The following is a 572132-nucleotide window of genomic DNA, read 5'->3' on the forward strand; positions in this document are numbered from 1 at the left end:
AGATAAGCAACAAACATTTGAAACCTCAGTGAAAGGAACTCAGGGAACCCTCTAGTGGGAGAATCTGAGTAAGGCAATCACAGACATCAGTTGGGAAAATGATCTCTGCAGCAGCGTTCAGGATGCTCACAAACAGGGCAAGGTGGGGTATGTCGCAGCTAAAAGGATGCTCGAGCCTAGTCCTGAGTCTGGACTGCTGCAGACCCATGCAATTAATGTTAAGTCCCAATGGACCTCAGAATTTATATTCCGTAGGGCCTCCCTCACCACAATAGAGTACCAACTCCTTGAGACAAATGTTCAACATATAAGAAAGGAGCAGAATAATTTATCACAGGAAGAAAGCAGGAGAGCCTGAGAACATTGGTAGGGTTTTACAATTTGTTAGGTGATGATCCCAGATTGTCCCAAGAATAGGACAATGAAGCATAACAGAAAGTAAGACAAAAAGGGAGAAAAATCCAACAGTTTTTGCCAAACTAATTGCAAGAAAAATCATTCTTGACTCCATATCTGGCAATGGGGTGAATCCTGAGCATTTGAGCAGAACATACTAATCATGCACATGGGAGACTTTAATACTGGTAGAAACAGCAGTGTATTTCATACCCATATCATTTGTCCCTTTTAGCCTGGACTCCAAAACTCTGTGTTTTTCATCCATCACTCATTCGGTGCTAGGGAAAGTCACAGACACACTGATACATTCGTATTAAAACATAGCATAACAGGTGGTGACTAAACATGGCAGCTTTGCTCTGGCTGATCTTTAAATTACACTGCTATAATCAGAAGAGAAATTCCATATAGCAAGTAAACAAAAATAAAACCCAGCAGGTATGCTGATGCAATTGCTTCCCCTGGGAGAAACTTTCCCTCTGAGCAGATGAGCAGAAGGGCTGACACGTCCCCAAAGTCCTGCCCAGACCTCTGGGCTGACAGCTCCACTGGCCACTCTGCTCACCAGCTGCACTGACTGAATCTCAGGTCTGCTGTGGCACCGGCAGAAAGGTCATCCTGTACTTCAGGCATTGCCTGTCACACTAAATACCAAGGATCTTCTGCCAGCTGTGTTACAGATGTGCCACATGGCCACTAACTAATTACAGAGTCCCCTGCTTTCAAGAACCAATTTTTATTTGGGGTGCTTCAGTTTTGCATCACCCACCCAGACCCTTGCAAGCACGCTTGGAAATGCTAGAATTGGGCCCACTTCTTGTGTGAATCTGAGATAGCCAGAAAGACTTGTAGCATGCTAAAAAATACATTGTAGAAATGAAGGAAACACTGACTGCCTCTGTTATTGGAGAAATCGCTAACTCTGTTTCTGCCTCAGTTTCCAATCTGTAAAGTGAGACCTGATAGTAATTCTTCACTCTTATAAAGTGCTGTACAGAAAAATCCATGAAGGCTCTGAAGTGCCAGCCTACTAAAGATGGGTAACTGTACCAGTTTCATGGTAGAATTTGCCCCCGATATATAGTTGCATCAATTTTTTACAGTTTGCCTATTCTCTTTTAGCATTGAGCTGCTACGTTGGACTGACTACCAGCAGAGCTGTGACAGGAGAGGATGACTCCAGATGCAAAACAAGCTGGCACAAGACAGTCCACTTATCCTGGCAGGAGCCATGAATATCAGGAGGCCAATGCCTCCCCCCCGATGAAGAGATGTCCTCGCTTTCACAGATGATGAAGATAATGCATATTGGCCATCTGTAATAATTTAACACTTTCAATTTTATGATGCAGCAGCACATTCAATATTTCCACCTATTTATGTAGTGTTTTTAGGGCTGTATTTGACAGGCTTTAATGTAAACATGGCTTTGCTGGCACATAGACAGGATTTTTTTGGCATTGCTTTTACAGCGCCTTTCCATAGAATGAGCTGATGTGTGACTCATGTAAATTCAGATTTTTACTTCCAGCAGATGCGGCTCCTCAGTGTAAACCTCAGAACAGCTGGAGGGTTGCTGGAATTTCAGTTACAAATCTTAAAGCCAATGGTTTCAAATCTGTGTGTCTAAAATTTGATGCCTGCATCCGTGATAAATGGCCTCATTTGCAGAAGGAATGAGTGCAGCCATTCCAGCAGAGCTGGCCAGGAGCATGAATTTCTGTTTCACAGGGATGATTCCTATTTTAAGGATACTTTCAGACCCCAGATCAAGATCTAAATCCCCAAATATCAACACTGAGAAATAAATAACATTTCATCCTGCCAACATGAAGGCTCTCTGAGATCCCCAGCTGCTGCCAGCATTTGGGCTGGACAGAGGCTAAGCCAGGACTTGGGAAGAATCAGGAGTCCCAGCTCTGGTGTCGTCCACCTGCCTGAGCTGTCAAGGAGCAGGGGGTCTAGGAGTGAAGGAGTGTTGGGAATCCTACTCCAGAGGCTGTCTGGTTCCTAAGTGCTCAAGTGCTCAAGGGAGCTAGCTAACCTGAGAGCCCATGGACCTGTCTCTGTGTCTTTGCAAGGCAAGGTTGTTCTAGGGGACCTCTGGGCTCCACAGCAGCCTGAAGACCAGAGAGAGGCCACAGGAGAAACTCTGATTGCTCTTCAGCCCTGCTAGGGTCAGACCTCGTCAGAGGCTTCTCTGGAACTCATCAGAACAGAACTGTTTCCATAAACACATTCCAGTTTTGGTGAACCCTACTGAAGATCCCAGTATCTTTGAACAAGCAGTCACAGTCTTCAGCCTGCCCTCAGCTGAGCAGACCTTCAGACAGTGAGGTGTGTGCAGACTGGCACAGTGCCACCTGGTCTGGGACAACAGCCCTGAGATGAGGGAGGAGTGCCCACTCATTTCACACAGAGTGGTTACTGCAGCCTGAGAAGCCATGCAGGTGTCTAAATATACAAGCCAAGTCAGAAGCTATAGGGTTATTTTCCCTGGCCTACAGCTACAAAGGTGAGGGTCTGCTGTAGGTCCTTCTAGCAGCTCTGTGTAAATGTCTCAGATCCATAGGGCATCTCAAATGGTACTAGGTGCTTGCGTTTAGGGACGGCAGCCCCCTGTGAACACCCTTTCATTGCCAACGTAGTGAGCAATGTCAGTCAGACGAAGCAAAGGGAGGGCTACCTGCCGCAATTTTGCACCATCCATGATGCCAGGGAGAGAAACAAGTGAATATAGGCCACGGCCCTTCATTAGCCTGCACTATTATTAGGGTGGTACCCAGAGGAATTTTGCTGGCAGTGCTGTATCTCTCCTACTGCAAATTATCTAATATCCCATTAAGAAAAGAAGTCCACATTTATGTTTTGGTTTAATTTCAGTAACTTGCTGTTGAGATCTTGAAGGTGTGTTTGTAAAGGCAGTCTGACAAGAGTGACCCAGAAAGATGCCTTTAAAAATGAGATTGGGCAGGCTGCATTTTGCGAGGGGGTAAGGGTTTCTATCTCCTAGATTTTCACCTAAAAACAAAACAAAAAAGAAAAAACAGTCTGAGCTTGCCACTGAATTATGCATACTGAAAATTTAAGTCATCTCTCCAGCAAAGATCTGAAAGGAGCTGATTTTTTCTGCCTCACCTTACTTACCTTGTAGTAACAGCACTTTCATTATCATCAGTTATCAACTTTATCAAAAGGAGACAGTTTTGTTTATTATGTGCAGAAGAGTTTTTAAACAGTTTATAGGAGTCATTAACTTAGATCCTGCAGTATGTTGGAGCAATTCTAGATCCTTTGGGGCATTACTGTGCAATATTTCAGTTTGTTTAATAAAGCACATGCAGAGTTCATTTTTCTGTCCTGAATCAACTAGATGTATTAATCAGAGAAAAAACAGGCTTCAGTCAGTGAAAGGGTGGTTCTGACTGCATACAGGGCCAAATCTGTAGATTCTCCCTCAGTTTTCAGTTCAACAGATATTAGCTGAGATCTCACTAAAGGCTGTTAAACACTAATATCTGTTCCAAGGTTTCTGATATTTGTAATATTTGTATTATGAGACTGCCCAGGGATGCCCAGAATTATCTTCTCCTGGGTGCTGATGAATGAGCACCAAGGCAGCCCTTCCCACAGAAATTTCCCAATCCAGACATATTCAGATGCAACCTCCAGAGATTGCAATGCCAATACAAGCAACAACTTGGGCAGGGGGATCCCAGAGTCTTCAGTCCTCCATCCAGCTCTCTCACAAACACACTAACACACTTTTACACCATATGTCAATGGAATTAATGCAAAACCATCATACCCAGAGCATTTCTGAAGCATCAAAACACTTCTTCTTTCAGCAGCCTTAAGGAATTTCCTACTTTTACACAATTTAATTTTGCTACTAATCCATCAGCTGTTGAGTGAATTCTCACTGGCCAACTTTACATATACATTAAATCATAAAGAAGAAAGAAACAGAGATGACCAGCTGCAGGTTAGCAGGACCTGAACTCATTAAATCTGCCAGTAGAAACAATTCATCTTTGTCACTGGCTGAGTCACTACAAGTGTCCTGTTCATGGAATCCATTATTCTAATGCAGTTCTTTCAACCAAGCATTAGAGGAAATAAAGTCCAGAAAGATTTTACTTGGACAAATATAGTTTTCAGGTATTTCTGAAGTGCTTATTGCTGATTGGACTGTACACTCACCCCAGATAAAAAGCCAATTGCAGAAACAACAGCTGGAAACTGCAGAGAAGCCAGTGGTGAGTGGTTATCTTTGACTCTGCATGAAATATATTGTCTACAAGACAAGGAGATGCAAGGCCTAGGAACTGGCACTCATGATGATCAACTTAACTTTGACAGTAACCAGCCTCTGAGGCCTCAGAGGACACTGCAAAGACTTCTTTTACAAATAATTTTTCAATTATAGTACAATTGAAGATTGTTCTTAATAGCCTCCAGCAGTTAACCTTGGGATTATAACCTGCAGGTGGTAGAGTTTAATAGAGCTGCTTGCAACCTGGATTTCTCTTTTGCAATAAATTCAAGAATATTATAATAAAAGATGTGTTCCTGTGTAAGGATACACTGGGGCCCGCAAGTGGCAGAGAGTTTGCCAGCTTCTGCAGATCTTGCTCCAGCTGAACTTGCTTTGGGCATTTGGGTTCCCAGTCCCAGAATGGGAAATCCAACTGCAAGGATCTCAGCTCTGCAAAACCTCAGCAGCTGTCAGGGGAAGACTTCCATTCCTTTTTGGTTCATGTTTTCTGTCAAAAGATTAAATGAAATTGATATATTCCATGAAGTGATTCAGTTTCTTAGCAGCGGCATTTCTCACACATAAATACACAGACAAGTTTCTGACAAGCTCTTGTCTGTAATATCTATAAAGCAGTAGCACTAAGAAGATTCAGACAAACTGGTCAGCATTGTATCAGGAATGGCACAGCCATAAGATTTTATTTATTTGCCTATTTGTATGGTGGTAGAAGCTCAGACTCCCATCTTTGGTGTTGTGTCAGCTGCTGTACAAGCAAAGAGCAAAGGGCTTAATATTTGGGGGAGAAAAATCTTACTTTGGAATCTGCCAAGCATTTAACCTTGCTGATATCCTGTAGCATTGAATTCCCCAGGTTAATTACGGGTTGTGTAAAAAAGCATTCATTTTCATCAGTTTTGAAAACTAAATGCTTTCTCAGTAGTTGTCAGCCTTGACACTTATGTAGATGTGTAGCAAAACAGGGAATTAACACCTGTAATCATCATGAGAAAGGAAGAGGTCCAACAATGTAAGACTGTATCACAGTCTCATCCATTCACTGGGAAAACAGCATCTGGTTCAATGTATCTGTAGGCACAGACTGTCTGCTAATGCTTTTTGTTCTTTAACCAGAGCTCAGCTGACAGATTTTTTTTTTAATTTTTGGAATAGGCATGGTAATCTGGCTACTTATATACTGTTTTTGACAGATGTAGTCTCAAACTAGGACAGGAGTTGGGAACCAAAACAAATAGGCTACTCAGAAATAGGAGACACCAGGATTTTTGGCATGTAGGCACTCTGCATTCAGGTCTCAACAGCATTTTCAAAGATGGAATAAAATAAGCCGTGTTGTTCTTGTAGATGATTAAACTGAGCTGACAGCTCATCCTCCAGATACAAGTGTATTATTTGATCTAACCTATATTTGAAGGGATGTATGACATTCAGTGAGAGTTAGCAACATCTTTATCCTTCCTTTGGAGTTATTCCAGATATTTATTGAGTGCCTGCCCTTAGAAATGGGCAATCTCTCCCTGGGAGTTGACAGAGAAAATGCATCTGATCCATGACTGGAGGGATCTTACCCTGACCTGCTGGTCACCTGACATTCAATGCACCTGACATTCGCTGGACTCTGGCGATCCTGCCAGTTGCTCGCAAGCAGTTGAAAACAGTTGAAAACTGTCGAAAACGCCCTGAAAACAGAGAGTTCAATAAGCCAAATAGCTGTGGCTGAGCCCTGGATCCCAGCTTTGTGAGAGCCCCGTTCAAGACAACGGCAAGAGGATGCTACTGGCTGCACCTCGTTGCGCTGCACGTCTTCAGCAGCACTCAGAGAAAGTTTGTTTTCTGCCAGCTCATCTGGGCCCTGCTCCTGACCTTTTCTCCTGGCCCAGCTCACTCTTTGCCCTAACCCCCAGCCACCTCGAGACCTCAGCACCCGCAACTCTTGTTCAGGCTTGTTCAGCACACAGCGCCTGACTCTGCAACACTCCTGACACTAACCGAGAAGGTGGAGAGAAGTGGTATTGGGAAAGGCTCAGTAGTCCCACATCCTTCATCTGAAGGTAAGGAGGCTGTAGATCATGGTTGGGGGGCACAGCTTTTATTATGCCACAGATCTCTGCCTTTCAGATGGCCTAGTGACACCCAGACAGTCTTCCACACACCTGTATAATGGGTTAGTGTCATGCAGTTATGCACACTGCAGTACGCATGTCAGAAAAGATCAGGGTGGCTAGGATTATTTTCTATTATATATCATCTATTAGAAAGTGTTCTGCTTTCACCTTGGGTACAGATAGAGACCTACCCTGTGTTTTATAGCTTATGTTCCTTAAAGGAAGAAGATGAACTAAAGGAGCAAGCATTCAGCATAATTCAAGAAATGCTGTTAAAAATTTCTCCTAACAGTTGTGAGGGGCCTTCTCCAAGCCTGCGACATTTCATGCTTGGCCATCTGAATCTCTCTCAACTACTCTTTCCTAAACATGGAGGATGTAAGAAAAAATGTTAGTTAGATCTAGTTAACAACACTGTTTCAATACAATAGGGATTTCCCTTAAGTATCCTACAAGAAACCAGGAAAAAAATGTAGTTCTATGTATAAATCATGCTGTGAAATGAGAGACACAGAAGATTCTGTGTCAAGATCCATCTGAAGTCTTACACCTTCCTTGTCTCACAGTTGCAAAGATGCTATCACATTTGCAGCAGGCTCCACTTTGTCACATGTGCATTACGGGGGGAGGGGGGGGTCATCTTCCAGTATCGCTCTCATGACGTACTTCTTGTATTGCTCTACACTCTTGGTGACCCTACACCACTATCAGCTGCTTCTAAAAAGCTTGCCCTACATCCATATATACTCAGAGAATTTCCCATCTCAAGGGCTCTGTCTTCACCCGAAGGGTAAGAGCGGACACAGGCTGAGACACACCCAGTCCCCTTGATTTGTGCATTTTCTGCGCGTGTTGTTTGGGGCTTGCTGTCTTACAGCTCAAGCCTAATACACCTGCATTGCATTTGAGAAGTGAAGAGCTAGGTGACACTTGGATATAGCAGTCTAAGCCCATATTCCCAGGCCTGATCAGTGCAGACTGTAGGAAAAAGACTGCATCTGCCCAGTCCCCCCTTCCACTTGCAAGAGCTCTGGATCTTGATCCAACATGCAGGTGAGTGTCTGAACATAGCAATGTATGTCCGGATTAGAGCAGTGCTCAACTGGTAGGTTATGTGAACATAATCTGGACATCCTCCATTTGTGTATGGATGACTTGCTTATACATATTGCATAAGACTGTTGCATTCTCAATAGTCATCTTTCACTTCCAGGCTTCTACAGGTAAATAACCATCTGGGGATTGATTCATTCTGCATGCAGCACATCAGCCAGTTCTGTTACATGTCATTCAAATGCTTTCCAAACTGGTAAAGCTCTTTTATTTTCACTTCTGTTTATTTGCCTTTCAGCCGTCTAGTCACATATTCAGAGGCTGTTTCATGCGCTGTTTGAATTCTGCCTGACTGACTGAAATATTCTGCAATTCAGGACAGGTCAGTTTGTAGGTTTTTCCACCATTTCAGAACATTGTTTTGTCAGCTGGCTTAATGAGAGACATGTAGCAGGGTAAGCATGTAGCAGAGTATAAAAGAAACCCTCGGGGCTCAGTAAAACCAGCCTTCTGTATTGGCTATACTGTTCCTGTCTCCTGACACAGGTAAGCTGTTCACTGTTTTCTTTGTAATTGCGCAGTTTCTTTACTATCCAACACCTGCAGTCTTTGATCTTGGTTTTATCAGGCCTTTTCAGTCATGCTCTTTTTCACTGTATTGCTGACTTGGGCTCCACCCTTGTTTCCAGCTGAGTCTATCACTCTTTTCACAACCATGGCATTAAGGACATAAACCAGAGAGGCACAGCTGGGTGCTGCACAACGGTGTTAACTCATCATACAGCCTACCTGCAATGTGCACAGCTCAGGCTGGGCAGGATGAGAAGTGCAGGACACAACCCGCATTGCTACAAGGCTCACAGTGACTGGAGGGGTGTCCTCCATCACCTGCAGGTCTCCTTTTTCTTCCAAGGAAGGAAGGGAGGCAGACAACATACTGAAAAGGAATAGGGCACTGAATGGGGAGACCAGGCTTCTGCACCCTCTCTTGCTCTGTGCTCTGATAGCAGATACCTGGCAGTCCCTTCACTTCTTTGCATGTCCTGTCAAGACCACCTGGGAGCCCAAGGTTGTCCCATGCCAATAAAGCTCACTGAAGAGAAGCAGAAAGGGAGCAAGAAACATCTCATTGCAGTTTTTGACAGGTGTAGGATCCCAGAGAAGGTCCCAATCTTCCCCAAAGCCTTTTGTTCTTCTGTTTCCCAAGCAGCCTTTTCCTTGAAGTTTTTCACATGTGTGCCCAGACAAAAAATGTGACAGGAGGGAGCTGAGCTCAGATGAAATTTGCTTCCAGATTGCTTGGGCCCTGTGGCATGCCTGCTTCTCTCTGAAAGTGGGGAAATGCGTCATTCTCATCCAGCAGTGAAACAATATACATGAAAGCACCACTCCTAACCAAATAAACAATTTATGCTCAGTTCCAATGACCAAAAGCAGCTGTTACTTTTGTGGATTTCCAGAAGGTTTCTTCATCCACTCTTGACCCCACACTGCTCCTCATTTCTCTCTAAGTCTTTATGCAGAGTGCCAGTAGGAAGAAACCACACAGCCGTGATGATATCCCCAAACCGCATTCGCAGCAGTACGCAGTACACAAGGCCTTTCTGCTAAGGTTTATTCCAGAACCAGGAAACAAAGCAAGCGCTATTGTACCCTGTATCCCTGCGATACAGTATTGCCATTACTAGTAACAGGCCACTGGTTTTGTACTGAATCTGCAAAGCCTCCGGACGGGGGCCTGTCAGGTTTGCTTTTTCTGAACTTTTATCGGCTTTTATTGACAGCTGCCTCCAGCTTTGTTTTAACTTGGTTTAGCTGTAACAGCATTTTTTCTTCTGATCAGGTGGCTATGGCTAATTTGTTTTACTTTGGCTATCGTTGTATGGTACAACCATAGTTTTATACAGATAGCAGTAACAAATAGTTATTCTGTGCAGAATGAGATATTTGCGACTCTAACATATGATGTAGTGTGGGCCCAATATCATAGCAGAGGCCTGGAGAAGTGGAGACACAAAATGAAATGTTGAGGAGTACAGGCATGGGATGATGAGAGATGGGGCACAGGCTTGTCACTGGAGACCCCACAGCTATAATGGCCAGTTAAAGAAATACAGATCTGGAACTGGACAAAACTGGCTTTAGGGGTAACAAAGTGGAAAAAGAAATAGTATCTAGTATACATAAAAGGCACCACATATAGGAAATTTGTATGTAATGTTGAGCTGCAGTCCAGTGAAGAAAGAACAAGGTGTAAAAGCACGTTAGCAAATGTAAAAATGACCCAAAGTGGATTCTAGAGTGAGGAAGGATAAAACATCAACATCATATTCCTCCCAGTGAAGGACACCAGATACTGACAATTTGCAGTAACACTCCCAGCGCTACTAGAGTGAAGCCGCTGACCTTAGGACTCAGGAGGGCAGTGGAAGGGTGCACATAACACCAGGAATAGGAGTAGGAACTAAAAAGTTAACCATTTAAAACTTACTATTATTATTATTGAAACTTTTTGTGCACAGAAGGGTTCTTTCTTTTTCTGTAATATTTAGATCTGGACTGGTAATGATTCTTGGATTAGACCATTAAGATTTCAGTTATACTAACAATAAATTCATGTCTTTATCTATAAGGTGTGTTTCTTCTTTGCCTATAAACATGATTTTGAGCATAGCACTATAAAAAGATTCCCAAATAACTTAGAAGTGGATTGTATTTCTCACAGGTTCACAATAAGCAAATAATTTTATGACCTGAAGTCACCATCGTAATGTGAAAATGGCATCCACCCATGAGTGCTCCAGGGAACCTCCTTGTCTCAGCTGAAATGGTAAACTGTGTTTCGGGTAAAATCAACTTTTTTCTTTTTTTTCAATTTCATCCTTCAGCACTGTTACTGCTCCCTTGGAAATTCACTCTCTGAATCAAAACCAGTTCTGCTCACCTTTTGTACTGCAGTTTGGCCAAGAGCGAAGCCAAAGTGAATACCTTATGAGTTAGGATGCATTATTTTTAGCCACCGATCAAAGTTCAAAGATCTAAACAGAAACTCCCAAACTCCTAATTTTCTTCCAATTCATCAATAAAAGCTTTCCAGGTAAATGTGCCGCATTTCTAATGGACCTATGTCATTTTACAAATGCACTATGTTTGTAATAAATTTCAGGAGAGAAGCATTATGATCAAACATCCCATCAGCTCCAGCTTTCCTAAATTACTGGAAAAGACAAGAACAGGCCAAAGACAGGAGTCACCCCAGCAGGCAGTCCTCTGGCACGGCAGAGATTTCTACCACTTAACCATGCACAGAGGTGAGCAAACTATATGAAGGGCTCCCATAGTTTTGTTCTGGGCTTCCTGGGTGGAATTACAGGATAACCTGTAATTACAGGGTGACCTGTAATACAGATGTTTTCAAGTCCTGGACACACTGCACCCATGGCACAGAGTTGACCAATGTAAGCCCAGAGGCCGTTCCCGATTCTGAGATTTCTGCTTCCCTTTTTCCTTGGAGCCATTCACAGAATATTTTCTGTTGCCTTTTATGTGTCTCTGCACGCGTGCTAGGTTTGACATTACAGCCACCGCTCTGTGACCGAGGGCTGTCCCTGAAAGGGCCTGGCCTGCTTTTTTCCCCTCTCCTGGCTGCAGACTCCTGCCCTGTCCCTGTGCCAGCCCCAGCAGTCCTGCAAACCGGTGCCTCCTGAGCCACCGCGCAGCAGCGACACCGCAGAAGTGGCTGGGCTCGATGATCACCCTGCCCTGGATGGGAAGGGCTTTATCAGTGGCAGAACAACTTTTGCTCGGATGATCGTCAGTGGTGACAGATTTAACACCAAAGAAGACTGTGAGCCTGCCTACGCTGGGGGTCAATGTGCCATGGATTAGGTGTCTGCACACTGAACCCCTCCAGGGCAGTGCAATTCCCCTCTCAATGTACCGAGCACTAGCTTCCCTATACATATGTTCCCTGCACCTGAATTTATCTATACACCTGTAGCAGGTGTTTAAGGGAGTGAGGTTTGGTTAGTCGCTCTAACACCTGGGCAAAAACACAGCAATTCCTGGTTCTGTGCCCAGCTCCATCAGCAAGCTTCTTTGTAAACTTGGGCTCTTTAAAATGTGTGTGTGTGTATATGTGTGTGTGTTTCTGCAACATGGGAATAACAAAGCCTATCTAATTCCTAGGGTATTGTCATCATTTAGTAGCAGTAGGAAAAATCTTGTGAGAACTTTAGACAAAAGGTCTGTCCACTCAAATGCTAATTCACCTCTCTTTTGAGTGTTTAAGTTTATGGCACAGTTCAAGTTTCAGATGATCTCGGTTAGGAACTGGAAAAACAAAATGTGTATGTCCAAGTGCTCAAGTAATGCCTGATCCAGAGCATGCTGGTCAATGGAAATTTCTCTGTGCACTTCAGTAGGCTTTGGATCTGGCCCTGAACATGCACATGATTTATTATGATCATGGGCACAAGATGGGTGATAACATGTGCAAATGACTATTTAGAAGTATTTTCATGTATAGCCACAGTAATAGTGGGCTAAAACTGGGCATACAATTGCTCATTCTAACAATATGAAAACTGGCCCTAACATGAAATGTTTAAGGCATAGACTTGAATATCCAGGACTTTGGAAGATGGGAGGGTGTGCTAGATCTAGACCCAGATTTGTAAGTGGCCAGACATGACTTGGAGATGTTCAGATTTGATATTTGAGTACTATGTGTTAAATCTGAATATACTGAATATATTGTTGCCCCTTGCTAAATGAAAAGAGAAGCCTTGATTTGCTGTGTTTTGCCTGTTTTGAAAACAAAGCAGTGAGATATCATGTTACTGTAATCTGTTAATTTATATGATGCTTGGAAGTCCTCCTTCCTTAAACACAAGTTGCAGCAAAAGGTGCTTAGTTCAATTGCTTTCTAGGGATTGAATTCTGGTCAGGTCCTTGCGCTTCATCCTGTAGGCAACTGCCTTGGTCCTCTGCGTCTTACCAGGACTTTACAAAAGTCTGATTGCTTAAACTCACTTCCCCCTGTTACAACTCACTCTGACCCTAGTCCTGGAGGATGACATCTGAGAAATGCTTACTTCAAGGCTCTCCATCAGCTGCTGTGGTGTGGCCATTAACCTTTTGTTTATGTACCTGCTGTGCAACACAGAGGCACTTCAGCTTTTTCCTTGCTAAACAAAGGCAGGCGTTTTAACCAAGCAAAATGCTTTATGACTCTGGGCATGGTTACTCCATGTCCTGTTAGACTCTTTCCTCTGTGGAGATTCATGTTGGGATCTTAAACATCTCTGATGCCTTACAGGCAATCCATTAACATCAGTGTCCCCTAATTGGCTAGCCATACCATTATTTATAAAATAGGGTTCCCTTCCTAACTCTACAGCTACCAATCCCTTCATTTCGTAACTATATAATCATCTGTATTATCAGCTGCGGAGCATTTTACACTGCTACATATTTTTGACTATATAATGAGCTCTGTGTGTGTGAATGACATACAAAAAATAGATGAATATTGATGTTGCACTTACTGCAGTGTATGAGCTGATCTGGTTAGACACGAAATGCAGACAGAAAACTGCCTCACCTCTCAAGCTAATTTTAGTCTCTCCCTGTCTTCTCTCTAGCTGTGTGTGTATAAAATCACTTGCAGCCTGACAGCGTTCCAGTAACCTGTGCCACGCACAGAGCAGGATGTACTTACTAACCATCTGCTTGCATGGCATGGGTTAACTGAGCCTGTGGGATTGTGCTTACCTAAACAAAACCACTGCAGTGAGGGGAAAAACAATGAATGGGTGGAGATGAACAGCCCATGCATTCCAGCGAGTGCAGTCCAGGCAGCAATGACAGCCTGAAGGTTGCAGCAGCAGCGGGATCTGCATTCCAAGTGTTCACATCTCACCGTCTGGAGCGATTTGACGTGGAGCTGCTCTTCATTTGCTGAGCCATGGCCAGTAACCAGGCCAGCCTGCAGGACGATCAGAGCAGGCACTGCAAGTTCTTGTCCTATATGTTCTACCAGGCTGTGAGAGATCACAAGCCCGTGTGGATGCTGGAAGACATGAGAACTATGGAGTATTTTTACTGGGAGGAAAATGCCAGCCTGAGAACATACTCACCTTCAGAAGCCCTTCTCTATGCAGTGGTGCATAATCACCTGCCTTATGCTCAGTATCTGCTGTCTCATTTTCCAGAGGAGGCTCTCAAGGTGCCTGGGGAACATTTCTGCTACTGCCCATCCTCTGCCCCTCACTTGGCCATGGCAGTCACATATGACAGGAGAGATATCTTGGGGCTGATCATCAAAATTGCGCACAAGCTCCCCAGCTTGAACTCCTACATCAACAGGACCGGATGCTTTCATCTGGAAGATGGGAAAACCCCCCTGCATCTTGCCTGTGAACTGCTGAGGTCAGAGACGGTCCTCATCCTCCTGGGGAACGGGGCTTCTCCCAGGATAGAGGACAGCAAAGGGCTTACCCCGCTGGATGTCATCCTGGAGCAGATGTGGGACTCCAAAGTCAATGTGGCATCGAAGAAGCTCTGCCTTGACTACCTCTTGCTATTCATGCCCAGCCCACAGTTTAAGATGAGGAAAGTTCTGCAGGATCATCCAGACCACTGGACAGCTTTGCTGGGAGAAGACAAATTCAACAGCCTGGTGGGGAACACACCTGCTTCTTTATATCTGCAAGCTATGCAAACTATTCTCCAGACTCTGCCCCCCTCCCATTTTCCTAAAAGCATCCAGGAACTACCTATACCTCAGGCACTAAAGCCCTTACCATCCTATGGCAAAAAGCTACCGACAAAAAATGTGGTAAATGTTTTTCCTTGACTTTATTCGCTGGGTCTTGGATTTTCAAAGGCAACCTAGGGGAGCTGGTCATCCACCACCCTCTGCATTTCAGTGTGATTTTAGTACTTATCCTGTTAGGCTATGCTGGAAAATCCAATATTTTGTGACAAGATTTTAAATGTTTTTCTAATTGATTGCAGGCACGGCACTTTTAAAGGAAAAACCTTTCTTGTTTTTTGTTTTGTTGTGCATGTGAAGGGTTAACCGTAGTTGAGACTGTGTTATGTTTGGTTTTTTAGCTGTCAACTGATATCAGTGTATCTGAATTCCCAATATGATAACTGTATCCTGTGTAAAGTACCTGGGTAGAAGGAACTACTTGCCCAGTGGGATTTTCAAAAGGTGTAACTATGGGACTGTGTTCTGCTAGAGCTAGGATAAATACCATACTGTACCAACAGGGTTGAAATGTCAGGTTTCCTTTCTAACAACGATCCAGTATCATCTAGTAATAACCAAAAAGTCCATGGCCGTTACTGCAGAGATGTAGAGCCAGCTCTGCAGAGTGCGTGATTTTAATGAGTTACTTTACGGTGAGTCACAGTGTGGAGCGTGTAAGTGCAGAGGGGAGCAGGGAGCGTACATTCCTGCAGGGGAATAACGACAGGCAAAAGGGCTACCAGAAAGCTCCCCCCGTCTCACCTGGGAGTGAGGGGGTTAAAGGCGATCCTGGCCCTGACGCCTCCACAGAATTGTGCAATGGGGAGGGAACCATTTTCCCTGCTGTCCAGTAAAAAAATGCAAATCAGAGCAGGGCCAATGGAAGCCCTGTCTTTCATAAGTGACATTATTTACCCTTGACTTGTGTTTTAGGGGTGAATATATCTCCAAAAGCGACGTCGCTCACTAACTTGATTTACCAGCGGGTCTCAGAGCCGCCTGCACCTGCTGGTTATCCTAAGCTGGGGTACAATGTTCTGCTGTTAGAAGTTGTCGTTTGTTGTTGATTTGAGTATTTTTGCCTCCTGGGTCCAGACAGAGGGCCTGATCCCAGAAAATACAAGTAATTCCCGTCGCCTGCCCCACGTGTGTTTGCAGCTTTCTGGGACTGAGCTCTCCTAACAGGGCTGGGGCTGCCCAGACAGGGTCCTGTCTGAGCAAGGCACAGGTCCTGCTCTCCTGGCCATGCTCAGCAACGGTGGAGCAGCAGCAGGATCGTTCCCTCCTCGCTCCCTTTGGGGAACATGCTTTATTTGGGACCCAGATGTAAGCGTAACCCTCTGCTCTGCTGAGGTAGGGTAAACCATTTCCACATATCCAGACTGAACGGCAGTAAATAGATCGCTCATCTCTTTAAATGAATTTGGAGCAAGAGGCCAAGGGGCAGCAGACCCTTTTCGCGAGGCTCTAGGTAAAAGAGGATGCGCACCAGAGCTGTGTGTGCACATCACACTGAACGGGGGAGTCGCTCCTCGGCAAAATGGCTTGTGTCTCATCTGGCTGATTCCCTGCTTGTGCCAAGGCAGCTGTACTGGAGCTGTATGCTTTCACATCGGCACCAGCAGCACTTCTCTGCCTCTCTGCACACCAGGTACCTGCAGTACGAAGCCGGCTGCGGCCAGGTGGAGCTTTCCTGCAGAGCTACGCGACGTGCCAGGCACAGCCAGGTGCCACATCCTCACACAGACACCAGTCAGCCAAGTGGGACAGTCCTCCCGGACGCCCCTTCCCACATACCGTGGGAGCACCTCAGTGCCAGCGCCGCCGGCACTGCTCTATGTGGACATGCGGACTCACTTCCATCACCCTGGGAGATGGAGAAAACGCCAGCCCGGCCCTGAGAGTGGCAAGCAGGCCCTGAAAGGGTTAATCTTCTTTAAATCGCACCTCCCTGGTGCTGCATTGCTCTTCCACCCAGACCTCTGGGGACTTGTATTTCTTTCCCCATCCCTGTCTATGCCTTCTTGTGTGACAGGGGAGGGCGTGAGTGGTGGGGGAGAAACGCAGGGTAAACCTCGGGTGAGGATTTTGCAGAGAGGCTGTCTGCATGGCAGCCTCTGCGGCACACACGGGCAGTCGGAGGCTGTCACAGCATCGGGAAGCAAGGCAGAGCCGGAGGCGGATTTACATAATAAGCAGCAGCTGAGCTACTTCTGTTGAGCAGTGCAGGCTCTGTGCAGACCCCCCAGCCATTGCATCTCCTCGCCCCCCAGCAGTCTGGAGATGGAGGAAGGAGACGAAGCCGGTGCTCGCTGCCCACGGCTGATGAGAGGCAGGAGAGCAGGGCGGCTACGCTGCCCCCGTGGCGCCCGGAGGAGCGGGTATAGGGCTTGTCCCCAGCAGCAATGCAGTATCTCATGGGGATGGCGCTGGGTGAGAGGCGGAGGAGGCTGGCGAAGGATATTATTAGCATGGTAATTAGGCCCCAGAGCAGATATTCCAAGGAAGGAGGGCAGGGAATTCATCAGCCGTCATCGTGCTGGCTTGCTACCATGAGGGTTTCCACACTATACCGAGCTGCAGAAACAACAGGAGGGAAGGGAAGGCTGCTCAGATTACAAAGCAGTGGAGGCAGGTAGGGACTTCTGGCGTCACTGAGGTGGCATTTTACAATAAGTCAGGGGGATGTTTCCAGAGGGCTGGAGCAACCCACTGGGAGCAAGTGGGTCTAATGTGGTACAAGGATCACTTGTTGACTGTGAGAGTCGGGGATCATTGCAAAGGTCAGTGTTTAGACTCAGGCTATTTGGGTGGCTTTGTAGCAGGCAGCAGGATGGATCGTGTGCTTGCATTCATCCATACGTGAGGTTACTCTAGCTACTGGCCAGCACAGAGGATAAGAGATCCACTCTCAGCAAGTGCTCAAAAAGCTCACACTCTGGGACATATCTGTGTCTGCGACCGCTGCCCGGAAGAAAGCTGCTGGCTGCTTGTTGGCCACCATGCAAAACCGATGGTGTTCCCCACCCAGTTTGCAACAGGCAACAAGACACACTGGAAAAAGCACTCCAGATGCCTATCATTTCTCCTTTTACTGTCCATTTTAACAGGAGACCGAGCACTGGATGGGCTGTGGCCACTGAGCTACCATCCAACCTCGACATACAGTCCTGCTGGGCCAGAGTTTAGGGGCATTAGCATTGTGGTTCTTCTGTTACAGAACATCTCTTCCCATCACCTGTGGTGACACCAGTGCAGGGTGAGGTTTCCTTCTGCCAGAGCAGAGGGGATCTGTTACCTGAACCTGGTTTACTCACCTTGCAGTGACCTGCTGTTAGTTGGGGATCCCATTTGTCTTCCTGCCCACTACAGTGACATTACATCAGATGCAGCCAAATCTACCTCAGCCCCGTCTTGGTTGATTTTTTTCATTCTTTTCAAGCCAGGTCATTAGCAAAAATAAATTCTAAATGTTTTCCACAGTTCCTGCAATCTGACAGACCATAGTCTTGAAAAATCCCTACACTTGCATGACAAATATGTCTGTGACTTTGTTAATTAAAAAGGGTGCTAGGTGCCGTGTAGTGATGTTTACATTTGGCATATAAACATACTGGTTAAGTGTAGTTAAGATCTTTATTTCTGAATTTGGGAAAAAGAATAAAAGTCAGAGAGGAAAGGAAGGGAGTAGTTTGTGTTAATCCTTGGATTACGGGTTAGCACTGCAGGTTACACTTTTTATTTCAGTTTTGAAGAGTAGCACTGTAAAGATCTGACGTGTGTTTGTCTGTGTGTCTGTGTGTCTGTGTGTTACTTCAGTTTTGATGAGTAACATTTCAGTGAGCACTGTGAGTGACTTTGTGTGTGTGTGTGTGGGTGGGTGGGTGCACGTGTGCACATGTATGTCTGTGTCTGTCTGTCTGCCTGCCCTCCCCTGGCAAAACTCATAACTGTTTTACAATACTCGTACGCTACAGTGATCAATGCCTTAAGAAAGCAGCCTTTCAGTGAAATAAGTCTGTGTCCCAAGCATCATGCTGCTAACAGGTAAGGACATATCTTCTGTTGTAAAAAGGCAGCAGCTTTGCTCTTGAAATGGGTGTTTTATCCCTGAACACCAAGCACAAGGGCTTCTGCATGCCAACACCCACAATCAGTGAGGCAAGAATTTGTGATAGTGGTCATATTTTATTCTTGAATCATTTTTTTTAAATAAAATCTATTAAACATACATCTTCCTCTCTCTTTTCTCGTAGTATTTAAATGTGAAAGCAGACTTCTGCTTCTGGGCTGCCAGTAAAATTCAGCTGCCTGTGACTTCCTAACCCTGTGCTTCTATTTCTGCAGCACCATTAGCAAAAAGGACAGGCCAGATTTGGGTCTCAGTTACATCTCTTTACACCTGAAGTAATGCTTTTTAAGTTAATTGCACCACTCCAGGTATTTGTTGTACAAGAAAAAAAGCAGAAACTGGCTTTATTTGTGTATTATTTTCTTCAAGGCTCCATAACTCTGATTTCAGCATATAAATAAATGTGATGCTTAATCCCTGAACACTTTTTTACATTTTTGGTATTCTCAAAGTATACAGATATATATTTTCCATCTCTCTAACACTGACAGGCATTTCCCTATTCCCAGTTTCCTTGGCTTTTTGGGGGTTCAGCGTGACAGCGACAGATGCTGTTGTTCACTGATTAAGACTCAATGTTGCCATGCCCAAGTACAAATGAATGTTCATTGTATGATATGACTTTCTTATAAAGCCATACTTTTGTAATTTAAGTTTCTCTTTTTTTTAGGAAAAAAAATTCTTCCATATAATTGTGTTTGTACATTACTTGCTGCATGGTTAAAGATAAAAAGATTGCAACAGGTACTGGGAATAAAATATATATAATACCTGATATAAATATATTAACTGTGAGAATTATTTAATCTGATTGTATTACTGTAATAAACTTGCAGTATAAACTTGATGTGTCTTTTATTAGCCAGTTGGTCAAAACCACCCACCAGTATCAATTGCTTTTGCTTTGGCTGATTTTGATGTTTGATGATTTCATTCTGACTGCTGAGCCATTACTTCCAAAAACATGATCTGAGGAACATAATATATTTCTTCACAAACTTGCAATAGCGGGCTGTGCTCTCAGAGGATGAGCCCAAGTGCTGAGGTAAACCCACGTTTCACAGATCTGCTGCAAGATGAAGGTGAGTCAGAGGAAGGGGGTCAGCAGGGGAGAGTGATAATTAGTTTTGGAGATTTTCATCTTTAGGTTTGAGTTTAGCCCAAGGCAGCTTATGACAAAATTGTTTCCAGTGAATATCACAGTGTCAGCAGGTTCCTTTCTTTATCTGCAGCCAATAAGCTTCTTTCCTTCCTAAGATTTTTTTTTTTTTTTTAATAAACAAAGATACCCCCAGGAAAGCAACCAGCACTGGCTCAGACTTCTCCTTCAGGCTCAGGTGCTTCTGCAGGTCCTTGGCCAAATGTACACCTCAGCCAGACATGCACCTCGCACCTGCTGGGCCCCCCAGAGGAGCAACCCACCCACTTCTGCATGCAGGCAGAGCCCACCCAGTGCCTCCGTTGCCCTGCCACAGACCCGAAACACCACAGCATTTCACGTGAAGGTACAGAGAGCTTGTTGCTCCTGCCAGCTGCACCTGCAGCTCTCCTTGGTACACGCTGAGAACAGAGGAAGTATAACCCAAACAGTTAACATGGCAGGCTGTCCTCGCATACTAAGCTATTGATTTCATGGAAGAACGCAGAGAGGGGAATTGTTTCACTGACCCCACTACAAAGGCCAAGACTATCTCCCTGCCATTGTAGTGCGAGATTTATTCCTGACCTGTTCCACCACAGGAATGGGATGTGAAACACATTACCATGTGGTCCCCAGAGATGCAAGTTTTCTGGCTTATTTGCTTCAACTTTTCTTTGGGGAAACTGTCTTTGAGGATGAGGAGCAGATTCATTTTCCCTCATGCCCTGGCAGCTCTGCTGCAGCTGATGCCAGAGGGGCCTGTGAGCAGCCACGGCGACTGAGAGCACCCTGAGCTGACTCACTGCTCAGTGCCAGCCCACAGCACCCACGGGCATCCCGCGGGAACTGCTGCTGAGCGCTCATGACCAGAGCTCAACTGCAACTAGTGACGCATCAGTGAAAATCTGTATTTCCCATTAACTGTTGTTCCTGCTTGATCTTGTTGCTCACTCGTGTCTAGCCCTGGTGCCTCCAGGCTTGGAAATGATCGCAGTAAGACCTCCCTGGCTGCAGATGACAAGGCCTTTGCAGCTCACAGGCTCACTACCCCCTGGCTAATGTCAGCAGTGGGTGGCAGTGACATACATCCCTCCAAGGCCAAGCTGCAAACCCCACCTTACTGCAGAGATCACCACACAGCAGCTCCTTTTTAGCTACTGGGGTCTCTGGGCAGCTCTTCCCAGGGGCCTGCCAGCCTGCATAGGCTGTTAGCCCCCGTTGGGGGGTTTCTCTGCCATCAGTATTGCTCCCCTGGCAGCAAGGGGCAACCAGCTATCCAGGCATTATCTGGAGCAGGCTAGCCCCAGAGGGTGCTAGTGCCTCTCTGCCCCAGGACACTTGGCTTAAGGATCCGGCATGTTTACCTGACACAGTCCTTGGCACGGTACTTGCTGTTCAGACTTATGCCTTAGCCTACACGGGCAAAACACCAGCAAATTCACCCAAACACTAGAAAAAATTAACCCAGCAACCGCATGCATGCAAGCCAGACACTGCCTGGGCCATACGGAGCCTTCCCAACAGCTGGGCAGAAAGCAGCAGGTGCCTCCTCAGACAGCGCACCAAGGCCCGGGAAGGACCAGGGCCCTTGCTACCGCCTCTTGCTGCAGCAGGCATCCCACGTCAGTGATGAACAAGAACCGCTGGCCACCGTTTCAGGCTCAGCCTTGGCAGGCCTCTTCGCCTGTGGAAACTGGACTGGAGCGGCACTTCCAACATCGCCACATTAGCAGTGGCCCTTGCACCAGCCAGTCTAGCAGGGATGCAAAGGACATGTTCATCTGGCATGGAGACACAAGCCAAGGGATTTTCTCCTCCCTGTTTGTCATTTGCAGGTGGGATCCCCTTCTGCTGAGTGCTTCACCAGATGCACCAGCACATGGACTTGATGCCCAGGACTCTGGGTCAGAGAGAGGTTGTGACCCTCATTTTTACTTACTGTATTTCAGCAGAAATATAGTAGTACAGTAGGCAATTCTCTTTGTTTCTCAGCTCTTTGGAAGGATCGGATCCAAATATGGTTTCCATTTACATACCCTGCCTTTCTGTAAGTAATTTGCTTTTGGTACAAGCCCAAAGGTGATTTTTCATGCAGAAATGAGGCAGGCAGAGGTGGTATAGGCTCCATTCCACATAGTACATGGTATAGACGTGAACAAAGTAGCATGGTGGCATCTTGGATACTTTCAGCGTGGATGTGGACATGGCTGCACTGCCTGGGGCATGTTCATAGGCATATTGCTTAGGAGTAATTTAAAGGGACCTGATTCTGATCTGATCAGACAGTCCAATCACTAATTCTCTCATTTAGGTCATTTCACAACTGTAGTTAGTTGTAGCCCCCACACACCAGCAGGCAGCAAGACAGGTATTTAAATAGAGAGTGAAATGTAAAGGGTATATTCCTCTGTGCTGGGGGTACACATTCTCAGATTCAGACAATGCAATGACAGAAATCCTGTCCACACATCACTTAATTTGGAGAGCACCCCACTTCAGTGAGTTACCCCAAATGTAGCTGATATGTTTGGTGCATCCCATGCTGGTTTGCTACTCAGCCCGTGGCTACCTGGCCAGCACAGCAGCAACGCCTTCTGGGAACACGCACTGCATTTTGCTGCACCGCCACACACAGCCGAGGATGCGGGTGACTGAGCACAGCCTTCACAGGGATCTAGCTGCCAAGACTCCCACAGTTGTCTCTAGCTCTTGGAAAGCTGCTCCGAAGCCAATAAGCTGGGTTTCTCTGAGGGCTACTCCAAAAGGCTGCTTGAATTGGCAAATCAATGGTAATTTGCCAGAACAAGTCTCAGTTCCAGCTTTAATAAAATCTGCTCATATTCTGCCATGGATCTCTTGTGAAGCAGAGGGTTTTTTATTAGTGGGGAGGCTTTTTGTGAATCTCATGATTGCATATAGAGAGAAGACAGCTGAGTATGTTCCATATACCAGCTATGCCCACCCACACAGTGAGATAGGCAGATTCCCCTGCAGAGCTGAGAGGAGGAGGAATGATATCACAGAGCTGTTAGACTCTCAAAAGGAAATCTGGGAGAAAAACAGAAGGATTGGGAGGCGAAGTATGGCAAGATTGCTTTGAGGAAGCAACTCCTCCAGTTAAACAGAAATAGGGAAAATAGTATGGACAGGAGGCTCTGGCAACAGGAACGAGCAGCCAGACAGGTGGTATTACTCCTTTCTGAGGCTGTTTTTAACTTAGGCAGTGGAAGATCTTGTTCTTTGGTGTCAAATTAACAGGGGAGATTCCTAATAATACTGAGCCAACCCTCTGCCCCCATCATGCTGTACATTATGTGCACATAAGAAATACAGATAATAACACTGCAAGCTTCTGAGATGGGAGAAGAAGTGGACAAGCACTAGAAAAGGAAATAATCACTAGAGTTGACTGGAAATTGGTGTTTCTGTTCCTCCAGAAATCACCATATTGCTAGACAGGCTTCAATTCTGAATCAGAATGAAAATTCAAAATATCAAGTTTTATATGAATTGAATTTTACAAAGAAAACTAATACAGACTATCAAGATATTTCTTAAAGAATAGCATAATTTTGATAATGATGTAATATTTTACTTTTTATTTTTAACATTTTATCATATATTAAAGTCTCAAAGCATTATAAATAATGAAAGTTACAAACATTTAAATATCTCAATAATAGCAAATTTTTAAAAAAGACAAAGTTGAAATTTTCTTAACAAAGCAAAATATTCTGATAGTTGAAACTCTTTAGTCAGACCTTCTTCTATCAGAAATTTTGTCAAAATAAGAACATAAAAACCACACTACTGGGTCAGACTGCTGGGTCCATCCAGCCCAGTGCTCTGTCTCCAACACTGGCAATAGGAAAGGCTGTGTAAGGGCAGCACATGAGTCTGGCCGCTTTCTACAGCCCATTCCCTGCTTACTCCCTCAGTATCCAAAACTGTTGAATTAGGGACATTAGAGGGTCCTAGTCCTTTAGTAGCTCTCTGTGATAGTCTCTGCCAATTTTGTCTAATTCCTCTTTGAGCCTGCTGGTACAGTCGCATCCATGACATCCTGAGGCAGCAACATACATTTATCTATATTTAAGCTTATCTGCCACTTTTTCTGCCCTCTCAGTTTAGAGAGGTCCTTCTGGTGTCTTCTTCTACCTGTGTGTTGTTTGCTTACCTGAACAAGTCCAGTACCACTGCTAACTCAGAGACTTCATTGTTCACTGCCTCCTTTGGTTATTGATGAAGATGTCAAACAAAACTGCTTCCAGCACTGATTCCTGGGTGACCCCACAGCTAGCTTTTCTCTGTATTGACCACTAAATCCCACCCTTTGCTTGTTGTGCTGTAACCAACTTTCAATCCATGAAACAAATTTTCCTCCAGACCTACATCAACTTTATTTCTTTAATAACCTTTGGTGTGGAAGCTTGTCAAAAGCTTTTTGAAAATCGAAGTACAATATGTCCACTGGATTTCCCCTTTATCCTCTATCCTTTTAAGTTAGACATGTGTCTGACAAAAAATACAATTTTGATGAAAATATATTTCCCAATAAAACCCGTTCTGACAAGACAAGTTAGAATTAAAAAGCATTGTGCATAAGAAAGACCTACAGATTTTTATAATTTGGGCACAATTTCTTTACAGAAGTATCTCTTCCCACATGGAAGTGCTGTCCCATGTGAGCTGGAAGCTGGGAGCTGCTTAACTGAGCAAAGCAATACCACGCTGTAGTACCTCCCCAGTCCAGTCTTCCTTTTCAGTAAAGACTTTAAAGGCTAGATTTTAGGCTTGTAAAATGTAGCAGTCCATATCCCAGACCTGAAACCCATACTCCATACATCTCTGGTCCCAGGACAAATGCAGGTTGGTCTGCCTTTTCTACTTCTTTCTCTACTGATCGCATCTCAAAGCTCTCTGCAGGAAGAACACTGTTGCATTATATGTACACAGTACCCAACATAATTAGGCCCAGTTCATTGAAAGAAGTACTTACAGGCTCTCTAGCAATGAAGTAATGCCACTGGAGCAGAAAATGAGCAGTTACAGGACAAAAAAACTCTGTTCTTGTGGCTGGAAGGTGTTAGGCAGTGACACTGTAATTAGTCTTTCAAACTCTTATATCTGAGTTTACAGACCTTAGAGAGATGCTATTTTCAGCTATGATGCATATCTTTCCAAATACTAAACATCTCACCAATAAAGTTGATTGCTGGACTAAATCTTTCCCTGGGACTCCTCTCGTGGGTAAAACTCAGCGTCCTTGATAGCTACTGCCTTTGGCTTGTTTCTGTACCAGTAGGCAGAGCACTACACAGTGATGGACATATAAAATTACACTCCATGCATAAACTGGGATTTAATGAAAGGAAAGCAGAAATGACAGGAAGAAAGAGTTCTGCTTCAATTAAGTTTCTGTTTAAAGCTGTGTTCCCTAAGCACTCAGAAATCCATATGCTTACTCAGGCTTTCTTGCTCAGATCTAATGAGCTTCGGGAAGGTGAAAGATAGGGCAGGTAACACAAATTGGGGATCAGGGAGGCCAGGGCAGATATCCCACAAAATTACCCAACTAGTCTTTCCTGCCGAATTAACAGTATTTTTGCCGAATTCTAGCAGATTTGTGTTCTCTGGCAAACCCAAACCAGGTTTCAAAAGGTCTCAATTTTACTCCAACACATATCATCTCTTTGAATATAAAACATTAATTAAAATTTAAGGTGCCAACCTAAAGCTGTCCTTGCCCCTGCCTAGCCCCCTTTTATGGATGTTTAGATTTATGAAGACACTTCCATCAAGTCCTGAGCCTTTGCCCTCATCACTGTCTTTGTGAGAGAGGATTTGAGGGATGAATACCCAAATTTAAAGCTCTGATAACTACCACACAGAATACACACAATACTACATTAAAGCATATGCTAGCATCATGGATCATGTGAGATTATTTCTTTTCCTTCCTCTCTCTTTTGCCCTCTGAGTAAGAAGACACTGCCTCAGCCAGGCAGGACTCAGCCACCAGAAGTGGTGGGTTTTGCCCGGTTTTGGTGTGGCTGTTGGCGAGACTCATCTAAGTCAGGGTGGCAACTCCTTGTCTTTAGGAAGATTGCATCAGACTCTGTAAATCAGCAACACCTGCAGCTCTAGTCTGCAGTAACTATCGCTTTTTTCCTCAGTGTGGGATTTTATACCATCCTCAGTAATATTAAAAGATTGTTGAACCTGGGAGGGCTGCTAATGAATGTATTCCCACCAGCTAAAGCAAGAAAAAAAGTGTATTTTAAAATGGAAGCCATGCATAAGTTTTACACTTCAAATGCTTTAACTGTTTTTCTTTTTTTTTTCCCCCTGTGGCTTTGACTGGAAGACTGTTTTTTCCTGACTATTGTCTGATATGTTACATGGCTTCCTCAATTTTTCTGAAAGCCATTAGCCCCGCTGCAATCAGTCCTGGCATCACCACAGCTTTGAGGCAGATCCATGTAAACCTCTCCCCCCGGCTCTTCACTGTGAGCACCCCAAGAGCCCTGCAGGGCTTTTGAACTCAGAAGCCACCTTTTATTAGAAGAGAAAATAAAGCACGTAACTCATAAAACAGAGGACACTCAGCTGGACAAGCCAGGATAAAAGTAAGAGGGGATTATGAAAACCCTCCCTTCCCCTCGGCTTGTCCTGGCTTGCTGGCTGTCCGGGCTGTGGCCAGGCAGGAGGCTGCCCAACGGCCACTGCCCAAGGGCCACCGCCCGCCTGCGTACGGGCCTCTCCTCGGGGCCGGCCTCGCACGGCGCACAGACGCCGCGACACGGGACGGGTAACTGTTAAGCCACCTTAGCGACGATCGTTTCCACAAGCCGTGATTAATTTGCCTTTTTTCATGAGGCTTTTAGGGTCTTCCCGTGCAGACTCGCGACTCCCTGGGCGTCGCTGAGGCACGAAACCAGCCCGGCCTCGCCTCGCCGCCGCCGGCCGCAAGATGGCGCCGCGGCCCCGCCGGCGGGAACCCGCCGCCATTGCGGCCGCGCGCGGGGCCCGAGCCCCGGGCCCGGCTTCGCCGCCACCATCGCCGCCGCTCCCCGGCCCCGCCGGGCCGTGGTGGCGTAGTTTGCGGTCGCGGTATCGACGCCGAGTCCAAATCAGCAAAAACAGCCACGGGGCGGCGGCGCAGGTCGTGCACTGTCAGCCACCAAAGACTGGGGATGAGTTCGGGCAAGGGAAGGTTCGCGCCCGGCGGGGCAGGCGGCGGCGCGGGGGCGGCAGTCGCCATTTCGGGCCCTCGGGAGAGGCGGCGGGCGCGGCGGGCCCTGGCGGGGCGCGGGGAAGGCTCCTGCCCGCGGGTGGGCTCGTCCCCACGAGGGCCAGGACCTCTGCGGGGCCGTACCCCTGCTGCGCCCGGAAGGAAAGAGAAGGGCGCTGCTGAAGACACATGTAGCCATGTTTCAGGCATATTTGATGGAATCTCAGCTCCTAAAGCTTTACTTTTAGGTACTTCTAGGTCGTGGTAGTGGGCACAGTAGCCGAAAGTCTCAACTTAGCAAAAAATCACTAAAGCTTTCTGGAGTTAGAGACCTCTGCTCAGAGGGTCTGTCCCTTTACTTTTTACTTCTTTCTGCCTCAAGGCTAATCAGCAGTCCTTGCAAACCAGGAGTAAACTGGTTAAAACTCAACTTTGTATGCCAAGCATAAAATAAAACATCTGTATATATCCCAGAAACCTTCACAACCTCCTGTTTTATTAGTATGTCTAAAATAACTTTTCTTTCCTGACTAATTCCAGCCAGAAGCACTCAGATAATCCTCATAGGACTGTTATGTGTATTTCCAATTGAGCAATTTATAAGCACTGGCTTCAGAGAGCTTTTTGTTCTTAAGGAAATTATTTCTTCATTAAGCATAAAACAAGTCTTTCTTTACCCCTGCTCCATCTGAAAGCCCTTGTGCCCCCCCTCACATAGACTTCAAGTACTGAACTATGTAGAAGGAGATTAATCATCTTGTATCCCAACAAGGAGGTGAGACACAGCAGCCGGGTCAGCTTCACAGGGAATAGGCTTTTCAATGTTTGTTTTCAGAGAGAAGTAAAAGTCAGACAGACACTTACTTGCAGGCTACTGCTTTTGCCAGAGGCAACCCACACAATCATGGGCCCTTCTGGAATCTGACTGAGTCACGAAGAACTGCTGCAGATAAAATGAAGACAGCCGAGAGGGGGGAAAAAATCCCATTCACAGCCAGCTAATCAGTAGAAGTTCCAAATTGCCTCTTGTTTTCCAGGCTGTGTACCTTAATTAGATGAATCATACAATCCTGAGGGTGGAAAGCACAGGCCAAGGAGCTCGTAAGAGTCCACTTCATTCTTTTACACAGCAGCATTATCTGCCTCCCCGCGAGGGAGGGATGTCCCTCCATTTTCTTGGACAAGAAAGTCCTCTGGCTTAGTCATAATACTTTCTTCTTTTAAGCATGAGGCATGGACCAGTGCAGAAAATGAAGGGCAGATGTGATGCATGACTGACTGTATTCCTATTCCTCTTCCAAAATCACTTCCTGTAAAGGCACTTACCAGCCCACTTTCTGGTCAAGATCAGGCCCATGACAAGACAGCATGAGCTGTGATGTGCAGTGACACAAGGGGCCAGCTTCAAAGTGATCGCCCACCTGATAGTGTTGGGAACTGACTCATCAGAAGTCTCTTTGTTGTGATAACAGGAAGACATTATGAGCCTTGCACATTCCTGGGTCTCTGGGAGGAAACCTCTTTTTAATGTGAAAAATGGGCTGCGCTCCCTTTATCTTTCCCTAAAAGAAATTTGAATGAGACAGCCTGATGAAGGGAGAGTTCCTGGATGTTTAAGATTGATATCTGGTATCTGGCAGTTTATAATAACATCTCGGATGCAGACATGGATGAACTGATAACAGAAAATTTAATTAGTACAGTTAGTAAATAGCTAAACTATAGAGGCAGGTAAGAGACTACCACATCATGGCATGTAAACCTATATCTGTGCTTAGCTTGCACAGGTTAAGTGGAAAATGTGTAATGCATTTCAGTGGAACAAACAACCCCACATGGTTCTGCCAGGAATGGGCATGTAAAATGGTTCTGATGGTAATGGAGCTAGTAGTGGTGTGTTCAACTGTATAGTTCATCAAAGACACTGTATAGCTCAGTGAAAGGACAATCAGTTCAGAATGAACTTAAAACTTTGATGTTTCCTTCTAAATCTCTGTATATTTATTATTACATGACATGCTCAGTAACTCCATTTCTCATCTTCCTTTCTGTTACTGAGTGGATGTTTTTTTTAGCAGTACAGGGGAGAAATACATGGCTGTAGTTCCCTCAGCAAGGTCAATGGTATCATGTCTTTTGGTTATTCTGGTTTTATGATGTCTCTTTCTGCCTTATAGGGAAATAGATTTTGAAAAGGGATTTGAAGGAAGGTGGGGCAATACATGTCATTGCACATGGCCCCTGGGACAGGGACAGCTCCACTGGCAGGTGGGGACTTACTGATCTACAAGGTCGAGAAAATGGAGACATACTCTTATTTCATGGCAACAAGAGAGAAAGGAAAAGGATAGAGTGAAAAGCAAGTTATACTTGATGCTGGGAGTCAGCACTGTTGTCAGAATGGAGGAGAGAATAGCAAAGTAAATGTCAGAGACAGATAAGCAGGATAATAAAGGGACTGTGGAAAGCAGAGATGTGTAGAAAATAATGCTGTAGTTGGAAATGGATCATAACGCGAGAAGAGTATCAATGATATGATCATTATGCAGGACATGAGGTTGATTTGGAAGCTGTGCTCTGGGTTGACCACAGTGTTAGAGAGGCCAGAAAGGGGGGAAGTAATGTAAGGCAGGAGTTAAGGTGAAAGTGGGCAAGAGCATGAGCTGCACTGAGTCTTAGAAACACTGCAAAAGGAGAATCATCAGGATTTAGATATAATCTAGTGTGGAAAAGGATATAGAGAGTAACCAGAGCTGTCTGTTCTGACCTGAAGAATAAGGGACATTGTAGCATTCCTAGTTACACAAAATAAAGAGAGCAAGAGGAGACAATCAGAGAGAGAGTTCAGGATTTAATTTTGCTTGGTGTTTAGTCAGCAGGAGACATGGGGGTGGTGATATTGCCAAAGCTGAGTTGGGGGAAATAGATTAGGAGCTGTGAGTCAGAAGTATGAGCTCACAGTGGCATAGCTGATACTTGAAGCTACGGAAAGAGTGAGGATCATATGAAGCTCTAAGGAGACATTTCTTCCTGGGCTTTACAGCTCAGAATCCCATCAGAACATAAGCATTTCAACAACCCTGAGTCATGGGAGACATGCAAGAACATGTCAGAGGCAGAAAGGGGAAGCAGGGGCCAGATAAAATGATGTGTGATATGGAGCTGCAGGAATATTCCTTGAGTAGAGATAGGAATTTGAGAGAAAATGCCTCTCAAATTTAGATTACTCACTGGAGATATCACCCCTCTGGAGAATCTTCTGTGAGCAAAGTTTTAGGACATGTGCTTCAGCTGCTGTAAAGAAGTCTCTTCTGTAGCCAAGCCATTCAGTATCTAACTGGATGATGCATGGACCGTGAAGGCGCTAGTCATATTCCTGTCTATAATGGCACTCATTAAAATCTTTTTGTTTAAATAGCTTATCTTTGTTTGCTTTCCAGGAATACTGTTGAAATCTCTTGTGGTATCTGAATGCATTTTTCTCCCCTTACTCAAGCCTTTGTGAAAAGGAAAGCGCGTTGTGACATCTCCTCATTCTTACATACCTGCCTTAGTGACTGTAATAGCAACATGCTCCTCTATTGCTCTGGAAACTAGCTTTGCATGCACTGTTTCATCTACTCCTTAATTCTTCCACTGGGGCACTAAATCTGGACTAAGCTGAAATACTAGGACGATAATTCTTAATCCACTGTGGAACATTAACTGAGTGTTAAGACAGCGATTTGCTGTATATTATGAATGTGGCTCCATTTCGTTTCCTCTCTGGAGATACTGATTCACTGATGGAGTGATGTTCTTCCAGGCAGGAAAAGATTAACTAGAGACAACAGACTCAGAAGTAATAAATAAGGCTGTAGAACAAAACTGCCTGATATTATATTATTTTAGAAGCCATATATAATCATGCCATCAAAGATGTGTTGTAATGCACGCATGCAAGGGAGCAGAGTTAAGATGGTGCCTCTAATCTTAACTGTGCTGGTTCATGAGGTTACAGAGTTTACAACTGTGTATTTGACACCACATCAATCCAGCTCTGGGAAGGAAGTTTGCATCTATTTAGCTACAGCAGCAGTGTTCTTTCATTTCTCTCTTAACCCTGTCAATGTCAGAGTGTTCTCCAAAAGACCACAAGCACTACGACCCCTGCTTCACAAATGCAAAACAGACACAGGAGAAGAGGCAGGTCCCTTATTCCTTGAGGTAACAGAAGATCCAGTAGGAAGCAGCCATGTTTCTTGCTCTTCTCTCTTGCTTTTGTGATTCTCTGGTCCAGAAAGAGCTGGACCGATATTGTCCACCTGGCTGCTGTTCATACTGGTGCTGGGAGCTTACCAGACTGCCCTCCTACAGGCCTGGGACAGGCAGCATGTTGGGAGTATTGAATACAGGCAGAAGAAAGGGACTCACTGGTCTCTGTTTCTGTCTTTCATGGACAATGGCCAAATGGCATAAATTTTAGCAGTCTTTGAGTGTGCTAATCTACTTCAGGGCCAAAACTGACCCATGCTAATTGTGAAAGTCAGGCAGTTATAACAGTTGTAATTCTCCTCTGAGTGGATTAAGGTGCAGAAGAGAATTTGAGCTTGCTTATTCATTATGAGAAGCCACATTGCTGTAGGGCTCAGTGTTAGCAAAGCAGCATACTTGCCTGTTTTACCCTGAGCAAATAAATATAAGAATACAAATAAATATAAGAATACAAATATAAGAATAAATATATAAATATATAAATAAATATAAGAACCTGCTAGCAGGTTACAAGAGGGTTTGGGTCTCCCTGAGTCTTCTGTATGTGCAGAACTCCACCAAAGCTCCCTACCTGTATCTGGGAACTAGAGTCCATTCCCCCTAATCTAGGCTGTTAACTTGCTAAAGACTGAGGAGGGGGTTTGATCCTTATTCCTATGGCAAATCAGGGAGGTAGAATGCCCCACTTCCTCTTGATAGTGTGCTGTGTAGTTGTGAGAGATCAAACCTCCAAGACATGTTCTGAGAGTGACCCTGCCCTCTTACCCTACAGGTGAGGGTATTCTCAGTGTCCTGGCATGTGGGTTTCTACTGCCCAGCTCTTCCCTCCTGCTGCAGGAAAGGCTGGATGCATATGCCAGTGACTCGCAGTGCCAGCCGTCTAGCTACACGCTTTGGGGAGCTTCACTGCTTCACCGCAGGGTCGTCGTTGACATTCTTAGCACATTCCTTTCATTTCTTCCCTCTGGCATGGCAATTGATATTCCATACAGTACTGCCTCATTTCTGATCAGGCTGTTCTTTACAATTTACTTTTAAAGTTTCCCCCCTCCAAAACTTGCCTAGTAAGAGCTTTTGTATAATTGCTGCTCAATATTCACATTTCAAGGCAGTATCAGTTCTTGGAGCTGGCTGCAGGCTTTCTTCACCTCCTGCAGTGTTAATCCATGCAGCTACCTTAATTGAATGGTCTAAACACAGGAATAGGCTTTCTTTTCTCCTCTCAAAACAGCATCTTTCTTCAGCACTTTTTTTTTCTTTGCTTTTACTAATTCTGTTACTTCTGCAGTAGATCTTCAAAACTCCCCTCCTAACTGAAGTGGGCTGCAGTATCTGCCAGAAGAATTTTTCGGTGTATTTTGTAAGTGGTTGTCATATTTCCCAACTTCTGCAGCCTTGAGTTAAGCCTGGCTGATTTGTGACTGATGGTGCCAGAGAGGTGGTTCTCATTTTCCCTCACACTTAGTCACCTGCTTTAAATAAAAATCAGTTTGTTTATCTTCATCCATACAGGTTTGGAAGTCTTCAGCACCATACTTGTCATTGGATTCAAAGAGAAAGAAAGACGACAGACCAAACCACACTCACTTTCCAAACTCTAGATCTAAAATTTCCCTCTGGACTTGAACTTCCTGGTTTTAATTTACTTCTGGATGACACTGATTTAAGCATTTTCTGTACTCCTCTCCCCAGATAAACAGTTCTCTTTTTTTCTATTTGTAAAGGTTCCTTGATATTCTGCCTACACTTTCCCTTCAGATCATTTTAGAATTCCGTTATTTCTAATTGTTTCTCCCATTATGACGTTTAGGCTCTTGCAGACATTTTTTAAATGTCTTCTGTCATTCTTACCTTTGGCATTGTTACTTGGCCAGGTTAGTCAGTTCTTTTTAATCTCCTCAGAAGCTCCAAGTGTTCTTTTTTTTTTTTTTTTTGATTCTGGCAGATAATGTTCCTCAAGTTCAAGCTCTTATGACCCTATCTGCCTTCACCTGCTAGCATCCATAACCTTTTCCTTACAAATAGTTCTCAGCACTTTGCCAAAATGTCTTAATAAGAACAAAATAGGAAAAAATGCAGATGCTGATGACATTTATTGAACACTCCAAGAAATGATCCTCAGGTTCTTCTCTTGCCAAAATGTGTGTGATACGCTATCTTTTTAGCTTCTTGCTATGAGTATAAAAATGAACTTCCTCCTTATTCTTTTGCTGTAATTTTAAAAGCTCTTACTCCAGATAGGTAGTTTAACTGCCTTTCTTGGCATATTTGACAACCTGAGAACCACTGGCCTATTTCTTTGATGATAAGTGGAAAGGTAAGTGGGTGGGGAGCAAGCTGCAGGACACAGCATCTCCCTGGGTGGTCACAGTCATTTTTGTAGTTACGAGCCTGTTTGACTGTCTCTCTACTGGTAAACAAACTAAAATCAACTGGCAAGGCGCAACTAAACTCCCCCAGCCTCCAAAACAAGGTAGCTGCATCCAGACTACCTGTTGGGAATGGTCTGTAGCCTGTGCCAGCTCCCAAACCATGTACAGGCATTGTCTGGAAGAGTGCTAGCTGACCTGGGCCAGAACTGTGCCAGGGCTATGCTAGCAGTTTAACAGTGTGGAGACTATGTGCCCACTTCAAGCCTGTGCCCAGGCCTAGTCTTTATGTCCTCTGGGTGAAGCGCACACTGTGTTTTGTTCCTAAAAATTTTTCTGACATGACTATTGGAGTCAGGAAAGAGGTTCGAGATGCGTCTCTTTTGCTTCAGGATCTGGGACTGAAGGCAGGGGAAACCTTTCCATTCCCGCAGTGAGGTAGGATTAGTCTCTGTGGTACTGTAATAGAAGGTGAATATTGTGGAGCTATCTAAAATGTTACCTAACACTTTCCCCGCTTCTCATGTCTTTGCCAGACTTTGGAAAATTTTATCTAAAATTGTTCAGCCACGTAAAAAGATGAAACTATGTCAGATATGTTGATTCTTAACCTGGTTAAATATCATACAATGCTTTCACTTGGAAGTGTTACTTCTTCCAAGTTTTATAGAAAAAAGCATCTCCAGTATCAGCACCAAAGCCCCTTTTGCTGTCCCTAGGAAAACATGAATTGGCCAAGTCGTAAGCTCTGACTAATTGCAATTTGGACCCCTCAGCAGAAGCTGTTTAGAATTTGGCAGCTAAATTCCTGACTGGTGACATCTGCAGTGAGCATCCTCCAGCTCTCCAGCTTCTCTGTGCCAGCTCAGCTGCTGGTGTGCTGCTCCATGTTGCACCCTGCAGCTGGCGGCTCCTCTGTGGAGAGCGGGGGACTGCAGCATGTGGAGGGGGGAGCAGGGCCAGCAGGCAGGTAAGGCAGATTAGAAGGGCAAGAGCTGGAGACTGTGCTAGAGCTTGATGTTATCGGTAGGAGGGAGCTGTGGGGAGGGAGAAAAAGTGGAGAGGACACAGAACCAGAGCTTATATAGCCTCTAGTTTGTTCTTGTCCAACATGGAACCAAGCCAGGGCTTTCCTGAGTCTCCCTGTTTCTTTGTTTGTTGGTAAATGTCTGTATTATCTGGTGATGAAGTATGTGTCATATATCCCTCAAGTCTGCTGGTTGAGTTTTTCCCCTCATGAGGCTGATCCCTATGGATGATAACACATCTACTGCTACCTGTTACTCATTAGCCAGCATGGTAGAAATCTGTACTGGGGACCTAAAAGGTTTCAGTTCCATTTGGAGGTCACTAGGATTTCATATAATATCATTTATTTTCAATTAACATGGGAAGTGATTTAATAATTTCCAATAAATTGCTAGGTACTTAAAGTAGACCTGGCTGGAAATACAGATTTCTGTCCAACTGAAAATGTTAACAGTTGCCATTTCACTTGAGACAAAATAGAAGAAAGCTACTGTATTTTTGTGGAAGTACATAAAACAAACTGACCTAATTTTTCTCTGAGCTATCAGTGTCTTGGAAGGGTTAACTGGCATAAAGAAAATGAGGTGATCACAGATTTTATGGGAGAATGACTTGGATCTTATAGATGGCATAAGGCAGGGCTGAATCCAAAATTAACATCCTGTATGGGTTAATTAAAAGTAAACGAATGTGAGGAAGCTAGTTCCACTCTTCAGTACCTCATTTAGCTTATCTTTAATGCAAATTGTCAATGCAAATCCTGTCATGAAAGTAAATCTCATTTAAAATACATCGCCTCTTCACACACATGTAAACCAAGGAAAGAATGTGCTCTTACCAGGTGAATTTCATGTTACTCAGCTGCAGAGCAAAGATAGTGTGGGTTTCAAAATACAGTCACTATTGATTTCATCTGGGTTTACCTTTTCTGAAGAATCTTTGTAAAGAATAATGTCACTCAGTTGACTATCTGAGTCCCTAATGAATGTGGAAAAATGGAGCGCTGTGAATCTCCTTTTGAACTATGATAGAGCAGTATGATTATCCCTCATTTTACAGGTGGGAAAAATGACTCACTGAGGAAGCTGCAAGTTACGTGACCCACATCAATTGATAATGATTAAAGGGCAGACGTGGAACAACAAAAGCTCTGAGCCCATGCTCCCTCTTCTACCTATGGGCTCATGTTCCCAAAGGTCCATATGTCCTTAGGCTGACAAACTCCTTGAGATTTTCTATGACTTTCTGTTGAGTAGAAGTTCAGATAAAAAGCAACTCTAAAAGCAAATACTATTTGAAACTGTACAAAAATGTAAAAAAATATATTGTTCTTATAAATCATGACATCACATTATTATTATTCTCTTGGAGCAGTTTATGGAGCAGTAAAGCCAGAATTCTATACAGAGATGAAAGTCAATATCTATCTCCATCCCTGCGCCAACATTAGCAGGAAATATTGCTAGACATTGCAAGCTAGGAAAGAAAGAAGAAGAATATTAACTAGAAGCTTTTCTCCATATTATAGTCCCATGTTACAAAACAAACAGTATACAGTCCTTCTTTGCATGTTTACAGGACTTCCTTTCCACGAAGCAATAAAGAAGCAGAGATTCCTAAGCATCTGGGAGGACAAAGTCTGACAGCTACAACATCAGGGATGCCTCAAGAGGCTGTGATCTCCCTCCCCCGCAAGGTGAGGAACTATGATAAAACACATTTATGTGGGGAGCTGGCATAGAAAGAATTCTACTTGTGTTTTCATTGTATTTTAAAAAGTATGTGTAGAGAGCATTGTAAGGCCAGCAAACCTCTTCTTTCATATTTATGGTCCAAAAGGCAATGTCTGTGTGACCGTTCATCCTCCACATATTTTCAAGCGCTAGTTTGAAACTCGTTCATGTCAGTGGACTTTAGATCAGGCCAATAACCTGAGTGGGAATAATATATGAAGTGAGCTGTTCAGCATATTAAATTTTCCTTTGCATGTGGTACAGCCAGGAGATGGCAGTGCAAGTCTAGTTTACAACATCTGAATTGCAGGCTGCTAGGTATTTTTCCAATCTCAGCTCTGGAAAGATGGTGAGCTGCTGCTGTTCTCCCACTTGCACCATTTGGTGGCAACTGCCTGCAAACCACTCACAGCATTTGCAAGGCTATTAAGAGGGTCCCAGCAAGCTTGCAGAGCTCTCTAGGAAATGCTGCCTGGTCTTTCTTTTTATTATTATCATAATTCTCTACTGCTGACTCAACTTTGGTGTTCACCAGCTGTTAGACCAAGCCACCAACCGATCCTTTCAGAGGCAAGCATGAGTCTTCTGTGTATACACATTCTTGTGAGCAGATGACGTTGGCATTTGCCCACAACAGTAAGTGAATCATTAGAGCAAGTGCTTGACAAGTGTTTATGTAGTATATAAATTATACTTAAGTGTAAATGCAGATTCCATCTCCTTTCTCCCCATGCTTACTCCTTAGCACTCATAGCCAGATGTTTAGCAAAAGACTATTTTGTTTTCAATTACCTGATGAGGTGATTATGGACAACCAGTGTTTGTTCATTCGCAGCAGGAGGAACTGAATGGAAATTCCCATTCAGTGTCTGCATAACAATCAAGTATCACAGTGAATAATGCTACAAGTGACCCGCATGAAAAGTATGGAAGAGGGCAGAACAGATGAACAAAAAGATAGAAAAAACATCTAGAGAATGACAAACTGGCCCATATCAGCTGGGATACTTTTTTTGTCAGGTTGCACTGTGATCTGGGTCTTTTACAGTAAACAGCACTGGGTAGGGTCAGCACATGATGGGGGACCTCTGGGGGAAAACCAGATGTCATACAGAAGTATTGCTGATAATTTTGTAGTTTAAACTGTATCCTCTTATGAAATGACTGTTGAATAGGCAAGAGGCTTCAGCAAAATCTTTATCTTTTACTTAAGAGCTGCTGGCTGGTAACAAAAAAAGCAGAGCTTATTAACAGAAATAAGTCCCAAGATCTGTGTGTGTTAGGTTTAATGGGCTGCATCAACCCCAGGATAGATATCTCTGCCTCCACAAAAAAAGACATTCACTGTCCTCTGCCTCTCAAGCAGATTTTTTTACATCCCCTTTTCTTAAGCAGCTATAAATGGGGAGGTAGAAGAGGGGTAATGGGAGAATGTAATAAGCATTGCCTTCGGATTTGATCACCTTTAAAGAGAGACAGGAACACTGTGGGTCTTGCTGTTTTGAAGGACTTGAAAAACTGTTAGATGACAATAGAAATAGAAGAAGCTCATTCAGTTAAACAAGGCTGCAAAAAGAACAGATGATGCAGAGGTTTTTGAACATTGGATCAGACACAAAGGCAAGAAAAGCATGCATGAGGGAGAGGCAGGCAGTGTGGAGAGGTGAATAGATGATTCTTTGCACAGAAGGTACTGAAGTTATTATACTCTAAATTCTGTATTTATTGCCTGCTCCAAATGTCTGCTGATTTCAAGGAGCAATGCAAGATAGAATCTGACCCTAAATGGATGTAGTTGTCAAAGTCAACAATAGGAACAACAGATAGAAAGAGATTTGATATCTTCTCCACAATCCTGCCTCCAGTGATAGTTACTGCTAGAACTGGTCAGAAGAGGGAGGCAAACTGCATTTCTTCCAGTCCTGCTAATGGTTCTCTTGTGTTTTAGATTTAAGAAATGACCAACTATAGAGCTGGGGAGAAATCACCAAAAACATCACTGATTTTCTTCCCAAAACTTGTAAATTTTTAGCCAGCTACAGATTAGATCAACACTCTGAAGGCTAATGCAGGCGGTGCACCCCCAGGCAGCCAGACACTCAGCTCTAGAGAATATTGTTTGAGCAAGAGAAGAGGTCATCTGCCATGACCCCAGCAATTTTGCTACCACTATTAGTAGAGATAGCATCTGAACGATGGACTTAATGTCCGCAGGCAACTGAAGCGAGAGCAGTTAGCACAAGTGGCCAGACAGACTTTAGAGATTCTTGTAATTTGCTTTGTTCTTGGACTGGGCTGGAGTTAAACCAGCATCTACCACTGAATGGTTATGTACCTTGTGGTCCATTCTCTGAGCCTTGCAAACACTTCTGTGCATGTTACTGCAAGTCCTTTCACATCATGCTGAGGGTGGCAGCTGCCAGGAGGTCATGCATTGCTCTAAGCCCCCAGGTCCAAACCTTTTATCTAAAACAATGACGTTTAGATTGGAAATGCTATTTTGATTCTCCTCTTTTTTTAGTTGCCACAGCCTTGAGGATGATGGCTTAGAATAGCTGGAATATTTAAAACCTCCGCCAAGCACTATGCTGACAAAACAGCAATTTGTATGTGCTCAGTACTTCTGGCTAATCTCAGTACAGAGTCCACATGCTGAATGAATCTTTTTTTTTTTTCTTTCATCGTTCAACGTATTAACTTGAGGTCATGCTCCACTGGCACTTGCAAACAGCACCCGTCTCTGTCAGTCACAGCCATGCACAGAAGGAGCTTGAAAGGAATTAATTCTGTCTAATAGACATACCCAGTTTGCACATAGCCCCTCAGGATGGGAGTGATAACATGAGGGATTGATGTGATATTGGGGGAGGAGGGAAGAGGGGTTAGCCTACAGAAATGGAAACACTCATGTTTGAAATGATATCAGAAATATATAATGTCACAAATATTTAAGTTGTGGCTTGTTCTGAGAGATCTACAAAACCCAATATTCATGGCAAAGTCAGCTTCGTTTGTTTTGTACGGTTACAGTTAAAAAAGTCCAAATAACACTTTGCAGTCCTGTGAACCAAAGCAGAATGCTTTGTATCCCTTCAAGAGACAAAAGTGGTGACTGGATTTAGTTCAAAGCTGTGAGAAAATGGAGAGAGTAGACCAATGGTATCAAGAGTAATAGAACTTTATTTCTTAAAGAAAAATTAATTCAGCAGCAGTAAATAAAGGTGCTGTTAATGAGAAGCCAATTACACGTGCAAAGTCACATAAACATGAAGTAAGGAAATATCAGAATTAAGGTCATCTGTGCAACTGATATCCGAACGCAGATCCATCCTTCCTTCTTCTTTCCCCTTCTTTCCTCTTTCATTCCAGAAGCATCATGAGACTTCTTCCACTGGTACAAAACTAATTATTTTGGGACTGGGGGCAATTCCACGTCTGATTAGCAAGAATATGTTTTGATAAATTACCAGCAGTAATATCTTGCCTCTATCTTCTCCTCCTAGAATCACCAAGTACTATACTGATATTAGATAAGGCCTCATTGCACATGCACTGTAGGGAAATGCTTGTTTTGTATTTTATGGTTCAACACATTGAGGCTGTGGGAGGAACTACTGAAGATCACCACAGGCAATGTTAGACCTAGGATAGGAGTTCAGGATTCTCAGCTTTCAGTCTTGTATGCTACCCACTGTATAACACTTTCTCTGACTAATGAGAAAAACTGTCCAGGGCCAAAAGGCTAGGAATATTCCATTCAGAAGACTAAGAAAAAAATCTGGCTGCTCTGACTCTTGTTTTGCCTCATTTCATACCTTGAATACTAGGCTGCTTGGAAGGAATTGACCAACTGCTCTGTCTTATTCATGTTGTGCGCTTGTCCTCAGCATTACCAAGAACTGTCTTAGAAAAATATTAAAGCTGAGTCATATACCAATAAAAGCAAATAAATTCACTTTGGCAGCTGCAATAGTGAATTTAACTTACTCTTGCTGTGCCTAGGCAGAGTGTGGCATATGGTAGTGTGGTGATTTCATTTAATTTCAGAGTTTCTGACATACTGTGAAGTTTCATCACATGCCTCAAATGGAGTTACTGGGAGAACAAAAGGATGTCTTCCAATATACTACAAACAAGGGACTCTGTGTATCTTACTACATGAAAAGCCACCTACATAAGTGCCTTAGAAAAGTGAACAGGCGTTGTAAACCTCTAAATTCAATCTGTGTGAAGACCACCGTGTGTCTGATATGTGCAGGCAAGAAAACAGTGTTCTCCCGAGGCTTCAGCAGAGGTTGTGTGTGGATCCTCCTCCTGGCTCTCTCTTGTGATAAAATGTTTGAGTGTGGGCAAAACACAGGTGCTGCCTCGGTTTCCCCATACATTGAACAAAGATAGAGCCTATTCATTGATGTTAACTTTGAGATCGTAAAGTGAAAAGTGACATGCAAAGCAGTAGATACTGATTAAATCACAAGTTAAAAGATTATCTTTTCTTTTGAGAAGGATCCCAATTTTTAAGGGTATAGGCAACAAAAAGAAAGGTGATTTTCACAGACCAGTCTGAAATTATTGCATGCCACAATATTATTAGATGTCTTGGAAAATGGAAATATTAACTGTTTCAGCATAAGAGCTGTACTGACTATCTGACCATCATTAAGCTGATATTGCTCAGATGGTGTATTGTTCATAGCAATTTGGGTCTTGCTCATGTCTGACTCATGTCTCCTGCATTCTCATCGGGGATCTGTATTTCTTATCATTATGGCCTCCCAAGATACTGAACCTCCGGTATCTCAGCATGTGTGGGAGGCCTGGGATCAAACATCAGGGAGCAGTAGCAGTCACTGCCAGAGTTTCCTGACATGAAGGTGTCAGCCAGTGCCCAACTGTCAGGTTCCAAGTTTGAGTCTTTCTTCCAGCATTTAAAATACAGTTAAGGGACAAAAACAAACAAACAAACAAACAAACAAAAAAACCAGAACAGAATGTGAGTCAGAATGGTGCAAACTGGTAGTTACAGAAGTTTTCAGTTCATCACAACATTATGTTTAACAGCCCTGTATCCTGCTTTATATTTCATGGCATGTAATCTTTAAACCAGCACAGGGAAACATCCAGATCCCATACATTTAGGATGACAGAAAGTGGACACCAGTGAATGTGAAGTGAGTAGCCTTTCATTAGACAATGAGTGAAGTTCAGATTCAGGTTTAACTGGGAATTTTTCAGACCAGAATTACATGATAGTTCACAAATGTCTGTTTAGATAGATATGACCAGAAATCATGACAAAAAGGAGGTAGGCAGGAAGCAGGTGTCTCTGTGGTCCTCAAGGGACTTGTCCTTCAAGAGTCATCATTCTCCAAGGAGATGTAGAGTGAGCCTTAGACAGTCAAGGCTGCCTTGTGGTGTCAGCTCAGAATCTCAGAAACCTGCTGCCATGAATGAGCAAGGCCCCTTCCATGCAGCTTTTGCTGATATTCAGGGCAATCTTAACATTAGGATGAGGCTGCTGACATTCTTTGTCCCTCTTCTGAAGATGATATTAAAGTATGAGTGGAGTCAGAGAAAGAGAGGTCAGTTTTCAGGAGGTCACTGAGGAAACGTGACACCAGAACAGAGTGGATTAAACAAGTCATTTAACATGTAACACTGGCCACCATGCACATGTGGTGATGATTTTCTCTACTGCTCTCCTTGCCTGTTACTGCAACTGAACAATACTGGCCCTAAGTTACAAATTTTCACAAAACATGTAAAGCAGTGGCTCTCCAAGAAAACTCTTGCCTGAATCCTCATGGTTCCTTTGATCTTTTCTGTAAGGATCCCATCTGCACCTCATCCAAGTCCTTATAAATTTCTACATAGGTTTGGAATGCATGACTAGATTATTTCCCTAACGTAGGTACATATATTATCAATAGTTACCTATTTGTTCTTTTAATTAGGCTAAAATTCACCAAAGCATATGAAAAATTGCTTATCCCACTGAAAACAGATTTATATGCTGAAAGCTCACAGCCCTCTCTTCAACTTCTGCATAAATATTTATATTGTATATTTTTATGTTCTGCATTAAACATGTGTCCATGAGAACAGATGCTGGTTGTGAACGCCATGCCTGCCACCAGTACCTGCTCCTTGAGCAAGTTAAATGTGGAAGCATGTTGTAATTGCTGAGCTGTGCAAACAGTTTATTTTCTGTTCTGCAACAGAACGGGTAAGGCAGGAAAAAATTGTTTTAGGTTGAGTTGACCCAGAGTGAAGCCTACCCAAAGGACTTCAATTTTGAGCTTCAGTTGTGTGTTGCAGAGAACGTTCATTTGTTAGTTTTAACTTTTGAAAAGTAAGTGTGGCTAAATTTGGCCTTGAGAGAACCCATTGGGATGAGAAGTAAAAAGATTTATGTTAGAAAATGTCCAAATAAAAAGTAGCAATTTTCCCTCATTTATTTCTTTTTCCTTTTTTCAGTCATAAATAATCATTTATGATTGAAATCATTCCCAAATCATATCCCAAATTCATTCAGAATTCACTAATAGCTGAGGTTACCATGACTCTCTGTTTTTCCGCAAATAAGCTCTTCATCCCAGATCTGTGACTCAGTTGTAGTGTTAAGGTTTGTCACAAGGATGAAGCTAGAGTAGTATATCACAGACTGGAGAGCAGGCATCTCTGGGAAGTGGGACCCATACCAGCAGCAGTGTTGCTCCCTGTGTGGCACTGCAGCTCTGCAGGCAAAGGAAGAAGGAATGTCACACACTGATAGTAATGGGATAAAATTGCTTGGTAACCCTGAGCTAGGGGTTGCCTTGTTGCCCAGCTGTTTGTAAAGCAGGCAGGTTTGTCTAATTACTTAGGAGAAAGTTGGTGAATTAACTGGACTTAAATCCTTGGATGATGAATATTGACCTAAGATCCAGGATGTCATTGCAACAGCTCACATTTCTGCCTATCAGTGAAGTTAAGCCAGAGTGATGGATAAAGAAATGCCACACTGTCACACTTCCAAAAGCCTTGCAGAGTTTCAGACTCAGGTTTATCCTGACAGAGCCCTTGTTGCGAGCATGGCTACTCTTTGCTGCAGTTAATTCTTCCTAACCCAACAAAAAGGCATTGCGCATTTGAAGCTCCCTTGCCCTTGAAAGCCTTGTTACCAGGCTGCGCTGGCTCTGAGGAACAGCTGCTTTCGTTGGAGGCTGCGTGTGTTCGCCAGCAGGGCCATGTGCTGATCAAGGAGCCACTGAGGCAGTGACTGATTGACACAGCATCTCTGTTCCTCAGGAGGATCTCAGTGAAGAGACTCTTTTCTGTGAGGGGCAAGGTTTGAATAAGCCTTGCTGTAATGAGTGCAGAAGGAGGCTAAATTCCCTTTTTTTCACACGTGTAGTCATTCCATCACTTCACTTTGGACTTTACTGAAGTCATTATATCACAAACTGGCATAAGCCAGGATGTGCTGGAGGGAAGCGGCTTCACTGGTAACAAGATGTTTTCTTTCTGGGATCTTTCAAAAGTGTTCTCTTTTCCTCACCTTCATTGAACTAGTTAATTAAATGGGGATACTGGAGTGGCCAGTTAGGCCACAGATTTCTATTACCATTATGGATTTTAGAAGGGAATTCATTTTCGTGCACAAAGCCAAAGCAAGACTTCTGCACATAAGAAGCCCCATTTACAAAATCAATGTAATAAGCGAATATAAAAAGAATGATATTACCTACCTTTACGTAGAATAATATCTGACAGCTATTTTGGTGAGTTACGGAGACATGAAATGATATTGGAGCCTGTGGTGAATCTTCTCCAGGCCAAGTGTCAGTGTAAGTATGAGGCATTGTGTGCCTAGCAAGGCCCTTAAGAGACACCTTGGAGGCTAACATCTATATTTACACAGAGATGGTACAGCACAGCCTCACACCATTCCTTTTCCCCAATTCCCCTCTGTCACAGAAGAATTTTTTCCAGAAGGGAGAACATTAATTCACTCTTAGTGGTCTTGGGACTGTGAACAAATTTTGTTCACAATGATCTGGACAAATGATAGATGGAACTGGTTGAAATCCAGCATTTCACACATCCTTCAATTTATCACAACTGGAAGACTCTACAGAAAACATCAGAACGTGTCTCACATAGGCATACAGTCAGTACCCACAGACCCATGGGGGAAATTCCTTTCAGATGCAGGATTTGCCATCCAGTGCTATTGTTGGGAGAGAAGCCAGAGCTGCTTCAGGTATGATGCCATTTGTTCACAGAAGGATATATGCTGAGTTTCACAAAAAAAGACACATGTTCTTTAATGACCATATCTCATCCCAAAAATAGCATCAAATCGCACCAAAACACAGTATCCGTAACAAGCGTATCAGGACAGCAGTTCATAGCCAAAGGCACAATAGATCAAACTAGTCACAAAGAACATTTCTTTGAAAAGTGTCATGTCCTCATGCCAAACAAGAGCAACCCGACCAAACTCACTAGATGTCACAGTCTCCCACTGACAACTGGGTTTAGCTTTGGCAATAACCTTTAGAAAGAATATAATGCATGGGTACTTCAGAAAACAGCACCATACAGAGGGCACTCTGTTGGAACACAGACATTTGGAAAATGCTCCCATCACTACCCACAGTTTCAAGTCTCTGCAGAATCCTTCTTCTCTAGTACGTGAGCTGAAAACATACTTCAAACATACATCAGCATCTTTCCATTCATTAAGGTATTTATGTAGAGGTAGGATCTGCACTTGAGTCTACCTTGAGGGTGTAATTGTGTGTTGCTAATGTAATGGCTAGAGTTGGTGATCCAAACGGCAGCATATGAAAGGTCAATATGCAGAATGCAAGGTTGTGCGGAGCAATTGGGGGAAAAATGGAGTCTGATTTAACAGAGTCAGAAGGAAAAGGGAGGGCAAGGACAGTGAATGAGTCTCACAGGTTGACTTTTAGAAATGGACTCTGCAGAGGTGAACAAAAAACCTTAAAAAACTCTATCAGTTATATCTAACTAACATCTTAAAAAAGAAGATAATAGATAAAAGAAGAAAGTAACAAAACCCACAGTCAGAGCCAGGCACTTAACTGATGCAAATGGGTGCAGATTTCAGTGGAGCTGTTCCCAGGTATATCAGCCTTTAAATCATCTTAGACGATGACATGCCTAAAAAGGTGAGTCATGGTATAAAATTCTGATCTCAGATACCCTAGTGAACATCCAGAGGTGATGTCTACCAAGAGTCTGCTGGCAGTGCACTGCACAAATGAAAGCAGGACTTAACTCTTACGTTCATGTTGCTCTTACAACCATGATTTGTATTTTCTTATATGCCATCTGACAAATCCATATGACTCTGGATTTTACTGACAATCAGAAAAATATCAGAGAACCCACTGGAGCACAGTTGCTACAAACATTTAGTTGATTTCTGACATAAATTTAAAATAGTATCGTATCTTAACAAAAGAAGAAATCAGGCTAATTTTCTTGCCTTGGAATTCTCTAGTGGTCACTCCTCTGCTTTTGTCCCTGTTTTGGGATGTTCTCATTCGCTATAATATAAAATGCCTTGGGCACTAACAGGTTCATTTCAGTGTCTGGTTACTTATTTAAGCTGTGCATAGCTCTCATCCTCATAGCATTTGAATGAGTACATCACTTGTTTAGGCCCAACTCTAGTACAGGTAAGAATTTAAATCCTACTAGAACTATGCAACAAAAGGAAAATATATTGATCTTTTGTTGTCAGTGCTGATTCTTCTCTTGCTTCTCTGCACACGTGAAAAATAAGTGTATTGTTTTGGAAAAGGAAAACACTACCCTGTAGTATTAACCCAATTGCTTGTCATTTTGGATGGTGCCATTACGGCTGGTATCGTATACAGGTATACCTCGTTTTATTGCACTTCATTTTATTGCACTTCACAGATACTGTGTTTTTTACAAATTGAAGGTTTGTGGCAACCCTGCACTGAGCAAGTCTATCAGCACCATTTTTCCAACAGCATGCGCTCACTTTGTGTCTCTGTGTCACATTTTGTACATTGTTTTTTTAGACATAATGCTATTGCACACATAATAGACTACAGTATAGTGTAAACATAACTTTTATATGCACTGGGAAACTAAAAGATTCATGTGACTCACTTTATTGTGATATTCACTTTATGGCAGTGGTCTGGAACCAAACCCGCAATATTTCCAAGGTATGCCTGTACATAGTCACAAGTTAATGTATTGTACTACAAATTGACTGAAGTTTTTATCCTCGTAATGAGATAGAAAAGAGTGCCATGGGTCTATGACAGTGATAATAACATAACAAAGGAAATAAATAGGCAAGAAAAAGATAAAACTTCAACACTTTGTCCTTGTGCATGCTACTCCTACTGATGGAGCTTTTAAACTACAAATGGCTTGAAGCCCATGGCATTGCACTGATTTATGTCCCCAAAGATCTGGTCTAGTATGTTGCCAAGCATTTAAATGTTGCCATACTCCACTGAGGCCACAGAATGGCTAGCAGGATATGCTTTTCATGTACACAGAGTTTGTGAAGAGCTCTGAGCTTCCTCGGGTCACAATTTTAAGTACTGCTACATGAATCTGGACCTCAACAGGGAAGCAATCTACAGCAATTTGGGGGGAATCAAAATAGAGGTATCAGGCTATATTCTTGGTATGCCTGGGTCACGTTGAAGTAGATCTCAGAAAGCCCCTATGCCCTACACAGTTCCTGTCTTGGGGCTGGCTACTAGTGAATTTGGTCTTGGGAGAGACTGTTGCTACAATGGTCTCACAGGGGCATTTCAGGAAATAGGGCTGCAGGTGTGTTCAGAGGTGCCCAGGGCCACCCAGGGCAACCATCATCCTGTGAGGATCCTGACTTTTATGGAAGGGGCCTGTTCATTCAGAGTCAGAGGCCTGATGTTCAGGACAGTCCATTTATTGTATTTCTGCATGGGCCTGATCTCATGGTGAACCTTAATGAAGTCTCTGTTACTGGCCATTGCAAGCACTCAGCAAAGGCGTAGAGCTGTCACTTCTATTACAAGGTGCACAGTTGTGTTTTGATGTGTAAGAACATGTGAGAACTTCTGATGGAAAAGTGTTTTTTCACTAGGGTGTTTCAGATCCACTAAGAGCTCTAGTTAACCTCCCCACTTGGATAAATATCTGGCAGGTGAAGCCGCCAGAGTGGTGTGTTCAACTGGGCTATACAGCTCCTTGTCTTTCAGGGATGGGGGACGGGGCGGGGGGAGGTGTGTCTTGAATGCCCCGAGGTTGTCTTTATGGGTCATAGGAAACATGAAAAGGATTTTTCAGAACAAACAAAGCAAAACCTGATGGGTTTCTTTTCTCTTTAGCTAGAAGCCTTTTCTTCTAAAGGAATCTCATCCAACAGGAGAGTTATCATAGCCATGACACTGAGAGCAAAACAGCAGGCAATTTCCTGTACTTTTGTCTTTCCCATTTTCCACTAGTACAAATAGCTTCAATTACTTCCTCAAACTTTGATGAGTTTCATAGCGTGGCCAGTGATTAACTGCAAGGGAGATTTTTTCTTCCCTCCTTGACTTGTGCTTTCTGGTAACTGTTAAGCCATGCAGCAGAAGTGCTGAACGTCAGTCCTAGCTAATCACCTGCACAATAACACAACAAGGAGAAAGGAAGAGGCGGTGACAGCAACATCCCAGCTGAAATGCTGCAGATGAAAGACTTTCCCTGCGGCCAGCCTCTGAGAGTGCTGTGTGGTGTGGATGGGCTGAGTCATGCTCTGAACACCAGAGCATGAGTAAGAAAACTCAGCCTCCCCCTGAAGCTTGGTTTTCCCAGCAAGCTGACAACATCAGCTCCCTTTCCTCAGCCTCACTCCCCTGAGTCGCTCTCTGCGTGATTTCCTCTGTGCTAGTCCTCTGTGCCCAAATAGGTAGTCTCATCCGCTCACAGTCAGAGCCTACTGGAGCCACCTGCCATCATGACTCAACAGCAACTGTCATGAATTCAGTATGACTCAGCATCAGTGGTAATAACACCAGAAATGAGAGCAAGGGAAGAGGCCTGCAGGAGGATCTCCCTCACCTTCTCATACAACATCCCCAGAATGCATGAATAAAAACTGACAAAATGAGCATTAGAGGAAGAGGGGTACGTTTTATGTGTGCTGGCCACAATTTGCACACTGAACTCTCACTGTTGGTTGATGTCCTATATTTGAGAGGCCCAGTGCTGACTGCTCCAGAGAAGCAAGTTCAGATAACTTGGGAACGGCCATGATATATAGTGCCTTTCGAGCTGGAGTTTTCAAAGGAGATAGATTCCTACTGAATTACGAAGGGAGCTGGGCACTGGGTACCCGGACATCTATTACAGGTGCCAGGCTGGTTGGAGGGAGGAGGCAGACCCTTGCCCTGTGGGGTTTTGTACAATGCCCTGAGCAATGCTGCTCTGAACCCAGTGGATCTGCCCTTGTGAAGAGCACTTAGGGCACTCTATTTATGGAAATCACATCCTCTAAACACACTGGAGAAAGCAAGCTTTAACTCATTTGCTAGTATTTCTGTGAAGAAGATGATATTTTTTAGTCGAAGAGTTAGTGTTTCTTCAGTCAGTGTAAGGAGAAGACCACCTGTCTAGTCCATGCTGATTTACACTGCTCCAGTACTCACCATGACTTCTTTGCCAACAAACTCTACAGGGAAAGAATAACAAAAGGAGAGTTTTCAGTGAGTAGTTTAAAATAACAGTCAGAAGAGACTGCAGGATTCATGATCCAAGAAGAGGGCAGCATTTCTTGAATAACTTGTTCACTTGAGTTTATTTGCTCAGTTAGCTGAAAGTAAATGTAGAGCCAGTGAAAGGTGGTGAGACCTTACAGCCAGTGCCAGACAGATGGCAACAGGGACTACAGGTCGCTCTTCCAGCTCACTTGACAACTCTGAGGCTTGAAGAAGGGGACCCTGGAGTAAGATCACCATTGTCTGGAGACCATGAAACTTTCTCCATCCATACCATCAGTGGAGGGAAGAGCACTTCCTTGTTCTAGAGGTGAATTCTTTCTCAACAGCTCACCTAGCCACTGATCTTCGTGCTAACACTGTTAGCTTGGTAGCAATTGCTAGAGCAGATGATAGGCTTGTGATACAGGAGTTTGGGGAAAGTTCCCTTTGCTACTCTGTCCCATTTCGACACCCCTACAAGTTAGGAAGTTATCCTAAGTCGGAACCTGAGGAAAACACTATGGCAGTGCTACCTCTAAACCACTCCACCCTTGTTCGTTATAGGCATATTGAGAGGGTGAGCAGAGTGATTTCAATGCACTGGTGATTTTCCTTGGCCTATTGAACTGTTGCTACTGAGCATGAAGACAACAGAAAAATGACACATGGTCTCTCCTGTAGCTCTCCCTTCTTTGATGCTTTCATTGTTTCCTCTGCAGCTCCTGTATGCCAAGACCTGGACTAGGGCTTTACATTTGTTACAGAGTACCCACTTTCTATGTGGGTCATGTGTATCAGCACAACACAGATTTCTTCAAAAAGAGATTTTTTTCCTGCCCTATCAGTCATCCACCGTGGAATGAAAATTAGGTGAATTTTCACCTTCCCTGGAACATTGCTTATTTAAATGCAGTCTCAACTGAATACAGAGTTCTTTGCTTCTCGACTAAGCTATTCTGCAGAGTCACTTGCTCTACAGCTGTTTCATCCTGCCCCTACATGGCAACATTTCAGCATTATCTGGAGGAAGAAGCATCTGCCTGTCACAGCATTACACTGAGCTTTGGGATTCTCCCAAGTGGGAGTCATTGTATCACTGTATGGTGATATTATTAGCGTATTTTCATCCAGGAACAGTCAATGTCAGATTGTTTCACAACTTGTTCAACAGGCATCAGCATTTCAAAAAAGATCAGACAAATGTCTTTTTACTTGACCTCTTTAATGCAATGTCATAGATCATTTGCGTGTTTAACAGCTCTCAAAACATCAATGTGCATGTGCTTACAAAATAGATATCTTCTCACTCTTTTTTTTCCTCCTTCAAGTGCCATGAGAAATTATTTAAGGAAGTTTTAATGAAATGCATCTGTCACTTATGAAGATAAATAACCAGAGTATGGCTTTCCATTACTGGAAATGGCAGAATTAAATTAGAAAATTACAATCCTCAGCATCTTCCCTGCCTTGTTTTTGCATAATTTGTTGGAAAATATGCCCACATAGGCAGAATGCTGCAATACCAATGGAGCATGTCATAAAACAAGACCCCTTTTTATGGTTGTTTTGTTAGTTTGCATTGGGAAATTTTCTCTCATGGATGATTTTTGGTCGTGTTTCTGGTCAAGGAGGCCCAATTAGTAAAGGAAACCTAACTAGAGCGGCAAATAGGTAAACAACTTCTCTTCCAAAATCAAAGTTTTGGACTTCTCTCTGTAGTGTTATATGGCCCCCCAGGCCAGCTGGAAAGACTGTGGCAGAGCGTATGATCAGGATTGCTTAATTGCATAATTGCCCTACCTAGTGGATCCCCTTTTCCATGATCTGGAATAAAAATAGTGTTTCCGTTAGAATCCTTGGGGCTGCAGTTTGGACAATAGAAAGAAATATCAGATTCTGAGCCTTTAACAAACAAAAAGATATGAAATTGTCTTTTCAGGCAGAATAAACTCATGTTATTCCCTGATTAGCAAGCTAGTCTTTTTGTCTGTAGCAGCACATTATTGTTAACTGGTTTTGGTTTTTTAAGGGAAGAGTTAGACTCCTCAGAGTCTGGTCCATTTAGAGTAAGCTAGAATGTGATTCGCAGTCTTTAGCCATATTCCTTATCGAAGCAAAGAGGTGGCAATTCATGTAATTGAAATAAGCACACAGTGGGAATTCCCTTGTGTTTCTCACCTGTGCTTCCAGCTAGGAGTAGAGGATGCATACAGAATATTTGTGTTTCTCAGCCCTTGCACCGACTCCACAAGAGCAACACACAGTTCTGCTCCCCACCTCCATCGCCCTCTGACTCACCCAGCACCCAGAGCACCGTTCCTTCCAGTAATTTTCCTGGTGTTCCACAGGTTCCATCTACAATTTACATTGAATTTGCTTTTCTTTTTCTCTCTCTTTCCTTTTTTATGGCATGTGAATTTTGCATTCTTTGTTGCAGAGAGAGACAGTTTCAGCAGAGACACAGGGAGTGCATCACCCCTGCTTGCTACCCAAACTCAAGCTTCTTTCTAGGCATGTTCCTAATGAATCCTCATCCCTCATTTCCTAAATAAATGCTTTAACTACTGGGCTTTTATACAAAGGTGGGCACTGATGCTGTCATGCCCCTCACCAGCTGGCATGTAGCTGCTGTGCTGGGCCCAGCACTGTCTGTTCATGTCAGGAGTGTTCAGCCAAGAGTCCTGCAGAAGTGAGGAAGGACTGCTGGAAGTGCTTGCATCAGATTTTGGTAGTCAAATATAGATGCAAAGTTTGATGTGAGCAGAGGATGTTCTTGTAGCTAATGGACATAGCTGGTTTAAAAGGGAGAGAATGAACTTCCCAATCATCTTTTTAAAAATTATCCTTTTTTTCCTCAAGTAAAATTCATGTAGCTTTTGTTGTTCTTGCTAATTGCAATCTGCTAAGTTCCTAAAACTTCTCTGAGATCCCTGTGAGGGAAAAGAGAGAGGTGGGGGGCAGTCACCAGAGGCCCCAATCTCTTGGATACATTTGGGGTAATCCTAGGGATCACTGAGAACAGGAGGCAAGCAGATAAAAAGTATGGGGTTAGGAAGATGGGCTTGCTGAGAGACGAGAGCTTTTAAAGCCCCAGCTGCATTCCTTTCAGCCTCATCTTAATTGAACTGCTCAGATAACAGCAAGCCTGCATGAAGTAAATGCTGGTTATCCTAGCTTTGACCTTCAGTAATCCTCCAGAAGTATGGATAGGGATGCACATTACTTCACTTTTTCCCTGACCATACAAAGGAAGAAATGTTCAAATTTGAATACCCAGATGAGCAGGAACAGCACAACTGATGAACAGGAACAGCACCAAAGAAACAGCAGAGACAACATAAGCACTGGTCAGCATGTGCCTGGCCTCCAGCAGGGATCAGTATTTGGTTCCTGAAGAGAAGGTGACAAACCCCCATAACACTCCCAGCTAATTGTGGAATTTCATTTGAGCATTTACATCCCAAGGTGAACATGCCTTGCTGACCCTGACAGATGATGGATCATCCTGTGAAGCTTTGAAATTTGATTACCTTCAACTTACCTGGCATTGCTCTGCGTGTTATTAGTAGTTACACAATGATCAAACTCTTATAAAAATCCTGCCTCAGTATTTAACTCCCTGACCTTCTCTGCAGCACATGCCACAGGTTGATGGCATGCTGTGCACAGAAGCATTTCATTTTGATTTTTTTTCTACATCTAATGCCTTTTAATTTCATCAAGTGACTGCTTGTTCTCTGTCCCTCCATGCAATCTGGCCAGAGGTGGGATGAGAATCTTCTTCTCTATGCCTCCTGCCATCTGGAACAGCCTTGTCTGTATTTCTCTGCTTCATTGGCTTTCCATCTCATTTCAAGTCTCAGCTGAAAACTTCTCCCTTCCCCCTTACTTCTATTTTTCTGCTCTTATTTATCTCTGCAGCTGCACTATTGGTTTCTATAAAGCAGTTCAGAGATGGAGTTTTCATGACAGATAGAATTCAAAGTAAAAACTTAAACCTTTAACCCTTACTGAAACGCATATCAGCAGGCTGCCAGTGTAAGCAAGACCTGAAGGACAAAGTGGACTTTCTTCTGGGTCACATTAAAGGAAAAAGCAAAAGATTGTAAATGCTAACATCAGCTTCAAAACATATGGGCTTCATGGGCTATGGGAATGCTGTAACAGAGTATGCTGCCCCAGCATGGACCAGGGACCCGGGGCAGCCAGCAGATCCAGAAGAGAAATGTACTAGTGAGTGATCTGTAGGAAGCCACAGACAGGTTGTAGGAGGGAGATGGGCTTTCACAGCAGACCCTGACACAGGGTCAGATAACTGTGAATGAGAGGCTGGGAGTAGTACCGAGAATGGGCAGAAAGTCTAGGATATTTTCATGGTGGGAAAGGAGGGATGGAGTTTTGCTTAAGCTTTGTTTAAAATTCTGCCTTGCAAGAAGTTTCAGCCTGGTGGTACTGGGCTGGAGAATGAGTCCAGCTGCCTTATAAACATGCAGGCAGCTCATGAATGGAAAGTGCTACAGAAAACTGACCCTAAGGTGTGGACATGGGCTTCATTTGGACTATGTACTTGCAGATGAACATGGAGGGGAGCTGCAAGGTTGACCAGGGAAGATGCAGACTGATCACTGCCTTGACAGAATGGTGCCTCTTTCCCTGTCCCACAGTGCCAAAAGCCCCCAGGATTTTGATTCAGTCTTGGATGCAAGGAGTAGGAAACAGCACTGCACGTGCTGTGCATGTTGCTTTTTGGCCATAAGACAAAGATGATAAAATGAATGCTGAGGAAGGGGCATTCTTGCAGCAACTGGAACACTTTATCACCCTTTGCATTTCAAAGGGTTGAGAGTCATGGCTCATCCAAGACTGGAAGGGAAGACCTGCATTCTGTTGTGCCATTCTGTGTACCGTGGAATAGCTCTTGGCCTTGCTCCACCAGCCCTTATCCAACACAGAACGCTTTCCACACCCTATCACAGATTTCAGACCCGCAGTGAAAGACTTTAAGCCACAGCCATCATCTACAACAGGACAGAAGCAATAAATTGACTTTATCAATATTTGCTAAGATGTCTTAGATAAAATTCTCAGTTCGTCGTAGGTGGTGGACAAGTCAGTGCTCTTCTATGAAGGGCCAGACTAGGAGAACATTACCTACTGACATCACATCTGGCAATCAGCACAAACTCACATGTGTGGAAAATAACATAACCAGAACCTCTTGGGAGACTTTAAAACCTTAAGAATTGCCTGTGCACCCGTCCCTACTTCTCTCTTCCTCTGTGGCTAATTCCTGATACTTCACAGGAAAGGAAAAAGGGGGGAAAATGCCCACAAGCAAAACTATGGATGAAGTAGAAGAAATTTCTTCATGTCCCTGGCTGGTGATCAGTAGAAGCTCCAGAGCATGGAATAATGTTATGTAAATATATACTGTAAGCAACACCTTCAACAAATAGTTGATGAAGTCTTTTTTCAAACCAACTTGGATATTCAAGGACTCAAAGCACAAGTTTAAATTGAAGTTCTTTGCCCATCACTGCCTATTTGAAAGGCTATTCCAAAATGTCATTCTTCAGATGGTTGGAAACCTTCCCCTAATTTCCAGTCTAAATTTATTCATGACCAATTTATATCCATTTGATCTTGTTCCAGCATTATCCTTTAGGTTAAATAATTCTTCTCCCTCCTTGATATTTACTCCTTGATGTATCTATAAAGAGTCATTATCTCCCCTCTCTAGTCTTGTTTCGCTAGGCTAAACAAGCCAAGCTCTTTTTATTTCTTTTGGTATGATAGATCTTCTGTTCCTGGACTCATTGCAGAAACCCTTCTCTGCACCTCTTCCAATTTCAGTTTATCTTCTTTGGACAGAGGTGACCAGAACTGCAGTATTTGAAATGAGGCCTTACGAATGCTGTATGTGATACTTCTCTGTCTCTACTGAAAATGCCTTGCTTGATGTACCCCACAATCACACTCGCTTTTCACCGTTGTATCACACTGACAGCTCCTACTCATTGGGCACTAGGATGGAAGCAGAGGCACAGGTTTTCCACAGAGAGAGCACATTAGTTCTGTGTGATTTGCTTGGATCTCAAAGGATACATGTATTAGGAAGATGATAGAAGTTATATTTTCTTCTATGGCAAATCTGTTCTCTTATGCAGAGCTGTTCCCAACAGAAATATTCTAGGGAAAATTCTCGGAGTGGAAATTTCCATGAAAACAGCACGCTTTTAAATTGAAGACCAAACTCCTAAGAGAACCTGGTAAGCAAAGACAAAGAGACAAGGCTATTTTGGACCTTGCTTTGCTGAAATGTGGGATTTTCTGATTTGTTTTGTTTTAATTAAAATAACTTTAAAGAAAGATGAAAAACAAAGACTTGCACATCTGAAGTCAATGGAAACGAAACAGTCTTAGAAGTCCTAATCTCCCAGGGCCTTGTCTCAGCTCCAGTATGAGCTGAGCTTGCTCTGCACCTCTCTGGATTAGGGCCTGAAGAAAGCAAACAGTCTTTCCTGCCACGGGCAGTGTCTTTTGGGGCTTTTTTTTTTTTTTTTTTTTTGCCAAAGTGCAGAAGGCAACAGCCTTAAATTATTTTTAAACTGGCAAATATATAAGAAAAGTATGTGATCCTTTATTGGGGATGCTAACAGAAATAATTATGTAGGGAGGAAGGTTCCCACCTTTTTGTTTTGTTTTGTTTTGTTTTGTTTTGAAAATTATAAAGCAATCAGGAAAGACAACACTGAAACAGTACTGTTCAGTACAGGATTAAAAATTAGTTTTTTCTTGTTTTAATAGGATTTTCTTGTTTTCTTGCTTGGATGTCAGTCCAAGCATTCAGTAGAGTCAAGCTGAACACTGAATGTGGTGGCTAAGAAATATTCAAGAACCTCTGCATTGACTTCTGAAAATAAACTTGTTTACACCCTTTGTACTGAAATTTAATGCAGATAATGATGACATCTTTCCATACTTAGAATTTGATCCCTTCTTTATGTTGCACACTTGGGAAGGAAACAACAGATCTAATTCTTTGTTATGCTGTACACAGGAGAGAGGCTGCTCTAACTTAGAGGTCGTGTCGATACAGAGTTAGAGACTTTTCTGTTTGAATATTTCACTTGTTTAAAAATGCAGATACAGGTCAGTCAAAATCTGACCATGAACTGATGTTGATATTAAATTTGTTGGCAACAGACATTTCTGAGTGAAGGCAAAAGTTGTTTATTTGCTGTTTTCCAAAGTGGAATGTTTCATTTAAATGTCTATACTTAAGTTTTGAAATGGGAAGACAAATAAAAACAACCTAAAAACAACCTGACATTTTATTTGATTGAAAATGATTGATGGGAAGAAGGGGGGAGGGGCATAAGGGAGTTTTTCATGATAGAAAACTGTTCTCTTTTGTTTGCCTGTTTGTTTCAGGTCTGAACAAATCAAATCGCTTTTTGATGTTTTCGTTTGGCCGATGCCCTTGATTCCTCAGGGCTGCCAGTAAGTCTTAGAAGAACTGCAGAACAGTCTACTGTGACCATACTTGCCCCCATGCTGATGTCTAGGGCTTTGAGGGGAAGCCACAACTTTCTTTTTAATAAACCTTGATGCATTTTCCTGACATGCATTTGTTTCATCGCTCTTTGAATGCAACTAAGCCTTTTGGCATCCCCAAAGCAATCTGGACAAAATGTTACCTGCGTTCAAAAAGCTATTGGACAAATTCATGGAAGAAAAATCAAAGCCCTGTCCGTCCTTGCTGAGATTCTTTTATGCTGCCTGAGTGACCTAGTGTTACTGAGAACCAGAACCATTGTTACTTCCAATGTCACTATCTCACACAACATCTCACACCTTTGCGAAGTACAGTACAAATTAGTACTTGCAGCAGTCTCCCAAGCATATACCATGTGAGAGTGATCTCACCTCATTTTCAAGACAGAGAATTAAGATTCAGTAAGATTAAGTGACTGACCCATTGTTACTTAACAAGTCATTTGCAAAGTGTAAATGATTAATTGAAGCTCTTGTCTCCCTTTCCCCTGGCCAGCATGTTTCTATCACAGTGTAGGGAATAGGCCATCAGCAAATGTCTCCATCAGAAATCTGTAATCCTTTGCTGATGGCTTGCTTGGCAGACTCAGTGGGTACTCTGGGACATTGTCCAAGAAGGGCCCACAGAAATTAATTGTCTCCTAGCCCATTTTGAAGTATAGGTCAGCCTTTCCATGGCTGTGCTAAACCAGACAACTTAATCACCTAGAACAGCCAGTAAAACCTGGACAATGTGGAGGTATTTCAGGCTCTCCCGCTGAGGACCTTCCAGGGAAAAATAACATTGAGAGCTAGAGATAGCTTTAACTTAAAAAAAAAAAAAAAAAAGCTATTCTAAAGTCTCAGCTCATAAACTCATGTATTTGTCTGTGACCTTCTTTCCTTATCTTCTCCTACTCTTTCAACCTCTTTCTTCCTAGCTGCCTTCAATTCACGGTCCTTAAGCTTCCCAGAGTATGAAGCCAATTTTTAAACAGAGGAAACCAAAGTAGAAATGTTAAGTGACTTCATCAGAGAAAATTTAACAATAAAGTTCAGAAACTCCAGACTCCCCCTCCTACATTTGAATCACCATATGGAATGATTAAATCATCATATAGGGATGATGTGGGCAGCAATGATGGGCTGCTGTTGATGTGGTCCTGATAAAACTTGTTTTTTAGCCTGTTAATGAGACTCTCAAGTCTTCTAGTGCCATTTGGCTGCCTTTGCAGGGGAGTCAAAATCACCCTGTTGGGTTAGAGTTTTCCTCTGCTAAGTTCTTACAGAGCTGGTTGACAATAGTCCAGAAATATTAGATAGTAATGGCTTTTTTGCCTAGGCCAGTGACTCGTGTGAACACAAATGTACATCTGCTCAGCTCATTTGCAGAGCATTTCGTAGTGGATTTGCCTCTTCTAACACATTCTTCATACTGGAGAAACAGCCAGTTAATTGTTAGCCTTCCCCCACTGAGAGATTTAGTAAGTCTTTGTCTCCTTGATGTGAATTCATAGTATAAGAGTGTCAGAAAAGATGATCACCAGCACTCATTTCCTGGATGACTTCAGAAATATCAAGACAAACTGCATTTATTTAAGGGTACATTTCTCACCGCTCTCAGGCTTTCCCACTGTCTTAACATCAGCGGCCATTTAGCTGCTCTACAAGCTTTCAGTATTTTTCCTAACTCAGTGTAAGCAAATATTGATCATGACTAAGATAGTAATTGCATTCATTCATGATAATAGATGGTCCATTGGCTGCACCCATTAAACCTTCTTTAAAGGCAAAAAACAACCTTAATTGCCTGGTGAGACACAGGCTGATGTCGCAGCAGATTGGAACCTATTAATAACAGTAAATTCAAGGGTTACCCTAGCTTGTTTATGCTTGTTAATATTAATGCTTTCCATGGAATACAAAGATATGACTAAAAGGGGTATTTCAGACGGAATACTGGCCTGATTATGCAACTTTTATAAAATACCCTTTTTAATCACTGAGTATATCTCTACACAGAGCTGCAGAACATTCTTCAAAAGAGATGGTTCTTGATTAATCATTTTTTCCTCCATTGCCTGAAAGATCTGGAAATCTAGCAATTCCTTTATGCCCTGTCATTTTTGTCTGCCATAGGATCAAAAGGGATCACCTAATTCCTATGAGTTAGTTCAGAGAAAGGATGCATACAATTTATAAACTTCCTGTGTCTGTGTCTACTTGAAAACTGGAAGAAATTACAAATATATCTGTATGCCTGCGTGAAACATTTGAGGGGCTTTTGTAAGCCAAGACCTTCAAGATATTAACAAAAAGCTGCTTCAGACTGATGATAGTGACTGGCAGACTTATCTCACTACCTCTCAAATTTCTGCAAACTGTCACCTTGGTACATAGGTAGCATTTTCATTTTTGTGAACATCCAAGCAGAAGCAGCTTGTCAAGAAAAGAAGATGGGTACTCTAAGGACTAGGCTAAGGTGTCCAGAACCTCTTTGATATATTGTTCCAGACATCATGGTCTTCCCTCAGTCCTTGGCATCCCCAGCGCTGTCAGGAAGAGAGCTGCTGAGCTTCCTTAGATTTGTTTTGGAGCACTAGGACCCGGATATCGCTGTTTCTCACTTTGTGTATCTCAAAGTGTCTGTGAAACACTACCCAGTCAGGATGGTGGGATTTCATAGCCATGTTGTACCAAGAAAAATGGTGAAGCAGGTCTCTGGTTTCTTCAACCTATTATCTGTACTGGATGTTATCTGAAGTCAGCTGATTCACTGAAGTTGGCAGGCATGTGGAGGGTACTCTTGGAGAGTACTCTTGAGAACAGTTTCCATTGAACTCAGAAATATACAGAACTTCGGATTTTTTCTGGATATACAATGAAATAAAATATTTATTATGAGGTCATTCCATTTTTTGGAAAAAAAAGTGATTGTCAGCATGCCTATAGGTAACATCAGCAATAACTGGAAGCACAAAGTCACACCTCACAGATGCTGAGCAAAGATCTCACTGAAGTCAATAGGAAAGGCATTTGTTCATCATGTATGACAATTAGGCCCCCAGCCAACATTTTCACGCTGAAAGTGAGGAACTGCAATCACTACTAAATATCACGAAAGCATTCCAAATGTGCCTGCCATGGCATTGCATTTTTCATAGATGAGAGAAAGTCTTCTGCAGTTAAGCATTATTGTCCTTGTTATCCAACCTGAAGAGTTAGAGCAGTGGCAAATACAAAATGTCCTTTCATAGATATTTGACTGATTTGTCACAGAAAGGCAATATCCTCGCTGCTCTCTGCTGGAATTCCTGACACTCTTCCCCTTGCAACAGCGGAGGGGGACTTTACAGCCATCCATCCTGTGCAGCCCCTGAGCTGTGGGGGAAGTGTTACTTTAGGAAATTAATGAGAAAAAGCACCCCCAAATGCAGTGGGTTCATCTTCATTAGGCAGTTTGCTGATTCTGCTGTCAGCCCTAAATGTCAGCTTACCAGTGGACTGAGAAGTCCACTCCCTAAAGTCTTTTGCATCTGCTCTTACTGTTCATTATTTCTCTTGCAGTGCTTGACTCAGCATTAAATTAGCCTTGCAGACAGGAGGTGAATAGCTATGACTACTTTTTGCTTTGAAAATGGGAAAAATCATGAATCTGTGATAATATAACAAACATTACACAAAATGATCAGATGTATATACATGCCTGAATTTAAGGTCATGGTATACCCCTCAGAAAAGGTCGTTTTCACTCAGTTTACAATAAAATAAGATGTGACCTATGACACTAACATGATACTCCCCAAACTCTTAATGCACTTGTTCCATTTGCAGAGAATGAGTTTTAAGAGTGTTCCTGCCTGTAAGGAATTCAGAAATTGTTTCACAAGCCCGGGATGTGACAAGCCACAAGCCTAGAAAGCAGACCTGGATTATTTTATTCAGAGCGATGGTTCAGGAAATATATCTATGTACATGTGAGGTAGTCTGGCTGATGCTATGAAACAGCAAAAAACGTGAATGCCTGGATTTTATGTGAAATGCATTCCAGTATAGCTTGGCTACAGAGTCTGGTGTTTCAAGAGTAGAAAAGCCCCAGACAGGTGATTCAGGAACACCAGGTATTAACAGGAGCCTTGAAAGCCACAGAGCATAATGACGTGGAGAGAATTCAGAAGAATTTCAGGCACATGAAATCTGGACAAGAAAGAGGAAGGCAGTATGCGCCCATATTCTTGTTAACTGAGTGATGAGCTGAGGGAGAAGGGATATGGCTATGCAAGAGAGACAGGTTCTGTGTTTCAGACCATGACCTCAAGAAGGTTTCTTAACACCTCAAAGCCTGAGAGCCCATGATAGCAGTAAGGAAGTAGAGGCAGAGAAATGCACACAATATTTTATTACTTCCTTGCCTGGATCAGCATCAAAAGAGTGAATGTGCTTATAAGTCTTTGCGTAAGCATGTCTGTGTGGTTTAGCCAAATCCTGAAGAGGTGAATTATAAGCCAAGAGCATCCACAGGGAAAATCTTAAAGCCATCAGCACTAGACCTGGGACTCAGATAAGCTGAGCTACAGGTTGTTCTTCCTGTGCGAGGTTCAGAGACAAGGAACCTGTGTCCAAAACATGTCAGAAAGAACAAGGGGAACTGTAGCTCCCCTTGTTCAGTTCTGCTGACTATTCAGATGAGTCTAATTAGGAAAGTGTAAGACCCAGCTGTCAGCTGCCTGAGGAGTATCCAGGCAGCAAGACCTCTTGCCAGTGTTTATTCTTGGATGAGCACCATACTGCCTTCACACAGAAAAGGGAAATCAAGTCACACCGACAGCTTTTCAGTGAGCCTTTGTTTCTGGGAACTGTGGTTCATATCAGTCAGGATAGGCCCAGGCTTAGAGTCAGACACATTGCTCTGTGGTGAAATGTCTGATTAGCTCTGTTGAATTAATGCAGCCCATTGAGTCCTCTTGAAGAAGCTGCTTCCCAGGTACAGAGAGAGTCCCAGTGTAAGGTCCTTCAGTATTTGTGAAACAGGAATGTTCCTGACTTGAAATTTCAACCATCACTTCAAATGCCATAAAATTGGCGTCTTCCCTCTTGTGAGCACAATTTACTTGAGGGCACTGAAGTAAGAAAAGTTCATATTTGTGCTTACATATTGCTCATTCAGGTGATCAGGAGAGAAATCACACTGATGGGTGTTTTGCTTCATTGGTTATGTGTTTGATCCTACACGGTATGAAGACCATAACATAGACTGCACAAATATGGTGCTTACCAACTTCCCTGTCTGTTTGTACTTGTATGCTTTATATCTTCTCTTATGCACACCAGCATCCAAACGGACGCACATTCTGCTGTAAGTTTAAAAGCAAACATCTGCATTTTTGCAAGATGAAGCAAGCAGAGATTACAGGAAAAATAATGCTGTCAAATGTTCCTGTGCTATTTTACATAGCACCAAACATAAGATGAGATCTCTTTTTAAAAATGAGAATGTCGTTTTCCCCTATTATGAACACAATAGTTGATCTTACTCCATTTTTGTCCCAGAACCTGATTTGTACGATGGTTTTTCCCATTTTATAGCCTGACACATTTTCGGCATTGATTTGTTTGTTTTCTTTAATGGGCAAAACTGTTGTACTGATGCACCCTGGTGCTGGGTGATATTAACAATCAGGGGTTCATGGCTGACACTTGAAAGTGCAGGCACTAAGTGATGGATTAAACTTGTCACTCAAAAGCTCCATCCTGCTTATATCTGTGACTTGCTTTGTCCTTGATAAAGATTCTCACCAAAGGAGAAAATATGCTTGAAGTATTCAAGAAGAAAAGCAATGGGATGAATCTGTATGAAGGTGAGAAGATATTTCATGCAAGTGATGACTCATCTGTTTTTATTTTCCACGTACAATGCCAGGGATGTGTAAAAAGTTGTGACGAGGGGGATACCCAGTGAAAAAGAAGCAGCTTGGCTGGAATTGAGCACCCAATTTGCAATCAGGCTCTTAATTAGAACACAAACACTGTCAAATAGTAACATTATCACCTATAATTGGTCCAACAGAAAGAAACACTAATTGTGACATTAGCAGCCAGAATGCTTTCAGGCAGGATCTCTGTTAAAATGCAAACACACTAATTGACATGATGAGGAAGATGAAAAAAAAGAATGTAATAAAGAGGCTATTATGCTTTATCTCAGCAAATGGCAGGCTACTTTAGAAACACTTAATATCCAAAGAAAGGGTAGGTAGCTTACGGAAACCAGTGAATGAAATAAAGAGCATTGTTGATTCACCGCTTTTGTCTCTGGGAGCCAGAGTGACTACAAAGTGATGAGCAAAAGCCAGCATCTACTTTCTGCCTCATTAGTGTAAATTCAAAATAGCTGCACTGAAGTCGGTAGAGTTACTTGAGATTTACACACTTTCAGGTCTGGTCCCTCAATTACAAGCTCTGGACCAGACAGTCTTGCTCTTCTTGGGACCCTGGGTAGCAAGGCCGAGAATAATGAAATCAACTGTGCCTTTCATAAATCACATATAAGTTGATAGCAAATGCTCTGCCAAAATCTAGGGTGGAAAGATTTACCTAAGTAAAGGAATACGGGTTTGGGCCTTGAACTTGATCCCTTTGGTCTAACATGCCTGTCGGGCAATTTAGCTCAGCAGGTTTAAGAACCAAGACCCATCTTCTCCACACCACACACAGAAGGACTGTGGTCTGCTTCTCCATGAAGTGTGCTGTCCCAAACAAAATGTACATGCCATATCCCATTGCCAGTTTCCTCTCTATTCTTCCTGCTACCCTGACATGCCTGGATACAGAAATTTTTATATGGGACTGATCGCCATGCTGCCTTTGAAATGTTTGCCGTGTATGGACACTTTGTTTTGAAGCCTTGCCATTATACCTTGGGTCTAAAATAACCTCTGTAGCACAAATAAGCAATGACCTGGATTGGGAGCTTCTCGGGATGGGGGGAACAAAAATGGTGTCTCCATCTGTTCTGTACACCTCCAGGAGTGCTGGTAACAATCAGTAGTATCAATTTCTCCCCAAAATCTAGTGGGAAAACACTGCTCTTAAATACCATTTCTTTGCTTGTAGCTTGGCTTAGTTCCTCAGCAATATCTCATCTCCCTTTTCTTTGCTCTAACTGTCCTGCCCAAATTATTAACTCTCCCAGTCCTGCCTCCCTGTTTTTGCTGGTGTGTGAAGGCAGTGTTGCCTAAGGAGTTGACACTGTTTACATTCTCAGCTAAGTCTTAGCAGAAATGTTAAAACAAAGCAATTGCTGATGCTTGCTCACTCTACTATATACCCATCTTCTGCTCACGGTACTGCAGTTTGCAAGTCTTCTGGTTAATTTTTAGGCCCTGTGATATTGCTCAGCTCTAATTTTTCCTAGTAATATTTCACATGAAGTTCTGGCAAAAGTTTACTAGAATGTGGATATACTAAATTTACTGGATCTTTTCCAAAATGTAAACAGTTGCAATTAGAGCCCCAACAAGTAATAAAGCTTGCCTGGCACAAATTTCATAAGGTTGGAGGTTTGTGAGCCTTTTATTGGCAGAATGTGCTTTCCAGTGGTGTCATATCTGCAGCTCTGGGATGCTGCTCTGCTTCCACTGAAGTGCCCTTTCTGGCATATTCTCTTTCATTCTTTTGCTGGGGCTGAAATGTAGACATACCTATGTGACTCTTTTTTTCTCCATTGTAAAGTTAGTACTGTGTTTAATTTTCCCCCTATCCTTTGAGACTTCCCTGGTTTTCCTCCACTTTTTAGAATTAATTGCCAGTAACATAGTCAATTCATTAGCTAAATTAAAACCTTGGAAAGCATATTGTCCATATCTGCTGATCCCAACATATCAAAGAGTTGTGCAAAGTATTTCCTTACCTGTCCTTCATTAGCAGCTGTATTGACCAGTCTTCTATTACTTCCCAATTGTCCATACCACTTTTCTCGTTAAAGACCACTTAAAAAGGGAGAAAAAAGAGGCAGCGCAGCAACTCAACCACTGCAGATCCCTCATTGATTTCCTTGCCTCTCTCTTCATTCGTTAATGGGTTCATCTTCACTTTTTCTCTTTAGATGTATTAACAGCTGTTCCTATTTCATTTAATGCCTATTAATAAAGACACTTCTTTGATTCAGTTTTCAGTTCTAACCTTCGTGTGATTCATGGTAAAGAAACAAGGTAATACAGTGGGAAAAGAACATATCTATATATTTTGATGCACTACCTGATTTCCTTGGGACCGTTAAATAACATTCTTTTAGCTGCCATGACAATCTCAGGGTCTTGCTTTTTTTGCTTTTTTTCAGGCACGCTCAAATTATTTCACTGAGTACTGTGTGTGCTTTAGGAATGCTGCATCACAACCCAAATGCAGGCAAAAGCCACCACCTCTTTGTCTTGTCCCCAGGCATCTCAGCGTTTTTCTCATACAGTGCCCTAGGGAACAACCCCAAAACAACTGGCACAATCACGTGGGTGGGTCCGTACAGCACCCACACTGCTGACACTGACCAGGAGATTGGGGTATATTTCAAGTCATATGTAGAAAAAGATATGTTCTTCAGAGAGCAGATTTAGTAGCGCCTTTGTTTGTATGCCGTGCCCAGACAATATTGCCACTATCCTACGCCTATCACAATAGATCTGGCTCTTCATGTGTCTTCTCCAGCATCCTCCCACGAGGCAAAAGGTGAGACTTGGCATAGCTAGTCCTGGCAGGGTACTATTGACCTGAAGACTGACCACTGCTCAGTGGGCTCCAGAGAAACGAATCCCTGTATTCCTAGGTCAGGCATGTCACAAAAACTCCCTGTCCTGCTCAGCAGCTTTTTTGGCAAACACATTAGAGAAGACAGAGTCTGAAGGCATGTGGTGACTGACCTGAACTCTAAGAGAGATACCACTGAGAAACATGAATGGACAGTGTGAAAGAAGGCTCTAGTGTGCCATAGCATATTTTTTATTTCATTCTGAGGAGAAATCAGAGAGTGAAGTTTCTAGTTACACCAGTCTGACTCATCGTTGGGGCCAACTTTGACTTCCCAGTTATGATGAAGGTCAGTGAGATGTCTGTATAATTTCCAGGATAAAGAACAAAGCTGAGGAGATATGGTCTATCTTAGCAGGATGTTAGGGATAAATGAATCAGTCAAATTATTCTGCTTCTAGTAGCTGAGCTGAAAATCTGAACTGTGTCCTGGGCCTACCCTATTAAAGTCAATGGGAGACTGACCATTCACTGAAATGAGCAGAGCATTAAGCCTTGTTTGATTGAATCCTAGAGAAAAATACTAAGAACTGAAAACTGTAGAAGTTTATAGCCAAGACGGAAAATGGAAATCTGGTCTGTGCAAGCAGGAAAACAGCCTATAACAAACTGTGAAAGAGATTTTTAGAACATTTTCTTCCTGTGCCCAACATACCGTTTTCTGCAGTAATTGTCATTCTTTTTGAGAGAGACTCACTAGCATTTAATACTCACCCAGAGTAAGATGATAGTCCAAAATAATTTGGTGGATAGGGCAGGTTTGAGAACCTAGTTCTCAGTCCATGAATATGCACATTAATAGGACTATCCACTAGAGTAAAAGATGCTGCTGAATGAAAAGGCAGGTGGCCCATGATTAATTCAGTCCATTTAACATTTTTTTCCAATAAGGATTCTGGGAGAGAATTCAAGAGAATAAAAGTATACAGATCAATTGGAAATACCTGTATGTTGGATTTTGTGTTACAGGACACTTGTATGTATTCAGTTTGCAAAAAGTAAAAATATGGCAAATTTCCCCCCACACTCCTTAACAGATGCTGACTCTGAACAGATGCCAGGTGGAGGGCTTCCAGCCATCTTCCTCTTTTAAGAAAAGGGAGACCAAGCCCCAAAGTATTATGAAAACTTAAAAGTGAAGGATCGGGGTTCACCTATTGGGTAAGTGAAACTAGTGGATTGTAAAATAACAACAGCTATAGGGAAAAGAGGGTACGTCCAAAGCCCGTTAGCATCAGTTGGGACAACATCCATCATCTTCAATGAGCTTGGAAGTAGCACTTCTTAAAAACTGTATTAGATTAAATATGGCACAAAAGTGCTTTTTTGCATTCAGCATATTATATAACTATTCCTGTGATGATTGCCCAGAAGTTCCTTCTTTAACTCTTCGGTATAGAAAAGATCTTGGTTCTCTTTTCTAGCATTGTGCCTGCAATTACACTGTTTGGCACTACAGTTATGGAGGGATTACACTGTGGTTCTACTCCACAATATCTGTATATTAACGCTAATTTGATATAAGCAGAAGAATAGCCACATGACAGAATAATTGCACTCTAATGATTATATAGTTAAAGTACCTGGATTTTAAAAATATTCATGCATTAAGTATCAAACTAAAGAGATAATAATAAGTCTTTAATTCATATAGGCAACTTCCAGAAATATGAATGAGTTATGATTAGCTATCCTAAGGCATAGCACTAATGTAATTACAGTAATTATATTGTATTTATTAAAGGTAAAAAGGGGGAAATTGTTGCATGAACCTTTCTTAAGGCTGTTGTTTTCATTCTGAAATGGAACATTTTTGTTCATTTTTTTAATATGACTTATGCGCTAAGATTTCTTTTTTTTTTTTTCCTCACTTGTTTTTCTACAGAGGAAAGCTATACAGGGTTGTTTTGGGGACCTCAGTCTTTAAGGAGAGAAGGAAGGAGGGAAAGAAGGAAGGAAGGAAAAAGGGAAGGAGGGAGGGAGAAAGGGAAAGAAAAGGAAGGAGGAGAAGAAGGGAGGGAGGAAAAATGAACGGCTCTGTCCATCGTTGCCTGCACAGAGAGAAAGAGAAGAGCGGCCGGGGCGGGCGCCGGCACCCCAGGGCCCGACAGCGCCCGGCGGCGGCGCCCGAGGCGCGTCCCCCGGCGGCGCCCCTCGCCCGGGCGGCGCGGGGGTGCCGGGCGCCGCCGGGCTCGGGCCCTGCCTGCCCAGGGCGCGGGGCCGCCCCTGCCGCCCGCCGCGCCCCCGCCGCGCTCGCGCCCCGCCGCGCCCCCGGGACCCCCGGGGCCGCGCTTCCCCGGCGCGGCGCCCCCGCCCCTCCCGACGGGGCGGCCGGGGGCGGCCGGGCCATTTTTTCTCAATGAACTGGCCCCCTCCCCGCGCCCGGCCTCCGCCCGCCCCGCCCCCGGCACATTTGCATAATGACGGCTGCCGGGGACGGCATTGGCTGCCGCCGGGCGGGCTCGGGCGTGATGTCAGCGCTCGCCGGGTAATGCCCGCGTTGTGGCGGGTAGTTGGAGCCGGCAAAGCCCGCGCAGCGGCGGCGGCGGTGGCGGCGGCAGCGGCCCCGGCAGCAGCGGCCCCGGCACCGGCGGTCCCGGGCGCACCGGCCTCGGCAGCGGCCCCGCGCTCCTCGGGCGCAGCGGCAGCGGCACCGCGCTTCCCGGGCGCACCGGCCCCGGCGCCGCTCCGTCGGGGCAGCGCGGGCGGCCGCGCAGCACGGGGCGCTCCGAGCCGCTGCCGCCGCCGCCGCCGCCGCCGCCGCGGGCGGGCGGGCGGGCCATGGCGGGGCGCCGGCTGCCCGCCCGCCTCCTGGCCGCCGCCTGCCTCGCGCTGAGCCTGGCGCCGGCGGCGGCGGGGCCGGCGGCGCCGCGGGAGAGCGCCGGCTTCTCGCGGCTGCAGCGGAAGAGCCTGGCCGTGGACTTCGTGGTGCCCTCGCTGTTCCGGACCTACGTGCGGGAGCTGGTGCTGGGGCCGCCGGGGCGCGCCGCGGCGCGGTGCCGCCTGCGGCTGGACTGCGCGCCGCTGCTGCGCGCCGCCCGCGGGGGGCTGCCGCGGGCCGCGCCGCCCGCCCGCCCCGGCGGCCCCGCCGCGCCGCTGCCCGGCGGCCCGGCGCGGAGGCTGCGCCGCGCCAAGCAGCTGGTGCTGGAGGTGGGCGAGGGCAGCCTGCGGGCCGGCTGCGCCGCCGAGCCGCCGGCGGGCCCCGGCGGGGCGGGCGGCGCGGCGCAGCTGGAGTTCAACCTCACCGAGCTCTTCGCCGGGTGGCTGCGCGCCGGCGAGGGCCGGCTGCGGGTGCGCCTGATGCCCGAGCGGCGGGCCGCCCTGCTGGGCAGGGAGCGCGGGCTCTCGGCGGCCATCCGCGCCGCCCGGCCGCGGCTCCTCTTCCACGTCTCGGCGGCAGGTGAGCCGCGCGTTGCATGCCGCCGCGCCCCGCGCCGCGCCGCGCCCATCCCCGCGGCCCCCGGCCGCCCGGCCCGGCCCGGCCCGGCCCTGCGCTGCGCTCCGCGCCCGCGGCAAAGGCCGGCCCGCCCCCGCGGTCGCCCCCGCCACTGCCTGCCCCGTGGGTGCGGGAGGCGCCGCTCCGCGGGCGGTCGCGGCTCTCCCCTCGCGGCTGCGCGGGGCGAAGCGCAGCGGCGGGTTTGCGCGGCTGGCGCCGCTCCGAAAGCGCCGAGCGCTTGCACGAAACGCGGAGGGTTCGTCTGCGCCGGGCGGCCGCGCGCAAACCCCCCGGCAAAGCTGTCAGTGGCCTCAGGAGAGCAAGAGGAGGCTCCCTGAGGCTTAAAAATGTCGTCTTAAAAGTGGCAAGTGTACTCAAGTGCGGCAGGGGACTCCCGGGTTGTGTGCGGGCAGACCTCAGGGAATAGCAGTAACACGTCCAAAGCGGAGCTGACCAGCAGATCGATACAGCAGTGTTGATAGTGATACGCGACAGTATTATTTCACCTCTAAAGATAAAAGCTAATGGCTGACACGTAAACACGTGCATGAAACTGGTGCTCCTCTGAGTTTCATGTATCTGGAACTGAGGTAATTTCTATCGTTTTAAAACCGTAGAGGATCCTTAGTGAACGGCGCTGTAGCAGATAGAGTAAGACAAAAAGTTGTTCATCTGAGGAGCCTCACTTAGCACTGGCGTTTTTCTGAAGAAAGAACGTGGCTTAAAATCTTGGTTGCAGGCTGCAGTTATTTGCAGTCAGGGTACAGGGCAGCTCCGTTACCTCTAATCAAGTCTCTGCTCAGGGCCGATGATCAAGAAAGCTTTCCATTCTGTGCATGCGATTTACCTTTAACACTAGCTCTCATTCAGGCTCTCCCACTAAAAGAATGTAATACCTAGAGGACCGCAGGGCCAAATAATTTGTCACAGTGAATTAAGTTAGGTAGCTTTTCTGAAGCTCTGTAGAAGTCAATGGTGCGTTCCTGAGTAGCCACCTACTTAATGAACCAGGGAATATACTTAAGTAAATTCACAAGAGATGAGACAAGTCAGTGCTGGGCTTTGAATACAAAGTTGAAGCAACTGATTTCCGATGCGCAACTGAAAAGCTAGGCCAGCGATTTGAATAAGTGCAAACTGAACCCATACCATTCCTTGCTGCCTGACAGTAAAATCAAAGCAGGTTGTCAGAGCAGGGTCTGTGTGAACCAGTCTTACACTCACGGCTGACGTGAGATACCCAGGTTATCTTCCTGTATGAATTCTGGCAGGGATAAGGCAAAGGTACTTTCTACCACAAGGTGGCCAGGTGAGGTCAAAACACCTACCTTCTCCCCTTCCCCTTGCAACCGGTCTTGCCTTGATACATTACAGCAAAAAAAAAAAAAAAAAAAAAAAAAAATCCAACTCCAAACCAAAAAACACCCAGAAAAACCTACCTGCTGTTTTTTATTGTTGGGGAATTTACTGTGAATAGCACTTGTCTTGCTTCACTGTTTAACAGTTAAGATGTAGCTTTAGCTTTTAATGCCAGCTTAGCCCCAGTGCTTTTAGCAATAGGGGAGCTGGAGAGCGTGCACTTGCCTTCTGTGAGGATGAAGGTGCGTCGGTAACCCCGGCAAAGGGTATTTGTATGAACTAACAGCTGCTCTGGGCTTAGGAAATCAAGGCAGATGGAGTTTTAACCAAAGCGAGTAAACCCACTGGCTTTGGATGTTGTCTTTGCTGTTGAGAAGAAATAGATGTTTTTACAGATAGATAACTAGTAGTTAGGTATTCCCCTGTAAAATCATGTTGGAGACAAGGCTCTGCAGTCTTCACTGCAATATGGTCATACAAAGTCAACCATAGGGGATGCAGGAGTAGGAGGAAGAGAGAGGGAAGAAGGAATATTGACCTCATCTACCTGTATCACAGTAATAACTACTCCTAGCAGATGTTCCTAATCTCCTCTAAAAATCTGAGTCTCCTCTTGAATTTTACACCAAGGTTGCTAACATGCATAGGTTGTGTCACTATAAAATTATATTCTGCTTTTTTAGCAATGAAAACTTAGTGTACTTAGGCTATTACATTCCTTTGCATTAGATTTTTAACCTGGGTTTGTTAAACACGTTAAAATCCATTCTTTCTGCTTTGTGAAGATACTGCCTGTTTGAACACCATGTGTCACTGCCATACTTCAATTTGTGCCATATAGCCCTGCCGATAGCAGGACGTGCTGACACGGTGATAACATCCAGCAGCCCGTAAGTGTGAGGAATTCAGCAATTATTAACGCCATTGCAGCTAATGTGTGTGGGGCTTAGCTAAAGCCCTTCCTAAGGCAACTGAGCCTTGCCTTCATTGCTTAAGTTAATTGGAAATGGATTGCAAACAACCCAATCCTACCATCAATAATGTAAAGCTGCTTCACTTATTTTGGCATATTTAGCTTTTTTTTTTCTTTCTTTCTTTCTTTTTCTTTTTTTTTGCCTTGTTAGAGAGGCCCAGCATTGCAGTACTTTCCAGGGAAAGATGTAATTACCTTGATAAATTATTTTGGCAAAATTATCCTTCATATGAATGGAGACTGAAATATATTATAGGATGAGAGAAAACTGCAAGAGGCTGAATTCCCATTGACTTTAAGGGTTATGGAAGAGTCCCTTAAAAAGTGCTTTATTCTCTTTAACTGTTACACTCCCTGATACCGACTCAAAGATATTAAGCCAGAGTGAACTCTTTTCCTTTCTAACAACATGTTTGCACAAAGTGTAATGTAATTTGCCTCAGCGTGTTACTGAACAATTAGTAAAAGCTGTACTAACTGGACTGCTGCTGTTTAACAGACAAACTATGAAGCTCACAGGAATTTCTATAGGGTTTCCTGCAAATATTCTCAATGCCAGATTTCTCTCATGCACTCCTCATCCTTGTGGGAATGGAGTACCCTGCAAAAAGAGCTTCCTATTTCAGAAGCTCTGGTCCCAAGCCCATCTACAATTTCTGTGTCAGCTTGGCCTTTCCAGAATTGGCTAAGAGACAGTTTTCCTCTCTTGGAAATGCTTCAAGAATTAATACTGGCTTCCTCTCCTTCCCCTAGTGCTTCTCTGGGACAAAATCAAATTCATTTCAATCTTTTTGTGGAAAAATAAACAATAAAAATTTCACAAGAAGGGAGGGGCAAGCTCAGAGAGGATCACAGTGCTGCAAACCTCCCATGTTTTAGGCAAGCCTCCCAACTACCAGGTTGCTGGTGACTGTGCTGTCATTTTCTTTGGTTTTGACTGGAAATTCCATCCCCCCCCCTCCAAGGAAACCTTTCCTGAATCAATTTAATCAAAACCGGTACATTCCCATGGGAAACTGATCTGCCGGCAAACCCTTTCGTCAGAAGATTGGTGGCCGGCTTTGCTTCTCGCTTCGTGGTAGGGTTTGTGATCTAGTGTCAAAACACAGTGAGTCTTGCTAGCTGTGTGCTCTCTGGACAGGTTATTGAGCCTTCTTTGAAACAATCCTAAATTGCCTCTATATTGCCACCAAAGAGGTGTCCAAACATCAGCATTATACCTTGCATGGCTGTTCCTGTGCTGCTGGGCTAAAATTACCCCCAGGACTTTAAGATCAAGTAGGGTATTGCACGTTGCGCAGAGGTCTTGTGCAGACCTTCTTGGTGGATCTCATCCCAGAGATGGGGCAGCCTGGGAAGACATAGGCTGAGCGAGTGAAAGGCAAGTGCTTGGCATTAGCTCTGCCTCCGTAATGACGCAGAACCCTTGCCTCCTAACCATTGGCATATGCGCTTTGTCACGTTAACGTCACAGGTAACCAGCTCACTTACTGCAGGGCACCTGGGCCACAAATGTTGCTAAATAGGTTTCTTGTGAGTTTAATAAGCTAAAATGGCCATAAAATAACTTCCCACGAGAACTAATGGATACTTGCATATGCAAAGATGGGAAGAGTATGTGAGAAAGGGGCACACAGAGATGAAAATGAGTCATTCCTCCCTGTAAAGGTCAGGGTACTTTCATTCATGAAATAGATTTAACATTCCAATTACATTTTTTAAATAGAAATGCATAACTTTTCATCCCCTGGTTAGGGGAAATATTTCTCCTGCACTTGGGCCTTCATCTAAAATTTTATTAACTGGCTGCATGTATTCTCCCTGAAACTGTCTGCATTCACTACATACCAATGCTATTATAATGCTGAGGCAATTAGGCTCTGCATCTTTAGGGTAGTGCTACCATGCCCCTGAGCTCATTTGCAGAAAGGACCCTTTACCTAAAGAGAAGAAAGAATTCCAACCAAATGAAAACATGTTTTTAAAAATTGACATTGAGTAAATGGAAATCAGTGCTCTAAGCTAAAATCTGCCTGTAATAAAATCCATAGGATTCTTGTTGCGTATTTCAGAGGCACTAGAATTTGATCATGGTCTCTGAGTTGAATTCTTCTTTTGTTATTTTTTGTTTTTGTTTTTCTGCTTTCAAAGAACAAAGTTTGGAGTTGGGCCATGCTGAGTCAGGCCTGCTCAGAAAGCTGGTAGAAGACTTCAACCACTTCCCCGTTGCTCTCTGTTTTTCTCTCATCCTCAACTGTGTATCTGACATCTGAAATCTGATCTTGCTCTGCATAAAAATCAGTGGCACAACTCAGTGGCAGGCAGGGCTGGATGCTGCACCAGTGCAAAGCTCTAGAGCAGGCCTGATTTGCACTTGCTGAGTTTGTTCTAGACATAAACCAGTGCAAACTGAGTTTTTCCTTTTCTACCCTTGGGTTCTCATGGCTGCCAGTGTATTGAATGCTGATTGCCAGTTGCTAAATCATGGCTAACCCTAAGTGTGCTTAGCAGCATCTTTCCCAGTCCTTCCTGCCTTACGTATTAGGTCTATAGTGCCTCCCTCCAGACCACCAGACAGTGGCGCTCTCCAGAAATGTGGATTTGGTCAATCCACAGTGCCAGTTCTTGAACTGTAAATGCCTCTTGAAGAGGCTGCTGATTGCCTAGTGATGGGTTCGACTGGCTTCGCGGGAGGCCCCGTCCCTGGCTTCCCTTCCTAGTCTGCCTGCCCTGTCACTGGCCAAGACATTCACCTACGCCAGGAGCACCACGGAAACTCATAGCAAATAACTCCCCTGACAAATGGTGCCCTGTTCACTATATACATGGTGACTGCAAAGATTTAAGGCTTTGCAAATTTGTTGGCAATTGTTTGGCAGCTGATGTTAGAAATGACATTCAGGCTTTCAGTGGTTCATGGAAAGCGTGCTGTCATCACTCACTATTCCCCACGGCTTTGCTTGGACCAGAGTCACGTAGCGCTGCTGCTCTCTGATGGCAGTCAGGATTACACCATAATGTGTTTATGATTTCCAGGTCTGTTTTCTGCAGATTTCCTTTACTTTTAGGCATGGCTCATTGTTCTTATGAATGGTCTTATTCATAAGCTTATTCAGTAAAATATCCATAAACAAACACCAAAAGGGGCACAAATATCAGTTTATTATGTTAACTTTTTTATTTGAATGAGCATTTATGACACATTTTAAAAAGATATTTTCTCTAATCTTGCTGTGCTTTTATTTCCCCATCCCTAAAAAAATGGGCTATATACCTACAGCAGAGGAGTGCACTGGGAGACTTAAGTGCTTTATTATACAAATGCAGAGACATACTTAAAAATCAAAGGCAGTTTCGCGTTGTCTGATTGAATAGTATCCTAAAGTAATCTGGTCGTTTGGTTCACTGCACATCCCACATGAACATTACACGGGAAGAAAATATAATCTGCATTTGTGACACTGTTTGTGAATTAGCCAAAATAGGTAGAGAAAGTGAGGGGAGATTAGCAACATTTAGTGCTTACTCAAAAATTTCACAGGTAACTTGAGCCTTATTGTAGTAAAGAAAGTATCACCTTTTCAATACAGCAGTGCTAACTAGTTTAGGGTGACACTGCTTTTGGGAGCCCAACTTAAGATTTTTCTTCCCAGGCAGCAGCAAATTCAGTGCTGTGCCTGGGCATTGCCTGTCTAATTATCAGACCAAAGCGTCAGCTTTGGCTACCCCAAAATTAGAGTGCCAAGACGAGGAGAGCTACTTTTTGGCACAAGTGATCTACCTAGCAGCAAACAGCAGTTCAGGTTGCCTGCCTTCCAGATCGCTCCCTATCCACTGAACCGCAGCATGTTTCCTGAGAAGCCACTTCTGAGCTCCGTGGGGCCGTTCAGACCGCAGCGCTGAGCTGAGAAAGGTCCTTTATGAAATGTGCCACATTTGTCTTGCTTCTCTAATTCAGAAAAATTTGGTTGGAGAAAAATGTCATGGAAGCATAAATGCAGATTTGATAAGTCTGACCTTTCTTTTCTTCCGAACAATAAATGTCAGAAAGCTTAAAATGACAAGCTGGAATGCCTGGAGGTTATTTATGTGTTTAAATATTTAGGCAAGAAACACATTTTGAGACTAAAGTCTAATTTACATGAGTATTTTGATTTATGACTGAGACTGCCTAGTAGCTTCATGGTTGTCACTATCCTGCTCAGCATGGCCCCTCAGAAATTTACTGTGACAGCACAGATAGGACTTCGATATCTCTGCTTTCAGAAGCTATAAACTACGTCAGTTGTACTGAAGGAGAATCCTCACTTGTTAGTCGTACAGGATCTATGGCATGTAGCTGAACTGTTTTAGCTCTATCTAGTACAAAGGGCTGGTGGCCTGCTAGAGACAGACTCCAGAGTATTTTCTAAAAATATGCATTTTAAAGAAAATAGCAAACTTGTATAAAAACGTACTCAAGCATGGAAAATTGCTTACAGAATATGAAGTGGTGCTTGCCATGTGAAAACAGTGTATCAGTTACTACTTTGTATTTATTTTACCTTTTGGCAAAGAGCTTCAGTGCTTTAGTGAGGGAAGTTGCAAGAATCAAATTCTGCTTTGACTTCCAGCTTTATTATCTTGCACTGCTGGGTCTGTCATTGGTGAATGTGGCATAGAGTGAGCAGAGAGGAGGGGAAGCTCATGTGAGGAATTTGGGTGAGAAGAGGGGATTATATATATACACACGGTTCTGCCACTGATGTGCCTTGTGACATGAATTACCTCCCTTTGTGGCAGGTACTTCCTTTGTAAAGCAAGGGTAGTTTTGACTGCTTTTGAACTCCACTGCTGGAAGGTGCTATTTTATTGCAGATTTCTATTACTTTTACTTTCTAAGAACCCCAATAAGGACAATAAGATGCTGTTCAAATTCTGAGATTTCTAAAGTAAAAGCTAAAACAAGCAGCCTGCCATATTGACTTACTCCCACATCTGCAGTGCTAATCGTAGGACTATTTCCTTCACTTCAGTGATAGCAAACCTTTGAAATTTAAAAGTGGTATCAATTTGCTTGATGTTACAATGTACTGAGATTTTGGTTTTGGAAAAACTATGTACTGTCCCTTTGACCATTAAAACACCCGCTTGTCTTAAAGCCAAATGGTCAAATTTAGACGCACCATTTGAATAATTTGTGAGGCTTTGGACAGCGTTACTCATAGACCCATAAAGCACAAGGGAGAGTAGGGAGGGCTGTTGCCCTCCTGCCCCCGCTGGCTGCCAAAGATGCATTTAGCACCTGCAGCTGGGTGCCAGCACCGTTTGCAGCAAAGAGCTGCAGGTGTTGGCTGCAGCCAGCTGGTGGGGGCTGCCCAGCACAGCCTGTCCTGCAAAGAGAAAACCTCACAGAGGCCAGGGGAGAAGATCTGTGATTGCTCATTGCTTCAGGTGTCAGAAATTAATAGCAAAGGTGGGATCTGAGATTGCTTAAAACTTCAGAGGCCTAGTTGCTTCTTCTTAGATCACAAATGGCAAAGTTGACATGCTAGGCAGGAGCTTTTCATCTAGAAATGATGGGGAAGCCCCTTTATAAGCTTGTCTCTAACAGCTCTTTGGTTCAGTCTGTTAGTCTCAAAAGCTTTTCAGTGATAGTTCAGTGGTTACGCTAAGGCAGAAGAACTACTTTTCCTATCAGAAAGAAGGCATATGCTGAATCCCTTTCAGGCTTGGATTTCCCCTGCAGCAGTGCACTGAATGTGAGTTAAAAAGCTGCAGGCTCTTTCTGCAGGCTTCTACCCATCTTCTTACTGATAAACAACTCTATCCAACCTTGCACCTTACAAAACTATGCAATGAAAGACAATTGGGACTCCATTTCTGAGTTACAAGCTGGGCAAGGGGAGAGAAGATGATACTGTGTAAGGTGATTAGGTCAAGAGTAGAGAGCACTTGGTGGTGAGTATGGAAAAAATCAGGGATACCATATTGGTGAGGTGGGAGTATGATATAATATGGCTCGTGTGTGTTCTTGTACTGTGTATTTCTTGATATTTGGGAAGAGGTAATACCCATCCACACACATACTCAGTGATGTGCATCAGTAGACACATCAGAAGTGGTGTTTTTCCACATTTCATACTCTTTCTAGCACTTCTACATCATTGGAGATTTCTTTCTAGCTCAGTTTTGAAAGCTCACATAGTTCTGCTGGATACAATTGCTGCCTGCAACATGCAGCTGAATATCTGTGACTTCAGCCATTAGAAATCTTTGGTAATCCCTCAAAGCTCTGCAAGTTGCAGCAGACCTCCAATTAGAACTCGTACATTGGCATTCTCCTGCTGTTTCAGCTTGCCCATTAAATAACAGGCTATCTCAGATGCATCAGAATGTCTGGGCTTTTTATAGTCTCTTTCATCTTAGATTCTTAAAGTACTTTAAGCCTTATCACCCTAGTGACAATGCTAAGCATTATTATATCCATTTTACAGAGAGATCATAGAAGCCAGAGATGGAAAAAGCATTATTTGATTATGTTAGACTGCAAGTGCTGAATATGGTTTTCTCATATAGAATATACTAAATACCGGTGTCTTTCCCTGTTTCAGCCGAAAGGCCAAGAAAGAACAAGAAATTAGAGGTGAGAGGCTTGGTAACTCAGTGAAAATACTGCAGCAATTATTGGCAAAGCCACCTTCCAGTCCTCTCTGTTCCAAACTGTGTTTGCCACTCTTGCCTTTCAAACAAATCTGGCTTTGTCACATTCCACCCTTTTTACAGTATTATTTATATTTAAATATATTTATTTACATTTTACAATCTGCTGATCCTCTCTCTATCTTCAGAAATTGCCCTGTGGCCTTTCCATTTGTAGGATGGTGTATGTCGGTGTTAGAGAGCATGATGCAATGGTTATTTCCCAGGGACATTTTATTATTGATGCTAATTAAACTTGAAACTAATGAGAAAGGATTACTTTTCAGGGCTGGTGAGGAGGCAGAATAGTTATTATAGGTTAATTATTCTTTTAAAAGAGTTGGTTTAAGTAAAAATTCATTTTGTCAACTTTTTTTCTTGCGTTGTTTGAAGAGGACTGAAATATAATTGCTGCGCTGACCTCATCTAGCTCTCAATTAGTAATCTCCTTCCATCAGCAAAAGGTTAATAAAACTCTTTAAGAAAAGGAATTCTGTGCCTTATCAGTGTGTGGACAATTCAGAATGGGTCTCCCTCCAAGTATTTCCTATTACCCTTCTGCATGATTTCCTTGGCATACTTGTTGCTCTTGAAAAATGCAGTATTCCTTAAAACTTCCCAATTTAATGACTGCTTTGCAAAACAGGTGGAGAGTGAATCTGCAGTCAAGGCCGGTTTGAGACATGCACTTAAGTCTTCTGACTCCCTTCTCCCTTAAATATTGTGGTCAACTGTTAAAATCTCACCTTGCTTGAGAGGGCAGTGAGGTGTCCATGTAATGATTAGTATTTGCTGAGTAACCAGGGACACGTGACCCCAGGAATGGCCTGGCCCTTGTCAGAGAGCTGCTCGTGTCTCCTTCCCCTGTCGCCCCCTCCGAGTGAAAAGGCACTCTTTCCCCCATGCACCTCTCTCCATTTCTGCCAGGTTTCTCCTTTCCTGGTGTTGCCCAGGGTGATGCTGCTGGTGGGCTTGGGTGGGGGGGGTGCCAGAGACCCTGGCTGGGGTCCATGTTGCCAGGCCACCGCTCTCATCTCCTGCTCGGGGCAGCGCCACAGCTGCAGGAGGGCAGGAGAAGACAAGGCTCACTTCACAGAGGAGCAAAGGGCTCTTTGCTGTCAGGGAAGCAGCATGACTTGCTTTCTCTGGAGCAATGGCAGGTTGCAGCTTTCAGACACTTCTCGGTTTTTAGGTGGTTCCCTTACTAATCACGCATTGCGGTCTGAGGTGCAATGCGGTTTCTCAAAAGGGCAGCATTCACCAGTCCCGAGGTCGAGAGACAAGTTGCATCCTCTGTCTGGGTAGTGGTATTGTGTCCAAAAATAAAACATCCTCTTGAGTATCCATTCATGCCACTGGACTCTGCAGGCCAGCTAGTAGGATTTTGGAGTAGCACTTGAAGTGCCTAGTCCCTTGAAGTGATTACAGCTTTAAATCATGTGAAGACTGGTTAAAAGCCCAGTGTTTCCTTCTCTGCCTTGCCAGTCTATTGTCCTTTATCTCCTGAAAGAAAGCAGCATTAAGTTTTAAGACCCGATTCAGTAACGCTTTATGGATAATAATTATGACTGATATTAAGTCTTCAGCAGCCAGTCTGTACTGGGACTTAATGTATTGAAGTTTATTACCAGTGTAACCTATCTTTTCACATCGTTTGTAAAGCAGTATCAACTATACTGATAAGAGGAGCAATTAGTTCATTAATATTTCTTTCTCCTGTTTCTCTGCAGAGTGTTCATATGCATGTCACTTAATAGAGCTGGAATGGGAGGAGTTTGCTGGTGAAGAGGTTTTGTTTACAGAGTCTGTAAAACTGTGAAGTTATGCTGAATGAATGAATTAATAAACTACAGCAATCCTGTGCTGGGAAAGGGAATCCATTAGTGGATAGTCCCTGGAGATCATTTGATCCTCTTTTCCTTTTTAGTAGTAAGTGTGTGAATTCGAAGTTTTCAGGGATGCTATTTAGAGAAGAATCCCACACCTCCCTCTGAAGCTTATCCCAGTGATGAAAGTTCTTGAATCTGTGAAACTTCTTTAAACACCCCATATTGGTGATTTTTTCCTGAAGTTTTCCAGATTCCCTGATCCTTGTCAAGCTGAACATGGCAGTATGTATATATGTCATGACTGTTTATGGAGATGGTCCATGAACCAAACTGAAGACCAAGTTGAGCAGAAGAAAGCTCTGGTGGTTTCTAACTCCTGAAATGCCATGTATAGTGGTCTAATACAAATTATGAGACAAAGGAAACTCACCTTAGTTTCCACACAGGGTCACCGTGGGAAGTTCTAGTGCATTTGCACTGAAAAAGTCACCTGAAGGAGTCAGGACTGTCCTTGCTCAACTAAACCTTGTGATGTTCATGCATCATTAACTGTACATGTACCATACCTTATAGTTGCTTTTCGTTGCCTTGCCCTTCCTTCATAACTTTCTGCATAAGGAAATCTACCTCCCTGGTAAGATCAAATAAGATGCTGTCTGCTTGTGTCCTTTCTGCCTTTTTGATGGGAAAGCAGAAGGGAATTCTAAAGTGCTTTGGGAGCTACATGAAGGCCTTGCTTTGACATCTCTAAATATGTGAGTAATGGGGTGCTTAGAACCGATTTTACGTGTAATGGATGCTCAACAATAAGGAATCACAAATTGTGGGCAGCAGAGCTTGGAGAGGATTGCTGCTCAACAAGATTAATGGGAAGGGAGACCTTTCTTGTGATGAAGGATGCAGTTCAGGCTTGAAAACAGACAATGACACACTAGATGTTGGACAGCTGGGTTTCCTCTGCAGGCAGTAACACGATGCATTTGCAGGGCCCTTGCCTAGGTAGCAGAACAGCTGCAAGACAAATGTATTGTAATTCCCACTTTGCCCACAGATGTGTGTGTGCAGACACATCCAGAGGTGAAGGGATCTTCTAAGGGGTGCCTGTCAAACTGGTGATAGGGATGCAGAAGGAAACTCAGGAATTTCTTCTTATAAGAAATGCAGACTGAGGAGAAAAACAGGATGAGACTGAAATTGAATATGACTGGATCTGAGCACTGGAGGGTTTATTTTACAACCAAAATATAATTCTTGCTAGCATCTTGGTAAGCACTTGATGTAAGATAAAGGCTGAAGTTAGTGAGAACAAGATTTCAGGGAACTTGTGATTCCTCCTGGGATCTTATCTAGCCAGACTTTTCCCTTAGGGTCATGACCTCAACAAACCATGCAAGTAAAATATAAATAAAAGCTGGGTTCCCTTTCAGTTAGTAAAAGCTTAAAGGTGTATTTTCTTACTATTAAAAATATTGTCAAATTAAAAAGAAAACAAATACATCAATATTTTGGTTGTAAATAATAAAAAACAGGTAAAAGCATAACTCGCTTTCCCTTTCTAGTTGACTGTAAGTTGCAAGCTGTTAACTCTGAATATTGTGACTAAGGGGGTATGGGTAGGGAGCAGAATCACTCAAATGTTAGTGGAGATAGCTGAGATCATTGTTATGACTGCAACTTTTATTCTTTATCTTTGACAAGGATGATAGTGTGTGGAAATGAAGCCAGCAAACATGTAAAATACCTCTAAATATAGAGGAGAAAACAGCAAATAATAACTGGACCAGTAATCAGATGCAGAAGGCCTTATCTGTAAATACAGTGACTTGAAAGATGGCAATGCTGGTAGATAAACATAAAGACGATGATGAAGCAGAGAATAAATAGAGCAATATCCTCTAAACAGTAAAGAGCTGGAGCATAAGACCCTGGAAAGACATTCAGGACTTATTGCTTGAGAAGGATCCCTAAAGCTGTCAAGCAGATGTGCAGCTGGTAAGTAGCTGACTTTCTGGGATGTTGACTGAAATGGTGGGAGAAATAAATCAAGGGGGATTGCATTAGTGTTACTGAAGTCAGTATATTACTTTGCTTTGAAGCATAGAGTCCTGTGGAGAAAGTGATGACTGTCATCCCATAAGAATGATCAAACTGAGTGGAGACGAGTCCCAGATTTAGGCTGTAGTATAGGCAGGGGTTTCTGTTCCTTACAGTCATAATTTCCAGGTTTCCTTGAAGGTCTGGGACTGGAGTTTGATGGAAAGTGTAAGGGGCTGATCCTAGGCCTAGTGAGGTCAGCAGCATCTTTCCATTAGGCATCTGCTCCACTCTCCTGCTCTCCAATGTGGCCAGACTGGGCAGGAGCCACCTCTCCTGTTCTGTTATCAGCTCTACTCTGTGAGTGAGCAGGGAGACACAGCATGTCTAATTTTTTTGTGTAAGACGACTAAGAATTGCAGTTTGGGGCTTTGGTTTTGTATGTGTGTTCTTTTTTCCTCCCCTCCAGTCTGGCATCTTTGATCCACACTTAGTTTAGGTAATGAGCAAAAAAAGATATTGGTGCTAAGTTTAGTGACCAAAACAATTTTGCCTATGCTGTACTTACACTGGCCAAATGAGCACATGAGACGTGACAGCCCTTGTTCTTGAAGTCTCATCATTCTGTGGAAAGGACTTCTGGGCATAAGGTGTCGCACTGTAGCATGGTTGTTAGCCATTGAATGTGTCTTGCTCTTGCCTAGCTCTTAGACCTCTGGCATCCTTTGGGTTGAATGAATGCAAGGGAAGCATCATTCCAATAAGGGAGATGAAGAAGTAAGAGCATCCTTGCATCCTAGTGCATGCAAAGAGAAAAATATCGGCTCTCCAGGGTCTAGTGACAGGAGGAAAGCACTTGTCTGCCCTGTTTGAATATGTCCAAAAGAAAAGACACGAAAGGTTCTGATGGTATCTCTTAAAGACTTTACATCCACTGTTTATTAAGCCTTGTATCTCTGAAGACCTAATTTCAAGTTTTTACCTTCACTTAGAATTATGTTCAATTTACCCCAAGGAATTTTGCAGCACAGACAACCTAGGTGGTTTTCCAAACTGAGGATAAGAGTGCTTCCTCCTTCCCATCCTGCCAGTGCTACACTGGGCATGCCTTCATGATAGGGCATTTAAAGGCTATTATCCCTGGTTTTAATTTAAGAAGGTCAACAAATATGCCCTTTCTGCCGCATGAAAAAGGTTCTCAGTATCTGATATTAACTTTATTTCAAAGTGACTCTTGTCACTTCTGAAAGTATGAAAATAATTTATTTTTTAAATAGACTAAAGGATTGAAAAGGGGAAAATGAGGCAATATCTTTTCTGAAAAGAAAGTCAACTAAATTGAGATCTCCATCTTATTGGAGAACACTTCATTCTACTTGAGAAGGAACTGAAATTGCTTTATTCCTGCTTCTCAAATTGTTCAAAGACAGTTGTGATAGTCAAACCCATTTGCAAAGATAGAGTTGAATAATGATCTCATCTCTTATCTCGTCTTTTGTCATCACTCCAATCTCTTTCTCCAGAAACATTTGGGGATGGTGGAGTGGGGTTCAGATTAAAATGCTAAAGGAAATAATATTATATGGGGATCAGACTAGATTATTCTCAAATCACATCAGCAGAATTATCAGAAAGGAGGGCAGGCAAAGTACCTAAAACATAATGAAAATGCTTGTCCAAACTAGTGTAAAAGGCACTTCCATTTTAGCTATAATCTTCTGAGTTGGTTCAGGCTTAGAATAATTCAGAAATATTTTTTCCCATATGATGTAGAGTAAAGGAGACTCTATTGCCCCCACCTCCTTTCCCCCCCCCCCCCCCCATGACTCTAGACTCATGCTACTATTGTTCCATTGCTCCCTTAGGACAACATTCTGGGAAATTCCTCCTTTATTCTTAGTTTTGATTTCATGGCAAGACCAAGACTTGCATCTCACGTGTGCAGTGTGAGCAGTTTTAGAGGGTATAAATTTGGGTTCTGCCTCTGAATTTTGGTGCTACTGCTCTAAGAAGAAAAGCTTTATGTTGTGATTTTTGAGCTGCTCCAGGCATGTCCCTAGCCTAGCAACTTAAGTCTGGCTTTCAAAGTGATTTGAGAACACGGTTCCCTGTCTAGAGCCTTGTCACTGACCTCCCGGTCCTGGTCACTGCTTCACTAAAGCCCGTCTCTGGCTCCTTACAGACACTTCCATTATTCTGGCTTTATTATTGTCTCCTGAGCACGGAAATCTTCAAGGTCTGGAAGCTCCCTGTTCTCCATCGTGTCTCTTGCCTCCCTGTAGCATCTGTGTTGTCCCAGATTGCTGGGGTCATGCAGACGGGGAGCTTCCGCTGTCCTTTCAGTGCATGACCTGGGATAGGAGGACTAGCTTGGGGAGCTAGAGTTTCATCAAGATTCAATCTTGCAAAATCTCTTCTCTAACAATTCTTCTGAGTCACAGACAAAAGGCTTTCTTCTGAACTGGAGCCAAAGCTGGAGCTAAAGCTGCGAGGGGGCAAATTCAGCTCTAGTGATCTGAATCTGAATCTCACCTCTCCTCCATGCAGAGACCAGTTTGATTTTATATTCTGGGCAAACCCAAGTGTTTGTCTGTGGTTTTTTTTTTTTTTACCAGAAGAACTTTTTTTCCCTCTGAGCAAGCTAAATGCGAACAGGAATCCCTTCCCAAAATTGCCTCTTCTAATGAGGCTGCTTGCGGTGTAAGTCACACCTCCCTGTGGCTGACAATGTCACGACCTGGTCCTACGCAGATCTGCCTTGATGTGATTTCCTCCACAGGTTCCTTCCCGAGTGCTGTTTTTTATATTCCATTTCTGAACATATAACTCTTCTCTCAAAGGCACTGAGTAAAAGCACCATGCTGCAGTTTCTCCAAATAGCACTAAATCTGTGACAAACCTAAAAGAGGTTTCACAGCAAGGTGATAAACTACTGGCTTGTCAACTTTTTTGCTGGCTAAATGGAAAAACGAGTCAGGCAGTTTTACACTTTTAAGTGGAGAGAGATAAGGGCAGTTTCAGCATTTCAAAATCATCCGTGAACATCCATAAAATGAAGGGTTATTTGTTTCTTAAACTGATGTCTTGATAGTGAGGGACTCTATTTTTCACCAGTTTTCATATGTTTATTTCTGTAATATCCAATGGAAGAAGATATTTACTAATATTTTAAACAGCTAAGATTTCATCTGTTAACCATTTTCCTTGAAATGTAATTTATAATAGAGTTTATCTAAGTTGTTTATGAGGTTAAAACAAGTAAGATTGACACCCAGGAAAATGGCAAATTGCTAGATTTGAGTGTGGTGGAAAGTTAAGTTTTGTAAGCAATTCCAAGGTCTTTCATGATCCTAATTTTTCGATAAAATAATGGCATTAACTGAATCTTGCAATCTTGCTGAAATAATATGAAATAGAGGTGAGTTTGGCTCTCTCCTAAGGCATTACACTGAATAGGCTGTTCTGTGATCAGTGTCATTGGGCGACATCTCTGATGCTGCAGGAAAGATAAGAAGCTCTGACCTACTGTATTCTTTAATCTTTAGTCTTTCATCTTTGGACTCTGCACACAGTTCACTTTGTTCTTTTCTTCCCTCTTTTTTTGTGTATGATGTGACATACCTGTTAGTGCTCTGCAACCCCAGTTAAAGTGAGCAGTGAGCAGCAGCCCCATGCACCTGCCAGCTCCACATGTGGCCATCACCAGGAGCACAGTCCAGCTTCCTGAGGTCACTTGGGCTCTTGTGCCATCACCCAAAGATCCCACCTGCAGCATTGTGACACCTGGGGGTACCTGCTGATTGTAGATTTTCTCAAGACCTCCCCTCTCTGGCAGGAAGGGATTTTCTGAATGTGCATGTCTATAGATCAGGTTCCTGCCATACTGGAGACTATAATGAGTTCTGCCTTTGCAATTCCTTTAAAAAAAAAAAAAAAGGATTTGGCCAGACTCTTTTCGGCAGCTTGAGTTGCGCTCTGTTACACTGCTCAGTCCACGTGTTCTTAACCTTTTTGTCCTGTTTTTTGTGAATGCCAGCTCTTAGAAAACCCCTGTTGCTTGGTATATTGTGCTCAGATTTATGGCATTCTCCATAGCCGATTGCTCACTGTGCGCATCAGCAGGATAAAGCAGTGTGCAGAGCAAGGGACTCATTAAGAGATTGACAGATTTTTGACAACATCATTGAGTTCCAAGCCATGTCTGAGTTCTCAAACTACTTTAGGGCACGGTTTGGGTATCTGGCAGTTACATGGGGCTTATGTTTGGTTCCCTCACTGAGACAGCAGGTCAGCCAATTGACACGTGCCTGCTCCGTTAATGGATCAGTTTAATATTTGTATTGCAGTACAGCACAGTTGAGGATTGAGCTATAACATGCAGGTCACTGGGTAGATTCAGCAGTCGGTAAGGGAGCACAAGATGACAATGAAACAATTCAGATTAGCAAGCAGGGGCATTGCAGCTGTTTGGGCTCTCATTGCATTTCCCCAGATATTCCTGCAATGTCTGGTAGAAGCCAAGCAGTCTCTAGCCATAACAACCATATTGCAGTTTTCAGCTTTCTGAGCACTCTTCTCTGGTCTGTAGAGAACAGAGCGTTTAAGGACCTAAGCCATTTCATCTTCTATGCTATCACTGTCAAATAAACTCCGTCATTCTGAAGTTACATTTCCTGGGCATATTTTTTCAGAAACTTCTTTTCACATTAAGATCAGCAAAAGCTCTTTCTGGGAAGCCTGATTAAAAATACAGTTCCTCCCAGGAAAGAAAAGAAAAGAATATTTTCAGCATCAAAAGAGATCACAAAATTATCATAAAAAAATGGAATGAATTTTGATTATACATTGCAGTAAAATAGGTAAAAGTGGCCTCAGGGCATTCTGCTGTTTGTGAAGTAGTTTGGGGGGGGTTTGAACAGACATCTGCTAAGAATATAAGTGACGAAACATCTGGGAGACAAGAAGTGTCCTTTATTGGCATCAAAAAAACTGATGAAGATAGCTAATTTTTTGGTGAAATTTATCCTTGTTTGTATATTAAAAGGCAACCACAAATGAGAAACACAAGAAACCACAAGTGCTGTTTCTTTTCAGATGTTTGCTACTAACATGGATGGCTTCCAGCTCTGTTGCAGACCTTTATCTGCTAGGGTCAGACTGAGGCATTGGGAACTCAGTCCATGGAAGTGCAAACACTATTTCATATTTGTTCTCTTGAGCTGGGTTTTGTTCTTCTGTGATGGTATAATTAATTGTACTACCTAACTGCCTACATTATGTTTGGGCCTTTACTCTATTAAGAAAATAGAGGAAACTTCAGGATTTGTCCTGAATTACTTCCTGATTATTTCCTGTTTCCTGATTTATTTCTAAGCTCTGGAGTCGGCCTTTTTAACATTGCACAGAGGGTTTTGAGGAGACAGGATTCCAGTGGTTTTGAATGTTACCGTCTGTATTGCATATGGCCAAAATGTCAATTAGCCTCCATTTTTAAAATAAGTTTCTAGGCTAGGCCTTCAGAGAAAAATGAACCTGGAAAAATATTCACCATTTTGTGTTGACATTATGAAAAGTTTGACACCTTAGTACCAAAGACTTTTTCAGACTCTAGCTTTTGTCTGTAACTAACCCCTCCTTTGTTTTCCTCCTCAAATGTCCTTACGGCTACATGTATATTCCACAGGAGCAGGAAATGTTTATTGTTATTAGGCAACAATAATAATGATGTTTCCCCAAAGCCTCTGTTTTATCCACAACTTTAATAAAATGTGTTTAGCATCCTAAGGGGTGTCTCTAACAATTCAGCTTGAAGCAGTTTCAGGATCTTGCAGCATGTACCTGGAAAGCAACAGTGACTGTCTTTCCAGCATCTTTCATCAATCATTTAAGATGAGTTGTGTAAAATCCAGCTGACCCTTCTATCATAACCAGGGGCAGATAGCTTTGAATTGTCATTTTGATAAATTTGGGAGTATTGGCAGTGTTATGGGCTAAGGAGGCAGGCATCTGAGTCTTTCAGCTGTCAGTGTCATTATGAAATACCTTAAGAGAGCTCAGGGAATGTGTCCTGGCTATTTGATAAATCTTACCTCCACAAATGAGTGGGTTTTGCGTGGTTTCACAATCTACTGAATTCTATTAGACCATATCCTTTGTTTCAAAAATAGCTGTTAGAACAGGGTATTTGATGAGGCTGTGTATTGTTTTTTCCATAACCCCTTAGGTTTTTGTCAATGAATGACTTTCTATGGTGAATACCACAGCAATGATTGACCTGTATGGCACACGCATGAGTTCAACAATTTATCACATGATCAAAACTAGCTTATCCTGCTTGGATGCATCATTAGTCTCTTTTTCCCCATGTTTCTCTGTAGGATATAATACAGAAGGTAGGCATAACACTTTTCATGGCAGCATCCCAAGCAAAAATTCAAAACTAGGTGAAATCTTTCTTATACATGTAAAAAAACAGAACACCATTTTTAGGGTCCTGCGTAATGCCTGCCACATGGTTAGAGTCTATACTGATATTTTAGTGCTATCTTAGCACCTGTTGTGTTTTATCATTTTCAACAATGAATATGTGACAATTTTAGCACAAATTAAACATTGAGTCTATAGCTTCACAACACCAGTTTAAATGAAACACAAATAACAACAATATTTGAAATTAAGCATAGATGATATAGGTCAATGAGTGGAAGCCAAATGACCCTTTTCTACCCACTGTAATGGGAATTCACAAGGCTTTGAAAGCTAGTACCGCAGAAGGTAGGTGACCTCTGGTGGGTTCCATTTCTCAGTCACTACAAGATTGATACTTAGCTGTGGTGAGGTCTAGCTCCCATTTTGCCACCTGTGTTACAATTTCTTTTTTGGGGGAGGGCAGGTGAGGAGAGGAACAGTGGAAGGTAGAGGAGAGAAGGCAGTGATGCTGTGTTGCTGTTAATATATGTTAGAGTATCTTGCAAGCTCATTTCCCAGACACAGGATATTTTTAGCAAAGTGGGAAGGGAGAGAAAGGAAAATTTCATTAAAGCATCTATACATAGGAGTTCCATGCAAGAAGACCCTGGCTTTAGTGAAATGGGTTGTAGGATGTCAAATGATGAAATAGCCAGTTATTTGAACTGTATTAACTGTGTCTAACTCTTACAAGACTATTGACCATATTCCACAGTTTCATGTTGGTTCATCATGACCACAGTCACAGCAGGGATATGTGATGATTTGTGTGGATTTGAACCACTTCTCAGTACTGAGGTCAGGAGAGCGATGTTCTTATGAGGTGGTTTGTCCCACGGAAGTTGCAGAAGTTGGGTAGAGGGCAGTGAACAGCGTGAGCATCCATTTAAAGAGACTTGTGAGCTGGTGTGATAGTGGAGGGGTGACCTGCTGGGCTGCCAGGTAGGAATCGGAGTTTGTATCTCAGTTCTTCCTTTTTTTTCTGTTCTGTGGAGCTGGTAGAGGCTGTAGATCAAACTTCCACCACCCTCCCTGGCTGATACATGCACCATTTGCAGGCTTGTATGCAGTCCTCAAAAGACTGAAGACCAACGTGTCAGGTGAATTCTGGTTCAGGACTTTCTTACCCCACATGTATCTTTTAAAATAGCATTGGCCATTTAAGAAAAATTCTGCACAGGACTACAGAAAGCTAACAGTGGTTTTCAAATCGGAACTCTTGCTCCCATGAGGGTTGAATCTGGAAACACACATCAGAATTAGGTCATATTTTCAGAAGGAGCTGAATGTAACACAACTTCAGAGGTACTCATTTTCAGGATGAGACTCTACCTTAAGCCCACTTCTGATTATCCAGACTAGAGAGGAACTAGACCCACCAATTTCATCTGGATCCTTTTCTCCACTTTGCTCAATGTTCATTCTCTGTTGAAAAAGAACCAGAAGAAAACCCTTTATGAAGTGTACTGAGAGCTCCTGGAGTGAAAAGAGCAGAAGTAGCTGGAGGAAGGGAGACAAAGCAGCATGACCCAACTGGATAACAGGAACCAGTTTAAGTCATAATGAAAATATTCATAATTTTCTGTCCTGAAAGAGCTTGAATCAAAACTGGAACAAGGCAGAAAATTGATTGCTGTTAGTAACATGTTGGTATGATTTTTACTATGTAAGAAACAAAGTCCTGTAGAATCATATGTAGTGCTAAATCAGACAAATTATGGAGGAAACAGTTTAGAGTAAAGGCAATGGCAGACTCCTGGAGGGCCCTGCTGGTGGCTCATCCACTTGGATAGGCTTTATCCAGAGGAAGGTGTATACTGAGGTGATTTGTTATATCCCAACAGCATGGAATTTAGCAGTGTTGATATGCTGTGACTGCAGCCCAAATGCCTGATGCTCCAAGGCCCTTTAGAAAGGTTCGGACTTACTGTGCTTGTGTTTTACAGCCATGGTCCATGTCCTTGTGCTGTAGGTGGCTGAGATTTCCAGATGCTTGGTAGAGTCCTTTTTGCAGATGCAGGGCAGCATCTCCAATGTAGCAGTAGTGCAACAGGATGAGTATCTTCTATCAAAGATACAGCTCCCACATGCTCAGAAAACCAGGGCAAATGTAGTACTTCCTCAAAATGTACCTTCACAAAACCTCTGGGACAAAAAAAAGAGGATCTTCCCCAGGAAAAAAAAAAATACAGCAATGTTATTTGAGAGGAAATTAAAGCAGAGTTTAACGTAGCCTCATCTTAAGCAGGTATGAATTCATATAAACACAACTGTGTACATTTTTTGCACCAACTCAACTTGGTTTTAACTGACAGCTTAGATTTGTGTGCCTCTGCATGTGTGTTTTTGAAAATGAGACTGCTTAGTTTGAATCTTAGTAGTGAATGAGAAGTTTATGAAATAACCTCAGTAGTAGAGAGCTAATTGACCTGTTATTTTGAATATGAAATTGAATATTGAATGCAGAAAAGCTTGCTGTCATGGGAAAAGCATGAAGAGGCATCAGCAGTAGTCTGGCAATGCTGACAAATGGCAGGTGGCAGCAAGCCCGACTGCTCCGTTTGGTTACTGCTAGTGATTTGCAGGCAGGTGGGGGAAGTTTTAAAGGCCTGACACATGGAGTGACAGATCCCCGGAGTGCTTGTGTGCGCAATGCAATGGCATGTCTTAAAATAGAGCCAGCTGCATGCATAATTAAGGAGGCATAATCGCAATGCACTTATGTATATTATCTTGTGCTTTTTTTTTAAATTTTTCTATGAGGAAGGTCCCTTAGTCAAAGATTCATCTGATAGTGAGAAAACACTAGCATATTATGTTGGGGGGGGAGTTATCTTTAGGCGTATGTGAAGAACATAATATGAGAGAAGTATAAATCTCCAAAGTATCTAGAGTCAGTGTTGTCAATTGGGCAATTCATTATATGAACAAAGGATAATTTTAGAAACCTGCAGGCGTATGTAGTGGGTTCTGTCATTCTTTTTGTCTTATAGCTTTGATAAATACATATTTCCGTGAGCTGCGATTCTGCCTACATAAGCTTTTTTTATTCAGTCTGTTGGAATTGTTTCTGGCAATATATGTCTGTGAATTTAACCTAGTTTCTGTTTGTACTAATAATAAGTTATATTGTATTTTTACTTTCTCTGAGAGAAACACTGTTCCATATATCATGGTTTTGTATGCTTCCCAGATGACTGTTCTGGATGCATCCGGAACACTGTTTTCAGTAAAATCTTCTTTTACTACCCTTTGCTCATCTCCCCCCTGCCTTTATCAGTTGTATAAAACTGTATGTAGCTCTAATAAATTACTGTATTTCCAGATCACTGGTGAATGCATGCATCAGATTCACAAGCAGTAATTGAGAAGTTGGTGGAGTAATTTTACCCTTTGGGATGTTTGTGAAATGTTTGCATTGACCATTCTCTATTCTCCATATATGATTATATATATCACAGAATATAATTTTCAAGAGCTCTGAAGCACCTTAAGTTCCTAAGTCCTAGACTCCTCCTATTGAGGAGCTGTAGCACAGACGAGGTGGACGCTGCTGAGATTGCTCAGGCGAGTGGAAGCTCTGGTGGTGACGGTTGGGGAGCAAACAATTGCCCGCTACGCTTTTGACTAAATCTAGTATTAAATACCCAAAACACCACTATGCAACTATAAAAAGCCAGTTGTTTCTAGGTACTCCCGACCTAGTCTGGATTCAGGCCCATACTCTGTAATTCATTTCCTTGTCTGTAATTCTTTTTTTTGAAAAGAAAGAGGTGTGCACACAACAGTGCTGTCCAACAAAAGAGAAACACTATCTCCTGCAGAAGTTTGTGTGCTTTGCCCTAGAATGCAATGCCCCAGGGCTGGAAGGGGGAGGCAGCAAGGCACAAGAAATACCACAAAGCAGAAGATGCTCATTCAGTGCTGCATTTTATAGTCAAAGCCCTGGAAAAAGTAAAATGTCAAGTAATATATGAAGCATGACCATTGATTTTATTTAATTGCCTCCTACCCTTTTCATCACTTAGGGACAACTGAATTTCACATCTCTATGGTTAACTGTACAGCAAATGCAGGATTAAGCCTTTCCCTGCTCCTTTTGTGCTGCAGTGTCCCCAGATGCAGAGCTCGTGAAACTTCAAGTATTTGAGGAAGGTATAAAATGTGGTGCAATCATGTGAAACTCTGAGGTGGGAGAGTTTCTCTCATGCAGAGGTTATCAAGTAAATCTATTCAGTGGTTCATCGACCCAGGTTAAAGTTGATTAGCACTCCTCGGAGCAGTTATTGTTGGTCTGTACATGCAACCTTTTTTGAGTAGTGGGTCCAGGGAAGAATGTTTTCCCTTTAAAACTGGCAATAAAGTGAAATAACTGAGCTATTGTGTAAGTGCAATATATTGTGAATACCAAGTAGTAACTCTTAAATACCGAGCATGGAACAGCTAATATCATGCATTAGTACAGGACATGGTGTAAAAGTTACTGAAAGGATTCATTTAAATGCAGTATATGGAGCAGGTCTGTTATAGCACTCCACTATTACAGGAGCCCGGATCAGAGTGCCTATAGAAAAGGTTACTTATACTTTCCATTTATAAGGTTCTTAAGTTCCTTATAACTTTCAGCCATTAAAGCTTAACAAAAAGGAATTCTCCATGCTGATCATCTGCCGAAGACTGTTTTCACTTAATGATTCAGCCAGGACATCTTGTCCTCTTTCAAGAACAGGCATACTCAGGTATTTTATTATGGGGAAAATTCATCTCTAGAAAAGCTGGTAACCAGCTCCCCATGCTCCTTTGGCTCGGGGAAGATGTAGCTAGCATTGTGATGGGCAGATCGATGAGCAGGGTCAGCAACTGCAAAGTTCCACTGCTTACGAGAGTATAAATAAAATACTAGGAAAAGTTTTGCCGAGGCATCCTTTGGCCTTCTGAAAGGTTGCCACCAATTCTAAATCAAAGTATTGATTGAAAACAATTGCTTGTTCAGTAAGGAAAATCTACACAGCTCTTAGAAACCATATGTCAAATTTCTCCGTCGCACAGTGATTGTTAAATCATTGAATATTGTTGATCCATATCTGTTTTTGGAAACTATAACAGAGATGGAGCCAATAAATTTGACAGCATCAGTTTAATCAGCCCCTAATATTTGTTTGGGGGGGAGGTTTTAAAAAAAGGGATTAAATGCAAGTGTAAAAACATCTCTGTGAAGGATATGTATGGCTGCTGTTGAGGTTCAAATGTCCTGGTTTAGAAAAATCAGTTGGGCTTCCATCTGACCCAATATTCTGAAATTCCCACCCACAAAATGCAGAGACAGAAACAGTTCCCATGGAAGGGGAGTGATTTTTGTGGTGTTTATGCCTACATAGTAGTGTGCCCTGTATATAACTGTGAGACAGCGTGTTCCCTCCCCCCCCCCCCACCCAATTTTTTTGAGCTAAGTCTGACATTGCATTTGCCCCAGAATAAGAGAATATGGACAGCTTGGGCCATGTCTGAGAGCAAAGGACCTAAAAGATCACCACAGCTGCCCATGCTGCTGCTCCTTATTTCGGATAATAATCATCTGCTTTGGGTATTCAAAACTTATAAAACATTTCTCAGGTGCTGTCTCTGGTTGCAGGATTGTTTTATTTTTTTAGTTTTAAGTTTGCCATTTTGAGATATGGTGTATGTTTCATTTTCCATTTTATACAGATAATAAGAATCTACTCAAACAGTCCTGAATTCTGAAATATCTGAAAGTTTATATCCTCACAACACGTCCAATTGCCTCATCACATACTGAATTTATCTTTAAGAAAATTGGAGCCCTAAGCTAGATACTAGTAAATTAACCCAGTTTCTAATTTTCCTACGTGCTTTTAAATAATATATCAGTCCAGGAATTATTTGGGCCTCAGTATTAGGTATTAATGTATAAATTCAGTGTATAATTCACTTCACATGAATAATTTCTAAAGTATCAACAGAAATAAAGGAAGTCTTAAGGGATGTGTTTTATATGCATATGGACATTGTAATGTATAAAATTATCATCCTAATATTCTAGTGTAACTTGTTTGATACAAATATTGCCCAGAATGCAACCGAATGTCTGCCTCTGCTCTCTGCCACCGTCTTTTTTTCAGTTGAAGCACATAAACATGCCCTAAAATTGACTGAAGTCTCTAGAGGTTAGGAAAATCAGCCATATAAGATAACTTTTATAGAGCTTCTTGAAGTTAAGGCTAAGTCTTTCTCCCGATAGAGAGAGGAATGATCAGAAAAGATGTTTCCTTTAGGGCATCCTTCTTTTTTCTTTTTCTCTTTTCTTTTTTATTCTGGTTTGAATACTAATGGTGGTCATGGTTCGGATTTTTTCTGAACTTGTATGAAGTGTTCTTAGTTTGTGAACAAGGGGTATATATATTCCTCATTTGCTATATATTTGGACTTCCTGGCAGTGTTCTGTTGCCTTCTATATGATGATAGATCTTCCTGTATAAACTCTTTTTCTCTTCCTCTTTCTTGGTGAAATAACCTATCCTAAATACTACCTTTGCTTCTGGAAACAGATGCCTAAGTGCAACCCCTGATTGCATAGATTGCCTTTATTATTATTTCAGGACTGGAAGCAGAGCTTCTGAAAAGGCCCCTCTTTCTGCGTGTGAAAGAGACCTCATGGGTCAGTGAATTCATTCTACTGATGGACAGTTGTGTCCTTGAGACATATCCCAAGGTCCTACTGATTTCATGGCAAATTTTTTGAAGGTCAAGCCAAGAAAAAAATATCTGGGTCAGGTCTTGAGTTGTTTGTCTCAAGGAGAGGCCTGGGAGTCCGCCAGTGCCTTCTGGTATGCTCTTAAGGAAGCCAGTGAAAGTCTCTGTGTCCTGTTGTCCCCTGTGGCTACAACGTCATAATTGTTTTGCTAAGTGTTGTGAGATGTTATTTGTCAAGTTAAATGGAATTGTTGAACACTCTGACTCTATACAGTACACAGTCAAAGGAATTAAGCATTATATGTCAGAAGATGGTTGAGAAAATTCCCAGAAATGGAGGAAAAATCCATAGAAATATTCTATGTAAAATTTCAACCTGAGTGAAAAATTGGAACCCTAAGTAGCTGGACTGAAAACTGGCTTCTCCCATTCTCCTCTGTAGCCCTGTATCCTTCTGCATAGCTTATGAAATGGCAAACCACATCTCTGTAAAAATCAAACTGCAATGATTTCCCACTTCTACATCTATACTGTTGACCCACTCTAAACTGGAATTACATAAACGTGAAGAATTTGTTCTGTATGCATTTAAAAAGGAGCATGAACTTGTGTCAGCAAAAGATGTAAGTGCAGCCCAAGCTACGTGTGCATGCAAAGATAAGCAACATATGCAGGTGCTCAAATGTGCATTCTTGTGTGAGCATTTCAGATTTTGCTCTTTGCAAGCTACTCCTTAGAGTGTATTATTTCTTTCAAAAGTCTCCTGTTCTAGGAAGCTCAGCTATGCTGTGAGGAACTTACGCTTTTTCTGAACATCTAAGATTCTTTTGATTTTTTACTATTTGCATATGACTCGAAACTAGATTAGGAGCTTACCAGAAAAAGGGATGTACTGAAGGTCTGTTTGATATTTGATGGAACTTGAATACGTAATTTGCTTAAATGCTTGTAAGATTTTTCTTTTTTAATCAAAAGCTTGTCCTGAAAAGCAACATAGAAAACCTGGGATTTTAGTACACTCATTTCCCATCTTACAAATATTAGGAGGTCGTTTTCCATGTGCAAAGAGCAGAGTGACAAAGACTCTGGTGAAAGCAAATTAATAGTGCTCCCAGAAGCATGAAGGGAAAGAATTAAGACAGGTCTGTGTCTCAAAAGCATACTGGATGTAAAACTGTGCAAAAGTTGTACTCAATCAATTAGCTCAAACAGACTCACTATTCTCTATTGAACTAATGTCAGGCCATGGCTAACAAATGGGATTTGAACTTGTCACAGTCTGGTAGCCCAGTTGCTTTATACATTTCAAATTAGCAGTGAAATCTTGGTCTCTATCCTCCTTCCTATTTTGAGCATAAAATACATTTCTGAGGGATGGTTTCCTTAAATGCACCCAAGTGGTAACCCTTGAGGATGGTCTTATCTTGCAAAAAAAGTCTTAAATGGATTCTTCAAGTCTGTACTATTTAACATCAATAGATGTTAAGAAATGTTGCTGAAAGCAGCCTGTAATGGGAATGGAGCTTCTGTACAGTGAATGTCATTTTCCTCTCCCATTTCAGATAGTATAAAATAAGGCTGGAGTTCAGTTCTTCCCCCTTGTTAAATTAATACAATCTCCTTCTGAGGTCTGAATACTTTTAGGGCTTTTTGTTTTGTTTATGTCCTGTTTCCTCATTTTTGAGCCTGTCTGGAATTAGCAGGGTTAAAGTACTGCAAGGAAAAGTTCCTGCTGTCATTCAAAGATCTCAAAACGCTTGAAAAATTAATGAATCCTCATTACAGTTCCATAAGGTGGATAGATTATATAAATGTGTAGACTAAGGCTAAGTGATTTACCTAGGATTACTGAGTATGGCTTTGGTAAAGCAGACTTTCCTGTCAGTGCTCTTAATTGCACAACCATGTTGTCATCTGATCTCATGGGATTTCTGGTTCAGTCAGAATTGGTAGGGGGGGAAAAAAGGAAATTCACTGGAGAGGTCCTACTGCATGTTCTGCCAGGAGATTACTCCTGAGAAGTCTGGAGAAGAGTCTCATGGAAATGGAGTGAACTGCTAAACCAAGCGTAGTGCAGGCAACATGATTAGTTTTGTTATTAAGCAAAAACCTAAAGGGCAAGAATACCCTGGTTGTTAAGAAGGAAATGGTGAGGAAATTATGACCAGTACTTTCACATCTGAACTGTTTTGCATGGAATAAGGATCATATCTTATTATCTTGTCAGAAAAACATTTTTTTCCTTCATGCGCTCTTGTCTTGTCTGATTCTGAAATACGCTAACTAATTGCTAGGATCTCTTATGCTAATTCCCTTGAAAGTTCAAGGATGTTGTGCTTGGATGTCTGCTAATTAATTAAAGGTTATGAGTTGGCTCTTAATCAAGGATTTCTTCTGAAATCCAGGGCCCCAGATACTGTCAGTATATCATGTTCATGGGAGAGAGGGGTAGCTAATAAGAATATTAGTACATTAAAACAGATCTCCATCAGTGACCTAGTAGATGAAGTCTGGTCTCACTTTGTACATAATTGGTTATCAGTGTGTAAATGAAAGCTTTGTTAGGTGGCCCGAATCTGGATACTGTATTGCTTTGTGTGTGCACTCACTGGGCCAACCAGTGTGCCAACAAGGCACCAGAAAAACTGGAGAGAGCTGGGGGTGGCACTGGACAGGGCTGCTATGGTGCACGGCTGACAGTCAAAACACTGGAGCAGAGTGTGTGATGCACGTGTCAGGTGCACAATATTTGATGTGGAACGAACTTTCCCAAACTAGAATAAACTACCTTTACATGAGCTGCTTATGACAGCAAGGTGGCAATACTGAGAAGGAGTATTGCTTCTTTAATGCCAGTATATTTAGAGGATGAAAAACTCTTTATTGCAAATGTCTCAGATGTCATGAATTAGACCCCAGACCAGTATCTGCTGAAGACTATGACAGCCTTTCCATGGCCATCATCAGGAGCAGGGCAGGTGCCTAGTGAGGGTCATCTCCCAAGAAGAGGGAGAGAATGGGGTTGCCAAAAATTAGGCCCATCAGATATTCCCATGGGATCTCATGCAACAAAACATTTTACTGCTCAGATAGCGCCTGGACCTATACACACTTGGTAGTTTGGATGTTAGACCTGTATGTATTTTTATCCTCTATCTTTTTTTCCTATTACTTTAGGTCCTGGGTTTAAATCACACCTTAGCTGAATCTCACTTTCCCTCAATCCCAATTGTTTTTTAATAGAAACCAATATGCTCAGGTACTATTTATTGATGCCTCCTCTGAGGGCTAGATTTTCTCACTCTACTCTTTGCCCCCCACCCCTTTCCTTTCTCTAATTTTATTTTTAACATAAGAAATGTACGGGTAGAAATTTGCAAAGAAGCAAAGAATGGGAGTGAGGGGACAAATTGCCCCCCTCCCTTCCTATGAGCTACCTACTCATCTTGAATGTAAGGTATTATTCAGCATTTTCTGCTCTCTCCCCTGATCTTTCCCTCCCTAGTTTAACTGTTAAGCCTGTTAGTGAAGTCTGAGTGATTGGAAACTGGCTTAGAGGATGCTTTTCCGTTTATGTGTCTATCTGTGTCTGGATGCAGATTATTAATGGGCTTTTCTCAGCAGTACTCCCAAGCCCGTAAATTATTTAAATTAAAAAAAAATCGATAAGAAGAGGAATCTAATATCATCTTTAAACACAAGTTCAGCCCCAAGGACTGTCCCTACTAACCCAATCCTACTTTCTCCTGACCAGAAATGCCCAGCAGTTGATTTTCAGGACGTAGAGCATGGGCTGCTACATTAATGTAGTAGGCTTTCCCTAGGGAATCTATACCAAGATTAGGCTGCACATCCATTTCCATGGGATACTTCAAAATGCTATCTCTAATCCAAGTATAATTGGAGCCAGGTTGTAGGAACTCCCAAGCGTATAGAAAGGGCTGCCTTATAGGAATGCAATAAGCACTTGTTTATACGTGTATCAGACAACTACACTGATTTATCTGGCAATTAGGGGCTAGTCAGTCACGATCACTATTTTCATCACTACTTCATTATTTCTCAGAAACATAAAGTACCTGTTCTTTTTTTCCCCCCTTGAGGAATATGAAAAATGTTAGGCCAACCTTTAAAACTGCTTGGTCAGTGGTTTTCTATTTCTCATATTTCATCCAGCTGCCGTGACTGTATAATTAGGATATTAAGACATACTCTTGATTAGATAGATTCATCTAATTGTAATTCAGATTCTACTTTCTAGAACTAGAACTTGCTCTTTTACATGCTCCAAGAGAATCTAAGTTCTCCATAACTAAGCCATAAAACCACATGTGTCAACCAACTGCACGTCCGTAAAAAATATGGCCAAAGCATGGTGCATTCTATTAAAAGTATATACTGCTTAAAATTTGTCTTAACTTTTAGTCATAGCCTTCTCACTTTTATCGTACAGAGAAACACAGTTTATTCACAGAATTACTGCCTCTATTTCCATGAGAACACATTAAATTCATGAAAAATTGGATAGATGGTATGCGAAAAAAAAAAAGGATTCCAAGAGTCTTGCGGTATTAAAACGCTGCCGGGTGTGCCAGCTCGGCCAGCTCAGGTCTGATGACTTCTAGCTGAGGGATGCAGCCCAGATATAAATATTCTGCAACTTCACAGGGAAAAATAACCCTTGATAATTACAGCTGCAATGTTGCCAGCTCTTGCAATTTTCCTGCAAGTGTTACGGTATTTGATACCTTTTCTTAAAAAAACCCGGCTGTGGGAATCAACAGGGAACTGCAGGAGAATCTGTGTTTTCTGGTGAAAAGGCAGTTCCTTCTTCATGGGGCAAAGGGCAGGGGACAAAGTGAAGCAGGCCTAGGGAGAAACACCAGCCTCCAGCGTTTGGGCTTAAAATCATGCGATTTCAAAAATGTACGAATTTGAATGTTTGAATGCGAATGCTTTGGAGAAGTGAGCACCCCTGCGGAGTTGGCACCAGCTCAGCAACATGCTCCGTGGTGCAGCCCAGCCAGGGATGTCAATGGTACATGAGTTTACACGACCGAGGGCAGGACGCTTCGTGCACTGCAGGGGTTGCCTGTAGCAATCCGCTGTGGCTGCCATGGGGCGCTCTAGCAACATTTCCAAATCAAAATCATACCTGTTCTAGCCAGATCTTTTTGAAGTGTTTTAATCCCCCCCTTTATTTTATTTATTTATTGGGGGTATGGTGGTAAAAAACTTGTCCCATTTCTCCACTTTCTTTCTTTTCTTTTTTTTTTTCCATTTTAACCAACTACAGTCAAAGGGCAGGGAAGAAATGGGAAGAGAAGCTGGCCACTACTCAAAGTCTTCTGAAGCACCTGAGGAAGTAAATCCCATTTTGAAGATGACCCTGCCCTCACATGTATGCACATTCATATACCTGGAGATATTCCCTGGAAGTATGGCTGTATGTCATTAGTAAGTTTTGGCATCCTTCATGCAATGAGCTGCTTATAGTTTTATACTGCAGTTGTTCTATTTTTGTGTGCTAGCAGCTTAGGGCTTAGCTAATGTACCATTGACAAATGGCCCTATTTGAAAGGAGGCTGTGTATATTACATAAATTCATTTACATTGTATATATTCATTTGGAAATGAAACACAGAAGAGAAAAATCAGTGCTTTTCCAAATCAAATAGGACAAATTTGCCAGCGGAAGATATTGATATCTGATTTTCTAGCTTCTAAAAAGCAGACAAGCTATTTACTATTCTGATATATTTTGTTTTAAACTTAAAACAAAAAAATAAAAAAAAATGTTCTAGAGCTGAATTTGTCCTGTTTGATTTGGCAAGCTCAGATTTTTCTTTCTCTCTGGTTTTCAAGATGAGCTGGAATTCACCGGTCTGTATTCTGAACACCTGAACTGACATGCAGTGACCTCCATATCCTTTGGGCAGCTGTAATGAGACAGGAAGGAAGGAAATGGCCAATTGCCTCCCACCCCACAACCGTTAACTCTCATCTATATTATTTGGTCTTGATACATTTTAAAACTTTCTGGGCTCGGATCCACCAAAGCCCACCACACAAATCCCAGGGAGACAGTTCAGTGCAGGGCTGAGAACTGCAGCACCGCAGTCTCGTACCTCCGTACACACAAGCTGTGCGCAGGGCGCTTCACTGGGGGCACGGGGACCTGAGGGCATCGGTGCACCCATCCTTGCTACCAAGATTTCCCAGCGCCTTTTGCATTATTTGGGAATTTTCTCCAATGACATTCTGATTTGTTTGAGCATAAACTGAGCAAAACCAGATTGCTAGTTTGTTCCTTTAGGGTAGTGCCTGAAGACCAAACAAGAGCCCGACTCCCCTGGTGTTAAGCACTGTGTAAAGAGAATAGTTCATAGATCCTTGCCATGAAGAATTCATGGTCTAAATTATTGCTCGCTATTCCTTCTCCTCACCTGCACCTCTCCAGAGTATTTTGTTTTCTGAAAAAGAAAGCTATGCTCTCTTAGAACTATTTACAAACTTTGAATATATTCACTGGAAAAAATATTTGAGGTTAGATTTATAAAAATGGCCGGAAGTTTTCTTTACATATTTAACCAGCTGGTTAGAGTGGTCACCCAGGATTCAGAAATCCCAGGTTTAATTTCCTTCTCTGCCTGAAGAGGTTTGCACTTGCAACTCGCACATCATGGGAGAGCACCTAAAACCTCAAGCAGTGCCGCACTGAGTGGGGGAGGCAGGACTCTCTGAATCCCTGCTGCACATGCTGCTCCATTTTGTGCAAAGTGCTTGAATATTCACTTCAGCCAGGGGCTGGAGCTCCAGTGTCTTTCCTGCCAGGTGAGACACATCTCCAGAAGGTCACAGCGTAATCTGCTCCCTGGGCTGACCTTGAATATTTAGCATTTTGTATGAAGAGGGACAGCTCCAGCAGGAAAGACTGAGGGAAACCCATTACATGATGCCTTGTAATTTACTCATTATAGGACACTTGCATGGGCAGCTGGTCTCAGATGAACTTTGGACCTGGATAAGAGCTAGAGACATTGGATACACAGAGATTACACCCTCTTTCCCCAATGGCTTCCCCTCCCTGCCTTCACCCGGCCACACACGTGTTCTCCCAGTTCTGCAGTGGAACTGAAAATTCAATTATTCACACAACATTAATCTGAACAGAGAAGACGTGCAGGTTAGGACATGGAGAAGTAGAGAGGAGAATGAAAAGGCAGCAAATCTTCAAATCTTTTTGGAAGGAACAGTTAGTTTTTTAGAGCAAACAGCTGAAGTGATAATAGAACAAGTGTATTTAGACTGATTTTTAGCTGTCTATGTGATATTAAATGAGGCAATATTATGCCTAGAAACAAGGGAGAAAACACAGCTGGATATTTATAGGTGTTGGTTTTCTATAGCTCTTTTGTTGGACTGAGTGAATGCTGTATAGAGTCTTGTCAAGCCTTTCATTCTTTCTCCCATTTTGTGAAGCCTAGTGCCTTCACTCTTAGAAAAGAATCGCTTCTGAAAAATCTCTGAAAGCAAACAAGTTTTTTAAAAAAAATCAATAATCTTGGCTGGTTGATGTACAGCATTTGCTGCTGTATGGAAAAATCAGTGCTAACGCACGTTGGACTTTGTATTGCCGGGAGGCGTCTGACTGGGTTAAAACAAGCAACTGGTGCCCACGCGTAGCTGTGAAATGGGCACACCTCTGATCCCTTCGTGGTGTCATGATGCAGCTCAGAGCAGGCAGCACAGGGCCGACTACAGGGCTGCAGATGTGCTACCGTGCGGGACTTGGACGCTGTGTGTTAATGCCTGTTGTAACAAACAGCATGTTTGGGGATTTAGAAACCCACATTTTCCAAGCAGTTACTGCACGGTGCAAACTCTGCCTTTCTAAAGGACAAAACCATTTAAAGCCATTAAAAAGAAATAGTCGAGGCCTCCCTGTGATTGTCTCTGAAGGCTGCAACATGGGGTTAAACAGCCTTCTGATGCCTTGTTAAAGTGCCATTTTGAGCCTTGCTGCTCAGCCCAGGGGTGCCTGCAGGGCATTCGTTCATGTGGACGCAGCACATCATGCTCATTGCAGGGCCCCTAGTCAAGCATGTAAGCAGCTGTGTGAGTGATGGTCAACCCAAATGCACAGCATGAATTTTTCAGCTTGGCTTTGTCTGAGAGCTAAATCTTTAATGGACAAGGCACAGTAAGATGTTTAACTTAACAGTTAATGAGGAAATATCATAAAAAGAGCTGATGGAAATGAAGGTTAAAAAAAGAATTTCATGTAAATGCTGATGAGGTCCTGGACTTGGGCAGTTATCATCCAGACTGGTGTTTGGATCAAGCTTCCCCATGCGGATAAAGTATGCTGTTAACTGGTGTGCAATGGTGAGAAAATGGGATCATACGGGTCCCTCGTGTACATAACCCCCAGTCTGTGACTGCATTTGATTCCTTTACTCTAGTAAAACTCCAGCTGATTGAGGGAGTGAGACCTAAATAGGGACCGGAGGCTTCTGCCTTGCACACAGTGTAAATGGAGCATAAGGAAAATGGCATGGCACAGAGGTCTGCTGCTGCTGTCTGAATTCTGGTCTGGGATTTCAAGTGGGAATGTGAGGAGAACAGGCCTTCTGGCTGGAAACCTCCGGAGGGTACAAACATACCACTTCCCCTTAGGGCTCCATTTCTCCCATGTTCTCTTGCTTCAGACCTGTATGTCTCTGAAGCAGTCTCATTCCTGCTGCCTTATATTTTTATTTTACTCTTTCTGATGGCTTGTCTGTAAATCCTTAAGCAATTCATGCTGCTAAGCCCATGTACAAAGAAGTGCAGTTCTTTTTCCAGATCCTCATCTGAAGCTTGCTGCTTATAGCACTCATTTCATTAAGCATTGAGTGGTTCTGTAAAACTCTACTTCTGTCAAAGTGGCATGTTCTCTTAGGTATCTTAACCTTTGTCTCGTGATATACAGTTGGAATGCTTTCCTTGTAGGGACAAAATGATTTTAAAGAGACACTTTCTTGAAATAAAAGCATGTTCTTTAGCTTATCAATGCACCTGAGCCCAGAAGCAGTTTCTAAACATGCGCCGAGAGAGCAAGAGTGATGGAATGCAAGCGGTGGTAATCGACATAAAAATTACCACTCTGAATAATCAGAGGATGGCTCAGAGACCATAGTTAGACTAGAGTAGGGTTTCCTCCCGAGACGTGGAACCTATTTTCTCTTGTTCTCTGCACACTAAGAACTTGTAGCCGCTTAAAGCACAGGAAGGGGTTGCGTAAACATTTTAATATTGCATGAGGCTTCTGTAAGCCTGAATGATCTTATGAATGCTAAAACCATGACATACAAGCACAAAATGAAAGCAAGCAGCAAAGACTGTGCAGTCTTATCTGGATGAACTGGTAGATAAGCCAGCACACTTTGGTGGCTTGTCATGTTTTTGCTTTCCCTCCTGGGGTAATTCAACCACAAGCCTTAAAAATATTCTGCTTCCCATTAATGTTATTTTCAGTGTTCCCTTAATATATAACCTCAACCAGCAGGCAAATTACACATCTTTAGATCCAGCTATATATTATGTCTTTAAAAAATGAATGCAGTCTTTTATTTGGATGACTCTCATGGCACTTTTTGATTTTTATTAACTGTACAAATAATGCTGAAAAGTCCTTCATTTGTTCTCAGTGATATAAGACAGAAGGCTGTAGTAAAAGAAACTGAAGAACTGGAGCCACACAACTTCAGAAAAGAAGTAAGGTAAGCATTTTGAACAGGAAGCAGCTGGAATAACAATCTGCAAAGGAGTTAGTGACTCTTGCATCATCTCCAGTCTTGCATCAAGGTACTCCATATAGCAGCTACCAGAAATCTGAGACTGATGCAGAAATTCAATGGTGCAGTTCTATAATCTTCACTGTGTTGTGCCATAAATGATCATAATCATCCTTTCTGGCCCCAAAATAGCTGATACCATTCAAACTTAAGAATGGTCATATTGGATCAGACCAGGATCCTGCCAGTGGTAAATAGTCTGCCTGCTAGTGGTAATAGCTTAAAACAATTTTGTAAGAACAAGGTGTGTAAAGTGATGCTTTCTTTGGTATCATATTCCACTTTCCAGCTATTTGCAGCTGAGGAACTTCCTGAGATGGAAGTTGCATCTGCATCATCTTATTTAATAGCTTTTAATGGACTCTTCTCACAAGAATTTGTCTCATTGCTTTTTGAACCCATTGTACTTTTGTCTTCCATGACATTCTGTGGACATGAGTTTCACAATGTAATAACTGTATCACATGAAAAGCAATTCTGTTTTAAAGTTGTACGATCACTTTACTAAGTACCTCTAGATTTGGGCTTATGAAAATAATTACTGTCTCTTCTCTGCAATTCATCTTTTTATATTCCCTTATTATAGCCCACTTCACTCACCTCTTTTCCAGGCTGAAAAATTATTGTTTATGTAAGTTCTTTAGGTATAGAAGCCATGCCATCTATCTGATCATTTTTGTTGCCTTAGTCTGAAACTTTTCTAGTTCTGCTATATACTTTTTGAGATTGAGGAGAAGAGGTTGAGATCTCAGAGGGGAATATGGGACCAGAAATATATCATAATTACATTTCCTGCTCTTTCTTTATTTCTTTTCTAATAATTTCTGAAGCTGCCTTTTTGACTCCTGTTGAATATTGAGGTGATGTTTTCGGAGAATTATGGACAAGAAGTCCAAGAACTCTCTTCAGAGATGTAATGACTAATTTAGTCATTATTGGATAAATATACCAAGGCTGCTGATCACAATCTAATTAAATTTTTTCGAGAAGGAGTGCTAACTCTTAAGCTATCCTACTCTTACTAATAAAACCTAGTGTTCGATGTTCTTTGTTGAAGAGGTTAATGGATATCCTCTGCTTCTTGTCAGTATTTCTCTTCATTTATGAGCCTGTTTTTCATTGCAGCTGTGCTGGGGATACAAGTAGGGGACTGTGTAGTTGAAATCTTGTTTATTTCCTGCATTTAGAGCTTCCTGGGCAAGCAGGAGTCAGTAGTGGGAGGATGGGAGGTACTAAAGAGAAACAGCGATAATTAGGGAAGGTTAGTCTGCTTCAATTATCCCACCATTTGCCTTCTTCAACTTGTTTTTCAACAGAAATGAAGTGGACCTCTGTAGATCCTTCAGTTATCTACAAATTTTCAAGGCTGTGTTAAAAAGGATGACCAACTTCTGTCAATCTAAGTTATAAATATCATAATATCTGGGTACCTCCCACTCTTTTTTAGATACTTTCCTTTGCAATAACTATGTAGGGGAGACAGCGAACTAGTGGTTGATATTCTCATCTTTAATATCTTAATGTTTAGAAACCTCCAGCCCATACCGGGGGATGGACTAGACTCATAGAGTTCAAAGGCCAGTTAGGTCAGCAGGTTGTTCATGGAAAGTCCCATAGCAGGGAACTGACCCTTGTTCCCCAAGGATAATATTCGAGCTTCCCTTCCTCTCTCAGGTTCCCAGTGAACGACATTGGCTTTCCCTGGCTGTTTTTAAGCCACAGCACAAAGAAACATTTGTCTGACACTCCAGGGCTCCCTACTATCCACAGATTGGTGCACCACTCTTGTCAAAGCCTCACGTGTGCTTCTGGTGACGGCAGGGACTTGAGCAGTCCCAGACCCCCCTCCATGGACTACCTGTCCCTGCGCTGTCCCGCCTGTTGGACTGTGGCCAAGGGAGACATGAGTATCCTCTATTCCCTTACACCTTAATGCTTTAGAGGTAGCCAAGGGTGAACTTGCCTGCTTGGGGTTTTTTCATGCATATATTGGATTTACCTCTTTGCAGCAGCTTTCTTTCACTGAATGCCTGAATAGCTCTTGGGTGACAACAGTTTTCAGCTGCTGCTGTGCTTTTGGATGCAAACTGGGCATCTGCTTACAGCAGCAGAAGCACTCTGTTTCTGTTTGCAGCGCTCTTACCAAGGAGCTACCGAGCTGGTGAAATTCTGCATTGCCTACCTGCAGCCCGCCTGTCAGACGCATACCATGGGCTAAGCGCGATGCGCTCTTCCCCTGTGCGGAGAATTCCCATGGCCTTTGCTTGCTGTGGAGGTGAACTCTGTGCTGCCTTAGAAGAGCAGTTTTTCCCAGTTTACATGAGGGTAATTAAAAGAAAATATGGTTGATGTTTTATGAGGATTTCAATATATGGCCAGTGCTGACCTCATATAATGATGAGAATAATAAAGGTTTGGCCGCATTTTCCCCAGCTTCCCTGCCCTTGTCTTTCACACCCTGGCAGAAAACTTAAGGGACAGTGCTACCATATCCACTATGCTAATGCACAAACCACAGCACTTGAACAATAACATCTTCCTCTGTTTGATTTGCTGTTTGGTGGCTTGTGTGTGCTGTTCTGTGCAAACCCAAGTACACTTACAGCAAAACTAGATGCTTTATAAAAGACCAAAAATAAGGAAAAGCTCTGCAGTGACAGAGTGGCTGTTACAGTTGAATAGCCTTCAGTTGTTTGTGTTGTGTACGATGTTTTTTTGGAAGATGTACTCAGGTTAAAGGAAGTCTCTTAGTAAAAGCCCCTTGCATCAAATAGTCCAAATGCTATTGACTTTCATGTGAATTGAAGGGCTTCAGAGCTGCCCAAGGTCAGACCCCATGAGATGAGGTTCATTTTCAGCATTGCGATTGCCAAATACGACATTACTGCCATGCACAGTCCTGCTGTGTCTCATGACAAAGAAGAGAGATTCTATACCAAGATTAGGAAGGGTTCATCAGTTTGCAGAACTAAAACAAGCCTAATGCAGGAGGAATGGTATATTCTGGGTCATCATGTTCCCTTCCCCACAATTTCAGTTGCAATCCCATTTAAAATTCATATAACTCCCTTTTAAAAGTAGTTGAGATTCCCTTCCTCCTTCCCATTGCTACTGCAAGAAGGTTATTGCTGAACCTCCTTCCTCTGCTATTCAGAAGCTTTGTTTTATTTTCCAGACATGCTTTCTTCACATCAGTTTGTATTGCTTTGCTCTCATGCCAAAAGCATTGTTTGATTTTAATGACTCCATTCTTTCCTTTTATTAATCTCCAGACATATTAAAGAGCCATCCTATACCCTCCCCCCCCCCTTGTTTTTCTATTTGTGGTATTTTTTCCCCTCTCATCAGATAGGGTCTCCATTTTTCTGTCCACACTAATAACCATGCATGTGATCCACTCCAAACTCATCCTTCTGGAACGCACCTGAGCAGAAATCTGCTCAGACTGAAGGTTTGGTTGTGTCTTGTGTCTTGTTTTGGCTGATTATTACTGTTAATCTCTAAATGCATGACCATGGATGCACTTTCTCCTTAGTACAGGACTTCTATCCAGGCATCCGTTTCTTCACATAAGGCTTTATGTTTCTCCTCCTCTTCCCAGAAGGGTGAGCTACTGTTGCTGTGAATATCACTGAAATAGTCTGTGTTTTTGTGTGTAGGTAACTTCCACAGCCGCTCTTGTAGCTCTGTAAAATAGAGTTGTTCCAGTTCAGACTGGTAAACAGCTGCAGGATTTGTATCCAGCAATATTTGCAGGAATGGTCGGAAGACCTGTCTTTGTATCTTCCCTTTCCAGTACAGCCTCTTACTCTTGCCTTGCTTTTAGCTACTCCCTTGTTGCGCTCTCAGCTCCTCTGCTACCCTTCAGCTTTTCCAGTCTCATAGATTTCCTACGTGGCGCTGTCTCAAATATTTTGCCTGCACAGGTGGGACATAAGGCACTGCGCTTGTTTAGAAAATTGATTACCTTAGCAAATATAGAAATTAGCGCTGCCTGCTTTCACTGAACTCAGGTCACCTTTCAGCCCTTTTCCATTCACATCCTCTCTTTTACACTTCAGAATGTGTTCAGCCTTGCATTTTGCTGGGACCAAACTAACAGGTCTGTTTGTCTGTTGCCCACCTCTTTACTAAATATAGATGCTATATCTCTGGTCATATGATACCACCTCTGACTTGATAGATTTTTGAAAAAAAAAAATCTTTGCTACTGACTTGCAATTACATGTGCCCTATGGCACAGAACAAACAGGAACAGGCTGTAATGAATATAGAGGAGATTTGCAGTAGTGAGATTGCTGGACACAAACACAATTCTGTGTTTCTTTTTCAGTCCAAAGCTGAAACAGCCTATGGTATCTAATGCCATAATTTAGAAGTATTGGGAAAATGTTTTCTGTTTTTCACAGAAAATTTCAGTGAAGAAAAGCAATTCGCTTTCGTTAGCAAAGCAGTACTGAAAATTTTGACTTCATGAAAACCAGATGCTTTTTCAGAGAAAGCACAGTGCTTTCACTGTTCTGCCTAGAAGCTTTTTTGGTGTAGACTTAGGAGGGGATCATGGAAAGGATGGAGGACAACTCTACACCTTGGCCAGCACTTCTGATTTTCATTGTAATGGCTTTTTGGTTTCTCTTCATTTGTTTTGCCTAATTTCTGTGATATCCAAGAAGCAGGCAGTGGCAGTAATCTTTGGTTTTGAGAGCAGGGCTGGATTGCACTAGAGAAAGCAGGCAAGGAGGGGAGAGAAAAGACACTCAAGCAGACCCTGGAAGGGATGAGCTGGGACTTCAGCACTCCGTCCCCACGTGTGCAATACGCAGGCTGACACATGGGGACCTGTTTGCCTAAACCCTCTGCCTCATTCACCTGTAAACTGGGACTGTTGATAAAGCCTACCTTGCTAAATAAAGCCCTTTGAAATCCTTTAATGAAAAGTACCAGGTATTAGAAATGCCTAAGCCTTTGGTTCAAGTTTGACCCTTCTCACTGTAGGGAATATATGTCCCTCTGCATTTCTAGTACGTGGCTTTTGAAGGTGCAGTGAGAGGCGAAGATATGCAGGCTCAGGGCCGGAGGGGGCAGAGGGGCAGCAGTGCTTCCTTGGCTGGTGTGAGCTATTTATTGTCTCTTGGCAGCCTTCATGCTGCAGCCGTGCTTCTGAGCTCCTGTACTTAATAGGTAACGGTGCCTTCAGATCTGGAAAGGTCTTTCAGACTGAGGCAGATGTGTAAAAAATAAAGTTTCAGTGCAGCATCCCACATGCACATGCTGGGTTTATTATGCTTGTGTTTTAACTAATGCTGTTCAGTGTAAATTTGCTGAATCTTCACTCTTTCAGATGGACATTTTAAATTCTTTCTTTGTTGTAGGAGTGAGGGGTATTCAGTATTGAGGGCACTAGCAGCAATGCTGAGTTTGGAAGAGTGCTGGCAGTTGTGTTTTAACTGTTTCCCCAGCTATTGCGTTGCTAAGTTAGTGACTGTTCAGCTCACTCGACATCAGTTTGTTCCCTGTAGACAAAAGACAAAAAGAAAAACATGGCGAGTACTTAATCATTCCCATGAACCCTCTTTGAAGCAGTTTATCATTCAGGACAGCTTGACTGTTTAGGCAGTATTCCTTATTAAGAGCTGAAGCTGCCAAACTCAACTGATTTAGAACACGATATTGGACACTTCTCTGCCTTTCTACGCACGACTTCACCTAACTGTATGAAGATAAGTATTATACTTGTTGTCCCTCTCCTTAGGGATGTCTGTAGCAAAACTGATTAAAGTTTGTAAAAGATTTTGATGTTTTTAGGAAGCATGTGTGAATTTCAATGAATAAAAGCCACTTTTTTTAAGTGTTCACATCTCCGTGGATATAAATTGTCTCCAAAGACAAAAAATAGTTATTTTGCCATTGTTCTACTAATTCTACCAGGGGAATTTTTTCACTTTGAGCAGGCAGAGGATTACCACTAATGTTTTCTTTCACTTCTATCAGGAGGACATGGATTGCAAGGGGAGGGGAAGGAAAATGTTTCAGATAAGACTAAAATGATATTTTTATTCTCATGTGTGCCTGTGCCTAAATATTAAGGCAGCTGGGCACATCAGGATCTTGTCTCTTTAAGAACATTGCCAGAGAGCTACCTTCCAAATGATGACATTTATATATTTTAATAAAATGTGTGTTCAGAGGAATGTTCAATACAGTAATTTGGAACTCTATATCAGTTCTCAGTGACTTATCCATCAAATTTATTCAGCACTACAAGTCAGAACGATTTTTTTCTAACTGCCAATGTGGCTAGCTCCTGCTGCTCTTATAAAAATCAAGTTTGTTTGTTTGGTTTTTTTCCCCGCTCCATATATCATCACTACCTACGGTAAAAAATTTGGAGTCTAGGCTTGCCTGACTGGCTATTTTTCTTAGAGTTGCATGAGGCAAAGCAGCGCATGGCTTGCTCATCCAAACCTATTCAGAGTTTGAAGGTACCCCGTGATACAAATTTACTGAGCTGGATAAGAAAAGTTGGAAGGCACAAATGGAGCAGATAAGGACAGTCACAAAATCCCATGGATTCTTTCAGAATTGGTTTGGGAGTTTTTGGTGTTTCGCTTTGTTTTCTTTTTCTGGCATTGGTGCAGTACATTTTGACAAGCCTCAGCAGTTTTAGAAAAGCATTCAGAAGTTTTTGATGCTCATCTGAACCAATTCCATCTAATCAGAACAAGAGCTGAATGTTACTATTCACAGGAAGCAATTGTATTCATAGAATTTCATCTTTTCTCATGTCCTCAATTTGTCCTCTGACAGAAGCATCTTTTACTAATCTGTCCTTTCACTGTTATTGATTGGCTGTTTATTATGCCAATGCATCTAGCTTATGTTTACACATAAGCTGCTAAGTGAATGCATTTGACAATCATAATTTGAAATTCTCGTAGTTTTGATTCAAAGCACTGTCATACTCTTGTTACCTGTTATATACCAGCTTTCGGGAGTAATGGGTAGAGACTTGCAGTGCAAATGCTTGTGATCTCAAACGTTAAACTTATTTCAATTTTCTGAGTACTCCCCTCCCGTTGTGCTTCAGGAGGCATGGCTGTTAGTAAACCTAGCGGCATATTCAGAAGAAGACACCACAGCAAGGATGTGGATCTACTACGCAATGAATTCATGTGAGAGACTGCATTGTGGTGCAGTTCAAACCTACAAGCGGCAGCTCGCAGCTAGCTTACTCCTGCCAGTGCGAAGCTTGGAGCCAGGTTAGGTCCCTTGCCCTTCAAATGGGTTTTGCAGCGCCTGGTGGTTCGATGCTCAATACTACTTTAAAGCCAACTCAGGTATATACCTGCATTAGCCTGCAGCCGTTGTCATAACTGCAGATGTGCCACGCTGTGACTGGGGGTTCACTAATGAATGCCAAAGTGCTGAAATACTTGCCCAAAGCTCATTAAGGTTGTTTGCTCATGCCAAGTTGGGCTAAAATTGTCAAGCAAGTGGCTTGTTACTTTCTACTTGTAGCTGGGTCAGATATATAAGAACAGTCTTCACACTTATTCATATACCACAAATGTAAATGGCAAAAGGCACCAAATAACCAGACTCTTAAATCCACAAAACAGCTAAGTGTGAGATGTGGCAGTATTTCACCCAGGACAGACACTCTTTGCACATCAACCTATCCCAGCCATGCCAAAAGACCTCACTGCAGGTCCTCTTTTTTCCCTTGAGAAATGAGATTTTTGTGCTCCTAGTGCAGCAGAATAGCAAGCACATATGTAATGTCTTCCGTAGCTGGCAGACCCTGAATCGCCAGGCTTTAAGTAGATGTACTGCTGACATAATGGCCATTAACACAATTTACGTGGCTTATCAAAAATGCCCAAGAATGCAGCTCTGCTGTCTAAATAGTGCTGTCGTTTCCTCTGGACATTGCATCTCACTGCTCTCTAGCTTCACTTTTTCCCCCCTTTCCCAAGCTGTTGGCCACCTCTGCCTTTGCTCAGGACTATATAATAGTTGGTCAGCTTTTCTGCTTATTTATACCACTCTCCCTGCCAATGGAAGAGTACTTTGGGTAATGCCAAGCACTTGTGCACAGATGTCATGCAGAGGTGGTAATGTGAGGTGGGTGCAGAGTCCTGCTGCCAGCAAGCCCTGGTTGTCACCTGGGGTGCTCTCTGGGGACCATGTCTAGCTGGGCCCAGCTAATACCAGCTCTGGACTCCCCCTGTCACTGATGACACATAACTGGAAAGGGCCTAGGGTTTGTCCATGGGTTATGGGAGAGGAAAACAGCAGTCTGAGAATCAAACAAATGTAGATTTGAAATCAGTGAAGAGCAGTGACTAGGTAACCCTGTGGTACCATTTCTACAAACATGCTTTTGTTAGGTTAGAAATCACAATTTATGTGGCTTGAATGAATGTGTCTGAAGCTTTCAAAAGCCTAATTTTATTGTTTTAGATAAAGTTTTCCTCTGGTTGTACATTCACTGATTTATTTCAGTCTGAAGGTAAAGTGCTTTGATTTCGCAGTGAGACTATCATTTTCCTGTGGAAATTCGTTTCTTGGAAGCCTCATCCTAATATGAAATCCAGTATTGTTTCTGGGTGGTTCCCTGACATGTTGGGTTAAATTGTTTCTTAGCTGGTTTGGAGTGGGCCAAGGAGGACACAGTGGTATGAAGTGGGAGGTCGTGAAGACGATAGGAGCCCTCACTGCAAAACCTAACAACTGAAAGAGGATAAAAGTACAGCTCATACCCCAAGTCATTCCTTGTGCTTGGCTGATTGAGGATTTCCTCTCTTGGAGTTTGTGCTCGCGAGGTTGCTTGCTGAAAGATTACCTGCAGGGCCTGATGGCAGTTCTTGTGAGGGTGATGAATTAATGCACTGCATGCTAATGTCAGAGCAGCTACTTGCAAAGTGAAGTGCTGATCAGCAAGGGAGAGGCTGGCTGAACTGTGCTGCTTAGTCAATGAAGAAAATTAGATATGCAAGGTAGTCTCTCCTCTTGCTCTAGGAATAACTCTCTGTGTTTTTGTGGACCAGCTTTATGACCTGGGGTTGGTCCTGCAAGGAACAATTACTAAATGAGTCCTGAAGGTGACTTAGTAAAGCCACTTTGGACAGCCGCTGCGCTTGAGGCAGGTGGGACGTAACGCTCTGCTCTGGAAAGTGCTGAGGTGAGGCAGGAGCTCTGGGAGGACCCGTAGCTGAGGCAACTGCTCATGCCAAACTTGCTTCTACTCCTGTTTTAGTTTCCTTCTTCATGAAACCAAATATTAGGAAAGCTGAGAAGGGAAAGATGCCAGCATGGAAGAAAGAAGGCAGGAGAGGGGATTGGAGCCAGTATATCAGATCTGGAAAATGTTAAAAACTGGAAAATTTGGAAAGCCAATAGGCTGCATCATATCTGGGTATTTCTAGGATGTGGTAGTGGTTGCTAATAGCCTTACTGTGGTATCATCTGTTGGACTTTCTTGTCCTTATTTGCTGATGACATTTCTGTTAGTCCTTTAAAATGCTGGGCATCTCTCCATTTCCTTCCTTTCGGTTAGCTCTCCAGCCTGCTTTGTCTAAACCCTAACATATAGTCAAAGCCAGAAGATATGCAGTTAATATTCTGCTTGGAAATACATTTTGAATAATGCTGCATATATTTTACAGATTTTATATCCATACTATAATATTCCAACTGCCTCCTTCACTGATATACAGCCTCTAGTTTTGGTCCTATAGTAATGGAAAAAAATACTATATTAGTTCCAGGCTCTTCTCTCCTTATTCTCCAATTCCCTTTCTTTGAAATATGGTCTATTTTGTTCTTTCTCTTTCTGTTCCAAATATGTATTATGCATCCTGATCCATATATGTACTTGCTATTAATGCTTACTACTTAACTCAGGATAATTCTGCTTTACAGGAGCTAACTTGATTTCTTTCTGTCTTCCTGTCTTTCTATCTTTCTGTCCTTGCCTGCCTGCCTGTTTTATTTGCATTGTTGATGGAATGCTCTCAGGTTAAAAACAGTACATTTATGAAACGTTCTTGCAGAATTACTAGAAGAACATTGCAAATTATCAGAAGTGTAAGTGTTTTGAAAATCTAATTCTATCTTTTCAAAAAAAAAAAAAAAAGTGCCTTAAAGCATGGCGCTATACAAGTCTAATTACTTTTAACCATCTATTTTGTTTATTACTTTGTTTTTTATTTCCCCAGTGAAATAAGACAAGTGAGTTTTACTTTTTTTTCTTGTGGGTCTTGGTTTGTGCACTAGTGTCTTGGTTAGATGTTTAGCTTCCCAGTAGTGCAGAGAATATTTGATTGTTTTGTTCTTTTCCCTGGAAGGCATGATAGGTAAAATGCTAAAGAGGTGAAACCTCAGTGTCTCATTTTCTTCTGTGTAGCTCCCCATCTGTCATTGCAAAGCAGGAATTTTTTTTAGCAAATATTCGATGATGCTGTTTCCATTTCAAGGTGAGATTTGGAAGAATCAATGCTAGAATCTATTAGTGGAAAGAGAGACATTTGTATTTTTTAAATTTTTCCCTAGTTCATTCTTACTTTATAGATTAGGGTATATATCAGGTGCATGTTTAACATTCTAGTTAAGAAACACCACTTGTATTAAAAATGTGCTGTAAGTCATTTATTTTTGACCCTGTACAGAGAATAACAGAGTTCTTAGATTTAGCTAGATGAAGATTTTAAGTTGGTTCACTGAAACAGTGTTTTACAATTTTGAATAGTGAGGATTGTTCCTCTACCCTGAGGATGGGGGTGGGCAAGGCATTTCCTACACAGTTTTTGCTTTGTCGAGAATGGGAGGCAGCAAAGACGCCATCCAGCCGCTTTGCCCGGCGAGAAAGCAGAGGTGGTCTTGTTCACACAGTGCTGATCGTCTGCAGGGAGCTCAGGCAATCACCCCGTGCCGGCAGCTCGGCCTCGGGAAAGGATTTACTCACCGCGTAGCTGCCTTGCTCTTTTCATACCTGTGTTCCCCCCCCCCCCCCCCCCGGAGATGATACCCTTCAGATACTGGTCCTGCAAACTGACTTTTGTGTAGGTGTGTGAACACTTTCCCAGAAACAGTTCCTTTGAACCAGGAGGCCTCTGTAAAGTGCAGGTTCTCCTCTTCAGCTTTGTTTCTAACAACCCAGAAAATCAGCAGGGAGGCTCCAAGATTCAGTTCTCCTCTAACTCCTCAGCCTACATCTCCCACCTCCCCTTTCCAGAAAGTTAATTCTGTCCTTCTTAAATCTTGAATTCTTCACCTCGATGTGACTGTAAAATCTACAAGCATCTCTCACAGATCTGAGTGTCTGCAGATAAGGTAAGATGTCTCAGACAAATGCTGCCTGCCTGTAAGAGGTCTTTGATATGCTTTTTAAAAGCAATATCCGCTTCCTTCCAGAAGACTGATCTGTCCCATTCGTGATGTATTCTCACTTCCCTAGAACTTGCTGAAGCAATAATCAACCTTTTTAAAATTCTACTCTCTGCTCACTTATAAACCATATGATTATTATCCTTCATCCAGGATTTGAGTAGCTTGCTCCCGTGCTTGCTTTCATTTGTTAAAGTAGCTGAGAGGTTTGCATGAACAATGAGTTCATGGAGGCAATGAGCAAACACAACTATTTGGCCTGAGAGTCCATCTTTCTATGAACCAACGATATTACAGATTATCTGCTGGGCTATCTGACTTAAAGACAACATGTGTTTCACTGAATTTGGCTTTATTACTGCGTCTTATGTGGGTGAGCCAGTCTTAATCCTTTGCATTTTACAGGCATTGCTGTTATCCTTGTGTCAACTAACGTCTAGTTCTGCCAATACAGGACTCCAGCTGCCTTCCTTAGGTGCACGTCATGGCCTGATAGTCTTAAGTAGTGGCTGGGATAAAAATTGAGACCTAGCTTAGAGCTTCTGAAATAACCTTGTCTGGACCATTTTGTTCCCATCTGAAAAGCACTTGTATACATTGCTGAACTGTTGTTACAGACAACCAGAGAATATAGGCCCCTTTCTGGTCACTGTCTTCCAGGAGACTTTCTTTAATAGCTAGCCTGAAATGGTCAAGACTAACTCACACTGAGATGGCATCCTACCAAGTCTAAGGATAAAGCAGTAGTCCAACAAGGGTTTTTCGTTTTAGTCTCTTGCCTGCTACTGATCTGAGCCTTCTTTTCAACTGGACCTCAGTTATTATATGTACAATGGTGACAATGGTATCAACTTGCTTCTTATATCATGTTGAGATCTACTAATTTATAGAGCTGTAAAAGACGAATAGGAAAATGAAGACAATCTGGGGAGGAGGAGAGGCTTGTATTGCTGTTCCTTTTCATGCGCGTTTCCTCTAGTTCCGTAGATGATTATTTCCAGAGAGATCAATCTTGCTTTATTAATCTGAAGGAGAAATGAAGATGTAAATTGTCAAATTTATCAAGAAAGCTACATGAAGCCAGGGAGACGTTATATTTACTCAGTGGCACACAGCGGGCCTGATTCTGCGTTCAGCATGCACCCACGGCTCCTGCAAGCTAAACCCTGTGCCAGAGCAACCTCAACCTCGAGCAGTGCCTGGCGCAGCTCCTCTCCGAGCCTGCCAAGCTGGTGCAACTTCTTTAAAAGGCTGAGAACAGTGTTGTGGGTTATACACCTCCAAATCCAACTTGCTTCTTTAGGAAACATTTTATTAGCGTTTGGTATACGCTGCATTTGCTACATCTCTCATCAGTATTCTGCCGCCTCTTTCAGGCTGGTTTTACAGAGTTTTCTCTGAGTTGTAATGACTGATGGATTATGGAGGCTGTGATCCAATATCCTGGCTTTATTTGCAATTTGATAACAGCATGATAACTTCCTACCAGTAACTGCACAGGGAGGATGGAAATAAAAAAATTCCTGAATAAATACGAATCTTAGAATCCAAAATAGGAAAGGGCATTTAGGAAGCTTAGGAAGATTGGGTAGCTCAGGCTTTCGCTCTGAGTGCCTGCTATGGCAGGAATCTATCGCAACTCAGTCATGCATGGAGGAGTCACCACTGCTTTCAGCACTCCACAGGTACCAGATGCTGCCTTGTTTGTGATAGAAAAGCCCTAATATGACCAAATTGTCCAGGACTATCAGTCTTTTAAAATGTAACTCAATCAAGTAGTTCCATGGGCCTGAATAGCCCTAGCCATGTAGGGTGGGGCATTCATTTTGCAAAAGTCACTTTTCTGTAGAATCTCAGCCAAAATCACAGCCTGTTCCTTCTTTAACAGAGAATCATTTTTTCCTTCTACAATGTCTTGCAATATTACTATTAACAATAGGTGGTCTTATTGCTTTCTTTTGGTACATCCTGACCAAACTGTGAAAAGCCAAACTGAATGGTTACAGAGATGGAAAATAAAAGGTTTACTGCGTAGTCCTTTACGTAGTGTTACATCAATGCACACGCAAAGTATGACTTCTGATACTTCATTTTTATGACAGAGAAAAGGAATCTATATAGTTAAAATCAAAATGTCATTGAATTAAATTATTTTGCTGAAGGCCATGGTAAAATCCAGGGCTTGGAGAGGGGAGACAAAGTCAGTTCATCCTTATTATAATTGCAAGGCTCTGCTCTTGTTTGCTTAGATGCTATGGTGATAGACTCTGAATTGGCTCTTGGTAAATACAACATACTTTTTGCATAATATTGGTTTAGCTGTTCCAGGAATTTTTCATCTCCTGGCGAAATTGTCTGCTAAAGTGATGCTGAAATTGGCCTTGGTTGTATGGCTTTTTTGAAGCTTTGCCTGATCATGTCCTCATAGATTATGGTAAATTTGTTTCGTAATCCTATTAAGAAAGAACCCAGGAGACTGAGCATTCGTCATTATAAAATTGCTAGCTTGTCTAGAGGTTCATTCACAAGTGCAAATCCGCATTGTTAATTTGTCTGTTTCCTTCACTCCCCACCGGTGCCATTGCTTGAATTTTGTGTTAAGTGCAGATGCATAATTTAGTGAGTGCAGAAAATGAAAGCCCTGAATCAAGTATCATAAAAAGTCATTTCTGATCTTCTGACAATCCCACTAGGGTTAAAGGTTTCACTCTGTGGTGTTTCTAGTGGCAAAGACAGTTTGGCTTTTCTCCGTAGCTCCTCATTCCTGCCTTTGTCCTTCCAGTCCTCACCATAGTTATATCGGCACACTTATTTGAGGAGCTTTGTTGGAAGACAAATCAGTGAAATGATCAGGGCTTTAAAAGCAAAAACAAACTCAAACTATTTTAAAAATTGGGCTGCTCTTCAGGTATGATGGAGCTCAAAGTGCAGCCCTGCACACATTTGCTTCAGCCCAAGATGGGGAAGGTGTTTACGGGCAGGATGGGGAAAACACAGGCGGAAGGAAGGAGCGGTCCTTGGGGGAAAAAAGGAAATGGAAAAAGGACAAAATTTTTGCTGGACAAAATACAATGTGGAACTGCATGCTGACTTATTGGTGGGGAGAGCAGATCCGGTAACCGGATCAGACGGTATGTGAGGTGAGGTCAGCGCCAGCTTTGGTGGTTTTAGGGAAACAGAGATCACCTAGAGCAAAGACACTTCTGCAGGAGTACGTGTGCTTCATCTTGATTGAAGAGAACATCTGATTAGCCAAGAAATGCAGTTTCAAGTACTAAAAGCGTTAGCAAAAATGAGGGCAGTTTGATAAACAGTTTAATCAAACTGAGAAATTAAAGAAAACTTGAAAATGGTGACCCATTACATTTTGCTGTTCAGATTCACAGGCGGCAGAAACCAAGGAGCCTCACTCCTCCCTCTTATCGGTTAAGACATTCATCTAGTACACCCATGTTCAGATCTCTTCTCCGCTGCATTCAGGACAGATTTCACCTCTGAAATACCCTAACTGCTAGGCTGCAGGGTGTTTTTTGGCATTCCCTCCCTCCCACTGAAGCAGTTTAATTTAAGCTAAAATAATTGTATATTGATTGAGACAAAGGGCAAATGCGAAGTTGCCTCAATAGCCAGGTGGCACATGCCCCTGAATGCCTTCCCGGCTGTGCTTTGAGCCGGGCAGCATGAGGACTGCGATCCGTCTTCACATCACCTGAGAGAGCTCTCACCAGTGGGCCATAAATTACATAGGTCATATTTTGGGGGGGCTCTTTTTTGTGTTATCTAGAACCCCATTGTTTGACCTCAAACAGATTGCTATTCCCTTCCCCCATCTATCTTTCTCCTCTTTTTTTTTGCTTGCCAAACTATGAAAATACAGATTCAAATGATATTGTCTCAGTATAATTTTAATCGTAGAGTCAATAATGTCACAAAGTTACTGTACTGACCCAACACAGTTTAAGACAAGTTTCAAATTTTTTATTTTATCCAATAGGATATGTACAAAAAGCACTGCATAAATCAATATAGGCAATATTAAGTTAATTAAACACTTTGACTTAACAAGTTGTATGAAGGAAATGTTTCTACAAAGGATCCCCCAGAAATTTCTTGTTACCTAGCACTGTTGTATCAGAGATCTGGAGAAACCATAAAATGATTGTAAAATCTGCAGGACAGTGTGGTGTGGTAAACAGCAAGCTTATTGCTTCTGTTGTGTGAGCCAGACCACACCAGTAGAAAGGTGAGCGCTGTTAAGCAATGTGCATCATAACACAGCCAAGCACAAAGCCTACAAAGAGACTGGACCACATCTTGTCACCCCATGTAGGGTGCAGTATCCTGGAAAGTCGTGACCTTGAAGAGGAGAGTGGCAAATAAATAACAACACGCAGTGCTGTGGGGAGGGGAGCGGTTGAATGCCACCTTACAGTTGACTGTCAATTGGGAGCAAGGAGGCAGCGTTACCCTGGGGAACGCCTGCCATTGCTGAAATGGTTATGGGACACCATGTCCAGCTCTGGCTCTTTTAAAAAAGCTTTGGTCTATCAGAGATGTGCTCCACAGGCAGCTGTGCTGAAATTCCTGGGTTTATTTACTGTGGTAAAAGAGAAGAACGTATGACTTACCTTGAGGGTCCTCCCCTTCAGAGCATTTCTACTTCTAATATTGGTGGGTGCTCAGCACAGCTGAGCCTCAGAGCATTTGTAAAGACCTCCAGGTGGACTGAGGAGTCTGACTTTTCAGTCCTTGACTTTGAACACTGCATTTGACTCTTTACTGTGGGGAGGTCGGTGTGCTGAGCCAAATGCAAGCAGGGTGTATTGCTGACACTGATTCTGCGTGCAGTAGGAGCTGGGCAAAACATAGTATGCATATTTATTTTGCTCATTTAAAATGCAACAAGTAATTCAAATTAAAATGCTAGCACTTTAATGGCAAATCAATGAATCACTTAATGATAATAGCTTCTCCTGTACCTTTTGTGTCTGCATTAATGCTGCATTGGATCATATGACTTTTATTATGATGGATATGAACTGAACTCATTTAGCAACAGGACAACCAGCAATTTCTTACCGTGAGTATCTCTGTATTTCTGTCAGGGACCTTGATTCAGGAATACATGACTATTGAAGGTAGCACTTGAGTTTGTATACTTCAAGTTTGTGTGGAAGTACCCTTTAGAAGGAGATCTAACATTAAGTATGTGCCCAGTGTGTGTAGAGGGCTGTGCAAAACCAGTGAAAACGAATCCCTGAAACCCCACACATGCTTGTTTTTTGAGTATTTTTTACTATTGGACAAAAGGCTTGGGTGAGTATTTTTTTCTCTGACAAAACTAACTATTCAATGATTTTGTAATTGCCAACTTCAGAATCAAAAAAATCCTTGGCCAGCTGATTTTACTTGCAAAATGGTCCACTTCACAGGAAAATGAAAAGGCTCATGTGCAAAACTGGCCTGATCTTAGAGTTAACTGGAAATTTTGCTCCATGTTTTAAGACTCTGGGTCAGTCCTATGGGATTAATACTCTGCCCTAAAGAAACCACTACTTCTGCTGTTTCCCATAAGTCTGGACAAAATTCCCAGGAAATTTTCCCATCAAAAAAGACAATTTAGGTGTTTAGGAGGTAGGTGTTTCCCAACCCATCTGAATTTTCTATTACAAAGATTATGCTATTGTCATACATTTTATGAGGAGTGATCTTTTGTTTGAAATGCACCATGTCCCCACTTGCATCAGAAACGGCGTTCATCCAAGAGGCTTGAACCAGGGACAACAGGGCTGAAAATACAGGCCTTTACGTTAGCTAACAATCTCTTTCTGGCATAGAGAAATAGCAGGTTCTTACAGTTACTGTGAGCAGCTTCTGGAGGGAGACTAAACCCCATATCTGGATCTGAAATTGATGTTAAGGGCAGGTTCACATGGGTCTACATGAATGGGTTGAGACATCCTAGAGCTTGCTCTGCCTGTATTTGACACTAGAGGTGGGCTGGGAGGTGTGCAGGGGTATTAGTGTAGCAGCGTGACAAATCTGAGGCCCCTGTGGCGAGAGCATCCTCTGAAAGAGCAGGTTGTTGCCTCATTTACCGCTGGGTAAGAGCCCAGACATGTGCAGTTATCACTGAGTGGCTAATGCATTGTAAAGTCCTATGCTAGCTTATCTTACTGTAATATGTCTGTCAGACCCTAGCCAGACCCTTAAATTTATCAAGACAATTTGGAGAAAGAACTGTTGGTGTACATTTAAGGACATTTGGCTATGTGGAAAAATCCTGCATGAAATTCAGAACAGTAAACCTAACCTAGATTTACAGCAGTGAGACATTGATGTAACTTCACTTATATCTGAATCTTTACAGAAAGGTGAATTTCTATTAGGAGAGAGGTGGATATTTACTGAACTTGCTTTTCCTTTGTCTCTAGCACTTTGCAAGGCATTTAAAAGACATCCTGTTTGCATTTCTGAGAATAGGAACGAGTGCTGCAGTTTCACACATTATTGAAGAGCATGGCCTCAGCCTGTAAAATATAGCATGGATCCAAATGATCCAGAGACGCAAGCCTTTTATACACACAGGTGGGACAAAAATGAGGTTCCAGAGAGGTGGAAGGGGTAAAAGGACTGAAGCAATTGAAGAACATAAATAAAATCTTATTTTTTAGGCAAAAATGAACAAGAAAACACTGGGCTTTAGAACTCTGGGTGACCTCTGAGCTTTTTGTTTGATAATCTCAGCAGGCCAAGCACTGTGTCTGTCTCAATTTCTTTGCAAGAAGCAAACTGTGTATAACTACTGAATATTCTCTGAAGCAGAACCTAAATATCCCATTTCCTGGGTGAATGCTCTCACTTGAAGGTCATGTCTAGTCATCCGTTCCCTTCGCTTGACCTGTATCACAATAAAAAAAAGCCTAGAAAGTTATTTTATAGCCAGAGGAAATGCTTTAGCATGAAGGAATTGGAGTGCTTGGTCCATTTAGGTGACCAAGAAGAGATCAAGGGGTCACTTTTGGAGTCTTCATGCCCTTTTTTTCTCTTCTTGACAGTGCCTATGGTTGTTAATGCAACAGAGCAAGGTATAAAAAGGGCCTGTACGTGCAAACTGGCGGTTTGACAAATCCAGACTTGGAGCATAGATTTCTAACATGGAAGAGAGTGGTAATGAAGTGTTGAAAAAAAAAAAGTACTAAGTGTAACAGCAAATCCTCCCCCTGCCAGCACCTTCAAATCAAATCTGGATGCCTTTTGTGGAAGATCTGTTTTAAATAGAAGTGATGGGGTTTAATAAAGGGGCAACTGGGTAAAATTTAAGCACTATCACTATAAAAGAGCTCAGATTAGATCTAAAGCTGTGTGAATGAAACTATCACAAGCTTTGCTGTTGGGTGAAGACAGGAATTATTTCCATATCTGCAAATGTGTGCAGCTGAGATTTTGGAAGTCTTCTGTTTCTGGAGCAGGACAAACTGAAGACTTTCCAAGTTTGTGTTGTTTTTTTTTCTTTTTTATCCTTCCCATTAAAAAAGAAAAAACAGGAGAACTAACTCCAGTCTGCCTCAGTGGCTTGGACAAGTCCTTTCCCCCTCCAAAAGTCTCCAGCTCCAAGTTTCCTTGTGAGTCTGTCCTTTTTTGTGCATCAGCTTTAGCATGCATACAGCCACATCCTTTACTTGCCACTCATTTATTGGCATATAATGTTCTCTGGGTTTGCCATAACATAGGGGGCATTTCAAATTGTCTTTATCCCTCAATCTGTTCGTCACATGTAATGAATGCTAATTGTGCCTGGAAATATGTCATTTACATGCATGCTACTGTATATCTATAAAATACTCATACTAAATTTGGTAAATCAATATTGTCAGGACCCAAGTTAAGCTGGTAATGTCATTTTAAGACTCTGGTAAATATACCAGTGGCTTTTGTTGTCTTCTGTTTCAAGTGTTAGTTCTACTACATATGAGATGAGTAAGCCAGACTTTTGTTTAAGAGATGTAAATTATTTCCATAAATCTTATATTGTTGGTTGTTTAAATCATTATGAGCCAAGGTCCCTCGCACTAAAGGCTGTGCGCTACAGTGAAATGTGTTCATATTTTCTGTGTTTAAGAATTAAATTATGGCAGGGTACTCTTTTTGTTTCTCGTGTTTTTCTCTTCACAGCACTCCTCTGTGGGTATCCACAGATGAGCTAATAATAATAGCTAGGGTTGCCTATTTGTCACTCTGTCATGGCTTGTCAGAGATTCTTTATTTTTGCCATTAAAAACACACAAACAAAAAGCACCTTGTAGCTGTTTATTGGTCTTCCTTGAAGGCCTATTTAGTTTTCAGAGAGGTACTGAAAAATTAAGTTTTTTATCCTTACAGTCATAAAGAAACTTTACTACTTGTAACTGATCTAGGTCTCTTCTGCCAACAGGTACCACTTATGCAATGTACTTCCTTTCTTTATCTATAGGTAAATATAAGGGAGGTTCAGTTCATAACCAAGCAATGAAGAATGAATAATAGGATGTGCAACCACTTTGACAATAATTTTATCTATATCACATCTGTGTTACAGAATCTTCTCATTTTGAGGTTAATATTGTTTTTAATGTGCTTTTTCAAAGCGCAACTTTTGCCTACTCTTTTGCTTACTTTTGTCAACCAGGTGGCTTTTCTTTTTTCTTACGCATTTCCAGCAATTCTTCTCCCACCTTCACCATTGAAACATAACCACTTGCAGGTCATAATGCAGCAGCTATTTTCCAGCATAAGGGAACAATATACCTAACAGTTCCAAGACGAGGTGTAATGATACTCTGTGCATCTGGAATCTCAAGTAAAATCTGGGTATGTAGCCCCAGGCAATTCTCCCAGTAGGACTTTCCTGGCAGCCTGTGCTTAACATCCCAGTTTTGTCAAAAACACCCTGAGAGTTTTTCAGTGATGGGAAGTTATCAGAACTTCTCTGTCACACCTCTGGTGCTGGTATCTGTAGCATCACATTCCTGCTCTCATGCTGAACCAGGATATTAGCTTAGCAAGTGTTTTTAAAAATACATGTGTTCTGCAGCGGTCACCCATCCCTTTGCTGACGATACTCTTTCTCTGTGCCTTTTCTCAGAACACAAAGCTTTGGGACAGGGAATGTCTTTCTCTTTGCATGCAGACAGCGCATAGACAAATGGGGCTGATCTTGGCTGGAGATGCTGTGTCAGGTCACAATAGAAATAATAAATGCTTATAGTGGCATCCAGTGTAATTTTCTGCCACTGGCTGGACTTTATATGAAGCTGCAAAGTTTTTTCCACAGTGCCGTCTTCTAGAATCGTAATAAATTGTGTCTGATGCTCTCCCTTCTGGTGCTGTCTCTTACAAAATGACTTCTTTGGGGAGTTTCTTGTAATGGGAGAGATGGCCAACATAAAGTGGGAGCCAACCTAAATTGGTAGACTTGGACTACTAATGCATTAAGTATTATATGCCTACTGTGTGTTGTTTTTCTCAGATCTAATTTCTTTTATCTAAAGTTGCTGCTAGGTCTATCACTGTAAAACAGAGCTCAGCTTAATACATGTGCACATTCCTCAATTTTTTTGTTTGATCACTCATTTTAATAAATACGTACAGAACATTCTTCAGGGTTCTGTCCCTTTTACAATGTGCTCTTCATGCTCACCCTAATGCGGCCATTTAGCTTTGGGCTTGCTGTGCCGAAGTGAGAGAAGCCATTAATATTCCCCTGGAGTTGCAGTTGATGGGCTTCTTCATAATTTGCAGAAGAAAATAAGAAATCATTTGGAAAGCAACAGTGTTTTTCTAGAAAAGCAAAATTTTGTGTTAAAAGCAACTATCAGAATAGAAGCCTGGTCCTTCAGTCAGGTCTGAGAAACCTAAAAAGAGGAGGACTTGGCACATTTCAGAGCAAAGCAGTTTAATCAGTTCCACTGTGGCTTGCTAAGATCTGAGGGAATAAGATCTTTTTCCAATATGCAGCACGTGCACATTTCTTGGATTCAGTAAAGGCTGAGACAGGATGCGCACATAGCAGCCACTAGGAAGCAGTATTTTTGGTTTCTCTCTGCACATCTGACATTGGCTGGCTTGAGGCCCTGGGCAGACATTTCATCAGCTTCTACACGAGGTATAATATTTATTCTGAAGAGTGGAGAATTTTGAACTTCAACTATAAAACCACAAAGAGGGCTGAACTCCTTGGATATGATGAGCCACAGAATTATAAAATGATCAACAATTAGGGATAACAACCTTGACAAGTAGAAGAAGTCAAAAGACAGCATCCCACATATGAAGGAATAAGCAGGTAAATGTGGAACATAATCCTGTATGACTCAATCCTAAACTGTTTCTGTTTTATACTATTTGAAAGTGCTACGACAAAAGAGCAGGTACACCAGATCTTCTGAGTTCTTATTCCCATACAAGAGGACATGTGGCAGACTGTGGCTTATACTGAAATGCTGGACCTTTATATGGACCATAAATTATGGATCTGCTTTCTCTTGATGCAAGGTTTAGTGTAGGATATTTCTGAAGTGCTGTAACAGACATTACTTTTTTTCTCCCTCACTTCAGCTGTGTTATAAAAGTTGCAACAGCCTTAAAAGAATTGGCTGGTCCTCTGAGGACCGGATACCTATGCTTTCTTTTATAGCTGTCAGTCACACTTGTTTTGTTGCATATGGTTAGTAAATTCAGTAACAGACAAACTACTGATGAAAATAGTCCTGTAGAATTCGTTCTTGGTATATATTTGCTTTTGACGTTCAGGATAATCTTAAGCATGTTTTAAATGTCAGGAGATGATGTACATTCAAAAGCCAAGATCTCTAGTTTAACTATTTTAGTAATTTTGCATATTTTCATCCTATTATAATAATCCTTTTCTTCAACTTATCCTGTTTTTCTGTCCAAGAGGAACCACCTTTGCTTAGCAATAGATTGGTTTTAAATATTTAAAATTCTAGATTAGTAACAATAATTAAAAAATATTTACATAACTTTGGTTGATAGCATCTTACCCCAAAAGTCTGTCAAGAGGCAGATCTGACTCCGTAGCACACTTCCTGATGTGCTCAGTGCACTAATATGACTGAAACAAAAGCTGGAGAGAAAGAGCACCTTCTCTCAGACCACTGCTAGCAGGATGTCTTGTTGCGAGGGCACAGCTGATGGTGCTGGCACTTGCTGGTCCACCTGGTCTTTCCGCTATTTCCAGCATGCCCAAGAAGTGCAGACAAGGTTTTGGCACTGCGCGGTGGGGAGGACCCAGAGTTCAGCCTGCTGCAGCACCAAGGACCGGGCAGCCTCTTTCTCTTCCAACATCACAGCATTGCTTATGAGCAGCCCTACGTGGACACAGCACTGCCTGCATCTATGCAATGGGTGGGTGGGAGCTGCTCTAGCTCAGGGAGTCCGTCAAATGCAAATAACTCGAACTTAATCTTGTAGCAACAATTGCAGTAGTCTGTATTGGCTAATATAGGGCTACTTGTAAGGCTTCCCTACATCTCAGGGTGGGCTAAGGAATCACTGAAGAGTTGCTAATCACAGTCCAGGGTTTACCACCAAGATGAAGATCAGTACAATGTGCTTTACTACTTCTTGGCCCATTGTTCCTCTTCTGCAGCTTCCTCCTCCATGCTAGGTTGTCTGCTTTTCAGGAAACTGAGTTTTCACTCTTCCTTGTTGATCTCTAGCTCTGAAGATACTGTCTGTATTTCCCCTCTAAGTCACATGAGACCTTGACAGAAACTGCAATAGGTTCAATGTTTCTACAGAGCCTTGTTTATGAAAGTCCATGCTATAAAGATGCATAGTCTCTACTATTTCTCTAGAAATGTGCATGCCAGGGATATGATTTGTTTTTGTTGGCTGAGCATGGTTTAGCACGGCTGAGGTGTGCTTTATTATCAATAAACCGATATTTCTGTAGTTTTAAGTGTAGAGTCTGTGATATTAGAAATTATATCATCCTTTAAGTCTTAAGACCACAGCTTCAAGTGCATTACTGAAAAGAAACTCCTTACTGTTCTAGCTTTAATGGTAAATAAACCTTTAGCTTTGAATTGACACTAGAGAAGGGTGATGTATTAATGCCATCACAGTGTTACAATGCTAAATGACCAGGGCAGCAAATGATGTGAGAATCTCAGGCAGCAGCAATATTGCAGTATCCACAGTATTCATCCAGCTCTGCCGAAACTTCTGCGCTTGTCCCCAGGGCGAGAGCGGTGCTGTGGTGGCCGGGGGCTCTCCTTGCTCTCCCGGGCAGCACAGCAAAAGAGAGCTCCCATCCCTGCCATCTGAACAGGAACTTGCAGGTCTCAGCAGCGTAGGGGATAAGGGGTCCTGCTTTGGAAACCAAAGAGAGAGGAGGGACTCCAGTATTGCACTCTCAGCTGTGTTGCAAGTCCCTGCTGGCAGCAGGTCCCAGGTCCCCAGCAAGATCAGATTGACTAGAAGCAACAGAGAGACAGAACTGCATCTTTTCACAGTACCCCCAAAATCCATGCCCTAAAGACTTAATGGCATTGTGGTACCTGGTGGAGGCGCAATCCCAGTACTGTGCGTGAGTCAGACGGTATCACCAAGCTCAGGATGATGCTGTATTCAACCTCTTCGTTTTTTTTCATTGTGTGTTCAGAGATGCCTGCCCAGGGAGAACAGCTTGTTGGTGTATTGTTGCCTTTTAGTTGCTCTTCAGTAGGATTGAGACAGAATTCCTTGACTTATTCTACAGCACTGTGTTTATGGCATAAGTAGTGAAGAAATGCCTGTGAGACACTATTAAGGTTACCCTCTAGATGATGGATAGGTTATTCCAGCCAAGATCCACTGAAGAGAGATCAGAAGATAATTGACTGTCAAGCTTTTGAGCAACATAAAGGTCAATTGCTGCAGAGGTCAGTTTATTTGAACAACGGGCTCGTTTACAAAGGGTTACAGAATGCTAATAATAATTTTTGCTTTAATGGAATTACTCAACATTGTCAAGGGAGAATTAACTTTTAGATGTTAAGCTTTAGTATCTTTTTGAAATCTGAAGGTTTTTGGACAAAGAACCCAGTTTCATTTTTTTATTGCAATGAATGTGAAAGGTCTGAGAAAAGATGCTCTAGAAAATGCCAAAAGTCAATGCTTTGACTGAATGCCAAAAATAATTGAACTTTACCTCCAATCATTAAGTTGAATTGCTGGTCCAATCCTCTCTTTTCCTTCAGTAGTGGAGTAAGAGAACAACAAGAAACCTTAACTGATCCCAGCTTGTGCCCATTTCACGTATGTGTAACTAACAGGAAAGCTATAAGACCATGGAGAACCAAACCATTGCCTGCTGCATATAATAACAGATCGAGTATATGTTACCTTTCTGTTGTCAAGATTAGTATCAGTGAGATTTCTCATGAAAATCACCAAGATTTCTAGGTCGACCTGTCTTGTTGCATTCGTGGAGAGTGTTCTTTTTACCAACTGAAGTTGCCAGAAAAAGCACATAATCCCGCTGCTCAGGGAATCTGCTTTCAGTGAAATGGTGGAGACACTGATTTTGGCATTTACAGTTTCTGAGCCTCTCTACCTCTCACATTACTGGGAGCCTTTGAAAGGGGGAGGATTCCCCCCCCCCCCCCAGACCAGTCTGTCTTTTTAATTTCTCTTTCTCTACTTTTTGTGTGTATGTGGAATGATGCTGTGAAGCAGCATTGGTAGGAATTATGTGTTCCCTTGTCTCTCAACCCTCCTGTTCTGCAAGAACTGTTTCCTCTTCATTAGTTATTAGCACTTTTTTTGGAGGGGTAAGTTAACCTGACATGCTTTGCAGGGGGAGCTGTCAACAGGATACTCTTTGGCTGCATGCAAACACCATTAGCTCACTTTTCAGGATGCTAATTTCTTTTGTTATGGTAGCAGTACTGTTTAGAGGGGTTTCTTTGGGGGGGGGGGGAAGGGGGGAGGGTGCAAAGGCAGTGTTGAGTCACTTACTAACACGTACTACCTTATCTGCTGGAGTCAAAACTGGACCTACGTGAAAGGAAGGTAGACATTGAGGGAGTCTGAAAATTGGCAGGCCTGTTAAAAAACACAGGTATTGTTCTTGTGGTGGACAAGCAGGGCTGGAAGCGCAACCGAGGTTTGAATGGATTTCAGAGGAGTGGCTGCAGGACTAGGTTTTGCCTCAGGAGGTACAAGGTTCCTTCAGGCAGGTCCATGTGATATTTTGCAGACAGATTAGCACTCGCCTGCCTGTGTTTTCAACCTCTGGCAGTTACATGAACACAGGAAAGCCGTACTCGTGCTGAGCTAGCGTGCCCTACTGAAATGGGAAATGCGTTCATGTGGTTTGGCTCTGGTAGCCAGAGCTTGGCATTATTCCTTTCTCCCCTAACATAGAGCTTGCAAAGCAAAGCAGGCAGGCTTGCTCAGTTCACACCTGCCTGCCAAACATCACCAGAAGACCAGATCCTTGAATGCATCTTGCCAGCTTAAAGGAGGTGTGAAGACCTCTCAGGCTTCTAGCCCTCTTCTACTACCTAAGTGGTTCAAAGAGGCGGTAGAACCCATGAAAATCCCTTTCTTCTAATAAATCGCTACAGTGTGGGAAATTAAGAGACTGAATTAGTTCCCTATATCTCTGAGCAAAGGAAACAATCTGTAAGCCCTTCATCTCTGCATTAGTCTTCGTTCCTTTCCTATCATGCACACTTCAGGTGGAGCAATCTGCAGCAGCATTTCAGTTTCTTTGCTTTTCCCTCTTCATGCTATTTGCGCAAGCTGAACAAAGCTGTGTTTCCATCCAGTTGTTTTGCTTTCTGATTCTAGTGTGCTAGCATACGGCTGAAATGTCTGCATTGCACGTTCCTTAAAGGAAAGCTAGGCTACCAGTCTATACCAGTGAGATCCCAAGAAGCCTGGAGATTTCCAGAAGAGACTAGCTGCATGACTATAACTGCAAGATTGGGGCAAATGCTCTTATACAATCTTTGTATAAGGAATCCTGTATAACTGGTTCTGGAAATCTAGTGAGAAGCTGGCTGTGACCCATTCCTTTGAGTGCCACCTGAATAACAGCAATGGCAAGGGAAATGTGCTGATGAACATAAAACACATGAAGACTAGTTCTGTGCTAGTCACACACAGAAACAAAAAAATATTGTACTATTCAAGCTACTGGGCTACTCTAAGTGAATGTCATTGGGACCTAACTCTTTAGATTCCTCTGAAAATCCAAACTTCAACTGGAAGAAGCAAGGACGTTGCTCACATCTTAGTCCAGATCTCTCTGCGAGATTCCTGGCCCAGCTGGAGCGAGTGCATGGGAGGGCAGGCGGTGTCTGTGTTTTCAAGTGCAATGAGAGGTGGAAGAAAGAAAAGGGGAGAACAAGGGGAGGAAGAAATAGTAAGACACTGGAATGCAGATAAGGGTGTAAGCATTAGTTAGAAGCATTATCAGTGACCTCTATATTGCTATATTTGCTCCAGTTCACCCATCTCTACTTAATATCCTTTTGGCTTGTATCTGTTAACGGAGTTATAAAATAACTCTTATCTGATGATAGTAAAATGCCTTATTGTTCTCTGTATGCTCGGATGTCATCAGGTTTTTTAGCTATACTCTAGGTTTCTAAATTAAGACATTTTGCACATACACATATTAAGAAGTGATTGTGCAAGCTTAAATGATGCCACAAAATACATGCCAACCAAAAGAGAAACAAGCCCTAGATGGTTATGTGATTTGTAGAAGGTAACCACAGGCAGAAATAGAAGTGATAGATAGAACTGGGCATATGGTAAGCCTCGTCCCCAAATCCCTACCAAAGTCTATCTAAGAAGGGATGAGTTTATCTTGCTTACATTCTAAATACTATGTCTGTTAGCTTGGAAAACTTTTTATTCGCACCCTTAGGAGCAATGGACATCTTGCGTACAGCCACGAACGAACTAATGTAGCAATGGCTTCTTAGTTGCACAGCAGTAAAATGTTATGATACTCGTTTGCAATGTTGTACAGATATACAAGTCTGTTCATCACATTGCCCAACACTACAGCATTTATACGACTACAAATTTCCTTACTTCATGCAACTAAAAAGACAGAGGACGTTGCCAGATAAGGGAGAAATCCCAGAACACTCTCTCTTATTACAAACCTGATCTCAGTCCAAAAAGGGAGGTATATCTTGTTTTAAACATTCGACAACCCAAAACTGAACAAAAGGAAAAATAACAAACCAAAGATGGCTTGACTTCCACATCAGGGCCCCGGGCAGATTGCCACAGGAAAGTAGAGGAATTATTGTCTGCTAAGCAGACCCCATCTTTAAAACATGCACAGCTTAGAAAAATAATGATCTGAAACTCAGACTACTTTCCTTCTACTTGCTGAAGAGGAAGAAGTCTCATATGCTGCAGGGGGTTGTTCTAGAAACAATTTTACCTGAGTTTAACTTTCAAAATACTACAATAAATTATTTTCTAAGACAGTCGAGTGGAGCTTGTAATACTCATGTTGAAACATTTCTAAAATCAAAGGGAACAGATTTGCCAGTCTCTCAGTGTTATATCGCCAGATACCTAGCTGTGCTCTGTGCTTAGAGAAAGGCTTTCCCTGACACCACCTGTTCTTGGGGCTGGTCAGGTCTCGGCCTTGGTGTGACTGAGAGGGACTCCTAACACCAGTGGTGATGGAGGAGGACCTCTTTCACCCATGTGGAGGATCTCGGGTAGGATAACGTTGGGTCTAAAGGCAGCTGAGGAACCAAGCAGAATTGGCAAGGGGGCCACACTGAGGCAAGCAGGGCTGGAGCAGAGGGAAGGAGCTCAGGCAAACCAGATTTAGGGATCCTTGAGCAGACAGTTTGCTGTAAGCACAAGCTGCTGCCTCCCAACATGGTTGCAAAGCTGCGCGCTATGATTGCTAAAGGTCTGCGTTCCCCAGCTTAACTTTTTCTAGGGTCTGTTGAGAGTAAGGTGGGACTGGAGACTATGCATCTAGGTATCAAATTCTGAAAGTCCTCCAAGTCACTCATGAACAAGGGAGGGGGTTGGAGGAAAAGGAGAAAGAGGGAAAAAAGTTCCAAGGATGGTTTAGAACTGAGAGGGATTCAAACAAGCAAAAATGGGAATCATGCTTTTCCTTCCTATTTCTTAACTAGAAACAAGGTGGCTGCTGGCTGGGACCAGGGTCAAAATGAGGAGAAGTCCTTACGTAGGTGCAGAAGCTGTCAAAGCCCCTCAGACAATTCGAGGTGCCCACGTCATCTCTAGGCAGTTAGTGACACCCAGTGACACTCTGGCACCTCAGGCTTGCTGCAGATGAGACACAGGCACCTTTGAAAAATCCCTTCTTTCTGAATGAAGATAAAAACCAGGAGAGTGTTTGAAATTTGTAAATTGCTTTTATTTTCCTGGTTGGTAAAGAGAAGCCTTGAAAGAGACTCGAGAGTGAAGTAGAATAATCAAGCAGCTCATTGATCTAAAGTTAATCTGCTGCAACTGCCTCAGCAAATGCTAAAAATGTTCTCCTTTCCACTGAGGAAACAGCTTCTGCCAATATCCCTATAACACCAGCAGCCCTTGGTGCTTTTGTCAAACATACTCTGTGTTTGAACAGATCAAATGCAACTCATTTGTTGTTATTGTTTAAGAATAAGCTGTACTTATAGAATTACTGTGGCATTATTAGGCCAGTTTCCTAAAGCACAAATAGAATGAAAAACAAACGAAAAAATGAGGAAATTCTGTTTATTTTTGTTTGAAAGTTCAGCACTGAGCTTTGAGATTTTGCTATTCTCAGTAGTGAATTATGCAGTATTGTATCCTGCGAAGAAGCACCCAAAAGCTGTCTTAAAAACATAATCCTAATGCTAGGGTTCTATGTAATATGCAAAGCATTCAAAATGTTCTCCAAATGCAATGAAGGTGTGTTTCTGGTACAAAATAAAAGCAAATCATGCCTTCTAGCTTTGGACTCTGATATGGAATCTGTGTGAACATGGACACGTAAACTGTCTGTCTGCTCTGTCTGCAAAATGAAGCTATTGAGTGCCTCAGAGTAGCCAGGTAAGACAGAAAAGATATCCGTAGGCTAAATATTTTGGTGTTGACTCGCTGTGATTCGTGCCAGCTGAATTTTTCTTTTGTGCTTTCACTGAAGGAAAGAATTCAAAATAGGCTTTCTACTAAACCAGCAGAAATAGTAACTTTTTTAATGAAAATTCAGTTCTCTAAATTGTTTTGAAAATGAGCTAAGGTTCACAACAATTATTTTCATAGAATCTTAGAATAATTCAGGTTGGAAGGGAACCTGGGAAGTCTCTAGTCCAACTGCCTGCTCAAAGCAGGGTCAATGTTGAATTCAGACTAGGTTGCTCAGGGTTTTGTCCAGTCGGGGCTTCTCTAGAATCCTGTTCCACTGCTGAATCATTCTCACAGGAACTTTTTTTTTCTTTGTTCTCAGTCAGAACCTCCCCAACTCCAACCTATGACCATGTCTCTTGTTCTCCCACCATGCACCTAAGTGAAGAGCCTGGCTCCACCTCTCAGTCACCTCCTTGTGGACATTGCTCTTAGGTCCCCCAAAGCCATCCCATCCCCAGGCCAAACAAGCCCAGCTCCTTCAGCCTCCTCACAGGGCAAGTGCTCCAGCTCCCGACCATCTTGGTAGCCTCTGCTGAAATCGCGCCAGGTCATTGATGTCTTTCTTGTAGTGAGGAGCACCAAACTGGACCAAGTACTCTACATATGGTCTAACAAGGGTTAGCCCTTCCCAAGTGCAGGGCTTGCATTTGTCCCTGCTGAATTTCATGAGGTTCCTGTTGGCCCACTCTGGCCTATGTAGCACCTGTTGAATGGCAGCCTTGCCCTCCCACATATCAATTTCAACCCTTGGTTTGTTCTCATCCACAAACTTGATTTTGAAACAAAATTTAGTGTAAACTGAAAAATAAATCCTAGAACCATTGGCCTCTGTTCATCCCCCATGTAATTTTGTTTTCATCAGTGGTAAACTTACCCCTCTAGCTCCTTTAGATCTTGCACACCTATAGGATCACAATTTTCTTCAGTTAAAAAAAAAACAAACAAATCCTACATTCTTCCCTACCACTGACATTTCAGGATAAAGTTAAGTTTTAAAGAATATTTATTTAAAAATTTGAGCCAAGGCTGGAAAAATCAATACTTTGACAGGGGAAACTTTGTTTCTCTGATTCTGCCAGAGGGTGCAAATATTGTGTTGGATTCCACTTGGTGTTAGGTTTTGTACTAGCTCTGTATTGCCTGGAGCTCAGTCAATGTGTGATACTGGTAGAGATATTGCCTAAATCACAAGAGGTTTTTTTTTTTTTTTTTAATGTATTTAGTAAAGCATATCCCTGATGTTTAGCCAGCACATGGAGGTTTTATATATTAAAAAAATCTTTGAGCTTTGGCACCGCAGTAGCTATGGATTGTGCTGAATTTTGTTTCCACTTCAAACCAGCCTTTCAGGCAGGGGATGTGGGATGTTTTGCTCTTACTGCAAAACTGGAGCATGCTAAAATTGTGAATGCCACAGAATCCTGATGAATTCCCCAAATGGATGTAATTCACTAGCAATCTTAAAATACTATTCTACTCTAAAGACTGACTATTCAAAAAAGGTCCTCATTTAATCAATAGAGCTACTCCGTGTGTACATACAGACACATAAAATCTGTTAGTGACAACATGACGAGTTATATTGCTTTTTGCTTCTGTTAGCATTGCAGAACCAACTCAGATTTGAGCAAGTTGGAATCTCTGTGTTACTACATTATATCCACCAAAAATAATACCTTGCACAGGACAGAGGCTCTTAGGCACCAGAGTGCTGTCAGTAATGGCACTGTTAACCCAGGGTCTGGTCAGTAACCTGTCCTGACCACTGAAAGCATTGGGACTGCACAGGTTTTACTGAGCCCATAATTTCAGTTTACAGGATTTTTGCTACTGCGTACACTATACAAGGAGAAAAAAATTCAGCTTAACTCTGACCTTAGGCCATGTTTGCAGGTTAGGAAATTATTGCATTTTTCATTTTCTAGCCGAGTACTGTTGCTACATTAATATAAAGTTCCATTACAATGTTTTCATACAACTGATTTCTGTGCAGTAGAATTATATTAAAAATCTGGAGGTGTCATTCACTTTGGTTAAGAAAGTGATCATTTGGATACTGACCTCCAACACATGCAAAACTGGAAAGTGAAGAGAACCTGTGTGCCTGCAGCATTCCCATCTGCTTCTGTGGCTGGTAAAGATACAGCTTGAATCTCTATTACCTGAAAAGCAGCATTGCCTGGAAGAGAGAGGAACTCAATTAGTGGGGAGGGGGAAAAAAAGGCCAAATGGATTATCTTAAAAGGTTTAGATGGCATTCTGTGCAATCTTTATTATTTCATCCCAAATAAATTCTGATTGTCCAGTGTCAAGGTTTCACAAAAATAGACTTAAAAGTATCAGTTTGGATTTTGATTACAGCACTGTGATTGACCTGTCAATGGCGATAGGTCTGTGATAAATCCTTTTTAAACTACAATAGAAGTGGTATCATACTATGCAGTAATTGGACGTGAGATGATACAGATCCCTCCAAGCTAGGCTTCCAGCCTGGATTTTGATTTTGCACACCTCAAAATTCAGCAGAGTTTGACTGAGGGAATTTGTCTTAGTTTCACTTTTAGTAGACACATTGCAGGAAGTTTCAGGCTGTAGGTGTTCCTCCTGGAAATGCCAGGTTAGGTGTTGCTGGAGGAAAGAGAGCTGAGCGCCTGGAGAAGCGAGGCAACCCACATTTCCGAGTATTAAATGGAGTGGATGGAGGAAGGGAAAGCTCTCAGTTCTCCCACATGCGGCCCAGGATACAATGGTCAGAAAGCAAAAGCACTACTGGCAGATTAAAGCTCAACGCAGGGGAACCGAGTCTGTAGCTCGGGCAGTCTCTACAAGAAGATAATGATGTTAATTCCTGCGAGTAGTGAGCTGGTTTCTGATCAACCTCATGTAAGCAGGTGTGCTCCAGAGATAGCAATAAACAGAAAAACAGGTAAATTACTATTTTTAGCAATGCAGTATGGGGAGACTTAACAAGTTTGCACTACTTCCCTGATAAATGCTAGATTGTGGGTCTTCAGGGAGCACAAGTATCTGAGATGCCAACTATTAGTGTGAAACTGCAAGAGCCAGACTGAGGCAGGTTTCATCCTCCCACAGAAGGAGGACAATATTCCATCCTTCACCGTAAGAATCAGCCTGCTCTTTTCCCCTACCATCCCTTTAGTGTCCTTCAGACGCTCTAAACCAAACTTCACCTTGGTGAAAAACACCTGGCAGGTAAATGCCCTCGGTGCCAGCATTGCTTCTGCCTCCATTACCAGCTCCCATGGCCAAGAAAGGTGTTCCCTCTCCATGGCAGGCCAAATCCTTCGGCTCCTTCACTAAGCCAAAAGACAGGAGCAGGGATATAAAAAGGAGGGGAGGGAGGGGAAGAGGGGTGTCTGTCGCTAGTACTTCTCTGGAGGAAGGGAAGGGAGGGGGAGAAACAAAGCAAACTAAAGCAAATATGCACAGGTCCTGAAGACTGCTCTAGCAGCCCAGAAGAACAACTATAGGACATCCATGAACAGGCAGTGGCACTGGCACGGGGAACCCTAGCAGGAGGCAGACGAGTACTGAGGAGATGAATGGAAATAGAGGATGCTCTAGGTATTAAAACGTTTCTCTGTGGCCTTGATTATCATCAAGATGTGGGGTAGGTGTCCCAGAGAAAACTGGACCCTGACCTCGAAGCTGAATTAGAGTGTTGTCTTGTTTGCCACGTAGTGAAGCTAGTGGTCTAGAGATAAAACCTGCTTAATATGCTCTGTTCTTTCCAGTCATCTGATCACCTCTGTGTAATTCAAAAGCTGTATCAAATTATTTACCTCTTTCCCTCTCTTTGCAAGTTATAATGCATCAGTTTGATGCTGGTCTCTTTCTCTGTTACGTGCTCCAGTTTTTTTCACAGACTTATATTTAAGACAACCTGCTGAGCCCAGAGTCTTTCCTGAGATAAAGTTATCATGGGAGAAAAACACGTTCCCTGTTTTTCTTCTTGCCTGGATTTCTTTTAATAAATGGAATGGAAAAATGGCCACTTACATTCACAAAGCAATTTTTTGCTTAAGTAGGTGTTCAGAAATGTGTCTCTAAGATCTATGAAACATGACTTGAGTGGGTTGAATCTGGGGTGAGGTCTGTCATGGAAGAAGCAAGGCAGTTTCGGTGGGTGTCTCAGTGCTGAACCCATGCAGTCCTCTCCACGACACACAGATTAGAGGGGGGAAGATGCTCTAAGACTGCGTCATGGCATGCAGCAAGTACTTTTCTGTGAGGTAACCCTCTACAACAGTTTTGAGTAACAGTTTTCTTAATACAAATACTAACTTTTCATATAATTATATAGAGTTTCCCAGAATGTGTCAAACTGTAGTCCTGGGTAATCCAAAGTCTGTTTATTAATGGCTTTTGGAGGGCTGGTGGTACTGGCTGCTTTTTGTTTCTACTTGCTAAACTGTATGAAAAGAACCTTTAAAATGCCCTGAATCCTCATCTGATAGTTTCTGTGAGTGCTAATACTATCATTAGCAGAGGGATATTACGCAGGCCTCAGAAGAAGAAAGGTGGTTTGTAAAACTGATTGTTTCAAAAGACTTCTCCCAATCCAAATTCTTTCATTTGGATTTTTTATGCATTTACTATAACTGTTCTCACTCTGTTTTGCTCTTTACTAAATTTTCTAAAAGAACTAGTTGACTCACAGAGAGCTTTTTCACATTGGCCAAGCTGAGTGGCTTTTCCAGCTCCATGCCAGCGGATTGCCAGGGAAGTGTCCTGGCAGTCATGGGGCAGGGCGTGATCTTGTGAGATGCACAAGAATTAGGACAGCTTAAGTTGTTTTCTGATCTCAGAGTTTCCATCAGGAAATACCATTTTGAAAACTAGATTTCCTATGGGATTATATCAATTTAAACAAAATATTGGGGTCTTTTCCTGTCTGGGAGGAAATCAGAATGAAATGTTTTGACTTTACCATAATGAAGTCTTTGGATCTTTTACGTCAGTTGCAACTATGGTATTGTATAAAATTGACATGAAACCCTTTGATTTTATTTCCTCCAAACAAAACATTTGGTCCCAAACTGTTTTCCTAGATAAGATTTCATTTCCAGGAAACTTCAGATTTGTTCTTGTTCATTCCAATGAGTGGAACAGAAAGAAACAGAAATCACAGTTTCCTGCAAAACAGAAATTCTGATATCTGTTCAGATCTAACACCCATGCAATTCCATAGGCATCTGAAAGACCAAATGGTGCATAGTATTCAAAACAAACAAAAAAAACCCCCAAAGGCTAAAATCTGTTCCCAGTAAATATTTGAGTAATTTCAAAGTATTTATCAACTGTGGTCTGTCCATGAACAATTTGCAAGCAGCCAGCAAGTGCCAAATTTCACAAACAGAACTGTTCATTGCAAATGTTTGCCTCTTAACTGTGACCAGAATGTGTGTCATTAAGAAGCCAACTGTTCTTCTTAAAAAACTCCCCCCCCAATGTTAAAAACTATACGTGAGGAGCAGGACAATAGAGTTTAAGGGAAATGAGGTTTGGAAAACTTTTCTTCTGACACATCTGTATAAAAATATTTACTGCTTTTTATCTAAGGATTCCAAAGCACAGTGAGCATGATTGCTTCCATTTTACCAGTAAAAAAGACAAGGCAAAAAGAGAAACTACACAATTTATCTTAGATCCCATTGCAGATAAGAAGAGCTAGGAATGGAATTAGCTCTCTGAAGTTCCAGTTCATGAAACATTACCTACAGAGCGATAAGTTGGCTTTTATTTATAATGGGCTTTACTGTGGTACTCATCACAGAAGGCTCTGTGCAACTTGCAAAATTCAACTTACCGGTTTCCACAGCAGACTCATAATACAAAACTGTACTCTCTTCCTTTTCTAGATGAGTAAAAATGAGGCATAGATTGCAAATTGTTTTACAGCATTTGGGGTGGGCAGTGAAAAAGTAGCATGAGACTAGCAGTGCTGTCTCAGCCTTTTCTGGCCTTCTCTCTCTTAATTTGTCTCGCTTTTCATCAGCTCTAAATTCAGCTTTAAAGCAGCTCCTGGAAGTACTTTGATTTCAAGACATGCAGGCAGATAAAGCTAAAACTAAAATACAAAAAACAAAAAACCACAAAACAAACCCTGATGCACTGAAGCAGCTTGCTGAAGGCAGCTGGTGATGATTTCTCCTTCATTATTGCTTAAGGACCATTATTTGCAAGCACCTTATCCCAGGAGGACTTGCTTGGTGAAAAGCCATGGGAGGAAGTATTCTTAAAGAGGTGTCATCTGTCATGACAAGTTTCCTGTCCTGATGAGTCTTGTGCTGAGACCACATTATGATGACTGATGAGGCCGTCCGGAGCAGTTAACTCAGCCATTTGTAATCATTTCTCTTACAGGCCTTTTGGTAATCACTTTGGGAAATTCTTTTCAAACAGCACAGGGTCTGGGGGGAAAAGAAGCTAAGTTATTTCACTTTTGCAGGAAGGGATCTAGACAGCCATAAACTCAGGGAAAAATAAAAAACAAAAATCTCTGTATTAAATATCTTATTGTCCTTCTAGATATTCCTGCAAGGCTGTTTTGTTGGGGGGGTTTTGTGTAGATGAAAGCCCTTTCCACATGCTGGCTCTGTGCCAGATGTACAGAATTTCACTTTCACAAAACAGAGTGAAGTCATTTGACAGAGACGTGGCTGGAGTAGCAAAAGGAGGAACCTCTGGAGAGAAGGAAACAATAGTTTGTTTTCTAAACTTTGCCACCTATTTGCTAGGTGAATTTGAGCAGGTCACTTTATCCCATGGTTTGTTAGTTCTCTTACATGTAAAAGGTATATAATTCTGTAACAAATCCATCATCTCATTTTTTTGCCCTGTGGTTTGGGTCTGCTCCTAGCCAGTTTACAGTTCTTTACATTTTCATCAAGGTCGAGCTCCTCAGCCCAGCCCTCCTCACCAGTTTGGACCCAGCAGAAGAAGGCTGTAGCAGCATTTAGGAATACTGTATGCAATAGAGAAAACTGAAGGTTCTTCTTTTCTCTGTCACCTGGCCCTTTCTCATTATCTTAGACTTGCAGTGACTGTGTCTCCTTGAGTATTTGGGTAGCCCTACATATACCAAAAACCAAATATGAAGCCAGGCAGGACTTCACAGCTGCGCACTCTGCATCAGCAAAGATAACCTCAGCCGTCCTGCTCCACACATGAGGCCCTGTCACTTGAGCTGGAGGGGAATCTCTTATATCACATAGGTCAACTGCTCTGGTGCCATCCAGCAGAGGAGAGTTGTAGCTGGCTGCATCTGCTGCTTTACAACATCATTCACTCTTCTTATGCGAATGCTGAGGATTATGTAACATTTAAGATTTTTGGAAAGCAGCTATAGAGAGCAAAATTGTGCCACAGTGGAAAAAAAACACCCTAAAAAAATTTAGGGTATCTCCAGAGATACTGCCTCTCATTTTTCTTTTGCAACTGAAAAACAAAATGACCAGTAATTTTCCCTTTTACAACTTCCACTCATAGTCAACTCAGAGGTGTCTATCTAGGTGAAGATAAGAGTTTTTCATTTCTCACTCAGGTGTTTTATGGCTTTCATTTTGGTAGCACTTGCAGAATTTTCTTGAGAAGTCCTTTCACATCTAAATATCCCACAGTTGTAGCCAGAGATGATGTCCTTTACCTTAAGCAAAATTAAATGTTGCAGTGAAAATAGACAATATAACCACATTGGCATCTTTCCCAGTAAAGGGAATATGAACTAGTTTTTATTGTTACTGCCAAGACAGCTGGGCTTTAGATTGAAATAGTCATCACACCCTTTTGCTATTTCTAGAGATAATGCAGCTTGCCTACCAATAACAAATGTCTAGTATTTTCTCTGGTGCAGAAACATTTTGCATGTTTGTTGCTATTCTGCCAGAATATTTCTTAACAGAAATGCCTAATGCAGCAAATAAATGGTTTTAGCCATACAAGTGACAGGAAATTCATAACTGTCACTCCTTCACAGTTTGTATCTATTGTACATATGCAGTGCTTCACATAATTCTACAGAGTGTTAACTTTATGTTTTGATACAGCAGGCATATTTTAAAAGTTTCTTCTTTTAAAATGTCACCTTTAGATGGCAAGGTTTTGGAATTATTCCACGGATTTAAACTGGGCAAAGCCTCTAAAGCTACAATGACCCTTCTTAAGGTGTTCCCTCTCCTCTACAGCATAGTTGAGTCACAGTTTCTGTGGGAGACTTCAATCCAGAATTCCTTTATGAACATCTGATCTAAAGATGAACTTCCCCTCCACCCCCATTCAAGCTCAATGCTACAATACTGTGAAAGAGAGGATTTTAAATGTTCAGGTCATGTGTGAATGTAGATGGATTTGAGTTGGAAGGGGATCATTAAGAGAGTGACTTTTTAATTAGTTTTGCTATGTATGAAAGCAAACAATGTTCCCTAAACTTTGTTATGGGCATCTCCAGAACCAGAGTTACTGATATGATATGAAAACATGAGAGGACAAGTGACTTACCACCATTTTCACCTTGATCCAAAAAAGATTTTCAAAAGGTCATGGAGGCTCTCTAATCTGAGTGTGAACAGACTCCTGCAGACCACAAAGATTCAGATCTGCACCTAAACTTTCCAATAATTATTGCTCCAACATTTAAATGTTCAAGGAATTTTTGCATGTCACTTTGCCCATAGAAACTTAAGAAATATGGAGACAAAAATAAGTAAGCATTGAAGTCTATACCTTGAAAACAAGAAACCCAGATCAAAAGACACAGATGTTGATAGAACTGTGAACTTGTATTAAAATTTGCAGGGACTGCAGGCTGTTGAGAATCTAAATGTCCACAGCTGTGTTAAAGTCAAAACTGCTTGGACGTGTAAGTTTGCATACGCATTCTGGTCTAGTACACATTCAGTGTAGTACAAAAAATGGTTTTAAGTGGGTGTAGAGCAGGAGATTGTTTCTGGGTTTGTTCCTCTCTTTTTACTTAATTACACTACTCAAAAAGATATAAGAAAAGTGAAAATTTGTTGAGAGACTCCAACTAGGCGTATGTGTTAAATATGGAAGTAGCCATGCATAAATCAAAGGTAAAGGCACTGTACGGTTTGAAGTCTGTGTACATAATGAAATATTAAAATTCTGTCAAAATGACTGCTATGTTTTTTCTTTGAAAGCCTGGCCACTATACTTTCTAGAGGTTATATTAAGTGGGTACTGAATGAGGAACTGTATGCTCACAGGAGTAATCTGGCTTATGGAAATAGGTGAACACTGAGAATGCATGGGATGGGGATCCCAGTTGTGACAGATGAGATGCTTTGTATTCTTCTGGATGAAGAACCACATAAAGGATAGTCTTTCTAAGGTCTGGTCCAACAGGCACAGAAGTCAGTGGAGCGATTCCCAAGGACTAAATGAAATCTCTGAAGTTAACACACATGAACCAAAAATTAATACTGCCTTTCACATGTTGTTTTGTTGGAGGTTTTCTAAGCTACAGTAGACAAATACCCCAGGTGACCATGGAAGAATCCCTTTATTTTTATATGTGCACAAAAAATCCAGGCTATTGGGACCCTGAAGTACGTAGTGCACTGCACTTCAGTAGGAAGGCTGCCTATTCCACAGACATTATCTTGCACATTCCTGTTGACTGCAGTGTCTGGTGGGGTGGCTCAGGTGTCTCCGAGTTCTTTCCATGTTGTGGGAAACAGCTGGACATAAATGGCTTGTTTCTCACTGGTAGATATGGTCAATCATTCAGATGCACAGGTTATCAGTATAAAGAGGAGGACAAGTATTGCCTCGTGTTGAAATACTGCAGCCCCATTAAGTCTCCTCCACCTTCTCCAGTTGTGATGCTGTAATATCTAAAAGCTGATAAAATCTGCAAGTGTCCAAAATTAAGAATGCACATGAAGCTTTGCTGCTAAAGGGCTTTGCCCCTTTCTTTAGCTGAGCTACAGGCTGGATAGGCAGGAGAAGTGCTGTCTCTTGACGGTAGCCTCAGCTACTGAAGGGACTAACCCTAGTCGAGAGCTGCTCAATTGCTAACACTTGGTTCTTTGTTTTCCTCATGCTGCAAACGATGATGTTTAATTGTGTTGTAAGAGATTACTAAGGCAAAGATCAATCTACTGTATTTTTAAAGGTTTCTTGTACGCACACAGATGAGTAACAACTTTAAGCCATTTCTAGTATCTGGTCTGTAATTGAGACCCTGAGCTCTTTATCAGTGATTCATTGCTGTTTTGTGATGTTTTAGTGGGCAGGTCCTCAGCAGCTGCAGAGCAGTTCAGGTGCAATAATATGCTCTAGATGGCAGTATATTTTTAAACTATATTAGTTGAACAGAGTAGAATATAAGCTTGGTCATTTTAATTGCTTTTTGAAGGTCTTATGATGCCAGCTGTTCTCCAAGTAGAAATTAAAAAACTTCTTAGATTTCACAGTATGCATGCCAATACGAAAAACAATTCACAAAAAGCAGCAAAGAAAACAACATTATTTTCATTAGCATTTTTAACAGGAATTTTTTTGGAGGGTCTGTAATGACCAGCAACACACACAATACTTTGTTAATATTTCCCTGTCACAGTGCCCTTACAGAATCGTATTTTGGGTGCTTCATGCTCCTTCTCTTCTGCTAGAGATAAGATCTTCTAACCAGCCCACATTTCCCAGACTTAGCACAGATTCTCCTTGCATCCATAAATGTCCATGGGATGGGACACAGTAGGTCAGAGGGACTGCCCAGTCTGTAGAAAGAACAGGGATGCAGAGCTCCTTGGCATATTTTCTGATTGAATGAGTCAGCTTTGAGGCACTTGTGTTCTCAATAAAAAGTCAATTTTTTTTGTGGAAAGGAGATGCTTTTCTAACAGAAAAGGGTTAACAAAAAATTTTAAATAAGCCTTACAAAGTTGAAAAAAGAGTAGTTTGGGCTAGAAGGATAACACAGTTGTTAAGTTAAATACAGTTTTATTAGTGACACATGCTTCATGTACAAGAAGTATGCTAGTCCCAAATTTACTCATCAAGCATCTGTCTGTCAGCATCGTTGATCACTTATATGCCTCATGCAGTATGTCTAACTGAATTCACTATCCACAGATCGGCTACAACCCACTAAATGCAAATTTCTTCTCCACAGCAATCCAGCGCAAGTTCTGAGACACGCATACTATCATTTACTTGTACTCCTCAGGCTTTCAATTTGACATAAAATCATTGTAACATAATGCATTATTAAATATATTTTCCAACTGAAAAAGACAAACTTGACAGACTGTCAGTGAACATTTTCATACTTCAGAAAAAGTTTGTAAAAATAAAGCCTGGAGTACATCCACCTATTAGTGTAAGTAATGCTCACCAACTACTCAGAGCAAGTAACTGAGTGGAATAATTTTGCCCTTTGTCTTGTTCTCTGCCTGGACTGTAATCAGATTTTGAATTTTATTTATGTCATTTAGACAATAATTTGTAAGAGCACAGTTTAGTCTGTGGACTAAACTTGGGGACAAGGACAGGACTTGCGACAGGACAAGAGACAACGGGCACAAACTGAAACACAGGCAGTTCCATCTGAATATGAGGAAAAACTTCTTTACTGTGAGGGTGACAGAGCACTGGAACAGGTTGCCCAGAGAGGTTGTGGAGTCTCCTTCTCTGGAGATATTCAAAACCTGCCTGGACGCGATCCTGTGCAACGTGCTCTAGGTGACCCTGCTTGAGCAGGGGGGGTGGACTTAGACAATCTCCAGAGGTCCCTTCCAACCTCAACCATTCTGTGATTCTGTGATTCTTCATAAACTATTTGCTTTGTTTGTTATTTTTGGTGGTGTCTAGTCACTGTGATGTTATAATGTGTTCTTTGCACTTTTATGGATGACTGCATATTTTTACAGATGGGAAGAGGGGAAAAAAATGAAAACTTCTAAGCGGATGCATAAACACTGTTAGTGCAATCATGAGGATCACCAGTGAATCTGTGAGCTTACAGGGAATTCTCAGGCAATTTTTTTCCCAAGTTGCCTCCCTTTTCCCCCAAAAAACTGAAACTAAGAAGTTTTGTGGAGTCAGGAGCTCGGGAATCCTTTAGCAAGGACCTCTGGGTACATACGCACTCAGCTATATAGGAGCAAGCCTGAAAATCCCGTTAGTCACAGCTAGCCAGGACTTCATAAATGTCTGGGATCCTCTTCTGCAAGATGGAGATGCTGGGCTTCAGAGCCCTGTAATGTTGGATTTGCCCCTTTCCAGGATTTCCTTGGCCTGCTTCTGGTTCAAAGGAGCAGTTTGCAGAGATCTCCATACTTGGGATGGTCAGCTGTCCCATAAGACTTTTTGTTTGTTTTAATGAAGTGAAGGTGGCTTGATCCTGAGTAGATTTGGGACTTTTTTTTCAATAGGGGAAAAGATATTATGTAATATACTTTCTGTGAAAAATGTCTGCCTTTTACTTAGATCTGGAATAAGATTTTTTGAAATGTTAGGCTTTTCCAGAGATTAGAAAAATCCAGATCTTAACAGAGGCTGTTTCTAAACACATAATTTTAAGTTTTCCTAAAAACTATTTTTTGATCACTGTTATAAACAGGAGCCACAAATACTGCTAAGGTTGATTTCTAATTTACATGCAAACAAATAGGAATAATTTTGAGATATTCTTCCAGATGTAGATATAGCTGAAAGTACTGTTGAATCTAAGTTATTACTTACAAATTTGTTGCAACCCTGAAATCTACAAGAAAGCTACATGTAGGTTTATCACCTCAGATCACCACTGACTTACAGAACAATAATAAGAACCTTTGTGTATATATGAAAAAACATAAAGGTAACTATGCAAGCATAAAGATACCAGGTTGCCTGCATTGGTTCTCAATATATTTTTTTAGATTTTTCTTGGAAAAATTTTATGTCCTATTTACTGCTAGGACACAACTTCTGTGAGGACCAGCTCTGAGAAACTGGGAATAATACAGCTTAGCAAAGTGAGAAAGTTAATCCATTTAGCAATGAAGCAATATCCAAAGGTAGTAACAAGCAAAGGACTTGTGCTAAGATATTCTGTGACATGTAGATGCACTTTTTAGTTAAAAATGGCATTTTTTTTAATAAAAGTTCAATTACATTTTTGCACTGTAGAGAATGTTAGAAAAATAAATATAGTAATTGCTGGGGATACTTCCTGCTTCTTCTAGAAAGGGTGACAAAGGGAAAAAATCTTGTTTGTTTAAAAATAACCCAGGAAGAAAGCCTTTCTTGTTTTTCCATTCTTTTTATGTGAACATGTAGGAGTATTCTATTAAAGAGATATTTTTCATTAAAATAGTATATAAATATTTTATTTAATGAACTTCTGGCCCTGAGGCTTGGCTTCAGTACATGTGAATCATTTTCTCTCTTTTTTTTTTCTTACCAAAAATCTTGGTGAGCTGAATGAATTTCACATCCCCTAAGGAGATTCCTTTGTACAAGTTCAAAAATAGAAATGTCAAATGTTCTCTTCAGGTGTGCGTTTCTAGCTGTGATTGAATACCTTGGGTCAGACTTTGGCCCTGGATGTTCCTTTAGGCAGAAATATCAAAGAAACCTCTGCTGTACCTTGCCAAACTTCTGGCTACTAAAAATGGAGCTGTCAGCTTCCAGTTGCTAATCCATTAATTTTTGTAAAAAGTTAGGTTTACTGTTGACAAGTGATAGAGCACCATGGTACAAACAACCAGAAGGAGAGGTTTGCATATTTTAAAAGAATGAGAAGAAAATTTCTTAGTGCTTTTTGGCTTCAATCTTAATTGTTTTGGAAAGGGAAGAAAAAACCTTTATTTTGTAAAATGGCTACATTGTAGTCTAAATTTGCATTAACCTGGCTGCACAAGAAGCATTTGTTTAGCTGATATGCAGGTCTTCTGTAATTACCTTTCTGGACATAAAACACCCCGGAGGTAGAAGAGGAAAGGTCTCTCTTTTGTCTAACCTATAGCTCTCTCTGAAATCATATCATTCCTCACTGTGAAGAGTAGCCTTCTGGCTATACAAAAACCTTTTACCCAGCATCTTTCTCTGAAGATAACTTACTTGGGAAGGATTCATAACTTCTGATACAATCTTCTTGTCTTCAAGTTCAGATCAATAGCCCAAGCAAATCATTTGAGATGAAGTTACAAAATTAATCCTGAAGAATATGAGAAAAAAAGGTTATTAGGTTAAAATGAATCGAACTGGATCCATGGTATTGTTTAAAAAAAAAAAGAGAGAGGGAAGCTTTCAATTCTTGATCTTATGCACCTCTGGCTGCTGACACAGAGGAGGTTCAGGTACCTGGACTGCCCTGTCTTCTCTGCTCAGATGCTCAACATTATCTTTTATATCAATTTATTGCATATATTGGTGACAGAGGGAACATATCCACCTAGCTGATGCTGAAGGTAGGACTGATTTCTGAGGAATGAGATATGTATTGGATTATAGTCATCAGAAGCGTTTTCTGAATGTGAGAAGTGCCAGGCAATTTAGGGTACTACAGGTTATCATTATGTTATTGATTCCCAGAAAAGGTTGGTCAGAATACTAGTGGTGATTTAATCTTGAGTTCTGTGTCTGCAGTGTCAGGGAAGGAAAGGCATCTGAGTGACCTTCACTCAGGTAATTTTTCCATGGGAACAGAGATTGGGAACAGGTAGGGTTTTCAGGTTTGTGTTAAGCTTTCACAGGATTCAGATCCCAAGGCTTAGTTCTCTGTCAATACTGTATGCATGACATCTGCATTCATTTGGGTCTTTAGGGGTAAAGAGGTCCTAAAGTTCTTGTCTGTGGGAGACATATGACCAGTGTTAGGATAGTAAATCTTTCTCCATTCTGCAGAGTCATTGGACACTGATGTTGTATAACAGGGATATTGATGCTGGTCAGACATCTCACATCAAGCAAAATGCACATAATACACTCATTGCTTTTGAAACTAGCCAATTTCAGGAGCTCAATTTTTATTAGCATTATTGCTTTGTTTATTATTTTATATTAGCACCAAAGTGAAGCCCATTTATCGGAAGAAAAATCTGTTCTTAGCAGCAATTGTATCTGTTATAATGAAACCTGACATTATTTGCCATAATCAGCTATATCAAAAAGGCATGTCAACTATGTCTTGAAGTTAGGAAGGAAAATCCAATATAAATGTTATTCCATAGTTACCTATTGCTTCATAATTCACAGTTGAAAGCAGGACACTAGGTTTGATACCTACCCACATAAATCACTGGCTTGTTCCACTGTGTTGCTAAATTGCAAACAATAATAGTTGATAGTCAGTTATTGTGCCATAACTTAGAATACAGACCAGATTTAAAGTAGCCATTAGGGAAATTAAATCTTTGCCATTTTAGGATGGCTTATGAAACAGGGTGAGGTCCACTCTTATCCTGAAGATGATTGCTCTAAGCAAAGTGCAAGAGTTACAGAATAGTTACAAAAGAATGGTTATTTTTCTCTTGGTTTTGCTATTGTTACTCAGTTACAGCAGCGTGCTGAAAATTACATTATACTGAGATGAGATAGGACTTAACTAACACTTGTTACTTAAGCTTCTGACAAGTCCCTCTGAAATTATCATGCTTTTCTTCAGTGGAGAGGAAAGCAGAGCTAAGCAGAGCTTTAGTAAAATCAAAGCAGTTTTTTTCCCCAAAGCTTCAGCCTTGCTTACCACTATCCTCTTAAATGCATCTTTTATTATCCACTATTTTTTATCCATTCAAGAGGATAGTTCTTTGAAACTCTGAATTAATTATCACTCAAATTAATTAATTCCTATTGTTACAGAAAGTTTTACCAAACTTTTATCAGGACCTTGCACCTGGTTACTAACTAAAAGAATTCAAGCAAGCCACTGTGGTAGTGTTCTTACTTAACAAAAATACTATTTAATAGAACAAAAATGTACATACTATTTCTTTTTCTTTCTGAACAACACATTCTTCATGGCTTCTGTGAGAAATTGGAACATATTAGCAAAACAGAGTTTAATTCAGTTGCATCAAACAAACTTCCCAAGCCCAACTTTTGCCTGCCTGTATTTCTACAGAATGTAATCTTACCTTTCCCCTGAGAACCTCAAAAATGAGATGAAAATACTCAAGATTCTGCCATCTTCAGAAAATCCAACTTAAACATTCATGGGGAAAATCTGTGCTTCCAAAGTTAATGGAATTCTGTTTTGCTCATTGACCTTGCAGGTTACTTCAGATACTGTTTTTCTTTGCACCTCTAATGTCATCCTGGTCTTGCAGAGCTCCGTGCAGATTTGTATAGGTCCTGGCCTGTTCTGGGTCACTGTAGCATCTGTTCCCCAAGGGCTTGTTTGAGGTGCGTTTGGTTGTTGAACAGAAGCTGGGTAGAGGTTTGTCTGTTGCATGTACAGGATCTAACAGATGCTAACAAAACTTAAAAAAAAAAAATTCTTGAAGCACTGAGACTTGGAGAACTTAGAATCAGTGTGGGATTAAAGTTGACAGGTTTTCTTGGTGACAATTTTGCTATGCAAAGCAATTTATCTCTTTTCTCCCTGTGTGCACATGTATCAGGAAGGATATTATTTCAGATACTGAAACTCTACTGACTCTGCTTCTATTGAAATAGAACTGCATATAACTGAGCTTGCAGTTTTTCACTGGATATTGTATTTTTTACTGCCCATCAAAGAGCTGTGTAGTATTGCTATATGCTGTTTAAATTTTGTTTCCCATCCAAGAAGTAGTTGAGTATCAGTGCTTATTGCATATGGTCTGTAAGGCTGTTTTAAGAACTTTGGGCTTGATATGTAGCATACAAACAATTGTGACATACATAACATTTATGTTTCTTTTTTCCTTTTACTGAAAGGTTTGAGCACTTTGGATCTCCCAAGCAGCCCTCCACTTCCTCCTGATTTCTCTGCTTGGAACTTGACCTGGATCATGAAAGATACATCCCCCTTCTTCCCTCATAGAGGACGACACAGTAAGTAGAGTTTATGTTATCCTCAAGAGGCTGTAACTAAATGCCTAATGACACTGGTGTAGCTGAGGAGAAAAACAATAAAGGTCAAATGTTTCATGCTAAAATATCCATGGTGTTATGGCTTTGAGGCCCTCAACTGCCCCCCAGGTGCCCTGCTCCCTTGCTGGGGCTGGCGAGGCTGCTGCCCTGCCAGCCCAGGCATTCCCCCTGGCTCCTGGCCCCCAGCAACCCCCCAGCATCCTGACACGTGGTTTCCAACTCCAAAAGCAGGAGATTATCTTAAGAAGACCAGAACTGGTATTAGCAGGCCAAGCTGCCGAACTAAATTTACAATATAGTAAAGCTACAAAACAAGCTCCCAGATTGTAACATTTGGGTGGTATGTTGAAGTCAGTGATATTATAAAGAGAGGAGCCATGTACAAAACTCAATTTTTCTTGCCGTATCTTTTCTTAACTCCCATCCCTTCCAAAATCTGGGGTTCTGTTTTCATCTGTTCTCTGATATGACCTATTTACTGACAAAACCATAGCCATACTACTGTGAAATAGTATGGTCATAGTTAGAACCAGATTGCATAAGGCAATATCTAATACACAATCCAGAAAGTGACTGAAGTGGAATATATCTACTACCAGTCTCTATGAGAGGAGATAAGATGCTGAGAGGCTAATAAGATTTACTCACCCCAAGCCTGTAATTATCTGCTTGAGGGAAAAGTTTGACCTACCTATATGAAGGAGTCCCATATTTCTTCAAATTTATGTTGCAGCCTTTTATGTGTGCAATATATATTCTTTCCACTGGCATACAATATCTGCTTCTAGCTGTTGTATCTGCTTGAACGATGAGGACACACCAATTTCATCTTGGAAGGGACAGTAGCACAATCTTATTCTCTAACTTGGTTTTCTCAGAAGTTGCAAGGATGATTTTTAATTTATCCTTTATTACTTCTTCCTAAACTCTTTAAATTTCTCAGAAATACCATTCTAAGGAAAGGCGATGTTCCTAAAACCTTAAAAGCATTGATTCCATCTGACAGCATCACATGGAGATAAATGTACTGCATCTAAGTAGAAATGGTTTATGATGATTTTAGCTGGTTGAACAGGACCAAATTCTACCATATTCCAACCATCTGTTTTGCAAGGAAAAGCAGGAATTTGATCATGTGTTACACAAAATACAGTCTTCACTCAATGCTTCAAAATTGGATGAGCGTATTGCTGTGCTTTATGTTCTCTTTTTAAAAGTTACCACAACACTTAACTAGTTTAGTTCTTACTTTAGAAAATGCCAGTTTCCAGTTCTAAGCTGTTTTCTCTCTCAAGAGGTGTACTTCAGGACAGGCACCTTGGAGGAATAGGGAATCTTGAAGAGGGGCAGGATTGGTTTGGTTTCTGTCAGCTTTGCACCTTAAGGTTTCCAAGGTTGGCAGAATCTGTTCTAAATTACAGGGGTAGCAATGGCCCTTGTAATGCTTTTCAGACTGGAGCACCCCACAACATCGTTATGCAGACACACTTCCTGCCACTTTAGACATGCACTGTGCAGAGGACTGATGGGAGTTCATGGAGTAGAGCCACTTCTTCACCTTCAAGATTATCCATAAATAGGATTCTCCACAGGTGATGGTGGTAAAGGTGGCAAAACCTTTCTCATCATCACATCCTACCTGCCTGAGGTACCTGGGGACAGTTTTGCAGTGAAACATAAGGAGTCTTTGGTATTCTGATCTAAGAGATCACCTCTCTCTCAAGGTCTATTCCACAGCAAGGGTCATTAGCTTGCACTCAGCACTGCACCTCACGATTTCCAAATCAGCCCACAGACCAGTCAAAGCTCACTTTCAGTCAGCCCAACAGGCAATGCAAGCATACCCCAAGCCTAAGAGGGCAATTCTTAAAGGTCTCTCTATCCTGCTACATCCCTGAAGCTTTTAGGCACCTGAATGTTTAATAGTAAACTTCCCCAAGAATCTAGCATTCTGTTTCCCCATCTGTCCAGAATTACTACAAGCATGGCAGCTGACGTCTTTATTGGCTCTGGATCTAGGCAGCTCTCTTAAGGTCACACAGTGTGTCCAGCAGAGCAAGGCAAGAGATCAAAGTTAGATCATCCTAGCTCTCGGCTAGTAACCTTGTCACAGGACCACCCCTGCCTTCTGATTAAGTGGTTAATCCAAAATCACACAGTAAATCATTAGCAGATATAAAGCCCAAGTCCTTTACTACTAGAATGTTTTTCTCTTCTGTCACAAGCTTTCCTCACTGCTCACATCGTGATTGAGATTACTAGTGAGGGCTCAATAAAACTTCTATTAAAACTTTGTTTGCCTAATCATCTGATGGGACCCATCTAATTAACTGACTGACATTGTTGAAGTGGGGAAATATTAGTTGTCTTAATTACTTTTTTCCTATGTTCCACTTTTGGATAAATTTCCTTGATTGAAAGGCTGAGTAAATTGAAATGTAAGTCCCCTCTTCCTCTGCCAAACTAACTTCCCTGCTCCACTCAGAATTAAAAATTCTGAGGGACTGGCTCTAGTAGTTCTGACAGGAACAGAACTTGATGATATCTTTGAAACTATATGCAGCAATCCTAAAAGATAATTACTGGCACAACAGGATACTTGAGTGAAGCATTTACAAGACTTTTTTTATCTTGTCTAGAGGTTTCTAGATTTATCTCTATCCAAGCACTTATTAATCGCTCACCATCTCAGAGATGCAAAATCCACCTACTTTGCAGAAAACAAAGACTTAAATGAAGTCAAACTCATGAAGTCAAAATTATTTGGGAATTTGGCCTGCAGGACCAGTCTTTAAATCCCCATATTTTTATGTTTTCTTTTGTTCTTTTTGAGGTACACTCAGACTATTTCATGTCATAGGACAAACTCAGACTATTTCATGTCATAGAAAAAACTTTTAATGCATTCTGCGTATGTGGACTTATTGTTGCATATTAATCTCCCATTTGCAGCACTGATGGAACTCTGTCCTGAGGCTTACATGATTAACTGCACCCAGCCACATATTTTATTTCTTGCCCTGGTTGGCTGGATATGAATTTTCTCTTCTGTATAGGTATTGTATAAGAAATCAACTGTCTACTGCATAAAAACCATTAATGCTTCTGTAAAAAAAAAGAGGTTCCAGATGACAGGCACCCCTTAAGGCCTAGAAGCCTTCACACAGTTAATAATCCCTCTTATAGGTCCCCCCAGGCCAGTCACCAGCAATGAACCTTGAGCATGACTCTGGCATGGTAAGGTGGCAGCTGAAGAAACAGCTACCAACTGGAAAAAAAATCAGATGCAATTCAGCCCGTCTAAATTCTGTTTTGAAAGAGAACACGCTTCATGAGAATAACAGACAAATTGGAATAAATATAGCCATCTAGGACTATTTGGAAAACAGGAGGTGACTTTTGCTTTTTAACACTATTCTTATGCACTCATGGTACCTGTGCACCTCTTTGCCAGATCCCTCCATAGCAGCTGAACGCACTGGCCATTCTGAACCAGCTTTGAGAGAGAAATGCATTCCTACAAGCTTTGTGAAAAACTGCAGCTGAGCAAACACACCCAAACAAGTGCCCTATCTTTGAAAAAAGCAGAATGTTACTACAGATTGTGGTTGCTACTGCCAACCGATTGCTGCGTGTGGGTCTTTAGGCATGCCAGAGCATGACTGTGCCTCACCTGGTGGAAGAGGAGTGAGGCTACTGCATTGGAGAGTCAGGCTCACGATGATGAAGGACACACATCTGCAAAAAAACCCACACTTCTTTAGATTCACTTTTTATAAAACACCATAGGTTTTATTCCTGTATTTTCCATATTCTTCCATATGCATGGAAGACTGATCCCTATTGCAAGAGATTTGGTCAAATAAATGCACATTTGGCTTAATCCTGATTCCCTTTTCCGATTCTACGTTTACTGAGTCCATTTTATGGACTTCTGTCTCATGCTGGTGCTCCTTTGAGCCTGTTAGACCTTCCCTGGCTTTGAAAGCTGTGAAGCCATTTTAACAACTGCAGAAACATCTTTAGCAGCCCCCAATGATAGTAACCAAATGAGAATACTCATGCCCCCTGCATTAACACTACCATACATTACAGGGAGAGTCATGCCATTTTCATAGTGGGCATTACAGCTGAGTACATGCTGGGAGTGCTGAATAGTATTCTCTGCCTCACTCTGCCTGGCTGCCTGTTGTTAGACTAGGCTGTGAGTCTTTTTAGATTTTACAGTGAATAAAGTCAAGCCAAGCCTCCAAAAATGAGAAATATGACCCCACAAAGCCATACCATCTTTATATGATCACAGTTTCAGTCTTTTCAACAAGATCATGTTTTCCATCCTTTTGATATTCTTAAATGCTTAATGTAATCCTGAAGCATGACTTTAAGCTTTTCTCTGAAACTGTGAGGGCATGATACCTTTATTGGCTAATGCTAATGTAAAGACTTAGTCATACCGTCCCAGAACCATAAGAAAATGCCAGCAAATATAAAGAAACGTTTTTGTTGCAGGAATCACAATGTCATTTCTTAGTCAGTTCAGCAGGCCCAGCAATATGCGTAATTTTTAAGAATCTTTCTAAACAATTTACAAATGACACTTCAACTAGTGAAGCATCTGCTGCTTCTTTTGAGAAATGTCTTTACTGAGGAATCTTTCCTGATGTTCATCCTTTTTTTTTTTTTTTTTTTTTTTTTTTTGATTTCTGTTTTAGTCATAATGGCTAGTATCTGCACTAGGCCATGCATGTCCTGTAGTCCAGTCAGACCAGGAGACTTAGTGAAGTTCACAACACCTTCTCTGCCATGTCAAAGGAAAAGCAGTGTGTGGAGAGATGTCTGTAGACTAGGAACTGAAGGGGTACTTGCCCCCATGGTAGACACAGCCAACTGAACTCTCTTGTGTCAAACTAAATAGTTCTTCCTACTTCTATCTTCTGTTCAGAAGCCATATAGGCTTGTAAGCAACTTATTTCTTATTTCCTATTCAATATTCACTCAAGTGAATAGCCTAAAGAATGTAAGACAGACTTTTATTCCTTGCTGGTGTTTTAAAAAACATTCTGAAGGCTTTTCTAGACTCCTGTTGGAAGAGGGAAGAGTGAAAAAAAAAGGATCTTAAAACATCTGAACTACCACCACCCAGAACTAATTACCGATTCTTGCAAAATGCAGATAAACCTCTCTCCTGCTGCATCAAACTTCTGCTATCTAGTTTATAGATGTTTTTGTTCTCTGCAATTTATAAACTTAAGGCAATAGTGATGTTTTGGGTTCCAAAGTTAACTGGAAGTACAACTCAGAGGGAAGTAGCAGATTAGGTTATCAAATGACTGGTGTACTTAAAAATGTCTACAAGAGGCGAGTTCGACAGAGGAGGAGCACATACCTTCAGGACTGCATAATTATTCACAGCTTTGATTTAATAGCTACTAAAAGCGTAATCCAAAGGATGGCCTCTGTTAGCAACTTATTAATAGTTTCACTCAGCTCTGTCTTCAGAAAACTAATTTGCCGGGGGGGGAGGGTTCCACCTTCTAATGGATTGTTGTCTGTGAGCAGATCATGATTTCCTGAATTGAATTTGCTAGAAAAAAATGCATTGAACTAATTTTACTGTGGAATAATTTGGGGTCATTCTCTCTGAGTATTTGATGCTCAGGAAGCAGTGGTGTGGCAGCTGCTTAGCGAGGTTCCAGATTATTAGTTTTGTCTTCTGGCAGGCCAAGTGCAGCTCATATCAAGTACTTTTGTGTGTATGAATTCAAAACCCCATTTCATTCATGTGAGTTGGGTACTGGTTAGATACTGCTGACTGTAAACTCAATGAGTCTGAACATCAAACAAAAGGGAAGACAGCAGGAAGGAGGGCCCCAGCTAGATGAATTCGTGTTACAGTTAGGTTCCCATGACTACTTGCTCTTTAAATCTACAACAAATCAGACAAATACTGTCATCTTCAGAATGATAACCCTATCATGATACTTGACTCAAATAGCAGCCATAGTGAAAAGTAAAGATATGGGCTAATTATTACAACAAGCTCCAGTTTGGAAGGTGAGATAAGGTCAGGAGAGGAATAAGAAGAATAATATTTTGTCCCAGAGGAAAAAATGAATTGATTCCTTGTTGCTAAAGATAATGCAAAAGTGATATACCACCTTAATTCAGACACCTCCTAACTTTCAAAGGAAGCTTTTTGTAATCTTGGAAGTATTCTAACATAATTGTGGGTAGAGTTTTATAACAGAGTAAGTCTTCAATTAACAGCAGTTACTGTCACTAAATTAATGGAATTGCTCCATATAAAATAGCAGATGCTGTGACCCCATATATATGTGCAAGAATTCTTGTTTAACAATAATTAGATGTTCCTTTTGCCATGCGTAATGGGGCTGAACACCAAGGGGAGGGGGGTGAATCGCAGGAGAAGCAGCATCTGCCTAAGTAAACTGACGGCTGTGCTAAGCAAAGAACAAAAAAATCTTATTAGGGAGAAATTTTTACCTTCTTTGAAGTTATTCTTTTCCTTATATCCTCTTTCATCTGCAGATAATATGCCAATGACAGCTCAACATTTCTTCAATAATAAAATAGCACACAGGAAGACAACAAATGTCTTTTCTCCCTGTCTCTCAAGTATTCATTTCCTCTAGAGAACTCTCAGACTTCATGCAAGACGTCCCTGGTATGAATTGTCAAAATATGACAATTCATCCAGCTACTGTTTTGAGCCAACTGGAGCATGTTTTCTAACAATCATTGTTAGTCAGTTCTTCAGACTTTTGACCAGAACTGGCATTAGAAATGCACTTTCATTGATTGTTTTTACTGCATGCATGGGAGACTTGGTGGACAAATATTTCTTGTGTGGAGGATGAGCTCTGTCACTTTTTTACAGCAGGAGAAATGAAAAAGGGAGCTATTAATGGCTGTTCTTCCCACACCCTCTCCCTGCACCTCACTCTGTAGCTGTTGTGAAAGACCATGCTTATAATTGATTGATAAAGGACTCCTGGCCCTCTTCTTTGTAGCTTCATTTCCACTGAACAAAGCAGCTGTCAAAGATTTTGGTGATTCAGTCCCTAGTGCACACTGAGGAACAGGGTGGATATAAAATACATGCTGTCATTTTAAAGATTCTCTTAACAAATAAATGAGTGGTTCCATTATTGTCATTTACTTGAGAATGTGAGCCATCCAGCTCTTATTTGCCCTCCAGTAGATTAATTTAAAAGCTTTTGGCATTAAGAGAGAACAGCTTCTCCAAATATGAAAGCAACATGTCTTACACTTAGCACGGAGACCTGAGTACCAGGATTCCCCAGTTCTATTCCTAGCAGTTTATTTAGTGTTTCTATAAAGCCAGTGGAATTATGTGTCCTGTGGGGTACGGCTTCTCTAAAACTTTATTTTTTCGGGACACAATCTAATTGAAATAGCATCTCTTGGGGGAAAGCTAGCAGGTTTCTTTCTCTCTCTCTCTCTCTTAATGTGCGTGGTTAAGGGACAGGCAGTGCTGCGGGTGCACATCTGGCCCTCGCAGGCGAGCTGGGCCGCATCCATCCCTGAGCCAAAGCGAGCGCGATCCTGGCAGGTGGTAACATCTCCCACAACCCCGGCGATTCCCCGCGGAAGACAAGCCCATTAGGTACTGCAGGGAGACACCAGCTGCGCTGAAGCCGCCCTTGCTCCAGGCAGCAAGCGCTGCGGAGCCCTGGGGAGCGCCCACCTGCCCGCAACGGTGCCGGCTGCCCCCTGCCGCGCCCCGCACGCCGGCTCCGCGCCGCCGCCGCCGCGGGAGCCCCTTCCCGCCCCGGAGCGGGGATGGTGGACGCCGACTGTGCGGACCGCCGCTGCGGGGCCGGCCCCGGCACGGACGGGGGCTGCCGCCCTGCCCAGCCATCGGCAGGGCTGCCCGTGCTGCTGAGCAGGAGGCGGACGGGCTGGGAAGCTCTCTTAAGGAGAGAGAAGGTAGGAAGAGGCCCTGGGCAGCAGCATTAAAAAAATAAAAATAAAAAATAAAAGCGGTGCCTTAAAGGGGGCTGCCGGGGGCTCTGCAGCATAAGGGGCGGCACCCCAGGGGCCCGCTCGTCCCGGTTGTGGGGTCGCGAAATGGCTGCCCGGGCGGCAGGGTCCGGGAGTGGGCGCCGCTCGGTGCCGTTAGCGGCCGGGGAGGGGGCGCGGCGGTAACGGCTGCGCCTCGCTCTTGCCCTAACGGTCGGGCGTGGTAGCGGCCGCGCCTCGTGCGCTGCGCCTGCCCTAACGGTCGGGGCGGAGGGCGGGGTAACGGCCGCGCCTCGTGCGCTGCGCCTGCTGTAAGGGTCCTCGCGTGAGGGCGGGGAGAAATTCCTGTCAGCAAACTCAAGGTCGGGGGAGAGCAGGTGAAGACGTGCTGGTGTGAAGGAAGGATGCAGAGCGATAAGCTAATTTGCACTAAGTAGTTTTAAATTAAAACAAAGTCCCTGATGAGCACAGCCTGGAACCTCGTGGTGGGGAAAGGGATTGATTTGCTGTCCAGCTGCTCAGCCAGTCTCCTCTTCACGCACAGGCAAGCAAGGCATGTCAGGCTGTATGAATCCTCAGGCTGCACAGCGTGTTGCTGTACCCTGGGGTTCCTTGATTTCTTTCCTAATTCCTGATCTCGTCTCTTAAAAACATGTTGCTTCTCGCAAGTTTGTCAGCTCCAGAGGGTGCAGCCCAAAGACCAGGCTGTTACTGACAAGCAGACATCTGCTAGGGGTAGTAAGGCTGCTGGTGCCCAGTTGGGATGTGTGTGTTTTGCTGTCCTTTGTAGTGTGCCATTTTGCTCTTTCTTGGTGCCCAACAATGGAAAGAAGTAGGTGAAAATGTCTTTTTACATTTTCTGTCTCTGCAGGAACAATCGTTAAACCCTGCAATTATTTTACCTCTTTAATTTGCCTGACTGCTGACATCCTTTCTTCTCCTCCCCTGCATTTTTGCATGGTTTTCCGATCTCTTCTGTCCTGTGATGGGTTTGCTAATTTCAGATTGCTGCTGTATCTCCTGCCATGCAGCGGAAAGGTGGCATTAGGGCTTAATTTGCAAGGAGTTTCACAGCTTCTTCATGCTAATGGGGCAGTGCTCGCTTCCATGGGCCTGACCTATATTTAATGTGCCTTCTTCCAGGAGTTCTTCCTTGGTGTTCTGCAGTTTACTGAATTGACAGCCAGAGAGCACGGAGTCTCTTGTTCATGCTCCATTTTCTGGGAAAAATAGTTATCACTGCAGGCTTCCTTACATTACCCCACAGGTGTCCCCCAAAGTATTGGACAGAATTTCAGAAGGGCCTAATAAGTAGCCAGACCTGTAGACTGAATGCCCTATGCCCTTTTTACCCAGAGGAAATGGGGAAAGCTTCAGGAACTGGCTCTTTCCCTGAGATTAATAACTGGAAAATCAATTTGTCATTTCCCTGTCATAAATTAAAAGCTTATAGGCCTTATAACATGAGTATAATAGAGGTTAGTGGGTATTGATGGAGGTCTCAAAGCTCACTCAGCAGCGCACTTCTCTACTATACAATTTAAATTATATCTTCTCCACAAGGAATACCTGTCAATATTTGTATATAAAGAGACATTCTGTGCAAGAACTTTTTATCCGTTTCTACACTGCTGCTGTGATTGTTGCCACCGGAGGAGGTGTGTTCTTGAGGAAGGTTGTGGTTCCACTTTGATCCATGTAAGTGACCTCTAAGTTGTGTGCTTGTATCTGTACATGTAGAGCAAATTAGCCAAGTTTAAGCTGATCAGGTGCCAGTTCAGAGGCATATTGCTTAAGCTGGTCCTCTGAGAACAGAGAGCCTCTACACACTGCCTCTCTGTTCCTGTGAGGGAAGGAAAGACCTGCACCTTGCCACACCTTTTCAAAAGGGTCATCTGCTGAGGGTGATGCAGAAAGAGGGATCTGTGAGAACCAAGAGACCAGAGGTGAAAAGGACTCTTTGAAGACAAACAGAAACATATAGAGCTAGAGAAGAACGGTGTATGAGGAAATTATTGACTGATACGCTTTTTGTGGGTGAAAGGAGACTTGGTTTAAAACAAACAATCTATTATTGGGCAACTGAAGAAAGAAGAATCAGTAGTTTCTTAAAAAGAATGGACATTGTATTTTCAAATGCCAGAAGGTATTTTTCAGTGAGATGTAGTTAAACAAGTGATCTAAGCTGATCCAAAAAGCAACTGATCAGTAATCTGACCTGTAGCAATGTAAAAGGATATTTCCTGCAAATTACTGTGTTCTGGGGATCTAGTATTATTTATACTACTATTTTTGATCTTTTACTTATTAGAAAACTTGAATCAGTTTAATTGAAACAGATGTAATTGCCAGATATTTTAGTTGTTTATGCACAAATTATTGTTGACATCTACTTTGATTAAAAATAAATAAATTGAAGCACTCACAAGACTCATAATCGTCAGATATATACAGATTCCACTGTCTTTTCAATCAGATGATGGCTTAATTTACATTTCAGTTTATGGTTGGTATCCTGTATCTTCTTACATACCAAAAAGTGGATTGATGTCTACTGCCTTTCTTGAACAGGTGTTTACCTTTATTTGATTGTAAGCATCATGTTTTGTTTCCTCTTTAAAAGCATAATGATTATGAAATACACTTCTAATAAATTATTGTGTTCTGTTTCTTCAGTGTCTAATGGTTGCAGATGCAAAAAATTGTTGGGCAATGAATCCTGTGTTTTTGCAATATATTTAAAAAGAGACTTTTCAGTTTGCTGGAACTTAAATTCCTATAGAATCTTCAGGATCTATAATGTCAATATAGCTGTTGCACAAATGTATACGCTGGATATAAATCTTCGTGTGACATCTCATTGGGGGGGGGGGGAATCTTACTGACTAGGCACACTATCCAAATCCTAAAGCTCTCTATCTAGTCAATTTGTATTGGTAGTAGCTTAAAAAAATAATCGCTAAAAGTTGCGTTACATTTAATTGCCTTTCCTGCAGTGTCTGCTGTTTTTTAAAAAGGACAAGAATGGCTGTTATTCAGCTTCCAAAGGCAAACGGCCACTTCTTTGTGTGCTTAGCCAGGCAGGAAAAAAAAAAAAATTTGGTGTCAGACTTAAACATATTAAGACAAAAGTCAGAAAGTAAGGAGAAAGACCTGTTGTAAAGGCATTAAAATTTGACAGGTGATTTGTGGTAGTAATTCAAACATTGTAAAGGTTCTGTATTTGCAAATGTGGTTTATTTGGTCTTGCAGCAGCTACCTCACCAAGAACTGCTTATCAGTGAGGAAAAAAAAATATATATATATATATAAGCTTTTTTATTTAAAGTATATTACATTATCTATAGTGAAGAACACTGTAAAACAAGGAAAACTTGGGGTTAGGAAGCTGACATTAGGCTTGGAAGAACGGACTCTGTGTAGGCTTTGCTGTGTTGCATAAGATAGCATTTCTTTTTCATCATTTCTTTGTGCTGAATAGGTAATTGCACTGTACCAAAATTTGGGCCTGGTATGAGATTAATTTGAATAGGAGCTTATGAAGAATGCATGTTTTCTGGTAATGTAGGGAGAGGGTTGCCAGGACTGTCAAGTTTTGTAAATAGGTGCAAGTATGTCTTCATTGAATTGCAGACACTCTAAGGTGTATGAACCAAGTAGTCTCTTCTTTTTCCAAGGAATGACCTGTTTTAAAGGCTGTTCAGCTTGATTGCTACAGGCACGTTAGATCTTGTCCACTTCTCTGTAGCTGTTCAAGGGAAGGAAATGGTATTGCTACTTGCCCCTCTCCTTTACTTTCCCCCTTCAGGCAGAGGTGTTAGTTGCTTGTAGGGTTCATAGCACTGAATGTGCTGACTATTTTTTGGTCACGTACCTCAAATAAGTTGTCCCAGTTGTAGGTCAGAGGCCTACTGTGTTAAACGCTCCACAACCAATTGACAACTCTCTGGAAATTGAAACAAAATGAGGGAGCTGAGCTATCTATTGAGTTCTTGTAGGCACTGTAATCGGGGAGGAATAAGGATTGGAGGAGGAAAATGAGACAGCCTGCTAGATGTCTCTGAAGTGCTGCTCTGCTTGGCAGCAGAGGGGTAAGAGAAAGCACAGGCTTCTGTTGACAGTGGTTGGATGGTGGAAGAGTGGAAGCGAGTGGTGACCACTTGACAGGTCATTAAAATGTGTAAGACTGCTTGAGGAGAAGCCCGCAAAGAATGAAGTCAGCTAATGCGAAATGGTTGCACATGCCTGATGCCTTCCTTGGCCTGGGCTTCCCCTTCTGTAGTTCTGTGGGTCCTGTCAGAGCAGTCTTGCATGAGCTGTGGGTTTTTTCTTTCTTTCTTGTTTTTTGACAGTACCTTAAAGTATATACTAATCAGTGTGTTCCCCATTAAGTGAACTAGTCAGTAGTGATGGTATGTTTTCAGTAACGTGTAGTTCAGTGTTTGTGTGTTCTTGTGTATGTTTGTGCGCTGGTACAAGGTTTAGTGGGCTCTTATACTTTATGGATTAAAAAATGTTGGGTTTGTTTTTCTTTTTAGAAAAACAAGTAAGGGAGTAGAGATAAGTGGTCTGAACTTTGGATACAATATTGCAATAAACTGGATCGTACGAATATGTGCACTGTTCCTTGCTGTCTCTATTCAAGTCTGCTTCATGGTATCATGAATTTATGTTGATAATACAGAGGCCTGAAAAGGGTAGCAACCTATGCATTCAGAGTGAACGAGATATGTACAATCCTTGTTACTGCTGTTTGTGGTAGATATGGATTCCTTACATTATATGTTTTTCATGGTGTTATGAAAAAATTAAAATGCTGAGAGAATGATAAAACACCTGAGTAAGAAAATCAAATGTATTGCTATTAAAAAGGTGAATTAGTTGAAAAAGTATAGAAAGAGGGCAAAAGTATTAACCTTGAGATTAAAAGATGTTATATCACCTGGAGAATAGGCTGAACTGCATAAATCTGTGCACACTGAGAAGAAATTAGATGTTTAATAGAGAATATAATTGGAGTTAAAAAAAAAAAGTCTTAGATAATCTCACTAATGGCAATTCAGACTATTCATCCTACTTGCATACCTGTGGCAGGGCAGCAGATGTTATTGAAAATCTCCAAAGAATAGTTGGAATTTTTTATTGCCTTTTATGAAAGGACCCGGCCTTTTCACGTTGGGCTAGTTCGGAAATAGTTTCTTTCCTTTAGTGAGTATTGTGTTAAGTGCTGACTGTGGTGGTAGAAGCAAACATATACCTTCTGCTCAAGAAAAACTTAGCAATGATGATTAAAATAAAATCTGTGCTGGTTATCACTGGATGTTGTATTAAGCAACTTGAATTATGGCATGATAGTAAGTTGTACACAGAGAAAAGAAGCATAGTTGCACCAGCAGGGTAATTGGTTTCTAAAAGGGAAACATCTCATAAAGAAGTATCTGTGTTGTAGATAGATGCTGGCTGTAAAGCCTGGAGGCTAAGATTTGCAGTAGCAGATAAAGCTTCAACTACTGCACTGAAGTGTATCAAACCCAGGGGGTCAAAAGGTTACTTCATAGGGTATAATCCCTAAGGCTACCAGTATCTACAATATGGCCAGAATGACTATAAAGTTAGTTAGTAGCCTTGGTACTGTGATGGTCCTGGTCGAATTTGAACCTGCATCCCAGAAGAGATTTCATTTTATCAACTGACTAAGCTATTTCCCATCTGTCTAGGTGATGACTTTCCCTGCTTTAGCCTGTGCTGCCCTTATATCTAACCAGAAGGGAAATGGCTGGCTGTTGGGCCTTCCTCTTGATCTGCCACTGTCTCCATAATGAACCTTTCAGCGTGGTCCATTCTGAACAAATTCTTGCCTATTTATGGGCTTCCCCCATATGTCTCTACCTCATTGCAGAAGAAAACAAGTCCTGGCTCATTAAAAAATATATACGTGTGTGTGGGTGTTGGTAAACACCTTCCAGCACAGAGAAAGCTGAACTTAATTAACCTGGTATGTTCTATGTCTGTTTTTCTTTTCTAGTATTTGACTGCAATTTTGAATCTCCTTGTGAGCTGGAATATTCTCTTTTGTCAAAAGATCAGGCAAACCACAACAGGGCTTGGCTTAGAGTGAATGCAGAAGAGATTTCACAGCTAAACATCCCAGATGGACCAGAAAGAGATCACTCTGAGGATACTCCAAAAGGTAAAATGAATACAGCTGTGCAATGCCTTCAATGTAGTGATTGTAAAAACCATGTCCTCTAAAATACAGCTACAATCCTTTTGTTCCAGCAAATAATGAATGCAAACAGTGTGCAAAACAAGAGGAGTCACTGCATATGAAGTATCTGGTTTTTGTCTAAAGACAATCTGCATCAAATATATAGGAAGAAAATACCAAAAGTAGTCTTGTATAAAATCAGAATCAAGCTGACCTGTGCCATGGGCAGTATTTGGATGAGAATAGTAATTTTGACGTATACTGCCTTCCTCAAAAGCTCTTGGAATAACTGTTGATGAATTCAGCTTTACCTCACCCTGAGTAATTTTAAAGCATGAGAGCATTATGATCCATTTAAGGTCATTTTGTGCATGGAAGATTTGCATAAAATGAATAAAACCATTGAGTCTGGAGCTTTAACTTTGCTCTAAGTGCTGCTTGCTGCTTGCTTATTTGCAAACTAGTTTAGACAATTTCCTTGTGTCCATGGCTTACATTTTCCCTTTGGTGAGAAAATGAATGATAGGTTTCGCCCTTAATATAAGAAAAACAATGCTATCTTTAAAGAAGAAGCATGAAAAGATGGAAATGTAATGTTCTTTTCCTTTTCCTTGGAAGAAAAGTTGGTTTGCTGGGATTCTTTTTCCTGCTTGTGATCGTGTCTGTAAGCAGAAGCATATTCCATAAGTGATTAAAAAAAAAAAAAAAAAGATTGTTAGATGTATTTGTACTATCCTAATCCTGGGAAGGCAGAAAACTCCCTAACATCCTTCCTGCTGTTGGTAACATCTGCATGAAGACTCTTCCTGTAAGAAGTCGAGTGGTGTTGATGAAAATGAAGCTACAAAAGGGAAAAAGGGAGTTAGGGCTAAAAGCCTTTTCCAGGCAAAGGGACTAAGAGGAACTAAGAGGTATAGGGAAGGACAACAAAGATTATCGGAAATAAGGAACGGTTTTCACAGAAAGAGAAACTAAACAGGCAGCAATACTTTCATGTGCGTGTGGTGGTAGCTCTTAGAGGTCTGTAAAAATGTGTAGTAAAGAACAGGAAACAGCCATGAATTTACCAGGTGGTAGGTAAAGAACAAGCAAGAGGAGGTATTTTTCATGTAGTACCTGAATAAACTGTGACAATAAGATACCTGACTTAATGTTATGGAGATCAGATGTATGCATAAGTTTAAAGAAGGTTTGGATGAATTCTTGCAGAATACATTCATCACTGGCTATTTAATGCAATGGTCTGTCTATAGTCACTGGCTCAAGAAGCCTTTTAAAGAACGCTACAAGCAAAAAGACCCCTCTCTTACTGGCCAGCATCAGAGATGGCATTTGACTTTGCAGACCTGCAGTTTGACTGCTTATAACAGTTCTTACATTCAGGCAAATACTGAGGAAAAGTTTCAGTGCAGCTTTCATTCATGTTCATGCATTCTGCTTTCTCATCTATATCTATCTACTATCTACTTTTCTCCAACTATCCATTATAAATAAACTTTTAGGGCTGATTGCTTCAGCACTGATACATAAGCAGATTCACTCATTTTGGTGAGATGTGTTGTGCTTAAAGCAGATGGACCATGTTTGTGATGCATACAAATATCTTCTAATTTTCCCATTGAAGAACATGTATGCACACAATAAATTACTTGCTATAAAAAAAGATACAGTTAAGAGAAGTTTTGGGATAAATCAGAAAGTGTTCTTGCTGAGAAAGTATTAAAATATATAAAAGTTTCCTTCTACTTAAATTCTTGTGCAAGTTGGCTGCTAATGAAATTTAGGAATTAAAACGTTTGTTTTGAATTGGTTTGAAAAGAGTAGCCATCACTTTCTGGAGTGGAAGAAATGGGGAAAACCAGTGAGGAAATAAATCTGTTTAGGAAATGTTTGGCAAGGTGGTTGTAAAATAAAAGCAAATGAGAAGCTCTCTGCAGGAATATGCCAGTTTCAAAGAAACTGTTGTAATGGTGGTATGGAAGGTGCAGGCTGCCGCAGTGAGTAGAAAACTTGCCTGTGAGAATGCAGGGAGCTGAGGCTGAAGCCACTGGTTGGCTCAGACTGGGACTGCATGAGATTTTAATGCTCCCCGTTGCAGGTGAAGAGCCCAACTGGGTTACTGCAGCGCTTCATATCGTCAATTTGTGTTTCTTTCAGATTCTCTTTGGAAAAGTTCTATTTTTGTCTGTACTCAGTCAGTTTTATATGTTCATTAAAGCAGAAGAAGGGGAGGCCTATTGGCTGGCCCTGTAGTCCAGAAGCAAGGGTGGTATTGGTTGATGATTTCAATTGCTGTTGGCTTAAAATTCCATTTCTAAACCCCAAATTTTTTTTCTGGAGTATAGGCGATCGAGGCTGAAGCTTGTATTCTGCTAGCTTCTGGCAAATCACAAGTGGCACATATGTTTGGTGGATTTGTATTTGTATTGCATGGGTGTTTCTCTTTTTTTAAATTATCAGGCATATTGGACATAGTCAATGGTAATTTTCTCTTATGCCCCTCAGAAGACCTGCAGGTCTGTGGCTCACAGATGACTAACTCCTGTGCATGTAAAGATTCATTTGAAAAATCAACACTTGGAGCTAGCATCTTTCTATTTTAAATCACTTTAATTACAGCTGCTTGGCACAGATAGTTGTGTGGTCTGCTTCAATCTGAAATAATTAAGCACAGTAATTCCAACCCCCACTGTTCCCTGCAAATTGTGCTTCCAATTATCTCAATCTCATTTCATCTCCTTTGCAGACAGTAATGCACCGAGATAAACAGATAGCATAACTAGATTTTGAGATGGTTTAGCTCATCCTTGTCACTTGGCTATCAAGTTATGTCAAGACATTGAAGAGACAAATGCCTTAGATATGATTCACTGTGTTTCCTTTATGTAAAAGGTTGAGTAGGAAATCATTGGTCAGTCTCTCAAAGAGAGATGTTGGGAGAACTTCTGTTGTTTGTTTTTGTGTCGTGTCCTTCTCTCCCCACCCATATGATACAGGCTTAATCTCTTGGAATCAGAGTAAATTAACATGGATTGAACTGCCTAGAGGAAAAGCCAGTTTTAGATATTTCTGTGTTTGGTTACAGTCACATCTGAGTGCTCTGCTCACTTGCTGTGTTCAGAGTGGGGAGTCACACAGGTCATTGATCTTCTAAATAGGGATAGATGGTGAGGTGGCAAAGTCTGATATTAAATTATTCAGGGTAGAGGAGAGGAGGTCTGATTTGCAAAGAATTGAAAAAGGATGCTTAACTGCATAACTGGCAGATGAAATTTAGCGTAGATGATTTGGTTGTGGTGGTGGGAGAAACAATATGAATTTGGCATATATAAAGATGGATTCTGAGCTGATTTTATTCAGTCAAGCTGATTTGGGAGTTAGAATAGAGCTGTGACAACATCAACTCAGTAGCAGTCACAAAATAAATGTAATGTTAGGAATTATTGGGAATGGAATAGAAAATAAAACAACAATAATTATTCTATTGTATAAACCTGTGGGGCAACTGTATCTAGAATACAGCGTTCTGTTCTGGTTCCCATACTTCAAGAAGCATTTAATACAGTTGGGAAAATTTAAAAAAAATGGAAAGGATGATTAAAGGTATAGAATGGTTCTCATTTTAGGAGCAGTTAAATTGACTAGAGCTACTCTGTCTGGAAGAGACAACTAAAGGAGTGCATGGTAGAGGTTTATAAAATCGCAAGATGTTATAAAGCACAGAGAAGATGAGTACAGAATGAATATTCTTCATCTCTTCTCATAAAGAACTGGAGTGTACGAGATGAAATTAGTAGGTGTCAGGTTCAAAACAAAGATAAAAGGAGATGCTTCAGTATGTAAAAAGAGTAAAACTGTGGAACCTTTTCACAGAGGGCATTGTTGGTGCTAAAACTTTTTATGGGTGCACAAAGTGATGGACATGTGCAGGGAAGAAAAATAACGTGAGAGCTATTAAATTCTCAAAATACCTTTTCTGGCTCATAAAGTCTGTGAGCTACAGATCCTTGAATGCTAGGGGAATATGCTGGGGAAGTACTACTGTTTGCTTTCCCTGATAATATATTATTCCCTATGTATCTACACCTGTCCGTTTTCAGAGCCAGAAGTTTGATGGATCTTCGGTCTGTGCTAGCAGGGTTGTTCATTGCCCCCTCCTCTCCCCGCCCCCCCCCTTTTTTTTTTGGGGGGGGGGAGAGAAAAGTCACTAAGCTTTTCAGAACAATTTGAGGATTCAGAGAATAAAGGTGCTATTTAAGCACCAAATATTGCTTGCTATTCCATTAAAGCCTTGTGAATGGTATTGAATCATTTGTTATGCAAAAATATTGGGTGTTTGTTGTCAAGAACTGCAGGATTGTCTGTTTATAAAAATCTATAGAAGGGAGTCTATCAAGATATTTCTTAGGGTTTTTCTTAGCAAATTTTGTGCTAAAATGCTTCATTCTCCTCCATTCCTGTATCTCCTCTTCCTCTAAGTGGACCAGTGGGTGATAAAATCAGCAGTGTATCTGCCAGCCAGGCCCTACAGGATGCATGAAGATCTGTTGTAGCTACTAATGTTTTTGAAGTCATGCTTATGTAACTTTTTGCAGGATCAGAGCTTTTTTATGGTAAAATTCCACTGATGTGCTAAAGATTGACAGAAAAACCTCCACTGCTGGGATCTGAATCAGGCCTGTATGTGCTGTAATCAGTAGGCAATCCATTGTGGATTACTAGACTTCTTTTCTTTTAATTCATGAATAAGCAAATAGATGCTATAAAAAATTCAGGCACACTGCATCATTGAATGCATTTATTTATTTTGACAAGTGTGATTAATTTTTAATTATTTATGATACTTCATAATATATTACACCAGAAAATGTTCTGTGGTCTGTCCTAATGAAATATTAGGAATTGAAGATCTTGCAACTGTGGTGGTATTTTCTAAGGAGGCAGTTTAGGCAGAAAAGCTTGTGGTTAGAATGACAGAGTTTGTAGACCAAAGAAGTTTCACTTTGCAGCTGTGTGCCCGTGTGTGTTTGTCATACCCAACTGAAAGAGTCATTTGCCTCTCTGGTAAAGTTGAGATGGGTCAAACCAGCCATAAATGATGTGCATTTGAGCTCCCGATTCCAACCCAGGTTTTTTTGTACTATGGGGACCATTAGGAGACAGTTCTGAGCAGCAGGTGGTTTAACATCAATTAGAAAGCGTGCACTTCCAGAATTCATCCCTAGTGCTGCCTTGCCACAGTGCTCGTGTGGTCCTCCTTCAAGGGAGACGCTTGCTCTGCTTCCTGTCAGCCGTGTTGTGTTGCCCGTGGGCTCGTGGAGGACAGTAATTGTTGTCCCTGATCTCAGAGCACAACCATGATTTGCTCCTGAGACAGATTTTACAAGTGGAGGATAGAAAACACTAGTATAAAGTTTATCTTGTGTATTTGAGGAGGAAGGACCAGCAGCAGCTGGACCCAAAACAAGTACATGTAAAATAGATCCAGATCTGTGCTTGATTAAATGTCAATGTGATCTTTTTCCAATTACAAATTCAGTTTTAAATGTGAAGGATTAGAGGCCTGACCACTTTTGTCTCTGGTGATTCAAGCTGCTTGCCTGCTCTTCTTCTAAGCCTTGTGATACTAGATAAAATAAGTGAATTGCAGCCCCTGTTATCTGAAAGTCTCAGGGCCACAAAAATATGCAGAAACTTGATAAAAATTTCAGATGAAGAAATAGGTTGAGGAGGTGTGACCGCCATTTCAAATAAGAATCCAAAAAGTAGTAGGCCACCCTGCAAATGGAATGCCAATTGAGATAACTCCACAATGGAAAATGTAGATTAAACTTTAATCAAGGATGGCAGGGGAAGTGCCAGATGAATGAGGACAGTGTCATAACCAGCCATTTATTAGTTGCAAAGCTCTATGTAAGTTCTAAAACAAGAAGTATCTGCAGATGGTGTTAATGTGGTTTTGATTTTTCTAAATATTACTAAAGAAACAGAGCAAGGCTAAGGCAATGAGGATATTAGGAAATGGGAGATAATGAACTGTAGGATTATAAAATGGCTGTTGACTTTAATTTATGATTCCTCAGACAGAGAAGCATGAGGCAGATAATATAAGATAATAAATAATATTTTGTTTCAGATTATCACTTTATTAACAGAACAGTAGAGTATAAATCAATGGGAGCTTGCAAGTAGCTGAGAATTTTTTTTTTCCTTGTAGAACTCTTAAGCAGAAGATACACTTCTAACACCTGTAATTCTACTGAAAATTGAAATAGAATTTCTATCTGGAAAAGATAACTGTTTACCAGGGAAAGAGTAAAGAGTAAACAGAGTAGCTGGGCTCATGCTAGGTGGACAAGTCTTCCCTTTACATTAATACTTAAGACTGGTTTCAGGATATGCATTGATCTTATAGAGGTGAGGTATCTTGTTTATCTTTTAAGCAAAATATCAGAGTATTTCTTAAACTTTTTTTCTTTAGTAAATCAATACATGGTGTTTGAGGTTTTGCAGGGGTAGGGCTGAAGATGAAACAAAACTGTTTTATCAGGAGAATTTTTATTTTTTTGGAAGAAAAACATTCTTTTTGCATGTTGCAAATTTTGACAAAGAACTTCTGGACCTGGATGTGTATTGCATCCCTCCTTCTACTGTTAGAAAGTAGTGTAGATCACCCTAATGTGCAAAGATTCAATCCAGATGGTTGAATAGTCCTTAAAGTGATATTGCTGTGATATGAAGCATGCTAGTTTTATTATTTATAAGTATTCAGATAAAATACAGGTATCCGATGAAGATTTGTGTGCTTTCATGCTTCTGTTTAGTCCAAATGGGATTCATTTTTATGTTAGTTATTATTCTGCTTAAGATTTAGCCACTGAATCAGCAAAAATAATTACTGTGTGAGTTAAAAGGTCAGCCACAAACTGCAAGTGAAATAGTGGAAGAATGAAGTGAAACCTGGAAACAACCCATAGGCAAAAATTGTTCATCAATCCTGTTGCAAATAAGAGATTTATAGGGATCACTATCAAGTTCTTTGTAAACAGTTTTTTTTAATTGAAAATGTTATTTATAGTGAATAGTTCTGGCTGCTCTACTTGAGATTTAAATTTTGATACTCAACTTGGCAACATATGCATATCAAGTATTACAATACAGACCCACAGGAATTTATGCAACATTTATAAGCTAAAAACAAAATAAACTTGCTTCCAGAGCCCGCTGGGCTGTGAAGAAAAAAATGTAGCCTTTTATGATGGTCAGATTCCAGGTCACACACTGTCAGCACAAGAAGTAGACCAGATGTTCCTAGAATTTTGCAGCTTGCTCTTCTCATTAGTACTACATTTGTGCTTTGTTATTGCAACATTATTTCTCTTTAATGACCCTGCTCTAAAGAGGCAAATTATTGTCTCACTGTAGGGCAGTGTATTTGTTTGTAGAGTATGTAGGTATGTTTTTATACGAACTACGGATGGGCATGTGGATTTGTTGATTTTGGAAATCTTGTTTGTTCATTCCTTAGTGCAACGAAGACTTGCTTTCAACTCATCATGAAACATTCTGCTCCACAAAGTGAAAAACAAAAATTGATTTCAGTGTGCATCAGCTGTTGGTATGCCCTAATGAATTGCTGCATACCTGTGACTAATGTACTTCAGGAAGTATATTCAGAAAAGGCATAGGCAGTGAAGAATAGATGGATTGTAAAATGGACTCTTTCTCACTCTTAGAGGTCCTTTCTCCTTGGCAAGAGGAGAGGCATGTTGAAAGGACAGCTGGAAGGAAGCATATCTTGCTCTTGGCTGTTTGACCTTTTTATAGGAAAAGGCTACTAGATTAATACACATTCAGAGATTCTTTTTTCTCCTGTGATGTAGAGGCAGTGTCCTTTATCCGAAGTGCTTATGTGCATTCACACATGCTTTCTTTTATAATTATTTTAATTGCACTTTTCAAATATAGAAAACTCACAGATTTATGCAGATAACATTCAGTGAATGAATAAATTAATCTTTTCCTACTCTGCCAGCTACCTCTACTTTTTGCATATTTTTTTTTTTTGCCATGCCAATGACAGCTAAAACCCATACCTCTATACATGAAAATGGAAGGTATGATAAAGGAACATCAGCAAGACACTGTATAAGCCTTGTAGCCAGTTGGCTGTGTATTGTCACTCCTTACCAAGCATGGTCTAATTATATCCATTACTAATCATTACAATAACCTGTGCTTATTTATCACCTTATCTGTGAGACTCTGAAAACACTCTTCCACATTAGGCACTTCCTAAAGTTTTGAAGAGCTCGGAGAATTGTTTCTCCTGTCATCAATGAGAAACTGGGGCACAGTGTGGTTAAAGTAATAGCCCAAGGTGAGGTGTGTTCCTAGCTCTGTCAGACTTGTCATATCTCACACACCTGAACAAGTACTAATAATTAGAATGCCTGCTCTGCTGGAGTTTTGACATGAAGTTGACCTCCACTCCACTTCGCTCCAGTGAAGTTTGGCATGAAGTTGACCTCCGCTTCAAATAAACAGACATCATCATGGGGGACTTCCTACAGACCTGTTTTGTGAGAGCATGTTATTAGCAAATTGACAAGAATTAGAATGTTTTCACTATTGTTCTTAGCAGCAATGATAATGTTTCTGTTGCAGAACTCTGAAAGCTAACATGTTTTACTGCTGTGACTCTTGCCAAGGACAAAGCCCAACAAATTAACCAGAAGTAATAGATGATTAATTTGGAACTGTGATAGAGAAAAGATCATGATTCGCTCAGGATCTTGGGGCAAAGTTAACCCAAGTACAGTTTGACTGTTTTGCCTAATCTAGATAGATTTGGGTAAAGAAAGAAAAGATCCATTTTGCCTGTTTCAGTGCTTAGTATCAGTCCTTCGTTTTCTGATGAAATTTGAGTTGTTTGGATGCAAATCTGTATAGGATATGTTGATACTGATGCTTGCATAATATCTTATCATTGGAAAGACATAATACAATGTACTGCTTCAGAGGGTTGCAAGAAATATTCCTCTAGACATGACTTCAGAGGCTAAATTTTACTCATGAGTATTTTTATGTTAGAGCTGACCAGTTTCATTTATCTTTACTTTAAAGGGGAGGGGGATCAGTAAGCATAACTATACAGTTCTAAGGTTTTATCTAATAGCAACCTAAACAGGTCATGCTTATTTTATTGTACTGAAAGTAACCAATGAAAGTGTAAAGGTAAGATCTTGAGTGAAAATTCTTTTTTGTACCTTTTAAGATTCATTTTTCTTAATACCATGCAATGTGCATGCTAGGGTGCCCCAAGCACCTTTCATAGATTATAATGAATAATCATCCATTCAATTATGAGTTAGAAACTATCCCTGACATTTCATCTGACTTCTTTGTTTGCCTGTTTTGAGAGCATGCTGATTAAGCAGATGGTGTTAATGTAAAACCAGGAGACTGGCCGTACTGCAAGAGCAGGAGAAGGAAGCAAACTTAGAGGAATATTCTTCTAGTCTGCAGTCATGCTTGGCTCAGGGACTGTATGCTTAGGGGAGCAATACAATATGACTCTCCCATGTTACATTGTAAATCTGTTGGGATGCATGATACAATATCCTGTTTTTGATTTGGGATCTCCATTCATAGACCCCATTCCTATGTTCAGCCACATTGCCTTTCTGTGTGGTCAATTGTATTATGCATCTCTCTCTCTGTAAAGAAATCTCTTTCTTTAGTCCCCTTAGTCCATATAGTCCCAATGCCCCAGTCTGTCTTGTCCATCAGATGCAACCAAACTAGAAATGCTTGACCTTTATCTTTTACCTTCCCTCCATAAAAGGAACTTAAAATAAGGTAAATATGAGTGACTGTCTTTTGTTAAAATGAGGAAAACATTGTTTTTTAAAATCCTTTTAATAGCATATCACTTGCAACCCTAGATGAAAGTCGTTTTTGCTAAACTGAATACTTGGGTGTCATAACAGAGATGAGAGAAGCTAGCACCGATTAATTCAAAATGGCATTTGCTTAAGAATTCAGGGAATTTAATAATGGGCTTTTAGCCATTGTTCTACTTTTTTTTTTTCCTTCTTCCTGTTCTATGGCCAAGAGCAGATCTTCCAACTCTTATGTGAGAGATTGTCCTTCTAAATTATCTGGCATACACATGAGTAAATAAGGTGATAGTAGACTTCTCCAGATTGAAAGAAGTATTCAGACTGCAGAACCAGAAGGTTTATTGCTTGCCGTTGCCTGTGTTGAGCAAATAAACCTGATGGTGGACAGAGCAACAATAACTTGCTTTGTATGCTGCTTTTAGCGTGGGTTATCTTGCTGCTTTCACGTGCCTCCAGTGGAGAAGTGGAAAGGTCAGGCAACGAAGGGAAGCATTTTGCTGCCTACCCCAGATAATCTCTGGCAGTGATTTGGAGCCTTGCAAGGCGCATCAACAGCATAATAAAGGTTAGATCACAACTTCTTTTCACCTGTTACAGAAATTTCATTTATCAGAGAAAAGCCTAAGCTGCAAAACTATGATTTTTTTTTTTTGAACAGCTGAAGGTTCAAGGATGTTCTAGTTTCAAGGTGTTGATTCAGACCATTGTAGAAATAAGAGGCTGTGTTGAAACAGCGTTATGATGCAGCTTTCATTCTACTCTCAGAGATTTTCCCTAAGGTGTAGAAATGTGTGGGGAGGAGGCAGAGGGTGGTTTATGTCCAACTGCCTTAACAAATTACAGCTTTTCAGGCTGCCAGCTATGGATAGGGCAGGCTTTGCCCGCCTGAGTTGATCATGCATGTCAACAAGGTCACTTCATTACAACTGGAAGTTTGCTGTGACACACAGGACTTGGAATTTTCCATACTGAACTTTCTTAGGCTGGAAAAAAAAGACTATTTTGGTAGCCCCACTGTCTAATTTCAAAGTATTGCAAAACCATTTTAACTCTGTAGATGTTGCTCTACTTATCCTTTTCCAGCTGGTTAAGGACAATATATTAAATGTGTTATCTTGTCATTGTCAAGTCAAAGTTCCTGAGGACTTAATAGTTTAGATAATTTAGTTCCTCTTTTTTTATGATCAGTTAATGATTAAAAGCAAGAATCCTGAAGTAAAATACAATGTTATGTATCTTAATTCAGAAGCTGTGGCTTACATCTAAATTAATGACCTCTCCAATTACTAATCCAGCCAAAGGAGTATGTATTAAACAAAGGGAGAGTCTAAAAAAATACTACTTAGTAAAGATGTTAAGCCATTTGCAAATCAGTGGCAACATCTGGATGAACAGCAACAGCTAACAGTTTTAATAGCAAGTTTCTTTAAGGACATTTATTTAAGTGTCAAAACTGATGTAGGTTTGTAGTAGGATGTATTGCCCACCTGTGGAGCAAGAGTGAATGGAGGCTGAAATGATAAGTTTTTTTGAAGGAATTGATTACCAGACTAGAGAACAGAAAATCTGGTTCCCAATTATCTGTAAAACTCCGGGGGGGGGGGGGGAGTGATGATTCTAATGGCTTTGAAGCTAGGAATGATGAAAATGTAGTCCATGACTTTTCAGAGTCAGTGCTTGACTCGCTGTAGGCAGTTCGTTGTGTGGCCGAGGTGAAGAACAAATGGTTAATAGTAGGTGTTTTCTGTCCAAGGAGCTCAAGCAATTTTTCTTCATTGTAAAGCTGGATTGCATGTCAACTTCTGCACAATTTGAGGTGCTTGGTTTCAGCAGTATTATTCCTAATTACCTTAAAATAATGAAAATCTCTAAACTCAAGAACTAAAAATTAAAATATGGACCATTTGAAAATTGGATTTGGGCTTCTGGCAATATGCTAATAGTGTTGTTAATACTGAACCTCCTGCTTTGTTGCACAACAAAATTGTTGTACAGCAATTTATCTGGAGTCTATGACAGGACTAAAGCAGTATTTCACTGCAGGTTGAACTTTGGGGATCAGCATTCAGGTTTGCTTTGTACAGAGGAGAGATCATATTGCAGTCATACTAGAGCTATTTTGCTTTCAACAGTATTGCTATGATGTCTTTGCTTAAGTGTTTAGCTGGGATGTTTGCAGCATGTATGTCATGGCTGAGCGCTGCATGAAGCTAAACAATGCTGGTTCTTTTCCACTGATTTGTGGAGTAAACATGTTTGTCTGTACAGGTAAGGGGAATGTAGAAAGGTACTGGAGTATGGGCTGCACTTGAGGATTGTTGGCTTATATTTTCATTACAGTGTGAGTGACAAGGTTTAGTTGAAATAACTGGGCTCTGACGAGACCTCACCTGGGTGTAAAGTACCACTAAATTCAGGTGAAGAGCATTTTTGCGTGAAGGAGTTTGTCTGGGATATACCTGAAGTGAGAGGTGGGACTTAACTCCGTCTAAAAAGACACGTTACAGATAATGCCTTTAAGCACTTCCTTCCAGTAGTTTTTCTACCTGGATAAAATGGTGCATCTTGGAGTGTATTGTGGGTGAAATGTACTTCATCAGAGCTATGAACTGATTGTCGTGTGCATTATTTAATATTACCTCCATAAACTGAAAGAAAGGGTGGGGTATCAAAGACTAACCCTATGTATGAAGTTAATAATGCCTGTTACAGGAAGAATGACCAAAATGATTGGCAAAAATTAATTAACTTGTATAACTGGTTTGCTATTTTTATCAGCAAGTAAACTTTTTGGATGGAGCTGAGTTATAGAACACTTCTTTGTAACTAAAGCAACTATTTACAGTACAAACTACAGAAGCTTCAGTGGATAAGAATTTACTCTTTTCTTTTTCACTCCAACAAAATAAACATAATACTTTGTTCTTTATTTTATGTTATTCCCTTGTCCTGCTCACTCTCTACTCTTTAACGGATATTGTCCTCTTGTGCTCCTTTGAAAGCATCCTGGGCTTGCTGGATGAAGAGGGACAGACAGCAGGAACTGGCGTTTTGCTAGCCTTGTCAGTGCAATGTAGTTCCCCCTTCATAATCAGCCTGTTTGTGAAAGTGCTCAAGTAGCTCTCAGTTTTTCATGGGCTGGCTTTTTTTTTTTTTTTTTTTCCCCCATGGGTACGGTGCTTTTTTCACCTTAGAAGCCAGTTTGGGTGGTAGTGTAAGGAAACAATGCTATGTCACTTTTTCCCACCTCTGTATACTTCAGGGAGACTAGTTCTTGTATGTATTTTGATGTTATGCACTTCCTGCATGGCATGAGAGACAGTGGAAAAAGGCTGGAGTGAGACTTGCCTCTACACAGGAAATTTCTGAGTGTGACCCAGTTAATTGCCTTTGATCCCCTACAGACTTGGTATTAGACCAGGCTGAGTGAGAGCCAAAGACTTTTTCCGTCTCTGGTCTCCTATGTAGCTATGTTCAGTCTAATTCTAATGATACTTAAGGTGTTGCAGACAGCAGTCTGAGTGTGAATTCATGGAAATTCGGAGACTGTCCTGCTGAATGAATAGCAGCACCTCTGTGTTGTGGAGATACCCAGCACTGAGATTGACTGGAAAGGAGAGTGATTTTATACACTGCAAAATGTACCTGGGCAATTCAGGAGGCTGTTTCGTTACTGTATGAACAATTTAGCCCTCATCTCTTTCCCTGGCTCACCCCAGCAGAAGTTTGAGTGACAGGAGAGCTCATACGTTTGACAACCTATATTCCAAGCTTGTGAAAAAAGGTCAAGAGGGAAGAAACGTTTTATTTTGTGAACTCTTTGCAATCCAGAAATTTATGTCGGGGGTGGGGTGGGGTGGAGGGTTATAAATATATACTTTTTTCCTCTTCTCAGAATGAAAACCTGAAACAATGGCATGTAGCTCAGGGATGGGAAAAACTAGGGGAGCAACGGGCTGCATGAGGTAGAAATAGTAGCATATCTGATACTGGAAAAACTCTGCTATAAGGCTCAGTCCTACTAAAGTGCCAATGTCCACTGTATTACAATGAAATCTATGAAGAACTTCTCTGTGTTTGTTAAGACTACTCAAATACCTAGAGCATATGCTTAAGTGTTTCGCTAGATTGAAACACAAGACTTGTCTCTTTGCTGGATTGGGTTTACAGACAGTGTTGCCTGTTTGATAATATATCTTATCTGCTACTGAGATCTGCACTTTGGTCATCATATAATGTATTTAAAGAAGGAGAATGACTTGTCACTAGCCCCAAGATGATGAAATTTCTATTAATTGTAAATAAGAGATAAGGACCATAAGGATTTTCGCCCCTACCACCACCATTGGTCTAAAAAGTACTATCATTGAGAAGAGGAGATAATTTATCACTTTCTTTATTATCGGATGTCTCTTTAATTGATGGGAGTCTTTTTACAATCACTTTTAAAAAATTGCTTTTGAGGAATTTTTTCCCAATTGACAGCACCTTAATGAGGGGTTGTGACTTTGTAATCAATTTTCATTATTGTGTAGCTAATAGTGCTAAAAAAAAAACAGTTTCAACTTTGCTATTGGATGACTGATTTCTGAAGCCGCTTGTAAATAATTGATCTCTTATTCCCTAAAGTTTTTTATGATAATACTTTTTAAAGGAAATAAACTTTTCTGGCAAACATTTCAGTAGCTAAAGCACAGTTAATATAATCTATCATAGTAATCACTGTTACCCTAACTAGGTTCTACAAACTAAGAGGCTGTATGCTTTAACAGTTAAGCCAGGAGTCTGGAAGCCAGCGTTTCTAGGTGTTTTTCTAATTCTATCACTGAGTCAGTATGAATATGGTCATATACAGAGGTCATTTTGTCCCTCAGTTTACCAATAAGCAAGACTCATAATAATTAGCAGACTGTCAGATGTTGTAATGCTAATAAGGTTCAGTTCTGGCAAAGCTATTTTACAAAGGGAGAATCATCCTATTATTTCAAGAACACATTTGCTCAGTTTACAAATGACAAGATGACTTTTTTTCTGCTCAGCTAACTTAACTAAATCCAAAAGTCAAACCAATTTCTCTGGATTTTTTTTCTGTTGTCAACAATAATAGAGGTTCTTTGACTAGAACTTTGTGCAGTCTGCTCTTCTTTTGTTGATCAAAGTTGAGAATTTTAATATTTTACGTAGAGGAGCACCCTCTCTCATTCCCAAAAGTTGTCAGCCTTGTGGTATGAAGGGATTAAATGACATGGTAGAACAGATCTGTTTGCTTGCATGTATATTAACTCAGGTGAGAAAGAACAAACTATTTTTATATATACAAATATTTATACACATACATATATATATATAATTATTATTATTATTTTTTTTAAGAGTAAGACCACACTGAGATGTTTGCAAGGTACTTCTGAGTTCCTTCAGGTGGAAGGTGCTGTAAGTTATTATTGCTATTGTGTGTAAGTGATCGTGGGTCATTCTGTTCCTTGACAGTAATGGGACAGTGAAAATGGATTATCATTACTGTCAGCAAATAGTTTTAACAATGTTAAATCCATATCTTAGGAGAAATCTCATTTAGTTTCACAAACATAGCTACTTATTTGTATTCACTATGCATTGCGCAGACCACCTCACTATTCTTAAAGCAACTACCAATCACCATGAGGAGTCCAACAGACGCTGCATTCTCCATAATTACAACCAATTTTCCAATTGAATTATCCCATGATTTAATTCCTTAGCTTGCATCTGGAGAGCATCAGCAATGTGCAGCTGTTTTGGCTTTGAGAATTAATTGTTGCTAAATGCATTAAGAGTGGCCTTGATGCAATGATTTCAAAAAAAGAGTTAAATCCTAGCTCACTTCTGGATTAAACTTTTACTTCTTGTTTCCTGTTCTCTTGACTCTCATCGTGATACAGGCCGTGGTTTTAGTAGCAATTGTCCTGTGTAGTCGCGAATCTTAATTCAAAGTAAATATCTTTAGTCACTGAATTGAAATCATATTACAATGAACTACAAAGATTAATAGAACCATGCCAGAGTCAGTTAAGGCTGGAGGACTGGAGATTAATGATAAATGTTGTTAGTTTATACTGCTATTAGGATTGTTTTGCTGTGACTTTCAACAGAAAAAGCCTCACAGTAACTTTTTAAGTATCCAGTGAAGTAGGTATGATTTTTTTACATCACAGAGTTCTTTAGGCAGACCAAGTCCTTGAGATATATGAATAGGGTCTTAGTAAGTGATTCGTTTCAGGGGGGACAGTTGACAAGTTTTAGGACTGGGAGTAGCATGTTCCCCTCTTTCCCCATGCAAAATTAGAGGGGGGAAAAAAAAGAAGGAATAATGATAGTGTTATGAGGCTGAGATTATTATCAGGGCTTTCAAGGATTTGGTAGATTCTAGTGAGAACAGAACTTTTTCCCTTAAGTCCCAAATTCTCTCTCTCTTTTTATTTTATTTATTTATTCTTCCCATTAAGGGTGAAGGCTGTAGCTAGAGGCCTTAAGAATCCTAAAGTATGATGGTGTATTTTCATAGCTCTTGTGGGCATATGAAAACATTCTTGAACTGTACTTTGTTAATGATATGAAGAGAGTGTTTGTGTATTTCAGGATGTGTACACTGATTATAACAATCCCGGATCTGATTCATTTTCTCAAAAGCAATTTGTGTTTACACGGTGACAAATATGCTTTACATTTATTTTATTTATTGGCCTCTAGCATAGGAATTTCTGTTGTGCTGAACTGAATCCCTGAAGAAATGAAGAGTCCAATATTTTATCTTTTCTAGCCTTGCAACAGAAAAGGGGGGTGGGAAGCCTCCTGCTATAAACAACTGTGCTATTCAGACACATTACAATGATGAGGACAAGTAGGTTCTGATTATATCTGAATAATACAAACATGATTGAATTTGCTTAATGACTATGTCTGGCTCAGGATTTCTCCTTCTAGGGAGAATCATATTGTGCAGGTTTAATGTAACCAGGACACTAAGGCAACAAGCAATTGAATTAGCTGCTTCTTGCAAAAGTTCCTTTTGTTCTCACCCAGAAAGAAGCTTTCTGTAGGGTTTGTCTGCTGAAGAATTTCAGGTCGTTATTATTATTCCTTAAAGGAAGGCTTAATTTGGGAATGTGTACAAGTAGCAAATACCCAGAATTCTTTTTTTTGATCTTAAAAACTATAAAAAAAAGATTATCAGTTCAGTTCTATGCCTGGGAATGTTTTAATCCCCTTCCCATACAAATGAAGCATTGTAGTTCCATTTGGGAAGCCTGTATGGGTAATTGCAGATTCTTCATCAGCTAAAGAAAGAAACTCCTAAAGGAGTACTGAGACAGGCAGAGGATTGTTGGATCTACTGATACAAGAATTTGCGACTCATTGCTCCTAGATCGTGTAGACAACACAGAAGCAGTAAGATAAATATGGCCACATAGGATTGAGAGGCATTGCTAATATAACGGTAGGATAAACTAAGCAAGAATTTGATACCTTTACAACTGGAGTCCTAGAGGCAAAAACTAGTAGAAAATGAAAAATCATGTACATGGAGTGTAGGAAAAATTTCTATTCTAAGCAGGAATTTTATCAGCTGGAAACGGAAGTGGTACGAGACACTTGAGAGTTTTCATTGATTGCCATACAGCAGTCAGCTGAGAGACTGGTGAAGGCTTTTCCAGAAGAGATAAGGATGTGCTACTGCCATTGTATAAAACAGTAACAGTGCCTATTGCGAAATAGTGTGTACCAGTCTGGCCAGCTATATTTGAGGAAGGTAACCTAAAATGGAAATAGGTGTAAAAAAGGGCTACTACCATGGTGTTTAAGGAACAGAGAACTTGCTGCACCAGGTGAGATTACAGAATAGCCCTTTTTAGCCTACTGATGTGAAGAGTAGATATTGATGTTTACAAATGTGTTGGAGAAGAGAAAGGCAAGTGCTGGATCACGAGAGCTAGTTGAGGAAAAAGGAAGTGTTGACCAAAGAACACTTGAACAAAGTGTCCACAAAGTCACAGGAGTTAGAAAAAGATTGCGAAGCATCAGAGTTGTGAATTAGTCTTTCAGAATCCTGCCAATTTTAACGCAGTGCTTGATACTGTCCATCAGGAGTTGAAAGAGTTGCCTTTTCTGGTATCATCGTTATGTGTATTTGTTTGTTCTAAAGTACCTCCTGTGGTAGCATCTAAATTGTCCCTCAGGCAATTGCTAGAGCAGGATTGCCATTCCCAGCTGTGTACAGCACCCTTCCATTTCTGTAGGCCTATAGGGTGCTGAAAATATCTCCTGTTGCCCAGGCCACAGAGATCCTACAGTAAGTTCCCAGCCTGTGATTGTATACTGTCCGACAGAGCTGGTAGCTCTGTCGATTCCAGCAATGATGCCTATTCATATGAGTATATTAGGGTCTGACTTGCCATTGCTGGCAGAATGCTGGGTTTTCTCAGCTTTTCAAAAATCCTGGTTTTATGATTTTATTTTCATATGAATTTGAATGTCCTGAAATAAGTGCAGCTTGCTAAATTTCTTCTTATCCAGCAGAAAGAAAGGACTGCCACGATACCCACGGAAGAATAGGGTGTCAGTAAGCCACCTGCACTGTTTGTTTAGCTATGTTGTGAAGTGGGAAAAACAGGCATTTGGCAGCTGCATTGGTTCCCCCAGCTCCTCCACCAGTCCTGCATTTTGCTCTGTGCCATTTACTTCTGGTAACCGTGCAATTACGGATGTTGTATTCTAATTACCTGGCCAATTATGTGCAATGCAAAATTCCCTGCTAGTACTGCTGTGATAGTCTGAACTGCAGACAGTCTTGCGATTAAACTGTCCCTTGATGATGAAGTTGATAATTAACAAGAAGGCATTTTGCTGAATAGTGAACAAAGTCAGAGAAAGAATAGAATTGAGTTTTCAGTGCAGTAATATAGTTTTAATAGTGCTCTTGTCAGGGAAACGAATTGACTCTGACCTCCCCCAAAATTAAAAATGCATATCCATTTGCAAAATTGAACTGTGGACCTGATTTCTTTGCACAGAACTCAGTTTTAACTGAGCAAAAAGCCTCAACAACTTTTTTTGTCTTGTGATAGGTAATCACTTCATTTCAATAAAAACCTCAGCAATCCATGTTAATCCTCTAGAAGAGCATTTATAACTAAGAATCTTTGTCCTTTGTGTCAAGGTGTGGAGTTACATGCTTTCAACCCTGAAAATTTGAGTGTCAGTGTCTAGTGATGACAAGGATGAAGGGTGTTGTTATTGGTTTGTCCTGCAGTCCCAATGTAGGAATTAGACACTTCAGTGTTGCATGGACGTGCAGTAAACTGAACAAAAAGTCACACAGCTCATCCTGTCATAAACTAGGAGCTTGACAGACAGAAAAGCTATTCTGCAATACAGCATTTTATTTAAACTGATTTTTCTGTATGTCTGCTTAAGATATACTCTCTGGAATTTATTAGTTTTTATGATGGCTATCCACTTAGAAAATTTTCTCTTTGTGAAGTTGTCAGCTGAGGAAAAAATAGAATGCTTTAGATTTTGTATTTTTTCCCTTAGAAAACTCAAAGTAGGCAAATATTCAAATATTAACAGAAGTGATTTTCCTGAATGAGCAAATGTTACAAGTTATCTTCAACACTGTGAACATAATAAAATCATGGTAACTGGTTTAAGTGGACTAAACCTGGAATGTTTCTTCTTAATAAATGTTGTAGGAAACCTAAAAATATGCATGAACTCATATGAACTTCCTCTGGCCTGCAAAACATTAGCTTTGTATGTTGGACAAGCCATTTTTCTTAAAATAGATTGATTTTGGTTTGAAAGGGAAACTTCTGGCAAAGATCTTCCGAAGACAAGGACAAGTTAAATCAAGGACTCTATATTCCAGCTAATGTAGTTCATAAAAACAGCAATCATCATTTGGTAAATTAGTGCCTGAGAATGGGTTGACAAACATACCATGCAGTAATTGCATGAGGTCTGTGGATGCCAGGTTATTATGGCATTAAAATGGTCAGCTAAATTAAATCTGATCAATTTTATATATTTAAAAAATATGTACTTAGATTATGAAAATGTTCCTTGTGGTTGACCATGGTATCATCTTCTGTAAAAGAAGAATGTGTCTTCCTCTGAAAATTTTAAGCTACATTTGTCCTTAGAACAAATACTTTGAGTTTGCTTATTGATAGCAGCTTCTACTTTGTTTTTATTATAGCCTTAAAGAATCTTGCACCTGATCTCTCTGAGGTAAACCTTAATATGTCATTCATTGCCTTAATAAAATCAGTGGGAATAACAAAATGCAAAGAGCACTTTGACTGTTACAGCAGATATACTTGCATGTTCAACTTTCCTTTCACCAAAAGAAGTAGAAGTAACTTTTCTCAACGTCCTCAATGTTTTTGCACGTTAACCATTCATATCATACATGATATCAAAGCTAGGGTGAGCTTTTCAAAAGAAAAATACTTGGCATGAAATTTCTACTAGCCACTCTAGCAAGAAGTCCTGACATGTGACAGTATGTTCTTATAAAATTTCAGTTTCCTTCCCTGTCTTTAACTTGGAGCAGAAACTTGTGAATATAAAGCTAATTTTTTTTTTAATTTGGGCTTTTTTTTTGTTGTTCCTTTAGTTGTGGGAAATTTCTGTTATAATCCTACCATTTTTCATCAAAGCACACAAAAAAGTCTGTAGGTCCTTAGACTTTTGTGTTTAATTAAATTAATTTGTGTTTAAATTGCCTGTTGTAAGCATGTATGTTCAGGCATCTGTGGACTGTGCTGTTAGAGAAGTTTTGTACAATGACTGGTCTATACTGTGAATTATTAAGAGTTGAAACCAGGATCTCCCGTAGATGCTAATTTGGAAGAGACTGGAAGTTGGTGATGTTCCCCAGTGAACTAACTCTTGGGGAGGCCCTAATTTGGGAACAGTGGTAATATTTCTAACTGTATTTTGACTCTGAATGTGAGAACTCTTTTGCCATGAAACTAGCATTTCATCATGTCTAAGATATTGTTGCAGACCCTACTACTATATCATGTTCTTTGAGGGACTGGTACAAGAAACACTCTAATATATAGGTATGGAATAAATTGCCTCAAAACAACTTCCAGCCATGACTAGCGGGAATGGTTTACACTGTCATTACCAAGCATTGGTATCTCCCTAGAGCTGAGGATATTTTTATTTCTATAAAAAGCTAGTTCTTCTTCTTTTTTTTTTTTTTTTTCTAAATGCTTTTGGCCTCAATACTTTATTGCTGTGAGTTCCAGAAGCTAATAGTATGTCGTATAAAAGGTTTTTCTTTTATCAGTTTTGAAACAGATACATTTTAAAGACTAGATTTTTGCCCCCTCCCCACCCCCCAATGTTAGTAGAGGTCTATTTAACTTACAGGAATTTAGGTTCCTCTAGATTTAAAAAAAAAAAACTGACTAGATTTATTTCATTATTTTTAAAAGCATTCAGTGTCTGACTTTTCTTTGTTTCCATGGGATTAAGATACCTAAACACTTTTAGGTACTTAACAACCTGTAAGAAATCTGTCCCCTTGTCTGTAGCAGATGTGTGCTATTAACTTGTGCTTTTTAAGTCTTTCCATACTGTAATTAGAATGTCTTATCAAAATGTTTCCTTATGATGGCTGAACAAAGAATTTCACTGATTTGATGGACTTTGATTTGTTCCTCTGTTTTGAGTTAGGCTTAACAGATCTGCTATAATGCATTACTCTAGTGGTTTAATGTATGTGAGTACTTCAGAACTTCAGTAATTCAAAAACTTGCTGTTGATGACATTTCTTGGTATGTAGTGTGGCTTAATTCATTTTTCAGTTAAAATAACACATTACTTTCAGATCACTTTTTATTAACAAGCTTTCAAAGAATACAGGTAAAGACCATTAGTTGCCTCTTCTCAAAAACATCTGATTTTTGCTGGTCACACTGAGTATTTAACTGGTATGTCATTTTATAATCACACTGTTTCTAACAGCTACACAGAACTTGGTTGTGACTGATAAAAATCAGAGGCAAATGTTCAAGTTACAGAAGTGACCTGGAGAGCTGGAGATCCTAGAAAGTTAAACAAGTGTCTTCCAGTTTTTCTCTACAAATAGCACTTGGAAGGAAGAGGTAAGAGGAACAAGGAACTATGTTTCAAGGGCCGCTATTAAACAGCTTTAGGTAGATTCCCACTTGTGCAGTGACTCTGGCTTTACAACATAAGGGTTGCTCCATGGTTTTACAAAGCAAGGGGGATGGGAAGAGGACTGAGAGAAGATAAATAGTGATTTTGATCTACATTTCACATTTTAAATTTAATGATGGGAAGGACAGGGAAGGGACATGCAAAAATGTTGGCAGATGCTCCTAGAGCAGAAACATAGGACAGTGGTGACGTCAAGATACAACCTGGACCTATGCCCAGCGTTTAGGTAGGATCAAACTTTTCAGAATTTCAGAACTCTGGAAATTTGACATTCAGTTTCTATGATTTTATCTAGTGGAGAGAAACAGACTCATTACAGTGGGACCACAGAGAGGAATGAATCAACATATGAACCTTCTAAGAGACAAGTAACTAAGTTGCTGGGGAAACTGGGAATTGTTCCTAGTAATCTTGTTTACTAGTAAATACTGTAGCCTATAAAAGCAGAAACATTTTTTCCTTGCCAATACAAATTCATTAATTTGCAATTTACAGTGTCGGTTGATACAAAGCCAAATTCTGCAAGAACAAAGTTTATTTGCAAAGAAATTGTGCTGTTGATATGGTAGCTAAATGACTGGAAAGCTTATTTTCTTTCTTTGAAATTCTATTTAAAAACATAAATAAATGCATGTGGATTTGTACCTAAAGAATGAGTCCTATAAATGGTAAGGAAGGAAGAAGAAGGCAACAAATTTCCAAGTGCTAGTGGGGAACCATCCTGTATTTCTTATGAGCTGTTCAAGGAAAGGATGAAGCCTGCACAGGCTGAGGAGGGGGAGGTTGGCTGGACCACAAAACACACACCGTTGTATCTGCTTCCATGGTGCCTCTACTCCACAGTGGAGCAACATGGTCAGGGAGCTGAGTGGATATTCTGGCAGTGAGATTTATTGAAGAGGAAGTGGCCTTTAGCATAAGAGCTGTGGGTTTGCAGGGGCTGGGGCATCACAAATGTAAAAGGGGACAAGCCGCCTCCCCTCAGTGGAATAAAATGAGGGTAATGACTACAAGTAACTGGTATGACAACTCCTTTCTAGAAACCTTCACTGGGATACTTTAGGTCTTCTACAAAGATGCCTGCATTTTATGTGTAGACAGCTTTGGACAGAAATATTTTGTTCTTCTAAAATAGCCCAGGAAATAAGCATTTCTAATGAAACATGATGCTAGGGATTGGTGTTAGGGCTAAAAGACCCAATAAATCTTATATTCTAAAATCAAAAGTAAAATTGGCTACTTTTGGATTCACTAAATTTCAGGGAATCGGTGTAAGAATCAGTTGTCGTGAATTGTCATGAAAGTGTTTAGAGTCTATATCTAGAATAGAAGTTTTTAAAATCTATATGTGTAACTGTTCATACCTTCCATATCCATGGTATCTCTTTAAAGAAACACAAAGTACCCTCTCAAAACTTCCATGTATGATATATAATCTTATTCTTATAGGGCACAGCAGCAGAAGGTTTCTAAATGACTTTGTATAAAAATCAATATAGAATGGCAGAAACTTTAATAAATTCTTTTTTGGAGAGCAAGAAGAGTAGAGCCAGTCGAACTGATTTATTTTTGATGGAAGTGAAGCATATTTAGGTAGCACAATCTGCATGCTGCAGACTTTTTTTTTTAAACAGAATTTTCTTGTATTTTCCTTTCAGAAATGTCCCCAGGGTTTCATAGAGAGAAATCTTTCCAGTGCATTGGATTTCATAGCAATCTCTAGTAGACATATCATTCTCTGCTACCTTTCACAGAATTTGGATTGACTTGTGATCCTTCTTGACTAGAGGGACATGTGTGATTAGACTGTCCCAAAAGCAGAGGAAAAAAAACATTTCTCTCCTTCTGTTTTTGAGTAGCAGTCCCATTGCTGATAGAAAGGCCTTCCCAGTGAAACACTTGTCAAATGTAAGTTTAGGAAGCATTCTGGTTTCAAAGAAATGGCACAGTTTAGTTGGAGTGAATTGTTTTATCAAGGATGTTTGGATCAGTTCTGCTGGAACATCCTGGGTATTCCCAAACTGACTCGTGCGACAGAAGAAACTGTTGCCTGTGTCTCTCTGCAGCTGGTTCTCTTCTGTCCTTAATGCATCATCCTTGGTTTATATCCTTTAAATGGCAATCATCTGGTTTGAGCTGGCCAGTATTTGCAGCTTAATGCAAAAGGATGTTTTTCAGACTGAACCACACATTAGAGTATAAGTTGGATAACTGATGCTCTTCCCTCTGCCATACCCCCTCTTCCCCCTGTAATCTGACTCTTACTATCAGTACACCCTCTGCCTTAAAATAATAAAGAATAAATTTTTATGATTTTTTTAGGTATATTTAGGTCTTGATTTCTTTTAATACACACCTAATAAAAATTTATAATGGGCTTTGCTCAATAGTTTTCTGAGAGAAGGGACATTAAAATATTTTAAAAAGATAGCCTTTTTACAGCAGTGAAGTGCTTTTTCTTGAAGGATACTGTATACTTTAATGTACATAGAAAGTGCTATTAAAGGGAATGGTTGGACATGTTTTTTACTAATAATTTGGGAAGGTACAATTTGACTTCTAATAGTAGTTTTGCCTAGCAAGTCACGATGTGGACGTTAGCAATTCCATATTCCAGCTCACTGGCCTTTAAATAAGGATGTATGTACTGGCACTGTGGGAATATTGCAAGGCTACATAACTTGGAAAGCATGTAAAAATCCTCTTATGGACACTGCTTCAAGTAGCAGAGTTCACTTAATCTTAATTATTTTCTTGGATATAGGTGCATAATTTTCTCTGTCTTTTCTTACTGTTTCTTTTCAGCCTGAAAGTTGCATAACTGCACTGTCTCTGCATTCTTAATAATTCTGGGCAGTACTGGTACAAAATTTTCTTACCCTGAATTTGGGGATTTACCCCCAAACTGTTGTCAGTGAGTTTCCAGGCACACTTTACAGGGTTAGTTGGACTATATAAAATATTTAAAAAATTTGTTTTTTTGATTGAGAATCTGTACTTTTCTTCATGCAGTCCTGCTGCACATGTGCAGCATATAAGATGAGCCAACATCTGTGATTTTTAAAAGTTTGGGCTTGTCGGTAGGATTTTCTTGATAAGTAGGATGTTCTTCAAAATTCCTTTTGGGGAGGTTCTCCCCCTCCCCCCACCAGTTTAGGTTTTAGCAGTCACCTAGCTTTGTGATCTACCAATTTCCTGTCACTGTAGAGTAGGAGGTTAATAAGACTCCTCTACAACATAGAGTCTGTATTTGTGGTTAGGAAGAGTACTTGCAGTATGTTCAAGCCGTCCTCTAGAGGTGTTGCATTTGCAGGCTATTGTTTTAAGCTTGGGAAAAGCTTTTGAGTGACATGATTGTCTTGACGTTTGATTTAATGACATTCTTAAAACTATTGTAAGTAGTTAAAAATGATAGATACAATAAAACTAAATGAATACCATCATGTATAGCAGCAGCAGGGTAGTTTTTGTAGCAACAAAGCATTAAAATGGGTGAACAGGCTGCGATGAAAGGCTAGATGTTGCGTATCTTAGTCAAAGTTCACATTCTCTTCATTAAACCTTTTGCTGAAAATGTTCCTGTTAGTAACAGGATAACAAAGCAGCCTTCAGCTCTTCCAGGAAGAGCTGGGAAGTGTCCTCAGACAGAGATTATTACTCATGGCCAGTAATCTACTACTGAATTGCATGCAGGGTGTTTTGCTTTTTTTGGTCTGTCACGGATAGTATTCGAAAGGAGCTAGACCAGTGATCACATTGTGTATCGTAACTGTAAGTTCCCATATTCATCAAGTTTGTTTTGGACTACTTCTTCACCTTTTTTTAATGCCTCTTTATTCTTTTTCCTTTGGATGGCCTCTGCTGTGGAAATACTGAGACATTTCACATTCTTCTAATTGTTTTTGCCGTAATTTTTGATGTTGCAAAAGACTATCAGTACTGATAGTATACTTGTCTGGAAGTTCCCCCCAGACATCTAGAACACCATTCATCTTCTCAGCAATTCAGTCCTCTTAGATACTGCATTCATATCACAATTTATACCTATACTGAGCTTGATGGTACCAGCTGAAAATTGACTTATTCTAGTAAAATGCACTTCCCTGCTAAAGGGGGCTCCCCTCTGCCTTTTCCTTGTCCAAGCTGGTAAACTGTGAAGACCATTCTTCTTGGAGTGGTGTTTGGTGGTCTGTGGAAAATAAATTAGTTAATGGATTTTATGGCCAAAGGAGACCATTAGATCATCTGACCTCCTGTATACATCATGCATAGAAATTGATCTAGTAATCCCTCTATTGATTTCAGTAAATTATTTATTAAAAATACACCTTGCTGAAAGATGGCTAGCATTTGCTTTGCTTCCTGTGTTGAGTGGTAGTGTGCAAAGCACACTGAACAATATCATGGTCTTGAATGATTTCAACTGTTTAAAGGGAGGTAGGGTGAGAATACCAAGTTTATGATTAATGTCAGGACATTGAACTTGTAGATTATGTGGGGATCTCGAAGAATAGTACAAAAGACAGGAAAAGGTTTGGGTTTTTTTTGGGGGGGGAGGCAATGTTCATATTATCCATTATATACCATTTACTCTGAAAAGTATTTCATTGCTAGGCTAAAAATGTTTATTTTTGCCTTATAAAAGAACGGTTTTACAAGACACTAATTTTGGGACCTCTACACGTAGGGTCTTAGCTGGTTGTACTCAAACTTTGTTCAGGTTCTGCTTCCTGTTGCTGCCTGGCCAGAAAACAGGATGGTGATCCTGAGAGCTGCAGTCAGGTATCAGCTCCTTGGTACCGTCCTACATGACTGAGCCTGGAGCCTGATTCAGCATCAGGTCAGAGCAGCACAGAACAGACATCTCGTCACTGCTGGTTGCAGTGCCCGACTGCAGCAGCAAGTTCAGCTGCTCATCTGATGGTACATCCATATCTCTTTCAGTGCTGCTGCTTCCCAGAATAGGTATCTTTATGCAGTCACTCTCGTTACATTTTTGTTCTTCTATGTCATTTTGTACTGAACTTTATTAAAGTAGGGGTTGTTGGCACTGGCTTTCTTCTTGTCAATGATTTGACCTTTTATTTAGGATTATTCAATCTTTATGCCAGTTGCATACTTTATTGCCAATTACATTCTTCTTAAAATATGTTAAATAGCAAGACCCCGTCCCCATTCCCCTGTGAAAATATGTTTGCTTTAGGAATGATCTCATGCCGATTACATTGTGAGACCCATCAGCCAGTTTTGAAGCCATTTAAACTGTGCCATGTTGATTTTTCTGGCATTTTTAAAATCAGAATTTCATGTGTTACCAAGTCAAATGTTTTATAGAGGTCTAACTACATTACACAAAGCCTGTTAGTTTTCTGCAACAAGCATGTAATGTTACCAGAATATGTTTCAAGTTAGGCTGTAGTTTCTGTTAACCCCATGCAGATTAGAAGTAATTGTATTTCCTTCAATTTTTTTATCAACAGAATCATTACTGCAGGTTTCTATATCAATCTGAGCCTGTATCACCTCTCTAAACCTTCTAAAAATGCTAGCATAATCTTATATTTCTCTTAGAAATTCCCCATTGTTCCAGGAGTTATTAAAAATAAAACCTAACGTTTCAGAGAATTCCTTTAGCTATGTCTAAGATACCTATATATAATAAGAAACTACTGTTGATATGTTAATATTTGCAATCAGTTAGCAAGCAGTCTGTTAGTATACTTCAAAAAATGAGCTGTAATTGCTGTTGCTAAAGAAAGTACTTTTGAATCACTACTGGGTATGTTGGTTTTACAGCAGCAAAGTACTCAGAAGCATGGACTGTGTCCGAACATATGTTTGGCTCCCCACCATTCAAGTCAGTCGGCTAAACACTGTCTTGGCAAGAGGTTTCCATTTTGAATTTATTCAAGATTATGATCAGGGAATCCAACTGTGATAAAAACTGAAATTTGATCTGGATCACTCTCTCCTCACGCCAGACATAGTCCCAAATCATTGTTTTAAACCAGAAATTGTTCAACTGTCCGCTTGAGTGAGTTGAATATACTGTAATAATGTATTCTGTTTTTAAAATGTTATGGCAGTTAGTCAGTCTGCCTAGCAAAAGCAGACTGTCTTTACAAATACTCTGTGTTTACAGAGTCCTCAGCAGAACCTTACTTAAACATACCGTTCTGATAATAGAAACTTGCAGTTTTAGATGATTGCATAATGCTTGATTAGAAACCAAGAAGGTGGATCTTCTGTGTCTTCAGTTTCAGTTTTGAGGGCATTAGAGATTTGTATAGAGTCATAGAATAAATGGTGAGTGTGGGGTTTAGAGGGTTTTTTGTTTGTTTTTTTTTTTAATATTGGTTACATTTATATGAGGTTCATGTATGTCCCTAAAATTAAATTATTTTCATTTACACATCATTGAAGCATAAGAACAGAATTTTAGTATCTTTCACAGCTATATTTATGCTATCTCTAGCTTTAAAACATCTGCTTCATAAAATATTAGTGTTAAATTCTTGTAGTATTTGTCTAGGGATTTCACACACCATATTTAATACGTGTGTTGTTAAGTCAGTGGGTGTTCTTGTATTTTTTATGATATGCTTCTTTCCTTTTTTCTGTCCCTTCTCACTTTCTCCAGCTGCTTCCAGATCCATGGTTAAGGGTTGGATAGTTCACTATTTCATCTGATGGAGTGAAATGAACAGTTTCTGGAAGCTTTCAGCATTTTAATTAAACATGCAGGTAGCTGAGGAGCAGTATATATTAAATTTTTTATTAAAAACATGGATAAGGTACAACGTTAATCAGTGAAGATGATCTTGCCCTTGCTTTTCTTAATGGATTATATTAGTCATTAGATCATTAGAATGAGTTCAAAGCGCTCCCTCTACGTCTCATACTGTCACTTTGCTAATACCACTCTCTTATGAGTCACCTTCCCTTTTAGGCCATAATAAATTTTATCCCTCCTCTCTCTTTTTTTTTTTTCTTCCCTCCCCCACACCCACTTATTTGATTTGTTGTATAACTTTCAGGGAAAAGCCATGTTACCTGGTTGAGGAGACTGAGAAAGAGGCAACTGAAATGAAACAGCTAGGCAGTGAATTAGCTTTGTTGGTTCATATTCTGACTTGATTTATATTCTTTCAAATGCTTTTGAAGCACAAAAGATATGCTGGTCTCTAGAAATGAACACTTAATCTCATTTCCTCCTGCCCCACCCCCCAAGGTTGACATTAGCTACTTAAGTGAAATCTGATTTATGCAATTGGTAAAGGCTTCTATTCGACACCTCTATCACTTCCCAAATAGGGAACTGAAAAGAAAACAAAGTGCTTTGAGAAAGCACTTTGCTTCCGTGCCAGTACAGGTGTGTGCTTGGGAGCACAATGGCAAACTGATTGGAGAAGCATTCTGCCCTCACAGCAATAAAAGTATCTTCAAGACAAGAGGTGGGTAATAGCTTTTGGAGCTATTCAACCCAGGGTCACTGGTTCAAATTCAGCTGGTCATCAGATGCTGAAAATCACTGCCATCTGCAGGATGTTTGATAGTCAGTGGGAAATACGTTGAAGAACTTCATCTTTTCTGTGAAAGAGCATTTGAGCACATCAGTTGGCACTAATTGGCCACTCCTATTGCAACCTCAGTAGAGAAGCCAGAGGCTTGGCTGCGTTTTGCACTCTAAGCTACTCTGTCTGTCCTTAGAATGGATTTGTCTGTCCTTAGAATGGATTTGTATCATGATAGTGAAGTGGTATGTGAGAACACTCTGATAATCAACAATTTTAAGCTATATACTTGTTCTTTGGAAAAGCAATGATTTTCGTACTTCAAGGTGGGAGATTGGGCATGAAAACTGGATTCACTCTGAAATGCCTGTCCAGAAAATACAGGACAGCAGTTTTCAAAAATGTTGTATTTTCCTTTGAAACAACTGAAGAAAAAACCCTTGTTGCTGCATAACTGGCTAAGGAAACTTAATCAGTGGTAGATAACAGAGTGAATCATAGGATAGGGTACTGGTAAAGATGACGTTTAAGGACATTCTGCAGTCCTGGTTCAGATGAATATTCTGTGCGCTGACTCCAGTAAAAGTAAGATGTCCATCATGCAGTGAGCAACCTCTATTGCCTGGAGAATGTAGAATTGGATGTCTTTACAAACACCATCTTAAGTCTGCTGGTTGCTCATCTACCGATTTCTATTTGAAGTAGCTTCTTCATATTGCTGCTTAATCTTATCTATTTCTTGTCTCATTCCTCACAGGAGTGAGCTGCATCTTTTATATTTTGCTTGCTTACCATGGAAGTGTTGTGTTCTTTCAGTCAGTCCTAGAAAGAAGCATTGCCTCCTAAGAGTTAATGCTCATCCACTCAGAGAGTGGATTTGCATTATAGTGCAAACATAAAAGTTCAAACAGTGAATTAAGAATATTGAATTCTCTAAGCCACATACTTTCTAAGCATTCAAGATCAGTCTATATGAGCACACAAAGCACTCATCAAATGATTTCCAGTAGTGAACATGTTTGTAAAAACCTTCCATCTGTTTGCAGATAATTCATGGCTAAGTTAATAGAATATTATTACATTATTCATTTGAGTATAGCAATGTGCACCTTAGAAATGCCTTAATAAGATGTGCTGCAAAGACCAGTTGTATTTAAAAACACACTCGCTCACTCTCCCTGTGCCTTCCTCTGCCCCCTCTCCCCTTCCAGTGAGACTCTAGAGGTACATTTAGGATATTTATTATTTGTTTTACAGTAGTTTTCATGATCTGCATTCCTGGGGAAGGGAAGCACAAAATTCATTAAAACCCACTCCTCCCGTAGCAGAACATGGAAAAGGTTGTTTCAAAGGTAAAAAAAACTGATGAAAAGACTACAAAACCTATACATTTCAGTGGAAGATTTTCAAACTACTTCAGTGTCCTTTGGATCAGCCCCAATATTTATTTTTTTAATTTAAGATTACAAAAGTAGCAAAACAGATTGTGTGACATGGTGGTTACATGTCTGTATAGTTTCATGTGTCAGCCATTCATTTTGTAGCTGAACTCAGTTCTAAGGAACATTTGTATGAGGTGCAGAGGCAGTAAGAATAGTGCTCTTTGGATGACCAACTGCAGTAACATCAGTAATATGTAGTTTCTTTTCCAGCTTTCTTCCCAGTGCAAAATATGTCTTGTCTGTAAGCTAGTGTACTCTGCACTTGCCATTGCGAGGATACAAGTCATTGAGGTGGACTCTTTTCAGCAGCAAAATGGCAAAGTCTAAAGGTATTCTTCCTTTGTGACGGTTTGTGTTCTAATATTTATGAATTTGCAGGACAGCTTTATTTTTTTCCCCTAAGCAGAAGCCAACGGTATTTTGTTACGAGGATTGCTGATGATATTTGAGAACTTTACGTGGGATGCATTCCTGTCTACCAATCCTTTTTGATTGTATATGAGCTTCTTCATTTCTTATTCCATTTCATAGTGTTACTTGACTCTATTAAAAACCTGCTGTCCTTTTCTCAAGAAATGACACTTTCTAGTAGGCAAACTAGATCCCTATGTGTCATTTGCTTACCTCAGGGAGCTATTGAAAATTAATGTTTTATGAAACATGTTTTAAGATTCAGATGAAAAGTACTACAAAAGTGCAAAATATTTATTATGGTTTTTGTGTACATTTCTCTTGTAGTGTATGCATATTCACCACTAATTCATATTGACATTTATTATCCAAACATATTCAGATTTTTTGCTGCTAGTCAATATTGTAGTATTAACTTCAGTACAATGTAGTTTTTGAAAGGCTTTTTTTTTGAACCACAATATGCAAATCACAGTAGTAGCAGAATCTCCTGAGTCGTCTTTTCCCCTCCTTTAATTGAATTTAGCAATTACAAAGCCATGGCACCTGTGTGAACTACCATATGTTATTCATCTTTCTTCTGTTCTCAATTAGGGTGTTGTCTGGTATGGGTTTTTTTGTGTTTCTTCTGCAGTGATTAATATAATAGAGTTATAATCTCACTTATAATCAAACTTTCAGAAAAGCTTATTGGATTTGAGGTGACTTGTATGCAAGCAATTTCCCGACAGCCAAACTAGATGCTTGCAATTTAAGGGATGTCAGTCCTTTATCATTTCATGGCCAGATACTAGCACATCTAATAGTGAGGTTTCTGGATTGTTGAGTTTTGGTTTGGTTTGTTTTTTTTCCATTTTAGGTAAGCATCTGTGCTTCATTAACTGCAGTATAATTTTATAGGAGGACATTTTTTTTCAAATACTTGGTAATTGGCTTGTTATCAAGGTAGCACAAACTAATCACCTTTCAACATGAGTGTTCCAGGCACAGTGAGGTAAGGGGAGCTGATTGGAAAGAATGACTTGCTTTAATGAAAAACACATATAGATTTCTTTTTTAAAACTATATATCCTCTCAATGTACTGAGAATATTTAAGTATTGACATACATACATGCATATATAATATATAAAATATATATTTATAAGCCGTCTTTGCTTGGAACCAGAAAAGCAGTGCTGTTCTATAGATTGTCATTGACGCAGTACACAAGCAATTTTATTTCAACCTTTTAAACAAATATAGGAGATGCTTTTCTCGGAGAGGGACATCAAAATCCTATATTTAAGTATTTTTCCCCATCAGCAAGTATATGTCTGCTGCTGGAAATTCTTCCTTTTGTCCAGATACACATTTTCTGTATGTGAGCCTCTTTCGTGTCTTCTCCTTGCAGAAATTGCTGTGTGCACGTGAGGGAAGGGCTAACAAAAGATATAGTAGGTATGACTGGTAAATTCTGAATGAAAGTACATACTCAAAGAGGGAGAGGGAAAGAGTAGAATGTCTCTTTTACTTATAGAAGATTGATTTTTATTTGGGACAAAAGTAGGGCAATTTGCTAGCTGTAGAAGAACAAAGTCTAGGGCTGAAAGTGCCTTTTTTTTTTCAGTATATAAAGATTTTAGTTTTATGTGGAGCCTGATACTAAGAAACTGTGATAGGACATTAGTACTTTTTCCTGTAAATACTGTCTTATAATTGAGATCCTGTCATGTCTTTCACTTGATATGCTTAGTGTTAAAGACAGAGGTTTTTTTGATTTCCTAATCTGTCTGGAATAATAGCTGCAAAGCTGAGGAATGAGAATGTTTATCATTGGCAAAATAGAAAGACAGGTGTGTGGGTTTTGGGTTTTTTTTGTTTTGGTTTGTTTTGTTTTTTTAGCAATTGGCTGGGAAGAGAGATACTACGTTAAAAGTATCTGAATCGTATGAATTATAAGGACCAGAATTTACCAGCTATGAAGGTTTTAGGATGATCTATGTGAAATAAATAGTGGCTGCAGCTCAGTTGCTGACTGGATAAGTATCCACATGACAGAAACACTCTCTCATAAATTGGTAGCCCTGCTGGAAGTTTATAGAGGCCAAGGAATGAATTGTCACTTTTATTTCTACAAAGCCAACATTATTCTGTATGTTATAATGTAGGTGGTACTAGGTTGACCAATTACTTAAGCTCCCTAGAAAATATGAAATACTTTGATTCTTAAGAGTGATGTTTATTTTGGAATATTGCATGTTCCAATTCTTTATAAACAAAGATCCTTGGTCAGCCTACATCCCACACAAGGTACCATAATCTGCTGTGTTAGTGAGTTGGCTGCAGTACATCATGGAAATAGTCTGGCTCTGGCATACTAGTCGAAGAGGATGATAAAGATTTGAAGCTAGAACTTTTAAGAGGCATTGTATGTGCACTGAAGTCAAACCCCTGAATGCTTTTTAGTATTTCGACCCACGGTATCAAATTGAATTTACTGCATATTACATTCTTTATGTGAGAACTGCAGTTTGTTATTCTGAGATGCCATTGGAAGTCACAGAATGGTTGAGCTTGGAAGGGGCTTCTGGGGATTGTGTAGTCCAACCCCCTGCTCAGAGCAGGGTCACTTAGGGTAGGTTGCTCTGGACTGTGTCCAGTCGAATTTTGAATATCTCCAAGAATGGAGACTCCACAACCTCTTCGGGCAAGCTGCTTCAGTGTTTGACCACCCTCACAGTAAAAAAAAGTTTGTTTTTCTTATGTGTAAATGGAATTTCCTGTATTTCAGTTGTGCCCACTCTCTCTTGTCCTTTCTCTGGGTACCACTGAGAAGAGTCTGCGAGTCTGGTTCCATTGTCGTTATTCCCTCCTCCCATCAGGTATTTGCACACATTGATAAGATCCCCCTGAGCCTTCTCTTCTCCAGGCTGAACAGTCCCAGCTCTCTCAGCCTCTCCCCATATGTCAGATGCTCCAAGTCCTTGATCCTCTTCATGGACTCACTCCAGTATGCCCATGCCTCTTTCGTACTGGGGAGCCCAGATCTGGACCCAGCACCCCAGGTGTGGCCTCACCAGTGCTGAGTAGAGGGGAAAGATCAGCTCCCTCGACCTGCTGGCAGCACTCTCCCTCATGCAGCCCAGGAGGTTGTTGGCCGCCTTTGCCACGAGGGCACACTGCTGGCTCACGTTCAACTTGGTGTCCACCAGGACCTCCAGGTCCTTGTCTGCACAGCTGCTTTCCAGACAGTTGGTCCCCAGGCTGTGCTGGTGCGTGGGGTTATTCCTCCCCCAGTGCAGGGCTCTGCACTTGCCTTTGTTGAACTTCATGAGGCTCCTCTCTGCCCACTTCTCCAGGTTGTCAAAGTTTCTCCAAATGGCAGCACAACTGTCTGGTGTTTCAACAACTCCTCCTGATTTTGTCTGCAAACTTGCTGAGGGTGCACTCTGTCCCATTGACCAGGTCATTAATGAAGACGTTGGATAGTACTGGCCCCAGTATTGATCCCTGGGGGACACCACTAGCAATGGCCTCCAGCTGGATTCCATGCTGCTGCCTCACAACCCTGTGAGCCCAGCAGTTCAGCCAGTTATCAGTCCACCTCACTGTCCACTTACCTAGCCTGTACTTCATCAATTTGCCAGTGAGGATGTGACGGGAGGCAGTGTTGAGAAAGTCTTACTAAAGTCATGCTAAACAACATCCACTGCTCTCCTCTCATCCAACAAGCTAGTTTTGTCATAGAGGGCTCTCAGGTTGGTCAGGCATGATTTTCCCTTTGTAAATTCATGCTGACTGCTCACTTGTGCTTAATATATTTGGAAATGATTTCCAGGATTATATGCTCTATCACCTTCCAAGGGATTGAGGTGAGGCTGACTGGCGCAGATCCCCAGATCCTCCTTTTTTCCCTCCTTGAGGATAGGAGAGACATTTGCTTTCTTCTCAGGAGTGACTCTCAGTTGCCATTACCTTTCAAAGGTAATCGAGTGTGGCTTTGCAGTGACATTGGCCATGTCCCCCAGCACTTGTGGATGCATGTGGATTTGTGTATGTCCAGTTTAAATGTTCCCTAACCTGATCCTCCTCCAGTGACTTCATTGCATAATGTCTTCATTGCTCCAGACTTTCCCACTAAAACTTCCCCACTTTCAGAGACCTGAAGGCCTCTTCAGGTGAGAAGGTAAGAGTAAAGACCTACGCAAAGGAGGTATTGAGTACCTTGGCTTCTTCCATGTCCTTTGTCACCAGATCCCCCACCCTACTCAGCAGTGGACTCACATTTTCCCTAGTCTTTCTTTTGCTTCTGATAAACCTGTAGAAGCCCTTCTTGTTGTCCTTCATATCTTTTGTCAAATTCAAATCCTGGTGGGCTTTGGCTTTCCTAATCTTTTCCCTGCACTCTTGGACAGTGTCTCTATATTCCTCCTTGGTCACCTAACCCTGCTTCCATCTCCTGTGTGCATCCTTTTTATGTTTGAGTTTTGTCAGGAGCTCCTTGTTCATCCATGCAAGCCTTCTGCCATCTTTGCTTGACTTCCTGTATGTCAGGATGTACTGTTTGTGAGCTTGAAGGAGGTGATCCTTGAAAATCAACCAGCTCTCTTGGACCCCTCTTCCCTCCAAGTCCATCTCCCATGGCATTCTTCCAAGCAGATCCCTGAGCAGGCTAAAGTCTGCTCTCCTGAAATCTAGGGTTTTGATCCTGCTTTTTGCCTTGCTCTCTTATCCCAGGATCCTGAACACCACCATCTCAGGGTTACTGCAAGGCTGCCCCTGACCTTCACATTACCAGCCACTTCTTCCTGTTTGTAAGTATCAGGTCTAACAGTGTTTCCCCTCATAAACTTCTTGATCACCTGTGTCAGGAAGTGATCATCAGTGGACTAGAGAAATCTCCTGGGTTGTTTGTATCCTGCTGTGCTGCCCCTCCAGCTGTAGCAGGGTGGTTAAAGTCCTCCATGAGGAGCAGGGCCTGTGAACATGAGGCTTCTTCCAGTTGTCTGAAGATGATCTCATCTACTTCTTCCTGATCAGGCAGTCTGTAGCAGACACCCACCACAACATCACCCACACTGGTCTGCCCTCTAATCCTGACCCAAATACCCTCAGCTGGCTCCTCATCCATCCCTAGGCAGAGCTCCATGCATTCCCACTGTTCTCTCACATAAAGGGCAGCTCTCTCTGCTCGCCTTCCCAGTCTGTCCTTTCTAAAGAGTCTGCATCCATCCATCGCAGCACTACAGCTGTGTGAGCTATCCCACCACGTCTCGGTGATCCTGATGAGACTGTAGTGCTGCAGCTGCACACAGACCTCAAATATCTCCTGTTTGTTCCCCATGCTGCATGCATTAGTGTACAGGCACTTCAGATGGGCACCCAGTCACGCTAATTTCTCAGAAGAGGTATGAGTGTCCCCCATCATGCTGTCCTCTGGAAGCTTCGTTGTTTGAGAGCATGCACTTGGGGTGGGCCTGCCTTTGCCCTGTTTTGTTGCTTTTGAGGTCTCCTGTCTACATCACCCTGCACCCTTTACTTACCAACCCACTCCACCAATTGCTCCCCCATAGTTCTTAGTTTAGAGCTCTCCTCACCAGGTTGGCCAGCCTGTTGGCAAAGGTGCTTTTGTCCCAGCTGGTCAGGTGGATCCTGTCTCTTTCTAGCAATCCTTGAAGAGACCTGTGGTCATAAAAGCCAAACCCCTGTCGTCAAAACCAGGTGTGCAGCCAGTCATGACCCACAGGATCTCTCCACTCCTCCTCAAGCCCTTTCCCCTTATGGGCAGAATCCAGGAGAAAACCACCTGGGCTTCCATGTTCTTGGCCCTTGCACCCAGACCCATGTGGTCACTCTGAAGTGCTGTATGATGACCTAAAGTGACTACCAAGTTCTAGTTCTCTGCCATTTCCAAGTGAAGGAAGACATTCCTCAACCTAAAGGCATTCTGTAATTTATATTTGAAACCTTCAGAAGTGGTAAGGCTAATACAGTATTTTAAAGAAGAAAAGAGTACATACAGCATAATTCATAATTTGTTTCATTTTTTCACCCTGAAAAAGTTTGTGGATTTTCATTAGCTTCTTTGCAAAATTAAGTATTAGTCAAATGCACCATGTTGACCTTTTTGCAAATAATGCCTCTCACCAAGCAAGTGTAGTACATGAAGCAGTGGTGAAAATTTAAGTTACCATCATACTTCAAACTTGACCTGAGAATCCATCCTTAGAGCCCTTACAGCATACAAAGCCTTTACCTTTGAAACAGACTTTGCTAAGAGGGGATCACAGGTAAGTGCCATTGCAAAGAAAACTGTTGATATTAGCTCACTTTAAAGTTTTTACTTCCTAAGTGTGAGGTCCAGGGCTCATGCTGGCCACAATGTTGTTTTCTGTGCAAATTCTAAAAATGACTGAAGACTCATGGACGTGTTTGTCATTGTTCAATTTGGTTGCAGTCTGGAAAGAGCCAGTGTCCTATAGGAGAACAAGAGATGATCACTGTGTCAGGCCTGCCATTTCTGGCTGGCATGTGGGAGTGCTTAGCTTTCAGCAGAGGCTATGAATAGCATATTTCTCAAACCCCAGAGCTCCTAAAATTTCCCATCTCATCTGTCTGTGCTTGAACTCTGACTGTAGCCCTGAAGAGAGGATGCTGGTGTCCTGCATCTCATCAGTGTTCCTGTTGCCTCCATCTACTTCTGTTCAGTGCTGCCATTTCAGTTGTTCTTTCTACACAAATGCTAAGAGCTGAAAGTGATGGCTGCACCATTTCTCTTGATGCAGGAGTCATAGTAGCTTAGTATTGAATGCTGCCAAAAGAAGAAAGGTGTTTTCCTTTAGAACAAATGTGTAAAAGAAAACTGCAAGACTGTTCAAATGGGAAGAAGCTATCAACTGTATCCAGAACAAGGGCTAAAGCAATACTGAGGCTTAACCAAATTAAGTGTCTCAAGAGCTCATCCTCAGAGATGGAAACAGTTTGAAAGACTCTTCAGTCTGAAGGTTTCTGCAGTGTTCTCGCCAGGATCAGTTATGCATTTGTAATGGACAGAAAAAATATGTTATTCCTTTTTTTTTTTTTTTTTTAGTTTAATAAAAACATTAAAGCCTTGCCAGTAATGACGAAATATACTGCCTGTAGGAACTGTAAAAGTGCATGCTATCAAACATGACACACGTGCACAAATACCTATGGGCTTATTAGTGCCTCCATTGTGATGTGCTGTCAGCAGCATATTTCTACTGCATATGAGCTTGCAATATTTACCTTTATCTAAAAAGAAAAGAGAGAGGGGGAGCTATTCAATGAAGCTTGGGTATCTCCTGTAAGCTTTATGGAATCTCTGCCAACAACTGCGTAACAGCCTGTAGCACATTCACTCTGTGTAAGACTCAGGTTATTGAAGAGCAATAGTGGTAAATCCTATGAGGCTGGATGTCACAAGAAATAGGAGAACTCTGTTTGTTCTTCATTGTTGTATTACAGCTTACATGTCTGCTGCCTCTACTAGTTTATTCCTAGGGGACTTTATTTTCCATCCTTAAAAGAAGGCTGTCAGACTGATTTAAGGCTAGAAGTGATGCTTTAAAAAACCATGGGTTTACTGAACATTGGATCATTTGACAGGTGGTCACAAGGTTTTATTTGAAGTCAAGGAAAGCAGAATTTTGTCCGAGTTTAAATAACTTATCCTTTGCAACAAGTTTTGGCAGCCTTGTGCTAATGCACCCAATTAGGAAAGGGAGGCAGTATAGTCATGCAAAGAAAACTGACCTGCAGGTGAAATGCAAAATGTAAGTAAATTACATGAACAGTGTAAAAGTGAATTGACAGGTAAGGTCTCTCCTCCCTTAATAATATAGTGATTTGCAGTGTACAGTGTGTACTGGCTTTTAGAAGCACCTCAGTCTCATTAAAACTAAGTCTCAAGCATCTCTCCTCATCTCTGTCTAGAACACCAGAGACCTTTGAATTTAAAGACAGCATGGGCGATTTCCCAGAAGTACTTTAAATTCGCTCTGTTTACTTCTTACTTTCATATAAAACTAGATTGTATAAAATGCTGTGCCAGGTTACCACAGTGCATTGGGTTGTGAACTGAAGTGTTCCTGCTAGTGCTTCACTAGCAGGTAAGCCATCCCTGCCCTAGAGTCAGGGTGAAGAGCTAAGGACAAGAATAGTTGTCTCAAAGTAAGCTGTTCCCATGCATGAACCAGAGCTCTTTCAGCTCCTAAATCACTTCTGTACTTGCATATTCTAGCTAATGTACCCGTTCATTTCAAAAGTAACATTCACTGGGTTTTTGCTCTATAGGGGTAAGCACTAGGAGGCATTCAGGGTTTAATGCAGGTGGAGTCTAACAGCACTGAGGTCAAAATTCACTGTGTATCTGCAGTATAGGAACCACGCAAGTGACATTTACATCACCAAAATGTCTCACTTCGATGCTGATAACGGTAATGGCTTTGAGATATGGACTCATTGAAACCATCAGCTGGAATCATTCTGTCAGATAGAGACAGCTTCTAAATTCTTGAGTGCTGTCCTGGGCTGGGTAAAATTCAGGTTGTGAGCCATTTCAAATTCAATCTACCATCCAGTCCTTCTTCTGTTATCTCCTGGCTAAAACTGGAGTAGGGAGATACTCTTTTAATAAGACGATAGTTCTCTCTGTCTTCAGCCAACAGAAAACAAATAGAATGGAATTTCTCATTTATGCTGGATGGAGTAACTGTAACCAAGCAGGATAGATACACGAGTCATAACCTTCTTAGCATAACTCTGTTTCTAAGAAATTAAAATGTCAGTGAGCTAAAGGTAATTTGTTCAGAATGCCAGCAGAATGATAAGTCTGAATATTTGATTGCTCTTACTAGGTAGTTTCAGTAAGAATGAAAAGTGAATGCAGTTGATCAGAAGAGCCTGTACCACTTTCTGGGGCTCCCCCACTCCCCGCCCCCCCCCAACAATAATGTATATCACTTCCTCGCTTTGATTGTGAGACAGAAATTCTAGGCTGGGCTGGGATGACATTTCAAAGACTTTTTATTATTCTTTTCTGGTGGTTCTATGAAGAAGAAAGTTTGTGTGATGAACTATGGTTAATTCTGTTTAGTTGAATTCCAAGTAAAGTTTCTCCTTTATATCTAGGCTTTGTGCTATCCAAATTTGTTATTTTTTAAGATAAAAATTTATCTTTGTAAAAGTAGAATTGATTTACAGGCATTCAGAAGGTAGAATTATAACATGTTAGAATGACTGGCATGCTTTGTTCAGTGGGTAGATATCCCTGTGGCTGTGGTTTTTTGTGTTTTAGAGTAAAAGAGTTGTGCAGTCTTTCATCCATGATGTTCATTGGGATCCAGAACATCTACAATTTGTGCTCATGCGAAACCCATACTGAAGCCTCCTGGGTATTTACCTGCAAGAAGAATGCGGGGCTTGGTTGTTTGTGCTGGTAAAAGCAGTGTCCTTATTATTCCAGTCAGATCATTTTATTCGGAGTCCAAGAGTGTGTTACACAGTTTGCAGAATTACTGGAGAAGAAATGGCTCCTTTCCACCATAAATGTGGTTTCTAAATTAATCACAGTGCAATCCAAATAAGAATAGCAAACTGAAGAGAAGAGATGAGGCACAGGAATTTTGGCTTGTTAGTGTAGGGAAAATATTTTGTTTTGAGATGCATGTGCTTTGGTCACTGTTGATGTGACTGAAGCTCCTCGTTGTTTTCTTCTGTACTGTAGTCACTGTCTGTGCATTCACAGCTACCAGTTGTCTTTTGTCTCATTCTCTTAGGCTCTTTGGCGCAGGGTTCTGTCTTAGGCATTATCTGTAAAGAGGTTTGGCCTTCAATGAGACTCCTAGGCGCTAAAGAAATATGTATTAAAAATGATACATTACTCTTCCTCAGTATATGTTAAAGCATTTTTAGAAAGAGATGATGACATTTATAACAGATAGCCTAGTGACAGATGATACTGTAAAGGTGAAAGTACTCAACACTCTTTTCTGCCTTGGCAGGCAAAGACTTCTCCCAGACCTTTGTGTGTAACAGCATGGTTTCAGGAAAGGGGCAGCTAACACTGGGGGGAGCATCAAATTAGGGACTGCCTAGAGAAGCTGGATTTATTCAAATCCATGAGGTGGGGTACACACAAGTATGCTGAAAGAGTGGGCTGAGGTGACTGTAAGGCCTCTGTGAGGGACTGTAAGGCATCTATGAGAAATCATTGCTGTTGAAGGAGGTCCTTGACAACCAGAAAAGGCCAGCATTATATTCATCTCTAAGAAGGACAAAACAGAGGATGCAGGGAACTTCAGGCTGGTGTCCCTCACATCAATCCTTGGAAGGAACGTGGAGCATGTCTTCTTGAAATTCATTCCTAAACAGGTAAAGGACAAGAAAATATTTGGGAGCAGTCAACATGGCTTTATCAAGGACAAATCACAGTTCACCAACCTGATGGCCTTCCCTGTCAAACAACTGGCTGTGTGGGCAAAGGGGGAGCAGTGGATGTACTTTACCTTGATTGTAGTAAGGCCTAGGTCACCATCTCCCCCAGCAATGTCATTTGGGAGGTGAGGAAGCCTGTGGGATGAACAGCCTGTCGGGCAGGTTGAGAACTGGCTGGACTGTCAGTCTCAAAAGCTCAGGCTGAATGACTTCATGTCCGGTGGCAGCCAGCGATGAGCAGAGTTGGCCCCAGGGGTCAGTACTGGGACCGGCAGCGTTCAGCATCCTCATCTGTGACCTAGATGACGTTCCACTGGGCAAATTTGTGGATGATACCAAATTGAGAGGACGGGGAGCTTGGCTGACACACCAAATGGCAGAGCTTTGCTCCAGAGGGACCGTGGCAAACTTGAGGACTGGGCTAACAGGAGCCTCATGAATCCCCCCAAGGAGGAGTGAGATGCTCTGCACCTGGCATGGGCCCCTCCTGCAGCAGCACAGGCTGGGAAGCAGCAGGTTGAGCGGTCCTGCTGGAGAGGGCCTGAGGGTTACAGAGGACACCAAACCATCACAAACAGAGTAGGCAGCACACTGGGCAGTGTTTGGAGGCACATGGCTAGCACTGAGAGAAATTGTTATCCCTGCCCACTCGGTGGTGGTGAGGCCACACCTGGGTTGCTGTGTCCAGCCTCAGCTCCCCTTCGCAGATCAAGACGGATGTGGAGAAACTGGCAGGGCCTGGGGGAGCTGCCAGGACAGCCAGGGCCCTCGAGCCCGTCACCCCTGAGGGGAGGCCGAGGGGCTGGGCTTGCTGAGGCTGGGAAAGAGGCGACTGAGAGGGGAGCAGCCTACAACCTCCTGATGGAGAAGTATAAAGACGGCAGAGCCCAATCCTTCTCAGCAGTAGCAGACAACACAAGAAGGCGATACAACAAGAGGAGGTGGCCACAGTTTGCAGTTTGGGAGGCTCAGGCAGGATGTTGGGGAAGCCTTTTCCACCAGGAGGGTGTTGCGGTGCTGGGACAGGTTTACCCAGAGAGTTTGTGGGATCTCCATCCCTGGAGGTTTTCAAGATGTGGCTGGACCAAGCCGCAGCTGCCCTGGTCTGCTGCTGGTCCTCCTCTGAGCAGGAGGTTGGCCAAGAGACCTGCAGAAGTCCCTTCTTCCAGTTCATGTGAGTCAATGATTCTGTTATAAAACAATGACAGTAGTGGGTAGGTCATTTCCTTCCCTGTAAGGCAAGGCCCTTCAGAGGCCATAACTGAATCCAGATTTCTGGAGTCCAGTTTGAGCTCTGATCTCACCATGACACATCACCTTCATCTGAACCGTCCTCCTTTATCTGTGTCACTACCTCTATAATAAAAAAGGAAATTATTTTATTTCACAGGTTAAGCATATCAGGTAGAATTTTAATTAAAGAGCTAACTGGAAGAAGCAGGTGAAACCAGCACTTTCAAATGATTTTTGCCATCACAGATAATGTAGACGACAGTCGAGTGGTTCAAAATACTAATTCTATGTGGTGCCTGATTTACTGCGTGAAGTAGACAAGTCACCTCACTTCTGAGCTGTGTTTCCCCATATGCAAAATGGATTTTGAGAGTCCTGAGGTTTAATCAGTTAATATTTGCACAATGTTTTGAATTTATAAAATGCTATCTAAATGTGAAATTTAACTGTTTTGTTGGGGAAAACTTTCTGAAAGTGCTCAAACGGCTTAAGATATGAAGGCCTAGGGAACGTTAATCATGTGTAAGCTCCTGGATTCCCGTTTCCACAGTCAGACCAAGAGACTGCAGTTCTTTCTTTGCCTGTATGTTTGGCTATCCTTCCAAAAAAGTTAGAGCATATAGAGGAAGGATGCATGCCCAACCTGTCTCACCTTTACATGCAGTCAGAGTGCATAATGGACAGATGCCCAGGGGCTGGGAGTGTAAAGGACTCTGCTGGATGCACCTGCTCTACAGTGTAGATAATGCATTGTGTTTAACTTTCTGTTTTTTTAAGGAGCTGTTGTCAGAAATCCGTGATTGTGATCTAATCATTGTTCCAGGTTCTCTTGAATAAGCTGAACTAAATCAGTTATTATTTAATGAGGAAATGTCTCTGTGCCTTGCATAGGTGAGGCATAGAAGTTGTGGGCCCAGTAAATAAAAAAGGAAGGAAGCTTAGATGGAAGCTGTAAAGAATCCTGCCTATTTATCTGTCATTGTAAAAGAGATTAATGTGTTTTGTTTCTTAAATAAGCTGTTCCTTGTTAACAAAGCCAGTGATTCTCTCTATTCTGACACACAAAAAACAGGAAGAAGTCTGAGGATTTCTCATGGGTTCAGGGAAGACTGATGCTTATTTTAGGAAGCAGATTTGGGTCATAGTTTATCTAAAAAAAGTTTATGAAATTCAGATTTATGAAATCTACTAAGATCCAGGTGAGTTTATGAATTGTCAAATTTCATTGACTATCAGGCAGCTTTTGACTATGTCTGTCAATGTTCAGAGATGCTCTAACCCATTGTCAGGCCTGGGACTGATAACCATTGTCCCCTTTCTTGTCTGTTCCTTGACAAGGGGTGTGTGGGTGAAGCTTGCTTTCCCCTCTACATAAACATTAAATGGGGTTTTTGAATCAGTAGAAGGAAAAGCAGCAGTCAGTACAGTTTTTGTAAGAGGGAATGAGAAAAGTGGACCCCAAAAAGCTTCTGCCTTCATTTCTTGTCATCCTATAATCGGTGTGCAAAGACACTCTTTTCTCTTTACATCCCTGCAACGATGACTTACAAAAGCAGAGAAAATATAAGGAACCCCTGGAGCTAAAAAGGGCCTGCCAGACAAAACTGGTGTGCAGAGTTAATAGCTGAAGGGCAGATGTGGGATGGAAGTGGTATGGAGACTAGAGATGGCAGAAGGATAGCTGAGCCCCAGGATAGACAGGGATTTAGAGACAAGCTTTATGCTGTTCAAGATTCAGTGAGCTCTGGAGGTAGGATCATCATCTTTCCCAATATTTTTGGGGAGAGTCGGCCTGCTAGTTATCTCTATACATGTATGTGGAGAGGCTGACAAGGAGAGATTAAAATGTAAAAGGCATTAAAATGCACTATCTTTTCAAGATTTATCTTATTTATCTTTGAAACAATTTCATGATTCTCTGAGGGTCTGTGTTATGACTCCTGTGCACTTAAGACTGACATGGCAGCCTTTATGTGATGAACTTAATCCTGGCAGAAGGCAAAAAAGGAGAACGACTATACCATCTAGATTTAATTTTGCCCTTCTCTTATGTGTTTCTAGTTCTTCAGGGGGATAACTCACAAAACTTGCTCCTTGTATGGTGCGGGCTTCAACGTTACTGCGCAGTGAATGTTTGTAATACCCATTCTATTCCAGACACGTTTCTTTTCAGATACTTGTGCGTCAGAGTGTTGTCAAACTTCTTAATTTTTAAGCTTTTAGACTCCTGAGTGTAATCAAATAAGCACACTGCAGAGCAAAGTGGTAACTAGAGGTACAGCATTAGGCTTTCTTTCTCATTCTCCCCTTAACTACCGTGCACCCTGTGAAGTGCTGGAAACACATTCTGCCTCTCTGTTTTTATTGACAGAACCAGCTTCCTTGTAGCTTTCCCTCTAGGTCTTTGTTTCTTGCTCATGATGATGGGAAATTCTCCAATCATCTAGTCTCAAAAGAGAGATCTCAAAAGTAACTTGCCATTTGCCTTTGTCAGCACCAAAAGAGAAGATGCATATTGGTTAATCAGCTGTGCAAGGCTGAATTATTTAAACACTCTTTTGTCATTCTCTAGGAAAGATTTTAATTTCAGCATTGAATTTTAAGTTTTTAATTAACTAACTGCTTTTTTCAGTTGAGTGCTTTTCAGCTGGGAGCAAACACTGCTGAGTCATTTAGGAATTGGGCTGTAACAGCATCTGGCTCTAGCTACCATTACTGAAGGCAATACCTGGAGCTTTAAATTGTTTTCTTCTGACTTTTTCCTACTGGAAAACTGACTAGACTGCTTTGGGAGGAAAACATCTTTTACTGTTGCATGTCTAAAGTATGTAGTGTGGTGCGATTCAGCTTTCCAAATGGGGGGTGGGCTAGTGATTTTTGCAGTTTAAACTGATAAATAACGACAATATGTTTTGCTTCTAGTCTAAGAGCATTCCTTTGGACTTCAGCTCGCACACTAGCCTGAGCTCTAGGGAAGCAAAAAGGAAACTTGCAGAAGGGCTGGGTGAAGCTTACTGTTCTGAGACTACTCCCTGTGTGTGTAAGGCTTCAGAGTTGCTTTAAGAAACTAGGTAGATTAATAGGGAAAATTTCTGGGATTGGAGTGTGAGAAAAGGGATGGCTCCTGTTTCCTAACTTCATATAGTGCTGCAGTTCTCAGTGATCATAGTAAATACTGGTTGTTTAAGGGACATGGATTTACATGAGTGAACACTTTGAATTTAAGAGGAATCATATGAGGCAAATTAAATATTCCTGATGCCTCACTGAGGATAGACTTTGGCTTTATTTTGCTTTGATTAGTCCTTAAACCCCCTCCCCCCCTTTTTACATTTAGGAAATTAAAAATGCCTGACTAGGTGATCTTAAAGACTTGCAGGTCTCTGCTCTGATGCCTGTTTTGGCCACAGACTTGTCTGCAGTTGTTTAATCTCTCTGCCTTAACTTGCCCATTTGTGAAATGTATTACATTCCCACAGGAGTTTCTATGAATTCATTAGTATTTCTGAATAGCTCTTGCATCATCTAGAGAAACAGGCTTACATACCTGCTAAGCATTAGGAGTGGAATCCTGGTTCTATTTAAGTTAATAGCAAGAACTCTGATTGACTTCAAAAGAGGTAAGATGTCATCTAATTACCATAATTAGATTGTTAAGAATTGTTCAGCTCCAAATTTTATAATTCATAGGCTGTTACTTCATGAATTTTAGGTCAGATGAAAGTAAAGCAAGTTGCAAATCTTCTGTGCTTATGTGATTGCATTGCACTCAGCACTGGAGACTATTCATGTTCTTAGTGTTCAGGACGTTTCAGTGGCTTGATGAGGCGATCTGAAAATCCTTATAATTAAACCTAGAAAAAGTTTGTCATTGTATTTTCTCAGTGCTGTCACTCAGGTGGTGAGTGCCCAGCTCTTCTGTGGCTTTTACCAACTACTGAGCTCCTGCCATGAGAGTTTGCCTGAATAGTTAACTTGGAAGTTGAGTGTAAAATGAAGAAGCCAAAACCCAGCTCTGTGGAATATTTTGCGATACTAGTGGAAATGTCCTCTCCGGTCAGCATCACCAAAGACCATAAAACTTGATTTTTATTTTTTTTCTTCTATACAGTCCCTAACAGATGTTGGCTGTTAATAGTTTTTACAGCTCTAATTTAAACTGGTGGAGTATTGAACTTGTATGCGAAAGGTAATAAAATCCTTTTAGTAGGAAGATGGAGTTTATGTTCAGAATAACAATCTATCAGTTTTCCACAGGGTTGTTAAATTGCTGCTTTATAACTGTGATTGGATTAAGTCAGCCTAGCTTTGTTCTGAGCCCTGCTTTTCCAGACAATAAGTTAAACTAACAAAACCGTGATCTTTGGTAGTTAGAGGAAAAAATCTGCTTGAATTGGCATGGGGATGCTTTAATTTGCATCAAGTATCTGTGTGTGTGTGTGTGTGTGTGTATTATTGGCTTGGGTTTGTTGTTAAATATTATTTTAAATAATGTGAACTTCTCACTTCTTCATGAATTCTAAGGCATGCCACTCTGTAACAGATTTTTAAGTCCCCTTGCCCTATTTGATGTCACTTCTTTTTGATCATGTTTGAATGTGTGATTTTTCATATGCGAGAACATCTAATGCTGAAAACCTTAGACCTCAGGTAAAAGATGAGGAGCTGGCTCCATCTGTATGTCCTGGGAGAGCAGACTGGCATTTCCTGCAGCAATGATACCCTGGAGAGCCTTATTTTCCATTGTAACTTCTCAAGCTGCTGCGTTTTTGGGACGCAACCATCTTTGCTACATGGCTGCCTCAGAAAGGTCATAGGATGCAATAGGGGTGCACTGACCTTGCTTATGAACATGATGCTGTTTAGCAGAAGTGCGTGTCCTGGCTCTTTACTGCATTTGCCCTGAAGACTGGCTAGGAAGGACTATGAAGAGTTACCAAGGTGCATTCAAAGCTGTTAAGTAGTTATCAGTTAACTAGCTTTTGAAAGGGTTAACCATCGGATAATCATAGGTAAGTTTGCCCAGTTCCTACTGCCAAGTGATAGCTCTTGAGTTGTATCTTTTGAACATCTCAGGTTCACCTCAGCATTTGCTATCACGAGTTGCAGATGTTCTTTGCATCTGTGTCAGACAAGGCTTTGGGGTCAAATGTGGCAGGAAGAGTCTTTGTTGCTGGCGCAGTTTTGAATTGCTGTCTTATCATCCTGTACCCCTTCACTTCAAAACTTCTTTGGACAGGTGCTTTATTCATAATGTATCTGTATATGAACAGTACATTAGCATTAGTTTTCTTCTTTACAAATGCCCCTGCTACCTCACCAGTCCTGAACAGCTCAATTTTTAAGTTGCCTTCATCATCTCAAAAACATGTTGCTACTAAACCGATCAGCCATCCTTCCCTTTTTGTGACACAAATGTTGAAATGCCATAAACAAGCTTCCAAAGGATTAACAGCAGGTTTTTTTCAGGCAGGATATATTAATTTGTTTTATAATATTGCTTTCATGTTAACTGCAGTAACTCCTTGTGCTTAAGCTTAAATATCTTTTCATGTGTGTTTGTCTGAAGTGACAGCAAGTTACTAGAGGCATTATCAGACACAACACATGAGCACAAAGAAAACCATTGTGTTGCGCAGGTATTAAAAAAGTAGGGAAAAATATGGTTAGGAGCTGACTAACACTGGTAAGTTTCTCTCACAGCTTGTGAGTGTTTAACAGGAATGTAGAAAATAAAGTATTTGCAATTTAGACCAGCTGTCTCTAAAACAACATAGAGCAATAACAGCTACTAGGGTTTCTGTCATATAATGCAAATACAGATGTATTTGGTGCAAAAGACTGAATGCTGTTCGCACTGCTGCCCCATGGTTCTGAGCGATCATGATAAATGAGCTCATGAACCAGGAAATGCTAAGTACCTGGGTCTGAGGCTGTATATCTAGTTACAAATTAGTTATTTTAACTGTACCTCTTTAATGCCAGCACTACACTGTGCAGCTAGAGTCAATTCAAAATCTGTAACAGAAAACTCCTGAAATGTCTCATTGATGAATATCTTTCTGAAGAGCAAATAGACTGTTCAGAGTCCTGTTCCATTTTAGCGCTTAGAAGACCTATGCTGTGCCGTACTGTTAAATATGGGTTGCTTCCATCTATTCATGTTGTTCAGTTGGGAAGAAATGAAGAGGGAAAAGAGCTTGATTTTATGTTTTTTGGTGTTTTGTGTTTAACCTCTTATTCATATGAGTAGTAGAATATGATATTGGCAGCATGTACCATGGAGGAGCCTTTCATCTCAGATTATATCTCTTGGTATCTAAATACCAGCAGAAGCTTGTTTGAAGCTGCAGTGCTTTTTCTAGGTACTCACCCAGTGAGATTCCAAGAGCCTTATTAGAGCTAGGAGACAGTAAGGGAAAATAAGTGCAAGAAGATCATTGCTGGAATCTTACAGTCTTGCGGGTCTACACAGCAATCTTGGATACAGCTTGCCACATAGATTCACTCCTCCAGGAGGGAAATACAGCATTCATAAACAAGTGAAAATCTCGCTTCTAATTTTGCCCCGAAAGTCCATTGGTGCAAAACAATCCTGAGTCCCTCACAGTGAATGAGGGATCAATTTCATCATGTTCCTTTACTCTTTAAGTAGCATTCTACAATCTGATCCCAGAAACAGTGCTTGTATTGATCCTGTGCCAGTCTGTCGTGTGAACTCATGGCAGGAAATAACTGCAAAATCATTCCTCTGAGGGAAGGGAGGAGTATGAGGATCAGCGTTCAAAATGTATCATTTTTCACTTCAGACACCTTATTTATTCCTTTGCGGGTTTGAAGCCATTGATTTCAGTAGCATAAGTCCTGTCAACTTCAATGAAATAAGATTTCGACCTGTGTCAGCAATTTGGGGTGTGTGTGTGTGTGTGTGTGTGTGTGTGTGTGTGTGTGTGTGTGTGTTTGATTGACAGATAGGTTGTGTATGCTTTAGAGATGACCAATTCATGAAATTGCATTTGTCTGAATTGGTATTTTGAGTCTGCCTATGTAGAAAAGAGTATGTGTAATGCGCACCATAGACATCAGATTTGGTCACTATGGGAAGTCACTGGTCTGCTCCGTAATGAGCAGATCTAGCATGTAGTCTGTGAGCAGGAATCTTCAAATCCTACTGTGTAACAAAGCTTGTGCATTTTTTATATAATTTCACAGCAAGTCCCTCTCGTTTTAACTTTGGAAAGAATTCCAATAGCAACAGAGGCAAATGCAGTTCTGATAGTTCTTTCCTTAGCATTTATGAATTAGACTAGTACTAAGTGCAAAAAGAGAACACCACCACTGACAGTTATGTTACCCATGAGATAGCTGAGCTTTCAAAAGCAAGAGCAAAGTTATATATGTTCTCTCCTGTATTTAAAAAAAAAAAAAAAAAAAAAAAAGGGCATTCTGTCATAGCTCCGTTATTTTCCCAGGTAGGTGGTCTCTACAAAAGTATACTGTAAGATAAGATTTTTGACAGGACTGTGTACCAGTGGTAAGGCCAATACTGCATAATAGCCATATCCCTCAGAGTGGTTTTCTAGGCACCACTTCAGAACAGTGTAGTGTGGAGGTATTCCTCTTAACATCCTGGGAGCGTATAGCTGGGTAGCCTCAACCATGGCAAAATTACATTCCTTTGAGCAATTTATTTTAGTAAGTAGAGTTAGCCACATGATGAACAATAAGCCACAGTTGTAGAGAGCAAACCCTATAAATAAGTAGTAGCCAAGATACAGGAGAGTAGTGACTGCTTAACAAATTTGCTGTAGCAGCCAGTCTTGTTTACTACTAAACGTCACCGATGTTCCAAATCTGACCCCATGTCAGGGTGAGTGCTTGGAAGCTCTCTTTATTCAGACTCACTGCAAGAAGAGAAAGAAAAAGAGCTGTCTGTTGTTGTTTGTTATTTTTAAAATCTTACTCCCTGTTACAAGGCAGTAAGATGAGCAAAATGGCTCTTGCACCTGCCAAGTTACCATCAGCAATTATTGCAATGTTTAGTATGTTTCTGCCACCAGCAGAAATCTCTTTGTTCCTTTTCATGTCACAGATTTCAGTGTTCTTATGGGGATGGTACAATTAAAGCTACAAGATTTAGTGGTCTAATTCTCTTTTGTTTGCAACAGAAGGCAGAGACAGGAAAGTATGATACATATGGCTATTTTGTTTTTATTTTACTGACCAGCAAAAATATTGTGTATGTATAACTAAGAATAATGGAGTTGTTTGTTTAAACTCATCAAATGATTGCTTTAGTAACTAGATTAAAGGCTATTATTTCATATAAAGACTCTTATTATTAAAAAAAATTTTGTGACTATATTTCACTCCTCTCCACTTACAAACCTTGACATCCAAGAAGGCTTTACCTACTGAATTTCTGTGTTGCTTACAAGACAAATGTTTTCTAGTTGAGATATGTCATTAACTTCCTGCCAATGTCAAGAAGCTGCTTTTGACAAATGTCAAGAATGCTCCTTATGATAAATGTGTGTATGGGAGGGAAAGATTGTGTTTGACAAGAACTTCACTTTCATTTTTAGGCCTTCAATTATTACATTGAGTGACCAGAGACAAATTGCCAAGTCAGACTTTTGCAAAGGGGACATCTTGTGAGCATGCGTGCAATTAACCTGTTCTAAATTGGCATCTGACAGTGAGATGTCCAAATCTGAGCTCATCACCCTCAGTTCAGTGGAGAAAAACAAAAATCTCAAAAGGACTATTCACCTGATCCATTTTAGGATGATAGTAACTACTCCTTGGACTATAATGGGAGCTCAGAATGGCTAGTTTTCACTTAATGGTTCATAGTTTAGACATCAAGGTGAAGATGAGCAGGTTCCAATCGTAGCTCCACAGGATTTCTTAGACCTTCTGAATGCGTAGGAGACTCTAGGGTTATATATGCTCAGCCATTTTGAAAATCATTCCTCTTAAGTCTCAGTCTGGGTATTCACAAAAACAAGTTTCTGCTCCTGTTAAAATCGGTGTGTACTTAAACAGAGGGTTAGACTTCAGTCCCTTTGGGCCGTAATTTCTCCCTCTGTGAAATTAAACTGTTTATCACATCTGGATGTTCTAAGTATTACTGGACATGCTTTATTAATGGATAGTCCAGGAAATGAAACCTCATTGTCTGATTATCTGACAGTTTTGCAAGAATCTGTGGAATATCACAAGTTACCTTGATTCAAGGGTTGTTCCCTTTCATTTACCTAACTACACACCCCACTGTGCTTGCTCTGTGAGAAATCTGGTAAATTGGTCAACTGCCAAAAGGGAGTAATTTCACTTACCTGTAATGAGCTACAGTGTGCTGAAAATACATTACCTCTGTCCCCCTGGATAAGCCTCAGACTGTATTGGAATAGAATTTGGCCAAGGGATTCAATGTACTGGATAATAATCAAATGTTTAATGTGGATTAGCTGCATATGAAATTAGCACATTAGAATGAATTGCTGAAGAAATAAAATGATGTCAGACTTTTAACCTGACTCTAATGGCTTAAAAATTCTGCACTCTTCTGTTTATAGAAGAACAAAACTAGGGTTATTGAATGTGCTCTTTATTTGGGCAAGAAAACCTGATCGATTATAAAGTACAAATATATATCTGAGCTGGCAAATCAGGATCCCATTGGACCAAGGCCATAATGTTTGGCTGTAGACCACACCTGAGAAGTTGCAGAGATGGGGATGAAGTCCAGAAAGTAATAGCTACATAAAAACAAAAATCCAAACCAGCTTGATCACCTTTCTAGCCTTAACTTTGGAAGTGTGTTGGTTGGTTGATTGATTGCTGTTGTTGTTGTTGTTGTCTGGTGTTTTTTCCTGCTAGTAGTAGTTATGGCCTTGTCCACTTTGCACCTTCTCTTTTGGGAGTTAAATCACCCATCCAAGGGTGAGCTGAAATGTTACTTGCCCAGGAAGATCTTCATAGGATTAATACAAAATGAGCAAACTTTCCAGACTCATTGACAGAGATAATCTTAGGCTGTCTGGGAAGTAAGGAAATTTTTATGCTATTGCATAAAAATTACAAGTTTTCATCTGCACTCTGTTTGTTTTTTAAAAAGCTCTTTTCTTGCCTTATCTGTCTTAGGTTTGTTCCTGTTCCTCAATGCATCAGATGGCCCTAACCCGGTCATCCTGAGCCCTTGGCTGAGAAGTAGCAGTGACCAATGTACAGTTCAAGTGGCTGTTTATAAGTATTTCCAGCAAAGTGGAGAATATATTGCTCGGGTCCTTCCCATTGATGAAAGCACCAGTGAAATCCTATCAGTGCCAAGTCCAGAGAAACGTGGGTAAGTCCCTTTCTCTCATTTGACTCATAATTTTAGTTGAGAGAATCAAGTCTGTCAGAGTCTGAGAACAACTGCAGTTTTGTAGTAATATGGCCCCAAAATGCATGCTTAGTCATCTGTTGTGGAGCAGAACACTGCACTGAGTTGGTCTTGCACAGATCTAAGTTATTACAGAAACTGGATGCTGGTACTTATTCTATTATACAAAGCATCAGCAGACTACTGGATCCACATGATAGTCTTTGAGTCAACATCATTTTTATTCTCAGTGCTTGCAAGTACAGACCCAGTGCGGACGCTCATCCTGAGTTTAAAGCTTTTCTGCCTAATCCTCTCCATCTGATTTCTTCTCACTACTTCTTTACCCTAGTATACTCTTGAGCTTAAATAGCTACTGGGTCTTTTGCAGTTTCATGCATCTGCATGAATTTTAAGTTTTCTTTTGTATTTTGTGTTTTTTTTAAATGGCTTCTCTTGTCAGTAAAGCAGTTCAGAGCTACTGCCTGAATGAGGAAAGCTTTTGATCTTTCAAGGGTGCAACTGTTTGAAATGCTTTATCCTCTTTGTGCAATTAATCTTAATTGTTGATGTCTTAATTTGTCAGGCTTCCTGTGCATTCCTTTAGATTTTGCTTAGCAGCAAAATAGCAGGAGCAATAGCTGAACAAACATAGTATATATTTCTAAATGCTTTGGTAGCGGAGTAATTTAGAACTGAATTTGGATATATGTGAAGCTAACATTCTCCCTGTTCTATATACTGATATATATATAGATATATATAAAATACATATATGTATATATATTTTACCTCTATGCCATGGAATGTGTATTAAGAAGCATTATTTTTTACTAAGCATCTCAAATGATCTTTGTTTGGATGTGATAGATTAGAGAGCAAGTCTAATAGCAAATCCTCCTGGCTTATGCTTGTAACAGGATGTGGTGATTATCTGATTACTATCTACAGCAAATTCTGTATTTTCCAGTAGCAAAAGAAGAATGTGCAATAAAAAACCTGACAGGAGATAACCTGACTCATAGAAACGGTTTGAATAGTTGTAATTCTCGTATAACACATGGCCTATAAAAGTGAGGAGGAGAGCTTGTGCGTGGATCTAGATCATACTTAGTTCCAGCAATATCATCCAAATTGTAAATTACTGTTGATGTCTGGGGAAAGGTAATTAGGGGAGCCGCAGCAGCTGTCTTCTTCCTTAGCTCTTCGAAAATGCAGTACTCTGTCACAGCTAATAAACACTCTTTGTGCAAAACGCTTCCTGCACTGGCAATGCCACTGCTGCTTGGCATTTGCAGGGAATACTCGGGCGTGTAAGATGCTTTGCTGTGCTGCATGGAGGAGCTCTAGCCCGGGCCTGTGGGCAGGCAGAACTCACCACTAGCACAGGCAAGCGCCAAACATAAGGAACCTTGAAGGGAAAGGAAAGATCACTTTTAACTATGGTAACAAATGCATACTTGTGCTATCAGAGACAATTTGGACTACTCAGCTGTGCGTTGCAGATGGCAGACAGATTGTCACCACAGCAAAGGGGGTCTGTGCTGATAAAGAGGGTGGTTTTGGTTATAGCTTGGCTATCCCATACACCCACAGAATTATAGCTTGGTCTACAACAGCGTTTCCATTGCGCACAGGTTAGTATGCGCGTGCCTCTGGCTTTCACTAGTTGTGTACATCTGATGTCTCCCTGGTCTGTGCGCTATAAAACTTTGCAATAGCAGCAACTGGTCTGTTCATTTTTCCTCCTCTGCGCATGTCTCATAACCATGAGTGGCAGGAGCTTTTCCCACAACTCAGCAATGCAGAAAGTGCCACTTCATCCAGGCTCTGATTGTATACCCACATAAATTGTCAAATATCTACCTACCTGACTGCACCCACAGATGACAGGGTGGCAGTTATTTATCGTTTGTACCTGGCCTTAATTCCAGAGTTCATGAGCATTTCTGTGCACTTTATTTAGAGGGATAATATTTGATTATCCCAACTGTGATAACAAAACATGCAAACCAGACTTTTGTGAAAATCTTCTTTTCTTTAAATAGGAATCAAGAATAGCTGAAGAGAAGCCAAACATAATTAGATTCTTAAATCAACTTTAGCAATCCTATAACAGATGTCTATTCTGTTTAATATTTTAATTTGTCTTGGAAATTGCAAAGAACTGTGTTGTTTTGTAATGAATTTTTAACCATGTTGCAATCAAATGATTTCTAAAATTTTGTAAGGATTTTACCTGTGGAGGAAAGTAATTGATTTCCTTCATGAAGAGCCTGTGCTAGAAATGCAAACGCTTTGAAGTGTCATAGGTGACACTTCTTTGATTCAATGTACTTTATATATCGTATTGCAAACAAGAGGTGTAAAGCATGTAGAGTTCCCAGAGACTTTTATAGATATCAGTCCATGCCATTGCTGAAAATCAGGCTCACAGCAGGAAAAGCATGTTTTATTGAAATAAATGCACTTTGAGGGTGGTAAAGCAATAAATTAATTCCAGGATGGATTTTCTCATATCTCAAACTATGCACAGTGTCACTATCTTTTTTTTTTTATATCTTTTTCTCTTTTAACTTCATAGCCTGAATTACATATATTAATATCTTACAGAGTCTTCACAGTTCATGTACATTTACAAGAGAAGAAAAGTAGGTCCTGTCAGGTATTACTATTTCATTTGGAGTTAAACCAGCCAAGCAAAGGTTTTGGTTGGCATGTGGAGCTGATTCTAAGTAAAATACATATTGAGCCATGAAACTTTATTAAGATGATGGCGGTAGCATACCACCCAGTATTTATTTGCTACCAGGGTTCAACTTTGCTGTCCTTGTATGCAAAACTAACTTTGATTTTGATGGATACTCAGCATGCAAAAAGACTCTAAGGCAGAGTAAAGTGGTGTTCTGCTTGCTCCTATGGTCTCAATCTGTCTAGAAAAAAGTAGCACAAGTCTGTGGACTAGAGTTGTACTGATTCCATAATGAGGCCTAGTCCTAACAAAAATTGTTATATAGGAGATGCATATTTGTTGCATTTTCTTACTTGACATGTTTCACTGCAGCTGATCTATGGCGCACAGGAAGAAAACTAGATAATTTAAGATGCATACATAGCATTAGGATAGGGCAGATGGAGCAAACACTGGGAAGAATAAGCCAAAAATAGTAGCTGTGAATGGTTCATGAGTAATGGAACACCACAGGCTGGCAAAGGGATTCTCTTTGTGTATTGTACAAAAAATTTGGCAAATATAATAACTTTTCTCCATAACTATTTGTAACAATCCTTACAGTTTAAAAGAGAATTATGTTCCTGTTTATCAAATCAACAGAATTATACTCCTTTTTTTTTTTCTTTTTTTTTTAAGAGCTAAAAGATCTTATTCTGTATTTGATCTTACTGGTTTTGCAATAACTTTTCTTTGACCTTCACTAATTTAGTTCCTAATGCAATCTATAGGACTCTTTTATAGGGAAAACTCATTACTGTATTCTGTTAGAATTAAATCTGTTGCATGAAAGAGTTTCTAGTTGATCTGACCATTTTTTGTGGTTAGTCTCTTCTGTCATCTCTTATAGTTCTGTTGTGTCTTAGAGACATCTACAAATGATAATGGGGAGAATCAGTGCACTGCTAACAATCCTTTGTAACAGCGGAAGAGTAATTTCTCCCATGGAGCACAACAGTTTCTTATTTACCCCAAATACCACTAGTTGTAGGTACGACTTCTATTTTTTCCGCTCATATGGTGCTTTATACAATCCTTTCTTCATTGCAATTTAGACTGTACTTGCTTTATTTTGGCGGGAAATGGTCTCTTCCTACACATCCCTGTAACACTTGGAGGCAAAGGGAGGTTGAGGCTGTGGCAGTGCAAATTAGATTGGCATCATTTGTTATGTAACCACACACTTTAAAAATGACATGGATAGAATCCATGCATAGAATTGTCAGCACTGACCTGCAGACCTTTTGACTTCAGCGGATCCGTACAAGCCACATCAAATGGCTTTGCAAGAACACATGACTTCTGAGCCGTAAGACCTCTAGACTAGTCTCGAACTTTAACCAAACTTGATACTCATCTGAAGACTTTTATGTAAATATGTGAAGAAAAAGATGTCTCTTAAATAAAATCTGAGATTTAAATATATTTATACGAGTAAGAAAACCACTACATCTCTATATAGCCGCTATTTTAGCACATACATACATATTTCTGCACAGAGCATGTTCAACAGAAAAACAGCACCTATTTTTGAAGGTTACTACAAATCATGATAGGCTATTCCCTTTATGGCATATACAACTCCACTCAAGATTGATTGCGTTGATAGATGTCAAGAAAAATAAATGAAGGAATCACTATCATCTGTCACATTTGACCTGAAGTCTGAAGGTAGCTTCTTGTACTAGCGTTGTTCCTTTTGTTTCTTTTCTTGTTCCTTTTTCTTTTCTTTTTCTTTCCAATAGCTTCACTAGTCTGTCTCAGATCCATGGGCTTAATAGAAGGAAATTGCTTTCTTGGAGCCCTTTAACCTTAAAAGCACCATTTTCAGGTACTTTATAGTTAGTGCTTTCCCCCCCAAAAAAAAAAAAAAGAGCTCAAAGCATTTCACTAAGTTCTGGAGGAAAACAGAGGTGTTGTCTTTACTTTGCAGGTGCCTGGACTAAAACATAAGAAGCAGAAAGACCAAATTGTTTATATTTGGGATACTTAAAAGGTACTTAAACTAATTTTTAGGCATCGAAATATGTCTCAGAAAATTTACAACGCATTTTACTCCCAGATAATTCTAAATCTGGAGTTTAAATCACTCAGTCTAAATATATGCATTTGAGAAATTCATATACACTGGAAAGTAATGTGGCTTTATGGATTCATTAGAAAATAAGCTCTCCATCCTAGGTGGCCAGGTACCACTAATCCTTGTTTAAGAGGGGGACCTTCAACTGCTGTAGACAGAAAATTGGCACTTCTGTAGCTTTCCCTGTGCTGTAAAGCAACTGTTAGCCCCTTTCAGTCTGTCAAATTAAATGGAAAGAATAAAGTATGACATTTGTGTCTCTTTCCCCCCATCCCTTCTCAAAAGATATCATCCTTTGTATCTTTGAAGAATCAGTCCTTTCATAGCAGATACTCATATTTAGAAACAAATTTTTCATCTCCACCTAACAAAAACTTGATTATTTCAAAACCTCAACTCTAGAGAGCTGAGGAAAACTTTAACTGTGTCTTTTGTGGCACATTGAGGAATTCATTGCTAGTTTATTTTGTAGCTGAGATTTAAATGAAAGTCCTTCAGAATATGTGAGGTGAGATGGAGGCCTTCAAAGCTTTATGTAACAGCATGAATCTGATCTACAAAAGTCTTAAGATATGAAAAGATTCTTTCCTCTTCCCACTTGATCAGTAGATTACATAGATTAAGTTGTCACTTCAACGCTGGAGGTAGGTCTTTAAATCTGCTGAAGGTAGTTCTTTAAATCTTGGACATATCTGTATGTTTTCATTTAAAACTTCATAGTGGTTTTGATGCTTCTAAAGTGCTATATTGAGAGATTCAGATAAACTAGGATCCTTTTTGTAGATCCTGGTTTGGTTTTGAGTGTGCCTTATTTTTGCATGTAGCCTTAAGTACAACAAAGCAGTACTGTCAAACTGCTCCAGAAGGTTTTGCTGTATTGTCAGTTGAGATTGGACTGTAGCAGTTTGTTTCCTCTTACGGAGTTTGCTGTCATGTACATGAGAGCAAACAATTTATTACAAAGAACAGTACATTAATATTACCGTTCGCTCCTATGGTATAGCATGTAGTGAAGCAGCAGTGATGTGTGACCTTTTGAACCAGCCAGAACCAAGCAAAGCGAGTTTAATAATGAATAATTGTGGGGGTTGGGGGTTTTGTTGGTGGTGGTGGGTTTTTTTAAGCATTTGATTATAGTTTCAATCAAACTGATCAAAAATCAGTTGGGGGCAGTGCAGGGACAGGGGGAAAGCTCACTTTCTTGTCATCCAGTACATGTTATTAGACAGTTAACAGGTGGCAATGTTGCCTTTTACTGATGTTTTCTAGATCCAAAATGCAAACAGGAAGGCCAAAGTTGTGAAACCTATTTCCAGTTACAATTTCCTTTTAATTAAAAAAAAAAAAAGGCAATTTTAAATTTAAAATAAAAACAGCAAATGAGGAAAATTTCTGTCCAATGTATCAAAATTCAGCCTACTGCAGGAGTAGATCACTTAATGTGAACAGAATGGAAGAGTAGAAGAAAACTAGACTGATTCTTCAGCAGTCAGGATAACAGTTCAGTTTCAAAGATGCCTTGTGGAGCATTTTTTTCTACTGCTTTTAACATACTGCTGGACACACTGTAGTGGAGGAGGGTTAAGGTGGTGAGCTTGATGCCCAACATGCCTGGTACAAGGAGTCCTTGTGGCTTCCCAAATAATTCCAGAACCTGTTGGTGACCCCCTTGGGCTCTGGGAACTGCTTCTCTGCTTGTAATCCCACACAGTGGCACATCTGACCCCACAGAAATGATGCCACACTGACCGTGGTTACAGAGCATGGGTGCAACCTTGAAAGTGGCTGTTTTGGAAATGTGTTCCTTGGAAACCAAAGATTCCTTAATATAAACTTTTTCTTCTATGGCTGACACAATTTCTTCAGACCACACTGGTCAACCTAATCCCACTTCATACTGTCTAAATCCTGGGCACAAAAATCTGTCATCTTAAACTTTTGTACCTTGTGTCCCTCAGAATTATTTACAGACTTCTCTCTTCTGGTTGTTATGCTAGTCTCACTTTCCAAAGTCTTCCCCCTCCCCCCCGCTTCTCTTGTTCCTTTAACGTGTTTCTCTTGTTTTGTAGATCTTCTCTTTTCCTCTCTGAGGATTTCAATTTTAAAAAGTCATCCTGAACTAATCTTTACAGCCCACATTACCACTAGCCCATGTTGCACTTCATATCTTTGTATATGAGCCAGGATAAATTTCAAGTTTCTAAAACCAAAACAAACAAACAGTCCCCCACCACCACCACACATGAAAGTTTCCCCCTTACCCCTAACATGCATGCATACACACTCACACTCAGACACTCACTTACTTTTCAGCTTGTCCTCTTTCTTTTCTTTCCTGGTGTAAATGTCCCTAGTGTCATATAGAATTGCCAGCAGTCTCTTTAGCATCCTTTGCTATGTACAGTACCTTCCAAGTATGCTTTCCTGTCAAAGTACTTCCAACATTTATTTCTGTAGACTAGGCAACACGCCTCATAAATATTGCCAGCCTTGTTTCCAGTTATTTTTCTGCTCCCCTCTAGCTAAGCACTTTGTCATTCTGCTGTTGGCAAAGTTTTATAACTAGCCTACAGTATAATTGCTTTCTGTATCTCCTGCTTATTTTTGAACTTAAGAACATTCTACTGTGTTCTGTGCAATGTCTTCTGCTGCTACCCCACCTTGGGCTGTGGTTTTATTATTGTGCACAATTTCCTTGGGGCTCTCCTTGCTAATGCTTAAAAATCTCCTCCTTATCCAAGGCAAATCTACCCTACTGCAGCAAATATACCCTACTATACTACTATAGAAGATTTGCCAAGCAGTATTCCTCCCTTCAAATTCAGAGAGAAATGATTAAGCAGATGCCAGCAACCTTGCAAGATGTAAAACTAATGTCCTTGACCTGTCCAGACACTAAGAGTATTAGTGCAGTGCTGATGCCACTGTTGATTCTGTGTTCTGAGCTAGGTTCTCAAATATCACTCCTAAATTGTCTCAGTTCTGCTTCATGACTTGCACAGTAGGGTTTGATATAATGCAGCTTTTTAGGGTTTGGTAATGCAGCTTTCTCACGCTCACTTTCAAGAACAGTATCTATATTGCTGCCTAGCCAACAATGTTGCCTAGTGTTCTTGTGCTAGTGAATCAGGTGTTTCCCCACTCAAGAAAGTAGAGTGAGAACTCTGATAAACTTGCACACTAACTTGCAGTTTACTTCTGCCTATTGAAAATAAAGATTTATATAACAGACATTTGCAAATTAATTCCCAAAGAATTCCCAACTGGAAAACTGAAGGAAATTAAAGTTAAGAAACTATTTAGATCCTGATGGTTGCTGCTGCTGTAAAAGAGGAGACTTGGATTTCTTTTCAGTGATCTGGGAAAATATTAAACATGTCTTCTTTCTGCATATATGCAGGGAGTAATGTGGTATTTGATGCTAGTGTTTTGCAGTGCTTTTCATTTAAAACTGATATACCATATTTGTTAGCTAATATTGCTAATACTTGAAAGCATTTTCTTCTCATTTTTCTGTCAAGTGGCTAACTTTGTTTTCTCTACAGTTTTATCACTTCTGTGGCACAGGTCTGGTATAGTAGAAATTACGTTTCTGTAACAAAATGCCAGCTGTCTGAAAGGCCCTTTGTACTGACACTGGCAAATCATTAGTGTCAGCGACTAGTCTGGCAAAAACATGGCTTTGCGTTGACACCAACAATAAAAGCACAGCTTCCAAAAAGGGTTGTCACTTCTGCTTTGTACAATGCTTTCTACAGCTTATTTCTTGACCTGTTCACTGTGGCAGAAGGTTTTTTCCACACAGTATGCTGGATAATACTTGTTCTTAAAATGAATCAGTATAGTGGAGACACGAATATTCGTGGCTTGCACAGTAGAATTTTGGTATCTTATGTATATAAATGAACAGTCCTCCCCCAGCATTTGTAATTACTTGCCTCTTCACTACCTTTTTTGCAAGGGCTTTTTTTTTTTTCTTTATGGACAGTAAGTTCTCTGAGTCACTAGGTACAGTTGCCAGCTCTTTACAATAGTTAGTCAGTAACCTTACGATATTTGTTCTCTTCTATATCAGGTTGACTAAATAGGATTTTCCTTGGAAATAGCAGCAGCAAAGTTTGTTTACTGAATATAATTGGAGCTTTTCCTGATCATCTCTGTCTTGGCATGTCATTCATGCTGATGAACTGAGACCACAAAGAGGCACAATACAGTTTCTTTTGACAAGACAAAGCTATTCTAATCTTGGACTTGAACCAGCAGCACCCTCTGCCATGCTTGATGAACTTTGCATGAGGATAAGACTGCAGAAGCTCAGCACAAGTCTAAACCTTTCATGAGGCCATCAGGTTTTTATAACTTTGCTTCTTCTAGCACAGAATGCAAGGCCCAAGCCATACAGTAAATGAGACAATCTAAGCTCCCATATTCAGATCAGTGGCCAGTTTTTATTTTGCCTTTATAACAAAATAAAATTATACCAAGAGGAAGATTTTGTTAAAATATTTATGTTAAAATATCTTTTAATAAGGAAACCAAATAATCTGATTTTCTTCAGCAGAAAAAAATACAAAATGTAAAAAAACTATTACCCTGTACAGTATGTGTGTTCAGAGATCTTAAGATAACTTTAGTTAGAAGATTTCTATCAGTGTGTAAAGTGAACTGGATGTCCTGATTGTGTTTAGGATATCAAATATCACAAGAGTGTCTAGCTCTAGCTCTCTGTTACCATATCAGAAAATACAAATGTGAGACGATCAGTCTGGATATCATCTTAATTTGAATGGAGACAGTTTTCTCAAATCTAGCAACTGTTTTTAGTAGCTCTGCTCCTTTCCTTCCTAAATGCCTGGCTTTCAGGAGGCTGTGGTGTGGGGAGTGCGCTGAAACACTCTTTGACAATTCAGATCCATATCAAAACCATGATGATTGCAATTTGTTATTATTTCATGCCAGATGAGCTATTCAGAGGCTCATTTCTTAGAGGTCTGCAGATAACGTCTGACACAAGGCGGGTTTTTCTGTTTGTGGTGGGGGGGGGGGTAGGTGGGTGGTGGTTTGTTTGTCTGTTTGCCAAGTCTCTGGTACCTTGGACTCTTTTCATTCCTTAGGCAATCTCTCCAGGTCAAGGCTAGGGCACGTAGCTGGACTGGTTGAAAGGAAATTGACACTGCTCTTAATGTTCCTGTTTTAGATGGGAGATTTTGATTGCCGCTATCAAGGTAGCTGCATTTGACAGCACCTAGTAAAATAGACTCTCTCAGGCACAATGAGAGATACCATCAACTTCAATGTTTATTAGCAATCAGACCACTGTCAGTTTTTAAATGCTTTTCTCAAGAACATCTTGCTTTCCTTCTTGTTTCTTGCTCCCACCAGTGTTCTATTACAAAGAAAAAAAAAAGTGTAGTTTTACTGACTTTTTTCCTAGAAATTTGAAAACAGGCAGAGTGATACTGTCTTGGACAATACAATTACTGACCTTCCCCACCCATCAGCTGTTCTATCTCTTCTCACTTTTTCCTAGAGCCAACTCCCCTCCCTAGGCTACTTGCTCTATCTCAGCATATTCTTCCCATCTGTTTTTGTCTTCCAGGCTTTCTTCCTAACCAGTCTTTCTCTTTCCATGCTCCATCTCCTCAGCAGATCTCTCTCCTTTTGTCCTCACTCCCTGCCTATTGTTCCTGCCCCGCTTGCCTTGGCCTCAGGTATTTTTCTTCTTCATGTCTTCTGGATCCAAAGGCTGGAGATACAAGCCAGTAGGTGGCACAGAACAACTTGTTTTGTGTGCCCAGATCTGGTAGTGTGAGCGGCAGTCCAGGGTGAGTGCCTTTCCTGGGGAAATACAGCTGCCGCTTCTGTATGAAAATCTCTGCTAAGAGTATACAGACCTTAGGCCATTAGAGGCTTGCAAACTGGCATCACTTAGGTGAATTTTCACAGGAAGAACCACACAAATGAAGCAAGTGATGCTATAGCCCTCCAGGAGCAGCATTCATCAAATGATCTCAAGGACTCTTAAAAACATTCAGACCCTGCTGAAGTAGGTGGTATTATACCGATGGACACACTGAAGCACTGAAGAGATGTTCTAGTAGATTGTTAGTGAGGTCGGTATTCAATAGAAGTATGGCTGACTGGGACTGTCTTTATGGGGTTATTTCTACTGGGAGAGTGTAGGTTTTAATGGAGAGGCATAATATTGAGGTTTGGGTTTTCAAAGACAAAGGAATTAATTCCAGCAGAGATTTTAATGTGTATTCTTTTCACCTCAGGTGAGTGGCCTAGCACTGTTTGGGGAGCAGGCGTTCATCCCCTGAATTTCAGTGTGCACACAAAATCTAGATTCTGCATCTCTTGCAATGCAGAAAAGCTCGGAGGGGCAGAAAAAGAAAAGAAATATTTAAATTATTTATAGAGAAGGAAAGTTCTAACTCTTCATCAACTCCTGAATTCTTCGTCTTGTCATGAACACTGCATGGCAGATACAGTCAGCACTGTACCTGCTTTTTCCATGCCATCATCCCTATGACCCCTCCAGCTCTCCTTATTAATTCTCCCCACTCCTAAGGCATTGATGTCTCTTTCTAACTGAATTGTGAAAACTTTTTCAAAGTAATCACCATTCAATCCCAATTTCATGTGCCTTTGATGCCTGGTTTTAATTGCCTTAAAGTAGAAAGCTTCAATGAGCAGAGAAATTAAAATTGCAAAATCTGGATTTTTTTTCTTTTAGTTGAGTTATTTGCCTCTGCAGTCAACTCGAGTAGTGATTTTGTTGTTTGTTTTAGGATTATGAATGTCTTATTAGTTCTCCATCTTTGACAGGGCTACAGACTTAACTGCAATTGATAGGCTACAGTTTAGCTCCAGAACATTGAGCATGTACTGTGTTGTCTAAATTCAGGGGAAGATGTCACAAGTCAGTGAAACAAGCTCTTCCTTTCTTTTGGAGCTGCACTTTTCATTAGGAAGCAAATTGCCTTTTGGAAAGATTGAAACTGCTAACATATAATGGAATCTTAGGAATGGTAGGCAAGCGGCAAAAGCAGAAATAAAGAACACTGTGTCCAACTGAAACACCAGAAGTAATTTAGGACAAATGCACAATTTCTTTTATCCAGAAATTGCATCTTCCATGAAATCAGAATTTTTCATGGGAGAGGTTCACTTCTGGTGAAGTGTTTTCCCTTAGGAGGAGCTAGATGGAAATACTGTTTTCTTGGACCCAAAACACCTCCTTAGCTACCTGTTCAGCATTACACCAGATGTTGTTTTGCTGCCAGGGTTCATGTGTGACAAAGTTTGTACGTTCTTTCTCCCCAACTATTTTATCACTGTGGTCAGAAAGCACATCTCCTCCGACCAAGATGTGGCATGCCGCAGAACTTGCATGAGTTGAGGAGTATCATCATGAGTGCTGATGGGAGAACTCATTATGCGAGGAATAACAATGACACCGTTATTGAGTTATTGTGCTATACAGCATCATAAGCGAATGAAATTTAATGTCAAACTGACTCTGAGAGAAATATTGCAGGTCAGCTCAATAAAGCAGTAAAACATGCTGATAAGTGAACATCAACATTTTGCTTTTGAAGTGCTGGAAAAAACATCCAAATCATTATTGAAATTTTTATGGATGTTTCGCATGATAAGAACTTTGCTGAATATTTTTCCTGTGGTTTTTGGATAAAAGACATTTGAGGTATCACTGTGCCTCTGCAATGGAAATTCTGATTTGTTATTATTAGCTTAAGGTAATTATTTTGATTGAAGATTGCATGAAACATTGGGATTTGTCACTATCTTTACTATCCTAAGAATTGTACTGGCATCTTTAATGTTCATAATTATAAGGATCTTCCTTTTCTCAAAGAAAAGCATACCACTAATGGTTGAGTCTAAATGCATTATTTTAAAATCCTACAGTGTCTGTGTGCAGTGACTGATGCTGCAATTTTCACTACCAGTAACTCAAGACTGAATAATTTCAGTACGTTTTCTTAGCTTCTAGCATCTTTAAGCTCTTGTGATAAGAACCATGACAAGATTTGTATCACATATAATCAGCCCCTTACACATATATTAGTAAATAGTTTGTATGGAATGATAGAATATGGCAGCCCATTTCGAACATAGTCTTTACTTTAAGTAGTTAACTGACTACTTAACTAGCTAAGTAGTTTTTTGACTATGATGCTACTTTATGAATTGTTTGTGGTTTTTTGAACTTCTTGGAGCATAACAGCAAAGCTAGAGGGTCCCATGTTTTCTCGGATTTAGAGTGCAGTTACTTTGTGGAAAAAAATACTTTAGGAAGGACAACTTCATTAGTTGTTGAGTCAAACAGAAGTTGTCTAATGGACCAATGGATTTCAAATCTTAAATTTGTTGCATTGTACAGCATTGTTTTTCTAGGACTGGTATAAATGATTTTTCACAGTATTGACTTTTTCTTAATGACTTCTGTTTGTAGTGTTCTGTAATAATTTGTGCCATGATTGTGCTCAGTTAGTATCTACTGACTGATAATACTGTTTGTTTTACAAACAATGTTCATTTTAGTGTAACTGTTCGGTACTGGCACAGCAAACCCTGGTAATAACTTCTGCAGGTTAATATCATTCTTTACTCTCCTGTTGCTCCGTTATCCATCATAAAGTATCTTGTGTTTGCTGTTCCCCACTTGTGACAACCTTGGGTTACCTACTGGAAGTAATTTTTTCTTTTTTGTTTCCTTGTTTTTTTTTTCCCCCACCAATGTCTAGGTGTAAAATGGATTTTGATGCCTTTTTATCACTCAAACTATTTCAAACATCCTCTTAGAAATTTCTGAATGTTTTTGAGGGGCATGGACTTTGACCCTTTTAACAGTCTTTGAGTACAGCATTACTCCTTTTGACTGGAATAGTTATTCAGAGTTCAAGAGCCACAGGTTGTCTTTGTAAGGAAGAAAAATTGTCAGTAAGGTAAATATTTTTGGTCATCTGGTTGATTTGAAAGCCTTGTGTTCCTGAAAACAGGAGACATCAAACAGAATAACAATTTGTTGTTCCCAGCTCACTTAACCCAGAAGCCTGTCTCTATTTTTTTCTTTGGGCCACTGTCACTACTTATTGAGGCTGTGTTTGATTCTTTGCTCTTCTCTATATATGATATTCCTAGCTGTCTCCTCTGTGTCTGTCTTTCTCACATGTGTATTATATTATATACAGGAACTGGCCTTTTTTTTTTCTCATTTCCCAAGAAAATCCTGTCTAATCTGCCTCTTTTTGCTCAATTTTATTTGGAGTGAGGGATTTTTTTGATTATGGGCTTTCATTGTTTTATGTACATATTGTGTGTGTGTGTGTGTGTGTGTGTGTGTATGAGAGAGAGAAACACACACACATATATACATGCACACGCACCTTTTGCTTTTTGATTTAGTTTCAGCTGTCTGGTTCTGTATCTTCTTACTTCCTTCATCCTGGAATGACTGCTGAAGGGTGGTTTTGCTGATTATTCCCTTTTGGAAAAGCTATTAGTGTTGCACAGGTCCCATCCATCTGCTAGGGAATGTCATTCTAAAATAATTCTTTAATGGTGTAGAAGAAGCATAAGCTCAATATGTTTTCAACCACAGAAGGAGGAGGCTTTGAGGGTGAGCGTTCCTCCATTTCATTAATCAAAATGAGAATGAGAAATTGAAACAGTTTCCTAGTCATTTATTATTTACTCCAAAGTAAATCTATCTAAATATTAGTGTATTGATGATAATAAAAAAGGGGGGGGAGGGAGGGGGGAAGACAGGGAAAAAGCCCTGTCATGAACTTGTCACACTCAGTAGTAAGGTACATGGGAGACAAAAGATATATGTACTATGGCATTTATGTAATGAAAACTTGAGTAATAAAAGTAGTTTCTACTATTAACAGTATTTCACATTAGAAATTATTACCACATATTCAGCTATTGTTTCAAATGAGAATTGTAGGTATTATGGGGTGAGGGAAGAAAGATGCAGTTAGTATTTCTTCTGTAAGCATGATTAAGACTTTATGCATCTAGCTATATCAGTTCTTAATCTATAAATTTAAGTTCATATTTGAACAGAATGATGAGTCTGTTGTCCCCAGAATACTTGGACGTGTGTAATTCAGATTACACTAATATTGGCTGAATATGTAAATCTCTTCACTTTCACTGTGCTTAGATGAAAGAAGACACTTCAGTGTCTGAAAATGAGACTCACAGGATATATCTAGTGTGGGGTGTAGTCTCCCTTGTAGCAGAGATTTACAGGTCTGGTGTTGTAGAATTTGGACATTTCTAAATAATAGTATTTCTGTTCCAAGTTGTATTTTTCTCCCTGTGGCTAATAGAATTTTGAATGTATTAAATGCTTTCCAGATATGTTACTTTTGTGTGTTTTGTCTCATCTCCACCCAGGAAGTGTGTATTTGGGAAAAGTTTGTTATTTTCATTTAACTGTAGTTAATTTTATGAACTTGCACAGGAGGTGCCAGTTCTGGTCCCAACAATCTGGGAGAAAGTTTAAATATCATTGAGAATTTTCATATTAATATGTGGATAGCAGGCAGGTATTTCTGTCTTGTTAGAATGCTGATTTTTCTCCTTACTCCACTATATTCCTTCCTAGAGGAGGAAGCATCCCTTCTTTCTCTTCACCCAGTTTCCTCCTCCCTTGACCGGAGAGCCAGGCATATACCACCCCTTGGTTCCATTTGTGCTCCCGAGAAACAGCCTTCAGCTCTTCTCTCTGAACTGTGTTCAGCAGGCTCTGACTGCATACCTGGATATCCATTTCCTGATTGGCAGAGAATAACTCAATGAAGTTATTGGTATTTATTTGCACTTTGAATTTGACTTTATATGAAAGCGAGACAGAGAGAAATGATTTTCTCAGTGTGTTAGTTTCTGGATGTATAAATTGAAAAGTGTTAGAGGCAACTGGTGAGTATCCCAGAAGTGATGTGCCCTCTGAAATTCATAGTTCTTTGTTTGTCCCAGTGTGCTGCCTTGTTGGAGCAGAAACTGAGTCTAGGGAGAACTGGATCCTATTTCCAATTCCTCCATTGGCATGTTAAAAAGGAAGGAAGAAAAAATGGTATTTTATCTTAAGGTTCTTAAATTTGGCAACCTGAAACACTTGCAGGCTGTCAGATTGACCTAAGACTAGATAGGGCCAAATTAACTTAGCATTTTGACTGACAAATCACCCTGAACTTACTGAAGACAGACATAGGCTTACATTAGTGGAAATCAAGAGATGAAGTTATCATTTGTTTAGTACTACTGTTACAATTGCTACTTTCTGGTACAACTCCAGCATGCTTCCCTGCTTTCCTTTGTTGTGGCCTGGCAGAATGGGATGCTGAGACGTGGTCAGCATTGCCCTGGAGGAGGCTCCAAAGCAGCATTGTGTTCAGCATGCCTTTATATCTTGTGTGCTGCTTGCCTTTGTGTCTTAATGATAATTCATCAAGACATTAGGATGGCTAATGCACATCAGCTACACCATTCATTCATTCATATTTACATTAAACTTACATTAACAGTATCATTAACATCTTAGTGCCAGTATAGCATAGCCTTATTAGTGTATTGTCAAACGCTTCTTGTTGAAAGAGCTTTGCTAAGCACTTTATTACTAGCCAGAAACAGTTCTAGCAAACCATCAAAATGCTATCTAATTAAATGAAAGTAGTTAATTTTCCTTTTTCTTCCACTGAGATTGCAAGCCACAGTAGTATCCCTGGAGATCATGCCTCTGTGCTAAAGACGACAATTTTTTTCCTCTTCACAATTCCCTGGCAGAAGATCTGAGCCACTTAATTTACTTGCATCTGCACAAACTATCAAGATAGGACCCCCAAAAGTTCTGAGGGAACAGGAATGTTACTGTTACAAAATCGGTAACTCAAACGTTGATTTGCCATGAGGTTACCCATTCAAGGTAGGTTAATCTGGGAGTCTGGGTATGAATGAGGACATCTTAGCACTGTACTGAAGACATATTTTGACCAAACTATGTAATTTTGTTTTTAGAGGTAACCTGACTATACAAACTATGATGCAAGTACAGAATCTTACACAGGTGCATATCAGTGTCCAGCTGGCTAGAAATGAAACAGTTTGACTCAATACCCCAGGAAAGGTTTTGGCATTACTTCCTTTATATTTCCTTCAAAATTTGTAATATTTTTAAGTTAGGTTTTTCCTGTGGAATTAATCATTCCAGAAGATAAAAAAATTAAAGTATACTTTTTGTGAATACTCTGCACTTTGTTTTAAAATTGCTCTTCCATGACCATTTGGAGTAATATATATGTTCATGATAACATTCACAGGAAGCACACATGGAACAGGTGCAATCTGAATCAAAGCAAACTGATTTTAAAAGATCAGGTAGCTGCTGAAAATGTACTTGTGTCTTTCTTCCATAGACGATAATCTGTCAAGCGTGGTGCTGTAGAACAATGTGTGTAAAACCCTTAAAGGGGATGGTGACTGGAAAAGTATTATGAAGTGTGCATAAAGTCAGTGAAGAAGCTTCTTAAGCTTAGAAGAACAAGTATCTTGTGATGTTTGTCTCCAACAAGATAGCATCAAGTGTTTTCAGTGTCCAGTTCAAGCCCACTTGATTATGAATCCGTCCATAGAGTTCAGTAGTTTTTGAATCATGCCTTAAAACATCAGTCAGGAGTGCAGCCATGTTTTGTATGTATTTCACTTTCCTAAAATGCTTGTATGTGCATTTTTGCATCTTTCTGACTTGATGTATGTCTCATGTGGCAGGTGAAAGTTTGGTGAGAGAAACATGTGCAACGTTACCTAAATTTCTTCCCCCGCCCCCTTTATTTTATTTTATTTTATTTTATTTTATTTTATTTTATTTTTTAGTGAAATGGGAAACTATGCCCAGCCCTCCCCTGCAGTTTTTATCTTCTGAGTGAAATCCCAGGAAGTAAACTTTAATATTCATCCATTTCAAGCAGCAAAAGTCAGACAAGTAAATTGTGGTTATAGATGTTGATTTTTAGCTACTGTGAATGCTGGCAGCTTGCAGATTTTATCCGGTGGGTGGGTGGGAGCTAGTGTGAGAAGTTTGTTTAGAGAGAAAGACAAAAAGCTAGAGGAACAAAGAAGTTATACTAATATATGACAATGTTTAGCCATGTGTAATTTAATGTTCTGCGCTTCAGCATCACCTGTCAGGTAAAAATCTTCAGGATTATGTCAAATGTTAAGGCTTTTTATGACGTTTTTTCCATCTTAAAGATAGCTTACTAGAAGACCAGCGATGTTAAGGGACTGTTTACAACTCTGTATTCAGATACCAGAAGTCTTATGTCCCAGTTCTGTGTGGTGGTGTTACACGTCTTAATTTTTGAGTCATTGTCCTTCTAAATTCTTACTCTGTTAAATGTTGCTGGACCTTGAGGAATTTTTGTCATCGTGTTGTTTATACTGCTTTTTTTTTTTCCTCTCTCTCTTCTGTGAGTGCTTTATCTTAATCATATAGCTGTAATCAAGATCCCAACCTCCAGCTCTCCAAGTGCTAAAAGCAAATTCTGTAATTATAGATTTTATGGCTTTATATTGATAAAATGGAGTAACAGATTGGATTGTTCCACTCTTTAGGATAAACTGTTGCCCAAAGCAGGTGTGATGTTTTAGAATATCTTCTAAAGTTCATTGGGAAATAGGAACAGACATGTTTGTCTGCATGAAATGAAACCTACCCCAAATCTGAGTAGTGGGCAAAGCATGCCTTTATGTTGATTCAGAAACATCTGGTTCGCAAACAGAGTAAGCCCCACCACCACCATGACTGAGACTGGAGGTTTTTTGTGCCTTCAGTCAAACTAGAGGAGGCTGGAAGGCATGCTTGTGACAATTCCGTAATAAGTCTTCAAATTTAAGACTTCTGTAATATTATCCAAACCTAAAATACCATTCCTGGAATGGTGATTATATTGTTTGTGATCAGTCTGTCTTCCCGTCTTGAGTATAACCTCTTCCAAACATTATTGGTGGTGGTACAATCTTGTCAAGTCTCAATACAGGTTGCCAGCACTAGTCGGTACAATGAAATGAGTAGATTATTATCCTATTAGCTGAAAACACTAACTTGACCTGCTGGGATGTGCTCTTCCTAGCATTGTTTGTAATGTTTTCTGTTGCCTTACTTGAAAATACGGTAGTCTTCAAAAAGGTCGGTACCTGATAGTTTTATAGAATAGGAGGGGTAGGTCAGACTTTGGAGTACTGGTTAGGCCTGTGTCTCTGTTGATTGTTCTTTTTTGTACTCCTTTTCTTAGTACAGTGGAAGACTTTTTGCTCAGAATAACAAATAAAATTCAGTAACTGAAATCAAGAGACCTATCCTAGAAATTTTGCGAGTAGCCTTTGCTGGTCTAAAAACCGTAAGATTAATGCAAAACTCTACTCATAACAGCAACTATTGACATTCACCTCTCTCAGTAGTTGATGGTATAAGTGCTAGAGCAATTCAGATGTTCTTGACTATGGCAAGTGGCAGCAAAGCCCCATTCTGGAAAGCTAGATAGTGCCAGTGGTGCAGAGGTAGAATTCTAGAGAATGAAACTTTGAAGCCTGCTGAACTTTCTCTTTGCTCTCCTTAGCTCTTTCTCAGTCACTTATCATCAGCTTTGTAGGTTAACATGATCCTTACGCATGAGTTGAATCTTCATGGCTTGGAGTTCCTGTGTTGAAAACTGCTGTGTCAGTAGATTATATACAGTTTTTTCAAATTTTGGGTTGTCTTTGGGAATGCCTTCATTCGTTTGTTGCTCCTGAGTAAGTCAGTGGAGATGTGCCAACTTGTAGTCTGTTAAATTAGATATCTTTCCTTTCTAGTATTTCCTTTCTAGTTTCTAGCATCTAGTATTTAGATCTCCCAGGTGGCACTCGATCAGAAAAGCATACAGCAATTTTGGAAGGTGTTTAGCCCTCTGTATTGCATTCTGCATTGCCTTCTTCAGGCTGCCAAGAACTTGTGACAGATGCAAGCGCACAGCTGATAGGATTGTGTTGATGTGCAATGTTACTTGCCCTGTTTTCCAATACACACTTGGGGAGTTGGCCAAATAAAGGAATTGACCCAAATCTAGAAGCTAAGACTTGGTGTTAAGAGTTAGCGGGAACACAGGCTAGATCAGATTTCTATTGGTCTGGTTTTGTGTTTCAGGAGTGGAATAAGCTTTTCAGAGAACTTTGCATCAAATTGATGCTGGATTATCTGATTTTCTACACGTTAGTTTTTTTTTTTTTTTTTTTTTTTTTTTTTTAATCTTAGTCTCTAATAGCTAGAAATTGCCTTAACCTTTGAAAAATCAGGTTAATAAAAGAACTGCTTAGGAAAGCGTTCCTTCCTCACTAATATTTTGTGGACACATTAGTTCATTTTTTTACCTTAAATTCTCTTCATGTTTTAACAAAGCCAACAGCTTTTCAAGTGGTTAGGTGTGTGTTTGCTTGTCAGTCCCATCTTTCTTTCCTGCAGAAGAGTTTGGGATATACCCTGGTGCACACAATAGACTTACAGTCTAGATCACTTGCTTCCCAGTGAGTACCAGTGAGTACCAGCTGTTCTGTCTGGCACATAGCAGTAATGTACCTATTCTACTGGTGTTTGGGGTGAGGTGAGTATTGATTGCTCTTTCTGCTAACAGAAGTTCCACCTCGGAATGAAGAACTTTGAGATAGAAGTATAATTGAGATTGGGATGTTACTATCAAAAACTTTTGTTTCGTTATGTTTTCATTTTCAGATGAAAAGGTCTTTAGCCAGAAAATTCCTGACAATATCTTCTTAATAAGTTCAATTTAGTAATTTTTACATTAGATGTTATTACAAATAACTAGTTCTTTTCTGACTGGTTAGTTTAAGGTCCTGTATTACAAATGACTGCTTGTCTATTTGCATTGTTTGTCTCTTAACTTACAATGTTTGGAAGTACGAATAGTCATTGTTACTGTGGAAAGAGGCGTTGAGTTGTGACAGCTGTTATAGCTGTGCATTGGTTTTATGAAGAGTAAGTGTCTGTGCAAGTGAGTTAACAACTTAATCTGCTCCCTTTCTCTCAACATGATTCACTAGTGCATTTTCATGTGCACCACTGTCACCTCTCTCCCTGGCTGCTGCTTGATTAACATTAGTCTGATTTCTCCATATCTGCATTACTCTCTATGTAACATACGGTTCTTGTCATAGTGCTGTAACTGTCAGCTTTTCAGATTCTCATGTGAGATACCCTATGAGAAAGATCTGACTCATAGACCCCTCCTAACATCCATTTAACATGCTGAATTAAATTCAAGTAGCTCTTGGTGCTTGTTAGCATCTTCTCTCTGAATGACTGAGATTTTACTCCTTAGTCTTGGGATTGTTTGTAAGATTAGAACTGTATAGTGTAGGTCATAGACTTATGCCACTCCAGGGTCCCAGTTGCTTTTTTTCTGATTTTGTTTTGTTTTCTTGCTGGCTCTATCTTCATGAAGAGCTACAGAATATGTGGTCTTTCTTTACAGTGTGTCTTTAGGCCTTGCGTAATCTTCTTTCCTCTTCCTTTCATAGCATTTCATCTTTCTGTAATAATATATTGTGCTGTCACTTCTTCAAGAAGCAGTGTGTTCCAGTGTCATTGATTAAAGTGGGAAGAGAACTGAGGTCTGTGTCCAGTTCTGCTGTTGACCTGCTGAGTGATCCTGAATGATGCTCTTCATCTTGATTTCTTCAGCTGCGAGGAACATGAAGGCCCTGTTAAAGATATGTGATGTTGGACCACCCAAAGTAAAAATGGTTGGTTTCAATGTCTTTTGGAAATCTTGGAGCACTCAGATACAGTTTTGATATGAGGCCCTAGTTAGGAGTTATTTTCTTCATTTCACATAAATCATTAGTCTTGAGGAAGCTATAAACCACACCTTTGTGTCTGCTAAGTCTGCCTGAATTTTTCACTGGCCAGCTAGCAATACCATAAGGGCATTTTCACGCTACTTCCATAGGCTCTGACCTCATGGCCCATTGACCATTTAGAGAGCTTAAGTTCCAAGTTAAGTCATATCTTAAACTTTTGTCAGCTCTTGCCTTTGAGTCAAATTATGAATCAAAAATAGTGGATATTTGTGAAAACACTGACCTAAGTAACTCATACAAAATCACATAGAGAATTAGCGGCGTATCAAAATCCTGCTGGAGATGAGCTAACAAGGAACATAAAGGGTAACAAGGAGGGAATCTGCAACTATGCTAATAGCAGAAGGAAGTTCAGCACTTGTTTGTCAGCTGATAAAAGAAAAAGGCAGAAGTTATAGATGCCTTTTTTGCTTGAGTCTTCACAAGCAAAGCCTGTGCATACTAGTACAATTTCAGGAGAGGTGCAGCCAACATCAGGGGAGCAACAAGTCAAGGACTACTTGGAGGAGCTGGATATATTCAAGTTCGTGGGGCTGAAAGATTGCTGAAAGATTACTGAAAGAGTAGGCTGATACGATTATGAGGCTGGTGCCTAATGTCTGTGAAAAATTATGATAATCAAGACAGAGGCAGGGAAATCCCTGATGACTGAAAATAACAAGTGTTATGCCAGCTTTTCTGGAAAGGCAAGAAGGTGGAGGACCTGGGGAAATCATCAGCCCTGTTCCAGTTGCTGGAAGGGATATAGAGCACATCCTCCTGGAATCTGTTGGACTAGGTGACTTCCAACCAACAGTCTTATGATTCTGTTATCTAAAAAAAGGAGCCCAGATCTCCAAATTACTGTCTTTTTTCCTTTCAGCTACAGCTGTATTTTGTTTCCACAGCTGTATTCTGTTAAATGTTTTATCCTCATGATGGTCCTCAAACTGTTGTTTACAGCCAAAATTCCTGTGAACTTTCAGAAAAAGTAGGTCAGGTCTGTCGCTACATATTGCAGCTTAGGGCAGTTTGTATTTGGTCTTTTATTATCCTTAGTAAATCAATATTCAAAAGTGAATTTTTTTTCTTTCTATGAGAACATTGAGTTTGGGTTCCTCCAGTACCTGGGAAGAAAATAAATGAAGAAAGTTTAAGCTAATGCCTTGCAGAGGTCAGAAATGATTGATCTTTTTTTCAGTTTATCATGCTGTACTAATTATTTAATGCGTTATAGGTTTGCTGCTTTTAACTCATTTCTCAAGTATTGTGTAGTGGCTGTATGCTAGAGGCAGACTAGAAAACTAGTGAGATCAATAGTCTGGCACATCTAATGTCCAGGTGATATGCAAGTAGAAAAACACACACTGCATTTTCCAGAGCCCAGTGTAAGCTTATTTTCTACTATTTGAGGTATAAAGATATTAAATTTAATTTTTCCAATACCAAATTATAGCTTCATATTGTTCAATATTTCAATGTATCCTTAAACGCTAGCAGTCCTGAAATGAGGAAAGACTCCTCAGTATGAGGAAGACGTTTTCATTGTTGTTTATACACTTTGATTAAATAGAAATACAGAAATTGTAAGTCTGATTATACTTTCAGAAGAAAATAATTGATGAGAATTTGCTGTTTTCTTAATCCAGTGCATAAGTTTGAGAGTTGGTATTTGTGAAATGTCAACGTTCTAAATGAAATTCAGCTAGTGTAATCATGCTAAAAAGTGAATTTCACATTCCAGAGCTGTTTACTTAAACACTAAAATACTATTCTGGCAATCTAAAGTCTTATTCACTAGCACCCTTTCTTTTACCTGCATCTTTTACTTTGACATGGGATGTCAAGGGATACTCTACAGTCAGGGCTCCTCTCCTTTATGTTAGAGTTAACTAATCTAGAGTAAATTAGATTGCATATGAAATGAAAGCAATTAGTACTGTAATGTACAGATTCACTGGAAAAGGTGGTGCAAAGACAGATCTTCATGCTTATGCTTCCTTCAGCTTATGCACTTTGAGTACCTTCCTAGTCTTCTGCTTTAATGGAGACCTCCTTCATAGGAGCTCTAAATTTCAGTAACTACCAGTGATTCTGTGAGCCAGATTGGGCAGGCAGAAAGTCCAGGCTCCTACACTAGTAAAATCTGCCATTGCATGTCAATTCTGCCTCTGCTCTGGGCCAACAGGCCACAATCCAGTTTTGGTCTGAATGCCACATAGTCATGTAGCATGGGACTGAGCCTGCATTGCGAAGCCCAACGGCGAGGCAGGACTTGGCAGCAAGGGCACAACTGCCTGCAAGAGTGTGCAAATGGCACTGAGCAGGAGTTGGCACGTGCTCTGGCAACATCACAGAAAGGGTGAAACTGTCACACTATGGTCCATGTCTGAATGTGCTTGCTGTCTGAGGGTGGGCCTTGGAAGGGACCATTACAAGAGCTGTATTAGATCTGTGCCACCTGTGGCCTGGGAATCTGAGTCCAGGAACAAATCTGCAGGAGAGGAAAGGAACTGTTTCTTTGCCTTCTATGCAACTTCAGTGAGAAAGCAGTTTTGTTTTTTGAAAAACAAACAAAAATGTAGAAATAACAGAAGCCCTGTGATGTTACCGATCAGCTTCAGCACGTTCTCTCTGCTGCTAGTCCTGTATCTATGTTCTCTCTGACCCCTTATATTGCAGTTCTATCAACAAGGATGGTATGTGAGGATGGAGCCATGGGAGAAAATACCCATAGGGTCAGCGTGCTATTGTGGAGGAGAAAGAATCATTGTTGTGTTTTATCAAATCCTCAACAGCTTGGTCTGTTGGGGATAAATGTTTTTTCCCTTACTGCTCTCTGGAGTCATAATATTCTTCATCCAGTGTGATTTCATGGAATACAATTGAATTGAGATTCATCTGGTGCGCATTGCCATCACAAAAGCACATATGAGGAGAATTGCCTGAAAAACCTGCCATCTGAGGGGAGACCTTTGCAGGATAAATGCTTTCCCCAGCCTTATGATTACCTTTCAAAACTAAATCAAAGGTAGCCATACTGAATACAAGCAAACTTGCTGGGTAACTACTAGCATATTAGTGGTCTTGTTGACCCAACAGCCAGGACTCTTGCCTTGCCAGCCGTGCCTCAGGGAGTGTCTGACTTGATTTAGTCATGCTTTTTGTCTCCCTCTTCTCACTACGAGGCTTTGGGGAAATGCTTTAGGTTACATGTGTTTGAGGGCTGTAAATCAGCAAACTCTGTTGGCATTGAGTTCTGCTAAAAGTATCTTTTCAGGGTGATGGTGGACTTCCATTTTGGAGGGTTTCTTCCTTCTTGCATGATTAAAGAAACAATAAAAAATGGAACGTTAAATGAAAAACAAGTTAATTCTGTCACTGTGTATTTTGGCAAAGTGTATTATTCTTCATTCACTTCATTAGTAAATTTCAATTTGCAGCTCTGGAAGAAAAAGGAGTGGGAGTCTGCATCTAATGCCTGTTTGTATTGGAGGTTAATTGTCAGGTTGCTTCTCTAGTCGAAAAAGCCTTAAAATATCTGTAATTTAAAGTGATTATTAATGGAGAGTAAGGCTCTACTTTGGGTTCTTATTTTATGTGATTATCTGCTCAAATTTCTTTCTTGTGTACCTAGTACTCTTCGTTAGGTTATAAGCTTTATTAAACATATACTACTTTGTATTAGCCATATTGCCAATCCCAGGTATTCATAATTCATGTTTTTGGCTTGAAAATAATACATTTGGCAAGTTCTGTTAATTTTCCCCTAGCTTTTAAAATCTTGCCTCATATTTCTAAACATTTTTTTCTTTCTTTCTTTTAAAGCTATGAGAGCTAGATACTTTTAGAGATAAATAGTTATTTGAAGTTGAGGAAGACATCAAATATTGCAAATCTTGTAATGAGTTCACAAGAGATGGCCAGACATAACATTTTGAAGATGCAGATGACTATATACCTATTACATCCACTTTTCTAAATTATTAGTAAGTGCTGTGTACAGAAAGTGTCAGTCAGTAGTTCTTCATTTTCATATTCATGCATCTGTTTTACTTATAGCTCATGGGGTCTGTTTCAGGTGCAAATGAAACTTCTGCATTCAAAAGTCTGGTTGAAATCTATCATTTGATCATGAGGAATATTTTCTCCTTATCATAATAGGAACTGGCACAGTTGCTTATATCTTTCTGATGGAATACTAAACCTATTAAATAATAAGCAAAGCAATGTTCTTACCCTGTAACTGTTTGCAGTCGACTGTTCCTTGTAGACATGGTGTTCTAAGCACTGTATTGGCTGTCATAGCTACCGTACAGCACAGCATTTTAGCTCTACTGTTGTCAATATGTGACTGCATCTGGAAAGATCTTATGTGCGGCTTTAATAAAGTGTATTTCATCTCTGTGCTAATGCACGAATGGGAGTAAATGCATACAAATGTAATGGAGGTGTTGAGCCTTCTGGATCTCAGTCCCTGAGGTCTGGCATAATGTGGGTAGAGGACAAGTGCCTTGATACAGGGCTGTGACTTGTTGGTGCTATGACAATACAAATACTAATAATTAAGTAACAATTCAAATGTTTTGGGGGTTAGCCTGAGGTTTACAAGTTTCATTTGCTATGCGATGACTTTTGAATAAAAGAACAACTTGGTTTTTACTTTCCAGCTTTCTGTTCTTTCATGTGGTTTTAAGCTTAGGGAAAAGCTGGAAAGAAGTTAATCTCTGAGAGGCAGCCATTTGTGATGCTGTGGTTTTTAGCAAAAACATGATAAATGTCATTATTTTTGATCAAAACTGAGTTAACCTTGTCTTCTATTAATGGCAAAGGAAAACAAAGTTAGGCTCATTCTTATTCTTTGGACTTCTGCAGCTCTTGTAGTGTTTATTATTTCCAGCTATATACTGTTTTACACTTCCTATATTAATTTTGGCTTTTTAAAAAAACACTGACTTTTGTAGAAAAAGAAAATATTCAGCGTAAATATTCTTCTAATCAGGGAAATGTGATATAAAAGATACTTTTCCTCATGTATTTGTAGGTTTTTCTTTATTGGTTTTAATATGCTATTTGGCTACTTTGTCAGTGAAATGTTTGTGTCTTCATTCTGTGCAGTATCTCTTGTCTCCCAGTACAGACTGTTTCAATCTGTAATGACTTAGCATGCCATCTAAAAATGTGCTGACTCTGGTTGCAACCACAAAAGGTGTGTGATTTAAGAGTACCAATAGCAGTTTGACTTTCTGTCTATCCAAATAACCATTGAAATGTTACTAATAATTTCCTCTAGTGCTTTCTGCCTAGGTACCGAAACAGTGCAAACCATATATGTATTTTAGCCATCTTTTGCAGACAGAGAAGCCAAGGCAGGAAAAGCAGAGGGAATTTCCTAAGGCTTCACACACATGAATGACAACACTAGAGTTGACAGGTTTTTGGGGGTGTTTTTTGTGTGTTTTTGTTTGTTTGTTTGTTTGTTTGGGGGTTTTCTTGGGGTATTTTTACTTTCAAAACTAGTTCTCTTTTCATAGGTCTCCACTTTGTCTGTATTTTACTTAGTTTTCTCTTCAATAGTAATTTCCTTCTCCTTCATAAATTGTTGAAGTCAAAAAAAATCTTGAATCCATCCACTTTTGAAAACACTGATATCAGGATATTGAATCCCTCTGATTTTCCCTTTAATGGGCCAAGCCAGCACATTGAATGTATGCATCCCAAACTCTTGGATTCTATTTCAGTTTGTATTCAGATCAGATTTCTGGCTATTTGAATTCATCTGCAGTTAAAGCTGAATTGTAAGAAACATGAAGTACACATGTCCGATTAAACCGAAGGTATCAGTCAGCATATGAATTGCAATCCATTGTTCATTTCAGCCTTCCGAAAATCTGCTGACTGTTTGCAATTCCAAGCAGCTATCACTGTGGCTCACGAATGGACTGCTGCAGAGCACAGGAGAAATGAGTGCAGTACTCTGTTGTGCTTAGCTTTGGTTTCAGCATGATGTGTCCTGACCTGTTTGGGATCATCTTGACAGCAGAATGTGCAGGGTTTCACCTCTTTCCCTTCTTTTCCTGCTGTATTGTTTCCCCTGTCTCTCTAACCGTGTCCTGCCAGCCTGGGACCACCTTCTTGTACTCTGATGGACAGGTCTCTCCTACCTGCATTACATTGTGCTAGCGTTATAGATTGAATTTGTACACCCTCCAGGAGATAAAGCACAGCTGGTACCTAATTTGGACTGTCATTTCAACAGCTTCTTTGTACTACTTTATTGTGGACATGAGTCCCAAGCGGCTTTTCAGGTAAGTATTCCGAAATCAGGCTTTTACGCTTTTTTGATAAATCCTTTGCATGAAAAGAAGGCGAAGAGGAGAATGATGTGAATCAAATCATGTTAATGTGAACAAAGTAGCCAGCCTAGACATGACAGCTATAAACTGCTGTGATCCACACTACTGGCAAAAGTGGTGGACAAAACTAATTCCATCAGAATTCCTTATTATTTGTTCATGTGCATATCCCATATGTTTTTACCTTCGTATTTCATTTAAGTAACTATATCCTCTTGATAATTCAAATACTCACCAGATTTCCCCCAAAAAACCCTCCAATCCAAATTGTTGAAATAGGCGGTCAGGATGTGTAGTCAAGATAGAAGTACACTTTGTCACCAAGTGGCTTAACACTTGAGAGATGGAGCTTAGTCAGAACAGAAGGCTAAAAATTTTTATCCTAGTTTGTTCATTGTCCTCCCACTGGCTTGCAGGGAGTGTTTGGGTATTTGGCGTGTTGCAAACTTCCTCTAAAATTTATGGATTACAGGGCTTGCCTTGAAGAGAACTGTAAGTAGAAACTACTCCACAGTCTGTAAGGGGAAGGTTCTGGCTCTATTGTTGTCTGGTTCATTGTAATATTTATAAACGGTAATTTCAACAAAGTTAAAAAAGGAAAGAGGAATTTTAGCTGTCTTTAAATTTCTTACCAAACTGTTTGAGAGAGCAAACTGAGGTAGAGAAATATGTAAACTGCCTTCTAATTAAAGTAACTCAATATACAATGACTTCTTGGTGCTATAACTTTAAGGTACAGTATGCATTTAATTATCCCTAAGGCAAAAATGACTTTCAGAGTGTTATAATTCTCAACATACACAAAATAATATGCTTTACTGAACTGGACCAGACTATAACAAGGCCTGCAACAGCAGTAATTTTAGTGGCTCCTTGGAGATTACAGGGTAAACATTTTAAAATATCATTTACAGGAAATGCATTATTATGTTTTTGGTCAAGCCTAATTTATTGTTAACAGGATTATTAAAGTGATATAAACTGAGGACCGTTCCTGCTAGATGGCATGTACCCTCTGCAGGCAGTAAGGTTGATGAAAATTGGGGATAGTAGTGAAATGACTATTTTGCTCATGTGTAATACTCTCAAGAGAGTAAAACTTAATTCTTTAATTTTTCTGTAAGTAGAATACTTTATCCAAAAGTAGCCTAATTCTTGTTTGTTGTAATTTCTTCTGTCTTGAAATTAGAACTAAACAAGGTGTGAATCATGTAAAGTTGTCTAATAGCAGTCGTTATTTGATTTACTATTATGACTGCTATAAAGTCTCGATCTATTAAAATCGATAGGATTTCATGTGTTTAGTGTTTAATTATTACATATCTAAAACTTTTTCAGGAACAGGGTCTAAATCTATAAACTTTGGAGCAGACTCCAGGCTATTTTGTGAGTCTAATTGTCAGAATCAGATCATAATATTTGTACCTGCAAATTCTACTTGTGCCATTAAAGCATGCAGTTTTACAGGCACAGAATCCGAATCTGGTTAAAAATTGAACTCCTGTTGTATATTTCTGGATTTTGTCCTACTGAGAAATGATCTACAAAGCCTTGTGACTGACTAAAATTGTACAGCACTTGGAGCAAATGCATTATTTTAAATTAGTAATGTATTAGTAGACAGTATCAGTACTGTCTTAAAATGAATAGTGGATTTGTTGGGGGACATCAAAACGTTCCACGTACCGTATTTCTCATTTACTCTTTTCAATTTAATTAAAGGAGGGTGAAGAAGCAGATGGAGAGATTTCTGAAGCAGCAGTTCCCCAAGACCTCAATAAGTTGGGATATATAGCTGCTTCTGAAGTCACTAACCAGTTGAAGTGTTTTAGTCCTATCTCTTCATGGGTCCTTTCTGCCCAGTTGTCCCTGAACACTGTTCTCGCCACTTGATGGTGGGAGAAGTAATTTATCTAGATTTTTTTTTTCCCAGTAATAACCTTGCCGCATATTAATAGTAAATGTACCTGTCACTGGTGAAGAGAGTGAAACAGGGTCAGGTCAAATGTGGATGGGTAAGAAACTTCAAAGCAAGTTCAACCCCATATTTTGTAGATATTTAGCATTTGTGATTAAACTTTTTAAAGAGAAAGTGAAGTTTTATTTTGTGCCATCTAGTTCCTTCTGGGATTTGAAATGGAAGAACCCTGAGCAAGTATTTGGGACAGCTTCTCAGCAAATTTCCATCTCCATTGTGCAAGCTCAAGTAGTCAATAAGGTTTACATGCTTCTTAGGATTCTTTGTTGTAAACCTGAAGCCATAATGTGTTTTAAGCTACAGATGTTACAGTAAATGTTTCTGAGGTCAAGCCAACCCATAGAAAGTTCTGAGCTGTGTGAAATTTGTTTTCAAGGATGTTTTCTCAAAATTCATTGGAGTTTGAGGGCAACTGCGTCTCTGACCATCCTTTGGAAATCATTACTAAAGAATAGGCTTCATTGGGTAGCTGTGGTTTCTTTTGTCTCTTGGCTTCCTTCTGAAACTTTGTGTATCTGTTTAGGGTACTATCTTTTTGCTTAAGAATAAAAATAGTAGTTTTCTGCTACTTCTGTTTTCATTCTCAAAAGTTTTTATTCTATCATTTTTCCATGGCGATGGAGCTATCTAAATGGAAGGAATTAAGGGTCTTAGGTATCTAAGTTATTGTTTGTGATGTATTGGTGATTTGGAATATGGATGGCAGAAGCACTCGTGGATCAGAACTTTCTTCAGTATTTGTTGTTTGCAGTCTGATCAAACTCAGATGCTCAGATAAACAGCCTCTAGAGATCTTGCCTGAGAGCTAGATTCTCCCTCCATTTCTTCACTCTTACTAACAGAGAACAGGCATAGGAGTTCTAGGAGTTGAACTTTGATGTCTTGAATCATAATCAACTGCGGTAAGTATTTATTCCCTGATTAAGGGAACTATCCTTATTTCCTGATAGAAGGGGAGGAAAACAGCAACAAAATCCACATGCATTTATTCTGACACTAAATAGATGATAAAAACCTGTTAAAAAATTGATGGTTAGTCACAAATCTGTAGACTAGCTTAGTCAAGTACTTGCATGTGTTTAGGTTCATATTTTAAATTTGAAGAGGAGGAATTATCCTACTCGCTGTCCTTTAAATCAGTTAGTCATCAAGTACGAAAAATTGTCCATAGCACTTTGATTGTGCCCTTGATTTTGTTTTTTAATATTTTGAGTGGAGAGCTCACTACTCTTTCTTCTTGCAGCAGTGCGTGCACGCGCACGTGCGCAGACACACACACACACACACACACACACAAGTGAAAACTCTAATTTTTTTGTTTGTGTGAATTGTTAAGAATTATTATGTGGAATGTTGAGCATATGACACCTTTTGTTTTCAAGTAATCAAAATGCAAATCTATAAATCACATACACAATTAACAAAATCTCCCTAGATTTGTACTGATGTAACTGAGTTCTGCATGTCTTAGTTAATTTTGAGATTAATTCCCTTGCTTTACACAATGGTTATTAGAACCTCAGTGTGGTTGGTAATGTTACTGGTCTAATGAAAACAGATAACTGTTGAGCTTGAGAATGCAGCTAATGAACTGGTCAGACTGAAAACAAGTCTCTAGTCTTTCATTAGTCTGCAGTGACATTTAATTTGAAGCATGCCTTACACATTTCATTCTCTGATTATCTGTACCAGGTAATAACTCTATATATTTGCCCTCTCTATATTTGCCGCCTCTTTGATTAATTGCAGATATATCTGAACATCTCTCTTTTGGATACTCCTTAGGCTGTTGTGAAGGGATTCAGATGATGAAACCTAAGTGCATCTAGTGTGCTAATTTTAGGCTGTTCCTGCCTGTGGGCCTCTAGGTACAACTCCATGTGCAGATCCTTGTGTCTGACTCTCTTCTAAATAGAGGGGATTCTGAGCCAAATGCCTTCCCTTTGTAACAAAAGTGCCACCTCTTCAAAACTCTCCACAAATGGGTGTAATACAAAGAATACCACTGAAGGTTTGTGTACTCTGGGTTAACCGCTTCTCCAGAAGAAAGTGACAGGGAGTATCTAATGCACGTAGACCTGTGTCCTGTCAGGAAACCTGTAAGGTTTCTAAACATAACTGTCTTTTAAGAAGAAAAGTAGGGCTCTGCCAGAGAATCAAAAAGACTGTGAACCTAGGGGTCCTTTCCTAGTGCCCTTAGCAGTCACAGAGGGCCAGTGCGTCGCCGAGTGCAGGCCTCTGTCCGCTGCCCCCTCTGCCCCACCACAGCAAGCTGCTGCAGAGCTCCCTCCAGCTATAGCTTTAGGGAAGTGACCACTGACACCTGACTGCTTTGTCTTTTCACAACTTGCTGCCCTTCTTACGGGAGACTGATCTGCCTTTGTGAGTGATGTCCTTTTTAAGACATATCCTATTGATGAATCCGGTCTGTTTGCCAGGAGTCAGACTTCGGTTCACAAGGTCTGAAAGCACCCAGTGCCTTGTACTGCTAAATACCTTAATGAACAGAAAAAAAAAAATCTTCTAAAATTTTGTCCACTATGAAAAGAAGGGATCACTGGGAAGATTTCATTTTAGGCCATGGTCTTTTGTTTCTGCTTTTTTCCACCCTTTTTTTCCTTTTTTTCTTTTTTTGAGGGTGACACATTTTACAGAGCTAATGATTCAATATTTATTAGAGCTGCTCAAAAACTTTTGTACTCTACAGTTTCAGTGAAGTGCTGGATACAGGGGAAAAAAAAGAATTTGTGAAAGTTTTCAAAAAACCTGTTTACTAGTTTTTGACTAGCTCTATTTTTTATTTAGACTGGTACAGTGCATCTTTATTAACATGCCACCTTTTGTAGCCCTAAGCATTCTGGGACATTATTTAATAAAATTGTAAAATGTATACCTGACAGAGAAAGGATCCTGTTTCAAATCTTGTTTGAGCAAATACACAAAATTCTTGATGTATGCCTATGTAAAGACTGTTCCAAATTACAAGATTTGCAGTACAGGATGGCTTTTGTACCAGTAGGGATAGGGATAAAAGACATGGTGAATAAATGTTGAAGCAATGTTGGAGTGGAGTAAAAGGAACAAGATACAGAACTGCAAGGAAACAAGCCTTGAAAGCTCGGCTAGGAGCATAGAGAAATGGGATTTAAAGAATGAGGATTTTGAATGAAAATTTCTCAAAAAAAAAAAAAGAGATCCAGAACAGTTGTCTGAAGGTAAGGGTGCCGCAGTTAGATTTATTTTACTTAATTTAAGAACAAGTCCTGCTTTGGCTTTGGCAGCTTCCTTCAGGACTTGGGCAAAAGACAAACCTAATATATGCAGCCTCTGACTAGTGCAGTTGCAGCAAAGGTTTCTGAGGTTTTACTTGCTGTGCGCTTGAGCTAATTTTACAAAACATGTCACGGCTATGCAGTGTTTTTGTTTCCAGTGGAAAAGTATGTCATTTGATGTGACAGACAGTTAATGATGCTTGTGGAGGAAGCTACTCGATGAAAGAGCACAGTAGAATTTCCTAGTTCCTCTGTTGAAACTGAAGTTCAAGGCCATGATCATTGTACCTGTAAGAGTACAAATGCCACCTTTCTCAAGCTGACACGTATTCCCTGCCGTCCTCCCCAACCCAGAGCAGCGTGGTTAAGTTCCAAACTCAAGCATTACATCTTGATTAACTACACTTCCCTCTGTGGTTTCAGTTAAATGGGTCCTCTGATTCAGAGGATCTAGAGGAGCAGAATGGTTGCCCCCTTACCCAAGAGCAGGTGAAGCAGTCCATGTAGAGTCAGTCTTAAAGACCCTTAGGGATTTCTTGGAAGAAAGGTGCAATACAAGTTATCAACCTTCCTATTTATTCCTATGGTCTAGTGCCTTATTTAGAATACAGTGCTCTTTCTGGAGAGAATTCTGGTTGGTTTGCTTTCAGGACAAGGAACAAATAGCCAGATGTTACTTTGCTTTATGTGGCCACGTGCAAGACAGGAAATTTTGGTTCGTCTTTCTGGTAGATGTATCCTGCCCATTGTTTTGGGATGTTCCACAGTAATGGAACAGAATTGTTCCTTTTGTGCAAATTTGCATCTTAAAATGGATTGATATTTTAAATGGAGTATGGTGATGCTTTCATATCACATGAGATCAGTTTTGCTGGTGGGAGACTTGCCTCTCTGAAACAAGCATAGCTTTGGCAGTCTGTCAGAATGTGTTGGCAATAAGTTTGGGAATCAGGAAGTTCTGTATCTTTAAAACAGAGAAAAATTACTGCTTTCAGAGGTTTGGTTTCAAAAAAATCTTTGTGCATCCTTTTTCTCATTTATATTGTTGCATACTTTTTTTGATCTGTCAAGAGTTAAATTAAAAAATTAAACAATGAACTGGAAAGTATATAATTTTTTTTTTAACCTGTCTCTAAAAAGGTATTTCCAAAACAGATGGCAGGTTTCATGCGTTGATTGCACTGCTTGCCTTTGTACTTCTTTCTTCTTTCGTTGTGCCATCTGAAAAGGGTTTCTTTCTTGGGGTGGCTATTTTGTTTGCTTTTGGTTTTGCCTTTCATGTATTTAATTAGAAAGATAACAAAACTAGAGCCTCTAATCTTAGCCTGTTAAAATGCCAGGTTTTTCTGTATTCAAATCCTTAAATCTAAGTCAGCTTTCTACTTCTGCTTCTGCCTTGTCACTTGCAATACCAGAACAGAGGCACTTGTGTAGTTTTCAGGCATTGACATTGTGAAACAAAAACTATTTTCATTCAGTTTTAGTCCAAGATGGCAAAATATATGAGGCTTCCAGAATTTTGACCCCAAATGCCATGAGATCTCACCCTCCTGCAAAGTGATCTCATTCTCCAAACCTTGTAATTAAAAATCAGATTAAAATCCATTTTTTTCTTTGAATGTTGGTCTCTGACATTATTACTTATGTTCTTGCCTACTTACTATACTTACAGGTACACATTCAAAGAATATTACTGAAGGATAAAATGAAACATTCAGAATTTATGAAATGCCAGAATGTTTTTCTGTCCAATCTTAATTCTACCTCTTGCAATTATATTCATTACCATACAGTCTTTAATTATATGAATCATAGTATTTTTAGTACAAGTTACATACTTTATTCAGCACAGAGTATAGATAATGCTCATATAATGAGTAGCTATGCAATATTTTTTCTCCTCATTGTTCAGTTAATGGCTCTGTGGCTTATTTACTGAAATTATTCAAGCCTCACTCGGAGGACAAAGTTGCTCATTTCCTTGTAGATTTTTTTTCTTGTCACTCTCATGACTGGAGTTTTTGAATACTTCAGATACTGATTTGGTTTCACAGTAGCCTAGTCAGGCAGGGAGATTATCTTTATAATAAAGTCATTAGTAACATCTCGTCATAAAATATGTGAATTTTGCCCTTTTACATAATGTAGCTGAGAAAAAGAGGGTTCAAAAGTATTCACTGATTTTTAAGAGCCCAGTTCGAGACATGTATGACCTGATTTTCATTATATTACACTGAAAGTTCAAAAAGTGTCTTCCCTTTATTTCACAAGGACAGTGAAAACCCAGCAGAAGGGTGATCTTTCTGCACATTTTCAAGCTCCCTGCACTTGAAAAAAAGGTTAGTAGAAATACTTAACCTGGGAATCTTTGTGTGCCTTCTCAGGAATAGCTAAAATAGTTTGGCCAAAGAGTTCCAAGAATATTTAGCCTGAAGCAACTACTTATCATGGAAAAACTCAGACTTGACAGTAGAAATCAGCAGCAAAATTGAAAAACAAATTTGTGAGAGATGTTGGGGAATATTAATAAATCATTTTAGCATCTCTACTCATAGTTATTGTAAAAATTTTAATAATAGTTTCTGGGGAAAAAGGACATTACAAACGTGCAGCATACCTTTGTCTTTCTCAGCTCTTACCCAATGGCTTTGTCATTCCAGAATTTCTTCTATTTTCTGTTTCTTTTCTGTTGGGGGAGAAGGGAAACTCCTTGAAGAAAGGAGTCTTCCTTAATCAAAAAAGTTTCCCAGATATGGGTTCATATGAAAAGCTTTGGCTTTAACATGGCTTATGAAAAGCTTTGGTTTTAGCATTTTCTGAAAAACAGTTCTTTGAAAAATCTTGGTTGGCTGTATTGTAGAGTTCATCTGAAGGACAGCTGAGTGGATGGGGCTTGAGGGAGAAGGGCAGGTAACACCTTTTACGCCTTTATCCATTTTCTTTTGTTTATTAATGTACTGACTGAGATCACATCCATGAGCTGTCTCCACTGTCATTTTGGCATTATATCTCACATTTTGATCTCATGAAAACAGCTACTTACGTTTTGCTTACAGATAATACTGACTGCTGGTTTGGTGAGTAGTTAATTCTTTGTCTGTATTAGCAAGAAAAATGGACTGGCCTAATGGTGATTAGTGTGTTTTAAACAAAAGCAGGAAAAGTCAATAAATGTCTTAAAAGAAAGGACATTTAGAAATACCTGAGATTTTTCTATGAGCTAATATCAATATTTTGAAAATAAAAGTGTTTAAATCCTTTGATTGCTATTTGTGATACAAACAGTTTCTGACCTTTATTCCTTAATGTCATAGGCAGCAAGGGTTTCCTTACAGCTGTGTGTGAAGGCAGTTTCTATTTCTGTTATGGGCCAAACTCTACAGTTTCCACATAGGCAAAACTCCAACCTAAGCCATTTGGAATCCCTCCTGACATAAAATGGCATTTTGCTTAAAAATGCAAAATGAGGTTTGTCTTGTATGATCTTATCTCAGATTTCTTGCTTAAATAAATTTTAAAATATTGTAAATGACAGAGAGAACCATTTTAATCTTTCAGATTCTGTTTACATAATGTAATTTTTTTCAGTATAGACACTGTATTTTTTTTTTAATACAGCAGTTTTATCATTACACTGTACCTTGTTAAACAAGTCTAAATCAAGACTGGAGTAAAGTTCATTGATCTGTTTTTTATGATAGCATGAATGAAAGCAGAATCTGCCATATTTATTGCATGGTAAGGGCAAACTAGAAGCTTTATTTCAATTTCTAATCTGTCTTCTGTTTACATTGTTGAAATGTTAAACTTGAATTTAGATTTAGATTAGATTAAATCTCTCCCTCTAGATTTAGCCCTGCAAAATTAGAGTGATTCTGGAGTGGTCTGTAATTTTTCCTCTCCAGTCAGGACATACCTATTTTTAAATCTCTGCTGCAACCATTCAACCATTCACTTGTGCCCTTCAAAAATGGGACTTGCCAGTATTTTAGGAATAACTCCCAAGCCGCAGTTTGTCTAAGTACTGCCAGTGAAATTTGCACATCCTTTCACCCCAGCTGCATAGTTGCTAACCTTATGTTACTGTAAGCAGATTACTACTACTGTAAGTCCTGCCTTATCCATATTCCCCCATTTAGAAATCTTCTAGCCCAGCTAACAAAACAGTTTTGAAAAGTTTGAAACATTTGTATTAACTAATCCTGCCTCAGTTTAAAAAAATGAATGATAATTCTGGTCGCCAGAACATTGATCTAACTGTTATCCCCTGGTCCTAATGTTCTGGTCTTTTTCAAACTCCTCGTGGGGATGGGTAACTCAGTATTCTTCCAGAAGGCTGAGTCACTTCGCAGGATGAAACAGCAGTTTCTATCAATAAGAACAGACCAATATCAGAAACGGTGTGTAAAAAGAATTAGACCTCTGCGGCATCCCTCAACGTACATAACTGTATAAATTTGCGATGTACGTGGAAAGGAACAAAAATTCGTAAAGGTGTAAGCTGAGGCAGAGGACAGACTACCTCGTTGTATAATTATAGTAGTCCCCTATTCTGTTTTTCCTGCTATGATTTTCTGCTCTTTTTTTATGCTCCTATTACCAGTCGGCAATGTTGGCTTAGTTGGTTATTTAATGATGATATAGAAGAATCACAGAGCATTAAAGCAGAACATTTCACATTATGAGAATTTGTGCCAATTTAGGTTTCACTATTATGTTCAAGGAGGAGGTCAAGTGATGGTATAAACTGCACTTATTTAGACACCCTCTGGACTTGCTTAGTGTTTGGATCAGTTTCTGAACTTGCCTGTGCTGCCCATGGAGACCATTCTTCCTTAGTATTCAAGTTCCTCATGAAAAGGTAACTTCACTCTAATGATATTCTAAGAGGGACTGCTCCATACCTTCTAAAAGCTTGTGTCTCCCAGACATCTTGGCACTATGGTCAAAAACAGTGGGGACACTTTGTTTCTGTATGGTCTAGAGGCAGAATCATTTTCTCAGGAGTTGAAAAGTTCAGAAGCGAGAATAAAATAAGATCATTCTCCCTCTGTACTTAATAAAATCCTGTAAAGTAGGATGGATCCTGTTGCTCTTGCATTATTATGTACAGAGATAGGTTAGGTTTTCAGTGCAGTCTTGCTCAAGGCACATTATGTTATGCCAGAACTCCAGAAGAATGAATGCTTGAAATTGCCCTGCACAATTTTCAGGAGAGAACAGCAAGAGAAACAAGAAATCAATACAGACTTGAGCAAGTGCTGGAATAATGAGTGTTGTTCAGTGTTTAAAAGCCCTGAAGTGGATTGAAGTCATCAGTCTCAGCTTTGCAGCCACCATCCAGAGTGTCTCCTCGTTCGCCCTCTGTCACCACAGTGATCTGTGCTACTTGAGGAAGGGATGTGAGTAGAGAACAGAGAACTGCGCGGCAGAATAAAACATGGGGTATGTTCTTCAGCTGTTCCTCTTCAGAGTTACAGCACTGCAGCTGGATCCAGAATGAGAGGAGAGTGAGCTTTTGGTGTTGTCGCTGCACTGTGCGAATTCTGTGATGCTGCAGGGATATGCAGCGGTGAGACAAGCCAGAGCTGTTGCTGGGAGCAGCCCTTCCCTCCCACGGCCTCCCTGGGTTTGCCGGCAGGTTGCGTTGCTCCCCTCCATGGGCCACTTTGGCACTCAGCCTTCTCGTTGCTTCTTTGCTCTTGTGCTAGCAGGAATCCCCTCCTGGCCTGTCAAGCCTCTTCTGCATTCCTTAAATGTCACCTCAGCAGCACACAGAAATTATGGTGCGTGCTGAATTACCTCAGTATTTTAAAGGCAGTGAGTACAGAAAGCATTGCTTATATTCACTACTTTTAAAGGGAATTTATATTTCCCACCCATCTCTCATGTGAATTTCTAAAGGGAGGGACAGGACTGTATTTCTGAGGTAAGAGAAAAGCAAAACTAAGTCTTTACTTCCTTCTCTTTTAATCTAGAGGAACAGCCCTATGGTAGTTGCCACAACTGCAGCTTCTTCAGCTGTCAGATGAATGGTGAGAGAACTTTTGCAAAGAGCTTTTTTTTTTCCAAGCCTTTTTTCCCTCAGGAGTTGAAAATAAACCTTGTGTCTTCCTGAATTAATATTCCCTCAGGACTACTTGTATAGCAAGGTTATAGCTTTTGTGAAATCATAACCTACCACCTAATAAGCCTTTCTGCAAAGGCCTGATCTTCTTAGAATAAAAGGCAGGAGGGAAGGAAAAAATAAAAACAAAACAAAAACCCTGAATAAAAGTCTTCTGTAGTTTTTCTGTGCCTCACAGAGAGATGAGTAAGTGAGCAAACTTTTTTTTGCTCTCAGCCTTTCAAAAAAAGAACATTGACAAAGGCAATGTCATAATTATCTTTTATTAAAAAATAAAAAAGTTGAAGTCAGTTTTATTGCCTGAAGAGTCTGTGTTGATTATTTAAAATAATATCAGTTCTGTGATCTACCGAACTGCTGATCCACATCTCTTCTACACCATTCACACTGGGGGAAGAGAAGGAAAATGCTGAGGAGGAGAAAGAAGTAAAGAAGTGCTTCTTCAACATATTCCAGTTTATTGTGAAGGAAGAAAAGATGTAAAAATTCCATGTAGTAATCAAAACTTTTAGGAGCAGAGAATCACTGTCCATTGATGACTTTGAAAGCTGTGTTTGTGAGCAGAGTCACTCACACACATACTGACAGGATCAAATTTCTGGTTTTAGGACACAGCGCTGAGGATTTAAGCAAGACATAACTGGTGCAAAAAGGCGGCATGTTCTAATGCTTTATAAAGAGATAAAATTTGCTTTTGTTCTATCAAATTATACTAGCATTAACTAACTGTTCTGGCAATGAGGAGTCCACCCACATGGACCAGAAACCAGGATTATGATCATGCCCTTTATTGGAACTTGGTATGTCTCAGAGGTCTGGCTTGCAGGATGACATACAAATTACCAGCAAAGAGTTTGCTAATCAGTGCTGATTAACAACAGAAGGCTTTTATGGACACAGAATTGTAGAGAGGAAAACACTCCCAGCAGGTGCCCTCTCTAATATTTAATTATAAGGGAATTTGATGGAGAGAGGTGTTTACAGAACTAGTTCTGGAGTACCTATGAGGGGATTTCTCGCAGAGGTTTAAAAGTTAAAAAGAAAAGTGTACACTAGCTTCAGGCAAAGGTTAGGATGTTATCTCAATTAGAGATAATTTATCTCATGTGCATGATTTGTTTTTTTAGCCACACTGCATGACATCAGCAGTGGTACTTTGCTGTATAAGAACTTTTTGCTGTGGACTGAAGGAGAATCTAACTGTTAAATGCCTTAAACTAAAGATCTCTAAAATACTGTTGCTGTAAGTCATATTTTAAGAATGAACTTTGAGGGACTTACAGAACTTCAAAGAAGGGTGTGACTGTACTGTTGGTTTTCTGGTGTGTGGATGGACACTTAATTGCTATACTGTATAGGTGTAGGAGGTACTGCAGTTAATGGATTGGTTTGATAGATGATAGGCATTTTGGTGGAGTTCAGGATCAATCAGTGTGCTGTTCCCTGAGGAACTAGATTAGAGTGACTGAAAGCTAAATAGAAATTTGAAATACTGTATTCTTTATGTGAAAAATGGAAAGGTTTTGAACACTTGATCATTCGTTGCACAGACTGAAAATTATTTCTGTCCAAAGGCTCTTCAGTTTGTTCTGAAATGAGCTGGTAAACTTGGTATAATTCTTAATGAATCCAGGGGGGATTTTCAAAAGTATAAACATTTGTCTGACTCTTGGCCCATTGAAGCAAATGTGTTAATCCCCGACTTCATTTGATGTCAAGTTCAACCAAATCTCAGTGCCTATTTTTGAGAAGCCTGTGCTCAGTGCCCAGATCCCTGGAACCTCCTTTATATCTGATGTTACTTGGCACCCTTGTTTGCAGTGTGAGTAGATAGGTCAAGGAATAAAGAGATCATTGTAGCTGGGTCAGACTGATGGTCAATGAGCAAGTGCTTGTTGTGCTGCCACTACTTCTGTGATTGCTCTGAAGATAATTACCACGCTGAGACTTGCAGTGCCCCCCAGCTAAGATGAAAATAGTAGGCTGAGGCTATTGTACCAGAACTTACACATGAAACTTTCTTGAACTTTGCAGATTGTTCTTGTCTTTCAAAAAAAAAGAAATTAAAAAAAGCTGTGGAAATAGGAGCATCGGTTTGAATGGATTTTCAAATGAAAATAGGATGGCTGAAGAAAATGTGACAGTGCCAGTATATGCTCTTGGACATTACTTAGTTGTGAGAGAAAGGAGACCTACGTTCTCTTCTCAGCTCTCCCACTTAGTTCAAGTGCCTTGGGACAGGGGCCTCCTCACAATGTCTCTACAATGTCTAGCATATAGAGGACCCTCAAACTTGATTAAAGCATCTAGGTATTACCATGCTATTAACAGATATGAATTCTCCCCTGCTCCCTCCTTCTGTCTCCTTACTTTGAAGGTCATTTAAGATGTCTTTTGAGGTAGCTGTAAAATCAGTATCTTTGGCTAGTTACATGTATGTGACTGGAGCTTATCAGTGCCCTTTCTTCATGGTCTAAGTGATATTTGGATGAATGCACATGTAATACTTTCAGTAATTTTTTTCTGACAACTTCTTGCAAGCTTTAAGGATCTAAACCTCATTGTTGTTATTCCATGACTGATTTGGTCAGCCAGAGGGATAGGACACAAACACTTAGGCTTGAAATGCGGAAATATGTTTGTTTATATATGCACTGTTCACAGGACTTGCACATTTTTATGTACAAGGCAAGAAATAAAACACATTAGAACAAAGTTTAAGTTAAGAGCATTTCAAGATTTCAGTCAATTAAATCATTGACCAAACATCAGATCAATATTTAATTTTAACTAGAGAAATGTGGGAGGATCTCTGATCCAAAGTTATTTTCTTTGAACTCAAACTGATTTGCAGTTTGCTTTACACATCACCACATTTGCTTGCAGTTTACCGGCTACCTTTGCTGAACTTGTTCTATTAAAGGTATAAGTGTACTTCTTTTGGGACAGATAGAATTTGTTTTTTCTAATAACCTTTTAAACAACAGAATGACCATTACTGTTGAGAAATTACCTGAATAACAGTGGGGAAACTCCAGAACATCACGAACAGCAAGGAACATGTGAGGAGTTAACATGTCTGTCACCTGAGACAGGATGAACCAGGGGCAACCTACAGGCTGATGCTCTTTGGCCACTGCACTTATCTCAGAGCTGTTTGAGTAGGATGTGATGCCAGTAGCCTAATATCTCCTGCTGAGTCTGTGCTGAACATAGGGTAGTTCATCATGCCAGATGCCTAACCCTGTATGAAGTCCAACAGCCTGCTGTTTGGACTGCATGTGCTCAGATACTCAAAAGCGAGAGGTAGCCCACTGGAGAGTGCAAAAGGTGGCATTTTGTCCGACCTCAGGGGTATGCTTGTACCCAACGCCCACTTGGAGTGAGCCTTTGTAACTCCAGATGAAAGGTACCTAACCAAGGTCGTAAACAGGTTTCTTGGCCAACTAGCAAATGATACGGAGGCTTTCCAGTTCACTTCCTTGTTAAAGGAGAAGTCAGTGATGTGAAGCCAGAATTTATGCTCAGGACAAATTGTTTTTCATTCTGCAGTATGGGTTCTTGAGCAGAGGTGGTCTCAAACACTATGATGAATATTATCTTTTCACAGACTCTTGATCAAAGTGCACATATCCCTGCCTCAGGAAGCAGTTTTCCCCTGAGAACTGGTGCTGGAAAAAACAAAGAGCAAAATCTGCTTGTTGGCCAAAATTCACCTATGAAAGAATTGCATCACAAAACTACCAACAACATAACATTTTCAAAGACTGCATCATGCAGTTGCTTTAAAAAAATTATTTGCAAGATAGTAACAGCATTATATGGTGATTCTTGCCATAACAATACTATTAAGAACTATTATTGTTTATAATGCAATAGAATGTAGACGTCTGATAACATTTGTTCTGATTTAGTGGAATCCAGATCTGAACCAAATTTTGTTTGGAAGTTTCATGTAATTATATCTGTGAAATTACATTGAGGTCTTTTGTAGGAACATACATGTATTTATTCATGCATTATTTAGAGTAGCAAAAAAGTTATAAGTACTAGTACACACTTGAATCCAGAAAAGTCCAAAGGAACTATCCATATAATGCTAAATGCCCACTGCCGTATCGTTTTACTTACTTTAATTTTGTTTATTTCTAACAAAACTGAGATTCAAGGCCCCTATAGCCCCTGCTCCAAAAGTGCAATCTATATATGTAATGGAAGACACCTAATTACCCACAAGACATATTTTCTTAAATAGGAAATTTGAAAAACAATAATTGAAAAATCACTGTATCTTCCCTTTCCTCTGTTTCATTGTCCTCTCAAACCAAGCAGTCTCCTATTAAGGTCTTGTAAATGCATGCTTATGCGTATGTGTGTGTGTTACACACACGCATATATGTCAGTCTCCTATGTAATCTATATATACTTCTCCCATAACAGGTTTTGTATTGCCTCAATTAAAAATGAATTCAGATTTCTACTTAAAAAATAGTCCTACTATTAGAAAATATCAGTAGTTTGTCTTCTCTAGCAAATTTATGTTTATTGGTTTAGGAAACCTCAAACTATTGTGTGTTTCTATGTATCTTCTTGCATACATTTCTCTCTGAATTAACTGTGTTTATTTCATATTTTGTATTCAGTTTTTCTTGATCCTTCCTGGCCTTTGGAATGCTTTGAGCATCTTAATGTATCATTTTAGCTTAATCTTTTTATCATTTTAGCTTAATCTTTTTAGCATTTCAGCTAGCCTTTTCTGCCACTTCTTTCATCTATAACATTCTTTTTCCTTTGTAACCCCTCTAAAGAGTATCTTTTATATTTGCTCGTGTCTTGCCTGTTCCTTCCTTCTTCAGGATGAACTATTCCTCATTGTATGGAACCAGTATTGATTTTGAACCTACCTTGACCTTGTACACACGTGAAGCAGAATTGGCAAAATTCCACTCTGGTTCGAGTGTACCACTTCAGTGCACTAAAATAGCACCTGGAGGCCTGAACCAAGAATGAATCTCGGTGTGATAGGAACTACTTATGGATGCAGGGAGAAATGGCCTGTCACTGTGCTCTACAAATTCTCTGTGTGTTCCTAGCTCCCCGTTCTGTTTGCAGATTGCTTACAATTGTTTGCAGAAGAGGTTGGATAGATAATTTTCATCTAATTTGTCAGTGGCTCACTGTACTTCTAATGGTTGTGTGTCTTGATTGCTCACTGAAATTTCCTAAGTGGTGTTTCTGATTTTTGATATCAAGGGTGAGACAATTGAAATGTTACTCCTGTGAATAATCTTCAGACAAATTATTTGCACACAGATTTTTTGGAAATAAGCAGCTAACACGAACTGAAAGTGCAATGGTCACCTCACTGCTCAAAAAATAAGTCAGCTGAGTCAATTCAAAGCTTCAGAAACAGAAGTTAGAAGTCTAAATATCAGGGTCAGAGTTTCTATAATTTTTTGCTCTTTAATACAGATTTGTGGAACCCAGGAATCTTCACTAGTCTGGAGCCTCTGATTAAGCATAAGTAATTGTTGGGTTTGTGTGTCTTTTTTTTTTCTTTTAAAATTTCCCTTTTACTAAAAATGCCTGCTTCTCATTCTGGTACGGAGTGACACAGTTCTAAATACAGACATTCTGGCAGAAAACAATTCTGAGATTTTACTAGCTCTTTTTGTGTAACTCAGAATTATTTTAGCATATTTTCACAGTGAACTTTGGAGTATGAGAATGTGTTTTCCCATCCAGTCTCTGTGAGGGCCATTTGTACTGTGAGAGGAGTTTCATTCAACTTCCCTTTGTTTTTTCCTAAAAGGAAAGATGTATCTGCAACTGACATATTTAATGTATTTTCTTGAAAAATTAAATTCTGTTAGTAATGCTGATTTAGCCTTTAATTCCACGCCAGACTGTAAAGTTGAGTAATACTGTTGAAGACCTTTCCCCAGTAATGGGCCAGTGGAATCCCTAGTGGTTTATTAGTGGGCTTTTAAAATGAAAACTTTTCAAATGCGTATTGTGTTAAGTTCCACTGCTGGCGGGTTTGGCTGAATGTTTTGACTTGTAGAGTTTAGTTCATGCTGGACGCAGCTGTTGCTCATTGTCAGCTTGCACTTATTTCCTTAGCAGGCTTAGCTGAAAGAACATCTAAGAGTACTGTTCTGGCCACCTGTTGTTTTCATACATTATTCCCACAGAAACCCACCTCTGCTGAATATAAATGGTTCAGCTGTATTTCTTTGTTCTATGCAACTGGAGAGTGATGAAGAAAATATCCATAAGAAAAACAACTTAGGAGAAAACTCTGTTACAAGCACTCCAAAGCCCCATCAAGAAACAGTTTCTTCGGATCTGTGCTAAGTGTAGATAAATCTATTCAGATGAGAAAGAAGAATTTAGGTCATGAATCTGAACCTTTATGGGAAACTTATGTTAATACTTGCAGAGTTTGTCATTATCCCACTTGTGGTGGCTGATACAATGTGGCATAGCTGGTAATCCTAGGTCTGGTCAGAAGCAGAGTCATGCCCATTTTCATTACTCTTCAGGCATGACTGTAAAGACTCCAGATATTTAGTATGTGTCTGACATTTTAACTTCTTTTAATGCATTAAGTGGAACTGGCCTTTTTGGAGACTAAGTGTCCTATTTATTCAGAGATGTCTTCCTGCAATGCCAGTATGTTTCAACTGTGACCTACAGGAGTAATTTTTAGTGGCATGAAAGGGACTTAGTCTTCGCAGACTGTATGGACTGCCAGCATGGTTTTTAAGAGAACTTTGTCCTGAAATGGAGAGAGAATAGTCAGGGTGTGAATATGAATCTCCATCCTCTGTACTTCATCAGACATCACATAAATATAAACACAGCATCCTTGTCTATTGCAGTTAGGTCTGTGCATGTCATTTGTACTATTTTGAGAAGTTTTCATTCTGTTTTCTTTCACCTAACTTCTTTTGACTGTCACTTCAGCTGCCCTGTTGCATACCATTTTGTTGACACCTTGACTTCAGTGCTGTTGCATAAACCCCATATTGTCATTATCTTCTCTTCAGGATAACTTTAGAAATGAGGAATTACGGAACTCCTCAGTGAATTTCGTAGTTCTTCTGAACTCAGATAGTAATTTTGCACATTTAGCTGGTATTTTTCAATAGAGTTTAGATACGGCAAAACTGCAGCCCAGCATCCAAGCCCAGTTTGTACTTAGAGGGCTAAAGCTTATCTCAATGTCTTAACTCTTGGCAGTGTAAAAGAAAAAAAAGGGGGGGAGGGGGAGGAATGGCTTTGACCCAGCAGCACTCTTTGAATCTAAAAAGTTGTTAGAGGCAAACAGCTTTTGATAACTATCAACTTTTGGCTGAGTTAAAACATGTTATTTAAAGTTAGGAATAAAGGACTGGGAACAATCACTTCGACTTCAAGAGCTGGAGCATTATTTAGTCTATGTCTTTCTGGTCCCTCAAGAGTAATGTGATTTTTTTTTTTTTTTTTCACCCACCTTCAAATGAACTGAAGTTCACTAGTCTTGCCCATTTCTACACAAATATTATTTCAAGAGACTATATTCTGTTTCCTTAACATGCTGTCCTCTCTTTGTTGCCATCCTTTTTTGCTCTTCCTTCTTCTAGCACCACCCCCCCCAATTTCCCAGAATAACTGATGATGTTGAAATTCATTATTAAAAGTCCTTCTGGTTTAGTTTTTTTTTTTTTCCTTAGGCATTTTTAGATTGGATTTCTGGTTCACACCTTTAAGTTGCAGTTATATGCTCTGTCTGATATTAACAGACACTTCTGTGAAGGTTATAAGTACAGGAACATTCATAAAGATTGTCTAAGCAGAAGAACAACTGAGGTCTCCTTTGGATTGTAATTTGCACAGCTCAGTTTTTCACCCTAGAAAGATTGCTATACTTTTTTAAATGGCTTTCTTCATGAAATGTTTCACGGATTGCCGAGTGTCCTTTAGAGAATGCTAAATAGGACACAGAGTGTTTCTTTGCTCTTGACTTAGGGCTGTACGTTGACATCCCAAGGGATGAAGGAATGGAAAATAATATAAGGGTGAGGCAGAAGAAGTTTGAATAGGGAAAGAGTCAGCCCATGTTGGCCTTGAACTGTTTAAATATACTGCTTTTGTCTTCTGTTAGCTTGTTTTTTCCATCCAGAAGAATTTAAAGAACGTTCGTTTCCTGATCTTGTTTGAACCATGAACTAGAATGACAGAGAGAAAGCTGTCATGTTTTTGGCTACTTCTGCTGATTCAGCTAGTGCTCTTGCATGCATTCTGGCCCTCTTGCTCTTACCACGTGCTCTTGCATACTCTCTCCTGATTTATTTGCTCTGCTGTGCTGCAGTTCTCCAACTCCTCATCTTTTCCGCTTCTCCCTGGCTCCTGCCCTTTGACTCACTTGCCAACAGGTGAACTTTCTGGCCTGGATGTGTTCTGACTGTGTTCTCCAGTGCCCTCTTTACAAAGACATGTATACATTTCTGAGTTTTGAATGTTGCCCTTTGCTAACACAAGAATAACAAGAAGAAGAAATAACCTTTTCTCCTTCCTTCCTTCCCCCTAAAAACAAAGTACAAAGTAAACCAAGCATACAGCAGATTACTAATGGGGTCTGAAGGATTTCCCTCCAGGGAGATTCCAAAGGCTGTCTGATACTTACTGATTTTTGCACATTTAACAGGAAAATGGTTCTTCCTCTCTGAGATGAATTTGAGAGGGGAGCAAGGTTTGAAATGTTAGACAGAAGCTTCAGTCATAACTCTTGTTACTTTTCTAGCTGTTTGAATTTTCAAGGTTTATATGAACAGGAGCAAAGCACAGGTTACTTCAATAAGCTGTTAATAATATGAATTTTCTTATTACTGTATCCTCTGCTCAATGCAAAGTAGGTTCATTGAACTGAAACTCTGAATATGTAGCTGAAGAAGACTCTGTCCAGTTGGGTTTTGAATGTCTCCATGGATGGAGACTCCATAACCTCTCTGGGCAATCTACTCCACCTGTGCTTCACCACCTTCCTTACAAGCAGACATCATGAGGCCTAATTTAGTGGTACATTGAGGATTTCGGAGTCCCTTTCCCTGGCACCTCAATCTGTGCATGTTCAAGCTGAGATGATTACTTTGTGTTATAGTGCTCTGTTAAAATCCTGGTAGGTCTTGTTCCAGAGGTGATTACATTATGCTAGTGTATCAGTATGGTCACATGATTAAAACTGACTTTTGTTTAATCGGGGTGTGGTAAAATTGAGTTTTGTTTATTTGTCCACTCTGTATGTGTGTGGTTGAATAGAAGTTCCCTCAAAGGAAGAATTTAATTGTGTTTTTGAGCCAGCTCTGTTGTTTTCTATATAATCATTGCTGCCTGAGAACTTGAATGTCTGACCAACAAAACTTCTAAGGCAAATTCTTGAATTGATGTCATCTGCATTAGTAGGCATGAAACGTAATACGTACACAGATTCACCATTTCTCTTGCTGCAATGATGTGACTATTTACATGGGACATTACCTGCTGAGACATTAGCATTTTGCATCCACTAAGCCCCTCAGGATACAAACTTGTCCCTGTAAAATAAGCAGGGGAGGTAAAAAGATTTTTTGCAGAGTAGGAATTGAGAAACACATAAACAGCAGAATAGGAATGCTGGAGTTGTTTTTACTTGGCATCCTCTGGAAGAGGGTTTGTTCACATTTGCAGAGCAAAAATGAAAAGCTGGAAGGCTGAAACAGAAAATGACCAACTGCAACCAAAGCATTTGCTGCCTGTTTGCTTTGAATGTGCAATTGGCCTTGGTCTTTTAATTATAATCTATAAAGATGGCTCTGTTCCCTGCCCTTCGAGGAGCCGAGTGCTTAGGGCTTGGGCTGCTAATGCTATAATTGAAACAGCTGCTCTGCTCTCTAAGTACTTTATTCATTCACCTTCAAAAATGTTGATGGATCTGTTGCGTGTTCTGGGCTCTTCCTGTAGATGTGAATCTCAAACGCAGATGCTTGCTAGATAGTACTAATGAAGAGAATTTGTTATGGCTTTTAGTGTGTTGTTGTAATCTCAATTTTTAAAAGGAGGAGAAGAAAAATGAAGGGATTGAGGGAAAGGCTGCTCCTAGGCCCTAAAGCTCTTTGGACTAAATTAAATTCATTTTACCTACACAACCAGACATCCTAATTCTCTGTTATTCTCAATGACTTAAGCTACGCATCAATGTAAAATACAGCTAGACCAAAAGGTCATTATTTTTACACTGTACACTGATTTTTAAATCACTACATACAGAGAAGAGCTTTTGGAAATAGTGCTGTAAAGGAATGGGTTATTAGGAGGGGTTCACAATAATTCATGCAGACCATGGGTCAGTGGTTCTTGCAGGCCCCCCATTTCTCTTTTGCTTTGTTACTGCAGCAATGGGCTAAACTGCTGTTGCTGACATTCCCGTCCTTTGCACACCAGTATGAAGCAGCTGCCTTCTCTTTTCACACAGAGGTCCTTTCTCTAAAGTGTGCTGCAAAACATAGCCCGGCATCTGTAAGTACTCTCTGATATAGCCCATGGTTAGACAATGTCAGTCGTTAGGCTTGGATTTCCAACTCGCATGCTGTCTAGGGAAGAGAGATCATACTCTGTTCTGCTCTTCAGTCAGGTGAAATGCATCCTGGAGGCATGTGAAACCTTCTTTCTGGAAGTCTCAGAAAATAAGAGATAGCGTGACTATTTGCAGAGGTATCACTTTGGCTGACCAGGCTAAGTAGGGCTGCAACCCATGGACACAATTGTTGCAGGCAGATCTGACTTTTATTTACATTAGTAAACTTCTTTAAAGAGAAGAGTCCTTGCCCCTTCCTGTTGAGCCTGACTTAGTGTTTATCACCTAAAAATGCCCACTTGCTTTGGCCTTTACTGCCATCTTGAGCCCCTGACGTCTCCAGGCAGCCAACAGAACCTCTCAAGTATAACCATAGCCTTTCCCAGTATGCCTGCCTTCAACCGTTGTTCCTCCATATCCTTGTAGTCTACCAGTTTCTGAATTGCTGTCCAGAAAAGAACAGTTTGTCATCATGGCAGCTCAATGCACTTACTCAGTGGGAAATGGGAATTAGTAAGTGTGGCTAATGGCAAAGTCCGAATTCAACTGAGAGTGGGTAACTTCAGTGTGTTCGGTGGTGTTGTGGTGGAGATGAAGTCACTGACTAAAACAGGATCATTTGAATGCTCTGACAGAGTTGTAGCCTAATGGTGTCTTCCTTCCAGCCCATTACTCGGCTCAGCACATTGTACAGATTCAGGCAGCATTAAATTCCTTGTGACTAGGGTTCAGTGGGCCTGAGGCAACCTACCCATGCAAAAAAAGTGTTGGGCAGGAGCTTCTGAACTCTTCATTATCCAGAAGTTGGTTCATCCAGAAACAAGCTGAAAATGCCTAAAGCCTTTGAGCTAGGCAAAGGCAAGGGCTACTGTGATCCATAGTCTAGTTTTTATTCAACAGTATTGATTGTTCTTGGCAGATGAGGAGCCTGAGAGCTTTGCGGTTATGTTCGTTAAGGAAAATTAGAGGTCACTGTGAGACTTGGAGAGTCGATGAATCTAAATTTTGATGAAAAAGGCAAAATCCTACTCTGAAGCAAGTACTCAAGCAGTGCATGTGGGAAAGCAGTGAGGGAGGAAATACAGGGCTGGAAATCTTACCATGCCTTCCAGGCCAGCCTGCAGCACTTGGGTTACAGTATCATTCTGTTCAGGAGAGGAGGAATAGCAAAGGAGCAGTTTTAGGAAACAGTACATAGAAAAATCCTGTTGATGTGACATGAAATAGATGATAAATATCAGGAAATGAGGTATTTTTGTTGCTACTCAGGTTATGTTGCCTGCAGGTGAGCTCCATAGTATGTACCCCCGCATGGATGTTTTGCATTGTCTGCAGCCTTCGCTGTCAGAAGTGCTCAACATTGTTGCAACTTCATATAGTGAAACTCATCCTTGCTCAGAATTTAGCTTAAATGTTCAAAATAGGGTTTAAGTCAGACCCTAGAAGTGGTGCCTAGGTTAATTTGTCCTTTTTCACTGAGCTGGGTATTGTTAACTTAATCTAGCCTTACAATATTCCCAGGTATTGAGTATAGCGCTTTGTACCTAAGTTCAGCAAAATGTCACAGTGTTTTCCAATGTCACACAAGAATATCATACCAGGGATGTTTCGCCCCATTTCTGCCTTGTGAGGGAACTGGGGAATGGTTTTATTTCCAGTCTTTGTTTAATATGGGTGGACTTAAAAGAAAGTCTTGCTCTTTGAGGCTGGAGAAGGCTAGCACCCTTTACCCCACAGCAGAGAGAAGTACAGGAGGAACCATGACTCGGGCATGTCTCTGGGCTTTCTAGGATACTGCAGTGTACATGCTTTTTCCTAGAATTGTGTCTAAAGGCGAGAGCTATCCCAGTGAATGTTATTGAATTGTAGTTACTGATGTCATTAAAAAAAAAAAAAGACTTCTTGAATTTGAAAAACAACTTAATGTGGTACTGAGACAAAAAGTATTGGAAAGACTGCTGTGTTTTGGGAATGCATAAAAAAGACTGGTTTCTGTATCAGCAAACACTAAAGAAAGTCATCACCTTTTCACATTGTTTTAAAATCAGTATTGAAAAAAACCTTCAATTTCATTGGCAATATTAACCTGAGGAAAAGAGCTTCTTGGTTTAGGTACCTTTTCTTTGAGGGTGAGAAGCCAGTAAATTACACGGGAACATCTTGTGGAGTCTGTTTTCCAGGCATGTTACTTGTCAAGGCTTTTATTATTTACACTAAAAGGAAGTGTATATGCCAAATGTTGAGACTAACAGGCAAATGTATGCCAAACTAAATAAAACATCCCTGCACTCAAAGTTCTGGGAAGTTGAGATCCCAGATAGTGGCTTAAACTTGTATTTCCAGGCAGCGGCAAATGTTGTCAGCTACTCTTGGCTTCCTTTGTGGATGTTCAGCATGACCTGTCGAGATTCTGTTTTTCAGACATGTCCAATGCTAAATGAGGGGAATTAGATCTATGGGAGAGAAACAGACCCAGTATGTCTGGCAAAAGTTAGTCTTGACCATAGGCAGAGTTCTTCTATTTGGACCTACATAATTAGCACGTATTATTCCTGCATATGTTCCAGATGTGATAACATTGTGAGAACATCGTTATCAACTGTGATAACATTTTTGTGATTATTGCTGTGATGAAAGATCTGCACACATCTCTTCCGTGGTGTTTCTCTCACTTTAAGACGGAAATTTCAGTTATTAAGTAACCTTCTCTGTCTAACCTCTGATATGCCATTTGCTATGATAAGTAGATGTTGGCCTCCCCAGTTCCATTTCTTTGAATATAGTGATTAGGTAATTGTTCTAGACTCTCATTTTTTAAGGTCTTTTCCCATTTAAGGTTGGATCACACAATTCAAAGAAAGCCCCTCAGCACCCCCGTATAATAACAGGGTAACTGTTACAATACCTTCTATATAAACAGTGATAGACATAACCTTTTTTGCATTCCATGCTTCGTCTTTGCTCATTCAGATCCTTCCTAATGAGTCATTTCCCTTGAAAATCTGTATGAAGGAAGCAAATTAAATTGAAAGAGGGTTGTTGTTGTTTTTTTAATCAGGAAATACATCTTTCTCCTTCATCCCTGCAGTTTCCTTTCATGCTACCACTCATGTTGCTTAAGGTTAGTCATCTTCTGTATTGTACAGTTTTATGAGAGAAATTTTACCTTCTATTTATTTTGCACTATGATTTCTTTCTTTATTTTGCACTGCAGGTGGCACACCTATAGCTGATGCAGATCATAAGAATGAGCAACAAAATCATATTACCCACCTCTGTGTTGCAACCAAACACTGGGAATAGCTCAAATTATGTGTTTGGGAAAGATGGTATTTGCTGAGGATTATCTGCTGGCCTCTTTGATTTCCAGGAATCTCTGAAATCCAGTTGGGCAATTTTTTTCTAACCTGACAGCTTTTTGTGGGTTTTGACTTGATGCAGCGGTTTTAGGAGCCTCTTAGGTTTGTTATAGGAGAGTGGAAACTGTCTTGTAGTGGTTGGGAATGCCTAGAGTAGATGTTCTATAAACCTTCCTGAACCTTATGGTCCAAGCGGTCCATCATCTAGTCCTTCTTGGATGTATTGATATGTTATTCTGAATTCTAGGTTATTAAAGCTGCTATGTAATTGCAACATATCCTGAAAGGATACAGAGTTAAGCACAGCTGTTTTCTCAAATAAAACCTTCCCTCTCGTTCACTCTTTCAGCTTTTTAACCTAAAGTCTTTCATGGTGTTTATTCAACCATATAGATGGTGAGCAGCCACAATATTTATACTTTCCTTTAGCTGTGTTCTGAAAAGTCATTGCTGAGTGCAGAGGTAAAGAATCCTATTTAATTGGTCTCCCAGACACTGCTATTGAGAACTCAGGTATTTCAGAATACCCTCCCACTACTCTGTTCTTTGAAAAGCCCTTCTGTCTTTCTGAAGCCTTGACTGTACTTGACTGTAATGAAGATGAGATTATTTTTTAATTTCAATATTTAAATAAAAAATGAAAACTGTTCTTTAGTACACCTAAAAAATGTGCAGTGCTGTACAACAGGTTGAAAGGATGGAGTTTCTTTCTGATCCTCAAAGACAATTAAGCTACTCCCTGAAGCATGAAATTTAATTACCTTCATCAGAAGCAGCATGATACAGCGGATCAGCACATAGGACTAAGAAACAGAAATTTTTATCTCCAATCCTAGTTCTGCCATGTATTTATTGAGTGACTGTGAGTGAGTCATACAGCATTCCTGTCCCTCCTTTTCACCCACCTGAAAAATGACGTTTGATTTCTTTGCTAAGGGGCTGTGAGGTCTGTATAAAGTTTCTAAAAATATAATGGGCAGTATGAATGCTAAGTGTTGCTAGGGTTGTCTTGACTTACATACTGCCAGCAGTTATTGCAGTTTGGTTTCACAGAGTGAAATCTCATTTTTGGCAATGTTACTTTCATTAAAGGAAATGTAATCAAGCTCATGTGCAAATAGGGAGAGGACTACAAGAGGAGATGACGCTAAAGAGCCGTTGTGTGTTAAAAAAGTAAGCTGAGCTGTTGTTCTTTTCACATCAGTTTTGATGCTATATCTCAGCTATGATTACCAATTACAGCATCCTAGGAGCATCCCCAACCATGTACTACTGAAGAGGTGGAAAAAACTATTCTCTGTCTTACAAAGTTTAACTGTGGAATGGAAAGAAATGATCAGTACCAGAGGAACTTAGTCCTCAGTGAAATTGTGTAGTTCTACTGTATTTGCAATTGTTGTAGCCTCTTACTAGAGGAATTAGTGCTGTCATGTCAGTGTGGAGCTCCCACTGAGAACTCAAAATTGCTTAGTAGATACGATGAAGTGGGTAATACAACATTTTGTTCTATCATTAAAAACAACAACAACAACGCCTTCTCATCTCACAGCCCCACTTGGTCAACAGAGCTTTTGAATAGATGGATTCTTAGTATGGCATAGTGTTAAGTTCATATTTTGGAATGGTTAGGAACAAAAGTCTTCCTCCAAGTACCTGGGTTACTACTCCCACAGACATTAAAAAAAGCAAAACTGAACTAATAATAACCCTGCCATTTAGTGAGTTCCATTCCAGTACAAAGGTGCCAGATGTTGGAAAGAAGTTTGCCCTCCACCAAACAGTAGTTTGCATCTCTGCAGTTATCTGTGCTCTTTCTTCCTGGGCCTGTGTTCCTATTAAACTCCATTAAAAGATTCTCATTTGCAATCACAAGAATTGGATTGAGTTATGAGGCTGCAGGTCTTCAAAGTTACTTACTTGATTAAATTCTTTACGGTACTCAACTGTAAGCCTTTAAATTTTCAGAGCAGGGAATTTATTTTAACCAGGTTAGTAGAGAGAGATCTTTGTGACAATGATTTTTCTACAAGGCGGTCAGGAAAGAGATAAGGAAAAATATTAATATTTTTAACTCCATGGAATTTAACAGAAAAAGATATTTTTCTGTAGGTTTTTTCCATCATGTTAATAAATTTTCCTGTGCAGAAAATTTTCCTGTGGTTGTGTAGCGGTCTTGTAGCATGCTCTGAATACGCGAGGAGATCCTCTTACCAATGAAACTCTAGTGGCTTAATTGCAGACTTTGTGTGTTATCCAAAGATAAGTATGATGTAAAAATAGCCTACATGGGCTACCTGTGCATCATCAAAATCTAAAGCAGTTCCTGCCATATTGAGATATCTTCCCAGTTGTACAATTCTCAGTAGAGTGGCTGTACGAAAGGGCTTAGCATTACTATCCTAAAAGGAGGATAGAGTTAGCTGTCTTCCTGGCACAAGTGAGGCAGTTTGGAGCCAAAATCTTCTTGGTCTCCTGTTCTAGGCAAGGTAATTACACACTGTATCTGACTCACAGTCCAAACCCAAGAGGAATTACAGAGCATTTGGGGGGGAGGGGAGCAGGGGGAGTAGTTTTATCTTTAAAAAAAAAAAAAAAAAAAAAGCTAAATGCTTTTTCCTTAGAGAGTAAAAAGAAAGAAAATCATTACAATTATTTCAGCATTTTTAAAGCAAAGCTTTCACTAAGACCTCTTCTAGAAGGCATTTTGAGAGAAGGGCTGGGAAGCATTCTTGGAACCAATAGAATCTGATAGTCTCAAGGACATTAAGGATCTGATCCAATGACCCTCATAAAGGTCTTTTCTGTATTTCACCAACAGTTGTATCTTGCTTATGCAAAAGGCCAAAGAAAAGGGTAGAAAGACACTGGCATTAAATCAATAGAGTGAAATGTGTACTATTTTTCTCCCTCTTATTAAGTAGAATGGTCTGCAAGCAGAAGAGTCTGGTACATACTTTTTGTTTTGCACATCAAATATTATCTACTTTAAACTAAATAATTTATTGCATTTATATTCAGTAACTTTATTTGTTGCCATTTTAGAAAATAGATCCTTTTAAGAGTACATCATCATGATCAGGCCCTGACTTCTTTTAAGTAATTTTAAGATCAATCAATTTTAAGATCAATAAACTGTAATGAATTTAAAGTTGATAATTAAAAGTAATTACTAGGCAGCATTATTGTATAGTTCTAAGTAATGAGAAAAGAGTCTACAGAACCTCCTATGGTTCATCTTATTATTTCTCTTCTTTTTCTGTCTCTTGGAATTGTATTGGCATCTTATGAAAACATTTTTTATTTTCTGTCTGCTCTAGCCTAAAAGATCTAGTTTAGTTCTCACTTTTTGCAGTACCCATTAATTGTTGAGGCTTGACATAAGTCTGGAGCAGTATGGAAGAAAGATTAGACCCTGTTATAAACTACTTTATAACTATGCAGTGGCATGTCAGATGGAGAAAGTTATGTTCTTTCACCAATTCATCTAGTAGAGGGGAAAAAATTCTCTATAGGAGTCCTAGTGATAATACTGTCTTTTTAATCTGTCTTTAATAAGATTTCATTCTCAACAATTGGATTTTAATTTTTTCAGTACCTTTATCATGCTGCAGGTGGATTTGCATGTGAAATACTATGATGCAGCTGCTATTATTGCTATTTAATTTTGCAGTCCCCAAAAGTGTGCTGAACCTTTTACCAAAGAGACACACTTAAGTCTTTGCCTAGATATATTGCATTTTCCTCCTAGGCATACCATGATAAGTGTTGGTAACAATAGGGGTATTTGAGATGAGAGAGAGCATGGATTTGGAGAACTGAATTCAAACTGTAACTCAACTTACATATGAGGATGCTGTTAAATACAACAATTTTGTTCTGGGGCCAGTGCAGTGGCAATAAGGGAACAGAAAGTAGCTTGAATTCAGAGACGTGGTTTTTTTCTTAATGAGAGGGGGTATTCTAAGTGGGCTTGAAGTGCCTTTCCCTCAGCTTCATGTTAATAGCTTCTGGTAGTGCACGTGCTGAATCATGGCTAGGGAGTAGCCATTACAACTCTCTAGTTCTCACATCCATATTTTGGGTGCATTCAGCCCTCATTTATTATATATAAGGTAATAGAATTTAGGAGTTGATTGGTTTGTTTTTTGGTAATTGCTTTCATATGCTTAATAATTTTGCTTTCCAGTCAGCTTCTAAATGTGAGAAAGCAATGGCTTTATCAGACCCAAGCTGGGATAGTGTTCTGGTTGAAACTTAGCCTAGAGTAGGGGCCAGTGCCACTTTAGTGAAGACATAGATGGTAACACAGGTGTCAGGCTGGCTGGTGGCACAGAAATTAATTCTACCTTCTGTGTGTAGATGGATGTCTGGAGAAAAATCCCAAAGATGCTTGCAAAAATGGAGTGTCAACACCAAAATCCCAAAGCTTACTTGAATCAAGCATTTTAATCTTCTTTAGCAGGATGGAAGAACACCCAAAAAGTATGTGTATGTTAATTGGATTTAAAAACTATCATAATCATTTATCCATGAAGATAGACAAATGCAGGACACAAATGTTCTGGCTTGAGATTTTACTTGTGAATTGTATTTTGTGAATTCACTGCTTCTAAGAGAGCATCCTGATTTGCACTCGCAATTAATCAGTGCTGGCATTATCCAGAGAAACATGCAAAATGGCATTTAATGCATTAGTGTATTGATTGGAATTCATCAGTAATATGTTCCACCTCTAATCACACAGTGCATGAACAACCAAAGAGTGTCTAAACTATAAATGTCTCTCAGAAGTTAAGTTTCCATGAAAACTTGATTCTGTTTCCTGAAACTGGGTAGCTACATGTGAAATGCAGTAGGTGAGCAAAACCTGGTACTTGGCAACTTGGTCAGAAATGGGAGATTTAAGGAAGGTTAGGTCAGAGAGAAGCTCTTCAGCTTTTTTAGAATAGCATTATCTGATTGAATACCTAACCCTTTCGAGGCTGTGGAAGGCCCGAGGTTCTATTTCTAGGATATCATCACCTTAAGGAGCATAAATGAGTAGATAGAGGGTCATCTGAAAATTCAGCCTTCATATTGTGATCAGATTCTGTCACCAGCATTTTCTAGTTTGGGAGAGAGTGATATAAGTGAATCCCAAAAGAGGAACTCTGGATATAGTCCAGGCTTTCTTTAAGCAATGAATTCTCCCCAGATAATACATCCAGGTCTGAACTTGTCTAAAGTTTGAAGCTATTTTTGTTTGGGATTCAATCTATTTGGAACTGAAGACCAACATGTCTTAGTTTGTGACTTAAGCTATGTGTATTGCAGGTTCTAGATGTCTGAGACAACTTCATTCTATACCATAACTTCGGTGAAGATCCACTTGGGTGGATTTAGCCTGCTGTATTAAGACACTGAGCAGTTGCTACACAATACAATATCGTGTGTTGCTTTGCTGCAGCAAAGCAAGGATATCTTACAAATTAAGGCATTAAACTATGGTCTCTTCTATCGCTTCTGGTACATCTCTGGATAGACAATACAGATTGTTTGGGGCAGTATCTAGCGATTAACCTGGTTGTTCTGGCTGATGTCTTGGTAAAAACAGGTTTTGATGTTGAAGGCTGTAAGGAGATCACTGCTATGTGCACAGTGATTGATGCCTTTGCCCTTGCAGTTGTCAGCCTACCAGTCTGATTCACCAATCTGTAAAGTGCTTGGAGGTTATGCAGGGGATGACAGGAGCATTCATGTATCTGCTATAACTTGGTGGGAGCTGAGATATTCATGGAATCACAGTGTGGTTGAGGTTGGAAGGGACTTCTGGGGATTGTGCTGTCCAGCCCCTCTGTTCAAAGCAGAGTCACTTAGGGCAAGTTGCTCTGGACTATGTCCAGTTGGTTTTTGAGCATCTCCATGGATGAAGACTCCACAACCTCTCCAGGCAAACTGCTCCAGTATTTGATCACTCTCACAGTAAAAAGCTTTTTCTTATGTTTAAATGGAATATCTTGTCCTGTCACTGAGCACCATCATCTTTGATCCCTCCCATCAGGTATTTATACACACTGATAAGATCCCCCTGAGCCTTCTCTTCTCCAGGCTGAACAGTCCCAGCTCTCTCAGCCTCTCCCCATATGTCAGATGCTCCAAGTCCTTGATCCTCTTCATGGACTCACTCCAGTATGCCCATGCCTCTTTCGTACTGGGGAGCCCAGATCTGGACCCAGCACCCCAGGTGTGGCCTCACCAGTGCTGAGTAGAGGGGAAAGATCAGCTCCCTCGACCTGCTGGCAGCACTCTCCCTCATGCAGCCCAGGAGGTTGTTGGCCGCCTTTGCCACGAGGGCACACTGCTGGCTCACGTTCAACTTGGTGTCCACCAGGACCTCCAGGTCCTTGTCTGCACAGCTGCTTTCCAGACAGTTGGTCCCCAGGCTGTGCTGGTGCGTGGGGTTATTCCTCCCCCAGTGCAGGGCTCTGCACTTGCCTTTGTTGAACTTCATGAGGCTCCTCTCTGCCCACTTCTCCAGGTTGTCAAGGTTTCTCCGAATGGCAGCACAACTGTCTGGTGTTTCAACAACTCCTCCTGATTTTGTCTGCAAACTTGCTGAGGGTGCACTCTGTCCCATTGACCAGGTCATTAATGAAGACGTTAGATAGTACTGGCCCCAGTATTGATCCCTGGGGGACACCACTAGCAATGGCCTCCGGCTGGATTCCATGCTGCTGCCTCACAACCCTGTGAGCCCAGCAGTTCAGCCAATTATCAGTCCACCTCACTGTCCACTTACCTAGCCTGTACTTCATCAATTTGTCAGTGAGGATGTGCTGGGAGACAGTGTCAAAAGTCTTACTAAAGTCATGCTAAACAACATCCACTGCTATCCCCTCATCCACCCAGCCACTCGTCTCACCATAGAAGACATACAGGTTAGTTATGCATGATTTCCACACATCATCTTTCCCCATGTTGCCCTGCTGAAGTATTTTCTAAAATTAGATTCAAAAAATATAGGCCACTCTAAAAGACATTTAATGTCTATTACATTTGTAAAATTTAGTTTTGTGAATTTCTTTTTTTGAGGAATTTGGTTCCTTTAGTCACTACAATATCCCTAGCTTCAGGTGCCAGCTGAACGATGCGCACAGAAGCTAGACTTTCAAAATGTAACTGTACAACTAGTTAAAGTACTGAAGCATAACAGTTAAGCTGCAATATATCTTGTTATAGTTCAACAGCCTATATTCCAGGATCTTCAAATGAATACAGTTTTGTTAAATAAAGGGTATTGTATGGAGTGATTTTGAGATCAGTCTCTCTCCTGCCATGAAATGATGGCAGGAGGGACTCTCATTCTAATTTGCCAGTGGGTCTCTGTACTGACGCAGTAGCTATATTTAGTGTCCCTGATAAATCCACCAGTTAGTGTCATCTTTAGATCATTTATTTTGGGGTCTCCAAAGAAACAGACTGAGACTTGGCATTATTATCACATGAATCTTTGAATCTCAAATAACCCCTTGCTAGGAATTTGTACCACAAAATATTAATATATTTTTGTAATGAATCTGGACTTGAGTGAGCCTGCCTTTTCCAGTCTTGCATTGTGGTGATATAAAATACCTGCTTGGCAACAACTCTGAGAGTTAATAAAGTTTCTGTGGTAAACTATGAGAGGCCTGAGAATTTCAAACTAAAGTTATTGCACCAGTAACTCAGAAAAGCAATTCCTAAAACTCCTGGCACATTTATCCAGAGGGTTAGCAGTAGTACAGAAATGGAAATCATTGTTGAGGGCCACTGCATACTTGGAATTAAAATCCATCAGTCTTCTGAAACCGAGAAGAACAATTTTCATGACATACAGATGCTTCTGTATTTCACAGTGAAAATTAAACCTAGAACTATTCTTTTTACCCCAGTTGTAGAGAAATTTTTATCCTTTAATCCCTAAAATATACCTTGAAGTGACACTTAAATAATGCACGCAGAAGCTAGGCATTTAAAACACTTTCAATGCTTTGTTTTTATTTTATTTCAGTGAAAACAGAACTATACATTAGGGGAGGAGGCAGGAAAAGGAAGAGAGTAGATGCCAGCATCACCTTCTGAAGGTGGAAACTCAAGCACAGAAGTCTGAAGATGAGGCATGAGAAATGTAAAATGAAGATAACAGTAAACAAAAAATGAAGCTTGGTAGTCTAGTTTCACTGTTCATGCCAGAAAAGGAAGGAGAAAGAAATGTAGTAAATCATAAAAAGTTGTATTTGCTTTTTTGAGTTGAGAGCTGAACTGTGTAAATTGTCGTTAAGGTCTTTATTTAGGCCTGCATTAGGACCTTTATTTAGGTCCTTAACACACCTGCTAGCAGATTCCTTGCCTGATGGGAATTCTGTGAAATTCAGCACAGCCTAATGACACTATTATATTCATGCTGAGATAAGCAGTGTGTCTACTTCTGGAACAAAGAAAAGTCTCCTAGCTACTAACAATATAGGATCTGCAATTTGTGGTTGATCAAGTCTGATTTTACTGTTGTAGTAGACACAAATTGTTGTTTGTTCATTGGTGCAAATGTTGCAGTGGGGGAGGGGTAAAGAGAGGCACACATGCACATATGCACATACATATGTTATTATATTCCCTTTTGGAAGAGTGTCTGAAGTTGATAACATCCAAATTTTGACATACTTCTGGAGAAACAAGTTGTTTGTTATGGATGCCAGATAATCTATGTAGTTTCTTTTGTTCAGAACATCTGCTCCAGTGTTTTTTTTTCCCCTCAAGTAAAATGTGTTGTATACAGCACACCTACAATAACAAACCAATACACAGTGGAGTGATGGGCATACTTGATAAGGAAACATTTTTGTTTTGAGAGGATATTGTGCAAGAGCAATGAAAAATGTGTTGCCCCTTACACATTGTGTTAACTACAAATAGCTATACTCTCCCTCAAAAATGCTTAATATTGGTGTTTGAAAGCAACTTAAGGAAACACAATAAGTTTTTGCTCTCATTTTTAAAAGTTGCAGCTGGAGCTGTAAAGAAAATTTTCTAATAGGCTTTATTAGACACCTGTTGTCTTGTTTGTCCCCAGCTATCCAATTACGGTAAGCCTGGGTGCTGCTTTTTTCATGTAATATGAGACAAATGTAAAAAAAAAAAAAGATTAATGGTAACCGAAGGGGTTTACAGAATCTCTCTTCTGTGGTCATGTTTATGGTTAGTAACCAGGGCACAAAATAAACTCAGGTAAAATGAGCTGATGGACTCTGTATAGCTGCTGGAGTAATGTTAGAAGCCTGTACCAGTACTGGACACCTTTCTGAAGGTGACCGATCTCAGTTGTTGAGGATATTAAAATATATTGTGAGCTAAAGAAGGAACAAAGAGGCATACTTCTTGTAAAGTATTCCTTCACAAATGGTGTCGACAGGCGTTTTTATTGGCAACCTGTACCCAGTGAGGAAAAGTGAAATGGGCCATAGAAGGCTATCATACAATTATTTTATTCCTAAAAGTGTTCTCTGTGGACCAGAATTCCAGTGTATTGGGGAAAAGAGGGATACTTATATTTTTACTGTCTGCATTTAGACATGTTTTTTTGGACACAGAATAGTTAAAGCCAAATTCAGAGGTGATGCCTAAGAATAATAAACGAGCGTGTAGGAGTAGTTCTTGTGCTAGGTGGCAAGAAGTTTCAGGTGGAGCAGCAGAACCAACTGATCGGAGGGTAGAAGGTGGACATTAAAGAAGGCCAGCCCTCTATATCTTTATATTTTTTAGCTCCCCTGGGAGCGAATTAATCTCATAGACTTTTCTGTTCCCATTCTCTCCTAGCACCATGCAGAGTACAGCTGAAACACTCTTTGAGTGTGGACGCTGGTCACCAGCACTGTTAATCTAGTTCTTTGGTGTACTTGGTGAGGTTTTTTGTTTGTTTTAAAGGCAAAATAATGTACCAGAAGGAGAAATAACATGCTTTAATTGTAATGCTTCATACATGTTTAGAAGTGCCAGACAGACAGACTAGACGCAAAGCGTGTTACCTCAGCCAGAGGTGCAGCAAAGGGAATTACAGCCATTGCACAAGCCCTCGAGACTGGCTTGCTGCCTGAGTCTGGATGATGGACTTTGCCAGTGAGAAGCAGGGGGAGTGGTATTTAGAGAAGGTATGCATGTGCGCTACAGATTTCACAGCTTGCATTGCAAAGAAAGTTAGGCTTAATTTAAACAACAGGCAGCCATCTGTGAGAAATCCAGGAGCCCAGAAGCGCGACAGAAGAGAGCAATAGCGTATCATTAGCTGGGTTATTCACTTGCTGTGACATCTTGACTCTGTGGATATCTTGGTTTTTAGAAGCTTGTTTTGCAAAATCTATGGGAGGGAAAGGACCCTGACCATGGGGCACGATGAGGGGAGTGAAGGTGAGGATAGGGGGCATAGTATGACTAGCCATGTGTAGAGCTGCTACTTTGGGGGAATTTGGTCCTTGTAGTCTTTCTTACCACTTTTTTTCTTTACTCTTTCCTTTCGCTTTATGATGAGAACAGATGGGTATTGCTTCAAAGGAGAGTTGGACATCAAGAGAAACCATTTCGGATCTCACTGGAATATGTTGCTAATGGGAGCAAGAGTGTAGCAGCTGTCGATTCCTTTGCAATGAAGAACTGCAGTACAGGTAATGTACTGTATTTTATTGCTTCTAGCTCTTTGTGTTTTGATGCCTTTTCAGAGAGAAGCATGATTTCTGTCCATTACAGAACCTTCACAGTATGAAAGTTTCTAGTCAGATCAATCATTTAAATAAAAAAAAGTAGAGTCCCTTACAGAGATGAGTTTAAATGTTATCTTGGAAGCTTTTAACCTCTTGAAAGAGGCTAAAACAAGAAAAAAAATTTTTTTTTCCTTGGGAAAGAATTTCTAAGAAAATTCCATTTGGGGAAAACTAAAACAGTACTAAACAGTACTAAAACAACCACTTTCCTTGTCTGGAAGCAAGCCATCTTTTTGAAGTTCCTACTAATAAATTTCAGAGTTGTTTTTTTAAACAACTATGGAAAGCTTGATTCTATAAACTGTGCATTTCTTTAGAAATGTTCCAGAGCAGTTATACTGAGTAACCCCTAATAGCTCAATGTAATGTGTGGAATTTTAATAATAGGCAACCTTAATAGGAGTTACTTTTTTAAATACAAGCATGGTTATCAATTCAGGTATGTAAATTTAGTGCTTCATGCCAGAAGCAGCTGCATTTTAGTTCTACCATCTTTATGGAGCTTGTGAATCATATTGAAATCTTTAGGTTGCATGTCAGTGAAGCATATTACTGTTGATAGCACTTAACACATTACCTTTTGTCAGTTTTATTTATTTGGAATACCAATGGGTTGAGCTACAGGTCTTCCTTTTCAAGCTCTCTAGGACAGGGAAATCCATTGGAAAATACACATTTTTTTGGTTATTTATGTTGCTCTCTACAAAGACCAGTTGTTACAAGAGGTTTATTGTGGCCACTGTCCATACATATCAAAAGTAGGCTCCAAGAAAGAACAGCTTGATACTGCACTGAAAGTACAAGGCATATTCAGATAGAATGGACCTGCTATACTGCTGAAATACAGAATGCATCTTCATATCTCTGTAAGCTTAAAAAGAATGCTTTTCAAATTCACAAAATAAAAAAAATAAATGGCAGAGGTCATTCAGATCCACAAGTGCTTTTTGTTTTGCAATTTGTTGTCACAAATTCTATGATCACAGACTATGTGGAATATTCAGCTTGTATGTAGGTACATAGATCCTCTCCTCAGGAACACTTGAAGGAGAGCCTCAGGTGACAGACAGTCAGGCCAAGGAAAGGCACTACGGGCTGAGTGAACCATGACGTTGGCTGAGCGAGATTAGAAGCTTGTACCAGTACTGGACACCTTTCGGAAGGTGACAGATCTCAGTTGTTGAGGATATTAAAATATATTGTGAGCTAAAGAAGGAACAAATCTCCCATTGTGCCTACAGATTTTTAGCAGTTGGCTACTCTCCTGCTCTGTTTACAGTAGACACTGTATGAATAATATTGCAAGAAATAAAAACACTAGTTCTTTTTTCAGTTGGTTGAAACTACTAAGCCATTTGCACACAGCTGAAGATGTGCTACTGTGTCCTTTTACTAGAAAGGAGGTAGAGGTGAACAGACAAAGGTAGCACCATCGTCTTGGAGGAAGCAGGGAAAGCAATAAAAAAAAGAAAAAAAAGACAAATCTAAATTTAATTTTCTTTTCAAAGTCTTTGGGCAGCTGTTCAAAGCCTTTGGGCAGCTTTGGTACTTGGATGCCTCAATGTCAATAAAGTACCTAAAACAGGTGAATTTGGAAAAGAAACATCTAAGAAACAGTAACGAGCCTTCAGCTTGATTTTTTTTTTTAACTTTTTAAAGAATATATTAGTAATTTAAAAACAAATGAAGGGGCACAGACAATCTTAAGATATTAGGCTATCAACTCCATAGTTGGATTCAGGTTTGGATTGAAATTAGATGCCCAGAGGGGCTTGAAGGAAGGTGGTGGCTTGGGTTTGGGATTTGCTTTTGAATATTGGAAAGTTCAGTTTGTGAGTTCTTTAATCATGGACAAAATCTCCCACAAACTGGCATTTTAATTGCATCTGAATTGAAAAAAAATCAACCTATTCGGGATTGAATTGGGAAAAAAATTAAAAAGATTTACATCTGGATGCTGCTAAAATTCTAGAGTTTTCTAGAATTCTGAATTTCAAAATTCTAGTTTCAAATCCCATCTGACTAAAGATTGTTGCATGGAAACATAAGTCTACCATTGCAGTGTTGTCTTTGTGCTCTGCATTTCCCTTGCTTCTCCATTCCACACTGCAGCATACTAGAAAGCCAAAGTGCTTTGTCATCCTAAGTGTCTTCACATTCCCCAGTTCCCATCATATAATTGGTCTTGATCAAGTTAGATTGATGGGAAAAAGGAAGGCCCTTGCTGATTGAGAGGTTTTTTTGTTTTGGTTTGATTTGATTTTTTTAAAGCATATTTGGGATCAGCCAAAAGTGTATTTAGTGCAGGTGTTACCATTGCTGTAGTTCATCACCACCATTCTTCTTACGCACCCCATTAACCCCTCTGGCTTTGATTCAGACAGGACTTTTGAGCATCTGAGATGTGTTCATGATTTTAAGTGCTTTTCTTTTTTACAGAAAGTTTTTCTGGACCTTAGGATTAAATTCTGATCAGATAAGCCCATATGAATCAATAAGAAGGCCACTTGGACTGAAGTAGATTTTGGGTCAGGCCAGTTAACAGGTAGCATTACCCATAGTCCTACATGGAATTGACTGTCAAATACTGTGTTAAATGTGAAGCAGATTGTGTTTGTCAGTGTGTAAAACCTAAAGTAGTGATCGTCTAATTTTCTTTCTTATAAGTTACTATTTAAAGCAGTGGAGTAATGCAAAGCAAAAGAAAAAAAAAATTACAGAGAAGTAATATAATAATTTAATAATGGCAGTTAGGAATTTGTTCCTTGTACAAGTAAAGTAATTAGTCCAGCGGCATTTTATAGTTGATGGTAATTTCTAGTAATAAAAATAGAGTTCATTTCCTAAGTGATGTATTGACTTATTAATGATATTTAACGGGTTTTTTACTAATTTTTTTATTGCAGTTGTAAAGTAATTAATTTGCTAACTTATTTCAAAAAATCTTAATTGAAGTGGTTAATAGTAAGCACAAGTAAATGACAAGACATTGTTTTACTTAGCAATGTTCAATTTACTGACTCTAAGTAGTTTTTTTAAGTAAAGGGGCGTGGAGATCAAATGCTTGTAAAACACGTCAAAGATTTAATGATGCTCCAAGGCTGTTAAAAGCAGTTATTTTAGACATTCAGCCTGTCCAAGAGGAAGCACTTAGCTTTCAGGTTTTCAAGCTTAGTAGGCAACATTAAAAACATATTTATTTTGGAGAGGGGAGAGATTGTATTTTGTTGATTTCTTAAGTTAATGCTTCTGTCTACTCAGCAATAGCTTTTTGAGTGGCTACTAAAAGTACACAGAAATACACTCATTACCTTCAGAGCTGTTAAGTGTTTAGTTCTATAATGATCTCATGGTTGTAATACATATGCAAATTTCAGGTAAGGTTATACTGAAAGCAAAATCCTTGATCCAGAGCAGAGGACCTCTCAAGAAAGGAAAAATTTTGAAGACCTGAAGGTGGCCTTTCTCTGCAAAGGGATAGTGAGGGAAAAATAAAGAATATAAACTTGAAACATATGTGAAGAACTATGCACAACTGCTGGGTAGGATTTTTCATGATTCCTTTTGAAATATAGTCTAGCAACAGATTTATGAAGCAACTATAAGAAATCAGTAAGGGCTTTCTCCAAACAGGATTACGTATGTATCTGAATGATTACTAAAATGATGTTTTTGTGTATTCAGACAAAACCTGAATATGTATCATTTCAGTTTCCCCATATATGCTCATTTTCTGCAGTTTGTCTTGTAAATTAATTTGCTGACAGGATGTTGTGGTTAAGTGAACTTAATGAAATACCAGTGAGCACCTTTACAAAATGAGTTCTGGATGGTTCCTACTGGAAGACTGCCTAGAAAAGTTAACCTCTTCTAGGGAGAGGATTGAAATAATATCAGTGTTTCTATTAAACACAGATTTCTACTTGAAGTCCCATGTGACACATCTGTAGCTAATCTAAATATTAACAATTAATTCATGGAGAGTATTTTTGTACAGGCATACCTCATTTTATTGTGCTTCGCTTTATTGCGCTTTGCAGATAGCGCATTTTTTTTACAAATTGAAGGTTTGTGGCAACCCTGCATCAAGCAAGTCTGTCGGCACCATTTTTCCAACAGCACGTGCTCACTTCATGTCTCTGTGTCACATTTTGGTAATTCTTGCATTATTTCAAACTTTTTCATTATCGTTATATCTGTTATGGTGATCTGTGATCAGTGATCTTTGGTGTTACTGTTGTAATTGTTTTGGGGCACCACGAACCGTGCCCCTATAAGACGGCAAACTTAATTGATAAATGTTGCATGTGTTGTGACTGCTCCACCAACTGGCCGTTCCCCCGTCTCTCTCCCTCTCCTCGGGCCTCCCTATTCCCTGAGACACAACAATATTGAAATTGGGGCAATTAATAACCCTATAATGGCCTCTAAGTGTTCGAGTGAAAGGAAGAGTCGCACGTCTCACTTTAAATCAAAAGCTAGAAATGATGAAGCCTAGTGAGGAAGGCATGTCGAAAGCTGAGATAAGCCGAAAGCTCGGCCTCTTGCACCAAACAGCTGAGTTGTGAATGCAAAGGAAAAGGTCTTGAAGGAAATTCAAAGTGCTACTCCAGTGAACACACGAACAGTAAGAAAGCGAAACAGCCTTATTGCTGATATGGAGAAAGTTTTAGTGGTCTGGATAGAAGATCAAACCAGCCACAACATTCCCTTCAGCCAAAGCCTAATCCAGAGCAAGGCCTGAAGTCTCTTCAATTCTGTGAAGGCTGAGAGGGGTGAGGAAGCTGCAGAAGAAAAGTTTGAAGCTAGCAGAGGTTGGTTCATGAGGTTTAAGGAAAGAAGCCGTCTCCATAACAAAAAAGTGCAAGGTGAAGCAGCAAGTGCTGATGTAGAAGCTGCAGCAAGTTATCCAGAAGATCTAGCTAAGATAACTGATGAAGGTGGCTACACTAAACAACAGATTTTTATGTAGATGAAACAGCCTTATATTAGAAGATGCCATCTAGGACTTCCGTAGCTAGAGCGGAGAAGTCAATGCCTGGCTTCAAAGCTTCAAAGGACAGGCTGACAGCAAGAGAACTAGAATTAGAAGTGGAGCCTGAAAATGTGACTGAATTGCTGCAATCTCATGATAAAACTTTAATGGATGAGGAGTTGCTTCTTATGGATGAGCAGAGAAAGTGGTGTCTTGAGATTTAATCTACTCCTGATGAAGATGCTGTGAACATTGTTGAAATGACAACAAAGGATTTAGAATATTACATCAACTTAGTTGATAAAGCAGCAGCAGGGTTTGAGATGACTGACTCCAATTTTGAAAGAAATTCTCTTGCGGGTAAAATGCTATCAAACAGCATCGCATGCTACAGAGAAATCCTTTGTGAAAGGAAGAGTCAGTCGATGCAGCAAATTTCGTTGCTGTCTTATTTTAAGAAATTGCCACAGCCACCCCAGCCTTCCATCAGGAAAAAGATTACAACTTGCTGAAGGCTCAGATGATGGTTAGCCTTTTTTAGCAATAAAGTATTTTTTTAATTAAGGTATGTTTATTGTTTTTGTAGACATAATGCTATTGCACACTTAATAGACTACAGCATAGTGTAAACATAACTTCTATATGTACTAGGAAACCAAAAAATTTGTGTGACTCACTTTATTGCGATATTCACTTTATTGCGATGGTCTGGAACTGAACCTGCAATATCTCCAAGGTATGCCTATATAACTTTTGAATAACAGTTTCACTTGAGAAAAATCACAGGGTGCTTACAGAAGATTTATGACACGACTAAGTTAATTGTGTAAATAATTTTTAATGAATTATTTGCTTAGCTGTAAAGGACAGAGAAGAGAAGACCTGCACCTTCAGTGGAACCAAATGTGTTTTTTTATCTGGTCTGGAGCTCCAGTACTTCTCAGAAGTTCAGGGGGACCGGTGAACAGAACAATGAGCACAGTCTGTATTGTGCAGTTGCTACAAAACTAAAAAACAGACATGAGAAGGAAAGGTAATGTTAAATTTCAGAAGTCATTGTCTCTATTTGAGATCCAGGAACAACGTTTACCATAATACTTATTTGGCCTGCCCAGAGCATATCTATTTAAAGGAAGCTGGAGAATTTCCTTTGGCATTAGTGCTATGGTCAAGGAACCTACCAGCCAGAGGATGGATCCAGAGTTGATTGAAGTTGATGGGAATTATTCAGTAAGTTTGGATTAAGTCCTGAATAAATATCCTTCATTTTAAAAAAAGAATTTAGGCAGATTGACTACATTTTCCTTGGAGTAGCCTGGGCTATTTATGCAGTTCCTCTGAGTTGGTTTTCCTGTAGATCTAATTTCACTAAGTAGGCATTTGGAAAAGCTTTGCTATTTTAAGTATGTTTACCTCCAAATGCTTTGGCAATCACCTTCTTCCCCATTCACCTTCGCTCCCCCGTGAGGCATGACTGATTACTCTGACTTCAGGTTGTGTGCCAAAAACCATCTCTAGCATGCTAGTGTTTTAATCCTTGAGGGTTCTCCTGCTGGAGAAAAAAATGCTTTACAGTTGAGACTGTGGTAGCTGTAGTGAAGTTAAATCATTCAAAGGTAATTCCAAAGTGCAAATTATTTCACTTGTGGTTTGTGCCCATTCAGGTAAAATAAATTTAATCCTCTTGTTAGATGGCTTATCTTTGTTTTAACTTTTCCATTTTCATCTTTTAAAAATTAAGTTATAATAACCACGGGAATAAAAAAAATAGGCAAATTTAATCTTAATATTGCTTGTAGAAAAGGCACAGGAACTCAATTAGTGGTAGAGTAGCTTCTTACAATAATGAATAAATAATTATGCATTTCTGTTGCTGATTGCGAACACCTACTTCTTGTGGAGCCGCATTCAGACAGTAATGGTTATGTTAAAGGATTTAGTCTATTTAAAACATTAGTTTACTCACTAAAGGGGAGAAAGAAACTTGTATATCTAAAACATTTGGTTGTATAGGTTTGTCATGACAGCATGTAGGTGAATGGGACCTAATGCTCTGTTTTTTTATTTAGTAATCATGCGATGATATATTTCTTTTTTAAGATATGAGGACAGAGGTATAAAGAAATGTTTTTAAAGGGTGTGCTAATACTTATAAAACTGGTACATTCAGATAGAAGATGGAAAGGCTAGAATCTGCTATGGAAAGACTGAATGTGGATGTTTCTTTATACAAAGTTACTGTCTTACCAGAGTGGGGCAGGTTCCTCTGCTCTAACTTTGAAAAGTTTAGGTGACTTGGGTTAAGAAAGAAAATTGAAAAATCTCAGCCTTTAAAATTCCAAGCTTTAATAATCAAAAGAGAAGGGCTTGTTCTTTAGAGGTACTGGAAAGTGGTTGAGAGACACTGCAAATCCCTCAGTTCCTCCTGCAAATGTTGGCAGTTGTGGGTATTAAGTACTTTTTAACACCTTGAAGAATTGGCCAATACATTATCTTTTTAATACTGTATATGATTTTTATCCTGACCTTCTCCCTTAATTAAGGCTTATTTCAACAGGGGAGCCATTGATTCAGTGAAAGAAAATGAACTCTGTAATCTGCTTTCCCCAAATTGAACTTATTTTTATTACTATTAATTGCCGCCACTTAGGTCTTGTGATGTTTTAACTGCTTGGATTTATTGAAACAATCACAGGATTCACTATCCTCACTTGGAAAATGGGGAGGACAGTGATGATTTGCAGATGACCCAATGATTTTAAACCAGTGTTGTTCCAAATTCAAAGATTTATGCAACCTGGCCCATTGTATAAGTAGGTAACAGTCTATTCCCTTTTTCTCTCTCCATAATAAACCACTACATTTTCAAAAAGACTGCTGGCCTGTAACAAAGGGCATGTAGAACCCTGATTTTGCTAAAACAAAGTCAAGGATAGTTTTGTTCTGAGTTTTGTTTTATACTGATCCATGATGTTCCCTGTCAGCCTTAGGAAAGATTTTGATTTAAGCAAGACTGATGTTTGCAAATGTTAAGACCTGGCTATGCAACTTGATTCATGTTTGTGAGGAATTACAGTGGCCTTTGAGAAGATGAAATGAGAGGCAAAGGTCAAGCTTAGGAAGTCCGAACAGAAGCTGGAGATGTTCAAGCAGACAGCTAGAAGGATGGTAGTCAGACTGTGTGAGCAGATGAATATATGAGAGAGGGAAAGATGAGGAAAGGAAAGATGGTGATAAACCAGTAACACTGAAAACAAATGACAAGCTATCAGGCAAGAATAATTGGTCTGGATGGGGGAAATGATTTAAGAGTTTGACCAGTTAGCAAGTGATTGGAAGGGGCTGTAATAAACATTTAAAACCCACTTAATTAACTAGAGCAATCAAACTTAATCAAAAAGTCACTCAGTCAACCAGACTGAACTGATTAGGCAGATACTCTGTAAAGAAACCAAGTGAGGCTGAGGGAAATTTAGTAAATTGTAAAAATAGGTGAAAGGCAAAAGGGATAATCAATTAACATTTAAAATGATCAAGTGCAAGGATAAATGCTTTGGATGTTGAGGTGGAAGTTGGTTCCTTTTGCTGGCATAACTCACCAGAGACTGAGGGGAATTGGTGAGCAAAATCATGTTTGGAAGATGAGGAACGAGTATGAGGAGAAGGTGGGACAAGGAGGAAAAAAGTTTTTCTGTGTGTGCTTCCAAGTTGCAGAGAATGAAATGTTAATGGAATAATGTCAAAAGCAAGAACCTTATTTTTTAAAGGCCTGCATAGGTATCATATACACCAGCATTGGATTCTGAGGTGCTGCTGCTCTGTAGTAATGCAACACATACAAGATCAAAGAAAAGTGTATAATTCCTTTTCTTTCTTTACCACAGTGAAGAATTCTTTAAATTTTGGCTCGGTGCGTTTCTCCGATAGCTCTGGGCTTGTCTTCTGAAACATTCCAGTTCAACTTGTTTTGTCTGTCTGACATGTTTTCATTACTAATCTGCCCCAATCTTGCTATAAAGGCCTGTCCAGCTCTTCTCTTTTCTTGTCCAAAACCTTCTTTCTGCCTCAGAGAGTGCTAACACATGCTTGCTTTGTCCTGCTGTTCTGTTTCTTCACAGTCTACTTCAGCTGGCTTTCGTAGCAAGCCAATTGCTGCATCAACCCACAGACGTTGTTTGATAATTCTGCATGGTATGTAGCATAGGAAAGGTGTGGCACATTCACGTCAGCAGTGGTGGATGCAGTGAAGGAGGCCTTCCACAGCAGCACAACCAAAAAGCCCCCAACCTTGTAATTCCAAACCAAACCAAATTCATAATACATAAATAGAAAGACCAACTGACTAAGCCAGATGCTTCAATTTTTTTCCCTGATAAGAATCCTTAATGGGGATCCAAAGTTACCTGAAAAGGAGTGCATGCCCTTTCAACAAATCAGACTTCTTTATGTTGTCTTTGGAAACTCATGATCAGTAGTTGCACATCAGAATCTTGGTCAGGACTATTAAACCTGTGTGTCGTGATTCTTTTGCCTTGAAGTCACGAAAAAGGTGGGGAAAGAGCAACTTTCAAAAGCCACCAGGTCATTTAGGGGCACAAATTAATGGGAACTGTGCTCCTCCATCCCCCAGGAATTTTCAAAAACACCATCATTACTGAATTGCATAGAGATATGCTTCCCACATGTGCAGGCAAGAAAGGAAAGACTATACACTGTTCTTCTGAGAAGGCAGTTTTATGGAGCACCTCTATAAATGAGGCATAGAGTGCTTTTATGAATTGGGTCTTTGAAAGCCCTGCTGGTATGGCATATTGATCTAGAAGACACATGTGGATGGAAAGATTCTAAGTTACCAGTCAGGTTTTATTACATGAAAGAAATTTTACAAATACTTTAATACTTTTTTTTTCCCCTCTTTAAATGAATTCCAGCTGAAGTGATGAAGTTTTGTACAAATGGGAGGTTGCAAGCACTTAAATGAGTTAGCTGGGTTCAGAGTCCAGTTCTAGTTTGAAGTGTTTTGTTCATGGGGCAAGACTGATAGAGAATCAGCAAATTTGTAAGCAAAATAAGAGGTTTGGAAATGTCTTCATTAGCTACAAGGAAGTATAATCTAGTCAATTCTTACAGAGAGATTTATCATGTTCAGAAAATATCAGTGCTGGATTTTACATTTGATGTGAACAGAAATGATCAAAGCAACTATTTTGATACCTCAAAACTTTGGGGATTGAGGGGCAGTCTGTCTGTTTTTGCAAGATGATGTGTTGTGGCATACTGGGATCTAAGCTGTTCCAGTTGATTTGTGTGAGCCACCATCCAGAGTAAATAATTTGCAGAGACTACAGCACTGAATATTCTGTGTACTTAAGCCTGAATTACATACTGGATTTTTAAGATGTTATTTAGGGTGATAAGCAACAACTGCATAAATCCAGCATCATGGTATACAATGCAAAAAAAAGATGAAATATCAAATTTCAATATTTCTGTAATATTATCAATGTTACTATTGATTTATAGATAGTCACTGTTGACTCTTCAAGCACTTAATTGAATAGCAGTGTATATGCATATATTTATGAACCTATTTTAACATTAAAGAAACATAGGAGAGCAATCAGGAATACTAAATGTAAAGTTTTAGCAACAGTACTATCTCTTCAGATGCTTTTATTGTACAGATCAGTAATAAACAGTAGTAAAGTGACTCACCTGCCTACAGTAATTGCCAAATGGCTTAGGCAGCGAGGTAACTTAAGTGTTTATTGCATGCAAGTGATTTCCCGAAATAATTTTAAGGGAGGGAAAGAAACGTGTTGACCAAGTTACCTCACGAGAAAGGAGGACCAACAGAGAACTCTATGACAGGAGCCAGTATTTGGAATCTCACTCTCTTGTTGGAGACTAGCTTGAATATCTGATGCTGAAGGCATGCTGTAAACTCACTTGGGTAGATCTTCTGCTAGTGAAAGTTGTGAAGCACATGTGCATTATTCCATTGGTTTTTGGAGCTTGGACCACTTACATCAGCTGAAGATCTGTCGCTATTATATTTAGCTAAGCTTTTGAGAGAGGAGAAGCCTAAGAAGAGGTTTAACAGGAACATTGTTGTTTTGCACTTCAGTTTGTCATTGCTGGCCTCTTCACATAGAAGAAGAGTTGATTTAAGTTGTAGCTGTTCTTTCAAAGTTAGTAAAGTAGGCTAGAACTGATGCTTAGTATTTATAATAATATATATTACTATAAAGTTACATACACCTTAAAAAAATAATTAGAGTACTTTGTCGTAGTCCTCCATGGTTACAGTGTTAGTGTTTGTCTTATGTTTTCTTCTAATTTTATCTTGTGCAGCACCTCCAGCGCCCTCTGCTCCCAAGTGAAATCAAGCAATTTCTCTCATTCAAACAAGCCTATTCCTCCTTTTCCCTTTAGTTATAAAACATTCTTGCCTATCCTAATCTTGCCATGCAACCTTCAGGGCAATTATTACTTGGTTTTCTTGGTGTGTAGAATGTGGGCTAATTTGCCACTTCATGTAGTTCCCCTTAAATTATAATGAATGAGTTGGATGTGTTTCTGTTCGCTTCTTCTGTTATTAGCAGTGCCAGACATGAGCAGCATCTATAAAGCATTAACATTCTTTCTCAAATATAATAGCAGTCAGAACATTCTAGTTCATATTATTATATGACTCTTCAGGTAAACGCTGTATTCCTCTCCTGGACAATTCAGGTAATTGCTGAAATAAAACCAAACTGTCATGACCAGGCAGGATGCCACCAAATGAAAGTCAGTCTTGGAAATTTACTCCTCCTACCTTACAAGCCCACAGCAATACTATTCTACAGATATACAGATGAGTTTATTATTGTTTCCTTTTATTCATATTGCTATATCCTCTGCGAGCACTCCTCACAGATGAGCCTGTTGCATGCTGTGCACTGTGACCAAGCAAAGGACAAAGAAACTAGATTCTGAATTCCTTAGCACAAATACTAAGGCAAGTAGCAACAGATGAATACAGATGAGCAAAGTCCTTTGACTGGACCACAGTGAGCGAGCGTAAGATGAACTGACATCTGGGATGAAATCAGGTGGGAGGAAATGGAAACAATTTTAAATAGCTCTTTCATCAATCTTAGAAACGAGAGAGAATTAACGAGTGAACAGAGCCAGGCCATATTGTGGCAGCAGCAATGACAGAGAGTAAAGTAGGGAGTCTGTAACAACTATAACTTGAGGGATTTGACTGATGAAACAGGAAAGAGTTGGCCTGCTGTCAGCTTTGAGTCTTTAGTTAATGCTAGGCCTCGGCTAAACTGAGACCATGTTGGTATAACTGAACACTGTCTCTGGGGACTCATCATTAGAAAATTACACACTTTTTGAAAGTTACTTAGGCAGAGAGGTTGGTCATGGCAGAGCTTCACTGTTGTCTAAGGAATCTTACTGTACTTTTGTGGGTTTTACCCAGTGTTTATCCAAAGCATTCATAAAGATTGTGCAGGAGAAAAATTAGATGAAGTGAAGACAGTTTCTTTCCAGCTTACAAAGCCAAGCAATGGAGTTGTCCCTTTCTCTTTAGTTCTTTGTCTTAACATTATACAGGAGATCTCTCTTTTTAACATATGTCTAAATTCTGCTGATGCTGGTTACTTTTTTTAGTATTTGAGCACAGGCCAGATAATACATTCAATGGAGAGAAGAGAGAGAAAAAAGGCAATCCTAGACTCCAGCTTGAAATACTGATTCCCAGGCAGTTCAGCACAGTACTCAGTCTAGACCTTGACTGAACTGTCAGGGAGTAAAATCTGTATAATAAAACAGTCATCTATTTCATGATATCATGGGATTCAGTCTCCCTAGGCAAGATTTAGTTCAGATATTCAGATGCCTTGTTGTATAAACTTAGACAAGGTGGTATTCATTCTTTGTGACTTCGGCTATCTGAAAGTTAGGCATCATGACAGAGCTAGTCTCTAGGGCCCCTCTGTAGATAACAGAGAGAAAAAGAGGCGCTTTGGAGGGCAGTTCACTCCACCTTTAACATCATAGCATCATCAGTGTCAGAAAGGGGACAATGCTTTGCTTGAAGAATTGCAGCCTGGAATTTCTAGCAGAACTATCCTTTGAAGTCAGTAGGTGCTTTAATACCTGTAATGTATAAAGTCTGCCCACCAGCCCCTCACTTTCCAATGAACAGTGTTAGGCAAGGAATCTTTAACAAACATTCCTGTACTGAATAACCTCAGCTCTGACTGACTAGTATGCTAGATAAATAATTTTTAATAATTATTTTGCACAAGTTTATTCAGAGTCTCTTAGGATAAACCCTGAAAAAAAAAGGCTGTTGAATGCAAGACTAATAGTGCTATCCAGGAATACTTTATAATTCCAGCATTGCCTGTACAAGCTTCATCCATGTAGCTTTGACAGGATGCATCCAGTCAGACCTAGAAGCCTCTCTGGATTAAAAAAAAGAATAACAGCACCAGCTGTGCTGAGAAACCTGTATAAGTTATAGATATAAAAGTAGAGATCAGGCCTGAGTTCCCTTATTATCATTCTATGAATCGGTTTAGAAAAGAAGGTATATTGCTGAAAAAACACCCTTTTCACACAGAAGAACATTCAAACACAGAAGTGGTTTGTCAAAAGTAAAGTGGTTGATGGTAGAAGCAGAGCTAGAGCCAACAACCTCCTAATGGAGCTCAGTATATCATATTGCTCCTCTGAATCCTTACAAAATCATTTACATGTAAAAGCTTTTGATTCTTGTTGACCGCATTCCTTTATGGGAGACCTCATTGAAGGCTCTTTGATAAAGCTACCTAAACTGAATTGCATTTGGACATTGGATCCCATGCTGCTTTCCAAGGAGTGGTAATAGAAGATCTGCATTATTTTTTCAATTACTTCCTTACCAGGAGGTGCAGTTCCCTCTCTTGCATTATCTTTTTTATTTTTATTACCCCTGTGAATGACTCTGTCACTTCTGTTTAAGCAGAAGCTGTAACTCAATCCCTTGGTAAAGCCTTAAACAATGTTGCTTCTAAATGAAGCTAAGATCTATATTATATGCAGCATTTGCCTTGAACCTTAATATATTGTACTTCTGCATGGATATCTGGTTACATTCAAAAATTAGTCATTTTGTATTCAGTTGTTTGAGACCATTGAGTTCTAGCCTAAATTTCAACTGACAGGACATTTTAGACATTATATACCACAAAGAGTTATGTCATGGAATTTATATTCAGTTACATTAGTGTTACGTTAATGTGTTTTCTTTATCAGGAAAATTTAAAACAAAATCTTTCTTCTGAATATAGAATGGGAACAAGTTTTTTGGTTATATGTTTGTTATGATGAACGTATCATGTTTTAATAATTTTAAATACTTTTCTGCCAAAAAGCTGTTATGATTTGCTGTACATAAATGCACCTCTCTTCTATCTCCAACTTTGGTTTAAAGAAAGGCCCCTCTTGTGCAGTTCCACATTGAGACAGAATTTTTTCTGAACTTTAACATATTTGCAGTAGGGTTTTTTTTCCTTGTTTTTTTCCTTGTTTTAGAAACAGACTTGAACTGAATATCTTAGATCGAGACCAAGCTGCGTTTACAAGTGTTTCAAAGCTGCTAAAGTAGTAGGAGTTAACTAGTCTGATGTTCTGCAGTATGCTGCCTTAAAAAAAAAGGGAAATACCTTCTCTTCCATGAGTTACTTTGCACAGGATGCTACTATTAGATTATTATCATATATCAGAAATATCACATGTATTAGAATGATATTTTTAAAGGTGACAAAAGCACAACCACTGAGTTGCTCCTCTACTTGGTAACCCCGCTGTTTTGTGGCCTTGCTCCTCTAGTCTTTAAGCAGGTAACAAGCATCTTTAAGCTGTTTTAAAGCAGCTTTACTTTAGTTGGAGTTTTGCTTATGTGAGGATTACTGGATGGATCCTCACATGAAAAATACTCAGTCCGCAGATTCTTCTATGCCTAGTACTGAACTCATGCAGTCTCACAGACTGTCTGCAGTCCTCACAGATCTGCCAGGAGAGCAGCTTTTGTTTTGGACAGGTTAACTTAAATTACTTGAGTTGGTAAGAACTGTTGTTCTGGGCTCACCTGTCCAACTTTGCCTGAAGTAAATTAGGGAGGACTTGCACATGCTGCTTTGCTGGGGATCAGAAGGGAAAGCAGTCCTGAACAGATGGAAGCAATAACCTCTCCTGCTCATGCAGCTGGAGGAGGATGTCTGCCCACAGCCAGCAAGGGACTTACTTGCACCACAGCTAGGAGTAACTCCAGGATCTAGTTGCAGTCCAGTTTAACTCATTAGGGCTGACAACGGTGAGCCAAAGTATTGTTAGCAAGACTAGAGCCCGGTACTGCCTGGGATTTATGGACAGGAATACCTTTATCTTGTGAATTTTTTGCAGTGTGTTTGAAAGTACCAGAGTCTGCTGATTCATTGACAAAAACATCCGTAAAATAGTGTAAGATAGGGGCTTTCCCTTCTTTCCAGTAATTGTTCCAAATATTCCTAAAGGATCTCAGGGCACTTCTGTGGCATTTCTTCTTGCAGTTTCTTCAAGCAGTAGACCTGTACTGTACTGAGTACCACAGGAGAACTCAGAGATGGACATTTTTTTAAAGCAGCTTTTTGGAATAGTAAATCACATTTTCCAAAGTGTATTTCTGCTTTCAAATCTGTGTTCGAAGAGAAGCTTGGATGCAGACTTGGTGTTGGTGTATTTCTATTACTATATTCCAGCACAATGAAAAGTAGTTTTCACTTGAATTTTGAAAACCTGTCTGAGCAACTGTAATAGTATCAAGTACTTCAGTGTCAAAGTCTGGGGGTAATTCTGCTCAGAAACAAAGTCTCTGTTCATAATCTTATACTAAAACTGCAGTAGTTACTCACTATTTAAATTTAATGACATAGCATCACAAACTGTGGGACACCGTATATACATTGCTGGGTGAAGTTAATGATTTATATCATTGCATGTGAAATTTGTTAGCATGTAATTTACTGCATTAATCAGTGAATGCCAAATCAGTTTGCAGAATGCATGTAGATAACTTTAATGTGTCACCTTAATTGTCAATGAAATTTTTAATGTCAAGTTTACATTAACTGGTTGCCATACTGTTACTGAGAAAGCAATAGCAACATAATATTTCTGTGGTTCTCACGTAAAACTGTAAAGACATTAATGGTTGTTTTTCACTGCTCTGCAGATCTGAGGTTCCCTCAGTTAAATCTGCATTCTGTTAAATTTACGCATTTTAGTATATGCCAAATGGAGAGAATGTTGTCAGTCATGTCAGTGCTATCGTTGTAAATAATTCTCTCTTAGGTGCAGTATTCGAGTGAGTAGAGTTCGGGGGAGAGGACGAAACTGGAGTGACCGAGGGCTTCCTCAAACAGATGCTGCGTTAGCATGTGGTAATGGCTAAAGTGATTCTGTCATTCTCAGGGCTTACGATTAGCATTTACCGATATACTCAGTACAGCCTTTCACTTGAGAACCTCCATGTGTTACAGAAGTGGTAGGCAGCATCTCTCCATTTATGTTTTAGGTTTGATAAAAATGCAGCTTTAGTGGGACAAAACAATTCAGAATTCTGGTCAAATTTAGTAAGTAAGTGTTTTGACAAAAAAGTGGGGGAAACTAAATTTTAACACCTTTTGCTTAGACTTAGTTTTTTTATGTTAAAAGGGATAAAGGAAAGATTAAATATCTGAAATGAAACAAATTTTGAACAAAATACTTTTTCTTACTTTAATGTTTTATTGCAGGTTAAATAAAATATTTTGGACTAATGCCGAGCAAACATTTTTCTTTTGCAGGAGACATTTTCATTTTAGATTGTCTTTTAAAATCAGAGTTTTTCTGTGCAAAAAAAAAAAACGCAATTCACATAGCTCTAGTTCTAAACAATAGTGAGGCCACATACCCCCCACAAAGTGTTATTTCCTTCTGTCATGGGCAATGGAATGGAAGCTTGAAGAAGTGAACAGGCTTGTACAAGGTCACAGCGTAAGAGCCAATTTGGAAATCTTGACTGTCAGATTCTTTATTTGACAGGCAGCATTTCTGAAGGTGTTTTGCTGTCAATTCAAGGACCCTGCACACACAAATGGAGTGGTAGTTTGAAGTGCCTCAAAAAATAATGATGCTGTCTTGTGGCTGTTTTGTGCCCACTCCTTGGTTCTTTAATTCTTTAGCTTCCCTTGTTGGGTATCAGGAAAAGAATTCCAGGATTTTTATTTCCCAGGACACACTGGATGAGCTGACCACTGAAAGTCATGATTTACCTGAAAGTAGTCTAGCAACTGCTGTGAAATACCTTTTACTTTTACCTTTTATGAGCAGGTCCAAAAGACCTTCTCAGCAGCATTGTCACTGGACTGAACAGGAGCAGGATGAAAATAGGATGGATGAGTTTTTGCAGTGCACAAAAGACTTGCACTGCTGCTGTCTATGCTGAAGCTTCCTTACCCTTAGGGGACTGATCAAGAGGGTGGCAAATCCAAATTTTGCCAGCTTTTAGTTTGCTTAGCTTGCCTACTGGTCTGCTGAAGACTTGATTCTCTTTCAACGTGCAATGACTGTTACCCATAAAGAGCTGCCCTGCGATGAACTCAGAGGCTTCAGAGCTTTCTGATGTGTTACTGCCTGTGGGACAGTGGTTCATTAATTTTATCCATATTAGATGCTAAGGCAAGGCACTTTCATCATCTTTGTGATACCTCATTGACAGACTATTTAAAATTATATTACCCACTAAAAAGCAGCAGTAATTACATCTGGGATGGGAAGGAAGGGCATGGTCAAAATAGAGTTGAGAGCCTTTACTGTAACTTCTGTGTAAGAGTCCTGCTGCTGTTTATCAAGAAATCCTTGCAAAGCAGAACATTGAGGCAGGAGTCATTTCATCTGGTTTAAGTATGAATTCCAGGGCAGTTAATTTTATTGATAGTATTTCACTGAATTTTCTGAATGTAGATTCTCTGTGCCTTATGGGTTACCTTCCAGGCCTTGAGATACTGCAGTTATGTGAATACTTGCCTAGTGACATTAATTATTGCTGGTAAACTGCATCCGCATCCCATTAAGTTAAAGTCACAGGAGGGCTGCAGGTCAGGTATTTTAACTGCATTTTTGTAGAATATATAACAGGTATCTAATGCCTTTGCATTTGGTTTAACTGAACTATACCAGGAAGGGGACCATGGGCAGGCAGTTTAAGATGAGTGGTAGTACAAGTACAGAACACCCCATGGATCATAGTAAAATTCAGGAAGAGTCTATGTTCCCCAAGATGACTGACCTCGCAAAGAGGTCCACTGTTCAGAGGTAAGATCTCGTGAAAATAGCTCATGAAATGCTTCTGAAAATTAATCTTAATCATTATTTAGTCTTTTAAATCTATACTTCAAGACCAAATTATATTTAAGATTAGATACATGTAAATGTAAAATACCTTTAGGTCTCATGTAGTCCATTTTATGGCCAAGACAGTTTCCTGGTTCTTTTTTATTATTTGGTGTGTTTGTCCAGCTTGTACTGTCCAGTACAGCTTGCTAGCTGTTACACTCCCCCCAAATGATGTTTTTTTCACCATCCCCTTTGCAATTATGCCGCAGCCTGATAGATCTTTGGTGGAGAGCATTTCCTGAAACACTGAATTTCATTATTTCTGGAAATTTAGCTTATATTTCTCTTTTATTAGTTTCCTCATATGCCTAATAACTTTTGATTCCAAGTCAATCAGAATCTTACGCATGTATGGCTGGATTGGATTCTGTATGCCATTTCCATGTGTTGTGGTGCTCCACCTTCACTGACGTTCACATAATTACTGGTGGGTGTCATACTAGTCCTGTTTGGCACAAAACCAGACTAGCCCCATTTATTTTGTAGTGTGCCTAGCACCCATGCAGCCATGTTTAGTATTCTGTTTTTATTACTTTTTTATACCCAAATGTGTTCATATACTAGTTCTTGATGAAGAATGAGCAATAAGCTGAGTGCGCTCTTATTTCTGTATTTTGTATAATGAATTGTTCTGCAGTTATAGAGGATTTGCCTGCAAGGAAATGGTACATTTACATTGTGTAAATAGATTTATCAAGAGTCAACGAGGCGTTAAGTTTAGCTGAAACCTACCCAGATGGGAGGAGCATTTTACATAATAAAAACAGTAGCAAATTTGTGAGAATTTAATAATATTGTTGCTAATACTTAAGAGATTAATTAATGCTCCAACTGAGCATTCATGGGAGAAGGAGGGTTGGAAGAAGCTTGAAAGGGAACTTACACTCAACAGAAATCCTATTGCCAGAGTGGATATAAGGAGTACTTTGGGTTAGTATACATTTTATGATGGCAAATTTGAAGATGAGGACTTGTAAAAGAAATGGATGTTAGCTCTGAGTAGTTGTATAAAATCTTCAGAGTTAGCTTGATTGCACAGTCTACTTATTGAAGGGTAAAGATGTTAAAGTAAAACTAGAGTCATAGAGTCATAAGGCATGTTGTGTTTTATCTCCTTGATCTGTCTTTACACATAGTAACTGTTTGATTAAGATTCTTATTTCAGTATTAAAAATCAAAACCCTTTTAATATGATTTAACATTTGTCTAGTGGTTTCACTGTGGCTAACAACCCACAGGCATCTTATCCTCAGGGAATGATAATACTGAGTAATGATATTTGTCAACTCTTACAATTCTGTCTGTCCCCCAGTATGCATTTGGGAAAGAGATCTTGCATTGAAAGTATTAACCAACATGTCTTTTGGCATGCCACAAGACAGTAGGGAGAGTGCATGTAACCCAGGTGGTCATTTTGCAATTTTAATGTCATCGCTTGTTTATTTCCCCAAGATCTTCAGTATGTAGCTGTACTTGCACAGAGCCAGTCCCTGCTTGCTTGTCTGAGATCTGTGAGATTTTTTTGTAAACCTTCCCAATTCACAAGACCTCTGCATGTTCAAGGATTAGCAGAGAGCCCCTGGGAGAGCCACAGACTCAGGAAAGGAGTCCTCCTCCTCCAGGCTTTGTTTGATGTCCAGGGCCCCATAGACTTTCAGCAGCTTTGCTCCTGGGATAATTTTATTCAAGTGTACTGAGGCCTTGAAGCACAGCCTGACACATGAGAGCAAAGAACTGCTGCTTCTTCATCCCTTTGGGCTGGCTTCAAAGCACTGCAACATAGGCAGTCTTCAGTACATTCAGCTGGAGACTCACCAGCGGGCGATAGCTTCCGGCGGCATGTTGATGTTCAGGGGTGTGCAGAGGTAGGGTGACACTGCAGTGATTGCCTTTTGCTTCCATAGAACAGAAAGTAGGATGGCCTGCATCCATATAAATCTGTCCAAGTGGCAAACCTCTTACGTGTCACCAATGCTATTGGTCTCCATCACAGTGAGTGCTTATGTGCTATTCTGTTTTGCTTGTGCTTCAAATTTGTGAGCTGTTGTTGCTCTGGTTTAGAACAAAATGAAAAACAGCTCCCTGACAGCAAGTGTTGCGTTTACCAAGAGGTTGGCACAGCAGAGAAGGGCGTGATGTAAAGCTCTTTTCCCCAGCGCGTTCCTGCTCCTGCCTGAAATAACCATGGCTCCCCGTGCTTTGCACAGTAAAGCATACAGCTGTAACATGGGTGTGCATCACTGCACGCTACTGAATGGACCCACTTATGCATGTTTGTGGTTGTGCTGTTTTGTGATATTCTACCCATCTCCCCCAGCTACTGATCTGCTCTAAGGCCATAAACCTTAATTTGATACTGCTGACAGCTAAAGAAGAAATGCTGCTTTAAACAGTTTAGAAGCAGGATTGCATTGTAGAAATGACAACCATGACTTCTATCTAAAATGATTTTTGAATACAGTAAGTGTCGTACTTCTGTTTGTATTTTTCATGACAAGGCATACAAATGTATCTGTGTTTCCTGGTTTGGCAGCGCTAAAAGCGTATGACAGAGAGAATACTTAGATGCTACTCCTGCTGGGTTCAGGGAAAGGTTATATGGTTATCTGACCTCGGTGGAATCACTTCTTGATGAGCCAAGCAATCTTCTTCAGTCTCTCCTTTTTGTGACTTTTTTCTTGTATCTGGGCAACTTCTGTCCAACAGGTAGACTTTTGAATAGGAGTCAGAGTTAGTCTGGTTTGGGCACTTTACAATCTCATTTCGTTATTTAAAATTGGCTGGGTTTTGGCTGGCTCAGTTTTCTCATCTTTAAAATGTTATTAATGTTTTTCTTCATGTAGTGTTTTAAGAACCCGAAGTGTGTGTGTTGGGGGGGGGGGGAGGGAGGATGACACCTGCTACCTGGACTGGCAGTATTGGTTGTGCTTGGTATCTGAATGGGTAAAGATAAAACTTACTTTAATAATTGAAGGTGGATTTGAACCCAGACTTCTAAGAAGCAAAATGTGAAAAATTACACTTTTCCTAAAAACTTTGCTTATATGATTTCCCATAAAAGGCATGCATGAAGTCTGGAAGCACTGTTTTCATGTCCTGTCTCTAGAAACCCTGTTTTATTTCATATTCAGTTCCATATCTGATATTGAAAGTGGACCAGTGTTAATTCTGCTACTGTTAGCTATATATAAGCTTAGAGATATTAGCCGCTTTGTAATTCTGTTAGAGTCCCCCCCACGTGGCAAGCAGCATTCATCTTCCAGTGAGTGAGCAAACAGTCCAGCCAGCATTACCTGCATGCAAGACTGTGGGCTAATCAGACCGGTTCTCCAGTCCCAGTCACATCCGGAGAGGTCTGATAGGAATGGCTGAGCTACTGATAGAAGCTGGACCTTGGTATTCTCCCTTACCAAGGTTTTCATTTCAGAAAAATTCACAGAAATCACAGAAAAATTTTTTTCCAGTTGCTTGCTGTTAAAAATAGAATAGTTGCTGTTTTTAGGAGAATGAAAGCTTTTCTTTTTTCTTTTTTCTTTTTCTTTTTTTTTTTTTTTTAGTTCATGAAGATGCAGTGGTACCTTAGAGAAGAGGGAATCAAATAGGAAATGCACTCTGATTATTGAAACAAGAGCATCAAAAAGCAACCAAAATAAATGAGATTTGAGGATTTTTTTTTTTAATTACTCTAACCTATTATACTGTTCTAAGTGAGGATCTTCATATTTCTTGATGAAACCTTTACAATCTGGTATGCTAGATGTTTGGGAAAAAAAAAAGCCCATGACTATGTATACACAGTGTTTCATAGGCATTTGGGAATAAGTATTAATTTTCCTTCCCTTTTGGCTCCTCTCAATTTTGTAGGTGTCTCTGAGTAGGTAGGTACCATTGCATGCTAGAAAATCACAACACTTCTTTATAAAATTCTCCAGTGCTGCTGTTTGCTTGCTTACTATTAATTCTTGGACTTACTGTTGGAGTTGCTTACTGATTGCTGAGCAAAGCACAGGGAAAAAAAAATACGTATTTTACTGTGAGCCCTAACAAAAACAAAAAAGCAGCTAGTTTTTGTGCAAGATTAATAGGGAAAAACATTCTTATGTCATTTATTGTGCTCAGCAATTATTTGCTGTCTCAGGAGCAATGAAGATAAATATTAGACCCTCAGTCAACTTCCCTAATTGAAAAACAGGAAAGTGTGAAATATGGTTAATTTTCTGTATTCCACATTCTTATTTAATTATAGTTTTAAGGAAGCTTTTTGTTGCTGTGTATTCAGGAAAGCTACATCACTTGAACATTAAGGTTGGGGAGTCATTCAGTTAAAAGGTAGGAAATGTGCGTGTCCTTCTGTAACTAGACCCTGTCAAAAACATTTCTAAGAGAATACAGAGGACGTGGCTAATCTGAATGCTTTAAGGCCATATTAAAGTTCGTGCTACTGAAGTGTGGCAGTGAGCAAATGCCTGTTCCTTAGGTCTGTTAAGCAGTTTTATCCATTATAAGCACTCATACTAGCATAAGACAAGGCTAAAGGAGCAGGCATTTTAAAATTAGTGTATTAAGCATAATACCCTATTTTGAAACAGCAGGGTCAGCAGGGGGGTCAGCACATGGGAATTGAGCTGGGTGAGTTGTTGGTGAGTGAGTTCCCAAGCAGTAAGCTTCCATTTGAGTTTCCTGCCAGAAAATTCATCTTTGTCTGAATTGAAATGTTTTCAAATTTCTTGGTTTTATGACAATATATGGTTATATGTTATAACCTCTCAAGTCAGTATTTCCAAACCAGAATTGTTTTGAAACTTTTGGTCTGTGAGATATTTAGGCATTTTTATTTTATGCTGAAAAACATTTTGAAATGTTGAAATTTGCCATAAAATGAAAATACAGTTTTCTAACTGTATCTAAAGAGGAAGATTTCCAGCCTTAGAGTAGCTTTCTGTGGGAGTGGTGCCCCCTTAGCATGCAGAACAGGTGGTGCTCACTCAGTGAGAAGTTATTTAGTATTCTTGTACTGTCTTCATCCAATGTATGGCCCTGTTCATTTTATACTGTAAATTATTCAAACTGCTCTGAAGACAGAGTAAATAATTTCCTTACAGGTTTTCTGATGGCTCTGTTATCCTAACATCATAGTTCCTTACAAATGTTAATAAAATGAACTTCACAGGGCTGCTCTGATGAGTTTATTCCCATTTTACACATAGGAAGTGAAATATGAAGATTAAAGCCAATTTATATAACTGGAAAAATGGGCAAGCTTTCACGCATACAAACATGGGCTGTTTTTTCTGCCTTTATCGGTCAGTCTAATAAAAGAGATTGCCTCCTTTTACAAATATGGCTTCACTTGCCTCCTTAGGCAATGACAGCAACAGTAACGATGCTGTTACAAAGATTAAAGCCAGAAATTTTGAAATGTTGACTAATTTTGGCTGCCTGGTTTGAGGAACCTAGAGTCCAATCTTTTTTCAAAGCATTTTTTTGAGGACATTGTATTTTCCAAGCATATCTCTCATTGGTCTCATTTGCAGCTGTGATTGCTTGGTTTTTCTGCAGATCTGAATTCAGGTGTCCTGGGGTGGGTGCCTGGAAAAAGAGGGCAGCCTAGTGGCTGTGAAAACTTTGATTTATGGGATCTGCCTATATCACATTAGAGTTTAATGGCCATTTGCCAAGGCTTGCTTCATTTCCCGTAACCATGAACTTCCTTTCTCCTCTTCCACTTTCCTTCCTCCTTTATTTCGCACTTTCCAACTTCTGTAATGGTGGAGACAGGGGTTATTACTGACCCATTATCAGTAGAAAATTGACTTTGTCCTGGGATATGACCATCCTCAGCACCAAGCAAGCCATCAGCCTTCAAACGTCTGCACTGCTATAAGGCTGGAGGGTGGGAGATGAAGAGTAAAGAAATGATACGCCCATCAGAAACAGAGAGTCACAGAAAAATCAATAATCACTCCCCCCGCCGCCGCCCAAGATCTCACCATCCTTTTATAACTAGGGCATAACTATGCCCTTAAGACAATAGCCTTTCTTTGTTTCACACAAGCTTTAAATCCCCAAGTACTCTCTTTTTAAATATCTCTGAGTCAGGGCCTTGAACTCAGGCGGGAAGAGGAGCAAATGAAGCTAAGTTAGTGATGAATACTTATAGCAGACAAGCAACTTGAGTGAGGTTCAAAAATCCAGGATTTTTGTGGCATTCCATGGCCAGAGGGAAGAACATTAGACTGCAGCGCTAGCCTGTTAGAAAACATTTTTTAAAATATGTAGTTAAATAATAAGCAAATCTCTCTTTTTGGGTGGTAGCATGTGTGGTGAGCTAAGCAGAGTGGAGTTCCCTGCGTAAGCATTTTTTGAGATGGGCACACACACTTAATAAGGGCGGCCTTTCACCTCATACGGATACGGGGTCTCACCCAAAGAACCAGTGGAGCCGGGACTCCACTGCGTCAGACAGGGCTCCTTAGGAATAGCCCACAGAACAGCTGCTTGTCTGTGGAAAGGGCACTAGCATGTAAATTCACACCAGGCCCTTACGATTTCTGTTTGTCTTTTTGCAAAGTACAAATGACTTGGTTTTTCACAGCAGCTAAGTACTACCCTATTAGCCTCTGTTGTTATACTGTGCACCAGGTGGGGATGCTTTACCTGAGTGCTTTTGTCCCAAAAGCTTTTGGTAGCAGTGAAAATTATGGCCTGATAACTTCCATGTAACACTTGAAGGTATAATTATGCTTGTCTTGATTAATCCTGCATGATAATTAGCAGTGCAGAAAGTTTGCAAGATCAGGGATAGCTTTGTGAATGACTGTAAGAATTTCACTCTTCTCTGCATGGCCACATGCGATGGCAGTAAGTTGAAGGTTCCCATTTTGCAATGACCAGAGTCAAACAAATGTCACAGTCTCTTTGGCCACATTTCTCCGAGACAGATTCAACAGAACTTGCCAATACACTTTGATTTCTCTGCTGGTCAAGGAGGGAGGGAGGAGAGAAGAGGTAGCCCAACTCTGAGGAAAAACTATTGAGTAGTGAAATACTTCCCCCTTCGCCCCACAATCTAAGCAGTAAGCTGCTCATCCTGCATTAGGTTAAGCCTTGCAATTTTTGCCTTCCGTGCTGATCCTGCTGCACAGAAGGTCCAGAAGCATGGCCAGTCATGAGCCCAGGCAGTGTCCTTTGTATCCAGGGACTGGTACTGGATTTGAACATTGCCAAGGTTGGACTGTGTTCAGAAGCAGGACCTGTGAGGACTAAGTCAGCACTTGTTCCCCAAGGGATTAGAGTTTTTTCTCCTTTCAATTCAGAGCTCAAAATGCCTTTTGTTTAATGTTGCTGTTTAAATAATGATTTATAAGACTCCAAGCCAGCCATCCTACAGCTTAATGACTAGTATAATTTATGGATGCCACTGGCTAAGTAAACACTGCTGTAAATATAAAGGATGTCTCCCACAAATTTTACTTTGATACTTATTTGATACCATTAATTTTCCTTCCCTTACACATCTTTTGTGTGCAAGTCAAGACCACTTGACGCAGCAGTCAAGGTCATTCTTGCTCACCTGGCCAGGAATGATTGAGGCTGTAAAATGAAAAGTCAGTTCAAATGTCTGTTTTCATTATAAAATATTTTAATTAAAAATTAAACTTCTTTGAGCTTGGATACAAATATCTGCATCAAATGGCCCAGCAAAAGGGTCATTGGTATTTGGGCTTTTTTTGGTTACCTATTTATCTTCCTAGTTAATCTTCTCCTTTATCCAATTTGTTTTGCCTTTGTGCATATACTGAGCATGCAAACAGAAGACAGGAATAAATCATGCACAGCCACAGAACCCAGCCTCTCCCTCAGCTGCAGCTTTGCTATTTGTGTTCTCTAACCTATACAAGGAGCATTTATATGTGTGTCTAATGCAAATCTGAAGTAATTCAAGCCCCGTCTCCACGGAGATAAATGAGCAGGCAAATGTGCTGTGTTGTTTTGGAGGAAAAGCTTCTGGAATTGCTTGATGTCTGGTTGCAACTGATGACTTTTAAATACCACAATCAATCGCCTTCAGGAGATTTGTGGTTTTGGTCTACAGCAGACACTCGGGAAGACAGTGGGGCTCTTTGAATGCCTTGGTTACATTAAAAATAGTGTCTGTGAAGTCATGTGCTTGGAAAGCTGAGTGCCTTTACAAAGTTATAGTATTTGGAGTTACAGTGTTTGGAGTAAACAGAACAACTGCATATCCTACAACAACCCCTCCTCTGATTCTCTGCATATGATCTTGAAATACAGCAGCTGCTGGGATAAAACACAGACATTGCCGAAAACATTGCAAAGAAGCTGTATGGGACATGAGAGCTGGAAATGAACATGGGAGTTTCTGCAAAACTCTCTTTGGGGGAAATTCAGAAAGGCAAAACACTTCTGAATTTAACTGGGGCTTTAACATTTTAAAGAATGTCACGATGTCATTAGCCTTATGGAAGTGCTCTGGGCCTTGTTTCTTTTCTGTTCATTAGGTGGTACTTGCAGCAACACAGTGCTGCAAGGGTTCATTGCTTACACCTGGGAGGAGAGAGTATCACCTACTGAGTTACCGGGATTGTTTCTCTTGGCATCCTGGCTTTTCCTCGAGGCACCCGCCCACACCCTGCCAGGAGCTGTGGCTGGCTTGTGACATATGAAGAACTTTGATTCTGGCAGGGGAAAGGCTCTAAGCTGCATCTCCAAGGGTGCATATTCTGCAAGGAATGCTGCAAGGGCAAGGAGGAAGTCTTCTCACTGCCTTAAGCCCTTACTGAGAAGCCTGCAAAAGTTGCCAGCAACCAGCTCTGAGTTACTTGGTCTATTTTTTTTTCTTCACGGTTCCCCTCTGTTGTGAGGCCTTGACCCTGACTGAAATACAAGGGCACTGTGCAGCCTGCATGCTGCAAGCCACAATTGCTCTAAGGCAATCAAAAAATATGAGCTGACAATAACAAGGGCACCCTTTTCAGGAGCTGGGGTCCTTTATTAAGAAGGTTTGGCATGTATTGCCCCCACTCCTGAATTGATTTGTGCCATAAAATAAGCTTGAAAAGAAATAGTGGTTGTTTTCCTACATGCTTCATTAATTTTTAGTTTTGGCAGGCAATATAAATGAAAGTATTAAGCACACATCTAATTGAATCACCAGTGATTCCCAACTCCCTGTAGTACCAGAGAACATGATGTAACTGCACTGTTTAGCAAGCACGGATGAGTTAGGCAAACAATGGCTCATTCTGCCCAGAGGCTTTGGTTTAATCTTTAGTACTTACCCATTTAATATGAGACAGGGTAGGAGCTGTTGCAGTGAGAAATTCACAGCACAGATATATTTGTACTTCTAGACCTGCCTTCTAGGAGTAGTGAGCTGGAAGCACATTGTGCAGAGAGTCAGGAAAGTTTTGGTGCCTTGTATCCACACTCATATTTTTTGTGGAAGGGACTCTTGCACTGTTCAGGCTTGGTCCCCTCCATACATATTGGCTGTAGGATGTTCCTGAAGTAATTCTTGACTTCTTCAGGTAGCTGATCTAGAGCATATATCTTTTAAAAAAAAAAAAGAAGAAGAAGAAGAAGAAGAAGTCGGTTCTTGTCCTAAGTGTTTTGCTTAGCCAGAATCAAAGGACTCGGGTTCAGAGAAGTCCTGTGGTAAGGAAAATTATACCCATCAGGCTGGATGATCTCTGACTTCTCAGCTGTCAAGGGAACCAAGTGCCTCTAGAAAAGGACAATACTAAGAGATAAGTACTCAGGGTCATTTCTCAATGGATGATACTGGCTTCTAATCTTACATTCAGTGATCCCGTTTTACAAGAGCTAGCTCCTTTCCACATTTCTAACTTTTTTTGCTTCTTGGCACAGGTAAAATGATCTAGTGATTTTAGTATCACAGTAGATTCAGATTGCTGTGGGACCCCTGACTGGTTGCCTCATGGGGAGGGGAGTGCAGGATGCAGGAGTGGGAGTGGATGGAGAAGAAAATTAAAGCTGCAAACAGAAATCGGATTATTTTCTCTCTTGCAGAGGTATGATGATATGATACATTCAAGTCATAGGTAATGCAGGTTGACAGGAGGGTATGGAGAAAGCTTATGTGATTCCCTAGCCATGTAGCCGTGTTATTTCAGAGCTAGAGAGAAAGGGTATCAGTCTTCAGGACTGGCAATCTAGCAGTAAATTCACACACAATTAAAAATCTGACATGCGTATTGTGGTGTTCTTCAGAAGTAAAGCAGAGCAGGATGTAGGATTTCAACCCTCTTTTCACAGGTCAGAGCTGCCCTCCAAGTTAAAACACCAGAAATGCCTGGGGAACTGAAGTTCTCTAATATGTGGACTACTAGGTATTTGGCAAGATCCAACAGGTCAAAAAACATTTTAAAAATTGCTTTATCAAGATTTCAAAGATTGGAAATGGCAGAACGGTTGATTTTATGTTACAATTATATATCTTGCTGCAATAATTACATACTTTCAGAGACCTGGATTGAGGGCCGGGATGCTTCAAAGGGTATTCTCCCCTTTGGTGTCTTCCAGGATACTACGACCTATCACTGGGAGGAGGGCAGTTCAGTGATTTGAAATGGTTTTTGCTTTGTTTTTCTCTAGGATCTGCTTCTGGCTCAAAAATGGCTCTGGAGGGTTCTTTCAGCTGCTGGAATGGAACAGCGATCCGACTGGGGCAGGCGTGTAACTTCATCAGGGACTGTGCCAAGGGAGAAGATGAGGGAGATATGTGCAGTGAGTAAAACCAAACCCCCAGCCTACATCCTTCCTTTTCCTTCTGGGAGGTGGAAGCTGAGTTGCTGTTTCCGAAAGCATAGATTGCTTTGAATTTTAATGCCTGAAAGTTCAATACTAATGAACTAATTCAATACTATCAAAAAAACAGTACCCTGCAGAACACAAATTTTTTCTGGATGTCTGCCTAGAAATGACCACTCAGTATGTTCCTGTACTGGCCTGCATTAATGCTGCAACAGATTCTCAAGTTGCTCTCGCTGCTTCACCTCTCTCTAAGTCCTGATCAAAAATACAAAGGAAATATAGCTTAAATAGCTAGATGCCTTAAGAATTATGAAATGTGTGCTTTGTACACATTTCATGTACACATGCTTTCCATCAAAATGTATCACAATATCTGGCAGAAGGAGGAGGAAGGAGAAGACTTCTAAGATATGAAAAATAAGTAGTCAGGAACTTGTCTTTCCTCAGTCCCAGCCCTGTACTTTAACCAACTCCAGCTCCTGGATCTTTGTAATTTCTCTTGTTCTCCGTCCTTCCTTTGGCAGTCAGCAGTCACATAAGATACATCAGAAGATAGACAGTGACTTGAGTTTTTCAAAATCTTTCTCTGAATATTTCTTTGTGTTGTTTAACTTAGATAATTTAGGACTTTCCTCTAACAGTCCTGAAGATGATGTCTCTATGCCTTTACGTGTTCTACCTGTAGCATGTTCACCACTGTCAGTCTACTGATAGTGAGGGGTGCTGCATTGTCAGCCCTGTGGTTACCCATATGGCAAGTATATTATGGAAAATAATCTTTGAGAGTTCATTGATTTGGTATGCAAAAAATGTGCTCCTTGACCAAAATGCCTGTACTGGCAAAAGCCACTGGAATAGAAGAGGCAGTTAGTCTCAGGTTAGCTTTCAAATGAGGCACCTAGAGCAGGGGTGAATCTGGGTTCAGTAATTCATACAAGTTGTGTTGATCTGGGTGACATCCAGACTAAAAGAGCTTTACTGTTTCTAACATAAACTTAACATGGAAGTAACAAACAACTTCTAGGAAATTGCACCCTTGATTTCTTTGATGCTAACAAAGAAGTAATAGGTTTTGTTTGTGTGGAGAGCAGTGGTTTGACCTGGGACCATCTGGTAAACTAATTAAACCCTAGAAATGTTATGTCTGTACATCGTGTCAGAAATTGTTACAATTTGAAATTATATGCGTTAATGACACCTGCTCAGTGCACATTATATTCACTTTCACACCACCAACATCATCACTGCTGACTTGCAGCTGTTTAGAACCAGTAATGTTTCATATTACTAGTATCAAAACATCCTTTTGCATAAGAACTTTCAAACGAGGCATTAAAAACTTTTAATGGAATTTTTATTGTGTTCTACATTTTAATTAAAAAACTTAGTGAATTACAATAAATAGTAGATTGAATGTATTTTCATTTCATTGCTAGCACTGAGGCATATTATTTACCCAGTCTATAAAATGGATCAACTGTATGTCTGGATATATTGCTGTGTCTATCTGCTATATGTGGCTCTACATTGTGAGGGTAACCCTGTCTATACCAGTGGGAGCAGTAGCGCACACAAGATGGAGATGTACCAATCATGGTTGCAACCTAAACGCTACCGTAGGGTAGAGCAGGCCTAGAGGAACATGCTTACCTAGTATTTTCAAATATTGGATGCACCTCTGTCTGGTGTTCTTCAGTGTTCGGTATCAGGATGTGGGGTCTCCTTGTGCCCCTAGCTGCCCGACTGTGTCCCACAGTGAGCCAGTTGGTAAAGTGACCAGTCCCTCTCTCACATACCCTATACGCAGGGTTGGTTTGGTTGTTTTCTCCCTCTACACGCAGCATTGCTCTGTAGCTATTTGTCTACAGCAGCATAGCAACTATAGTCGTGTCAGCAAAGAATTTACTGAAAATGCAGAGAACATAAAAATCAGAACAAAGTTAACTGACTCTCTGTTTAGCAGAGCGTCTCTCCCCGGCCTTGAGAAAAAGATCATGTGGCTAATTTTCAGCTACAGGTGCTTGGAATGAGAGTTCTTAATTGCAACCAAAAGACACCATCTTCCATTCCAAGTAACAAGCAGCATCGGCTTGCTTTAGCTTCTAAGAGCTTGGGTTGTTGCTGTATCTGCTAGCAATAACTTAGGAACCTGTTCAGTTCTATGGCTGAATTCTCTGCTTTTGCTTTTATAGTGTGCTGAATATTGTTGGCATAAGATTTCTTTCACAAAACAAAAACTGATCTAATGTTTCAGATGTTGGTTACATCTGCATGTCAGCCCAACACAAAACATATGTCATCTTTCAGCATTTCAGCTGTCATTTTAGTCCTGAGCAACACAGATGTTTTCATCGTTTTTTTGCAAGCGTCACAAAAAGTGGTTCAGAAATATGAAGCAGGGTAAGGGCTTTCCCAAGTGCTTCTACTGCTTACACAAAAGAGCTGTCAGAAAAGATGTAGCCATGCTTGAAACTGAGGGGAGATCTCTTAAAACTATCATTAACTAAAGGCTTCTATCTTTGAGCTTAAAGAAAATGTTTTTTTCCTTTCAAATGTCTTTTAGCTGTGCGGGTACAGATTGTGTGTGTGTGCGTGTGTGTGTGTGTCTTCTTTTCATTTGATTTTTGTTCCTTTCTTAGCTGAGAAAACCTCTGTAAAGCCTGCTGTTTGTTAACATCCCTTTACTTATTAATGGCCAATGCAGCATCACGGTGCTTGTTCTGCCTGCAACCACTTAGTCTTTGTAGAGAGTGTAAAATCAGAGAGGGGTGACCCCTGGAGAAGAGAATGTTGCTGTAAGTCATAATCAAATACTCTTTGCAGGAGCAGAAGACGGCTTCAAAGAGGCAGGTGTGGAATTAGATGCCAAACCATGTTGATTTGGGATCAGATGTACAGATTTAACAGACTAGTAGAAGAGCAGCACTGGAAATTACTTTGCAGAAGTATACTTTGGAGACATACATTAAGACTTCAGATAGTGCTCTTCCTATGTCTTGGCTAGTAAATTCATGCTTATGAATCATAACTTACTGCAAAAAAATAATATCTTTCCTCCTGATGTAGTAGAGAGAATCACGTATGTCAGGTATCTGCTATGCTACAAGACAGAGATGAAAAGTCAAATTCTCTACTAAGACAGACAGAGCTCTGCATTGCAAAAGAGGAGAATTTGTTTCAGTAGTTTTGTACATCTCTTTTTAGGGAGCAGGATGTTGGGTTTTGGTTCAGGAATCTTTTGTTTCAATGCAGCAAGTCTAGGCAAACAAAAAGTTTTCCTGGAAAAAAAAAAAGGGTAAATGGTGTGAAGCATGTAGGAAAGCCGTGAATATATTCAAATTTAAAATAGAATGGAGGTGCTGATAGTATATTTATTACCTAGAGACCAGCGCTTAGAGGATTCACCCAGGACAGGGCAGACCCAGGACTGAATCCTTCTGCATAAGTGTATTTGAACCCATATCTGTTATTTCCACAGAGAGTTTCCAAGACTGTGGTATGGAATATGCGGTGGGAAGAAATAGTGTTGCTCAGCCTCTCCTGGGGCTGCTGTTCCACCTTGTACAAATGTTACCTGGAATAGGGATTGAAACTAATGTGCTCCATCTTTCAGATAAGTTCCTTAACCACTGGGTTATAGAGTAATTTTCACTCTTTGCCTCATTGAATGTTTAAGAATGTTAAACGAAATGGAGTTGCATTACCAGGTGAGAGAAGGAAGACTAATATCTGGTAGATCATGATATGAGTGATTCAAGCTGTTTTGTGTGGCTGGAGAAGTGCATACACTCATCAGTCAAAAGACAGATGGCAGCCAGAATAGAAAGCTATAAAGTTTGAATTTGTGATAACATGAACAAGTGACAAAAAAAGCATGGATAATTAATTCTACAGGGGCCAGTTTACTTTCCAGGCAAAAATGCATTAGAAAACCAGTGGATTCATTTATGTCCTAGTGATAGATACAGCCCAGCAGAATCTCTCTGCAAGCAAAATGATGTAGTAGTGACCTGTTGCCTTGCAGTACTCTTGTAAGGTTCCTGTCTTGCATACAGTAATCCTTTTGCTTCTTTCTTGATCAAAAGCTCTACCTCTAGCAACAAATTCTAACCTCTGGCAGTTTGGATCTCAACACTATCTGGCATTAAAGGAGAACCCTTTCTTTGCTTAGCTGAAATGTATTTTTCTTCTTATACTCTGTTTCTGATAGAATCTGGCAGACCAAGCTTGGTAGTATAGTGGTAACCACTCAAAACAAACTTTCATTTAAGGTTCATAAGCTGCTTTAAACTACTTGAGTAGATGATCTTTTTGTCTTCTGAGATTTTCTCCTACATTTATTAAAAGTTCATAGATTTTAAAAACCAAAATAGCCTTTTATGCATATGTCTTTTATATTATGAGCCTGGAATTTCACCCCAAACTTTAAACTGTAATATCTGGTTGATTCAAATCAAGTTTTGTTTCAAGAGCCAAGTGATAAGAGAACCTGCTCCATCCTCTTCATAAATTATTCCAACTGCTGATTTTTCATGCTATTAAAGGATGGAAAATTTGAGTTAAAGCTAGAGATCCCTGAATTTAATTACCTTTCAAGCAAAATCTAAATCATTCTGAAGGCTTGAAAATATTTGGTTAAGAACAAGTTTAACACCCCTACAGCTTCTGTCGACTTCATCACTCAAATAAAAGCAGAGACTTTTACTTCCTCACAGTACTCCAGTCTCTTTGGATTACCCTATCCTCTGTCCTGTGTTCACAAGCTGCATCTTGATCTCACTAAGATCTAAACCTTTTGAGATTTCTGTCACTAATGATAAGCAACATGACAAGTTTCAATAGTCATAACTTCTGCCCTCTCATTGACATGATTTTCCAACAAAGTCAGGGGATCTTTCCCTCATCAGTGCAGTGTCTAGCACCATGGCTAGTCTTTACTATGCTAATGTGAGATTGAAGTATAAACTTTGAGATGTACTCTTTGACAGAGAACTACTAGTCAGAGTTTTCTATGGAGTAGCAATAAATGGAATCATAAGTGTTTTATGTATACAAAGTACAAAAAAGCAGAAGAGAAAAATATGTCCAGTGTACAGGACATCTGAAAATTCATAAGAGATTAATTTGTAGAGGAGGAATGAAATTTACTGAGAAAGTAATAGCTTCTTTTTTATGTCCTTACTTGTTCTTCTACAGTGAGCTTTTTCTGGCCTCCAGGCAGGGTTTGCTACTTAGATGACTCCTCCTGCTGCTCTAACTTGTTTACATCATCCTAGATAGCGTATGGCCATGAAATGAATTCAGTTAGACACCAAGCCAAGCTGTTTCAGTAGGAATTCAGGACACATTATAATTTGTCATATTCTTCAGCTCCCAGCCTTGGGCTGCACAATAAAATACAATCGAGTTCTGTAGAGGGGTAAAACACAGGGAAGCATCTGTCTGCTTAACAGTTCCACATTTAAAGACTGGGCTGAATGAATTTGGAGATTTTTAAAAGGAAAAACTTGAAAAAGCCTTTAACTTGAGTACAGGTTTTGATCTTTTCATAACAGATTTGGATGGAATGGCAAAACAATGAAACATGGTTCTCATCTCCGTGTCGGGTTCCAGGTTCAAATATGGCCCTACTAAAAAGCCACAGACACAAGATTTGTTTCAGTAGCCTCTGTGAAATGAGTTGTGATTCAGGTTCCTAGAAAATCAGATGTTCCTGATCTAGACACTGTAGATGTGGTGCTCCCCAGTTGTTTTCTCAGGATAGACCAAGGCGTAGATGAATGAACTATTGACAATGAGTTGCCTTTTGAGGTGTATAAATCAGAGCTGAGGCACTGCGAGCAGGTATGTAATTGATCTGCAATTTCAGTCAGTGAGTTCTGATGGTATTTAAACATTTTGAATGATCCAGTGTTTGGACACTGGTGCCTCAGCATCTGGTGCCTACTTTACAGATAAAAAGCTTCAGAGAAAAAAATTCCTTTTTTAGTCATGAGAAGATCTGAGTTCAGAAGCCTGCTCCTCTCATAGAGTATCTAATGAAATTGCCAGTATCATCTGAACAGAACATTCTCTTCCTTTAGGAGTTTGTAATCTGTCCTACTTTTTGTAAGTCAAGAAATTTTTACTGACTTCGACAAGCAGTTGAAAGGAAAAACTAGCTTCCTGGGTATGTGGCTTTATGATGTGTTTGCAGTTTTGAAATTCACTTGAAATTTGCTTTTGTCTTGCAGTTTTAAACAGATTTCTTCTCTCATTTTCTTTTCTTGAAAAATAACAATGAAGATGAAATTTTTTTTGTGCATTTTGGGGGAACAGAGAGGGAGAAAAATATAGGCTAACTGGTTGTTAGCACAGATTTGAGTACATAGTGGTATAAAAACTGTGAGAATTCAGGAATATCATCATCCATTTTACAGCTGCATCTGGTCATCACAGCAGTTTTTTCAGTGTATCTAGAGAAAGACCCCCTTATTGTGCCAGCATGTTCAGGGGATTTTTACAGCTAGGCCTAAGGACTGGTTAGTCTGTATAGTGGAGTAAAATGATTGGTTACTCTTCTTTACTTCTTTTCTGGCATCTTTAATCCATAATGCATCTCTGTATCAAAAGGGCACCTTCTTCTTGCAGGATAACTTCATGCTCTACCTTTCTTCTCATAAAACCCAGATTGTACCCTTTTTAGTACTGGGAAGCCCACTGGTGCCTGGCAGAATTGTCAACTGCAGCCTGAGTGCAGAATCTTTATTAAGAATCATTAGTGAGAGTGGCTGTGAAAGTCACTTTATAGAGGTAGGAATTCTGCGTGGCATTTTACAAGGTCCGTTTTCTCCTGAGGTTACTTAAGAAGTACAGAATCTGGCTTCATGTTGAAGAAGAAAAGTGCAAAGGTAGAACCAGACAATGGTGGAAAGTAGGGAGGCAGTGAGGGGTTTTTTTAAGGATGATGGGAGAAAGGATTTCAGGAGTTTTAAAGGAGATGGGTGATTTGGGGCAGGATAGAGAGTGTTCATTTATGAGGCAGTGTAAGTGTATGGCTCAGGTCAAAAGGAGCAGTGCTTTGCACTTTTTGTAAGAAGAACTTGCAATGTAGACATAGAATGGGATGAAGAAGGTATGAAATTACCTGCTGCTTTGAATGGGATGGCTATCACTTTAAAGTTGGTTCATTTAAAGGCAAAAAGCTAATATTATCTTTATTATTGGAGCTAGAAGTTTGCCTGAAATCCCAAGCCAGTGACAGAATGAGTGGGCTTCAAAACCTGAAGGCATGGCTTAAAATAAACTGTTCTCTTTTCATCCATTCATCTCACCAAACATATATAGGGAGATGTGGGCTGTTCCACAGGTGCAGAAACTGAAGCACAAAAGGATTCAGTGCTTAACCTGAGATCCCAGCGGAGGCGGTGTTCACAGAGGGAAGAGATCACAGTGCTGAGCTGGACTGACTAGAGACCTAGACTACGATGGAGGGGAAACATATTAGGAACTTATCGCTATCCAAGATTTCCCTCCATGGGGCTACAGAATCAGTGGTTAGGAAAGCAATCTCCAAATTGTAACCCTGAGTGGATTTATGTTTTTTAAAATTGTAGAGGCCAGGTATTTAGGAGACCCTGTAGGGTACACTGAGATGTGTCCTCCTATTCTGAGGGCAGTCATGTAGTCACAGTCTGGGAGTCGGTCCCCCACCACCACCCTCCCCACAGTCAGGTGTGTGCATGACTACAGGAAAGGGCTGTGCGGGGTAGCTGTGGAAATGCTGGCATGTCCTGAGTAGCCCTGTCAGAATAACCGTTGCAGCTTCTCCATGTGCCCAGGAGTCTCTTCCTCAGCTCATCTGTGTTGTTCTGTGTGTGTGTGCGACTCTCCCTCTTGCAGAAAAACTTCCTTCTGGCTTTTACTGTTCGTTTGAAGAAGGAGACTGTGGCTGGATGCAAGTCTCTGCATCCCATGCTTCTCCATGGCAGATTGGAAGCCCGGAGTACAACCGTTTTCCTTCACTAGAAGGTATGTGAGAGTAACTAGCAGGTGTGAAGAATGAACAGCAGAGAGCAAAAAGGGTATGCAAAGGGTGGGGAGAGGAGGTGAAACATATGGCACGTTTTCCTGTGTCGTTATATATTCAGCCTTCAGTGAAGCAAAAGCCATCTTTCTACTGTAAGTGCTTTGAGCAAAAGACTGTCAGATTTGCTGCTCACCCTCTGTCTGGAGGGTAGAGATTGGTATCTCAGGTTTCCAAGACTGACTCTAGATATTAGTCTTGACCCTTTCTAAACAGTTTTCCATCAAGTATTCATCCTTCTGCCCTTCCACCTGATTATTGTGCTTTTTTCTTTCTGATTTTCCCGTTTACTTTCTCCATTTCTCTAATCTGCTGTTTTTTTACCCTCTCACTTACTTCCTAATTTTCCTTTGCTTTTCTGCATTGTCCCTTGAGTTCCACTTCTATATATAATTATTCTGTACTTTCTTCCCCTACCCAAATCCCAGGAGTTCATTTGTAATCCTTCTCTTACAAACTTTTGAAGGTTTGTACCTTGGGCATTGAACTACTGCTGGTTGAATTTTGGCAAATGGGATACCTGCCAGCATAAGCTTTTTCCTAATGCAATAATATAAATCATAGGAGGCATTTATTGCTTGGGCACAGAGCAGCTAAAGGGATACAGTAATAACAGCAGAGTTGATGTGTATAATCGCAACATTGCTTTACAGTAAAGTTAGATACAGAGTTAAACATGAAGAGTAAGGTTGTCTACTTTTGTGCGCACTGGTATAGACTTCAGTGTAGCTGTTCTGATTCATGCCAGCTGGTGACTCAGCCCACAATATTGCAGAACACAAAGAAACTGAAGCATAGGTAAGCAAGAAGGAAAGAGCTAGGAAGAGGGCACTATGGGGAGCTGGTAATAAATTGCTGCTGACTTAGGATTTATCTATCTCGTAGAGGTGATTTTTAACATAAGTCCAAATATCTAGGCTCTGCATAGCAGTACCCACCTAAGCAGGAAACTTAGAGCTGAAATAGTGAAAATACATACTTTTCCTTCCAGCACTGCCGATGAAAAATACTAGTGTTACTAGTGCCCTTATTCCTCTTGGTACGACAAATGATTAAAGGAGCAAAGGGGCCTCCAGCTGCATTAATATTACTCTGACAGTATTTTGTCATGGTTTTGTTTTGGTTTGGGGGTTTTTGGGGCCAAGATAAAGATTCTCTTCCAAGTTACTTTTTGTTTATAGATTATTCATTTTGTTACGCACCCTGCAAGGAAGATGAATCCCAAGTCATGGATGAACAGAAGATAGCTGTAGAAGGAAGGTAGCCAGACCATTTAAATATATTTCCTGAGTATGTCCCTTAGGTTTGTGAAGCTCTTTCCCTAATAAATTGAAAATGCCTTGTGCCATCTGTCGTCCTCCTGTAATAAGGGCCTAACACAGGTTCTGGGGAGCTTTCCACAAACCCTGAACCCAGAGGTGCATGCTGCTGTTTGACTTTCTCCTTGCTCTGTCTTTCATCCAGGTTGTGCACTCCTCCTGAACACCAGCAAAGCACCAACAGCAGAAAACAATGTAATGACCAGCCCTTCATTTCCAGCTCCACTGAGAAACTCCCCCTGTGAGGCAAGTCCTAGTGTTTTCTTCTCTACTTTACAAAGCTTTTTTGTGAGTGTCTGACTGGTTTTCAAATAAAAGCACTAAATCAGCAGCAAAGAATCCACATTCTCTGATGGCTCATGTATAAACTACATGTATTTAATGCCCCCATGTACAGGGGTAATATATGGATGTCTGCTTGAAATGCCACAAAGTGAACTCTGAAAAGCGTGACATGTCTTGTCCTCACTGTATGGCCTCACATGATGTATTAATTACATAATTATAATGTGCTAATGGTAGGACAGCTGGCATTACATAAATGCAAAGAGGAGGAAGCTTACTGCAATGAACAGATATTGTACTTGCAAAATCCAAGAAAGAATAGGCTTAAGGGCTGCCTCTGGGCCACTCAGAAAATACAGTGTGAGCTTTCTTCTGCACAGCCAGGATTCAGGCTAGCAGGTTTTCATCATGCTACACCTGAAACCAGCCAATCCTTGTGTAGGCCTTGCTCATAAGAGTGCGGAAGTTAGCAGCAGCAGACAAATTCATATAGAATGGAACCAGTTTCTCATTCAAGCAGAAAGGCTATTGAGATTCATGGGACATCAACTTAAGCAAGTATAGCAAGGCTTGCCAGGCAACCTTGCAGAAGTGGTTGTTGTTTCTAAGTAAGTTGTATTTAACACTTAAATTGCAGCATACAGAAAGGTGCATTGTTTGCATCATGTTTACTCTAGTCTGTATCGTCACAGATTGTATTATCACTGGTAGGATTTACAGACTTACAGTTTTGAACCATGGCTAGTGACTTAGAGCATTTCACATCTTGAACAATCACCCTGAAATATCACACAAAGTCCTGGATCATAGAGCAGCGTGGTTTGGAAAAATTGATCCTAACGAAGCACAGGTTGTTTTTCATTGGTTGAGCACTGACATTATACTGAACAGACAAAAGAGTCAGGCCCTCTGCTCCACTGATCTTAAAATGCAGAAAGGGAAAGGAGTACACCAGAAAGTCCTCAAGAATTAAAATACTTAGAAGAAGAGTGTGTTTCTTTGGCTTAAAGTTTTGTTTGGTTTACTTCTGGAGGGTATCTCACTTCATACAGTGAAATACACCTTTTTAGTTTTGATATAGTCATGTCCTCCTTCCTTAGGAAATACATTCTACCTTGTTTTTCCTCCCTTCTGTGACAAAGGCATATGCAGGATCTGAATATTTTAAGACCTTGTTCTGCCATGGACCAGCAAGAGTGAGTGTTTTTCATAATCCACCTGACACAGGAAGCAGGGTGAATGATTTTTCAGTATGTGTATATATTTTTTTTCTTGTGTGTACAACAGTGCACATAATTAAACTTGCTGTCAGGGGAGAAGCTGCCATGTATTTCATCTCCTCACATGCCGTCCCACCTCTGTCACTCCCCTTGGCACTTAAAAGGCATCCAGACTCATCCAGCATTGCAGCTGTCCGTAATAAAGAGTGAAGGAGTTTGGCAAGGGTTTTTTTCTCTTGCCTTTTCATATAGTGTAAAAGCTTCTCTTCTCAATGAGCCCCTGGTGGCTTCAAATTCTATTTTACTGGAACAATCTGTTTGTGAGCAGAATAATTTAATTCCACTTTTCAGAACAACACAAGAGGAGAAAGGAGATTTCCCCACACACACGCTTTTTCTTCCAGTAGGTACCAACAAACTTCCTCATAGTGGAATTATAGTTAGAAAAATGGTTGTGAAAATAACACAGTGCTGTCCTGTATTTATTTACCCTCAATCACTTCCTGATCAAACTGGCTGAAGTTCAGGCACTAAAAGATGAGTTTTCTTTTACCTGTCACTGCTGACAGCTCCACCTGATATGTCATAACCAGGATGGATTCTTGGGCACCTGAAATCCCACTGACAAAACTTGCTCATGATTCATGAAGCCAAAGGATCTCAGAAAGTGCATGATGTTTAGACCCATTTATTCTTCCACAGTTTGAGCAAACCATAAACTTGCCCTCCTGTATTTGATCCAGCTCACACATTCCTTTAGATGTCTGCTTGCTCTGTTTGCACATTCACTTCTGTAGGGGTTAGTTCTGACAGCTCATTTCAGTACCCCAGGTAGATTGGTTTCAGATTCATATCCTGCACCAATGTATTGATGATTAGGTTTAGCTTGGAGACTGTCCTGAGGCCTATCATTCAATATCCCTTCTCCCCCTTGCATCCTGTGTGTACCCCAGTATCGGCATGCCCAGAGAAAGGAAGCTCAGCAGAACTCCTAGGGATGAGACTGAGTGTGCCGCCCCTGGCTACACAGCTCACTCACCTCCTTTGGGTGAGTGGAGCTTATGTGTACTGCATATCTGACTGTGTCAAAATCTGGTCACATGCTATAAATCCTGAGAGCAACAAGGAGGTGAGCAACCATCCGCAGTTTGCTGATCTCGACTTCCTTCTTTTCTCTACCTGCTACATAGAAGCTCTGGGAGCCCTGCTGGGCCCAGCATTTATTGAAGCTACTGTTTTTTCCCTAATCCCTTGATTTGCTCCTTTTTTATCTGATCATGTTAGACCATTACACCCACCATAGCAAATGCTCACATCCTGCTTCTTGAAGTGTAGACGGAGCAATTACTTCAACCTCAGAATGAGAAGCATGCACTGCTGCAGTGCTGTTTCACAGAGGCATCCTTGTTTACCAGGTGGTGTTTCTGTTTTCTGGCCAAAATGCACATGGAACCAGGACACAGTGCTGCAAAGGAAACAAGCAGTCCACAGTGGGTGCCAGCCACAAGGAGTTTGCTAACGCTCCAAGCTCATTTTTCTCCCTCAGCCCTGCTCTTTATTCTCCCACTGTAATAGTCAGACAGGTTACATAGGAAAATACTGCCTCTGAACAGTCAGAGAAAGTGACTGTTAACACCATGGAGACACTAGTGGCCCAGTCTCAATGCCTTCCCTGCTGAGGTTCTGGATGGCAGTTTGCAACAGTGCAGATGCAAGCATGTAGAGACCCCAGAGCCTGGATTATCTTTGGCGTATATATTGCTGTTAAGTGCAGGACAGGCATGATCCTGCATCTTTGTGCTGTACCATGATGTGCCCTCCCCAGCTTGCACTCCATCATCAGGAAGGTGCTGGGCCACTTGCAGGCTGTGCTCCACTAGCATTTCCTGTGCACTGTCGGAAGCTCCTTATTTGCTCATAAAGAGAATGATTAGTCTGACCTACTCTGTACTGTACCACATACATCAGAAGGGAACAGGGTAAAAATGCATGCGGGAGATATACTAATACATATGGCCTGTACTTTCCCACACATGTTTGGATTTGGCCCTAATATGCCCTGCACTTTGTATATAGCTTTATATTGCACTTTGCTCCTGTTTATTTTGAGCAGCTTTATATTTTCATTTTCTTTGTTCTGCAATATTTTTGGAAGGTCAGAGCTGTTAGTTTGTAATACTGCCCTTTGTTCTTGGTTCAGTTAGTTTTTCTCTTTCTTTTTGTTGTTTTATTAAAACTTGGCTAGAGTATCCTGGCTTTAAAGACTCTCTTTTGTTTGCAGTCCAGACAGTCTTTGCTTCTGTTTCATGTTGCACATTCAGTAGAGTCTTTTACCTGTTGACCCATTAGCTGTGTGCTTAATGCCCAATTTGTAAGGAAGAGGAAACTGCAGCACTTCTATGAAATATTGCTGGAGTGCCGGAATGCTAGAAGCAGCACACAAAGTCCTTGAAGAGATGCTCCATTAGGCTGAAGTAGCCAGCAAGGGGAGATGCAACAAAAGCCCAGGAAATGCTTCAGAACTAAACTAAGTCATAGTAATCAAGCCTGAAAATCTTTTAATGCACATATAAAAGTTCATTGGAGGTAAAAGCACATGGAATTTAACACAGGAAAGCACAGAAAAGTTCAAAGAATTAATCCAAACAGTGGCCTGATTTAAAGGCAGAATTTATAAAGCTTGATCGATAAAGAACAGCATTATTCTCCCCTTCCCGTCACACTGTAATTATTCCCCTTCCATCTGAGTGAAGTCAGATGGCCTGCACAGGGCTAGTGGTGCAAAGAGGATCATGGGGTTAGACATTTCCTCATTTTACGGAAGAAATCCGTATGTATGCCATCAGTAACAGTACTTCAGTGTAGGAATCTGGGAAACCACACTGCAATTAAAGTCCAAGGGAAGTGTCATCTCAGACACGACCTATGGCAAAACTTAATTGGTTTGCTACAGTTGATAGCCGTCTGGTGTATGCAGTGTCCAGACTCTAATGGCTACCTATTTCTTGGTACTTCTGCTAAGATGCCAGAGAGCTGGCACAACAGTTATGCAGACATCTAGGAAGAGCTTTCCCTTCACATGGAAATTCTGGACTCAATTCTGACCATTCCACATCTGGACAATGAGGCAATCCCATCTCCCTTAGTCCCAGAATTGTTGCTGGACAAGCACAAAGTCACATATGTTTACCTGCCTTTTGTTCCATCTTTCGAAAATGCTCGCTGCTGTATGAAGCTTCAGGCCTTGGAGAATGCTCTGCTGCCTGTAAATCATAAAGAGGCAGGTTGAATGTCTTCCCAAAGTGTTTGGGCTTCTGTCATAAAAAGATGTAAGACCAGGTCCAGGACTACTTCATTCTGTAAGGCCTTGATACAATGTGTACCTGGCTGGGCATCAATAGTTATATCCATCCTGTGAGATCTTGTTTTTTGGTGGATCATGACTGTTACTTCCGGTTTGAAAGTTGCTGCAGCAACATGAACAATCCAAAGACTGATTTTCAGAAAAGCTGTGCTTTGCTCAGCACAAGAGAATCTGTGATAGATCTTGGTGTCATATCTGAGAAATAAAAACCACGTGAACAGTTCTGGTGCAGGCTATAATACAGAGAGAGAATAACGAGAGATGGTGTGGTCTGGGTAGTGATGAACTTAAAGTTAGCCCTAAATGTTATTGTATGCATCTCCACAGAAGTTGACTCTTTGCAAGTGGGACTACATTGTAATTTGGAACCAGTTTATTTCAGTTTTTCATTGGATCCCTAAAGTATATAGTTGTGCTGAAAAACGATGAAAACAGATTCCTATGATACTACAAGAGCTTTGTGCTCTTGGCCATGTTTTAATATAATGAAAATCTCCTTCTGATGCTATTTTGACATTTCAGCTAGCGATTTCTTGAAAGCAACCATTATACGATGTAAGTGCCAAACTGAGCCAGACTTTTTTATGCCTGAAATTACTTTCTGAATGTAAACATAGTTTCTGTCAAAAATAAATGTAATATGTTGATATAAGACAGCATAGTTGAAGCTTGTCCTCTCATTTGGGTTTATGGGTATATAGATGGTTTCATCCTCTCTGGTGATTAATCCAATTCTCTTTTCTATTACTAAATTCTGAAAGTGTTGCTTTTTTTAAAGCATGTAAATCAATAATATAAATCATTCCTTGAATTTATCAGTGCATTCTGAACCCCATGCTGACACCTGCAGAGCATTTCTCTTTTTCTCCTCTGTTCCCTGAGCTTTAAATAACTTGGAAGGGTACATGGTAATAATATTGACTCAGAACATTTATGAGCATGAAAAATGCAACATAGATATGCCTCTAGCACTGCCTTTCATGTGCTTTATTTTGCAGAATGCTGTTAGCATCCTTTTTTTCAAGTGTTGTTTTTAAATACCTGTACAGCTAATTGTTTCTGTTCTTATTCTTTTGTTGATTCCTTTGGCACTTGGATTCTGTGTCACTGGATGATGTACAATATTTGAAATTTCTCAAAGGCCTGCTCACTCCATGGTACTCTGGCAACAGACTCATTCTCTCTTTCTCTCTCTCTTTTGTTGTTGTCTGTGGTTTTATGTTTGCTTTTGTTTTTTTTTCCCGAAATGAGGGTGCTTTTATTGGGTTCTTTACTTTTTATAAAAGTAAACATGGATAAGAAATAATATGGGAATAAATAGCATGATAACCTGTTCATATAAAATAAGAACTTTTCTTGCTTGCCTAAATACTTTAAAGCTACCTGGTCAAATCTGTTGAATTATCATGTTATCATTTACTTAAGGTTTTGCTTGTACACCCAAGTCTTAACAAAAAGTAGAAGTGCCAGCAGACTACAAGAGAGACTGATCTTGCACTGTTGTTAATCTGACCAGAAGACAGGAACAGGTTCTTTTGATCATCTTTCCTATTCATAAGAGTCCAAATCTAAATTGTTGGGTGATCCAGAGAGATGTCTGTGCTGCGATGTTTATGCCTGTCCTCTTGTTACAAATGTCTCTCATTTCTAGTAAGAAAAACAATGTTGCTAATGTGATAAACATTGTGGCTTGAACGTGCTTCATATCTATGTACAAAACTTACTGGGACTTGGTGAAGTTGTCTACAGCTGTTGCCTAATTCTGTGTAAAATGTATTGCAACTTATAGCTTAAATTTCTATTTCATGAACCCTCAGCATGATGAGTTCTTTTCCAAGCTGCTTTAATGCCTGACTTCCAGGTACTCAGTAAGTGCATTCGCATCTGAAGGCAACTTTTATTGTTTCCTGTCCAGAGAAGAAGAGGCATGACAAGAGTTATTATTCAGAAAATAAATCTCTGCATTACAAGAATCCATTGTTCACGGTTAGGAAAACTTGAGCAATTCCTTCACTAAGTATTATAGATGAGGGGCATTAATGGGGATGTGAGGACTAAGTAATGCTGCTGTCTCACAAGATGTCAGTCTGTGGTGCAGAATTGGGATGTAGACTGCAAGGATAGCCATTACTGGGATCCAACTACTGCAATTCCAAGATGGGCAAGATGCCTGTGGGCTTTTCTTTGTGTTCTTAAAAATACTTTAAGTACTTTACTGTGTTTGAAGCATGTTCACCTCTTCCCCCATTCTTTGGTTACTTGTGCTAAAGACAGACAACTTGCTTTTTTTGCCAGGTAGGACTGTAATGCCGATAGTCAGAGGCATTACCAGTCAGAAAGGAAGGAAAAAGAAACATCAGCTCTCCAGAGTGCCACTGAGGAATTTTTATTTAGAGACCTGCTGCTGTGAGTGTGTGTCCTAGGTCCTTAGTCAGACCTCTGAGCATTAGTTCATACTGGAATATTTCTAGCCATTACAGTAGACTCACCCAAACTTCACCCAAAAGGTCCTTGATATTTTATTTCTTCAGTGCATAAGTAATACACAAGTCTTGCTCAGTTCTCAGGTGGTCTTGAAATTATGCAGCTTGGGCTGGAAAATCTACCCTCAGTGTTTTTCTTCACCTCTCTGTTAAATCTGCCAAGCCCTGTTGATATTGATAAGGATTAGTTTTATGTTATTTCTTAGATGAATAGAATCTCCTGTTTGTCAGTTCAGATATTTCATAAACTCAGAGGTTAAGGGGATTCTCAGAAGGCATCTTACCAGATGGTGTTTGCAGTACAGTGCATGCAGCCATCTGACCTAAGTTTTGCCTTAATATGCTGTATCTTAACAATGGACTCTCTCTCCCTCTAATTTTCCAAAATTTTCTTAGAGCTTTTCATTCACTGTGTCAGTGGGTTTGCGTACGAGCAGCTAATCAACCACAATGGTGGGTTCTAAAGCCACAAACCAAGCCAGCATTGAGCCAGTGTCTACCTGCAATGGTTAATTAATTTCTCAATGATGCTCCTAGCTTCTGAATATTTTGCTGCCGGTCTAACACAGAGGGGGACGTTCGATATGTAATGTTAGGGGTATGCCACCAACAGCCCAGATTCAGATCTTTCAAAATGTGCCACTGCACTGCTTACAGGACTCATGGTGTATGTAGTACCATCTGCCATCATTGATGCTCTATTCTGTAGAATGAATGCCAGCCCCATTTGGAAGTCTTTACTATGGCATCCAGCTCATCAGCTGCTCTGGTTCACTTCAGCAGGTGTGAAAAGACCTGGACTGGCCTCCTGTGAAGCTTAGAAACCATGGAAATCATAGCCAAAAATGCCCATTTGGACACTGTGCCAGTCGATTCACTCAGAGCCAGTTCGTTAGAGTCTGCATATTGCGCTTTGCCAATGAGCTGATCTCCCACATCTAATGCCAGCTACTTCTTTCCTTCAAACAGCTGACGTGTACAAAGGCATCCATTCCAATTCCTCAATTGCTTCAGCTTTTACTCTAGTGTTACATTAATAGCTATCGAAGGCTCACTCTTTTCTCACTTTTGACCGTGTAGATGTTGCCTCTTACTGTCTGGCTGGTTTTCAGAAGAGACAGAAGTCTGTGAAAGCTCCTGCATAGTTTGTTGAAACCTTCAAGGTCTTACCTGTCAATTTTTCAAAAAGGATATCTGGGGGATGAGGATGTGATTGCTAGTGCTATCTACTTATTGCAACTATTCTCCCCTTGTTTCTGCTGCTGCCTAAATATAAGAGAGTTAATTACTGAAAATGTTGTTAGTCTTAACTTGAATCTCTTGGACAGCATCTAAGGCAAGAGTGATCTTTGTACTGTGGATCATAGAAGCATTAGGTTATTCTTTTAAAATTATGGACATGAAAGCTAAAACTGAGTCATTCTGAACTCAACTTTCACCAAAAAAAAGCCACAGTTCCATTATTAAATAGTGTATACTAAGTATTGCAGGCTTCCAAATCCATGATGAAATTCGAGTTTTCTGAAATGATGACATGGGCACAAGAAAGGGACAACTGAGTTTTTGGTGCCTGGGATACAAGGAAATGAAAGAAGAGTTGGAAATTTTGTTAACTTTTGAATAATATATGTCGTGGTTAATCTCATATGTTCTGTTCTTTCTAGCTACGATTGTCATGGCTCATCCGTGGTGTCTTGCTGGGAAATATATCCTTGGTGCTCGTCGAGAACAAGACGGGGAAGGAACAGAGCAGGACGTTCTGGCATTCAGCTAACAGGGAAGGTTTGGGAATATGGCAGTGGATGGTCTTATCTCTCCCAGATGTATTGGATAGGTACGAATCTCTCCTCATCATTCTCTTTGTCCTTTGTTTCCTTCCCAGTGATCAATCACTTCATCACTAGCTACTTGGCAGTGAGAATGGTTGACATTGCTGCTGGAAATACTTCTATCAGAGAAAGAACGTACTTTGCCCCCAGGAGAAATCTTCTGTTAAAGGCAGGGAATATGAATAACTGAGTAGTTAGAGAGAAGCACCCAAATTTAGGACTCCTGACTGTTGTTCTTGGTTCATAAACTGGGTCACTGGGCAGTTCACAGTAAGACATTTAAAATTCAATGTCTCCATTTCATTGACTGGAAATAATCCTTCTCCTCGCATGCTATTTCATGTAGCGTGTTTAGATCCTTATGTGTGATTTGCTGGAGTTCAGTGTGAGCTCCATAATCATTTTTTTGTTCTGGATATCAAAGTCCCCAGTGTTCAATGTGGCCAGATCTAACAATGAAAGAGATGGGAGAAGACCCTGCTGCTGCAAAATCAAACATGGACACACCTAACACCTTTGTATTAGCTGTAGCAGGGAGCTCTGCTTAATAAAGAGCTGTCTCACTTGCAGCTGTAGTCTGACTATAAGCATAAAAGGTTTATCTGGTAGTATATGCTTAATCTGGTAGCATATGCTTATTTACAGAGTGTTGTTTTAGCTGTCTCTTATAAGTCAGCTTTAAAGGAATGCTCTGTTGTTGATGGTTTACTTTTTGTGTGTATACTCTGGCTTGTGCTGTTTATAGAGAAGACGCAAACATACTTCACCTTCTGCTACCCTGGCCTTTAGGATATAAGATTCATCTACTGTCTGTGTCAAGAGTACGAGTGTCCTTCATCTTTTTGGAACTCTGTGCCCTAGAAATAATGGATTTCATTAAGGGATAGTTTGCCTCCTGAGAAGTTTGAGCAAACATTGTATGAATGTGTCTTTTATCTTGCTGGCTCTTGGGGATGCACGTAGGCTGCAAATACAACAAGGACACTGCCAACGCTTCAGTCCTGAATCTATAATTAATATGTGTGCGTCAAAGATTTAAAAAATACCAACATTAGCCTTATTGTGCAGTCACTGCTGAAATGCCATTTGTAAAAATACCTGGTTGCTTCATTCCCTTCAGCTGTGTTTTCCTGCAAAGAATGCTGTATTTCTCCATTATTATTTATGTGATTTATTTTCTAATGTTGCCGTGGGAATGTTTTGTACCTGAATTATTCTGTACTCTTATACTTTTCCTTTCCTTTAAATTCTCTCTGGTTGCAAAGTTGGACAGAGGATACTTTGATCTTAGGAACCAGGCTAGTTCATGTGGAATCGCAGATCCAATTGGCATAGAGTGCTGAGTTTTACTTATCAGGGGCTAACATCCTAACTTACCCCTTGCTTAGACAGAAAGACAGTTGTGTTCACTGAGAAAAGGGGATTTGCTGGTTGGAGATTAATATTTAAGCAAAGAAGATCAAAAGCTTTCGAGGAACTTTAAAGTTTTGGTGACTCTTGAAAAGTTGTTATCCTTATTTATTCACCAACATTGCACTGCTTTAATGAAAATTTGTTTAAAACTGATTTAGTTGAAGCCACTCCTTCCTGGGAAGGAAAAAAATTGCTGTGAGACTTGGAAATACTGCATCTTTCTCAGCATTTGAGACTACTTCTTAGGAAATCTGGACTGATGTAGAACTCTACAGAACTGATGCACCGAAATGGTGCTGGAGAGACTGCAAAATATAAACTTTGGAGATAAATGACAAGAGAGTTTTATTGAACTATAAGAAATATTTAATCTATGTGAATGCAGTGCTGGTGCTGTTGAAAGCTTGCTGTGTCTGTCTTTTTCTAATTGGTTCCTGTGTCAGTAGCTGAGAAGGTCTGCATTAGATACCAGAAGCATGGTATTGCAGAAGTTCCTGCAGGAGGAGCTGAAACTTCAAATCACCCCACAGAAGTACAGCTCTTGAATAAAGAACACCAATGTACCAGTTCCACAAAAATTAAAGTGCATTTCATTGTGATCAGGAAGCTGAATAGAAAGTGTCATTAATAATTAGATAATGTGCCCTAAAACTGCTCGAAAGCATGCTTGTTCAAAAGCTGCTTAGCCACAATATCCTTGCTTGGCTTATAACACTACAAAGAATCATTAGGAAGATTTTCAAGAAATTAGATCACCTCTATCTTTAGAAACAGATATTTCTTAAGTGCTTGATATCCTTCAAGGTGTTGGAGGGATTGGGGATGGGGATTATATTTTGGCAGAAAATCACAACTCGAACATTTTAGGTGATTTGGCAGGAACAGAAAGAGGGGAGGAGTATGACAAAGAAGCTAAATTGAAACTCGGGGATGTTAGATTTCTAGCACAGCCTTAGCCTCTGCACTCCTGGACACATGCTTAATTTCTGTGAGTAAAATGGGGAGAGGGACTGTCTTCTTTCCTCCTATTTTTTCCTTAGGAAAACATCCAGTTGAAATTTCACCCCTGGCAAGGTCTTACCTTTTCTGTGTGAACTTTAAGATGCTGAAGTCCTGACTTTTTACATCTTTCCAAAGTTAGCTGTCCTTCCTTGTTCTGGAAGGAGTTGGCAAAGTAGTCTGAGAATTGGCTCATGTGGTGTGTGGATTAACAGAATTTAAATGCAATTCCAAATGCTCAATATCTTCTGTGCATAGGGAAAGAGGGGCAAAGGGCCCAGTACAGGACATGTCCTCAAAGCATCTATAATTAAAAGAAGTTGATTGTGAGCAAGAGCTCCTTGAGCTGTTGGCTGAACAGATTATGCCTACCTGAAGCAAAAGACAAAGTCTCCAGAGGTTCTGTATGTAAACTTGCTGGTTAAATACACTCAGCATGAACTAATAATCCTTGCTGTACTTCATTTGGCCCCTGTGGAGCCAGCTCCCCCTCCCTGAAGGACAGTTTACCTGCAAATCAGATAATCTGCATACAGATGTTAGAGAATTGGTCATATTTACTTACTGGAATTTACACATTAATGTAATGCTAAAATATTTGGATTGGAATAGTGCAGAGAACTGCATTATTAAAAATTTGTTTTATTTAACGGAAAATACTGTTTGTTTTCCAATGGTAAGTAATGAATCTGTTGAGAATAGTTCTTTTTTAACTTTACAGGAACTCAGGGAGGGAAGTTTTATATCTGAGGCACCTGTTTGACATAAGTGTATTGAGTTGTTGGTATATTGGTATCTAGAAGCCAAGCAAGGTAATACACTGTGACCTTTTCTGTTGGTTAGAAAATAAAGTCTTGATAGCTTTGTAGTAGTTGGAAGTTTTGGGTTGACTTTCTTCCAATTGTTTTTAGTTAGTAAGTAAATGTGACTTTAATTTTCAAAAATGATATAGTCAAGGAACGTGACAGTAAAGCAAACATAAGGCTGGTGTAATTGAAGATGACTGATTCGCATAGCTAATAATTAGACATTCTGTTATCTTAACAGTGTGGTGAGATATGCTTCAAAAAAGTATCGTGTAGATAGAATAAAATGTAGACAAAATAAAAGCATGTGTAAAGAGGTGATTATCTGGAGCTTAGTCTGGGTTGATGCTTATTATCACCAACCCACCTAGTTTTGCTAGGCAGCATTAAAGGTTTATAAGGTGGAAAAAGATTATCTTTAATAGGCTGAAGTCTGGCTTGAATACTAGTACTTTGATTGCAGTAATAAACAGATTATAACTCTCTTGATTTCTGCTCCCTTGGGGAAGTTGAGGCCAGTAGTGTGGCGTGACGTGTAGACTGAGTATTCTGTGTGTCCATATACCACCTTATTGCCTGCACTTTGGTGGAACTGGATTCAGTGGCCCAGCTCTGGTCTCTTCAGACATATGTTGCCAACTAAACCTGTCCTTTTCTTTAAAGATTTCGGTGCGACTCCTGTGAGAGGAACCTGGTAAAAATAGCACGTATTAATAGCAGCCTATCCAAACTCAGTCCAATCTTGTGTTCAACATGATAGACCTATAAAGGGAACGTATCTGTATCTGCTGGTTTGAAAGGTTTGGTCGGCTTCCTTCCTTCCTTCCTTAGATTCATTTTTTTGAGTTACAAGGTCCAAATTCGTAGTCAGGGTTAAGTGGTAGTGGCCTGATAGGGGAAGGAGGAATGGGGAAGGAATTCATTTGAGGTCCCCAGAAACAAAATGTTTAGTCCTAAGCAACAGTACCATTTGCTTTGTCACTGGTAGAAAGGCTGGCTCTATGTCCTTGTAACTGGACAACATGTTCAGAAAGTAAAAAATAATTTTGTTTTGGTCCCACAGTGCCCAGAGAGTTTCAAGATTCTTTCATGTTGATGACCTTTCCCTAGACACAGACTGAGGAATTTTATTTTGCTGGAAGAGAAAAATTTGACTTACCTGGAAGGCTACTGAGGGATGTGACCTTCCTTGAGTGAGAAAGCAAAAAAGACAACAAACTTAGGTTACCCTAGAAGGAGGTACTATACTGCAGCAAATCAAAAGTAATGTCCAAATGATTGTACTTCCTTTCTTTAAATTGCATTTGTTACCAGTTCCAGTGTTGCTGGCTCGCTGGATTTATCTGAACTACCCTGGTGCTCGTCAGTGTTTCATCTGTGTATTAAAATGAGATTCCCTTTCAATTCTGAGGAATCAGACTCTGTTTCATCTGTCTCGTTCAGCTTCCCTTATCTTAATGGCAATCAGAACACAGATGGGAAATCTTGGACTTATTGCTACTAAATCTAAGCATGGAATGAAGAGTAAAAAAAAGTTGTCACAGTCATACTACTCTGCTTTGTTTCTAGCAGTTGTAGCTAAACATTCTTCCTATCTAATAATTTCTTTTTGCACAGCGTGCATTGCTCTGTCTCTCCCTCTCACTCCTTTCAGACTGTATTTCTGAAAAGTTTCTGGGCACTGGTTTTCCCACTAAGGAAGAAGGGCAACATTTTTGGCAATGTTTTGTGCCCAGAGATATATTTGTCTCATGTTGTTCCTGAACTTTCTTCCCATTCTGCTATAAAGAATCAAGGATCGTCCAAACAAGCTGGAAATATTTCTCCCTACACATTGCCATGTAGATATTCATTCGTAAAATCTGTCCTACACCCAACTCTCTTGATGCTTTCTTCTGATACCCATACAAGTCTAGCCTCTGTTGCTTAGAAGTGGTCCCACATTACTATTGTTAAAAACAGTGCGAGTCTTTAATGTCTGTATCACTGCTATTCTGTTTTATAGCATTTATTATTTCTGCTACTGTCCTCCTTATGAAATACAATTGTTCTGGTGATGACTGTTCTGTTCATCTGAAAAAGTGTTTTGGTGATAGTGTGTTCAGAGTGTCTGCGACGGATTTTATGTGTGTACCTATTCTGCATGCTTTCTTTTAATAATACCTTTGAATCTCAACTTTTATTACCGGCTAATAGGTAACTTCCTGCATGGCAATTCTGTCACTGCAACCGCGTTTTGTTAACATGCTTATGTTTCTCCAGATCATCCCACTCCAGCTAAGTATGTCTTTTATCCCAAATAGCAAGTTTCCTCTGTGAAGTGAGCTAACAATACATCATTTGTATCAGAGGAGTTAATGGGACCCTGAATGTAATAAGGGTTAGTGACCTGAAACTTTTCTGTTCCATAAGTACCCCAGCCTCAAGCAGGTTCAGCAATAATTATTTTAGCTAGGTAGAGAGAGAAATCAGTTCCATCAGAGGCAAAACATCACGAGTTATGAAAAGGTATCGGTACATACAGACAGGCTTTGCTCATTTCACTGCATGGGGGATTGAGTACAGAGGAGATTAACATTCTGTCTTGGCTAATCATCCTTATCTTTATGATAAAAAAAAAAAATGATTATGAACCTTTCTAGAATAATAGCATAAAGACCTGGATCTGGCTGATGGATACCAGAACTGTCTGTATGAGCCAGTGACATGGTGGAGTTCAGAGTTGTTGCTGAAGGAAGGGAGCTGCAGAGAATTCATACAAAATAAGCTTTTTGAGGTCTTCAATTTCAGGAAAGGTTTTTTGCTTCTCTCAATAGGAGAGGATGTAATACATCCAAAACCTAACATTTATATGCAATTAAGAACTAGGGATAGGTGACCTGAGCAAAACAGTTTGTCCTCATGGAGGCTATAGTAACATAACTATAGATGTGTTTTCATATTTCTGACACTGTATTTTGCTTTGTAAATAAGCCCCAGGTGTTTTTGAGAGAAACAGTCTTCTGTTAGGATCAAAAAAAAAGGGAGAGGGGGGGAAGGAAACCCAGCCAACAGAAAACCCAAGGTGATGGGATTAAGCTCAAATACTGATCACCCTGAAATAAAACCCAGGATTCAAAGATCCTGAGCAAGGGGGAAGACTATAGGCCAGAAGCTTTGATGTTGACTGGTTTCTATCACAGATTTAACTGGATTGGAATATGCTTGGTCCTGCCTTTCAAGGAACTGTTCATCTGGATTCATGGGTTGGGCCATAGAAACAAACCAAAGAAGACTTATTTGTTATGGACTTTGGTGGCATTTCTTATCTGTGATTCTGAGGTATTTGAACTGTCACCAGTAGTCACCCTTGAGTAGTTTTTGAATTTATATAAAACTCTATCCTACAGACAGCTGAGCTGATGTTCCTAGGCAGGAAGGGAGTTGAATTCATTTCTTTGTCCACCCTGTACAGTGTTTCCCATCTGCCTCAAACAGATTAAAAGAGACCTTTGTATCAGATGCATTTGCAGCTCAAACAACACGCAGCTCTGCTGGATGTAGATGGTATTCCCTAATAGTCAAACATTTAAGAAACCTTTTTCTAGCTGTGCTCCTGGAGTCAAATAGAACAAAAGGAGAGAGAGCCAAGGAGTAATTTCCACTAATCCTCAAATAACCATTTTTCTAATATCCAAACCATTCAAACCTTTCATAGCGGCCATATTTTCATTCCTATGAAGAGACCTATCTTACAAACACAAAATTATCTGACCAGGATTTGGATTCCACATGAGGATGTTGCTGGGATTTAATAAGCAACAAAGTCATGACAGAATTGCCAGAACTAAATAATTGCTGACATGAATAGTCTTTCATGGCCATCCACCAAAGCATCACTGTTTGCAGTGGATATATACAGCACTCTGGACCAGTATCTGTGCTCTGTAGGTGCTAATTCAAGTACTGGGTGCTCAGTCAGCATACACTACTTTAAATCGTGTATAAATATCAAAACATTGTCACTTGCAGCATTATGCTAAACCACCACAGTAGCAGGTGCTTGTGGTGTTTCAGTATCAGCTTTCACCAACATCAAAGGAAGTCATTTCATTGATTTCAGTAAGCATAGGACTGGAGAAAAAGAAAGAAAAGAGGGGCAAGGGAACAAGATTATCTGTGGGTTTTTTTCTTCATCACTGGTGTGTGACATTTCCATCTTTAGTTTTGATTAAATTTCCCTTAATTAGCCTATTAAGCTAAAACCACCAAAGCTAATGACTGAAATGTTGGTTAACTGATGATCTTGTTTCAATAGAATTTGAAAGACATCATATTTCCAAATTAATAGTGATGTTAAATTGGAGAAGAGAAAAAGATGAACCATTTCTTGCAGAAATGCTTGTCTCGAGAAGGTTTGTACTGAATCTGCATTGTGATAGAAAAAAAGTCTATTTAACAGGCAACACGAGAAGCACTGGTGGACCTGGCGGTGTTTGACATTCACATGATTTTTCTAGTTGAGGGCTTTTCTGTCATTTTTGTTCATCCCTGGTGAACTTAAGGAAATCTCTCAAGTGTTCTGGTCCCAGTGTTCCTGTCCCTGGCATGTGGGGTAGGACTATCAAGCAATTGGTCACTGAGAAAGCCAGGTGAACACCAAAGGGCACATTCTGCTGCTTGTTACAATCTGTGCAGTTGAAATCAGCAAGTCTGTCTCTTAACTTGAATGAACTGTGAACAAGAGTAAAAGGCAACCTATTGCATTCTTATATGTGTGTGTTAGATGACATTCCCTGACAGAAATATTGTTTTATATCATACCTTCCTGTTCTTAGGGGCTGAACATTTGAGAATTCTTGTATGTATAACCCTTCATTGTCCGGAGAGACAGGATATGAACAGTGCATGAAGGGTCAACATCCTGAGGCATGAAGCTTAGGTTCTGCCCAGGAAATTGCCCAGAGCTATTTTCAGAGATATTTAGTTGCCTACATATGGGAAGAAGGTCCTTGGAAGTCCTTGCAAAAGTACCTGTCTTTTCTTTTATGCAACCTGAGCTGAAGTCTGCAGAAGTGGAGGTGAAAGCTGTCACTGAAGAGCATTTCTAAGAGCTGCTTATTTGTCTTTGTACTTAATTGCCCAGGCTCAGTTTAACACCACATGGATGTAAGTACACATCAAAATATCCGCCTCTCCAAATGGCATTTAGTGTGCACCCTCAGCAGACAGACCAAAGATCAGATGCATCACATAGTCTCAACTCCAGTGGTCCCTTCAGCTTGACATCAAGGTTTGCTGTTTACCGGGCATGGATTCTCAGACACAAACCAATTGAAAGCTGAGTAGTTGAATCAGTTTCCACCCTACCTCTTCCTGGAGATTTCAGCATCATACAACAGGGAGGGAGAAGCCTCTGCTGAGCTATGGCAGCCTAACATGTAGTTACAGACCAGTGTTGCTGCTGGTTTCCCTTAACATACCAGCCTGGGACCTCTGGTGGTTCAGAACCTGTTTCAGTTATGGTTCAGTCATCTCTGCTACTGGAACAGTAACTTAAAGGAAAAAGTGGGACAGAGCCCACTTTGTCAGTCCAATAGCCTATGTTTGAGGCTTACATAGTGTGTCTCGGACTGAATGGCTTATATTTGTGCTAGGGCCTATAATGTCATTTGAAATGTTGCGGAATGTCAGCTATGGAGCAAATAGCAGTGGGCTGGGAGGACAGCAGATGTAGTTGGAAGCAAGTTTTATAATGTTCCTTCTAGTTCTCCCATCCGTACCCATAATGGGTTTCAGGTACACTGACTAAGAATTGTGAGGCTTTCAGCAATGTCAAGCTGCAGCTGCACTTCATGTGGACTGGAAAGGAAAAAAATACACTTTTTTGATCTTCAGAAGTGTTTGGATTGAGCTGTTACCTTTTGGGCTGATAAAGGCAGATCACTCAGCAAACAAAATTATATTTTGGTGTTTGGAGTTACCTTTGATGCTAGGGGTAGTATCCTTTAACATATTTGCTGCTCCTTGTGTCAATCAGCTGCTCTTTCATAGCAGCTGTTCCTGTCTTTAGACCATAAAAAGTCTGTTTTAAATTACTATCTCTGTATGTCTGACACATTCTTTCCATACTAAGGAGGGAGACATTTCAGTATTGAGGTGCTGTTGTTTTGCTTTACAGGAAGTAAAGAATGAGGAAGGAGGGGGACATAGTAAATATATGAACTCTTTTCTGCTGTGAACAGACTTTGTGTTCTGTTCAAAACCCTTTACATGTTTTGGAGGCTGCCAGAAATTTCTTCTCTTTGAAGTTTTCTCTTTGGCTCAGCTTTTATGACTGTGCCTCCTTAAGCTCTAGCTCGGTGAGAATACCACTTGCAGAACAAGAAGACACTTCTTTCCAGACATCTTCCAAATGCATGTATATTCTTGGCATCTATTTTACTAAGTCAAACCTCACTGTCATCACTGCTGGAGGAAGCTGCCCTGTATTTGAGATCAACATGGAAGTTGGTTAAGCTTGTTGATGAAGCCAGTTAACTGAAACAGTGGCAAACCTCATCCAAAACACAGGAATATGTTGTTCCCAAAGTAAAAGTATGTATGAGCATAAATGCTTCACTTGAGTATTGTTTTGCGGGGTTGGTTGGTTGGTGAAGAATAGGTGGATTTTAAAAACAGCAGGAGACCTCAAGACTAATGTAAGAGTACTGATAGCAGAAAAAAAGCTGACAGAGGGCATTTTAGACGAAGTCCTAGGCACAAAGGACTAGAGTTTGTAAGAAAAAATTGTTTCTGTTGGCGTTTAGACTCTTACTGCAGTAACGAGGACAGGACTTTGTACATTCTTTTTAAGTAAATAGGACTGCTCCTCAAAAATATCTTGTTCTGTGATCAGTTTTGCCTCTAAAACTGAAACACCTGCAAAATTTCACATTCTGGCTAAATGCTTATATCTAAAAGATGTAGAAGGAACCATCACCTAGTGATCCAAATTAAAGCATCCCATGAATGGGTTTGACTTGTGCTGGTGTAAAACATCAAGATACAAAAGAGAGTGAGGTTTAAGTAATATTTCGTATTCTCCTGCAGCTTGTTATACATCATATGGTAGTTTTATATTTTTATAGTCTTGATGAAATCTCTCGGACTTGTATCTGACCTTGGAGACATAGTCAGCTGCTTTTAGAAATTGTTCTCCTGTACAAAGCACAGGATTATGGCTTTATGTGGCAGATATGCATCAGGAGCAGATGAACTTTCTAAGCTAAGAGACAATCTAAACCCATGAGTGCCCTGAATTATTACATGACCTATATACTTTAAGATTTGAAACATTTCATTGTGAATTATTTTTGCTGTACTTATTGACATATAATATCACTGAGGGTGAATTTACAGTGATCTTTCTTTTGGTAACCTGGGAGTGGCAGAATTCTGCTGCAAAAGCCAGCTGAGAATATGGAAGTGGTTTAAGGCAAACCTGCCCAACTTCTGCAAGAAGCTAATGAGTTCTGCCGTTCCTATAGACTACCCAGTGTCAGTTCTTCTCTTACTTGACTGCCAAGACTACTAGGTATCCCTTGTTTCCTCAAGGATGAATCAGCACCAAATACTTACTGAATTGGTTTCAGCCTTTCATTGCCAGTTTCTTTTTAAAAACTCATAAATGACTTTAGGAGCCCCAGTCTACTTACTTATCTTAAGACTTCAGGGCATAAATCACTTGTGAGAATAAAATTACTTAAGTGTCTACCTTTTTTGTGCCGGAAGCCGGAGGACTTTGACTTTTGTTCTGACACCCACACACACGTACTCCCACCTGGTTCAGCTCCTATACCTCTGGAGGGACAAGGTGCTATACTCATTTTTCTATCTACCTGTATACATGTACAGCTCCCCTCATCAGATCACCCTTGCCCGTGTGGGGTTAGGATACTTTTCCTGTCAATTTATATTGTTATCTGTCAAAGGAAAACTTTTTTCCCACCTTTCTAAAACTTATTTAATTATGAATAACTCTGAATTTCATCTCTTTAACAGAATTTAATCCCTGTTCTTCCAATCTGTGCAGGTTTTGGTTTCAGATCATCGCTTCATGGGAAGAAGGATCTGATGCCATTATTGCTTTTGACAATGTCTCTCTTAGTCTGGACTGTTATTTAACAAGTAAGTTTGCCTTTAATTTGCAAGTGGTTTGTCTTTTATTTACTGTGCAATTGAAATTTGGACAAGGGCTTAGACTGTGGGGAAGGGATTGAGTGTTATCTTAAGAAGATTCTTGAAATTTAAAGGTATGTTTCTGAAATAACTATGCTTAGATGAAGGAGACCTATTTAGATGTATATCTTAATAGTGGAGCTGACAAGTGAATGGGTTTTGAGTTTGGCAGTAAATGGATGGTAAGACATACGGTGCAGGAGGTTGAACTACCGGCTGAGATACTAGTATCACCTATCCATGCAACCTGATCCAGGAGCCGATCTGTGATTATAGGGAGTTCCATATGACCTGGTTTGCTGTTTGTGACAATTTTCAAAATGATTGACAGTTGGACTCTGGCTCAGAAAAGATTGGCAATTCTGTGATTGACACTAACTTTGCAATAACATTGGGCACAATACTCCAGTTAAATTAGAACAAGGGTTTTTTGCTCGAACTAATACACATTTAAGTCTGAATCAGAAACTAGGATCTCCACTCTCTTCCAGCCTTGGGAAAAATTTGAGTTCAGATCCAGACTTTTTGATTGACCAGGCTCTAGAATGTGCCCAGTCTATACCTCAGCCGCCAGATTCACCCTATTTAGATTTTTGTTGAGCATTTGTGTCCGGCTCATCTTTCATCATCTCATGCATAATGAATTGCTTAATTCGTAAACACATCATCTGTCATTCTATACCTCAGACCAACAACTTGCTTGAGGATTGCTACTTAGGATGCATGAAACTTTTACCTTGGGCTGAGCAGTAAAACTTCCATTTCATATGCTTGAAGCTACAACCACTGTCATCTCTAGTAGCTCTGTTCAGATTGAACCAATTCCTCATCCAACAGCAGTCACAAAGTTTCATCTGCTTTGTGGAGTTATATTAATTTGCATTGGCTGAGGCTGTGAGTCTTTCCATTTATGCAGTGATACCTCTTGGTTTCTGTGCATAAGTATGATGTATCTCAGGTTCCAGTATTCTAAAGAGGTCATATAATTAGGCTGTAATTTTAAAAGATTGCATATATTTTTACTGACTAAAAGCGAAACTTCCTAACAGTTGCTAAAGATTATGTTCTGTATTTCTGCTTTGTGTCTTCATTCATATGCTGTTCAGTCCATCACTCATTCCTCACTTTATTTTTCATTTGTAACAGTTCCCATAACAGCAATGAAAACTCAGTCTACCCTTTCCTTTTAACATTGTCCTATCCTGTGACTGCAGGTTCATGTTCTAGCAGAGAAGCCTTCAGCTGTTATTTACCTTGAGTTTTGGATTGCATCCTGACTCAGTGCAGTGATAAACCAAACTGTGACTTTTTGTTTTCTAGTCAGTGGAGAGAAGTCATCTCAAGGTGTCACTCCAGACTCAAGCAATTTGCTTACCGGTAGAGGTGGCCAGAAGAAGTTTGGATGGGAACAAAAGCTTTTTGAAAATCTCCAGCTCAGTACCACCCCCATTTCTGGTCCAGCAGGTAGGAAATTGTCTGGGCTGCAAAGCATTTTCAGACTGCTGGGATTTCCAACAAGTACGATTTCAGTTAAATGTGCTGAATGCAATATGATACTTTTTTTTTTCACCAAAACCTTTGTTCAGAGCTTTTCCCAAGTCTCTTATAAACAAAACAAAGCTGTAAAAAAGCAAGTGCCTTTAGCTGTTACCCACGACTTGAATTTTGTTTGCAAACCTGTGAAAGAAAAGAACCAGAAGGAGGCTCTTCTCAAAGTAAAGATGTCCAGATTAACTGAGTACAACGTGGTAATCTGAACACCCACCTCTAGCTAGTATAGGCTTGGTTTGAAATAATACAGCTTCCCCTCCTTTTCAGTAATATTTTTATTCCCTATTTGAAAAAGTACAGCATTACACTTTGTTTTAAAAAACGTAATTTCCAGTTAGTTAGAAATGTAAGCCTTGTCTGGTCAGTCTTATTCCTCTTCCCAAACCCCAGCTTCTTGTGAGGTTTGTTCTCACTTTGCCCCTGTTCCCCTTTCCAGCTTAGTTGCAGTTGCTTGGCCCAAACAGAATCAAAATCTCCCTTCCCTCCCCCTTACAGCACTGTATTCCAGCCACTTGTTTCTTCTCTCTCCCAAGACTGATATTCTTGCCCACACATTCCCAATATCTGTTTCAGGTTCTACACATGCATTTCTGTTTCAGTCTACCCCCTTCCCTCCTCCTTGACAGCTTTTCTCCCTGGTTCGGTTCAGTTAGCCAATGCCTCGAGCCTGCCTGGGGGACTGTGAGGAGCAGGGGTGACCACTGAAATGCAGAGTGACTACCAGAGACACACGCATTTGCTGCAGCTGCCACCCCCAGCATTGTGTGCAGCTATTTCTCCTGACTGAGGGCTAAAGTTATTTACCTGCCAGTTTGAAATATCACTCCTCTTAAGGTAGAGAACAGAGGCATAGTTGAGGTATGCTTCCTTTACCTTGTCAGTAAGCCCAGGAATTTGTTCATCCTGCCTCCATCTCTCCCATACCTCTGTCTTAGAAAGCTTCTTTAAATCTATTCTAGATTATGTTTTACTCTGCTACCTGCTGTGTACTGTTGAAATACATGAACTAGTGTTAAGCTGGCTCTGATACCAACAGCATGGTCAGTATGGTCAAAAGCTCCACACAGTCTTTAAAGTCTGCCTGAAAAGCTGGGCATATCAGCCCACTCTGTGCCGCCACGGTGGGGTAGCTGCTGGTACCTGAACTCTCTTGTAAAGCTAGCTCTGATGGTGGAGGCTGATGATATAGCCTGCAGGTTAGGCTAAGAGTTGCCATCAGGTGGAGTTTATTGATATTTTCTGTACTGAGCATTGTAAAGCAAGAAGTGGTGCAGGTGCAAAGAATGAGACAGAGGGAATGAGCCATTTTGCAAAGGATGCTGAGCTGGGTAGACCTTTACCCTGGCTGTCAAGCTTGTGTCTGGCTCTGTTACGGATGGTCATGTGAGCTTCGGCAGGGTCACAAAGGTACAATTGCCAAAAAGTCCCTTAAGTCCTCTTTACAGAACTTTTGAAATACTACCTTTAATTTCTGCGCATCAGTTCCCTGTTTGTAAGTGGAGCCACCTTTTACTTTTCTAGTGCTTTCGGTATTACTTTTAGGTCAGTGATCTTGTCGTAGGATCCATACACAGGTGCAGACTGTGGACTTCTGGCTGACTTTCCAAAACCATATCCATGTCGAGGTGATGATGTAGTTGCCTAATGCAACTGTAGGGTTTTTTTTGTTTGCTTGTTTTTTCCTGGGTACCTACTGTTTTAGTAACACAAAGACCATTAGATAATCAGGTTCAGATGGGAGAATGGCCTGAATTTTGGATTCAAAGTTAATCTATAAAGTGGGCGTGTAGATGTTAGGCTAGACATCTTGTGGCAATAGGCTTCTCTGAGAATTTTGTTACTTCGTACTTCTCACTAGACTGGAGATGACTAGCTCTTCTGCTCCCTGTTCCATCTGGAAAATGCAATTTAAAGAAGTGCTTGGAAAGTAGAAATAATGTGAGGCAAATTGTAGGGGAGTAGAAGAGAAGATCATCGAGGTACACGGAGAAACTGAAATCATTTGTTATGAATTTGGGGCAAAAGTTCAAGGCATTCCTGTGATATCTAAGCAAGCTTGCCTTCCTGAGCTTGTTCCTCTGTCCTGTTCATGGCTCTGTGAAATCATCTCCAGTCCTTGGGGCTTGCAAGCACTCCTATAAAAATTTCTCCTCTTTGTGTCTTCTTGGCATAGGAAGGGCAAAAATCAGAGGAGCTAAGGTGCAGCTTCTTGCAAGGCCTGGATGGGGAATCATTGCATTTCTGAGGGTCTGCACAGCACCAAATCTTTTTTTTTTCTGTTGGATTGCTGAGTCCCTGCTCTCAGTAAACACTGTAGATGCTTGTTTGGTCCCTGGGCTATGCATTTTACCCAGCTTTAATCTCGTTACTTTCTGCATCCTATAATGCATTTAAGAAACCTCAGGCTGAATCTGTCAAGGCCGTTACTTTGATGGCCACGTATTTACTGTTCTGCAAGTGAACCAACAGCATCAGCGCCACCCTGAAGTCCCAAAGACTGCACTAACCAATATGAGCTCAGCCAAAAGTAATTACAGGTAATGTGATCTTTTGCTTGTGTGATGGATCACAGGCTATATTTCCTTCTTAACAAATCATATTAAAACAATGAACTGTGTTTCTATAGCTGGGGAGACAACAGGATAGTGAAACACCCTCCCCAAGTCCCTGAGCCACCTCAGCCTGCACAACAGGAAGTACAATCTGAAAGAGAGGTACCACTTTGTTTATATTACGGTAAATCTAAAGAAGGCAATTGCTTTCAGGGGTAAAAGCCTGGGTTTGTTTCTTTGTAACTGAGAACAGCCTCTTACACACGCTTGCTGATTTTGCCTGTGCTTGGAAACCTGATTTCGGCAAGAGTGGTGAATATTCATCGCTGCTAACATCGCTATCCTCTGTGTTCTCAGGCTCTGTACGCAGTGAACCATGTCTTCAACCCAGTCATTGCTTATTATGGCTTGGCATGCCTCCAGCATCTGGAGGCCAACAAAAGGTTCGAAACACATAACACAGCCATGCTATAAAAGATACTGAAGCTTCCAGAGATCTGTTGCCCATTGTCATGTGTAACGCACAAGCTGATGAATGTGCTGTGTAGAGAATAGGACCCCAGGGCTGCTACAACTAATGGTGGTGGTATTTTTTCTCAAGTTCCTTGATGATGACCAGGACTGACACAAAATTCCTGTAGGTTTCACCTTATCCAGTCACTTGCAGTGCAAGGTGACCATTGGATAGATGGTAACAGAGCAACACAGGTCTTTTCCTTTTCGGTTAATTAGTTACATGTCATTTGCTGGAATGCCAGCTTCTTGCTGAAAGGCTGCAGGTGAAACTTGCTATTAGAAGAAACCTGCAAGAAGGCTGTAAGAAAACCTGCTTATATCAAAGGATTGAAGCAAATTTAGTGGAAATAGGATTTTTGATTGAAGTAGTTAAATCTGTGCAAAAGGCTCTGTGCTGTTTATTTTGATGTAAACCAAGCTTACTGTGGATTAGTTTTAAAATTGATTAGGTATTAGTTTAAGTAAAACTGAGAACCACTCAAACCATAGCCTCTCTCTACGGAGAGTTTAACTACCAATTAAAAAGCCAATTTAAATCAAACCAATGCAATTTCCTTTTATAGACAAGGCCTGAATGTGAGAAATTCAGACACAGAAAGATACAGAGAGCACTAATGAGGAATCCTAGGTAAACAAATGACTATCATGAAGTCTGGAGGACACAAAATGGGATTCTCAGTAGACAAAAGGGTATAACAAGATACAGAACAATCAGGCTTTAATTAAAGATTTCTGGTGCTTCTGAATAGGCTGTAAATACCATGAGTATAGCCTCTCTTTTGATGTTTCAGCTTCTCCGCTGTCCCACTTACAACTTAATAGAGTCAGGGCACACAGGACAAAAACATGTGTGTTGGGAAATGAACAAAAAGGTTTACCTTTTTCCTCACATGTTGTATTGTTTTGTCCCATCCAATATGCATGTCCAGCAGCCATTGTGTGACCATGCTTTTTTGCATGGAAAGTGTCATCAGTTTGTTTTCTGATTCGTACTGGATTATCCTTCAGCTATTGTCTTTTCCCCACAACACTTAGTGGTTAGACAGATTTTATCTTTTGCAGCAGGACGAGTTCTGTTAAGAGTACTTACATAGCTGTTTCTCGGAAGAACTCTGAGTCACATTAGTTAATCAGATAAAGGAGCTGAAAAGAACAGCAGAGTGAGTATTAAGTAAAAGAAAATTACATTTGCTTGCTCTATGTGTGCAATTATACTAACTGAACTGTTGGCATAATGCAATAAAGGTATCTGCAGAATTGTATTTTTGTATTAAGCATCAATTAACACAGTGAATGAACAGCTCGCTGCCTCCCCCTGCAACAAAAGTAGCATCCTGAAGAGTGATAGAAAGGGTTTGGAGATGAATGGTGGGATCTCAGATTATGTAGGCATGGATTTCTTTACTGCAGTGTTTACACTTGCTTTCTGTGAAGGATTAAAAATAGTAGAAGTGCAATACTTGGAATCAACACACAAACAGATCCCAATGCAGCAAAGTTAAATTGGAATTACTGCTCTCCAAAATTAACCATGCAATTGAAATGAACAGGGCAATTCACACATTTTAGACCTAAAATTAAAAGCTGCCTACTCTTTCAGAATAACAGTTTAAATTGTGTAGAAACTGCTATAAATTTCAGGAAAGATTTTGAAATAATCATGCCACCTCCTCCCAACTTGGTCTCTGTTATCCATTGTTCATTTCTGTTATCCTTTGTAATGGTGAACAAACAAATTCCAAAAAATGAGTAGCCTCTTTCATTTAAGAACCTTTACTCAAAACTCCAGCTCTCTCTTTATGTGAAATATAAAAGAAAAAAGAAATTAATTTTCTTTATGCTGCTTTGTTAGTTTCTGATTCTAGGAAATAGCAAGAAACAAACCATTCTCATAGCTGTTGAAAGTCAACCCCGTGCCCTGTTACACTGTCCGCAAATGATTTCCTACAAGGATACCCTAATGGTGTTCCCTTTATCTATATGGACACTTCAGAAAAATCTGAAAGAAGAATCAAGCTTCGAGTACTTCTTTGAAATGAACCTCAGAACCAATCTGACATACATTCATTGCCACTGCAGTTTCTCTTTTTGTTGAACTGAAAAATATGTCCAGGTCTTCCGTTGCCTTTTTCTTCTTCATTTAGAAAATGGAAAGACAGAGTAGAAATAGTAACTCCGGAGACAGCTGAAATGCCAGCCTCCTCTTAATCTAGCCATACCTGTGTTATGGATACCAATACTGCTAGCAAGACTCACTGATTTCTACCTAGTATGCAGTGTGATATTCTCATGGTCATCTTATGTCCCCTTAATATCACTGTGTAGACATACTTAATGGTTCAAGGACTGCAACTTTGAGCACAACCTAGTTTTGCCATTTTACATTTTGCCTCTTTCACATCTCCCCACCCCTGCCACCATCAAACACACACACACCATTAACCTCTGACAAACTTAACCCTGGAAAAGGTAATGATCTCAGATTACTGCTCACAAGACGCTATTAAACAACTGCACACAAAGCAAAATTGAAAAGTTTTTCCTTCTTTACAGCAATAAGCTTGTTTCTTATACATTCTTGCAGTATAGTTTGTCTACAGATTTTCAGCACAGACCAATCCTAGAATTACTTTGAATGCATAGCTGAGATCACTCATGCACTGAGTCAAGAGTATATCCCTCGACACAAATCATGATACCAATGGCCGGATAATGTTACTGAAGATTGTGATGGACAATTTCTGTTAAGTCTCTGATTTCTTATCTTGGTCAAATATTGTAAGGGAATTTGTGAGTGTTTTACAAATAGATAGAGCAAGAATGCTTTTGCTTGTACATGGCATCATGTTTGAAAACAGCTGCCTTAGAGGAAGAAGTAAATTGAGTCCTTGGTGGACAATTAACAGAATTAATTGCCTATAGAAATCTAGCCATTGGGTTTTGTGCCCCTAAAGCATGAGACCTTAGAGCCCTTATTAATGTTTATTTTATCTAATGGAAGTAGGGACAGTCTCATGGCCTCAACAGAGATTGTGGGAGCAAGTTCCATAAACTGCCTAGCATTCTGCTTTAAAGCATTGATGTTTTTCAGTAGTGCATTACTCTGGATTCCAAAATAAGACAAGCAGCATGTTGCTTGGTACGTGATCTTCCCAAGTCGCAATAAAGTTTTGGTTTGGGATAGTTGTTTTGTTAACCTCGGTTTGAACCAGCTTAATTTAACTAATGTTAATATGTTTAGGCCTTTGAAGTATAGCTAAAAAGCTGAAGGCTGTTTTATGGCATGGTTTTTATGTGCTGTATGTGACAGTGAAATTGCTTTCTATGGCAGTACAAACGCGCTTCAGGCTTTGCTCCATTGTGTTCTGTTGACTGCTGCTTGTTCTTTGCAGCAGTGCCTGCAGCAGCGCTACCTTGGGCTGCAAGTTGTGTCAGAGCCTCAAACAAATTAGTCATTTAAAGTTTTGTGGCTTTTTTCTTTTTCTTTTACAAGAGCAGGGCATCCCTCCTCTGTGCTGTGACTGAAATCCAGAGCCATTAATTATTGTGCATTTTACCTATCTAGTCCAGCTGCGTGAAAACTACAATTCCTGCTCTGCAAAGGAAAATAAGCATGAGTGAGTGAGTGAACGTGTTTGTGTGTAAATATAGAAATAAATCTAATTTGGAAAGAAAAGTTGGGGAGAAGGAATTTTTAAAATCTATTTCAACAGAGCCAAAGTTGCATTTCTTGCAAAATGCTGTGGGTGGGACCTTAGTGTTTTGCTGGGGAGACTGCCAGGGAGGCAGGACAGGTGTGTGAGTGAAGAGATAAGGGATAAAATATTTGCTCTCTCAAGTTTCCAGTGGAAGAGTGGATTCCATCAAATGAACTGCTGTATAAATTATTTATTGAAATGTATTACCTCAGTTCTGAATCTGAGCGCAGTCTTCATTTCTTTTCTTTCTTTTTTTCCCTTAAATAGGAATTTTCAATTTTTAAATGCAGTTAGCATCTTATTCACAACTGTCAATGGCAAAACATATTAGAGACCCTACGTTTGTCTGCCTGTTAGTTTTCATCATGGGAATGCTCAGCTGTTTCTGGAAACTAGGCATCTGTAACTTGTGTGAAGTTGGGCAGACTTCCAAAACCTGCTAGTTGTTTGAGAAGATTTAGACCAGAAGGTCCTGCTTTTTGGCAGCTATCCATAGGGTGAGCGTGAGGTGCTGGCAATGTTACCCTGTCACATACTGCGGTACAAAGGAGAGGTATGCTGTGCAGTATGTGACAGATCACAGTTGTGCAGTGATGGAAAAAGATCTATGCTTTTGTCTTAGTTGCTTAAGGAGTTTCAATTCAGTGCTGCTGCTTTAGTCTTTGGAGATCAAAGTTGTGCTTAAAATTGAATTACTGTAAACTGCTGTGGCATGCAGCAACCTGTAGAAATGTTCTCTGTGAGCTCATGAGACACTGCAGTCATTTCTAGAATCAGAAGATAATCAATCCTTTACAGGGAATGAATGGCTATTTTTATTTTTAAAAGTGAGGGGGACGCAACTAAGGCAGACAGTACTTTGAGAATGTTTTGATACTGGCTTAGTGGTTTAAGATTTTTGGTTGCTGTTACATTTTCAGATTGAGGGTTGGCTTTGTGAGATTTTCAAGAGGGCAGAGGGAGGGAAGTGTGAGGTTTAGTCTGAATCCAAAATTGTAACTAAAACCTATCTGTCCTTTAACATTGAAATGAGAGGTGACTTTTTCCCATGCCATATTCTGTCCCGTTTAATTCAGCAACAAAGCTGTTACATGTTGGACTGGCTTTTGGTGTAAAATATGGAAGAGAATATAAAACAGGAGGAAGACTGTTGTTTGCAATTCACTTCCCACAGACTTCCCTTGGGCCAGAGTTCCTCCTGCTATGTTTTGTGTGAATGTCACTAGCCAGCTCTGCTACTTCTGAAACGTCTTCTCCCATTCCTGTCTACGATGTCCTTTTGCACGTACCTGAACTGAGGAACCAAATACGTGTGTTAGCCCTGACTGCACCAGCTGCAGAACCTGTGACACAGGATTTCTAATTTGGCATGTATCACTGTGTTGGTACATCAGGACTGCTTTTGAAATCTAAGGTGATACCTCCTATGTTCAGACTCATCTCCAGGTTCTTTACATCATGCTCCCTGGCACAATATATCTGTGGCTTTTAAGTTCCCCAAACCTCTCAGACTCTATTTTAAAAGCCAAATTCTAAGAGCTTAGATGCGCATGCACTCATCTTAAATTACCAGCACTGTTTGATCTTACCCTGATATTGTCTCTGCACTCAAAGTGAGCACCCTCTAGTCTGTCAAAGAAACAGAAAATACAAAAGCTTTTCTGTTGTTCAGTTCAAAGTCTAGAGGCGTAATGTACAGCAGGAGCGCATTGTTTTCTGCTCCACAAGGGCATTGGCCTTTTTAAGGAGAGAGAGTGCCATTAAAAAGCATTTTGGAATAATTATGTAGTTTTTCGACCCCCTGTCCCTGGAACCCAGTGGGTGTCAGGAGCTGCCAGTGTCAGGTCCAGCCATGGTGCATGTTACATGTGTGATAGTCTAGAGATATTTTTGCCAAGGTCCGGCAAGCAGCTACTTAAAGGATGAAATTTACTTAAAGGAGGTAAGCCATAAATGCAGAGCTTGACCATGGCAGCAGTATCCGTATGCTGTGTTCACGGCTAGGTTTTATCACTTTCAGTTTTCCATTTTGATTCTCTCATGTTCGCAGTTTATTGTCCCCTTCAAGGTCACCTGCTTCTACCATTGGGAACACGTTTGATGTTTCACAAGAGACATCAGAATGGCTTCTTATTGTTTCAAACAAAGACACTTAACCTGCCTGCTTTACCAAACATATGTTTCAGTGCAGCTGGCTTAGCCTGCTGGGATACTGCAGTGTTAAATCACTGCGATAGCTGACAGAATGAGTCTCTCATCTTCCAGTTTGTGTGGGATTTGCTTTAGTTTGGGGGGTTTTCTGCAAGAAAAATAATAAACATAAGTAACTTCTGGTGCAAGACTGTCAGTATTTACAGGATCAGAGCTGCTGAAGCATTGTGCAGAAACTCTAACCAGCACTTTGCATAGGAGCCTCTAGCCACTGCTTGCTTTCTTAGGTGCTTTTACTGGTGGTCAGGGTGGGAGAGGGGGGAAGTGTTTTGTTTTTCCATTGGAGGCAGAGGAGGAGAGGGGAACTCTTCCATTTGCTATCTAATAATTTTAAGACTTAATACTACTACGCACTGCTGAAGGATTTGAAAAATAAATGGAATAAGTATATAAGCTTAAATATAAAATAAGTAGCAATAGCAAGATCCCTAGCTGTCCCTTGCAGGGGAGTTTTAAGGAGGGATGGTATAGATTTTGGAATAAGAAGGAAGAGCTTCTCCTCTCCTCCTCTGCCTCCAATGGAAAAACAAAACACTCTTCCCCCCACCCTGCCCCAGCCACCAGTAAAAGCACCTAAGGAAGCAAGTAGTGGCTAGAGGTGGTTAGAGTTTCTGCACAAATTTGCTCTCTCAGCACTACTTAGATTGGGAAGCTTTCATAAAGCAGAAGGTTCTGCATTATTCTTGGAAAAGTGGAGATTCTATTATGAAATTTTTTTCAGGAATACTAGCTGATCCATTTCATGCATTGAACTGTTTTACAACAATGAATTTAGCCCAACTTCAGAATAGGTTTGTGAAAAGGAAATTGAGACCCTTTGCCTGGCTGAACTAGTATGTTTCCTTGTATTTCTGGTTGGCAATCCCCTCCCATAACATTAGGGGTAGAATTGCTCACCACTCACATCGCAGACACATTTTGACCATCATTTCTAGGCTGGATCTGCTTAGACAATCACTCAAAATGCCAAGAAGCAGTTCAAGGTAAAGCTGTCACTATCTGAGCTAATTAGTGCTATCACTGCTGGAGTCTGCATATGCTGTATTGCATTAGTGGTAGCGGAGGAAAAAATACTGCCTTTGACAAAGCCATAAGGAGGACGGGCTGATCCAACATCATTTGTAGAAATAACACTCTTTAGATGTGTTTCACATCTTCTGTGTTTAATGGCAATGGCACCTAATGGAGTTGAAATATTTTCTATTTTCATATGAAAAATTTATTTTCTATTTTCATATGAAATATTTTCTAATATACTACCAAATATCTTAAGGTGGGTTTTACAAGAGCATTGTGGTCTTGCTGGCCCTGATAGTGAATCTTTGTGGAAAAGGATCGTGTTTCAGCTTCATGTATTCAAATTACCCCCTGTGTAGATTTGTGAGGCATAAATCAGCAAAATCTTGTTTTAGAAATCTACTTAGACAGGCTTAATATTTCCAGTTGGTGAAAATGACTGCAATAGGGATGTATTGAGTTACACCCACAGGTTTGGCCTAGAACATGTAGGGCTGAATGCTTTCATACAGGCCTGTTACCTCAGGTGTCTTGCCTTCTCTTGTGAGCAAATTATGTGGAAAGTTCACCATAATTATTCAAAATGTAATCGATTGTCACAATCTAATCACTGATGTATATACAGGTTTTTATCTAATTAGCAGCTACTTTTGTATATGAAATAGTTTCAATAATCAAATGCCTGCAGAAGCTGAAAGGGCTAAAATGTACCCATCCTGAGGTTATGAGGCTGCACTTTAACAGCCCAGGGCCTGAGACTGGGTGGTCTGTATTGCATTTTACTTCTGCCCTACTTGGTGATCTTTGCCCTTTTTGAGCCTTAGGAAAAGTAGAGCCATGTTCATAGCTGTGATGTTTTTGAGGAGCTGTAGATGAAAAACTGTGATATACTGAGATATGCAGGGCTATGAGTCTTTTGAAAGAATTCTGTGTTTACTCTAGTCAAAACCTCATGAGTCAGGTTCTTTTGGTTCCAGTAACAAGAGAGAGTGAATAAAGAGCAGAACAGTTATTTGCTCTTTAGATATTCAGATCATGCCTTGTATATATCCTCATTTCAGATCACTGGTTATTCACAACATGTGGTGCCAGTGGACCCTATGGGCCCACACAGAGCCAATGCAACGATGCCTACAGGAACTCCAACCTCAGTGTGATCGTAGGTGCTGAGGGGATTCTCCAAGGCATTCAGATCTGGAGAGTACCAGCAACTAACACTTACAGGTAAGGGAACTGTCTGTTATTCTCATGATATATCTTTGGCTTTGAAACTTCTCCCAACCACATATACGCACTAGGTATATATGAAGTATTAGAAAGTATTATTCAGAAACTTGGCAGATCTGCTTGGATTTTACTTCTCCCTGATACTGTGATTTCCAGCCTTTCCGGTCTCAGATTTGTTGTCTAGCAGGTGCAGCAGCAAGCCTGCTTCAAAAAGTGGTTTAGAAATCTGTTATGCAAATTTTTGTAACTGTTAAACAGTTAATTTGGGGGGCTTTTATCTTAAACAGCACCTAATTTTTTGGTGAAACAGGGAAGGAAAGAAGAGAAACAACCAATTTGAGGCAGAGAAATCTTTAGCCTAAATGGTTATAGTTTGAGAAAACTTTATAAGCAACTGAAAACTGGCCCCCAGACCAAGGGATGTGCATATCCTGTATCCCGTCAGTTGAACTCTAGAATCAGAATGGGTTTTCCCCACTGTCTACCTGGTATAGGAAGTACAATCATATGCCAGTATTTTTTAAGGGATAGCTTGCATCAAGCTCTGCTCGGCATCCTGATTGTTTTGAACCTGTGTATACTATGCAGAGCTTGCAAGCCTAGCTCACCACTGTAGAATTGATTTTGGAAGCCAGCCACCTAAATGTTAGGCTTTGTGTTGCTGGGGGTTATAATGCTTAAATCCCTCTGCACAGTTACCCTCAAAGGGAGATGATCAGATACAGTTCAAGGTCGTATAATCAGATTTTTACCAATCATTTTTTCTTGTTGCTCTTGCTGGGGAAAGAATTACAATCAAAATTTAGTCCACTATATCCAAACAGTAACATCAAGCCATTACATACATCAGCTTGGAAGCAGGGCTGTCTGCTGGAATCAATGACTCTCTAGTGTTTTTCTATGCAGCATTCCCTATGGAAACTGCTAATAGTACGATGGACTTTTAAGCAGAACTCTCCACAAAAGACTTTGGATAAATTTCAGTTAAAACTTACAGGTGCCTTGTGATTTCTTCTCTTTTTTCTTTTTGTTGAAAAAGAATAGTAATATCAGGGGTTGATGTCAGTCTCTAATGGAAGTCTGCTGCAAAGCAGTTTTGAGAAACCAACTAGGCTGGGCACAAACTCTGCCTGAGTGCCTCTTACCACAAGGATTGATGGTAATGAAAAAAGCGCTAATGATATTTTACTCAGCTATCAAAAAATGAGTTGCCTGAGGTAAACAGAATTTTTCAAGACTGGCATTCAGTAAATATGGATATAAAGTATAGCCCAAAAGAGAAGAGGCATTTAACTTACAATGTTGTCATTTCTTTAATATAACAGCCCAAGGAAGAGTCAAAATTCCAGCACAGCTCTGGACTGATTTTTGCTGCACAATACAAACCACAGGTGAAATGAGACTTCTGCAGGGAGGACCTGCCTATTTAAGTTCTGTAAACCTCCTGACTCACTTTTGGGTTCTATATAGATAATAAATGGCTAATGTTGTTGGTAACATATATAACTGGATGACATTCTCTCCTGCACCTCTTAAGGCTATAGTACACATTCATAGCCTGGGGAAAGGGGAGGCTTTTGTGAGCTTAAATTAACTTGACATCTCCGTGACTCTGGGCTGCTGAAGGGCAGGAGAGTCCCCAGTATAAGATAGCCCTAGGAAAATGTCAAGTTGCAATGGCAGTTCCCAGAGTCTGGACCCACCGTCTGTGTTTAGCTCTTCCCTGCAGGCCTGCTGAACTGAGGATCATGGAAGGCAGTCTGATAGCCATCTCCAATATACGTGACCCAGAGATAAAACCCTCCAGCTGGTTTCGGGGCTCTTAAAAATGCTGTTGTTATGCCACATCAGTGTGTTTCACACTGTGTAAAGTAGAGGAGTTACATTCCTGATATTTACATAAGAAGGATATGGATTGTTTGAACAGAAGGTGGAATAAGCTTTAATAAAACACAAAGAGAGGAAGCACAGCTCTTCACAAAACTCTGCTAGCACAAGCTCACCACACTCAGAAAAACCCACCGTCTGTGAAGGTCTGGGTAAGCTGCCACTCTTTGCAGGCTGCTTCATTTCAAGACTGGTGTCCTACACGTGCCGATGCTGATAGGTACAAAAGCAGCCGGTTTGCTCCCATGGGACTGTGCATAGTATATAAAAATAACATTAGGCAACATAAAAGTACATTTTTTTTTCAGATTTCCTTCTAAGAATACAAAAGGTCTTGTCATCCATCCATGTCTAGGGCTCTGATCAAGTATGGGAGAAGTGAGCAAGTTATACTTGCTACCATTCATTACCCAAGTTCTTTCTGTTTCTGAAACAAGACCTGTTGGTCTGTTTTGCTACTTGCCCAATCTGATGTCACTTTCACTGTCCTCTCTTTTCTCTGGTCCGTTCCTGGTAAGGTAGAACAAAGCACAAGAAAGTAGAACGCAGGAAGATGTTCTAGGGTGGCCAGCCTTGGCACCACTTTTTCTCATGCTCTCAAAACTATCTCCAGTGTTTCCTATAACCTGTCCACACAGAGGTGGATTTTTTTTTCCAGCCCTGCTTTGCATAGCCAGTGCCCTTTGCTCATCTTGATCCTTCCTGAAGACACAGTTTTCTTTTTCAGTTCCTACAAATACCACAGTAAAAGAAAAGGAAGAAGACAATATGAGGTAATCTGTGTTCTGGTTACCTCTGCTCAAGGTGGTCTCAATCTTCTCTTCTGTAAAAGAAAGGTATGCTTAAGGAGAATGATCCTTGTTAAAACTTGAAGACAAGATAACCCGTCTGTTTAAATAGTGAACGCCCACTTTGAACAGAGAATGACTGTCACTGAATCTGCCATTTTTTATTTTTCTGCGGCCTTTGAGTGAGGCAGAAATGGGTTCTCTTGAACTTCCTGACATCATTGCTTGTATGCAAAATCCTCTCATACACAGAAAAATATGGCCCTAGTTGCAGCCGATTAGTCTTGCCAGCTTGCCATGCCTGATAGTGCACCTCATTATCCATTACGAAATTCTACAGCAAACCAACTCAGTGTCTTCAGATTCACACAGCATCTGTTCAGGAGAGCCCAGTGCTGTGTCCGTCACTTCCTTTGCTGGTTCCAGTGCAACCTTACTGAGGAATGATTGCTTTGGTTATCAAGAATGGCATGATCATAATCATGTCGCATTGCAAGGACCTAATCTGCTTTATGAGGCAATTGATGCCCCATAGTTGCTTCGACATCTTAAGTCCTCTGTGCTGACTGCCTTGGAGCAGTATCACAAGTTGAGTTCTTCATGCTAATTGTTAAAGCAAGAAGCTGGGCTGAAAGAAAGCTGGCTGTCCCGTGGGGTGTTGCCATCCCAACCTGTTTAGGGCATTCATGCACCACAGGCACTGCTGTTTTTTTCTGCTTGTACCCTATTTGCATGCAGGACTGTGCTGGACAAAGCACCAACCATGTGCTAGAGGAAAGAAGGGGTTTAAAGAGGAGCACATTTAATGTAACTGGTAGGAAGCTGAGAGGAAATTTTGATTCTCAGCCCTGCAGTCACTGCTCACACACTCCAGGTAGAATTTTGCTGTAATGGAAATAACTGTCAAACTACCAAATCAGTGGAGAATCACCTGCTTATGTCAAGTTTGAAATGAGTCTGCTGTACCCCTGTTCACCTGCTAGTAAAGTTGGGTGACTGTGTATTTTTCTTGCAGTAGAGATATGTGTTTTACCATGATCTTTGTGAAGTGCTTTGAAATTCTTGGATGAAAGCTGCTTCAAATATGTAAATTGTTCATGTACCTAGAAAGAGAGAGGGAAAATCTGAGCAACATAGTAGCACAGTCAAATCTTCAGGTACTTCAGCAGCAGTAAGGACCTCTGTACCTTGACTGCTTGAAGTCCCAGTGCCTTAACTGAGACTGCGGCAGCCTTGGCAACCTCTGTATGCAACCTAGCTGGAGACAGTGTGACACTTTTGCTGACTATGAGTTAAGCCAGAAAGCCAGAGAGCTTTTGCCTTCTTTATTTACTGCTGATAGTGTTGTGTCCATCTACTCCTCTATATTCTTCTGGTCCCGGGAATAGGAAAACTTTTTCCCATCTAGTCCACACTACCAGGACCTGTTATGTTGTCTGCTTTCTCAAATCTCTTCCTGTCAGTCTCGTGCATAAAGTTCTCTTTAGCCATATGTGCTATACTCATCAGTTCTTCTGCTTCTGTTCTATTTTTTTGCTGCAAAACTCTCAAGGGTATGCTTTCAGGAAAACAAGAGAAGTTTCATATATTAAAGTTTGAAACTCCAGGGTCTTGCTCGCTGGCTTAGCAAATGTTTGCCCAAGAGTCAATAAGTGGAATAAGCTGTTACACAGCTGCCCCAGTTCTTCTGTGCTAAGCAGAAGACCTCAGTCTTCAAGCTTTGGGTTTGGATGTAGAGTGTAAGGTCTTTGGGGCAAGGCCCTGTGACACTGTGTTCACGTGTTCAGAGCACGCCGTGCTCAGAAGTGGTTTGTACTACGTTCCGCCTGCCTGGGGCAAATCTGGTGCAAGGTTTTTGTTTTCTTTTTCTTGCAGCATCTCAGGCTATGGAGCTGCTGGTGGGAAAGGAGGGAAGAACACCATGGTGCGGTCCCACGGCGTGTCTGTATTGGGAATTTTTGACCTCCAGAAGGATGATACTTTGTATATCTTGGTGGGACAGCAAGGCGAAGATGCTTGTCCTAGTGTAAGTGATTGCCATTTCTGTTTTGCCTTAATCTCTCCTACAAATCTGTAGAGTTTTGTTTGTTTGTTTGCAGAAAAAAACATTGTCTTTGAGGATTGAGGTCTTTGAGGATTACATGGTTTGGATTATATGGTTCAAGGGGTAGCTGTAGTTTTACTACTGGAGCATGAATGTCAAAAGATGAAGTACCATGTCACTATGTTTACTTCCTCTTTCAAGGTTTAGGCCCCGTTAGTAATACGCTAGAGGCCTCTGACTGATCTGCATATCTCAAAGCATCTGTGTGGGTTTGGGGAGAAGAAAGACAACCCTGCCTTTCCTCTCTTTTGGAAACCAATCTTCAAGGCTGACTTCATAGGGCTTCATCTTTTCTCTGCTGTTGAGCCCAGCCCTTCCATTATCATAATACCCTGCAGCTCTGGAGATATCCACCTCAAAGGGCCTGTTTGGTTATGCTCTGTATGTGAATAGGAGAGATGAATTACTGCTGGGTCAGTCTTATTTTGTGTTACTAACTACACATTGCAGCAAATGACTTGAGAGAGAGGTGCAACTTCTGCCCATTGCAGGCACAATAATATATTAATCTTTTAGTATTCATTTCTTTGGAAGATAAAGGAATAGGAGATTCTTATGGAAGAAACTAAGCATTATCTGATGAAATTTCATCTACAGGTTTCACCTGGGCATTTAGATGCTGTTCCATTTCTGGACTGTTACATGGCTGGCATCCAAGATATGAAATCTAAGCTGTCTTTTACAGCAGAGAAGGGTTGAAGGATGTAGGAAAGAGTGGTTCTCAAGGCTGGGTGCTGGAGTAAATAATGTTAAAACTAGAATAATACACATCTGCAAACAAACCATTAATATGAAGCCTCTTAGAAATGAGAAATGTGCTAGCTCAAACTTCCATCTAACATCTATAACTAGGACGTTCAAGCTCAATATAATATATGGACTCATTAAATTGCAGACCACTGTAATCTTAGTGAGAATTTATTGAGTGCTAATGTAATTCTTTCACTGAGGCAAAGAGATTGCATTGACTTGTAGAAGGGACTTTTACTAGATTGGATTGTAATCAGTTATGTCTTTACCATGAAGGTTTTTCTTTTTTCTTTTTTTTTCTTTTTTTTTTTAATTCAGTTGTAATCTAGTGGCTCCGCTGGGTCATTGACCTTGTCAGTTTATTAATCATCCCTACCCAACTCCAAATCATTTAAGGATTGGGAAGATTGGGGGAAAGAAGGATTGTTTCCTTCCATAGATACATGCACGCACACAAAGTGGATGCCATTGGTTCTCTCGCACATCCTAGGACACATTTTATGGTCAACAGAACAGTTTGTAACTTGAGGAGGATGTTTTTATCAGGTTCCTCTTCCAGAAGAGGACACACATGTAAACATAGAAAGAGAAGGCCAGTTCTACTATAGCAGATATTATTTGTACATTTTTCCCTTTAAGTCTCGTTAACTTAGTACAGTGTGCATAACAAGATAATGTTATTCAGGTGAAATTTATAAAGTAAAATGAACCAGAAGCAGAGCTTGCAACTTAAAAATACCCACAGCAGAGTCCTGCTTGTCATGCACTTTAATGCTCTGATTTAACATTGGAGCAGCAATTACCTTTCTTAGGTCATAGTCTGAAAGTACTTTGAAATGATGGTTTAATGTTGTGTTTGAAAGCAGTTGGTGAATTCAGTGGTTTGCGTAATACAGAAGATTCATTACATTTGTTGCTAATTGGTAGAGAGAAAAAAAATTACTAACTAGGAAATGTGGAGGCTTTCTAGTCAGGTATTTTCTCTAACATCGTGTCAACCCTGCAATCAAAGGTGGAACTGCTGCTATTATGGTAGGCTTTGAACTAGCTAGCTCTGGTAACTACAGTAAAATTGCTGCTGCAGCACAAGCTTCACATCAACAGCAAAAGTTGCTTGGAAGACTAGATAAATACTTAGGTGGCTAAGCTATACCGAGTTTATTGCTACTGTCAATACTATGACTACCTAGGTTAAAGCTGGATCTGGTACGTCTACGTGAGCCACAGATCTTAGCTCTGGCCAGAAGTGTGTTGGCTGCCTGGCCCCAGCTGGTGGGACACTGAAATAGAAGTAAAGAAACCTGGGTACTCTCTCCAACTCTGCCATTTGGCTGCTGAGAAATATGGGGCAAATCACATATCTCTGAGTTCCTCCCTTCTCCCGCTTGTGAAATGCAGATGGTTAATGCTAGCAAGCACTTGCCAGAATTTCTGCTGTCTTGCGTGTAAAAAACTTGTGGGGCGCTTGTACATGGTAATAGGTAGCAGCATTGAAAGGCAACAAATTCTTCTGACCAGCACTGGAGCAAAAAGTGAGATTCGTCTGGATTCTTCTGCTTGCTTCTGCTCATGTAGTTTCACTGGAGGACAGTGTGTTGGACCAGTGGTTTGGGAGGGTGAACGGACCATGAGACCTGTGTATGTAAAAGGACATGGAGATTTCTTATCAGAATTCAGTTCTGCTCTTCTGTTTGCAGACTAATGACATTATACAGAAAGTCTGCATTGGAGAGAACAATGTGATTGAAGAAGAGATACGTGTGAACAGAAGTGTTAATGAATGGGCAGGAGGAGGTGGAGGTGGGGGAGGCGCAACTTACATATTTAAGGTATGAAAACATAGTTCCTGGGCACCTTCATCATGAATACATCCTGCTGTTTGCCTCCAGTATCACAGCCTGAAATGCTTGAGAGCCCTTTAGATGGATCGGGGGAAGGGGCAACAAAGTGAGATCTGCGTATGTTTCATTTCCAGCTGATAGCTGTAGTGAGCTAAGATGGCTCTTCACGCCTTTTAGAACTGCTGCTACATGGGATGACTGTATTTGCTTAAATGTCTTTAATCTCCAGCTACAGGATTTGGTTTATGCTATGTAACAACATAAGAAAAGTTGAGGATAGTTATATGTTTTGTACTCGGGGCTGCCATGTACCCAAGGGCCACTGATCTTCACTATAGGTCCCTGTCATGTACTGGCTGAGTCAGTACTCCTTCTAAACACCAATTTCAGGTGTTAATAGTATCTTTAGATCAGCCAGCTGCTACATAGTTCTGCCTAACTCTGCATGCTCAGTTTCCAGTGTAGCAGTTCTTTACCAGTGGAGACACCGTATTGCACTAGATAGAGCAGTGTCCCTTAGAGCTGTTTCATTTGATGATATTCATCAGATGATAACGTTATAAGCTTTATAAAAGCCATCAGCACTGTAGGAAAAATTCAGAAAACTGCTGATGCCGCTGTTCTTTGTTACTGACTTGGTAGGACTAGTGCTATTCATTAATCTTTCTGATGTGGATACATAAATAATGCAATGGTAATTTGTACTGCTCAGCAGTCCTGGATGCCTGCTTAGTGCAACATGCAGTAACTACTGTGTGGTTGAACTTTCATTTGCATGTCTGACTCAGCCTAAACACTGCCTTTATTTCTGAACTTGTTAAGATGGAGAATGGAGAACCAGTCCCCTTGATAATAGCAGCAGGAGGTGGTGGCAGGGCCTACAGGGCCAAAACAGACACATTTCATCCAGAAAGGCTGGAGAATGATTCCTCTATTCCAGGGCTGAATGGAAATTCAGGAGCTGCAGGTAAGGAAAGCTTATTCTTTTTAAGAAAAACTATGTGAATATGTGGTGCTCCCTCATACAGTGGAGGTGAAACCCATGAAAATACTGTTCCAGGGGAACATGGAATTATAACATAGACGCTAATGCAGGATGTATCCACAGTGCAGGATAATTGGCCTAAATGAGGGTATCGGAGATGGTGTAGCCACAGGAATGCAACATTCTCCCCAAATAATGTGGTACCTCTGATAAACAAGGTGGTTTGGCATGGGAGTCTGCTATGCTGATGAGGCCATCCTGCTCACTGCACTGTTCTGTGCTGTGTAGACATACTCAGTTTGCCTGGCTTATGCAGAAAGAGCATAATTACACCCTTCACAGACTCTGTGAAGAGACCTTGAACTGAACAACCGGCAAAGCTGAAAGTGAGTCACTGGTGAGTACATTGTATTTAGAGCAGGGCTGGGATATGTTTTCACAGCCTTCCACTAAATTGCTTTTGTTCTACATTAGAACTGACATACGGATTTTTCAAAAGTATTTTTTGCAAAAAGAGAAGGGGAAGGCTCTGTAAACCAAAACCAGGTGGTCTGGGAGCAGGGAGGTGTATCGTTTTACATTTTCCAAAGAAATACTTTTCATACCACTTGAATGGTGGGTGGAAAGAGGTGCGGATGATTGTTGTAGTCAAAAGCCATACAGAAAGGTTACTGTGAAGCAAGCCCATATCCTCTTCTAACCAAGGAATGAGATTCTTTCTTTCAGCTGAGGTGCTTTGAATGAGTGTTCATTCTGCAGATCCCTACATTGTTTTTTACATTAAAATAACCCTTGCCTGGGTCTTTTCTCTTCTCTTAACTGCAGGTGGTGGAGGTGGCTGGAATGATAACACTTCCTTCCTGTGGTCAGGAAAATCCTTGCTGGAAGGTGCTACTGGAGGAAGATCCTGCCCCCAGGCCATGAAGAAGTGGGGGTGGGAGACAAGAGGGGGTTTCGGAGGGGGTGGAGGGGGGTGCTCCTCAGGTGGAGGAGGCGGAGGATATATAGGTAAAGTGGCTTCATGTTCAAGGTGTCCCTTCCCCTCCTTTAGTGCTAATGGTCAGCAAAAGGCTGATAGATAATTCTCCTGTAGTTAGCATATTTGACTGTTATGTAATAGTATGTCTGTGTGTTGCCTTTTTAGCACTAGGTGAACGTATGGTATTTAGTCTTTGAGCAAATAGCCAGATGTCAGTCCTTCAGCTGTAATCCTGGCTTTGCGCTCTGAAAAATGTGCCATCAAGATCCTGCTGTGATTCTTGAGCCTTTCATTTCTGGTTTATTCTGGTTTATAGCGCTGAAGAAATAGGCTATGTGCTCCTATTACCAGGACCTGTATTTTGAGTACTTTGTACTACCTGTAGACTGGCAGCCAGGCTTTATGTCAGGGGAAAGACAGCTTCCTCTATGCTGCCCTGCTCTGAGTAGGCCTCAGTCCTACACAGATGGTCTCTAGGGGTAGAGTGGCTCCACTGTCCTTTGGTTCCTGTGATCAAGCTGCCAGCCAGGACCCTTCTTAATAATGACAGTGGTGTTGACTTCAGTCAGCAAGGAACTAATTTCATGTGCAGCAGGTTTCAGGATAGCTGTCAGATGGCATTATGTTGATTACTCCTGGTGTAGGCCAGATTAAAGATCTTGAGGCTCTACTAACCCATAATCTCCTGAGCCCCATAAGTTTTTCAGCCATCTGCACTGTGGTGGACTTTTTAACCCCTGGTTCTCCACAGCTTAATTCAAGTTCTTGATTGACTTGAAATCCTGAGAGAAGTAATGAGTATAAATGATTAAGTGCATGTTTTGTACCAATGTTATTGTATAATGCTTTTTTTTCAACAGAATGCCTCATGTGACATAATTTTGATTTGCACTGAGTGTTTTCCCCTTTGTTGAAGATGGTTAAAGTGGAAATGCCATTTTTGGGTGGGGTGGGGGATCTTTGCATGCTTGTAATATAAAATATATGGCCCATGCTGTGCTTCTGGTATGTTCTGTGTATTGCCCATACTGTGCTTTTGCTATGCTCTCTATGTCCAAGCACAAATGGACAACTTGCATATGAATTCCTTCAGCCCCCACTCCTGGTGGACCACCCTGCTTGCAGGGTGCAAAGGAGAGGAAGATCAGATTACTCACTCCTTCTGCTGACACAGTACATACCTTGATCAGCAAGTGTACTGAACCGGCCCTCGAGTACTGGTGTCCAGTCTCTTGGCCCCATTAATGTTGAGAAGGGCTGATACATTTTCACAGCATCCAAATGGTTAAAGGTGATGTCTATACCTTAGTTTGCAACAGTCTGCCTATAACTGAGCTGAAAATTGATTAAATCACAAGCGAAATGCCAGTGGCTCATACCACAACTCACTAAGTGTTCTCAGTATGTAGATACTTTATTTTTTTTTCTCATTTGGATGCTTCTCTAAATATATTGAAGTCATGCATGTTGCAATGCTTATCTGTATTTTAGTGCTAATGAGCCTCAGTCTGTTAAGGTAACTTCTGGTTTGATGTAGGTGGCAATGCTGCAGTGGAAAATGACCCAGAGATGGATGGGGAGGATGGTGTGTCCTTTATTAATCCAATTGGTACTTTATACACTCCGGCGCTTAAAGGTATTCATGTTGGTCAGGAGTCTCTTCTAGTGAGTTTCTTTCATGTTAGAAATAGTTTGCATCTGTTAGACACTTTGAGAGCCTTTGGATACAACTTAGTGTCATTATGAACATGAGAAGTGAGAAAGATTGCTTAACAAAGTCCAGTGGAGATTTAACAGAAGCAATTGGAAGAAAGCAGGTAGAGAACAGATCAAGGCTGTTAGGAAATGCTCCCCTGCAATAAGATCTACTAGCCTGTAGAATAATTTTCCCAAAGGAAGTTGTAATAGAACCTTATAGTTCAGGTAATTTAAAAATGAAACAAAGTGGCTAACTATTCACTAACAGACATGTTCCTCAGAGCATCCCCCAGCAAAGCATTGATGCTGGACCAGAGAATCCCTAGAGAAAACTGTGCAGCACTGCCCAGCAGTGCTCTGGGGTGATAGACACTGCCACTGAAGTCTTCCTAAAAGCCTGTGTTTGCCTGGAAGTCAGTGTTTCAGATATGGTTTCCTTGTGTTCAAAAATACAAAAATACCTGTTTGCTCAGAAAAATGTTTGCCTTAGAACAGCCAGAAGTTTTTTCAGATACAGGCTGACTCCAGCCTGATAGGTTCAGCCAAAACAAAGTTTTGAAAACATTGCAATGTTTGATCTCAGGAGGAGCATTTCACATAAAAGTCAGGCAACAGAAGGGTGAGCCCCACAGACCACTGTAAGGGCGGGTTTCCCTTGGGCTCAGCAGCAGCCCCCCTTGCTAATGTGGTGGAACTCACTGCTGAAAGAGAGACGGTGCAACTTAGCTGCAGTGGGGCTAATTTAGCTGGGTGTTATTTTCTACAGGAAAACTGCCAGTTAAGACTTTCACCTAGTGTCCCCTCACTAAGTGCTCAGGCACAGTCAGAAGAGGGCAGGAAGGTGGAGAAAGAGCAGTTTTTCTCAGACTGGGTCCATCCTGCCAGATCTGGCAACCGTGACTGTCATGTTCCCTGTTTCTGTCAGTGCTTGGGGGAACAATATGAGTGATCTTCACAATAATTAACTCAGCTTCTTTCATCCACTCCCTAGTGACAGAGGGGCACGGAGAAGTGGATATTAGGCTGCACCTGAACTGCAGTCACTGTGAGATGGACGAGTGTCGTGTTGATCTTGAGACTCAAAAAGTCATTTGCTTTTGTGAGCCAGGCACAAACTTGGCTGAGGATGGCGTGTCTTGCATAGGTAAGAAGGTGTGGGATAGGCTGGCAGAATATGCAACAGAGAATATGCATAGTAAAAATCTTTGTTGTTTGGATGGTAAAACATCCTAAAAGTGTTATCTAATCTGTGTCTTAAAACTGGCTTCTGTTGAATGTTACCTTCAAAAGAAGAGTATTTTGCTAGAATATAGATAAACCAGTGCTGAGGCATGGTGTGCAGAGCCGCATCGCTGTTTTGTTTTACAGTACGTGTTTGAGATATCGGGCAGCACTGCAGGTGGTGAGTCAGATTTTTATCCTCAAGAGTCAAAGCACGATAGCAGTTTGTCTGATTGCACTGATGCTCACATTCTGCTCTGAAATTATGAAAGTTTGCTCACTGAAGGAATTTTACAGTTAAACTTAACTTTTCAGGTTAGACTTCTTAAGAACCAGCAAAAAGTACAAGGTAGAGAGGAGGGAGAAGATAATTCCTGTGGCTTTGGACAAATAAAGTGCATGTGCAGAATCTGTAAGAAATTCTGCATGAGAGATCTCTGGGGAAAACCAAGGAAAATCCCTGTACTTGCCTCATTTGGTAAATCAAACACTGTGATCTCCATTACACGGTCGTCTTCATATTCTTGTCCAGCAATTGGAACAAGTGACTCCATGGTTTTGGGATCCTGTTCTCAGCTTTGTCACTGAGATGTGAAAAATGTTTTACATTTTTTACTATTCCTATCTATAAAATGGATAAAAAGCATGGTTATTTTGAGGGATGAAGTAAATCTTAATAGATTGTCGTTGAATGCCTTGTAGTCCCACAAGGCTGTGTGTTCCAAAAGTGAGGATTCAGCTATGGTTTTCAGCTATTTCAGCTATGGAGTATGTTTTTCTACACTTAGTGTTACCAATTTTTTCAGCCCAAGATTAAATGCATTTAGGAGATGATATATTGCAGTCCTCCTTCTGCTTTTACTCTGATTTGGCATTGATAGCAGCACTCTAGCCCTGGCAATTTAATGTTCTTCCCATCTCCCCAACCTCCCGCCCCCTGTTTTTATTGCTTTGTTTTCATACTCAGGGAGTACACATGTTAATTCCCTGATAGCAAACCATCTGTTTTAATAGCTTGATCTTAATTGAAGAAAGTGAAACAATAAGATGTTGGAGGTCACAGATCCTGAGAGCTGACCATGTCAGAGGTTGCTCCTACACAGTATAAGTGGCAGATGAGTAAATGGAAGGAAAAGCCAAAAAATCTGTCTGCAAAAAGTGGCTGCTGGAAGATTATTTCAAACCTGTAACTCCCTCTTCTTCATGTCTCTGTTACAGCTGAGCCAGTGGTTCATCTCCCTCTCTCCTTGGTCTTGTCTGTAGTGACTTCGGCATTGGTTGCTGCCTTAATTTTGGCTTTTTCAGGAATCATGATAGGTAAGTGCCTCTCAGCACAAGAAGTTTTCATATGAGATAGCTGCATCTCAGCCGGGAATATTTGGGCCCTGGTGGGGGAGCCAAAGGATTCAGGCTTTTAGCTACTGCTGTACTTAACCTCCCACTTTAACTACTGATTTTGATAATTGTTTCTAACCACAATGACCAATTTGAGGAAGTTTTCTTTGCAAGAGAGAGGCTGAAAAAGGAAAGATTTTTCAATTGCTGTTAGTTTAAGCAAATATTTTACACTTGGTGTTTTAGTACTTGCCAAGGGTAAGTGTAAAGAGAGACCCCAAAAACTAATTGCCTAGTTTTTGGTGTAAAGCTGCCAGAACACAACTGCCAATGGTTTTAATAGGAGTTGTTGGTACTTAATATGTAAAAGTTGGTCTCTCCTTATTTAGTGTGTCTAGATACAGCTTTAGCCTCTGAATGTATGGCATTTAAGCTTGAAATTATCACATAGGTTCTCTTTTTACAAACTGCTACTTAATAGGATGTGGATGTTCTTAGCATCTTTATTTGAAATTCTAAAGGTGTTTTTTACCTTTTCACTTTCTTATTTTAAACAATCCTTCACCTGCATTTGATTGCAAACAGGATAGATTGGAACCAACAAAATGCAGCCAGGGATTCAACCTACAACTTGGCCACCTTTCTTTGTCCACGCTGCATGTAGTCTTGAGGGAGGGAAGGGGAGGGATGTACCCAAAGCAGCAAATGGTAGCTAGTAAATTAGATTTGTGCAGCTGTTTCAGTTTTAGGAATTTCAGGAGTTATCAGTTGCGCACATATGGTCCTAGATGTATCATTTCTGGCCTAACAGTACTTCTTTAAAAATTACTAATTACTTCTCAGGGAGTGGAAGAATAATCCGCTTTCCCTCCAACCAGCCTATCATTCCCATCTCAGGAAAAGAGCAGAGATTTAAGAAATGAAAGCGAAAGCATTGAGGAGGAAAATGGAGGACAGGGAGGGTTTGTGGATAGGTCATTACATCCATCTGGCTTTGCCGGTGCACGCTTACCCCTTAAATTCTTCCCTTGAGCAACATCTGCTGGAGTAGACACATTACTGTCACAGTCTATGGGCTCAATCCAGCTTCCACGGAAATCAATAGTAAGAGTAATATTGATTTAACCTATTCATGATTGGCATCTTGCTTTGAAAAAAATATATGCAATATCAATTACTATTTCAAGGAACATCCACATGATGTCTTCTTTCAAGGTATGATTTCTAATGACATTTCATAAGTATCAGTGAATTGATTTGAAGAATATAAAAGCTAACACAAGCTCATTTCAAATTTAGTCCAACTCTGTTGTTTAGAAACAGTTTGTGCTGAATCAAGACAGAGTTTTGCAAAATGAAGTATTTTTATGTATACTGTGTTATTCTGAGGTAAGAGTTTAGTTTAACAGGTAATCCATTTTGAACAATGTGATGCACTGATTCATTTCAGATTCTTAGTTACTTCTACACAATTTAGGAAAGTTGATTATACTGAGCTCCCTCAAGTTCGGTTCTGGATTCATAGTTAGAAGCTCAGGTTAAACTAAACTGAACAGAACAAAACAAAAAAAACCTCAAAACTTTAAAATCACAGATCTCTGCAAGTGAAATTCATATTACTCTTTTCAAGCAGTTCATGAGCAAGTTCATGGTTCTTAATGTGATTTGAAAATCAGAAGTTCCTGGATAACTTCAGCTTCCATTTTCTGTGTTTAATTATTTGACGTACAGAAAAATGGCAGTGTCACTGTCTATTTTGATTCATTGGAATTTGATCATGCAGCTAATTCCAGCATGGATATGCTGCACAGTTGCCATCATGTTCCAAAGGCAATCTGTGTCTCCAGTTTACCGTGTTCTCTATATTTAGTGTATCGTCGGAAACACCAAGAGCTGCAAGCCATGCAGATGGAGTTACAGAGCCCAGAATATAAACTGAGCAAGCTGCGTACCTCCACTATTATGACAGACTACAATCCCAACTACTGCTTTGCAGGAAAAACCACATCCATTAGTGACCTCAAAGAGGTGCCTCGCAAAAACATCTCCCTCATCCGGTAAATTCATCTTTGCCTTCCCCATACTTCACTCTGTACTCATGTGTGCTGCCTCTCTTATACGGATGTGGACTCAGGTCTTTTGTGCAGGCATATACAAATACTCATGCGCTTTTAGACTTGTACCCCTTTTCACAGAAAGCTGTAGAGCTGCAGTAGTTGTGTGGAGTGGATTAGAATTTGGTAGAGTCTCCTTAGCCTTTTACAGGTGCAGTGTTAATCTGCTGGGATCATGGGAGGAACTGAAGAGTCATCTCCAGCAATTCAGACACATTTCTTGCAGGCTGTGCAAAGAATGACCCATTTCCAGTATTAACTGATGAAATGCTGGAAAGCCTGAGGCTTGTAGGAGGCTCTTCTAAAACCTTTGATGGGATCTTTGGTAAAGAGAATGGCAACCATACATGCAATGGCAGCAAAAAGCAATGGGTTTGAGGCTGCCAAACAGTCTTGAAAGGACAGGAATTTAAAGCCGGCAGGAAAACCATGTTAGTGTCTAGATCAGAACTTTTGGAAAGCTGGAAGCAGTCTCTAAGAAAGACTTGAAAAATTAAGAGTTCTTTCCCACCTTGCCCTACTGCAGGATACAGTGCACTCCACTAATGAATATGACTTTACCCTGGTACCATGCAGTGTTACACAAATAGTCAAGAAGTGGTAGCAGGAGAGCTTGGGAGACTAGGGAGCTAAAAGAGACATGCTAAAAGAGACGACGCTCAGTGAGGTCCATGCAGTCTGCAATGCATTTCGGCTCTTATCTCATTCCCCCTCACCTACAGGTCTTGCCAGGCTGCTTCTAATGTACTTCGTGCTGCTGCTGCCTTTGTCACTTGGGCTCTGAAAGGATTTTTTAGTATGTATCAAGCTGCAGAGAGCAGAAGACACATCTGGGAATTGACAGGGGCAGGGGAGGTGGGCTTTGGGGGAGAAGGGTGAGTTATGAGCTGTAGAGAACTGTTTTATATCCTCATTTTGTAATAGGTGGGTCAAGCATAGCCAAGAATGGTGTCTCGAGGTGATACCTACCACGTATAATAAAAAGCCGCCATTGAATCACAGGCAGCATGAGTTTTCACTCTGGTTTCACTGCCTAGACTGCTCTTTATGCTGGGAAAACTACAGACAGCCTATACAGCAATGGAGCAGGCTGCCCCTTAGCAGCACCTGTTTGAACTGGAATGAGGGCAGCAACCTGTGTGAAAATAGTTCACCAATAGACAAGAGAACAGACAATCAGTGCAGCTATCGGGCCAGACCTGAGTCAACCAGGAAAGTGCATATTACTGTAGAAGTAGTGAGCACCTCTTACCCAGACCAAGAGGCACGGATGTCTCTGGGAGACTGAAGCTACTATTGCCCAATGTGCAGCCCATGGAACATAAAGAGGGAATCAAGAACTCAGATGCAACCTCCTTGTCTGCCACAGCTCACTCTATTGTTATCATATGCCATCCATGTGATTGTTGTACCAGCTGACTTTACTTTCATTACCTGATGACTGAATAGACATATGCAAAATCTGTATTACAAGGACATAGGACAGGATCTTTAATCTGTTATGTGATTACTTTAATTCCTTTTTTTATTTTCCTGTATCCTTATTCAGAATTAAACTGTAAGTTTCATAATATGATCAATTGCAGTGACTGTTCTCAGTAGAAATTCCTGGAGTTGAGAGCTTTACAAAGCACTATCATCACCCTTTACTTGTGAAGAAAACAAGGTGGCTAACATACTTACCCAGAATCACAAAATAAATCAGGAAAAGATCGTTGCTTTGGAATTCAGGTCCACTGAGAACCATTGTATCATTCCTAGTTTCTTGTTCAGTGTTTTCTTTAATGGTGATACATAAACATCATGGGAATTTTTGATACGTTTAGGGTATGGGAACACCGAGACATAAGACCTGTCATTATTGGCCTGTCTTGGAGCACCCACCACTAGGCACTGGCACCAACATAATAGAAGAGTGTTATCCATTACACACTACAATGACAGCAGGTTGATTTCACTGGGGACAGTTCACTTTTGAGGATTGCTTCCCTTACCAGTTAAATACATTGTAGGTCCAAAAAAGGTCTGGTCCCCTGCATAGTGTGCAGAATTAGTGCCATTAGTGCCAACATCCAGTTCTCCATGTTTCACTGCCATGAAACACATAAGCCCGTTCTGTGAGCCGTGACCACAGTGTTATAATATGTGTTCTCTGTAGTAAAACCTTCTTGTCTTCTCTGGTCTGTCCAGGGGTTTGGGCCACGGAGCCTTTGGTGAGGTATATGAAGGTCAGGTGGCAGGGATCCCCAGCGACCCCACTCCCTTGCAGGTGGCTGTGAAAGTAAGTGACAGTGTATGAGTTATCATGATGGTTGTGTGCACCTTTCACCCAAGAGTCCCAATGCATTATAAAAATGGAGGTGAATTAAGCTTTACTACACCACTGGAGGACACAGCTAGAAAGGTTGTAGCTCTATTGTATCACTTCTGTCCATCATAGTGATGGTACAACTTACAGCATATGGGCTTGTGAGGCTTTTTAAGAAGAAATCTGAAGTAATAATAGATAAAGGTTTCCCATGCAGCTGCAGTAGACTGCAGAGATCAGAAATAAATCTGTCCTCTGTCCATCCTTCACATGCTACACCTGGTGTGGTGATCTGTCCAGAGCCTTTGAGTCACAGACCAAAAATCTTCACATGGCCAGGAGCAGTTGGAACATACATCAAAGAGCCTGCAGGTAGGAGATGGCTGGTTCTTTAGGGATCTCACCACTCCATTGCAGGGTGGGTATGCACTGGGTGCATAGCTAAATCCTAAGAGACCCTAGGAGGTTTCTTCAGGCCTTCAGCAGCCTAGCTAGCTTGCTTTCTCCTATAGATTACATAGCAGCACAGGCCTACTACTAGTTATGTGCTCTTGATAGGAGGTAGCAGTACTGAACTGTCTGAGAGCTCAAGTGCTATGCCTCCCCCTCTACACAGTGGAGTCCCGTGTATTCAGCACTGCTCCCTGTACATTTGATGGTGTGGGCTTTGCTGGGAGGAGGATGACAGAGGCGCTGATGGACCATATGTTCTGTGTGATATGTATCTCTCATCAGGCTTCACACTCTGGTTTAGTTATGGCCTAGGCATTACCATAGTCTGAGGCTTCTTTTAGAGAGACAAGGACCACTGCAGACAATGTTAGTCCTTTTGATTGCATCAGGCGTTCACATTTGTAAGTTTAAATACCTTCTCACTGTCATCCTGTTCTTTCTTTTCCAGACATTGCCAGAAGTGTGTTCGGAGCAAGATGAACTGGATTTCCTCATGGAAGCTCTTATTATTAGGTATGTTTGAATCAGATGGAAAAGCACTTGTGCCAGCTTGCAAAGCACAGCAGTAGTAGGATAAAAGGTGCTTTGAGGGATGATGTCCATAAAAATATTTATACTGTAATTTTAACAAAAGCTCTCAGTATTTTACGATGGGTTACTATTGCTGTTACTATATTACTATTCTTTTTCATTCTTCTTACAAACGGAGAAAATGAGTCACCAGTTGATTAAGGGCAAAATTTTCAGGAGAGTTCACACAGATTTACATTATCCAAACTGAAAATCTTTAGGCCCAATTTTCAGAACTGGTGATATGCTCCTCTGATTTTCCTTGGAGGTCAGCGCATGAGAAAAAACAAACCTTTGGAGTGTCACTTTGGCTACTCAAAACTAACATGCCATTGACACAATGCTGTTGTCGTGTCACATGTCAGTGACTGAGTCCTAGAATTCAAGGAAATAGTTCTCCATTACTGAGGTCTGGAGAAATAAGGGAGCATCAGAGAGGCCCTGGGGGGATATGCCTTGCATAAGCTGATTCCTGTGTCAGCATGTTATTGTTGGAGCAACCCTACCCAGCTCAGCTTCTACTCCCCAGGATAGGGAAATCAGAGGAGAAGCAATAGAATCTCTTCACTGGGGTGAAGAGAAAACATGACAGAAACATAATCCAGACTCTTCTCTATTATCAGATGTGCTCTGCCTCCTGGGGCCACAAGCCTTTGCTCTAGCCCAAAGAGGATGCCCAAAGAAGAGAGTAGAAAAGGAGCCAAAAGGGCCCTCCTTCCCACCCTTTATTTCTGCACTATGCGGAAGGACAGACACAAAGTACAAGGGCAGTGCTTTGGCTTTGTCCAGTTACCCTGCCTTTGAGTTGTGTTACTTATTCTGAAAAAAAATACTCCTCCTCCCCCCAGCCCCAGCAGAATGTTTTCATTATTTTCTGTAGTTGTGTTTTTTGGATCAAAGCTGTTTCATGACCAAGTATCCTTGTCTCCACAGCAAGTTCAACCACCAGAATATTGTGCGCTGTATCGGGGTGAGTTTGCAGGCATTGCCCCGTTTCATCCTGCTAGAGCTCATGGCTGGAGGTGATCTGAAATCATTCCTGAGAGAGACGCGGCCTAGACCGGTAAGAAGGTAGAAGAGGAGCTGTTTCCCTTCACAAGACTTGCAAAGGCTTCTGCATCTCTCTGGTGGCTTGCTCTGTTGACCATGATGAATACCATTCCTCACTGTTTTTTTTCTAGGATGAGCTAATCCTAACATATATCCATAATTCTCTCCTTTTTCAAGAAAGTTGAAACAAGTCAAAAAATAAAACAATGTTAAACTGTCCTCTTACCTTCCTCGCACAAGTGCAAAAATAAAAGTGTAGAGCTAGTAGTGATAAAGCTGTTATTTAAACTGCTGATCAGGTGCATTTCTGTGGAAATCTGTCAGTAGAAGCAAGTTTGACATAGGCAAGAGGAGAATCAGGCCTAGAGCTGTTGACTTAATAGTAAGTATCTTTAGTCCAGAATTTTAAAGATTTTCCCACTAAAGTCAGCTTCAACAGGAAATGACAGTCAGCTGGAAATGTGTGAGAAATTAATTGCCTCTTTCAAGAGGAATAAGTACTTCCAAAGAATAAAGTTCAGTCTGGGCTATTGGATCAGAAAGGCCCCCAAGATGCTGTTGGAGTTTAGTGCCAGATCCCACCTTCATACTTTCTACCTTTCTTTGCAAAGATGAAAAATGCTGGATTTTATCAATACAGAAAAGACAGGAATTAGCTCTAATGGATATAGAGAAGAGTCTTCATTGAGACATCTGGAAACAGATTGACTCTCTATTTTTTCCTTGCAGTTTAGTTTTCAGACCTACTAAAAAGGATTTGTGTTGCCCAGGTGCACCACAGTCTTGGATGGGATACAGGAAAATGGCTGCTGCCTGGAGAAGAAGGCTAAGCCTCCAGAAATATAAGATGTTTAAAATCTGAGCTGGCAGTCTTTATAATAGAGGTTGGTTTTCTGTAGCACTTACAGATGTTCTTGTCAGCTCATACAAATGGGCTGAACGTGGTGGTAGGTGAGTAGGGAAATTCATGTTTTGCAGTGTGGGCTCTGCTCTCACCTGGTGCAGGGAAAAACAGAACAAGCCACTGTATGTTGTCTGGTAGGTGCTTTGATCTAAACTGCCAAGACAGGCTGTGGTAGCTGTATGAAATGGCAGGTGAAACAGACGGATGGTGTAGGGCAAGGACATCCATTACTTTGCAGTGGAAACCTCCTTTTGGCTTGTTAAATTAGAGGGAGAAGCCAGCTTAGTAATGATCAGGGCCTTGTGAGGAAGCACCACGAACGTTAGTCCTGAACAGCAGAAATTTTGACCTTGCAGTAAAATGAACCAGTTGTTTTTGTGGATGAAAAGTCCCTTATCTTCATAGGATGCAGTCACTGGAGCCTTCTGATCTGACGGGTTTCCTTCTCTCTACCCTTACCCTACTCATGAGTTCTTCCTTGCATGTCAGGGCTTTTATTTCTGTCTGTTAGTGGTAGCTCTGTGCAACCTCTCTGAAAGCTAATGTCAGGAGAGGCAGATGATTCACCCCAAGCACAGCAAACATTGCTTCCTTACTGTTTTCTTTCTCCTTTCACAGTCTCTTCTTCCTTTCCTCTTCTTGCCTAGTCCTTCCTGACCTGCGTGAAGTTATCCGAGACTACCATATAACTACTACACACAGGGGCTGCTCCCAGCAACTTGAAGATCCTCCTCTATTTCCAGCATTTAACTTGATCCTGTGACTAGAGGAGACATGGGACTGATGCCGCTGTTTTCTGCTCTGTCCCATGCCTGTCACATTTTGGGAAAGATGAAGTTCAAATGTGATGTGCAGTCGGTAGCTTATTTAAATCTCTGGATCCAGTCCCTTTTTAACAGTTGTGTGAGCCCAAATAGCCTGACTGTGTGCAGACACGGATCCACACATTTCAGCTCCACTTCTAACAGCCTGTTACTCTTGCCTTTCCCCACTTCTGCTACCGTCCCGTTTGATGGTTGCCTGGCGAGAGTGACAGGGTGACTGCAAGGGCAGCTTCTGAACGGCTAATGGCAGCTGTGAGTGCTGAGAAATAAGCCTCTGGTGCATGTGCTTCTTTGCTGGCTCAGAAACCATGAAACTAGAAGGTAGCCTTCTTGAGGAGAGATGAAATGTGTACAGGGCATTGTGCTGTGTGAAAAATGGGATCCAAGCACAGAAGTGGGTTTACCCTCTGTGTATACAGAGTCTCTGTACCTGGGCCTGTGGCTGTATCTTTCCTTGTTCTGCGCTTAAAGATTTCTGAGCTGTTTTGTTCCTCCTGTTGCTTTTTCAAGGAAGGCAGGCAGAGAGTAAGGATAGCTTGACTTCTAGTTTTCCGGGTCTGTTAAAGGAAAAGAAAGACAAGGAGCTGAGCACAGTAAATAGAAGACTTCAATGAGCTTTGCTTCCAGCAGGAATGAGCTGAACACAACACCTAGCTGACTGATTCAGTAATAATGTTTTATTGCTTACTGTACCTTACCCTTCCTCTTCCTTGCACTACTGTTTTTGCATCCCCTTGTTTTTCTCAGTTTTGTATTCTCCAGCTGCTTTCCTCACTGCCTTTTATTTCCCACCCTACTTCTGCTTTCAGCCTGGTTCCAACAGGGATAAGATGAACCTGTTCATTCTCTACATTCATCCCCCAGTGTCTCCTCCTACTCCCTAACTTTCAACTCATTTACTGATTTCAGTTGAGACAGAGGTGTCAAAGGCATTAACATCTCACAAGGCTCATGAAAAGAGAAAGCACCACTCTAGAGCAACCACTGAGTGAAACAGTTGTATCATTTGGCCTACAACTGGCCAGTGAGAGCGTGTGTGACTTGGAGCAAGGCATACAGCATGCTGCCACGTGCTCAGCTGGTAAAAACTGTGGTAGAGAGCAGAGGGAATGGTGGAGGAGGAGACAGTAAGTGGTGGAAGGGGGAACTTAAAACTTTGTTAGGGACTGTGTTGTGGGAAGCTAGAGCTACCACAGCAGGTGGTATTAGGACATAGGATGCAACTTCATGAGAGATTGAGATGCTGCCAGCACAGCCTATTGCATATTGTTCATCTGTGTTCTTCATGCAAATAATGAAAGCAATGTTTGACCAACAGATAATGATTATTCTGGACCCTAAGCAAGAATTATCACATATGTAGGCCAAACGTTCATCTGACATCACTGACAAAATACCAGAAACTTTTGTGGGATATTATCAGTTTATGCCAGCCAGGCATCTGTCTCATAAAATTGGCCCACTCCATAAGCTTCAGATTCAAACTTCTTTGCAGGTCTGGGTTTTACGACACTGAAGAGTTTCTCTGTTCTGTTTTTAATAAGGTTTCACGTCTTTTACAGGATTACCTCTCCCTCCTTTTCTGCAGAGAGGCAGTCCAGATTGATAGATTCAGAGATGCCTGGAACTGGAGCCTCAGTGCTTATAAGCATTGCAGAATTCTCCATTCTGGGAAGTTCAGCACTGATCCTTCTCACACACAGAAAAGCAATCAAGATTGGAAGATAAACTGTAGTTTCCCCTCCTTTATATTCTGCAGTGTGTTGCACAGAGCAGTGATCACACTGAACAATACACAGAATTTCATTCACCTTTAGCAAGATTCAACCTCCCCCAGGGAAGTGTCATACTAGTGTTTCCAGTGTGCCCACTGCTCCAAACACTGATGCTTTCCAGCTGGCATTGTCCATTCATTTGAGGAGCAAAAGCTGTAAACAGCTGTAAAGTTAATTCTTTGGTGTCTCAAGGCTGCTCCCCTTGCAAAATGAATCCAAACCTTCCATTTTTCAAATAAATTACTTGGCTAAATTGTCCTTGGCTGGGAAGTCACATCTGTTTTAGGGCTGTATTTAGCCAAATAAAAGGTGGAAGGAATTCATCCAAGGAGGGAAGGGGGAAAAACAAGTAGAAGAGGAAAAAAAAAGAAAGAAAAAGCCCTGCTGGTCAGTCAGCTTGCGGCTTCAGCCTCCTGATTGTCTTGCAATATAGCTCAGGTTTGGAGTCAATTGCTGCATGGTAAAGAACTGGGTTTGTTACTCAGTTTTCACTTCAGGTTTCTGAGCCTTGCTCGGAAATGGAGAGAATGGGTGGACTAAGGTATTAATTTCCCTTTAGCTGTGTGCTGAAAAGGGAAGGAACAGCATCTGCAACCTCCTTTATTGTAGCCATGTTGTAGCTGGTGAGACACTCTAACTCACAGAGGTAAAAAAAGATTTCTCCCCTAACACCCCCCCCCCCAAAAAAAAAGAGAGGGAGGAAGGTTTTAATATTTTTAGGAAATTGTTACTCTACAAAAGGAAAGGCTTGGGGGGGGGGGACACTCAGTCTAGTCTTTTGTGTAAAGAATCAATTAAGTATATAACATATATATACAATTAAGTATACCGTGTGCATAATAAAAAATAGGCAGGTGGTACATAGTCACCAATCATTTTGTTTTATGGCACCACAGTGAAAAACCAGGCTTTGTTTCCACAGAGATATATAGCATTTTTCATTTCTTTTGTTAGTCAAATATTGAGGCCAGGTTTTTCCTAACCTCTTCAGAAGACATTAGGGCTTTGATTTTACTAGCCAATGCCCAGTGTTCAGTTATTGGCTGCTGCCTGCTGCGGAGCCTGGACCTATTTCCAGTCCCAGTTCGCAGTGTTTTAGAGCAGGGGCGTAGCCAGCACAGCATCACATCAGTCTGGAGAGATGTTTCATCACAACAGACAGGCTGGCAGAGCCAGAAGTCCCTGTCACTGGAGGACCAGTGCTGGTATGTGCATCAGTAGGAGAAAGCCATGCGCAGGTGAGTCTGTCCCCTGGGCAGAATGGCAGGTGTTAGGAGAGAGAGCTAGAGGGCAGGATGGGATTGTTTAGTCAAATAACTAAGGCCACAGAGAAATACTTTCTTAGGGAATAGCTGCAGTGGAAGAAGTGCCACCCTGGTTGTTTGTCATCCACATCATCCCTGTGGCAGAAATGGTCTCCTTCTCCCCCCCAGGACTGGCAGCAGGGATCACTGATTCACACCTCAGGGCAGAATATGATGGTTTGGCTTCAAAGGCCCGCAAATGCAAGCTGTTTCTAAGCCTGGCCTTTTCACTAAAGCTTCTGGCTCCTGCTGGCAAGGGCTGGAGACTCTATCAGAGAGGCAGGAACAAGGAGTTGGCAGTTTTAATCTTCTGTAGCCATTGGCTAAGCAAACCTATATCAATGCTCTAAGGGGCAAGATAAAACCTACACAGATGTGGAGGAGGGAAAGAGCAGATGTGACTCATGCCATTATACAAAATGTCATTCTCATTGTTCAAGGTGACTTTAGGGAGAGAAGAGCTAGAAATAATAGAAAGAAACTGAGTGAGGACCAGTTCAGGCTACATATCTTCACAAAAATTTTTATCATGCAGAACTGTCTCCCAGGAGAACTGGGGGAAATCCATTCGCATCTTTCAATAACAGTGGGAAACTTTTAAAGGAGAATCCTGATTGAGATGGGAGATGGCCTGCAGCAGTAGGATGTCTGATCCAGCTTTCTGTTATTGGGGTTTGTATGATAAGGTGCCTGCACATCCTTTTAATGGCTCTTGGATATGAATGCTGTCTCTTGCGCTTGTCTGTAATGAGCATACACATCCCTTTGTGTATTAACATCTGAGCTGCATCCGTTGCTGGAGAGTTCCCAGTGCTGTACTAGTGATGAATCTTGCCATGTTCTTGCTTTTAATCCAAGTTTGTCCCTCGTCTTTTGGTAGAACCAGCCCTCTTCCCTTTGCATGCTGGACTTGCTCCACGTGGCTCGTGACATTGCTTGTGGTTGTCAGTACTTGGAGGAGAGCCACTTCATTCACAGGTAGGTGAACACCCCTGTGTCAGCATGGGCATGTCTTGTATATGGGCCAGCAGAGGAGCATAATGCCCTGCATGATATTTTTATGTCCTGCTGCACTCTAGTGGCTGGAAACCTTTAAACAAGGTAGATAAAACCTGAATAATAGAAGCAATTAACATAAAAGGCTCCTGTAGACCAGGTGGCAGAGGTTTGTAGTTTTTATCAAAGATCCTGATCTCTGTCTCAGTGCCTACACTCATGCAGCCTATTTAGCTAATCTGCAAATGGAAATGTGATCTCCTGACGGAAGTCCTTAAAGGTCTTCCCCTCAAGAATTTTACTTGTTGCTCTTCTGCTCGTTCTGGAACCCTTCTCCTCTTGCTCTCAGAGAACGGCTACAGAAGCATAGCAAGAAGTACAACTCCTCGTGAATATTGTTTTCTGCTCCCACAGAACAGGGTGTTTGAGAAGTGTCCAAAATTTTGCCTATAGCCTTGAGCAGAATCATGCAAACACCCCGGAAAAAGCAGCAGAAAAACAAAAAGTCTGCATAGGGCAGAGAAAGCCCAAAACACAGAAAGTTCTTTGAGTGATAAAAGCTCCCTGCATCAGCGCTTGGGTTTCTACCAGCTGGAACCTCTGCTAGCTCCTCCACATTCTTCCCAAAAAGCCAGATGGGAAGGGGGCACCCTACTGTCTTCAAAGCAGAATAAATTTCCCTGTGCAGTTCTGGACCCACAGAGATTGCTGAGATGAGGAATAATCTGGCTGCCTACCTCTCCCTTGACAATACACTAAAAGAAGCATTACAACCAAAATAGATAGTAAAAATAATCCAGCTATTTTTCCCATGTGTCACAGCTTTCCAGCATCTTCTCTAGATCTTTGGCAACACTACTTTAGAAAATCATGAAGGAATGTCATAGCATTTAGCATGGTTAGGAGTAGCCGCATTTGTATTCCTTCCAGCTGTAAAGTAAGCAATAACAAGAGAGGCAGCAGTAACAAAAGCAAGAGATGCCAGCAGTTGTTCTTTGGCTCCCTCTACTCCTGTGCTGCTCTTGTTCATGTTGAATATGCATGGCCACCCCGCCTACATCAGAAGAGCACAGTACTAGTGTGTGGCTTTGCAAGGGACTGTGATGCTGTTGTAGCCAGACTGTAGTTAACACTTCTGTAAAAGTAATATACAAGATGTGTCACCATGTTATTCAGATCTCAAGGTTTACTTTAGCCCAGAAGAGATGGAAAGGGAGCTTTACCTGCATGCACAGATTCAGGCCCATACCTGTCTTCAGAGCAATATCTGCATCAATCAAGACAGCTTGATTTTGCTGAAATCAACTCCCCTGCTTGCAATTCCCTAGAGACTTAATAGCTCCTGTGGTGAAGGGAGGTTCACAGGAGACCCATCCATTCAGCTGAAAGGTGTTAAATGAAGTTTAAAGAGGAAATGTCTTAATAGCAGGACTGCTCCTAATACTGGGGTAGGTTGGAATTTGGGACATCACTAGTTTTCCATATACACTGACTTCTATGGGTGTTGTGTCTGCACCTCAGGAAATTAGATACTGTTCCTTACTTTCCTTTTGGTTTGCAAAATTGTTGAATGATTAAGTGGTTCTTCTCTTTCTGTTGCTTTTCTTCCCTTTCCTTATAGGGATATTGCTGCCAGGAACTGCCTCCTTACCTGTCGAGGGCCTGGGAGAGTGGCTAAAATTGGAGACTTTGGAATGGCCCGAGATATATACAGGTAGCAGGGCTAAGTCCAGGGTATCAGCAAGTGGAAGCTCACCAAAATAAGGGAGAAGCAGTGTTTGCTTAGGAGAGCATGCTCACGTGCTGCTCTGTTTAACCTTAGCAAGGCATGAAATTGGAGCGATCCTACCCCAATGAATCCCTGCTAATGATGTGTTGGTGTTGGCTTTCATCTGTAGTTTAACTGTACTCTGAAGACTCTCCCCACTTCCTGAGCACTTTCTTCTGAGTAATGAAGTCTGATAGCCACAGGCAGCATTTCCCCTCCCTCTTGTATGCTAACCACAGTTTCTTGCCTTTACTTTCTCCACACTGAGTGGCACCCATGTGCCCTTCTGTTTTGTGGCCCCAAATCATTCTGAGTTTAATCTTCCCCCTTCATATTAGCCCTGCCCCTTTGGTTTGGTGTCATCAGTAAATCTCCTCAATTTACTGCAGATAAAGGAGGAAGGTGCAGAGAAAGGTCAGGAAAATGTAATCGCCCAGACTGGAATTCAGCCAGGACACAGGGTTAACTACTCTGCTCTTGCAAGTGCCAGGAAATCTTTAATGACCACAAGCAGTCAGGCCTGCAGTTTGATATCTCATCTTCCACACAACACCTCCAGAAGTGCAGCACCCTGTCCTGCTGTGCTGAGGAATTGATTTGCCTCTGACTTAGAAGAAGAAGTGCCTTGTACTCAGTCACCCAAACTGTTTATTCCAGTGTCCTGGCTTTCTTTTTCCCTGCTTGGGATCTCCTGTGGAATTACTAAGCCAAGCCTAGCCCTGCTTAGTTTGAGATCTGACAGTATCACAGCCTGAAGTGATGCAAATAGACTGCTTCCTTCAAAATAGAAGTGCATGTGAGCTGGGTTTTTTTCCTCTCCCTTTTCTTTCCCTCATAAAGAGCCCCCGTTCTGCCCACTGTCAGATTGGACAAAGTAGCATCTGTCACACTCGCACAATCAGCAGAACTGGCTGCCAAGATGAATGCTTTGGTGCTGAGTTTTCAAAGGTGCCTTTGAAGTTTGCACATGTTTTTATGTCCAGGAAAACCCTTTGTTGGATACTCAGACTGTGTAGTCATGAACAGTGGTACCTGCTTGCTTGAATAACCTCCTGCAGCTATCAGCATAGGGTTTGGGGCTTGTAGGTTTTATTTTAAATGAAAGTGACAAAGAGACTGATGTACTTACTGCCTCAGGAGCGTGGGAGATGATGTTTGTAACTCCTGCCCCTGGCTATAAGAGCCAAGTGTCCTCCTCATCCAGTCCCTGGCTTTTGCTAAGGGTTGTGGATTTCACTTGCAGTGCTTTGGATTGGTACGTTTTGGGACAGGCTGTTTATTTTTGGTGGGGATGCTTAATGTGACCACTGTGAGATGAGGTGGAGATCTTGCTGTGGCAGTAAAGCACTTTTGGGAGAGGAGGGCTTTGCCAGCAGCAACGTACTGTGTGAGCAATTCACTGGGGGTATGCACAGAGGATAACCCAAGTTAACTGGATCAGGTCTGAACTGGGGGAGATTACAGAGCATCCTTACATGATCTGCCAGTTTCTGCTAGTGGTCCTCCAGTTTCTACCGTTATGAGAAGAAATAGGTCTCTTCAGCGTTTTCTCTGCCACACTGTTTTGCCTAAATTAGCCCCTCCTCAGGCTGATAAATTTAATGGTTTTAATTACAAAAACACTGATTAATGACATTTTCTGAATTCTTGGCTGATTCTTCATTTTGTTTGTTCTCTGCAGAGCCAGCTATTATCGGAAGGGTGGGTGTGCAATGTTGCCCGTCAAATGGATGCCTCCTGAGGCTTTCATGGAGGGGATATTTACATCAAAAACAGACACATGGTGTGCTGCTTTTCTCTCTCTCTCTCTCTCTCTCTGTGTGTGTGTGTGTGTGTGTGTGTGTGTATTTTAACCTGTTTTTTAAAGTCCAAATATTTTGAAAAAAAACATGTTCGTGTTCATTTCCCCCTTACTAGAAAGAGAAGCAAGGGCTTTCAGAGCCAGTAACCTTGGAGGAGACAAGGGAAGAGAAAGATCAGACGTGTGCAAAGGCAGGTGCTATTGGGGAAGTGAGCAGGCAGGGAACAGAGGCAGAGGCAGATTTAGGTGCTGCCTTGTTTACTCCTGGGAGGAAAGTGCCAGTTCCACACTAGTGAAAGCAGCACAGTGTTAACAGGAGACTGCGGGCAGGATCCATCCATGCCTGCAGTTGGGGGAAAAGGTATAATACATTGTGGCTTTCATCTTTCTCTTGGCCTGCAGCACCACTGTAAGCTCTGTAAACTCCGAGTTTCTGGTGGCCAGAGGAGGGGAGAGGAAAATTGTGTGAGCTCGTGGACTGGAAATAGTGAGGGCTCAACCCCAAGAAGCAGGTCTCTGTTGCCGCTGCTTGTACTGTTTGTATCGCAGCCTGGCCTCACCTAGTTTGCTGTAGTGCTGAGAGGAAGCCACGGTGCAGGAGCCAAAGTGACTGTGATTTGGGAGGAAATGAACAGCAAAGCAGGGCCAAGACCTCAGGAGGTGTGCAGAGGGGAAGGGAGCTGCGTGGTCAGGATGGAGTTCCTGAGTGAGTCCCAGCACAGGGGTTGAGACAAGCTCTCTGATACAGCTGAGCTGCTGCCTGTCTGTCAGCACCAAGAGGATGAGTTGCCTGATGCTGCTCATAGCTCTGCTGCAGTTTTAATCAACACGATCGTGATTTCCAAGCATCTGGCCAAATGAATACTTTGGAAGGGGCCCTGCTCAGCCATTATCCCAGGGCACTGGCTACCACACCGCACAGGCCCAGGATTGTGGTGTAAGCTAGGGAATGTTTTTATTATACTCTCTGAGATACAGGAAGGATGCTCAGAGTGAGCAGTGGGGATTCGCTAACATTATTATTTTAAGCACAGCTGCTTATTCAAGAGGAAAGGTTTGTCATACGTGTTCAGGCCACTGCTCCCCTCAGTCCAGCCCCCAGCAGTGGCTGATGCCTCAGAACATAGTCTGCTTCACACTTCTTGTATCTAGCTGAACAGGGCTGAGTACAAGGGCAAAGCAATCAGGTTTACCTACCTGTATCATAGACTTAACTCATTTATCAGTCAATTGTTAGCATTGATGAAATGATTCAGAGCCAACCTTTAAAATTAAACAGCTTGTTCACATCTCAGTCCTGCAACAGTGAATTCCACAAGTCAACTGAGTACAGACTGCAAAGAGCAATACTGACAATACTACATCTAAGGGCATATCCCCTGAATGATGATGATTATTTCTGTATCCTTAATTTTGTTTTCCTTCTCTTCTGTATTCAGGTCCTTTGGTGTATTGCTGTGGGAGATATTCTCTTTGGGATATATGCCCTACCCTAGCAAAAGTAACCAGGAGGTTCTGGAGTTCGTAACCAATGGAGGAAGAATGGATCCACCTAAAAACTGCCCTGGCCCTGTGTATGAAATTGTAACTTTGATGTATTAATGCAAATGAGTGTCTGTTTTGAATACTGTTCTCTAGTCAAAAGTTAATGACTTTTGAGATTGATCTTATCTTGGCTGACCTACCTTTTTGAACTTGCCAATGACTTCTCTAACTGGTAGAGACTCCTGCTTTAGAGAACCCCTTTGAAGAGTACTGGTCAGTGCTTGTTTGGTTAAAGATTGTGCAATATTTCTGCATCTCAGGTTAAATGTGAAACTGCAACCTACCTCTAGTGAGTTCTCCGAGGGAGCTCAGGTGGATGGGTTATTTCTCTGATGTGTCATAGATATCACCCCACTGGTGGTCGCATTTTAAGGGTTACCTATACATTAGTTGTCTGACTCAGGGGAATGCTGACCACCCTTATTAGAAGTTGGACTGGTAATGTGTGCTCACAGTTTCCAGGCTGCAGTGACTAGCTGTTACGTACCAACAGGATCTGCCATTTATGAGCTTCTGTTGTTTTGCTCTTTCAGTTACCGAATTATGACCCAGTGTTGGCAGCACCAGCCTGAAGACAGGCCAAACTTTGCCATAATCCTAGAGAGGATTGAGTACTGCACTCAGGTATCAGTCTTCATTCATCTACCGTGAGAGGGGTGGAGAGGAGCAGTCTAGGCGAGCCAGAATGTAAAATGAGGAGAAGGCAGCACTGCATTACTGCAGTTCAGAGACACTAGCATTAGCCTGGAACCAGCTGATGGGACATTCACCACATCAGGTGGTTGATCCTACTGTCTTTCACTGCCTAAAAGCAAAAGAGCACACACTTACCCAGCTGTACAGAGGAATGGCAAATCTGTGGCTCTGCTTCTGCTTATAAAGACACAGATTTCTACCAAGCTGAAGACCTAAGACAGACCAGCATCCGTATGCACTTGTGCTTCACGTCAGCTGCTCTGTCTCCTTGTAACCCTTGGGACATGGTGAGCACTGAGCAGAAATGGTCCTGACTCAGAACACCTTATCCAGGTGGCCTCTGCAGCTGTGGGGGATTTCCAGAGTCTGACTGCTCTGGAGAAGCAGGTGCAGAGAGAAGTGCCAAAGAGTGGGGATTACAAGGCTAGACAGCAGGAAGAGGATGTGGGTGGCTTTCCAGGCCTAGATCTGATTTTTACCACCATTTTTAGCTTACAAAGAATGGTATAGTTTGGAAAATGTTCTGCTGCCTGAGTCAGCACAGATTTCTTGTGCAGCCTCACACAGTTATTTTCCTCAGTCAGCATGCTTTTCCATCTGTAAGTAATGGGGGCATTACTGGTCTACTTCACTGTTTGGGAGGCTTGATCTTTTTCATGTGTGTTTGGATCCTTGGATGGAAGACATTTTCTGTTATCTGTGGCATCTAGCAATAGTTAAAGGTTGTCCAGATCACCACATTTCTCTCAATTTAATTTTCAAAACTGCTTAAATAGCTCAAAACCCATCTCTATGGGCTCAGGCTTCTAGGGGTCTACTCTTGACAGTATTGCCTTCTGTCTGCATTCCCGTTTCTCCCTTGTTCTGTGTAGGCAATACTTTCATGGCTGTAACTGCCTCAGTGTTTGAAAATGTTATGAAGTTCAAGATGATAACGATTCCAAAACAACATTTCCATAGGAAATTCAGCTGGACATAAAAAATCTTTTTCATTATTCTTGTACTCTCTGCTGTTCTGTGGTGGGTTTTGTGTTGGTGTTTGGTTGTGGATTTTTTGTTTGTTTTTTTTTAAGAGTTCAATTTTAAGGGTGCCCCATTGCATCTCAGCTAACTGCATTTTGTCAGCATCCCCTACACATGAAATGTGGGCCCCATGATGGGAAAGACACACTGTGATCATACAATGACAGCTGTCAGTTGTCTTGGATTTATAACTGAGTCTGACCATACAGGGTGGTAGCAGACTGAAAAATTCTCATTGTTTTCTCCTGCAGGATCCGGATGTCATCAACACTGCTTTGCCAGTAGAATATGGCCCATCAATTGAGGAGGAGGAGAAGGTAGCGATGCGCCCAGAAGATCCGGAAGGGATTCCTCCTCTCTTGGTCTCCGCACACCAAGACAAAAAGGATGACAAACGAGCTCTGCCATCTCCACCCCCACTGCCATCAGCCATCACTACTGGAAAAGCTCTAGGGAAAGCAGGAGTGTTGGAGCCATCAGTCCCTGGGAAGGTGCAGTCAGCCTCGGCAGGGGGACATATCAACATGGCCTACACCCAGTCCAATCCCCCTTCTGAGCTGCACAAAGGCCGAGGCTCCAGAAACAAGCCCACCAACCTCTGGAATCCGACATACGGTTCCTGGTTTGCAGAGAAGCAGGCCAGCAAAAACAATTCTGTGCTGGAGAAAGAGATGTCTGAGAGGGAGAATTTGGGGCACGAAGGAAACTGTACTGTAGGGCCCAACATTGTGACTGGCAGGCTACCAGGCTCCTCCCTGCTATTAGAGCCATCTTCCCTAACAGCAAGTGTTAAAGAAGTGCCTCTCTTTAGGCTTCGCCACTTCCCTTGTGGGAATGTCAACTATGGATACCAACAGCAGGGCTTACCCTTGGAAGCCTCCACACCACCTTGCGCTAGCAGTTATGAGGATCCCATCCTCAGAAACAAGAACCACGTAACCCACCAGGGGCCTTGAGAGCCCTCTACCCTCTTGACTTTTACCCATGTGGCCCCTGAGCCTTGAAGAGATGTCCTGTTACCAATACACCGTGAGCAAGGGATCTGACAGTGGTACCTTCCATTATGTGCCAACTTGCTCCAAAGTGCCACCCTTGAAGCTGTAATTTCAAGTAACCCAAGAGGCTTCAAATCACCAGAGCCCCAATACAAAAAAAAAAGAAAGAAAAAGAAACAACGGGGGAGGGAGGATACAGGAAACACGTTAACTGCAAGGCCCAGCTTCCTGTTGCATCAACTCATACGCATGGTTGTTGTCATGCCCTTCCTGTGAGCTTTTCTCAATTGTGCGTTCTCTGCTTAAGTGTAAAGCCACTCACTGCCTTGAGTGTTTCATGTCTGGGGTTTTCCATGCCAAACTAATGGTTGCTGTGGAACACTTGGAAATCTCCTGCAAGTGGCAGAGCTTTGTAGTGGGTTTAGGGAAAGCATCATTCATCCAAACCAAAAAAGGATCCAACTTTGAATGGAGACACAATAGCACATTCCCAGCTTGTGTTCCAGCTATTCTAGTCTTCGAAAGTCCTTGAATGCACAGTGGTTTTGGTGTCATTGGCAGGGCAGTAGAAAGATGCTGCTCATACTGCATCACTTGAAAGAGAGACTGGACAGGAAGCATAAAGGATTGGTATGGATGCTATGAGGCATTCTGATTTGAGTTTTTGTTTTGGGGTTTTGTCTTTTTTCTTTTTTTTTTTCCCCGCTGTGTCCAGCACTGAAACTGTGTAGAGCCCTTTAAAATTCCTTCTGGCCTACAAAAGTAGGAATGTCTTTCAACAGGAACTTGTGATTGTTAAGTGTGGAACCAAAGTAGAATTTTAAAGGACCATGGTCATGAGAGAAGCGTTCACAATGCCCTGAAAATGGACAGCCCACCTGCATAGCTCAGAGGTGTAAAATAGCCATTGATATGCCCTGTACCAACAAGAACAACATTAAGGCAGAAAATGACATTGTGCCACAATCAGGATGCCAGATACTGTCTGTATTTGCGGGGTTTATAGCCCTAGTTTCTTTAACAAAATATGTGTATGATAGTGGTTTAAAGAAAAGCACTGCATTGACTCATTTTGTACACATTGTGCATGAAAAATATTCCAGTAAGTGTATTGTCAAAACATAGATGTAGGAAATAATTCCTGTGTAAAGATATGCATTAGTAACTTCAATGTAGGGTTACAAGGAGCTGTTTTAGCATTAATGCTGTCTGAAAAAAGGGGTGCCTATTTCCATAGAATGGGTCTGCTAGAGCATCAGCAAAGGAATATGAAGATCAGTCCAGGACTCTTCATTTCAGTGAAGTGATTCTGAATGTGGCCCTGGATCCAGATATTGAGGTAAGCTTCCTGTCTCCAACATTGTTTACATCCTGCTAGCCTTTGAGATTAGGCAGATTTAAATCAGAAGGCTTGGTTTGGGCCACCACTCTAAAAAAAAAATTATTGGGGGGGAGGAGGGAGGATAGTTTTTGCTCATAACCTGCCTTTCCCATATGTCTAATATGCAGCACTAAAAACTTTCAGAGTAATGCCAAAATTGCATGTCCCTTTGGTTAATGGGGCTTATGCTCTTGTGTTAACTAGCTTGATTCAGGAGCTGCCTGGAATTTCCTGTTCATCTGCCAGTGATCCAGTGCACAGCCCTGCTGCACGGACTCAGTGGCCGTAACTGGGGTTACAATGCAGGTGTTCTGCTGCTGTACGCAGACTTCTTTAGCTTGAACTAAAAGAATATTTGTGATCTGTGAGGTTATTAGGTTTGCAGTCATCTTCATGAAAGAGCCACTGGGGAGGGATTCTGTCTAGCTTAGGATTGTGTTAGTGTCACAGTGTCCACTCTTCCTAGCACAATAAACTCAATGAGGTAATCTTCTAGTGGCTCAGGAAAGAAGATTCATTTAGCAAGTAAGTACTATAGGAGCATTTCCTTATGCCACAATATTATTTACATATAATTGCAATTTTCATTGAAATATTTTAGTTTGTTTTCAAAAGCATTTGTATCAGCAACTGCACTTTGTTTTCCTTAGCTCATCTTTGAGTAGGAGCCCACCTCAGGGCTTTTGCTGCCCTGCCTCTTAGGTGTTCTTTGAGGACAGAATCTGATCCAGAGGGGTGTTTTTAAAGAATACACAAGAACAAAAAACTGCAATATTAATGAGCTTTGTCTAGTTGATGGTATTAATTAGATCTGGGCAGCAGCTCTGTGCACAAATACAAATAATTTGCCCAGTTAGGATATTAGAAGTGGCATTTCTAAAGAGGATCTAAAAGCACAAGCAACAGAAGATGATGGTATATTTGTGGGGGATGAAGGGAAGAAAGGAAGGCTTCCTTTCTCCATCCATGGTGATAGCATGATTACTCTGCTGTTTGTGCTGTGCAGTTATTTTATCATAGAAGTTCAACTGAAATATGTTATTCTCATAAAATGTGAGCAGTAAATAATGAAGGAGCTAAACACATTACTGCTTCTTACATATATATGAAGATGATGTTCCAGTCAGGGGAAATGATAAATTACTACTGATATTCTCCAGTCTGTGCTGGTTACTGTGCATAAAGCGATTATTGCAGTTCCTGCAATAGCGGTTGGTTTTAAGGAAGCTTTCCTTCCAGTGTCTACAACGTAAAATGTTTTCATCACAATGTCCATTTTAATGTCTGGAATTCAAAGGAATTCAGAAATCTCATTTTGGCTTAGTTTTAATTTTAAAAAAAGAGCATAACATCTGTAAGTGCTTCCACAACAAGCATTTAGTTCAGTACCTGTGGGTTGTCCACGCCTAGCTCCACAGTTTGTGAAAAACATTTTGTAAATACCAATGCTGATCAAATCTTGCAGTTCAGAAACAAGGTTTGGAGCATTTGAATGTCCTGTTTTTTTAGAAAAGGAACAGTACCATAAATGAATGACAAATGATTTCCGTGAACTGCCTGGACCAAATGGTGCTCTGCTACTTCTGTGCAGACTTCATCAAAGCAAGTGTCATGTTCTTCTGCGACTGCATTGCTTAACCTTAAGCAAGTGAATGTATGCCCTGTTGCCAAGTGTTTCCAAGATTTCAGTGTCAATACAGCATTTTGTTCATTTATTTTCCACAGTGCTGTAAGAGCACATCAGTGGGACAGTGTGAAGAAAACTTTCCCTAATGATGCCTGTTTCCTCTATCACAAAAATAACACTTGACAGGCCAGCACTATTGATTACTATTCCACCTCTGAAGGGCTGAAAGGAACCATGTAACAGTCCCACTTCATTTGCCAGTAGCCATGTGAGGGCTGCAGTTACCACTGCTCTGGGTTGCAGAATTATTAGCAGGAGTCTGTTCAGAGAGGTCGGAAAGAAGCCTATGAAAGTCCTTCCCAAGGACAGGCAAAGTGACATGCAGTGCAGAGGGAAACAATAGAAATTTGGTTTGTGGAAAGTTTCTTATCTCTATCAAAAATCATTTGTGAGCTGGGGTAAAGTTAACAGATTACATTTTAGCGGTGATAGACTCTGTGTGTGTGTGTAAAGAGCTGAGTAATTTGTGCCCCATAGTTGTTAGTAATGAGACTGTCTTACACTGAGTGTGACTTAAATACTATACAACAAAGAAGGTACTTAGAGAATTTGTTTTAGGATTTCTGTTGTAATATCTGAATGCATTAAATGTTCATGTGTCTTACTGTGCTCCCATTTATACTGGGTTCATTCTATCAAATTTCCTTTAGATATATACCAGTAGCAAGAACATTTTTGTCTAGGCATGAACTAGGAATTTTTCATTTCTGTGTCTGGAAAGATGCACCTGTTAAGTTCTGCCTGCTCCAGTGACCAGAAGGAGCTTACGTCACCATGACCTCACCAGACCAAAGCTCCCTGCATGTATGTGAATCCTGAATCCCCTTATTAAACCCCTCCACACTGGGCTTACAGGGATAGCTCCTGGGAGGCTGTAGGAAGGAAAACTGAAGTTACTTTAGCCTTCATACCAATTTTTGTCTAGAGCTTATTTTTAAAAATAATCTTAGTATAATTTATTAAGATTGAAAGCAAATGTCTGACATAGGGAACTTGCTTAAAGACTGTTAATCTATATCATTGGCAATATTTACATTATGTTCTTCTGTATCCTTCTTCACACTAGAGTGGTAAAGCAGGAAGCTGTACGATCTACAGTATGAAAAGCACGAACGGGAAAATCTTGTGCTACCACGCTCAGACTCTGAAAATGGCTTATTTCCATGTGGATGTTACCTGTTTCTTATAGATGTAGGTTTTTCTGATTCTATGCTGATTTGTAAGCTGCTGAAGGTAAAATAGGCTGGGATGCCTGTTTATCTACCTTTCCAGCTGTCCGTTTGTTGTCTTCCTTTTTGCTACTGAACCTTATTTCTCCATCATGTGCCCTGGAGGTATGAAGCGAGGCAAGAAGTTTGGGTTAGTCTGCTTCCTCCTGGAGTGCGGGAAGGAACAGGGGCTGGAGGGGGCTCTGCGGTGGAGAGGGTGGAGGGACAGGCACAGGTTAAAAGCTGGAGGGCAGCAGTCACTGGGCCAAGTCTTTCCCTGTGGCGTGGTATCACTGGCCCGCTGGCATCCCTCCCCGCTGCGTGGTGAAAGGAGGCAGGCCCAGTGTGAGAGCAGCTGCAGCAGTGGACACAGTCGTTTATACAGAGCATGATACAAGAGGTCTGAAATAGGCTATGAAGGATTGAACTTTGCATGTCTGCTCCTGTTACTGAGCCTAGCAGCTTGGCAACAACAACCTTGACATAGGAATAGCATAGAATACAGCCTTTCACAGCTGCAAAGACATCACAAATTGCCCCAAACTTAAACCCATCAGAGGGAAATGTCTAACTTGTCTGCATCTGGCTTCTTTCTGTAACAAAGCTTCATTAGGAATGTCTGTCTCATATACAGCAGCTTATGCAACATTGTCTATAAAGGAAGGGCCTGTGCACTTCAGGGATACTATGAAAAAAAATATTAATATATGGTCATTGAGTATTTTGTATTGAATAGTGTATTTGTATTGTAAACAAGTGTAGTGAACCAAAAGGCATGAAGACAAATAAAATGACTGTTACTGGCTTTGCCTGTGTTGAGTTTTCATTGAAATCTCTGCAATGATTGTACAACGTCAGTTCCCTTCTCTAGAATGTAATAGCAGAGGGAGGCCTGGGTGTGAATTTTTACTTGTTAAAGTTAAAAAAAAGTACCAGGGTACACCTCTATACAAAGGAGTAGCTGTGGTAATAAACTGAGACAGCCGTATTCCTGGCTAGCAGTAGCTAGTTTAAGACTTGTTTACTTTGCAAATGTAGTACCTCCAAGTTTGTGTCTCAGAGAGGAGACGGGTGACTTTGCTTTCTATTAGAAACCACCAAGGCTGGCTTTCACCTAAACGAAACTGAACAGTATGAGAGAACAAAATACATGGTTCAAGAGAGTATTTGGGTGTTTTCATTCCTAAGTAAGTGTATATATTCTAGGACAGCATTTTAATTTGCGCCTGAACATTGACTTTGGGCAGGTCTAATTATAAGCTGTATTTAAAACAGTAGAGTGCCATGATTAAGTCCTGTGACAAACATAGGAAGAGCTAGCTCCTGCCTTGAAATGCTCCCCCCACCCCCGGCCTTGCACCAGTCTTATGCCTTATGGTGCTGCTTTCTCAAGAAATGGTCCTTCAAATTAGGACAGATTTATTTATAAACCGTGTTCTCCTTCACTTGCTCGTCCACATGCTTGTTCCACTGCAGGCTTATTAATGTGCTTTAGTTAGTTAATGAGACTTTTTTTTTCCTGATCAGTGTCCCTGGTGTGGGCATCAAGCAACCACCTCTCCCTCTGTCCTCCCACGCTTCAGTTCCTCCCTGTCATCTTAACTGAAAAAGGAGCTCTCCTGTGGTCTGCTGTGATTCCAGCTAGTCACTGAGCAACCACCATATATTGGTTTGGAGCTACTGTTGGCTAGCATTTTTCAAAATTTCTGTTTTTTCCAGAGTTGTGTGCCTGCAGCAAGGCAGGAAAACAGATGCAAGCTGGAACTTTGCTATGTGGCTTTCATGGACATTGGTCTCAGTTTTCAGCTGATGGGTTCTTCAAAATTTGATTTCTCTATAAACCATGCCATAAATGCTGGACTTGCCACGTATGCAACCCTCAGGTAGCAGAGCTAGCTTGTCAGAGACACTGTGTTCTCTTTTGCAAACCCATAGTGCTGGTCTTGGCTCCCTGAGCCTTAGATCTTGCTGGATGCCAACATTTGAAGGCCCAGGCACCCTGCCCAGGAAAACATAACTCAACATCTGCAGAACTATCACTGAATCCAACCAGACAGAACTCACTAGAAATAAATTCTCCATCCTGGGACTCTTCAAGGAAGCATTCCTCCTCCTGTCACACCTGTGCCCTCACATTTCCAGCCAGTTTCCAACAAAGTTGAAACGCTTCAGTGCTGAGAGCACTGAAGAACTACCTCTCCTGAAACCAGGCCCCAGAGATGTGCTGCAGAAAAAGGTAAAGCCTCCGAGTCTGCACAAGCAGCACAGAACTGCTGGGGACCATTTGTTTATTTATTTATTAAATAAATAATATTTTACTTCTATATTTCATGGGGACTTTGGAGACCTTTGGAGATATGTCTGTCTTTTAACAGGTCTAGGGCTGTGATCCTACAGACCTCAGCACAGCTGGTTTTGCTACCCCATTCAGCACAGCACCTAATTCCAAACTTCAGTGCCAGTTATTTTTCAGAATTTTATGACACGAAGTGTCTACAGCAAGAGTTGGGGAAAAGGATTATGGCAACTTACCTTGGATTTAAGGAAGCACACATCTTCTCACATCACCAACTTGAAGCTATCCATCAGTAATCCTCCTTGGAAGTGGGAGACTGATTTATTTCTCTTTCAGGCTGCATATAGTCACAGGGCTTCCCATTTCCCCACAGAAGATTCTCAGTGCTACCAGAACAACTCTGTACTGATAACAGTCCCACATAACAGCTACAGCGCTATACCCTGATGATAGCCAGAGCTTTCAGGAGCTGTCGGCAGCTAGCTGAAGCTGAAATTGAAGGGCAAAGCGCACTACACCAAAGCTCAGGTAGTATCTGTGCTCTTTCCTCTATCCTTCCATAAAGGCAGGATTCAAAGTCCTGCAGTCATGGCTAGCCCAGGCCCCTGAGACCCCACTTCCAGCTGAACTGGGCACAGCTACGCAGCCTCCTACTGTAGAAAGTGCAGGCGGACACAGGCTTGGAGAAGAAGAGTTACCAGTGGCTTGGAAAATTCTTGGAAAGATGCTGGTCCCCTACATGTTCTTCATCTGTGCAAGACACGCCGCACATCATAAGTGCTGTGATTATAACAATGTATCTCAGCTTGCTGCCTTACTCACACTTATTTCCCCAAGCACCTCCTGAAGAACTCCAGCTGCTCCTCAGGAAAAGCAGTTATATTCATTCCATCTCATGAAATAGAAAAAAAATGAGTGTTTCTAATAATTCTAGTTTAGTTTAATACCCAGACAGGAGGGTGAGGTTGGGATAAACCAGAGAAATATGTTTTACACTTTGTTTGACAGCTGGCAATTCTGCACCATACACCTAAAGATATTAAAAACTTCTGATTTATATATTACAGCTGCTGTTTCACACTCTACCCTATTTACATAATTTGTAAGTAAGAATAAAAATGAGAGTGAGGATGTACATTCTATAATGACCTAATATAAATACTCTTTGACATACTGTTCACCAGAGTTTGATTTTACTAATAACAGCAAGAAACAGATTTTGGACAAAGTAAAATTCAGTACATCACTGAATATCTGCATTTTCAAATATAAAGCATTATTTTCTTTACATTCAAAATTTACAGCTTTTATATTCAATTAAAAACTCCCATAAATTAGAATACAGTCTATCTTAAATACAGCTCAGGAAAAATAGCTACAGTAATATTTAAAATAACGTAACAGCAGAATTCTGTCTAAAAATAGGATATTATGATGTAATTATTTAAAGTGTCACTTACTTCTTTCAAGTAGGTAAAAGCAAGCAGATCATTCAAGAATAAAATGACTGTTCTGGAACATAAAAACACCCTGATAACCTTCAATAAGATACTGTTTACATATGCTGAGTGATTAAAATACATTATATGCTTAAAGTGTGGGCAAAATACTAGTCGTTTTAAAAGGCTGAGATGCAAATAATGTCACATCATCACAATGTGTTATAATGCTGTATCTAAAACTATCCTGAATTTAACATAAGACTCTTACAGGAAATTTACACAGGAAACTCCTCTAAAGGAAACAAAAAGAAACATGTATCACAAACTAATCAAATGTTAATAGCTTGCTTGAAAACCCTGCATATAACCCATACCACTGGCAGGAAGAACCATGCTGTATTTATACAGACTTAATATTTATGATGCAGCTATTATGTATAGTTCCACTCTGGGATTATTTGCATTAAAAACTGTGATACTCATATCCTGCACCACACCAACAAACATATCTTTTAAAATGAGGGAAAACTCTCCAGGAGAGTGCAAAGTGCATTATTTTGAAGAGTGCTTCTAGTACATAGCGCTTTCTACAAATGCCTACAACAAAAAGTGCTTTTTACTATACAGCCTGACATGAAGTATATTTGTGCTTTTTAAAGGCTTTTTATTTAATTGCTGCTGTTCACTAGGATAGCCGCAAATAATAAATACTTTTATTTATCAGCCCTTTTGTCTTCTAGAGGGGAGAATGGGAGGGGGGGAAAAGAGGAGGGATATGAATGATAAAGTGTGGAAGCACTTCACAACCGCTTGGAAAAAAAGCCTTTCTTGTGCTCGCTTATTGCTAGCAACTGGTACTCAAATTGACAAAGTGCCTAGCAAACAGATGAATGTCAGGTATTAGCCACCTCCTCTGTCAAAAGCAGGCAGTGCACCAAGTAGTATCAGTTCATTACTACATGGAAGAAAATCGTTTAAATACTGCATGAATCACAAGCAACTTCAGAGAACATTAGATATACTTGCATTCTCTTATTATTCAAATAACACAGCATCTCAAACCCAAGATGCTTTTGCAATAACCTTCCCAGGCAAGGGCTGTTTCAATAAGAGCAATGGAATAGTGGTTTTGCTGCTTAATGTGACTGAACTTTTTTTTTTTAAAATGTATATGTTTGTGTGTGTGTGTGTGTGTGTGTATATATATATACACACACACACACACACACACACACAAAAAATCATATACACACATGTAAAATGCAAATGCTGGTTCAATAATTTAAAAATAAGTTGGCATTCTAAAATAAGGTTCTTGTGTACTTTAAAAACTTATCTTCCATTGTATTAGCACATTTTGGCTCAGCAAATGTCATCCACAAGTTTTACCCCATTGATCCCACGATAGGTTACTCTACTAGGTCGAACTAAGACCCCATGGTTCAGCTTACAGGTGAAATAGCGCTTTTCCCCCACAGACCCATCATTCTTTCCCTTGGCACTTCTGAGTTCAAGTCCAAGCCATATCCCTGGTGCAAATTCTGTAGGACCAATGTACCTGATTGTACCCATTTCATTGGAGCTGGTTAAAAGAACCTGGGAGCCTTCGTGCAGCTTCACTGGTCCCTCAGTGTTAGCTGTAGCAGTATTACTCCAGCTGCGCCTTAACACAGAGCTCTTAGATCTAGTTTAAAAAAGCAAAAAACAAAAAAGCCTTCTCTGTATAAAACATCCAAGGCAATGCAAATATGTAATTCAGTGAAGTGTGTGAAAAACCCCTCAAATCCCTTAAAAAATGCTTTTGATCTCATGTCGATGGCAAAACACGTAACAACATTAATACACTAGTAAACACAGTAGTCCAAAATACTTGGAAAATCAATTTCCTTTCACTTGCTGCTAGGATCCACAATATTTAGGATAATTGATAGTATTGGTAAATTAAGTAAGTGGTACAAAACATTTTATAGGGTGCTTGAAAGAGTTTAGTCAAACCAACTTGTAATGCATAAGGCTCGGTCAGGATCAAGAGGACAAAGGGAAGTTCTTTAATGAGACTTTCCGAACTTCACCCACAGCTGTGTGAAACCACAAGGATTTAGAGAATATGCATACAGTGATTGAATGACTGGAAAATAATCTTAATGCTTCCTTGAATCCAGGGACTGTGCTCCTAGACAGCACTGAAAAATAATCTATTTCTGTTTAATTTTGGAAGAAAAACAGGAACATATAAAGGTCTACACACTATACAAGCATAAAGATTTTCTTTTCTTCTGAGCCAGAAACAGTAAAGTTAACAGCCAGCCTACCCATACATTTTATTTGTAAGCACACACACTCACCTAACAAAGGAGTTTCTTCTGTTTATCTCTTTTTGTGAAGATGCAGAAGTCGTGCTTAAACTGCGTCTAAAACCTAAGTAAGTGGAAAGGTTAATAAACTGTGTAAAACTTTCAAAAAAAAACAAAAAAAAAACCCACACACCATAGAAAAACCCCATCTGAACTCATATTCTTTATGTTTTCTTTCATGCTGCTTTCACTTCTTTGCGGCACATCCTCCCCTCCTATTGGGAAACTAGGTGATGAAATTTCTCATGAAAATAAGTGTTAGTAACATGTTCAGATTTTCTAAGATGACAGAAATTAGATTAAACAAACAGAACAAGGTTAATTTGAAGCACACCTTCCACAAAAAGTTTAGGGAGGAAAAATTAAAAAATCTACTTCAAGTATCTCAGAAAAGTTTTAGTAGTTCAACATGGATCCCCTTCCCTGCACTGATCCGCTCATCAGTCTGGGCTTAATTTAAGGAACAGATTCAATTTATAGTAAACTACGACTAGAATGCAATATTGTAATATGGGGAGAGTGTCATTTGCTTATGAAAACAGTATTAACTCTGATGTAATTATTTCCGCAAGGACAGAGTTAATAACAACATGGTACTCCACAGTTCTTCCTGCAGAGAGCAACTGCAGGGTCCATTTTTAGAAAGATAACAGCCAGACTATTTGCTGGCATTTGGGTTCTCTCAAAACCTCCTGCACTTTCAGAGAAGGTTTTTTTGTGCTGTGGTTTCTGGCTGTAGAATGGTCTGTAGGCTACATAGGCCAAATCACAAGCGTCTTACACTCCTACCTGGAAAACTGTGATTTAGTTTATTCAACGAAGTTTCTGTGAGAGAATCCAGAGAACCTGTTAATCTGAAGAACAATAATACAGCAGCAGTTTAGAAGAAGTCATTTCAACTTAACTTTTAATAAAGCTACTGCTGGAATCCTTTGTAGATTAAGTTGAGGTTCTTTCTCTTCTCCCTCCACCCCCAAAAGACATAACATTTAATTGTAATCAATCAGGTTGGTATAAAACAGATGCCTATAACAACACATTTCATTTAAGTTACTAAAGAAAGCAACAAAGCATGTGCAATTTGGAGGCAAAGATCTCTGACAGTTCATTGAGCTAGAAACTTCAGGGAAAGGTAAGAAAGAATATGTCTGGTAGAGTAACTGGATACAAATATGGGAGGAAAGAGCACAGTACTGCTTTTGATGTTCCTCCAGAAACCTAACAAAGGGACTACGAACAAACTCAGTGGATGCTTTGGATCCTCTGTGCAGTAAGCAGGAATGAGAATAGTACTTCCAGTCATGTCCAAGGGCAACTTTCTTTTATAGTTGAATTTTGCTCACAGCCTCAGGATTGGGTCATGAATGTGAAGTTTAATGAACACAGACTCTTAGAAACATAGGCCCTGGAATAAAAATACTTGAAGTGGCTGCAACAGAAACGGGGAGCTATATTTCCAATTTACACTCTTGTTTTCAAAAAGCCGGTCTAAAACCAACAGGATCTATAAACCTCCATCAGCAACATAAGAAAGGTATTACTCCCATATGTGCTGCAAAACTTTGTTTCCCACTGGAAATGTACTAAGAAAGTGTTTGGCAACGCAAAGATTAAAACTGTTCCAGTGCTCACCTCTGTACACGAGATGGTGGTGCAAATATACCATATCTAGGAAGACAACTGAAGTACTGAACGCCTCCCACTGAACCATCATTCTTACCATGAGGTTTGTCCAATTCAATGCCACACCAGAATCCTGCAAGATTTAAAATAGTAAAATTGTGGGGTGGGTGGGTTTTTTTTTTTAATAAAATACAGGCTTTACTTTACCTAGACAGTCGGCACTCACTCACATCAAGGAAAACAGTTTCTAACATATAATATTTATAATATTATAAAATAACTGTGCTAAATTTATATATCAGAATAAATCTAAAGATAATTAGCATTTTTATATATGTATAAATGTTTAAAAGTAATGTTATTTTAATTAATACAGAAAAGTTAAAACCTTTGATGTTCATCTTGAAGCTGAATGGAATGTTACTGAATGTAACAGTGGCTATTTGACAAAAAGGAAATATGAACGAACAGTAACGGTGGTTCAAGTTTCCCCTCTTCAGTCCTCTGACCCCATGGTTTATGCCTCATCTGAGATCATCAACACTTTTCTCCATCCAGCAAATAATAATGAATACAATTTGCAAGGGTGATTATACGATATTGAGAGAAGGGTGTAAGAATCAGAACTGGGCGACCGTTCATCTCATACAGAACACTGAATAGGCATCAAGATGTTAATAAGTTTGATCATTCATAATCTGTGATAAATGTGAGCTAATTATGTAAAGGTGCTAAATTTCATACTCCATTAGTAGTCCTTATGCTATCCATCCCCAAAAGATTCAAAATTTAATTCAAGTCACTTGGTACTAAGGCAGTGGATATAATGGTAATACTAATTTTCAGCTCAAGAAACTCAAGAACGCCAACTTACTAATTAGAAGGGTTCAGTATGTCAGAAGTTCTCCCTTTCCTGTTTTCAGAATTAAAGATCTGCATTGCAGCAAAATGAATAGGAGATAAAGTTTTGGCAACTTCCCAGAGCTTTGATGCATTTTAAAATAGCAATACTTAAAAATGCTACTGTTACATTTTCCATAAATTACTGTTTTTGCAAATGGTGAAGAGTTGCAGCCTTTCCATTCTCACTTCTTAAAATACCATGATTTTCCTAAAAAAAAAATTCCTTCTCTAATTTGAGGGTGAAAGGGAGGAGACTTAAACCATCAAATAGCTTACTGATTTTACACTTGCTATAATAGAAAAACAGTCCTTTTCTCACTGTTCACTTAGTAAGCAACAACATGAAGGAAAGGCTGATCATGTGTAAGTGTAGAATTAGATTACAGGAGTATCTTAAGCAAGGACTGCCTAAAACGAGATTGTGGAAATGGGAAGAGTGAAATATATATATATATATATATATATATATATATATATATATATATATCTTGTACTGCAATCTTGCACTCTAACTTAACATTTTTTTTAAATATTGATGCCACCAAGTGTCAAGACAGGGTATTGCCACTTACATACCAATCAAGCAGATTTTATTTAAATTAGATTCAGTGCAAAAATGCTCATCATCTTACCCAACACCAGTACTTACCAACTGCTTTTGCATTAATCTTGCAATTATAAGATTATAGGTAAGAATAGAAAACACACTGAAGTAATTTGGTTAGAAAGAATGAGTATTCAGAAATTACAGTTTCTGTAATTTAGAACAACTCACTTCTGTTTGAAGACACCTGGATTCACTACAATGTGTTTTTTTAGCAATGGGGGGTGAAGGAGGAGAAGTATGAGAAAGAGGAGTTTGGGGGTGTTTCTGAGATACTCATAACTTTTCATCTGTCCTGGGACCTAAACGTTTGTCAGTCTGAAATCAGTTAAGACTGAAATGTTCAATTACCCTCTTAAAGAAACCAACAGGATAAAAATGAGACAGATATATGATATGGTAGAGCACCAAAACTGCAAGAGATAAGCTGAGTCAAAAAAGCTGCAGATGAAAGTTAGGAAGTAAAGGCATGTGATCTCAATAAACTACACATCACTTTGGAGACTAAACTGAGGATTTTCAGAAAACTTTGTAACAATACCTACAATTTTAACATCAAAATATTTTTCCTAATTGAACGACATAAATGGACAAGTAAAAGTCACATTTTAAATCATTACTTTTTCTTTGCTGTTTTGCATTAAAGTAAAAAAAATAGTTAATGAAACAAAGGAGAGAGAGAGAACTTCAGCACAAACCAGTAGAGCTTCTTTGGAGGGAGTGAGGAAAAAGATGGTGTTCTCGTAGTGTTCATGTCCTCACGTGCAAGTTATTCAATACTGATTCTACAACATAGGCAAAGAGTGTGCAACTACCTGGTGCAAATTTTGTCGTCCCATAGAATCTAACAGTGCCTGTTCTCTGTCCTACCACCAGTACTCTGTCTCCAGGCTGAATTTCTCTCTCATCACAAGGGTTTTTCCTCGTAGCTGGAGAAGAACAAGATCTCAAATTAGTGAAATTATATCTTTAAAATTCAAAAAGGTCTTAATAGTTAGGGAGCCAACTGACTGGTCAAATAGAGTATCTACCTTTGACATAGTGCACCTTTAACACGTGGCAACATGCCACGCATTAGGCTTAGACAAAGAATTGCTTTGCTTCAGCATGTAAGTTGTGGACTACAGCCTTTTCTCTGCAGTTGAAAGGTATGGTGACAGACTATAACAACATTTTTCTGCTTCAAGATGTTCTAAAAAACTTATTAAAAAGTTAGAAAACTTAAGTTTATGGATTAACTACTTTGCAAGTGCCTTTTTTGAACTATCTCAAATTCTGAAACAACACAAGTAGTTTGTGTACATAAGTATTCAATATGAATACATAAGTATTCAATACAACAGTAAACTTCCACCTGTGAAAATACACCTTGATAAAACAAACAATACCAGCACTAATTTTAGATGAGGCAGAAATGGCTCTAATCACTGCCCTTTTATTGCTGCTAGTTGAGTTCCGTTTTTTGGAATAGTTCTGTTTGCCTTCTAAGGAGGTAGTAGAAGAGGAAGAGCTGCTGGATCCAAGAAAAGCTGAAAGACATAAATGGAAATAGTCTTTCAGAGATCATATTCAGGAAAGAACAAATTAAGCAGAAGGGAAAGCTTCTGTAAGGAACTTATCTGTTCTTTCTAGTGGGTAGGATACAAAGTAAAGGGCCAAAAAATTGGAGGTTTTTTAAGGAGTAGTTTACACAAACATCGGTCAAGAATGACATAGGTACACCTGACCCTGCCTCAGGAATAAGGTGATAGCTTGGGGCTTTTAGAGACTTCTTCCAGAATTATTTCTGTTATTCTATAAAAGTTTTTGTAAACAGTCCCAAGCATATTTGTTAAAATACGGGAGTTTTAATAATAAGAGATCTTACCACCTCTCTTTCAGCAGCCACCTTATTAAAAATTTGATGAGAAATGGAAGGAAGGTGATAATATGTGAGTGAATTATTGTGTGGATGAAAGTCTACCATATTCCATTACATACACTATTAATATTAAAATCTGTCCCACAAAATAAGAATGGGAAATACATCACTTTTAACTCCATTTGCAAACCCTGATGTCTAAGCTGTCCAGTAAGACTTATGCCCAGCTTTCCTCCTTCCTTTTCAAGTCTCTTCTCAATTCCCTCTCTTCCCTACCCTTTCGCCCAAAATAAGGCAAGGCGCAGGAAGACAAGTTATGTACTTTACCTCAGTTTCTCAATGTGAAAAATTAAGATAGTGTTATTTATGAGACTTCCCAGAATGCTGAGAGGTTTAATTCATTAGTTTTTGCAAAGCACCTTGAGATTGGGTTAGTGATAAGAGGAGTTCAATATTAATATAATTTAATCCTTCAATCTGGCAAAAAAGTAAAGAATGGCAAAGAGGCTGCAGGTCATAGCAAAAACTTAGGTACTGGAGGTAGAGAACAAAAATCTGAAGACTCTAAAATTAAGATACTGGCTGCAGCTATGTTACAACAAAGAAAATGCAGACTACTAAATGAATGGTGGCTGAATAGGCAAAATTCAATTCCAAGTCCAAGGCGTAAAAATACATGGGTGTGTGCAGGCATGAACTAGAACTCTGTATTTGGAAGTCAGATTAGATAGATTCATTAGAGGTCACACCACCTAGCATCTTTACATGAACTCAACAAAAATTACTGGTACAGCTATAGAGAAAATGAAGCCTGTCATGGACATGCTTCATTTATGGGAAATCCTGGGCGGGAGGGGAAGGAAGAGCAGAAGGGACCTCAGCAGGTCCCATATAATCCATTCTTCTGCCATCAGGCAAAAACAACAATTGTTTGATCACTCCTCACAGATGAGCGTTTGACCTGTTCTTAAAAACCTCGCATCAGGAAGATCTTAGGACTCTCCTAGCAGTGTATTTCATCACATAATTATCTATACTGTTACATGTTTTTTCCCCAATATAAAATCTAAATTACTGCAGTTTTAGCTCAAATTTCTTGCCTTACCCTCTTTACACATGCAGAATAGATTATACCTTTCCTTGTATTTCAAAGCTTCCTGTTTAATCCCTCAGTCTTCTGTCCTTTTAACCACACAATGACAAATTCCCTTAGTCTTTTCTCATAAGTCATGTTTTTTATATCTCTAATTATTGTGGTGTCTTCTCTGAATTCTCTCCAGTTGGTTCACGTTTTTCTGAAATGCAACGCCTAAACTAGACACAGAGCTTTAGCTAAGGCATCAACTGTGCCAAGTAAAGCATCCAGGTTACTTCATATATCTCATGGCTGATGCTCCTTTTTATACGTTCCCATATGTTTCCCCTTTTTGCAACAGTATGACACTGATGACACTGATGACTCATTTTTACCTCATTTACCTTTTACCTTACTCAATAAGCCCAGATCCGTGCCTACAAAACTATTACCCAGCACATCATTCCCTGTGGAACTGATTGTTCCTGCCTTGCTACAGAACTGTGCAGTTGTCCTTATTCCTCTGCATCATTTTCCCCCCAGAAAATTTCTTCCAATTTGTCAAGGTTGCTATTTTTTTTTTAATATTAATCCTCTCAATTATCTACCAGGCATCACCTGCATATTTAGTGGCCAGACTCTCCATTCCCAGTGTCTTAACTGTTGATCAAAAAATTACCAGCCTCAGCACAAACTCCAGGAAAACCCTGAGCTGAAATAGCCTTCCAGTTTGACAAAGAACTACTGATAGCTACTTTCCAAGTTGGATTTCCCAACAGTTCTGCACTCACCTTACAGCAGTATCATCTAAACCACTAAATCCCAAAATAAGGCTTACATTCACATCATTTACAGCCTGCAAAGCCTTTGGAGTCCTTTTAATTGTGTCTATCATATTGTATCTATCAAACTAAGACACTGCACTGCAAATTAATTTCATTATGTGACCAGCAGCCTGAAGACCAAGCCTTTAAGTGCCCTCCAGGAACAATGCAGTAGAAACCTCTGTCTGCACAAGAAGTATTTTAGTTCACTTCTGAAGAAGTGTCATGTAAGACAGTGCTTGAATATCTTACCCTGCACTCTTCCCCAGTCTCCTCCTCACAACTGTTCACTGACCAAGGATATAAAAAGATGTTTTTCTTCAAAAAGAGACTATTTAAAGTCATACTTGAAATTATTTCAGGAAAATACTGCTTTTACAAACACTTGCAAGATGATTTTATAGAGGAAACCTCAAAATAGACCTGATTTTTACACTATGTTAAAGACATCCCTGAAAGTCAAGTCCCTTTATGTCTTAAGTATAGCACACAAAAACTGATGCAGCAGAAGTCACTATCCAATTCTGAAACTAGATAATTACAGAGAATGATTCATATTTAAAAGCAGGTTTAAAAAAAGCTAGAATTTCTTTTTTTATATTTGGAGCTTGTTACTATGAGTCTTACATGATACAATGCCAAGATTGTTAAGTGCTGTTAGATCATAATACTTTATTATACAAAGCTCAAACATGCAAGTAGCAGGAGAGGATAGAAATTCCAACACAACACATACATAGTTCTCCATCAAAATACGTGCAGCAATGATACAGGGCAAAAGGTCTCTCTCAGAAACACACGAAGGTGAGACCCTCTGTATGATCCTAAGAAGGCAGACCCTCTGTAAAAACATCTACTACAAGATAGCTTTCGGCTTTAGGGGCTTGTCTTTATTATTGCCCATGTATTTGTATAGAGGTTATTACCAAGGCAATATAGCATGCCAAATGTCCACACAAATTACTCTTGCTCCTAACTAAACTAATGGTATGCTATGGACTCATGTGCTTGGAACTTGAATACAGGCAAGCAACTGTTTTTATATCATAGATGCAGAGCTTTCAAGGAGGGAAGACAGCAATAGTACTCCCTCTGCCCTACCCAAAATTTTGCACAAGATGTTAAAAAAATAAAATGAATAGCTACCTTCTTTTGCAGGTACAGTTTTTACCCTGTCCGCAGTCATAAAGGTGGTTTCAGAACCACTGTCTTTTTTTAGTGCAGTTAGGCCTAGAATAAAAAATATAGAAAGACGATTAAATATACATGTCCTGACAATGAACAATAGAAGTCATGTATGAAAACAATTTGACAGATTTGTAAATTACTGAATAAATCAAGTCATTTCCATCTCATCCTTTCAATTTCACTATGCTTCACACATGACAGATGATTGTAATCTTTAGAAAAGGCAGTAACATGTATTAGTTTATATAACAGTATAGTACAGCAGGGACTCCTACTTGTAGTTTTTACTCATTGAGTAAAACTACTTATCTCATGAGGACATCACTGGCAAACCACAGCCGTTGTATTTGGATTCTCTCCCTCCTTCTCTTCACCCATTTCCTATGATGATGCCTGTGTGCACTCACACTCACAGAACCTAGGACATTGGATTGTAACTGCAACGTTTCTTAGACTCTACATAAGTGGGTAAAACAATACGTCAGATTTGTTCTAACAGACCAGCAAAGGTTAAAACCATTGACAACTTAAAATGGTCCAAAAGATCTTGCCAAACTATAAAAAAAGTTATTTGCCAAATATTAATGTTTATATTGAAGTAGTTTAAGTTAAATCTTTCAAACATTTACATTTATTATGTACACAATACACAAAAATACTTTTACTACTTGAAGTATACCATTCACTAGCCTTAATTCCATAATTTCTGCATTAAAGATTACATATGAAATCAAAGTTTTGAGATCAAATCTTTATTCAGGCTAATGAAGTATGCCAATAGCAATTTTAAGTAAAAATATGATATGCATATGAACTAATACTGCCACCTAAGTTATAATTCATAAACAGTCATTTTGCATTACTAACCATTTTCTACCTAACTCAACAAAGAACAAACTTATCTATGACTTCCCCCTGCCCATTATGAAAAAAAACACTTTTTATTTAACTATATCTCTCAGCTTAATTCAGCTACAGAAAGTAAATAAAAAACTAGTTTGCAAGTGTATTCTATTTTCAAAAGATTTTATATTTCATTCATTGACGCATCAGATCAAAAAAGTAGTGTTCAGGACTGATAACACATTTCTCACTTTGATCACAGTAATCCTTTTTCTAAAAACCTGAAAACAAACTATCATCATCAATTGAATCTGATGGATTATTCAAATCCAGTAGAAACAGATCAAATTTTAAAATCTCTATACAGTATCATAAGCAAATTTTACTTTGTAGTTTATAATCATATCTACAAAAAGTGTATTAATTATTTTTCTTGGATCATTACAAACCAGTGTACTGCAGAAATGAAGTTTAAAGGAAAGAAGAAGTTTAATCTGGTGACGCATATAAACACTGAGAAACAAAATTTTGCTTTATCCTCCCACTGCAGCCAGTGAATCAGCCTGGCACATTAACTCTAATGGGCCTTTCAGCACAAGAACATCTTACAAATGGCAGCTTGAAGATAACTGGGTTTGGACGTAAGCTCTGTTGGATAGATGATGCATAACTCGCTCTGATTTTTACCTAAAACAAGTATCAAATGTTTTAAATTTACAAAGACAGTCGTGCGCCTTTGTGACAGAAAAGGTGGTTTATCATTGAACTATCCTGAACACACTGTCTGCGACAATGGAAACACTCCTTTCCATTAGTTTAACAATTTCTATACAGTTCACAATAAACTGGATCAAACACTGAAAATATTTAACAGAAAAATCAGTTTAGATCTGCTCCTGAGCAGCACTGCGAACAAGCTAATTATTCTGAGAAGCATTTTTTGCAGGACATTGGTTTATAAATAGCTCAACTCTTGCGCTATTTGTAAATACACAATTAAGGCTTACTTCTCTCTCAATCTATATAGCGAAGAGTTACATAAATCCCCCAAAATGTTGCCAAAATGTATTATGCACCTCTTCTGCCGGCCTGTCACGTTATTTCTTTATGTTGCATATTGCTGGTAAAGAGTGGAACGTTTTAGGGCACTTAAGCAAACTTGTTGAGAATGCATATATATCCTTTCATCCCTTAAGCTGTGCTGCCTTAGTATGAGTCATCAAAGCAGGATTCAAAACGCAAAATGAATGCTAATGTAATATATTTAATGACATTATTATTTAGCCAGCCAGACACAGGGCCAAATGATGCATGGTGGGCACTGTACACGCACACAGCAGGAAAGAGTCAATACTCCAAACACCTTACAATCTGAACAGATGAGAAAAGATGCATCATTCTTACTAGGCAAGCAGGGAACTAATAAACAGAAGGATTTAGTAATTTGAATAAATTACTAAGAGGCTGAAACAGAGCCAGGGATTGAGCCTACAACTCCAATCAGTAGACTGAGACCTTATTACAAGGACATCTGTTTTCTTCTAATTTGCCTCTGATTTCACTCAGATAAATTGATTAGCAGATAGAACACAATCGATCAAATAGCTCCTTGGTTATTTTGCCAGAAAATAAATTTAATTTAATCATTTTCTATACAGAAAGTTATATACAGGTAAATGTGCACATTTTCACTGATCTCAGTGAGATCTTTCAAGTTACTCAGGAAGATCTTAATAAATGAAACCACAGTTTTAGACATTTGACTGATATCACAGCCAGTCAGAAATGACTTTAAAGGGTTGAGAACAAATGCTGCAGTGAACTTTTTTCATACAGTATATAAAGACCCCTCACAGTATATCAAATCACCATAATTAACATCTCAGAACAAGCTGACAGTTTCCCTGGCTCAGCTTCACTATGGCTGAGACTCAGAGCATCATAATTTTAGCAGAACTGGTCAAAGGTTTGTTTGACCATGTACCTGACCTGAGCAGAGTTACCTGCTTATGCAGAGTTACTGAGGAAGACAGAAACGGGCATAGCATACCCATCTTGTAAAGCAAGTAACATAAAACAGAAAATTCAGACTGTAATTGTGCGAGGAGGCTGCTCCTGTGAAGCACTAAACAACTATACACAACATCCTAGCAGTAACAATTTAAAGGTTAGTTGACTTCCATTAATGAGAACATTTAGTTACTAAATATCTTATTACCTTCTCATACCAAGCGATGAACTAATTCCAAGCAAGTATTTTAATGCCAAGATTTACAGGACTGGTGCTAATTCTTGAAGATGAGTATCTCTCTATCCTGTCTCAACATTCAAGAAAATACTCACCAGAATTCACTTTGGAAGTTACGTGTGTCACATCTATTTTCTTGGATTTAACCAAAGGTGAAGACCGCATGGAAGAACTTCGTACTGAGCTTTTTTTGTGATCGGAAGCCTTGCTTATTTTAGAAAGAGGTGCAAAAATACCTGGAGAGAAAATTGTATGTGCCAGAAAAGAACCAGGGACAATATTAACATGACAAAACTTTGGCTACTATCTCTTAGATCAATTAATCTAGGTATTTTTTCTAGCCATGACCATAGTTGTTGTGCTGCCAAAGCACCTGTAATGTAGCTCAAACTGAGCAGTGAAACCAAAAGGTATATGAAGCAACTGGACCAAAGCAATTCAGAAAGTCAGTAAAACTATCTATTAAAATCTCCTTTTTATCCCAAAGGTAGCATTCAGTCTCCACTGTTACAAAACACAAGATCTTGTGTATTACGAGTGTTAATGAAATATCAATAAAAATAATGTATACATCTGAATTTTATAAACCAAAGACAACCAGATGAAATTCTTTGAGGCTCAAGCTGGAAGTTAAAAAGCAACTACATACATGAATCTCTCTTAAAAAAGAAGGCAAAGCAAGTAAAGAAACATTGCGATTACTGTTACAACAAAAACATACAGCTTCAACGACACAGACAGAAAAACAGGAAGGGTTATTATCTCAGTTTCAAGGAATTACCAGAAATTGTGGCTGGTTGGTTGGCTTGTTTTTTTGTAAACAGCCAAAAAATTAGGAATAGTTAAAAGAATCAATAAAACAAACTAAACACTACAAAGAAAAGCATCAGAATTAGTTATCTGTACTTATTCTTCCAAAGGGGTCATATCTTCTCATACACATTTTTCAAAATTCAGGTGATGATAAAAAAAATGTAAAACTTCTAAAAAATATAAAGATTATACCGCGTTTTGGTGCACACTTGAAGTACTGGACTTTTCCAACACTTCCATTGTTCTTTCCTTCTGGTTCATCCAGTTCTATGCCAGCCCACTGGCCACTGGCAAATTCAGTTGTGCCACAAAATCTTAATGTACCAACCTAAAGCGAAAAGCATCAATGTAGAACAACTTTGTTAAACAAGTATTGCTCACAAGAACGTAGCATAGATTATGAGGAAGACAACAAGTCACCTCCAAACTTTTGATCAAAACAGAAAGAGAAATGCAAATATAACAATCTCCTGATTACCGACCTTCCTTCCTTTCAATGCATTTGCTAATGCATTTTCCAAGACATACTAGTGCTTCTGTGTAAATTTTATATTGAACAAAAGCAGTGCTTATTGACAGCTCTCCTAACAGACAAGAATTAGACAGTAAGCACCATTGCACAATACAACTCCAAATCAGCAAGGTGCAGCAGTATATATATGCCTAACCTGAAGTTTTATTTTCACTGTCTTCCATAAAAATACTTAGGGAAACATGACTTAACATCTTGCTGAACTGGAGATTCCATAGAAATACTAGATTTAAAATTCTGTAAATATATTTATAAACACACACACACGCACGCACGCACACACAGAGCACAGAGGTTAAAGAGTAAGCACTGCCTTCAGGGAAGATTTATGAAACTTTTTCAATGAAAACCTTAAGTCTTTTACTCCCTCCTTATGATTAAACAAAATTTAAAAATACAATAAATGTTTTATATATTTTGTTGCTGTTTTAATATATATTATGTAGACTCTGAACAGATAAGTAAATCAAGAAAATCAAGACAGACCAGTCTTGCTGGTGGACCTCAGTCTCCACAAACATACATTACAAGCTCACACACTTCAACCAAATGTAGGAGAAATAACTAACAGAGATGCATTTAAAATTGATTTAAATTAACTTTTTTATCTGATTTTTAAATTAGTTTTACTAACAAAAGCTTTTCATCTTTCAGTTGCTCAATTTTCACTATCTCATGTGGCCTTAATATTATTAGTTCATTTTTTTACTATGATTTTACTGTCTAATCCAGCCTTTGGAAAAAGAATAAGCAGAGAGAAAACATTTTTTTGTTTAGTACAAAACCTTTCAGCTATGCTTTCTTAATGTTCTCTAAAGAAAAAACATGACCCAGAGCCTACTTTTCTTTTACTCTGAAGATCTCCTTTAAGCTTACTTGTTACAGGCAGGTATGTCTATACCCAGGCTTTTTGGCTACCAAGCCACAGATGGAAATCAGCCTGCGGAGGCTAGGCCAAGTGGCCCACCAGATTGCTCTGCACTCCAGGCACCAGCCAAAGAGCACTTCCTGAGCAAAGGGAATGGACCAGCAGACACCTTCAACTGGAGGAGCAGACAGTAAAGCTGGGGCTCCAAACTCCCCTGCTCCTTTCTTTCAAAAGTTGCTACAATCCCCTATCATGTCACATCTAGGACACGGGAAGTATGGTAGAAACCAGAGAAAAGAGTTTTCTCCCAGCTACTGGCTTCCCTGCAACCTCATTTCACTGAGTCTCCATTCAGATAACATATAATCTAGCATAGTAGGAGCAGCTGAAGCTGAGCGACCCCAAATCACGTACATACACACCCCTGCTTATATAGTTTTCTACCCTATAAAACAACTAGAATGACAGCTGAAGTAGGAATCGGGAGAGGAAAGTACTACCCAACTCCATTTTCCCTCCAGCATCTACTATGCTTGGCTCTCATTCCAGCTGCCTTAAGGCTGTATGTCAGGAGACTGCAGAAGCAGGAAAGAGAATAGGGATCCATAAACCCTGCTCAGCGCTGCTGTTCCAGTGCCCTCCTTCTAGTTTCTGTATTCTCCAGAAGCAGGAAGTGATCCAAGGTGAAGAACTGGGTACCATTTTGATCATCCTGCTCTCACATTTGCTCCACCCTGCACACATCTATGGGTGTGAATGGGGAGGAGGAAACACTGGTATAGCATATTCTCAAAAAAAAAAAAAGTCACCAAACCCACAAAACTTCACTAACACACAGCAAGCACATGAAAGTACAGAGATACTAAAGGCTCTTTCTTGGAGGAAAAATACACAAAAGTACTTCTCCTTCTTGCTATAAGGCCTTTATTAACTTGTAGCTACATTATTATCAGCTCCCCTTGCTTTCATTGTGCAATGGTTTTCTGTAAATGAAATTTCCATGGACATGTTACTGTCTTTATAGAACAAGCAGTTTTCTGTACATATTCCAGTTTGCCTTCTGCATAGCTAGTGATTGCTTCCCTTTTCCTGACCCTATTTAAAGAATACACCAAATGACAATACATAATGGAGGCTGCTTTGGACTCTCGGTGGAGTTCACTTTAATTGCAGTAAGTACAAACCTGAAGTTATATTAGAAAAAAATGCTTAAAGGTACACATTGCTACTCAAACATAAAATTTTGCTTGCAAATGCCTTCGATACTTGCCAGCAATATATCTGAAATCTTCAAGAAAAAAAAATACTAGCACTCTTAATCATTTCAAAGTCATGCTTTTAAAGCAAATAAAAGGTGTGAATACTAACTGTAATAATACCAGTGTGACATTTTTCAAATACATTTTTTTAAATATGCATTAGCAAGTTAGCTTCTTAAAAGCTATTCAAATTTTGAGCTAGACCCATATTAATACTTCTGCAGAACCATATAACAATCCCTTTGGCACAGTGCTGCTTCAAAGATTTTAGCTGCATTGCACCAGTGAAATTGGGTTACTACAGGCTAAGCAGGATTAAGTTTTCTCTTTTACTGCCTTCTGGAACTAACAAGGGTAATTCACGAAGGCATCCTTGTAACGTCGAAAGCTGGGCAACTCACAAGGTGATCTGTAAATTTTACCATCATTTTGGAGTGACACCCAAAATGTTAATAAAAACTAAGCCATGCTTACATATTGTAATAGGCTGTTAAAAAACTATTTGCAGAACAAAATGCAAACCTTAGCTGCCAAAACAGCTTTTGATAGTAGTGAAAGACTTTAACACATAACCATTCCTACTATAAGGCTTTCTGTAACCAGATCCTTACTGCCCTCCAGAGTTCATACCCTCCAGAAAGTGTTTTAGACCTTCAAATTTTAAATATGTTTCCAAAGAGTCAAATAAATTTACTGTCCACAAATTTATGAGGGTAGCATCAATTTACTCATCATACCTTCTGTCCTGCAATAATAACGCGATCTCCCAGTTTCAGGCCAAGCGATAAAAGCATGGCCTTGCCTGTGATATGATCATAGTTTGGAATCATGGCTTTGGAGATGTCACATGAGAGAGGCACTGCATCCAGCAATATCTGTTTGATTTCTTTTGCACTGGCTGCTGCATCTGCCATTTCCAGTGGCATATCTACTGGATCAGGAACCACATCGGCTGGAATCTGCCCTTTGTCATTCTGTAGAAATGTAACACAGGACAGGATTTAATGCTGTGAAAATATAAACCTGATTAGGCAAAAAAATAGCAGTTTATGACGTTTTAAATCATCTTCATTGGATATTTTCCATAGAATATAAACAAGTATAAAAACTTGTTTTCAAATATGGGTGCCAAATATTAGACATATAAACATCTACAGCATCTTAATTTCAAAAGTGCTAAGTCCTCAACATTTTTAATCTTAAGAACATCATTAGTATGCAGGACACATTAGAAAAAGAAGTTTATATCTGTGTACCTGAACACAGATTCAGAAAAGTAAGAAAGAATTCTAGTCTCTAATACCAATTTAAAAAGTAGTGTTAACACTTCCCAAAGAATTTACCTTTCCCCAGTGCATAGTTTAAGCTTTGGTGAGGCTTATTCCAAATGTAAGATACACTTTCATTAATACATATAGCATCTATAGAATATACAAATAAAGATGGTGTCTCAAATAAATACTTGAATAAAGTTGTTCATGTTTATTTAGATACAGGCTATGCCATGAGAATGAATTCCATGAGGACAAAGAGTCCTTAGTTTCCAAACTCTTCCCCTTCCCACAGAGCAGTAACTGCAGTGCCCCATACATCCCACGTGACGCTTGCCTGAGGCCAGAGGCAGCAGAGCTCTGGCTGGTTGGGGGTTAAGCCTAACTCAAGTGCCATAAATACACTGTTTGGCTGTCCAGCTGCTACAATGGAAAGTTCTACTTACACTTTCACTGGTGAAAGCCTTAGTAAAGATCTTTTGCCATCTTCCAATTTTTACAAAGTTTGAGGAAACATAATTATCTCAAACTCTTCCAAATTTGTCTGAACTGCCCCATTGTATTTGGAAATTGCTGGGTGCTCAAAAAGAAGAGCAAATGACAGACAACATGATAATATACATTTCTTTTTACTTAAAAATAGACCTTTTCTGGGCCCCCTATAAAATCTCCCTGTGTCAGTCCTGGAAAATTATAATCCTGATTCAGCACTTTTACGCTGCTGTCCTCAAATAAGCAAACTATATACTCTGCCTCTGGTCAGAGTTTTATCGCAGTATTGAAGATTTAAACACCTACCATTCTTTACAAATCTACAGCCATTCTGTAAGCAAAAGGACAGCCTCATTTAAGTCAGTGTACCTTAAAAATAGGATATGGCTGGGTTAAGGTTGGGTGGGGTGTTTGTTATGGAGTTTGCAATCATCACAGCAGCTATGGTTTGTGTCAGACCAGTCCTGCAATCCAGTTCACCAGGTGCCCTGCAAACCTTAGGGTCAACACAAGGTAGGGGGCAGAGCAGAGGCAAGAAAAAACAGGCAAGAGTGGGCAGCGGTACAGGATTGCTTTTTTCAATGCTTTATGCCACATCAGAATGTCTATGGAATCACAGTGCAGTATTTCCTGTAACAACAGACTCTTAAAAATACAGGTGCCATACAGTTTGAAACATGCACATGAACACATCCTAATGGGGCAAGGATGACAAACAGGATTTTCAAAGAAGTCTTCACCGAATAGCATGCAGAAGTGGCTGAAACATGATGTTCCAGAAGATTTCACTTCATCGCTGGTACATAAAGTAAGAACTTTTAAGTACCATGAAAGCAGTTATAATTTCTCATTAAAAAGATTGAATTTGAAATGGAGAATTGAAATACTGCCTACACTACAAAAATCAAACAAGATTTGTGACTAGACACAAATAGCAGCATCTTACACTACAACTCAGGCCCACTATTTGGTTAGTAAGCGGAGCAGTTAATGTTTCTTCATTATCGGTTATTCACACTAAGACTGAGATTACTACTGCATTTCTGGAGGTCAAAGACTGCACTCCTGTATTTCTGAAAGGTCCAGCTCTGTGTTGCAAGACACAAAGGAGTATTAACAATTGAAAGTTCAGGCAACAAATGAAAGAGCATCTTGACAGCTATTTAAATTAATTAGCTGGACCATGACATAGAAATACAAACTTTAACACAAAAATATGACACAGCAGACAAAATCATCCACTACAAATTACAAATAATTTTTTGGAGGCACTCTGCATAACACATTTTTAGCTAACTAAAACCCTGAACAGAGTGTTCCACTCTTCCAGTTGTTCTTTCCCAGATAATTAAACCAATTAATTATTAGCCTTTTGCTGTATCTGCAGTCTAACACCTTACCCTAAAGGCAGGATTTGCTCCATGTTCCAGTAAACACTTGACAGATCCTGTACATAGGTTAAATGCAGCAATATGCAAAGCTGTTCCAAAATCAAAGTCACTGCAGGTGGCATCCACATCTGCAATTAAACATCATATGTGAGGGATGTAAGTCTGTTACTTGAAAGTTTCATGCTACTTATTCCTTCACAGGACATTTATGTTTATATTTTCTGTTAATGTATATACAGAGGCACCATTAATTATAAACTGAATGCAGATGAGAAGTGATTCTGCCTAGAACATCAACCCTTACTCTCTCTGTTTATTCATACCATAAACTAATCCAGAAGATGAGCATCTACTTTCACTCATTTTATAATACTGGTGACTTAACTGCAAAATTGTTGCTTAGCAGAATGCCCCATCTACTGTGGTAAAATTAAAAAGTTAGCAACTGTATACTTGTGTGTAAATTAAAAACATTTCAGATTATATTTATATCATCTATATAAAATAAGATGAATTTTCAACCAGTCCTTTCCCTTTGTGAGCAGGGAGTGGGGCAAGGGGAAACTGATTCTACCTCTGCTTTACACTACCTTTATTACTAATGGCCAAGAATGAAGTAAGTACTGGCAATTTTTAAAATTCCTGTTTTCAAAGAACTACACCAAGAAGGGTCTTGGACTGATGGTTTGGAAAATGCAGTACTGCATTTGACTGAAACAACTTATTATACGTTTCCATTGATTGATACGTTTCCCCCCAAAATATGCTTCAGCTTGCTTGATTTCATATACACACCAAAAGCCTACAAACATTAGCAATAATGTTCAAATTTAAAATACTGGCCAGGAACATAAAACTTTCCACCTCTAGGCTGTACAGTCTCTTAGTATTTTCCAGTCACAGTCTCTGTCCCAAAAAGACACTACACCCCTTCTCACAAAGTGATAAACAAAGTATATTCCTACATCATCAACAGTCTTACAGAGTTATACTGATATAGAAGATATATTTCTACATATATCAACTTCATACATACTGATAAAGACATACTGTGGATCTAAAGAGATCAAAGATAACAAACTTTGGATCAAGTTTTGACAGTCTTAAAATTGCACCAATATGAACACCAATTTAGTAATTCTAAAATTAATTGGCTCATACATGATAAAATACTGCATTCGCATGATGTTATCACTACCTCAGCTACGAATGCAGAAGATCCCTTTATACATAAAATGTCAAAAGACCATTACCAGCTTAAAACTGGGTAGAAGCCATCTAACGGTATACAAGCACTGAAATTTCCATATTCGATAAGGTATTTCAACTGGGTATTTTCTACACATATATATATATATATATATCAACTGGGTATTTTCTACACATGTATGAACTGATTTGCAGAAATATTGATCAATAACTAACATCAGCTACTGAGTCAGCAACAGCTGCACATACTCACTATCCTTTATTTTAAAAAGTCGTTGATGTCTGTAGATTTATTTAAAAAAAAAAAGACTACTGTGACTTCCTCAGACTTGCAAGCTCCATGCTTGGAGTTTTTGAACACTATCGTCTATAGCAATTTTATAGGTCTAAGTTGCATAATACAGGTGACAGAAAGAAACATATAGATGAAACACTAAATTTATTTAGCATCTTAGTCAGGTAATCCATTTAATTGTGTTAAGTGAATAACTACCTCCAAACTATCTGAGGGGAACTTAATATGCAGCAGTAGTTTGTCATTAACAATCCATATGGGTTACAGTCAATGTCTAATAGCACTATGCAACATTTCTCATTCCACAAGGTCCAATGATTTTTATTTTTAAAAACATTAAAAATCTAAGATCAAACTAGCTCTCTATTCTAACAACTGAGGAGTAAAGCTGCATAAAAAAATTTAACTGCAGAACTTCATATAGGAAATAGGCAGTATATCAAAAGGAAAGAACTGTGGTACTAGCTGTCTGATGATGGGTGTCTCTGAATCAGTAAACCACTGGCTCGAAAGTTACATATTCATTAACAACTATTTTTTCTCCAGTTCAGTATGGATCCATCCAAGGTGTATTTGCCTTCTATATATATCCTCCCCACTCTGCAAACTGCCTGATGAAGATTAAGATTATTCTATTGAAGATTATTCTATTAATTCAAACAACCAGATGTTTTAATGCCACACTCAGAGCAAACTATTTTATATATTTTTTGAGATAAAAATAATTATCTGTTCTAGTTACTTATCCAGGAGTTGCCAGCTGGCAAGGCATTTGACCAGATTAGTTTCCTTCAAATTCTGAGCAAATCCCTGCCCTTCCTGGAGGCACTGCACAGGAGAAGATGAGAACAACAAGTGCAAATGAGATCTGAAAGAAGACGTATTCTGCTGGTGCGAGTCATGAAAACCGGACTATTGAAATTTGATGTGGGTTTGCTATTGTGCAATCATATTTTTTCTTCTGTTACCAACCTACAGTTGTTACCTCTTAAGAAAGTGAAGTCAATAGCAGCTTTGTTTAACAATTACCTCCACAATGATTCAAGACATGGTAAGCAAGCCATGTGTACTCCAAAAAACCTATTTTGATAAACAGCAGAATTTCAAACTGTGAATAAAAAACTGCTTTTCAGAGTTTTGAGATCAAGTCTTTAGTTATGGCTAGACAAAAAAGGGCATTAACCATTTTGCAAAATGGCACAAGCAGAAGGATGTTCAGCAGAACAAACAAATAATTGTACAGTTTTAGTATTAAAATGTGCTTACTGGTGTTGATATCCAGCCCAAATTAGGAACAAATGTTTTTCTAATTTTCTGGTTCACCATCATTTCTGTATTTCCATTTGCATTACTGTAAAGACGACTTCAACAACCAACCCTTCATATCATCATTTTCAAAGACATATATGTATTCATTTATGCCAAACACTAAAATCAAGCTGTTCCCTAGACATGACCTTCTATACATTTTGTTTTTAAAAAGTGGATAGGTGAGGTGTGAGAAAAATGACCATGTCAAAATTGCTTCAGCCACCAGTCAGTTATCTGTTGTTGCCAAATCTCCACCTTTCCTTTACCTTTCTCCCTGTATTTCAAATGTACTTCTCAAAGATTAGGTTATCTTAAAAACCCTGAGAATTTACCAGAAAGTTACATCTTCAGTTTTCTGCATCCATTCTCTTATTCCTCAATCAACTACTTAGAATTTACCTGTTTCCCTTCTGCTCTGTCATATGCTTCTCTCTCATTTTGTACAAAGCCTTTGATCTCAGATTCTCAATTTTAAAAAACAGCAATAGAGTCAGTACATTCACCACAAAAATTCAGACTAAGAGAAAATGTACCAATGAAGCTGATGAAAAGAATAAGAAATTAGAAATTATTTATGTACAATGGATAAACAAACCCTGCCCTTAAAGACCACTACACAACAACCTGGGGTCAACAGAAGATCAAAATATAGCCTACTGCATGAAACAAAGGTACCAATGCCTACCTTTTGGCTTTGCATTTTTCAAAATAACACTTATAAGTTCTGGAACATCAAAGTAAGCAGCATAATGCAAAGCATTCATATTTGTCCAGCGGCTGCGTAAACTACTATCAGCACCCAAATCAATAAGCTGCGTGGCAAATTTTACGGCAGTTTCAACATCACCTGCAAAGCAAATTTTGTAAAATATGCATTAAAGATTTATTTAAATGATCTCAAAAAATATGCACATGCTTACATGTCACATATAATGCACTTTAAACCTTAAAGCCTACAGCAAACCAATTACTGTAAGATGTCTCTGCTGTTAGGATTAGGGTACAAAAATCTTTGCCTTTTATCATAAAGAGCTGAAATCACTACTCTATTACATAACATTACCTATTTATCTCTAATGTAAATAGCATGTCACCCATCAAAAACCAGGGATATTAGTACTTGAAACAGGACAAAAAATTCCACAATACTAAAGTTTATTTTAACAGAAGATCTTCCACCACCAGAAGAGCTAACCTCTGCCAGACCTCACTCAGAAACTTAGTTCAAACCCACATTCCCTGTTTAGGATCAGCATAAAAAAAAAGCACAACTGAGAAAAGCAGGGGTCCTCAAGAAGACAGCTGAATGTGCTGTTGTTTCCAGTAGTTATGATCATAATAACGCAAACCTAAATGATTTTTTCCTCTGTTTTCTTCTGATGTGATCAGGGTGAATAAAAAGAATAGGCAGTCACCTAAAGGTTCTAGTTTCGTTGACCTAAGAAAACTGTAGATTGCTCAGTTCACAATTCGTACCTCAGTCTGAAGCAGCCTCTGCTACATTAAATATATATTTTAAGCTAGTAATATTGTTGCAACATTAATACCAGTAACTCATAATTTTTTCCAATTGTAACTCCATGTACTCCTAACTGCCACAATCCTAACACTGCTACACTTCTGTATCTTCCTTTCTGATGTTACCAAAAGAACCAGAACCATGTACTAAAAAAACCTACTGCAAGAAAAAAAAATCTGTAATAGTGGGAGTTACCTCTGTGAATTAACTAGGGTATATGAATTAACATCTTTACTTACCAATACCGTGAGCCCCTGATTTGCAAGTGTAATGCAAGAGAGTCATATCAGTCAGTCCATCTCTGTCATTCACATTGCAACCTCTTTTAATGATCTGTGGTGGGGGAGAACAATCACATTTTAGCTCTGGCATATCTCTGACATAAGTATTATTCAGTAAGTTATTTCAGCTATATTGACACATGGATTTGTTTGAATGGATGCTAACAAAGAAGCCTGCCAGAATACACTGTAACTGCAGAACTGCAGAATACAGTAAATAGCGTTATCTGGATATCATTAACCTGTACTGTTTACAGATTTAAAATCTTCCTTATATTGTTACTTCTAACATACATTTCACATGCTGAAAAGTTAACTGTTTGACTGAACAACAGAAAAAAATAGATTACTTAAGAAGTCTCCCCCCAACTTCTTTGATCTCTCAACCACTTTTTCAAAAAGCCTCCAATTACACTATGGTAGGAAGAATGCTTACCACATCTCTACTTATCTAGAAAAGCCTGTAATCCAGAAGAGGAAAAATAAGAATGTAGGATGGAATCAATAAAAAACTAAGGGTCTTATCAAAACAGGCTGTTGCAAGTCCCAAAAAGATTTCGGGTCCTAACATATTTTGTTACTTGGAACTATTGTTCTTAAGGTCAGGCTTCACTGTAACTTTGTGTATCGGAGTTTTACGATTACTGTTAAGTAGGAAACTGAAATACCAAGATGGAGGGCATCTAAGCAAATAACTGCTTTAAGAAGAAACATTCTGTCTTTACCGCCTATCCAAATGTTCTGAATTTTTGTCAATCTTCTTCATCTTTCCAAATGAAAACTGAAAGTATTTGGAATACAAGATGTTGATCGGTAACTACATGCTAAGAGACAAAAACAGTATCTGCATTTATGATCAGTTCTGCTTTTGAATAAACTGTTTTTTAAAATTGTCACTATTATAATATTTCTTTAACACTGAAAGCTTTCAAGGATCTTCATTTACTCCTCACCTCATTCCCAATAATATCAATGTTCTGCTGGACCTGCGGAACCCACTGCCTTAAGATAGCAAACAGTTCAGAAACTGATGTTTTGGGGTTGAAAAGTATTTCTTGGCATGCTGCATCATTGGGATCAAAGAAGGAAAACTCTGTTAAAAAAAAATAAAGAATCACTGTAAGTGCAAACATGCTCTAAGAATACATCTAATTTTCAAACTCAGATGCAAAGAATAGGAGAGAGATTCACTTTACTACTGATCAGACTGGAAATTTAGGAACTCTGATTAATTCAGAAAAGTCTTTCTTTAACATCTGGTCTTTTTTTCCCCTCTTACATTACAGTCTTACTTACACTTTGGAAAAAGCTTTGTATCAGCAACCAGTATAACAGTACTGCAAGGCTGATTTAAAGCTTAGGCAAGAACCAATAGAGATGTGCAATGATTATGCTAAAAAAGGTTTACTCTTGCTTCAAGCTAGCCACAGATTGCTGATTCTAAGGTGTTCCCAAGCGAAAACAAGCCTCTTGAAATCTCAATCGAGTGATGAAATGTGCACATGATATCTCCGTATGCTACAGACCAGGCATTTTCCCTCTTTTTCAATCCCAATTTTCATAAAACATATCAAAACATATACAGGAAGGCATTCCATAGCCTGCATTATTTTCAGAAATGTCGTGAATGTATAAAACCCCATGAATGTATAAAATAAAATAAAACCCCGTGAAACTGGTGGTAGCTACAAGTAACAAACACCTTTGAAAATTAAGCCACCAACAACCAAGACCAGAAAGAATTTTAAGACTTTAAGCTTCATCGGGCAACCCAAAGTACAGGTATAAGACACCCTTTATTATTAAAGTGTGACATTTCATATTACTTACATGTGTGTATGTGTACACATACTGTATTTTAAATTTGTTGAATTTCTTCCAACTCCGCAAAATTATATGAAGATGTCTGGATAGCCATGACTATCAGGAAAAGGAATGGAAGCAGAACATACCCTCATCAGCAACTGACTGAATAATGGAAAACACTGAACTTTTACCCACTGCAGCTATCACAGAGCTGCCTTTTAAAAAGGTTTCAAATTAATATATGATGTCAGTTTGCATCAATCATAAACATAAGGCTCTCAGAACAGAGGTACAAGCTGAGTAAAAATAGGGCATCAGACATCTGAAACAGGGGTGGGTGTATGACATGGTATAAACCACCTCTGGATGAATCATCATAACCTTTCCTCAAAAACAGCACACTACACTTTCAGTTTGGATCAAGAAATAAAAGCACATATGGAGCTCACTTCTTGGCTATCTAGAGTTTCTCTAACTGCATTTTCTTGATTCAACAAGAATGAAAAAGGAGGACCTCTTCACTGATATTTAGCATGAATTTTGATTTGCATCTAAATTGTAAAAAAAACAATATATAAAACAAAAATTCATCTCCCTGTATTACACAATGTGGGCTTCTTAACCTAAGTCCCATGCATTGACACAGATCTACTAGTTTATCTACTAATGTTTAACCTCTGCCTGGACCTCAGCTGATTGCATGCTGAAAGCTATGAAGAAAATCCACTATCAGCCAACAAGATTAATGATCTTACATGACATGCATGATTATTATTCTGCCAGGAAGCTTTGTAGCTACTAACCTGAACTTCAAAATACATATCAGAAATCAACTCTACCAGACCTTTACAACCAGCATGTGAGGATAAAAAAAAGAGAATATATTAATAACAACCATAAGCACTTAATAGCTGATCAACTGCAATGTTTGTAAGAGCAAAACAAAGAGATGTTTTAGAAAATCTCTTAAAACAAAAAGTTCCATAAAAAGTATATTTTATCTTTATCTGGAAGAGTTTGGCAGAAGAAGGTTAAACTTCAACAGACGAAATACTCTTGGTCATTCCACCACTAGTTGTCCTCTAGTCTCATGCACAGGTACATACATAACGGTTTTAAAAACACTCTTATAAAGAAGTGACCAGCACACTCCAACTAAGAAATTATAGAGAAATGCAGTTACACACAAGTATAGCTATATAAACTAAGAAATAAAATTACTGTTTCATATGTGACAGCGACTTCTTATAAAAGGAAGTCTTTTTATTCACTGGGTAGACATAGATCAGACAGATATTAGTGATACTGTAGCGATATTTGCAGATATCACAACACAGGAATGTTTAAAGACGGACAAAAGGAAAATTTTTCTAGGGGATAAGAAAGCTGAATGGAATAACTTATGGAAGTACTTAAGGCAGAATAAGACAGAAGGACAGACAAAAAAGCTAGGAGAATAAGGGTAAACTGTATAAAGATGCACATGTACTAAAACTGTATAAAGATGCACGTGTACGTATCACTTGGAACTCTTAAGTTCCCAAACCCATGCTACCTCATCAAATGGGTCTCAGGAGCGCTAAGTCTACCAAAGACAGAACATTATGCTAGGGGTATCTATGTCTTAAAATAGCTGACCATTGTAATCAATGCATTGGGAAAATGGAGGTAGAGAAAGTAATTTTTAAGGGTTTCTAGATACCATTGACATCTTCCACAATGTTCAAAGGCATTATAATTTTAGCAACTTATTGAAATCCTTACCCATAGAGACATTACATACTGTGTTTTAAATACGATTGTAATTTATACATACAAAGACCATTCAAAATTATTTCAAATCACCAATCACCAACACTTGCAACAATTTTCTATTAAAACCTACACCACAGTCCTCACCACCCCAAACACCTAACCTTTAACAGAAATTTTCCCCTATACTGTTTAAACACTGAAAGCACAAAGAGAAACAGCATCTCTATGCTTATAACAGACTTTAAACATAATGTAGATGTTTAACTATATTTGAACTTAATTGTTGCAATTTTACAGAATTTTCTCATAACACAATATGTATTTCTACATTTAGATGTAAACAATCTATAAACATTTGACCACACATACAGAAGAAATAGTAAAAAGGAAAAGATGATAATTAAAAATGTTCACAGTAAGTAAACTGAAAAAAGTGTAGGGAGGGGGGTTCTTCATCTTGAATTTCATTTAAAGACTCATTAGAGAATTCATTCAACAAGCAATAAAATTTGGAATAAATTAAGAGTTTATAGTTTTCCTTTAAAAGTATTATTCAAATTTATTGTCTGTCAAAGTAGCTTCACAGATTCATTGTCTGTTAAAGTACATACCACAGTCTGAAGGCATTGGTGCTGCAGCAACAGAAAAAGTAACAGGTGATTCTGAGCTTGGGAATAAAAACGGATCTCTTTCAGCGAGGGAATCTCCTTCTAAGGAAGGTTCTGGGAGATCCTCTATGGTCATCTTCTAGAAAGCCACTTTAACAGGAGCAAAAAAATGAATAAATAACCTTGTTGGAAATATTGAGGACTAGTTCTACTATGATAAGACATAATGTACAATGAAGTTAAAATTTTTCCTTTAATAAACATACAAAACATGAATACTGTAATACTTTTACAAGCTAGTAAGATGCATTTATTAGTAAAAGCTAGTAGATTGAGTATTGTGTCAAGGTTAACCAACTTCCAGTTTTGACTTCATCACTCATTTTGCATGGTATTAACGGAAAACATGAAATTTCTCCCAGTTTTTCCACTTGGGCAATGAGGAAAACAATAATGCAACAGCTAGAAGGCAGAGTGATGTTTTACAGCTATATGAAAATGTGAAGTACCAAGTACTGTTCCTCATACGCAGCACTTCTTCTTTCCTTCACTGTGAACAAGAACACTCACGCTACCAACTATTGCTTTCTCCTCTTTTCAAACTCTCATCACTTTAATCTTCCCACACAAAGCTGCAAACAATTCATCACTGAGTGATTCATTCTTGAACTCATGATTCTGTATCAGCTCCTTTCCCAACCTCTCCCTTCTGTGTTTTAAAATAGTGTACTCACCACAGTGTTGTAACCTCCACCCTAGTGTTTCCAGCCAACTTTTCAAGCCTTACAGCAACCTAGGAGAGAGAACAAAAATTAAATGGTCCTACAGAATTCTAGTCGCATTTTCTAACAACCAGGCCAAGTTACATTCTAATTTCAGCTCATATGCTAAGATCAGAGGAGAGCTGGCTACCACTTGTATGATAAGATATTTCTGTGACCAAATTCAGTAAGAAACAGAGCAGAATGCTATTCTTAATTAAAATTGACATTACCAAATTACCAGAGACTACACCTTTCAGCTAAAAAACCTAAATTCTGTATCTTGAACTTCCACGATTATATACACCATTCTCAGAGTAAAAGCAGTGCTTCTACTAAACATGTTAAAATTTGTATTCTGGAGATTGCTACGCAGTGCTCTTAACTCAGGAAATTGTTTAGCCAGTCTGCCTGACAGAGAAAAAATTTATGGAGCTTCAAGGCATTTTTGAGTTTAATCCATATACAGTAAGTGAACAGTAAAACAAGAGTAAGTAGAGTCTTTTTTGAGACTTATTTTAATTTGTTTTATATATCATACATGCATAAAGCTATTTTAATGGACTTATTCTAATATTTCCCAAAATAAATTTGCCGCATTATTTTGGAACCTCACACAATCTACATGCTAATAAAAAAAGATATTTTAACAACGGATTAGGGATGTTAATCTTGAAATAAGTAAATAAAAATTTCCTCTCCTTCTACATCATGCGCAGTTCACTGTTCTCAACTTGGAAAACAGATCTAGATGAAAAAGGGTTGTATTTTTCCAAGTAGTTTACTTCCTCAATCCACTGCAGCTGGACTAATGCATGTGCTGGCACAAGAAGGAGGATGTCACTGTGGAAGGACAGGACTATTTCTTCCCACAGCATTAACAAATTACATTGGTTTAGGCATCCTTGGATCCAATACAGCCAATAGGATCACTAATTATTTCAATTATTATTTTCATCCAGTAAGGACAAGTTAGAGTTTACATTTTGAATGACTTTATAATCACCATAAACATGACAGCAATGACTTTCTTTTATCATGGACAGTTTAATAGACTACTAAATCACTAATTTTCTCTCTTTTTTATGGCAACAGTGAAATAAACTTGGTACCATCTGTTACTAGTTCAGAGGCTGCAGGGAAAAATAAAAACCAAAAAACTTTGTAAGACACATGAATCCACAACAGTTTTTCACAGGTAACACACTGGAAACTCTCAACAAATGCTCAAAGAAAGCTAGAACAAATAAGCATGTGTATAGAAGAGATGATAGTTGAATCTGTTAAGTCAGAAAAAATACAAGAAAGGAATTCACAGCGCTTTTTTCACAGCTCTGCTAGTACAACAGTGAAGAAACAAAAGAAACTCAATGAAAAGTAGTCAGAGCTTGCTGAGCAGATGGAAAACAAGAAGATGGGCGATTCATAAGGTGTGATCATGAAAAGTTTTGGGGACTAGAAATCAGCAGGGTATTTGAAAATTAATACAAAAAAGACAGTTGTGGACAGAGTAGCGGACTAAACAGAACAGGATCTGTCCTTTTGCAAGGATCCAGGGCATCTTTTACTTTGTAGGGCCAGAGGGGAGAACGCAATCTGTCATGCAAAGGAAAAGAATTCAACACAAACTAGCAAAGCAGGCAGGGAAACAACCCAGGTTGTTGGGTGGACAACACGAATACCCAAGTGCAATGACAAATATGCCCACCCACCACTGTAAAGAATGGCTACAAATGTTTACACGAGTGCCATTACCTCCTGACCCAAGCTGGTACACCCATACACTGTGAGATTTTAATTCAGATCTAGAAATATATTATCTTATTGTGACACACTACTGAACTACACAATGTCAATGCGACTACATGTTCTGCACCCATGACTACCTCTGGAGATAGCAAGCTCAAATATAAGAACATCGCAACCTGTTAACATGATGCAAGCATACCTGGAAAGGCAAAGGGAAAACCAAAGGCTAAAAACAGTTTCAGAAAAAAGGACAGACAGAAAGACAGAGCGAAAATACAACTGCCTCAGGTACTAATAGTACCTGCAGTATACAGACTTAGAGACATTCCGCTAGGTCTCGTTCCCTATCTTCTGGAATAAGTTCCAGAAGAGTACTGATTTCCCTACAAAACAGATGATGTTAGTAGGATCGGAAGATTAGAAAGACAGTAGAAAACAGTAAGAGAAATTCAATGACAGAAATGACAGAATTTTCCTTTCCACAGTAATGCCAAACCATGGTACCACTAAGTGTAGTATTGTGTTGCAGCAAGTACCATACTTACTATGTGCCAGTCATGCGTTGCTGTAACTGAATGCAGTCTGAAAATGAAAGAAAGAAATATCACTGAAAAAAAAAATTAAGAAAACTTGAAGGAGTCATCAGATGCACAAGCACTCATGTTTGCAAGACTGAAGAACAAGCACAGGTTTCCCAACATCCACACGTTACAGAGAATGTGAATGGTACCTCTACATATTAAAAAATAAAGTTAGCCTTACAATAAGGGATCCAATTTTTTTAATATACTTCAGGTTTTGTAATTTGAAATCTTATCTTAAAACCTAAATATAAAATTTTCCTGCAACTGCTGTAACAAACACTTGCAAAGGTTAACAGAGGTTAAGTAATAAAATACAACTTCACTAGAGCTTTGATGGCAGAACTTGTCACAAATGCAATGTTATTTTTGACAAAAACTTGTATAATGGGCTACCTATGATCTTAAAAACTTCTAAGCAAGAAGGAGAACTAAACACTTCACAGAACAAGACTCTTACATATAAACTGTCTGCTTGTTCTGTAAAATTTGCAGTACAAGAGATGCATCGTGTGAATATAGACACACTCAAGACTGGTTTCTCAGCCAGAGCGTGGAGCCTTCTTGCAAACATAGCGGTGCTTGGAGAAGTTCAAAGTTTAAACGAGTTTTGGTTTCAGAGCTATCACCATTGCCTGTGTTAGTTTAAACTTTCATTCATTTCCTCCTCCAGCAGGAAGAAAAGGCAGCAAAGATACTGTGCAAACACTACTACACACTGGTTCTCAGAATGAAACCCTAGAGGAAGCTCAGCAGGGCAAACGGCCGTGGGGGCTCCCGCAGCCGCAGCCGCCGTTTCCTCCCTCGCCGGGGTCGGGCACACGGTGACATTCCAGTAAGATGAAATTACACCTCGACTCCAAAAGGCTGGCGCGAGCGCATCAGCTACGTCGCTTACGCTATTTTATGTTATACGACGATACACAGAGCAAGATGCAAAATGAGATAAACCAAACCAGCGCGCCAGATTTTATGGGGGAGCAAGAAACAACCCTTTGGGTTCTGAACCTCTCCGTTTAACCTCAACTGCCGAAGAGAAACCCGAGCCCAGCGCAGCCGGGCCGCTGGGGCTCACGGTCGGCGCCAGGACCCGGCCGCGGCCCGCTGCCAGGCGGCTGCCGCCCGCCAGTGCCACCGCCTCGGCCCCGCGCGCCTCGCGACCCTCCCAACGGCCCCAACGGTCTCGCCCAACGGCCGCCCCCCTCCCTGGGCACCGCGGCTGGCACCCCGCCCCCATCGCCGCCCCGGCGGGGGGAGGGGGGAGGAGGCCGCCGGTGCCGCGCCCGCCCCGCCCCCCGGCGGGAGGCGGAGGGGGAGGCGCGGCTGCCGCCGCCGGTACCTGCTCGCCGCGGAGGGCGCGGGCCGGGCCGCTGCCGGGGCCTCCCGCGCCCGCTCCAAGCCGAGGGAGCCCAGCGCGGCACCGCCCCGCCCCCGCGCGGCGCCTGCCCCGCCCCACCCCCCCGCCCGCAGCCTATGGGCTGCCAGCGCGGCCCTGCCGCCCCGCCCCCCGCCCTCGCGGGCCCCGCCCCCCCCCGCGAGCCCCGCTAACGGCTGCCCCGGGGGCGCGACCTCCCCCCCCCAACCGCCGGGGTACGGCGCGAAGGCGGCAAGGAGGCCGAAAGGGCCCTTTCCGCCTCAAAACGCGTTCGAGCCCGTTTCCTTTCCCGCGGGCAAGCAGCAGACTGAATGGCACCCAAATGGCTGTAGGGCTTTTGCCAAAGTTAAGTCAGGATGAGTTAGGTAACTGTAGAGCAGTTACAAAAAAAACAGAGCCGAGGTGAAAGAAGGTGCAAAGCAAGGGCCGTTTGCGGTTGTGCAACTTCAAAAGCACATCGATTCTCTGCTTATTATTAAATGGAACAAAGCCCTGTGCTTCATGTTGCAATAGTAACCATATACTTTCCTTATAGGTGTATATTCATGTCTGGCTTACCTGCTCATTTACTGTGACTCAACTCTTGACTTACTAAACGAGTGCCCCCGTTCGCTTTTTTTCCTTTAGTCTGTAAGTGCTAAAGGTGGTGCATCACTGCAGACAGACGCATGCTGTAACTCAATACACGGGGGAGCCCGCCTGTGCCAGGCTAGGCTTAGCGAGAATTTCCAGCCAGCATTATTAAAAGGTACTGCTATTTAGACTGTATGTTTCTTAAAACGTAGACGGTTCTTTGCAACCCTGTGTGATTACAGATGACATTTTAAAATATACCATCCTTCACGAAGCAGAAGATCCTGTTTCATGCAGAGTGACTGCGAGCCTGTGCTGGAGCAGCATTCACTTGCAGGGTGTGCGGACAGATTATGGCTCTTGTTTTTCCTAGATGGGGATAGGCCTGGGAGCCAGCCAGGATGACTTACAGGACATATCTATCACCCTAATCCTCTGCACCTGCCCGTGTTCACCCAACACAGGGACTGGAGCATTTAACCAGCGCAGCAGTGAGTGGTGCTCAAAAGTGAAGCCAAGGGAAAATGAAAGGCCCCCAAACTGCAGATCAGACCGCTGTGATCTGTGGACAAGGAGGTACAGCCAGGAGGACGATGCGGGCAGAGAGCAGTAAGACATAATGCACTTCTCAGCTGAGGAGTTCAGGTGCCACATAATCCTGAAGGCTTTACACTAAAATGTTCATGCACCAATAGCTGTGTAAAGTGACTTGCTTAAGGTCACGCATCAATCACTGGTAGATTTAAGCACAGAACTCAGAAATCCAGACTTCCCAGTTATTTTAGTAACCAGTCAGAGGAGTGAAAGTAGCAACGTACAAATAGGCTTTTGAGAGGGGTGCTTATCCAGCACTTTAAACCGAGAGAGGATCTCAGTCCAAGCATTGGCAATCTCTAAGCAACCCATGCAGTGGTAAAACCATTTTCATACAGCTTAAGCCGAGGCTATTCAAGGGGAATTTGACTTGGTAAAAGCTAAAACGAGTCCTTCTACATTGTGTTCAATGAGGGTCACCATTAAGTAAATATAACTGATACTGTTTATCAGCTTGTTATTGTTTTTCCTCATATGAATTGTGGAGGGGAGGCAAGATAAATAATGGGAATGACAACTGAAAATTACCACAAATGAAATAGTGGTAAAAGTCAAGAGCTGTAGTGCATTCAAATCCCAGAGACTGGAAAATTGAAAGATGTGGCACATGGAATTGCAGTTTTGATAGTAAACATGATACCAAATGACTGAAGAAAAGCTACTGTAATTTTTCCATTTCTTAGAAGTGTTCCCTATTTCAGAAAAGGGCAGAGAAAAGTTGTAATCCAGGAAAACACAGGCCTGCTACATTCACCTTAAAGGTACCTGAGAAAAAGAGTGTGAAGAAAAGTATAGCTAAAGACAAAGTGGGATGAAGTGCGAGCTTTGTGCTGACAGCTGATACCTGCCTTTTGTGAAATGCTTGATTTTCTGGGCTAAGGAAATGTATTAGAACAGATACCAAATAATAAACTTTAGCGAAATGCCTGAAATGGAAATTACTGGCAGTGTTGGAGCTAGACTAGAATTTAGGAGAACTGCAACATGGGCAAAGTGCAAGCACCAAAGGAAACAGCACTGAGTAGAGTTGAATAGAAAGTACCGGGCTGAGAGGTGTTACTGGTGAAGTCCTGGGGAAATCATTCTTGGAACTAATCTTGTTTCATATTTCCCTTTAATGATTTTGGCACAAAAGCAAGTGCACTGATGAGACAAAAACCGGAAAGAATTGTCATTAAAAAGGAGTGAGCTAATAAGATCAATGAAAGGGCTCATCATATGGTAATGACTAGTGAGGAAGAGAAAGATGCAACTATATTCAACAGCACACACTGAGCATTCATTCCCAATATGATGCAATCACACAAAAAGCAAGCAATTATCAAACAGATATTCGTGTCCACAGGTTCAGCCATCCCCTATGGCCACCCTTCTTCATAGAAAAGTTGTTAAACCAGCACATTCAGAAATGACTAACTAGCATGGTCAAGGAAAGGGACAATCTATTTTAGGGGGTTAAAAGAGCACAGCTTATTTAGTGCAGCAAAATGAAGGCTGAGAGAGAGGATATGGTTGCCATCTGCCATAAACCATGAAGAGTGGTATGTAAATGCAAAGGTAACATTGAATATGAGGATAAAACTGAATATGAATACATTTACGTTAGAAAATAAAAGCAGGCACCTAATAAAGCATCTCAGGTTCTAGAATATCCTCCTGGTTGAAGCAGTAAAGGCAAAAACACAAACATTTCAGCTCAAAATGAATCCAATGACCTAGTGCTGTAGCCACAAGGGATACTAGATACCATTGCCCACCAAACCCCTGCCAGTCCTGAGTTCCACCCCCTTCCCCATGCAATGGAAATTAAATAAGACAAAGCCTTAAAACCTTATTCTGTACCTTTTCACAATATCCTTTTCAGTTTCTTCTGCTTATCAGGATATGAGTCTAAACAAAAGTCCTTTCAGCCTATCCTGTCTGACTCATTCGGTGATGCCATAGGCAGCACAGTTGTTTAGCACCTGGAGAACTGGGATGTCTTGAACAATCGCAGCAGCTCTGAACAAATCAGGAGGAAGATGGGGAAACAATGCTTGTGAACAACAAGTCTTTTTTAAGTAAAATATTATTTCACTTCTTGTTTCTCCTTGGGGCAGAAATAGTATGTTACTAACCCAGTTCCTTCATTTTCACAAACAATTTCAGAGGGAAAGAATCATTTAAATGGCTATGGTGCTGCAACTTCAAGTACAACCACTCTAGAGCAAGGATTAGGATAGCAGAGAGGTTTGAAACTGAGCATGCTTACATACCAATTTCAGTGCAGCTTTGGATTGCCTGGAAGACAGCCAGCGTATTCAAAAGACAACCTATACTCCAGGAGCTACCTGTGGAGCTGGATGTGAAACAGGGAAGCTATGTATCCACCTGCAGTCAGGACATCTCTCTCCTACAGAAAAGGTTACCTGTCCTTGTAACTCACTCCAGGCCTTCCCAGCATTTCCCTAGTTGGACTTTAGTGGAGTGCCTGAAATGGAAATTACTAGCAATGCTGGAGCTAGACTAGAATTTAGGAGAACTGCAATGTGGACTAAGTGCAAGCACAAGGGGAAACGTTGAGTAGAGTTGAATGGAAAGTACCAGGCTGAGAGGGGTTACTGGTGAAGTCCTGGGGAATCATTCTTGGAACTAATCTTGTTTCATATTTCCCTTTAATGATTTTGCATGCCACCCTTCCCTCCCACCTCCAGCATCAGCCAGCACCCTGCAACGTAAATTGTGGTTTCTAGTTTCAGATAGATGTAGGCAAATTTCAGCTCCTCCCCATCCACCACTTTTGGATTCCTGATCCTCAGAGCTCCACAGCCTCAAATCTAGCACTTCGCCAAGATCTGTCCAGCTCCTCTCACTAGCAGCACAGGTAGTGGAAGGAGAAAAAGCCTGGCAGGACTTGTGGCAAGACGGCAGCCCCAGCACACTGTGCTGGTGTGCAACAGGAACAGCAGCTGCCGCTCTCCAGGCCACACACTAGTTGGACATGGTTTACAGAAGCTAGCAGTGTGTACAGCACGGCATGAGACACCCTGCGATAGGAAGCCAAGAGGAATGCTATATTTATTTCAGGTTTCAGGGATTCTCTGAGACACATTAGATAAGGGAACCCATTCCCCTTCTCTGATAGAAACTTGGCTTTTCTCAAAAATGCTCCACAGCTGCAAACCTCCTTTCACTTGTGAGAACTGATGTAACCACTGCCTAGGATAATAGGACTGCTCCCTTTTCATTTTTTAATAATAATTCCGGAAATCTGTAGCTGAAGCTTTCTGCTATTTCACACAATTCTTGATCCTAATTCTTATATTTTGGCCAATCACTGTCATTTTCTGTTTTAACTATTGAAACCAGCAGTGAATGTATTAGCTATGACAGATGGCAGGTTTTAAGTACCCACAGATTTCTTAGCAATGAGAATCGGTGACCAAGTGACCAGAATAAATGTTTCAAAAATGATAAAGGCACACATAAATACATCTCACAAAGCTACTCCTGACCTTGGGTGGTATTAGTAGTCATCAAATTTTTCTCAACTACTGTGGGGCATCAGAGTTCAAAATCCCTGTACAGGCAGAGCTCTAAATTTACAATTTTCTAAATTTAATTTTCTACTAATATTTATTCCTCTGTCAATTTCCTTATAAAGTATTATTGCTGCAGAAAGAGACAGATTTCCTACCTTTTTTCAGCAACTGTTTTTTCTTGCTCGTCTGCTGTTTAGAAAAAGGCTCTGCTTTTGCAAAGCAGGTTTTTGAAAACATCAAATTCTTGGAGTTCAGTTTTATTTTCTCATGCAGCTCATCTGGAGCAATTTTAAAAAAGTTTAAAAAAAAAAGACAAAAAAGGGCATGAACTGTGTTTCAGATGACAGGTTCTGAAAAACTTATCAGACTCCCTGGTTTCAGTTAATTCTTTGCAACTAAATTTACTTCAAAAAATGTCCTCTGTGGTATTCCTACTACCCTATCATAATCGGTGTCTTTCCACAGGGGAAACAGAACAAAACTTTGCAAGTAGTTCTGCTAGTGATTACAGAAAGGAGAGAATCTATGCCATCTCCCAGAACAGTATCAGCTCTGCAGGAGAAGCTGAAATAAAAAGCAGCAATTTTTTATTTATTTGTTGACATCAAGACCAACAGATATGACAGCTCCCTGGTTATGTTCAATTTGCTGATATTAAAAAAAAAAAGAGGTTCATTTCAGAGTAAAAGTTCTTTAAAGTTGTTTTTATCTCCCAGACTCTCCATAATTTCTCAGCGAATCGAAACTTGATTTCCCTCAAAAGTTATCCACAAATACACAAACTTTAAGTTTTTAACGAACTGATACAAGCATTTATGTACATTCCCCTTTCACATCCTCCAACCTCTTAAAAGCAGTCCCTCATCTTTTTCCTTGATTCATAATTTTTCAGTTTATGCTAATCAATGAGTTTCACACTGAAATTTCATATGGTTTTTACCAACTGACCTTTCCATTCAATATGTTCCTAAAATCCACCCCACAGTTACCGCATTGGCCGCACCTCTGGTCTCTGAATACCACATTGCCGTCAAGGTTGAGCCCTCATTCTGCCCTTTCCTAGGGTACTTCCAGTGCTACTAGTCCCACTTGCAAACTAGTCTTTGGGTTTTATTACCCTGTGCATCAACTATGCCTGACAGGGCTGAACGTTGAAGTCCTTCCCTTCAAAAGCACCGTGCGACCATACAGCTTGCTCAAAATGAAAACACTGCTCATCTTAACAGTAGGAAGAAAGCATATGAAAGGAAGAGCAAACAGATTTTAAACAAAGTCCACATGCACACCTGTTTTACCTAACCCCAGCTGTGCAGTGATCATGACCAAGCAAATCACACATTACACAAAGCCTCCTCTCTGCACCCCCAAATACCTCCTCTCTCAAGAGAGGGAGCTGAAAGATAAGGGAAATTCTCTCTTAATCCTTAATTATCTCATCTTTGGTACTTTCCTGGGCTCAGTTCACGGAAAACAGTTTTGTATTGATTTGGGGCACTTGTAAAACGGCTCGAGTTAGAAGGTTCACAGCTAACAGCACTTAGGCACCCATGTGAACTTGACCAGCTGTTTCCCTTTCAGTTTGTGTTCTGTAAACTGTAATGTTGTAGACCAAAATATTTCTTTAGTAAATGCATCAGTAATGAGATCAACATATAGCATTCAAAAATTACAGACCAGGTTCATCTCATCCCCTTGCTCTCAGAAATATTTGTTTGTCATTCTCTTCAACAATTTTTTCCACCTCTGCTTTTTACCTAACAGGCATTTTGTCTCCTCTTTTGTTGTACGATCAGGAGGTAAAGGCAGTTTCCCTATATTTCACTTTTAAGTGCCTCAAACATTCAAATTAACATATCATGCTTAGTAATGAGAATATGGATGACAAAAATACAATTCCAGAAGTGTTTGAAAACAGGCACAAAGTTTCTGCTCTCTCACAGCAGCTAAAGTTTGGCACAACGTTAAATAGTCATATTGTATATACAAGTAAACCACAATTAAAGGTAGGACAAAATGTATGCCTGTTTAAAACATTTTGTATAAGCCAAGATCTCTGAAATAAACCGTGCATATATTTTTAGTATGATTTTAATGCATGGCATACTGGAAATAGCTAGAAAAAAAACAAATGAAAGTGACATGACAATCTTTCAAAGGGAAAAGGAAGTAAAGAAAGAGATCTTTCCAAATACAACAACCCACATGATGCTAATTGTTAAAATTTCTGGTGCCGACAATGGATCTGTTGGAGCTGCTTTTCACAGAAAGGTTGCAAGAATATTTTATGCCTCAAAATATTATGCAAGCTACATGAAGAGGTTTTTCAACTCCCACTGCAAACATAAGAGATATATTAAGGCTAGTTCCTTGATCTACTATGTTTTCCTTGACTTATCGTAAAGGGCTAGAAGATCCTGACATCTAGGATCACTAGGATGAAACAGCTGCATAAATCTGCCCCACCTTCTCCACTCTATGAACACATTAGATGTGTGCCTAAAAGGGAGTGCAAGACTGCTGAGGCCACTGTGCAGAAACCACGTCATGGTGGGACACAGAAGTAGCAGAAGCATGAGCTATATCACTTGCAAGAAGCAGAGCCAGGAAGGAATTATCCATTGCTTTCCAAAAAAGCATCGAGGAAAATGGCTATGCCATCATGTATATTAAGAACAATTTATTTGTTCCAGAAAAAATATTTTAGAAAAAGCATACCGAGTTTTAAAAATGTTTTGGGGATTCATTATTGTGCCTTGCCCCAGTAAAACAAGGTGCTTTTGCTGCCACTGTTGAACAGAAAGAGATCTGAACAATAAGGCAACATAGAATAATGGCTTTCCATGCAGGCATTCTGCTATTATGGTCCAACACCAAAGAATGAATCATGTAGATAGTTCATTAAAGTAAGCTTGGCAGCCTGAAAAAATTTGGGGGAATCAATCAGAGGCGATACCCACACCCAAACGGTTAGAGAGAGAGGACTGCAACCTAAAACAGTGAGCTCCTACACAGCGTCAGAGTTGTCTTTAACCTTTATGACACTGAGAAATGGCCATCTCCTGTAGAAAAGATGCATCTGGAAATTAAAATATGAATCCATTTAGGACAGTCTGAGAAATAGAGAGGGAAATTGGGGATTATTGCTATTATCATCATCATCCACATACCACCCTTCAGAAAGAAAAACTTGGAAAAGATAGCAAGGAAAACTTACCCTCGGTGGAGGCAGATCAGGTTATGGAACATTTAAACAAACTGGACATAAACAAGTCCATAGGACCTGATGGGATGCACCCACAAGTGCTGAGAAAGGTGGCCAGTGTCATTGCAAGGCCACTCTCAATCATCGTTGAAAAGTCATGGCAGCTGGGGGAGGTTCCTGAGGACTGAAGGAGAGCAAATGTCACTCCTACCTTCAAGAAGGAGGATCTGGGGAACTACAAGTCAGTCAGCCTCACCTTTGATCCCTGGGAAGGTGCTGGAGCAAATAATCCTGGAAACAATTTCCAGACACGTGAAGGACAGGAAGGTAATTGGGAATAGTCAGCATGGGTTTAGGAAGGGGAAATCATGCTTAACCAACCTGATAGCCCTGGCAGATGAGAGGAGAGCAGCGGATGTTATCTTTACTTTAGTAAGGCTTTTGACGCAGTCTCCCATAAAATCCTCATAGGCAAACTGATGAAGTATGAGCTAGATAACTAGACAGTGAGGTGGACTGAAAGCTGGCTGAACTGCTGGGCTCAAAGGGTTGGGATCAGCAGCACGAGGTCCAGCTGGAGGACATTGCTAGTAGCGTCCCCCAGGGGTTGATTCTAGGTCTAACACTGTTTAACCTCTTCATTAATGACCTGGATAATAGGACCAAGCACACCTTCAACAAGTTTGCTGATGATACAAAACTGGGAGGAGTGGCTGATACACCAGAGGGTTGTGCTGCCGTTCACAGGGACCTCGACAGACTGGAGAAATCGGCAGAGAGGAACCTCATGAAGTTCAACAAAGGGAAATGCAAAGTCCTAGACCTGAGGAGGAATAACCCCATGCACCAGTACATGCTGGGAACCGACTGTTTGGAAAGGAGCTCTGCAGAGAAGGACCTCGGAGTCCTGGTGGACACCAAGTTCAGCATGAGCCAGCAATGTGCCCTCATGGCAGAGAAGGCCAACCGCATACTGGCTACATGAGGAAGAGCGCTGCCAGCAGGTAAAGGGGGGTGATCCTTCCCCTCTACTCAGCACCAGTGAGGCCCCATCCGGAGGTGGTGGGTCCAAGTATGGGCTTCCCAGTCTGAGAGAAATATGGACCTGGTGGAGCAGGTCCAGCAAAGGGCCACTGAGATTATTAAGGGACTGGAGCATCTCTCATATGAGGAAATGCTGGGAGAGCTGGGACTGTTTAGCTGGAGAAGAGAAGGCTCAGGGAGTTTTTTTATTAATGTTTATAAATACTTGATGGGTGGATGTAAAGAGGATGGAGCCAGGCTCTTCTCAGTGATGCCCAGTGACAGGATAGGAGGCAACGGGCACAAACTGGAACACAAGAAATTCCATCTGAACATAAGAAAACACTTTTTCACTGTGAGAGTGGTCAGACACTGGAGCAGGTTGCCCAGAGAGATTGTGGGGTCTCCATCCTTGGAGATATTAAAAACTACAGTCCTGAGCAACCAGTTCTAGTTGACCTTGCTCTGAGCAGGGCATTGGACTACACAATCTCCAGAGGCCCCTTCCAACCTCGGCCATTCTGTGATTCTGTTATCTTCTGCTTCATCACAATATTCCAATGCCTATTCTGGCTTCTTTAGTTTCTCTTTCAGAGTAGGATTATTGAGAGAAAGGGAAGCAGCAATTGGGTGAAGTGGTAAAAAGGTGCAACAAAAGGAACAATTCTGTCTTGGTTTTAGAAGTGATTTGAAGAATAGTTCTTAATTTTTTTTCAGAACTGAGTCTATATTTTTAACCCAGTGTGTCCCTTTAACTTTTTTCTTAGAGTTTTAACCCTTGAATTCATGCAATTAAGAGTCCTAGCTGATGAAAAAGAAATAAAGGTAAGTTTCACTTTTGTGGCTACCAAGATAGCATTAAAATTTTATCCCTAAACTGCATATGCAAAAGATATTCCACAAATAGTAGGGTATTGTGCAGTTCAGCTTTTCAGGTTGGGGAGCTGTCTGAAACAGGGAAAAAAAAACTTGCTATGAATGATCACCTGAGGGGAAGAAAAAAACAAAACCTTGTTTGGAAGGCACAGAAAGGAAAAGTAAATAGCTTGTCACTCACAATCAGAGAAAAAACATTGAAGCCCCTGAAGGCAGAAATTTAAGAGGCATCTCAAATCAATTTGATTCCATGTCTTGTACTCTCCAGTAGATACATATTCTGCCAAGGTCACCCTTCTCTTGGTTAAAGAGTATCAGTGGCATGTACACCCTTGTTCAAATAGTTTCCCTTCAAAAAGGTTTCAAAATAGTTTCTTCCTTTGGATCTCTGCATTCAATTGTACAGTATTTTTCTGTAACAAGGGGAAAAAAAGAGGGACTGTGTATCCAGGCACCAAGTTCTTTTGCCTCCCAATATAGTGCGGAAAAAAATCTTCCTTTATAAATACAACATGGGTGCTGACTGGCTGGAGCCTGCTTAACCTAATGAGCTTAAAATCTTATTTGTAGTGGACATCTGTCAAGACAGAAGCAAGGTACACAAGTCCTCTTAATCCGTTAGCTCTAAATCCATCAGAGCTTTCACACGCCTTTTTTGCATCAAAGAAGAAAATCTGAGTGGAAACAATACAATGGGATCGTGCACATCATCAGGACCAGATCTTGGGCAGTAGGCACATGAGATTCCAAGTAAGCAACAACACCAACTGACAATAAAACTGGGATTGCGATGAAAACTTGTGAGAAAAGGGCCGGTTTGGAGTTCAGGATGAAACAGTGAGTTTGATTCTTTCTTGTATTTTCCCTGGTCATTTGGATATTTAATCAAAAATAAAGCCAAAAACGGAGAAAAGATGGGCTGCACACCATCTCACAGCGAGATTGCTAATAGCATTGCAAGAAATGGTCTTAAGGCTTTGAATAAACCCAAAGGTATTTTGCGTGTTGATCCAGGAGATAAAGGAATTCCATTGCTAGTTAAAGGTTCGTCTTGTTACACTATTGATGAATTTGGTCAGTATGAGATTCAGAGGAAAGACTGCCTGACAGAAAAGAAGAAGCAAATATCAGAGCAAGACAAAAATAATTATTTCCAATTATCTTCCAAGGGTCATTCAGATCCGCAGATTGCCAGGGAAGAAAAGAAAATTGAGAGGACAGCCACAGATGCTGGAGTAGCTATGTCTGAACTTATTGAGTCTCGAAAACGTATCACTGAGGACATACAGATCAGAAAGCAAAGCTCCTGTGAATCAGAAGCATCAGCTTTCATTTGGGATGACAAGAATGAAAGCAATGGAAAGAAAATCCCAAAGAAAGGAAAAAAGCAAAAAAGTCATAAACTGGCAAAGCAAGGTCAACCTTGCAAAATTAAAGAAAAGTCCATTTTGTCTCAACGTGAGACAGAGAAAAAGGTAGATTTCCCAGAACTGCTTGTTAAGGCTCATCAGAGTGCTTATGCCTATTTAAATCCCAGCCTCTCCAAATATGAAGCTATCCTTCATATGGCCAGCCAGGCTACGGAAACTCAGCTCTTCTTGCAGCAGATGGTAAGCTTCCTGGTGCTTCGCTTTGATGAAATTAACCAGCTCTTGGAAGAAATTGCCAGTGATGGGGAAAATCTTCTCAAAAATGTAGGTGGGAATCTGGCATGGCCAGCAAAAAAAGATTTGAAGGAGCACCCTGATCTGTTGCAACAATTACTGCAGTACACAGTCAATAAAATGCAGTTACTAAATGGAATGGTGGCTTCCCTCACCTCCAATGCCCTGCAAGAGACCTGCAACTACCTGCAGTCTGCTGCAAGCAACTTGGAAAGAAAACTGAAAGCAAAGCAAAGTTTTGATGAGCGCCTGTTACGGACAATAAGCCTGCTTGAAGCCTCTACAGTGGGATCCTCTCCATCCCACAGTGATGACAAAACGCTCTGTTCTGAGGACAGTGGCATTGGAGCAGACAATGAATCTATCAAAGATTTCAGTGCTCTCAGTCAGCTTGGAAAACAAGCAAGCTGTGATTCCTGTGCACATGGCCATCTATCCCAAAAGCATACCAGAGCTGTGGAGCACACTCGTGATGGGACAGCATCGCCAGGCACAGCCACATCCCATGACTATGCACTTGAAAGGCATCTTAAAGATATATTTCACTCATCTGTTCAGAGTAGAGAAGTGACTTATTGTCAGGGTAGAGTACCAGAAGATATTTCTGCCATGCCCCAACATGCAAGCCTGAGCAAAAGCCATTCTTATAACTCCTTCCAGTCTGATTCTACTCAGGAAGGTGAACATTTCAAAATCTGTGAATCCATAGATTTTCCTTCTGATGATGATGAAGGCAGCACCCTGGGAGAGGACGATGACAACACAAGTTTATCAGAAATGGGGAAGGATATTCTGCCAAGAAGGCCTTTGTCTTCACCTGCGGTAACTGATAAGACACAAAGGCAATCTACAAAGAGGACAGAGAATGCAGAGGCAGAGGAAATGATTCTGAAGATGAAATATGCCATCAGTGAAAAAATCAAGTTTGTTCCAGCTAAATCTGGGCATAAGGAATGGATAGAGGATGAGAGTGGAAGGACAATCCTAAGAGCAAGGCCCAGTACAGCAACAGGTAGCCAGAAAACCTTAGTGAAACAGCGGCGGTCCAGGTCAGAGGAGTCTCTCAGAAGCCAGGCAGAAGACCCAACCCTTCTACAGCTTCAAAGAACTCAAAAAGAGCTCAACAAAAGACTGGAAATGTTTTACAGAAACAAGGACACAGACAGCAACCAAGAGCCTCGGAAATCAAGAACAGCACCTTATTTACAGGATGAGCATGTAACATCTAGATCCTCTAGCAAACTGAAGGCTTGCCTCTCAAAAAATTTCAGCATACTGCCTAACCAGGATAAAATCCCTTTATATACGGTTGATCAAAATCCAGCCAATCATCTGGATGAAAGAAGAGGCAAGAAGCCCTTAAGACCTACTGTGTCCCCACAGGAGTCATCAGGCAGCAAAGATGACAAGCCTCCTGGAACACAAATCCTGAACAGCAGTAGCTGTGCCTCCCGCAAGTCTGTCAAAAAGCTTATTGAAACATTCAGTCCTACTGATGATCTTATAAAAGCCACACCTCTAAGATCTTTAGGACCAATAAAGTGCATCAGAAAATTTGGACTTCCAGTTATTCCACCCACCCTTCCCTTTCAGAAAGGCCTGACACCTTTAAATCTTAAGCATCGTATTTCACCAGTAGAAGACATAAACCTTCGAAACACCAATGCAGTTTGTTCAAACTTTTCAAATGCCTTTCCTCCTGTACCAGCTGCAGAATTAAGTACAAAGGGCACAAAGGAGGAGACTGATGAAGACATTGAAAATCTGCCACCACCACCTCCTGAAGTGTTAATGGACACTTCCTTTGGCTTATCTGAATCTGAAGAAACTGTCAGAAAAGAAGGAAACTCTTCAGAAGATACCAAAAAGCCTGCCAAAACAGAACTTCACACTACTAAGAGAGCATACATTTCCCCAAAAATCAAAGCCTCTCTCCAGTCCATTGACTTATTACCAAGTAAAAACATCAACAGCCCCAATGTGATTGCTAATAAGGTTGTAAGGAATACTGCAGTGGATGAGAAACTTCGGAAATACTCTCTGGAACTGAATCCTACCAATGTGCACGTCCCTAGCCAAGAAGAGATACTGGCAACCCAGAGAAAAGAGGCTGCAGATTTGTATAAGCAAACCCGTAAAATTATTCCTCTTCAAAATCCCAGTGAAGTTTCAAAAACATATGGTAACAGCTCAGAGAGCAAAGAGCCCAGTTCGCTTGCAGCTTCAATGCAATACCAGAAGCACGGTTCTCCTGATTCACTGAGAAAAAATGAAAAAGGCTCGGCTTTTGTCGGGAGAGTCTCCCCAACAAGAACTCCTCCTTCATCTCCACCAACTGAGAAACGGCTTTTCAGTCCACCTGCACATCACAGACACACTCTGCAGGCATTTAACAACTCACAGCCAAGCTCGCCTACTGTGCAGAGGAAACCTAGTCCCCCAGCTAGCCCCCGGGTGCCCAGCCCTCCAGTACAGAAGAAGCTGCCCTCTCCGCCAGCCCTGCAGAAACTGCTCAGCCTGCCCATGGGACACCAGCAAAGCTTGCCAGCTCCACACAGGTTGCCAGGTTCCCCAGCTGGCTGCAGAGATGCGAGCCCACCTCCATTCCCAGCCACCCCCTCCCCACCAGCCTCTCCATCTCGATCTTATAAGGGACTTAAAGCCAGTTTGGATACTGGGGACGAGCAGCAACCCTTCTCCTCAAAGAGAAGCAGCAATGTTCGTTCAATATTCTGCCCAGTGACTTCCTCCTTATTTGAAGCCAAACCTCCACCACCACTTGACAAACCCACAGCAGAGGTCACAAGCCAGCCAGAAGCTCCCCTGTTTCCCCAGAGGAGCAGCGTGCTTCTCAGGCAGCCTGGAGACCGGCCCAGAAAGCTGTCTCAGAGCGCTGCCAATCCTCAGCCTTTTGTGAAGAGAAGTTTCTCCGACCGCCGGCCAGGGGTCCAGTTTCGTCTTCCTGCTCCTGTGTCAGCTGGCAGTGAACCTGCACTTAACCAGGCAAGGTAAGAGGTACTTCCACCTTAGGCCAAGAAAGAAGGGATATAGCACTATGTTGCCTTTCTAAGTTTCTGGTGGGAATTTATTGTAATTAAGATATTCCCAGGAAAGGGGCCCTGCTTATGTGCAGAACAGATGTCCGGGCAGAGACACCTATACAACATTACCTTGCCCAAAATTTCAGTAGACAGTCAGAACAAAGGAAAAATTTTGTTTTCCACAGCTTGTTCAAGCCTTACACTGTCTGCTGTGACATGCGCCCCGGGGGAGAATTCAGTGTCGCCTTCATGGCACACAGCTCCCCAACTTGGCTGGGGGATAAAGACATCCACATTCAATTCTTATAAGCTATGAAATAACCTTCAGATTATCAACATCTTTAAACAACCATGAAAAGGTAAGGTTGGACTGAGAAAACGATATCATTCTTAGTATCAGCCTCTAAGCCAATAAAACATTCAGCTGAATTCTGTGTTAAAATATTTCAAACAGCCAGCAAGAGTGACTGACAGGTAATGTGGAGGCAAGGGTCTGTATGGACATAATTATAGCCTGAAGCTTTGAGCTTGTCATGTAGGTTTTCAGATCTAGGCACTGATTTCAAATCTAATGGGTCTGTAGCCCAAGCCCAGTTTTCAAAGTGGAAAAATCTCCCATAGCTACCAGAGATCCGTTGCTGTGAAAAAATCAGATTAAAGAAATTTAAGCACAAACATGCAAATTCCATGCACCTAACAATTAGTGGACATTTTTGAAAAATCTAGGCTTATCTTTAAATTTGTTCCACCACTTTAATTAAAAAAAAAAAAAAATCACAAAAAAAGGCCATGAAGTGGAAATGAGTATTTGGGAAGTACTCTGAGATCAGTGTAATGGCCTGCAAGTACAAAGCGTTGTTATTCTAGTTTCTCACCATCTTAGTATGTTTAAGTTCATTAAGCTTTAAGCTACACAAGACGATTAAGACCCTGTTCATGTAACCTTTCCTCACATGAGGAGTATTTTTACTCTTGCCTGCAGAACAGCTGAAATCACATGAATAGTCCAGATGAGTAGGGACTGCAAGACCAACCCTAATAGGAAATAAAATTGCATTTGTAAATGCAAACACACAATGCATTGTGAGCAGAGAAATGAACTTGTCTGCTAAAGTCAGGTGTCTAGGCATTCCTCTCCCAAAAACAAAATAAGAACCAAGTTTCTCGCACTCGTAATAGAGGAACGTGCTGAACAAAGCACGAAAAAGCCACTAGGAAACACTAATAGTTTTGCATTCTGAGTTCTAATATTGCATTATACTCTGACATTCAAAGATTTCCTAAAAGAAATCTACATTGTTGCAGGGGTTTTTTGTTCTTGTTCTGTGCAATGTGAATTCAGCTTCGGCTACTCCAGGGTACGCTAGCAGAAATAAATGTTTTCAAAAGAGGCTTTATATCAAACCTTGCAAGACAAAAGCCCTGGCAATTTTATAGATCAATTTTAAAAACAGTTTATTATAAATTGTTAGTTAATTCACACTTCAATGGTGTATATTGTCTATGTATTTTAGTTTGTCACAGCATGAAGAGTAATATAAAAAAGCACTGTAAATCATCTTTTTCATGAAAAATATATATCTAAGTGCTAAGAAATACAGCATTTCTAGTGGTTTTGGAAGGATGATATATATACCGAGCCAAATTCATCTTACCGTTTATGCAAATGGACGTCAAGAGTAGTCCTACTGAATTAGTCCAAATTTATATTGGTATAAGCAAATGAGAAGTTTATTCCATTAATTACCACATGCTTTGCTTTAAGATGTAATACACTATTGTTTCTTTTCTTAAATTTAAAATAAGCTGCTTGGAGTAAACTTTTACAGATCTTGCTTTGAATGTCCTAATATAAACATCATAGCAAACATGCTGACAGGCAGAGATGTGCTGTTTTAGGAGTCTGCATGTTGCAGAAACTCCAAGAGCCCCTGTCACCACTGCTGCTCATCTCCTCCTGCTGAGAACCAGCATGGTTGCCACAGCTGTGAGCCCCACATGCCACTGCACCTGTGCTCTTACAGTGGATGTCTTTGACAGAATAACAGACAAACTGCCACACACTGATCCATCTTGCTCCTTCAGGTTCATTAACTGCATGAGACTTCCTCTCCTTTTCAACTCATTCATCTGACGGGGGAAAAATTCAGCATTTTTCTCCAAACCAGAGGCTGTATTCTTAGAACTCCACATTCTGACAATGTTTACATCTGATTTCAACTTTCCAAGCTATTCACACCCAGCCTCCTTTCCTTCGTTCCTTCCCTTGCTCTTCCTCTCTGCCAGTTTAGTAATGCCTCTTTATACTTTTAGATGCATTTTCTCCCAGATGAGTGCTATGGTCCTCTCCCTGTATACTGTTCCTACCTTCCCTGAGGCTGCCAGCCCCCATCCCTTCAGTGACCTGCTCAAAGCTCCCTTCCAGCTCCTCTACACACAGGAACTTCTCTTAAAGCATGCACAATTTCCTCTGATGCTGACTGCCAGATGTGGAGAAAGGTCAGGAGAGTGAGACAAGAAACAGGCCAAACGCAGAGAAAAAGGGATCCTCCATCACCCAGAGGTGCACCCTTACCCAGCTGGCTTCTCCATGGCCAGAAACTTCCCCTTACTCCATACATCTCTCCCTGCACCTTCAATAGGTACCACACTAAAGATAGGAAACAAAACCTTGAGTGTTTAACAAACTTCTCAGAGATAATCATTCACATATTATCCATTTTGATGGATGGACAATACTTTCACGTTCCAGCATCTTAAAACAGTTACTGACTGATAATTTTTATCCTGAAACAAAATACCACGAAAGTCTGGTATTTTCTCCAAAGTACATTGGCCTGGCACACCAGACATATTATGTGCTGTATGAGTAAAAGATACCTTCAGATCTGAAAAAGGTAGAAAATTAGGAAAGTCTAAAATGAAAAAAAAGTATTTTTTTGATTATTAACAAGTTCAAGCACTGGTCACACTGCAGGAGGGAGGGGAACAGATGCAAACCTGCAGTAGCATCTCTTATGGGTGAAACAGTTTGAGAATCAGTGATTTAGCCAGTTTCTCAGGTGCTTCTGCATATTCTGGGATGTGTCCTTCCATTTATCCATGCACAATTAAAACATCCATTCACTGAGAAGCGGATTACTAAAGATTATCTGCCAGGAGCTGGTACAAGCAACATGTTCCAGCGATCCATCAGGCAGCTGAGTCCGCTCTCCCACCCACCCCATTTTAGCAGCAACACCAAAAGAGGCGGCGACTTTCCTCTCATTCTGCTAGCTAGCATTGCCAGCATTAAATGTCAGTGCTATATGGAGATTTGTGGGTCCTCCTGCACTCTCACTGTTCCCCTACAAGGCAGGAAATGCTCCTTTCCCAAGTATATCTCCTTCCTATGCAATGCTCTAAGGAATATCAAGACTTAAAATACCATTAACACTAACTAGAGCTGGAGCTAGAGCTTTTGTGTTAGTCTTAGGGCACTTGGAACAAGACTTTCAAGTTAAGGTTTCAGTGCTCAAGTCATTACAATTGATATATTGAGCAGCTTTGCTGGTTTCTAAGCTTGGTCGTTTGATAACAATCAACAGTTATTGGCATATTATCAAGGCATAACATGTACAATTGCTCTGCTCACAGAAATCCTTTTAATCTGTAATAGGATTTCTGTGTATGTAGTTAAACAAAATATTATTTTATTGGTGCTGTTAATCTCCCAAGAGATAGAGCAGAGATAAAAGATTAAATGCTACTGAGTTATTGTTCAAGACAGGAGGGTTGAGAAGGGATTTGTTTCAGTGAGTCAGGCCCAAAGCAAGCAGTGTAAGTGAGACCTTCTGCATTTGGGGATATTTGAATCTGGATTAGAGTTTTATGACTGGTCACAAATCTCTTCATCCAGCAATTCAAATCATTAAAGCTCCAGCAGGTAGAATACGAACATAACAGCTTGTTTATAGTCAAAAGCTAATTCAGTTTAAGGCAGTTTATGTACTAAAAATACAAAAATGATTCCCAAATAACTCTGAAATATTTCCTCTTGTTTAGCTTCATATTGCCCATAGAGTGAGATATTCATGAACAGCTTTACTGCTATAACAAGTCTTGAGTCGTCAAAAGTGTAGGCAAACCCTAAAACTCTAGAGACGTTCATTCAAGTCTCTGTGCCCCTAGAGGTTGCCTATGTGACCTCAGGAACATTAGTTACCCTTTCTGTGCCTCATTTCTCCTGTCTGCAAAGTGACAGATTTATACCACCAGAGTATGTACCCCATAGTCATGCTGACATATTCAGAAATTACAGTAAGCAAGCTAAAAAAAATACATCACAGAGGTAAGACCTTTCTTCCACTGAAATTTGGATTTGGAACAAGACTTTTAGCTCAGACCTGTCTTTATCCACAGGTGAACTCAAGTTCATGCTGATCTCCTATTAAACATTCAAAATATTTACTTCCCAAGAGAGTTTTGGGAGGGGACAGTACAATGCATTTGGCATCACAAAGGCGGGAATGTGGAGAATAAAATCCAGATTGTGTATAACTCTGTACATAGAAGGAGACAGGGAATTACACAGTACTTGTGCAGTGCTTGTGCTTAATGGGTTAACGTAGTCTAATCAGCATTGTTTTAAAAAGTCATGATTCCTTAGCCTCTTAACTTTAGCACCTTTCTCTCTGCAGCTTGGAGGAGAGCCCCAGAAAAGGAGGTGACTCTTGGAACAGCCCTTGCATCTCTGAAATCAAGGAGTCCAACAGGTCAGCTTCTCACCCTGAGCTCTGTGTCGTGGGCCAGCGACTGCAGAGGGAGTAATGCCAGCAGCGCCTTGGGGGACAGAAAGCACAAGCAAGATCAGGACCCTGGAGTGATGAAACAGCCTTACTCAAGCCTCCAAATCACTGCATCAGACTTTACCAAAAAGAAACAATACAATTGCATTACATCTAGAAACCCAAACTGGCCCCAAACATCCTAGTGAATATCAGCAGGGTGGTAGCCAGCTGCTTCTCCTTTTGATTGTGTTTTATGATTTAACTCAAAGATTTGCATTTAGCAAAAGACATACTTAGCAACTTGGCAGGTTTGAGGCAGATTGATTCTACAAAGTCAGAGCCTGTAGCCAAATCCTTTGTTTCACTATTTAGCTAAAGGAGTTGTAAACTTTCAGAAATAATCTTTATTTGACATGCTATTTATTCATGAGGCATCACAGCTTCTGATAAGTAAAAAGTGGCTGTTGTGATATTTCCCAGGGTGGGAAAAATCCTGGACCCATTGGATTCTATTACTAAAATATCAATGGCTCCAGCAAGGCCACAACTTTACGCTAGCTATGAACATGCAGAGAGAGAATAAGATGAAATACAAGTTAAAAAGAAACCTTTTTTTACAGGAATAAAGTAACAATATTATTCTCACAAAAAAGCTTTGATCTTCTAAAGCACCTTTGACTATCACGTAATCTCATTACCCCCTAACTCCCAGGATACAAGGTTTAATCCTGATTAGAGTAGTTTTGTAATAGCCCAATCAAACTACCTTATAAATCCTAAGGCACCTAAGGACATGTAATGTTTTGGTTTGGTTTTCTTTTGAAACAGAATGCTGGCACATAAGAAAATCCTGTTCTACCAGAAACAGGTTTATATTCTTTCTGATTTATGCAGTTTGAGGGGATTTATTGTAATTTTACTGAATAGTCTGGGCAGACCATTGTTTAAAAAAAAAAAAAAAAAAAAAGAACAAGTAATTTACAATTGGCTAATCCTAGGCTGTCACAGCACCTGCTAAAAATACAGTTTCATAATTTATTAGATCTTGCTCAAAGAACTAGTTTATCATCAGAATTAAGATGCATCTTTTTAATTAGTACTAGACATTTTTTCATATACAACTTCTGTACTGAACAAGATCCAGAAAGAGCCATATATACTCCTGTTTGCTAGGATTTTTTTTTATTCTTTTCTATAGATTAGTGTAGTACTTGGACACTTCACCTACACACAAAATTTTTAGCCTTCCTTCCCACTGTCATGATGGGGAAACTGAGGCTTGTGTTATGCTGTACAAGGGACCCCTTTGGGTACTGAACTCCAAGTCTTAATCTACTGCCTTAATCACGACCATCCTTCTTCAATAAGCTGAGTGCCATTTTATGCTACAGAAACAGAGAAACCTTAATCATAATATTTAAGGGGGGTATTAAGTACAAAGAAGTAATTTATAGAAAACAGGTGCTTTGGATCAGCAAGGACTTGTGAGCTTGAGGTGACAAAGCAGCTATTCCCCTAGTGTACAGCTAGGAGATCTCAACACATCCACATTGTATTCACACAGACAGATGTGCCACCCCCTTTTAAACTGGGAAATCATCAGGGAGACACAGCAGAGATCATTAGCAGGGCAAACTCTGCAGGCCAGTTTTTCCCCCTCATCAGTAGTGTAGCTCTCTAATGCCATAAAAATATGAATACATTTTGCATGCATTTGGGGTTTGTCAGTTCTGCTGGTCAGTTCTCTAGTTTTATGCTGAAATTTCCCAGCATCCAAGATGGGTGACAACAGAAAGTGTTTGTTTACATTCCCCAACACCAAATTCTTCTCTGGTGCAAAAGCAGCACATGGAGCAACTCTTCACTGCAACAACCAAGCTGGAAGCCTCATCACACACGTGCTGGCTGGACATGGAGACAGCCAAACCATCTTTCCCCGAAAACCAGGCTCCCTTGATGATATGGCACATGTGCTGACGGCCTAGCACAGCGTCTTTCCGAGCTCTGACTAAGGCCACAATGTCAGGAAGCTTATCAGCAAACGTGCTTCCACGTAAACACAGCAGTTTCTGAAGGGTTCCAATACTGCCATAAGGCTGTTGAAGCAAACTAAGTATTATATTCAAGAAACAGATCTTCTCCAGGAGTGATTCACAAATTTGCAGCATGGACTTACAGCTACATATAGCTAACTCTTCAATGCAGTTAGCATACAGGGCTCCTGCAAACAAGGTGATTGTCTTCAATTTGTATTGCAAGCAGGAGGTAAAGAGTAACCATAGTATGTAGCCCGAGGAAATAACAGTTTGGGTAGCCAGTATTTTTTTTCTACATTATGTTTTTTGTGGACAACACTTGCATTTTTCATGAATTCAGCATTTCTGGAATCTGTTTGTTTTATAAGATGATACTCAACTTGAAGATTTATTTTTTACTGATGTAAATAAATCAGAGTTTTTATATGCAAGATTTGAATATAATCTCTCTTACATTCTGTACACAATTGGCTTAAACTTTTAGCCCAATATTATTTTGCTGATTCCTTACTTAGCGCACTAACTAATGTCCTGTGCTATTACAAGTTCATTTGCTTCCTTCCTCCCCCACCCCCAGCACAAGCTAGTCTTGTTTTGTGTTTAATTGGAAATGCCTTTACATCAATTCCTTTATGCTGCACTTCCATTAAGCAAATCGGTCCTTTTAGGCTACAAGATCCGACTGGACACCAACAGATCAGAACAGGTCAGCCATGCTATCAGTGCTCCCACATACTGATTTAAGCATGAGCTACCTGACAATTTTGTGCTCTACTCAGTAGAGGTTCTAGGTACAACTGTGGCTAACTCTAGCACAGGGTAGTGGTTCTGTCCCAAGGGTTAAAACCAGAGCACGGTCAGTGCAGCAGAGTCTCATTGCAAAGGGGTGAGTTCGCAGCAAAGCAGTATCAGTTTTACAGCCAAGATTTCATAGCTGTGAAAACAGCAGGTAAGGGTGTCATGTGGCACTTTATCTGCAGACCTTCAACAAGCTGGCAGTGGGCTTTGCTTCCAGTGACACTGCACAAATCTTAAACCTTTAAGGAACTTGTCATTTCACACTCTCAGCATCTAAAGATGACCAGTATATGAAACCACTACACACTCCAGTTACTTCATTTGACTTCAAGAACTATCCCAGATATTAGCAATGCAATTGAGAATATAATGCAAGTTATCAAAATCAGTAAATGACAGTGTTTGCACTTCTATACCTCTTAACATCCAAAGCATTTCAGAATCATTTAGGAAGTCTTATAATTAAGATGAATTTCCTTAGAAGTTATCCTCCTGCTATAGGAGGAAAGAAACCACAGCACAGAGAGGTGAAGTGGCTTGTTCCTAGTGTCATGTCTCATCAGTTAGGAACTGCCAACACCTCCTGAAGAGAAATCCTTTTAGATTAGTCATTAATCCTTCCACATCAGATACACTCCATGCCACCATGATTGCAGCTATCATGGATGCACTTTGCAGGTATGAACTTCAAACTGAGATTTTGATCTTGCTGTGCAAGATACTGAAGGTTTCATAATGCTTGCAATAGGGTTTAGGACTTCACTTCCATGTTATCCTCAGGTAATTGTGAAGGTTAACTGCACAGATCCAGAACTGTATACTGGATCATCTGAAGATACGGGGCAAAGATTGCAAGTTTGCATTTCTTCTCTACTGGCGTTTTGGATGAATAATTAAAGTAATAATGTCAAAAAAGATGTGCAACTTTAGTCAACAAATAGACAACAGGACCAGAATCGTCCCTCCATTCCCATTTCCGTTCCTCTCACATACACCTGTCCTGCGTCTAGCCTGTTTCACCACTGCTAATACAAAAGTGTCTGCGGCTTTCACCACCCATATTTTCTCTCCACTTTACCAATGTTCTGAATTTCAAAATCTCTCTTCTTACCTCTCTTCCTTTCCTATTCATTTCTCTTCCTGTACTAATATACAACTCTACGACTGCATTAAGTAACCCTGTGAGGATTTCTGGAGATAGATTGTATGGAATACACCCTTTATCAAGGTTATTTTAAAGGGAGAAGGGGTGATAAGCCTATCTTCCTCCATATGAATCCTTGCTGGTTTATTAAAGTTTTCCTTGAGGCATAGATGAATTGGTTATGTAGCCATTAAAGAGAAACTAAAAACTTTCAGTATTATAGAGACTGCCCTTCATTTATTATTACTCCTATTGAACCATTGGGCCTTGAGAAGATAAATGAACCAAAGCTGAAGCCTAAGGATGCTAACAAATACCTGCCCTTCCCCAAGCAGGAACTATAAAGCTGTGAACAAAGTTTTACAGAGTTGTCACCAGACAGACAGAGATAGGTGTCAAGGCTGAGACCTACTGCAGAGGTAAAATCTAAACCAACAAATTCACTACCTGCACAGCTTTTAGATGCAAGACTAAGAAGTTAATCTAACAGAAAAACTTTTGTCTTGCAGCCTTACTCCCTATTAAACCCAGTATTAGTCTAATATCTAGTATGTCCAAAATTAAAATCTGTCAGTTCAGTGCAAAAAAAAAAAAACCTTTTCCTCCATTTTGAAGGTTTCTGTCTCTCCATTTACAAAAATTGTTAACACAAAGATAATCATGACAGAGGGAAATGTGTCTTTTTGGACTTTTTGAATATTGAGATTTTTATCGATTCCCTGATACCCTTGCAGATCCTTTCCTCTTTACATTTTGGAGAAAATACATACATATACATACATGAACCATCATAACAATCCTGGCATGCAGGTAGGTTTCCATATCACAGTTTTGTATGTGGATAACACCAGGAACAGAAAACATCAGGCATGGGCCTACTATCACATAGTGATCTGTAGATGAGCAGCTGGTAAGACCCAAGAATCCCGGCAGGTAGTTACCTACTCCGAGTGTCAGGCAAATTGTATATCACAACAGTCCACACGCCAAATTAACAACTGCTGGTAACAGAGAATCTCTAAGATGCAACATAAAGAAATAATCTAGAAAATATCACAGACAATTATGAAAACAAGAGTAATATATTTTTCACATTGAAGAACTCATTACTAAGAAACTACTTATCCTGAAAACAGCTGAGAGCAAAAAAGCATGTATTGCATCTTCTGAGCTCTGCTGTCCCTCCTGACGAGTCAAAGATTTCCCATTTCCAGCCCCACAGCACTCCCTTAAGAGTTCCCTTGACAGTCAGATAGCTAGACTGAGCTTTTCCCCAGAAAAAACACCAGAAACACCAGAGCACAAGGAACACAGTAGGCATCTAAATGCTCCAAGTTCCCCTGGCTGAACAGCGGCCCTGCAGTCTCTATACTTCTTCCATCACGCAGTGAAAAGCTTGCCTTAACCTCTTCAAAGATTATTTGCAAACCAGAAAAAATAAGAAGGTGGTACTTTAAGTAAACAGTGTACTAAAAATCTTTAGAGCCTTTAGGTGGGTTGTGTTTAGACTCCTTTCAGAAGGAAGGAGGCCAGGACTCACATGAACTTCTCTATGCATTGGGTGATGCTTCCCAGGAGACTAGTACTCCCCAGAAGTACCACGCAACAGCGCTGGCACTGACCGTCTCCCATCCACCATTTGTGGATGACAAGCCAGTCCTGTCAAAAGATAAGCAGCACTGAAAACTAGCGAGGGCTCAGGGAGATCCAGCTATCCCAAGCTTTCTTTTCCTCCAAAATTTACGTAAAACTGATCCAGGACCCAAACTACATCTAAACTCAGTCTTGTAAACCAAGTGCTTACCAGTATTCAGAGGCATCATCAGGAGGACAATATATCATCCACATCTGTGCATTAGCATGTTTAAAGAATAAGAAATGCTCCTGGTGTGAAAGAGCAATGACTTTAAGGAAAGAAAAATGCTTCAAACACTGAGTGTACAGTAAGGCTTAAAAGTTTCACTATCTTTACTCTGATGCATTAAAAACGTCTGAGAGAATATTTTTGGGGGGTGGGGATTGCTGTTTTTTTTAACAGGCAGATTATTTCCATAATCTTCTCCAAGGAAAGCCCTGAAAGGACCCATTCGTTGTGCTGGTAGAGACGACCACATAAGCTTACAGACTGAAACAGATTTCGTTCTTCCTGGAACATGCTGCCCTGCTTAGGCTTTATGCAGAGACCAGGATTAGATCCATAACTGAGCAAGTATATACAGCCACATAAAAGAGATTTTTTTCCTTCAGAAAGCCTACTAATTAACACATCACACATGCATTTTCTTCTATAACATCAGAAACTAGCAACCATGCAGACTTTGCTGTCAAAATGTTGTGGTTTGCACTGGGCTGTGAAGTGTTTTTCCCCAAGGCAGAGGAATAATGGCAGCTACAAATTAAAATGTAAGTAAAGATTCAAAGTAAAGTAAAGACTCAAATGATTATGAAATGAAATTGTTAAAAAAAAATTTTTATAAAAAGGCAGGGTTGCCAATGATCACACAATCCATCAACAGTCTGAGCCAAGCCCAAAAGTGGTTGTTCCAGTCACACAGGAATTTGTTACACTGGGAAGCACTGGCCCACGTCAATAAATTCTCACATAGCTCTGGGCTGAACGGTCACTCAGGCTCTGGGTATAAATAGATTTGAAAAACCCTTCTCACCTGTTGTTGGCCTCACAGTCAGCTTTCTGTTGTCCAAACAAGTTACATATTACAATATTTGAGTGCTGTTCCAGATTAAAATGTGTGTGTGTGTGTGTGTGTGTATGTATGTTTACACCTTTTGAAAAACAGTGCATCTTTTCCTGTTACGCATAAAACTGAGATAGACAGCTATGAGCCAGAAGTGATTCAGATCACAAGTGTGCAAAGCCTTGGGATTCAGGCCAAGTATTTTTTTTTTGTTCAGGTCTATTGTGAACACAGGATATCTAGTTAGAAAACTTTATACTATACAGGACCTTTCAGGTACCCTCTGTCCCAGACATGTAAACAATTGACACCATTATAATGCTAAATAACAAAGAGCAGTAGATGACACAAAGAAGCCTTAGCAAAAAAGGGAGAGGAGGAGGAGGAGAACGAGAAGCTGTGAGGCAAGGATACGGTGGCGCAGATTTATCGACCTTACTGGTACTGTACAAAGGAAGGTATTAGCCAAACAACTATTGGAACAAGAGCAATCTGTAAGTTTGCACAAAAAAAAAAATAGCCTCCTAATATAATAATACAATAATAATAATAATACAATGGTCAAAGCAATAGAGACCCTAATATTGGCAGTTATAGCCCTGTGAAAGCCATCTTATTAGCATAGCCAATTTCCCTTCTTGCATTGAAATAACTTAAATTAAAGCATTTGCACTGACAGTGCATCACCACTAAGCAGTTTTACAGCCTAAAGTTTTTTATACGCTGACAGTATAAGCAGAGGAGAACAAGAGTGTAGATAAGTGTCTCCATGCACAGAAGCACACGTATAGATGTGTGTGTATAGGGGATCCAGCAGCAGGGAGCAACAAACCCGAACAATCTGCAGCTTTCACCCGTCTCCGATGTGGACAGAATTTTTACTTTTTGGTCTCAAAAGCAGTGGCGATGAAATGTGCTAATCAGCTGTGCCAGTATAGCCTTCATTTATCCAGGGCACAGCAATTAGCTCAGAGAGGGCTCTACAAGCTCCTTTACCACTGCCAGTTGCGCTCAAACACTATATGGAGCTTTTAAGGACAGACGGGAGAAGTTTGTTTGCCAAATACTGTTACTGTTTTTTTCAGCTAAAGATACCAAGGCAGAGTTACAGGCTTAAATGTTCAGGTCAACTCTAATTTTAGCTGGAGTGGTTTTCTCACCTCTGCTGATCTCAAAGTCTCTATCACATATCAGGATTCAGTGCCAGCTGTCAGGGATTTGGTAGGGATTGCCACCACTTTTGCTCCCATCACAGAATGGTTGAGGTTGGAAGGGACCTCTGGAGATCATCTGGTCCAAGCCCCCTGCATCATGATTTAACAAGAGTGAAAATAGCCACCTCCATGCAGCCCTTCTCCCTCCACTTGAGGGGGAAGGACTTTCACGGCTGGTTCCCAAGCCCACATATAACCTTGGCACAGAGTAAGTTCTACCAAAATCACCTTTTTTACTGTCTATGACCCAGTTCCATATGTGCAAAAGCAGTTTCCTTCAGGTGGATTCATTATGTCTTTGCTCCACCTCTCTCAGCAGTGTCAGGTGGCAGCACTGACATTATTTACAGCACGAGCCTTCAGCCTCAGCACCAGCGTTTGGGCTGAGAAAGTAACCCCATTTCTCAGGCCTTCATCACGCTCTGCTGTGCTTGTACCCCACCAAGACAACTGTGGGTCGATTATGGCCAGGACGTGCTGTCCTGGAGACCCTCGGCACCTGCTCCGCAGATCCTCCCACCAGTCCTCCACATCTCGTGCAGACGCTTCACTTTCCCCCTTTCTTTTATATGCACCAACCTCCTTTACCACCACTCAGTAACGTTCCTCTCCAATACAGTACCCGGCAATGGCAGGTCACTCCGGCTGGGGGACTGCATTTCCACAAGGAGTTCGAGGCATCAGGGTCCAGCTAACGCATTTGCACAGCACAAGCACTCTGGATCACAGACAAACCGCATCACCAAACATATGCTTTGAGTTTTTGTGAGAAAAAAATGCCTGTCCGAGGAAATTATGAATTGCCCCCTTCCTGCCCTCTATCACAACGTTTCTTACCTTCAGCAAGCAGGAGGAGACTCTGTTAGACCCAGGGTCTCTCTTGAGGGTCTGGCAGGATGCAATGCAGAGTAAACCAATATATGAGATTATCTTACATTTGTTCCACTGTACTGACTTCTCCTGGGGATTAACAGCTATGCTGCACTTTAAAGGCAGTAATTAAATGAACTAAACTGGCCTTGCAAGTGTAGCTTGCAGTCTTTTTTTCTGGCGGGACTTCTGGAATAAAATTATAATTAAAATAATTTAGAAAAAGGAAATACTGAGATTTGTACCAGAGCTGGAAAAAGGCCCAGCATTGCTCTGACTATTGTTCATGTCTTCCAAAAACCTTAATAGCTTCTTAATAGCTTGTCACATGCACCTGGGCAAGGATATGGCAGGAGAGCTCACCTGAGCTGAATTAACCCCTACCCCATTAAAACCCCCTGGTTCCCTCTCCTTCCTGAAGGCAGAGTCACTGTGTCAGCTAAGTTTGATCCTTCTGTGGTAGGAGCATCCCTCTCACAAGGAAACTGTCTCAGCTGGAAAAGAAAAGAAAAAAAAACACCCAGGCAGAAGATAGGTACTGGCAGGCAACGCTTTATTCTCTCCGACTACGTGGAGCAACATACATGAAAGCAGCACTCCAGGCAAATAGAGTTAAGAAACCAGTTACATGGGTTACCTTTTAAACCTACTTTGCAAGTGCTACAACTAAACACACAAAAACAGGCTCTGAGAGGCTTCTTTTGATGCGCACAAAAGCTTTTTCCTCCTCAGTGCAGAAACTTCCCGCCGCATTCCTGAGGGCTGGAGCTAGCTAAGGAGGAAACAAAGCCAAAGAGCGATCATTCGGCAGAGCAAAAGCAGCCCGCGCCCAGCAGCGGCTAAAGGGCTCCCAAGGGAGAGATCCGTAGAGGAGCACGACTGCAAGAGCAGCTTCGGAGGCACAGGAGGCAAAACCGGGAGGCCCTCAAGAGATGCCACCCCTTATGCACGGACGCTACTCAAGGTCTGCTTTTTAAATTTGGCTGTCCTCTGACTTGCTCAGATGTTTCGCCTTTAGCATTTCTGTGAACAAGTATACTCCTCATAGCCCTGCCCCTCCTGCAAAAATACTGTGCACCACCAGGCCTTTCCTGTTTTTGGTTAGCTTTTAGTAAAACCTCTCGAGATGCCAAACTTCGAAATGTGCTGGCATTTCTCCAAGAACTGCGGCTTCCACCAGGCTCTAGAAGATCGCTGGAGACACCCGCCTTTCTGAGCGAGTCCCTGGCCTGGATCATGTGCCAGAACTTGGCAGAAAACCCCGAGTTCCTGAATGCCCCCTGCTAACAAAAATCAGGAATTAAAAGAAAAAAAAAAAGAGAGCGAGAGAGAGAAAAGAAAAAAAAGAAGCAACCTAAAAGGGTCCCCAGAAGAGTCTATTAATTTCACCCCTTCTATACTGTACTAAAGAGACAAAGACTCCTTAAGAGATGACTCAAAATGCAATGATAATATCTGGCAAGTTAGAGTCCCATATTTGCTTTAGACATACAAAATAAATAGAGCAAATAACTTAAGACCCCGAAACCCTTGGGCTGGGCAGGTCTCCTGGCCTCCCAACTTCGTGCAAGGCCCTCGTATCCGCCAAGAGCTCGTCGTCCTTCTCTTAACTCTACTTCCGTGGCTCCAGCGCGCCTCACGCCTTCGTTTTCTGTCCCTTCTCCCCCGACTTCCGCTGAGTGGAGAAGGACTGGCACGTCCCTTCCTTGTGAATCTCACTTTCAGAAGTGCTTTTTTGGTCCACATACAAAGCAAACCATTCACTTTTCCCGGGACGGAAATAAAAAACATTGAGAAAATATATATATTAAAAAATTACACCTTGGCCCGCAGTTTACTGCTCCCCAGGCCCCGTATGATGTCCTTGGCCTGCTCGCCGCCCCCCACGCGGGGCTGTAGCCCCCGACCCCGGCCCCAGAGACCTGCAAAGGCAGCCCCTGGCCCATACGGGCGAACGAAGCGAGCTGCGCTCCCTCGCCTAACCCGAATTTATATCCCAGGTCAGCAGGAACTTGCCTCTCCCGCTCCGCTCCCGGAGCCAAGCCAGCTAATCCTCCAGCCCCAGCACTACCGAGGCCCGTCTCTCACTCCCTAAGTATATACATATGCCCTTCTCTTACTCTCTAAGTATGTATATAAATATATTATTTTCTTTTTTACAGTTACAAATGGCATTTACACACAATTATTTCTTTTTGCGCCTACATAAGCTTCTTGGGGGACGTGAGCTCAAGAAATAAAACCTTTGAAAAATACGCTTTGTTTTGCTTTTTTAAGCCTATTTCAAAACATACTGCGTACACCCAGAGCTGTCAACGCCCGCCGGCGCCGCGCGCGCCCTCCCCGGGCGGCGTCTCCCCGCAGCGCCGAGCCCCCTTCACCGGAGATGCAGCTCCAAGACGTCGCGGAGGTTTTTGGCCACGGGCGGGGGCTGGCCGGCGGCGCGCTCGGCCAGGCTGGCGCCCATCTCGGCGTGCAGGCTGCCGGCCAGCCGGGCGACGGCGCTCCGGACGTTCCCGCCGCGGCCGGGCAGGACCCCGTTGCCGATCATGCTGCCCAGCAGGTGCCAGAGGACAGGCAGGGCGTAGCGCTCGACCGCCGGCCGCCTCCGCCGGGACACGGACGCCACCAGCACTGCCGGCCAGAGACACAAGCCTCTTAGGAGCCTTCATACGGACAAGCACCTACCTTCGTTCTGGGGGTCTGCAAAGCCATTTCCGGCTCGTTGCCGCCCGGGACGCCAGCGGGCACAAACCGCCCAACTATCTCGGCTGTGGCGGCAACGCTCATCCTCCGCCAAACGGAAGAGCCGACCTCCGAGGACCTTAATCTCCCCAGATCGGAGGTTTCGTACCCACCAAGGCAGACCCACCAAAGTGCATCACGCGCGCTTTGTAAATTGCTCCATTAACTACTTCTGTGTGACAGATGACAAAAAATGTCAAATCTCTATCTGTTTCCATTAGGACGTCATCTCAACTAGCTGCAGAACATTTTGAAAAGCAGCTTAAAAAGGTAATTGAAAGATTTCTAATAAAAAGAGTGATTACGTTTTGATGACCTTTGAGAAAAATACCACAAGTCTAATCTGGCAGTTCCCTTTGCTTAGTGCACATAGTAAAGGGCAATATTATACCACATTTCAAAACTCAGCCCAGCCCACAAAAGATGTGTGGTGCTTGATAGTCTTATTAGAAACATCAGTGACTGATATCTTTGGCAGAACGGTCTAATTTGAGATTTTTCTCATACTTGTGGCTTCTAATAGACATCCTGAAGTTTGAAACAGCTGTTCAAGATAATAATTACCCAGCCCCCATTGCCATGGTATCTGAGCATCTCAACCTTAATGACATTTATGCTCACCATTGTTTCCCTTTTATTGCAGGGAAAGACACAGAAAGTCTTATAAAGGGGGCTGAAATTTAACCAAGAACAAGCGTCCCCTCACATTCTCTCCAAGACCTGCTCTCAGACCATGGTCTGAACTGAACAGGTAACTATATTAAATGCAAACAAAAATTTACTGCCAACAGGCTCCTCGTATGATAGTTTTTGCTGAGAGATCAAGATCTGAAATGGTCTGGAGACAGAGTTTTTATTTTCCGTTTGGTGGAAGTGTTATGCAGTAAGCATATACTATTCTGTAGTGGAAGGACCTTCATTTTCTCTACCCTGTTAATCTAGCATCAGCCATCAACATTTAAACAGCCACTGAAAGCACATAAAACAAGGCAGCGAAGGTTTATGGTCCCTATTTTAAAATGGGAGTTAATTTGAATTTTAACACTATTAAACACAGTGGTCACTAAGGAGTTTGGAAGAGAAAGAGCTGTCTGTTCCTGCTAAATCCCAGAGAGAACATCTGGTCTCTCTAAAGTAGTCCCAATTTATGTTCAAATGCTATACTGGAAAAAAGAGATTAAAATAACTGTAGAATTAAATTCTACATTCATGCAGATTTACTTTATTCAAATTATCTTTAAAGGCCTTTTTACGTTCACCATGGTTAAACATGCCCTTTTGAGATGCATAATGAAGAAGCAAACTGTATTAAACCTTGGATTAAAAGATGCTGGCATAATTAGCAGTGGATTTAGACCTAATTAAAGCAAGGCTATAAATAGTCTTTAGTCTATATTGAGATTATCATTTTTTCCGTTCCTTGGCTGTTGCTGTACATAACAAGCTACTATTATAAATCTATTATCAGCTGCATTTTTAGTGTGTAGGACAGTGCTGATACAGAAATAGACTGCGTCTGTACATCCTGAAATAATCTGAGTGCAATGTCTTATCTGCAGTCTGGGCAAGGAGCCTGAATGGCCAGGGCTGAACTGTCTGTTTCTGCCCCTCTCTCCCCAAACCCTGCCTTGCACGCTATCCCTACCCGTTCTGCTTGAGCGCAGTTTTTGCCTATGCTACGACCCCCAGGCTCTGCAGCATTCAGCCTCAAAAAGCTTCCAACAAGAAAACAAGATTTCTCCGCCAGGAACGACTGCGCCCTGAAGACAAAGCCAAATGGTCCTCAGAAACACCAGTTAGCATGAATTTTTCTATGGGATGGACATTCGCTTTAGAAAAGGGAACTCTTAGAGACATCCTTGACCTTCACTGTCCTACCAGGAGGGGAGGCAGCAAGTGTATTTTTAGAGTCTCTTTCCCAGGAGGCAGGTCCTGAGCAGTCCCACCGGCAGCTCAGCACCGGCAGAGGCTGCAACAGCAACACTTTAGGTGCATTTTGCAGGGATCGCACCAGCCGCAGGGCGTTAGGAGGCACGGGCCCAGGACCGCCTGCGGCTTGGTGAGCTCTGCACTGCCCGTTCAGAGGCATTTCCTCAAAGCATTTGTCATTTCCTAAGAGTCGTTTTGATTTAAAAGCCTAGAGGAGCTGAAGCAGGCGATACCTGACAGCCGGTCGGTGACGTCCTGCATGGCTCGGCCGCTCAGGAAACGCACTCTGTTGGCAAATGCTTGCAGCAGCAATACATTATCTGAAAGAGAAGATTTATTTCTGCTCACTCTTCCAGAGATATAAGCAAATAAAAGGGTGGGGGTAATTAGATTTGTAGAATAAAGTGAATTTCAGCTGACTTTGGAGTTCTTATATTTCTTCTTTCCTTAAAGCTTACTTGGGAGGACTCTAAATTCAGAAAGAAAAGTTCGCATTTCACAGCTGTAAATATAAAATTAACTATGGCACAAAGAGCTATGTTACATATTTCACACTTAGATCCTCAAAATTTAAATCGCTTTTAAGTATTGCATAGGATTTGCATGCCAGAGCTTCGCAGAGGTGAATTTCCCCCACCTCTAAGAATAAAGGTGAGACAACTCAGAAGTGCACACATCCATTCATATTTTACAAATTTAATACCAGTTTATCCTTAAGTTACCTGCTGGGATTGATGGACCAGATTCACAGTTCCTCTTATTAGTGAGACTTACCTGCTCAGCGCCAGCATGAGCCGCGCTCAGAGGCGCTCCTAACATCGCCAAAGTCAAGTCTTGGCAGAGATGTGACACTAACTGGCTTCCCAACACTCCATTCTCATATATGTTTTAAGTTTTTCCTATGCTGCCTGCTGTTGGCTCGGGGTTTTGCTGTAGCTTATAACCTGCTGCCCAGGCTGGTCGGCAGCATTCCAATCTCATCACTTTGATAAGGCACGTGTAGTTTTTCGGAGAGGCTGGAGCGTGGGTGGGCTGGGATACATCGCGGTGTCACCAAAAGTGGTGCTGATAAAGTGGGCAACCTGCTTCCTTATGAATCACTGCAGAGCCAAATCCCAAAGTGGTTTTAAGTAGCACCGTGCTGTTAAGTGCTCCTTTTTGTGTGAGATATAAAAAGGAAGTCCCTAATGATTATTTCACGAGCGTGCAGTAAAGAATTGATCCTGCTATCCTAATTAAGTTTCTGCTTTGGTAATTACAGTCTTCTCCTTCACCTTTTCAAACAGACACTTCCCTTTTTGCCTCTCACTCTTGCAATATTGACAGATGCTATTACACACTTGCTGTTCCCCCCTGGAGAGTTACCTTACAGCTGGAGAGTTACCTTACTGCTTTGTAAAAACTGCTCCAAGATCTGGAGCTGCTGTAGCGGCACAAAATGTTAATTAATTATTAACATCAGTATCTACACAGATTTTCATGGGACTTTTTTTTTTTTTTTTTTTTTTAAAGGAAGCTAACAAGTTTACCACATTTACCCAACCATTACTTCAGCAACCTAGAGATACCTAAAGACAGAGCAGCTTTCAGTGCCTGTTAGAGAGCAGGCAGCACAGCTTTACTTCTCTGCACAGCATATTAGCTGGACCCATTGGCTACAGGACAAGCAGCCCAGCATTTGCAATACGAACAAAAGAAGGATCTGCTCCTCTGCACTCTCATCCTGTTTCCACCACTTTAGTGACAGCCATCGTACAGGGGAGGTTTCCCTTCTCCTTCCACGGAGGACCAGTTCCTCTGGGAGCGATGCGGGCTGCTGGCCTGGCTCCAGACCCCTGTGTCAGGCAGTGGCCATTTAAAGGAAATTTCTTTCATGACAGAGGACAGGCCGTTTTATGAAAGGGCCAAGACGGATGTCAGAGGAGAGCAGGTGCCACATCCTGGTCCCATTGCAATAAGGCTCGATTTGCCCCATCTACAAGGTGGCTCCCTCCAGCGGGGAGAGGGTCCCCGTTCACAGCTATCGAATTGCAGAGGTGACAGTGCCATATATGGCCTCCAGTGAGAACCTGGGGACTTCCAGCCCAATGTCAGGGTTAAGCTAAATAAACAATTCAGGTACTTTTCAGAAGCAATTCAGTTTGTTTGTAGATGGAGCTCGGATCTCAGGGATGACAATTTTATATAGGGCGATCGAGCAATTTTATAACCAGCTTGCATTGCTGCAGGGAGCATTAAAGGGGGCAGGGAAGGAAATCTCACCTAAAATTCAGAATTTGAGGCATGTCAATACTTAACATCTCAGAGCAACGTCTGCTCTTAGCTGTGAGACACGCACAGAGGAGCAATGGGGCGAGACACTGCGCTCACTCAATTTCTCTGAGCTTGGAGCACTGTGCAATCTTTTTGAGGGTCCTGTTGTGAGTTTTCATCATTTGCCACATGATTTTAAATTGTAAAGGTAGGCAATTTTAAAGCATGGGGAAAGACTGAGGGCATGCATTTTGCCAGTACAGCCTTCCTCCCCCCCACTAAAGCCCTAGATCTTGAATTTTGAAATATCTGTGATTCAGTTGCCTACTGTAATTTTTGCAAATGTCTAAAAATGAGAAGAATGAAAGCAAAACCCTCAAACACCTCAAACTTATTAGCTTGAACCTGTCTGCAAGTGATATCCACATGAACAAAGACAGATGTGCCTTGCTCCTGTTCTGACATTTGCCAACGCTGAAGATTTATGGTGATCTCTCAATTCAGTGGTGGGGAGGGAGAGGTGGCAGAAGCTCCAGGTGACAATGTTTGAGTCTGACACAAAACCCTTAAGGAAGCTGGTTGCCTTATCCTGTGTTAGCCAGATGTGGCTGTTCTTCCCCAACCGGGAGTCACGGAGAAGGGGCCAATGCCAAACATGGGACAAGTCTCTCTCAGTTCTTCGCACTTCACAGGCAGGAACGATACCACACTTGGGACAGAGAAAGGCAAAGGTCAGCAAATTCATTGGATTTGCAGAGAAACTGATGTGGAGGGAGTTAATAATTCCCCTTTAAGATCTGCCTCTTTGACACGAAATATTTCAGGCATATTCACCCAGTGCTGCATTTTCACAGCTGACATAAATCTGTGTGGCAAGGGAATTTACAGCAGACCTTGGCTATGTAGTTATTGGCTATAGCAATCTCGCCCCATGCAGAACAACATTTGGAACAAGCCATCATTTACAGCTGGATTTATACCTGTTTGTTCTAAAGAAATGAACTTGGCAAATCATAAATTCCCATTAAAAAAAAGGAGACAAAGAAGAAGGGTGGAAAGCAGACAGGACCAGCTAACATAACACAGAGCCTTCTAGGAAGCTGTTCTGCAGAAGCTCTGGTAGGCCAGCTTCCCTTCACACCAGCATCAAAGCAACTCATTTGGGAAGTCAAATTAGGCCTAAACAGCCTCCAAAAATCTCTTTGCCCCTGAATTCCAGCAAAGCTAAACACCAGGATTTATTGTTCAGTTCTTTCCATACCAAAGCAGATGAGCAGCGCAGAGCCAAAGGCTCCTGGGACTTTGAGGAAACAGAGGTACAGATGCAAGCTTGTCTGGAAAGTGGTGCATAAGGACTGCACCATCACAGGTGCTGGTCACCCGGTTCACCAGTTACAGGCAGTAGGAATTCAGGGCCTTTGGTCTTCTGAGTATAAAGGACATGAGTGATCTGCAAATCTGGCACCAGACAAGAAATCAAAAACTGTATGTGAAACCTGCTCTTCTGCAGTACCTTTATTTTAATCAGTGCAAAAAATGCATCCACAGCACACTTTTATTGATGGCACCCCCTGTCCAAAACCAAACTCCTTGCACACACAACTGTGCCCACATTGGCTCTTATCTCACATTTCAACAGAAGACCTCTGAGCTGCAGTAAATACCAGATGGAGAGCCCTGGAGACTGAAAATCTGGCCACAGCAATGACAGTGGTAGCACGAGTATTGCAAGTTTGCATCTTGATCCACACCAGAAGAACATGAGGGAAATTCAGGCCTGGATTCATCTCACCTAACTTTAAACGATTCACTGGTTATTCAATTAACAGTCACCGCAGTCAGTGAGAAGACACAAAGATATCCAGCAGGCAATTCAGAGCAGGCTCAGTCTCCTTCCCTAATGGAAATGCTTGCAAAAAGGAAAACCAGGCAATACCAGCACCTCTCCATTAACCCCAGTGGATCCAGATCCCTAAAATCAAGTGTGTAAGATTAATCTATGAGTCACAGAGAGCAAGGCTTACTACAGACTTGGGGCTGGTTTTGAACTGCGTGTCCTGGCTGGAACAAACCCTACCACCCCCCTTCCCAACTTTGAGAGCCACCCAGTCTTCTGTCCCCATGTGCACTGCTGTGAATGACTCATATCAACCATACAACTGAGCTGAGAGAAAAAAAAAATCTGTTAGTGTAATCCCATTGTAATTTATTCTCATCCTTTTATTTCTTTTGTGCCTCCCTCATGTTTAGATTACTACCCCCAAATCAGGCAAACTGAAACCTGTGGCAGGTGAGACGAAGCAGGGACTTAATGTCAGGACAGTTTATCCATATGCTTATAGAGAAATACATACCACCAGCATGTGTACAATCACTTTCAAGAGCAGATCACAGGGAATGGTTCCAAACACACTGACCAAAAATAAATTGTTAAAAGTTGATTTGATGAACTGTGAAGACATCAGTTTACACTTTCGTAGTATTATCCATGAAAGAACATACCACTCTATTTGCTAATCCATGGCATGCAAGCATATAGCTTGTAGACGGTGCAAGAGACGGACTGGCAGTACGTGCCGCAGAGCAGGCACTCCCAGCGGGAACAAGGCTGAGGATCACCAAGAGCTCCAGGCCACCCTTCCAGGCTGCAAAGGACATGCTGCACACCCTGCAGCAGGCGAGGTGGTCCAGGACACAGGGCAGATCAGAATTTCACCTCCTCCCTACTGCAGTTGCATTTTTTACATCACTGGGCAGACTTGCAACTCCATGTTTGAGCATCCTGATTAGGTTGGCTCCTTACCCTTGTGCAGGAGGAAAGCCAACACATGTAGCGAGCTCAAGGCTGACCATACAGCAAGCATTTCATCCTTCATCTGATCTTTGTTGTGATCTCTCACAGCACAATATTATGTTATATTCAAAATCTCAATTTCCAAATCAGTCTTCAAAGGAACACTGTTACCTGGGCCCTGCAGAGCTGAACTATTACCTACAGCTCCAGAACGAGTAACTGAGTTCAGAAGTTTTCATATCAGGGTCAGCAAGGGCTGGACTCATCTGCTCTGGGGGCAGCTGCCACTCCCAGAGCAGGGACCAAGGCCCAGCAAGAGCAAAGAACCTCCACCGTCCCCTCCTACCTCTCGCTTCACGGAAAAAGCATGTTCCTTTCACCTTCTTTTAGTGAACATAAACTTATAAGAATGCGCATGTTACAAATCCAATTCAATTTAAAAAAAAAAAAAAAAAAGCAAGGCAACACATGCTGTTTCCTATGAGGAAAACAGCCGTGACAGACGCTAGTCACTTCCCTCACGCTCTTCTGGCAGGAGCTTAGTATGATCCTTATCATATCCTCTCTACTGAATTAATAATCGGACATATGACCCCGACGATAAGCAGTATCCATTTAGCTGCACATCACAACATGATACAACAGATGGGGACAGAAAGAATTCAGACAGGGCTTAATAAACATCTTGCAGCAGCTGGATTTTTCCACAAAAAATGGACATCAACAGACCAAGTGTTAATTAGACTCCAATAGAGAAACCACAATTAGGGAGAGTCTATGCCATAGGGCACCCAGGCAGAGCTCAGCCTTACCCAGGTGTGCAATGGACGCATCCAGCACCTTCACAGCTGCAGCATAAATCCCTGTGTTCTTAGAGTTCAGGTTGTCGGTGACTGCTGCTACCACAGGGACCAGCACTGGGTGAAAGCCATCCCCAAGGAGGGGTATCATGGCAGCAAGGGACTCGAGCGCCTGCTGGTTCACTTTCTTGTTGGAATCCTGAAGTCTCAGGACAAAAACATCAAAAATCTGTTAAGAAAACAAATGACATGAAAGCTGGATTACAATGGCTTTGTTTCGAGAAGGGATGTGGAAACAGAAGATCCCAGCAATGTAAAAGATGAATATAATCTTTTCTGACAGGCCAGTGCTTACTAGTGCAATCTTACTGTTTTCCTGTGGGCTGCTCACAGTAGCAGTTGCACAACCTCACATAGTTTAAGAGCTTTTCTTATTTTATGAGGAGGTTAGAATGGGCACAGTTCATATGGAGATTCCTTTTACCTATAAAATTAATCCCATCTTAATAATGCAAAAAAATCTTTTGGTATAAAGGTATGAAGACAGTTATTCGAGATTCCTATTCTTCCATAAAGTTGTCTCAAGGACTGAGGGTAGTTTTGGTTTTGCCAAGACTGGAGCTGGATGAAATCCAAGTTTCATTTTATCTGTCTATCCCAGAACCTAGGGTTGGTGAAGTGCAGGGCTCTGATGAATTCTTCAGGATCCAGACAAACTTTCTAGCTAACAGTTAGACTCCAAGTTTAATGTGCTGTGCCAGCTCTCATTAGAGCAGGTTCAGTCCCACAACAGCCACATTCTTGGGTAACGTTTTCTGGAAAAGGGAAAAAAGGCAGCTGCTTGGAGGAGGAGAAGATCCTTCCTCTAGCAGTTCTCCTCCTTCTTCCAAAGAGCAGAATTGGGTCCAAGAAGGGTGTGAGCACTCTCTCCCAAGCAGGGAAGGGATAAGGAGGGAAGTGAATAGGCTGAATTGCACCTTCGCAATACAAGATAAAGTTCTCATGAGCAGCCTGTGCAAAAAAAAAAAAAGTTATTAACCCAGCCTGATACTTCTCTACCCCATCCCACCCTATTCTTCTTCTGGAAAGTAACTGTCAGCTTTGGGTGGCTGGATTTCCTTTCTTTTCACTTAACTAAGTGTAGGAGAGAGCAGAAGCCTACAGCAACAGCAAACTGAAACATCATATTGTGAACAGGACCAATAGACACCTGCCATAAAAATACACCTGAACTGGAATTACTTGCACTGAAGCCTGGAGTTGAAATAAATGATTTTGGATAAGAAAGGACAGCCAGTCCTGAATGACTGGTATGCAGTGCCAAGACAGATGCAATTAAGTTTACCGGGACAGGCTTGGGAAGAGAACAAAGGGAAGAGGAGAATGGAGATGCCCTAGATACCTGGACAATGTTTGCTGAGATGAGCTGGGGGTTGTTTTTGCAGTGATCTAGGAGGAGCACAACTCCCTCCATTCTTGTCTGAAACTCCTTGGCTGCCAAGAGTTTGTTAAGCTCCTTGAGCTGTTCAATCTCTTCCACAGTGCGAAGTGACGTATGTCGGACTGTCTGACGGGCTAAGACAAGGACGTCAGAGCTGGACCTTGAATTGGAAAATAAAAACAAGGTAAGACCTTTTGGTGATAATATCTTCAGTTAACTGCGAGAAAAGCATCTCAAGGAGACTTCCTAATGATATGATTTCAGCTAGATCCTCATCTGAAAAGTGGCTTTGATCTCATGACAATCATTACAGAAGGCAACCTCCAAGTATTATCCATTATCCTCCATTATCGTTACTGCTTACTTAGGAAAACCGAGACGCTGCAGATGGGATTTATCTCACATATCTTCAGGTGTCTTCCAGGTACTCATCTAGCATCCCTTTGTGGAAAAAAATAGAAACTACTTCAAAGTTTAAACATCTCAAGGGATCTTAAGGGAGATGTCTATATTATAAGGAAATAAACTGCCTTGGAGATGTGCCACTGTCATGGGCAATGGGAATCTGGATAAATAGCTCAGATGCACCTGAACACATGAATCCCACCCAAAGAGATTAAGGACATATCTGAAGGGATTCAGAGGATGAGTAATGGAGATGCAAACAAGCCAGGCATCCCACTAATGCTCTCACATTATTGCTTCCCTAGGGACTGATCAGATGTTTAGTGAACTCAGTGGAAACAATCCCCTTGGATCAATCCCCTCTGGCACATGCACGGGAAAATCCTAACAACACTAGAGGCATGTGGCCACCTTCCTGCCACTACTGAACACAGAGCTAAACAAAATCACCCTGATATCAGAGGAAAGCAGGTACAAGTAGCTCTCTCACTGGCCTGGGGAAGACGGCAAGGACCAAGTTCCTATTTTGAATGCTGATCTGCAGCATGACATAAAAACTTGCTATCCATCAACCACCCAGTAATGGGTCTGAACAACATGAATAGCTACACAAAAAATCCATACTCAGACTGTTAGCCAGCCAGAACTGCTCAGAAATTCTCTTGCTGATGCCTTTTGAGGGTCAGAAAGTAATGACTCATCAAGGCCAAAACATATGCATGGAAATATGTCATTTTTGAGAAAGGCTTCTCAGTTCTAGACTGGGACTTCTCATCAAAACCACCCATGTAGCAAAGACTCCCCTCAGACGAAAAGACCCTGATTGCAATGATCATCCGAAGTCAAATAGCAGAGAAACATGACCCTTCCACAGCCTCCATGACACTGTCCTAGCCCTTGAGCTGTTTTTTCCAAGCTGCAACTGTTGGTTGTCTCTTTCTGTCTCTTGATTTTTGTGGAAAACCCCCAGAGAACTTGTGTTCAGCCTAGTGCAGAACCTGGTATTTATTTTTCATCTTACAAGGTTTTGTGGGGCAAGAAAACAATCTCTGACGCAGCTCAGCTGCACCAAAAAGATTTTACTGAGGAAGAGACCTGAAAACCTTGTCACATGCTTTGTCAAATCAAATGGAAGTGTTCAGTACCCTTCGTCAGAAGGCAAGGTGTCCTGGGACGTCATCAAACTGCTGTTCCTACACTCCCTACGGCCTTTGGCAGATGGAGGTTCAGATATATGGTCTTCTATCCCCTAAATACATATATAAAAGAACATGAATCTATAAAAGATGAAATAGGAAATAATTCATTTAAAACACAGGTATAACTGGGATCACTGCTACCAAGAAAGGCTTAGGAAAACATTTCATAGCTTAGAGAGGGAGATAGACTGGTGAAAATAAAATCTTCAGTAGACATCACAGAATCTCTGGTCTAACGCAGGCTGTAGGTGCTACAATGATGGGCAGCAGTATGAAATCCTGAATGCATTAGTCTTGAGCACAAATGGAAACAACAGGACCTGATAGGGAACAAGCTTTCATGAAGGGAATAGTGGGAGATTTTTGGACTCTCTCAAGGTTGGACTGTTGATGTTCGGAACTGATTTGGCTTTCACACTCGCTCTCCCTATTTCTGCACAAAGCCACAGTCCTTTCTAGACTATAAATGGAAAGGAATGAAAAACACAAATCAGAATGATTTTCCACTGGCTGCTGAATTCAGAGCTTCTTCCAGCTCCATAGGGCCTGACAGCACAGCAGTATTGCTGGAATATAGAAAATACATGCACTAATAATAATATAATTTGTGCTTCTTCTGTATTTTTGGAAATCTTCTAGGCACTACCACTTCCTTCATCTGTTACAAAGCGATCTAATACCTTCAGAAGCACTATTCCCACTTCCTTGCTGGGGGTGGGGAGGGAGGAAGGGGGGGGATTGTTTTTTATGCATGAAAGTGAAACCATTTTCTCCTACTTTCCTTCCTGTTTGAGGCTGATATTCAAAATAAACCCACTTTATTCCTAGCCATAGTTGTTCCTTGACTGCCTGCTGATAAAATGGCTAAGGATCAACAGTTCATTCCCATGAGCAAAACATCTCAGTGGAAGAAGAATGAGATACAGAAAGGGAAAGATTGAATATACTTAATCTCATTCTCGTAATAGCAATCTCAGTACTTGCATAAAGGAGACATTTCTCCTGCCAAGCACTTACTTTCTGCTTAATTGTTGCCATAACATCTTGCAAGTCATGTGATGGTAGAGACTGTTTCAAATACCCATCAAATTTTGGATGATTCATCAATATGTTCAGCATCTTCCGTCCATAAAACCTAACATAGGGAAGAGAAATGAATGACTGTTTTCCTACCTAATCTTAATGTCTTCTTTGCCTATCCGTGAGCCAAGGAAGAAGGGGTTTAAAAGAATAAGCTGATATTTTATACCTGTCATGTGCAATACTTCCATAAGAATTTTTTATCCATTCAGCAAAGAGAGAGATTTACCTCCAGTTGGCACCACTGCACAATGCTGCCAGCTGAACACAGGAGGTACTGGAGGACACAGGGCAACAGGAAAATACAGCTTCACTCTCTGAAATTGTGTGCCTGTTTCTGTGGGGTGGGGGGATCCTGTGGGATGAGTGAAGTGCATCTCCTGCTTTGCTGTCAGTGCTCATGCGCAGTGTCTCATTGCAAATGCACAATAATTCACCTTCCTTCCCCTGGAGGAGAAACTAGAGCAAATCAGCTGATGCTTTCTACTCTACACTACAAATATAGTGGACAGTTAGTTGTTCATGTGTTCTTGCAATCTATTAATGAGGATTTAGAGTAATAATCAAAGTAAGTTATTCCCTTAATGAGGCTTTCCTTTTGCTGAACACTGAAGTGCTCTGATGGCTGCACTGGATTTTTTTCTTTTCTTTTTTTTTTTTTTTTTTTTTTTTTAAACATGCTACCAAACTGCAGCTGTCTTTGAGAGGAAATGTGGAAGTCATTCAGCCACAGACAGTGACATTATACAGCGGCTGGGAAAAGAAAACGTCAATACCATAGGCAACAAACTGCAGAAGGGGTTTAGGAAACTGAATGCACTGGTTGAAAATAACTGGAATTTTTCTAGGGCAGTGTTAACCATACCAGAAACGCTTGGGATCCTTTGATGATGAACAGTGGCCAATGCCAGCTTTGTATTGTACAGGTAGGACCAAAAGAAACTGTTCAGCTGACTGATCTGAATGAAGACTCGTTCGTGTCACAGGAATTTGTCAATGGTCCTTCTTGCCAGACAGCCTCACAGTATATCAGTCTTTTCCCCAGACAGCATTAACCACACTGGGGAGTAACTTCCTTAATATTTACTTCACCTTCTACTCTTCTGCGGTTTTAGCATTTGTAGCCAGCCATCAAATGGTTTTCCATTTTCAGGAGGCAGCAGGGAGGTCGTTACCTCGTGTCCTGGTTGCAGTCCTGGGCAAGCTTCACCAGCGCCTGCACCAGCAGCTCGGTGCTCTCGCGGGAGCCCGACAGCAGCTTCTCGGCTCCGATCTGCTCCGTTACAGTCAGCAGGTGTTCAGCAGCGCACTTCCGGACAAGGGTGTTTCGGTGACTGCGAATGAGATTGCAAACACTCGGGCAGTGAGAAAGAGAGAGCACGCGCAGAGGGACCGTCCCGGTCCCGGTCAGGCGCGGACGGCCTGCCTCCTCGCCGCAGCTCGAGCCAGCAGCAGACACTACTATCCCCTGACAAGCACGGAGCTGGCGTCTTACAGATGGGCCACCTGCAAGGGTGAGAGAGGGGTTCAAGCACCCTGGACTATTGGATACTCTATTTCTTTCCTGAAATTACTGACTCCAAGAAAGAGGGAAATGAAAGACAATTCATGCTGACTTGCATCAGAGGGCTTCCACCACACACAGACAGTGCTGCAGTAGGATTGGGACTTATTCCACCAATTTATCTCCAAATCTGCAGGCCCTTGAGAAGCTAGACGGGGGGAAAAAAGCATGGAGGATGAGCATACAGAATATCCAACAATGCAGAGAGTTTGTTCTTTGTGGCTTGGCAGCAGGTACATGTGTGAATGCTTTACCCTTTTCAAAGGCTGAGAAAAGGGTAGCAGTCATTTCAGCTAGATCGTCCTTTCTAGAAAAGAGCAGCACCTATTTGAAACTATCAGACACGGCACTATTATTTCAAGGCAGCATCTGCTTCAGGTAAACCCATGGGAGTCTGCCTGTGAAGGCGCCTGTAATGTGACTCACCATCTCAAAGCTAACATTTGGTGTCAGTTTGAATAGAAAGTGAAGCCCTAATGACATGGTGTCAGACAGACTCCTCCCCGCAGGAGCTGCGCCTGCTGAGCAGGCACCCACCGCACCCAGCAGCTTCTCCCCTAGACACTCCGTGTCCCAGCAATTAGCCTCCCTGTTTCTCAAGTTAATGGCATAATGATGACGCATGTTTTTTCCTGGGGCCTCTGTGGTTGGTGTCGTGAAATATCAAATACAGGCGCTCTCTGCTGGAATTGCCATTGTCCCTGTTCCCGCAAAGCCACAGGGCTGTACCACCGCGCTCTGCAGGGATTTTCACTTCCCCATTGCTCACCACATCTAGGCAGTGTTAACAGACCGTGAGAACAAGTAGGCTGTAGCAGGGTACAATTATATGATATCAGGAAGGGAACAGGGACAATCAGAGATTTTGATCAACAAAGTCACAGCGTATCTAGGAGAAAGGACTCTTCCCTCCAGCCATTCTCTTGCTTGTCCCTCTGCCCCCCTCTCCTTCCCCCTTCCCACACAATTTAAGGTGAAGGACATCCCTAAGAGAGAACCACGTACTTGACCCCACCAGCCATGAGAGCAGCCATTGCCCGTGCAGGAGTCACGCTCCCCACCATGATCCCGAGGGATCGATCAGCTGCTTTCTGAATGAATTCACTGGAGTCCCCTGCCTTCTGGAGCAAGGCCCGAGCAATCTCCTCCACCTCCTGGTCCATGTGCTTCTTCATGGTCCTGAAGAGCTCTCCAAGAGTGCCGATTGCAAAGCGAGACACCTTCGAGCGGAGATTGTTCACCTGCAGAAGTCAAGAGGGAAAAAATGCAAGAATCATCTTGTAAAGAGTATCGGTTCACCTGGACAGAAGTCCCAGGAGACAACAGGACTTTTTTTGCTGGGCCCAGGTGGAACCTAAGACCACAGTAAGAGCAGAAGACCACAAGCACAGAAACACCCTTACTCTGATACAATTTCTTCTCCGGCTTCAGGTCCACTTACAATCCAGTTTTAATAAGACTGTAGGCCTGAGAAACATTTCACGTAGAATAAAGTGTGGCCCTTAGCCCACAAGGTACACTGCTTTGATTTTAGGCCACTTTATTGGGGGGGGAGGGGGGAAAATCAAACAGTGGCTAATTACAAACTGCAAAGGCGCAATTCAGAAAGACAAGACAGAGGAAGGGTAGCACTTTCCCCCTGTCCAAAAATGCAACACCAGCAATTCAAGCACTCATCCAGGAAATGGGAAACATGGGTTCAAATCTGCTCTCAGACTAATTCACAGCAGGACTTAAATCCTGCTGCTCCATCCACCTAGGAGAACCCAAGCTGTTGGACTCAAGGATCTGTAAAATTCTGATCCTGGAGAACTCCACACAATTCCTGCTGCAATCAGTGGGATTTTACAGAATTCAGTGCTACTCCAGAGTGATGCCCGCTTTGAGAGGGCTGTCCTGAAGGGTGGAAGAAATGAGCATCTGTGAGTCAAGCATTTTATTTGAAAGATACAATGAGAGACAGTCTTGTGCTTCCTTCTGCCTTAGCTGTGCTTGTTAATAAAAAAAGAGAAAGATATAAGGGCTAGAAGTGCTCATAAAAGCAAAATCTGAGACTAGAGTGAAATGAAAGCTGAACCATGCTTCTGCACATGACAGCTTAGAACAAAGAGGAAATTTCTTCAGAAATATAAAAACAATATGTGAATCAGATGAGCTAAGCTGGAACAGCTTCTTCTCTTATCTCTGATCTCTAAGCAGGAAAATCTGAGTCCTGAATATCTAAACAGAGAGAGTCCAGCAACACCAGAGGTATTCATGTATCTGACATCTTTTAGCTATTGGATAGAAGATATGGACCTACTTTCATGGAAATGAGCTAAGTCTTGCTGTTTTCTGTGAACAAAGGAAGATTTAATGGATTTGGCAATCACACATAGTAAGAGTACAAAGCAGCTGGTTCAGGCCACAAAAAAGTGCCAGTTTGGAAACATAGCCATATATTAATCTGAGGATCGTAGGTTGAGACCTCTCTGTTAACTGAGCAATGAGAAAGTAAAGCTGTGTGTGACCACCCTGCAATCCCAGAGCTGGGAGGCTCCAAGTGTCCAGCAGCTGTACTGCAAAATCCCACCAGTGCAAGGAGACAGCACATCAACAGAAAGGGCAAATCTACAGAAAATGCAGAGAAGAAGGAGAAGAGAAATCAGGAAACCCTGGAAAATAGACACCCACAGTCAGTTCCCTGGGACATTGAGGAAGAGGAAGTGTGAGAGAGCTGGAAGGGAAAAGCTCCAGGGTTTAATTGGAGCTTGGGCAGAGACTTGGACTGTTGTAAATCACTCAACTGGTGCCTCTGTTTCCGCATTTGTGCATTGCATTATAATGACACACAGCTCAAAGAGGAGACAGATACACTTGCAAATATAGTTACATATATAGACAGATCATATAGATAGGTGACTTAGCTACTAGAGAAATGAGATCTAAAAATAGCAACGGAGGCAGACGCAGAGCACACATGTAAATGCACAAGCACATATCTACTCTACACCGTATGTACGAGGTACGTGGGACACAGTTAAATACGACTTTCCTACCTCTTTGGTAACTGCCAGGGAAACGTCATGAAGTCTGCAAAGAAGGATTTCTGAATGGCAGATAGCCAGGCGTCTGATGCTGAAGAGCCCTTTCCCTTTCAGCTGCCTGAAAGGCAATTACCAAAAAGATTGATTTTTCTCACCACCCCAGAACTAGGCAGCACCCTCTGAAATTACCAGGGTGTCGGTTCAAACAAACAAAGGGAGGCACTTCTCATGCAGCACTTAATTAAATTGTGGAACTTGTTGCCACAGGATGCTGTGGCGGTCAAAAGCATACATAAATCCAAAAGGCAATTAGATGGTTTCAGAGTGGATGGGTTAATCTGTGGCCATTAAGCAAGACAGCCTTCCTGAAAGCCCTGGCACACAAAGTCCCTGTGCTACTGCTTCCCAGAAGCCCGGAGGCTGCATCATACGTCCCCTGTTTCTTGCACCTTGCCTGGACGCCATCCTCCGATACAGTTCGGTCTGGATGTTTGCACACTGCAATCCAGTCCAAAAGAAGAAAAAACAACAACACAGAACTAAACAAAAAAAGCAGCATGACCTAAAAGATCCCACAATTTCAGCAGTTTCTTTGTGAAGAACCTGAGCTGCATGAAGAAGGTACAGGATTGACCCACTGTTTCCCCATGGTAGCCTCCCCACCAGGAGCTCCAGAGGGCTGCAGGGCCAGGCTGGGGCCCCATGGGTGCAGCCGGGTGCCCCCTTGCCTGCAGCGGGCACCACACCACGGGGGGCATGGGAAGGGGGAGAGGGCCAAAATGAAGTGGTTGCACAAGGAGCTGCATCGCAGATGGTTTTGCACGGTTCATCCGGTGTGAACAGAGCCCCAGTGAGCACATGCTGACCCAGAAATCAGAAACAAGGCCAATATCACCTGAAATTCATTGCCTCCTCCTGTCAGCCTCTAATTTCAGCACACTGTGTGGTTATCAACAAAAGCACCTTTGTTTGGCCCATATTAAACAGCGAGGAGGAAAAAGTTTAATTCTAAAAGTGCAAGAGTCCTAAAAGATTTTTTCTTTTGAATTTTCTTCTGCCACAAGCCCATCAGGAGGAAGGACAAGCAGAACAGTTCTGCACCATGTCTCAGTCTGTATTGCAGAAATAGAAACTCCCCATATGCACTGCTGTGACTTGCATGCGCAGGAGGTCCCTGCGGGCTGGAGCAGGAAGGTCCCCTTCTCCTGCTGCTGCTGCCAGCAGCGAGACTCGACATAACTTCTTACTTGATCCCACCTGGGCTGGTATCTCTAAAACCAAAGATTGTTTTTATCCTGCCTCGTGCTTCTGGCTTCAACAGGCAAATCTTGTTTCACAATTTTCTCTCTTCCCTGACGTTTCCATTTGTAGCTACCCGGAGCAGAAGGTAAAGCCAGCAAGGAGACCGAACCCACCGAGCCATCGCACCGCTAGCCCAGGGGCGACCCAGGGCGGGTAGAAAGCTCTCGCTGCATCCATGCACCGTGATCGCCCCAGGGAGGTCTCACGAGTCCCCTTTCAGCCTGGGCTCAGCAACAAGACACCGCTTCATCGGACCTTTGTGCCAAAGGGGAGGAAAGGGAGCGAGCGGGGAGCTTTCCCTTACCAGTCGCTGCTGCCGAGCCAGCCCAGCGCGTCGCCCAGCCCCTGCTCTGGGTGAGAGAAGGGTCTCGCTGCCGAGGTGTCCCCACATTCGGGCTCCTCTCCCCACTCCGGGCAGCCCAGGGCGATGGCCGGCAGCGAGTTCGCTGCGGGAAGAGGGGTGATCACCGACCGGCCGCGCACCCGTGCTTTCCCAGCACCCCACAGCCTCCCAGGCACCCCGAGCTGGGCACCAGCTAACAGACCCTCAAAATGTGACCCTGTCTCGGTTTCCATTTATTTCAAGTATTCTAGATAGCAGACAGCTGAGTGAGCATTCATTTTAACATACTATTGGGAAAGTAGTAGTTTATGGATTTCAATGTTTTCCAAGCATTATGAATATTTACTATTTCAGAGTTACCCACCGGCTCTATTTCAAAGATGCTGAAGTGAAATTTATTTGTCATCAAATGTATTTGTTTACAAACTGCAGTGCCTAAGCTTTCTCTTGTGGAAAAATGCAATTTCTAGTCTAGATAGTTGTGACAAAAAAGCCTTCCAAATGTGAATTGAGGATAAAAATATGTAAATGTAGATGCAAATTGCTGGCAAATGCACTCACTTGATGACAAATATACAAGGTATAAGAAAATTCAGAAGACGAATGTGCTTGCTATGAAACCTATTTTTCATCAGATGCACTATAGGTCAAAAAATTTCACTCTTGCACTCAAAAGCTCATTTTCTAAACTGTAGATGAAAACACCTGAGCTGTCTAAAAGTATTGAGTCTAAATATTGCACAGAATCTAGATGAACTGGTATGGACTCTATAGGATTTTTATGCTATCTAGAGATTTTGTGTTCTACAAGATATGGAGGATATATGTAAAATCAGCAAGGCATTTTTCAAAAATGCATAGATAGGGCCTAATTGTGCTCTCACTGATGTCACTGGTAATATATATCTATAAGTATAAAAATATATATATGAATAGTTAAAAGGAGTGGAGAGCCACATCAGGCTAGTTCTGGTCATTTTTGAAAAGCAGCCCAGGACATAGTGTCACTAGCAGATACCATTCAAAGCATTGTTCCTAGCTCCGTTTTTTTTAACTCACGATATTCAGGATCATTACACAAACGTAGGCTAAAGGTCTGCTTCCTGCCCGCAAAAGAGAAACCAGAGCCACCACGTGCTCCCTCTCTGCTGCATATTTATTGCAGATAACAAGCAGCGTGGGAGAAGCCGGCAGCCTCGCCTGTGTGCCACCTACCGTACACAGCTACTGTACTTAGGCTAGGTGACAGCACAGGCACGACTTGCACCTAGCTTGTGTTGCGTGAGGTACGACACGACAGGCTGGAAGCCTTTTCTGGGTGCGCTGTCATACCAAGTCACTAATTTCGGTGCAGTGGCAACCCCTGCCGCAGCACGGCAAAGCCGGCTGGAAAGCCGGGCAGCCGCGGGCACCGAGGGCGCAGCCCAGCTCCGCACGTACAGCTGCCTCCCCTTTCACGCCACCGGCCCGAGCCCGCACCAGCGCTGCGGTTTAGACTCCCAGCACGGGCAAAGGCTCGAGCTTAAGGCTTCACCACGGCTTTATCCGGCTCAACGTCCCCCCGCGCGGGGAAGGAGGCAGCCTGCGCTCCCGGCGGGGGAGGAGAGCCGCCGCAGGGGGAGGCGGCGCGCGGCTCACCCGAGGCATGACGTGGGAAGCCACTGTCCTGGCTGATGGTGGGGATGCTGGGCAAGGACGGCCTGTTGACCCGCTTCTTCAGTGCGCTACCAACGCCAGTTCTGCCCACGTTGCTCATGCTGGGCGAAACGGACACCATCCCGTTGACGTGCAGTGGGCCAAAGCCTGCAGAGATCGAAAAGGACCCCTGAGTCCAGAGCGCTGGACAGGACAGCTATGGGCTTGGAAGTCTCGCTGGAGCAACATCCCTCACAGCACTGGCCCAAACAGCTCCAAGCACAGCAGTTGCACGCTAACCTGGGGCAGCGACTGCAGAGTGCAGTGGCGCTTTCCCTAAGGAATGAGGAAAGCCCAGCACTGCACTTCCTTTGCTTTCCCGTTTCAGAGGCCAGAGAGGAAAGTTACCTTTCTGAGGCTCCCAGATCAGCGCTCCTCACCAGCGCTTCACAAAATAGCAGCAAGAAGAACAGATAACCTTGTCCCGTACCCTTGGGCTGAGTGCTGACTTGTAACTTCTCCGCGGCTGCACTCTGGAAAGCGTGTGCCGCAGCACAATCAGCGCCCGTCAGTCGCAATTAAGTCAGTAAGCCATGCGCTTGTGTGCGTAAAACGTGAGCGCTCGGTAAGGGCTCCAGAGTGGCTCTCCAGCATGAGCTCCTCAACAGGGCAGCGGATGTGGGCAGAATAAATTGTTCCACCACATGAGCAAGATCATCTTTTGTGCTTTAATCAGAAATATTTTAACTCCAGTTCTTTCAGGTTGCAACTTGGTTAAAAAGCATTCTTTTGGACCATCCCTTCTTCTATTCTGTAGGCTACACCCAAATACAGAGTCTGAAGCCCAGACGTAGTTGGCAAGGCAGAATTACCCAGTCCAAAAGACTTGGTAGGAAAAGGGGGCAGAAGAGGATCTATATTCTGCCACTGACTCACTGTGGGCCATGATCAAGACACTTCATGCCTCTGTATTTTTATTTGGAAAGCAGAAATAAATTGAGTTCTAGCTTCCATTCAGGTCTGTGCAATGCAAGTGTAACAGCCTTTGAGTTCAATTTCATAGACATTCGCACTTTGCAAGGGGTAAGCAAGTGAACAAAAAGACCCGTAACTATCACAACCGCTTACCTTCCGCATCAGCACCCACAGGGTCAGCACTCTGCATGGGAGGCTGCAAGGACTTCTTTTCTCTCTCTTTCTCCCTCTCTCTACGCAAAAGCTCCATTTCTCTTATTTGCTTCTGGCGCATTTTCTCCTGAGCTGATTTGGATATGGTAACATGGATCTAGTCACAACAGAAACATATCATGGAGTATAAAATGACTATATTTGACACCTAAGCAGGAATACAGTGGCAGAGTGTCATGGTCTTTAATGCAGTCCCACATACATCCCAGTAGCTTCAGAAGTAATTCCTCCTTTTCTTCTCCTCAGCATACAGTTACACCCAATGGCGTATATTGCATCATTTCCACACCCTTCCACTGCTCCAAGACACTCTTTCTCAAGCTACATCACGAAGCCCTGCTCGCACCAAGGGGCCTGTAGGAGTGCTCCTAGAGGTATCAAGAGCTCACACTACCAGGGAAATGCCCATAGAGCAGGGCAGGAGAGTAAAAATCATCTGCAAGAATACACAACCAGCAATGAAAGGTAATCTGCTGTTTCCTAGCTATGGTAAATGCTTACAGCCATTAATTGCAGCTGCTTCTCACTTCCCTGCTGCTGAAGGACTCAGCTGCTCTCAGAAAAGATGTATGAGTCGGGAAGAGGAGTCACGTGAACAAAAAGTTTGAGAAACATCAGTCCAAATAAATAGAAAAAGAGAATTGCAGGCTTGTGAGATACAGCAAGAAAGGTAAGCAAGGAAAAGCAAGCTCTCCTCTGTTATTTGGCAGCCTTGCTTATGCCCTACATCATAATCTTTGCTTCTGCCTCTCAAGCATGCACTTTGCAAGTGCTCACTGATGCACAACTTGCTCTGCCATTCATATGTTATAAATTCGCCTCTGCACGTAAAGAGTGCTTCTTGCTTAACCCTAGCGCCATCTCCCAACCAATGGTTTCTGCACAGTGAAAACACACAAGCAATTGCTCTTTAGCTATAAAAGATTCCCCCGCCAGAGGAAAATGATAATTTTCACTGACGTTTTATGCTAAACCCTGAAGAATCACTGAAGAGCAGGTCCCCTCTCCCCCAGTCCTTAACCCTTACCCTTCCGTTGCTCTCCTTCCACTGGTCGTCATCCCTCAGGAGGCGAGGGCTCGCGAGATGATCTGTCCCTGCAGCCCAGCTGAGGGAGAGGCCTGTGAATGGCGACAGAGATTCAGACAAGTGGCCAGCAGACTTCGCGCCCCCAGCGACGCGGTGGTGGGGAACAGGCAGGACAGGTTCCAGCATCCTGAGCTCTGGGGAGACAAGAACATATATTGCCTATGAGAACGGCGAGTAACACATAGCACCTCCAAATGGGTGGGATCCTACCATACAGCACTGGCCACAGAAATGGCATTGCTCTCTTGGCCGTCAAATCCAAGTCTACTGAAAGATAAAGGCCTTGGTCATCAGCTCTTTGTGAGCTGCTATGTTTGCTAAAGAATAGCGGTGGGATAAGGAATCCCCTTGTCAAAAAATTGCTCCCATCTATTCTGATTTTAGTAAACATCCTCTTTTTCCCAGTTGCTAGGGTATCTCCTGTTTTTTGATAGCTACATGCCTTTGTAGAGGTAGGAATCAGTGTGTCCTCCTCTTTGCTGGACTGTTAAAAGGACATTTGAAGAAAAGCTTGGGATTGCTAGAATACTACCAAAAGCAGAATTTTGTCCTCAAAGCTGGAATTCATTCTCCCCGAGCAGATTCATTACAAATTGTAGCAGATCAGCCCACTTTCTGGGCAGTCTCACTAACGGCCGATTTTCTTAATGAGAATAGCACAGTGCAGCTCATTCTGAATTACTCTCCAACAGAGCTGTTAAAACTCAGAGAACTAATCATTCCATGCATGGTTTCACAGATGATAAAATCATGCGATAGCCAAGTAGTAAAAAAAAGGAATAACTTCTTTAAATCAGGGTTTTTTTTTCCTACTGAATGGTCAGGTTGATGAGAAAAAGAGAGAGAGAGAGAGAGAAAGATAGTTTAACTGCATAGCTCACTGCTAGTCCAGAAAGTATCCAGTAAAAATGCCACCTTACTCACTCAGCAATTCTTCCCCCTAGTTGTATTCAGTATCTTAGCTGCATAGCAGCAATAAAGTAATCATTACTGTAATGCATGCTCATTATTTGGCAGAGCTAGCACTGGTGAGACACCAGTGGATCTTATCCTTTTTTCTGCAGCAGCAGAATTATTTGTTAAATTCTCATCTCTCACAGAGATGGCAAAGGGACAGCAAAGGTGTCAAAGTTTTCAGCTTGGAAATATTAGGCAACACAGATGTGACTGACACTCTATTTTGTCTTGTACAACTTCTATTCCTAGTGACAATGCAAGAAAAAAAACAAAACCACCAGGCACCTCGGAGCCCTGCCTGAATTTGCAAGGCTGACATTTGCAGATAGAGTAGGGGGAAGATATTTGTAATAATAAACTTAGCATATATGATCTGAGATAACTGAAAAATAAAAAGCAAGCCTCAGTTTATTACTCAGCATTTAATTTAGACCTGTGTTTTAAGAGAATGGAAAGCTCCATTCAGATGGCTGCTCCAGAGATGGGATCCTTATTTAAATTTCTTTATCTGTAAATGGAAAAATCATAAGGACTTCCTATCACATGAGGTTTCACCATTTCTCCCAGTGTAAAAATAGACAATGTTCATGAATCTACTTCCGGTGTCAAAAGGGTTTGGTTCAGGATAAGAGACTGCCCTGAGTGAAGGTTTCCTTCAAGTGTAGGAGGAGCAAGCGGCAATTTCTTATTTCACCTGAAATGCCTCATTTATCTCCAATCTGTGTGACATTAGGAGGCAATTGCAGAGAGACAAGATATTCAAGCACAGTGAAGAGCGCAAGGTGAAAGAGTTGGAGGAAGAGTTTCTTCTCCTGCGGTGCATTTCGGGGCCCTGAGGCGACCCCGTCAGCTCCACACACAGGACTCACTTCCACCCAAAACGCCAGAGCGCATCTCCCCGGGGACTGGGTCTGGGGCAGCCATCTGAGTGCCTCAACAAATCGCAAAAGGTTGCAGAAAGGTTTTCAACTGGACATTCGCAGTGCCAGCCACCGACTGGAATGTCGGTATTCATTTTAGGACAAACATGCCCTGTACCTACCCAGAGGTTTAAGGATCTTCTCCTCAGCTCTGCTGCCTGATCTTGGCCTTAAGAAAATTGAAGAGAAAAGAACTTATGAGAAGATATGAAGAGAAGGGTTATAGCTTTAATGGAGGAGGGCTTCCTTAGCAAGGTCACCCTGATGAAGAAGCAAATGTAACTCATAAAACCAACAATATTCAAAGCCCACTACTAGCCATTAAATTTTTGGTTTGTAGAGTCACACAAGGAGCTAATCTGGCTCCAACTGAAACGTGTGTCAGATTCTTCAGTTTGGACTTTAAATATCCAATTCTGCTGCCGGGTTGCTGAGCTACATGGCTCTCACTTCACATACAGCCTTTCTGAATCAACAAGGGATGTTAAGCTTTGGCTGGAGCCACTGCCCTCAACACACTTACACCATGGTAGAGGTCTAACATCCCTGGTCATGACTTAAACTGATGACAGTATGTTATTACAAATGGCAATACCACTGTTCTCTCCTGAGAATAAGATTACACCTTCCTGCTTTTTTTTTTTTTTTTGGGGGGGGGGAGGTTGGGGGGAGGTCCAGCTCTACTAGTAGATAAGTACATTCAGATTGCACTTTAAAAACCATACTGATGCATTTAAACTGGAACAATATTTCTATGACTTCTTATTTATTATTATAGCTGACATAAGGTTGACAGCTAGATTTCCCCATGCAGGTAAAAATGAATATCTTTCCATCCCCAAAGAGTGTCAGCCATATAACTGCTCTACAGATCCTTGCCACTATGATCTTAAAACCTTATGTAAATATTAAGACTCTCTGAAAGACAGATGTATATCTGTGCTCTCATTCCTCAGTGAAGGCCCGACCATGGAAGAGTTATGACTGACATTTACAGAAATGGCATCTGAATTTGGTAGACGGATTTACAATTGCTATATTAGCCCTAAGATTCTTGCAGGTGCAGATATTTGTAGTCAGAGTTCACACACAAAATCAAAGGCCATATTCAGGTAAATATAATACAATCTTTGTGTTGCCTAAGTAGCATCACAAAGGTTACAGAGCGAACCAGTATCAGAGTCCAGTTGAGGACCCATGAGTCCTGACCCCCTGCTCTTTTTGCATATCAGCTTAGTTTTGACATCAGGTTGGACCACCTTAGACACACAATCTGGCCAACACACATAAGTTTGCATAAATATATTGGAGAGCTGACTGGAAAATAACCTCGTGAGATAGGCAAGTTGAGTGGCGTACTGTGGAGGAGGTCACCCCGGCTTACCTCGCCTCCAGGGGCTCTTGCGAAAGCAGCTGCGGACAGCCCGGGGGAAGCCCTGCAGCGCTGCCAGCGCCTCCATCCAGCACGCTGACCGACTTGGCGATGGGGGGAACCACAGCTGCCCCTCGCAGCTTCCTCACCTCCTCCTCCTCCTCACTGCAGCGCTGGGGCTGCAGGCGAGCCTGGAAACAGGAGAGCCCAGCGGTCATGCTGAATGCCACCGTCCCCCCTCACCGCTCGGGCAGACCAGTCCAGCCCAGCTGGCGCATGGGCTGGGGGCTCGGCCAGCGCCCGCAGCTGGAAGGGAGCATCTGCAGCAACAGCACATGCCAGAAGCAAAGGGGATGCTGTTGCCTCTGTTAGCCTTTCTGCTGGTACCAGCAGGGATTTAGATCACTATCTCCTTGCTGTCCCTAAAGCACCTACCAGCCCTTGCTCAGCTCCAGCCAGGTCCCCACAAAGTCATTTTGCGCCCTGTCAAAACTTGTTTTGCTCAAGTCCATAATTTCTTTTCTGCTGTTGCCCTTCCTACAGTCCCCCATCAGCCTCTCGGCCCAGACATTCACACGTTCCCTGGATCCCAGGTGCTCTCCAGTTCCCACACAGTTCATCATTGCCGGCTCACTGTCATTTATTAAGTTCAGCAGAGCTCCCTCCTCTGCCGCGCTGTGTAGCGCCTCTCTGCCTGCTGAAATCACTTTGTCCGGAGAGGCCACCCTGTGCCATGGCTACAAACAGGGACAGAGAGTGGGGCGGGCAGGCACACACGTTTCCTTAGTATGTTCTTGTTCCGTTCCTGGCCAAAGAGCCAAACCAGGACCTGCTTAAACTCCAGGGAAACCAACAGAGCTAATATCAGGGATACGTTTGGCCCTGTATCTGCAAGGCTGAAATAAAGTGCACTGACCTGTTATTGGTTTTCCTGTTTACAAAAGCTGTTATTCGTCACCCTCCTCCTGCCTACCGTGGCAAAATCAAAACAGCTGCAAGTCCTGTCACTCCTGTAAAGCCAGACAAGAGAGCAAGGTCTGGGCTCCGTTCCCTATGGCCAGAACTGCCCATTCCAGTCGCTTATGCCTGTGCAGCTCTGTGGAAGGAGGCAAAGCTGCTCGGGGGCACTGAACTCTAGAAACATCATTAGAGAACAAGGACTCAGCTGTACTTTGAATTCCCAGTGGAGTTTGCAGGACTGCCCATCCAGCAAACACCTTTTTACATCTAAACCAGAGCTGATATAAAAAGCCACCAAGACACTGGTGCGCCTGTAACAATAACAACTACGTGCACAGCACAGACGGTTGACAAATAGGCATATTTTACTAACTATAGTGGTACATGCTTGGCCAGGTTAGATATGTTTTGACTGGTTGCTGGTGTTTTCTCAGTCATAAAACACAACAGGAGCCACTAGAGAGTGCAGAAATTGTTTAAAGAAGAATTGTCCTACTCATCTACACTGGGGACATGAAGTCTACAGTATGCACACCATAAACACAACCTGGAGCTCAGCGCCCGGCTGAGCTCTTCCTTGGGTCAGCTGCTTCCCTGGACTTGCACGTGGGGAAGGACCATCTGGGAGCTTTGCCTATGCACAATAAGCAGAAGAGCCGCCAAGCTTGGTTTGGCCACATTTGCTTACTTTGCACCCTTTTACCTCTGACATCAACCCCTCGTGGCTCTCGTCACTGCCTCCACCGTCTGTGTCGTTCTCCCAGTCCTTCAGCTCCCCGTTGCTCACCTCACCGGTCTCGGGGGACGGGGGGCCATGCTGGATGGGCGGCATGGGCTTGGATGTTACCAGGAGCCTTTGGGAAGCTGACCTGGAAACAGCTGGCTTCAATGCAAGCCCCACAGGGTCACTGCTGTCCAAGAGGCCTGCGAAGTGGAGACACAAAGCACAGGAGAGGCAACGTTTCAGATCCAAAACCCCTGAAGCTGGATCCCACAAGGGCAGATTTCTTGGAAATTTGTAAATAGCTGCACTATTGCCAGCATTAGCATGCCCACTCTTCAGCTGCCACCTGTGGCTCTCCGGGCTGCTGTCAAACAGCTGGGAGCCCCACACACCTGCCTTTGCTGGGATTAAGTCACCTGCACATACACCCGCACCCTCCTCTCCCCGCCCCGCAGACCAGCAGTAGGGCTGCACAGAGGGCTGAGATCAGGGAAGGTTGTTACAGGGAGCACAGGCAGGGGAGAAACGAAGCAGCAAAAGCGGTGGCTCACGAAATGCAATCATAGGGGTGGTTCACTCTTCACCAGGAACATGCTCTCTAGGCTGGGGAAGACTCTGCTTCCCACAGGAGAACGGGCAGGCTCCAGCGTTACCTCTCTGCGGCACTAACAGGCCCTCAGACATCCTCCTCTTCTTCAGCTTGTCCTTGATCTGAGCAGTTTCCATGGCGGCGCTGCTCACCTCCCTTTCTCTGGGGTCCTGTTTCAAGGCTGGGCTGGGAAGCTGCGAGAGGTCACTTCCGGCCCCCGTGTCGAGGTTTTCCAGGCTACTCTTGCCATCCCGGCCCTCCAGAGGAGAAATAGCCCTGGGGTATGGAGGCCTCCAATCTCCACCCCATAGACAAGGCTCCTTCTTCACCTGGGTATTTAATACGGGCTGAAGAGAAGCTGCAGATCAGGTAAGAGGAATAAACTGAGTTAGTCAACCTCACTTCTTTACAATCAATCCATCTGAGGAGTCTGAGGTATTCATTTTTATCACTAAGAAGATCAGTTTGTTTTTATTTTTCATAAAAATAGCATCAGTTTAATTCTTACAAACATTATTGATCTAGCAAGCCCGGAGAGAGAGGTCAAGGGCCCCTCTGGTAGGAGGGAAAAGAGATCACCATCTCCAGCCTTGGTTTCTGTGAACACTGCCACTAAAATCCAAATAGTGCTATTGGTATTTACGCAAAGCAGAATGGACTTCTGGCAACAAGAACTGTAGCTGGCAGAGAATTAGCCTTACAGATGCTTATGGCTGTGGATAGTTCTCTGAAAACATCAGCCCAGTCCTTAGCAGGAGTCAAGGGAGCAAGATATAGGAAGGATTTGAAATTGTAACATATTGCTGCGTACCTGCACTTTGAACACTCTGAAAAGCTCTTGTTTTCTTTCTCCCTCAGAAAGGTAGAGTAAAATGAAAAAGGCACCGAGAAGGGGGGCAAAGTACAGCACCATGTAATGAGAGAGTAACTGAATGGAGATTCTCCCCTTTGGAAAAAAAATTATTGCTGAGGAAAAGACAGGGTTCTTATAAAATCATAAAGTTTATGGGGAAAGTGGAGCTGGGAATGATTATCCAATATTTCGTATGAGACTAGGGGGCATCCAAAGGAATGGGTGTCAGTCCAACTGAACTGCAGTCAGAAAGGCTTAAAAAGACAAAAGGTCTTTTTCATACAGCACAGCTGAACTGCGAAACTCATTTCCACAGAACGCTGTGTCACCAGAATGCACGTGCTGTAGCCAAAGGCGCAGAAGTGTTAAACGTGGTGGTCCTGATACAGCCCATGGTTCCTCAGAAGGTCTCTACATCGCTGAACACCAGCAGCCACGAGGAGAAAGATTTGCCCTTGGCAAAGAATTGGGGAATTTACTTAGGGCAAGACCGCACATCAATATACAGGGTAGAAAGAGAACCAGCATCTCACTGTAATGCCTGATTTATGGCCAACTGGGCCACAGTCTCTGTTTTGGCTGGCAGGAGTAGTCATTTGGCTACTGCTGTGCTCTCATACTCAAAGGATAAAGTGTAAGGAACTTTGAATAGATAAATGCAATGTCAAGCATGCTGCTGGAGGAGGGCAGGATCACCTGCGGTTCTCCATCAGCAACCTACTCTGATACAGAGCCAGTATGTGAGGACTGACCTCCAAGGACCACTTCTCCTTCCAAACAGGCTTTCCTTTCAGCTAAGGCCACCATCGCATAGTCAACCCCTTTCTGCCCTCACCTTCTTCTGCTGTGGTCCATCTGCCACCACAAAGCTGCAAGTTGGAATCGATGCTTCCTCCGCGCAGCGCTTGGCATCTGGATTTGACTTTGGGGACACTCCCGCAGTAGACAGCAACTGGGGCACGGTACTTAGCTTTAAAATAAGGACAGTACAAATGACCTGAATTTGTAGCATTTGAGATGGAGAGGAAAAAAACAAGCAAAACAAATACCCCTTTGCCATATCAGTCTCTGATATACCAGGATAAACCTACAGACCTGGCCTCAGTCTCAGTGGCTTCAGGCCACGCTGTCTAGCGAGAGACTTATGTTTCAGTCTTTTGACACCTGCATATTCTGCAAAATTACATAAGTTTTGCTAGTTGCCAGGATTTCTTTCCTCTCCTTTCTAATGGTAGATAACCCACAATTGTCTCTAGAATTTAACAATGTCTAATAATTATCTGCTTTCCAAAACTAGTTCAAAAGTCCTATCTTTTCTGTAGTTCCCACCCAAGTTTGTTGGTTGTTTTTTTATTTCTCTCCACAAGAAGCTATTAAGATGCAACCAATTAATCACCAGGTGTTATAATTAAGAGAACTCTGCATTAGATGTCCCCAATATTTAGATGAGGTAATCGAGTAAGCTCAACGTTGGATGTAAACTGTTCATCCAAACTTTCTACTTTGCTCTGTTTCACTGTTACTGGATTTTATTCCCTTTCTTTACTGCAGAGACCCCTAAAGCAACATAAACTTGGCCAATCTTAGAAAAAACTCTGATTTTGGATACTGCTGAAAGTTCAAAATTATGCACAGCATGTTTTCCCATCCCTTATCCTGGCCAACACCTTCCCCATTACGCAGGCTTACGCTCCCTCGGAGCGAAGCACAGCCACTGCGCTTGCCAGCACAGCCGTCATCTCCGAGGCCGGGCAATCGATCGGCCCTGTGAGCACAGCTCTGCATCCCTGAGCTGGGCGGCAGTCCCGGCCCCAGGTACGGCCACTCTGGGCAAACATCCTCTGGGCAAAGGCTGCGGGAGCGGGATTGCAACAAGCCCCGACCACGGCACTAACAGTGAAGGGCTCTCCGGTCTGATGCGGACCTTTACCTGCTGCAAAATCATCGTGTGTCGCCATGTGCAGGGACAGACGAGCGCTTTCCAGCTGGGAGGCTACCCGGCACGGTGCCGGTCACCGGCCCTGATGCAGCTGCCGGTGGGTTCCCCTGCCACATCGGATGCCTGCACGGAAAAACAAGACTGCTAGTGCAGGTGACAGCTACCGCTCCCTGGCATCTCCCTCCCTGCCTGCAGGGACTCGTGTGTGGAACGTGGGATGAAACCGCTAATGTCAGGTGGCGTTTAAAACCAATAGCATAAAAATATATTCAAAAAATAAATTTTGCACATGCTGTCAAACTCCCGGCCAGGAAGCCCAAGTGCTGCTGGGAGACCGTCATCAGCATAACGGGGGACGAGCGCGACTCCCGCAGCAACTGCTCCGGCATGGCTGCAGCGGCAGGTTTCTCGCTGCGCTCGCAGCTCTTGGCTCTGTTGCAGCACGCTGGACCCGCTCCCATCGAACCCGCTGCTCCTGCTGCAGCTGAAGCGAAGGTTTCAGATTTGATAGCAATGAGCCAAATGTGTTCGTGCTGTAATTCCATAGTGGGCTTACACCAAGAGCAACCAAAACACTGAGGGGTAAAATAGTTATCTGTTTCTAATAGAAACATACCTGTGTTTTAAGGGAGTGAGGTGGAACATCTGGCTACCAACCCTGGAGACCTCTGTGTAACCACTACTCAGTTTGATAAGCAAAAGCTGTCCAAGAGCACTTTCCACCAGCCTGCAGGATTTTTTTTTTTTTTCAGTCGGAAAGGGTAGATAAGCTTTTATGACACACCTATGAGTAATTCTGAGCTACAACTCCAATCACAACCTAAACACTTCCAAACCTATCACCCGTTAGAAAGGAAGGAAAAAAGCACTTCAAACAACTGCTGTTGTAGCTGCATTGCCTGCGTTTATAGTGTTGCTGAGGTACCTGTAACAGTTACAACACCTCAGAAAGCTTGAGGCTACAACATGACCTATATTTAGGGATCCTAGCTATCCAAAAGCTATATGCCATGCTCACACACGCAATTGCACTTCCCAGGGACTAGTGAACCTGTATGCCGTGTTATAGTGTGCAGGGTTTACTAGGGTGAGGGAAGTTTATGCTTAGCCTTTAAGGCTAGTGCTATAGCAAAACGTTACACTTGCCAGCTTCAGGTCCCTGCAGTCCATTTCCTTACTGATATGGCTGCTTTCACTCCAAAACGCCTTTCACCTTCTGACTGAGACTTCAGGTAGCACACAAAGCTTTGGCTCCCTTAAACATTTCAGTCCATATCTTATGATCTAACTGGAGAGATAAAAGGAGATTTTCCAGAGCATACCATATTGGCCTTTTATGCTAAGGTACATCAGCAGTAAAATTCCTATAAACATCAGTGGGAACACAGATACGCCGATGTGAACCACTTCTGAAAATCCCACTCATAGAGACCTATAAAGCTCTGTGATAAGAGCTTCTACCACCTGGCAGCTGAGTGCATGAAAAAGGTCAATCATGGATAGCTCAGTTAAATTATTACAGAAGGAAACATGCCTCTGAGCTTGGTGGAAGAAGCAAAAGCAGGTGCATATTCATGTATTCTTTCAGCCTAAAACAAACAACAAAGAATGCCTGTACAAGAACTTTAAGTACCCTACTATCAATCAAACTTAGAGTCAGAGAAAATGGTACCCTCAAGCCAATTACAATAGAAAATGTTCATATTACAGCATGACCCTGTACAGCTCCACCCCCTGCCCAAGACATTTAACTCTTCTCAGAAGCTTTCAAAGGGTTTATCTAGAATTAAGCAAGTGATTTCAGATGGCCTGGAGACAGTTAGTTAACTCACTTCTGGCTTCAACCAGTCTAGATACACTCAAAGAGACAGCGTCAAGGAATGAAAGGCTAGATGCTTACAGGGGTTTTAGAGCCTAATTCCCATTGCTTTCAATGAAAGATGAGCATTTACCATCTTCAAAAATGTGAAGATAGGTTTATATGGCACTGCATACATCAAAAACAAGGAATAAGAGGTATCATTGTGAGTGAGAAAGAGAATAAAGCAGGGATTATGGTATATTTTACTTGGTTTCATTGCACAGGATAAATAACCAAGATATATGCCACTGGCAATTTTGGCTGGATAAGATCATCTGCTAAATGAGGCTGAGAGTGCCCCATTGCTTTAGGTATTAAAAGTGTCTGAGAGAAATCACTAAGTACCTGAAACGAGCATTATCTTGTAGTTAGGACAGAAAGCTACCTCTGCCGTTGACTTACTCTGTAGTACAAGGCCAGTCTCTCCATGCCTCAGTTTTATTCATCCACAAGGTTGTTCTAGTAAACACTAGCATTATATAAAGGATTTCCATAGCCCCTGAACTGGCTAAATTCAGGGCATAGTTCCTAATTCAGGCCAGTTGTACATGATATGGATAACCCTAGATGTACAGCTATTCAGGAGCAACCCTTTCCCTTTGGGAAAAAAAAGACAGAAGATTGCACAGAAACCACTGTAACTGCAATGGTAACTGCAGAGCAATTTCCCTGCAGGCTGGAGAAAGTACTGGGCGTGCAGGATTCATCTTCTCCTGTCACTACTGACCCTGCAGAAAATAAGTTGGTGCCATTCTCTGTACCTGAGAATAACAGTGGCACTGGTTCATCACTGTGTGAGAAGAGTTGTTAGAAAAATGGTTTTCTAAAGAGGAAAAAATGGAACAGAGTTGCATTTGAACAGCTCCAGGCCCGGGTAACATTTCAGTAGACAGTAACTGTGCTCCTTTCCATTATTCTGCTGGGTCAATCAGAAGGAAATGCATCTTCAGGGAATTTCACCTTCTTTGGATCATTAGCACCCAGTAAATGAAAATAGAGATTATTTAATATCATCATTACTTTCTTTCCCAGCTAACAAGCTATTTCTCTGGTGGCTTCCCAGTGCTGCAAACATACCGTAACACTGTGTTAAACTTGCTGACTCCAGCAATCCTGCAGAGGCTGTTCAGACTGGTACTGCATGAGGTTGAATCCACTGTCACAGCAGCCAGAGGCTGGTCTTGAGGATGCAATGAAACAGCAGTGGTGACACTAGATCTTTTGCCAGTAGATTGCAGTTTACAGGGCCATAACACAGCTGTTGCATAAAGTTTTTACATACAGGAAAAGGGAAATCACCCAAAGCCTGTGAGAAAATGACAGGGCAGATCTGTGTTACTGGTTGCATCTTCTTTTCCATCGGGGGCACTGGGCAGCAATCCATGAGGCACATGCAGGTTTCTCAAAGTCACTCATCCCTCAAGTCAGCGTGCAGAACAGCTTCCAGCTGCCAGTCGTGCTGCTTGGGTAAGCTTTCAGTGTCTAAGCTGCTTCGGGGAGATGCTCAGCTCACATGAAGTGCCCCTGTCTCTTTCAGCATGACGATCCAGGGGTGCACACCTGAGATCACACATTCAAAATGCATTTTCTCTTAACACTGGGCTCACAGTTTTGAAGAATTTTTGGATCAGCAAACTTGTTTCCTCAAATACTGATTGTGCATGGTAAGGAAGCACAGGAAAAGGAAATAGCATTAAAAATTCCAAATGCCACCCATATGGGCTCTTTTAAAAAGTTCTGCCCTTACCTAGGAAAGGAAGGTATGTCTTTCATTTGCAAGATCTTAAAAGTTGAATACCCCCACCAAAAGCTCCCGCAACAGCTGCTTTTCAGCAGAGCAGGGGTGCTCAGCCATGAAACAAGAGTTACCGCAAACGGAGGCTTGCCCAGGGCAGCACACCAACATTCAGAATAAGCTGCTCTGAATGCCAAACCTCATTAGCTCCTTCAGTGGTAACCAAAAAGCACTCGAACAATCGCTCATTCCAGTGCTAATGAGGTGTTGCGCTGGACACCACGGTTATTTGCCTACTGTACACAAGCATGCTCCCACTGAGCGCCGTTGACGGTCTCCATTGGAGCCGCAGCCAAGGGTCATCGCTTGCCAAAGGCGGGTGATGGATTGTCCCGCGGGCTCTGGTGGCTGCAGGACGCAACGGGACCACAGGGAGCCAGGAAGGCTGAAGCACGTTTGCCTAGAACGTGACCCAGCCTCTACCGAAAGCATTCGCTTTCCCCTTGTCATCGAGGCACTTTGAAGAAATCCCTTAAACTGCGAGTTCTTCATCCCATGAGCAGCCTCAGGGTATTAATGCTGTCTAAACAAACAGCAGTAAGGCTGTGGTGGATAGCACTGGAAAAAACTATCAGCAGCTGCTTCTCAGAGAGAGTTCGGAGTCTTGACAGGGTACATAGGACTTTTACCTTAAAGGACTCAGGAGCAGGCTCTAGATGCTGGACACCCGAGGCTTGGGTAGAGAAGTCACAGTCAGCATCTTGAACTGATGTATGCCCAAAGCACGTCATGCCAGCGTCCCATGTCTCAGACTTAGGCCAGCTTTTTGTTTGCTCACGCACTCCCTGCGAGTATTGCATGGTTTCTTGAGACAATTTATCCGCAGAAATTTTGGGCTCATCTCCCTCAGTGCCTTCCCCTCCATTGCCTCGAGGAGAGGGGTCTCTTTCCCCATGCCCCTGTGTGAGTCTACTACCCTCTAGGATGAATAAAGCATGTTTACGGGCCAGTAGTTTGCTCCCAGCGGGGCCCCACGTGCTGGTCCACACACCTTTCCCAGCAGCGCAGACAAGCTCCAAGCGCTCCGACAGCAGCAGGGCTTCACAAATCGCTGCATAAATCCAAACCAACTCCAGCTGAGTTTCCTGAGGGCTCTGTCCTGTTCCTGTGCAATAATCAGGCAGGGAAATTGTCAGTGATCTGAAGCAATTTCCTTCAGCCGTAACGTGGGATCCGAGCTCCGTATTGAAATTTTTCATTATGAGTAACAAGCACTGGGAGCACAAAGTGCAGGGCTGACATGCAAAAGCAGGAGCATATCCTCTAATGAGACCAGTTTAATTGTCCATTTTATTACTCTTATATCTATTCTGCTAAGTCCCGATACTGTTCTTAGCGTGGTATGAACCTTGAAATACAACAGTTCCCACTGTTCAGAATTTATTTCCCGGTCCTTAAAGTATTTAAGCACCTCTCTGTCTTGCTCAGGGCCTAAGTCCCCCGTGCAATCAACACTGAAATTTTCCTAGCCTCCATCCAGCTATTGCCTAACACCACAGGCATTAAAATCCCCATCACGCCCAGGTGCCCACAGGCTGGCATCTGCTTGGCACGGACGCTGTCCTGCAGCCGACTGGCTGCTCAGGGCCTAGCGCCAGAGCCCCCGGATGACACAAACCAGGACCTTCGCGCACATGGGATAAATGTCCCTTCTCCAGCACCTCCCAGCTGGCAGCCTCTCCCCAGGACGAGCTGGGGGCCCCGGAGCGGTGAAGGAGTCATGGGCTACCTTTGCAATGAACCATACAGCTCACAGGGAGGGGGTGAAACAGCAATGGTTTGGCTCACCGGCCTGACAGAAAACACCACATCTTCCCACCGTCCTCGCTTCCAGCACCTGAAAGTGAACAAAACTGAAGAATGGCACAGGAAGGGGAAGTCAGCAGAAGCAACACCAGCTCTGCTGCTGATTCACTGCCCAGCCCTCAGACAACCATAAATCATAAGGCCAGAAAAATGTTAGGAGCATCTAAATGTGACCTCTGCAGGCCACAGACTTTGAATAAGTCAACTTCAGTTTTTTTATAAGTCAGGTTCACCAGCTGAAAAGTAAAAGTGATACTTGGAAGCTTTGCAAAGTTCTCAGAGATCCTGGGATGAAGGATATCACACAAATACTAACAGTTGCTGTTCTCATTACAGCAGTGGTCTCCACAGCAGAGCTCCAGCTTGATAAATTGTTAGGGTTAAGGGAGCACGGATGTTATCAGGAAGAAAGGGAAGGAAGGGGGAAGAAAAAAACAAAACAAAACAAAGCAAAGACAAGAGAGAGAGAAACCAAACATCTCTGATAATGAGCAGAGAGAGTCCCTGTGTCTTAATCCTTCAGAGTTTTATTTGTGCTTCTCCTGCTATCTGTGGCAGGCTGGCATCTCAGGATCCCAAAAGGACTTCAAGATGCTTTTGATTGTGGATCTTCCTTCATCTTCCTACATCTTTCCCAGATCTAATTTTCAGAGATGTGTACTTTTCGTAATAAAACCCTTTGAAAACAGAGGGTAACCTGGAGGCAAGTTTGTTCATCATAGCGATACTTCTTTGGGACTAGGCATTTATGTATCAGAGAAGCTGTAAGATTACTGAAGTTCTCTTTTCCTCTCTTTATCTGGAAATAAAAGACTTCCACTTACCCTCCACAACCTTTGGAGTGAGGTGCCAAGGTTAACCTTACCAAAACACAGCAGTTTAAACTACTGGCAAGAGCAGACTTGAGTACATCCTGCAGGGTTGAACCAGCACCACCAAGAGCCACATAACGCTGACTGAAACCTCAGCAGGGGTCCGATTCAGAAAGTCGATTTGATTTTGACCTTGCTTGATTATACTTGGAAAATAACAGTGCAAGCCTAGTAAGCGCAATTGGTACAATTTATGCTTTTTGGCCCCGGTTAGGTACAAACAGAGCTGGAGCAGAAGCTGAGAGGGAACCTGTCCATTTCCCTGGGCACAGCGGCAAAGCGACCCTGGGGACAGCCCCCTGCGCGGGAGGCCTGAGCCGAGCCGGGAGCTCTCGCTCTGCCTCTCCTGGCTTGCTGGACACCACACTGCCCCTCCTGACGGAGAGGGACGTCTCTGCCAACAAAACACCCCAACTGACCCACGGTCCCTGCCCTGTCCCTACCTCCCCGCACATATCTGCCACCCCAAGCACCGCTCGTCCTCCACGCCTCTTGGGACTCCCTCCCTCGAGGGACGCGTAAACTCTCCAGCACCCGGCTGGAGTCACCCCGCAGAAGTTTCCCTTGTGCTGCTTTAAATACTTTTTAAAATGAGAAAAATTAAAGGAAAACAAAATCACCAACCCAAACCTCTCTCCCAGAGTTTATTGCCTTCTGGGAGGGAGACTTGTACCAAGCAACCTCTACCAGATCATAGTGAAAACAAATCCTCCGCACAGTTCACGCTAGCCCCCTGCCAGAGCACCACCTTGCTAAGAAAGCAGCAGAGCACGAGACGGGGCTGTTCACCAACCTCCTTCACAAATGCGCGTGTCCTTCACTTCAGGAACCTAGCTCCACGTTGTTAAGCTTGTAATCCCCCTGTGAGCTATAAATCCCAGCTGCGGGTTGCCTCCTGCAAGGAAATGAGGATTTCTTCCACTCCAGACCCTAGGTTTCCACAGCTGCAAGCATGGATGTCCACTTGGCAAGCCAGCCCCCTCCTCCAGGAGGGCAGCAGGATCACACTTACGGGTTACGAGCACAGCAAGCAAACAGTGTCACATACCAGGAATAAACAAGGCTGCATAGCAACCACTTCTCTGAAGAAATCTTGAGCGTAAGATGCAAGGAATACCTCCTGCCTGCAGGGCTGGCAGGCATCTCCCTGGGTGCAAGGGCCCTCAGCAGCACCCCAACTCTCCAACTCGGAGCAGCAACATGCTCCAAGTCCCTTCCCACCTGCCCGTGGCTGCTGCATGAGGATCGTCCATGAAGCTTTGCACAACGCCCAAGCAAAGTTCACATCTTCTGGAGCTTGCAGATGGGAGGGGAAGGTTTCCACCCCCTCTGCTGCAGCATGAAGTTTTTGGTGACCTATCTGCACGTCACATTGCTTAGACAGGCATCGTGAGCTTGCAGCCCCTTCTCGTTTACGTCAGTCGAAATCCATAACAGTCCTATAGAAAATACCACATTCAGGTAAAATTGGCACAAGAGGAGAATTAATTCCTTTGGACTGGCCCTCCCTAATGTGGCATGGCCACAGTCACTGCAGTCTGCACTAAATGCTACCAAGCAAGAATTCTCCACCACCCCCATTACAAATATTTTATAATTCTTCTTTGTGCTGTAAGTAACTATGCAATAAAGAGCACAAGTTTAGTTTTGCTACTTCACATGCTTTGTTGCCGTTTGTTGCTCATACAAAAGCTATTTCTAAATGTGGAAAAACATATATATTTTTTTTCATCATTTCCGTGTCTAGTCTTGAAATCTTCCATAACAAGGTCACTGCTGGCTGTTTATAAACACACATAAGAACACAAAGGTAGAGGCAAATTTTGTGCAGAGGTGCAAGGCTTCACACTGCCATTCTCTGTTAACCACAAGGAACAGTAGCTCAGCCTGTCTTTAACAGTGATTTGAATGGCAAGTGTCCACAAAAATGGTGAGAAAAGGAATTCAGACTCTGAACATTGAGTCCTGAACCCTTCTGCCCAAACTGCAAGGCAACAGATAAATGGGAAGGGGCTTTTTAGCTGGAAAATGTGCAATAGCTCAGCTTTGACAGGAAAAAAATAACCAAAAAAACACAAAAAGTTGTCTGCAGGAGTTAGCAACCCTTCTCCAACTAGCAAAGGCCACACATACACCCTATCGTGATTTGGAGAGATGGCTGTTGTCTCACTTGGTAAAAGCAGCAGCACAGCCTTCAAAGGGAAGCACTGCCAAGCCACTGGTACTAGCAATGTAGGAGTAAAGGATGCAGTCTAAAAATGAGTCACCTTAAACCGCTCAATTCTGTCAGCTTCTTCAAGGCTGAGTAATCAGATACGTGAGAAAATAACAACCCTATATACTGCAGAAAGGCAGAAAATGAGCTGACTGCAGCAAACGGGTCTCCAAACGTGACATCTCCTGTGTGCGACAGAAGGATCCGCCTGTTTGAGAGGGACGAGAGGCGGAGGGCTGCCCTCCGGTTCAGAGGCTGCTTTAAACTTTAGGAGACACAGGGACAGTTGGGCCTTAGCCATGTTATGGGACTTCAGGCAAGACCTAATCTGCTCCAGCTTCTGCCTATAAAGCAAGCATAACAGAAGTTTTGCTTGTTCATCCATCTCTGCGTTTTCTTTTTAGACAATAAGCCCTTCAGAGCCGAAAATTGTCTCTTCCTACACATACATGCATCTTCTAACAGAGCAGACCCAGTTGTCAGTCGAGATGATATAAAGTAGTCGTGGCAGAAGCTCTTCAAAGGACTTTCTTTGATGTAGTGATTGGTCTGTTCCCTTCAATTAGGGGGCCAACAACGAGCTTCCAGCTCAGCTCTTGTGAACGCTAAGCTCTTGGGTGTCTCAAAATGAGCGCTCTTACAGGGTAACAACATTAGCATCCTTTAAAAGGGTGACCCTAGTCACATCACCAAAAAATTACAAAAGTTGGGCTGAGATTGTCATGAGATCAGACTAAGACCACCCAAGAGCATCCAACGTCTAGTCTCCTGCATTCAGTACCTGCTCACCCTTCCTTTGAATTTGGCTCAGTGACACTGAACCTGGTGGGGCAGATTCAAACTGATGAGAAACTTTAAAGAAACTTTAAATGCTTTACCTTGAAAACAGTAAGTCAAAGTTTTATTTCATACTTCTTAAAGGGAAAAAAGGAAAGTTGCAGACAGAACAGGGGAAGAGAGCACCTTCCTTCCCGAGTCTGGCTTGCACGGGACCCACCTCGCCTCTGGCAGCATCACCCACCCGGCCACACTCTTACGTCACCTGCGCATCCTGCAGTGATGCATTTACACTACACAGGGACGGGGCAGTGTCCATGGCACATACAGGCATCCTGGAAATGAGCCTGGTGCCAGCTCTCAACAGCACTCCCTGACACAGCCATAAAAAAAAAAACAAAAAAAAAAAACCCACCATGCTACAAGGTGAAACCTGCTACCTAATCTATTGATAGCACTGCAGCCACCTCTGCTGGGCTCCCCCCTGACAGGGAACAGCCCAGATACCCCTCAGCAGGTTAACAAAATAACCTGCCTTGAAATCCCCCTTCTCTAGACATGAAGCATGGCCTCTCCATTAAAACAGACACGGCTTGGATGTATTTGGCTAAACTTCTGCACTCTCTCCTCCGAGAAACAGCCTGTTCCCAAGCTGCAGCTTCGCAGGGAGCTCTGGGGGAGCCAGCGGCAGGCAGAAACACTGGGCTGAGCCGGGCTTTTCCTCCCTGTCCTGGGGCAGAAAACCTGCCAGTTTGCCTGCTTGCAACCAGAGACCTGCTCAGCTACTCCTCTCGGCGTGCTTTCCCTCGCCTCTCCCGCACAGCCCCTCGCTTGGCAGCGGAGCCCTTCGCCAGCCCCCTCCTGGCGCTCAGACAGCCGCTTTCACGTTCGCAGGAACCTCTGCCGAGCCGGGAGCCCTTGGGCTTTTCCCATAGCAACCTCATTTGTGCGCTGGGCAAGGGCGATGGGCACAGCGCGGCATCCGAGTTCACCAGGGACACGGTCGGAGCGTGCAGCATAAATGTTAATGAGAGCCCAGCAGACCGGTCTAGAGTCAGGGAGTTCGTACAGACCTTCTGGTTATGTGACCGAGAGCAGCAGAAACAAGTTATTAATTTAGTGCTGGAGGCACGAATGAAGCTTTGCAGACTGGTAGGAAAGAGCTGAGAGTTTCAATAACAAGTACAGGCTGTGCTCCAAAGCCTCCTCCAGTGATAAAAATTAATGTGAGATGAAATACCAACATACAGAAAAGGTGTATACGAAGGCCTTTAAAAATATATATATATATATTTTTTTTTTTTTTAAATCAACCCTGAATTCACATTGATAAGGAAATAGAGAAAAAAAATGGACAGAAAACAGGAGGAGTAAAGACACTGCAGTATCTGCCTTTTCCCATCTGCCTCTGTTTTGCCCAGCCCTGGGACCTCCCTGGCTTCTCCTTACCCATGACGCAGTCCTCGGACCAGCAGGGCCCCGAGGGCTTTGAGAGAAACACCACCATCTACATCACTTCCCCCCAAAAGTGCTGCCCCGAAGGGTAAATCAAACCACGCACAGCACTCCACGAGAGGTGCGCTGGGCACGCGCGTCTCTGCGGTGAAAGGCATGCAGAGAGGAGCTGCTGGGAGACCAGAAAGTGCAAAGCAGAGAAACCTGCAGCTTCGGCATCTACGTTTCATAAATCCCTCTTGCGGTGAGAGGCTTTCATGCCACCTGGGATGCTGAGGCCAGCGCTTGAAACAAAATCGCAGGAAAATTGTGCTCTGTTCCCTTAAGGAGATGTCTTTTGGGAACAAAGCTCATGAAAGACAACGGGAAATGAAATGACAACTTCTTTGTCCTTTAAAGAGTAAACACAGACTCCTCATCAGCTTAGAAACACTAAGATCAAGCAAAATTGTGATAGTAATACTTTGCACTTACAACTATATCGCAGCTTCCCTCTGATGAGCCCAGAGCACTTTGCATTGTCAGAAGTGGCACTTGACACCTCTTTGCGAGGTGTCTCAAGTATATAAAAATATACTGGGAAACTGAGGCAGGCAAAAGCACTCCAAACGTCACCCATGACCTTAGAGCAAATAAATGGCAGTGAGACTAGCAAAACACTTTCCCTTGATCTAGTTACAATGCTGTGGCAGGGTAACAGTTGGGATTAAGTCAGCTGGATGAGAAAATGCTGAGGCATTGCAAAAATAAGTCTAAAATAATGTAGGGTTTAAGGCACTGTTCTCATTTACAGAGGTACTATATTAAAAGCTGCAGGCTAAGCATTATCAGAATTTTGTAGTATGGGGATCAGAGGCTTTATGAGGCTGACTGATGGAAAATTTTGACTACAGCTTGACAAATTTTTCTGGTGGAGAAAATAGTGATTCCACAAAAATCAACATAATGCATGGAAATGTGTTTCTTTCAAGAATTTCTGTGAAAAAATACCTAAGTAACTGAAAATTTGATATTTTTCTCAAATTCCTTCCTGAAATTAAAAGAATTGACTGCATTCTGAGTAACTCTCATCTTAAGCAGTGAAAACTATTAGAAAATAAATAGCCACCTACCTCAGATACATTCCCACATCAGACCTTGATGAGAGAAAAGCTCATTTCCAGAGCTGCTTCTGTACAACAGAACAGTAGAAAATGCCACATAGCACTGTTTAACCAGCTTTACCTGGGCAGTCGTGGAGCATATTCTAATTTCTCTAAGGGCTGAAAAGGGAATTCAGGGTGCTTTTTGCACAATAACAATACAAAGGGACACTGGCAAACAAGCTCCAAGGTGCGAACACGTCCCAGAGGACAAGGAATTTCAGGTTCTCAAGCACATCACAACCGCAGCCCACAAAGCTGATGCACAAACTGCAGCAAAAACCTCGGCGAGGCCACGTAAAGAGAGCCCAGTCCAGCCCAGAGCACCTCGAACACTCTGGTGACCCAGGGCACCATGTCATGTATCTACGTGCACCATGCTTTGCTGCATTATTCATTTAGGATCATACGGTCCTAAACTAACCCCACCTGGTTCCCTATATTGCTAATCTAGTTAGCTGCATATCGTTTAATTGCAGGCTTTAACTCTCTGCCAGTCGCTGCGTCTCACAGCTGTTCGCTCTGGCTACCTACAGAGTCCACAGCCCCAGGAAGCTGCACCTCATCTGGGGACGCAGAGAAAACAGCTGTTAGCGCCTGCTGTTTTGTCTAAGCGGCGCATTACCAGGCCACAATGAAGTCTGCATTTCATTTACTTCGTCATAACAAGACTACCATTACATAGCAGGAAAAAAAAAGAAAAATCAAAAAGCCCCAGGACACTCTTCACAAACACACAGCGTGGGAGCGGATGGAAACAGAAAAAATAAGAGACTTTCCCCATGACCATGGTCTTACACAGGCATATCGAAAGCAGGATCGTAAGCCAGGTTGCTAATCCAGTGTATACATATAAAACACTCACTACTGTACTCCTCTCATATTGCTGAGGATAAGATATGACTCCATAGACCAAAGTCCTCCCTCCAAGCTTTGCTCAGCTTCCCAGGATTTAGCCCAAATCATTCTGAAAACCAAACACAGTTCCTGTGGTTTCCACCAAACGTCCTGTCTCCTGCATGCCAAGGGTAGTGTAGTGGTACCTGTCTCTAGGAAGCAGACGTGGGCTGGTTCACCTCTACGGGGGCAAGTGGGCTTCCCCCCATGGAAACTCATGAGCTCCACCAACGCTATGCCATGAAGCACAGAGCAACTTGTGGTGCTTGCTGCAGCCCTGCCGTACCTGCTCTGCTGCCTTGAAGCACGACTGCAACATGTACAGGCTCTGATGACTTGCTTTCAAGTGCTTTGGGAAGCTACTGGGCACACTGAGGTAGCTGCATAACATCACAGCTGCTCGAAAACAAGAGAGTTCTCCACACCACGCATTGAAGCCCCGGTGAGAACCACAAACCGAGTCCCAGTTATGTAGAGTTGTCCTCAGACTTCAAAAGCCCTACAGGGCCCTATGGCCCTCTGCTCCTACAGGAAGATTACCCATTTCCCAAGAGCCCCATTTTTCCCCCAGTACCGTTCATCTGCCAAGCAGGAAACCTTTCTGCACAGCTTGGGGGGGGGGGGGGGGGCTGATGATTCAGGATCACATTTCTGATTTGAAGGCTTGTGAAGATTACAAGCATGTAACAGGCAACCTCAAAAACTGCATGTGACAGGTAGGTTCATGGTAACAGAGTTAGACTACATTGGAATTGCAGGATGCCGAGTTGGTATGTTTACCTCCATGCTTTTCACTGGGTGGCATCCATCAAACCAGGTCTCAGGATAACAGACCTTCTCAGCTCGATACCTCTTAGCACAGCACAGGCCACAGAGCAGGGAGTCCTGAGTGCATCGGGGGAAAAACTGGCACAGAGACGCACAAGAGACTTAAAGCAAGACTTACAGACAGCTGGGAAATATTTTGGGAAAAAGTGGGATCGTTTGGATGAAAAAAAAGAGTAAAAAGTGCTGGCAGAAAAAATATATATATATTCATAGAGGCTATTGAATGTCCTTGTAATGAAGGTGATGGAGACTTGAATCGGAGATAGACAAGAGAAAGGAGACCTGCAACTCATTTTACCTGCCACCAGCTTTGGAAAGGTCCTGATAAACACTTCCAGCTTTGCTCAGCCCCTGATAGGAGCTTGGCAAAGCACCTCCTGTGAGCTGGGGAAGGCACAGGCAAGCAGACAGGCACCAGCTTGTCCCAAACGGACTGGGACGTAACAGCTTCTTCCTCGTTCTCTGGATCAGACAATGTCATGATGAAATAAGAACAGAGACCAGACAAGGTGAGAAAGGACCCTATGTCCTGCTTTCCATTCAAGTCCTGCAGGGCTCTGAAAATTAGCTGCCTGGGTGCTACAGAAGGGAAAAATGGGCACAGGATGGGGGATTTTTCTAAACAGCTACAAGAACTGAGTATTTATGTGATCTACAGACCATAATAAAGGTACAGAAAAGACTTTGGTGGCATATAGATGTATCCCACTTTTCACTCACACAGTTTTAAACAAAACTCTGGGCCTATGATAGAGGGAAAAACAGCAATTTTGTACGGCTACCTTGAGTTTAACTTCTGTGACACGGGTGGGTGAATTGGAGGGGCAGGGTGGGGGGGGGGAGTTTCTTATATAGCTGCTCTTGAAATAAAACCACAGAGGATGCAATTCTGGCTCCTTTTCCCTTCATTGAACCTACTGAAAAAAAGAGCAGGAATTAGAAGACTGAGTCTGATCCCACCAAAATCTAATAGCAGCTGTGTCCAGCCCTTGGACATTTTGAGAAACTGCTCCTCTTCTGAATTGCGTTATCCCTGTCAGTTCTGGGCACAAAATGATTTCCAGTCACTTGCCCGCAGCAGATGATAATAATGGATGAAAAATAACCAAGCTATCATTTACACTAGATGCCAAAAATGAAGCACGCAGGAAGTTTGCAGGCACAGGGTAGCAGCGGAAGGGCTGAAGAGGATCAGCGTTAGCCCCCTCGGAGATGGGCACAGTACAAAGGGAACAGCTCCTTTAGCAGGCAGCTCTTTTATAAAGCTAGCAGCCGTGTGCCGAGCCTTAGGTATTAAGCTGAGTTTGCTCAAGGAAGGAGGAAACAATAACTGCACTGAAATGCTGTAAATCTCCTGTTGGCAGAGCTAGAAGTAATTGGAGCCTCCATGCAAAATTAGGCCATGTGACTGTACCTCAAGGCAGGCAGGTGACTGAAACATCACCACACATAAAAGACACAGGGTGAGTGCTGAAGAGGAGCATTTGGGGCAGGGAAAAAATTCACAGGGAGCTAGCGCCTTGGCACAGGTGACAGCTAACCAGTTTGTGGATGCTGAGCCCTGCAAAGCAGACCCCGTGCTGCCTCACTAAGCACAGGTGTCAGCAGCTCAGTAGGGTGCTGGGCTGTGCAGCAAGCACATGCCATCCTCTGTATCCTCTCTGCACTCCAGTTTCCCAGCTGCAATAGTACGTCCTTTCCCTATTCTTGCTCACAGTCTTGCCTTGCTAAACCGCAAACTTGATGAGGCAGAAACTGAAGATCCTTTCTGTGATGTTTTTCTCAAGGAAAAAAGTAGGGAGCATGCACTTTGCCGCCACTGCTCATTTTTCTTCAGCATGCATTAAGTGTCAGTAAGAAACTCTGGGCATTCAGTCACAAATAACATAGCACTTCAGTAAACTAGCCAACTAGGGTTATCCCCTCTTGGCAGATAGGGAAACTGAGGCACAGAACTCGAAACACAAGTTGTCAGCCGTGACTGTCACTGGCTCCCTATCGCTCATTCGAGACACCTGGGGTACCACTCAGACAGTTTCAGCTGATAAGGAAACAAATCTCTCTTCGTGTTCGTTAGTCTGTGTCATCCGATGCCTCACCTGAGTGAGAGTGATTACGTCAGGAGATTTACCGCTATCTTAAAGCAAAGCCAGGCCTTCAACAACTTTCTCGAATGTAAAACACTGTCATCTGGTTAACAAACTTCTCTGCAATTTTAGCGAGGCTTTTACCAAACACACAGCCTCTGAAGCAAACGGGAGGACCGAAAGCTGAGATGCCAGCGGGGAAGAGCCTTGGGCTCTGCTCTGCAGCAGGTGCTGCTCTGTATCAAGAAGGGCATTTCTTAGTACATTCTGGCACATCAGATGCCAAATTTGGTGAATTTTGAGCAGTTACTGAAAGACAGCAGAGGTGTGCATTGTTTGTACCTAGGAGTAAGACAGTCAAGAGGAAGACAGGATCCGGATAAAGATATGTCCTTGAAATCTGAGTGTAACAGCAAGCTTAGTACTGTGACAGGCTCTACTGAAGTCCTGGGCAGTCATTTTCCTCTCTACTGCTCCCAGAGAGCTTTGGGTCTGCGGGACAAACATTTACCATGAAATTATGATCATACTGATTGATTCTGACTGCTCAATTTTTTATTTTTTTTCCCCAACCACAGGAGTCACAAGAAACCATGAGAAAAGATGACAGTTTAGGTCTTATCTCATCTCCATAAATGCTAATGGCAAAACTCTAATTGATTATAAATGTCAGGGAAAAACCTTCAGCACATGGACTAAAAGACAGAATAAAGCCTCTTTATGTAATCAGTTTGCTGTGCATTTTAAAAAAAAAATACAGGAAAACCTTCACTGAAAATACATTCTTCAGGAAAAATACAAATTTTCTCCAAACACTTATTTTGGTTGCAATCTTATATTTTCCACAAAACAGGTTAAAAAAAAATTTCAGCTATGTACTAGTTGTGCTGTTCGAAGAGATTTGACAAAGCAATGCAACCATTTGAAACACAAGAAGTCTCATTTTTGTGTCAAACGTTTGCCTTGTTAAATTCACACTAAAAAGTTTCCCACAGAAGCTACAGCTTCTGAGAGGAAGGACCTGGTCAACTCTTTTAAAGCAAAGGAACAGCCCATTGCTATAACGTGCCATAGGTTCATCTAGCAGAGGAATAAACACACAGGCTAACTGCAGAAACCCGAAGCCTGTTACACCAGTCATTTAAGGCAAGTCTAAGCAGGTGTGATGTGAGAAAACCACAGATCTGTTCCTCCGAGCCCTAGTGTGGTAGGTGCACACAACGTCATACAGACTGAACTGCTAAGGCTCACCTCAGCTGTGCTGGTGGATCTTTGCATGGATGGATCCATCCGCCCACCTCACACTGGCCAAAAAGCAACTGCTCTCATTTCTGCCCCTGGCTGAGTGGCCTTCTCTGTGTGTTAAGAGAACTGCAACACACCATTTCTTTGAGAATCAGAGCCACTGGCTAGAGATTGCTTTTTCAGATGTACCCAAATATTGTGCACCAGCCCTTGCACATAAAATATATCTGCTACAGAGCCTCCAGTACATCAAACTAAGACAGAGTCACTGCAGGAGCCAGGGGAGGAGCTGGCATGGATTGAACCTGTTTTTCCCATGCAGTTTCCTAGCAGTCATAAAGGCTACAACTCCTGCATCCCTAAGTGATCCTTTAAAAAAAAAAAAAAAAAAAAGAATCTCAAAAGTATGACTCAGACACAAATAAGTAAAATCTACTCCCACGAAGCTAGCCAAGAAGTGCAAGTTCCTTCAGCAAAGGGCATTAACCACAAAGCAAATAACATGCTTGCTGCAAGAATGACAAGAAGGGAGACCTACCTTCATCTCTGTTTTTATTTACATGCTTCCATTAGTACCCAGGGAAGTTCTACTCTGGGCTGGGGGACATGGCATGGTAAAGTCTTCAGGTTTCAGAGTTCCTTAGGCCATCCATCACCCCTCAACTTCTCCTCAGCAATTCAGTCCCAAGGCATTAAGCTGTCACAGCCCACTAAGAAATTAGACTTGATGACACCTAAGCAGATTCATTAATGCATTAGGCAAATGAAATCCGATTGGTTCCTTTTTTAGGCGTTTGGCAAGCAGTCTGCAAACAAACCTGGAGGATGAGGCTCTGGGGGGAGCACTGGCAGCTTGCCAGCACTCTTGCTTAGGCAGAGGAAAGGAAAGTATCAGCTCCTCAGAGCTGCACCAGAAGAATTTACAACCCTCTGCTTGCTTCAAGACAGCAAAAGACAGAAGGTGGCATCAGCTGCTTTTGCCATCTGGAGAGATGATGCAACTTCCACGCGTGCCACGTGCTTCGTAAAGCGCAGGGCATTTCTACTTCAGAGGCAGTGCAGCACTAATCATCACCAAAACAAATCCCAAGGGACCGTCACTTGCATGCAGGCTGAATGACACAAAACTCCTCTACATTAATCTCCAGGACTGGGCGGGGGATGTTCTAGCTATTCATGGCTATGCAGCTGCACTGTCTTACAAACTTTATCGCTCACTGCTCTTCCATCCTAATAATACAGCCTGAACAACAAGGCCACCAAACCAAAGTTGGGCTAGCAGAAGCTGGTGTCAGGCACATATCCTCACTATTAATTTTGTCATGTCACATAAAACACACCAACTGTCACAGATGTGACACTCAAACACCTCTCCTTCATAGAGACTTGCATTTCCTTACTGATAAATATAGCTATTGGCCCTGTAATTCCGTAGAGTTAACAATTTTGTGGGACACTTGAATGCATTATGTCTGGCACAAATTTGACTTTGTGCAGACAATTTGCCTGCAGTACTTTCACCTTGGGCTCTGATCTCATTAGATCTCATGAGTTAAGCCAAAGCAGACTGGAAAGATATTTGGAGGAGAATCCTGCAGTGCAACAGGAAGCAGAGCTAGCAACTGAGTGAGAAATACTCTTCTAGGAGGCACTACCACCTCAGCAGTTCAGTAAGACATTTTGTGCCTGGCTGCAAAATGTGCCATCTTTTGGGGGAGAAAGCAGTAAATTCCACAGCATTATGGTCTATACTTTGATATACTTAGGTACAGGAATATTATCTATGTGATCAAAGATGACGTAGCTAATTTGTATTCTGCTCAACTAAATTTCCCTGAGTCACCCACCACATGCAAGGTAACAGTAAACCAATTACACTGCGAAGGATAACGCAGCAATTTTCTATACAGCACAGGAGTGGCCATGGGCTGGGTCGCAGCGAGGGTCTGCCTAGCCCACACAGCTACCTTTAGCATTGATCGGTGCTGGATGCCTTATGGAAAGTATAAACACGCAGGCACATAATGGTGCATACCTTCCTCTCCAAGTTTCTTAAATCTTCCAAATTCCCAGCTCAGCTCGCGCTTAAAAATTTCTTTGTGGCTCTTCAAAATGGAAAAGCCTCATATAGAAAACTATTGTGCATGCATGTGCATATTTCATGTACCTGCACACAAACCAATTGCTTGCTTTCACAGGAGGGGTTTCGCTTTGTTTACTAGAACTAATGCTTTCTACTTTTCTACAATAAACACAAATGCCAACTTCATGTTTCCTGGGACCCTAGCAAGACCAAACTAATGCATGTATAGTCTGCAGTACTTATTCATTCCTCCAACATATGAGTCTGCACAGCCTGACACAGGAACCATCTTACGGGAACACACTGTAATTCCCAGTTCTCACATAGGCTTTGTGGATGAAAAGTCCTCATGTGCCGCTTCCCCAGGAAAAGGCTATCTAGATAGCAAGAATCCACACCAAAGAAAGGTGAGGCAACCAGACTTCAAAAACCCTGCTGATAATTTCCTTTTTGTTTTAAAAATCTTCTTTTTCTACTGACATCCATTTAATTCTACTGCTGAATATATAAAGAGATAAGATGCTTTGCTAAAGTTTTAATTTAGCTGCTCCTTCAGGTAATGGCTGATAAAGCTCTCAATGAGTTTTAAAGCAAAACAGTATCAAATGGCACATATTTTTTTTGTTTAAAAATGCAAGCTTTGGCTGAAATGTTTGTGAATAAATTAGCTGACAAATATAGCTTATCTTCCTATCTACAAACCAATACTGACTTTTATGCAGGAACTGATTATTAGCAAATATTTTCCAAATTGCTCACAGAAGCAACATTCAGCTGAATAATTATTCTTGGAGCAATTCACCACATTGCTGCTTCCACGTTCATGGTACATGCATAAGTGGGTTCCCAGGCCATATGGCATTATTTCTGCTTCCCAAGTAATTGAAACAGGGGAAGAAACAGAAACAAAACGAACACTAAATTACAGCTACTTTTGAGCCTGCATTTTGAGCAAGCAATTATATGTATTAAAATTCTTGATGCTTTGTGATTTCTGAATATTGTCCTGAACAAACCAGTAGCTAGCCAAAAAAACCTCCTGCAATGACTACCACAATGCTACTCTTCCCTGAAGATGATATCACAGTGATATCATGTATTTTATTCACAAAAAACATAAGCCAACCTTTCTTTAACTCATTCAGCCTGCTCTATCGATTTTTCATCACAGGACTTTTCCTAAGCCAGAAGTCCTGGCCAAAGCAGTCACTTTCTGTAAAAGAAAGTATAATTGTGTCAAAGCACAGTTTTTTATGACTGTGCCCTACTAGACAAGTACTCAGGGACTCTGCCACTACTTGGTACCACTGGACAAGGCATTTCTGTTCCCAGGGCGTTAAGGTCTCTAGAGGGACCACAGAGTTTTACAGCCTAAAACCCCCGTGAGTTTCTCTCTAGCACCCAGCCCATCCCACACCCACCTCCACCAACCACCCACACAGGGAAAGTTGCCTGCTCATTGCCAGGTCAGGGGACACGAGTCCCAAACAGCTGCATATCTCATCAACAGAGCTGAAGTAGTAAATCAATTGCCTGTCCGTTAGCAGCCTAATCCTTTTTTCATCCAACTGAAATATTGCAATTTCCTTTACTGAAGGAACAGTTATAGGGACACAAATTGTAACGAGCTGGAAAATACCATACAAAGCAGCAATTAATAACTTTCAATTTATCATTGCATTATTTGGGTTCTGCTTGACACAGCAGGAGGGTTACATGAAGATAGGCTGGATTCTGAATAGGAGGCAATGTCATTGCATGACCAATTCATTATGTTTTTAGGGAAGGTAGGGGGAGAAGAGGAGGAAGAACCACCAGGCTGCAGCACTAGTCTGCTCTTCACGGCCTCTCCAACATGCTCACAAAGTCTCCTGACAGAAGTTGACAAAACCTCCGGGCTCTTGTGTGGCACTTGAATGGTTAAATATATTTCCATGCACAACCCCCTACCTCTTCTTTTCAAGTAGGATTCAAAGTCTTACCTCATTTCACATCTGGCCATCACTTCATTTTTATAAGCTGTGTAATTAAGAACTTCTATAAAGTTGATTTAAAGAGAGTCTGCACTTTGGATGACTCCACTGAGGGCAGGTCAGGGCTGGGTTCATTTGTTTTTTTCCCCTCAAACATCTAATGCTGGAAGCAGGGGTCCTAAGCAATGTAACAGATCTGATCAGAGGTGACACTAGAAACCAGATCCCTTGGGGATCTTAAGTTCTTGTTTAATTCATAAATTTCCAAATAGCTCTTATTAAGCACTCAGAAGCAGATTTTACCTGCATTTATGCCCTCCATTAAAATGAAATACTGTATCTGCCCCCCCGTGGGTTCTTGCACCTTTCTCTAAAATATTGAGTTCACGACTGTCAGAGGTGGGATTCTGGACAAGACAGATGACAAGTCTGACCCAAACTGCCAATTCATGTATTCATGATTAAGCACATCTAGTCTCTGGCCTTTGTGAAACAGGCCAGCTAAATTAGCTGCAGTTTTATTCCTCTTACAAACCTCTGCCTAGTTTTCAACTAGCTGATATCATATTCACTTGCAGTCACATAATCAATAGCTTATTTATAAATATCTTTTCAAACTTCATAAACAATGCTGACAGGTAATAGTAACAATTCCAAAGTCAGGTATACGCTCCAAAGAAAGAGGCGGGGAGGTATACATCCATGTCTGTGCTATAATTGGTAATGCAAGTCATATCGAGACAAATTCAATAATACATGACCAGGGTGTTTCAGAGTACTCAACAAAGCTTTACAGGTTCAGAGTGTAAAATGCTAAGCATCATGCAGAGGCTGTTCAAGGACTAATTGGAAAGGGAGGAATGAGCAGGAAAACACAGATTATTGTAAGTAATGAGGACAGCTGCCAAAGAACTACAGTTTCTTATTTTTCAGTTGGATGTTGACCCTCAGAGTCCCTTGCTTCCAGACCAATTCATTATGTTGCTAAGCCTTAACTTACTATATGACAGCAGTTTGGAGCCCAAGAAAAATGAGTTCTTCATCTCAGTCAACTTGTTATCAAATTGAGCATCCACAGCCCAAACTAGTTCTCAGAACCAGTCCTCTCCCCTTGCAGGAGAGGTAAAGAGCAGGCAGGCCGCAGAAGACATACCTCGCCCTTTCCATGAGTTGGGATTGCCTGCTTCACACAATAGAAAGAGAAATGCCCAGGAGTTTTGCTGACTAAACAAGGAGACTGCTAATATCAGCAGTCTAAACCACTAAGGCCACAGGGCTGGAAATTCTCCAGGGATCAGAATGAAGCAGTAAATGAAGCAGTTCATGGATTTTTGCAAGTAAATAGCACTTGTTTAGCATGTACTCTTTGGTGCCATTGCTACATTGGCATGGTGGCAACCAGAATAGATGAAAAATTTAGGAGGGCCATGTAATCTCCGAAGGAGGGAGGGAGAAACGTCACAAAACCTGACTCCACAAAACCCATTCAAATTGCTACAAGACAGCTCAGATACAAAGGCAATAGGTACCAGTATAAAACACTGTGATAACTCCTAGAAGCCCCCTTTGGCAAAATCTTGAAAGCAAGGAAGGTATTTGCAGCTGTTTAAGGACTGCTCATTGCTTGCAGCCGTATTCATATTTCTGAAGGGAAAGTACAGGGCTAAACTTGAGCTCTTCTCTTGAGGCATGCATCAGAGTTGCAGTTGCACAGTTCCTCATTTTTGTTTCCCCCACGCCTCTAATGACTGAGGATTTCTTGCTCATACATACACACACACACACACACACACCCCTCCCTTCCACTCTGTCCGCCCTTCCTCTGTTCACATATTGAGCGGGAATTGTTCCCTACAAAACCAGAATGCTGCAGCTTGGACAGATGGAGCAGAGGAGAACCCCAAACCTCCCCGCTCCGAGATTTTAGAGCACAATAGTACAAAACAGTGCTGAAAGCTGTTTTCTAATCAGCACTGTTTATTTGGCTCCAGCAATGAGAAGCCATACACACAGGAAGGACTGACAAACGGAGGGACGTCATTCTTTGGAGATGCTAATCTGGCAACTGAAGGAGTCAAGCTGACTGGGAGGTTAATGGAAGGAAGATTTGTACAGGGGAATCCACTCTAATCTAATCCTTCAACAGCTATAGTACTGGGAGCCAAACTCAGCAAGCCCTATTTTTGATGTTCAGAGCATTTCTTAGCAGATGCAAGACTCTAACCTTAAATCCCTGAGAGAAAATAAAATCTTTGGCCTCCAAGTTACACGAGATCACCTTGCCTAATCAGTCACCCTCTTCTGAGGGACACACGAGCATCATTTCCTGTATCTGGGCTCCGTCCTTCAACATGGCATGTTAGGCTCCCTTTGGCAATTCGCCAGCTCTTACAGGCCACAGCTGACTACACCTGTGACTCCCCCGGGCCTCTTGGGCCCTTGGCCTCTCCTGTCACCAGTTTCTCCTCTCCTCCCGACACATGCCAGTGCTGTCTCAATACCAGACTCTCTCCAAAGGGCAGCCGCAGTAATATATTTAACCACATACTTCAACCTGGAGAACAAGTTTCAGCTGCATAATGCCACATCACTGCCTTCAGCAGAAGGTACAAGGAGACATCAAGGGGGAAATATGGCCTTCATGGAGGAACTAACAGAAGCACTTGCTTAGAATATTATTTCCACATTCACCCGCTGAGGAACGAAACAGCTTCCCAGAATTAGGGCTCCCCTGCCCCAACCGCAGCCCCCAGGCGCCAGCATCTCATTCTGATCCCCCCCCAGGTCACGCTGGAAACTACCAGCAGGGAAAGGGCTACGTGCTGGCAATAAAGCAGCGCCGCTGGCTTTTAGGACTACCAGCGCTCCAGCCGGCAGGGAGTGGGGACTCACTGCTTCAGGCAACCTGCTTATTCAGCCTGAACACTGGATAAATTAGACTTGGTTCTCTTGGGAAGTGCTTTTCGAAACAGAGAACTAAAAGAAGCACACTTGAAATCAATGAAAGCTAAGATTTTGTGCACCCTGGGAAAACTTCATGGACCAGAGAAACACACTTCACAAATGAAGCTGGACACTTGGGCCATACTTATTTAACTCCTTTTTCTACAGATAGCTTCTTACAAGGATTAGATTGGCAACCTTTTGTGGTCCCTGAACTCACTTAAATTCTGCCTATCTCCAAAAATGCTATCACTGCTGTACCTAAAAAAATCACCATTAATTTCCTTCTTTTTCTGTCATTCCAAGATTTTAAGAACATTGTAACAGCCTTCTCCATCGAAGGAAGTCTGCTGCTGTGTAAAACAGAGCCAGAAGTCGCATTCAAAGGAGCACAAGGCCAAGGCCTGCCTGTTTAACGGACCGCAAAGGCCTGGGGAGAGATCCTGGCCAACGCAGAGCGAGGCAGGGCACTACTGCGATTCTGTACTAGCTACATTGCTCCCCGCCATTTTGCAAAGTGTTCAAAGGTCTGGAGGCTGCAGACTGAACAAAAACAAAACAAAACAAAACAAACAAGCCTATCTTGATGGTTATTTTGTCTCTTCCAGTCCCAAGAAGTCATATTCCCCTTCTGAGGATGTATTAGGTGTTCCTCTGCCTGGCCCAGCCACAAAGCCAATGTGACATTTGGTCCCCTTCCCAAATCCCAAAGCTCGGTACCGGGGTGGCCCTATCCCTCCTGCCAGTCCCCTTCCCTACCTGTCCTGGAGACCCAGCTGAGCCATGACATCTACAGACTTATAGCCACAGTCTAACAGCACCAACATCTCATTTCATTTTCCGTGCCCGGCTGCCTCAAGCAGCGCTCCGGCTCTGTGAAGCTGCACCAGGGTCTGCGGTAGCAGGGCTGATGCATCCCAGCCTTCCTTGCAAAGGGTGCTCCGTTGAGGTTCATACCCAGCATATATCCGGGAGGACACATACTCCCGAGAAGAGTGCTAAGAGATGGGCACCGCTTCTTTGCTTAGGCCGTAGACAAGGCATGACACTTCAACTGCAAGGTAAGAAGCAGGCAAAATAGTTTTGATTACAGCACTGTTACCAATACATGCATTTTTAAATGCTGGAATACGACTGGCCCCAGGAGTACCACTGTGTCCAAGACAAACTCTGAACAACATGGAAAACTGAAAGCATCTGCCAGGTGAGCTGTTCTGGAGCAGGATTTCACTTGAATCATCGCCCGCTGCACTGCCCCTCAGCAGCGCCCCTCTCCAGAACAGAGTTAGGAAAACAGACTTTCCAGTTTGGTGTCTGAATAAAATAAAGGATAAAATTTGACTTGAATAAAGAAGTGACACAATCAGGGGTTGCTTGACGATTGCTTAAAGAAGATTAAATGAAAAGATTAAAGCCAGTTTAAAAACAGCAAATTCAAAAGAAGCCTGAGGTTCCACTGGACGATTAAAATGAAATGTTTCTGTACCTCCCCGATAAAAACAGCCAACGAAAAATGTCAAATTTTAAATTTTCATTTCAATTCTTCCCTCCCTTATCATTCATTTGCCTACCCCCTCTTTGTGCATCAAATTAGCAAATTATTATAGTCTGCTCAAAAGTAAATTCTTCCTCTGCAAATGTACTATTTCCAAATTATATTGAAGACTCACTTCAAACACGAGCTTCCAGAAAAGTATTCAAGACACCATTTCTAAGCAGAGAGTAACCTTATATCCATAACAGTATATACTTCTACTAAAAGACAGTCAGATATAAAGGAGATCGTCTGTGAGCGGTAACAATGACCACTGCTCTGGTCTGTCCTTATCATATATGTGGCTCAGAGACATCGGGCACTTCAACCCTGGTACAGAACAGTGTTAATCAGCACAGCAGCATGCAGGGTAATGTCCTGCTTCCCACATCTTGGTACCATTAAGAAGGGCCTGGATGCCACCTAGTGCTGTTAAAATCAAGGCAGCAGGCCTTAATCGCAAAGAGACCCAAACACAATTTTTTCCCCAGTCTTTTTCAGCTTCAGTGCATCATGCATCAGGCCGGCTTCTTACTACAGAGGAGTCTCTTAAGACCCAGGTATTTAAAGCTCATGTACACCCATGAGCACATTGCATGCTGAGCAGAAGCTAGCTGACAGGCTGGCTAAGCTCTTTCATTTCTTCTACCTGCAGTTTCTAACAGTGGCTGTCATGGCACAAGTAAATGTTAGAAAAATCATCTAGAATAAGCAAAACTTGGCAAACTAAGTCAGAATTTATGGAACTTTGTAAAGCAGGGGGTGGAGGGAGAATGACCCCCAGGAAGCACCAACCAAGCTCCAGAATTGGTAGCAGACTCCCTCACAAAGCTGCAGCAACTGCAGCCTTCAGCTCCTTACAAAGGAAGTTTTCTGAGGAATGACCTTAGTTAAGCTGAAATTTATTTACAGATAGAGGGAAAAAAACTTCCTTTAAACAAGAAGATATTTCATTGGAATTGAGAAGACTGTAGAAAAGGAATTGTCAGTTTAAGATTCACTTTATAGAGAGGTAAAGCCTTCCCTTCATCCTACTAGTTTCCCTTACTAAATGTATATCCTTCTCAAATTCTTTCATCATATCTACAAAATGTATTTCAGCTATACACCTTGCCTTGAGGAGCTTGAATGAAAGATAAAGCTTCTGAGAACTGCAAGTTCAGCAAGGATCCGAGCTCTGTCCCCCCTAACGAATGCTGGAAGCCAGTCAGCTGAAACAGCAGCTACGAATACCAGGGCTCCTACGTTCCAAGAGTTCACACCAAGAGATTTTATGCATTACAGAAATCTCTCAAACAACACAGAGTAACTCCAGCAAAAGCAGCTTCTACCAACCTCTCGCTGTCAGTCCCCCTCCCCACAGAACCCATATGCAGCTGGGGTAGAAAACATTTCTTTGATCAGATAACAAGTACCTCCACTGGAGACAGCTGAAAGGGTCATCAGTCGCTATACTAGACACTGCGTGTGATATCATTTCAATCCGACTTACCTCTAAACCAAATTTTTAGAAAGTGTCACAACTGGTCTTGCCTGATTCAGAGTGGAAAGATTTTTAATACATTCATTGATGTGGACATGAAAAAGATTCTTGTTGATGCCAGTTTCCCACAGTAACTGTTGCCATGGTTATAAATCATTTATTGCCCCCCGTCGGCCAACAGCTGAATATAAAGAACGAGTTTACTATGTGCAGAAGAGCATGACAAACACACAGACTCGCTCCTTCTGAAACGTGCCACCAGGCACTGAAGCACTGTTGACTTTTATTGGAGGGGCTTTGGGAAGTCTGTAAAATAACCACGAGACAAGCGCTCTCTAATGCTGATGAAAGCAAACAGTCCTTCAATTCACAGATGCAGAGATTAAGGGAGGGTGATCTAAGCGTGAGTGTGGAGTAATCATAACAGGAGGAACTTGCAGACAACCCCCCTCCTCCAAGCCCCCATGGAGCATGTGGGAATAATTTTTGCCTCAGGGATGAAATGCTCTATTAATTTCTAAAAATATCCCTACATAACTTACAGTGCTCACTACTGAGCCAAAATATTTGAAATAAACTAATCACCCCCATATCTGTGATTAGAAGAGCTTTGGATAGACTCCAGGTCTGACCACGACTTCACTTCCTCTCCTAGACAACATGAGATCCACTTACACAGATCTTGCCTATCTATCATACCTTCTTGCTGAGCAATGTTGTATCTTGCTGCCAAAACAGAAGCACAGGTGAAGATACTTGGATTTTTCCTCATGCAGAGGCCCAGGCTCTCTTCCAAACAGAAGGATTTTCTCTATGATCTTCTTGACTTTGCAAATGCTAGATATGAGGTAGTTTTGAAAAGACCCTCAAAAAAAAAAAAGTTTTGGGGAGCAGTTAAGTCTAAAACAATCATGCTGGCAACAACCAAATACATTTTGGAAAGCTATTTCCTCTGCTTGAGCACAGTGGTTTCCCACACTACTTCTGCAACCTTAACTAAACAGGAAGTTGATTTCTCTCTCTCCTACTTAAACAAGCCCATGTAAATCTTTAAATGAACTGAAAAACATCACAGTTGTCACAATTTAAGAGCCAAGACATCCAGACACTGTAATGTAGTATCACATGCTATTTGCTTTACTACCTCATCTCCAAACCATAGCTTCAGCAACCCTTCGTGTGACATGCGGTGCTGCACGCACCCAGTCACAGAGAGCTTAAGGACCTGCGCTCTGGGGGCGAGGTGGCAAGACCAATCCCAAATGCGGCATGCTGGAGGTGTACGACCACATGGCAGCCAGGTGAAATAGCAGTCACTCACTTCTAGCAGACTGGGGAGGTAGGAATAATTTTTCCTTCCAGTGTTAATCACACTGTTCTCTGCAGGAAAGCCACCCACCATAAGTTAACTCATGAAGTCTCAGAGACACAGAATCTCCTGGCTGGTTCATCAAGGTCCCACACCTGCAAGTACGGACACACCTGGAAGGAAACCGAGTATTGCCACAATCATCTCTCTAGCACCTTTCTTCAAGGGAGCAGGGAACCAACATCCCACAGGCCACAAATTAACCTGTGCATAAACCAAGATTAAATCACTAGGGAACTAAAGAGCGAAACTGTGCAGAGAGCAAGCAGTTTTCCTCTACTACAAACCAGTTCCCTCCCATGCAAAAAGGCCAAATACTGCGATTGTGCCAAGCTCCCGCTTAATCACGGAACGGCCAAAGAAGAACTTGGCTATTAGACTACATACCATATCTCAGTAATTTTCACATGTGATTTTCAAATGTCAAAGTGCTGATATTCCCAGTAATGAGGAATGTTCCAGGGACTAGTTGTGTATCCAAATCTTTCCTTCTTTTCTCCTTTTCCATGTTCTCTTCCTCTAATCCTCCTCAAACAATGTATGTTTTGCTTTTCTTTGCATCTTCTTAGACCAATGTCCTTGACATACTTAATTTTGGACAGAGAAGCCACCAGCAAAAATAAATAAATAAATAAATAAAGGATGAAGCTTGATCAGTAACATCTCTCACCACTGCTCTCAGGTTCCCTGTAAGCTAAACATCCATATTCCAAGTCTGTAAAGAGCAGAACCTTGAAAACACACAGGTGCACATCCCACATGAACAGCTCTTATTCCCCTACCAGAACTTCAGTGAATCTCTTGAAAGACTGAAATATTTAGCAAGAGTGGCAACAAGCAGGCTCTTGCATCAGGTCCCTTCAGAAGAACCATAACAACAGATGAAAATCAGAGTGACACGGTCTTACAATAGGATGCCTTTAGCAACAATGAGATTATGCCACCCTCAAAAGCACAATTCACTGGTTGCTGTTGCTGCCCAGTAACATGAGATATTTCTGTGAAGAAGGTGTGACATCTCCTGGTCATCTGTGGTATTGCTCCTTATAGCCTTCAAAATTCATTTATTTCAAGACCAGAATCTGGAATTAAGGCTGCAACAAGCAACAAACAAAAAAACCTCAAATTGTGCAGTGGTTCCTGGATAAACTTTTCCTAGCTGCTTACAAACAGGACATAATACTAGTTAGACTAATAAAAACAGAAGTACACCTCAAGAGTTTCTACCTCATGGATTCATTGACTGTTTAACCAATGGGCTTGCTCTGGATATCTTGGATTCTTTACACAACCAAACTCCACCATTCAGAAGGAGCAGTTATAGTCTGTCCTCTTCACTCTCTTGATTGCACTAAAAATAGCAGGATTAGGAATGCAAGGGATGACCTGGTAGTAAGATGCTGCCACCCTGTTCCAGTTTGCTTTCTCCAGATTACACTGTTTTTGAAAAATAAGACATGAATGGTTTAGAGTCATCAGCTGACTGAGACTTAGGCTTTGTAGACAGGTAAGGAGTTGTGAGGGATTAGAAAGTGCACAAAACTGTCAGTTACCAACTCTTAACTGAGAATAATTTTCTGAAAAACTCAATTGCTTGCAGTTGCCATTCCCAAATAGTTTCACACAGGGATAGCTGCTTAAAGATGATACAAGCAGAGGGCTCAGAGGACAGTGCTACCTGACTGTTATAACACTGGAGTAGGAGGCCTGAACCCGTACGCCCCACTACCAGCTTGCTGTGTGATCTTCAGCTAGATTCACAGGATCTCTGTATCAAATGCATGAATGAAAAATCCTTAAAATCCCCCCTCCTCCTCCTGCTGCCAGGTTCTCCCACAGCTCCCCTACTGGAATGGATTTCTGCTGTGCTGAAGTAATGGACACAGGTAACACCTATCTTAAAGGTTCATCCAAGTTTCCAGTGCCGCTATTTCCCATACCCAAACGGTGCCAACAAGGTTTTCAGCCCATTCTCCTGCCCACCAGTCTAGGGCTCCCGCTTTGCCTTCTAGAAAGGCTGGGACACAGCTACAGGTAGGACCCTGCACAACCAAACACTGCTGCTTGTGTTACCCCAGGCCCCAAGAGCTCAGCAGATAAAGCACTCACCTGAGACGCAACAGACCTCCATTCACATCCATCTTTTTTTTGCCTGATTTGAAGCCAGCCTGCATATAGGAATATCAGTACTGGTTAAAAACTTACATGTCAGTTTAGCTTCATTTGGTAACTTGCATGAGTACAAACAATGCACGAGCATATTTATTTTCACAGTATCTCAGTAAGGACATAACAGCCCAGCTTTACAAACTAAAGACACTAATTCCCTGTGAATTAAAACACCCCAAAGACTGGAAGCCTCAAACTGCAGCCTGCCTACCTTAACCTCTCCCAAGGCAGAACACATCTCTCCCAGCTTTGTCAACAATACAATCCACTGTGCCCTCCTGATACCACTGCAACCCCACGGCAGCGAACAAACCAGTAGATATGACTGGGAACATAAGGAGCTACAAAACCAAGAATAACGGATGCTTTTCACAACACAGTAACCTTTCAGACTGGATTCCTCTTCCACTAGAAACCTGGTTCATACAAAAAGCGCATTTCATCCTTAACAGCCACCTATGGTCTCTCTCAACAAACACCACAGGACAGGTATTTGGTAAAGGAGATGTATATTTATTCACTTTACAAAGAGGGCGGTATCTAGTTGCAACAGTTCCATTTATAGACAAATATATTGTACATTATACTGGTGAATGGCTCAAACCTTTACCGTATTTTGCTCTTAAAAATGTGTTTATACTACTTCAGCTTCCATTAGCTGAGCAAATAGCTATCCTTGTTCTGCCACTGAGAGATTAAAAATCCGTAATAAACGTACAGCTGTGCGCTATATATTCACACGCATTCACCTTCTCACTTCCCTGCTTTTTCACTCCCCTTCCCCCACCCAATTCGACACAGTCTATCCTCTGGGTTAGCATTAAACTTATATACAACCTCAATTAAAACAAAATTAGGAACCAGTGATAGTTCTAATGTCCTTTTGAAGCACAAGAAAAGTCATTGATTTATATATATATATAAAAGTCTTGAGTTCAAATTTGTTAAAAAAGAAAAAGCCATTTTTAAGCCAGGTTGGCATTTACATATTGCCAAGGCATGGCTGAACTGATGAAGGATGGGGGGGGAAGAAAAAGAAATTCAGTAGAGAATTTAAATATTACAAAAATATTTTTTTTTGAAAAAATGCAGCAGGATGCCCACTTGCTATTGCTAACTGAAGCATGAAAAGAAGTATAGACCGGTTGTCTTTGATCCTTGAATATTTGAAACAAATTCAATGTAAAGCTGAACCAAGTTTACCACACAAACAGCGGTGGCAGATTTATTTCACTTGAGATACAAATGCATGTCCACATGACAGGCATAATCTGACCATGAGGTGGAAGAAATGTTTCTATAGTAAGCGCAGGGAAATAGGGCGAGAGAAGGCTGGCGTGGTTAAACATTCTGGATTCAGAAATGCACAGTGCCCCACATGTGCCTCTGCAGCACATAGGCTGTGCACAAGTCTGCACTCCCTATATGCAACTATGCATCTTTAAACAAGATGATCCAGAATTAGAGAGTTCTGGTGGCCCACTTCTTTAAACTGTTAAGTCTTTTATGCTGTTATTCTTCTTCGCTTTCATTTTCTGGTTCCAAATCAGAATCGCCATTGATTTCCTTTTCAACAGCCATGTCTTGTTCATCTGATTGCTCCTCTTTTTCATCATCTTCATCCCAGTTTTCCTGAGGAAAAATAAACAGGAATGTTTGAACCTTTGACACTAGCACAACTACTGTTACAAGAGAAGGGGAGAAGATCTGGTCTGACCCCACTTACATCTGAATCTTTATCTGCAATCATCTCATCATCAGACCCTTCTTCTGAGGATTCTACAAAGAGAAAACAATCCTTTAGTCTGGAGAACAGATAGAATTTAAAATGTCTTTGTTCAAACAAAACCCAATCCCACATGCTGCTAGACCTCCTCCAACTGTGCTAGTTAAACTCCAAAACTAATTCTACCTGAAGACTATGTTGATCAAAATGAATCAGGCACTAATCACTTCTGTGTGAAGTTACAGTAGACAAAAGGCCCGAATTGGAAGTGCACCTGCCCACACGCTGACACCATTACCTTGAAGTCCTGCTGACTCAAACGTGTAAAAGCTCCATGATTGAATCTACCTTAGTAAACCATCAGTTAGTACTAGAAATATGAGGTATGTAAACTAGATTCTTGCCAGTTAAATTAAGCTACATACTGATCTTCCAATTAACTGATACCTTAATTTGTGGAGCAGGAATGGGAGGGAGTGAAAGGAAAGGAAAGGAGAGAAAAGGAGAGGAAGGAACAACCAACTGTAAGATACCCCCATCATTTACCACTCACTTTCTTGCCATGGATTTCCCACAAAAACTCTCTACCATAGATTGTTCGCTACTAGATAAGCACTAGAACATAAATATCAAGTATCAGCTGTCGTGTGAATTCAGGAGTTAAACTACAGCTAGCATACAACACTCACCATCCTCATATACCAGCTTTGCAGTCTGATTAACCTCAGTTACATCTTGAACTGTTTCCAATGCTGCAACCTGAATGGAATTTGCACATTAGCCTTAGACGCAATCATGTATTCCAACTTTAAAAGTCAACAAAACTCAAAACAATATAAATGAAATCTACATCAAGTTTTACATATATTCATTCATTTATAATTGGAGTTTAACAGCCAAATATGTAAGAAAGACATAAAATAAATCTTTAGGGGCATCTGAAGTGGCTCCATATCTCTTATGTATATTCCTCTTTAAAAAAAGCTAAGTGTTAGCAGACACATTGGGCAGGAAAAAAATATGCAACGCTTTCAGTGAGCAGGGGTGTTTTTAAAAATCACTGAAAAATATCATCAATAATAATTACATAGTTAATGAATTGTACTGCTTTCAGCATTAGCAGTGTGACTATATAGCAGCCACACTCAGTTCCTAATGACAGGTCCCATTAGACGCCATCACAACAGAAGGCTAAGTCTGCACAAACCATTTCTTCCACAGATCCCATGTCATTTAGCTGGAACTTACCTGGGTGACAAGAAGGAAGAGTCTTCCATGCAGACGAGAAAGCTTTTGCAAAGTTTTTACTCTGCTCTCCATTAATTGGTATAGCATTCCCAGCTGGGGAATAAGATCTGGCAACTTGGGAGAAGGCAGGGATGAAGAAAAATGAAGCTGTTAGCCAATACACAAATGTCATATTTTTTAATTTTTATACCACAGTTTTGAGTTTTGGCCAGACAACGCTTGCTCATATTATTCCAGCCAGAAGGGAGAGTGGAGGGTTCATCACAAACATCACCTGCAGCCTAATCAATTAATATTTAGCTATGTGTAGAAGCATCATTTGCTTTCAAAACATGGCAATTCTATTATTTTTCCTTTCCTCTATCACTAATATAGGTGGGTGTAGATGTAAAGCTGTATAAATGGGAACTGAATATACACCACTTATGAATGCAGGAACAGCAACATGTACAAGTTTTGATGCACAGCGGTCCTTTAATAGCTGGGAGATCCCCAAGAACAGAAAGAACTAACAGTACCCAAATGCTACTTTTCAACTGAGCAAGCATGAGTTTATCCATCACTTGTTAAGGAAGGAAAGATTTGAAGCTAAAAGCTAATACATTACCCTACCCATGCCAGATGTGGCATACATTCATCCTATAAATCTAGTCATGCCCAAGACAGGCTCAAGATTAGCACTGCAGAAGCAAAACAAATTTAGTTCTACAAGATTTAACAACACAGGCTAGATTATTTCTTGACAGCTATTTTGTTCCCTAACTCTCACAGGTATGACAAAACTTATTTTGGTTTGACTCTGGGATGACTATAATTATGTCATGAATGACTAAGACAATTTCTAGCAAATGTGCAGCAATATGGCAAAGTGGCAGATATACAGCCACTTTGCACTTTTATTTGGGCACTGCCATATGTGGATAGCAGGAGACAGATTACTGAAGAAAGAACACAGATATATTTAGATGTTTAAATTCAGTCTTATTTACATGTGTTAACCTTCAGCATGGTACTTACTGTGGAAAGGTAGGATGCATGTAGAGTAAAAACAGACTTCAACCATCGAACCATTTGTGAGGCACTGGAAAAGAAAAATCAAATCAAAGACATGCCAGTTGACAAACACCTATTTCATTTTCTAGATGCTAAAGTAGTTCTAAAAAGAGTGCTTCACTTTCATTACACAAAAAGATAAACAGAGATGGAAATATAACAGTTTGGCTATACGGACGAGATACCTATGTAAGTTATTTTCTAGGAAAAGACAAGACATTTAAGTAAAGGAGTCAAATCAGGCATGCTCAGTGGTCTGTGCTTCTGAAGTCTTTCACAGAAGGTTCAGATGAATTAAAGGTCAAAGCATGATATTCTTTTCCACCTACAATGAGGGAAATCTCCTTTATCAATTAAGAACAGGGAAGATTATCTTTGCTAGTCTCAAAGCAATCCTGATAGCAATATAACAAGACTGAGCATTTTTGTTTGTTTCTAAACAAAACACCAGGAGGTGTCTAAAGATATCTGGTTGATAAGTAGTCTGAACAAGCTATACATCTGATAATGATTTTATTTTACATGCTCATCAGGTCTGAACTTTCATCATTCTGGGACTTCAGGTGCCTTCTGAGGGATATATGCTCATTTCAAACATCCTTTTCCCTTTTTAATTTCACCTCATTCAGCTTGACAAAGCAGTGTCTTGATATAAGTTCTTAGCAGTTGCAATCAGGTCAGAATTTTTTTACTTCATGATGCTACAGTTTAATCACAGTTATTACAGAAATCAAACAACAGGTGGAAGGAGGGTCCACAAGTGCCACACTAAAAAGTTTTCAAATAAATTAAGTTGTGGGGAACATGTGTCTTACCTGTATGGGTTGCCTTGCAATCTCTTCGTAAGCTAAAGGTACAAAAAATAGTCAGTAACAAGCAACAAATGCATAATGACTTTACAACCCAACATTATATCCATGCAACAACCCCAATATTGGAGCAGAAAAATCTCCATGCATTTGAAGTTTGCTAGAATTAACCACTGTCAGACTTCAGAATATTATACTGTTGGCTATATCTTCCTATATGCAGGCTGATAACCTGCAGAAGCTGAGTTTCATTATTACAATAAAACTGGAACTCATAACATGCAATATATCCAGAGAAACTTCAAGCTGGCAGGAATAACTAGAACAAAATCCCTTTGTGATTTTTTTATATGTTGCTCTATGTATCTGCCTAGCAGAGCAGCCACTACAAAGCTGACAGGTTGAAAAGTGAAGTTATCATCAGGTAGAGGATATTTTATAGAACAAATCTCAAGCTCTGGCAAGGACAGTTACACGAGAATCTCTCCATCCACCAAGATTATATTGCACTCAGACTCTCTGACACAGGTCCTATAGAAGAAATGCTGCACTCCATTAACATAAGTCTAAGAAGGTATCATAACACATGCTTAATGCCAGCCTAACATTCAAAAATGGGCAGTATGCAAATTTCAGTTAAGATTAGTCATGAATGAAATGACCAGCACATTAAAACACAGGAGAAAAACTTGACCGTTAACTTATGTTACAGAGCGTGATTCACATAAAAGCAACTAATAAACTTTCAGTTTAAATACAGCAATTTCTAAAAAAAGGCTAAGCATTACAATATTTCAGTTCAAATATAGATTTTATTTATTTCACAGAATAAGCAGTTTAGAAGCTAAATCCCACGTAAAAATGATTCCTAAATGATGTTGAAGAGCCCAAATATAGCAACCGTGCTTCTGAAATACCTTTGAAAGCGAGACGCTCCAAGGAAATTGCCCCTGAATTTCCAAATGCTATTTAAACTCATTTCTCTTTATGCGTGTATCCTACTCTTCCTTCTCTTATGCAAGTGTCTTGCATATTTAGGGACTAATGCTTATTCTGCTTGCTCAGGCTAGCACTCTTGCTCTCATTCATAAAATTATCATCTTCTTTAATAGTTTAAAAAAAGATGTAACCATAATCATTTACCACGGACTAAAGAAACTTTTTCTCTTCTTTTTCCCAATTATTAAGATACTATTATAATACCTAATGTTCTTCCTAACTGACAGGGGCACCTTTCTCTTTGGTCAAGCTTTAGACAGATAAGATGAGAGTATATCAGAGATAATTAAAAATTACTTCTTTATTGTACAACCATCAGCCAATTTTATTGCTAAAAATCAAAACATATATCTGGGAATTTCCCCAGCTAGAACAGAAGCCAAATATGATTTGTCTGACAGTACAAGAAACGCAGTCTCTCCTACCTCATGCAGCAGTGGAATGACAGCATGTATAGGCATTCTGGCTACGGTGTTCTTTATTAAAGCTTCCTTTCTTGTGGTAAGCACTTTCTGTTAAAATGGAAAAATATAATCAGAGAATCATTCAGCTTTAATATGTGTTTGAGCACAATCAAAAATACTTGAATTTAAATCTCCTTCTACTTCACTACCTTTGTATGCTCAGATGAAGGTAAATGTAGTAAGATTTGCTTTGAAAAGGACATTTTTCAAGTCAGCTCCAGTTGACAATGTAAGTCACTTGACTGACTAAACCATTTAAAACAACCTACCACTACCCCTAGTATAACCACCCCGCATTAAAAACAAAGCACTAAAGACAAATTAAGGAGAATTTCTCTTGCTATTTTTACACTTCATTTCTGTAAAGAAATGCCTTTGACCAGTACTTGTAACAAGTAATTTCTATTCAGAATCAAATTCCCGAAAGATTTAGTTTATTGGTCCCCACTAGTCCAAGTGCAGCAGTGAGCTTATCAAGTGTAACTTTTGCCATCAATACATTTTTCAAACAATATCTACTCAATAACACTCTAGTCAGGTCTAAGCACAGATTATGCTCTTGCTCAAACTGAAGAAAAGACCACTGCATTAGTAACATCACTTGTAAAACAGCTGAACTGTGACACAACAAATTTATCAGAAACAGATCTGCTTCAAAGCTCATGGACTGACTTTGAAAGCAAGGTAGATAACAACAAAAAGAATGTCATACCACAACTATCATTTTTAATATCAGTGCTTCAAGCAGCAGACTGGCAAAAAGCAGCAGGGAGAAACAACAGGATCTTGATTGTTCAGCCTCTGCAATTTTCAGGAAGGCTCCCTACAAGTCTCAGCAAACAGATTAAGCACCATACAATGACCTTGTAACACTTACATTTAAGATGTCCGAATCGTTGCTTTCCAAGCCCTGCACCAAAAGTACCGCGAAGCTATCAGTTTGTGGAAGGCCACCTGGAGTTTTTACTTTGCTCACATCAATATCCAATGCCCCCAGGCGGTCTTCAATGCTTTCCTGCAGACAGTAAACAAGGGCAGTGTTGTTTCACTGTTGTTTCAGTTGTTCAGCGGTTTCTCAGAGACATAACCTGAAAGTGAAGTATCTAGCCTTCTACATCACTCCCTCCTACTCTGCTAGAAAATAACACAGTCTTAGCATATTCTTTTAAATGTACTGAGAGAGGATAGCCAGAGGAGTAGGAAAGATGAAGTCTTGACTGAGAAGCAGCAGTATATCTTAGCAGCAGGAGACAGGCACAACTATGTGACAAAATCCTGCAGTAGCATGCCAAAACTACTGACAACGTGCACATGGCTTGGAGGAGGGAAAGGATTTTGACTGCAGGGAAGTCTCATTCATACAAAAAGACAATATTATTAATTTTGCCTCCACATCAAACAAAGAAGGTTAGAGTGTACCTAAAGGCACTGTAACTACGACACGATTCTGGTTTCTCCGTTATTTTGCTGTGTTATAAAAATAAATAAATAAATAAATATATATATATATATATATATATACACACACTTTTTTTTTTTAAGCACTTTACCTCTGTCTCTCCGGGTTTCCTTTTGCTTTTATTTTTCTCCTTTCCTGAGGGTGGAGCTTTGACGGATGCACTATGTCCTGGGATTCCAGGCACTAGAACTTTGGTGTCTGAGTTCACAACAGGTGTCTTGATCTAACAGAGAGAGATGACCACATCCACATGAATTGCTGCTATCTCGGTCTGTCTTTGAATTTAAAACGGCAATTTTATTCTGAGATTCACACACATGGTAAAACCAGCCTGCCACAACATATTTTCTTGAAGTATACACTAAGAAAATCCTATATTTTTAAGAACCATGAATAACTTCAAGCAATAGTCAGCTAATTTTCATAACTGAACTAAAGCATTATAGAGCCTATGGAATCACTTTTGAATTATTTTATTTTCAAGCTTGTTCCATAGCCCTCACTGAACAGTGATCGTTTCCAACAACAAATATGTGGATCTTTACTAGCAATAGACACCACACACACTAACCATCAAGCGCATAAACAACATGCAGGTTAATTCACCTTCCACTGAAAGGTAACGACTGCTTATAAACAGCTGCAAAATGTAGCAGTAAGAGATGGTTACTGGGCACTTCAATCACATTGATTTTCTTTTGGGGGGGGAGCTCAGAGGCAGAACTCTGTAGTCTGAATTAGACTATGACCATGATACCAAGCACAGCAACCTTAGATTATACCAAACGTGGTATAATCCCAAATATGGGATCTATCTTCAATAACACAAAGCAGATCAAGTTTTAAAGGTAGTATGTTTAACAACTCAGTGAACCCCTGAACCACACAGGATATATATATATATAGGTGAGTTTGCTACTTCCAGAACACTTCTTTAACCACAGCTCTTCTGTGGAGGCCATTTATTGACATACTTACCCAACTCATTGTACTGCAAGTCCTACTGGGTGCCCAGTAAAGTGATACAAATATTAACTACTACAGTGAGCATAGCAACATCCAGGTGCTTTGGGTAAAAAATTTCATAAATAAAAATTTGATTCCATGATCCAAGAACTTTACTGTAGAACATCAATGACATTAAAATTCTGCCTACTTAGTTCAACACACTAATGCTATCTTTCTCTTCGCAAGGCATGCTCAGACAGCCAAGAGAAATGTGTCTTCACTGGAATTCAGAAAAAAAGCGAAACCAAGCTGGAGGTCATCACTGCATGCCAAGGTGTTCCCACACCTTTCGCTGCACTTCAGCTCTGTTACCCACTGGCTCCCGCAGTGAGGAATTACCACCAAGCCCCACCTAGCTGATGGAGCGCCATAACTCGTCGCTAACTCATGGGTTAGAATGAGAGCACCGTCTGCCCACTTCACTTCTGCTGTATGTGTTCCAACTCTGTTAGGCAGGCATCCAAGAGAAGAGGGTGCTCAGCGGTGCAACGTACACCCTCCCAGCAGGGTGTTCCCCCTTCCAGCCCTGTGGACCCGTCCAAGGAACACTTTGGTCCTTACTAGCAATTCCATCACCAGTGAAACAAGAAGGGGACAGGGGAACGTGGATGTGCAAAGGCAATGCCTTTGAATACATATATTTATGGATAAAGGACCTGATGACCTACCTCTTAACCCCCAGGGGACCCTGCATGAGGGAAAATGGTGGCAGGTGGCCTCAGTGGACACTGTGGCCATTTAAACTTCAAGCTCCCATTCCCTGGTGCCATATCCCTGTGAGTAGGAACATGTGAAGGCCAACTCAAGGAAGAGCCAAAATGACATACCCTTTAAGGCTCTATTTCATTTTATTTAGATTAGAAAACAAAGGCACCCAAACTTTACCCCAAACCATTAGGGTCAAACAGGCTGTACATAAACTCTAGGGGAGGGACTCATCTTGAGCAGAAAAGCCAACAACGGACAGAGGGAATCCTCGCTATCTAAGCGTATCTGCTCAGAACAGGACTTGCTATGAGCTATGAGAGGGTAACCGTGCATCAGAACATGCTAGGACACACAACAACCATGAAGCACACTTCACGCACACCTGCCTGAGTGATATAGACATCTGTTACTACACTGCAGCACTGAATTGATCCATCCAGAAATCCAATCCCATTTTAGAAGAAAGCAACGAATTCTAGCATTTCCAAAATAAAACAAGAGCAGCAATGGGATTGCATTTCACACAAAGCTCACCTTTGTTACAGCCACATCTGTTTTAAGCGCCAACGCTTTCTGGACATCCCTTATCAAACATACTTGGGATTCAGTGGTGTTCAAAGACTAGGAGAGACAGAAATAAGAACAGTTAACATCTGAAGTTCACCCTGTAACTCATTAAGCTACTGAAAAATGAGAAAAAACTCCAGAGATATAGCAGAGTGATTTTTTTTCACTCTAGAACAACAGCTGCTTTGCACATCTGCCTTTTGTTACCAGATCTCCATGTTCTGCATGGAGGCTCACACAGGTAAACTAAACCAGTATTAAAACCAGTTTCAAGAAGCCTTTGCATTAGCCTACTCAATAGCAGCTGAAATGGCAGGATGCAGTCAGCAATATTGTCAAGCTATATTTTAATTGAAAAAATAAAAAAAGGAAGAAGAAAACCCCCCTTCAAAAGAGCTCAGGGGCAAATGCTCCTTGTCCCAGAACAGGGGGAAGGAATAAGCTTTGTCTCATGATGCAATTCCAGAAAAAAAAAAAAAAAATCCCTCCCACTCAAAGCAGTATGGAGTCCGTATTACAAAAACTCCAAAAACTCTCCAATAAGTTTTACATACCACTCTCTCTATGATGGGCTGTAAGGTGTTACCATACACAAGCAGCAGAGACTGTTTGTCTGTGCAAAACGCAGCCGCTAGAATAGGGACTGGTTTTGGCGTGGAGTCCTCGTCGTTTCCAGGCGTCGCTATCTGGATAGTACAGTTTGATGTTAAGGGTTTTTTGCAGTAACTGAGGGGGGGGGGGAAAAAGAGAGAGAAAGAAATGGAAAAATTCAACAGGTTTACCTCAAAGACTTCAATATTGTGTACATCTAAGCACCTTTCATTAGCAAGTCCTCAGCAAACTTAGCCACAGTTTATGTCTTTTACAGATGGTTTAGACGAGGCACAAGGAGACAAAAACCTTGGCTAAAGCAACAGTTAATAGCAAAGCACAGCATAGCCCCCAACACATAAGTTCTCCTTCTGCATGCTAGCTACTCCTTCCCTGCATCACATACCCAAAGAACTCACATTTCCCAAGAAAAGTGTCAAATAACTTAAGACAGGACCAGTTGGAATGGAACTTGATTTTTGTACAGATGCAAGAGCTTCACTGTTGCAGCACTGCCTTGCAATAATCCGACCTTTCCCAAATACACACTCAGAATGAATACCAACTTACCCATTTAAAATATGTTCAAATAAATGCAACTGCCCATCTCTGCACACAACTGCTAACTTCACAGGCTGAAAGAAGTCACAGTAAAAGATTTTAATTAGACCAAAGGACAAACCTCCTGTAAGTACAGGACATCAAGAGTTGCTTGCATGGTTATGATTTGACTTTTTTCAGTAACAAAACACACTACAGATACAACTAAGTCTGTAAGGAAGGTCAAAAAAAATAGTAACACTTCAGGAACATTTAGGACAACTATTAGGAGACAAAAAGATAACTCATCTAACTATATTTTTACTGTATGACTATTGACCATGTCAAAATCTGAACAGTTTGGACACTGTCAGAGACGTGTGAGCATAAGCAGCAATGTTTCAAAAGCATGGCTCCCAACATGTCTAGAGGCACAGGCGTGCACAAAGGGGCTGAGGCTGTAAGTATGCTTAGAAGAAAGAAACTGAGACAAAGTACTCTGATCAATTAAATGAAAGGTGTACTTTACAGAATACTCTATCTCCAGTAAATGAAATAAGAGGCACAACTGGAAACATTAAAAGCATAGCATGAAATGCTGTCTTTATAAAGGAATCTAAAGGCACCAGGGGAAACATTAAAGGCTGAAACAGTTCGGGAACAAGTTTCATATGCGGACATTTTTCATAAGAAAACTACTTTAAAACTCTTCTACTTTAACTGAAAACTGAAGTATTACTTGATGAAACTGAGAGAGCTGGGGAATGCATGTTTCTATCACAACTCAATAGAGACTACTTAATTCAAAATGCAGTTATACTGCCAAAGCCACATTAAATCAGAAAAAACAGCACCATAACTCTATTTCAGAAAGGATTTTTCTGTGGCTTTTGATGCCAAGATCTAACAAATAATTCTGATTACTAACTTGTCCTAAATAGGAAACAACTGACATTTTCACCATCACAAGCAAGACTACCGAAAAAAACTAAATTTGTACTTAGTAGCTTTGCAAAATGAGTGTTTCAAACTATCCTTTATAAATGCACATGTAACAAATATCCTCAAACCCATGAATTGGCTAGCATTCAGATCTCATTTCTGCGTAACAGAAATCAAACTCACAAACCAAACTGATTTCTTCACACCCTAAAAGGAAACTGATAATGATAATTTAAAATTGTTGAACATATTTAGTTACAAACTACTGCTCCTACCTCTTCTTTGACTTCTGACACAGTCAGGTCAATAAAAGTTGGTTCATCTGTTACTGTGAAAGACATCACGGCATTCTTTTCTTTCCTATCTGATCTGATTTGCCTGGAGACACAAACAGCACACATTATTTACCTTAGCACAAACAGCAGCCTCTGCATCTGGGAAGCAGCACAGTATTAAAGCCTATAAACCGTGACTGTGGTAGTATTTACCTCATCCAAAAACACCTGTGCTGTAACTACAGCTCTCAGTTTTAAGTTCTTAAGTGCTCTAATTCCAAGTGCAAGGTAACTCCATGTGAAATTAAGCAAGAAGAAAATTTAGCCTAAATCCTTCAATAAGTTCAAAGAATAAGCAAGCCTATTGCACAGTATGTTCTCAGCATACACTACTGATTTAAGCAGCGACTACTGGAAGCATGCTCAGACACAGCCAAGGAAATTCATGTCTTCATTCAACAATCAGTAAGTTGAAACCACCATTTAAGAGATCATCATCGCATTTCTCCAGAGCGCCCCTTCTGCTTAATCACAGATTTCAGAACATACTTGTTGAGTCTAGCCTCAATACTGACTATAAACAAAGACAGGAAGAAGAAAAGCTTACGTACCATACACTCAGTAACCGGTCATGTACAGCTCCAGACAAGAAATAAAGTCCTGTAATTCCATCAAAAGGCTTATTTTCATTCATAGGTTTCACTGTGGTAAACATTAATGATGAAACTGATGTAGCATGGCCTGTGAAATGCTATCGGGGAAAAAAAAAAATTTTTTCAAACACTGCCACAGGTAGTCATATGGCAAAGATTTAAAATATCAATTAATGAAGAACATTAGGAACAATCCAAGTGTTACTAAGTTGACAAGGACATTTCGGGGGGGGGTTTGTTTGTTTGTTTTAAGTATTCAGAGAGTCCAGTTTCTTTGCATCTCTATATTTCAAGGAAAGATTTTCTAAACCTCCAGATAATTATCAGAATTTTAAAAGTTAAGGAGGGAATAAAAGGCAAACTTAACGGGACTAAGCCCATGCAAAAGAAGCTGCATCTGCCTGTATTGCTGTTACTGTCAAAAACACTTTTCCACTTGCTTCATCTTTTACAGTGAAACTAGATTCACAGTTGCTCATCTTAACAGCTGAAAATGAAAACAGGTCTGCTGACTTACTATGGCTGTTCAAACCCATCCATCCCACCACCCCCCAAAAAATCAGTTCTTCAATTCTACTTTTGCAAATCATATTTTTGGCCATCACAGGATGCAGACATACACACTAGTGGCCATATGGCAGCAAGACAACAGTATGGCTCCTCAAGTAAAGACTTACTTACTCCATATCAAGCACCAGGAGAGATCCAAAGACTAGTTACCTCCTATCTACCAGCAGGCAACAGAGCACAGCTGCATTTATGGAACAGTCAAAACATGGTAACTTGCTCATGTGCCAGCCCTACCCAGGGAACAAGGGTTTTGCTCCTACGCTTTCCAAATGTTTAAACAGCAAAACTAAGAAGGCCACCAGTTATGTGAAGTTTAGCAAAGAAATCCAATGGATTTAAAGAGAGACTTATCACAAAGATCAGTGCGTTCAGAGACACAAACCCCCACCAGCAGCAAACTAATACTGTGGTGAACTGGGTTCCTCTGCTAGCAGAGCATCAGAAAGGGACCCAGTGGGGGGAGGAAAAAAAAAAAAAAAGAAAAAAAAAAAGAGGAAGAAGAAAGGGCACCTAATTTTATACTACAGGTTTGAGAAAGGGTGCTGGTAGCGTGCTCAGACACAGCCAAGGAATTTAACGTCCTCATTCAACTGTCAGCAAGTTGAAACCACAATTGAGGGTATCATCACAGCAACAGCTTCCAGCAATCCCAAAGCTGTCAATTGTCTCTTCACATCCAAAAAAAATTTCAGATGTCCTATAAGCAAACACTAGATACCTAATGTCACCAACAAAGAGGCGTACTTTTTACATGTAGTTTAACAAAGTTCCTTACTCTGTAGACTTCTTTGGTCTCCAGGTCCCACAGTTTTATAGTTCTACCAGCTGACAGCAGCATTTTCCCATCTGGACTGATGCATAATGAGCTGACACTGCTGTTGTCTGCTTTCCACTTGCTAGAATTTGGATGGAGGATTTTTGCAAAAAGGGAGAAAGATGGAGAAACAGAAAAGAAAGTGTTCATTAACATAATCTCAAAATGTACATCAGCCATGCTAAAAATTTTAAAGAAAAAATTATAAAAAAATCTAAGAAGTTGAAGATGAGGTCAGAGCTATTCTGTTTCTGCTCTTCTCCCTCAAATTAGTTTACACGTAATAATATGGCAACTCATCAAAAATAGAGATGCTTAACACTGAACCATTGTTCACGTCTTTAACATTTGCCTATTTTGTGATTGTAAAAGATTCTAATATGACTCCCCCCACCAAAGTTCTCTACTACCCAAAATAGAGCAACATGAGCTAAACCACTTAAAGACACCTCTTTGCACCATAATCCAAAAAGCATATACCAACTTATCCAGAAGGGACAACTCTGAATACTAAAATCCACAATTTTAGGGCTCACTAAGTCCCTGGTTTTGCTTCTGAGTCTGTCATTGACACTGACAACAATAAACTTGGCCTCATTAAAAGTCTATGAAGTCCCTGGTTCAAAGCACTATTAAAAAAAAAAAAATGTTGTCATGAAATGCTTGTATCTGCTTAGAAAGAGTGAGTACTACATATTTTTCACAGGACAAAATTGCAAGGAAAGCATTAACACAAACCCTTTATAAGTACCACCCCGCAACTCATTACAACCCAGTTGTAAACAGCTGCTCTAAAACATTTCCATACAACTTCTGCATGCTTGGGCAACACCTCTTCTTTCTTCCAAAACAGAACTTGTTATTGTATCACCATTTATTTTATCACCATTGATTCATGGAAGCTAAAAGTTTTACTGCCTACAAACTTCACAAACAACATTATACCTTACACAGAATACCATGAAATTTTGTATTCTCTTCCAAAGAGGACGGGATTAAGAGAACTTCAAACCTAGTTCCATTTAATGAGGTGTACACAAGGAGTTAGTTTTAAATGTACTAAAAAAAATAGTCTAAATTAGACTATTCTTAATCTAAAGAATGTAAGTCACAGCAAAAATCTTAATTTTTGCTTGGGATATTCTTGATATAATTTTACAGAAAAACAAATTTTAAATAGGGCATCATGAAGCAAGAAGTTAGAAATGAGATGCACAGAGTGCATCTGAGTGCTCACAGAGTATTTGAGATGTGAAAAAGTTACCAAAGAAATAAAACAAATATAATCGTCCATAATTCATAGAGATGGGACAGGTTAGGGGAGCACCACAGCTGAAAGAACCAATGTGCATGCCAACATACATTTCAGTTTCTTATAAAGACATCTGTGGAAATTGGCTGCTCTTCTGTTTCTAAACTTTATTGCAATAAAAGCATCATCATAAAGTTTATTCTCTCGAGAAGTTATTGAAACAGCAACCAGTAGAAATACAGAGTCCATACTCACACCCATGGATATTTTTTTTAAAAATCTTTTTTTTTTAAATCAGTACATTTAACAACCAGTGTGCTTAAAAAGACATTCAGATCAAGCCATAGTTCAAAGTTAAAGGCGTCATATTTTCACAGGTACAAGCCCCATGAGGCTGTAAGAAGATCATTCAAAAGCAGAAAAGCAGTACGTTTTTGAAATACTTATGAGTAATAAAAGATAAGAGCTTGCTTTCCCCTTTGCAGCCTACCTCTCTCCAACACCTTGTCTTGCTTCCTCCTGTACAGTAACTCCCTCTTCCCCAAAAGCACATACCTCTAACAGCAATTTCAATCTGTGCTCCATAAATCTCCTGGAGTGGTTCTATTTCTATGTGGTTCTATGGACTATTTCTACAGTAATTTAAAAAGTTAAGCCTATAGTCATGTGGTTTCAATTCCTTATCTAGCAGTCTGTACCTCTGCTGGAAAATGCTTAGCAGTTTGCAAATCAAAAGAAATCTAACACCACTTCTCTACCCCAAATGCAAACATCCTGAGTTCCCCGTGGGATACATAAGAATTCATTTTCCAGATACTCATAAGTATTAAAGAGCGCAGATAATCTGAGGTACATTAGGCACAAACAGTTATGAGTGCCTTGTTCCTTCTGTTCTTGTCAACATGACTAAAATTTGGGAGAATTATTCTTCTACTCTTTTCAATTTCAGTAACCTTAGATATGACTTGTAACATCAACAGAGAAAAGTTTTCAGGTAAAAGCATTATATAGATTGCTGGTGTACCTTTTATTTACATACTCTAGTAATGATTTTTTGTTGCCCACTTCAAAATCAGGAAATACAATGTCTATAATTTCCTTTTATATGTTCAATCTCCATGCCAAATCTAAGAGCATTTATCAGTATTTTCCTAGCAGTTACTTTACTACAACAGAAGCTGAGTACTGTCACAAAGTAGTTATCATTACATTCAACCTTTTAGCAGAGTTTCTAGGGGTGATGTTCTCCTCAATTCAATGGAAAAGACTCCAGTAGGAGTAGATGCATCCTGTGCATCAGCAGGGGTTTGAATAGCTGGTGTCACAGGCAGGTCTTTGGCTTTTGTAATTACAGGACCCTTCGAGCAAAACAAAGGCTGCCAAGGAGAGATGGCATCCATATGGCAAAGCGGGGTAAAAGCAAGTTTGCCAACAGGCTTGCTAATCTAGCAAAGAGGGAATTAAGCCAGGTTTGCTGTGAAAACAGTAACCAAAGCCCCCTCTGCAGGAGCAGAGGGAAGCACCCAGGAAAAAGCACGATAGGAAAGATTCTCACATTTACCCTGAGAAATCAGCATGATGAGGGCCCATCTCAAGTGCCTGTACACAAACACACACAGTATGAGAAACAAACAGGAGGAATTAGATGTCTATGTGCAGCTTCAGTGCTTTGATCTCACTGGGATCACAGAAGAACAGCAAGATAGCTTGGAATATGGAAACGCTGACTTTTATGAAGCCTCTTTAGTAAAGACAGGCCAGGAAAGCAAGGAGTTTTGCTCTACACAAAAGGGTGGCTCAACTGCATGGAGCTTTGCTTTGAAACAGGCAAAAAGTCAGTTGAGAACTTATTGGTAAGAATCAGAAAAGACTATCAAGAGTTATGTGGTTGGCATCTGCTACATATCACTCAATTAAAAAGAAACAGATAAGGCTTCACAGTCCCAGGTCCTGACTTTAATCACCCCAACATCTGGTGGAAGGGCAACATGGGAGAGCACAAGCAATCCTGGAGACTTCTGGCAAATGCCGAGGACAATTTCTTGATGCAAGTGACTGACAACCAGACTAAGAGAGGTGCTTTACTGGATCAGCTACTTAAAAAGAAGAGAGAACTGGTCAGAGATATGATGGTTGAGGTCAACTTAGCTAGAGCAAGCACAAGACAATGGAATTTAAGATTCTGAAAAAAATCATCAGGATAAATAGCAGAATTACAACCCTGGACTTCAGGAGAGCAGATTACAACTTGTTCAGGGAACTGGCTGGCAGGATCCCACTGGAGACTGCTCTGAAGGACAAAAGGGCCCAGTTAAGTTTGTTGATCTTCTGGGATAACCTCCTCAAAGCACAAGAACTGTCCATTCAGATGTGCAGAAAGTCACCAGATGTTGCAGAAGCTGGCTTGGCCACATGGGTAATTCCTGACTGAGCTCAAACACAAAAAAGAAGTACAGAGAAGGTGAAAATGAGGATGGGCTACGAAGAGAAATATAAAAATGTTGCCCGGGCATGCAGGGACAGAATTAGGAAAACCAAAGCTCATCAGTTGTTCCAACCAGCAGGGAATATGAGGGCCAACAAAAAGGGCATCTACTGGCACATCAGCAGCAGTAACATTGTAACTATGGAAAGTGCAGGCCTGTTACTGAATGGTGCGAGTAACCCATTCAGAATGAAGGACAAAGCAATGAATGACGGGGTCCACTATCAGGCCTCCTGTGATCCTGAGCTTAGCGACAGAGTTTGAGGGAGCAAAGCATTACCCACAGTAAAGGAAGATCAAGTTAGGGACCTCTAAAGCAAATCTGACATACATAACACAAGACTCAGTGGGATGCATCCAGAAGTGCTGAGGCCAATGCTATTACAAATCCACTCTATCATCTTTGAGTGGCCATGAAGATGAAGAGAGATTCCCGATGACTGAAAAAAATGCAAATGTTACCTCTGCAAGAATGAGGATCCAGGAAACAACAGGGAAGATTATATAGCAAACCCACCTGGAAGCCATTTCTAGGCACATGAAGGTCAGAAAGGTGACTTGGAACTGCATTAGCTAGAGGGTAGCCAGCAGATCAAGAGAAGGGAGTGCTGGTGGACACCAAGTTAAGCATGAGGCAGCAATGTGCCCTTGTGGCCAAGAAGGCCAATGGTATCCTGGGCTGCATCAGGAAGAGTGTTGCCAGCGGGTCGAGGGAGGTGATCCTCCCCCTCTACTCAGCCCTGGTGAGGCCACATCTGGAGTACTGCGTCCAGTTCTGGGCTCCCCAGTACAAGAGGGATGTGGCACTACTGGAGCAAGTCCAGCAAAGGGCTACAAAGATGATTAGGGGACTGGAACATCTCTCTTATGAGGAAAGACTGAGCGAGCTGGGCCTGTTTAGCCTAGAGAAGAGAGGGCTGAGAGGAGATCTTATCAACGTGTACAAGTATCTGAAGGGAGGGTGTTGAGAGGATGGGACCAGACTCTTTTCCATGGTGCCCAGCGACAGGACACGAGGCAACGGGCACAAACTGAAACACAGACACTTCCATCTGAACATGAGGAAATACTTTTTCACTGTGAGGGTGACAGAGCACTGGAACAGGTTGCCCAGAGAGGTTGTGGAGTCTCCTTCTCTGGAGATATTCAAAACACGCCTGGATGCAATCCTGTGCAATGTGCTCTAGGTGACCCTGCTTGAGCAGGGGGGTTGGACTAGATGATCTCCAGAGGTCCCTTCCAACCTCAGCGATTCTGTGATTCCTCTCCTCTATGCGGTACTTTTGAGACATATGAGCACTGTGTCCAGTTCTGGGCCATACAATAAAGTCACTGACATAGTGGAGTAAATCCAGTCAAGGGCCACCAAGAAGGTTTAGGGGTTAGAGAATGTGACATAATAGAAAAAGGTGAGGTAGCTGGGTTTGTTCAATCCTAAGAGAAAGCTAAGGGAAGATCTTATGGCCATTTTCTTTTACTTTATGTCAGGGTCTCCGTACAGCCTAAGGATGCATCTCTTTCCTAGTGAAAATGGAAGAGGCTATTGGTGGTGGGCTGTCTGCGGTGCCCACACCATCTTTAACACTACTGGCAGAACTCCAGCAACAATAACACAACAGTGGAAAATGTCAGGAAAAAGTAACAAGCATAAGAGAAGAGTCAAGGTGCTATCACATACTAAGCATTTTATTGAGGTACAGATGACCAGGATCACTAGTACAAATCTTAGTTTCTTCTTTTGAGTTTAAGAAGAGTTTATCTTTCTACAAGAGAAAATAAATACCTACCCCAAACATCTTGTTATTCTGCACTAAGCTCTGTTTTGTCCAATGGTACTTTAAAAGTACCAACCTGCTCAGACAGCCAAGTGGAAACTGTCCGCACTGCACATCAGTAGCAAGCGAAACCAAGTGGGTATCATCACAGCAAGGCACTTCAAACAAAGCTGGGTGCATGTAACAGATTTAACTTGGAGATGTTCTAGTATCTGTTCCCCCACACTTCCAAGGGTATTTTCTAGAAGCTATATTTTTCAGTGTCACAGAAGTGACTGAAAGCCTATGTCCCATTAAAAGTTAGCATTGAGGGACCCGAGTTTCTCTTAGCAGTTATTCATTTCATCTAGTCTTTCCAATACACAGAGAAAGAAAACACACTGTGAGAAATCACTCTTTTATCCCTTAATAAAATCACTTCCAAGCTCTTGGAAATTTAATAGCCAACAGTCAGTCTTGTATGCTGGGGACAAAGTTACCAGCAGCTTAGCATGAAGCCTGCATAGCAGAGTGCAGCATTTCCAACAAGACCTCACCAAAACCTGTGAAGGAGGTAATAAAAAAAGAAAAGCACCAACAAATTTGACTGAAAACAAGCATCACTCACCACTTCACTTTGCAGGTCTGTGTGTTCCATTCCACAATGTGTTTGTCCTCTGAACAGCTATATAAGCAACAGCTGTCCTGATGCCACCTCACACAATTTACTTTATTGTCATGGCCACCATCCTACAAAAGGTGAAAAAGGGTCATTAATGAATAAATGAAGAAGCCTTGACTACCGAGTCTTCCAGACACCAACACATTAAACAAGCTTGTGGGAACTAAATTCAAATCATTGGCAACTTGAAGAGGGATGCACAGCACATAACTTTTCTTTGATTTTAAAGAACAATATACCTAAACGGTTAAAGACACTTCTGTGTACAGATTAAAGTATGAAATATTTATTTGAATTACTTCTTGTTCTAGCTTTTTAAAGTTATCAAAAAATTGTCCTGCCCAGTATTGATAAACACACATCCAAGCAAAGCTGTCTAACAGTATGAAACTTGTTCAGAGGAAAGGCTAACACAAGTGTCTTGCTGACAGTCATCTAAGCACCTCTTTGCTTAAGCGAGGTCAGAGATGGGTAACCTTCCCTTTGGACTCAGCTTTGAAGGAGTAAGCCATCACCCAATCAAAAGACCCTACAAAGGGCATCATCCACATCTCTTACGAAACGATCAAAATGTCTGCTGCTCAAACATACCCTTTTATCATTTATCAAAATATGTCCTGCAGCGTATAAAATTTCACTATTTGAAGCTGCACCAGCCAGCTCAGACTCCCCCCAAAACGTCGTCTTTGCAAATCAGCTTTGAGCAAGACAAAAATAAATCACAGCAAGGCATTCTGTTTAATAAAGAAGGCTAAGAGTGACTGCTCTTATTCCAATGGGAATAATATTTTGATTCCAACTATCCATAAAAAAAGAACAAACTAAATACCACCTTCTACCCTGCTGTTATAGAAGAGCAATGTTTTCACAAACTGAACAAAATCATAAATTTTAATGTGAAACACCTTCACTTCATTCATACTTTTCAGCTACAAATAAAACTTTTCAATAAAGTAAGAGTTAATAATGGTTAACTAGTGTCACTTGGATGCATCATGATTTTACAAAGTCATTGATTTCTCTTAATGTACATTTATCACCATATATGCAACTAATAGCTTAGAAGCAAAAGAATGCAAAGTATTTCATACAAGCACTTCGCAGAATCACTCTTACAGATTTATATTGCTTGTTATGTAACTCAAGACTAAATAAACTACTTAGGACTAAGTTGGAAGTTACCAATGAGAAAGGCAAGTGCTGAAAATCAGAATATCTCATCTGAGAAAGATCATGTACTGAGAAGGCCTAAAAGCTTCCACGAGGGAAGCTAAGTTTGCATCTGTACAGAAGACTCCATTGGTGTGACATCTTCACAAGAGTCCATGAAAGCTTCAGTCTTGCCCTCTTTCCCCGCAACACTGCACATGCACTGGAGGTACAACGCTCCCATGGAGGACTTAACTGCCCAACTATGCATTCCATCATTACTATTGTTTCTAAAGTAAAATAACAAATTCATGCATAATGTTAAGATATTGCACTAATTTCAAAGCCAAGATTTCTCAGTGTATATATTGCCAACAACAGAAGAAGCACCATTCCAAGATTCCCAATCACCTGAATGATTATGTTACTTTTATACTGGTTTTGAGCAGCAGACACAGCAGTACATACTGACTGAAATCATTACTACTTGGCAGCATGCAATGTAGAATACATTACTTACTAGTTTGCTCTGTAATTCTCCTTTTACTGTGCTATACAACAAAATGCTACCAACTGCTGTGCCAATAGCTAGGATATCTAACTGTTTGTCCGCTTCTGTAACTTCAGACTTCCGTTTTTTCCTCTGTGGGCCATCCTGAAAAATTGAAAAGGAAAACAAAAAAAGAAACAAATTAGTCTCATCAGCTACTCGCAGTATTAGAGCAGAGGGGAAAAAAACTTCTGTAAGTTTCAGATGCCGTCACCATGTGCAAACTCTCATAAGGTGCAGTGATGAAGACACTTGTACACTGAAATGCAGAATAACCTAAAGAGACTCATCATGTACCTCCATGTACAAGGTCATGAAGCTGCTATGAGTCACTTGGAAATATTTGAAGGAGAACATTTTGCTAGCATAGTGACCACATACACGAGGGAAAAACTCACTCAAATTTTTCATACAGTTAGCTTCCCAGAGGGAGAAGTAAAGATTAACTAGATCAGAATATTTCAACTCCAAAATGGAAGGGTTTGTTAGTTTTACGAGAAATGATCAGTTTACTATATCTTAAAAGCTATTCACACCAGTTTTGCAAATCCTAAATATTCATAATGCCTCTTAAAAAAGAAAGTGCTAAACCACTTTGCAGGGGGAAGCACTTAAAACTTGAAGCCAAGTGATTTACCCAGGTCCTGAAGTTGATATCATAAGTTCTCCCATAATCGGGCAATCCTTAAGTCTTTACACTCTTGCTTTGAGGGCTTATGGAGGGGTTTCACTTCATCTTTCTTAACCAAAAGTGTGCGAATACAGCATATCACTGGGAAGGGAAGAAGGAACAGGACTGGTGCTTGAGCAAGCCATATCTAAGAAACCACTAAATTTATTCTCACTGAGTTAATCCCACATAACTAATCACAAAAAAGCACTTTAGAAGATGACATCTCCAAAGCTGCCAGCTAGTTTTTAAATTGGACTTTCGTAAGTCTCCTTACATTTTTTATGTCACAACCAAGCATCCTCTCAGGTTAAAAAAAATTCACCATACACAGTAATGCTTCCTCTACACAACAGATATATTTGCACTAATGAACAACCAGAAGAAACAGAAACATACTCATACAGAGATAAAATATGAACAACCACTTCAGTATAAGCTCCATGTGGTGTAGCTACCTGTCAGACAACAGACCACTCACTAATTTTAACTCAAGCCCATAGATATAATGACAATCAAGCTTTGGAAGCTTTCACCACAGCTCAGATTTAAAATTTTAGCAGTGCAGGACATGTACTTTGGTTCTTTGAAGAAATGGGACTTCTCCTGTGTATTCAACATACATAGGCAAAGTTTTCCAAAAGAAAAGGTGGTTCATTTTAAGCCAATAAATAGAGAAACGCCATATAATTATTTTTTACATCAAAAGCTAGCTCTGGAGAAAGGAGAGGACACTGTTTTTTGCAAGTATTCATTTAGACTTCATCTTTCCTGGGAAAGGAAAAGTGTTTATAAAATAAAGTGAAAACATAGGTGCTGAGAAACCATTGCAGTTGCAAAGTACAACCAAGTAAATCAATCAGGTTTTAAGACAATATATGATAAGACACGCATGCATTAAATAAACTAGTTAAATTTTTGGCAGCAATGCCAACTGAGCCATCCTGAAACAGTTCTTTGACATGCAAAGACAAGGACGGCATAAGCCAGTGGAGATGCAAGTACAGCTTTTCTGATACTTTTCGAATCTCTTCAGGCAGTTTTATTAGTTACTCCTCCCACCTCCCCACACCCTTTTTCAAACCTAAAACACAAACAAGAACAAATTTTCTCTTCTTCCTTTGCATTCAGTCTTTTAACTAAAATTCATTCGCTCGCCTCCCATTTCTCTTTGTTATAACTGACTTCCCTTGATACAATCCAAAAGGTATCATCACAGAGCAACAAAATCATAGGGAAATCCACAGATTTCCAAAGTCAAGGAGAAAGTTAGGGGCAGTGAAAGTTTTTCAGAAGACTTTTTTTACATCCTATTTCTTTATTGACCAGCCTTCATCAGCATTATTAATGGGGCATTTTGTCACAAAATTTTGCTTCAAAGAACCATCAGTGGGAAATTCAGACACCAATTGGTGCTGGAAACGTCTAAAAAATACAGCCTGATAACTAAGAAATGAATCAAATTCCTTTCTCGACCCACATTAGATAGTGCATAGATAGGCTTCTTGCAGATTTGCAGTAGAGATTCATGTGAAACTCGCTTGTAGATCAGGGCCTTAAATATAAGAACATCTAGTTTTCACAGATAGGACATGGGAGCTTAACTGTACCAAGTATCAGTTACTTTTGAATTTTCAGATTTATTGGAACTTAGGTATTTAGAATTCCTTCAACTTTCACTGAAAAAGCACAGAATTTTAATTAGTAATAAAGATTAAAAATAAGTTAGAGTAAAGGAATCATGCACACGGTCTTCCATAATGTTCTTTCTTGAGTATGGCAGACACTTCCCCCCACCCCAAGAAATCACATCCCTGCTGCTCAGATGTGAAGTAAAGCATTTAAAATACTGCAGTGGGGACAGCCCTGAAGAACCTTAGAGCTGAAGATGACAGAGCAGTTATCACGAAGAAACTGAAGGAAGCTATTTTGAAAGTCTGGTGGACCATGCGCTCTTGCACAAGGCACCAGTGCATGGAAGGGGAGACGGTGAACAGGACAAGCGGGAAGCACTCACACTACTAAAGCATGTGTGCAGGGAACGTCCCATTAAGCCACCACAGTACCAGCAATTCCAGATGCTGGAGTTCAGAACTTCATTTCTAATATTCCCCTCTAAAAACATGGCCTTGATTAACATGGCAAGAGTCCAAACATACTTAGTTTAGCTGTAACTTGGCCAAACACCATTTCTAGATATCTACTGGCACAGCGTTACTGCTGAACACCAGATAGCTACTAGCTATAGAGCTGCTAACTCTCCAGCAAAAATAGAAAAAGACTAAATAATATTAGAAAAAACACGTGCAACACAAGGTATTTGGCAGACCCATCACAGCTTTAGTTCTTCAGCTCAGTCTGAGGACAAACCAATGAGTTATGAAAGTATACGGCATACATATTCTAAGACATGGTATGCTTTCCAGCTCCACTTGAAAATGTACCAACTTTCAGGCAGTTGACAGCGTTCACACTACTGGGATGATAAAGAGCACTGGAATGCAGCCAGACGTTGTCTGATGAAGTCCCTTCTTCAGGCAACCCTACAAAAAGGTCAAATTGCAGTATCTGTGACTTTTAGGGTGGCTCCCTAGAAAGGGATTAGTAGTTTTCAGAAGTCACTCAAACCTCCTGTGCTTACCTAGTACACCACAACAGTGGACTATGTTAGGTTTTGAAGGTGTATTAGACAGCGCAGATTAGCCTCATTTTCATATGCAAGCTTCAGTTTGGATGCAAGAAAGAGTGCAGAAGAACCTACACAGCTTTCCAATTAATTAGTGCATGTATCCTTCCCCCCCCTTCAAAGTTACATTACAAACAAGCAAGTTAAAGAAAGGTCAGTCCAAAACTAATGGACTCCACCACACACTTCAGACGCCCTTCTTAAAGTTTAGAGATTGAGCTGCTGAACTGATAAAAACAGAACAATAGTCTTCCTTCGCATTGGTCATCAGTACACTAAGCACTTCAAAATACTTATTAGGGTATTTCCAATATACTAAATTGTCTCTATGCCAGAACGTATTTAAAAAACCCTCAGTCACAGTATTTTTGATGACAAAGGGTGGATTGTGCATACTCTAGCCAAGGGGTATGCTATGCTCAGGAAATGGTAACTAGCTAACAAAAGTAAGACTACTTCAACATAAATAGGATCAAATAACACCTTACTGAGCTATTCTCCAGGTATTTTCAGGCTGACTGCCCATTTCAATCAGCGTTAAATAAAACACATTCAACGTGGAGAACTTCCAAGCCCTCTGATGAGCGCTCCGAATAAAGTTACTGAGTACCTACGTGCCGCCCTCCTGTGCTCTGGAAGACGAGCCGCTGCCACTCCAGCAGCTTGCACGGAAATATCTGCAGGTTTTTAAGGGTACCTGAGCTGCACGTAAGCTAACAGTGCGCGAACAGCACCCGGGCCGCTCTCTAACGCTGCCTCTCCAGTGACGCTAGCACGAGGTACAGCAACGCACCTCGCTCCTTCAAGGAAAGGCTCCTCCGCGCACGTTACACGAAACATTTCCACGGCCAAGGCTCTCGCTGCTGCGCTCCCTGCGCGTCTGCGAGCCGGGTGGCCGCTCCCCCCCCCCCCCCGCTCCCCTTCGGGCCGCTCCCCCACGCCGGGCCGGGCCGGGCCGGGCCGGACCGGGCCGGGGGGCCCCGGGGGGGCCCCGCTGAAGCGCTGGGGAAGGAAAGCAAAGCCCCGGCGACCCCCCGCCCCGCGCCGGGGCCCTCCCGGCCCGCGGCGGCCCCGGCCCGCGGCCCCGCACCGCCACATGGCGCCCGGAGGGCGGGGCGGAGCGCGGCGGAGCGCAGCGGCCACGCGGGCGGCCCCGGCCCCGCAGCCCCGGCCCGGGCCGCGCCGTACCTTGGAGGGGGGCTGCCGGCCGCCCGGCGGCGCCCAGGCCAGGCAGGTGCAGGCGGCGCTGAGGTGGGCGGAGGGCACGTACTCGTGCTGCAGGCGGCTGCCCGCCGTCTCCCACACGCGCAGCCGCCCATCCGCGCCGCACACGGCCAGCGAGCGGCGGTCGCCGGGGGAGAAGGCACACGGGGCCCGCGCCGCCGCCGCCTCCCCGCCGCACGCCGCCGCCATGTCGTTCCCGGCCCGGCCCTCGGCTCCGCGCCGCTCTGCGCCCCGCCGCGCCGGCGCACCAGCGGCCACGTGCTCGCGCCCCGCGCACGCGCGCCCCCGCCCCCGCCGTGGCATCACCGCGCCGCGCCGCGCCGCGCGCCGGAAGTGACGTTGACGCCGCGCCGAAAGTCAGGTCGCCCCGAGCCGTTAGCGGCTGCGGCAGGGTTGCGGCGCGGCGCGGCGCTCTCGGCTTGCACCTTCCCTCCCTAGCGCCTCTCGGGCGGCGCCCGCAGCGCCATGCGGGCCTGGCGTGGCCTGCGGCGGGGCCCCGCGGCGTCCTCGGGGCCGGCCGCCGCCTTCTCCTCCTCCTGCCCCGGCGGCGGGGAGCGGCGGCGCCGGGCCTGGGAGACGTCGCTCTCGCCGCTGGAGCGGGTGAGGCGGCTGCTGGCGCCGGAGGAGGCGGCGGCGGCGGCGGCCGGCGCGGACGCTGCCCCGGCGGCTGGCGCGGGCCGCGGCCCCCTGCGCGTGGGGGAGCTGGTGCTGGCGGAGCTGGGCCGCCGGCGGCGCGACGCCCTGAAGCTACTGTGCCGGCTGACGGCGGGCGCGGCGCTGGCCATCCCCGGCGGCCTCCTGCCGCACGGCGACATCGTGGGGCGGCTGCCCGGGCAGGTGGTGCGGACGGCGAGCGGCGGGCGGCTGCTGGTGCGACGGCCCTCACTGGAGGAGTACGTGCTGCTCATGGCGCGGGGCGCCGCCATCGCCTACCCCAAGGTACCCCCGCGCCCCGGGAGGCCGCCGCTGCGTCTGCCTCCTCCCACAGGCTGGTAACGGGGCGCACTTTGTAACCCGCAGGATGTGAGCGCCATGCTGATGATGATGGACCTGCACCCGGGAGACACCGTTCTGGAAAGCGGCAGCGGATCTGGCGCTATGAGCTTGTTTCTGTCAAGAGCGGGTAAGGTCCAAGATTCAGCAAACAACACGGTTCTCCCATCGCTTGCTGCCTTTCTGTTAATCAAAAACTTGCGGTCGTTTTTTCAAGTTTTGCTGTAGTTTTCCTATTCACGTATACTCTGTTGATCTAAGATCAAATTAGATCAGTGTAGAGCCAATACCCAGACTGCAGACCGTTTTGACTGTATTTTGCAGGCTATAGTACAAAGGGTTATTGCAGGCCACCATCGCTGTAACTAAATACCTGAAGGTGCCAGCAGTGGTCATTGCAGAAAACTGAATTTCAGCTTTCTTTATTGTTAACTTTGGCTTAACCTTACTAGTCTCTTTCTCATTTCCTTGCCTTTCCCTGTTTCCTTTTCTTCACTTTGCTGGACCACATGAATAATCAGATCATTGGCAGACCAAGAGAAAACATCTACATGGATACACACTGTTGTTTCATGTTACACCTAACCTGATCTGATCTAGGTGTAGGTGCTCTGAAAGGTAGAGAGCCTTTGCACCTGGCCATGCTCTCCTGCCCTCTCCCTTGCACTTGCGCCATCTGACTCTGCTAGCAGCGGGTTTGGAGAGCCAGTCTGGTCGAAAGTTATTCTTTTCCTTTCTCTAGACCGTAGGTTTAGTTTCCTGCCTTTTTCACTCACTGCAGGGTCACAGGAGAGTTGGTATTTGCAAAGGGAAAGTGGCAAGCAAACGTGATTGAGGTAGTAAAGGAGCAGAACTGCTCCTCTTGGCAGCACCCAACTGTTAGGTGAGTTTTGTTCTAATGTGAAACTACACCCTTAAACTTCATCTCGCCTGTAGTCATCCTGTGTAGTGCTAATGGACCAAATTTCAGAGTAATTTGATTGATGGGCTCCTGATAGAAAAACTTCCCTAAGAAAAATAATTTGGTATCCATCTTTTTGTTTGCTGTTACCGTTTTTGCTTACACTTGAGAATTAAAGTATCATTTGACTCCTTTCCAAACTGGTATTCTAAAAATTATTTCTGCTGTTGCAAAATACTGCTCCTTCCCTGCAAAATTAAAAGAAGCTTCAAGGGTAAAGCCAGGAACCCAATCACAGATCATCTTAAACTGATATAACAAAAAAAAAAAAAAAAAAGTGGAATTTGTATATCCTGAAGGCTGTGTTCAAAGACAGGGTTTGTGGCTAACCCACCATCACTGTAACTAAATACTTGAAGGTGCCAGCAGTGGTCACTGAACCTGAGAAACACCCATGTATCCTGAGCTTAAGTGAAACCTCAAAATTTCTTTTTAGTATTTTCCAGTGTTTGGTAAAAATCAGTGTTATAAATTACGCTATCTTTTTAAAATGTTTACAGGTTGGGCTGCCTTTGTGATTAAAGTTCAGTCAACACTGACTTATCACTGACATCAGTCAACGCTTCCAGATTAAAAAAAAGCTTTCTAATCCCTCCACTTACAGACAGCCAAGTATCTACAGAAAGTGATGCTTCCTCTTAACACTCTTGTGAGGGAGGCAAACTGAACGAATCACCTTTTTTGCTCAAGACTGTTAAATAACCTTAGAACTAAAAGCAGTGAATTCATTTTCTTTCTCTCCCATTTAGCAATGCTGTACAACTGTCTTTTTACATGTATTCTGGGATAACAGCAGAAGTCTTTTTAGCAGAATCTTTTGAGGAAGCTTAGTATTCAGCAAATATGTTACTAGTGCCACCTATCCAACTCTGTTTTGGGATGCCAGGATGTATTACTGGGGATAAAAAGAAAGTTAGGAATAGTTATGCTCAGTGAATGGTACAAACTAGAGTGCTGAGATCCAGCAGCAGCTGAAAATGGGTGTATATGGCAAGGGCACACCAGCAGCAGAAAAAGGGAATCTGGAGGATTCCCTACCGAGATGAATAGAGCACTTTGTTCTTCTCAGTCCTATTGTTTTAGCTGCAGTAAACTCCACCTGGCATCCCAATTCAGTTGAGGACACGTGTTTTAATGGTAAGACATTAAATGCTGCCCCACGCTCACTCAACTGCAGGTCGTCTTGATATAAGTTGGGCCCAGGTTTTGAGGTTAGCAGTTATGCCTCTGCTCCATCTCCCTCCTTCCGCCTCCCACTACTAATCCTCACAGTTCCTTCCTATCATCTTTGTATAATATTTTTTTTTCCTGTGGTTCCATGGTGGGATTTTGAAGATAGTATGGGATTATCCTTAAAGCAACCTTTGCTGCCTTAGCAGCTAGAAACAAACAAAACAGAAGAGGGAAGTCACCACTTTACTTTTCAGAGATGTATTTGGAGAGAGGGGAAGTAGAGCCATTTTTATCTTCTCCCATCTTCCCCTGTGTGCAGACCCTAAATCCAAAGGGAAAGATTGAATACCTGTTTGCTAAGGCAGAAGTTAGCTTTTGCTAAATACAGCAAACTGGTTACTACATTGGATATTCACTGCACTGTGGCCATTTGCTACAAACTCACCCAGGCTTGCAGATGGTTTCTCTCCTTTTTTTAGTCTTGCCCGATGGGTTCCTTCTGATCACTGACCTCAGTTTAGCTGTAACTGTGCCAAGTCAGCTAAACCATGTGTATGTGTCACCAGAATGTCAGCTGTACCCATGGGAAGAAAGCAGGCTTTGTGCACCAGCTCAGTTCTGTCTTGGTGGGGGAGTATGAGCTTGTATTGCTATTTTCAAATTTCCTGAACTTAAATCAACACCACATAGTAATAGTTCCAGTCATAGCTTAGCACAATTCGGCACCAACCTGAAAATATATAGCTTTGGCTTGCTCTTTCCTAATGGTGGCTAATTTTGCCACCATTTAATAGTGATACCCAACAAGACTACTAACTGCTACACAGGTAAATGCTGGAATTTAAATCTGGTGGACACAGTACAAAAATTGGTATTTTCTTAGATACAGATGCATGGAAGTATTTAGTTATCAAAATTTCCATTTTAACAGATTTCAGTAATCTTGTATATCAGTTAATCTCATTTTATGTTTGTTTACCATTGTCATTCTTTAATCTTTCCCAGAGACTCCTCACAGATGTAATGGGACAAAGTTAAGATTGGGTTAAGAAGGTAGCATTTGCCATAACTTTAAAATCTTTGAAACCTAGAGAATATAATGTATGTGAACTTGACATTCTGCAATGTTGCAATAATAAAGGGTTTTGTCCAGCTATTTTAAGTGCTTGTCCTTATTTTCTCAGAATTCAATTTCAAAATGTTGGAAATTAAAAGGGAAGGGATGCGCAGAGGAAGCAATAAGACTTGACTCCAATACCCACAATTTTTTTCTTCAAATATTTCCAAACTGATACTTCTTGAGTAATAAGGAATTGGTGCTGCAATTCCACAACTCTTTAAAGTGATCTAAGAAGGCACTGCTGAAATCCTGCCTCCTTACATGTTGGCCCTGGCCTCTGATTCAGAGTGAGCTAGATCAGGAAGAAATTAGCAGAAAATCCATTCCTCTTTTTGTTGGGTTAGTTTTTTGAATGGATTCACAATGGGATCAAATGGGTGATAGGGAAGGAACCTGGTGGCCCCAACTTCAAATGGCTTTAAAATGTCACAGAACCTTACCTGGAGAGCTTCTGATTGCTGAAAGCTTTCTGTGCCCATTAAGAATTAGCAGGGAGAAAGAGAATCCAACAGGATGATAGGTTGCAAGAATTAGAATAATACAAGCATAGAATAATACAGCAATACAAGCATTACGCTCCTTGCTTGGATATTCTGATAACACTTTCTTTATGAAGAATATATGTAATGGATTTGTACTGTGAATTTCAGAATAGTAAATTTATACTTCAACAATTTAAATAATAAAATAATTTATATTTATTACAGTTATAAACAATAGCATGAAAATAACACAAGCCTGTGTAGATCAAAGAGTGCATCTGAGAAACTTGTCTCTGGAGTTGAGATCAGTGAGCCGGCTGGGGGGGTGGTTCTTATCCTTAGGGGACAGACAGAGAACGAATTATACATAGAAAATAACAAGCCTTTGTAAAAATCAGGATTGTCAAAAATTTTAAACTGTTGGTTTCAAATCCTAGTGACAGGAGGCGCAATTAACTGTCCACCTGCTCCTAACACCTGTGACTAGCAACCTCCATTGCAGCTTTCTCAGCTGGCACCTCTGGCAGATGTAGCAGGAAGGCTATGAATTAACTGGGCCACAGATGCTCAAGTTATCTTTACTGCAAGAGGTGCTCTGGGAGGACATCCTAGGAACAGTTTGTACTACAATAACTATGCTTTATTTTATCTGTGGATTGATGGATTTCAGTCTATAAAATAATTACCCAGCGCTTTGTCTGCATGTATTTGCTTTAAATGTAAAGAAAAAATAAATTGCAACTGATTATATGTAATTATTTCCTGAAGTGAAGTTGAGATTTAAAGGTGTACAACTTCTGTCATTTACTATGCTGCTTTTTTTCTAAATTCTTTACTACAAATGCGGGGAAAAAGCAGTAAATTTAGTATGCTTTGTTTGAAGTTGGATCCAAAGGACGTGTTGTAAGTTACGACGTCAGAGAAGATCATCACAATTTAGCTAAGAAGAATTACAGGCAGTGGCGTGCTTCGTGGGAAATAGGACATATGGAAGAGTGGCCAGATAATGTGGATTTCATTCTTAAAAACATTACAACAGCTGCTGAGGATATGAAATCTGTAACATTTGATGCAGTAAGTCTGAAAAATCCCCACATCAATGACACAAATTGACATTTATCTTTTCTACATAAATTTAAATCTCTTGTTTTCCCACTCGCAATGGAACTTCCCATATATAGTGTAACATGAGCAAAACCAATCAGATCCTCATCAATAAAACATTGTGAGGTTTTTCTTCATCAGGTTGTGCTGTAAGGATTTTCAGAAGTTCAGTTATACTTTCCCAAATGAAAAGGTGACATGGCCCTAATATAGAAATATTAGTTAATCAATACTATCTGATAAGCAAAGACATACTTGTATTTTGGAGAACTAGATTTTTATCTGATTAGGCATATATTTCAAACAATAAGAAAAGTACATATGCTTATTGAAAATATAAATATGTGAACACTTCAATAGCAGCTATATAGAAAGTATAATGTTACTAAGGTCTACATTTGAGTAAGGAATGCTACAGCCAGCTCTTCTCTCCTGCTTTTTATATCCTAATTTCATAGAAGGAAGGTGTGTTGGGGGAAACAACTGGATGTTATCACTTTTCTATATAAAGTAGGCAATCTAGTTATATTAACACTTCAAATAAATGATAGTTATGTTGAACAGCTTGATTGAAGAAAAAAAAATGGCTAGCGTAAAAATAACATCTTTGAAAAATTTAAATGTAACAATCCACAGGAAGGCTCAGACATTGCACATTCCACTGTTTTACTGTTTAAATAAGTTTCTAGCAGATGTAGATACTGCCAAAGACAAAAGTTTTCTAAGCCCTGAAACAAACAGTAAGTTAGGCATTGAGACTTTAGTGTCATCTTTTCATTATAAGGAAGCATTTGAAGATTTTATCACTTGAAAACTAGATATCCAAAGATTATAATACATGTAAATATAGTCTTCCTTAAGTTTTTAGTAATGTCAACATTATGGAGTTCAATTAGCGGGAGGTTTAAAATTAACACAAGACTACAGTGTTGGTTAAATGTGACTTGCTCATTTAATAGAAATTCATTTGCAAGTAGCACAGACTTTGTTTTGTAAATGTATGGACCTCACATTTCTGTAAGCTCTTCAAAGGTAGTACTAAAAATCATGTTGGCAATAATATACTGCTGTTGTATGCATTCATTTTCCATATATAAACATACTGTTTTTTAAGTGGTGGTGTTAGGGAAAACTTGATATATATATATTAAAGTTTACTGGAAAAATATAAATATCTTTCTCTTGCAGATAGTTCTGGATATGCTTAACCCTCAGGCTGCTTTGCCTGTTATATACCCAAGTCTTAAACACGGTGGTGTGTGTGCTGTGTATTTAGCAAAGTAAGTATTTAATTCTAGCATTTACAAATTTATTCAGGCATCACCTGAAACTGTTAAAAAACAAACATCTTTTAACATATACAGCTAACATTTAATTAAATGTTTAACAAAATTAATTTTTTTTGCATTTTTCTTGTAACTTTTTCTTTTTTTTAGGAGCTGCACATGGTATAAATTACACTTGACTAAAACCTGTAATCTTTACGTAGGGAACACTCTCACTATGGGCAGTGGAAGTTTTGAGTTAACAACATCCTCAAAATAATTGTGTGTTGTTTTCCAATTCAGTAGTCAGATTCCCAGCTCCTTTACCCTAAAATTGAAGGACTTCATGTCAACTCAAAAGTAAAGAATATGGCAAAGGCAATAGAATTCAGACCAGCAGTTGATCTATTGGTTTCAGTTTTCAGAATATTGTTTTATCCTTTGCATTTCTCCAAAAGCATCACACAGGTTATTGCCCTTTTAGACACAATACGGACCTGCAAGCTCCCTTTTTTGTGTGAAAGGATCATTGATGTAACACACAGAAATTGGTTAGTACTCCCTGCTAAAATCAAGAATTGCAAGTCAATCCAAACAGTGGAAACTCAAGAAAATACTGAGGAAGAACCTCAACAAAAAGAACATGAAGAAATCCATTTTCAGGATCAAGCAGTTCTTAAAGGAAGTGAATATGATGGTAAGAACATTACTGTTAATGAGTTATACTGTTACTGCTATTTGATAGTCTAAGGATATAGTGAAAGCAAAGTTTGTAGGAAGAGGCAGTATCTTTTTTTAGATCAGCTGATATTCTCATGAAGAACAGACAAGCTTTTAGAAAACCTTTGCCTTACCAGGTTTGAAAAAGGATATATTAATGGCTATTTGAATTTAAATATCTTATTAAAAATCAAAACTAGAAAACAAACTGCAGTCTATAAATTAAGAATGACTGTCTTTTCATTACTGTTCTCAGCTACTTTTTATGTATATAAAATTCATTCCTCCATACTCAGCCCACTGCTGCTTTAAAGGACCCTGATGGGTTTAAGAATTCCATGGAGGGGATGTTACCCATGTGCTTTGTTTTGTAATTTTTTGTTTTTGCTATTCTGGCATACTAGTATAGATTTGCAAAATCCATATTAGAGCAAAAAGTCTGAAGGCACTGTTAGGTGACAGTGGAGCAGTTTAACAGAAGCAAAAGGAAAGTGAAAAAATAGCAAGGAAAAGTAATACATACACTTTGATAACTCTAGTCTGATGTCTGTACTTTTTAAACCTGTTGGAAAATTTAAAAAATGCGTACTTTTCACAGAATCACTTTCTGACAGTGTTGAAACATACTCCTCAGTGCCTTACATTGCTAGACCATCTTATTGGCAGGATGCTCATTCAGGTGAGAAGTTTGGAAAATATTTTTATCTTAAATGTTTAGTGATATTTTATTTTCAAAAATACTGTGTTTTGTGCCAGCATTTGACATGTTACTATATAATGAAATCATAAAACTTATAACAATAAATTATTGCATACTGAAATACTGAAGTAGTAACATGTTTTGTTTTTAATTAGCGTTCCTCACCAAGCTGAGAAAGTTTCAACGACCACTTTCTTGATGTTGCTGAGATGTCAGCTGCTAATTTGAGTATTGTATCAGAATACAATAAAATGTTACAAAATAACCACTATGCTTTGCAAGTTGTTTAACTTTTAAAGAATTACTGCTTTGATTTCTACTGCATATGAACTTTGAAATCCCATGAACAATTTGAAGGAAAAGGTTTTAACAGAATCCATCACATATGATACTGCTATACAATGCAGAATGTTACACAAAGAACAGAATTTCTGTTTCTGTCTCATTTGATGTACTTCATTCTTCATTTCTTGTAAACCAGTCCATGGATTTGTCTTGGTTCAGGGTGCTACCTCGTCGCCTTTTGTTGGACAGGCTGTGATAGTCTACCAGAAATTAGGAGAAAAAATATTGGTAAGAAAATAATGGATCAAATTCTGCCCTTTGAAATTTAAGGGAAACAGCTTCTGACTTCACTGGTTGGTGGCTCTCAGTTTCTTTACAAAATATATTTGCACAACTGTAATAGAAACTGAAATTCACTGAATTTGTGCCTCTTGATAAAGCTGCATTGATTTCAAGAAAAAGACCAGTTGTTGACAAGTATATCTTTGTTTCATTTCCAGTAACCATGCTGAAAGTTCCCTAGTTGTGAACTTTATTCTGAACATTTGGGAGTACTTTGTACATACTGAACAAATTTGTTCTGACCTTTGTCAGATATAAAATGCACTAGCTCTCTAGTAAAAATACTAGATTAAAAGAAGGAGGAACAGAAGCATTCAGAGTCTCATATAAAAGTTTCCATGTATGCATATGGTAATGTTTAGTAAATTAAATTTATGAAATAGTGTGTTGCAGCCATCTGACCAATTCTTTATCTCAAAGAACATTCAAATGAAAAATTTTCATGGTTGAAGGGGTCCCTTTGGAATCGCAGTTGAACTGAAGCTGTCAAAAACAATAACACGAACCTACTATAACAGTGAAAAGTTGGATATTAATGAGGACATATTCAAATAAAAAATAGAGATGTAAATTAGCTATAACCCTTTAATACCTCATACTTAGAATTTTGCACTGGTTAAGCACACATATGTATCTTTGTAGAACTGAGGCCTTCACAGAATCACAGAATCCCTGGGGTTGGAAGGGACCTCTGGAGATCATCTAGTCCAACCCCCCTGCTCAAGCAGGGTCACCTAGAGCACATTGCACAGGATTGCATCCAGGCATGTTTTGAATATCTCCAGAGAAGGAGACTCCACAACCTCTCTGGGCAACCTGTTCCAGTGCTCTGTCACCCTCACAGTGAAAAAGTATTTCCTCATGTTCAGATGGAAGTGTCTGTGTTTCAGTTTGTGCCCGTTGCCTCGTGTCCTGTCGCTGGGCACCACGGAAAAGAGTCTGGTCCCATCCTCTCAACACCCCCCCTTCAGATACTTGTACACGTTGATAAGATCTCCTCTCAGCCTTCTCTTCTCCAAGCTAAACAGGCCCAGCTCTCTCAGCCTTTCCTCATAAGAGAGATGCTCCAGTCCCCTAATCATCTTTGTAGCCCTTTGCTGGACTTGCTCCAGTAGTGCCACATCCCTCTTGTACTGGGGAGCCCAGAACTGGACGCAGTACTCCAGATGTGGCCTCACCAGGGCTGAGTAGAGGGGGAGGATCACCTCCCTCGACCTGCTGGCAACACTCTTCCTGATGCAGCCCAGGATACCATTGGCCTTCTTGGCCACAAGGGCACATTGCTGCCTCATGCTTAACTTGGTGTCCACCAGCACTCCCAGGTCCTTCTCTGCAGAGCTGCTTTCCAGCCTTGTACAGCTCCCCCAGGAAGTTTACATCTGAAGTGTGTTACACTCTTAACAGTAAAATAAATAATTCATGTTCGCCCCATAACTACTATATGTAATGGAGGCTTCTCAATGGAGGCTCAGGCAACTATTTTTAAGTAGCTCAATGTGCAAAGATTCTATCACATTATATAATTTTAATGATAAACTATTGTATTTTTTCTGTTCAAGCCCAGTCATCAAAGGAAATCTAATATAAATACTGTCAAAGACTGAGATGCATGTAAACAAAAGTCTGAATGGTTGATTTAATGCACCTCCAAACTGACAATAGTAGCTGAGGAGCCTGCCCTTTCTAAAAACACTGCTCACACCAAGAATCCTTTAATTCACCTGACACACACCATTATTTTTACTGTTTCTTCTAACCTATCATAACTGTTTAAAATATGAATCTAAATTGAATTTATAATGCAACAATACAAATCAGTGTCTAAATAGTCTAGAACACATTCCAAAACCTGCTAGAGTAGGTGAGGATAATTTGAACAGACTCAGAAAATAAGGCAGTTGGTACTTCTGGGAAGTCAAAACTGACAAGACATGAAGAAAAGAATGGAATGTTTTGAAGCAAGATATATTATCCTAGTTGTGGTAGAGAAAAAACAACATACTTTTGCAAAAATGGCTTCAGATATGATACTAGCTCTTAAACAGGCAGGTGACTTTCCCTATACCAAAATATCTGAGGCCATTATCTCTTTACTATAAAAGTTTGCCCAAAATGAAGAAAGAGTAGCACACTGCCTACATACAAGTGAAGTGAATTGACTACATGCTGCTTCTGCATCATTAGCAGTCAAATAAATGTTTTCACATTTTTTTGTAAAAATCAAATCACACTGGTGCTTTTCACTTTAAATTGGATTCGGAAGAGGAGGCTAAGGTTTTAGGAGGTGTAATGTTTTTTTACAGTAGAAACCATTTTGTTACACTGTCCTGCTAAAGTTCCCTTATGTTAAAACTGAGAAATCTTGGCAGAGTACAAGGATGGCACTTTTGTTGCTGTTGCCTTCATTCACCAACTCAGTAAATAGTTAAAACATTTGGGAAGCTAACAGTCTTTCTCAAATATTACAATCACACATAAACAAGTATACATGTGAAGTTTTTTTCTCATTTTCCATTTGGTTAGAGATAAAGCAAGAGAAATAATATAAAATTCCAGTAACTATAGAAGAATGAATGTATAAGAGAATCATACCGTATAAATGAAACAATCTATGGCAGTAAAAGCTCAGTTTTACCAAGGTAACTGTATTTGTAACAGGGGTTTCTGCTAACACAATAAAGTTCATGTCTTGACATACCAAGAAGGACATAGCAGTCCCTTCAGAAGTCAAAAGGGCAAATATGACATTAGTTGGATAGAGCATGTACATTGTTTAGGGGTGTTTATAAATGATACAAATACTTTTATACAAATACCCGTGATTTACTGATACTGATCTAAACCAACTAACTGAAAATTACATGCAATATTAAACCATACCTTGCACATAAGAAAAAGGAGGGTCAACCAGCATTTTTTCAATTGGAAAGGTGTCCTTCAAATCCTGAGATAGATGCGTTTCCATCATCTCAAAAGTGCCAGTAGATGAAGAGGAAGATGATGATAATCCTAGTCCTACAAATCTTCCTTTCTTACCACAAAGCAAGCAGTCTACAGGACTAGCACTAGGTCCTCGTGGCAGCTGTACTTCATCTTTGTTGTAGTTTCTCACAGCTCCGCTGTGGTGCGTAGAACGTTCTCGCTGCCATATGTAATGTGTTGGAGCAATAGCCATTACCTATCAGAATAGCCGTTACATCAGAAACCATAAAAATAACTGGCAAACATACAGCTGAAATCAAGGGATTCGATTCATGAGTGGCAGAGAATTAAGAATAAACAGTTGAGGTGGATAACATCTATTACCTATCTGCTTCTGTCTCACTAGACAGTTTGCTACCCCAGGCAAGGATAACTGAACCAGTTACGAATCAGATGTTGAAACACTACAGTTTACAGCCCTGTATATTCACATAAACCATCACAAATAGCAGTTTATGCTTAGTATGTTGGGCTGAAGATGATGTCTTTCATTGATTATGAAATGTGATCCAGCTGCTGGCTCACAAAGCCTCTGAAGTAATGATCACTAGAAGCTGGGAGGGTATGCTGGAAGAAGTGTTGTATGCTTGCCTCCTTCCTTGTACTTTTTCCATATGCATCTAATCCCATCCCCACAGACGGGATGCTGGAGTAAATGACATTTTGTTTTCCACGAATTATAGAGCATACTACATTCTTGTAACATATCAGAGCTTTTCCAGACAGAGGTATTCCATCTGAAAAGTGAGGAATGTCTTTTTCCCCATTATGTTTGAAAAAATGTAGGTTATAAGAATGCATTAATAGCAAGAGAATGTTAGAAGTTTGTCCTTTTGGTTTTTTTGAAATGCACTGAAAAACTCTTATCTTACAAAGTCAAGTGAAGTTACACTATTAATTTTGATGGGCTTAAAATTTAACCTGAGGTGCTAGATTTTTTATTTGAAGGCCTTATTTCATGTACTTTTTATTTGTAAAGCAGACACAAAAATAAATATTTATAAAATGAATTAAGTGAAGCAGCCAGTGGTAAATTTTAACGAAAAATATTTGCATAAAACAGAAGGACTCTATCAGTAAAAACTTTACTTTTAACGGGGTTACAACATTTTAGCTGCCTCTTCTCTTTCCCATAGCTTATCTACACATTTTAGAGAAGAAATTACTTCTACAGAGCTAGATTATTAGCTGGTATCAATTATTGTAGTCGCAGTATCCACAATATTAAAACCCTCCCTACCTCTTCACAGCAACGTCTGCTTACAATAGCCCTGTAGTCAATTCTACTCCACAGTTGATCTCTTAACTTTAAGAAATCAGGGAAGAGTTTTCTCCACGTTTTTCCCAAAGCCCATGGGAAAATGTCATATTTTGATTCTTCATCATCTTCTTCAACTGTATTTGCCAGATACCTTCAAACATATATATGTTTGTGTCTGTAAATATTATTTATTCTTGAATTGTTATATTAGTATTATTTTAACATTAAAGACATTAATATTAAAAGATTTCTTTTTCCTAATATTGTGAAAAAAATTCCTAACAAAACACAGCCTTCTCTCAGGACTCTATTAGAAAGCCCAATCTGTATCCTTTCGGTTAATATAAACTTACAGGAAAGTATTAGAAACATTGCTTTACTGTAAAGTTGGCTAAATGAGTAGGTATATAAAAACTAACATATCCTAACAGCTTTCTCCAAACTAGCAAGATATCCTGGCATTAAAACGAACAGTTTCTGACTGATTTTCTAAGTAAAGCTTAAAACTATTTTGCAAAATTTTAAACTTTAAATCTTCTGCTTTATCGATTTTAGCTATTCTTGGAAGATCATGTTTCTTACATTGAATTAGCAGCAAGCAACTAAATATAGGCCAACCTTCATATAAAAATGAAAACCTCAAATGACATTTTTTAATGTTCATATTTCTTTATTCCTTCACTATGTGCCACTTTTGTTTCTTGGTCTTCTCCCCAGACAACAGGAAAATACTTTACCTCCTATGAAGCCACCTGATACTGAGCTCCTGTAAATCCCACAGGAAAAAATCATAACTTTCAGTTTCCTCCCCATTTTTCTCACTTGCTCTTAATCCCAGTCTTCTCCCTAGTCCCAGTCTCACTAGTCTCCTTGTCCCTTTATAAACCTCTCTCTCCTCTGGTCTGGCTTTTGTCCCCTTCAGTGAACTCAAATGGCTTCCTCTTCAGTGCTCTATGGATGCTCTCAGCAATACCATTTATCATAGAAGAAACAACCATCTTTCTCCCCGCACTAGTGTCCAAACCAGGGCCGCTGAGAACTGCTCTTACAAAAAAAGATGAACTGAGCTCCAGAACACTGTGAAAGAGCATGCTGAGTCACTCTGTAGGTATAGCACACATGCTTGGCCAAATATGGGTAGATTATATAGGCTTTGTAAAGACAGATTCCTGGTTGCACTTCAGTTTCAAAGCGCAGGAATTTTAGAATGGTTCAGAAGAAAATAAGTTCTCAGAACTTATCTGTCTACTTTTTTAAGTTGACTGAATCATGCTGACAAAATTTTTCTCATATATTCCTGAGGTGCACATCACAACAAAACGTTCCAATACAAATGACTTAAAAGCTGGCAAATATATAAATTGGGTCTTATAATAGGAAGCGTGAGCCATAATCTGTTGCCATATATTGTCCTACACAGATTCTTTTTTCAATGCTTTGAAAAGTTCACAGATTTTACAGTTCTGCAGACAGAAGTCCACTCTGTGCATTACAACACAGATGCAAATTTCCCCTCACTGCTGCCTAAGCTTGTTCCACCATCAGAGGAATAATCTCCAATTTGCTCTATTTATATGTAATGGGTAGATTATATTTCTGTGCTTATATAGAACCCAATCAACTACAAACTGATTAAAGGAGTCTCATTGCAAATCAGAATTTCCAGCGCTATAAACAGGGGAATAAACTAATGCAAGGTTTATGCTAATAAAACCAGATAATTTAAAAGTACTTACAGAGCAACAAAGAAATTGATTCTGGTATGCTCATTTATTGTGAAGTTAGCCCTCTTGAAATAAACGAAAGTCATTGCCAAAAGATACTGTTTTAAAATGTAAAATGTTACATTGATTATTATGCATTAATATATTGTTTCAGTATAACATTTCCTAAATGATTATCACTTCTACCTCGCATCAGAATATTTTGTTCATTCTCATCACTGAGAAAAGCGTAAACTGAGTTTCCTGAAGCTTCAATATGAACACATTAGAAAAAAAATACAGTCTGTATTCACATTACAGTATCAAGTGATTGAGAGCAGACTTTCATTCAAAATGTAATCTCTTCACTACGAAGGAAATACACTTACCTTGTCTGCAATTTTACAGCAACAGTCCATCCATAGGAAGTCTTGAATTAGATCATCATCTGCAACAAAAGAAAGTTGTAGCATTTCAAGCAATAAAATTGCTTTTCATAGGAAATATATGTAAATATGTAATGCATGGTCCTTTTATTAAGCTAAATAAAAGGAAAGAAGCTAGATTTATCAGTAAAGAACAGAGAAACCAACAGAAGAAAGAGATTAGGTTTAAAAAAAAATACACAAGACAACAAACTATCAGAAAGGCAAGATGGAAAACCCAGTGACTGCATTTCACTCCCATTCTCAATAATAGCAACTGAAGATGAAAAATCACCAGTATTTCTTCCATTTAATTAGCTTCTTCCTGTGTACATGGTTCCATGTGATAACGTACAGTTATTTCCCATGAACCATAGACTGTTGAGATCTCTGCACCTTGATTACCTGACAGCAAATTCTTTCTCTGATTGATTCCTCTATTGAAGATTTGAATAAAAGCCAAATACTGTCTTCAGCTCTCTCTCAATGTCTTCACTAAATTAAATAAGTACAAAATTTTTTATGAAAGAGATACAAATACAAAAGAGATGCTAGAACTCCTCAGCTTCTCTTCCCATTCCAGTTCTCTTCCTAAATTTTTGTTCCCATAATAACTTGCTTATAAGGCTGGGAAGTCGAGCCTTTTTTAAGCCAATGTAAAACAAAAGTACAGTGTTTTACATTTAAAAACAGTTTTGTTGAAATGTAAGAGGAAATAGAAAGGAAAGAAATTATCATAGAAGGAAGTATCACACAACTTTTGTTTCATTTGTAACTTAAAAAGATGCTTTTCATCAGTTTGATAGCCCTTTTTGTATTTTTAACTTAAGCATTAAACATTTAAACACTAAAATATAACAATAAAATATATTTAGACAAAGACACGGCTGTCAGTATCTATGTAAAAAGTTCTCTCAAATTACCGTGCTGTTTAGGTAACATACACACTGACTACTGTTCAAACATTGACACATATTATTATTAACCTACCAAACAATTTAAAGAAAGCTGTCATTTCCTGACGCTGAATAACTAGACATGGTCCCTTTGGACGTTTATATTTATGACTAGGAACCTTTTTTTCGCAGTTTTCATGACGGTCTTTAAAAGTAGGACGCTTTAGTCTAATGAGTTTTTTTTGCTGATGTGATCTGGGTGCACTTGATTTTACGTGAACAGTGACAGAGGGAGGTGTCTGACACACCAGATTGTGTCTCATTTTGGTAAGTAAAGGTTCCTGTTGAAAAAAAAGAAGAAATTAACTACAAAAGATAATGCCAGCTTGAGCAGTACTTCTCTATATTTGTAGTGTTTAAATCAAGCATCTTCAGTGGAGCTTGTATGTCAGGTGATAGAGAAATCAATTGTATAAGTAGTAATTATCTGAATCTTGTGCCCTAAGTCAACTACGTAGATTTCTTTAATGTAGTTCTGATTAGATAAAGGTCTTTTCAAAGGAAGGAGATTTTACCTTTCTTTTTTCATTCAATATTTGAAAAAAAAAATCTTTTACTGGAAAAGTTGCAGTTTGTCAAATCCACACAGCCCCTACACATGTACTTAAGCTTACCAAGAAATCTTCATTCTTCCTTTCCTATTTGTGATGTTGTATTTCTTTAATAATATTCATAGAGTTAATGCCACAGAACTATAATTAAACCGCAAGACATTAAAATATTGAACTCTTAAATTATTTTTTTAAATACTTGGTTAGAGCCACTGGAAATCAAACTTTTGTAACGAGAGAGAATCGGAAGCTATAGCCCAGGAAGACCCGAGGTGTTTTTAACTATAAAATCGAGGAGGTACCAAAGGGAGTGTGGTGTCTCTACGGACAGGAGACGGGGGCATCCTTGCACAACAAGGAGTATTTTGGGGAGGCGTGTCCGGGGGGAAGCTGCCAAATACCGCCCCAGAACCACAAGCGGGCCGCCGACCCGTGGCAGGAGGCGGGGAAACCACTGCAGGGGCAGCGCCTGCCTTGCAAACAGCGCCCTCACATCTTCAGCGCGCCCCTGCAGGGGACGGAGCGGGCTCAGGCAGCCTCGCAGCAGCCCGCCTACAATAAAAAAATTTTCAAAAAAAATAAAATAAAATGCAAAAGCCCCCAGTTCCCAGCGAGCCCCTCACAGAGGGCGGCGCGGCGCGGCACAGCGCCTCTCAGCGCCCTTTACCCACCTCAGGCCGGGGCGGGGCGGGGCGGGGCGGGGCGAGCACTCACCTCGGCACGCCGCCGAGCGCCCCGCCTCCCAGCTCGAAATGGCGCGCCTCACCGCCAATCGCAGCGCAGGAGGGAGCCGCCTCCGCCAATCGGAAGGCAAAGCACGCTCACCTGCCTCACCCCGCCGTCGCCCTGGGGGCGCTAGGCCGAGTGGGCCGGGGCGGCGGGGGGGGAAGGGGCGTCCTACCAACCAACCAACCAACCAGCCAACCAATCAATCAATCAGGAAAGGGGAGCGCTGTTGCTAGGCGGGAGGGCAGGCGGGTGCGGGCGGCGCAGAGATCTGGTTTATGGAGCGCCCGCGGTGGCTCGCTCGTCTCCCTCCCGCTGGGTGGCGGCGGCGGCGGTGGCGGTGGTGGCTGCTCAGGCGCTTCGGCACCCCTCTCCCAGCCTGGCAGGAGCAGGAGCGCAAGGCGGGGAGAGGGCTGCCCCCAGGAAGGCCCCAAAGTGGCACGTTTAGAGGAAAGAAGGTAAAAAATAAAAATAAAATTGGAAGGTGATACAAGAAGAAACAGTTTGGGGATTATCTATTCCTGTTTGCTCATTTATAAGAAGTGGTGTAACCTGATGATTGCGTGATGAATTTTTGTGTTACTGGAGGCAGCGTTTCTCTTAGGGATCAAATTCCTGGATGCACACGGACAAGTAAGATGCAGCTCTTGTGCTTCCCCATCCCTCCTGGTTCCCAAGAAAAGCTTGAAAACCCCAACCCTACGCAGCTCGAATCGTGGAAAACGGAGACTTTGTCAATCTAAAAATCTCCCAGCTTGTTTCGTAGCTCTGCACAGTGACGCGACTCACGTCGGACACCGGCACGGTGTGCGCACAGTTACTCAACGTGGGCCCCTGGGCAAGGCAAAACACCGCAGCTGGGTTTCAGCGCTGCGTTGGGTTTCAAAGCGCGTTAGAAACGTGCATTTTCTGCAGCTTGGCCCCCAACAGAAAGTTTGGGGTGCGCTGCTGTTGCTGCCCGGCACCGAGCAGACCAGGGCCCGCTCAGGACTTTGTGATGGGGGAGAAATACGCAGTGTTGCTGCTCTGCACTGGTGTGTGTGTTGCAGTTGCCCTTTCCGGTATACAGAGCCACTTCAGAACTTGATTCAACTGTAATCTCTCAGCTGTCCGACAACATTGTAAAAGCTCCTTTGAAACATCTCTACAAAAAAACCCATATCCCATAAGAGAGAAGAAAATATACTTGCCTTCAAAGAAGGTTAAAAACACAAATGCAGTACCTTAATGCTACTTTTCCAGGCAAGCAATTACTTGCATGTAATATTATGCAATTAGTCTAAGGCAGCCTATTGAAATGTAATATAAAGAATGAAAAACTTTCTCAACTAGTAAGATTTCATGTGGAATCTTACTGTTGTCTTTTGTTATAAGAGCTAAAGATTTAGTCCAGTAAGATGGCAGGAAATACATCCAGTTTCATATTGCTTCCTCCTATACAGGCCAATTAAAGGGCAACTGGTTTCATTTGTTATGGTAATGATAGGACAGGCCTTTTACTCTTCCCTCATCTTTTATTAATACTTTGCTAGATATCTTTATTTAGGTACTCCGAGTTAGTGATTATATTCAGGAAAAGGTCACATCAGCTTTCTGATTGTGTACTTCAGAGAGGGAGAAAATATATCAAGCAGTAAGTATGAACTAACACCTTCTCTGTAGGGAATATGCCAAAATCAAGAGACCTGGCAGCAGGGAGCAGATAAATAAGTCAGTCAGACAGAAGTCTGTTACACTGAGGTTCTCCCTTCATAAGCATGTGTGTTCAGGCTGAGTCAGCCTGCATTAAGTCGTTTTTTATTTTTCCCCCCAAAATTTACAACATGTACATGCTACTCTTTGTGCATAACACTTTTTATCTAAGGCCCTCAAAGTACTTTTCAGTTAATTACCATTCATTTGACAACTGTGGAAACTGAAGAAAAGTTATAAAACTTCTATAATAAACCATTCAAATTAGGAAGCTAACTCCTGTCATTTTTTGCAGTACTGGAAAACATGAAAGTGCTATGATAATTTTGAAGTGTTTGCATTCTTATATTTTTCATCTTCAGATTGTGTCCTTTATCTTATCAATATAAGGGGGCTTACAAAGTGGATCTTTTTCCACGCAGAGCTTCCCAGAGTTTGTATGTTTTTTCTTTGTTTTTCCTTGTAGCTTTTTCCTTTCTAGAATGGATTTTTTGGAGCTAGTGATTCTGCAACAAAGTATTAAAAGAATTTTTTTTTTTCCTTTTCACTATCTAAGATCTGTTAGCAATCAAGCTATTCAGCAGATACTGTGATGCACTCTTGGCAACCCCTTCTGTACCTTCGCCCTGGCGCCAGGACCCGGCCCTGAGCTCTGATGCAGAGCCCTGCTGCGTAACGTTGGCTCACGCTCTTGAGCAAATTGTGAAGTTGTGAGAAAGCCTGCAATTTTCCCTTTCTTATCTTGTGGGACTCTACGGGCTGCGGTAGGATTGTTGAGGCAGGGATGACTGAAGGATTCAAGAGGAAGAACATCAGCGTGGAAAGGTGTAAAATCCTACAGGAAAACTCGGGGAGTCAGCAGCTGGCCGCTCAGCACTGCTAAGCATCTGTTCCAGGGAGCACCAGGGGCTGCCGCAGCCCTCCTGACTGACGCTTGCCTGGCCGGCAGAGACCTGTGCGGTCTCCAGGTGGAGGCAATGAGCATACTATTGCTTAGCCTGCTAGCTTGCTAAATCCTGCGTTTCTGGGCATTAGCCAATAAACAATCGTTTTGTACTCTTGGGTTGAGTATAGCCTGCTTGCAGGTCTCTACTTACCTGGTAAAAGGTGCTGAGCAGAGTGACAATAAGGAAACAGAACTTCACCAGACAGTAAATCTTGTGCATGAGATAGCGGACTTAACTGGTTCGCAACCTTATATAATATTAAGTACAGTTTTTTAAAGCTTGTACAGTTCTTCGAGGAGTATCCAGAAGAATGTAATTTTAGTTCTCTAACTCGCTGGACATCAGGGGGCACTGTTTCACCACAAGCAATTTAAACAGAGATGATGTAGCATTTGTCTGGTTTCGTATAGTGGATTTAGCATCGCTGTTCTGAATTGTACATTGTACATGTAAATCAATTTAGCTGCTTTTCATGTTGATGTTATCACAGTTTGAACTGCTTTTTTTTTAATATAACCAGTAAGGCTTGGTTTTGAATTCTTACATCTTGCTTTTTGCAAGCTTTTTTTTTCCATACATATTCTGGAACTGAGTTGTTTAAATCCAGTAGCTAGGTCCAAAAAGTCAGGTACAGAGCAGTTTTCTTAAATGAACAAACAATCTTAAAATTTTTCAGTGAATGAGTTATTTACATATAGATTCAGAAGTCTCACTGAAGAAAAACACAGGCCTCATACTTCAATAGATTATATTTATGATATATATAAAATTTTTTCTATCTTTTAACATTTGGAAGGTAAGAAAGCAAATGCTTTTATCTCTGATATCCTTTCCAGTGAACTTTTTTTTTCTTTGAGAAAGATAAAGTAGCATTGGAAGAGCACCAGATACTTCTTTTCAAAGGAAGGCATGAAGAAGAAACATTGGCTTTTTTAAATATGGACCATTGTTCAAAATAAACTGTACATTTTTTTCAGATGACAGACTTTTCCTACTTATTGCAGAGTGTAAACTAGAGAAAAATAGATCTGTTCCCTGTAAAGAGTACTCCCGACCTTGTCAGGGGGAAACCAGCCTCTCATTCAAGTATGTTCTAGATGGAACATGCACAAGATGACAGCTTGATTCCTAAAGATAAATAACTAAATCAAAGCTTTCATGTAAAAAGCAAACTTTAGACATGCAGTGACACTTTCATAATAAAGAGTGCAGTGCACTGGTTGCTGGTGATAGATGTGGGTTCAGGTCCATGTTTCTTTTAAGTGAGAAGGGAGAGTAAGGATTTGGATGAGTTTTGTGAAACAGATCATTAAAGCATTGTGGTACCTGGGCTAGGAGTAAGCATAAGAGTCTGAATACAGCTTACCTGTTTGCTACTTGAAGTAGCAAGTAAGGACACTGAAAAGGAGCCTTACAGCTAAATCTTTGCTATTGACAAATGTTACAGTATGATTAAAACTAAAAATGGTCTAGTGCCACTTAAGTATATGTCATTATGATGGATGAATGCACATGGAAATTGTTTTCAGTCTTGTTTATTTGAAAAGAACTTCTAAGCACATAGTCTTTTCTAATACCTAAGTCCAAGCGTAGCTGTGGTTATTCTCAGATACTGAGAAACTCAGAAACCATATAAAATATCATTTGGAAATTATGCAGTGACCAGGTAATGTACTGCTGGACTAGTATAGCAAATGGGTCAGCAGCAAACACAACACATGCCTAAACATGCTGCTTCTGCATACTTCAGAACAGCCAAATGCTCTGTGGCAGCAAAGCTGCATAAGTATTGAGGACATAAGTTTGAGCTTGCTGTTCATTTCTGCTGTAAATAGACTGAAATATTCTGTGTGAATTTAATTCAAAACAAACAGTGGAAGCATCGAAGAATTATTTTTAAGGACTGGCATTTCTGTGTCGCATCTCTCAATAACAGTAACTTACAACTCTAAAATGCATACTTTACGCTAAAGGGAAAGGAGGTGAAGAGCACAGTACCCCTTTACATGATTTTTGAACCTTCTGATGTCACCCACCATATTCTAACTTTTAAAAGCCACTGGAAATTTTACATTGCACATTTGTGCGTATTTAATAAGCATAGTTATTTGTTATCCAGTTGTGCCCATGCAGTTTCTTCGAACTGTATTGTGCAAAGAGCACTAATAAACCAGATTTGTCTATACCACGATGACCCCGGAGCCATTTGTTTCCGGGGCTGAGGGCACCAGGCTTCCTGAGGTGCAGGTGCAGGAGCAAGGAGTGGCTGTGCCCAGGAGCTCCCAGTGTATTGCACATGTGCAAGGTGCCTAGATTTGGATTGAAAAATGTGAGCTCTTCAACTTGGAAGTTTTCTCTGCTTTCCTCTCGGAAATGACTAGAAAGCTCTAGACTTCAAAAATCTTCCTGGTGAAAATGTCACTGAAATAATAAAACTTAAAGAAGTTTTACTTAAATCAAAAAACATTTTTATTAAATGACATCAGCTGAAAATAGTCCATTCAAATTTAGTGAGTAATAACACATGCATATTCTTATTGATTTCAATATATATGTGCACATTAGTGCACAAAACCATAAAACATCTGATTCAAGCAGCTTATTATCCAGGAAAGATATATATCTTTTTACCTAGAGAGATCAAAAGTA

The 572132-nt window shown here is 41.1% G+C and overlaps 8 protein-coding genes, 1 long non-coding RNA gene and 4 other non-coding genes across 14 annotated transcripts; 5 read left to right on the forward strand and 8 right to left on the reverse strand.

Annotated features, from left to right (window-relative positions):
* Positions 1–13733: 13733 nt before the first annotated feature.
* On the forward strand, positions 13734–14695 carry LOC106490375 (ankyrin repeat domain-containing protein 9-like). Its single transcript, XM_013949759.2, has one exon. The coding sequence runs from the start codon at positions 13805–13807 to the stop codon at positions 14693–14695; it is 891 nt and encodes a 296-aa protein (XP_013805213.2). The 5' UTR covers positions 13734–13804.
* A 53637-nt stretch (positions 14696–68332) lies between these two features.
* On the forward strand, positions 68333–394219 carry ALK (ALK receptor tyrosine kinase). The gene is made up of 30 exons (XM_067292965.1): positions 68333–68951; positions 151325–151441; positions 165510–165674; positions 219023–219224; positions 283220–283347; positions 312518–312649; positions 320558–320686; positions 322206–322306; positions 331077–331246; positions 342513–342607; positions 343979–344122; positions 355265–355427; positions 359981–360131; positions 362657–362788; positions 363623–363767; positions 364611–364793; positions 366302–366400; positions 367454–367606; positions 368902–369000; positions 370889–371075; positions 373323–373413; positions 374342–374406; positions 375397–375526; positions 381201–381298; positions 382938–383030; positions 384766–384867; positions 386325–386459; positions 386964–387054; positions 388401–390483; positions 393279–394219. The coding sequence occupies exons 1-29, from the start codon at positions 68333–68335 to the stop codon at positions 389103–389105; spliced, it is 4824 nt and encodes a 1607-aa protein (XP_067149066.1). The 3' UTR covers positions 389106–390483; positions 393279–394219.
* Positions 394220–396655: 2436 nt separating this feature from the next.
* Positions 396656–430596, reverse strand: CLIP4 (CAP-Gly domain containing linker protein family member 4). Of its 2 annotated transcripts, XM_067292966.1 has the most exons (18): positions 430522–430596; positions 429147–429183; positions 426826–426884; positions 426095–426241; positions 422876–423015; positions 421881–421974; positions 420808–420969; positions 417317–417435; positions 414891–415127; positions 411687–411822; positions 410777–410917; positions 407549–407632; positions 404031–404171; positions 403458–403571; positions 401145–401268; positions 400302–400366; positions 399504–399576; positions 396656–398842 (listed from the first exon to the last, which is right to left on the reverse strand). In XM_067292966.1, exons 4-18 carry the CDS (start codon positions 426225–426227, stop codon positions 398521–398523), a joined length of 2085 nt encoding a protein of 694 aa, XP_067149067.1. In that variant the 5' UTR covers positions 426228–426241; positions 426826–426884; positions 429147–429183; positions 430522–430596; the 3' UTR covers positions 396656–398520. The 2 variants fall into 2 exon arrangements, with proteins under 2 accessions (XP_067149067.1, XP_013805375.1); XM_013949921.2 differs by lacking the exons at positions 422876–423015; positions 426095–426241; positions 426826–426884; positions 429147–429183; positions 430522–430596 and adding an exon at positions 422648–422725.
* A 10664-nt stretch (positions 430597–441260) lies between these two features.
* Positions 441261–449860, forward strand: PCARE (photoreceptor cilium actin regulator). The gene is made up of 2 exons (XM_013949784.1): positions 441261–445018; positions 449731–449860. The coding sequence occupies exons 1-2, from the start codon at positions 441261–441263 to the stop codon at positions 449858–449860; spliced, it is 3888 nt and encodes a 1295-aa protein (XP_013805238.1).
* An 11095-nt stretch (positions 449861–460955) lies between these two features.
* On the reverse strand, positions 460956–491702 carry TOGARAM2 (TOG array regulator of axonemal microtubules 2). Its single transcript, XM_067294556.1, has 19 exons — positions 491675–491702; positions 490564–490714; positions 488956–489167; positions 488282–488502; positions 486631–486809; positions 485369–485415; positions 483310–483503; positions 482223–482379; positions 481098–481262; positions 479421–479562; positions 477827–477932; positions 475794–476029; positions 474400–474558; positions 473162–473279; positions 472091–472194; positions 470502–470700; positions 469112–469328; positions 463486–463572; positions 460956–461212 (listed from the first exon to the last, which is right to left on the reverse strand). Exons 1-19 carry the CDS (start codon positions 491700–491702, stop codon positions 460956–460958), a joined length of 2979 nt encoding a protein of 992 aa, XP_067150657.1.
* A 31007-nt stretch (positions 491703–522709) lies between these two features.
* Positions 522710–549301, reverse strand: WDR43 (WD repeat domain 43). The gene is made up of 18 exons (XM_067292967.1): positions 549060–549301; positions 544486–544620; positions 542763–542884; positions 536605–536725; positions 535218–535357; positions 534607–534709; positions 533420–533484; positions 532813–532984; positions 532226–532312; positions 530067–530198; positions 529394–529531; positions 528478–528564; positions 527060–527091; positions 526209–526272; positions 525192–525305; positions 524633–524702; positions 523944–523996; positions 522710–523849 (listed from the first exon to the last, which is right to left on the reverse strand). Exons 1-18 carry the CDS (start codon positions 549282–549284, stop codon positions 523730–523732), a joined length of 1980 nt encoding a protein of 659 aa, XP_067149068.1. The 5' UTR covers positions 549285–549301; the 3' UTR covers positions 522710–523729.
* On the reverse strand, positions 531172–531251 carry LOC136991728 (small nucleolar RNA SNORD53/SNORD92). Its single transcript, XR_010883938.1, has one exon. It is a non-coding gene; the product is annotated as a small nucleolar RNA SNORD53/SNORD92 (small nucleolar RNA).
* LOC136991732 (small nucleolar RNA SNORD53/SNORD92) lies at positions 535026–535109 on the reverse strand. Its single transcript, XR_010883942.1, has one exon. It is a non-coding gene; the product is annotated as a small nucleolar RNA SNORD53/SNORD92 (small nucleolar RNA).
* On the reverse strand, positions 536380–536463 carry LOC136991731 (small nucleolar RNA SNORD53/SNORD92). The gene has a single exon (XR_010883941.1). It is a non-coding gene; the product is annotated as a small nucleolar RNA SNORD53/SNORD92 (small nucleolar RNA).
* Positions 542232–542309, reverse strand: LOC136991729 (small nucleolar RNA SNORD53/SNORD92). Its single transcript, XR_010883939.1, has one exon. It is a non-coding gene; the product is annotated as a small nucleolar RNA SNORD53/SNORD92 (small nucleolar RNA).
* Positions 549302–549452: 151 nt separating the features above from the next.
* On the forward strand, positions 549453–557878 carry TRMT61B (tRNA methyltransferase 61B). The gene is made up of 7 exons (XM_067292968.1): positions 549453–550034; positions 550116–550218; positions 554708–554898; positions 556117–556208; positions 556652–556890; positions 557512–557592; positions 557769–557878. The coding sequence occupies exons 1-7, from the start codon at positions 549561–549563 to the stop codon at positions 557810–557812; spliced, it is 1224 nt and encodes a 407-aa protein (XP_067149069.1). The 5' UTR covers positions 549453–549560; the 3' UTR covers positions 557813–557878.
* On the forward strand, positions 550232–553376 carry LOC136991557 (uncharacterized). The gene is made up of 2 exons (XR_010883671.1): positions 550232–550971; positions 553228–553376. It is a non-coding gene; the product is annotated as an uncharacterized lncRNA (long non-coding RNA).
* A 191-nt stretch (positions 557879–558069) lies between the features above and the next one.
* On the reverse strand, positions 558070–565830 carry SPDYA (speedy/RINGO cell cycle regulator family member A). The gene is made up of 6 exons (XM_013949906.2): positions 565602–565830; positions 564576–564634; positions 564220–564305; positions 562463–562634; positions 561121–561418; positions 558070–558158 (listed from the first exon to the last, which is right to left on the reverse strand). The coding sequence occupies exons 1-6, from the start codon at positions 565828–565830 to the stop codon at positions 558070–558072; spliced, it is 933 nt and encodes a 310-aa protein (XP_013805360.1).
* Positions 565831–572132: the final 6302 nt, after the last annotated feature.

This window comes from Apteryx mantelli, chromosome 3 (genome assembly GCF_036417845.1).
Source record: "Apteryx mantelli isolate bAptMan1 chromosome 3, bAptMan1.hap1, whole genome shotgun sequence".
Classification (NCBI taxonomy): Eukaryota; Metazoa; Chordata; class Aves; order Apterygiformes; family Apterygidae; genus Apteryx; species Apteryx mantelli.

What these genes read in the sequence shown, in the direction of transcription:
- LOC106490375 (XM_013949759.2), top strand. Translation starts at nt 13,805, where the DNA reads ATGGCCAGTAACCAGGCCAGCCTGCAGGACGATCAGAGCAGGCACTGC.
- ALK (XM_067292965.1), top strand. Translation starts at nt 68,333, where the DNA reads ATGGCGGGGCGCCGGCTGCCCGCCCGCCTCCTGGCCGCCGCCTGCCTC. An exon ending in AGGAGGCGGAGGATATATAG is followed by an intron (nt 364,794 to 366,301) that starts GTAAAGTGGCTT and finishes GGTTTGATGTAG; the next exon opens with GTGGCAATGCTGCAGTGGAA. An exon ending in ATGGAAGCTCTTATTATTAG is followed by an intron (nt 374,407 to 375,396) that starts GTATGTTTGAAT and finishes TTGTCTCCACAG; the next exon opens with CAAGTTCAACCACCAGAATA.
- CLIP4 (XM_067292966.1), bottom strand. Translation starts at nt 426,227, where the DNA reads ATGACCATAGAGGATCTCCCAGAACCTTCCTTAGAAGGAGATTCCCTC. An exon ending in ACCAATGCCTTCAGACTGTG is followed by an intron (nt 423,016 to 426,094) that starts GTATGTACTTTA and finishes TTTTTTTAACAG; the next exon opens with AGTTTTCCTTCTTTGATCCC. An exon ending in TTATTATTGCAGGACAGAAG is followed by an intron (nt 411,823 to 414,890) that starts GTATGATGAGTA and finishes TTTTCGCTTTAG; the next exon opens with GTTGGTACATTAAGATTTTG.
- PCARE (XM_013949784.1), top strand. Translation starts at nt 441,261, where the DNA reads ATGGGCTGCACACCATCTCACAGCGAGATTGCTAATAGCATTGCAAGA. An exon ending in CCTGCACTTAACCAGGCAAG is followed by an intron (nt 445,019 to 449,730) that starts GTAAGAGGTACT and finishes TTCTCTCTGCAG; the next exon opens with CTTGGAGGAGAGCCCCAGAA.
- TOGARAM2 (XM_067294556.1), bottom strand. Translation starts at nt 491,702, where the DNA reads ATGGCGACACACGATGATTTTGCAGCAG. An exon ending in ACCTTGCCTTCTGACGAAGG is followed by an intron (nt 470,701 to 472,090) that starts GTACTGAACACT and finishes TTCCAATTCAAG; the next exon opens with GTCCAGCTCTGACGTCCTTG. An exon ending in CGTCACCGACCGGCTGTCAG is followed by an intron (nt 461,213 to 463,485) that starts GTATCGCCTGCT and finishes TCTGGCCGGCAG; the next exon opens with TGCTGGTGGCGTCCGTGTCC.
- WDR43 (XM_067292967.1), bottom strand. Translation starts at nt 549,284, where the DNA reads ATGGCGGCGGCGTGCGGCGGGGAGGCGGCGGCGGCGCGGGCCCCGTGT. An exon ending in CAGATGTGGCTGTAACAAAG is followed by an intron (nt 530,199 to 532,225) that starts GTGAGCTTTGTG and finishes TCTCTCTGTTAG; the next exon opens with ATCAAGACACCTGTTGTGAA. An exon ending in TTGCAGATAAAGATTCAGAT is followed by an intron (nt 523,850 to 523,943) that starts GTAAGTGGGGTC and finishes ATTTTTCCTCAG; the next exon opens with GAAAACTGGGATGAAGATGA.
- TRMT61B (XM_067292968.1), top strand. Translation starts at nt 549,561, where the DNA reads ATGCGGGCCTGGCGTGGCCTGCGGCGGGGCCCCGCGGCGTCCTCGGGG. An exon ending in TGTGCTGTGTATTTAGCAAA is followed by an intron (nt 556,209 to 556,651) that starts GTAAGTATTTAA and finishes TTTCTCCAAAAG; the next exon opens with CATCACACAGGTTATTGCCC. An exon ending in TTGGCAGGATGCTCATTCAG is followed by an intron (nt 557,593 to 557,768) that starts GTGAGAAGTTTG and finishes GTTTTTAATTAG; the next exon opens with CGTTCCTCACCAAGCTGAGA.
- SPDYA (XM_013949906.2), bottom strand. Translation starts at nt 565,830, where the DNA reads ATGAGACACAATCTGGTGTGTCAGACACCTCCCTCTGTCACTGTTCAC. An exon ending in GCTGTAAAATTGCAGACAAG is followed by an intron (nt 564,306 to 564,575) that starts GTAAGTGTATTT and finishes ATTTTAAAACAG; the next exon opens with TATCTTTTGGCAATGACTTT. An exon ending in GCAGACGTTGCTGTGAAGAG is followed by an intron (nt 561,419 to 562,462) that starts GTAGGGAGGGTT and finishes CTATTCTGATAG; the next exon opens with GTAATGGCTATTGCTCCAAC.